Here is a 576,716-nt window from a genome sequence, read left to right on the forward strand (position 1 = left end):
ATAACTTTTATTTGATCCAATTTATTCTATGAATATCTGTGATACATATCTTATGTCCCATACATGCCCAGTACTGTGTCCTGGTGATATAATAAGAGAAAAAAAAGAAAATAAATGCTCACTCTAGGATTATTTTTCAAAAAGACTAGAAACAGATCTTCTTTCCAGTCTCAATTTTATCATTACCAGATATTTAGTTTTCAATAAAATACTTAATCTGGGCCTCAGCATCTGTAAGGGCTTCCCAGGTGGCGCTAGTGGTAAAGAATCCACCTGCTAATGCAGGAGACATAAGAGAGGTAGTTTCCATCCCTGGGTTGGGAAGATCCCTTGGAGGATGTTATGGCAATCCACTCTAATATTCTTGCCTGAAGAGTCTCATGGTCAGAAGAACCTGGCGGGCTACAGTCTATAGGGTTGCAAAGCATTGGAAATGACTGAACTGACTTAGCACACATGCAAATTCTGTAAATGAACAAAAAATAAAAGTTATTGACTGGATTTCTTCTTTCAGCTTTAAAATTCTGTTGTATACCTCTTTCATCTTTTCCATGCATCAGGGATAAACAAAAATAAAGAAAATCAGAACATCTGTTGCCTTACTTAGGAATACCCATAAAAAGAATTCTCTGCTTCCAAAATGTAATTGAGAAGCCTGAAAAGAAGCTTGATTTAGTCCAAAGAAAAAGTCAGACAGAGAAACAAATAATTCAATCCATATTTAAAAATGAATAGCTATAAACTGTTCTAAAGCTGATAAAGAAAGAATAGGCCCATGAGTTAATCTGCTAAGCACCTATGTGCTGAAAAAGTCATAAGTATAGAGCTTCTAAGACCTTTCTCAAAGCTGCACCACAGATGTGATTCCCATGAAGAAATGGTATAACACTGGTTTATGAAGAGTACAGAGATTTTCTAGGTAGCTCAGTGGTAAAGAACCTGCCCGCCAATGCAGGAGACATAAGAGACATGGGTTTGATCCCTGCATGGGGAAGATCCCCTTGAGGAGGGCATGACAACCCACCTCAGTATTCTTGCCTGGAAAATCCTGTGAACAGAGGAGCCTGGAGGGCTACAGTTCACGGGTTCACAAGAGTCCGACATGACTTAGCAGCTGAGCACATGAAGAGTACACAAACATGAACATAAATGTACTGTGAAAAAAATGTTTTCAGAATTAGAAATTAGGGTAAGAAGATGAAGCGTGTGCTTCTCCACTTCACCACAGTGGCGAGCCTTCTGTGCTATTTTGTGTGCTAAATCGCTTCAGTCGTGCCTGGCTCTGTGCGACACTATGGACTGTAGCCCGCCAGGCTTCTCTGTCCATGGAATTCTCCAGGCAAGAATACTGGAGTGCGTTGCCACGCTCTCCTCCAGAGGATCTTCCCCATGCAGAGATCCAACCCGAGTCACTTAAGTTTCCTGTATTGGCAGGCAAGTTCTTTACCACTAGCGCCACCAGGGAAGCCTAGGAAAGCCTTTTGCATACAGCAAAAGGCTGCAGTCCCACTCACTTTCCAGATAAGCTTTTTAAATTTTATATTGTTTTCTCTTACACATGCCAATGCCTTCCCTCAGATCATATGGTCCCTTAACCACAATTACCACTTATTCCAAGACAAATTCCTTGTGAATTTGAAGGGTAAAGTTTAATCTCCTGGTGTTTCAAATGTTCACTATGTTTTCCTTATCCTTCTTGTCAGAAATGTAAAAAGATTATGGCAAATGAATTCTTACATGTATTTCTCTGCTTATACTGGGAGATACTTCTTATCTTCTCAAAATGTAAGAACTGAGGCCAAGTACAAATAGTGACATTTCCTACAATGCCATCTAAGAGCCACATGTATCTATCCCAAGAGGAGTAAAATAAACCCCCTGTCATGTATCCACATCAAATATCTGAAGGGAGAATTCTGTGATACCAAATATGACACAAGTGTATTTTTTAGCAAAAGCTATCTCATATTCTTGGGGATAGATAATATTTTTATTTTTTTTCCTACATTTCCTCTTTCTTTTCCTGTCACTTTAGCAGATAGCTAACTCAAGGGTTGGCCCTGTGACAGAGTACGAGACAGAACCACTTTCTGGCCTGTATTCCAAAAGTCTAAGAACAATTGGAAAAAAAAACAAAACAAAACTCACTGGGCTTGCAGAGGAAGCAGCATGGAAGAGCGAGAGGGTTGCAGGGGAGGGTGTAGTGGTTAGGGGCATGTTAGGAGGTAAGGACCTAGCATGGGGTTATCAAGCCTTAGCAAAGGATCCTTGCCTCAAGAATAACTCTGGAGTAGAGCTCAGCCATCTCCATGAGAACATGGCATAGAAAAATGCACCTATATATAGCTGAGATATTCTGCTTACCTATGATCAGAGGTGGATGAAAAGATTATTTATTTATTATTTTTAAATTCAAAGGAGGGAAAAAACTGGTATGCATAAAGACACAGAGGCAAGAGCAAGGGAATCTTCTTGGGGAAGGCAAAATATCTTAAAACTCATTGGATAGGAATAAACAATGCTGAGTGAGGAGCTACCCCATGTCCGAGGTCAGGGGCAGCAGCCGAGAGGAGCTACCCCTCGTCTGAGGCCAGGGGCGGTGGCCCAGAGGCCCTACCCCACGTCAAAGGCCAGGGGCTGCGGTCGGGAGGAGCAACCCCACGTCCAAGGAGCAGTGGCTGCGTGGGCCCAGGAGGGCCTAGAGGAGCTATTCCACCTTCAAGGTCAGAAGGGGTGGCAGTGAGGAGATACCCCTCATCCAAGGTAAGGAGCAGCGGCTGAGCTTTGCTGGAGCAACCGTGAAGAGATACCCCACGTCCAAGGTAAGAGAAACCCAAGTAAGATGGTAGCTGTTGCAAGAAGGCATCAGAGGGCAGACACACTGAAATCATACTCACAGAAAACTAGTCAATCTAATCACACTAGGACCCCAGCCTTGTCTAACTCAATGAAACTAAGCCATGCCTGTGGGGCCACCCAAGACAGGCGGGTCATGGTGGAGAGGTCTGACAGAATGTGGTCCACTGGAGAAGGGAATGGCAAACCACTTCAGTATTTGCCTTGAGAACCCCATGAACAGTATGAAAAGGCAAAATGATAGGGTACTGAAAGAGGAACTCCCCAGGTCAGTAGGTAACCAATATGCTACTGGAGATCAGTGGAGAAATAACTCCAGAAATAATGAAGGGATGGAGCCAAAGCAAAAACAATACCCAGGTGTGGATGTGACTGGTGATAGAAGCAAGGTCTGATGCTGTAAAGAGCAATATTGCACAGGAACCTGGAATGTCAGGTCCATGAATCAGGGTAAAATGGAAGTGGTCAAACAAGAGATGGCAAGAGTGAATGTCGACATTCTAGGAATCAGTGAACTAAGATGGACTGGAATGGGTGAATTTAACTCAGATGACAATTATATCTACTACTGCGGGCAGGAATCCCTCAGAAAAATGGAGTAGCATCATGGTCAACAAAAGAGTCCGAAAGGCAGTACTTGGATGCAATCTCAAAAATGACAGAATGATCTCTGTTCGTTTCCAAGGCAAACCATTCAATATCACAGTAATCCAAGTCTATGCCCCAACCAGTAACTGAAGAAGCTGAAGTTGAATGGTTCTATGAAGACCTACAAGACCTTTGAGAACTAACACCCAAAAAAGATGTCCTTTTCATTATAGGGGACTGGAATGCAAAAGTAGGAAGTCAAGAAACACTTGGAGTAACAGGCAAATTTGGCCTTGGAATACGGAATGAAGCAGAGCAAATACTAGTAGAGTTTTGCCAAGAAAATGCACTGGTCATACCAAACACTCTCTTCCAACAACACAAGAGAAGACTCTACACATGGACATCACCAGATGGTCAACACCGAAATCAGATTGATTATATTCTTTGCAGCCAAAGATGGAGAAGCTCTATACAGTCAACAAAAACAAGACCGGGAGCTGACTGTGGCTCAGATCATGAACTCCTTATTGCCAAATTCAGACTTAAATTGAAGAAAGTAGGGAAAACCACTAGACCACTCAGATATGACCTAAATCAAATCCTTTATGATTATATAGTGGAAGTGAGAAATAGATTTAAGGGACTAGATCTGATAGACAGAGTGCCTGATGAACTATGGACTCAGGTTCGTGACATTGTACAGCAGGCAGGGTTCAAGACCATCCCCATGGAAAAGAAATGCAAAAAAGCAAAATGGCTGTCTGAGGAGGCCTTACAAATAGCTGTGAAAAGAAGAGAAGTGAAAAGCAAAGGAGAAAAGAAAAGATATAAGCATCTGAATGCAGAGTTCCAAAGAATAGCAAGAAGAGATAAGAAAGCCTTCCTCAGTGATCAATGCAAAGAAATTGAGGAAAACAACAGAATGGGAAAGACTAGAGATCTCTTCAAGAAAATTAGAGATACCAAGGCAACATTTCATGCAAAGATGGGCTCGATAAAGGACAGAAATGGTATGGACCTAACAGAAGCAGAAGATATTAAGAAGAGTTGGCAAGAATACACATAAGAACTGTACAAAAAAAGTTTTCATGACCCAGATAATCACAATGGTGTGATCACTGACCTAGAGCCAAACATCCTGGAATATGAAGTCAAGTGGGCCTTGGAAAGCATCACTACGAACAAAGCTAGTATAGGTGATGGAATTCCAGTTGAGCTATTACAAATCCTGAAAGATGACACTGTGAAAGTGCTGCACTCAATATGCCAGCAAATTTGGAAAACTCAGCAGTGGCCACAGGACTGGAAAAGGTCAGTTTCATCCAATCCCAAAGAAAGGCATTGCCAAAGAATGCTCAAACTACTGCACAATTGCACTCATCTCACAGGCTAGTAAAGTAATGCTCAAAATTCTCCAAGCCAGGCTTCAGTAATATGTGAACCATGAACTTCCAGATATTCAAGCTGGTTTTAGAAAAGGCAGAGGAACCAAAGACCAAATTGCCAACATCCGCTGGATCATTGAAAAAGCAAGAGAGTTCCAGAAAAACATCTATTTCTGCTTTATTGACTCTGCCAAAGCCTTTGACTCTGTGGATCACAAGAAACTGTGGAAAATTCTGAAAGAGATGGGAATACCAGACCACCTGACCTGCCTCTTGAGAAATTTGTATGCAGGTCAGGAAGCAACAGTTAGAACTGGACATGGAGCAACAGACTAGTTCCAAATAGGAAAAAGAGTCTATCAAGGCTGTATATTGTCACCCTGCTTATTTAACTTACGTGCAGAGTACATCATGAGAAACACTGGGCTGGAAGAAGCACAAGCTGGAATCAAGATTGCCAGGAGAAATATCAATAACCTCAGATATGCAGATGACACCACCCTTATGGCAGAAAGTGAAGAGGAACTCAAAAGCCACTTGATGAACGTGAAAGAGGAGAGTGAAAAAGTTGGCTTAAAACTCAACATTCAGAAAACGAAGATCATGGCATCTGGTCCCACCACTTCATGGGAAATAGATGGGGAAACAGTGGAAACAGTGTCAGACTTTATTTTTTGGGGCTCCAAAATCACTACAGATGGTTACTGCAGCCATGAGATTAAAAGATACTTACACAATGGAGTATTACTCAGCCATTAAAAAGAATACATTTGAATCAGTTCTAATGAGGTGGATGAAACTGGAGCCTATTATACAAAGTAAGCCAGAAAGAAAAACACCAATACAGTATACTAATGCATATATATGGAATTTAGAAAGATTGTAACAATAACCCTGTGTACGAGAAAGCAAAAGAGACACTGATGTATAGATCAGTCTTATGGACTTTGTGGGAGAGGGAGAGGGTGGGGAGATTTGGGAGAATGGCATTGAAACATGTATAATATCATGTATGAAACGAGTCGCCAGTCCAGGTTCGATGCATGATACTGGATGCTTGGGGCTGGTGCACTGGGACAACCCAGAGGGAGGGTATGGGGAGGGAGGAGGGAGGAGGGTTCAGGATGGGGAACACAGGTATACCTGTGGCGGATTCATTTCGATATTTGGCAAAACTAATACAATATTGTAAAGTTTAAAAATAAAATAAAATTAAAAAAAGAAAATACTAAAAAAAAAAAAATTAATTAATTAAAATATTAAAAAAAAATACACTTACTCCTTGGAAGGAAAGTTATGACCAACCTAGATAGCATATTGAAAAGCAGAGACATTACTTTGCCAACAAAGGTCCGTCTAGTCAAGGCTATGGTTCTTCCAGTGGTCATGTATGGATGTGAGAGTTGGACTGTGAAGAAAGCTGAGCACCGAAAAATTGATGCTTTTGAACTGTGGTGTTGGAGAAGATTCTTGAGAGTCCCTTGGACTGCAAGGAGATCCAACCAGTCCATTCTGAAGGAGATCAGCCCTGGGATCTCTTTGGAAGAAATGATGCTAAAGCTGAAACTCCAGTACTTTGGCCACCTCATGCGAAGAGTTGACTCATTGGAAAAGACTCTGATGCTGGGAGGGATTGGGGGCAGAGGAGAAGGGGATGACAGAGGATGAGATGGCCGGATGTGAGTCTGAGTGAACTCTGGGAGATGGTGATGGACAGGGAGGCCTGGCGTGCTGCAATTCATGGGGTCTCAAAGTCGGACACGACTGAGTGACTGAACTGAGTGAAAAACTTAGCATGAAAGGGAGGAGCTAGTCAATAACAGGGGTGAAAATCTGAGTGGTTGAGCGAAGACTGAGGTAATGAAAACTTCCTCTTTAGGGACCACAAATATCTGTTGTATTTGGATGACTTCAAGAGAGGCTGAAGATGGTTCCAAGAAGGAGATAAACATGGTGGTTTGGGTGTACATTGAGGGGGTCTTAGAGCATGGCATGGCAAAGTGGGGTTTTACAGACAGGATTATCAGCCTTCACTGATGATGAATCAAGGAGGTTGGAAAAAGAGGAAAAAGTGTTTTTAAATGGCTTCACACCCAGGAGTCTGGTACCTGTGGTAATTTCGGTGCCATGGAAGATAACAGAACATTTGGAAAAGATGGGGCGGGAGAGAGGGTGAGGTGAAGTGAAAGGGGGGAACGACTGTAATAGAAAATAAAGATGCATACAAAGTTCTACTAATTATCCTACAAACAAAAAAAGTCCACAGCAGTATTTTTATAACCACAATATTCAGTGTCAACAATCATTTAAACCTTATCTTACTGTTAGCAAAATTGAGACCCAGAAAGAGTATGGCTCCTTTGCCCAGAAGTGTTCTGCTGACCATTGGAGGGTGGGCTCAAGAATCCGATGTCCTGACTCCGCATCAGGACCCTCGCATCCTGAAGCTCTATAGCTCTTTACTCTACCCCAGTGCCTCCTCATGCCTTTTCTCACTCTCTCTTATATGTAGGGGTCATTCATTCATCAGAACCCTATCCAAAAGGTTTCTTTCTTCAACAATGCCAAATGTGGCATTGCATTATATTTCTCTAGTGCATCAAAGAAAGGTTAGCTCCAAGAACCTTTTCTAAACTATGTCACTATTTCAAAAGAAGTTTTTGAGCATCTACTTTGTGCCAGATAATGCACAAAGATATGCTATCAATGAGCAAGATAGCCCTCAACTTGAACCGAGATTGCATTCTAGTGGGAGGAGGCAAACAGGAAATAATAAAATGTGTTGGGTGGCAGTAAGTGTAGTGACAAATAGAAGTGGGTCAATGGAAAAAGGGTAACTGGAAGGGTGGTCGGGGCAGCCATTCTAATAAAGTGACTTATGGAAGAAGCTTACATGGAGGGAGAGAGAGCCTTGTGCAGAAATCTGGAAGATGAATGTAAGAGCAGAGAGAACAGCAAGTGCAAAGGTACTGGAGAGAGACTGGGCACAGTGTGTCTGAGGAGCAGAAGGAGGCCAGAGGGACTGCTGGGGGTTGAGCAAGGGGAGAGAGGACATGAGGTCAGAAAGCTGGCATGGACAAAGACCACGGAAGGCTTAGAGGCCAAGGCCTTCAGCTTCTGCTGTGAGTGAAAAAAAAAAGCCATGAGAAGGTTTAAAGGAGAGGAGTCACATAGTCTGGTTTGCATTTGAAACAAATTGCTCTGATTGCTGTACAAGGAAGAATTTTAAGAGTGGCTGGGTGAACACAGGGATACCAACAAGGAGGACTTTTCAGTAGTCTGAGAGATGATTGGGGTCCCAACTAGGATAATAGGCATGACAAATGGTCAGGGTTGGGCCATAGTTTGAGGACAGAGTACTAGAACTTGCTGATGAATTACATGGGGAAGCAGGGGACTTTACAGCCCTGATAACTTTCTTTTAGTAACAAGGAAGACTTGAGAGACATGGGTTTAGTGAGTAGTGGGGAGAACATATGAATCATGAGTTGTGGTTTGGGTATTTTGAGTCTGAGATGCCCACTGAGAAAGAGAAGAGCAGCCCATGACATCTGGGAGTTGGCCGTGTCCTATCCAGCAGGGTCTGGAGGTGCATCCCTTGTTGTTTTTCTTTGAACCCCTGTAGACCTCTAAGCGGAAAATTGAGAAGACAGTAAACTGGGGAGAAGGTCAAGGCTAGAGATGTAAACTTGGTATTCATTCCTATAGAGTATTCAAAGCAGTGAGTGGTGCTATATGAAACCCCCCAGCAGTGGATGGAGAAAATAAGAAGTCAAAGGACTAATTCTGGAGAATTCCATGTTTTGAGGGTAAGGGGGAGATGAGATCCAGCAGAGAAGACTAAGAAAGACTGGTTGCTGAAGTAGGATAAAAACTGACAGCGGGAAGAGAAGAGAATCCAAGAGAAATCAAGTTTTAAAAAAGTATCTCCAGATAGAGAATGGTGTCAAAGGTGAGAGTTCAAGTAATCTGAGGATGGGAAACAGACCCTTCCATCTAGAATGTGGAGGTCCTTGGTAACCCAAGAAGCTGGTGTTTGTAGAGTGGCTGGGATGAAAGCTGGCTTAGGGTGGCTTCCAAAGAGAATATGAAGAGAGGAAAGCTAGATAGTGAGTATAAATAATTCCTCTGAGGAACTGTGTCATAAAGGGAAGTGGGAAGACATGGAGCAATATCTGAAGAAGATATGGGAATATGAGGTAAAAGAAGAAAGACTTTTCTTTTTGGAGGATGAATATAGCATGTATGTGTGCTGAGGGGAGTGACTCAACAGAGCGTGATTGATTAACAATGCTGAAGGAAGGATACCCTTGGGTGAGTCAGAGGGGTGAGATTCAGGCTCAAGTTCATCTATCACAGGGGAAAACAGGGTGTGAGATACAAGCAAGGTGGCTGATAAATGAGCTGGTCCAAGCATGTGGGTGTTTATGTCTAACCCTCTGACAGCTCCTGTGAGTTTTTCTGAGGGAAATAAAGGTCATCAGCTACATGAGAACGGGAGAATACTGGAAGTTTGAGAAACAAGAATGGGAGATACACTCTAGAAGAGTGGAAGAGTATTACCACTAATCCTCCTCCTCTTAAAGTCTCCGCTTTAAAAAAAGGAATCTGATAGACATAGATGACCATATCATAGGGAGTCTTAAAATAAAATTCCACATACATATATATATATGTAAAATTTTGAATACTTTTAGTTATGTGGTATATATATATATGTTCATATGTATGTATATATATATATATATATATATATATACACACCTAGGTTTTATTGAATAGGACATTCATTAATTTGAAAAAAAATTGAACTCAGAAATAAAATACCTCTCAGTTTTTTGACTCATAGAAAAAAAACCTGATGCTGGGAAAGATTGAGGGGAAGAGGAAAAGGGGATGACAGAGGATGAGATGGTTGGATAGCATCATCGACTTAATGGACATGAGTTTCAGTAAACTTGGGGAGATGGTAAATGGCAGGGAAACCTGGTGTGCTGCTGTCCATGGGATCACAAAGAGTTGGACATGACTGAGCAACTGAACAATAAAAGCATATTTTTGGTTACACATCAATTTTTATGCATCAATTTTATAAATAATTTTTTAAATTAAATTTTTATTTTATATTGATGTATAGCTTATGCTAAAGCTAAAACACCAGTACTTTGGCCACCTCATGTGAAGAGTTGACTCATTGGAAAAGACTCTGATGCTGGGAGGGATTGGGGGCAAGAGGAGAAGGGGATGACAGAGGATGAGATGGCTGGATGGCATCACCGACTCGATGGACGTGAGTCTGGGTGAACTCCGGGAGTTGGTGATGGACAGGGAGGCCTGGCGTGCTGCGATTCATGGGGTCGCAAAGAGTCGGACACGACTGAGTGACTGATCTGATCTGATCTGATAGCTTATTTACAATGGCATGTTAGTTTTAATGTACAGCAAAGTGATTCAGTTATACACATACATATATCCTTTTTCAGATTCGTTTTCCATATAAGTTATTACAAAATATTCAGTACAATTTCTCTGCTATACTGTAGGTCTTTGTTGATTATCTATTTTATATATAGTAGTGTATATATGTTAAACCCAAACCCCTAATTTATCTCTCCTCCCACTTTGAACAGACTTCAATCTGCCTTTTTTTGTTTTATTCTCCAGCCGCTGTGCTTTCTATCATTCCTGGAAGAAACCTCTAATTAGAGCAGACCCTAGGGCCAAGAAAAGTTTTCGTTGTGCTGGAAAACACTAAACTCTCTTTGATAAGAGCCTTTTCTCTCTCTCTTTCCAAGGTAATTTCTAGCATTTATGAATGTACAGACTGAAATAGAAAATGCTGTACTGATAGAGAAAGGAGCCATCATTCCAGCAGCTTCCATCAGCTGCCCTCTTGTATCTGACCCCGATTACAGTTTTCTGACAGGGATGCAGGCTGTGGCCTTAAATTCCCTCACCACCTACTCGTCTCTCCTTGCTTCTGCTTGCCAGCTGAGGCCTAAGAGGCCTCTCAGGGCTGTCCGAGCCCATTTGTCAGGAGGCCATGCAGTAAATATGCCATTGGTCCCAGTCCATTAGAAGCGTTTCTGCCAAAGGGCCATCAGCACCACTGCTCTCAGGCCTCTTACTTACTTTCAGCTCCCTCGGCATCTTTATATTTTGTTTAAAGTCAAGTATACAATTCTCACATAATAAATGTTGACTAATAACTTGACCAATGCCTGCAGTAACACAAATGCGGATGTTGTGAAATTTCAACAAAGTAAAAACTGAACAAGAGAGGCTATTTTTATAGACAATATCAAGTGTCTGTAGTGTAAATCATCGGGAGGCTTATTTTATAAATTTCTTACATGATAAAAATTCTAAAAGATAATATACATTAATTGTTTTTGTTTTATCAAAGAAAAAGACAAAAATTAGTAGGCTTCTAACACCATCATCCATAAATAGACTCAACTGTGGTTCTCAGACTGGCCTTCCAATAGAGGAACACACAAATGCATTCACATACATGCTCACACATGCCCAAAAACACATATGTGTGATAAAACCAGACGTGCTTTTTTTGTGACTTGTTTTTTGTTTTGTACTTCAGTTCAGTTCAGTTCAGTCGCTCAGTCGTGTCCGACTCTTTGCGACCCCATGAATTGCAGCTCGCCAGGTCTCCCTGTCCATCACCAACTCCCGGAGTTCACTCAAACTCACGTCCATCGAGTCAGTGATGCCATCCAACCATCTCATCCTCTGTCATCCCCTTCTCCTCTTGCCCCCAATCCCTCCCAGCATCAGAGTCTTTTCCAATGAGTCAGCTCTTCACATGAGGTGGCCAAAGTACTGGAGTTTCAGCTTTAGCATCAGTCCTTCCAAAGAACACCAAGGACTGATCTCCTTTAGAATGGACTGGTTGAATCTCCTTGCAGTCCAAGGGACTCTCTTAACTTACTGTAAATAGCTTTTCACAGTTTAAACAAAAGAGGCTTATTTAAAATTGCTGTTTAATTATTCTTTCATCTGAAATCACCAGAATTTATGTATCATTGAACTGGTCCTTCTCTTTCTGGACATTTCCCCCTGATTTCTTACTTTTATGATAATGCCACACTTACTGCTGCTACTGCTGCTAAGTCATTTCAGTCGTGTCCGACTCTGTGCGACCCCATACATGGCAGCCCACCAGGCTCCCCCGTCCCTGGGATTCTCCAGGCAAGAACACTGGAGTGGGTTGCCATTTCCTTCTCCAATGCAGGAAAGTGAAAAGTGAAAGTGAAGTCGCTCAGTCATGTCTGACTCTTTGCGACCCCATGGACTGCAGCCTACCAGGCTCCTCCGTCCATGGAGTTTTCCAGGCAAGAGTACTGGAGTGGGGTGCCATTGCCCCATGTCAATAGCTAAATTGTTAAGTCCATCTTTATTAATTGTTTTAAGATAAATTCTTAGAACTGACATTGTAACCTGTCACTAAATGGCCATCCAGGAAATCTTTTCAAATTTTGTTTTCTACAGCAATGAGACTGCCCATTTCTCTCATACTTTTGTAAACTGTAAGCATCATCAGTTTTCCAAACACTTTCGCTTTAATTACCAGTTCCTTCTTAGCTAAGTGACGCAAGCTTTTTTTTTTTCCACCAAATATTTATCAGTTACTCACATTTTTATTTTATAATATCTTACCATTTTTCTTTGTTTAGTTTTTGGGTTTTTTTTTTCTTATTTTGAAAACATACTTTTTATATATTAACAGTATTTGTTTGTTTTATACGTTGCTATGTTTTTCTGATTTGCCCTTTTCATTTCAATTCCATTTGTGAATTGTTTTTAACATTTAGATGTCTTAGATGTTTAGATCTGTACCTCCTAAGATCTTACCAATGTTTCCCTTTGTTGTTTATATTTGTGGCAGTGTGAAAAATCAGTATTTTATAACATAGGGCTTTCCCAAAGTAAAATTTTAAAAATGTTTTCCCTTTTTCTAAACAAACTTCTGCTATGCTCTGCCCTTTACTGATTAGATGTTGCCTAACTTATATGCAGAGTACATCATGAGAAATGCTGGGCTGGATGAAACACAAGCTGGAATCAAGATTTCCGGGAGAAATATCATTAACCTTAGATATGCTGGGCTGCCGTCTATGGGGTCGCACAGAGTCAGACACGACTGAAGTGACTTAGCAGCAGCAGCAGCAGATATGCAGATGACACCACCCTTATGGAAGAAAGTGAAGAACTAAAGAGCCTTTTGATAAAAGTGAACGAAGAAAGTGAAAAAGTTGGCTTAAAGCTCAACATTCAGAAAACCAAGATCATGGCATCTGGTCCCATCATTTCATGGGAAATAGATGGGGAAACAGTGAAAAGAGTGGCAGACTTTATTTTTGGGGGCTCCAAAATCACTGCAGATGTTGATTGCAACCATAAAATTAAAAGATGCTTCCTCCTTGGAAGGAAAGTTATAATCAACCTAGACAGCATATTAAAAAGCAGAGATGTTACTTTGCCAACAAAGGTCCATCTAGTCAAGGTTATGGTTTTTCCAGTAGTCATGTATAGATGTGAGAGTTGGACTATAAAGAAGTCTGAGAACCAAAGAATTGATGCTTTTGAACTGTGGTGTTGGAGAAGACTCTTGAGAGTCCCTTGGACTGCAAGGAGATACAACCTATCAATCTTAAAGGAAATCAGTCCTGAATATTCACTGGAAGGACTGATGTTGAAGCTGAAACTCCAATACTTTGGCCACCTGATGTGAAGAACTGAGTCACTTGAAAAGACCCTGATGCTGGGAAGGATTGAAGGCAGGAGGAGAAGGGGACGACAGAGGATGAGATAGTTGGATGGCATTACCAACTCAATGGACATGAGTTTGACTCAACTCCAGGAGTTGGTGATGGACAGGGACGCTTGGCATGCTGCTGTCCATGAGGTCGCAGAGTTGGACACGACTGAGTGACTGAACTGAACTGAACTGAATCCCAGGGTTTAACTTCCCTCATAGCTCACTTGGTAAAAAATCTGCCTGCAGTGCAGGAGACCAGGGTTCGATCCCTGGACTGGGAAGATCCCCTGGAGAAGGAAATAGCAACCCACTTCAGTATTCTCGCCTGGAGAATCCCATGGAGAGAGGAGCCTGGGGGGCTATGGTCCATGGGGTCGCAAGGGTCAGACATGACTTAGCAACTAAAATCACCACCACCCTAGGGTTTACAATAAAGTTCCTCCCCAACTATGGATTTCTCTGATGTCATCCCAGTCTTTCCAATGAAGAGATGTTGAAGGCTGAAGATACATATGTCAGCTCTAATCATGAGGGGACCTTAAATCAGTCTTCTTTATCAGAGATGGAATAAAATAGAAGTTAACAGCTCCAGTTTTGAGGCCATACAAATCAGGTTCAAAAACCGATTCTGTTACAGGCTGACACTGGGTGAAATAACAGGGAGAAGACCATAATATTTATCTCACAAGATTATTGTAGGTATTAATATAACTCCTGTAAAGCATATTGCAAGGTTAGTAGATAGTAAAGAGAAAGTAAAATATTTTAGAAGTTATAAACAAGATACTTATTCAAGTATCTTAAATGTAGATAGGTCAATTAATTTTTGCCATGGCATTACACACAATGCTGAACAAAATGATAGTCATTCCTAGCCCTTGAGTTTGAACCATTTGAAAGTTAGTAGACACTATAGGTCATTATTATCTGTATTCCCAGCACTGTTTATAAGGATTGACACATATGAATAGTTGTCAAATGAATTAACAAATTTAATCTACAAGTTCAGATACCTAAAATGTTAATGTATGTTTTTCTTCATGAATCATGAAGGGAATATTTTAGCTAAACAGACACCATCTTATTATTAGGAAAGGTATAACTATTTGAATGGAATAATTTATTCTATTGTTTTGGTGAGGGGTTGGGGATCATGGAGTCTTGGATAAAAAGAGATTGAGCTAAGAGCACTCTACTGTTGAGGATTTCAAACAGAGTGAATTTGAGCATATTTTAAGGTATGGCATATGGTGAGTAGTATATATTGCAGATAAATTGATTGTGGGATGTAGTGGGTTTTTTGGTTACAAAATGTACAGCATTGAGGATACCATGGTTTTATTCTTATAAACACCAGTCTCTCTTGTAAAGATTTCATCCATGTTGAGGCTATATCAATTCTCTATCTGTATTTTAAAACCCTTCTCTCAATTTGAAATTGCTTTTATTAGTTCATTCATTTAACAAACAATTTTGAGTGCCTTATATGTGCAAAAATTACATAGAGACATAAGTTAATAGATTTTCCACCCCTTCCACTGAGTCTCCAAGTTAACAGATATATGGTTAATACTGCTCAAAAAAATAAGGAGATCAAAGCAAATGAACTTACATGAGAGCAGTTGGTAACTATGGAGCAGATACAAAGTGATATAAGAATAGGAGTCTACAAATGTCTACCGTGCTGGACAACACAATAGAAAGTGATGATAGGGTCAAAGATTATTTAATTCATTACTTAACATTCACCAAGACTGGACTATGGTTAAGGCACTTGGTTGGGTCCTGCTGGAGTATAAAGAGGACCAAGAATAGGTACCTGAAACCAAAGAAACTCTTGTTTGTTTAATCTATACGCTGAGCACATCATGAGAAATGTGGGGCTGGATGAGTTACAAACTGGAATCAAAATAGGTGGGAAAAATATCAACAACCTCAGATATGTGGATGATACCATTCTAGTGGCAGAAACTGAAGAGAAACTAAAGAGCCTCTTGATGAGAGTGAAGGAGGAGAGTGAAAGAGCCAGCTTAAGATTAAATGTTAAAAAAACTAAGATCATGGCATCCAACCCCATTATTGTATGGCAAGCAGAAGGGGAAAAGGTAGAAGTAGGGACAGATTTCCTCTTCTTGAGCTCCAAAATCACTGCAGATGGTAACCACAGTCACGAAATTAGAAGACGATTATTTCTTGGCAGGAAAGCGATGACAAAACTAGACAGTGTATTGAAAGCAGAGACTTAACTCTGCCAACAAAGGTCCATATAGTCAAGGCTATGTCTTCCCAGTCATCATGTATGATTGAGAGAGCTGGACCGTGAAGAAGGCAGAATGCCAAAGAATTGATGCCTTTGAACTATGGTGCCGGAGAAGACTCCTGAAAGTCCCTTGGACAGCAAGATCAAACCAGTCAATATTAAGGGAGAGATCAACTCCGAATACTCACTGGATGGACTGATGCTAAAGATGAAGCTCCAGTATTTGGGTCATCTTATGTGAACAGATGATTCATTGGAAAAGTCCCTGATGCTGGGAAAGATTGAGGGTAGAAGGAGAAGGGGGCGTCAGAGGATGAGATGGCTGGACAGCATTATCAGTGCAATGAACATGAACTTGGGCAAACTAGGATATGGTGAGGGACAGGGAGACCTGCAGTGCTGCAGTCCATGGGGTCGCAAAGAGTTGGACATTACTGGGAGACTGAACAACAACAAGCAAAGAAAACAAACATTTTATAAAATGAAAAAATATTTTATCATAAAATTTGTTGATGGATCTTTACAGTATCCTTGCAATTGAAGTAGGGCAGATGTTTTAGGCACAGGTACAGAAAAGTAAAAAAAGTGAATTGAGGCTCAGAGAGAATTTTCTTAAGTCATGTAACTTGGTATCAAGTTCCCAAACTTGGCTCTAATCTTTTAGTCCAATGCTTATCCAACTACACTTTGTTGATCTCTTAGGGTTGTAGGTATTTGGGTTAAAACAAATTAGCACAGATGACATGTGAATTAAAAAATTTCCCATCACAGATTTTTTAAAATAAATAATGGTGACATGCAGGCAAAGTGGGACAAATTTTCTGTATCTTTTAACACATCTGTTCATGTTTCAGGATGAAAACTGTATTAACACTTTTAAGTCACTGTGACTGGATGGTTTACTCCTATTGTATTTCTCAACAGCTCCTGTAATTGCCGAGAAATCTTAAGAAGTTGAATAAACTCTGTGAGACAATCAACATTAGCAGAAGAGAGTGCTTAGTTTGTCTTACATGTGCTGCTCTCTGAAAATCAGTAAGGAGCCAAGACAATAGGGCCTGTGAGTACAAGTATTTAAGAATCCACGAGAAGCAGAATTGCCTGCTGAATGCAGATGTTTGTTGCAGAATGGAGTTGGCATCCTGAGTAAAAAGAGATAGAAAAAGAGAGAGAAAATCCAATAGGGAGAAGAATCCTGGTGCTCAAAAAAATTTCTTATGAATTAAAAAGGACCATGGGGAAGAGGGAAGGGATGTTTGTGAAATTCTGTCATCTCCAAGGATATTTGTAAGGAGCTGAAACTAAGACAATGTTCTCAATGGGATGGATTAATGAATGGACCCTGCCCAGCTTTTCATTTGTACCAGCATAATGTCAGGATTAGTTTACGAAAATTTATTTAAATATGTTTATTTGCACATTGGAGTTTTAGGTAATTTAAAAGATTTTTCCATTTAAAAACATTAATAAAATGAATTAGAAACTATCAGATCAGATCAGATCAGTCGCTCAGTCGGGTCCGACTCTTTGTGACCCCATGAATCGCAGCACGCCAGGCCTCCCTGTCCATCACCAACTCCCGGAGTTCACTCAGACTCACGTCCATCGAGTCAGTGATGCCATCCAGCCATCTCATCCTCTGTCGTCCCCTTCTCCTCCTGCCCCCAATCCCTCCCAGCATCAGAGACTTTTCCAATGAGTCAACTCTTCGCATGAGGTGGCCAAAGTACTGGAGTTTCAACTTTAGCATCATTCCTTCCAAAGAAATTCCAGGGCTGATCTCCTTAAGAATGGACTGCTTGGATCTCCTTGCAGTCCAAGGGACTTGCAAGAGTCTTCTCCAACACTACAGTTCAAAAGCATCAATTCTTCGGCGCTCAGCCTTCTTCACAGTCCAACTCTCACATCCATACATGACCACAGGAAAAACCTTAGCCTTGATTAGATGAACCTTTGTTGGCAAAGTAATGTCTCTGCTTTTGAATATGCTATCTAGGTTGGTCATAACTTTCCTGCCAAGGAGTAAGAAACTATAGAAGGCATCATTTGAGGTCTTTGCCTAATTCATGTTGATCGCTTTTTCAAAGAAAGCCTCTCTGCAGCCATGGCACAGGCTCCCCATAACCCCATGGTTTTGGATGTGTTCCTGCTTTTTTGGCTACCATGAATTAAACACAAGTATACCAGTTTCCCAGTGTGGGCTGGGGAATCCTTACAATCTGTGTTTGCAGGGAATTTGAAATTGTAATACAGTGATGATTGCTTTTTCTCAAGATATTAATTAAATGAGGGTTTTGAAACTGGGAGTTATTGAGCACTTCTCTTCTACACATTGGATCGCAGATAAAGGCAGATGTTCAGAGAGCAGCAAAAATGGCAGGTAGGAAGTCTACTGCCATTCTGATTTTCAGAGTCATATTGCTATGTCAAAAGCATCTTTTTATTTTTTATTAATAAGTTGATTTACAGTATTACATTAGTTTCAGGTATACAGTATATTGATTCAACAGATTTTACACCATTTAAGTTATTACACAATAATGGCTATACTTCCTTGTGCTTTACAATATATCCTTAATGTTTATTTATTTTGTCCATAGTAGTTTGTATCTCTTAATCCTCTATCTCTATCTTGCCTCTCCCTCACTGGTAAGCACTAGCTTGTTCTCTATATCTGTGAATCTGTTTCTGTTTTGTTATATTCATTTGTTTGTTGTATTTTTTAGATTGAAGATATAAGCACTAACATACTGTATGTGTCTTTCTCTGTCTGACTTATTTCACTAAGGATAATATCCTCAGGGTCCATCCACATTGTTGCAAATGGCAAGAGTTCATTCATCTTTATGGCTGAGAACTATTCCATTGTATATGTATATTTGTAGATATATGACATATCTTCTTCAACCATTCAACTGTTGATAGACACTTAGGTTGCTTTCACATCTTGGTGATTGAAAATAATGATCCCATGAACATTGGGGTGCATGTATCTTTTCCCTGAATAGACATTTTTTGAAAAAAGACATATAGATACCATGAAAAGATGCTGAACATCATTAATCATCAGAGAAATACAATTCAAAATCACAGTGGAATATCACCTCACACATGTTAAAATGACTACTATCAAAAAGACAACAAATAACAAATGTTGGGGAGAATATGGAGAAAAGGGGACCCTTATACATTGTTGATAGAAATGGAAAACAGTATGAAGGTTTCTTAAAAAACTAAAAATAGAACTACCATATGACCCAGCAACTCCACTCCTGGTTATATATCTGAAAGAATCAAAGCCACCAATTTGAAAAGATACATGTATTCCAGTGTTCATATCAGCATTATTTACAATTGCCAAGATATGAAATCAGCCTACATGCCCATCAACAGATTAATAATTATGATATCACTTATATGTCCAATCTAAAATATACAACTAGTGAATATAACAAAAAAGAAGCAGACATTCACAGATACACAGAACAAACTAGTGGTTACCAGTGGGGAGTGTGAATGAGAGGGAGGCAAGGTAAGGGTAGGGGATTAAGAGATACCAACTATTAGGTATAAAATAATATACAAAGATGTATTATGTAACACAGGTAATAACAGCAAATATTTTATAATAACTATAAGTGGAGCATAACATTTAAAAATTGTGGATCATTGTATTATACACCTGTAATTTACATGATGAGAAGGCAATGGCACCCCACTCCAGTACTCTTGCTTGGAAAATCTCATGGACGGAGGAGCCTGGTAGGCTGCAGTCCATGGGGTCGCTAAAAGTTGGACACGACTGAGTGACTTCACTTTCACCTTTCACTTTCATGCATTGGATAAGGAAATGGCAACCCACTCTGGTGTTCTTGCCTGGAGAATCCCAGGGATGGCGGAGCTTAGTGGGCTGCCGTCTATGGGGTCGCACAGAGTTGGACATGACTGAAGCAACTTAGCAGCAGCAGCAGCAATTTACATGATATTATACAGCAACTATACTTCAGTAAAAATAAAATAACTTTATCCTTTATAAATACATGCTAAAATTTTTATGGATTTAATAGGAGCAGTAAGTAAACAACCAAAACTAGCATCAAGCTTAATTGTGAAAATCTCTGCTAAATGAGGAAAAAGATGCCCACTATTGGAATCATCATTAAATATTGTTTTGGAAGTGCTAGATAATCCCCCTAGGAAAGAGAATTATATAAGGATGTAATAATTATAGTGCTTGCCTGGTGGCTAAGTGGTAAAGAATCTGCCAGCTGAGGAGACCCAGGTTCGACCCCTGGGTCAAGAAGATCCCCTGGAGAAGGAAATGGCAACCCACTCGAGTATTCTTACTTGGGAAATCCCATGGACAGAGGAGCCTGGTAGGCTACAATCCATGGGGTCACAAAATAATTGGACATGACTTAGCAACTAAACAACAATAACAATAATACTTACAACAAAGAAACCAACATTATCATAAGTTAGAAAAAATATTTATAGAGCATGAACTGAAAACCTATTAGAAATAACTTTAAAAGTTATTAGGAATGCAGGTTATAACACTAATGTAAAAAGCATTAACTCTCTAATAAAAGCAACAGAAGCTATAACGTATAACAAACAGACAAGATCTCATTCAAAATGGCAAAAAAAAAAAGAAAATATTGCAGAACACCTTAGCATATATGTAACAAGAAATACACAAACCTATTTGAAGAAAAATTTGAAGATTTTATATAGCATGTGAAAATTACAGAGAAGAAATGGATAGTACAAAGACATCCATTCCCTAAGTCAATCTATAGATTTTGTGCACTCTCAAAAGTCAATATGATTTGGGGTGGAGAAGAAGTTTCAAAAATATTCTAATTTTTTTTTTTTTTTTTTACTAATCAACAGGTAAGTATAACTAGAGAAAATGTTGGTTTGTAAATTCTAGGTTGCCACTCTCCCAGTTTTTGAGGATGAGGAAAGGCAGAAGATGTCTCTGGGTGTCCATCCATAGAGGCTTCACTAAAGGCAGCTTTGGCTCGGGCGTCCCCACTGGGCCCAGCTGAGCAGGAGAGGACGACGACAGCAGCTGTGAGCCCTCACACAACATCTCACTTAAAATGTCATGTGTGCTACTTGGTTTAAATTGTCACCCCTCCAGCAACCACAAACAATGCAGACACAGCAGATGTGTTTTCTATTTAGAATTAAACAGTTTATCTCAACCACTGTCATTGTTATAGAGAAAAAATAAATAAATATCCATCTTAATGTAAACTTCAAAAGGTACTTTCTGGCAATGGGAGATATTTTCAAATCCAAAGTCCTCTGAGAAAACTAGGATTTGACCACAGATTTTTTTTCAAATCGGGATGCTGGCAGCTCCAAGAGTAGTAAAACACAGCCTGGTCAAAAGATTTCTGGCCAGATATTACATACAATAACTCATGTCATTGATGCTTAATGGTCCAAAACATTAAGTAAACATCATAAATGTCTTTTGTTATTAAATGTTCCATTCAAACATTTTGTTTAACTCTTGTATAATGGATTGAAAATAAGAAAGCTGCGGTAGAGATTGGCCTTCATGACAATCTTTGATTCACCTTCAAAGATATTATTTTAATGTATGCCATCCTCATAATTACAGAAAGAAAATAGCACCTCTAGCCTTCAGTGTATGCATTCTATCTCTGGAAGTTAGACTACTTGTAAGCTTGACTTTTTTAGGTCAAGTTCAAATGACCACCCATGTATTCCGAAGACTATAACTTTGTTCTCTCTAAAGTTGGGAAGTCAGTCTTCCTCTGTGTTAACTAGAGTAGAAATATGGGTGTTTTCTTAATGTGAGGTCACAAAGACAGAGAAAATGCTACTTTTTAAAGATCATTTTGCAAGAATAACAATTGCTATAGTAAAAGGAAAACCACAATTGTTTTGTTAAAAAAAAAGCTATCAAGAACAGTGATTATCTAATGTAGTTTACCCCATTTCACAAATTTTGACATAAATGCATTTGTGTTTCCATAATCTGAAGGCTGCATTTAGTCATTAGAACATGACTCATTTTATCCTGGATCTAACCTCAGCTTTTCTCTTGTTGTGTGTGTGTGTTTTAATCTGTAGCTGAAACATCAGTAAAAAGCCCTAGTCATGATACTTTACTTGTATTTTTCCATAGAGCTTCTTTTCTTCTGATTTAAGTAAAGCCAGTTGCTCAGCTCCCCTTCTTGAATTATCTATTCTCACAAGCCCCAAATGCTGAGAGTTATCTGGATGTTTTCTGGTTCTCTTAGTGAGGAGAATGTCCAAACAACACAAACCAAATGGCCATCTATTTCTATTCTATAATTTTTATGTAAAGAAAATCTGAAATCACATCTGGTATGTTGCATCTTAGTTGATTCTAAATGTGTTTTGCATCATATGGGGAGAAGGGTAGCATCATTGCTCTAAGTAATAGAATTCTCTAAATGAAACTCCTGAAAGTTTGTCTTTTCACAGTATGTCTATGATTCATTTGTTTATTCATTCATTCAAACAATGTTTCATCTAACAATTAGTTATTAAGCACCTAGTAGGCTCTTGCCTGGAGAATCCCGTGGACAGGGGAGCCTGGTGGGCTGCTGTCCATGGGATCGCAGAGTCGGACATGACTGATGCGACTTAGCAGCAGCAGCAGCAGGCTATAAATGAGGCAATTTCGTCTTTTCCTTGATGAAACTGAAACTGAACAGGATCCTGTGGGATTCCTGGGCACAAGAGCCTGTGTGTGTCCTCGGTTTCTTGATTACAGGAAATAGGCTTCATTCAGCCTTTGACTTAAGTTCAAGGGCAAGTTGAAACACTTGCTAATTAAGGAAGGAAGGGAAAGCAAAAACAAGGGAGAAACGGTCTAGAAACAATAGTGCAACCTTGGGGCAGGGTCCTGGGGGCCCCCTCAAGGGATATACATAGGAGTCAGTTCAATTCAGCCACTCAGTCAGGTCCAGCTCTTTGCGACCCCATGGACAGCAGCATGCCAGGCCTCCCTGTCCATCACCAACTCCTGGAGTTTACTCAAACTCATGTCCATTGAGTCAGTGATGCCATCCAACCATCTCATCCTCTGTTGTCCCCTTCTCCTCCTGCCTTCAATCTTTCCCAGCATCAGGCTCTTTTCAAATGTGTCAGTTCTTCACATCAGGTAGCCAAAGTATTGGAGTTTCAGCTTCAGCATCAGTCCTTCCAATGAATATTCAGGACTGATTTCCTTTAGGATGGACTGGTTGGATCTCCTTGCAGTCCAAGGGACTCTCAGAGTCTCCTCCAACACCATAGTTCAAAACCATCAAGTCTTCGGCACTCAGCCTTTTTTATAGTCCAACTCTCACATCCATACATGACTACTGGAAAAACCATAACTTTGACTAGATGGACCTTTGTTGGCAAGGTAATGTCTCTGCTTTTTAATATGCTGTCTAGGTTGGTCATAACTTTCCTTCCAAGGAGCAGGCGTCTTTTAATTTCATGGCTGCAGTCACCATCTGCAGTGATTTTGGAGCCCCCCAAAATAAAGTCTGTCACGGCTTCCATTTCCATACATAACAATATCTTTGAGCTATTTTGCAGATGCTGGAACCCCCCCACCAGGTGGGAGAAAGTAGGCAGCAACCAGAAGGTTGATGATGCTGACTCCCACTTAACTCACCAACAACCCATCAGAAGAATGTTCATAAGCTGATCACACTCTCAATGAACCACTATTATAAAACTCCTTGCTATCCCCTGCAGGTGGAACACAAAGTTTTGAGGACATTATACCGCTGTGGCACCCTTTGCCTGGCAAAGCAATAAAGCTACCTTTTTTTACTTCACCAAAACTCTTATCTCTGAGATCTAATTTGATACTGGAGTACAGAGGTCAGATTCAGTTTCAGAATTGCTAGTTAGTCTCTAGCCTGTCTGCCATATTTTTCTTCCAGGCAGAACAAATACCATTTCTCTGTGTGTAAAATTCATTCAGAATCCTTTAGGGAAATCACTCCCTGAATCTGCTGTGGGATGACAAAGAGCAATTTTGTTATGCTTTGAGTTGTATTTATATACATAGCATCTAGAGCCACAGATTATGCAAATAAATGATATAAAAAATAGCAGGATTGCACAATTTTATAACAAAAGCAATAACAGGAAAGGAAGAACAACAACAAAGATGCTATTATTTCTCTTCTGAGCTTGGGAAAAAGCTATACTCTTAACAGTTATTCTAAAGTACTTGAATTTTTATTGGCACCAAGATCCAATACCACAACAAGTATTTATAGGGATATTTTTGAGAAACACTCCATAAGGAAACATGTAATGAGGAAATCTATAACATGTTTTCTCTCTATCAAAAAGCCTTAAACTTTCTTACTGTCAAACTACTATTTTTAAAAAGTGATATTTTATGTCTCAACTATCTACATCTTGATATATTGCTATACCATAAACAAAATATGGCTACTCTGACATTTGAAATTAGAAGACCAAAAAAAAAAAAAATTCACATACCACTCACTGTGAGGAGAATGAAAACAATATTGATGGTAAATAAATGAAATGGGCTTCTTGGTTCTTTTTATTTGCCTTTATCACAGTGGAAGCTTTATTGGATTTTTGGAAAATATTTTAGTTATCAAACTGAATCAGTCAATAACTAGAAGAATTTCTTTTTGATTAAAGAATAAAAAAGGTGATGGGGAAAAAACTATGAGCCTATCTTAAAGAGATTAGTATATACTATATGAAACATTCTGAAAGCATTCTGGAATTTTCTGAATTTTCTGGAATTCTGGAACATTAAATTCTTACATATTTTCCTATTCTTCCTTGTTCACTGCATTAAATGAGACCACAAATTGAGAGAAATTTATGCATTTGCTTTATTAAAATACCAAAGAACAATTTTTATATTTTCTTCAGATGGGAAAAATTTTAAGATATTATTATCCTGAAAAATCCCTCTAAAGTTAACTGCTATAGAACCATTAAAGCATAAAAGATTCTCCTACTGACTTTCTGTCAGCAACATAGGACCTATTAGCTTGATATTAGAAATCCTCTAATCTACATCTACTGAAACAAAGCACCAAGATTACCTCTCATACTGATACTTAGGCTTGGTTCCCTCATCCACTTAGCTGAGGAGTTATGCTTTGAAACAAACTTTGTATATACACATGAAAATATTATTTAAAAAGAGGAAGGCAATATAAAAGGAATAAGGACTGTGAGTCTGGGAATCAGGATGCCTAACTTGATACCACAGCTCAAGCCAGAGAGGTCATCAGGGTCCAGAGATGACTTGCTCTCTGTACTTCTGTTTCCGTCTTTCTTCACTTATTAAGAATGTTTGGCACTTAGAATATGTCAAATACATGAAAACTCTTTCACTGCATTCTAAAAAGGAAAACAGTAATTGCAGAAATCCTAAGTAATAAAAACAAGTTATGTTTTTTTAATAGTACAGAGGGAACAAACATAGTGCAATAATGAGACTTGAATTTAAACTAATGGTATACATATTATTATTATTATTATTAAGCTAATTATCAAGCTAATAGTGAAACATATCATTTTAGACATAGTAGAACATGATGAACCAAGGCAGTGACTTCATTTCAAATAGAAAGAGTAGTTAGCTATCCTAAGAGTAATTGGTTCATAAATTGACTACAAGGTGTTTCTTTTAGCTTTTAGTTAACATTCATTTTTTAAGGTATTCAGGAATAAGATATTCTTCCTGGCTCAAAGGGGCCTTGTGATTACAAGAGAATTTTAGGGTTTACATATCCCAAAGAATGGGAAAACAGGAGAGAGAGAATGTTGGAACCATTCTTATGATCAATTTCTCATAAATAATCTCTTTCAAAACTTTTAATGGCTAAACCTCTATAGATAGTAGATCAATCAGAGCTTTTTCAGTTGCATGTGAAATAAATTTGAGTGAATTTAAGTTCATATAATCAAAACAGGAAGGGTACAGGTGGGGCTGAACACTCTTGACAATTCATCTTAGGTACTGAATTGTCCGTTAATTTGTCTTTCTTTCTCTGTCTCATGTTCCAGTCACTACCCTACACACTGGGGACAGAGCAGTGAATACACAAAACACATAGATTTTCCCTCCCTACTGAGCTTGCGTTGTTTTATAAAACTTTAAGCTTTTGAGTTTGATATAATCACAACAAAGATGGGGAAAGGGCATTCTGGGGAGAGAAGAAAGCATAAACAAACACACAGAGGGAGGGAAGTGCGTGTGATGGACTTGCTAGTAATAACCAAGGATGGCTGAGGCACAGATTACAAGCACAGGCATGAAGAGGAAGCTGAAAGCTAAGATGGAGTCGTATGCCAAAGGGTAATGATAGCCACAGTATGGAATAAACAGCTAAGACATCATTTTGAAGATGAGTCAACAGAATTTGGAAACAGATAATAGGTACGGAAGAGAGAATTGTCGGATGGGAGTGTCAGGTTTTTAATTCTAGAAACTGTGAAACAGCATTCCCATCCCTTCTGCTCACCTTCACACACAGCTACATCAAACTACAATGTGTCTGTGGATTCATTAGGGTTCTCTCTAGAAACAGAACCAACAAGAAGATATTTATACAGGAAGAGAATCATGATGAAAAGTTGGCTCATAGGATTATGGAGGCTGAGAAATCCCCAAATCTATGTAATCAGTCAGCTGGAGATCCAGAAAAGCTAACGGTATAGTTTTAGTTTGAAGGTATGAAAATCAGGAGAGCTGGTGGTATAAATTCCAGTCCATAAACTTGCAGGTTCAACACCCCAGGAGAACCAATGTTTCAGTTTGAGTCTGAAAATAGGAGAGGACTAATGTTCTAACTCAATAGTCAGGCAGGAGTTTCCACTTACTTGCAGGAAGGTCATCCATTTTGTTCTATATAGCCCTTCAACTGATTAGATGAAGACCACCCCATTAGGGAGAGGAATATGCTTTACACAGTCTACAGATTCAGGTGTTAATCCCATTCAAAATCTCCCTCACAGACACATACAGAATCATATTTAACCAAATATCTGGGCATCTTACGACCCTATCAAGTTGACACAGGAAATTAGCTGCATTTGGGCTTATGTACATTTTGAATCTTGTTCATGAGAATTCCTCTGTTTGAAATATTTTCTCCAGCCCCCCTGACCTTCCTCACTCCTATTGCTATCAGCCATCATCCTTGAGAATATCTCCCTGTCCTTTAAGAGTTTTTCCAAATGTTATTTTTGAAGTCTTCCCTAAAGCCCTACACCCATACTAAGCCATCCCAGGCATGTTCTAGTTCACACAATATGTTGCACAAGCTACCAATAAAGCATGTATCATATTACTTTAATTACGAGCTGAAATTTCTTTCATTTTTTATTAATCTGCGAGTCCTCAGACACAGAAAATGCTTTTTTTAAACTATTATTTTATTTTGTTAAAAATGAATGTAAATATAAAAATTTGCCACTTTAACTACATGATGCAGTAATTCTACTCCTAGAATACATTTACCTCAAAGAATAAAATACAGAATTCAAACAGATATATACCAATGTTCTTGGCAGTGTCATTCACAATAACCTAAATGTGAAAACAACCAAGTACCTATCAAAAGGTGAACAGATGAACAAAATGTGGCATGTTGATACAATGGAATATTATTCAGCCATAAAAAAGACAAGTTCCAATACATGGTCCAAAAATGGATGAACCATGAAAATATGCTAACTGAAATAAGATGGACATGTTTTACTCCTTGTACATCTGTCACTTAACATGGTTCTCTCATATGCCTTGCAAGTGATTTCTGTTATAGATTTGGAGCCAGAGTTCCTGAAACTTCATTTCTTAATTGTTCGATCCGAGCCAAGTCATTTAACTTCTTATGTCTCATTTTCCTCGTTTGAAAAGCAAGGGTATGTTGTAGAGTTATTTATTATTTTGATTAGTTAATCTGTAAGGAGCTTAGAATAACATCTGAAACACAGGACCCAAACAAGTGTCAATTATTATCATTATTAATCATGTTATCATTTAGCAAATTTGTAGATGAGATGCAGGTTGGGGAAGTTCTTGATATTTGAGAGATAGAGCTTTCAGGAAAGAACTGTTAAGGCAAAGAACACTGGTACTATTTTAAAAAGTGTTTTGTGTGCCACATCACAGATAGCATAAGAGAAAGAGCCTTGAAGTCATATTTCCCAAATATGGATCATGGCTTCACCATGCACTAGCTATGTGGCTCTGGGTAAACTCAATGAGCCTCGATTTTCTTTTCTAAAATGAGATTAGCAAGGGTTGTTATGAGAACTAAATGAAATAATGCCTATAAAGTACTTAGCATAAGGCATGACATAAATTAAGCACTCAGTAAGTGTTAACTACTATTAATAGTGTTAAATTAGATAGTCTTCTGGAGAAGGCAATGGCACCCCACTCCAGTACTCTTGCCTGGAAAATCCCATGGACAGAGGAGCCTGGTAGGCTGCAGTCCATGGGGTCGCTAAGAGTCGGATACAACTGAGCGACTTCACTTTCACTTTTCACTTTCCTGCATTGGAGAAGGAAATGGCAACCCACTCCAGTGTTCTTGCCTGGAGAATCCCAGGGATGGAGGAGCCTGGTGGGCTGCCGTCTATGGGGTCACACAGAGTCAGACACGACTGCAGCAACTTAGCAGCAGATAGTCTTCATTGAGTTCTTGACCACTCCTTGATCAAAAACATTAGTCTGTGATCTCAAATATTCTATCCACTTGACTCTACCCACAACTTCAAATCAAAGATAATCTACTTTATATTGGAATTAGATTTCAACCATTTTTCCAGAATGCCTACATATTCAATAATCAACATGACATTTCTCTGAAATTGAGCTTAATCATCCATTACTGCCTAGACATTGAGGAAAAAATTCTTCAGCTTTGTGCAATGTCAAGCTCAGTGCATGTCCTAGTTTTAAAAATAAGATAATTATGCAGATGGAGGGAACAGATGGGTTGGATCGGTGAGTGTTTATCATTTTTTAATATTTTGAAACCAGATGTGCTACGTACACATTGCTGGTTGCCTTCTAAGGAAGCTTCATTGGTGGGTTACTAATCTTTAATAAGAAATTACAACATTTTCATGCAGCTTAAATCAACTATTTTTAATATACAATTGGACAACCACTGCTGCAATCCTTTAGAAAATAGAAAACAGATGCTTAATAGAAGGAATACTATCAGCCAAGAAATTCCTGATGATCTTTTTATAGAATGTAAACTTACATATTTTATGGATCTTTTAATGAACTGCTATAGAACAACTTCAGCAGTCAAAACATTTCATGAAAATAAACGTGAACAATTTGTCACTTGTTACCGTGTTCACAGAAAATCCTTCAGTTGCACTCCTGGGAAAATGGGCATATTTGTGGCTCTCATTAACAACATCTGCTATTTACCATAGATTTGATTGGATACATTGGAGAAAGGAGGAGTTAGGATAAACAAACGAAGATGCCTCTATTTCTGTAGGTGTTTCTGCTAGACCTGGCAAGGATCCTTTGCTAGATATGAATGTGCTGTGCTATGCTATGCTTAGTTGCTCAGTCATGTCCGACTCTTTGTGAACCCATGGACTGTATCCCAGCAGGCTCCTCTGTCCATGGGGATTCTCCAGGCAAGAATACTAGATTGGGTTGCCACGCCCTCCTCCACAGGATCTTCCCAAGCCAGGGATCAAACCCAGGTCTCCTGCATCGCAGGCAGATTCTTTACCATCTGAGATTGAATACTTCTGTGCTAACAACTGTGTTCATGAGGGAATGCCACAGTGGAGTAAGACCAGAGACTGTGTTCTGTTTCATCGATGACTTTAGTAGAGAAAAAATTAATAGGAATGTGGATCCTAATGTATAAGACTGGGGATTAAAAGAGTCTAAAAAGAACCTACCCTTCATCCATTGGGGCAACATGTTAACCAGCCTTCCACTGGCTCAGTCCAGCTATGAAACTGATGAAAGGAGGTAGCAAGCGATCGGAGAAGGCAATGGCACCCCACTCCAGTACTCTTGCCTGGAAAATCCCATGGACGGAGGAGCCTGGTAGGCTGCAGTCCATGGGGTCGCTAAAAGTCAGACACGACTGAGTGACTTCACTTTCACTTTTCACTTTTCACTTTTCTGCATTGGAGAAGGAAATGGCAACCCACTCCAGTGTTCTTGCCTGGAGAATCCCAGGGACAGGGGAGCCTGGTGGGCTGCCGTCTATGGAGTCGCACAGAGTCGGACACGACTGAAGTGACTTAGCAGCAGCAGCAAGCAATAGTCACATACTTTTGTTTCTGAATTCACTTCTTCTGGATGTCCCCTGAACCTTCATAAGGTGGACATAGAAGAAAGGGCTGAGAGAGTGGGAATTTACCCCTCCCATATCTCTACTCCATCACTTATGTTTATCTCATATATCCTTTGCAATTTCTAATGCTGGTTTAGAGTAAGAGGGATTAGGATGTAGAAAAGGAAAAGGGAAAAGTAAAAGAGATGATAGAAAATGTAAGTGACAGTGTAAGTATTCTGTCCTCAGTATAATCCCAAAAGAAGAGGGTAGGTTTTTAAATAAAGCAAAATAAGACAGAATAATGTAGTATCTTACCCACTCCATCTCACCACGGTCCATGGGAAAACGTGAAGGCTAATTGTCTGATAGTGCTCAAGTCATCAAGTTTAGGCTAGAAATGTGTGCAGACACTATTTCCTCTCCTAGAAGTATATGAAAACTACTTCCCTTGGTTTTTTTTTTTTTAATTGCTCTTACAATCTTTTGGGAGCTTAAAAAATCTGTCAGAATGGTCATCACCAAAAAGACTCCCAAATATTACAGATGCTGGTGAGGATGTTAAGAAAATGGAACCCTCGTACACTACCAGTAGGGATGTAAATTGGTGTAGCCACTGTGGAAAACAGCATGATGATTTCTCAAAAAACTAAAAATAGAACTACCATATGATGCAGCAATTCCACTCCTGGGTATACAAAAATAACCCCCCAAAACAGAAATTTAAAAAATAGATGCACCCCAATGTTTATAGAAGCATTATTTACAATTGCCAAAATATATAACCAACCGAAGTGTTCATCAATACATGACTGGATAAAGAAAATAATATTTTATATACAATGGAATTTTGGTCAGCCATAAAAAGGAATGAAATTTTGCTATTGGCAGCAACATGGATGGACTTGGAGGTTAATACTGAATGATAGCACTCAGATGTGGAATCTAAAAAATACAACAAACTAGTGAATATCACACACACAAAAAGCAGACTCACAGATATAGAGGACAGTGGGGAAGGAAGGAAAGGCGGAGTAAGAAAGGAGAAGAGGATTAAGGGGTACAAACTATTATCTATAAAATAAATATGCTACAATATATAACACAGGACAGAGAGGTGGTGCTGGTGGGAAAGAACCTACCTGCCAGTGCAAGAGACATAAGACACCATTTTGACCCTTGGGTGGGGAAGGTCCCTGGAGGAGGGCATGGCAACCTACCCCCAGTATTCTTGCCTGGATAATCCCATGAACAGAGAAATCTGGTGGGCCGCAGTTCATAAAACCACAAAGATTTGGATAGATTTTGGTTAATGGAATGTATGCCAAGTGCTGTTAGGGATTTATGAAAGCCTTCATAAGGGGGCTTGGCTCTGCCAAGAGGTGAGTTCTTTGCCCCTTTCCTTCTCCTGCCCTCCTTCCTGTGTCCTGGAACACATATGGCTTGAGCTTTTGCAACTATCTTGAGCAATCATGTGACATTCAGAATGGAAATAGCAGAGAGAACAAATTAAAGGAAAAGACAAGACTGAATCTTTTGAGCAATGGGTCTGCAAACCAGACTTAAAATGCCCTCATCCCACTGCTTTTACATTAGGGAACAATTAAATGTTTCTATTAACTTATACACTGCTGCTGCTGCTGCTAAGTCGTGTCAGTCGTGTCCGACTCTGTGCAACCCCAGAGATGGCAGCCCAGCAGGCTTCCCCGTCCCTGGGATTCTCCAGGCAAGAACACTGGAGTGGGTTGCCATTGTCTTCTCCAATGCATGAAAGTGAAAAGTGAAAGTGAAGTCGCTCAGTCGTGTCTGACTCTTAGAGACCCCATGGACTGCAGCCTACCAGGCTCCTCTGTCCATGGGATTTTCCAGGCAAGAGTACTGGAGTGGGGTGCCATTGCCTTCTCCCACTTATACACTAAATTACTGTAATTAATGCCAGAAATTGATAAATAATATAGTACAGATACAAATAAAATGCCATAAGAATAGAGGAGGGAAAATGGTGATGATCAGAGAGAATTTGTAGAAGAGGTAGTGTATTAGTCAATTTGAGCTGCCATAACAAAATAGCACAGACTTGCTGGTTTAAACAACAGAAAGTTATTTTCTCACAGTTCTGGAGACCAGAAGTCCAAGAGCAAGGTGCTATCAGAGTTGATTTGTGGTGAGGACTCTTTCCTGGCTTGCAGAGGATTGTCTTGTTGCTGTGTCCTCACATGGACTTTCCTCTGTGTGTGCTGAGAGAGAGAGAGAGAGATCTTTGCTGTCTCTCCTCTTCTTATAAGGCCACAGACACCATAGGATTAAAAACCTAGCCTTATGACCTCACATAAACTGCATTGTCTGCCTACATGTCTCATTGCTAAAAACAGTCATAGTGTGGGTGAAGACTTTATGCATTTTGAAGGGGCATATGATTCAGTCTATAGCATGTAGTATGTGAACTAGGCATGCAAATTTGGATAGAACTTAAATATACAACTGCCGTGCTAGAAACAAGGGAACTAAATAGTTAGATAGGAATATGCAGGGTGGACACATAAAATAAGAGTGGTTCCAGATGATAAGGCTCTGAGGGCCATAAAAGGAATGGAACTACAAAGACCATAAAGTAGAAGACAGAATTGGAAAGCAAATTTGGAAATTGAATGGCTGGTTCAAGTCCGGACTTCATTGTTCAGAGTACAAGGAGTCATTGAAGGTTTATGAGCTGAGGAATGACATGATCAGAGTTGAACTTCAGAAAGATAATTTGTGTGTAGAGTGTAGGAGAGATTCGAGTGAGTGGAAGCTGGAAGCAGAGAGAATAGTGAAAAAAGACTATTACAGTCATTCAGGGAAAATATAATCCTTTGAAAGTTATATCCAATTAAATGCAGTCATTGTTTTGTTTTAAAAGTGGACTTCTTAATATTTTTCTTATCTCTATTTTTCCATTTGGTTTTTGGCATTTTCATCCTGTGGTTTTTGTCTTGGCATTTTGTGTTCTGAAGACTTAATCTCACTATTGAGGAAGTCTTACAGGCGAGTTCATGGAATTCACACCCAGCAATTAAGGAATTTTGGGAAATTTCAAAGGCAGAATAAATTACCTGTCAGAGATTCATAATCTTCACTATGTAATGAATTCACCTACCCATAGGAAACCTTACAGTTTCGGTTTTCATAAAACATAAATACTTACCAACAAAAATGTAACTGTTTCTAAAAAAAATGCTAAACTGTGCATTTGAAGTTTATAGAGACATCTTTTATTCAGCTACACAAATTGACTATGAAGCGGACACTCATGTTATCCATACCATTCAAAATAAACATCAGTGTTTATTATGTGAATGGGGATTTAAAACAAAACAAAAATTCTTAGCAAAAATGGCATATTTTGCTTGTGTTTTACAACCACGTTGTTTAGTTTTTCATTTTTTTTTTTTTCAGAACAACTTTATTTCTTCTCATGGTGGAATCCAGCACATGATAACCAGAACTTCAGTCCATTTGGCATTGACTCTACTAAATCTTAGCTGAAATAATTTAATAATTTCTAAATAGTCCCTCTAATTGAGTTGCTATTTTCTTTCCCAGACTAGAGGTGTGTTTATAACACACCCTTGCAGCTTCTCCCCAATGCCAGACTCACAATCCATTTCCCTAGTTTGCAGAGCAATAAAATATATAATTAATTAATTAATAGATCAGACTTACAGTCATGAGCAAGGCAGTGGGCTAGACACTGTTGGGAATACAAATGGAATCCCTGATAACTGACTCATGAGCCTTGGCTCCAGATTTTATTAAACATTTTTTTTTCAGACTCTCTCCAAGCAGAGAATTCCAGGAACTCTGGCCCATTTGAAAAGTCTCTGCAATAGCCTGGTCCTCCCTAGCTTGAGACTCATGCATGCCTCTGACTAGTGCTTCTCTTCTGCCATGTTTCGCTGCATGCCCCTGTTCTACAGCTCCAGCTGCTGAATGATGCCTGTCACCCATGCAATAATCTAACGCCTTCTCTTCCTCTGCCCCTAGGTGTTGGTTGACCTTCACCCATTCCCAGGACTGTGTATACATTTGTGCTTCATCAGATTCCAATAAGCCCTCTTCACTAGATGTGCACTTCATAGACTACGAAATAGCAACCTCTGGTCTAGCAGATGCCCAATCCCAGTTTCTAACACCCCACTGAAGCAATAGAAAATCAGGCTTCAAATATAGAGGTGTCTGGGTTTCAGTAATTAAAGGATAGATATTATAACCATCTCATATCTCTAGGATAAACTCCGCTTTGTTGTGCATTATCCTTTCAGATATTACTGGGTTCAATTTGCTAAATTCTGAAAGAGATGGGAATACCAGACCACCTGACGTGCCTCTTGAAAACCTGTACGCAGGTCAGGAAGCAACAGTCAGAACTGGACAAGAAACAACAGACTGGCTCCAAATAGGAAAAGGAGTACGTCAAGGCTGTATATTGTCACCCTGATTATTTAACTTATATGCAGAGTACATCATGAGGAAAGCTGGACTGGAAGAAACACAAGCTGGAATCAAGATTGCTGGGAGAAATATCAATAACCTCAGATATGCAGATGACACCACCCTTATGGCAGAAAGTGAAGAAGAACTAAAGAGCCTCTTGATGAAACTGAAAGAGGAGAGTGAAAACATTGGCTTAAAGCTCAACATTCAGAAAACGAAGATCATGGCATCTGGTCCCATCACTTCATGGGAAATAGAAGGGGAAACAGTGGAAACAGTGGCTGACTTTATTTTTTGGGCTCCAAAATCACTGCAGATGGTGACTGCAGCCATGAAATTAAAAGATGCTTACTCCTTGGAAGGAAAGTTATGACCAACCTAGACAGCATATTGAAAAGCAGAGACATTACTTTGCCAACAAAGGTCTGTCTAGTCAAGGCTATGGTTTTTCCTGTGGTCATGTATGGATGTGAGAGTTGGACTATAAAGAAAGCTGAGTGCCAAAGAATTGATGCTTTTGAACTGTGGTGTTGGAGAAGACTCTTGAGAGTCCCTTGGACTGCAAGGAGATCCAACCAGTCCATTCTGAAGGAGATCAGTCCTGGGTGTTCATTGGAAGGACTGATGTTGAAGCTGAAACTCCAAAATTTTGGCCACCTGTTGTGAAGAGCTGACTCATTGGAAAAGACCCTGATGCTGGGAAAGACTGAGGGCAGGAGGAGAAGAGGATGATAGAGGATGAGATGGTTGGATGGCATCACCTACTCGATGGACATGGGTTTGGGTAGACTCCGGGAGTTGGTGATGGACAGGGAGGCCTGGAGTGCTGCTATTCATGGGGTCGCAAAGAGTTGGAAACGACTGAGCGACTGAACTGAACTGTTTCTTATAATATTTTTTCTTATATAATTTTTAAAAGTTAGCTTGAATGTCTTGTTTTTAATTAATTTGTTTATTTTTAGAACAACTATAACTTCATAAGTCATTGTAGGAAATTATTTAGAGAGTCCCTGTACACTTTATCTGGGACTTGCAAGTGGCTCAGTTGGTAAAGAACCCATCTGCCAATGCAGGAGACACAAGAGACCTGGGTTCAACCCCTGGGTAGAGAGATCCCCTGGAGGAGGAAATGGCAAGCCACTCCAGTATTCTTGCCTGGAAAATTCCATGGATAGAAAAACCTGGTGGGCTACAGTCTATGGGGTCTCAAAGAGTCAGACACAACTGAGTGATACACACAAGACAATACGGATACACTTTATCCAGTTTCCCCCAGTAGTCAGAGCTTGCAAAATTGTAATGAACTACAACCATGATACTGATATTGATAGAGTCAATATGCAGAACATTATCCTCACGACAAGGAGCCCTCATGTTGACCTTTTAAACGCACACTCGCCTACTTCACACCTCTTAAACTCTGTCAGCCGTTAAACTGGTTCTTCATTTTTATAAATTTATTATTTCAAGAATGTTATATAAATGGAATTGTAGCTATGCAACATTCTGGGATTGATTTTTTTCCACTGTACTTTTTATTCCTAAAGTTTCTATTGAGTTTGTCTTTATATTTTCTACTTCTCTGTTGAGATTTCTATTTATTTATTTTGGCTGATATTTCTATTTTTTTATCCCAATTGTTTCAAACACATTTATAAATGCTCCTGAGAGGTGGGATGGGCACCCTGTTACTGCTTTTTAGGGATAAAAGATCTTGCTTCTCCTGTGGTCTCTAGGAACAAGGCTGTAAGGGGAGGCTTTGTTACTACTCATCAGGCATCAGAGTCTCAGCTCTCCATTTAGCCTCTAATGCCATCCCAGTGAGGGAGAGCAGAGGTTAGGGGACACCTTCTTACAGCCTGGGAAGGGTGGAAAGTGTAGGTTCACCATTCAGCCTTGGCTGCCATGGGGAGGCAATGTTCTGTATCTTGACTCTATCAATGTCAATATCATGGTTGTGGTGGTGCTTTACAGTTTGTGTGTGTATGTGTGTGTGGTGTTTAGAGACAGTGGAGTGGTTATTTTCTAAAAGTTTCTTTATCTTGCTAGGCTACAATTTCTCTAAGCCTTTGTCTAGGGCAAGCAGACTATGTTGGAGCTATTAAATTCTTTGTCCCTGGGCATTTCTGGTTTCTCCAGCACCCAGTCTAAAGACTCGATTGCAAAAAGAAAATCTGCACACTCCCCAGCATGTCATTCTTTAGCTCTTGAGATCTATAACTGATCTGCCTTCTTTTGGAATCTTATGTTTGTTTTTTTATATAATTTTCACCATTTTAGTTCTACTTCAGTTCAGTTCAGTCGCTCAGTCGTGTCTGACTCTTTGAGACCCCATGAACCGAACCGCAGCACGCCAGGCCTCCCTGTCCATCACCAACTCCTGGAGTTTACTCAAACTCTGTCCATATTCTACTTAAAGGGAGAAATGGGGGCATCCCCAGTGGTTCAGTGGTAAAATATTTGCCTGCAATGCAGGAGACCTGGATTCTATCTTTGGGTGGGGAAGATCCTCTGGAGGAGAGCAATCCACTCCAGTATTCTTGCCTGGAGAATCCCATGGACAGGGAAGCCTGGGGGGCTATGGTTGACTGGATTGCAAGGAGTCGGACACGACCGTAGCAACTGAGCACAGTGGAGAAACAGGAAAAAATACATCCGCTTCATCTTCTTGGAAGTGGAAGTTTTATTATCTTTTTAATTTTTATAGGATTCATAGACATGCTATTCTCATAGGGAAAAAGTAGCAAAACAAAGTACAGAGAACCAAATTTTATCATCTCTTGAACTAAAATTCCTATGTCCTACTCTCAAAAACGATTGGGACTACACAGCCTTAGCATGCCTCCTGCCTTCTATACTTTTTCTTTCTAATTTCAGGTGCTCTGTCTTTGCAGAGAATTATATCATGATCGCTGTTCCTGTGTGTCTAGGTTCAGGCAATGTTGCCCTATGTGATGTGTGTGGATCATCTCGGGGTACGATTTCCCATCACTCATTGTTTTCATGACGTAAGGACTTGCATTATCAGATATTCCTTAAATTTGTTTTAAATACAATAGACAAACTGTGTCTTTACACTCCTTTGGGGAAGTCATTCTCTCTTACTCATAAGGAGAAGGAACAGAAGAAAGATTTTTCTGGTTTAAAATCTTATTAAATCAATCCTTTAGTATTAACAAAGGGGGAACAAAGATGATTCAAGGAACTATTCACAGCAGTAATAAAATCTTACAGTTACAAAGCATTTTACAGGTTTCAAAGAATTTTTACATCTATTAGTTTGAAAATTTAAAACTCATTTGACCCCAGAATATTAATAATATGAATTAGAGTTATTTCAGTTCAGTTCAGTTCAGTCTCTCAGTCGTGTCCGACTCTCTGAGACCCCATGAATTGCAGCACGCCAGGCCTCCCTGTCCATCACCAACTCCCGGACTTCACTCAAACTCATGTCCATTGAGTCGGTGATGCCATCCAGCCATCTCATCCTCTGTCATCTCCTTCTCCTCCTGCCCCCAATCCTTCCCAGCATCAGAGTCAACTCTTCGCATGAGGTGGTCAAAGTACTGGAGTTTCAGCTTTAGCATAGGGTTATTTAGGTTCATGTAAATAGTGAAAAATCATCTCATAGGCTAATTTCCAAAAACAGTTTTTAAAAAACTGTATAGAATCCTCATAAAATGTTATTTGGGAAACATGAGATCTTTTTAAAGGAGTGATGGGTACAGCAAGCTCTATGATGTCAAGTATGAGAAAATTCTTTTTCTCAACTGTTGATTATTTCCAATGACTGTAAAACTTTTGTGACAAAAATAATGGGGAATACAACATAAAATATTGAATTCCTCTACCATTCTGACGTTCCCTTTACACTTTATATTTGTTTTTATTTTATATGCATGGCATATTATCAATGCTTTTTTTAAAATTCAACAAATATTATATAAGAAACATTTTCCTAAGTCCTTTAGTCATCATTCTCATTTTAATAGTTATATAGCTTTGCAAAATAATGTTAAGCTAAAATTTAATGAATGCCTTTCCAATTATTGGACATTTAGATTATGTTCAGAGAATATCAGAGAATATGTATGTATAGACAGTTGTTTCCTTTCAATTCAAAGTCATACTAGACAACAAGCAACATGAAGACAGAGCCAATGTGCCACTGTAGGTTAGCCACTGTGCTTCCTGCCAGCCTCTGAATCAGTGTACTGGAGGTACTTGGTAATTATTTTTTTTGGTTCTCTGAATGAATAAAATCTTGCCTTTGGACTGTATCACAAATTGCTTTTCAAAATGACTGCTTTAACTCTTATTAAAACTGGCAATGTGTGAAGATATAATTTCATCACATCCTCATTAAAACTGGATATTTAATCAATTTTAAAATGTTTCATTATTTTACTGAAGCTGAATACATTTTCATGCTTGTTGTTTAATAACATTTGTTTTTTCTAATTGCTGGTTTAGATTTGGAAAATGAGGTTCAGGAAAATTGTACATAAGCAAGAAATATGCATTTGAATAAAAATTAGGCAAGTTTTAGACCTCTCACATTCTGATACATTAAAAATAGTCTACCACGACACCCCAAATGCAGCCAAATTTTGAAGCCACAATTTTGATTAATTTAGCTTGCAGGGTGTTATATATTGACATGAGACTCACTAGGTAAAATATTAGTGCCTTGTTATCTCTAAAAATTATGAATATACTATTCCCAGAGTCCAGATTTTAATAGTTAATTTAGTTGAAATTCCAGTGATTTTGCTAATATTAGTAATAACCTGGAATCAGTATTTGAATTTAATAAGTTATTTTCTAAATTTTTAAAATGTTTCAAAATCACTTAAAATGTCTGGGGGCTTGGCAGATTTCATTTACAGGCTAAAATCCCTTCCAGTATTTGTATATTTTGAGTCAACTGAATTTTGCATATCCACTGACTGCTGTTATATGGCAAGTCATAGAATGATTTCTGAATATTAAATGCAGTGTCACAGAAAATAAAACTCTAGGGTCTGGGAGAAAAGATAGCAGTCTTAACTTCTGTTTCAGAGAGGTTTTCAGGACTTCAGAGCCATACATTTTTGTGGACAGATTACAAGAAGCCTAGAATTGGGCCAGGGATCGGGGTTGAGGGGCTGGGAGAGAAAATTACTAATCCAGTCAGTTTACTCTATCATTGTTGCGATATCAGGGGAATCAATATATTTTCATTAATGGATTGGGTGTTTGCCCAATACCAGAGATTTGATTTCTGGTATTTTTTAGCTGCTGCTGCTAAGTTGCTTCAGTCGTGTCCGACTCTGTGCGACCCCATAGATGGCAGCCCACCAGGCTCCACAGTCCCTGGGATTCTCCAGGCAAGAACACTGGAGTGGGTTGCCATTTCCTTCTCCAATGCATGAAAGTAAAAAGTGAAAGTGAAGTCGCTCAGTCGTGTCCGACTCTCTGCGACCCCATGGACTGCAGCCCACCAGGCTCCCCCATCCATGGGATTTTTTAGCTAAGTTGCATTTATATGAAGCATATGTAAATCAGGTGTGCTCGAGTTAGAGCAACGTAGAGGGCAATGGCACCGCACTCCAGTACTTTGCCTAGAAAATCCCATGGATGGAGGAGCCTGGTGGGCTGCAGTCCATGGGGTCGCTAAGAGTAGGACACGACTGAGCGACTTCACTTTCACTTTTCACTTTCATGCATTGGAGAAGGAAATGGCAACCCACTCCAGTGTTCTTGCCTGGAGAATACCAGGGACGGGGGAGCCTGGTGGCTGCCGTCTATGGGGTCACACAGAGTCGGACACGACTGAAGTGACTTAGCAGCAGTAGCAGCAGCAGCCCAGTTTCAACTGGAGGGAGAGCTGAGATCACCACTCAGAGGGACCTGGTTTGAAACCCATTTCTCAGGATGACTAAGCCCCACCACCCATCTGTGACATGCGCTTTTAGTCACCAAAGCCCTCCTCTCCATTCCCAATAAAAATGCTGTAGATCAATAGTCAGAGAATGCTGAAATGATATCTGTAACGTTAATACTTGAGAAATACATAGATTTTTTAAAGGACTCAAACTTTGTACATATATACACAGGCATACTTCTTTTTATATGACACCATATTTGCTTCCTGTAATTCCTTTTGCTTTATCTAGATCTTTGTAATAATATCACACTAATCAAGGAGGTAGTTGCAGAAAAGAAGCTTATTCCTGGCAGGGAAGCTAACAGAGGGTTAGCTTCAAATACTCTCTCCTCTGTACTGGCCCATTTTTAGACTTGGAATGAACTTCATATTGGTGCAGTTAGCACAAATTCTGTGTTAAATGAAATATTTTTATTTAAGGATAATATAATAACTAACATTGCAGTTTCTCTGCAAGAATGCTCCTTTTAGAGGGATTCTGAACCGTTAAAATGTATCGCCCTCTGGTGTTCCATTGAAGTATTGCCAGTCAGGAAACAAAAAGCATGAGTGCATATTATTGAAGAGGAATAAAGAAAAGTTTTGGGGCTTCCCAAACTTTCCAACTGGCCCTAGTGGTAAGGAAACCGTCTGCCAACGCAGGAGACAAAAGAGACACGGGTTCGATCCCTGGGTCGGGAAGATCCCCTGGAGGAGGGCATGGCAACCCACTCCAGGATTCTTGCCTAGAAAATCCCATGGACAGAGGAGCCTGGCAGGCTACAGTCCATAGGGGTCACAAAGAGTCGGACACGACTGAAGTGACTTAGTACGGCACAAAGTAAAGATTAATGGAGTTTTTCCTCCTTTAAATGAAAAAAAAAATTGTAGCAATTCTAAAGAAGCATCTGTGAGTTATTCTTGGGACCCACTGAAGGAATCTCTTTAATCTTCTCTCATTCTTTAGGCTCTGTTGACTTTATATTCCTGTTGTCTTCTCTCAACTTTAGCCAGTTCGTTTCCCCTCAAAGCTTTTGACCTATGTCTTTTGGCCTCTGAGAGTAGTAATTCTAATAATTGGTTAGTCTATGAACAAATATTCATTGAGCTTTCTACTCTTTGCCAGATACTGTGCTAAGTGGCTAAAAGAAAGATGGAGGGAGTACTTTAAATTTTCTCCTTTACCCTCAAATCTTTTCTGGCTTACCAGGTTTTCCTGATTATTTAGAGAAACTCACTAACTTGCAGGTCAACATCAGATCAGCTTCCTCTTGCTCTTTGGGAATTCCAGCCACCCTCGAATTCTTCCCTCACATTTCTGTGAATCCTCAAAGTTGTCTCAAATGTGCTTGAGAGTTATTCTCTTATACTCAAAAGTTAGCCAACCTTTCCCAGCAGAAATTGAATTCTGAGAGGATAAGGCGTTCATTCATATAGGAATCAAAGACTGCAAAAAGAAGGTTGAAAAGGTGGAACATTAAGGGCTGTTCAGAAAATGTTGGTTGTGAGGAAAGATTAGGTGGGTAAAGCAGGGAGCAAGGAAGCATCCTGAAGATGCTGGCATGCGCAGTATGAATGAGAACATGCAAAATGTAAGGAGATGCACTGGAAAATGTATTATTAAGCTCTGTGTGCATTATGGTTCAATCTAGAGGTTGGCCTAGAGAGAGGAGGTGGTGATGCTGCCATAATTTAGTGTCTCCCCTGTTCCTCCCCAGGAGATGAAGGACCAGAAGATTTGGGCTAGCAGTTTCCCCAGGCCTGCACTTGGCATTAGAGTATAATTGGAGTGGGTGATCCTAGAGGAAACGACCAGAGGCAATGACCCAGGGGTTTTAGCTAGCATTAAAAAAATAAAAAGTTTAAAAAAAGTTCAGGACTGGATTATAAAATCCAAATCAAGAAAATCAAAAGGGGGCTGGAGATGTGAAGTAGAGTGGGTCAGGTACTGAAAGAGAAGCTTCCTGAGAAATGCAAATAGTGGAAGGAATTTGTGGGGTCAGGGTAACATATCCCTCATGCTATACGTTGGTTTTCAGTTTTGTCTGCTTTGGACTCCTCATGGCCTATTTCACAATCTGCTGCTACTGCTAAGTCGCTTCAGTCGTGTCTGACTCTGTGCAACCCCATAGACAGCAGCCCACCAGGCTTCCCCGTCCCTGGGATTCTCCAGGCAAGAACACTGGAGTGGGTTGCCATTTCCTTCTCCAATGCATGAAAGTGGAAAGTGAAAGTGAAGTCGCTCAGTCGTGTCCAACTCTTAGCGACCCCATGGACTGCAGCCTACCAGGCTCCTCCGTCCATGGGATTTTCCAGGCAAGAGTACTGGAGTGGGGTGCCATTGCCTTCTCTGATTCCACAATCTAGGGAACTGATAAGCTACAAAGACGATGTCTCCAATTCATGTTGGTTCAAAGTCTGAAGAGCCCCAGAATTTTGTGTTGAATGACGGATCAAAGTCTTTTGAAAATTTATTTGCTCTTTTCACCTACATATATATTTCCTCTTTGAATCTTGGAGGTTGATTAGCAGTACTTGTACAATTCCAGGATCCAGAAATTATTCATTTACGTGAGATGAAGTAGAGTCATAATCCATTGTCATCACTGAAACCATGTCTTTTCACCTGTACTACAGCACTTTGCTGTTGGAGTTTTGTGAGTCATTTTCAGATCTACACATTCCATTTGTATTAGAGCCTCTTAAAAGCCGAGACTATGTCTTATTCATTTTTGTATTCTTAGCACCTAGTATGGAATGTGCTTGTTTCAAAAAATAAGATTTATAAATATTTTGCAGAGGAAATAAAGTAATGGATGATAAAATTACATTCTAATAAATGGAGTTAGTATAGATAAATTGTCTATATTTGGATAACCATGTGTAAGGCCTTTATATTTCTGTATGGTATTGGGTCATCAGGATCTTGAACAAATGAAAAATAAAAACCAAATAAGCATAATAAAATATTTCATATCATTTAGTATACAATATACAATTCAAAAGAGGCCTCTCTGACATCTTATAGAATTTAAATCATACAATCTGTTTATTTTCCCCATAAATATCAAATGTGACACATTTCATAAGTAGAACCAAGTTTTAATGGTCAGCCCTGGGAATGATGACCGGTTTCTGATAATTGTTTACCTAAGCTGAGAACAAGGTGAATGAAATAGAAAATCATAGATGTCACTACATGTCTTTCTGGAGACCCATCTTTCTGATCTTTATTAAAAAATGATAATTTCTCTGGAATTTGTAAACCCCAGAATATCTTTTTAATTGAGCACAAGTAATTACAAAAGATTACAATTGTAATCTAGTCAAATTAAAAAAATTTTTTTTTAAGTTTTTTTCCCTCTTCTTTTTTCCACTCTAGTGGATAATTTAAGTATTTTTTAATGGCTTTTCTGAGTCATGGGCTCTGGTCTTGGTTTACCTGTGTTCCATTTCCAAAAATTACAGACTTTTGCTTATTGGTGACATATTAGAATTTTAAATTGGTTTATTTCTTGACAGAATTGTAACCCTGGGTTTCTGAAACCAATATTTTAGCTGAGGAATAAAACAGATTCCCACTCAGGTCTCCTGCAGTGCTTCTGTCATCCATAATCTTCCTTGGGGAGTATATGAGGAAGCACCCAAGACTGCTCCATTTGACGCTATTTTTATATGTTTGACTCTGTGCCTGGAAATCTACTGTGCACAAGCTGTAGGAATGCAATAGATATTCTTGGTAAGACGACTACTTGGCTGGGGGGCCTGCACCTTGATATTATTATAGGGGTTCCCAATAGGTAAACAAGACACCCTAAAAATTGAGACAACCCTTTTTAAGAAATAGGAAACTAAGTGTTGTTTTTCTGCATACTTTTTCCTTAAAACATTTTACTTTCTTTTTAAAAGATGGTAATTCCATATTTACCAATATCTGATATGATTCACTTAAAATGTTTAAATATCAATGGAAAATTACAAATATTCACAAAAGTAGAGTGGACAGTACAATGGAAACCTCAGATTCAACAGTTATCAACAGAATGCTACCTTTGCTTGACTATTCCTTTTCCTTCCTTTGTTTACTTTGATGAAATATTTTAATTTTGTAAATCTCGCATCTTATTATTTTACCTCTAGGTATGTGCAAATCTCAAAAAGGACCTCTTTTTAAACATGCATGCTGTTACCACATCTAACAAAATTAGCAGTGGTTCTTGGTGTCGTATGATATTTACTTCAGAATCAATTCCCAGATTGGTTTGGATACGACACCAAAAGCACAGAATAAGAGCAAAAATAGACAAATGGGACTACATCAAACTTAAAACCTTTGTGCATCAAATGATACTATCAATAAAATGAAGAGGCAACCTGTAGAAGAAAATATTTGAGAATTATAAATTTGATAAGTGTTACTATCCAGAAAATAGGAAGAACTACAACTCAATGACAAAAAAAATCAAATAACCAAACTGAAAAATGGGCAAAGGACTTGAATAAACATTTCTCCAAGGATGACATTCATGTGGTTGATAAGCACATGAGAGGATGACTCATCATTACTTATTATTGGAGGAATGCAAATCAAAACCACACTTCGATCTCACCTCACACTCACTGTCATAGCTACTATTAAATAAAATGAACATAATAAAAATTATTGGCAAAAAAATGTGTTGACAAGGATGTGGAGAAATTGGAATCTTTGTGCAATGTTAGTGGGAATGCAAAATCATGCAGCCATTGTGGAAAACAGTATGGAGGTTACTCAAAAATTAAAAATAGAATTACCCTGTGATCCTACTTCTGGGTGTATATCCAAAAGAATTCAAAACCAAGTCTTGGGAAGGGATTTGTACATCCATGTTTAGCCAATAGATGAAAGCAAACTACCCATCATCATATGAATAAAGTGTGGTAAATACATACAATGGAGCATTATACAGCCTTTAAAAAGAAAGAAATCATAGGATACAATATATGATGCATGGTTACATGGGTAGATATACGGCTGAACCTTAAGGATGTTGTGCTAAGTGAAATAAGCCAGTCACAAAAGGATAAATACTCCACTCATATGGAGTATCTAAAGGAGTAAAAAATTATAGAAAAAAATTTCAAGGGTGATTGCCAAAGATAGGGGGGATGTTATTGAGTTTCAGTTTTACAGGATGAAAAAGGTTGAGAGATCAGTTGCACAACAATGTGAATATCCTTAACACCACTGAACCGTATTTTTAAAAATGATTAGGATGGTAAATTTAATGCTCTGTGTGTGTTTCAACCACATTTTTTAAAAAAGTGGTTAAAGCACATTCCTTCTCATCAGTTTCCAAAGTTCAAAAGCACAGCTTTGCTCAGCGAGTTATTTAATCAATGAACTCTCTGGGTTTACTGAAAACATTGGTGATGACAAAAATGATAGCACTTAATACCACCAAAATTTCACACTTCTGGCCATCTGCTTTTCAGAGTAAGTGAATCTTGAAGACAAATTAACATGTGGCATATGAAAGAAAGGCAGAAAAATTGGGACTCTGCCCAGACCTTCAAAGACCAGCACTATCCATTTGGTTTCTTACATATGGGCAAGTCCTTCGCATTCCAGGCCAAGTTATTTCTTTATATAAACAATCTCCTGTAGTTCAATTCACCCCATGTTCTTCTGTTATAATCATTCAGCCTCAAGCACAGCAACCTGCATGCCTGATTGATTGCATCTCTGATCACACTCCTTTCAGATTTGGCTTTCAAACCCAGCTTATTCTTCTTATGGGAGGTAGAGGATAGGTTAGAATAAGCAATACAATGTAAATCTTCCTAGGGCCATAGAAGTTGAGTTCTTTTGTCAGGAAACTTTTAGGTAGGCAACCCAGGGCATCCTGGGCATTTTAAAATAGATCAGTGACTGGATCTGAAAGTAGCTGTTTTGTTCCTTTCCAGTTTACCCATTTCTTTCCCCCTCTAACCTTAAAAGTTTATTTATAGGAATGAGATCCCTAAGCAATTGAACCTAACTCTTGACTTCTGTTGTCCTGAATACACACCATGCCTTAGCTAACCTGTTGATTCTTTTAGTTCAGTTACTCAGTCGTGTCCGACTCTTTGTGACCCCATAGACTGCAGCACGCCAGGCTTCCCTGTACATCATCAACCCCCGAAGCCTGCTCAAATTCATGCCCATTGAGTTAGTGATGCCATTCAACCATCTCTTCCTCCATTGTCCCCTTCTCCTCCTGTCTTCAATCTTTCCCAGCATCAGTGTCTTTTCAAATGAGTCAGTTCTTTGCATCAGGGGGCCAAAGTGTTGGAGTTTCAAATTCAGCTCAGTCCTTCCAGTGAATAGTCAGGATTGATTTCCTTTAGGATTGACTGGTTTGATCTCCTTGCTGTCCAAGGGACTCTCAAGAGTCTTCTCCAACACCACAGTTCAAAAGCATCAATTCTTCAGTGCTCAGCTTTCTTTATGGTCCAACTCTCACATCCATACATGACTACTGGAAAAACCATAGCTTTGACTAGACAGATCTTTGATTCTATACCTAGATACAATGAAGTAAAATGAACACTTAAGTAGTTAAAGAATGATTTATCTCCAACAGTCCCCCAAGGAACCCTGCAGGCAGTTCATGTGGGCAAGATAATATCTGAAGAGAGAGGCAGTCAGCCTATACACGAAGCAGAATGATGTAGATCCCAAGCTCCTGACTCGATGGTTTATTGAGATTCTTCCCCCATTTTTTTTTTTTTTTTTTCCTTTAAAAACTGACATGGCTGAGCAGAATCTTCAGAGTTTGTCTCTGGACACTGGTCCATATTCTCCTCAGATTGTTGGATTTTCCTGATTAAAGTGACTTTCCTTTCTATTGACACTGCCTCTCAAATTATTGGCTTGTGAGCAAGAAACGGCTGAACCTGTGTACAATAAACAGACTGGCAGCAGCAGTACCTAGAAACCTAGTTAGAAACACAGATTCTCCAGCCCCATTCAGACCTATTGAATCACTGGGGCAGGGTCCAGTGATATATGTTGTTTTTAAATTTTTATTCTATTTTTAATTGGAGGATTGTTACTCTAGTGTGTTGGTTTCTGCCATACATCAACACAAATCAGCCTACATATACATATATCCCCTCCCTCTTAAATCTCCCACCCACCTCCAACCCCATCCCATCCCTCTGTGTTTTGTAACCTTCCAGGTGATTCTGACACCAGTTGAAATTTGGGAACTGCTGCTCTCTATGTATTCTACCTCTATGAGACAGAGGTTGAATAAAACCTGTGTTTTAACAGTAAATGTGGAAAGAGTAACAGCAGGTGGCAGTGTTTGACTATTTCTGCTTTTTTTCTAGATAGCCTTACTCGTCATTCATGTGTGCTAAGTTGCTTAAGTAGTGTCCAATGCTGTGGGACCCCATGGACTGTAGCCTGCCAGGCTCCTCTCTCCATGGGATTCTCCAGGCAAGAATACTGGAGTGGGTTGCCATTTCCTTCTCCAGGGGTACTCACCATAGAGCAAATCAAATTGCACTGAAAATGTATCACAGATTACTGGCCATTTAGTGAAAACAAACAAACAAACAAAACAAACAAGAAATACAAATTTCATAGCTATTTTTCTTTCCAAAAAAGAAGACCAAGCTTTATTTCTCTGAAAATACAGAACCAAAATTAAAAAATAAAATATAGTTTTTTTTTTCTTTTGGGAACTTTTGTGAAAATTAACTTGGAGGTATTTTTTGAGTTGTGTTACACCAAGACATCAAGATAGTAAAGTGCATAGACTAGAACTTCTTGAGTGTATTCAACTAGAGTCAATAGAATTTGTTTTCCATCTCCCCCCAAACCCAGCCACCTTGTACTTTTTAAAATTCTATTCTATGCAACCATGACTTTGACCTGTCCAATTTACATATGTGTCCCTGGTGTGAACACTGAGCTTAAGGATAATTTATATTTTGAAAGGGGATGATTACTGTGCAAACCAGGGCTTTAATCATAGGAAATGGGATGGAGTTGGAAAAGAACTATCGCTGCTTTAAGAGATCATATGACATATATGTGATTTCAAGAGATTCAGGCTTTCCAAAGTGAATGATTCTTTTTCCCATCACTGGATCCAACACCAGCCACTTTCTGATCATCAGTGGCTACAGGGAATCAGTCCTGATCTTCCTTGAGCCTTCTAGAAGCCTGCCCTCCCAGTGACCCTACCTAGATCACCGAGACTCTGGCCCACTGCACCGAGCTTGCCCAAAGACGATGTCCTGCACTCTAGCCGCGGCCTGGTCCTACTCACCACACTATTTGAGCACAAAAGGTTTTTTCTTTTAACATGATTGTACCCTGAAGGGCTTTTCTTGATAAATGGCCCCTTGAATGACATGTATAATAGCATGTAATGCCTTCTCAAAGACGAATGACTACTGCCAGTGACAGCAAATACAGTCAGGAGTACTGCAGCCTATTACTAGAGCTCTGTTTTCTTTGCTCTTTTATCTTCAACATCAATTTGTTCCTGTCAGCCGTCATAAACTATCGAGTCAAGATTCTATGTACAAAGGCAATGTTTGAACTTCTCCAGCAGCAGCATGTTAAATATATTTTCCTGATGCCATGTTCCATTAACATTGTGCTGCTGGGGGAGGCAAATCCATCAGTACCTCTTCAGATCATAATCCTATCTTGTCTTGAGATCACGTTTCATTATTCCCCAAGCCAAGAATACATGAGGTCTGAGCCCCAGCCAAATAATGTGATTCTGGGACATAGATTGGGATTACTGAAGATAAAGTAGTCTGGCCATGAGGCATACTGTAAGAACACATGTGCTTATTAGATTGCATCCCATGTCTGCAGCAGCCGCCCTCCTGCCAAGACCAAACACTGCTAAGCGCATACCTCCCCTCGGCTCCCACGTGAGTCACAAGTTTGCTTTCACTCCAAAAGCAAAACATAACAGTGAGAGAGGCCTGGTTCTGCTCAAGATCCACAAGCCGTCAGTTCGTCTGGGGACAGCGGCTGCCTCCCAGCTGATGCAGCACCCCAATAATGCCAAGTGGCGCCTTCGGCATCCTCACAGGTGCAAGCTATTTCTTCCAGAATGAATCACCCACTCTTCTCTGAATTCCATGTGCTACTCACCGTTGCTTACGTCATACACACACTGAGGCTGCAGAGCCTCACCCTTTGCTCCAAACATGTAAAAGGAGAGTTTACCCTTAGTATCTCCTTCTTTATATGGTAATAACAGCTCTGAACCTCTGACAAAACAGGACCCTATCTTTGAAGGAGCAAGGAATTCAGAGGCAGTATCAAAAGCCAAAGACATAGAGTAGCTTGTTTCTGTACCTGACAAAAAATGTATTTAAGGCAATTATTCATGTATAGCCAACTACCTTTTAAATGGAATTTTGTGTACAGGATGACAAAGAACAAGTCATGAGCCTTGGAAATCCTTCAGTGTTCATGACTGAAATCCATTTGGAAATGATTGTCCTCTAATTTTATCCTTCTGTTTATAGCTTCCCTTATATAAAGGGTGGGGAACACTCTCATAGCTTCTTCAAGTGTAGGATTCAGATCCTCTCCATCAAAATCATCTGCAGTGCTTGCTAAATTTTGATTCCTAGCCCTCACCATCAATACTGAATCAGAATCACTGAGTTGAGGGCCTTGGGAATCTGGATTCTAATGAGATTCATGGATAATCTTTTTGGACACTGACTTTTGAGAACACTTTATCCAAGATATTAAGAGACTTTCAGGTTACTATTAACAGCTACATTTCCTGAAGAGTGATGGGGTGCAATGGGCTTCAACAATGTCTTCAATAAAACTTTCATGCAGAATTGCCAAATGTAGGTAATTGTTGTTACGATGTATGTATTATCCCAATATACAAATCTCTAGTGGCAAGAATAGGGTCTTTTACTTCCTTAGTATTTTTAACAGTGGCAATACAACTATATGGAAACAAGACATACAGTCTTGTGAAGCTAAACATAAAACAAGGCATCAAGAAACTCAAACAAAACCAAAAAAATTATTTGAAATTGCTGTACAATAATTGAAAAAAGTCTCACTGGTATTCAGTTGGGTGCAGAATAAGTCTTTGTTGATTACCTAATTTCACTGAAGCCCACAAGGACATGGCAAGGTAGATGAGAAGGCTTAACTAGCTATTGGCAAAGTCCCATTAAGAAGACAGTGCTTACAAATTAAGTTGAAACTTTGGGTGATCCAGAGAAGGCTGAGTATTAGAAAAGATTCTGGTACATACTAAGTGTTCAATAAACATTTATGCATGAAAATGAGAGTCATGATTTCATTACTTCTCCCTTTTTACTGACTTATAGCTCTATCTAGTTATTTTATTCCTACTGCCCCACATATTAGTCTTAATAATCAGAGCCTAACAAATAATAATAGTACTTTATTTGAAAACCTCCAGTGGTATAAATGAAGAGAAATGGTCACAGTGATTTTTATCAGACATTACTTGTTACATTTAGGCCACTTCAAGTATTAGATCTAAGCAGAAACTCTAAAGTGATTAAATTTTAGAGAAAATCAAAATGCTCAAACTTCTAAAAAGACCGTCCTGAGAACATTTACTATTCCTTCTTTCTACTCATAAAAACTGTCTCAAATTTGTTCGTTGAAAAAGAATATTTTACATGTATTGTTACATGACGTTCTAATGCCTCCCTCTGTTTAGAATGCTAGCTCGGTGAAGACAGGAACTAAAAATATACTTAATACTTTTTATAGGCACAAATAGGTTACACGGTTTAGGGTTTAGGCAGCTTGCAGGCAGTTAATAAATATATAAATACTGGAATGAATGACAGCCAGGATCCTGGCAATAATAATAATAATAATATTAATAACCAGGAAACAGTACTCATCGCAAGGAGGAGCTGCTGGATGGTAAGGAGGATGATTTAGGGAGAGACTGGTGGTAAGTTCTCGCTCAAACCAAAAAAATATTCAGAGCCAAATTATTATTAATTCCCAAGGACTAGCCTGACTCTGGACATGTTGTTCTTGGAAAAAAGAAGGAAAGAAAAAAAACTCTCAATAGAAGCAGGCAGATTTGAGACAAAGGTATTTTGCACGTTCATCTAGTTTCTCAGCCTTTCTCCCGTGCTTGCCACAAGCGAATGACCCTTTCCCATCCTTCCACTGGGAAACAGGTGTCTCCTGCCAATTAGGATTTAAGAATCAACAGGGGCTTCTTAAGAGAATGATGACAAGTCTAATTGCAAGAAGCAGCTGTAGAGCCCTTGGCTATACTGGGGCAGGGTTTATTAATCCCTATTTCACTGGGTCCCTGGCACCAAGTTGGGGTCAGCTCTCCTGTCACAGGGCCAAAGCTGTAAAAATGTAGGGTGAGGATTTAATGACCTGAGCTCAGCAGGAGGGGTGAGAGCGCCCTGCACTGATCCTGGGAGTTGGGTACATACAAGTCAAGCGGACACAGAGGCACTGTCAACGGCAGCCTCAGTTCAAAGGGTCGTCACCACTCTAGAACGTGAGCTGCATGTTTACACGATGCTCTGTGAGTTATTCAATCTCACCGTTTTCCCTGGCCTGTTGTCAGGACCCCACCTCTCATCCAGGCTAAGAATCTGGAACTTCTCAGACTTCTATATTACATAACTCTTAGTTTGAAGATACCCATGAAGTATGGTCATAGGGTACACTATAGTTCCAGGCTTGGCAAAGCGAAACAAACAATAAGCAAACAGAATCTAACAGAAATTTAAAATATCAACTACAAGTATTAACTTGAAAGAGCTTGCTAAGATTTCCTAGTGGCCGAGCCTTCTTAGATTTTCCAGGACCCTTAAACTCATGTTTTCCAGGCAACCTATATGAAGATATAGGGAATATATGCTCATATGCATATGGGTATATGCTCATTTGCATATGCATACATGCTTGGACACATATGTGAATATGCTTATATGCATATGCATATACAGACACATCTCAGGAAGCCCTCTCTCCTAGTCTTTCTGCCTGCTTCCAGAGCTGATTCTTCAGGGATCAATGCCACATTTTCTTTGAGTGTTTTTATTATTTGCATGTAGACCTGGCTCATTTATAACAATCACGCAAATTTCTAAGGGCAGATATCTGCTTTAACAGCTTTTGTAGTCTCACCATCTAATTTAGAACCTGCCATATAGTAAGAACTCATTAAATGTTTCTTTAAGCTCCCACCTCCCAAACCAGGAGGTGTGGAATCTATCTGCCAAAGTATCACTAACAACTGCCAAGGCAAACATAATACAGTCATGTGGTTCTGGTGCCATCTAAGAAGTCATGCCTTTAAAATGACAGTGAAGACAGGAAAGTCCAAGAAACATTCCTCCGGAAACACATGCAAACATTAATTCTGGAATGCCTTGGCATTCTCTCATAAGAATAGCTCAGTGAGAGCCCTGCAGAGACGAAAACGAAACCAGACACTAACATTTGCTCATAGAAACTTAGAGACCTTAAATATAGGCAGTGCTGAGAGGTCAGGGTCAAGTGGATTAACACGATGAAGAGTTTTCAGCAGGAAAATTCTACGAGTCTTATGAACACATTAAACTCTGCTGCAGAAACTAGTCCATAAACGAATGAATGTCTTTTAACTAACATTTACTGGAACATTATTCAGTATTACCTTTTTTTCTCACCCATAAAATCCAAAGAGAAAAGATTTTCCTTTTGTCTTAAGCTGCTTCCAGTAAGGGAGTAAAGCACTGTACGATGAGCGTTAATGGACCGCAGAATGAATTGGAAAGCACAGGGAGATGATTTTAGTATGAGTGGTGAAAAATGACATTTTTTCTGCTGTATCAGTAACAAAAGGATAACACAGTCATCAGCAGTTGCTGGCCTGCAGCCCTCCAATGTGAGCAGGTGAACCTTGTGGAAACTCAGGAAGAAACGAATACCTGCCATCTAGCAACCATCACACTGCACCACACTCACCACTCCCTATGGTGAGCCCTGAGGAAGCTCAGGATGTGAAAACATGGGATTCTGGCCCAGATAGGTGAGGCGCATATCAAAGAAATGGTTTCAATGAGCCCAGACTCTTGCATCTTCCCCTACATAATTTTGATGTTCAGACTACCTACCTTTTGTTTCAAAGCAATATATCCTAGCTTCCCCCTCACCTTCTAGGAGCAATTTTCTCAAGGTTCCTTGAGATGCTGCCTCCCAGACTTGGAAATCTTAAAACTTCTAGCCAAATAAAACATAAGTCTCAACTTGTAGGTTGTGAATACTTTTAAGTCCACAGTGGGATTTTTTTACCTCGTTCAGAAGATAAAAAGGGGTTTCAGGAAGAGGAGAGTTTTAGAAAGAGTTTTAGCAAGAGCAGCAAAAGTACAGGGTGTTTAAGGAAGAGCAAATGAGGTCCATGGGAAACTGAGTCCATAGGAGCAGAGAGGAGGGTGAATTTGGTAATGTTGTTGACACAGTGTCTTCAGTTCAGTTGCTCAGTCGTGTCTGACTCTTTGTGACCCCATGAATTGCAGCACGTCAGGCCTCCCTGTCCATCACCAACTCCCGGAGTCTACCCAAACTCATGTCCATCGAGTCAGTGATGCCATCCAGCCATCTCATCCCCTGTCATCCCCTTCTCCTCCTGCTCCCAATCCCTCCCAGCATCAGGGTCTTTTCCAATGAGTCAACGCTTCGCATGAGGTGACCAAAGTATTGGAGTTTCAGCTTTAGCATCAGTCCTTCCAAGGAACACCCAGGACTGATCTCCTTCAGAATGGACTGGTTGGATCTCCTTGCAGTCCAAGGGACTCTCAAGAGTCTTCTTCAACACCACAGTTCAAAAGCATCAATTCTTCGGTGCTCAGCTTTCTTCACAGTCCAACTCTCACATCCATACATGACCACTGGAAAAACCATAGCCTTGACTAGACGGACCTTTGTTGGCAAAGTAATATCTCTGCTTTTGAATATGCTATCTAGGTTGGTCATAACTTTCCTTCCAGGAGTAAGCATCTTTTAATTTCATGGCTGCAATCACCATCTGCCATGATTTTGGAGCCCTGAAAAATAAAGTCTGACACTGTTTCCACTGTTTCCCCATCTATTTCCCATGAAGTGATGGTGCCAGATGCCATGATCTTAGTTTTCTGAATGTTGAGCTTTAAGCCAACTTTTTTACTCTCCTCTTTCACTTTCATCAAGAGGCTTTTTAGTTCCTCTTTACTTTCTGCCAGAAGGGTGGTGTCATCTGCATATCTGAGGTTATTAATATTTCTCCTGGCAATCTTGATTCCAGCTTGTGCTTCTTCCAGCCCAGCGTTTCTCATGATGTACTCTGCATAGAAGTTAAATAAGCAGACTGACAATATGCAGTGTCTTGCTGCTGCTGCTGCTAAGTCGATTCAGTCACGTCCGACTCTTTGCGACCCCATGGACTGCAGCCTACCAGGCTCCTCTGTCCATGGGATTTTCCAGGCAAGAGTACTGGAGTGGGGTGCCATTGCCTTCTCTGATGCAGTGTCTTAGGAGTCTCCATTTAGTCCCTTAAGAGATAGGGTCTTTCCAGAAGACTTTCAAAGAGCAGAGACAAACTTAGTTTTGTTCTTTACTACCACAGTGAGCTGGCTTACAGGGGATGTATTAGAAGCTGAAGTGTTAGTTGTTTAGTCTTGTCCCACTCTTTGTGACCCCAAGGACTGTAGCAGGCCAGGCTCTTCTGCCCATGAAATTCTCCAGGCAATAATACTAGAGTGGGTTGCTATTCCCCTCTTCAGGTATCAAACCCAGGTCTCCTGCATTGCAGGCAAATTCTTTACCATCTGAGCCACCAGAGAAGCCTGATTAGAAGTTGGGGGTGGGGGGACAGTTTTGGGTAGTAATTTATTGCTAATCATCCAGGCAGAAAGGAACTGAAATCTTTAATTAGGGCTTGGGCCAGAGGACTGAGGTGAGAAGGGATTTAAAGAACATTTCAGACATAGTATTGCTAAACCTGGAGAGGGAAAAGAAAAGGAAGGGTCATTACTAAGTCCAAGGCTTGGAGTTTGGAGAATTCAGTGGACAATTATGACATAAACAAAGATAAGGAATCTAAGCTGCATGTTGGACAGATTAAATGAGGTTTTTGTAAGTAAAGATAAACTTGTAAAAGACGGATTTTACATAAAAGGGTGAATCTATACTTAATGAAGAATGTTTCCTAAATAAATTATTTTAACATCAAGCGTCATTATGTAGAAAAGGGAGGCTGCACAAAGTGATAAATAAGATTAGAGCCATTATATGACTTAAAATAATGTGTATATAGTGTAGAAAAAAGAAGGATCAACACATTGGATCCCCGAAAATACAAAGTTGAATTTACTGCTTAAGTAAGGGAGAACTCAGCTAGTTATACTGAGCAAAGGAAGGGCTTACAAAGGATTTGGGGAAGAACTTGTTTTGAGTGGTGTTAGTTACCAGTCTTGAAAGCAGGGTTTTGTGTTGGTGACTGGGTAAGAGTGGATTGATTTCAGCCCTAGGATCCTGTTCACTAGAGTATGTGTGCTGTCCAATGGCTAACTTTGAAAATGTAAGGCTGTCATTGATTGGTTGGTTTTCAGAATTGCTTCTTTGAAGCAAGTCCTCAATGACTGGTTGCTGCTGCTGCTGCTGCTAAGTCACTTCAGTTGTCTCCGACTCTGTGCAACCCCAGAGAAGGCAGCCCACCAGGCTCCCCCTCCCTGGGATTCTCCAGGCAAGAACACTGGAGTGGGTTGCCATTTCCTTCTCCAATGCATGAAAGTGAAAAGTAATGACTGGTTAAGTAAGTTTAAAATCAGCTCTGGTGTTGGTTTGTCTCATCATGTGTGCATGTGTGCTAAGTCACTTCAGTCGTGTCTAACTCTATGCGACCCTATGGACTGTAACCTGCCATGCTCCTTTGTCTTTGGGATTCCCCAGGCAAGAATACTGGAGTGAGTTGCCATGCCCTCCTCATGGCCCTTTAACTGAAATTTACTGGTTAAAAAGGTTTAAAAGGACTTCTCTGGCAGTCCAAAGGTTAAGACTGTTGGCTTCCAGGGCAAAGGATGCAGGTTCAATCCCTGGTCAAGGCACTAAGATCCCATGTGATGCACAATATGGCCAAAATGATAATAATTTAAAAGAAATTGAACAGGTTTAAAACAGTTTCTAGTCTTTAGTGATTAGCAAAGTTTCAGAATTTTTTGGGAGCAGGGGGGAAATTTTGTTTTTCTTTAATTATTGGTCTCAATAGATATGAGACCAATGCAGTGACAACCTAATAGTCTGTTCTGCTGCATTACTACCCTGAAAATCTAAAATAAATATAAAGCATCTTCAGTTTTGAAACTTTGCATAAAAATAGCAGACTATCAGGCAATCAGAGATTTCCAATATTATCAAGTGTTTTAGATTTGTGGAATCTCTCAATTAGTTAATCTACCATTATTTGGCTGGTATCTAATCTATCTTTTCTTTTGGGTTATATTCATGGTGTTATGTTGTTCCACTCAGTGGAGAATATTCCCAACTCAGGACTAGAGTGAGACAGTTGAAATTCAGAATGTTCCTTACTGAACTCAGGGGCTACATATGTCTCTGTGTTGTGGGTTTTTCTTTGTAAATCATTGGTTGTGCCTGTCAGGCTGTTTGGATACTTTGAATTCTAAGGTAATTTTTGGGAAGGCACCATTTGGTTCCCTTACAGCTGATGTCTGGGGCTATATGTGCTTCAGCTGTGGTCCTGGTCCCGCCAGGCTGACAGAATGCTTGCTAAGTGGACATCTAAACAGATGTCTGAGCACATATGCTGTCTTTGCAGCAGATCAACAGAAGGCCTGCATTTTTGGGAATCCATTATACTGTTTATATTGTGATGTAAGATTTGGAAGCCATTTTAGTTTTAACACGGATGAAAAGTGGTTCCACTTCAGAAATTTTTAAATTGGAAATAGTATTCAATTCCAAATACCATCCCATACAGCTCTCATTAAAGCACTTAGCTCAGGCATTGTAGTTGTCTATGGTTCTAACTTTAGCCCTCTCCAAACTCCAAACAGATCTTGGGGACCAAGCCTCCTTCCTTTGCTGTTTTGGTCCAGTGCCTAATAGAGGGCTTGACACATAATAACTGCTTAATAAGTTTTTGTTGAATAAATGAATCAGTAAGTTTTTAATGCCAGGTGCCAAAATTTTCCTAAATGTAAACAGAAGTCACATACTCCTTTTATTATGTTCACTTCCAAGCTTCAGTTGACTATAAATGCTTCAGTTCAGTTCAGTTCAGTTGCTCACTCATATCCTACTCTTTGCGACCCCATGAATCACAGCACGCCAGGCCTCCCTGTCCATCACCAACTCCCGGAGTTCACTCAAACTCATGTCCATTGAGTCGGTGATGCCATCCAGCCATCTCATCCTCTGTCGTCCCCTTCTATTCCTGCCCCCAATCCCTCCCAGCATCAGGGTCTTTTCCAATGAGTCAACTCTTTGCATGAGGTGGCCAAAGTATTGGAGTTTCAGCTTTAGCATCATTCCTTCCAAGGAACACCCAGAACTGATCTCCTTTAGAATGGACTGTTTGGATCTCCTTGCAGTCCAAGGGACTCTCAAGAGTCTTCTCCAACACCACAGTTCAAAAGCATCAATTCTTCGGTGCTCAGCTTTCTTCACAGTTCAACTCTCACATCCATACATGACCACTGGAAAAACCGTAGCCTTGACTAGACGGACCTTTGTTGACAAAGTAATGTCTCTGCTTTTGAATATGCTATCTAGGTTGGTCATAACTTTCCTTCCAAGGAGTAAGCATCTTTTAATTTCATGGCTGCAATCACCATCTGCCATGATTTTGGAGCCCTGAAAAATAAAGTCAGCCACTGTTTCCCCATCTATTTCCCATGAAGTGATGGTGCCAGATGCCATGATCTTAGTTTTCTGAATGTTGAGCTTTAAGCCAACTTTTTCACTCTCCTCTTTCACTTTCATCAAGAGGCTTTTTAGTTCCTCTTCACTTTCGGCCATAAGGGTGGTGTCATCTGCATATCTGAGGTTATTGATATTTCTCCCAGCAATCTTGATTTCAGCTTGTGTTTCTTCCAGTCCAGCGTTTCTCATGATGTACTCTGCATATAAGTTAAATAAGCAGGGTGACAATATACAGCCTTGACGTACTCCTTTTCCTATTTGGAACCAGTCTGTTGTTCCATGTCCAGTTCTAACTGTTGCTTCCTGACCTGCATATAGGTTTTTCAAGAGGCAGGTCAGGTGGTCTGGTATTCCCATCTCTTGGAGAATTGTCCACAGTTTATTGTGATCCACACAGTCAAAGGCTTTGGCATAGTCAATAAAGCAGAAATAGATGTTTTTCTGGAACTCTCTTGCTTTTTCGATGATCCAGCGGATGTTGGCAATTTGATCTCTGGTTCCTCTACCTTTTCTAAAACCAGCTTGAACATCAGGAAGTTCATGGTTCATGTATTGCTGAAGCCTGGCTTGGAGAATTTTGAGCATTACTTTACTAGCATGTGAGAAGAGTGCAAGTGTGTGGTAGTTTGAGCATTCTTTGGCATTGCCTTTCTTTGGGATATAAATGCTTCTATAAATGCTTAGAATCCCCCAATAGGAAAAAATATTGTAAACAGTAATTTCCAATCCCCTTATTTTACTTTGTAAGTGTTCCTGAAAAACAGTGGGCAAAGAAAAGAATTTTTGTGCTGTGTAAAATAAGTCTAACAGAGAAAGACAAATACTGTATGATCTCATTTATACATGGAATCTAAAAACAAAGATAACAAGTCCCTCCACCAAAGTTACCAATCTAGAGAACAGATGAGTGGTTGTTAGAGGTGGATGGGGTGATGAGCAAGAGGAATGAAGGTGGTCAAAGGTACAAACTTCCAGTTATAAAATAAGTAAGTCTTGGGGATGTAATATACAACATGGTGACTGTAGTTAATACTGTATTGTATATTTGAAGGTTTCTAAAAGAGTAGATCTTAGAAGTTCTCATCACAAAAAAAGTTTGTCACTGTGAGGTGATGGATGTTAACTAGAGTTACTATGACTATCTTAAAATATATACAAATAGCAATTTATTATGTTGTACACCTGAAATGAATATATTATATGTCAATTGTATGTCAATTAAGTGTAAAAAAAAAAAAAAAAAAACCCTAAAAGTACGATCAGGAAATAAGTTTCTTGATTCTTAATCTTGTGCTTTTTCCATCATTGCAATTTGGTCTTTCTAGGCATATTTAAAATTTTTTCCTATCAGTCCCAAACAACTTCTAAATATCATCTTTATATCAATTTTATTGGACTATTTAAATTTAGAGTTCATATTTTCATTAAAATCAAATTCCAGAAAGCAGAGTTCTTTGCCAATTCTAAACCACTAAAACATCTCTTTGGGCTTCCCTGGTGGCTCAGATGGTAAAAGAATTGCCTGCAATGCAGGAAACCTGGGTTTGATCCCTGGGTTGAGAAGATCTCGTAGAAGAGAGGATGGCAACCCACTCCAGTATTCTTGCCTGGAGAATCCCCATGGACTGGCAGGCAACAGTCCATGGGGTCACAAAGAGTCATACATGACTGAATGACTAAGCACAAAACATCTCAATGATTGTCACTGGATGCTTCAAGCTACTACTCTCAGCTTCTTTCTTTGTAGTCACCATATTACCAAAAGGGGGATCTGGTTGCTCACACTTCTAAAGCCAATAAAGAGGCAAAGTTGGTGGAAAGGAAAGTTTGCTTTATTTCACAGGATGGCAACCTCTGAATAGGAAGGTCAGATAGGAAGGTCAGACTCACGTCTGGAAGGGCAGACTCTCATTCAAAGGCCAATCCCTGAAACTGACAGTCAGTGGACAAGAGTTGTTTTCTTTTCTTTTTTTTTAATAAGAAGAGGAAGAGGGTTACATGCAGAAACAGCACAATCAACTCTGATAGTCATCTTGAAATTGGTCATGCGGTGGTCTGATCAGCCTCATCTTGATTCTTTCAAGGACAGTTAGTCTTCAGTTCCAGACGCAGTTTGTTCCTATTTCTTTGAGGCCAATTCTTAGAATTGTGGCAGCTTATGTCATGCCAGGAGAAGGCAATGGCACCCCACTCCAGTACTCTTGCCTGGAAAATCCCATGGATGGAGGAGCCTGGTGGGCTGCAGTCCATGGGGTCGCTAAGAGTCGGACACGACTGAGCGACATCACTTTCAATTTTCACTTTCATGCATGGAGAAAGAAATGGCAACCCACTCCAGTGTTCTTGCCTGGAGAATCCCAGGGACAGGGGAGCCTGGTGGGCTGCCGTCTGTGGGGTTGCACAGAGTCAGACACAACTGAAGCGACTTAGCAGCAACAGCAGCATGTCATGCCAACAGTCTGGTCATCAGGTAGTTAACTTCTTCCACCTGGTGGGAGTGGTTTCGGAATCCACAAAATAGCTCATAGGATATGGCTCAGAATATCATCTACAGCCCTAGAAGGGGAATTAAAGGTCCGTGAGTTTGTCTAATGACTAAACTATTGTTAATTCGTCCTGTCTGACTGCTTTTCTTTGTTTCTGTGTTTTCTCACTTCTCTAATTAGATTTATTCTTTGGTTAAAGGTGTTCTATTTCTTTTTTTTCTTGAGGATGGTCTTGATTTCTGTCTCCTGTACAATGTCACAAACCTCTGTCCATAGTTCATCAGGCACTCTATCAGATCTAGTCCCTTAAATCTATTTCTCACTTCCACTGTATAGTCATAAGGGATTTGATTTAGGTCATACCTGAATGGTCTAGTGGTTTTCCATACTTTCTTCAATTTAAGTCTGAATTTGGCAATAAGGAGTGCATGATCTGAGCCACAGTCAGTTCCCCGTCTTGTTTTTGCTGACTGTATAGAGCTTCTCCATCTTTGGCTGCAAAGAATATAATCAATCTGATTTCGGTGTTGACCATCTGGTGATGTCTATGTGTAGAGTCTTCTCTTGTGCTGTTGGAAGAAGGTGTTTGCTATGACCAGTGCGTTCTCTTGGCAGAACTCTATTAGCCTTTGCCCTGCTTCATTCTGTACTCCAAGGCCAAATTTGCCTGTTACTCCAGGTGTTTCTTGACTTCCTACTTTTGCATTCCAGTCTCCTATAATGAAAAGGACATCTTTTTGGGGTGTTAGTTCTAAAAGGTCTTGAAGGTCTTCATAGAACTGTTAAACTTCAGCTTCTTCAGTGTTACTGGTCAGGCCATAGACTTGGATTACTGTGATATTGAATGGTTTGCTTTAGAAACGAACAGAGATCATTCTGTCATTTTTGGGATTGCATCCAAGTGCTGCATTTTGGACTCTTTTGTTGACTATGATGGTTACTCCATTTCTTCTAAGGGATTCCTGCCCTCAGATATGCAGATGACATGACCCTTATGGCAGAAAGTCAAGAACTGAGGAGCCTCTTGATGAAAGTGAAAGAAGAGAGTGAAAAAGTTGGCTTAAAGCTCAACATTCAGAAAACTAAGATCATGGCATCCAATCCCATCACTTCATGGCAAATAGATGGGCAAACAGTGGAAACAGTGGCTGACTTTATTTTTGGGGGCTCCAAAATCAGATGGTGATTGCAGCCATGAAATTAAAAGATGCTTACTCCTTGGAAGGAAAGTTATGACCAACCTAGATAGCATATTCAAAAGCAGAGACATTACTTTGCCAACAAAGGTCCGTCTAGTCAAGGCTATGGTTTTTCCTGTGGTCATGTATGGATGTGAGATTTGGACTATAAAGAAAGCTGAGTGCCAAAGAATTGATGCTTTTGAACTGTGGTGTTGGAGAAGACTCTTGAGAGTCCCTTGGACTGCAAGGAGATCCAACCAGTCCATTCTGAAGGAGATCAGTCCTGGGTGTTCATTGGAAGGACTGATTTTGAAGCTGAAACTCCAATACTTTGGCCACCTGATGTGAAGAGCTGACTCATTTGAAAAGACCCTGATGCTGGGAAAGATTGAGGGCAGGAGGAGAAGGGGATGACAGAGGATGAGATGGTTGGATGGCATCACTGATTCAATGGACATGGGTTTGGGTGGACCCAGGGGGTTGGTGATGGACAGGGAAGCCTGGTGTGCTGCGGTTCATGGGGTCGCAAAGAGTCAGTCACAACTGAGCAACTGAACTGAACTGAAAGGTGTTCTATAGACAAAAGGCAGGTGAAGGACATGTGGGGAAGGACCATAGGATCCGACTCTGTTTCAATCACACAATATATATCTATGAAGAAAGGAATTCTAATAACAAAGGGAAGACGGGGACAAATGATAAATCATATAATTTCAAGCAGATTCCAAGCTTGAGTCAACATCAAAACATCTGTAAACAGGTGGTCTGGTACACTGAAGAGGTGATCTCCTGATTTTCCTTGACTAGTTACAATGTAGCCTGTTCAAATTATTCATTTCACAAAAAGAAATTTCTTTAGATATTATCTCATTTAATTTTAAAAATAACCAAGTGAGATGAGTTGTTTAAGGGTTAGAGATGGGACACTGAAGATTCAAGGAGGCAAGTAATTGCCAGCAGGTAGCACAGCGCTCTAGAATTTGGATCCAGGTATGTATTACTCTCAGTTGTGCTCTTTCAAATTGACTATCCTGATTTGTTTCACTTTTTAAATCTGTGCTTTGGATCAATGCCAGCTTCATCTAAGACTGAGGAAGCCAGGCTCCAAGGTGGCCCCCAATAACCCTCACTTCTTGATACTGACACCCTGTGTAGTTCTTGCCCCCCCTTGTCTCATGGTTGAGCTGCATGACTAATAGCACATGGCAAAAGTATGCAGCTTATGAGATGCAGAATAAAATACTGCAGCTTCTATTTAGGGCACTCTCTTGCTAGCTCACTTTTCCCTGGGCAATCTCTCATCATGAAGCAAACAAGCTGCCGTTCTGTGACTAATGTTACGGTGAAGTCTACGTGGCAAGGAACTGAAGCCTGCAGCCAAGAGCCATGCAAGAACTGACCATTGACAACCATGATTTAAATGAGCTTAAAAGAAGATTCCCTGGCCAGTTGAGCTAGGAGATGACTGTAGTCCTGGCTGAAAGCCAGATTACCTGACTGTAATCTGGTGAGAAACCCTGAGGCAGAAGCTACTCATTGATTACTGGCCATCAGATACAGTGTGAGATGATGAATGTTTGATGTTTTGAGCAACTAAATTTTGGGGTAATTTGTTACAGAGCAAAGGTTAACTAATACATGGGGTAGACAGGTAAGTCTTTCTCCATCAGCTTTGCTGGTATAGATGGGTAGAGGAAACTTAGTCTCCAAAATCACACCATTTAACCTAGTGCCTGCCTCAGCTCACGTGATGAATAAAGACCTCATTTCAGGCTAGAACACTAGTGTCCCAATTTGCTTCTACTATGTCAAATATGAAGAGAAAATAGACCAATAACTCTCTTTTTCACCATTTAGCAATTCTTCAACCATTCCCTCTTAGGCTCTTGACTCTTCCCAAGGCTCTGAGTGGTGGTTATTTATAGCTGATTGAGTTATTACTGCATAACATCCCCACATGCAGTTTGCACAGTATTTATCGAGCAGCTTTTAATGATGAATAGAGTGAGAAACACCAGGCAAAGAATATGGTAATAACAGTACATAAATTTTATTTTCATTTAGCATGAAAACACCTGATTTCCTTAAACATTGTAAACATGTCATATTATTAGGCAGTGAAAGTCTGATGAATTTAAACATTAGTTTAGACATTGTTTTAAATGGAAAGGTACTTTAATTCCACTTGCTTCCACTACTCCATACTGCTTTATTTTTATTTGTTTTATTTCACCTTGGTTAAATTAAAAAATATCCCAAGGAGAGAAAACAACTGCAAAGTTTTCTTGGGATGGGATTGGTTATTTTAAATATATTTCTCTTCTTATTCTCTTGAGAACACAGAGAGACTCAAGAAAGAACACTTTATGATCAGAATTGGCAAATGTCTCATATTTTGTAGATAATAAATATAATTCAAACTAAGTGTTTAGAAGGAAACTCTGCTGGACCATTAAAAAAAACATTAAAAATGCACTAATTAATTACGTACAATTTGGTCATTAGTTAAAGGGAATTTCAGGCTTGAAAGGTGACTTACTCCTAGATATAATGTTAAGAAATAAGTACCTACAGGGTTAGATTACTGCCCTGTAAAAAGATGAACAGACAACAACCTCACAGCTGTTCAGGGTCACGAGTTGTTTCATTACCATGATGTGTTCCCTAGCACTAAGGTTCTGTCAGTTGCTGGAATAGAAATTTTAGGGTTTCTCATTCAGTTGTTAAAAACAAAAGTCTGGTTGATCTGAAAACAAAGTAAATAAGCTCTCAGTGTGGTTGCCAGTATGGGTGCTTTGGATTACACGGGGAAGAGGAAAGAAGAGAAATCCTGTATAGTCCTAACGACCACAGTAGCTCAGATGACACAGAATGTTGGGGACTGGGCTGAACTTGGCAGTGCCCTTTTTACTGAATACACTGCATGCCTCCTGGTGGGACAGTCATGAGTCAGGGTGACAGTCCAAACAGTTTCCCAAAGAAATAAAAAGTATAAATAAAACGTGGTCACAGGATTTGGCATTTTGTTGACCAAGTTTGTTCCAAACTGCATTTCACAGATATAAGGTGATGTGGCCATGGGGGTTAGGGTAGAGAGGATGAGAGAGGCAGATGGAACTCTGACCTTCTAAGCCTACATATCTGTGTTCTCAGTGTGTATGGCCCATTTACAGGGTAACATATAGTGAGGTTACAGGATTGATCCAGGGCACTTTAGAGGGGGGAAATATTTGAAGTGACAATTTAAAACTATTCTAAGATAGTTTAGGTTCCTTTCTTTTAAACAAACAATTTCTTCCCTTTTACATTCCTGCTGATCCCGTGTCTCTTGGCCGCTGTGTAACTAGAAAGAGCAAGCCCAGAAAATCAGGAGTCCCAAACCACTTAATACACTTTGACCAATTCTAACCTCCTTTATTCTCTCAGACATTGATTGGAGGGCATGCTTTGGAATGTTTGCTCCAGGAATCACCATTTCCAGTTGTGTATTTGTGCACACTCTCTTGATAAGCTTAAGGAACAAAAAGTAAATGAAAGTGAGATACAGTGCAAGGAACGCAATTCTGCACTATAGATGGTTCACCTGATAGATCTAGTTCCAGTTCTACTTGTGCCACCCACCAGTCATGTGACCTCTGGAAGTCACTTAAACTACACAATAGGACTAATAATACCAACTCTCAGGGATATGATCATTAAATGGGGGTCACATAGGATAAGCTCCTGACACATTATGTGTCTCCAAATGTTTGTTTCCTTCCTCTTCCTTCTCTGGCACACTCCCTTCTTTTAGAGAGGACTCCAAAGCTACCAATTAAAGCAAAGCAAGATGGCCTCCTGCACGTTCCCATCACTCACTTAGCTTCAGTGTTCCCACTGTCTCCAGTCAGCTGTCATTGCTGAGGTTGGAATAAGCAAAACTGTAACAACAATAAAGGCTTCACAGAGAGAGGAGGAAGAGCATGAATGAATATCCATGCTCTGTCTGCACAGACGGAAGGAAAATGTTCCCTTTTCTATTCTTAAAAAATAATTCTTGAGCCAAGCTTGGTAATAATGCCTATTGCCAAAAGGAGCAGTAAAAGTATTTGGTAGTAGATTTCCTCTAGAAAAGCAGTGGGTCCTCAAAATTTGGAGAATGCACTTGTCATTTGTAAAATACTAAATCCAATTTTAAAAAATGATGTGTTAGACCATTCATTTTTCAGAGCCCTTTTTAGTGTCTCCCCTACCTCCACCCCCTGCTGTTCCCATAACTGATGTAAAAGTAATTTCATGAGCCAAATAGGATAGTTTTACAGGTGTGTGTTTGGCATTAATTTTAATTTCTGTTCACATACATGCTATTACTGCCTATGCTCATGAAATAGCTTATTCAACCAAAATCTCTCTTAATGAAAGCCATGTTTTTGGGGAAAACATGAATCTATCTAAGAATAATTGATTGAGTCATCTGTCATTTTGCTACAGAGCTCCTTCTCTAATAGTTTTTCTTCGTTTGGCAAATAAATTTGAAATGTTATGCTCTTTCCAATCCAACAAAAGCTGGAGATGACTTGTACAAAAGTCACTGATGAAAAGCTCAGAGAGGCACTTGGATTTCTCCAGGGTTGTAAATCCTGGGTTTATGTTTACTGGAAATTAGGGTAAGGCAGGACATGGAACAACAGACTTGATCCAAACAGGGAAAGGAATACGTCAAGGCTATATATTGTCACCCTGCTTGTTTTACTTATATACAAAGTACATCATGAGAAATGCTGGGCTGGATGAAGCACAAGCTGGAATCAAGATTGCCGGGAGAAATATCAATAACCTCAGATATGCAGATGACACCACCCTTATGGCAGAAAGTGAAGAGAAACTAAAAAGCCTCTTGATGAAAGTAAAAGAGGAGACTGAAAAAGTTGGTTCCAGCATCTGCAAAATAGCTCAAAGATATTGTTATGTATGGAAATGGAAGCCTTGACAGACTTTATTTTGGGGGGCTCCAAAATCACTGCAGATGGTGACTGCAGCCATGAAATTAAAAGACACCTGCTCCTTGGAAGGAAAGTTATGACCAACCTAGATAGCATATTAAAAAGCAGAGATGTTACTTTGCCAACAAAGGTCTGTCTAGTCAAAGCTATGGTTTTTCCATTAGTCATGTATGGATGTGAATGAAGTGAAGTGAAGTCACTTAGTCGTGTCTGACTCTTTGCGACCCCATGGACTATAACCTACCAGGCTCCTCCATCCATGGAATTTTCCAGGCAAGAATACTGGAGTGGGTTGCCATTTCCTTCTCCAGGAGATTTGCCTGACCCAGGGATTGAACCTGGGTCTCTCTCATTGTAGGCAGACCCTTTACTGTCTGAGCCATGTGAGAGTTGGACTATAAAGAAAGCTGAGCACCGAGGAATTGATGCTTTTGAACTGTGGTGTTGGAGAAGACTCTTGAGAGTCCCTTGGATAGCAAGGAGATCCAACCAGTCCATCCTAAAAGATGTCAGTCCTGAATATTCATTGGAAGGACTGATGCTGAAGCTGAAACTCCAATACTTTGGTCACCTGATGTGAAGAACTGGCTCATTGGAAAAGACCCTGATGTTAGGAAAGATTGAAGGTGGGAGGAGAAGGGGAACAACAGAGGATGAGATGGTTGGACAGCATCACCGAGTCAATGGACATGAGTTTGAGTAAACTCCAGGAGTTGGTGATGGATAGGGACGCCTGGCGTGCTGCAGTCCATGGGGTCACAAAGAGTCAGACATGGCCGAGCGACTGAACTGAACTGAACTGATGATATTTGGAGCAGATTGTTCAATTGACTAGTCACCCCCAATAATTTTTTCCAGTGTGCATGCTGCCTAGGAGAAGGCAATACTGGAAGTATTGGAAGTACTGGAAGCCCACTCCAGTACTCTTGCCTGGAAAATCCCATGGACAGAGGAGCCTGGTGGGCTGCAGTCCATGGGGTCGCTAAGAGTCGGACACGACTGAGTGACTTCACTTTCACTTTTCACTTTCATGCATTGGAGAAGGCAATGGCAACCCACTCCAGTGTTCTTGCCCGGAGAATCTCAGGGACAGGGGAGCCTGGTGGGCTGCCGTCTATGGGGTCGCACAGAGTCAGACACAAATGAAGAGACTTAGCAGCAGCAGCAGCAGCACGCTACCTACACTTTTTTACCTTACAGCCATCTTCCCCAGCTTTCACTCATATTGTCTCAAGGTTTCACAAAGGCTAAATGCTTCTTAAATGACTAACTGGTATGATCCGATGAAATTATTTAGATTTTTGAACTGTTTTCATAGTAACTCAGTTAGGATGCAAAAAGGTGTTTAATGAACACCCAGGGAGTTGCTACAAATTTAGCTCCCCACTGAACAATTCTTCCAAATAAACACCTTCAAACACTAGACTCAGTACCCTCCTTCAATAACAAGTGCCACCAACAGCAATAAAAACAGCTGCTGCTGCGGCTGCTAAGTCGCTTCAGTCGTGTCCGACTCTGTGCGACCCCATAGACGGCAGCCCACCAGGCTCCCCCATCCCTGGGATTCTCCAGGCAAGAACACTGGAGTGGGTTGCCATTTCCTTCTCCAATGCATGAAAGTGAAAAGTGAAAGTGAAGTCGTGTCCGACTCTTAGTGACCCCATGGACTGCAGCCTACCAGGCTCCTCTGTCCATGGGATTTTCCAGGCAAGAGTACTGGAGTGGGGTGCCATTGCCTTCTCCAATAAAAACAGCTACCAGAAGCTTTTCCTTCTTTTGTGTTTCTGATCTGTGAACTGCTCTCCCTCTACCAAACTTCCCAAATTGGAAATGGCAGGCTGGATTTACCTGAGAAGCAGCAACAATGACTAAATCTTTATTCTTCTTAGCATGTTAATCTCTTAACCTAATTCACCAATCCATCAATAACTCTCCAGGATCCTTTTAGATCCCTTATCTCTAAGGAGTGGCCACAGAAACTGTTATCAGGAGCAAATCCTGACACATAAATCCTCTGTATATAAAACTTTCACTGAATACCTACTGATCTTAGGATAAAATAAAAACTGATCAAAACCTCATCATCTGACCCTTGTTTATTTTCCAGTTTCATTTCTTAACCATTTCCTATCTTTACTTCATGCTCCAGAAATAAGAATTACTTGAAGTCCTCTGACTTCATCATCCTGCTTTTCTCTCTCTTACCTACCCTCTCATATATATTTTCCACTTTGTCTGGATGCTTCCTTTCCCCCTTTCCCTGGCCTTCTCCATTTTGCCTACAGAGTTCCAGCTTGAGAATCATTTTGTCCAGGAATCCTCCCTTTGTGGGATGGTCAGATGAGTGTGCAAGTTATTGATCACATACCATGTGCTTACCCATCCTCGTGCCTTTTGCACACTGTTTCACAGTCTCTTCCACTGAACTGAAGGTCAGAGTGTGATGAGTTCATGGTGAGCCCTACCAGCTGCGGTTCTCATTCAATTCAGTGTATTTCCCAGAAGGCTCCAGAGAGAACTAGATTGACATCATCACTGTAGGCACTGGGCACAAAAACCTAAGACTTTATGATGACAAAGTAGAATACAGTGCCCTTTAGCTGCAGAGACAGTGTCCATACAAGCCCCAGTCAAAAAGTATTTCATGTGGAGGGAACATGATTTTCTGGCTTGTATATATCTGGTTCATCACAGGTTCATTAGCATATTCTGTCTTCGAATTTTTCAAACTGCTAACACAATCCTGGAAGGTCCTCTGGATGAGGGTCAGGCATTTAAAGTCAGAGCTTGGAACCATTCTTGCTCTGTGCAAGCATCTTTCTTGGTCACAGTTCATCCTCAGGATTGACCTTGGCTGAGTCAGATTTGAGAGGGATTTGAGAAGTGACCATTGAATGAGAATATATGGGATCACTACCTCCAATAATTGATTAAAAACAAAAAAAAAAAACAACCATGCAGATGTTAAACAATGACTATCTTTTGCTACCTGAGGGAAATCATGCACTTTCCTTTTTGTTTCTAGGATTCAGAATCATGAACTATAGAGTTTGCAAATAGATCTGATTTTTATGTAATATTTTGTGGCTTTAAGTAATTTAAATCAACTAAACCTATTGATGTTCCATTTTTTTTAAATAAAAGAGTAAAAGGAAGAAGAAACAATTATTGATTCACTATGGACTTACTTTTTCCTCATGTATAACTTTTTTTCCAAATATACCTTTGTTTATGGCCATCCTTGTTCTTTTTTTTCGTGAATTATCAATATTAGGTCAGTAAACAATCCAGCTAAGTTGTAAAAATTCACATTGGTCCCATCCAAACTTTGTTGTTGTTCAGTTGCTAAGTCATGTCTGACTCTTTGTAACCCCATGGACTACAGCATGCCAGGCTTCCCTGTTCTTCACTATCTCCTGGAGTTTGGTCAGACTCATGTCCATTGAGTTCACGATGTCATCCAATCATTTCATCCCCTGTCGTCCCCTTCTCCTTCTGTCCTCAGTGTTGCCCAGCATCAGGCTCTTAACTGTGTTTTCTTTTTCTTCTTTAAATCTAGCTCTACCATTGTAAATTTCTTTTAATTTCTGACAATGGTTATATTTACCTATGGTTTATGCATGCATTCAATAAAGGCTTTTTGAATAACTACTATATGAAAGACACATTCTTAGATACTGGACATATAGCAATGAACAGGACAAAACAAATTCCTACCTTCATAGAATATACATTCTGATGGGTGAATCATCCAATACAAATTTAAATAAAATATATATAAAATATATGTCATGTTGGATAATTGTAAATGTAAGGACTAAGTATTATTTAACAGTAAAGCAGGGACATGACAGAAGTGTTGGATGAGCAGATGCAATTTTAGAGATGAGGATTTACTCAGCAATTTGGAGGTTGATGTTTTTAAAAGTTGTGAATGAAATTGGTCTCAAATTTCCCTTTGGTTTGCATTTGAATAACAGATTTGCAAATAAGTCAATACTATACACAAGATAATAAGAGAGCTGTTATATCTGTTTCAGGGGAAAAACACTCCTTTACCACTCTTTGAAGATACTTATAATTCATATGCCATATTCATCTAAAGGGAACTTGCTTTAAATATTCTAAATGGTATTATTTTAATCACCAATCAAGTGTGATTACATTATGCACTTTAATGTAACTACCTATACAGGGCTTGGGGCTTCCCAGGTGGCAGCTAGTGGTAAGGAACCCGCCTGCCAATGCAGGTTAGATATAGGAGATGCTGGTTCTACCCCAGAGTTAGGAAGATCCCCTGGAGGAGGGAATGGCAACCCGCTCCAGGATTCTTGCCTGGAGAATCCCATGGCCAGAGGAGCCTAGCAGGCTGCAGCCATAGGGTCGCAGAGTCAGACACGACTGAAGCATGCATATGGGGCTTCCCAGATGGCTCAGTGGTAAAAATCTGCCTGCCAATGCAGGAGATGTGTGTTTGATCCCTGGATTGGGAAGAGTCCCTGGGGAAGGAAATGGCAACCCACTCCTGTATGCTTGCCTGGAAAATCTCATGGACAGAGGAGACAGCGGGTTACTGTCCACGGCGTCACAAAGAGTCAGACATGATTTAGTGACTGAGCACACATGCACAACGATGTGTATGTAAAACCTGTGCTCACATCTTTTAGAACGCCAGTCTTAATTAGTGGCGTTTTACTGTGTTGCATCTCAGCTTGCTTTAACTGCAAACTGAAATTTAGGCACAAACAAGGGAGGGTAAGAACAAACAAGGTAAGGAGCAAGGAACCTAAATACAAATTTCAGATTATTTAGAGTTCACTTTCATGCACTGGAGAAGGCAATGGCAACGCACTCCAGTGTTCTTGCCTGGAGAATCCCAGGGATGTGGGAGCCTGGTGGGCTGCCGTCTATGGTGTTGCACAGAGTCGGACACGACTGAAGTGACAGCAGCAGCAGAGTTGAGCTAAATACACATAACAGAAACTCAACGACATGGAGGGTGAAGAAAATGAAAACATTTCCAAAGGTATTTATTGAGAAAAAGTAAAGATGTACATATTTTTACAAGCTTTTAATATTAATTTACATTTCTTTAAATTATGTAGGCCCCAATAATCTATATTTTACTAATACATAACAGAAACCCTCTTCTTTGTTAGATTTCCATATGCTATCATAGTTGGGAGTCAAAATGCAACTTTGGCTCAAGACGCTTGTTTGTTTTTAAAAGAAATACTAAATGCCATATTCACTGAGAATGTAGGCTTGTCATAAACAAATGTGCATTAAAAAAAAAAAACCCAAAACCTTCATAATGCAGCATGCTGTTGACACTATTTTGAATCAGTTCACCAGAGACTAAAGAAAAAACATTTTTAGAGTGTTATATCTATTGTTTGTGTGCAAACTGCATGATACTAAAATATTCTTTTTGCCTCTGAATTTGATTTACAAATCTTTGCAGGGCATAGTACCTTAATCTCGTCTATGACATTACTGTATCAGGCCACCTGTTTTACTACTTTTCAGGAGCAACATGAGGTGGTTACCTATCTTGGTGATAGCCCAAGTTTGTCCATGTAGGAACCAAAAACCCATGTCTGAGACAGAACATTTTTTAAATTGGTTTATAATAAGGCACAATCTTCTAAATGTCAACAGAATGTGGAAACTGCCATAGGGGGTGTTTTTTGTTTGTTGGTTGGTTTATTTTATGTTTTTCAGGTAAGAAAGGAAGAGGCTCTTGAGTTCCTAAGTGGGGGAGAGAAACATTCTAGTTTGAGCATGCTCAAAGTCACAGAACAAACTGTGATGTAAGCTCGCTGGCCTGCACCATGGCAGGGTCAGCCGCGTAGTTGTCCGACAGCCCAGCATTTAGGTTTTAGGCTGGCAGTCTCTTCTGGACATATCATTATCAGAGAAGAGGTTTGTAAGAAACAGCACTGCTGATGCAGCCCGCGACCCTTCTCTTTGCCCTGTAGAGCGATGTTCCCTTCTGTACCTGCAGGGTTAGCAGTGTAAGAAGTCTTGCTTGTTCAATACGAAAAAGCGTGAAAACTTTTGATATAATGCCAAAATTCTATTAAAGAACCTGGCTATATAGTAAAGATAATTTTGATTTGTTCACAGTAATAAACATTTAAGGTTTTAGTGCACAAAATAGAATTATGTATTGATAATCAATGCAGCTCTTAATTTTTTAAACTACCATTTTCAAGCTAAAGGTCAATAGAAATGTAACATTTATTATTATTATGTATTTGTCCTTAGTGTGTCTGTAACAGTACTTGGTTGTAGAGGTAGCCATAAGCTACAGAATTTAAAGATTAAGGTGTATATGTGATGAAACCAAAATGTTAATATCTGCAGAACTTGATTTCAGTCTCTTTTTGCCTGATACAAACATGGCCTTAGCGTACAATAAAGAAATACAGGTTTATAGCTTGAAAAACAAAATCACACTTCCGCAGTGAATGTTGTGATCAATATACAAAGCACAAATCTTTTGGGAGCCACGGAAGCCTCAGATGATGAATAATCAAGGACCAGCTTCTGGTTAGGAGCACAGGTTAGTAGCTGGATGGCAGGTTCCACATTGTGACATTTTAAACACAGAGCTGCAGGTGCAGACACCATTAAAACACTCCTAGATGTTGAAGTCTTAAATTTCCACAAGGGAAATCAGGTCATACAAAATGACAGGAGAACCTGTATCGTGTTCCTAACATGGGTTACACACCAAGAAGAAAAAAAAACAAAACATGCAAACACAACGATGACAGGCTCTCCTTGCAATGAATGAAATCCATTGTGCAGTAACGGTACAGGCAGAAACTAAGATATACAGGTCTGTAATGGACAGAAACTGGATGGATGTGTTAAGACAGAGAACCAGATACCATTTCACTGTTTAATTTTAGTAATGCTGCCAAGATCCGGCTCATTTGTAAATTTATTTTATGAGGATAGGCTAGAAAATTTTTCATTGATTCTCTTCTCTCCTTAGAAGCTGTCTGGGGAATTTGCCTTCCACTACTGATGACATTTCATTTCGCAATGGCATTGGGAATAGATGCACTTATCTTTATTTTAAGCCCTGTTCACCCAATGTGAATTTTAAGCCATGTTCATGCATAGTCTAAGAAAGTTTGGGTGATATTTGCCTATGATTTTCATCTGAATATCTTCTTCTACACAACTTATACGTATGAAAAGGTCAAACTCCAAATTGTACAGGTCATCATGAATATGGCTTTTAGTTTTCTTCAGTAAAACTGTAGAAAGGGTACTCGAGGCTTCAACATACATTTCACTTTCTAAATAAAGGTCCCACAGTCTTTCCCAAACCTTCTGCTTCTGGTTGGATGCATAAATAGTTGCCTCATACAATTATTGGAATTATTAAGAACCCAAATAAAACACAAGCTTTCCTTTATTATTATTATAATTTTCTTATTGCAACAAATGCTCAGTTTCTTGCTGAGGCATTATTCAGCTCTGATAGCTTGAATTTTAAATTTGGTCATCTGAAAAACGATCACAGAGGTTTTTGTTTTTCATTATCTACAGAGATTTTAACCAAAGTTACATTGTAACACACAAACGCTGTCTTGTCTTTAAGGCACAACACATCAGTATGAACATTCTGTTTGCCAAACTTAAAAAAACAGACATGATTAGATTCCCCTTTCCCCTCCCAAAGCCCTCCCCAACAAATGAAGGAAAAATTGCATCCACTTTCAAAGTCAGCTGCTAATAAAGTCACAGTAAATTATTTTCATCAATAATTTACACAAATTACAGGTCTAGATAGGATTGTCCTTACACAGTCTGAGTGCATTCCAATTCAGATTTTCTGGGCTAGGTAGGTTACAGTCAGATTCAAACCTCAGGGCTAAGAAGATCTCCCATTTTGAGGAATGTTGTTGAACCTTGTCAGATGGAGGCTGTGTTGGTGCTTTGCCAGGGTGAGTTCTTTGCTAAAGTTGTTAATTCCAGTTAGGACTCCTTTGGTGGGTACCAGCAACCTCCACAGAATTTTTTTTTTTTAACCATTAAAGTGTTGTAAATATAAGACCATAGAGCTTCCTTTCTGTAGCACTAAAGTTTAATTCCATTCAGCAATCTGAATTCTTCATTCTGGAATTCTCATTCCAAATATGATTTCATCCTTTAAGACAATTTATATGTGTAAAGCCAGAGGCATTGAATCACACATAAAAATTCAGTGTACTTGAAATATAAAAAAAAAAAAAAAAAAAAACAACAACGGATCTCCAGCTAGAGAACACAGTTACAAATACTCTAATTCCAGTGCTTGATGTAGAGCCAAGAGGTCTGAGTGACTTGATATCCTCCAAAAGGGCATATTGTGCTGTGTGGTTAAGAGAAGGAGGGATGGGAGAGAGAAGGGGGAGGGATGGAGAGAGAGCATAACTATTATCTCAGTGAAGCAGCGGTCCACACAAGGATGGGCAGTTCACCCAAGCTCAAGGGAGGGTGTTGAAAGGAGGAATGATCATATTTGAAGGCTTGGTAGCATCGATGTGGTACTGTCAAAATACTAGAGAAATAGATCTGAACTGAATTTTAATGATAATAAAAGAAAGTAATGAGGCTTCTTAATCAAATTAATATTCATTTTGGAAAGTACCATTACTAATATCAGCATCCAGAAATGCAAGCTGAGCTCCTGTGTGGCTGGAGGAGAACAAATTTTACCTACATCATTCCTTAAGGTCTGTTTCTCAGAAACAAAATGAAAAAATGATAAGCTTCCTAAATCCAAGGCTTATTGTCTATTTGAGAGAAAGAGGGTGAATTCCTTTCTATATAAGAAATAACTTGAAACTGGACTGTATACGATAGGAAAAAAATGTGCAGATGATCAAATTTCTTACTTGTCTGGAGCAAATAATAATTGAAGTCAGCAGAGTTGGCCTGATTCATTTCCTTGGTATAGGACCGAGGGAAAGCACACTCTCAAGGTGGGAGATATCACTCCCCGAAGGGGACAAAAATGAGTTCTTGTGGGGAAAACATTCTTAAATAATACAATGGTTTGTGGCTCTCCAAAGGTATACCAGTATACGGTATGTGTGTGGCATTAAAATTACATGAAGGGTTGCAATTAAGAAAAAATGTCTAAAAGTACTTCATCATGGATGATCTAATGAAAAAAAGAAATACTGCACTATAGCAATGAAAAAAACCAAAACTTAATTTATAACTTCAGGCTGATGACATCTTGTAGAATATATATTCATGTGTATAATAGAAATATATATATTATAAATATAACATGGTAAAGACACTTTATTATAAAAAGTAGCAATTAAAACAATAATCACTATTGTTATACAGTTTTTACTGTCCAATATGGTACCATTAGTCCAATGTGGCTATTGAGTGAGTACTTGAAATGTGGCAAGTCCAGTTCAAAATACATACTGAACTTCAAAGCCTTAGAACTTTTTAAAAATGTAAATATCACATGAATAGCTTTTATACTTATTAGGTATTTAGACAATAATATTTTGAGTATATGGGTATATTAAAGTATATTACCAGAATTAATTCTAGCGGGCTTCCCAGGGGGCACTAGTGGTAAAGAACCCGCCTACCAATGCAGGAGACATAAGAGACATGGGTTCGATTCCTGGATTGGGAAGATCCACTGGAGGAGGGCATGAGAACTCACTCCAGTGTTCTCGCCTAGACAGAGGAGCCTGGTGGGGTACAATCCATAGGGTCACACAGACTCAGACACAACTGAAGTGATTTAGCAGCAGCAGCAGCAGAATTAATTCTACCTGTCTTTTTTTAACTTTTTTTTGAATGCAGCTCCCACAAAATTTAAAATGACAAATATGGGTCATACCACGTTTCTATTGGGGAGTTCAATTGTAAACTTTGAAATTCTTCTTAAATTTACAAAACAAACAAACAAACAAAAAAAAAAAACACCCTATACTTTTGGGTCAAATTAAAGCATGAAGTTCACCTAGAAGTAATTTTTTAAAAAAAAATTCAGCTCAGATTTATTTGTAGTAACAAAATAGTACTTCATATTTTTGCACATGCGATTACAGCTACATCCCAAGAAAAGCATGCATTCTGGATACTAGAGAAACCAGCCACCTGTGTTTTAAAACAGAATTATAAGCCTTCACCATCACCAAAACTGTACCGACATACACAACCATTTGGAAATAGCATTCTAAAGGTTCTTATCCATTGGAGTCATGCCTTTTCCCCCTGAAGTTGTAGGTTTAAAGCTGAAGGTGTAACAACTGGTATACCAAGTCTAATTTTCATGCTATGTATAAGTGGGGTACACTTTATAAGTTTTAATTTTCAAAGGCATAAGGTATTTTGGAAAAGTGAATTTTATCAGCCCTGACCTAGGTATGTGTGAATTTCACATAGGTTAAAAGATATGTAAAATGCTTGCCATGGTGGCTGCATTGGCTGTTCTTTGTTAGGTGTAATTACGGTGTTAATATGAAAAATTAAACCAACAGGGACTCAGGGCACTGACAAAGTCCAGAAGATATTTCAACTGTGTGTGACCCAAAGGATTTCAAGTGGTCATCAGCTGGGAAATTGTATTTCTTGAGACTGCATCCCTGACCTCATACAGAACGTCCTTGGGGCCAGTGTGCTGTCTTGGGTCATTGACACCGCTAATTAGGACCGAGGAGGGGAGGGACTCTGTGAGAGGCTGAGACTAAAGCAACTCTCTTAATGTTATGGGAAATCATGGAGTATTTCAAGTATGGTTTCCAGAGTGTCACCAAACCTTCTAAAGTGGAAGTTCTTTCTTTTTTCTCCATTTTGCTTGATTTGAATTGATTACAATCATAAATCATTTAACTTTCTAATATCACTATAAACTTTTCTAGGACACTTTATATTAGGTTTTCGGGGGAGGAGTGGGGGTGAGGGTGGGGGGGGGAGAGAAATCAGATAAACACTTAAGTACATGCAAGTGTTTAGTTAAGGTTTTTTAAGATGATGCTATGAAATCTCTTCAGGAGAATAAGGACAATATTTTTTCCTATGGAAAATAATATATACTGATATGTCATTGTTTAACAATACTTATTCATCATTTTGCTCTGTTTTATAAATTACATCACTTTAATCCTCTCTAGATGACATTTTGCCATCAAGAAGTGAAGAAAGCAGTAGATCTCAATGTTGTGTTAACTTACAGTCTGGTATCTGGGGCCAAGCCAATGATATCATTCCCCTCTTGATGCTGGACCAACCATTTAAGGTTTTTTAACTTCCTTGATTTCACTAGAAATGTGGGCCAGATGAAAAAGCTGATTTACATACCTAGGGTCTATGAGATCTTCTGAATATATTCAAAGCCAGCTGCTTGGCTTCACGAAAGTACCAAGGATTTACCAGAGGGTAACACTCTTCTAGAAGATGTCTATGAAAGGTACATTGCCTTTAAGTCTCTACAATAAATTGGCACCAAAGGATTTGAATACTATATCTCATTCCAATAGCATTTATTAGATTCTCTGGCAACAGTTTTTTTTCAGCTATTAAAGCTATCATCAACATTTATCATCATGAGGCACAACTGATACTCAGCACTCACAGCACCATATGGCACAGAGGCTGGATGGGAAAAGGGTAAGAACTGAGCCACTCACATGGTTTTCTATGGAACTCATTAAGCATCTTTAAACTTGTTGAATTTCATGTGTTCAAAATGGTTATTTTTGCCCCATCTTTCTTATATCTGTGTGTATTACACACACACACACACACACACACACACACACACACAAGCATACACACAGATAAATATAACTAAATGTTTCTATATTTCCTATGAAGTTTCAGGCAAAAAAAATGCTAGACTCCAAATGGTTTATTTGAATGTAAGTATTGATCTTCTCATGCTCTTACTGCTTTGCATCTATAAATTTAAATCATTTGTCAAGCTGCCATTGGGCCAAACTACAGGAATGCAAACAAAAAAGCTTGCATTTAGAAGTATCACACCAACATTGTTTGAAACAGGTTACCTTTTTTGCTGCCTGTTCTTCTTCTACACCATCCCCAATTACAACATATACTACTTTTCTGCCAAACCTTTGCATTATTCGTTCAAAGCAACTTTCTTTTCCTGGAAGATAAACAAGATAAAGTTCAGAGTGAAGTTACCTGGTTAGCGGCATGCTCCTCATCTCGGCCATCTCCAATCACAACATAAGTTATGTTAGTGCCAAATCTGGACACTATACGCTCAAAACAGCTTTCCTTGCCTGAAAAACAATGCACTGCTTATTCTTCCAGCCATTGGAACCATTAACTTAAAGATTCATAAAGTGTTAAGTTACTTTCTCTTGAACATATATCACTTAAACTAGCTTGCAAACTCTGGGTTATGAAATCAACAAATATGGTTGAATATTCTGTTTTTACTTGGGACTGATTATTAAACAAATGTATCCCACACTCCAAAAAATGTCAGAAAGGTTAAGCATCTGACCCAAAGAAACATGTTTGTATCTTTCGTTCTACCTGAAGAATACAGGAACAACTTTACCAGCAGCTATTCATTTTTACATTTATTTGTATAACTATATGTCAATTTTATCTAGTTTGTCTTCAGTAGTATAGACAAATCAGCTAAAAACATTACTGTGAAATATTGAAGGTTCACCTGGAATGAAAGAGGAAATACTAAGATATGGGTTTACCGTGATAAAATGACTCCTTTCTTCAAGTGGCTGGAAACTAGTTTGCTCAGATTAATTGCACTAAGGGTGCGCCTGGGCCACAGGGCTGGCGACACCAGCATCCTCTGATGCACACTATGGGGATTACATCACGACTTTCTACATGTTCTTTGTTTTTAAAACACTAGCTTTATGCTCTGAATTTCTTTCTCAGTATGTTCATGCAGTCATGGCTACCTCTGCATTTTTTTTTTTCTTACTCTGATAGTTCAGAACTCCAAAAAATATTGACTTAAAGGGAAAAATAAAAATTTTTTTTTCAGATTAAATATAAGGAACAACTTAGTCTGATTTAATAAGAAAGACTGTTGACCTTACTAGAGGAGATGTTTACATCTGTGTAAAACTAATTTATGAAAAAGCAAAATCAGGTTCCATGTAGTAATCCTGCTAGCATAAATATGCACATTTATATAAAAATGAATGGTGTATGATTTCAATACCCTTAGACCATGAAATTTTTGCAAGTTGTTTTATGTCCTTGGATATGTTCCAGTGTCTCTGAGTTTATAGTCTATGGGAACTTGAATAGAATTTGTATCCTACTGTTGTATGAAAAATTGTATAAATCTTAATTATGTTGAATTGGCTCATGGTACTTTTCAGGTCTACTATATCCTTCTACTTGTCTGTATATTCATGCTATCAATTTTTGAGAGTTCTATATTAAAACTCCAACTACAAAATCTTAATTCATCTATTTAAAAAAGCTATAATATATAGTGGAACTATTAATATTTGTAACTTTGTTTTGTATTTTCCAAGTCTCTTGTAAATGTTTTCATAATTTAAAAAATAAAAAAGAGAAAAAATGATTGGGTTAAAATAAATGTTAAAAAACAAACAAACAACAAAAAAATGAATGGGATTGGTATCAGGGCTCTGAATTGCAATGCTCAGGAGAACCAGGAATTTATGAAAGCTTGGCCCTCTTTAACTATACTCCCCAAACAGCTGCAGCTGGGGGCTCTTTCTGCCTGTGCCAATATCAGAACTGTGCAAGGCCCAGGGAGGTTATTTTTGGTTGGGGATTTTAGGATTCTGAACTCTTGTCAAGCTGCCAAAGCCCAAGTTTGTTGACCTTCAAGGCACATTATACAACCCATCTATTTCCCCAGGCATTTCCTTGACAGACAACAGAATACATGAGTTGTTTTCTTTTAACTCTTTCAAGATGGCAGAAGTTGATGAGGTTTTGTTTCCGAAAGTCTATTAGAAGTCTCAGCGCCTGTGAAAGGCACTTAAAGATGGCTCCATAGATAGCTGTGATCTAAATAAACCAGGTGGTAGTTCTTTGATTGCTACTGAACGTTTTGACAAATGTGTATTTTCAGCCATTCACATGCTACAAATGTTCCAAATGTGTTTTCTGATTCATGAAACTTTTTCTCTCTTGAATTAAGGATACTAGTTTAATTCATCTGATACTCCCATATAATGCTAAAATGGTATTTTTATCTTAGATCTAGATTACTGCATATGCAAGGATATAATACCACATATCATATTTATTAAAATATTAAACTCTATGGCTAAAGATACTATATATTATTTAAATAACGTGTGCCATAATGAATACAAATAAATAAGTGTATATATAAAGAGTCAGACACAGAGTTCAAAATTCATAGGCAACAGCTTTCAGAAAATTTACACATGCTTAAACAGTTGCAGAGAATTTTGTTATTTGAGCCCTACCAAATTTGTTTGATATTCTAATAGCAAAATGAATGAAAGAGGGAATCATGCGAAGACACACATTAAGAAAATCCCCCAAACACAGATCTGAACATACTTCACACAGTTAGAAATAATTCTCTTACCTATTTTAGTAGCACTGTAAATATTCTCAATGGGAAAAGCACCTCCTAAACTATAGAGTAGAACCTTCGCAAGCGCTGGGATCAGCTGGGTTGTTGTTACCAAGACATTTACGCAGTTACTCCTAAGATGGGGAGGAAATTGGCATATTTGTTTTTTAAAGTAACGTCTACTAGTGCAGATTTTAAATTATCACTGCAATCTTTCAATTCCCTGATAACACCCCCTGATAACCCAACCTTTCAATGTTCAATGGTTGTTCATGGTGCCTATCACCTACTAGGCACAATGCCAGATGCTGGGAATAGACCCCAAAATGCAGTGAAGGAGCATTTGCTCTGATACATAATTCAGCAACGACTGGTATAAACATCTGCTTTCCTGATATTTTGTGAAATTTACCAATAAGGTGAGGATGTGGATAATGTGACAAATTTCATGACAAATTTCAAAACCCTCATTGTATAATGACTTCTTTTCCCCCTTCCTTTCCTTGTTATTCATGTATTTATTTACTTACATACATTTATGTTTCATATGCATACATTTATTTATATCATATACCCATGTGTTTAAAAATAATTTATATATACTTTGGGTAACACAGAGATAATCTAAACAATAGTGTAATAATGTTTGTTTTTAATTATCTAAGAGACTTCTTTAAAAATAATGAAAGCACCTTCTATTGCATTTTACTCAGAATTTCAGGCTGCAGTCCTCACATCCCAGCCTCCTTGACCTTTGGGTCTCCAGGTCACCGTCACAGAGATCACAAGTCAGCAAATCCCATTTTAAAACAGCTTTAATTATTAGACAATTCTTCCTCCATGGAGCCAGAAGCTCCCTTCCTAGGATTTCTACTCATTGGGCCCAACTCTCTCCTTCATAGATGGCGAGAGAAATGTAACTTGTTTCCAGCTCAACATTTCAAGCAGTTGACATCTGTAACCTTGTCCCACTCATGACTCTTCCTCAGACTAAACTCCTTGGTTTCTCCCTCTGACTGTTCTTTTATGTAGTTTCCACAGCCTAAACACTTCTGGCCACTTTGTTGGACACAAGGTGCTTCAAATATGTCACAGTCCCTGTTGGAATGAGGTGCCCAGAACTGAGCAATGTTCTCTGTTCTGCTTCCTTAACCTGACCCAGGAAATCTACTGCCCCCTCCCTTACCACGTAGCCTCTCTGCTCTCAGTGCAGTGGCTTGTCATAACACACGGCTCAAAGTCTCGAACAGGGTTGGGGGCACATCTGTCTACTTCTGCATTCTGAATGCTAGACTCTCCTTTTACTTTGTTAAGGTTTCTCTGAATCTTGATTCAACCAGTCCAAATATTAGCTCTTCTCTGAATTTTGTTTTGCTAAGCACACTTGCTAAGCATAATTCTATTTATTCCTCCACACATTTGCTAAGCATAATTTTATTTATTCATCCAACTCAGAAATAAAACTAAGGAACAGGATAGAACAAAGATTCTTCCCCACTCTATTTAGCTATCATGCTCCAGATTTATATTATTTTATGCATTAGTATTTATGGCACATGGTATGCAACTCATTATGTCTACTCAATTCTATTATCCACACTAACAAAAGTCAGCATTTCACTGTTCTGTTCAAACAACACAAAGGTTACAAATTATTTAGGAGCTTTCTGTTGTTTTTTGGATGTGTTTGAATTATGTACATTATCTATAATGGCCTAAAAGACTTAAAAACATGCACAGATTATAAAAACAATGTATATTTTTGCCACCATCTTCTGTATTTTGCCACCAACAGAGTGCTTTTTAAAAAAAATTTGGAAGTCAAATGACATTCCCATGGGATTTATCAAGGGTTATGAGGAGACATGGATAAATAGCAGCAACCTCCATTCTCTATACCCCATCCCACCACACACACACACACACACACACACACACACACACACAGAAGTGTTAGGTCCCTTCAACCTCTAAAACAAGGCTGGGAATTAAAATATCTTGATACATGCTAGACTACTAGAAGGACATCTTCAATACAATTAATATAGAAACTGCAACAATGCGGCTTACCTTGTACTAATAATTGATAAAGATTTAAGTGCATTTGTTAGCCAGGAGTCTGTCAGACCTTCAATCTCAGCCCTCAGCTGCAGCCATGCATCTCTCTTGGCGGGGCCAAGAAGTCCTGCAACATGGAAAAGCAGGGCAGAGTCAAGAGATCAACGTTTTTCAGGGATGCCTCGCTTGGTCTCCCTTCTGTCTACTATGGATAATTTTTATTCCCACCTATATAAAAAATAGAGACTTAAATCAACCCTGATCTTTCATGTCAGAATTGATTATCCATTCATTCATTCCACAAACATTTACTGAACAACTTCTACATGTAACAGTCTGGGTTAAAAACTAGGGATATAACAGTGAAGGGCGGGTCACAGTCTCTGCCTTCACTGATCCTAGAATCTGGCACGGATGACATCCGTCACCAGAGGGCCTCTGACAACTCCCCTGCTTGGGTCCCACTCCAGTAGACTGACAGAATTGGTCTAGCGGGGGAAGTAAGGGTCTACCAGCCTTGGGATATGAATCCCAAATATTGTGAGTGTCAGAAAATGTTTACTTTCTTAAAAATAACAGCTATTACCACTTTGAAATAATAATGACATTACCACATGTAGCTTTAGAATTTTTTAGAATTTGTTTCTAATATTAATGTTGAAGCTATTAGAAATACTTTGCTTTGTAAAAAGGAGTTCAGAATTTGAAAATCCTAAAGCCTGTGACAGAGCTACAGATGATGGCTGAACGTTACAATGGTATTAGGACAAGAAAAGTAGTAGTTAAACTAATTTTATAGAGAAAGCTTTTGCTTTCATGATAAAAAAATAACATGTAAATTGACTAAAAAATAGAGTTTCTTATTTAAATCCTATTTCAGAATACTGAGTACATATATATAGGTGGATATTTTTAAAATCAAAATTTCTAGTTTCTATCAAATCTCATTTGTCTTTATTTCAATAAAGAGATGCTAACATATCACAGAATGGACTCATATCTCATTGTTTAAACTTCTTCAGCTATAAGATTATTTACTAGCAAGCTTGTTAATTTTTATATAATTTTAATAATAATAAAGATTGAGGGCAGGAGGAGAAGGGGAAGACAGAGGATGAGATGGTTGGATGGCATCATCGACTCAATGGATTTGGATAAACTCAATGAGTTTGGGTAAACTCCGGGAGTTGGTGATGGACAGGGAGGCCTGGTGTGCTGCGGCTCATGGGGTCGCAAAGAGTCGGACACGAATGAGTGACTGAACTGAATCATACCCTTTAAGAGGGAAATAATAGCATGCTTTAATGAGAAAAGTTAATTCAGATTTCCCAAAGGGATATTTATTTTAAAGTTGAACTTATTACCCTCAATTGCTTTTAAACAGAATATCTATTTATTTGGTTTTGCAAAAAATGTCTTATATAGAATGTTAGAGTGAATTAGGAAACATGCATTTCTGAGTTGTCTGCCTAAACCGCAGGGCAAGTCAGTAGACTGCAGGAGCTTGGTTCTCACTTGGAAATGAAGAACATCCATACCTAAGCTTCACTTTGGTTTTAACATTATTATTATCCATGGTTTTCCATGTTTTTGTTCTCCTGTAGTTACAGAATATCTACTGAACGTCTTATGTGCTTCAAGCTAGCTAGGCACCGGATGCAAGGCCAACAGACACACAGCCCACCCTCATGATGTGTGTGGTGTGATACACACTAGAGATGAAAGTTTTATTTATTCTATTGTATTCTATGACTTATATGTGAACATACACATGTAGAGCATTCACAAATATATTTAACTGTCTTCTTCAATTTTAGATTCTGGTTTATACTCCTCAATCATCTCTCTTTTTGTTTAAAAAGTGAAACAAAAAGCCCTAAGAGAAGAACCTTAAATGACCTCATAACTAATCCCTAGGATTTGCCCACCCTAGGATTTTGGTGACCTAAAACTGATCCTAATAATAGAGATCATTAAGGTTTATTATACCAAGAAGCACATCCAGGATCTTAGTTTTGATATCACAGGGTTTGATATTACCTGTAATTTATGAATGAGTATAAAATGGTTTAGTTACTACCCATAGAACATTTGAACTCTTAAAAACCATGATATACATGGCAAAGATATATTGACAGATAATATGCAATTTTTGAAAGGATAAATTTAGCTGACGTCTTTGGAACAACATAAAGCGCTGCTTGTGTTTATTTCTGATAGGATTCCAGAAAGGTAATGCCTGCTAACAACTCTGCTTCAATGACTGGGGCTCTTGTCTTTAGATAGGTCTTCTTTCCATGGCCTCCATCAGGTCCTCTGTCTGGTTTTCACTGGGAGTGTCCCAGCTGAAGAAGGGTCAAACAAATGTCCTGCTATATGTCTTGACCAAACATCTGGGCACAAAGAATTCCCAAGTCATCCGACAGTGCTGTACACTTCAGTGTGCCGTCAGACTTTTCCCCACCAACTCCAGGAAACTAAAAATTCTGGCTTATTCTCATCCATCATGAGTCCTTGGTAATTTATTTTACAGAAGAATCATCCTTAATACGAAACTTGAAACTGTAGTTCAAATTGTACCTCTATCTGCAGTACCTTTACTACATGTTAAAAGCCACACATACCTCCCACGTTGTTCTTGTAGGTGTTGTATAATTCTTTTACTCTTCTGTAACGAAAAGCCAACTTCCTCATCCAGTCAACCCCTCCTCTTACACCTGTTGGCAAACAAAGGTTTGCACTACTTGCAGCTGCATGGAAGCCATCAGTTGCAAAACTGTAGGTACTGCAACACCCAAAATACATTAAAAAGAAATAAAAGAAATAATTACATGTGCAAAACTTCACAGCTGAATTTCTGTAGGAAAGAGCATACAGAAAGGCGTGGCTTACCTTAAGTCCTGCCCATTGTCATCAGAGGAAACATCATCTATGTGAACTTGATCACACTCCTGTTAAAAACATTGGAAGAGCTGTTTTTCAAAGGATGCTAGTCACCATGTTTGAAGCTTTTTCCACCTTTCCACTTGATCAGGCTATGGCCAGAAGAGGGCAGCATTTGCCCACCCTTCCTGCCCTCTCATGCTGGGAAATGGCACTATTTCCAACCTATAAGATCTAAACCCAGAGGAGGGCCTTAAAGCCTGAAGTCACAGGGCACATGGGTTTCTTTAGAACAAATAAAAAATGAATTTTAACCTTAAAATGACTGATAAGGAATTTTCTTTTGAATCTTTACAATCACCATTATGTTACGTTAGTCGCTCAGTCATGTCCGACTCTTTGCTACCCCAAAAATAATATTGGTGATCACTTCCAGTCATTTCTGTTATGCACACATAAATATGCAGGCAAAGCTAATCTGAAGGTACTCAAAACTTATTTGGGCTGGACACCCCAATGGTGTTCCCTGGTAGCTCAGTCAGTAAAGAATCTGCTTGCAGTGCAGGAGACCTGGGTTTGATCCCTGGATCTGGAAGATCCACTGGAGAAGGAAATAGCAAACCACTCCAGTATCCTTGCCTGGAAAATCCCATGAACAGAGGAGCCTGGTGGGCTGCTGTCCATGGGATTGAAAAGAGTCAGATACAACTGAGTGACTAATACTAACCCCAGTGGTTACTATTATGTATTATTTGTTGAGCAGCAACAGAGGGGCTTGATGATTATGGTGCTCTGTGAGATTTCTATGACATGACCTCCTGCTTTTTTGCAGGGTGAGTGATACCATGAAAAAACCATGGTGATGTTATTTTAAAAGTCCTGGTCTTTCAATACAGCAAAAAGCTAACAACCATAGAAGCTGGTGGTTTTTTTTTTTTCTTTTTATAGCTGTTTTTAAATCTTTAAGCTGAAAAGAATACTGCAAGTAAAAGGGAAATAATGAAGATTTACCATCTTCAATGTGCTACAAATTCAGAGGAAAACAGACTTTAGGTATGTACATCCACATAATTGACCTGTTATAGCATACTCAAATGGCAACTTTTTGGAAAAAGAATTCAATTCTTCTTTGCTGTTCTAAGACTCTTTATCTATCTTCAAATAATCTGCAAAGCTCCAGTGAAGTAGTACATGATATGAAGGTGAAATCTGGCTAAGGCATTTCAACACTGAGAATTTATTAATACTTCGGGGTGGCTCAGACGGTAAAGAGTCTGCCTGCAGTGCCAGAGACCTGGGTTTGATCCTGGTTTGGGAAGATCCTCTGGAGAAGGAAACAGCAACCCACTCCACTATTCTTGCCTGGAAAATCCCACGGACAGAGGAGGCTGGAAGGCTACAGTCCATGGGGTCGTAAAGAGTCAGACATGACTGAGTGACTTCACTTTCACTTTTCACTTTCAGAATAAGTATGGTTTAGTCTTCCGGACCTCATTTTTTTCTCATCAAATTATTCCAGTCAAACTCACAGAAACTGACTATATATATTAAGTGCTTATCTTTCAAAATTGACTCTAAAAAATCATTACATTTGAAGATAAGATGCCATACTGAAGACTTTTCAGCTACTATTTATAATTATTATAGGACTTGGAAGTATCCGACAGTGAAACATTTAATATCTCATCTCCAGCTTTCTACACTTGAGTATATTAGATCCTGCTGTGGTGGATCTATTAGCTGGATCCTATTGAAATAGGATAAATTAGCTGGCTCAGGCTTCTTTTAAAATATGAAACTTAGTGAGTACCTCAATCAATACAATTTTAGTAGATAATTTGAAAATCCAGGTAAATTAATCTTAAAGATTCACATGAGGAACATAAATTATGAGTTTAACTTTTGAATAAATACATTCACAGATAAGGGAGGGCCTTAAAAGTTAATCTGACTGGAAGCTCCCTGAGGGGGCTGTTTGGGTCACCTGGAGAAAACCACATTTAAAGCATAATCTGGCACAAAGCAATCACTCAACAATTCTTTGTTGACTAAATAGCAGAAGTCTAGACAAATGTAATTAAAGACAGAATTACCACAATCATTTAAATGTTCTGACATAAGTTTATGGTGATATAAAATATTCTAGATGGTAAGGGCTGTAAGAAGACGTATTAAGAGTGAAGGAAAGGGCAAAAGAACAGAGTGTGGGCTGAGGCTGCAGGACAGGCATTTTAAAAAGGTTCTTTCCCATTCTGACTGAGTAGTTGTCGAAAAGGGCACAGCTCAAACTTTAACCCAAGAAAGCATTAGGTTTCCAGAAAATTCTCAGGGAAAAGTGTTACACCAACCATAATAGCTATTAGACTGAGCTCTAAAGGAAAGGGTGAGATGTAACCAGAAAGCATGAAAGTTGGAAATACAAGTTCTTCCAGAATACTGAGGTAGCAAAGCAGTTCTAGATGACAAGAATTATTTCTTGAGTTGGTGACATTCCTGTTAAGTATGAAGACCAAGTTAAACCACCACTGAAATGGAATCATGCAAAGTTGCTCATTCCACCGAGGTTCTGAAATCTTTCATCATGTAAACAATGTCCACAATTTTACCATAAGCTAATTATATTAAAAATCAGGGTTCTTATGAATTACATTGGCAATTGTAAGTCATTTCTTTATCTAATACTCTCTCATCTAATTTTTAGAGAAATTCCTCTGCCATTTCAAGTATTAACTCACATGATTAATTTGTACATTTTGCCCTCAAATTTATTTTTTACTCTTGAGGACATCAGTATATCAAACTTATTGGACCGTGCGTTCCATATTTGAAGTTATGTTTGAGGTTTTTCCAAATGGAACTTTTCTTTAAATTTATGCCTAGTTAACTATGCTTGTTGACTCTGGACCTGTGCCTGAGGATTACAGTCCAGTGAAAGAAACTTGAACTTCAATCACTTACATTTTTAGAAAAATCTAAATAATTGTTCTTCAATTAGCATTCACTTAGAGGAACTTTACAAGAATTATTTTGACTAAAACCTAAAATACTAAAAAGAGTTTCATGCTTTGGCTTTAACAAACTTTAGTGTAAGAACGCAAGCATCTGGAATAATTCTGGCACTGATCTTAAATTCTTTAATTTTAGAAGGTCTTAGAAGGTGACCGCAAAGTTGTCACTGATCTTTATCAGTTATAATCCATAGCAGTCTTCTCTCACTTTTGTGAGCCAAACTCCTTGGTGCCTTCTCTTCTGGAAGTTATTTTAACTGAAATAACATATTATTTAAATGGAGAGCATCCACTTCTTAGGGGCAGCAGAGTGAGCATCTGCCTTCTCTACAGTTGGAAAGGATGTAGTGAAGTTTCTATTAAGAGGATTTAAATGTGCATCTTTCAAGGAATTCTGTGAGAGCAGCTGTTACTACACATGTTGCTTTTTCTATTGAAGGGTTTGTCTCACATAGATTTTTAGGTTAAAAAAAGGAATCCCCAGAGATTAAATGCACAAGGGGGAAAAAACATAATAAGCAAAACATGGAGTTATTCTCTTAAGGAATTCTCTTTAAGTCTCTTTAACATACTCTATGTCAGTAGAAGCATATATAGAGTAATACCAGTCATGAAGCGCATGCCAAGGTTTGCTTGTAAGAGGTTTACTGAAATAAAAACCTGGGAAAAAGTAAAGTTTCAAAATCAGATGCAGAAGGATAGTGGGTATGTATGTAACTGGACTGAATGATTTTGAAAGCTATAGATTTGTTAGTTTTAGTATTTGTTTATCTCACTTAAGTTAGTATAAGCCTTTGAGTTTGCTTGGGCCACTTGGATGTGTGTGCATGTGTGTGTGTTTCTTGTCTGAGAACTCAATCAATTTATATGCAGATACAAAATCATTTCTTTGATTCAGTAAGTTATTGTTGGATATTAAGTTTTAGTGGTTGAGTTGAACAGAATTTTTATCACATTCTAAGGCACAACTAAAAAGCTATAATCAGAGAAGAGAAAGTCAATACCAATATTTTCTCATTTACTATTTCTACCAGAGATCCTGCTGGGTATTTTAAAGATATAGTTTATACAGTATCTAATCCAAAATAAAAATTCTTAAAGCACAAGAGCCAGCCATATGTTTCTGATATGCCAATATTCATGTCAAAATTGCTAAAGGTATATTTAAATTCATCGTACACTACTTTTAAATTCTCACTTTAGTGTTCTGTTAGAAGTTGGGTGGTAAATTTATTCCATCTGGCTTCAAAAGTATCACTAAGAAACCTAAAAGGTCATTTATTCCATTTATGTCTAGTAAAAAATAATAATTGAAATGAAATAAAGCTATAAACTTGGGTAAAATCACATTAAACTTCTTTTGTGTGTGTGTGTTTCACAGATTTGAGAGGAATAATAATTTTAAGAATTCTTTTTCAGAATGAGACTCCTCCATTTTACCCAACAGAAAAACCAGTAAGTTATATGTTATCACCATACATGTATAAAAAATTCAAGTTTCTAAAAGGTTAAAGTGTGTTTTCTATTATCTTGTATATAAATAATCATTCTTTACACTAGACAGAAATAAGTAGCAAGGTTAATTTATATCAGGTTTTAGAGAGGTGATTATTATTTCTTATTATCTAAAACTGGAAGACTTGCCCAAGAATGCTGATCTTTCATACTGTCTATTAAAGAAAACAATAAAACCTCTCTAAACAGAATTTAAAATTTTATTATCCAGTAAAAACAGTGACTCAATGAAGAAAGAATAAGAAAGAAAATGCTATTACACATATTTCCAGCCCATATATTTATGGGATATGCTGAACAACATATCTTTTATTTGAGATGCCTTAAAACTGGGTTTCAGACCTTGTCAATTAAAAAAAAAAAACCTTATTTAATACACTGACTAACTTGGCCTCTCAGCTGTCTGTTAATTTCAGTGTGGTATGGGAGTCGAATATGTGTTTTGGAGCCTGGTAGATTCCAAAGTTTCAAATCCCAATTCTACCACTTAGCAGGTAAACTTAGATGTGATTTTTATGCTGATGGACCTTACAGTATCTTCTCTACAAAAATTATATAATAATGTATTTATTACAAAAGGTTGGTAACTAATTAGTGGAAATGTCAAACACAAGGTGCAGATTCAGTAATAACAATCCCCATCTTCATTCATACTGTGATCATAGGTAAACACTTTAATTTCATTGTGAAACCAGGAGACAAAAAAATCGAATGGATTTGAATGGATCATTTTAAAAAGAGAAAGAAAAGTCTATTTCAGTCTAGTTGTGCCAATCTCTTCCCAGTGCCCATGCTACTCAGTTATTTCAAATTTCATCATCTAAATACCTAATGACTCAGACCATTAGCACTCAGATTATATACCCTATTACAGTACTTATTCAGCTATCCTGAGGCTATTTTTCTTGGGTTCTTTCAGTTTGTTGTTACTGCTTTTACTTTCTCTTCATTTAAGGTTGGAAATGAAAGGATAAATTAGGAAAAGACAGAAAATAAATGCAATCAAACTGGTTAGAAGTACTACATAAATAGTTCTCGCAAGGTTTTACCCAGAAGAGGAATACATAGGGAATGATAATGGCTAGAATTAGGTTTCAAATTATCTATACAATTTAATGATCCATGATAGCACCAGGAGCAGTATCTGTGACTATTGTGCAGTCATTAACCTAAACTGCATCCTGGTTAATGATCTGGAAAAGCTAATGTTGATTCCAAAGATAAAATGAATTGTGGCTGAGACACTACAAGGACCAGGAGCAGTGGACAGGGGTGTATTGTATGGGACAGCAAGGAAAGACCTCCTTTTTGAAGACATTTCTATTCTCAGTGTATGCCAGTAAATATATATCTTTCATGAACACAATTTAGCTTTTGTTTATTTTGCATACACAATGTCTCCCTTGACAGAAACTTTACTTTTCTCTTGAGCTAAATTTCTATCTTTCCAGGTTTTTTTTGAGGTTATCTGCATATATCTAGAAAAGATATGAGTTTTAATAGCTGGATACAATGATTCTTACTTTTTAAAATTCTTACCTCTAAATCATTAAAAAATAAATGTGTATCAGCAAGATTAAAAATCATTTCCTCCATTCGAAGTCCAAGGGTTACAGCCATGGGGGGATCCTGAAAAGGAAATGCACACAGTATGAAGTAATTTTTAATAATAACTGTGGTTAGTGAAAATTATCTTAAGTGTATATGGTTGTGGGGATGGGAGACTGTAGGGATTTTTAACCTAAGAATGCAAAAGATTTTCCTGATTAACAGAAAAGGTGCTTTTCTAAAGTGTTATCTAAAATATGCTAGATATACTGATACATCTGTGAATTTACAGGAATTGACATGCACAGAAAGATGACTTCGATATGCTTTCACATAAAGCTATATATTGATGAGAAGAGGAGGAAGGAAGCAAGCTGGTTCATAGGAGTTTACATATACTCCACAAAGTCCTTTGGAGAAAGGTAATTCTCCACTGAAGAATGGAGCGGATCTGTTAAAAAGAGTAAAGGACACCCTTTTAAGAATGACAACAACTAAGAAGTGGAAAAGAGAGAAAAGGTAGATTTATTGGATGTTTGTGGGACCTGAGCAGGCAGTGCTGTCTGGAGTGGGATAGGAAGAGCTGGTAGAGATTGATGGGACCACACCTTCATTATTAATTGCATTCTAATCAACAGACAATATTTATCTGAATCTTTATAAAGTATGACCTCACCTGCATTTGACTAGGGATGAAGAGGGAAGGGTGGAGGATGACTAAGAAACATTAATTCAGTAAATGTAATACATAATGTATAAAAATAAAATATATACATCTAGAAGTTTAATGAAAGTAAGGGGATTAGCAAAAAGTCAAAGTGACTTAATTTTTGTTTATAGAAACCAAGAGATTATACAGCAGCAAGGAGTTGAGAATGAAAATCAGAGTTGGTACTTTACCACAATTAATTACAGTTGAAAGCCTGGCACAGAGGTGTAAAACTTTATTTTTAAAAGTAAGGAGAGTTTAGGGCTGGAGCTAGGGCAATAATTCATGCACAAACCTTGTGTTTAAAATTTCAAAGTTGGAAAGATCTCTAAAAGAGAACTGCTCTGGATGTGATTCTGGAGATGAGAAAATAGAAAGCCTGGAAAGGACGAATCTTCAGAATCTGAGACCAGAATGGGTGTTAGCAGGGAGGAAAAAATGGTTTCAGATGCAGCTGACAAGTCTAGAGGATACTATTGGTTTTGGCTGAGAAGTTATTTTGGAAGACCTTGGAGGCTGATTTGGGTTGAGTGGCTGGGCTAGGAGCCAGATTGTAGGGATCTGAGGACAGAGAACCACACTTGTGTTTTCAGTGATCTAATAAATGACATTTCAAGAAATGTATTTAAACTTGGGGAAATGTAATGCTAACTTCAGTTCATTTTATGATAAGCATACACAACCCAGGTCAGGACTAGCATTGTTTATATAGACTCCCAAACTTACTCTACTTAGCAAGCAGAAGACTCTCTTCATTTCACACCTATATACCAAGAATCATTCTTTTCCCTTTTACTTCTAATATTCTTTGAGGGGGGGAAACCTTAGAGTGTACGCATATTTGAAGTATCATTCTCCTATTCCGTAGTGATGAAAATGTACAGAATAGGAACTGAGTGCTTAGAAGGAAAGAGGTCACTGAGATGTTGGGCAAAGCTGACTTGATGTGGGAGAAGACGAAGAGAAGACAATCATATGTTGGGTGTCAATCTTATAACTGCTTATGTCTCTTTCTCCTCTCTCCATGAAATTCTCCAGGCCAGAATACTGGAGTGGGTAGCCTTTCCCTTCTCCAGGGGATCTTCCCAACCCAGGGATCGAACCCAGGTCTCCCAAACTGCAGGCAGATTCTTTACCAGCTGAGCTACCAGGCAAGCAAGATCAAATAAATTCCATTTCATCCAACAAGTATTCATTCAAGATCAAGAACAAAAAGCTTAAGTGCCCATTTTCTGCCTCAAAGAGTTTCAAAACTCAGAGTGCTCTCTTGCTCTATTTCCTTCAAGTATAAAATTCTTCTTATTTCTTTTTGTTGTTGTTTGTTTTGTTGCTGATGTTGACGGGTAATCTCTGAAGGTAAAAATTAAAAAAAAAAGGTATTTTTTCTGTTAAAAAGTCCTATTTCTAGTCTCTTTTACTATGAGGGGGATGGGTGTGGGGATTGAATAGGCTAATGACACACAAAAAAATTGTAAATATTCTGTCTAGTCAAGGGACCATGAACAAAAAGCCTACAGAAATATCAGGAAAAATCAAATGTAATTATAGCATGAAAACATATAATTCCATTAGTGACACTCTATGCTTTTGAGGAATGTTCACTGATGCAAGACAATAAAACCGAGCTCCACAGGACTCCGTTATGTTTCTGATGATTACTGCTCCAGAGATGTATATTTCAGACGGGGGTTCAGAAATGTCTTTACAGGAAAGGTTTTCTTTCTCAAGAATAGATTGCTTAAAGTCTTATCCTATTATTTGCCAATTTTCCTTTTTTAAGTTTTAGATACAATTTTTAAATTTCTTATGTTCATGCCTCCCATTCTTTGCATTTACAGATCAGATTTATGGGAAGGGGGGAAAACATACTGTTCCTCTTTGATTGTTACTTTCATCGATGCCACGCTTCTGTAGTATGTAACTCTCCATGCAACCCAAGCGGTGATAGGAAAATTTATAAAGAATGCATTTTGGGCAGCCAGTGGACATGCAAACAAGTATAATTTTTAAAAAACCAACAGGAATTCTCCAACAAGGAACTCTAGCATAGGATATGATGAAAGCTGTTCTTGAGAATCGCACTGGAATGCAATCCCATGGCAATGACAGGGCCCTTGGTTTATTTCTTGAGCTACGGCAATCCCACATCACACAGTCTCCTAAAGCCAGGACTCAGTTAAGCATTTTGGCAAAACATCATTTGTTAACTGGGAGAGTTTCGGTTTGAGGTCTGCCTGAGTGTGAACTAGCTGTATTTTGCTAAGGTTTCGAGACAGCCAGGCCTGTTGAAAGCTATGTTGAAAGCCTGGCACAGAAGGGCTACGAACAGCCATCCCACAAGCCAAGGAAAACCATGCTTGTAAGAGGTGCTGGTCTTGTCTCTAAGAGAAGGTCGAGTGAGGGCTTACTTTCATATATCTAATATTACTCCTCTTCCTTCCAGTTTACTAAGTCCCTGGAATAGCTAACTCTAAGTAAGCAGACTCCAGTGCCCTGTTTTCCAACTGAAGGGCCCACAGATGTAAGAATCCAAAAAGATGAGCAGGAATTTGGTAGAGGTCACTCTCATGTTGGGCACCCTCTCCCTCGCCAGACCACCAGCCAGGAGTTGTCAGAGCCTACAATCCCATGGTTTTATCAGGCATTTGAGAGTTTAACATATTTCTGAACTGAACCCAAGTTTTATACAGAGATGTTTGCTCGTTTTCATTAGATGTTTGTAGAATTATGGGCACCTTATGAATCAAGGGTTACTGCCTTTTCTCAGTTTAACTGTAGTGAGTGTTGAGTTTAGGGTCTGGAATGAAGTGACAGTGAAAATTTGGATAGAGGGGGAAAGCGGGATAATAAAGGCAGTAACAGGGTTTTGTGGCAGCTCTGATGTGTATTATACATGTAGAACAGTTCCAATCAGCTCGAAGTTTCATGTGGGGCAAACTGAACCTCTGCCATTTGAAATTTACTCTGTGTACTGCTCTATGAAATACTGAACCTATTCCCAAGACATCTGTTGGAAAGAGAGAGAGAAAGAGACAAGAGCCCCAGAAACAGAGACAGAGAGGAGATGAAGAAAACAAGCAGCTCTTGGCCCTCAGCTGTGCCTCTCAGCCGGATGTGACCACTGTAGAACAAAGTCAGGATCAAGGACGGCGCTTCTCTACATCAAAATTCTAACGCCTATTAGCCGTGTTAGCACAGAGCATGAGTTGGAGCCAGACAGTCTGTCTAGGGGCCTCTGCCCTGCACTGGCCCATCAGCTGGAATTCCTCCTCCAGGGACACACTGTAAAAATATCTCAGGAGAGGCAGCAATTATGTATTTTTAAAGAAATGGGTTCTTTTTTTTTCCCCTAAAGAATTCAAGCTCTTGGAATAGTTACTCCCTGGAGACCTGAGGCAAGTCTGTAGACACGTGCACACAGAGGCCAAAGATGTGCCAGTTCATTACAGGAAAAGGAAGACAAACCAGCTCCACGAATCAAGGTGGAGACAGCTAGTGAGTTAGTTAGAATACATAAACTCTTTTCATCAGTGACAAGAAATGCCATTGACATTCAGTTATGAATCAGAAGGGAAATTTTGCAATTGAGTTGTTTGTCTCTAATGGACAGCCAGTGGGCTTACGCATTCTCAGGGGGAATTGGAGAAAGGTTTCAGCAACATTCATGTATTTAGCATGTATTTATTGAGTGTCTACTACGTGTCAGACATGATCAAATTCTGGGCAGAAAGCAGAAAATTAAATAAGCGAAGTCCCAGCTCTTTTGGGGTTTATTTTATTACTGGATGAGCCCTCTGATAAATTCATGGACAAAAGCCCAGGAAAATATTCCAGGTGGTGAAAAATCAGTCAGCAGACACAGAGGGTGTGGGGCTGGGTGGTGAAGACTCATGTAAAGAAAGTGCAGGGGAGGCCTTTCTCAGGAAATGAGGGATAGGAGCCCTGAGAAAAGGGAGGGTTCAGCCATGCACAGGTGAGGCAGTTGGGGATATCTGGTGAGGCAGTTGGGGATATCTGGAGAGGCAACACTAGGGCCAGTGTATGTGAGATAGTGTGAGGCAGAATGACCCAGGTGAGGGACATGATGTCGACGAAGAATTTTAATAAAGAGGGAGTGCTCCCTGGATCAAATGCAGGTGAGAGAGACCCCAGGAAGATAAACCCTGCATCTGGCATGCAGGTCACTTCTCAGACTTGAAGAGAGTTGTTGGACTGGCAAGTGAGAGAAGAGCAGAGAAAGTGGGCAGTGACTGGAAAATGGCTCAAAAGGCTTTGCTGGTGATGGGACTGGAAGGGTAGGGAGGCTGGGAGGGAGGTCCGAGAGGGAGGGGATACATGTATACACATACTTACGGTTGATTTACGTTGTACGGCAGAAACCAACACAACTTTGTTAAGCAGTAATCCTCCAATTAAAAATAAATTGTTAAAAAAGAGCGATGGAAATAATCCAGAAAAGTGGGACACTTAGGACTCAGGAATGAAAGGGGTCTTTTCAGGAGGCGATTCACTGGATAAGTGAGAGGGCCTGGAGCCAGGGCATGGTGGGGGTGCAGAAAGCAGGAAAAGAATATGGTTATGATGCAAAGATAAAGTGATTCTTCCAGTTTGCTTTCTTATCTTAAAGTGATAGATGAGTTTTGTGTAGAATGGAGAGGGGGCGCTTACAGGGGGTGAGAGAAGAGAAGGTTTGAAATAATAAGCTGGAAGAGTTAGACCAGCAGTACTGGGACCCACTGGAGACTTGTGGCCACATTCAGCTGCTTGAGTTACAGGTAGGGTGTTGGGCAAGGTTTTTTTGTTTCTTTTGGTGATGTTGTGTGTGTAGTTTTTTTGTTTGCTTGTTTGTTTTTGCAAGGTGAGTCTGATGGAGAAAAAGAGGGATAAAGATGATGAGACTTAATGTAAAAGAGGGGTGAGAATCACATCCAAGGCTGGGATGATCACGTCTAAGGCTCAGGCTCTCCAGCTTGACCACACATGAGAAACAACTGAGGAACTTTGAAAAATCCTGCTTCCCGGGCCACTGCCTTGTACCAGTTCAATCAGATATTCTCTAAGATAGGACTCACGCACCAGCAATTTCAACGCTCTCCACTGATTCCAGTGGACACAAGACTGAGAATCAGCAGAGTAAGACCTTGTACTCAAAGCGTGGCTCACAGACCGGCAGCACTGGCATCAGCTGTGTACTTCTTAGAAAGGCAGACTCAGAACTACCCCAGAGATCTACTGAAGCAGAATCTATAGTTTAACAAGATCACCTGGTGATTCACGCACATGTTAATATTTCAAAAGCGCTGATCTAAGAGCTCTCCATAAGGTCTGGGACTGTTAGGGAAGACCCGAGCTAGCATGGCCTTCTGGCTTCCCAGGAGTTAAACCTCTGAGATACTCCCAAATGACTCTTAGGATGTGAGCCAGTTTGATGACTGAGTAGAATGATGATTCTGTATAATTTCTTGGGAATTAAGATTCCCTAGAAATAGCTTAAAGTTATGAATAAGAATGCACTGTCCCAGTTTCATCTCCATAAAGATCTTCTGTGGACTTAGGGACCAAGAGACTTGTGTTGCCCCTTTTCTTAGTCATATATCCAACTACTTGCTAGAGAGCAGGTAAACATGAAAAGCTAGCAAATTTTTCCTCTGTATTAAAACTATTTGTTCAAAATCCAAGTGTTTGATGTAAGCATCATATTTGTAATTAGACAGTAGTCAATATTAAGTAATCAGAAACTATGAAGGCGATATTACACAGCTTATCTACTACCACTAGCTTCTGCTGTTTAGATCAGAAGAGAATCCAATAAATAAAGCTCACCCACATTTATTAAACTAATAACAGATTAAATACACTTCGAGGGGAGTTACAGCAGTACTAATATGCTACAACTAGAACGGCTATACTATATACTATTGCTATTACAGAGACTTTGGATTGATGGAACTTGCTTCCAGCCTCTAATATGTCACAAATACTTTAAAATGCAAAAATAGCACAGTATTATGTTTATACAATATATAATTTATAGCATAGCACTTGGATAGAAAGGGACAAGTTAAGACAATGGCAAGAAAGACCATGGGAAGATGCCCTAGAAAGCACAGGACTGAGACAAAAATGATGGAGATGGCAAATGACAGCAAGCCTCAGGACTTGGAGAAAGGTGGATGAATATCTTAGTGAAAGACTGTAGTAAAGATAAGTAAGACATGAATTTAGAGAAAGGAGAGTTGATGATGAGTTATGTAAATTTAATAATCTAATCTGCCCCTCCAACTTCCCAAGATATGAGGCTGAATGTTCATTAGCCAAGATGAATAAACTGAGACTGAAACTTTAGGGATGATTATAAAAGGTGCCTCCAGAAGTTGTGTTTTTTAAGAAACGAATTACCGCTTATCTTTCTCGTGTATTAGTTTCAAGTTTTGCCATCTCTCAAACTCCCTCTAAGGATCTGAGAAATGTCACTATCTTTGATTTAGCTTTACTTTTACATACGTATGTACAGTCGACCCTTGTGCAACAAAGCTTTGAACCATGTAGGTCCATTTATATGTGGAGTTTTTTTCAATGAATATCTGGAACTTTTTTTGAGATTTGCGATAATTTGAAAAAACTTGCAGGCCAACCACATAGCCTAGAAATATGGAAAAAAATATTCTTTAGTTAGGTATATCATGAATGCATAAAGTATAAATAGATACTAGTCTATTTTACCATTTAATACCGTAAGATACACACAAATCTATTAAGACAAGTTAAAATTTATCAGAACTTGTGCACAGACCATTCATGACACCATTCACACTCAAGAGTAATGTATACAAATATAAAGATGCAGTATTAAACTGGAACTGAAATAAATTAACTATAGTCCACATTGTACTACTGTAATAATTTTGTAGCTATCTCCTGTTACTATTCTGGTGAGCTCAAGTGTTGGGAGGATCTGCCAGAAATGCTGAGTGATGCTAATCATCTCCTTGTGAGCAGTTCATTTCTCCAGTAAATCACATACTACAGTAAAAAGTGATCTCTTGCGGTTCTCGTCTATTTTGTGTTGTGTTTACTGCAATGCCATAAACCTTAAATAACTCCAGGGGACCCAGACGAAGTGCCCCTAGTGATGCTAGAAGCGCACTCAAGAAGCAGAGTCATCACGCGAACAACAAAAGCCCTGAATACTTGGTATGTACCATAGCTTGAAGTCTGCAGCTGTGCCTGCCCTCCATCTCAAGATAAATAAAAAAAAAAAAAGGGAAATTTGTGAAGCCATGGTTGCAGCTACACCAGCAAGCTCAAAACCCTTGTTCTTTTTCAGAAATACCTGTTTATCTCACAAGGAAAATCCAGCTTTGACATGGGTGCAGGATTGCTTTAAGAAAGGCATACCTACAGACACCAGTATGATTGGAGAAAAGGTGAAGCCATTATTCGGCAACTTAAGAATCTGCCTGCAAGGCAGGAGACCTGGGTTCGATCTCTGAGTTGGGAAGATTCCCTGGAGAAGGGAATGGCAACCCACTCCAGTATTCTTGCAATTAATTCTTTCATTTTCAAACCCAAAGGAAGGTGAAGGAGCTAAAGCTGGAGAAACTAACGCCAGCAACGATGGTGTGATAGTTTTAGAAAGAGGCTTGGCTTTAAAAATGTCATGATAGCAGGAGAGAAGATTCATCCACCACGAAGCAGCAGATGAATTCCCAGGCACCATTAAGAAAATCACAAACAAAGAGAATATCTGCTGAACAGATTTCTAATATAGATGGAAGTGCCCGATTCTGGAAAAAAAAGATGCCAACAAGGACACTTGGTAATAAGAAGGAGAAGCAAGGACCAGGACTTAAGGCAGGAAAGGACAGTCTAATACCACTGTTTTGTGCAAATGCAGCCAAGTTTATGATCAGGATCACCCTTACATATAAAGCTGCTAACCCCAAGTCTTGAAGCAAAGGATAAACACCAGCTGCCAGTCTTCTGACTGTACAACAAGAAGGCCTGACAATGAAAACACTTTTGCTGGATTGGTTCTACTGATGCTCTGTCCCTGAAGTCAGAAAGTAACTTCTTAGTAAGGGACTGCCTTTTAAAGTTCTTTGGATATCTGACAATGCTCCTAGCTACCCAGACCCCATGAGTTCAACACCGAAGGCACTGTAAAGTATTCTACTTTCTCCTAAACACAACATCTCTAATTCAGTGTCTAGAACAGGGGGTCAGGGGGCCCTTGAAGGCTCATTATACAGGATACTCTATGGAAAGGATTGTCAGTGCTGTGGAAGAGAACCTCAACAGAGAACATCATGAACATCTTGAAGGATTATGTCATCAAAAATGCCATCACTGGTACAGAAAAAGCCCTAAAAGCCATCAATCCAGTAACAATAAACTCCTACTGGGGAAACTTGTGTCCAGATTTTGTGCATGATGTCACAGGATTTACAAAAGAGCCAATCAAGAAAATTATGAAAGAGATGGTGGATACAGCAAAGAAAGGTGGGGATAAAGGGTTTCAAGATATAGATCACAGAGAAATTCATGTCCTAATAAACACCACACCAGAGCAATTAACAGAACACAACTTGATGGAGATGAGTGCTTCTGAACCAATGCTAGATGGTGAGTAAGAAGCAGCAGTATCAGAAAACAAGCTGTACACTCTTTGATATACATCACAGGAAGATGCTCTGTGATCCACCTATAGTAATGGAAACAAAAACAAAAATAAACAAATGGGACTGATTAAACTTAAAAGATTTTGCACAGCAAAGGAAACAATAAACAAGATTAAAAGACAACCTACAGAATAGGAGGAAATAATTGCAAATTAAACAACTGACAAAGGATTCAGTTCAGTTCAGTTGCTCAGTCCTGTCCGACTCTGCAACCCCATGAATTGCAGCATGCCAGGCTTCCCTACCCATCACCAACTCCCGGAGTTCACTCAAACTCATGTCCATCGAGTCAGTGATGCCATCCAGCCATCTCATCTTCTGTCGTCCCCTTCTCCTCCTGCCCACAATCCCTCCCAGCATCAGAGTCTTTTCCAATGAGTCAACGCTTTGCATGAGGTGACCAAAGTATTGGAGTTTCAGCTTTAGCATCATTCCTTCCAAAGAAATCCCAGAACTGATCTCCTTCAGAATGGACTGGTTGGATCTCCTTGCTGTCCAAGGGACTCTCAAGAGTCTTCTCCAACACCACAGTTCAAAAGCATCAATTCTTCAGCTCTCAGGTTTCTTCACAGTCCAACTCTCACATCCATACATGACTACTGGAAAAACATAGTCTTGACTAGATGGACCTTTGTTGGCAAAGTAATGTCTCTGCTTTTGAATATGCTATCTAGGTTGGTCATAACTTTCCTTCCAAAGAGTAAGCGTCTTTTAATTTCATGACTGCAGTCACCATCTGCAGTGATTTTGGAGCCCCAAAAAATAAAGTCTGACACTGTTTCCACTGTTTCCCCATCTATTTCCCATGAAGTGATGGGACTGGATGCCATGATCTTTGTTTTCTGAATGTTGAGCTTAAAGCCAACTTTTTCACTCTCCTCTTTTACTTTCATCAAGAGGCTTTTGAGTTCCTCTTCACTTTCTGCCAGAAGGGTGGTGTCATCTGCATATCTGAGGTTATTGATATTTCTCCTGGCAATCTTGATTCCAGCTTGTGCTTCTTCCATCCCAGCGTTTCTCATGATGTACTCTGCATAGAAGTTAAATAAGCAGGGTGACAATATGCAGCCTTGACATACTCCTTTTCCTATTTGGAACCAGTCTGTTGTTCCATGTTCAGTTCTGACTGTTGCTTCCTGACCTGCATGCAAATTTCTCAAGAGGCAGATCAGGTGGTCTGGTATTCCCATCTCTTTCAGAATTTTCCACAGTTTATTGTGATCCACACAGTCAAAGGCTTTGGCATAGTCAAGAAAGCAGAAATAGATGTTTTTCTGAAACTCTCTTGCTTTTTCAATGATCCAGCGGATGTTGGCAATTTGATCTCTGGTTCCTCTGCCTTTTCTAAAACCAGCTTGAACATCTGGAAGTTCATGGTTCATGTATTGCTGAAGCCTGGCTTGGAGAATTTTGAGCATTACTTTACTAGTGTGTGAGATGAGTGCAAGTGTGCGGTAGTTTGAGCATTCTTTGGCATTGCCTTTCTTTGGGATTGGAATGAAAACTGACCTTTTCCAGTCCTGTGGCCATTGCTGAGTTTTCCAAATTTGCTGGCATATTGAGTGCAGCACTTTCACAGCATCATCTTTCAGGATTTGAAATAGCTCAACTGGAATTCCATCACCTCCACTAGCTTTGTTCGTAGAGATGCTTTCTAAGGCCCACTTGACTTCACATTCCAGGATGTCTGGCTCTAGGTCAGTGATCACACCATCATGCTTATCTGGGTTGTGAAGATCTTTTTTGTACAGTTCTGTGTATTCTTGCCACCTCTTCTTAATGTCTTCTGCTTTTGTTAGGTCCATACCATTTCTGTTCTTTTATCGAGCCCATCTTTGCCTGCAATGTTGCCTTGGTATCTCTAATTTTCTTGAAGAGATCTCTAGTCTTTCCCATTCTGTTGTTTTCCTCGATTTCTTTGCATTGATCGCTGAGGAAGGCTTTCTTATCTCTCCTTGCTATTCTTCAGAACTCTGAATTCAGATGCTTTTATCTTTCCTTTTCTCCTCTGCTTTTTGCTTCTCTTCTTTTCACAGCTATTTGTAAGGCCTCCCCAGACAGCCATTTTGCTTTTTTGCATTTCTTTTCCATGGGGATGGTCTTGATCCCTGTGTCCTGTTCAGTGTCATGAATCTCCATCCATAGTTCATCAGGTACTCTATCAGGTCTAGTCCCTTAAATCTGTTTCTCACCTCCACTGTATAATTATAAGGGATTTGATTTAGGTCATAACTGAAGGTCTAGTGGATGAGAGGAGATACCACTCGCCCAAGGTAAGGAGCAGCGGCTGCACTTTGATGGAGCAGCCATGATGAGATATCCCACGTCCAAGGTAAGAGAAACCCAAGGAAGACGGTAGGTGTTGTAAGAGGGTATCAGAGGGCAGACACACTGAAACCATAATCACAGAAAACTAGTCAATCTAATCACATGGACCACAGCCTTGTCTAACTCAATGAAACTAAGCCATGCTGTGTGGGGCCACCTAAGATGGGCGGGTCATGGTGGAAAGGTCTGACAGAATGTGGTCCACTGGAGAAGGGAATGGCAAACCACTTCAGTACTCTTGCCTTGAGAACCCCATGAACAGTATGAAAAGGCAAAATGATAGGATACTGAAAGAGGAACTCCCCAGGTCAGTAGGTGCCCAATATGCTTCTGGAGATCAGTGGAGAAATAACTCCAGAAATAATGAAGGGATGGAGCCAAAGCAAAAACAATACCAAATTGTGGATGTGACTGGTGTTAGAAGCAAGGTCTGATGCTGTAAAGAGCAATATTGCATAGGAACCTGGAATGTTAGGTCCATGCTGCTGCTGCTGAGTCACTTTAGTCATGTCCGACTTTTTGCAACCCCATAGACGGCGGCCCACCAGGATGCCCTGTCCCTGGGATTCTCCAGGCAAGAACACTGGAGTGGGATGCCATTTCCTTCTCTAATACATGAAAGTGAAAAGTGAAAGTGAAGTCACTCAGTCATGTCTGACCCTCAGCGACCCATGGACTGCAGCCTTCCAGGCTCCTCCATCCATGGGATTTTCCAGGCAAGAGTACTGGAGTGGGGTGCCATTACCTTCTCTGTTAGGTCCATGGATCAAGACAAATTGGAAGTGGTCAAACAGGAGATGGCAAGAGTGAAATTCAACATTCTAGGGGTCAGCAAACTAAAATGGACTGGAATGGGTGAATTTAATTCAGATAACCATTATATCTACTACTGTGGGCAGGAATCCCTTAGAAGAAATGGAATAGCCATCATGGTCAACAAAAGAGTCTGAGATGTAGTACTTGGATGCAGTCTGAAGAATGACAGAATGATCTCTGTTTGTTTCCAAGGCAAACCATTCAATATCACAGTAATCCTAGCCTATGCCCCAACCAGTAATGCTGGAGAAGCTGAAGTTGAATGGTTCTCTGAAGACCTACAAGACCTTTTAGAACTAACACCCAAAAAAGATGTCCTTTTCATTACAGGGGACTGGAATGCAAAGTAGGAAGTCAAGAAACACCTGGGGTAACAGGCAAATTTGGCCTTGGAGTACGGAATGAAGCAGGGAAAAGGCTAATAGAGTTTTGCCAAGAGAACACACTGGTCATAGCAAACACCCTCTTCCAACAACACAAGAGAAGACTCTACACATGGACATCACCAGAAGGTCAACACCGAAGTCAGATTGATTATATTCTTTGCAGCCAAAGATGGAGAAGCTCTATACAGTCAGCAAAAAGAAGACCAGGAGCTGACTGTGGTTCAGATCATGAACTCCTTATTGCCAAATTCAGACAAAGGATTAATCTCCAGAATATATAAATGGGTCATACAACTCAATATTAGGAAAAAAACAATCCAATCAAAAAAAAAAAAAAGAAGGCAGACTACCTAAACAGACATTTCTCCAAAGAAGAGATACAGATGGCCAATAAACACAAGAAAATATGCTCAATATCACTAAGTATTAGAGACAGGCAAGCCACAACTACTATGAGGTATCGCCTCACACCAGTCAGAATAGCCATCATTAAAAATCTACAAACAATAAATGCCAGAGGGGATGTGGAGAAAAGTGAACCCTCCTACACTGTTAGCAGGAATGTAAACTGATACAGTCGTTATGGAGAACAGTATGGAGATTCCTGAAAAAACTAGGAATATATCTACCATGTGATCCAGCAACCCCACTACTGGGAATATACCCTGAAGTGAAGTGAAGTGAAGTGAAGTCGCTCATTTGTGTCCGACTCTTTGCGACCCCATGGACTATAGCCTACAAGGCTCCTCTGTCCATGGAATTTTCCAGGCAAGAGTACTGGAGTGGGTTGCCAAAAGACACACATACCCCAATGTTCATAGCAGCACTGTTTACAGTAGCTTGGACATGGAAGCAACCTAGATGTCCATCAAAAGATGAATGGATAAAGAAGATGTGGTACATATATACCACGGAATATCACTCAGTCCTAAGAAGGAATGAATTTGAGTCAGTTTCAGTGAGGTAGATGAACCTAGAGTTTGTTATACTGAGTGAAGTAAGTAAGAAAGAGAAAAATACAAAGAAGGCTGGGTGCAGAAGAACTGATGCTTTTGAACTGTGGGTTGGAGAAGACTCTTTAGAGTCCCTTGGACAGCAAGGGGATCAAACCAGTCCATCCTAAAGGAAATCAACCCTGACTATTCATTGGAAGGACTGATGCTGAAGCTGAAGCTCCAATACTTTGGCCACCTGATGCAAAGAGCCGACTCTGAAAAACATCCTATGCTGGGAAGGACTGAAAGCAAAAGGCGAAGAGGGCAGCAGAGGATGATGGCTAGATAGCACCACTGACTCAATGGACATGAATCTGAGCAAACTCCGGGAGATAGTGAAGGACAGGGAATCCTGGTCCATGGGGTCACAGAGAGTTGGACACAACTTAACGACTGAACAACAACAGCAACAGAGAATCTAGAAAAATGATATTGATGAGCCTATTTGGAAGGAAGGGAGACACAGCTGTAGAGAATGGACTTGCGGACATAATGGAGGAGGGAGAGACTGGGATGAATGGAGAAAGTGGCATCAACACATATACACTCTCAGGTGTAAGACGGGTAGCTGGTGAGAAGTTGCTGTGTAGCACAGGGAGTCCAGCCTGCTGCTCTGTGATGACCCAGAGGGATGGGATGAGGGGAGAGGAGGGAGACTAGGGAGGGAGGGGATGTATGTATAATTATGAATGATTTGAGTTGTTGTATAGCAGAAACCAACACAACATTGTAAAAATTTTAAAAATATTTAAATTTAAAAATTAATAAAACAAACTGATGTTAGACAATCTGGCAGAAGCATTATGTTGTTCAAAGTAGTTTTTTATTTCTTTTATGACACGGACCCTTCTATGATATGGGAACTGAAACTAAAGCAAAGAGTGGAAGGATTGGGCCATATAGAAACATTTATAGAGAAATGAAAAAGCCAGAGGCAGACAGAAATTGTGATGTATTTCTGTAAAGTTACACTGAGTATGCCTGCTGTTCCACCTCCCCTTCTACCTCCTCCTATTCTTCCAGCTCTACCACCTGGTGCGACCTCAAGACCAACCCCTCCTCTTCCTCCTCCTCTCTAGCCTATCCACTGTGACGAGGGTGAAGGAAAAGACCTTATGAATAGTAATCATCATGACAGTTAATAAGCTTATCTGTTGTGTATGTGTGTTGAGTGTCTTCATATATAAACCTAATCAATGTAAGTCAAGGCCCATATGACACGTTTTTGTCCCATGATCATCACTACTTAAGTTATCTGTCGTGTAGAACATGGTGTGCAAAGACTTGTATTGAAGTGTACAGCTTATCCTTTCATGTGCATAAGGTGAGAGATATATAAAATTAAGAATGTGTTAGTTTCCCTACTGTTTTATAACTTTTCTTTGAAAGAATTACATGACTGTACAGTACAGCCCTCTCTCTAGTAACTGGAAAAACTTCATATCAGCTTATCATCACAAGCAAGTGTTATTTTCTTTTTGAATGTGACAATGCCTCCAATACTGTATTATGAATATGACTGTAATACTATGTGCCATAAAAATTTTATAACGGTTCTTTCATTGGTGTATAGGCTAAAGTAATCACATTCAGTTCAGTTCAGTCACTCAGTCGTGTCCGACTCTTTGCGACCCCATGAATCGCAGCACGCCAGGCCTCCCTGCTGCTCTGTTATTAATGCATGAATCATTGTGCCTGTAAATAAATGTGTTTTTCTTTTTCACATTATCTTTTTATTTTTGATGTCTACTGTTAGTAATATCTATCACATCTCCAGTGTTTTGTACCATGTCTTACATACTGACATAGGTACTGACAGGCAATTCATCTTATAAACAGATTACAAATTTCTGGTATTGATAAATACAGTGCTTGTGTGTTTGCTAAGTTGCTTCAGTTGTGTCTGACTCTTTGCAACCCCATGGACTATAAGCCCTCCAGGTGCCTCTGTTCATAGGATTCTCCAGGCAGGAATACTGGAGTGGATTTCCAATTTCTCCTCCAAGGGATCTTCCCAACCCAGGGATCGAACCCATGTCTCCTGCATTAGCATGCGGATTCTTTACCACTGAGCCACCAGGGAAGCCCCACTTACCTTCATGACAATCTTATCATTTAAAATCTAGTTCGTGCTATTTTGGGAGCCTTTCGAGGTAAGTGTGTGGGGACTGTTTCACATAAAAGTATCCAGTGGATTTATCCTGATGAGCATATCATTTCTCCAGGGCTGCTCTTATGTAAGAGGTTGTCTTAAGTGGGGAGGTAGTATTGGGAGCTTGAATTTCAGTTTCACAATACAACTGTTCACTTTTCTTTCAGTCTTTCCCCTGACTTGGGCTATGGGCTTTACATCCTTCCTGTGGAATAACTTTACAGAGAATCACAGCCTCATAGCACATGATGTATTAGTGCTCCAAAACAGATTAAATCCCTGAAGCACGATTTATTTAGCTTCCTTCATGCCTCCCTCTAACCAAGAGGAATTACTGCAACTTCTCGGGTAAAATACTATATGTAATTAATAGGGGAACAGGAATAATCTTCATAAACTATAACAGATGAGGGATGATTCCTGGTCTGTGTCCTGCCAATTTACAAACTCTTATTTGAGAGCTGTGTGGTGCTGAAAGGTATACATGCCAACTGGGGCTCAGTCAGTTCCACGGGCAGCAGACCTCAAATACCAACATCCTTCATTTGCCATCACGGTAAATACCCAGGAACAGTTCTGTTGACAACTGAACAGAGTCCAAAATGATCGCATCTTAGGGAGATCCTTGGAAAATTCATAGTATTATTTATTTACACATTGAAGCAGGATTCTTCTACAGTTTTTTTTTTTTTAATTAAAACATAAAAGTTAGCTATACAGAGCAATTTATGAATAAAAATGCCATTCCTAAATGATTATGTTCCATGGGTTTTATTTTTATAGGTGGTGGGGAAAGACAATAGACCAAAAGAGTGTAGAGATTAAGAGCAGGTGGAAGAGTTTTGGGTGCTGGTTGGCCAAACCACTTGTGAGCTGGGTGACACGGTATCCATCACGGGGGAGGGGAGGGGTGGCGGTGAAAGCCAAGGAGATAGTAAAGCATTTAATAAGACCTTCAGCAACCTTATTGAAATTCATTTCAAAGGCAAAAAGTCTCAGGCTCCTAGCCCTCAGACCTACAGGATCTGGTGGTGGGACCAGCCATTTCTGTTTTACAAACTCTGAGGCTCACTATGGCTCACATTTGTTTGAGAAGCCCTGTTTCAGTCAGCAGCCTTCAAAATGGTCTCCTGGGGTTCACCTGGGTTCCTCTGAACTCTTTTCTCCACACAGCAGTCGATCTTAAACCACCAGGTCCCAACTCAATCTAAAACCCTACAACAGCTTCCACTGCACCTAAATAAATCCCACACGCTTTACGGGGGTGCTGCTGCGGCCCCCTGCCTGCCTCTCTGCTCTTATCTTGTGTTTCTCCCCCTTGTTTACACCCTTCCAGTCACACTGCTCCTTTATATTCCTGGAACAGTGGAAGATTGTTCCCGCCTCAGGGCCCTTCTGAGTCCTCTGCCTGGAACTTGCCCCTCCACGCTTCTCCCCCGCCTAATCTGTAGGCAGCGCCTTCTTGTAATTCAGGTCTCAGTATCAATGTCACCTCCCCAGTCACCTCCCTTCCCCCGTTAATTTCTATCTGACCTAGTTTTTATTGTCTTCAAAGCAGCTACCACAATCTGAAATAATTTCACTTGCTTGTAAGCTCCCTGAGAGCAGGAAGCATGTCTGCCTCTGTTGAGTAAATATTTGTTGATAAGTAAATATTTGTTAGATGAACACAGTTGTTCTTGGAGCTCTAGTATGTGGTAGAGCTGAGATGACCCAATGTCCTCTCTGTCCCCTTCAAATGTGTCCTGAGTGCATGTGGTCCCCAGCTTCAGAAGTTGGGTCTGATAAAACAACATTCCTTATTAAGCCACTTCTTAATATGCCAAGATATTCATGTCTTACTAGCTACACTACAACACCAATTTCCTTACTGATATTAAGAAAAATATCAATGATTATGATATGACATCAATTCTGTATGGAATCTAAAAAGAAATGGTACAAATGAACTTATTTACAAAGCAGAAATAGATTCATAGACTTAGAGAACCAACTTATGGTCCCCACCTGCCCAGGGGGGTAAGGGTGTGGGGGATAGATTGGGAATTTGGGATTGACATGTACACATTGCTATATTTAAAATAGATAACCACCAAGAACCTACTGCAAAAACAAGAAAAATTTTAAAAAAAAGTCAATGACCAAATTACTTTTAAAAATAAATAAGCAATAATTCAATAAACAAAGTCATCTAAGTTGTTTTTCATGGACCTCAATAAAGGTACTTTCATTTTGATTTGAAAATATTAAGCCTAAAAATATTTTCACTCTAATTTTTTCAAATTTCCCTGAGTAAACCATTATTCAACATGGTCAGCTACAGCAGGTCCCCTTCCTGTAGCAGAGAACAGTATTAAGGACAAAGCTGTGTTATGAGAATGACCTAGTTTCCAATATTTGTACCAGCATTTAACATTCTGTGACCTTGGTTGATTTTCTCAAACCCTAAAGACCCAGTTTCCTCATCCACAGAACTTGGCTCACAATAAATTACAGCAGAGTGGGTTATGAGCATTAAGTTGGGTAACATTTGTGAAAATGACTAATCACAGTTACAATTTTTAGAGTAACAATTCACATCAAATGTTCTGCTAGGCTGTTAACATGTTATCACTTTCTTATTCACTATAAGACAATATTATTCCCATTTTACAGAAATTGAGAATGAAGAATTAATTTTCCCAAGATCAGAAAGCTGTAAACATCAGCACTGGCCTTTCAAATTTAGGTCTGTCCAACTCAAAGGCTCTTGTCATTAGCCCCAGTCCCTACTGCTTGGAAAATACCAAACACAGGTGCTACCTTGCGGCAGGCAGAAATGTAGGCTTATCTTCCCACACCTTTCCAACATGCCCCTGATCCTTCTGCTGTTCTGTACCACTGTACGGATATCTGTCTGGACGTTCTGTTTCACTGAATATTTCTTAAGTTTTTCCTTTTGATGGAAAACGATCCCAGTGATCTGAGAGAAGATATTTAGAATTATTCCAACTTAAAGGAGAACTCACACAACCGCCTATAATACTTAATTGCCCATCCTTGTTTCAGGAAATGTCACTTATATATTGTGTTCATGGTAGCTTACTTGTCTATGCCATGTGATATTCTATTAGCAGAAACAACATGGGGTTTGGGGTCAAATGTCCAGGGCCCCAGGATTCATCTCTGCCGTTGTCTAGCTCTGTGACTTTGCACACAGCTTATTCCCTCTCTGAGTGTTTTTCCTCATGTACAGACTGGGGAGAACAACCCACCCCTTAAAATGTTTGCGACGCTTAACTCCTGGCACATCATGGGTATTAAATAAACAGTAGAGCCCTTCTTTCCGTCACTTTGCCCTGCCCACTCGGCAAGCTCTGCTGTTTTAAGCCTCTGTAGGCATACAGAATGTCTCTGTTTTCTATGTGAACAAAGCATTTTGATAATACTTTAAAATAATGGAATTTGTTTGTGAAATGAGTGCTGCATGACCAGGGGGCTACCCCGGGAGGTGATGGTTATTTCAGTGACAGGCCACTGATGAAGGAAGCAGGAGAGGCTGCTTTTGAACTGGTCTTAGAGCCATTTTCTGAGTCATGCAAAAGCCGCCTCATTATTTGATGTTCTTTTTTTTCAAATGATGCTCTTTTTTTTTGCTACTTTATTGGAGCTCCTTCTTATCCCAAATGGAAGTCTGTGCTCAGTTCTGGCATGGTAAAAACTTTAAAATATCTTTGACAAAAAGAATATATATATATATATATAGAGAGAGAGAGAGAGAGAGATTTTAACAGTGTTCTTTATTTATTGCCTTGGGTTCAAAATTATTCTTCTATTTCTAAAGATCATGATTACCACAAAAGGATAAAGGTTTGAATTCAGGAAATATTTTAAAAATCTAAAGATAATTCCCAAAGACGAGTTCCACCACTGATTTGGCACAATGGAAGCAACACAAGATATTTAGGTACAGCCTCTAATAGTGACTATTTTGAAGGGAACTTTATTTGAATTTGTGTGTTCAAGTTAGACTGTTAATTGTAAAAATTTATCTAATATGAAACTTAGCATATAAATAGTGCAATCAATTCAACAGGATTTACTGCATATGCCACACAAGCTAAAATTATTGCAGAAGAAAATGCTTTCAATTGCTGTCTGGAAACTTTTTACACTATATGTTCTATCAGTAATAGAATTTGAGTGTGTACCCCAAATTCATATACAGTTAATTTATTTATAAATCACATACATATTTTTAAAGTTGTAATCATTTACATGTATTTATCATGTACCTGCATTGTGAAACAGACAACAGCAGAAATTGTGGGGCATAAATGTGTGTGTATACATACACACATGTCAATATATTTTCTCTTTATCTCAATGAAACACCTTGTGTGTATGTAACATGTAAGCATCCATCCTGGAGACCACTGAATTAAGATAATAATGATTGTGATAAAGGGGCTAAGACTCCTTTTGCTTTTTTGTTTTGCATATAGAGTCTGTTTTTTTTTTTTAACATTTTATTGTATTGGGGTATAGCCAATTAACAAATAATGCTGTGATAGTTTCAATTAAACAGCAAAGGGGACTAAGCCATACATACACATGTATCCATTTCCCCGCAAACTCCCCTCCCATCCTGGCTGCCACATAAACAGAGTTCCCTGTGCTATACAGTAGGTCCTTCTAGGTTATCCATTAAATACAGCAGTGTGTACTGGCCATCTTCAACTCCCTAACTATCCTTTCCCCTTATTCTCCCCCCCCAGCAACCACAAGTTCATTCATTCTCGACTATAACTCTGTGCAAGACTCCCTTTTCGAAATGCTCATTATACAAAATTGTTATCTTTCATCTGTTTAGCAACTTTCATTCAGTTTAATTTAGTCGCTGAGTCATGTCCAACTGTTTGTGACACCACGGACAGCAGCACGCCAGGCTTCCCTGTCCATCACCAACTTCCGGAGCTTGCTCAAACTCATGTCCACTGAGTTGGATATGCCATCCAACCATCTCATCCTCTGTCGTCCCCTTCTCCTCCCGCCTTCAATCTTTCCCAGCATCAGGGTCTTTTCAAATGAGTCAGTTCTTCGCATCAGGTGGCCAAAGGATTGGAGTTTCAGCTTTAGCATCAGTCCTTCCAATGAATATTCAGGACTGATTTCCTTTAGAATGGACTGGTTGGATCTCCTTGCAGTCCAAGGGACTCTCAAGAGTCTTCTCCAATACCACAGTTCAAAAGCATCAATTTTTCGGCTCTCAGCTTTCTTTATGGTTCAACTCTCACATCCGTACATGACTACTGGAAAAACCATAGCTTTGACTAGATGGACCTTTGTTGGCAAAGTAATGTCTTTGCTTTTTAATATGCTGTTTAGGTTGGTCATAGCTTTTCTTCCAAAGAGTAAGTGTCTTTTATAGCTGCAGTCACCATCTGCAGTGATTTTGGAGCCCCCCAAAAATAAATTCTCTCACTGTTTCCATTGTTTTCCCATCTATCTGCCATGAACTGATGGGACCAGATGCCATGGTTTTCATTTTCTGAATGTAGAGTTTTAAGTCAGCTTTTCCACTCTCCTCTTTCATTTTCAAGATGTTCTTTAGTTCTTCTTCACTTTCTGCCATAAGGATGGTGTCATTCTCGTATCTGAGGTCATTGATATTTCTCCCAGCAATTGTGATTCCAGTTTGCACTTCATCCAACCTGGCATTTCGCATGATGTACTCTGCATTATCAGTTAAATAAGCAGGGTGACAATATAGAGCCTTGACGTACTCCTTTCCGGATTTGGAACCAGTCTGTTGTTCCATGTCCAGTTCTAACTGTTGATTCTTGACCTGCATACAGACTTCTCAGAAGGCAGGTCAGGTGGTCTGGTATTCCGATCTCTTGAAGAATTTTCCAGTTTGTTGTGATCTACACAGTCAAAGGCTTTGGTGTAATCAATAAAGCAGAAGATGTTTTTCTGGAATTTTCTTGCTTTTTCTATGAACCAATAGATGCTGGCAATTTGATCTCTGGTTCCTCTGTTTTTTCTAAATCCAGCTTGAACATCTGGAAGTTCACAGTAAACGTACTGTTGAAGCCTGGCTTGGAGAATTTTGAGCATCTTTGCTAGCTTGTGAGATGAGTGCAATTGTGCAGCAGTTTGAACATTCTTTGGCATTGCCCTTCTTTGGGATTGGAATGAAAACTGACCTTTCCCAGTCCTATGGCCACTGCTGAGTTTTCCAAATTTGCTGGCATACTGAGTGTAGCACTTTAACAGCATCATCTTTTAGAATTTGAAATAGCTCAACTGGAACTCCATCCCCTCCATTAGCTTTGTGCGTAGTGATGCTTCCTAAGGCCCACTTGATTTTGCATTCCAGGATGCCTGGCTCTAGGTGAGTGATCACACCATCATGGTTATCTGGGTCGTGAAGCTCTTTTTTGTACAGTTCTTCTGTGTATTCTTGCCACCTCTTCTTAATATCTTCTGTTTCTGTGAGGTCCATACCATTTCAGTCCTTTTTTGTGCCCATCTTTGCATGAAATGCTCTGTTGGTATCCTTAATTTTCTTGAAGAGATCCCATTCTATTGTTTTCCTCTATTTCTTTGCATTGATCACTGAGGAAGGCTTTCTTATTTCTCCTTGCTATTCTTTGGAACTCTGCATTCAATGGGGTATATCTTTCCTTTTCTCCTTTGTTTGCTTCTCTTCTTTTCTCAGCTCTTTGTAAGGCCTCCTCAGACCACCATTTTGTCTTTTACATTTCTTTTTCTTGGGGACAGTCTTGATCAATGCCTCCTGTACAATGTCACAAACCTCCATCCATAGTTCTTCAGGAACTTTTTAAGATCTAATCCCTTGAATCTATTTGTCACTTCAACTGTATAATCATAAGGGATTTGCTTTAAGTCATACCTGAATGGTCTAGTGGTTTTCCCTCCTTTCTTCACTTTAAGATCTGAATTTTGCAATAAGGAGTTCATGATCTGAGCCAGAGTCAGCTCCTGGTCTTGTTTTCTGCTGATTGTATAGAGCTTCTCTAGCTTTGGCTGCAAAGAATATAATCAGTCTGGTTTCAGTACTGACCATCTGCCGATGTCCATGTGTAGAGTCTTCTCTTGTGTTGTTGGAAGAGGGTGTTTGCTATGACAATGCATTCTCTTGGCAAAACTCTGTTAGCCTTTGTGCTGCTTTATTTTGTACTCCAAGGCCAAATTTGCCTGCTACTCTAGGTATGTCTTGACTTCCTACTTTTGAACTCCAGTCCCTATGATGAAAAGGACATCTTTTGAGGCTGTTAATTCTAGAAGGTCTTGTAGGTCTTCATAGAACCATTCAACTTCAGCTTTCAGCCTTACTGCTTGGGGCATAGGCTTGGATTACTGTGATATTGAATGGTTTGCCTTGGAAATGAACACAGATCATTCTGTCATTTTTGAGACTGCATCCAATAACTGCATTTCAGACTCTTTTGTTGACTATGAGGGCTACTCCATTTCTTCTAAGAGACTCTTCCCTTATAGTAGATATAATATAGTACATTATGTCTACTGTAGTAGATATAATGGTCATCTGAATTAAATTTACCCATTCCAGTCCATTTTAGTTCACTGATTCCTAAAATGTTGATGTTCACTCTTGCCATCTCCTGTTTGAGCACTTCTAACTTACCTTGATTCATGGACCTAACATTCCCGATTCCTATGCAGTGTTGCTCTTTACAGCATAGGACCTGCTTCTATCAACAGTCACATCCACAGAGCATGTTGTTTTTGCTTTGGCTCCATCCTTTCATTCTTTCTGGAGGTAGTTCTCCACTGATCTCCAGTAGCATATTGGGCACCTACCAACCTGGGGAATTCATCTTTTGGTGTCATATCTTTTTGCCTTTTCATACTGTTCATGGGGTTCTCAAGGCAAGAATACTGAAGTGGTTTGCCATTCCCTTCTCCAGTGGACCATGTTTTGTCAGAACTCTCCACCAGGACCTATCTGTCTTGGGTGGCCCTACACAGCATGGCTCATAGTTTCATTGAGTTAGACAAGGCTGTGGTCCATGTGATCAGTTTGATTAGTTTTCTGAGATTGTGGTTTTCATTCTTTCTACCCTCTGATGGAGAAGGATAAGAGGCTTATGGAAGCTTCCTGATCGGAGAGACTGACTGTGGGGGCAACTTTCATTACCTATACTATAATTCACAGCAGATTCACTAAGAGTGCAATTTAGGAGGTAATGCTATAGTGAAATTAATTTATCACTAGAAGCTGGCATCACAGATTCAATGGACATGAGTTTGAGCAAGCTCCAGGAGATGGTGATGGACAGGGAAGCCTGGCATAAAGCAGTCCATGGGGTCACAAAGAGTTGAACATGAATGAGTGACTGAACAACAACAACAACAACAAGACAAAGCTTAACAAAGTTGTTAAACACTGCATGTTGAGCTGACATGAGACTCTATAAAACAGTGTGACACTGTAAAGATTTAAGGGGACACTTCTGCATCATATGAAAAGAGACCGGTCAGATACAAGTTTGACTACAGTGATCAAAGGCAGGCCATGCTGTGAACTGACTCTTGTTAGACTATGAGTCCTACAGAAACAAAGACTCAAATGGTGTTTCCAGCCGAAAAGTCTGTTGTAGGTGCATCAGTCTTTGAAACAACCTCACATGCCTATAAAACAACACTGGTACAAGAAGCAAGTGAACTATACAAATAATGGCAAGAGACAAAGGAAAGTAATGTGACCACCTGTCTCAATATTTGTGTGTGAAGGCATATTACCCTCAGTCACTAAAATATGCTTCCTCAAAGTTACCAAAAGTTAATTATATTCATAAATCCAAAGGATCTGAAAGACAAAAGATTACTTCTTACTTCAAATGCCATTTCATAGCAATATTTGGTGCAATAAGCTAATTCAAACAATTTCTTAAAGTTCCCGTATTAGAAGATAATATACATTTCATAATGTTTAAAGTCCATTTCAATTTATGAAAACATTTTCTAAAATAACTATGTCAGAGTAAGAAGCTTGGTTTCTCATATAAAAAACTAAAAGTTATATAATGAAGAAGGAAAAAAGAATACAATTTTAAATTACGTTGTATAAAATTTTTCAGTTCATGCTGAATAACAATGAGCTACTAGAAATAAATACTTAAGAGCAGATTTGATAGGCTGCAATAAAAACACTTCAATGCATTTTTAAATGGCTTTTAAATTTATTCAAAATAAAATTTTAATTAATAAATTCTAATTTATTAGAATTAATAAAATTCTAAATTTTAAAATTCTAAACTTTGTTAGAATTTTATTCTAACAAATAAAATTCAAATTTCTTGAATCCTTACCTTGCCATACTTCTGGGCATAAGATCCTGTGAGCAGTGAGTGGAAAACAATGATGGTTTCATCCAAGTCCCAGACAAACACACGCTGGAGAAAAAGATAAATACCAGAGAACCATCAAGTTCTAAGGAAAGAGAAATCTCTTTACAGGTAGAAAGCACGTTGCTTTGCTGTTGGCTATAATCTTGACACTACCGTATAGAAAACTCAGTCCCCTGGACAGCAAGGGGATCAAATCAGTCCATCCTATAGGAAACCAACCTTGAATATTCATCGGAAGGACTGATGTTGAAGCTGAAGCTCCAATACTTCGGCCACATGATGTAAAGAGCTGACTCAATGGAAAAGACCCTGATAATGGGAAAGACTGAGGGCAGGAGAAGGGGCCAACAGAGGATGAGATGGTTGGTTGGTATCACTGTTTCAATGCACATGAGTTTGAGCAAACTCTGGGAGATAATGAAGGACAGGGAAGCCTGGAGTGCTGCAGTTCACGGGGTCACAAAAACTTGGACACAACTTAGTGGCTGAACAACAAATGCTACGCTATTATTTTTTTTTCCCCAAATTTGCCAGATTTATTTCCTGTAAAACCTAGAAGGGAGACAAATAAATATAATAAGCTTAATTCAGATGTCCTAATTTGAAAGAATTCATCCAAATGTTTACTTGCACTTAATTTCTAAAAAGACAAATTTGGATTTTATGATAAAAGTGTGCTTTTACAAAATTTTAGATGATGAAGTTTAGCAATTCATGCAAAGAATTAATTTTTTTCTGATTAAAAAAGTAATAATCACGTTTTAAAAGAAGAATCAGGCACTCAGAAGGAAAAGCAAAATGGAAATCATCTTTAGCTTACTATATTTAGGTAGGAACTACCATCACTGCATTTAGGTAGCTCTTTTTTCAGTATTGCAAATATACATTTGTGAAACAGCATCAAACAATACATGCTATTTTACTTTAAGAATTAAACTTTTAAAAATATTTAAAAGAATCAATGAGTAATCCTTAAATACAAATTGTAAAGTGTGGACCTTTGGGTCACATTAGGTGATAAGATTTGTTGTTTGGCCTGCACACTGTTTTGAAAGATTTCAAATAATTGATCAACATTTTGAGATTAGACTTCTCACAAAGTTCAGGGTTCTGACTGCAGTGGTCAAACTTCCGACCTGTAGCAATGCTGGCTGACCTTCCATGGGGCAGTGATGCAGGGGCCCCTTGAGACTGGCCAGTGCTTCCTCTTCTTCAAAATCTGCAGGCTCCCTAGCCCAGCCCACTCCAATCACCTCTGCCTTCCAGAAGGCATTTTAATCTGCTACTGTTGTTGTTCACATTGTCAACTACAAACTGGCACTTACCAAGAGCACTGCCAATAACTGAACAACAAAAGCATTTGCCATCTGCCTCTACAGAGACTGAACCCCAGGCTGCTATAAGCTGTTAGCCTTCAACAACCTCTGAGGGAGTTAAGGTGGAATGAGGCACCCTGTGCTCCAGGGAATCTGGTGGGACAGGTCTTTAGATAGTTGGATGTTTTTAAGAACAGATTTTATGGCCTCAATCTTTGCATCTCCTCATGTTCAGTTCAGTTCAGTTGCTCAGTCAAGTCTGACTCTCTGCAACCCGATGGACTGCAGCATGCCAGGCCTCCCTGTCCATCACCAACTCCTGAAATTTACCCAAACTCATGTCCATCGAGTCAGTGATGCCATCCAACCATCTTGTCCTCTGTCGTCCCCTCCTCCTCGCGCCCTCAATCTTTCCCAGCATCAGGGTCTTTTCCAAAGAGTCAGTTCTTCGCATCAGGTTGCCAAAGTATTGGAGTTTCAGCTTTAGCATCAGTCCTTCCAAAGAACACCCAGGACTGATCTCCTTTAGAATGAACTGGTTGGAACTCCTTTCAGTCCAAGGGAGTCTCAAGAGTCTTCTCCAGCACCACAGTTCAAAAGCATCAATTCTTCAGCACTCAACTTTCTTTATAGTCCAATTCTCACATCCATAAATGACTACTGGAAAAACCATAGCTTTGACTAGACGGACCTCTGTTGGCAAAGTAATATCTCTGCTTTTCAGTATACTATCTAGGTTGGTCATAACTTTCCTTCCAAGGAGTAAGTGTCTTTTAATTTCAATGATATTGGAGCCCCCAAAAATTAAGTCGACACTGTTTCCACTGTTTCCCCATCTATTTCCCATGAAGTGATGGGACTGGATGCCATGATCTTTGTTTTCTGAATGTTGAGCTTTAAGCCAACTTTTTCACTCTCCACTTTCACTTTCATCAAGAGGCTTTTGAGTTCCTCTTCACTTTCTGCCATAAGGGTGGTGTCATTGGCATATCTGAGGTTATTGATATTTCTCCTGGCAATCTTGATTCCAGCATGTGCTTCATCCAGTCCAGCATTTCTCCTGATGTAGTCTGCATATAAGTTAAATAAGCAGGGTGACAATATACAGCCTTGAAGTACTCCTTTCCCAGTTTGGAACCAGTTGTTCCTTGTCCAGTTCTAACTATTGCTTCTTGACCTGTATATAGATTTCTCAGGAGGCAGGTCCCGTGGTCTGATATTTCCATCTTTTGTTGTGATCCATACAGTCAAAGGCTTTGGCATAGTCAATAAAGCAGAAGTAGATGTTTTTCTGGAACTCTCTTGCTTTTTCGATGATCCAACAGATGTTGGCAATTTGATCTCTGGTTCCTCTGCCTTTTCTAAATCCAGCTTCAACATCTGGAAGTTCATGGTTCATATACTGTTGAAGCTTGGCTTAGAGAATTTTGAGCATGTCTAGAGAAGCACTAAATCCCTTCATGGTGACATCAGATTCTTATGACCAACAAAAAACCTTTTGTAAAATGAGTGCTTAATGGTATTGAACTCCCCCTTCACCAAAACCTTATATATTGACCTTCCCCCACTGTCGCTCAGGAGCAGTCTCTCAGAGCTCTCCAAGATGCTGCCTCCGGGGCAGCAGTCCTCATTTTGCCCCAAATAAAACTTAACTCGCAACTTTCAAGTTGTGCATCTTTTTCAGTTGAAAACATCAAGGAAGTGATGTCTTAGGAAGTGGTACAATGACTATTCCTTGACCTTACTAAATCTGAAGATTAAACTTTTTTACATAATTAAAATACTCAGTTATATAAGAAGTAGCACATTATGGTTAAGAACAGTTTCTTCTGATTTTTGTAATAAAAATCAGCCTGCTTAGTATGAATATATTTCAAGAAATCCATCCCAACTTGAGAAAATGTCACAGATATAAACATTTTACCATATGTATCAAATGATTAGAATTTTTCTCATTATCCAATGACCACCTTTCCTTTCCATACAGATTAATTTTATCTTTTAAAATTTACTGACCTATATGAACACTTTTCATTACCCTATTACTCCCAAATAGAGCGTTTCTTATCGCACAATGGCTTTATTTTTAAATAATAATTTTCTATTTGTGCCTTCTGTATCAAAAGATCCAACTATCTCCAGCCTGAAATTTGTAAAGCATCATTTTTAAGTTACTGTCTTCAATTTTGCATTATAATGGATGAAATCTCCAATTTTAGAGCTGTGCAATACCAGCTTCCATGTAGGTCCACCCATTTCATGATATGTCCTTTTCTTTTAAGTTTGAAACTTCATGAAACTATAAAGTATAGAACATATCCAACAGAATAAAACATCTTCTACGTCTCTTAAAGATAAGTCAGCATACCTCCAGGTCACTGTCAGGAGGTGGGGAGGGATTATTTTTCCGGCCTCTTCCTCGGGACTTTGACCCAGAACTCCTGCACGTTCTCTCATCAAGATCTTTGATGGGTGTGGAGGGGCTTTGCACAGTATCAAACTCTCCTGTAAATAACACAAATTGTGTCAAGAATAGCACTTTATTTTTAGATCAGGTATAAGTCTTCATCATGAATTATCTTAACAAAAAGCTCCTTATGACCAAAAAAGAAAGAAAGAAAAGATATAATCCCAAATACACAAAAATCCTAATTTAGTAAAAAAAATTTTGCAGGTCACATCATTTTCTCCTAGATTCGATCTATGTGAGCTATTAAACCTGAACACCTTTTGTACTCCAAATGCTCTCAACTTGCCTGTCTCTATCCCCACCTACATATTTATCTAAATTTAGATCTGTTCTCAACTCCTTATGTCAGAAGAGAAGATCCCATTCCTCCACATGCAAGCATGACTTCTGAGCCTCACCTACTGGGAAACCATGTTCCACTGCTCAAACTCTCTTATCTTCCCTTCAACCTCTCCCTTTCCTGGGGTGAGGGGGCGGTTCAGGCACAGACAAATTAAAAAGTCCTTCCCTTTAACTTTGCATCTATACAAACTATTTACTTGCTATCTTTTCTTTTTAAAGGATCTTCTCTTAAAAGAACAGGGCATTCTAGTTCTGTCCAATAGAAATATAATATGAGCCATGAATGTAACCATACATATAATTTTAAATGTTCTAGAAGCTGCATTTAAAAAAATGTAAAAAGCAACATGTAAAATTATTTTTATTCTTACATGTTAATTGCTCTAATATATTCAAAACATTATCATTTCAACATATAATAAATATGAACATGGTACGTTTTACATAATTTGTTTTTCACACTAAGTCTTTGAAATCCTGTGTGTATATGACACTTAGAGCTGACTTGGATCTGTAGTAGCTACATGTGCCTACTAGGCCCCTGCAATGGAGCTAGTACAGACTGAAGTCGCTGGCTACGGAACTGAATGTCACATTTGTCTCTACTTTCTGATATCTCATTTGTCATAATCCAGCTTTAGTTTACCAAAACTCTAACAAAACTATTCTTAGCCAGAGTCTCCAAAAGCCACTTAAATGATACACACAATAATAGATAGACCCAGTCTTTACCTTCCTGGATCTCTGTGCTACACATGATCGATCCTCTTAGACACCACCTCTTCAGAACCACTTAGTAGCTGATACCCTGCTAGAATCTTCTAGAATTTTTTCCATGAGTCCTTCTCTGTCTAGGAGACACGGACTCCTTTTCTTCCTCCCATTCCTCACATGCTGGGATTTAGTAGTTCTATCTTTTGATCATTTTTCCCATTCTACACCATGTGGGCAATCTAACCCTCTAATAGGTCAGTCACTTTCTACTCAAAGATGCATACATCATACTGGGTCAAATCCTATGTTTCGACTTTATGTTTGGGTTCTGCATGTCCCACAGATACCTGAAAGTCTGACATGTCTAAAGCTAAGTGATGGAGCACTTTATGAGTTGGCGAGCATGGAGCAGTGGCAGATCTGTGAGAAAGGTTTTAAGATAAACTGAGGCAACAGCGAGGTACAGTAAAACCTCACAAGTAACAAGCGTCCAACTTACCGTACGACTTCAAGTGTTTTATTCAAATCTCTCTGAATCTTAGTTTCTTTGTATATTAAAACATCAGTAATAGCAGCTAACTTTTATTACCGAGGTAAATCTAATTTACACTTAATTTAAATCATATGCATAAAGTTAAAATGTCTAGGAGAATCCAAGGGCAAACAGTATCAAAGTTACACAGTTTTTAAATATAAAGATGTTATGACTCTCCTGTTGTTGTTTTTGTAGCTGTTTAGTTGCTGAGTCATGTCTGACTCTTTCTAATCCTATGGACTGTAGCCACCAGGCCCCTCTGTCCATGGGATTTCCCAGGCAAGAATACTGGAGTGGGTGGCCATTTTCTTCTCCATGATTCTCATGCCTTATCATAAAAATTAAAGTAAAATAATTACAAGAAGAGCCAAGCAGTTACTAATCTAAATAAACACATCTGAACAAATGAGATAAAACTTAAGTAATATTTTTTCCGAGAAATTCTAAGTAAATAATTTTTACAAAGCTAACCTCTAATAATTTCTAATGGTCAAATGTTTTCTCTGGGAAACACTGTACATGTCAGGGCAGCATCAAAGAAATGTCTGTGCTCCAAATACTATTTGCTCTTAAAACACTGCTAGCACAGTTTCTTGCATGGGGTTTTGTTATCGAATGTATGAGAGTAAATAACAAAACAAAAGATTCTTTAGCTATGAATGCTGACTACAGCCGGATGTCATAGTAAATGATGTTTCGGCTTCCTTGTGCAGACATTAAAGGAGGTTTGGGGTATTTAAACACACAACTAATTTTTTAAAAAATCACACAAAATGTTTTCTATTTTCAGTTATTTTTATAAAATAAAAAGGTTACGATGTCCTAAAAATCAAATGTTCTTTTTCAAGTAAAATACTGATTCAAATTAACTCACATATGTTAAGCTTATAATGTAAACCAATTTTTGGTTGACATTCTATAAAACCTGTCTTTCTATCCATTACAGATCAATTTTTAGAAGTTAACTCTCATCAGGTAGTTTTGTTCCTGCAACAGTGCAAGAGGTGAAAGGACAAAATCTTGCAAAAGCCTAAAATTACTGTCATCAGTTATGGGTGGCTGATTGTTGACTGGATCCATAACAACGGAATTTGGCAGGAACAACTCAGCTACTCAAAAGAACTGGAAGCCAGCAGCTATAACGACAAGGGAGTCAGAGAGTAGAAGAAGAAAGGAAAAAAACTGGTCATAGGAAGTGTCTCACTCTCAGCAGAAGGAGGACTTGATATCAATGATTCTAAGTTACTGAAAGATCTTAAAAGGACTCTAAGAATTTGGACAAAATATGGACAAAAGTGTTTCTGATGAAAGTAAAGGCACAGCCTTTGAAGAAAACTATGAAGAATGGCTCCACATTTATTAAACTCTTAGGATGTGTCATGCACTTTTTTTTCCTATTTATTTATTTTTTGGCTGTGCTGGGTCTTTGTTGCTGTGTGGGCTTTTCTCTGGTTATGGTGAGCAGGAGCTACTTTCTAGTTGCTGTGTGAGGGCTTCTCATTGTGGTGGCTTCTCTTATTGTAGAGCACAGGTTCTAGGGCATGCAGGCTTCAACAGTTGTGGCCCGTGGGCTCAGTAGTTTCCACTCCTAGGCTCCTGAGCACAGCCTCTATAGCTGTGGTGCATGGGCTTAGGTGCTCTGGGGCACATGGGATCTTCCCAGACCAGGGATGTAACCAGTGTCTTCTGCACTGGCAGGCAGATTCTTTACCACTGAGCCACCAGGGAAGCCCCAGGCACTTTCGTTTTTAAAAAGTTTACTAGAATAAGTGTTTGGCTAAAGCACTGCTCATTGTGTCTGAGATTCACCCACATGGTAGCCTGGAGCAGTTTGTTTTTTCCTCAATATGGCTAGAACTTCATGATATACTATGCTTTATCCATTATGTTGACAAATATTTGGGTTATTTGTAATTTTAGGCAACTATGAATAAAGCTGTTATTAACATTCTTGTTTGTATCTCTGGACATAAGCTCCCATTCCCAGCATATCCCTATATGTATGCCTAGCATATCCCTATATGTATATATTTGGCAACAGGACTGATGAGTCAGAGGGAAGGCATAGACACTGAGAACCTTTTTCCAAAGTGGTTGTATTAATTCACTCTCCTACCAGCAACGAGAGTTCTAGTTTCTCTACATCCCTGTCAATTCTTGGTTAGTCTTTTACATTTCAGCAACTCTTGGGGTATAGTAGTATCTCACTGCCGTTTTAATTAGCATTTTCTTGATGAGTAATGATGTAGAATACTTTTATTTGTTTCTTGCTCAGTTAGTATCTTCTTTTTTACAAAGTAACTGTTTAAATCTTTGAATAATTAAAAAAATTGGGTTATCTTTCTTGCTGATTTTTCCAGAGCTCTTTATTGTGAAATATTCTTTACACACACACATGACTAAATCTCACTTCAACCTAGTGAATTTGGTCTTTCATTATCCTCTTTTAATAGTGGGAAAACTGGAGACATGTGGAACTCAGTTAACTAACCAAGATGAAATGGCTTATATGTGAAATGCTGGTATGATTCCAGAATCCTTGGTTTAACCACTAGGTAATACCTCCTCCCCTAAATAGCAACAGACTGTTCAGACTACAAAGAGGTCAAACATGTATGTGTTTCTACTGATCAAAAGAATATATAGACTTTATACAATTTCTGTGAGACAGAGGGCAAGGAATTCATCGAAAGAGCATCAAAGTAAAAGGACAGATCCTAAAGGGGCGTGTGCTATATTTGGCTCCTTCAGATGGAACTGAACTGACCTCCATATCTTCTCAAGGTTCTAGCCTTTCTTCCGATGAAGGTTAAAACCAGAAATTTGAACTCAATTGATCATTAAACATTTGTTGATTTTTTTTTTAAAGGAGAAAGCTGTTAATTCCAGTGCCTCTGTCAATTTCACTCAGGTAATTGCATTAGGGTACAGTAACACTGTAGGTAGGAAAAATGCAAATTGGCAGAGAAGTTAAATGTGGTTAGTCCTTTCCATCTAAATCTTCTTGTTGGCTTCAATGAAATGAATTAGCACTTTGCTTTCCTTCCTGTCCTTATGTAAAATGCCATAAAACCTGGAAAGACTACTGGGTTCTGCTGAAGAAATTGGCTTTTCAAAGTGTGAAGGGATTTTACTATATCCTTTACTTTTCTGCAGCATTTGTAAAGTTTAACTAGCAAATGTACTATGTTTTCAAGGTCTCAGAGTACAGAATACTGTTACAAATTGCTAGTTATATTTAATTTAAAAAATGTTTAAAATTTTAAAAAGGAGCTATAAAACTATCAGTAAGCTTAATGTGCCAGTCATCAAACATTCTGAATGCAAATACATAAGATAAACTTTATGGTAAAGGCAAAGAAATATCTTTTCAAAGATAATAAACTAAAATATCTGTTCTTAATCAGCATGGTAATGTTTCTTTAAATACATTGTCAAATTACCTCGTAAGGTAAAGTATTGATAAATAACTGAATGTTATTTGTAATTTTCAAATAACTCAGTCATTACCCATTGCCCTAGGCTTTTTCCTGAGCCAATACTGCACATGATTGAATAACTATCTTTTAATCAGTGCCATAATGAAGAACTGCACCTTCTAAGTTTTGGATATTCATATCCAACTTTGTTTCATTAGGTTTATCGCTAAATCAGAGCAACCAGCTGTCTCTTATAGAACATAACGTATGTTTCCATTTTAAACACGGGAGAAGTCAACAGGGAAAGATTTATGAAAAACTGTTTTCATAAATTTTAATTGTTAGGTCTCTGCTTTGAGTCCAAATGCAGAGCCAGTCAATGGAAAATACTCTTTATGCCCTTAAACAAAATATCTCAGATTTCATCAATAATAGAGAAAAATCCCATAGTTGTGAACTTGTTTACTTTTCAGATGCATGCCAGTCTGCAAAGGCAAAATCAAACATAAAACTGTCTTGACGAAAGCTCTGAGGTCACAGAATTTCTTAAAGATCCAGACACGTGCATTGTTATGATTTTGGTTGAGAGAATGATAGGGTTACATATAGAAATACTTTCCTATTTAAATTCAACAGAAAGTCTCATAAGATCTGAAAATTATGTCAAACTATATTCATTGGCATTAGCAACCAATGGGAAGCTGAAGAAATTGCAGAGTTCTGATAGTGAATATGAGAATGTCACATACATATGTATTACATTCAAAGTCATACACTCAGAATACCTACATGTCTACATTTAGTATTTTTAATATAAATAAAAGAGTGATTCTGAAAGTTGATTATTCTTTAGATAATAGAAAGTACTCATCTGTGTCTTTCCTGCAGAGAAACTCTTGTAGTCATATTGACATTAGATCATAGTTAATCTTCTATCCAAAGTTCTACTCAGCATAAAAAGTTTTTAGTGTATAAATAGTGTTCATTCCTGGTTGCTCAATTCTAGTAAATTCCAAAACACTTTGCTGGTCTTATCATTCAGTCTCTGATGTCTTGATCAAAGACTTCTTCTGTGGTTTTGCTTCTGAATAGTTATCCTACCTTGTTTTCCCCACATATTCACCAGAGAGAAACACCTTTTACAGTGTGATGAGAGCATCAAACATCTCCTTACCTGAAGTGTTTCCACCATTTGTTAAGCAAGGATTCTGAAATCATTCATTCTTTAAATTAACGTAAGACTCTTAATGAAATGTTAAGTCACATTTACTCAAAGAGGATCAGGACAGAATTGGAACACAGGATTTAGGCTGGGTGGTGGTTAAGGCAAGTGTTAAACGTGTCAGCAAATACAGTTCTGATAAGAATACAGATAAGCTTCTGGCAATGAAGAATATAATGGATTTTAAATATGTGTTCATCAGACAAAGGTATTAAATTACCTACCAAGGATCCTATGAATATCCTAAGATATATATAAAATCCTAAGAATATGGGAAATCTTCACTGGCTTGAGCTACTGATGACTCATAAGGTGAATAAGTCATACAGTTTCTCAAGCATAAAGGAAATATTATCAGTTTCACCCAAAGAAGATATTACTACTTTTCCATGTTGTTAAGATCACCACAAAATAATTAGTCTGGAAAAAGATTCACTTATCTTTTTATCTTCAAATTTATACATATTCTGTCATTTGAGATTAGAATTGCCTATCCCACATCTACTAATAAAAGAAGGGTTTTCTGAAATGCCAGAAAAGCCTCACCTAATACAGCAGTACTAGCACAGATTAAACATCAGCATAATTATCTGGGAGCTTTCAGTCTTTTTTAAAAAAGATTTTTTTAAATGTCCATTTTCTCCATATTATTAGATAAGCAAAACTTATAAAAAATATTTCACCTGGATGAAGATCTGTACCTGGTTGGCTAGTCAGTCCTGGGAGAGATTCCTGCAACTGGTAGGTTGAGGTCGTGGAGGATGAGCCATCAGCTGTGTTATTTGATGTCATGTATGCGCCATACGTCGATGCAGAGTAATACTGTGCATACTGGTTTTGGCCAAAGGCTGTGTAGGATGGATAATCCTGAAATAACAATTGAGATGTGTGTGTGTGAAAGACAGACTATCCTCTGGCATGCTCCAAAGAAGAGCAATCACAAGGTAACAGAAAGAAGACTATCTGGCTCCACTGGTTTTGGAGTCCACAGCTTTAAGGTGATCCTAAAAAGCAGAGACCATTCTGTGGGCATCTTCTACATGCACACAGTAATGAAATAACCTATGGGGTTTTGCAAACCAGGTCCAGTACACACATTTTAATCTACCTAAAGATCATATATGCTTCACTCCCCTACTCAGAATTATGCATCCAAGGGTGTACATTGTCAGATCTTATGCACTTGAAGAGGAGAGAAGGAGATGCTTGTTTTCACAGCATTCAATCTCATCTTCTGAAATCACCGGCAAGAAGGAGGTGTGCCCTTCCTTCACTTCCATACAGACCCTGGGCTGCATTATTCTGGTATTTGTCCCCTTTATAGGCTGCCCTTGATAATTTTGTTTTCTTGGCAGGAGATAATTTTAATAAAATGATTAAAAGATTTTCTTACCCAGTTTCTCACAGGCTACATTCCACCTCAGACCTTGACTTAAATAAATCTTTAGTGAGGTTTTCAAATACTTAGTTTGCATCATTTGTTAAGGAAAAAGGAAAGCCATTGGATTAATTCCTCTTACTTGCTTTTTATTAAAAGTTTTTAATAACCCTAAAATGATCTAAATAGTCCTTCAAAATCCTTTTACATATTACATTTTTTGATCCTCCCAAGTAGAACAAAGCCGTCTTTTCCTTATGCTTCCACTCTGTCTAGTGTATATTTCTATTATTATATTAAAATATTCTACCCCTCATCCATATTATTTTCATATTTATGTCTTCAGGAGGATTGGATCCTTTCAGAGAGCAGGGAACACTGACTTATGATTCTCAAATCTTCAATGCATAGTCAAAAAATCTAATGGCTAACAGGTACTCAATAAATGTCCAGTGTATTAATAAATGACTGACTCAAATTAAGCCACCTGGATTATCAAAAATTCTTAATGTTTTATAATAAAATACACATACTGGTCTTGATGTTTAGTGTTTTAAGAAACCATTTTTCAAACTAATGCCAAATTATGCAGTTTAATCTTGTCAAAAATATTAACATTATTTCATTGTTTAATCATTAAATTTTCCTCTTAGTCTCTTGTTGTCTTAATAAAAATTGACAGGAGAAGGCAATTAATATAATTCCTTCAGTAAATCCAAAGAGCAAACGCTTGTGCAGTAACTTTTATTTTAAAATATACAGAAGTCCAGCAAGTCTGTTAAGAGTAAAATAGTGTATTGCTTACCCATGAAATCAGCTATCCTTCCATCTCAACTACTCTGAATATGACTGAGAGGTAGAAAATAAGAAAGTATCTGAACATATCACAAATTCATCTCCCTCCATGCTGATTCACCCTTTCAGAGACATTGCTTCTTGCTCCACATATAATTCTAACATGATTCTAGAAACCATCGTAGGTTTCAAAACTCACAAAATGATTAAGCAAATATCACTAAGAGAGCTAAGGAATTCTAGGAGCAGGTATAGTGACAAAAGCAAAAAATTACAGTTCTCAGGAGAATAGGAACTAAAGTTATCAAAAAATTCATAGAACCAAAAAATAAAAGCAGTATGGAGTCTGAGATGCATTTTGTTTTGGCAAATATGATTTGGGTTTGGACCAAGCATGCTCTATACTCTAATCATAATCTGATTATTGATTATAGTTCAACCTATCAATTTTCATAACTTTTTTATTAAGAAAAAATAAAATTAATTTAGTATGGTTTAAGATAATCAGAAAGGATGCAGTAGATTTTCTCATTTCCTCCCATGACTAAAACAATCATGGCTTACATGTTTAAAAGGTAAACCTTTAGCAATCAGGAAACCTAAAATACCCATAATTATACATATCCCCAAAATCTACATAGCTAATCTTTACTACTCTGAAATGCTGTCTTAACTTTAAATAAATAACATTTATTAACCTGATACTATTCTTCAAAAATCTGATATATATAAAAAGCATAAATATAAAAAGCTACCATACCTGTTGTGAACCACTGAAATTCGTGGAATTTGAAACTGAATTATTTGCATAAATAGTAGAAGATGGTGCAAAACTAGAACCTAGAGATAAAAGAACAAATTGCATTTAAAAAGTATTTCTTGAAAAATATTAAAATATTTCACTTTGCAGAATTCAATGCAATATATTTTAAAATTTGTTGTTGATGCAGTGAGATTTGAAATAGAGAGATTTTCAAGGGAAATATGCTTGGCTTTTTCTTGTGACAACTGGTAAATTCCTTCCTTTAGAATTCTGTAGAGTTAAACAGAAGTTTGTGGGAACAGTCTTACCAAGGACTCAGCTAACTTTCAAGGGCCAATGTCTACGTGTACAGAAGTACTCAAGGAATAAAATAGCGATAGTGAGACTACTTCCAGGAAACAACTGCAACTTTCCAATGGTCATATCAACTGCATATGCATACAAAAACTACTCAAGTTTAAACAATTGGCTGAGGCTAGTTTAGGAAATAAACACACAGAATCCATTTAGAAATGAGGCTTCCAGCATCCCATCTTTTTGTTCCTTTATGTCCTTTCCTTAGAACAAAAAAGCTGTAGGCTAGGGCTCAGACCCAAGGGAGAACTGTTGAGTTCATACCACAGTCATCTAAGGTTTGATAACCTAAAATTTTATGACAAAGTGAGCAAGTTATTTAGTTATTTGAAATTAGGGCAAAAACAAGCAAACTATCAATCTATAGATTCAAAAAAATATGTTCTCATGGAATGCACTTGTTAAGGAATAAAAGGCAGCTGATTATTTTTTTTATCAACATGTTTTGAAAAGCAATAGTATTAGGTAATAATGCAAATTAATGTAGCCTGGAATATCCAATATAAAAGTGTTTTGGGGAATAAATGGAAATGTCTCTATGGCCTTTTCTACACTGCCAACTGAAGCTGAGCAGCTCACTGTGGCTGAGGCATGTATGCAAATATTTATCTACCAACATTATAAGGAAAAAAGACACCTGTCATTTCAGCCAAAAAAGGCCTAAGTAATTATTTCATTTTAGACAATCAACCAAAATGTCAATATTTGTTCATTTGAATAATGTTCATATAGCCCCCAAACTATGACTAATCATTAGAAAAAAATGAAAGATAAAAAATAAGCTTTTAATGCTTTTACCATGTCACTAAATTATTTTCTGCAATTATTGTACAATGTTCAAAAATAATTTTTAATCAGAGATAAAAACAAAAAGAAAAATTAAATAATGATCATATATGGAGAAAAAAGTTTTAAGAGGGGAGGTACAAATTATTTAAATATTCCTATTTAAGAAATACAGTACTAACAGGGGGGGAGGTATTTTAGAAATGAACAAAAAAAGAAATCCTCAATCATTCAACAGTAAATATAGGACTTAGAAAAGTGCTAACTCAGTTTTAAATTAAATCAAAACAGCATTACATACATATGGAATCCTGACAAGAAAATGCTGGATTTTGTCATGAATCTTTGAAATCCCTTAAGTAGATGCCAAACATGTGACTGGTGTGGTGACTGGCTTGGAGGTTGCTTTGCTTGGACTTAGTTTCCTGCCAATTTTATGCAACTTAAGCTTAAGTATTTAAATTTAATATGGGTCGTGTTTCTTGATGTATTTTGAGCTCTTTTCATCATGTTCCCTCTTAGTTATCTTTTCCAATGGTATCGTCTGAGCAGTGGTAGCATTTAATACTGTCTTCATGACTATATATTCTTAGTCTGAAGCCAAGGAATCTCATTCAAAGAATTCTTTCTCATTGAACATGTTTCCTGGGTGGCTGCTTACCTGGCATCTGGTAAGAATAAGGTGTCTGGCCTGGCTGTGGGGTAGAGAAGCCTGGGCTGTAACTGAGGCACCCACTCTGTAATGGGGACTGAGTTTGTGAGAGTCCACTCTCCGTCTTGATGCCCGGTAACATCACACCCAGATCTGTTTGGAAAGTGCATGTGCAAACCATTTTATTAGTAAAATGATCGTGTTGTAACATGAGTTGCAACTTATATTAGAATATAAGAGTCTAAATAAGAATATTAGAATATACAGCTACTAGCCAACAGGATTATCTGCTTGTAACCAAAGAAGGAGAAGAGAGAAGAAGTGAAATACCGTAAGTGGGCAGGCTGTAGGGCTGTCCTGTCTGTGAGTAGGCAGTGTAGACGGCTGGCTGCTGCATCCCCGAATACTGAGTCTGGCCTGCATAGGCGGACATTGTTTGAGCTGCTGGTGTAGAAAGAATGTGTGGATAGGGCCTAAATATCAGAAAAATAGCATTACTGTGGCAACAAAGACTGCATATTATTTCAGACAGCTTAGATTCACTGAAACCTGATAATAGCCAGGAAGTAATCCTCTTCTTTATCCACAATATCATTTTAACAATATAGAAAAGGACAAAAGTCTGAATGTCAGGAGAGCGGGCTCTGCTATAACCCAGTCTCAATACCTTGGACAAATAAACTTCCTGAGTCTATACCTCACCTGTGAAAAGAAAACTTTGGTTTAGAAATCATCCTGAAAGTCTCTTCCAGGTCTATATTGCTTACGTCCGAAATAGTATCCCAACTGACATGTAGATGAGGAAAGTGGAGTCCAGGTCAGTTAATTAATGAGCCCAGGTCAGTTAATTAATTAACTCATGAGCCTTATTTCCTGTTACCATGCATGACCCAATGCCATGTAATGACTACAAAAGTCATTAAAAGCACTAGGAAGAATTCCTTACAAGAACTAAAAATCTTATCAAAAAACTTTTTTAAAAAAAGTATGTAGCTTCTTGAAATGGAAAGCCATTCCCTTCATCTTGCCACATCTTACAGAATGTCCTCAAAATAGATATACAATCTCTAGCCTATGCTTAAGGATAAACACTGTAGCTGCTGTAGAAAATAACTTTTAAATGTGCATGATCAGGAATCCCAAATCTTGACATATCTTTCTGATGGCAACCAAATTCAGATATACACCCAATATAGTTAAGCTTGAAATGTTTACCACTTGTCCTCAAAACGACTACATTAGTTATACAAGCAATAGGGCATATTTTTCCAAAATGTTTATTAGAAGTTGAAATCCAATAAAAATATTATAAAGCTGGGACAAATTATGAAGTGTTGAGGTTTGAGTAAAATGTAATCTTTTCAGATTTTCTTTAAACTAGTAAGAGTTTTCAAAATTTTTATTTAAAAAATCAGTATATTCTGATCTGTGCTTGATGCTTTCTTCAAAATATATAAATGTTCAAGATTAAAGAAACTGTCTGGACAAAAGTGAATATATTCCTAGATTTGTGAAAGATATTTATTTATAGGTCTAATATATCCAATGAATCTATCTAAAAATCTATCTATTTAACTATCTATAACATTTATATCGGAGAAGGCAATGGCACCCCACTCCAGAATGCTTCCCTGGAAAATCCCATGGACGGAGGAGCCTGGTAGGCTGCAGTCCATGGGGTCGCTAGGAGTTGGACACGACTGAGCAACTTCACTTTCACTTTTCACTTTCATGCATTGGAGAAGGAAATGGCAACCCACTCCAGTGTTCTTGCCTGGAGAATCCCAGGGACGGGGGAGCCTGGTGGGCTGCCGTCTATGGGGTTGCACAGAGTCAGACACGACTAAAGCAACTTAGCAGCAGCAGCATTTATATATATAAATATATCCTGATTTAAAGTTATTATATTGTGTAAATATGATTAATCAGAATAATCCCAGAAAATTATTCTAACAAATCTGAAAGACTACTGACCACTTACTTGGAAGGATACAGCTGTGGGGAATATTGATGTGCGGATCTGGGGCTGTAGCCACTACTTGTTATTACTGTGAGACACAAAAAATAGAAAGAAGGTTGCTTCATAAATATGTTTCATTGGTTTCATTGGAGTAATCAAAACTAATTTAAAGAAATGACCATGTTAGAGAGGTATTTCAAAAAATTCACTCATTTTCTAAACAGAAAATTCATTCGTTTTCTAAACAGAAACAGATGCCTAAACATTTTCTTCTAATTAAACTGTTCCATATTTGTTCTAGGAAAATGACATGATATCTTCTCACAAATCAATCCCCTTCATCATTCTTCCATTTTCTCAAATCAGTGGCATGCTTTTATGCATTAATATGCTATGAATAAATATCCTTGATTATAAGTAATTAAGCTTTCATGATATAAAAGTAAACCTTTTCATTTGCAAACTTCATGTTTTAAATTCCGAACATGATGACAAGATAGTGCTCTTCCTCTGCATTTACTCTAATAGAAATACAATATAAATTAAGAAGAATGCGATGTTTCAACCTTCATTTTCAAGTTATAAAATGATAATGCTTTCTATTTCCTTTCATTTTGTCAATCTGATGAGTAATTAAAATGCAGAATCCAAATAATTCTCGTAATAACTGGAATATACACAGAAAGCCTGGATGCAACATGAAAAAAAGCAGAACTATGACATCCAGCAGCAATCCTAATTACAAATGTATTTCGAACTCTCACAGACTAGACTTTTTTTGAGAAGATTTTAAAGGTGAAAATCAGGTCTTATCAACATTTCAGCCAAACATGCAGTCCCAAATTGGACTATTTCCAAAAGTTTGGAAGTTTCTTTTTCCTTTAACCATCTGCCTTGACTAAGACAGATGTATTGCAAATATATGGACCTAAAGTGTTAAGGCCGTCCCTTCAGAGCCAATCCACACTGGGCAAGCACACAGAGTGTCTTTATTAGGCCATCTGCTGTTCATTCACTTTTCAAAAAGATTAAAGTAGTATACAATGCAGCACTGGAATTAGTTTAGCCTAATCAATCATAGTTGTACTTCAAAGTACTGTGTCCTTTCTAAGTTGTTCATAATTCTGGAGCTAAACTTTTGGAATTGTAAAAGTGACAAATAGGTTTAGGTTGCTAACTATTTTATGAAACATGATATATTTCTATATCCAAATGCTATTAAGTATCCTTGTGATCTATTGCTTCATAAACGCATAGAATTTAATGTATTTAAAATGCTATTTGGACTGTATGCTCTGAGTATGGAGAGTGTATTATAGTTTTCATAGCAATAGTGCAGAAAGTACATTTTCAAGAATATTATGAATCAGTTTTGACAATCACTGAATATGATTTGAGGTGTAACATCTTAAATGTTTTCAACAACCAAAATTTAAGTGAATTTGCTCGGTATATTTAAAAATACGTGGAGCAATGAGCCATTAATTTTCTACTTGTTTATTAAAAACATAAAAAATGTTAAAACTTTCAAATCAATGCAATAAGAACAAGCCTTTTCTATCACACTATGGGGACTAAACATACATTGCATAATAGCAACAGTATATCACACAGGAAATTCAGTCCGATTCATTAATTAACAATGATTAGCAGAAATATGATTAAGTAAGGCTTAATTCCACATTTTCATCTCATTTATAAAACTTCACTGTGGTACATGCAAGACTTAGACTATACTAATCAGTTATTCTCAAGATTGTGAAACACAAGGCTTTTCTAAAGTAATATCAAATAATGAAAAGAAATACTTAGCTTTTATTGAATTAGCCAAACAATAGTATTTTTTAAAAAGCCTCACATATATGAACACAATTCTGAATATACAGGATGCTTCTTCCCTCTAATGAATGAATCTAGACATCATTAGAAAAATGTACCCATAACAGTACAAAGGTTCAACTTTAAAAATTTTATATTAATGTCTATATGTTCATTTTTTAAGTAGAAAAAAAACTTGTGACTCAGAAAACTGTTTATATAAAACTTAGAAAATTTATTGACTATAGAAAGCTAGACTATAGAAGACTAGAAAACTTCTTGACTATACAGTATACATTTTATTCTAACTAATAAATCTGCAGATAACTAAAAATAATGACAATACTGGATTAAAGTAAACTGAGATTACACTGATCAAAGGAAAGACTTCCTACACAAAACAGCCTAATCTCTCCAGTATGATTTCTTGAACACCATGTACAAATTTAGGAGACCTTCCTTTTGTTGCATATCAGCATTTAATTAATCAAGAAATGTACACAAAGCACTCAATGTATTATATTCCATCATTTCCTCATATAAAAGTAAGCAAAAGTGTCTGTCTTCAGAATGTCTGAAAATTAGGGCAAACATATTTTTAATGAATATTATCAGATTCTCACAAGGTGGTATCAAGCAATCTTAAAGTTTTACCCTTATTACTGTAATACCTTAGATCACTGCCTCTCTAGGGGACGAGAGATGGGAGATGAGTAGTAGGGTGAGTGGAAATTTTGCCTGCCAGGGAGCATTAAAAATGCCAGGAGATGCAGTAAGCTGTCACAACAGAGGCATGCTATAATAAACTTGCGATAGGTGCCAGGGATACTGATAAACACCTTCTATTGCAGAAGACAGATCTTCCACAAGAAAAAAAAGGCCACGTTTTTAATAGCAGTGCTGTTGAGAATCCCTGACCTAAATCACTCTGTCCAGCTGAACTTGACTTCCCAGGTGGAGCAGTGGTAAAGAACCCATCAGCCAATGCAGGAGGTGAAAGATATGTGGATTGGATCCCTGGGTCAGGAAGATCTCTTGGAAGAGGAAATGGCAACCTTTCCAGGATTCTTGCCTGGAAAATCCCATGGACAGAGAAGCCTGGCGGGCTACAATCCATGGAGTTGAAGAGTCAACCATGGCTGAGTGACTAAGTGCGCGTGCATGCACACGCACACACACACGCACACACAACTGGACTTGGTCCATGGAGCTGGAAATATTCTATATCTGAGTTGTCCAATATGGTAGCCATTAAAAACTATTAAACATACAACTATTAATCAAGCCACTATTAAAAAAAATCCCATATATAACTATTAAGCACTTAGAATATAATTAATGTGACTAGATTAAAAAAATTTTGTTTTTTAACCAAATAGTATTTCATTTAGACTTAAATAGTCACATATGGCCAGTGGCTACTTTTCTGGACAGCCCAACCCTAGATAATTCTTAAAAGAAAACTGGGAAACTATTTGTAAATATAAGTAAATTCCAGACAGTAAAGTCCAGGCAGCTTGACAGTTCATACATATTTCTTTTTACATCTCTATATTTTCCAATAAACTTTTAAAGAAAGGACTCTGGGACTGACCAGGACATTGTTCTAGATTCATTTATACCAGTGATCACCCGGGAGGCCCTGTTTGGCCTTAACCATCTTTAACATCTCTGTGCCTTGATACTCTTCCTTCTTAAAATGGATCATCAGAAAGAAAGAAAGTGAAGTGGCTCAGTCGTGTCTGACCCTTTGAGACCCCGTGGACTGTAGCCCATCGGCTCCTCCGTCCATGGGATTCTCCAGGCAAGAATACTGGAGTGGGTTACCATTTCCTTCTCCAGGGGATCTTCCCAACCCAGGGATTGAACCCAGGTCTCCCGCATTGCAGGCAGACGCTTTAACCTCTGAGCCACCACAGTGCAGTACTGCAATTTCTTCTGGAGCTAACATCTTGTAATTTTTTCAGTCAGTTTTCATTAACTTTGTGGTATGCTATTTAAGTATGTCAGCAATTATTTAATTTCATTTTTAACCTTAAAAACTATGTTCATATATATATTTGTTTTGCAGAAAGTTTACAATAGTTATAGTAAGTTAGTAATACAAATGCTAGGGTAAGTTAGTACTTTATCTCCTGAGCAGCAAGAGAATTGCTAGAAAGAATGTGAATTAGGATACAAGCTTCTCTATGCTTCTGCTGCTAAGTCGCTTCAGTTGTGTCCGACTCTGTGTGACCCCATAGACAGCAGCCCACCAGGCTCCTCTGTCCCTGGGATTCTCCAGGCAAGAACACTGGAGTGGGTTGCCATTTCCTTTTCCAATGCACTCATGCATGCTGAGTCGCTTCAGTCGTGTCCGACTCTGTGCGACCCCATGGACAGCAGCCCACCATGGACAGAATGTCCACGGAATTCTCCAGGCAAGAGTACTGGAGTGGGTTGCCAGTTCCTTCTCCAAAGCTTCTCTATACAAAGTGTATAAATTATTATATCTTTCTGTTTGTAGTTCCAATATTTATGTGACTACATGGCAGCTGTTTCCAATCAGTGTGAACCAATGAAATGGGATCATCTGCATCTATAAAAATCAAATATATGCTATAATGACATTAGAGTTCAAGGCTTTACCTCCACTCTTTTTACATGAGAAGCATACCCACATCAAATTCTTGTATGTGAGAATATGAATAAGTATAAAATACGTTAGAGTAGAATAACAGAACCAAGATTTAATAGCATGAATACTTTTCTAGGTTTAATGTTCATCTTTCTGCTATACAAATTCCTGCTCAGGTTAAAAAAAGTCCTCTCATCAGATAATCAACCAAACGAAATATTGTATTGGGGCAGGAGAGGGGGGGATCTTTAAGTCAACTCAATGCGTGTCCTTTGTGCCCACCTGGGAGTTATCAGGTATTTATATTTAAAGAGGATTGATGTTTAAAGACACACTATTGTTCTCTTTGAAGCATTAGAGGGAAAGTCAGTGCTCTCAGAGGCTGGGTTCTAATGCGACCAGCATGTGCTCTCCTGCAGCCCATTAACCTTTAATACTTGTCACTCAGCTGCTTACACAGGAGGGTTTTTTTTAAACCCAGAGAGGAAACAAGGTTATTTAGAAGGAATCAAATGGATAGTTTTACATCTCGAATGTTGGAGAGAAGGCAATTTTTAGTCATTTAAACGGGCAAGTTGAAGGAACAAACTTGACTATTACAACCTAAAAATTGAATCAAGCACTGTATAAAATAATTATGAAAGAAGTGACTTTGCTTATTCCTAATAAGAAAGTTGGGGCATTGCTTGGTTGTCAACTGCAGATGCAGTCAAACGATTCCAAAAGTTATTTCTAAAAAACATCATTTTATGATAATACGTTTTCCCAAAAGTGAATTTATTGCTGAACTTATAAAAATCCAAATCCTCGATTATTCACTAGGAGGACGACATGGACCGCAATCTGTACAGAACAAGACACAAGCTTAAGGCTTTACCTGACCCAGTAAAAGTGTCAAGCGCTCCATCTCCAGTCGTGGCTGTGGTTTCACTGCTGTTCAAAGGCTCTGTTTTGACTGCAAGGAGAGACACTACGTAGAAGAATAAGTACATGTGAGTTACATTTCTAACTTTATATCAAAGATGCTGACTGTTCAGCTAGTGGCTTTTCTAGCTACCATGGGCATGCAAGAGAAAATCTGAGAAGTCGATGGGGAGAGTTTTGTTAATTTAGCTTCTAAATGGACATGCATTTATAGAGGATTTAATCTAAAACTCCTCTGCCTAAGCTGCTTCTCTAGAATCTGGCTTTTAAAGGCAGTTAACCTGACACAGTGAAACAGCAGTATACGTGTATTTGCATTTTTAACTCCCCTAAGCATACTCTGATATTATAGTCAAACGGTAGAAGAAAGGAATCTTCAGTCAGCCTTTAGCACACTGAATCCAAATCATAACAGAGATTTACTGCTTATGTTTTATTCTTCCCAAGGAGACATTAAAAGAAAAGACTGCTTAAGAACAATGGTGGCATATGCATATACAGAAACCTGGGTGTGTATTCAGATAGTGGGTGGAATATTAGGCACTCAATAAATTTCTGCTCTACAAAAGACAAAAGAGCCATAAGGTATTGTTTTTTTTTTATTCTAATAGTATAATGATCTTTAATACATTATGGAGACAAGCATAGGAGATGGTTTTTACAGCAGGAAGTACAGCTTTTGAAAACTCTTTAATATATTATTTCTCCTTTGAGGTGGTATATCTTGGCAAAATCCTCTTTGGCAATGATGTCGCCACTGAGGTACACAATTCTGTCATTATTAGATGCAACGAGTGTGGCGGGGGCTACGCAAAAGCCTCCACCCATTTTGTCACACCATATTTTCCCTTTGTGGGCAAAGCTCCATATATCACAGCAGCCAGGGAATACACTAAATTATTTTCTACTTGACACCTCTTATGTTTCCTAGTCATAAAAGGAATGATACAGTTAAAAACCTCAGAGGCAAGCAGAGAACTATAAAGAAAGCTGAAGACTAGCCAACTATGGACAAATATAGCTGAAAGAACAGTGGGCTCAGAGCACACCCACCAACCAAGCAAGTCAGCAACGTTACTCTGTTAGAAAAGCAATTAATGATGGAGAAACATGCAGTAATGACTACGTTCCCTTTCCACATGAACGGAATTGGCTGCACCCTCCCTCAGTGAGCTCTGGTGTTAATTTAGCATCCGTGATTTAACTATGTCATGAAGATTTCTGGAAGATTCAAACTGCAAAGGTTGGAAAGAATCCAAACTCGAAACCATACTGCCTCACAGGCAGCACTAACTAACCAAGAATTCCTTTCATCTGTATAGAGATGATCCAGAGCAGGGTTTAGAAAGGTGTAACAGCTACTCTCAATGATGCAATGTCCTCATCTGACTTTTGACATATGACAGAAAGGAACCATTTAAAGCCTCCAGCAAAACTAAGGCAAGAGACAGTTTCTCAGAACCTCCAAATTCTAATTGTGGCTAAATTCCCATTTAAACATGTCTAAATCTATAAATGACATTTGTAAAATAGGTTTATTAATACTAAAGGTAATCTATATTGCACTTGTGAACCACGGAGAGTGGAGCAAAATGTCTAAAAAATTCCCCAAGCTAGACATGAGGTTTTAGTTCTGTTACTTTGAATCCCAACTTTGAGGTCTGATTTCAAAAACTTAGTATTGGTGTTGATTATAATCTCCTCAATTTGAAAATTTCAGGTGGTCAAAAAGAGAAGGAAGAAAAGCTAGAGAATGAATGCAACCAGGTTGCACTCATTATCCTGGAAACATTTCTCATTAAAATTTTAAAGGTCTGCTGTTAGTCAAAGACAAAGGAGGTTCATTTAACTGAAAAGAGGCATCTCTAGAAAGAATATAAAGAGAAGCATACACACCAAGGTGTGTTCAGTGTACCAGAATGTAGGGATTTTAAATAATAAAGTGGATGCTAACATTTGGGGGAAAACAGTACACATTAATATAAACTTATTTTTCATATGTGGTAAGAGTTGAATAATAGGGAAAAGGGGGGGAATTAATCATGCTGCTTACAGAAAATAACTTATGCTCACAGGAGGCCAGCATCAACAAACATCTCTTGAGTAAGGTGCAAAATTATTTTGATTTTTATATAGAAAGTAAATAATATTAAGTAATAATATTTTTTTCTCAGGGAAAGAAAACTTAGAAGTGAAATATACATTATATGATTCGCTGCTTTATTAAAGATGGTAAAATACAAAGAAGTGTCTAAAAATGATAATCACTAAGTTTGACAAATGAAAGATATTTTCAGTAAAATCTGAATATATTTGAAATGTATTTCATTTTCTTTTGTCTTGCTTTTATCTCTATACTTTAAATGAGATATACCATATACTTTTCTAGAGGCAGGAAACTTTGTTAATTTAGTATATGCAAGGCACTATTAGAAAGATGTTCATCAATGATACAAGTCTAGTTCTATGCATCTATTTTCTAAAACTTATAAAAATCCTCATTCCAAAAGTTTATGGTGTGTATTCACTGTCATATTCAAATTTTTTTTTTTTTTTTACTGTATTCTATTTTTCTTAACACAGAAACTAAACAGGGCTTTTAACTTTTTTTCAGGACAATGTCCAATATGATTACAGTACAAGCTATAAAACAGAAATAATAATGTTCTATTGAAGAAAAGCATCTTCTTCATCACCAAAACTCAAACTTACAAAATAAACATTTTGATTTAAAAAGCAGAAGTCATATTTTAGTACTTAGGTTAGAGAGTTTTGTGGTTTTATTCTTCTACATGCTCCATATATGTAATTCAAGGGTTCATTTCCCAAAAGGTGAGATGAAAAAGCTACATACATATAGCATTTTATACAGAACCATTATTTCAAAAAATAATTGTATTGCCAGGCCCCCTCCACACTAGTTATCCACTTGCAACTTAGATGTTTTTCATAAAGCCAAATACTGAAAAAAGGTCAAAGTAATTTTATTATACTGATAAAATTTAATTTTATTTTTAACTTTTAAAAATAATTGATTTCTATGGACTAAATCAAAATTGCATGTGATTATTGTCAGGTGTCAGCTATGGCTACTGAATCATTGATTTTCTCTCTTTTCATCCCAACCTCTTCCATAACCTCATGCAAGTACTTTCAAAGCAAACTTAATCTTGTCACCTCAGATTATCTTCAGAATTCAAGTACAAAATTAATATATATTAATTATTTTTAGGGGAAGTCTATTATCATAACTCAAGGCTCATGTTCATTTGTTACAATATAAGGCTTAATTAATCCTTGAAACAGAGGTGACCCAAGTAATTTACATTTCACATGTTATCCTCAGAAATCTGTGTTTAAACTGGACCACAAAATATTGCATAGCCACCTCTGATAGTTTAGATTCGGGAAAGAATTTCAGGAAAAGTTAGTTTAGGAAGGATAAAATTTACAACTCAACAGCGGGGAAAGAAGTGTTGCCTACCAGTTTTATGATTTATATTTTTCTAAATCAATTTTTTCATTTCAAAACCTACGAGCATCAAGTGTCTTTCATTTTAAATATCCATAATTTAGCTTTATAAAATGATTTGATGATGCTTACAATTTATAGCTTTCATTGCAAAAAGAAAATCTAAAAGAGCAGAGCCACAACAGTAGGTGGTTCTACTGCACAGACATATAATATTCAGAAACAAATTCACCCCATGTGAGTCAATCATCTATATACTAAAAATTCTAGGAGATCCTTTTCTATGCTATATAGATTTCAAATATAGAAAATACCATAAACCTGATCAGAATGTCTGATCCTGGTTCCCTCAAATCTTCTCTTTGAAGTATTTTCTTAATCTCCATGTAGAATCAAATATTCCCTCCCTCTGCTGTGCACCCACCTTGAACACATTATGCACTCATTATTTTCAGTTCTGTTTCCCTCTGCTAGACTTTTGGTCCCTTGATGGCCAGTATCATGTTCTATAGGTCACTGGGTTCCCATTTCCTAGCACAGAGCCTGGCATATAACAGGAACTTGATATATTTTAAGTGAGAAAGTGAAAATTCACATTTAGACCGTATCCTAAGAACTTCCAATGAATCTAAGTACTTTGCATATAAAGTAAGCTAATCATGTATCTTAATGCTATTAGGGAAATTAGAATCTTATATATGGAAGTAACTTTTCACATGATTGGCATGCATTTACATACATCTTCATGCAAACACATGAAGCATGACACATGAAATAACATACATGAATCTATATCAGGATCAGCAAACTACACCTTACATGCCAAATCTACCCCATGGCTTGCTTTGTATAGCCTGTAAGCTAAGAATGATCCTTATATTTTTAAATAGTTAAAAAATATCAAAGAGGAATAATATTTTGTGATATATGAAAATTCTATGAATTTCAAATTTCAGGGTTCACAGATCAAGTTTTATTTGAATAGAGTCAAGCTCAGTTGTTTACATATTGTCTATGGCTGTTTTTGTGCAATGAAAGCAGAGTTGTTTCAACAGAGACCGTATGGCCTGCAAAGCTGAAAATATTTACTATTTGACTATTAACAGAAAAAAGTTTGTTGACCACTGATCTATATGCCAAGGTATGATTGTATTTGCTCTATTTTTATTGACAGTTCTTCATTTTAAAAATTTAACAAGTGACAAAGATTTGAAAGGAAAATCTAGGTTCCAATATAAATCTGCAGATATTATTATATAATTAGGATTAAAGTGATGAACCCTTATAAATTAAGGAATAATATAATATATTTATATAGCAAGGTAGTATGGTGGGATATTAAGGTGATACTATTGGTAGTCATATTAGTAAAAACGATTAAAATTATCTTTTTGAAAATCTAGAGTTAATGGAAAGATTTTGAAAAGCCACTAAATTAGCTTTTGCTTTTTGTTTTATTATAATAATTTTATAAAGTAATCTAATTCCATCAGTAAAATCCAGAATTATAAATAAAATAGTTTACTCTCAATGGGAAATGTGCACCACATGCTTAGCTATGTTACAAATACATGGCATAAAGAGTCATTAAAATTCTAACTATTTCATATCATTATGCCACCAAGATATAATAAACTACATTATGTAATTAAAATTTATAAATAAATTATATTGTCATTAATGATATATATGAATAAATTAAATTTATAAAGTATACATGTATAAATAAATAAATAAAATTATATTATCATTAATAAAGTATACTTAACATTTAATTACTAAAAGTTTGCCTCTGTGGCCAGGTTACATGTTTTAAATGAAGAAAATGTATTATTTGACCAAGCATTGGACAGTCTTTTAACACACTGCATATTTCCATTTTCCTTAAAAACTGTTGCCTAATTATCAATGAATTATTAAAGAAAAGGGATTATACTGATTTGTGTGTGTGCATGCTCAGTCGTGTCTGACTCTTTGCACCCCCATGGACTGTAGCCTACCAGGCTCCTCTGTCCATAGAATTTTCCAGACAAGAATACTGGAGTGGGTTGCTATTTCCTCCTCCAGGAGATTTTCACAACCCAGGGATCGAACTCATGTGTCCTGTGTCTCCTGCATTGGCAGGCAGATTCTTTACCACTGAGCCACCTGGGAAGCTGGTTTATATTAACAAAAATTTACATACATTATATAATTTAAAACAAAAGCCTTGCCAGTGAAGTATTACTAGTTTCCTTTTATAGAAAAGAATTAAAACTCAGACAGGTTAAGTAACTTGTCTAAGAAGACACAGCTGGTAAATACATTACCACGTTTCACATCCATAGTCCTCCTGACACAGAAGTCTTTGTTTTTCCCATATGGTCACACAACTCTTAAACATTAATACAAAGAACCAGGAAAACTTGATGTTTTACACCTAGAAAAATGTTTCTGTTGGAAATTAGATGTAAATTACTAAATATTGATTATATATATTCACTATTGTAAAGTTGTGTGTGTTATGTTAATAGTTTAGAATAGAATAACAGCTAAGTACGATTTTAAAATCTTAAATGTTTATAAAAACATCAAAATTAGAATATTTTGTTACATGATAATTTAATGAAATTTAAATTTCAGAGTTGATAAATTAAGTTTTATTGGAACCTGACCACTCTTGTTCATTTTTGTAGTGCCTATGGCTACTTCTGAGGTACAATGATGGAGTTGCACAGATGAGACAGAGACAGCATAGTCTACAAAGCCTAAAACATTTCCTGTCTGGCTGTTTACAGGAAAAAATCCTTGAGTTATTATTAAGAGGAACTAAATTCTGGCAACATATTTTTACATATGAAAAGTATGTTTTAAGTGTGGACTTGAAAAAAAAGAAACTAAAATTATAAAAATTTAAATAATGGGTATAACGGAGTTCTTGTCATTCACTGATCATGCATCAAATTTAATCTACATACAGCAAGGTCCAGGCAAACTGTGGCTATTCCAGCTGCTTGCTTGTAATGCACATTTCTAATACATCCTGAGCTCTTCTTTTTAATCCAAGAATTGGGTGATTCCACAGAAACTTTATATGGTTTTAATTTTTAAATTTTGATAGTTTAACCTTTGGTTTTGGAGAAAGTGTATTATATTGGTGGTTGTTAAGTCACTAAGTGATGTCTGACTCTTTGTGACCCTATGGACTGCAGCCCATCAAGCTTCCCCTGTCCATGGGATTCCCCAGGCAAGAATATTAGAGTAGAACGCCATTTCCTTCTCCAGGGGATCTTCCTGATCCAGGGATCAAACACGTCTCTTGCATTGCAGGCAGATTCTTTACCAACTGAGCCACCAGAGAAACGCATATTTATATCATATATATGTAAATAAAGGACTGTAGCTAACATTTATAGTTCAAAACATCTTAAGAGACAACTTACAATTTTAAAAATATAGCTTTCATTACTGGTAATTTTTTAAATGGCAAGTTTTAAATGTTAATATTACTTTAAGCATTTTAATCGTAATGTTTATTAAAGTCTACAAAATATAAAATATCTTTCTGCCATGCTATGAATTTAATTTATAAAAGTCTATAGGCTTCCCAGGTAGCTCTGTGGGTAAAGAATCCTCCTGCCGTGGAGGAGACACAGGAGACATGGGTTTGATCCCTGGGTCAGGAAGATCCCTTAGTGGAGGAAATGGCAACCCATTCCAGTATCCTTGCCTGGAGGATCCCATGGACAGAGGAGCCTGGAGGGCTACAGTCCATGAAGTCACAAAGAGTCAGATACGACTGGGGCAACTGAGCATACACACTCACAGGCTATGGAGGCTGAATTTATACATAGGCACAATCTGCTTCAACTGCTCTTATTAATGTGACAGTTGTGCTGAATTCTTACCATTTAATAAACAGATAAGTAGTTAGAAAAGTAATAGATGCAGCCATTTGTGCAAAATTATGAAAAACCTAAGAAAAGAACACCACTGACCCAAGATTAGAACACTAGTTGATATGAAAAATGTAGCCAACTATCAATAAACAACTAAAAGGTGTGTTCATGTCTCCTTTTCTTTTTATAAGAAACTGAATACAGAAAAGGGAGTGCAAACAGAAACAGCAACAGGAAGCAAACCAGAAGGGCAAATCCACACATCCAAACACATGCAGTGTACCATCATCTCTCATACTTGTTGCGGAGGAGGGGGTGTTGCAACTCAGCAACCAGTCTGCAGTGTTTAAAACAGTCATGTTGTCCCCTGAGAACAGGAACAGCATAGGGGTTCATTGTCGGAATGCCTGCTCAGTGTATGAGGACAGTCATCAGTTGCACTGATGCTTGTACTGCTTTCTGGCCCTCTTGCCAAAATTACAACTGCATGGCATAATTTTTACATTTTAGTTTATCAGGTCTGTTTAGTTCAGTTAAATATATATATAACAATGATTAGTGACCTTCCAGGTCTGATTTCAGAGTGCATGGGATTTTTAAAAAATCTCTTATTTACATCCAAGTTAAGGTTTAAATATAAATGTTCTTACTCCACAAGTTATCACTAAAAAATCCTATAAATTTGCAATCCTACAATTAATTAGCTGAAATTATAGATGCATGTTTAGAGACAGATAAACACTATAAACAGGGAAAATGTTAATTTACAAAGGGTTTTGGGTAAAAAAAAGATTAAATACAGGCAAGTTGCAATCCACACAACTCTATAAAGAAAATTTTAGAGTTCACGGTTATTATAAAATAAGTGTAAAGAGGTGTATAAATTTCATAAATTTAAAAGAAAATATGATGTGGCAAATGCTTTGCTAATATCTAATAACATGAATAGCTTATAAATTAAAATAATTTTCAAATAATTTTTCACTCATTAATGAAAACAACTAAATCTACAAAACTTCAAAAGAACTGTGAATAATTTAAAATGCAGCTTATATATGTGTATGAAGTGAAGTGGCTCAGTCGTGTCCGACTCTTTGCGACCCTGTGGACTGTAGCCCACCAGGGTCCTCCGTCCATGGGATTCTCCAGGCAAGAATACTGGAGTGAGTTGCCATTTCCTTCTCCAGGGGATCTTCCCGACCCATGGATCAAACTCAGCTCTCCCACATTGCAGGCAGACGCTTTAACCTCTGAGCCACCAGGGAAGCCCATATATGTGTATATATGTGCGTATATATGTATAGTGTTAGTCACTCAGTTGTGTCCATTTCTTTGCAACCCTGTGGACTGTAGCTGCCAGGCTCCTCTGTCCATTGTGATTCTCCAGGCAAGAAGACTAGAGTGGATTGCCATTCCCTTCTCCAGGGGATCTTCCCCATCCAGGGATCAAACCCAGGTCTCCTGCATTGCAGGCAGATTCTTTACCATCTGAGCCACCAAGGAAGCCCATATATATGTACAAGTGAAGTCGCTCAGTTGTGTCTGACTCTTTGCAACCCCATGGACTGTAGCCTACCACGCTCCTCCATCCATGGGATTTTCCAGGCACGAGTACTGGAGTGGGTTGCCATTTCCTTCTCCAGAGGATCTTCCCAACCCAGGGATTGAACCTGGGTCTCCTGCATTGTAGGCAGACGCTTTACCATCTGAGCCATCAGGGAAGTCCATATATATGTATAGGCTTTGAAATATATATATATATACATATATATATATATTCTGATGCAAATATCAGATCATATTTTCTTACAAGTTGAATGTATTTTATAATAGCAATAGTGTGGAATATTTTAAACAGTTGCTATTGTTGCCATATGCTGTGACATAATTATAAGCTAATCAAATGAGATGTCTGAAAAAAATTTCAATTTCTATTCTAAATACATGTTAGGTATTTCTCTCTTTGAAAAGAAAATGCAGCAGATATGGACATTTTTCTATTTCCAAAACCATTTTTAAGAACAATTTTGGAGCAGGCTTTCTCTTAAAATTCAAAATAAACCCCAAAACTAGCATAATTTCTTTTTTTTGGGGGGGGTGTGTTAAGATCAGAATGTAAATCCTTTGGACACATTTTGTACATTTTAAAAAATATTTACAAGGGCAAATACAAAAAGAAAGCCTTGCTAAAAGCCTTTAAAATGTTGCTCAGGGCTATCTATTCTTTCTGAATATTTCCAGTTATAGAGGAGGAGCAAAAATATCAAGAAAATGAACAGAACAACAAATAATCCACTAAGTATATAATACTCTGATGTTATTGCTAATGAGATATTTACTTACTAGCATACCTCTACCATGTAAAATTACAACAAACATTGCAATGTGATTCAGGGTGTCTTCAGGGTTGTACACTTACCTCCTGTCCCATTTGTGGTGACCGAAGTGCTGCTGAGATTAGTTTTCTCCAATTTGGAGCTTCCAGGAGTATCACCACCTCCAACAAGAGGATGAGGACTTGCTAGGTCCTGCATTTCCATAGACCTATTAGAGATAAATTTGAAAATTTCAGCCATGATTTCTTAATAAACTACATAAATCACTCTACTGAACATGCATGTGATCTCACAACAACAGGAATTGAAACCCATAGCTAAGAATTTTTTGTTAACTAGGTGAACATAGCAGTCCATCAAAAATGAATAAATAAGTAAAGCATCCATGATAGATTCATTGGTTATTTGTAATAACCGGAAAAAAAAAAACAAAACCTCACATCTACAGGAAGAAATGAAGAGTGACAGAAAGGTAAATTTAAGTAAATACAAAAAAATTATCTTATATTTCTTTTAATCCACGAAGAGTGAACTGTCCAACCGATAATAGAAGATAAAAGTAAAATATATGACAACTACAGTATAAAAAACAGCTGCCAGGAGTGGGACGGGGCAGAGATGAACAGCAGAGCACAGAGAATTTTCCCGACAGTGAAAATAACTCTGTATGATATTGTAATGAAAGATGTGTGTCATTATACAATATTCAAACCCACTGAATGTACACAACTAAGAGTTAACCCCAAGGTAAACTATGTACAGTGTCGGTTCATCCTTGGTAACAAATGCACCATCCTGGAGAGTGAGGCTGGAATGGTTAACAGGAGAGGTTACATATGTGTAGGGTAAGAAGTAGATGGGACATCTTTGTACCTACTTCTCAATTTTGCTGTAAATGTTAAACTGCTCTAAAAAATAAAGTCTTAGGAAAAATCAGATCACATGTTTTTGTATGCAAATAAAGCTGTGATTAGTGAGAAATGGTTGGTGGTGGTTTAGTAGCTAAGTCGCGTCTGACTTTTGTGACCCATGGACAGAGGAGCCAGACGGAGGAGTCCATGGGATTCTCCAGGTAAGAGTACTGGAGTGGGGTGCCACTTCCTTCTCCGTTAGTGAGAAGTATATACCTTTTAATGGTTACATAAGAAAAGGAGAAGGATTTAAAATCTGATTCTAAGAACGATCTTCCCACCTTAAGAAAACTAAAAGAAAAGCAGTTGAACCCAAAGTAAGTAGAAGAAGGGAAACAATAAAAAGCAAAAATCGCTGAAACAAAATCTATGAACAATATAGACAACTTACAAATCCAGAGTTTGATCATTAGAGATACTAAAGATATTAAAAATGGTAAGAGAATATTATAAACAACATTATGCCAAATAATTCAATAATTTAGATAAAATCAGACTTTCTTAAAAGAACATAAACTATAAAAACTGCTAACAACTTTTACAAGCTGTCCTACAATTAAATTGAATACATAATTAAACACTTGAAAAAATTTCCAGGTCCAAATGATTTCATTAGTGAATACTAGCAGACATTTAAGGAAAAATAACAACAATATTTTTTAAATTCTTTTGGAAAAAGTAGGAGTAACACTTTTTACTCTATTGTATGTGACCAGAATTACTCTGATCCAAAATCTGCCAAAGGCAATGCCAAGAAAAAAAAATTATGGATCTATATTTCTCATGATCATAGATGAAAATATAGTTTTGACATATTTGACATATTATCAAATAAAATCCAGTACTAAAAAGAATAATATATGATGACCAGGTGTGTTTAATCCTAAGAATTCAAACTGAGTTAACACCTGAAAATAAAAAAATGCAATCCAATATATTAACAGAATATGTTTTCAATGGGTATAAAAACCATTTCACAATATTCATCATCCATTCATATAACTCTCAGCAAACTAGGAAAAGAAGCATTTTCCTCCCATATGATAAAGATCATTCTTGAAAAATCTACATCTTTTATTATATTTAATGATGAAATACTGAGTTACTTCTCACAGGTTCACTAATGATGAACCTGTGTTTCATGCACCTTCTGCATCACAGGCGGATTCTTTACTGCTGAGCCACCTGGGAAGCCAATATATTTTGTATATGCATATAATTATGAATTATATCAATAATATTATATTTATTATAGCTATGTATTGCTTATAGAAAAGATATGAAAAGGCAAAGAGATCTTTTTTCCACTTCAACACAACTTTATCAGCACTCTTTGTCAGTGGGAGAAAACAAGAATGAATAAATAAAAGGAGTAAAGCTTAGAAAAGTAAAAAAGGTTAATTCACAGAGCACATAATTGTTCATGTAAAAAATTCTGAGAAATCCATTAAAGAAAAACAAAACCCTATTAGAACTAATGAGTGAATTTATCAAAATTACAGGTACAAGGGTGATACTAATACTAAGTAAAAATATAGACCAAAAATGTCTGAAACTTCAATGTCTCTCTAGTTCATATACTAAACTATCAAAAGAGGAGGTTGGAAGCTGGGCTATTCACAGTCTCTCTTCAGCTCAACTCAACTCCAAGAGGCATCTATATGCTCAGACCCTCAATTTCCCTGCGAGCCAGAGCAAAGATTTAGACTTATTGAGAAATACAACAAAACAAATATCATGCTTCAGTCTCTACTGGCTTTTTGAACATAATCTTCAGAAGACTACAAATACATAATATTCAGAATACTATAAATATTTTGTACATAATGTTCAGATGACTTCTTGAGTCATAACAAGAAGCAGGACTATGGTACACATAACAGAGATAAAACACAGTAAAAAGAAGTAGACTTGCAAGTGACTTAGGTTTTGGAATGCACAAACAAGGATTGAAAAACTATTTTGTATGTATAAAAAAATATAGGAAAAGATATGCACACAAGGTATATACATATATATATATGCCATGTATATAGATAAATACACATATGCATGAATACATATGTGTCATATATATTTTATGTGCATGCGTGAATGCTAAGTCACTTCAGTTGTGTCTGACTCTTTGTGACCCTATGGACTGTAGCCAGCCAGGCTCCTCTCTCCATGGGATTCTCCAAGCAAGAATACTGGAGTGGATTGCCATGCCCTCCTCCAGGGGATCTTCCTGATCCAGGGATAGAACCTGTGTTTCATGCAGCTTCTGCATCACAGGGGGATTCTTTACTGCTGAGCCACCTGGGAAGCCCATATATTTTCTATATGCATATAATTATGAATTATATCTATAATATCATATTATTATATCTACATATTGCTTATAGAAAATATATGAAAACATCATGAAATACCCAAATGAAAGTTCTAGAATGAAAATTATAAAATATAAAATAAATAAATATTAAATTAAAACATAGTCTTTGAATGGACTTATAAGGATACTGCAAAAGAAATCAGTAAATCTGAAACTGAGCCAGTAGAAATTATCCAAACTGAAGCAGAGGGGAAAAAAAGAAAGTGAAGAAAAACTAAAAAGCCTCTTGATGAGGTGAAAGAGGAGAATGAAAAAGCTGGCTTAAAACTCAATATTCAAAAAACTAAGATCATGGCATCTGGTCCTATCACTTCATGGCAAATAGATGGGGGAAAAGTGGAAACAGTGGCAGACTTTATTTTCTTGGGTTCTGAAATCACTACAGATGATGACTGAAGCCATGAAATTAAGACACTTGCTCCTTAAAAGAAAGGCTATAACAAACCTAGATAGTGTATTAAAAAACAGAGACATCACTTTGCCAACAAAAGTCCATCTAGCCAAAGCTATGGTTTTTCCAGTAGTCACATATGGATGTGAGAATTTAACTATAAAGAAAGCTGAGCACCAAAGAATTGATGCTTTCGATTTGTGGTGTTGGAGAAGACTCTTGAGGGTCCCTTGAACAGCAAGGAGATCAAACCAGTCAATCCTAAAGGAAATCAGTCCTGAATATTCATTGGAAGGACTGATGCTAAAGCTGAAGCTCAGATACCTTGGCCACCTGATACAAAGAGCCAACTCACTGGAAACGACCCAGATGCAGGGAAAGTTTGAGGGCAGGAGGAGTAGGGGCAACAGAGGATGAGATAGTTGGATGGCATCACTGACTCAACGGACATGAGTTTAAGCAAATTCTGTCAGACAGTGAAGGAAAGACAGGAAGCCTGGCATGCTGCAGTCCATGGGGTCGCAAACAGCCCGAGACAACTTAGCAACTGAATAACAAAAAAATACGTAACTTGTGGGATATTATCAGAAAGCAAGGAAGGGAATGAAACAGAATAATTTCAGAATAAATAATGGCCAAATTTGATAATAAACAGCCATCCCTAAAGCCTTGAAAAACAACAAATGAGAAAAAGAAAACCAAACCTTCAGTACATTATAGTCAAATTCTTAAGATAAAGGGAAAGCTTTATAGCAACCAGATAAAAAAGACACAGAGGACAAGAGAATAGTGGGAACCCCCAAAAGTATCCGAGGTCTCATACTCCTGATAATGGGTTTAATTATAGTAAACAACTAATGCTTGTGATTTTATTTTCTCTGAATGAAACCAACATAAAGATTTTTTTTATTAATTAATTTATTTTAATTGGAGGATAATTACGTTTCAATATTGTGATGGTTTTGCCATTTTTCAGCATTAATCTGTCATAGATATATATATGTGACCCCCATCCTGAAGCCCCCTCCCAGCAAACAAATGAATGATTGCTTATAATGTGCAAAGTACTGTCTCAGGTGTTAGGATTGCTGAGTGGAGAAACCATGGTCCTACCCTCAAAAAATTTATGATATAAATTTAAACCTATTTCTAAATGAGAAAGCAGTTCCTGTGTATAGAACACAACAGTACATTAAGAGCCCACCGAGTGGAACAGACAGAAATCAGTGTGAAGTTCGAGAGTCTGGAAAATTTTTGCAGAACTTGTTAGCTGGGTTTTGATGAATTCAAAGTGGGGGTTCTAGGGAAAGCATCTGGTCAGTGGTATTACTGAAGCTGCAAGGTAGTGTGGTAGCTCACAGCCAATGTGAACGACATGAAAGAGGAAGCGAGGAAAATCAGTCAGGAATGAAAGGATGAAGCCCACATCACAGAGAGGAGCAGGAAGAGGTCCCTCCTGCAAAGCAAAGCAAAAATTGCCTTTGTATCTTACATTCCAGTTTCCAGGAATCCAAAATGCAATTATCTGAATCTTTACAGTAAGTCCCCTTTGCTTGAATTCATTTTCATGGGTTTGAGATATCTTACAATTAATAGAGCTTTTAGAGAACAGGCATGCATTATTGCCATCAATTATACTGTAAGAATATTCCTGTGCTTTCTTTTGTATGTTAAACTTCAGATTCTTTTTAAGTCTAATTTGTTTACAAGGTAATATATAAAATATAAAGTTTACCTTAGAGTGCAACAGCAGAAAATTGATTACATGCTATTTTTACTGAGTCCATACTGTAAGACACAGCCTATGCTTGGTACTTCAAAAATACCCTCTCTATCAATCTTTACATTAACACACTGATGTGCATATTATTTTCCATATTTTATAGATAAAGACATTGAGGCTCAAGAAGGATATACAGCATGCCTAAGACCTTTTAGATAGAAAGTAGTGGCAGTAAAATTGGAACTCAAATCTATTTGATACCAGAGCACAGGTTCTTCCTGTCACATTGTATGTTTCCTATTTTTCTTTTAAGTGACTTTAATTCTTTCACATTGTGAAAACACTATCAGGAATGCATATTTCTGCAATGAAACATTTTAAGTGGTTTTCAAGAGTTATTAAACTCAATATAAGCATCCACTTTGCCAAATCTACATTACCATATTTAAAGGTAATTTCTTTTTTAAAAGTACAGAGAACTATATTCAATATCCTGTTGTAAACCACAATGGAAAAGAATTTTTAAAGGAATGTATGTATGTATGTATAAAGGTGCCCCCTTTTTCCTTCCAGGATACAATTTTCTACCCATGTCATAACACTACATGAATACTAGCATCTTTCTGGACAATAGGAAAACAACAACAACAATAAAACAAAAACTTTTTAAAAAAAAAAGAAAAGAAAGAAGACTTGTCTATTACATAAAGCTGTCTTCTTGGTTCTTGTCTGCATTATCTGTAGCATAGGTGGAATTTGTTTCTAGCAGACTTAAACATTCTCTCTCTTCAAAACCCAAGAAGAGTATGCTTTATATTTGTGCATTTAGAGTTTACTGTAACTCAGAAACCATGATTCCTTCTGCACAGACCCCAGTAATGAGTCATAGCCTGTTTGTTTCCAGGCTGAGATTCCATCAATTCTTCATGACCCAAGAAATGCAAAAGCATCCTAGACTTTCAAAGGCATTCCCTCTCATGACAGCTTTTCTCTTGCACAAAGTGGACAGTATATATGCAGGGCTCTGTGTCCTATGCTCTCAAGGTCTACTTAACTAGCCAATTTTCATTTTGACCATCAGAATGCATTTATGGACAAGCGTTCAGGCATTTGCTTTTCTCATAACTTCCTTTTAAAATGTTAAACAAACCTTTTCATTCTCCTTAGCTGAAAAAGGGCTTCCCTGATAGCTCAGATGGTAAAGAATATGCCTGCAATGCGGGAGACCTGGGTTTAATCCCTGGGTTGGGAAGAGCCCCTGGAGAAGAAAACAGTTAGCCACTCCAGTATTCTGGCCAGGAAAATTCCATGGACTATATAGTCCATGGGGTCACAAAGAGTCAGACATGACTGAATGACTTACACTACACTAGCTGAAAAAATTGTTCAGTTGTCCAGTCATGTCCGATTCTTTGTGACCCCATGAACTGTAGCCCACCAGGCTCCTCTGTCCATGGGAATTCTCCATATGGAGAATACTGGAGTGGGTTGCCATGCCCTTTTCCAGGGAATCTTCCCAACCCAGGGATCGAATCCAGGTCTCTCGATTGCAGGCGGACTTTTTACCAGCTGAGCCAGAAGGAAAGCCCTCACCATCTCCCAGAGTTTGCCCAAGTTCATGTTCATTGCATTGGTGATGCCGTCCAGCCATCTCATTCTCTGATATCCTTTTCTCTTTCTGCCTTCTATCTTTCCCAGCATCAGGGACTTTGCCAATGAGTCGTCTGTTCACATCATATAACCAAAATACTGGAGTTTCAGCTTCAGCATCAGTCCTTCCAGTGATATTCAGAGTTGACCCTCCCTTAGCATTGGCTGGTTTGACCCCCTTGCTGTCCAACGGACTTTCAGGAGTCTTCTCCGGCATCACAGTTCAAAGGCATCAACTCTTTGGCATTCTGCCTTCTTTACAGTCCAGCTCTCACAACCATATGTGACCAATGGGAAGACCATAGCCTTGACTATGCAGATCTTTGCTGGCAGAGTAACGTCTCTGCTTTTCAACACACTGTCTAGGTTTGTCATTGCTTTCCTGCCAAGAAGCAATTGTCTTCTCATCTCATGGCTGCAGTCACCATCGGCAGTGGTTTTGGAGCCCAAGAAGAGGAATTCTGTCACTACGTCCACTTTTTCCCCTTTTATTTGCCATGAAGTAATGGGGCCGGATGCCATGATCTTAGTTTTGTTTTTTTTTAATATTTAGTCTTAAGCTGGCTCTTTCCCTCTCCTTCTTCACCCTCATCAACAGGCTCTTTAGTTCCTCTTCACTTTCTGTCATTAGAGTTGTCTCATCTGCATATCTGAGGTGGCTGATATTTCTTCCACTTATATTGATTCTGGCTTGTAACTCATCCAGCCTGGCATTTCTCATGATGTGCTCAGCCTATAGTTAAAACAAACAGGGTGACAGAAGACAACCCTGTTGTACTCCTTTCTCAATCCTGAACCAATCAGTTGTTCCATACAGGATGCTAACTGTTGCTTCTTGACCTGCATACAGGTTTCTCAGGAGACAGATAAGATGGTCTGGTGTTCCCATCTCTCTAAGAGCTTTCCACAGTTTGTCATGATCCACACATTCAAAGGCTCTAGCATAGTCAATGAAACAGAGATAGATGTTGTTTTTCTGAAATTCCTTTGCTTTCTCTATAATCCAGCAAATGTTGGCCATTTGATTTCTAGTTCTTCTTCCTTTTCTAAACCTAGCTTGGACATCTGGAAGCTCTTGGTTCGCACAATGCTGAAGCCTAGCATGCAAGATTTTAAGTATGACCTTACTAGCATGGGAGATAAGTGTTATTGGCCAATAGCTAGCACATTCTTTGGCACTATCCTTCTTGGGAATTGGGATGAGCACTGACCTTTTCCAGTCCTGTGGCCACTGCTGGGTCTTCCAGATTTGTTGACATAATGAATGCAAAACCTTAATGGCATCATCCTTTAGGGTCTGAATAGTTTTGCTAGAATTTCATTGCTTCCTCTAGCTTTATTAAGAGCAGTGCTTCTTAAGGCCCACTTGACTTCGCATTCCAGAATATCTGGCTCTGGGTGACTAACCAGACGATTGTAGTAATCTGGTTTATTAAGATCTTTTTTTATAGTTCCTCCATGTATTCTTTCCATCTCATCTTGATCTCTTCAGTATCTACTAGGTCTCTACCATTTTATCCTTTATTGTGCCCATCTTTGGGCAGAATGCTCCCTTGATGTTTCCAATTTTCCTGAAAAGATCCCTAGTCTTTCCCCTTTTGTTGTTTTCTTCTATTATTAAGCACTGCTCATTAAAGAAGGCCTTCTTGTCTTTCCTAGCTATTCTATGGAACTCTGCATTTCATTGGATATATCTTTCCCTCTCCCTTGCTTTTCAATTCTATTTGTTCTTCCGCTATTTGTAAAGCCTCCTCAGACAACCATTTTGCCTTTTGCTTTTCATTTGCTTTGGGATGGTTTTGTTCACCGCCTCCTGTACAGTATTATGGACCTCTGTCCATAGTTCTTCAGGCACATTGTTAACTAGATCTAGTCCCTTGAATCTATTTGTTACCTCTACTACAAAGTCATACAAGATTTTATTTAAGTCATACCTGACCGGCCTAGTGTTTTTCCCAGTTTTCTTTAGTCTGAGGCTGAATTTTGCTATGAGAAGCTGATGACTGAGTCACAGTCAGCTCCAGATCTTGTTTATGCTGACTGTATACAGCTTCTCCATCTTCGGCTACAAAGAATGTAATCGACTTGATTTTGGTATTGAAAAAATAACAAAATCAGCTTCTATTTTAATGAGATTGTAGGTTAGCGCAGGGGGTATTTTCTATTCATTGCTTTTCCTTCTACACTTAGAATTGTGCTGGATACATAGTGAGTGCTAAGGATGAAAAAGGAAATAAGATGAAATGATTTGAATTACTTGGAGTCAAGTGTGCTCTAGTTTAGCAAACACTGCTTGAGCACCCAGCAAGTTCTAGGGGCATATCTAGGAATCCAAAAGTATCTTTTAAGAGCTTGGAGGCCACTGGGAGAGAAAGCAGATAGGTGAAGGGAGATGGGAATTAGCACAGTTATGTCAATGTGTATGGAAGTTTTCATATCTGCATGTGCAATGTCAGAGCTCTCAAATGAGTGAAGGGTGTGTGTGCATGTATATACACATGTGTACATGCATGTGCAAGAGGGTGGGAAGGAAGGTGCTCTGCATGGGTACAGAAAACCACTGCAAGAAAACAATATGATAAGGCCATTTGGTCAACCTAGATCAGATGGAAGTCATAGGCATGTGACTACTGGGTACCAATTCCCACTGTCTGGAAAAAAGCACTTCTGGCCATCTTAAACCAACACATTTCAGATAAGCCAAGAAACACTTGTCCCAGCTGCAGCCCAGAGCCAGTTTCTCTCCTGGCAGTTAGGATGGAAATGTGAACGCTCTCTGCCACACACTGTCTATGTCACTGATGGAATGGCCAGACCGTCCCAGAAGGAGGCCTTCACTAGCCCACTTGAGCAGACATCATTAAAAATGGGCTCTGCTGCAGAGAAAAAGATATATAGGAGGGAGAAGACCCCTATCAACGAGGATCAGGGAAGTGGGCCATGAATAATGGGAGCTGTTCTTGCAACTTGCCGGTGATCTCATGCCTGTCCCCGAGGCCTGAATGCTTGCAGTGCAAGTGACCTGTCTGCCAGAGTGGCCTCAGGCTGTGGAATAACAGCAAAGAAAGCCATGGACACACTGTTCTCTGGACACTTTTACAGTCCTTCCTTTCCAGGGCTTCCTTACAGCTCTTCCTTACATGAGTCCTGCAGCTCCGGCTCTTTCTTCACTATGACGCTAACAGATTATTCAGATAAAACATGGTCTCCCCCAATCCATGAAATGTGAGCAAATATTTATAAAATGTACCCCTAAAGTATTTCTCTAAATTTAGGTTTTCAGAACCCTCCTTCTTTACTCTGAAAACAAAGGAAAAACAAGCCCAATGAATTCTTCAACCATTATTTGAATAGTACAGGACTCAAGTTTCTGCTAGATCGGTTACAAACCATGGTTAGTGAAGCAGGAAATTATTTCCCTCTAGCAAGCAAAAGAATAAAGCCATAAGGCCACAATCAAAACATCTAATATCATTAATTACACCAAGAAATATACAGACTCTTTTTCTAAGGAAAAAAAAAAAAAACTCTACCAATAAGAATCAAACATTTTACTAGATGAATAAATGAGGGCTTTCCATGCTAGAATATTGACTTTAAAAGAGTAACTGATTAGAATAATATACAAAATAAAGACAACTCTCTATAAAAATGATGGAATTTCAGAGTCTCCAGGGACAGCCAATGTCCTTGAATGCAAACATACCATCATTTTATGCCCAAGGCTGTGAGTGTGGCGTTAAGGGCCTGGGCTACCAACTCAATGTGCATGTGCTCAGTTGTGTCTGATTCTTTGCATCCCATGGACTGTACCCTGCCAGTCTCCTCTGTCCATGGGATTTCCCAGGCAAGAATATTGGAGTGGGTTGCCATCCAGGGGATCTCCCCAATCCACACCTTCTGTGTCTCCTGCATTGCAGGTGGATTCTTTATCTGCTGAGCCTTTGGGGAAGCCCCCATAGGCTGAAACCTGAGTTTTAAACTCCATGTCTATCACTTACCAGTCAGTGGACTTTATGCTCAAAAATGGAGGTAATGATACCCCAGAGGATGACTGAGTGACTTAAATAAGACATACATGCAAAGTACGTAGAATTTGGCACACAGTGTATCTTCATGAAGGTTCAGTTCAGTTCAGTTCTGTTCAGTTCAGTTGCTCAGTCATGTCCGACTCTTTGTGACCCTATGGACTGCAGCATGCCAGGCCTCCGTGTCCATCACCAACTCCTGCAGTTTACTCAAACTCATGTCCATTGAGTCAGTGATGCCATCCAACCACCTCATCCTCTGTCATCCCCTTCTCCTCCTGCCCTCAATCTTTCCCAGCATCACGGTGTTTTCAAATGAGTCAGTTCTTCGCATTAGGTGGCCAAAGGATTGGAGTTTCAGCTTCAGCATCAGTTCAGTTCAGTCACTCAGTCATGTCCGACTCTTTGCGACCCCATGAATCGCAGCACGCCAGGCCTCCCTGTCCATCACCATCTTCCGGAGTTCACCCAAACTCTTGTCCATCGAGTCGGTGATGCCATCCAGCCATCTCATCCTCTGTCATCCCCTTCTCCTCCTGCCCACAATCCCTCCCAGCATCAGAGTCTTTTCCAATGAGTCAACTCTTTGCATAAGGTGGCCAAAGTATTGGAGTTTCAGCTGTAGCATCAGTCCTTCCAATGAATATTCAGGACTGATTTCCTTCAGGATGGACTGGTTGGATCTCCTTGCAGTCCAAGGGACCCTTAAGAGTATTCTCCAATACCACAGTTCAAAAGCATCAATTCTTCAGGGCTCAGCTTTCTTTATAGTCCCACTCTCACATCCATACATGACCCCTGGAAAAACTGACTATGAAGGCTATGAAGTCATGAAGGTTAGCTATCACTACAGTTACTTCTACAACACCTTCAATAAATGCTGGATTTGAAAACCTATTTGAAAACCTGTAGTATCAAAAAAAAATCATTTTCTTAAGAGGCAACCCATTTCATTTTCAGCTCATTCTTATTATCAGAAAGTTTTCCATACATGGTTTTTCAGGCAACTTTGGTCCTGGAAGAAATTTAACCCATTAACATGGGGCAAGTCTAAACTTCCTTTCCCATTAGAAGAAAGAAAAGAAAGTGAAGTCGCTCAGTTGTGTCTGACTCTTTGCAACCCCATGGACTGCAGCCTTCCACGCTCCTCCGTCCATGGGATTTTCCAGGCAAGAGTACTGGAGTGGGTTGCCGTTTCCTTCTCCAGGGGATCTTCCAGATCCAGGCATTGAACCCAGGTCTCCCACATTGCAGGCAAACGCTTTACCGTCTGAGCCACCAGGGAAGTCTTTCCCATTTGGTTCAGTTCAGTTCAGTCGCTCAGTTGTGTCTGACTCTTTGCAACCCCATGAATCGCAGCACGCCAGGCCTCCCTGTCTATCACCAACTCCCTGAGCTTACTCAAACTTATGTCCATTGAGTTGGTGATGCCATCCTGCCATCTCATCCTCTGTTGTCCCCTTCTCCTCCTGCCCACAATCCCTCCCTGCATCAGAGTCTTTTCCAATGAGTCAAATCTTCGCATGAGGTGGCCAAAGTACTGGAATTTCAGCTTCAGCATCAGCCCTTTCAATGAACACCCAGGATTGATCTCCTTTAGGATGGGCTGGCTGGATCTCCTTGCAGTCCAAGGGACTCTCAAAAGTCTTCTCCAACACCACAGTTCAAAAACATTAATTCTTCGGTGCTCAGCTTTCTTCACAGTCCAACTCTCGCATCCATACATGACCACTGGAAAAACCATAGCCTTGACTAGATGGACCTTTGTTGGGAAAGTAATGTCTCTGCTTTTCAATATTCTATCTAGGTTGGTCATAACTTTTCTTCCAAGGAGTAAGTGTCTTTTAATTTCATGGCTGCAATCACCATCTGCAGTGATTTTGGAGCCCATTACTGCCCTTCAAATATCAGAGAGGAATGTCCCAACTCAGAACTTTTAAATGTGCAAAATACAACAGGAAGATTACAACAATAACTCTGGACATATCAATGTAGCCTGAAGAGTACACTAGCTTTGTTATCAGACGACACTTTATGGTATGAACATACACTGAAACCCAGCCAACCAAACCCCTAGGATTTATCCCACATGATGCTTTACAGCCTTCTTTTCTCTCAGCCACAACACCTGTAGCTGGCATTTGGAACTTAAGTGAATAGCTTTTCATGTGTTCTTCTTAAATGCTAGCTTGTAGGACTGAGTCCATTATTTCATCTTGTCCTGTTAGATTCCAATTTTGCTGTTCAAAGCACTCTTTCCTGTGCCATGACACCTATAAACTTTCTTAGCATGCATCTATTGCCAAATCACAATAAACATGTTGAACAGGCCAATGTTAAGGACAGTTCTTAAAGAGGGCTATGGTAAGTCACTTCAGTCATTTCTGACTCTGTGCAACCCCATAGATGGCAGCCCACCAGGTTCTGCTGTCCCTGGGATTCTCCAGGCAAGAACACTGGAGTGGGCTGCCATTTCCTTCTCCAATGCACTTAAAGAGGGCACTAGAGTTATATTTCTAGAGATACATCACTGGGAAATAGCTATTGCGCTACTAGCAGTACTATTTTTCAAGCTTCCCACGTGGCACTATGGGTAAAGAACCTGCCTGCTAATGCAGGACACATAATAGATGCGGGTTTGATCCCTGGGTCAGGAAGATTCCTCGGAGGAGAACATGACAACCCACTCCAGTATTCTCGCCTGGAGAATCCCATGGACAGAGGAGCTTGATGACCTGCAGTCCATAGGGTTGAACAGAATTGGACACAACGGAAGTGACTTAGCACGTATTTAGAGGCTTTAAGACACATATTGTTGAATAGCATGTATTAAGCATAAAACAGGCTTCTGTTCCTCTTTTCTGGTATTTCTGTCAGGCTATTCTGGTACAGCTTTTGCTTGGAGAACTTAAGCCAGATTCTCATGATCACAGCCTGATTTCTAATTATTTACATTTAATTCTCTAAAAATGTAATTTTATTTTTTGAGATTGATTTAGAATATTATTTTACTTTTTAATTTTCATTGAGTGAAAAAGTTGGCTTAAAGCTCAACATTCAGAAAACGAAGATCATGGCATCCGGTCCCACCACTTCATGGGAAATAGATGGGGAAACAGTGGAAGCACTGTCAGACTTTATTTTTCTGGGCTCCAAAATCACTACAGATGGTGACTGCAGCCATGAAATTAAAAGATGCTTACTTCTTGGAAGGAAAGTTATGACCAATCTAGATAGCATATTCAAAAGCAGAGACATTACTTTGCCAACAAAGGTTCGTCTAGTTAAGGCTATGGTTTTTCTTGTGGTCATGTATGGATGTGAGAGTTGGACTGTGAAGAAGGCTGAGCACCAAAGAATTGATGCTTTTGAACTGTGGTGTTGGAGAAGACTCTTGAGAGTCCCTTGGACTGCAAGGAGATCCAACCAGTCCATTCTGAAGGAGATCAGCCCTGGGATCTCTTTGGAAGGAATGATGCTAAAGCTGAAACTCCAATACTTTGGCCACCTCATGCGAAGAGTTGACTCATTGGAAAAGACTCTGATGCAGGGAGGGATTGGGGGCAAGAGGAGAAGGGGACGACAGAGGATGAGATGGCTGGATGGCATGACTGACTCGATGGACGTGAGTCTGAGTGAACTCCGGGAGTTGGTGATGGACAGGGAGGCCTGGCATGCTGCGATTCATGGGGTAGCAAAAAGTCGGACACAACTGAGAGACTGATCTGATCTGATCTGATCTGATCTGACGTATAGTTGATTTACAATGCTGTGTTAGGTTCAGGTGTACAGCAAAGGTGTATATATACAGACATATGTATGCTGCTAAGTCACTTCAGTCGTGTCCAACTCTGTGCAACCCCATAGACGGCAGCCCACCAGGCTCCCCCGTCCCTGGGATTCTCCAGGCAAGAGACATATGTATATTCTTTTTCAAATTATTACAAAATATTGAGTATAGTTTCCTGTGCTACACAGTAGGTCCTCATTTCTTCCATTTTATATATAGTACTGGGTATACGCTAATATCAAATTCCTTATTTGTCTCATTTATCTCTTCCCCTACCTTTCCCCTTTGGTAACCATAGTATGTTTTCTATGTTTCTGTTTTGTAAATAAGTTCATTTTTATCACAGGTTTAAAGTTTATTGCGTCATACAAGGAAACAAAGAAAAGTGACTTCTCTTAAGAAATCTGATGCTAAAATGCACATAAGGCATGTGCTTTATTAGATAACAATAAGGGAATCAGGAACAGGAATCTAAGTCTATGATCTACTACCTAGAAAAAGTTAATGGTTGTGTGTGTAGATGGTTTTCCAAATCTCTTCTCAGGTTTACAGGCCTCTTGAAATAACACTGCAAGTCTTCCACAGACAGGCATTCTGCACTCTCTCCCTTTCTATGCCAAGACATTCTGTATCTTTATGAGGTTACTCTACCCATTCACTTTGAACGCAAGGAAGTTAGCACCTGCCACAGGGGATCAGAATTTGAAATGTGAGGAGGGAGCCCTGTGATAAGTGCCTGACCTTAGCAAACAAAAATAAAACCTCTAAGAAAACGATAAAGAAAATGCAGTAATATGCCCATATCCCATCCGGGGGGTTGTGTGGTCTTGATACAATCAACTCAACTTCTGCTCTACAGAAAGCAGTGGTTGAGGCTATGCGTGATTCATAGCATGTGAACAGCCAGAAGATGCCAGGGAACTCCCCCACTGCCCCAGTCCTCTGACCCCATAACATGATAGTCTCCATTAAAAAAAAAAGTCAACCAGCCATCTTAGTGATAGGAACCTGGGACCCATTGCTCATCTGACGTAATACTTCACGGAGCAGGTCCAAACACAATGCAGGGCCCTTGAAATCAGCAGGAGCTCAGCGCTCTGATCCATGCCAAAGAGCAAGATGAGAAATGGGGTTGGTATAAATATTCATTGGGAAGTTACAGCCAACCTCCTTGTGCTGGGTGTCTAGTGCAACTCAAAACTGCTCCACCTGGTCCCTTCTGGCTCCCTCTTGTCTACCGGGGGCTGGCAGCTGGAAGGCAGGCTGAGCCTTTGAGATCTTTTAATTTGCTGTAGCACCAGAGGGGCAGGCAGGAGGGATGACAATGCATATGCTGGGATTCAATTACAGGGCTGTCTTTTTCCCAGGTGGGAGGTAACACTGACTGCAGAGAATTCAATGCTTCATCTGTTAAGGTCCCTGGGGAAATGATGGGTGGTTTGCAAAAGCTGGGGGTGTGGAATAATGCTCTACAGTCAGCAAAAGACATCCGGCACATTGAATGGGATTTTGTTAGGCTTACGTGCAACCCTTCCTTTTTCTTGTTTTCCAAACCAAAATCACTCTATAACTTCTGCCTGGAAAACAGAGATGACTGCCCCTAAATTCTGAAGTCAGTTGTTGGGTAGCCTATAAAATATAGGTGAGAGGAGCTTTGAGATCACTGTGCTATAAGTCTCATTGCCAAAAAGGTTTTTCAATATTGCATAAAGTTAAATGTGTTCCAACCATGAACATTTAAGGGGAACACACAATGTTCTGAATTTAAAACATCAAACAGTTCCTAAAAGCTTGCCAAAAATACCTACTATGCCATTTTCTTTACAATAAAATGGCACAATGTCATGACCTTTTAGGACACTAAATTCAATAATCTGTTGTAGTTTGTTGGTGTTAAAGGAGGAGAGTGTTCTTATTCTACCAGCTACAAAGCAAGGTTTCCCAAATATGTACGACTGCACATAGAATGGTTTACTAGTGTCTGTTGGAATAGTTTTGTATGAAGAGTTACTATCCTAATAACCACAAACCAAATACTATCTATTTTTTATAGTAGATTTTTTTTTGTCCTTTCCATTACTTAGACAAACTTCCTAGATAAGTAGCTTAATTTTTATTCTGAATTTAAAAGGAAAAAAGAAAGCTGTGTTTGTTTTTATCTCTCAGTTTCACACTTGGCCGAGGACATCCTCTTCTCCCCATGGTAATTAGGGTAGAGGTTTGCAATAACCAACTCAAACCAAGTTCAACTTCTGCTCAGAACCCTCTAAAGCCTTCCCATGCCTCCTAGAGAAATTCTCTAATTCCTCACCTGGCCTTTCAGTCACTTCCTTACCTGATACACTGATGCCCCATTTCTCTTACCTTGGTTCCCAAGTGATTCCCTCACTCATAGAGCCCCTCCAGTCCACGGCACCCCCTTCTCCCCAGCCCTGACCTGCCCATCTTCAAACATACCCACCAAGCTCCCAATAGGGTCTCTGCCTCTGATGTTCCCTTTCCCTGGAGCTCAGTTCCCCAGCCATCCTCCTTGTCTTGTTCCTCTGTTCAGGTATCTCTTATTTCAGAGACCCATTCTGTGTCCTCCTCAGCAACAACCCCACCCAGTGATTACCAATTTATACTATAGATATAATTTATCCAATGTATACTATAATTATGCCATGTTCAATACCGCTTTACTCTACTTCAAGGCAACTATCTCCCCTGACACAGTATATATTAATGTATTGTTTAATTGTCTCTCCCTCCAGAATGTATGCTCATGAGAGAAGAGGGCTGTAGCCTTAGGACCTAGAACTGTGCCTGGCACATAAGTGTTCAATTAATAGTTGTTGAATGTACAATAGGTTTTCTAGTAATTTCAACAGACAGACCTAGTTACTCTTAGTTACCTAGGCTTGGTCACACACCTCAATATCACTAATTTTCTGTGGCACAGTTCTATTGTCTTTTAGAATCAACTCTCTGATAATTAAAAAATATAGTTGAAATACAAAGAATTTTACAATCTGATTGACAGAATCGCTAGTATTTTTCAACTTTAAATTTGGAAGACTAGAGTAAATGAATATTTATGTAATGAGGGCTTCCCTGATAGCTCAGGTAAAGAATCCTCCTTCAATGTAGGAGAACTGGGTTTGATCCCTGGGTCAGGAAGATCCCCTGGAGTAGGAAATGACAACCTGTTCCAGCACTCTTGCCTGGAAAATCCTATGGATATTGGAGCCTGGCAGGCTACAGTCCATGGGTTTGCAAAGAGTTGGACATGACTGAGCGACTAACACTTTCCACACTTAGCATGTGTCAAGTACTGTGCTTTCTATATTTTAAGTAACAGTTTTACCTGAAATTAAACATTTTCTTATATTCTTTACAAAATTCAAATTTTAGCTTAAGATCAAGTATCTTAGTATGTTCAGGCTGCTGTAACAAAATACTACAAAATGGCTAGTCTACATACTACAGAAATGTATTGCTCTTAGGCTGGATGCTAGGAAGTCCACGATCAAGGAGCCAGTGGGGTTGATTCCCCTGGTTTGGCCACTTCCTGGTCCACGTTTTGTGCTTTCCCACTGTATCCTCATGTGGTGAAAGGGGCAAAGGAACTCTCTGGAGTCTCTTACAAGGGAACTAATTCCATCCATGAGGGTGCCACCCTTATGATCTAAGCTTCTCTTAAAGGCCCATCTCTTTGAGGGCTACAATTTTAACATATGAATTTTGAGGAGACACAAATATTCAGACCACAGCAGCAAATAATGAGGTTGAAAGAAAAACTGTTCTATTTTCTGTCCCCAAACAAGTATTTTTTGAAGCCTCAATGAACTACAGCATTTAAAATCTCTCCTAAATACACATATACACAGTCACCTAAAATAAAAATTACATATTTTTTTCTTAATATTTTTGAAATTTAACAACTCTGTGAGGTTAAAAACAAAGTACCACAGGTGCCTTTTTGTCCCTTTAAAGTGATGAGAACTCAAGAGAGCTCGACAAGTTGACTAAGTTCATACAACTGGTCACTGGACTAGCCTTCAACAGAATCTAATCAGAATCTGGACTTGACTTGAAACATTAATTGATGGCTGCAAAACGCCACTCCTCTTACTATTTTCCCATCTGGCTGCTATATAATCACTATTCTTCCTTTCAAAACCCAGAATCTTCAAACTAGAGTCAGTGTTTCATATTTTCTTTCTCATCTCACAGTCATCTTCCCTCCAGTCAGTTTCCAGAGTCTATTCAGATTCACTTCCTTGTAATTCCTAACCTAATGGGCTTTTTTCTTTAATTCTTGGTTTGGCCTCTTTGGCATTTCACACTGGTAATGACTTCTCCTCAAAAATTCTTCCTCTTAGGCTGATCTAATACTTCTGTAGTGGTTCTGTTGCCTGGTTATGGGTTCACCATTTTCTATTCATTACCTTTCACCCAAAAGAATCTTAATTTTTGTTCAGGTATTCATTTTCTATGAACAAAGGTCAGCATATCAGGGAAAGCTAAGACTACTCTTGGTTCCAGGAGACGGCAGTCTAATCTTCCCAGTTAATGACTGTATCAGGAATTGTAAAGTAATTGTCTATGGTGTCGCACACAGTTGGACACGACTGAAGAGACTTAGCAGCAGCAGCAGCATACTGTGCCAATACTTTGCTGGAGACTTGTGTGACATTCCTCTTCACACTTATAGGAGAGCTTCCAGATTCAAACTGTGTCTTCAGCTGGATGTGAATGAGGGAGAGTAGACTGTTGATTTCTACCCTACTGCAACCCTGGCCTCCCGTCATCTATCCCCAGGGGAGAAAAAGTCTTAGGACAAATTCGAAACTGTGGAAGGCAGAGCAAAAGGAGACAAAGTAAAGTGATTTCTTAAGTTATTGAGCACCTGGATCAACCAGTCTAATGCCAGTCAACCTCTGGAATTCCAGTTATGTGAACCAATAAATTACCTTATTGTTTAAAGCTTGGTGAGTCAGATTCTTTGTTACTTGCACTTGAAACCATCTTAACTGATACAACTACTCTCTCCTGGTTTATTCACGTCACATCTGGCCATTAATGTTCAGACTGCTTTGTGGGTCATTCTTGTTCTCTTAACCTTTTGATGTCTGTGATCTTGCAGTCTCAGCCCTCATTTCATGTCACTCAGGTAAACACTCTTCCAGGGAATTTCCATACAGATTTATGTCTTCAACCACTATTTTTCATTAATTAATTCAAAATCACTCCCTCTAAAATCACAGCCTTCTAATCTCTTCTAAATACCAAATCTTATCTACAATACTATACTGGTCATCTCCACCAGGATCTCTTTCAGACTCTTCTAATGTTCTGTGTTCACAGCTAAACTCATCATCTTCCCTTTCACACTTATTCATGTTCTTATCTCTTACTGTACTATTACATTGGTCACTCAAATCACAATATCCTTGAGGCAATATCCTCAAGCTCTCAGTCTTTACCAAGTTCACCAAATATTTTCAGTGCTTCTGCCTAAATAGATCCAAAATATTCACTCTTTTTCATCCTTGTCAGTACTTAGCAGTTCATTCACTCTTAAGTGCATTCCAAGTAGTAGGAGCTCTGACCATACCTTGATGAATGAATAGACAGCTTCCTGATATTTCTATCTTTCCTTTAAATCCCCCTCCATACAATAATCAATTATTTTCTCAAATACAACTATAACCATGTCACTTCCCTTGGAAAGGGAAGAAAACACACACACACACACACACACACACACACACACAAAAGGTTCTCCAGTGGTTTAAGTTCAAACATTTAACAAATATGTACTACACATCAGATTCTGGGTTAAGAGCTTTGAAAGAGTGAGCTATTGATTTTCTTCCTTTTAACAATTGCATACAATTAGGGAAGAGCTGGCAGATGACTTTAGCCATGGTGAAATAAAAGTATCATCATTCTATTTTGAATCTAAGAACCTGCATCTATTTTCTCTGAGGTGGAATATTCTCACATCATGTTTTATGTTCTATCTATCTAGACCTGTACTAGAATGATCTTGATCATTCATCTTGGTCTTTCATCTTATATTAATATACAAGAATTCCAGCAAACATGATTGACTGTTAACACTGCCAGGTACAGAAATCATTACTTTCTAGAAGCTGCTCTACAATTTATAATTTATGTGCTACATTTTTGAAAAATAAATATGGTGATTTTCTAAGAAATTACCTCCAATGTATCACATTCTCTAAAATTTGAGATCACTCAAACTTTATTTCCTTTCAAGTTCTTCTTCTAAAGAAATGATTATTTGAATCCCCACCAGGTGGTAGACAATTTCATACCTTTGCTATTTGACAGGTATTTGGATGCCCAGGTGCCCTTGGGCAAACCAAATTCTCTGCTTTTGTGGAGCTTAAATTCTAGAGTGGGGTAGGGGAGAAGAATATACATCCTCTTATACTGTAACCATTGTTCACTTTCAAAGGTTGCAATGGGTTACTTCATCTATTATCAGACTGACTATGATACAATTAAGATTCTGGGTGCTATAGATCAGAAACACCGAAAGTGTCCATAGGAGATGTGGCTCAGCCACACAGCTACAACTCTAACAAGACAAATGATTTGTAGAATTCAGACACAAGGTGGTGAGAAGACAGGGTACTCTGGTGAGAGGACAGACTAGAACCCTGGAAAACTGCTAGAATGAACACAGTGTGGCATGGAGAAGTGAGAAGAATGGACAACTAAAATGGAGAATATGTGTTGGAGAAGAGAAAAAAGTTGGATTACCAGTACAGCCGCTGCTGCTGCTGCTGCTGCTAAGTCGCTTCAGTCGTGTCCGACTCTGCGCGACCCCATAGACAGCAGCCCACCAGACTCCCCCGTCCCTGGGATTCTCCAGGCAAGAACACTGGAGTGGGTTGCCATTTCCTTCTCCAATGCATGAAAGTGAAAAGTGAAAGTGAAGTCGCTCAGTTGTGTCCGACTCTTCGCAACCCCATGGACTGCAGCCTACCAGGCTCCTCCATCCATGGGATTTTCCAGGCAAGAGTACTGGAGTGGGGTGCCATCGCCTTCTCCAGCTAGAGCTTTTGAAAGCCAGGCAGTGGAATCTGGTGGGGGAGGGGTACTGTAAATAAAGCAGTCATTGTATGAGTTCAGTCTAGCTAATCTGCATTGGTATGGTTTAGAAAAGAGGGAGAAGTTATTGACACAGGCTTGTTTGGAAGCTGATGCCACAGTTCAGAAAGTTAAATGGTTTTTGGATGCTGATTCAATAGTTCAGGAAGCTAAATGGTTTTTGACTTAAGGTGGTGATGACAGGATTGAAAACAAGTGAAACACATTAAACATTATGGGCTGGAAAATTAAAGCTTGATGATCAGACATTTAAGTCAGATATTCATTTATTCACATGTACTGAGTACCACAATCTGAGTTATTTATATTTCTTGAGCAATCAACATATTTACTGAGCACATGTGAGGTCCCTGCCTTTCTACCTGTTGCTAGAAAAATTAACGGACTTCACACTGTGACTGTGGTTAAAGTCCCGTAAGAAAGATGGAACGACAGCACAGCGTTTAAAGGCAGTGTTATGGATATTGGCAGCAGAGGAGGGGAGGGTTAACTTTGCTGGGTTTTGTGTAAATGAACGTGCGTGTGTGTGCAGAGATAAAGGAAGGCTTCAAGACCGAGTTCTGAGTGATTTCCCCTGGTCAGAGTTGCTGAGGGAATTCAGAAGCTCGGAAGACAGGTTTATTCAAAGACATGGGCATAGGAAATGATTTGGTGTGCTGAGATACCTGCAAGTAGTAAAATAGCTCTGCATCCTAGAGATTAGGCAGCAGGTCACATAGAGCACAGAGTCCTTCATGTCTATGAGGACTGAGTTGTATCCTGCTAGCAGGGAGGAGCGGAGAAGGCAATGGCACCCCACTCCAGTACTCTTGCCTGGAAAATCCCATGGACGGAGGATCCTGGTGGACTGCAGTCCATGGGGTCGCTAAGAGTTGGACACAACTGAGCGACTTCACTTTCACTTTCCACTTTTTAATTTCATGCATTGGAGAAGGAAATGGCAACCCACTCCAGTGTTCTTGCCTGGAGAATCCCAGGGACGGGGGAGCCTGGTGGGCTGCAGTCCATGGGGTCACACAGAGTCGGACACGACTGAAGCGACTTAGCAGCAGCAGCAGCAGGGAGGAGCAGTGCAGTAATTCTAAAATTACATTTTAGAAAATATTAAAAAAAAATGTGATGAACACAAAGAGTCTGAATTAGACAGGGGAAAACTGGAGTAGTGGAGTGAAGGGGGGCAAGATTAGACCCTGTTGACCTGCTAAGGCAGAGGCGTGGGAAGAGACTGAACTCAAGCAAGACAGGGGCAATGCAATGACGGTCACGCCAGACGCTGGGTTATCAGTACTTGGAAACTAAGTAGACGTGAAGAGAGGGAAATTTCAGAGCTCATTCAGGCTTTGAACTCACTGTTTGAGAGAAGGATGGAACAAAAGAGGAACAAAGTGGAGAGACTGTTTTCAGTGAAAGTGAGTTGATACGTTGCTTTGAAGGAAATATTTGCAAGTAAGCAGTGCAGGACCTCCTGACCTCGGGGTAAAGGAAAAAATATCTGAGTTTAGTTCAGTTCAACTGCCCCATACTCTTTTACTTAGGTTTGCTTGCTTTGTTTTCCTCATTAGCTTTCAGATTTGCCAACAGACATCTAACTCTTTCATCACATAATTGCTGAACACCTATACATGCCAGGTACTGCCCCAGGCTCTGATTAATAACAGGTATGATTTCATGTTTAATGTTTTGCTTATGAGAAAATTTATATATATATATATATTCTCTAAAAAAGGTCAATCGATTCAATAACTGGAAACAACACCAATGTCCATCAAGAAGTGAATGGACAAATGGTGGTACTGCTGACCAACAGAATACAGCAATACAAAGGAAGGACACCCTGACAGATGCTCACAGCATGGAAGGAAGTGAAAATAAATAGAAAGGAGATGTGTGGCTGTCAGAAAATGAGGGTGGGGGAAGTGGAAGGGAGTTAAGAAAGATTATTAAGAGGCAGGCGCAAACTTTTGGGTGATGGATAAATTGATGGATAATTGTGGTGATGGCTTCACTGGCATATACATGTCAAATCATCAAATTGAACATGTAAAATATACATGTTAAACATACCTCAATAAAGTTGTTTTTCAATAATAATAATAAGTATCTTTATATGTGGATTATGGGTTAATTTTTTCCCAATTCTCTTTTTATTATGTTTTATTTACTTTCTCCTTTTATTAACTTTTTAACAGTATGTCTGTAGCCATGGAGCTATATTAACATATTCAGTAGCTATATGGAGGAATCTTTCATTTGTATATCTCTTTTAAGACTTTCTTTACTAAATATATATATATATTCAATTTTATGCTAAGTACATAGTTTTATTTTATACATTTAGCTTAAATAATTCTGAGGAGTATGGAGGTTCCTTAAAAAAACTAAAAGTAGAGTTACCATATGATCCGACAATCCCACTCCTGGGCATATATCCAGAGAGAACCATAATTTGAAAAGATACATGTACCTCAAAGTTCATAGGAGCATTATTTGCAATATTTACAATAGCTAAGACATGGAAGCAACCTAAATGTTCATTGACAGATGAATGGATAAAGTAGAGGTATACACACACACACACACACAAAACACAGAATATTAGTCATAAAAAAGAATAAAATAATGCCACTTGCAGCAACTGGATGGACCTAGAGATTATCATACAAAGTGAAGTCAGACAGAGAATAACAAATATCATTTGATATTATTTATATGCAGAATCTAAAAACTGATACAAATGACATTTACAAAATAGAGATAGACTCACAAACATAGAAAACCAACTTATGGTTACCAAAGGAAAACTATAGGGAAGGGATAAATTGGTGCTTTGAGGTTAAAATATACACACTACTATATACAAAATAGATGACAAACAAGGAACTACTGTATAGAAAAAGGAACTATATATATATATATACACACACACACATATACTCACACACACATATATTATATATAGCTGAATCACTCTGCTGTACACTTAAAACTAGGACAACTTATAAATCAGCTATATTTAAATAAAAATAAATAAATACATCTGAGGAAGGTTTTCTGTATACCTTAAAAGTGGACAGTCACTCTCACAAAAGAAGTTAATTTTAATTTTCTTATGTTGCTTTCTTAAATTTTAAATATGATGCTGTAAAAGTATATTAACCTGTAATAAATAAAATTCATTTCAAAAATTTTAAAAATTATAAAAAACACATTGGCCAGGCACTGAATTACTCTTCTACTAATCAGAGAACCGCAACTTTAAACAACAAGGGAATACTGTATTAGGTTCATCAGACTGGAAAATATGACAAAATCTGATAAGGTCTAATGTTGGGTAGAGTATGGTAAAGGAGGTAAGTCTGATACTTCTGGTGGATATGTAAATTGGCACAGCACATTTGGAGAGAACTATGGCAAGATCTAATAAACCTGAAATCGTGTTTATAGCATTGATGGCTGCAGAACCAGTTTTCAGGTTTCCATTATTTTAGCTACTGGTGCATTTAAAAATACTGGAATACTTTTTTTGGTGTATTTTGTGTACATATTCCACATGGTCCACAGCTTAGTTCATCTTCCTAGATTTCTCTCAAATCCCTTTCTCCTGCCCATGTCCCTCCTCCTTTTCCTCTCTGACACCCTCAATGTAAACCCTCCAGTACATGACCACTCCTGGAGACACCTTGTCACATAACTGTACCTTTTCTCTTCCCCATCCCAACCTTCCCACTACAAGTCCTCCCTTACCACTCAAAAAAAGGCTGAGCAGGGCTCAGCTGGTAAAGAATCCATCTGCAGTGCAGGAGACCTGGGTTCGATCCCTGGGTTGGGAAGATCCCCTGGAAAAGGGAAAGGCTACCCACTCCAGTATTCTTGCCTAGGGAATTCCATGGACTGTGTATAGTCCATGGGGTTGCAAAGATTTGGACACGACTGAGTGACTTTCACTTTCAGGGATCAGAAATGCCACCTGAGGAAGACACATCTCTCCACTGGCATGGGGACAGTTTATGAGTGGGCAAGGTGGGTGTAGGGAGGCCATGGTAACAAGAGAACCATGCAGGCAGGTCCTGAAGCCCTTATGACGTGTCAGGAAAGACCACTCCAGGGGTATCTGGCTAAGGTAACAATACCCAGCATTACCCTCATGGTAATGATAATTTCCTAATTCAGGTAGTGTTTTCTCAAGGAAAGAGGGGATGGGTAGGTAGCTCAGTACATAAGGATCTTAAGCAATGTCTGTAGTGTTTATTTTTTTGTTCCAAAGTGACCACGAATTGATGCTAAGGTCTCACATAGAGTGTGGTACAAATGTTTATAAGTGAGTGAAAATTAAAAAAATAGTCTTATTCTCTTTCAAACCAGAAAGACTGGTATTAAAACTATTTCATATTTTCTATTATGGTGTAAAAACAAAGACACAATCTTGTAGACTCTGTCATATCTACAAGAGTTTTAATGATGCTTTTAAAACCCCTTTATAATAGAAAATAGTGAACTATTAGGTTGTAACAGAGGTGATGAAGGCTGATTAGGTTTCACTGCCGAATTCACACTCATCTATGAATGTATGAACACAAGGAAAATGTCCTGGTTAAGCTGATCCTGTAAACAGCTTGGCTTTTGATGTTGGGGATGTTCTTCTAGGAAAACATCTTCCAAAGCTGAGCTACTCTTGGGCAAATTTAGCTTTAAGCAAAATAATAGATAAACATGGTTTCAATCCTCATTTCATGATGCCCAATTTCAGAAAACTCTGGATGTTCCAATTCAGTGACTCTCAGGGTCACCTCAGAGTGAGGTAGAACTTCAGGGATACCCACGGAAATATCTCCTAAAGACAAAAACATTAAGATGAATACTATCTGGGCTACTCCTGAGAACCCCTGCTAAATGAAACCTATTATAACCAAATTTCAGGCATGTGGAACACATTCCAAACATTGTGGCTTGCCACAAGCTCAGCGTATTAAGCCTTATCCCAAATGAGATGCTACTCGATTAATTTAGACTCCTTGGCATGTCTGGATTCATGGCTAGCAGTTTGAGCAGCTCTTCCTGGATTCTTAAAAGAATTCTTAGGTAGAAGAGCCAAGGCAATCTGAATGACATGTATATTGGAACCTGACTCCAGGAGCAATTACAGTCAGCATGTGGAGGAGGAGCTGCTGAGCACATCTTTGGCGGGTAGGGGCGGGGGGAGGAAGCAGATGGCTCACTCTGACCTGCCTCTTGTATGGCTGCATGTAGCCTCATCTTCCCTGGAGAGGACAGACTGCCTGAGAATGAGGCAAATGGGAGAAAGAAGGGAAGGGTTTGCACGCACGTGTGTGTGTGTGTGTGTGTGTGTGTGTGTGTGTGTGCAAGCATGCATGCGCATGTTTCCATCTCCTTTCTTCAGAGAAATTTAACTTAGAGGGCAGGCTGCAGTAACAGCAGTGAGAAGAAAAAGATAAAAGGCTGTGCAACAGCAACTTCCTCTGTACGAAAGGTACAGCAACTTCTTGAATGACTGTGGGGCCTGCTCAGTTTGCACTAAATTGAGGGTCAGAGTTGAGAGAGCTGCTTGTTGGATTCCTCTGGCACATGCCATCACCAACGTTAGCTCTAGTAGTCTGCTACACTGCAGGGTGGGCCCTTCTACTTCCAGTCACCGATGGGTACATGCAGACAGGCTCTGAATCCAGCAGAGTGGATATGGCTTGTGCTCACACAAGTGTTAAAACCCTCAGTGTCATCAAAGTCACTCCTCCTTCAAACACTGTATTCAGCAAAAGGTAAACTCATGAAGCTGGTTTCAGAGTTCTATTTCAAAAGTTCAACTGGCCTGGCAGGAAGAATGGCATGTCTGGAAGGCCTGGACTTCAGTCTCCACTCTTTTCCAGGGGGAGTGACATTACTTAGACGCCACTGCACCTCTATTTTCTCATAGAGAGAACCAGGAAAATAACACTTGTCCTGCCCAACAAGGTAGATGGTATAAAGACCATTAAATATGTTTGGGAAGATGCTCTTAAAATTGGAAATCATATGCAAATACAAGATTTTTTTTTTTAATAATGGCAAAAATACTCATCAGTAGAGAGAGAGGCCTTATATTTACAAAGTTTTCCTTCTTTCTATAGTCTTACAGTGTTACATAATAAGCACTGGATGTTTATCAGCAGGCTATCAGCTCTGCCTACAATGGATGCTGAACAAATGTTGAAAGTGAAAGTGTTAGTCACTCAGTCATGTCCAACTCTTTGTGACACAATAGACTCTAGCCCACCAGGCTCCTCTGTCCATGGAATTCTCCAGGTAAGAATACTGGAGTGGGTAGTGATTTCCTTCTCCAGGGGATCTTCTCAACCCAGGGCATTGAATCCAGGTTTCCTGCATCGTAGGCAGATTCTTTACTGTCTGCACCACAAGGGAATGTTAACAGACTTCGTAGTGAATATGAAAGCAAGTATGAAGATACGATTTTTCTGCTAAAAGAATGCCTCTCAAGAAATTCCTACATTCTAAGTTATGAATGATTTTTGATGATCTTCTAGACCAGAAATTATCTGCATGTGAACAAAATACTTCCGTTTTGATCTAGAACGAATAATATTTGGGCACACATTGTCCATCCAAAAGTGTAAAGCTGACAGATACACTCGTTCATGAATTCGTATAAATGGAAATAATGCTACTGGATATTTTTCCCCAAACTATCCTGTCTCCTTCATTTATAAAGCTACGCAAAGTCTGTACTTATTGAAATCACATCAGATATTAAAGAACTCAAGGAATTTCTGGAATGAATATTGACATACTATTGCATAATCCATCCTCTATAAGAAAAGGCCATCCTGTGGTCTATGCGTGGATATGATTAGACAGCCCAGCCCTAATAGTGGCCCAGAAACAAGAGAGACAAACTCACAGAGAGAGAGTACAGGCTTGTGGTTGCCGTGGTTGCCAACAGGGAGAGAGTGGGGGAGGGGTGAACTGGGGGTTTGGGATTAGCAGATCCAAACTGTTTTATGTAGAATGGATAAACAACAAGGTCCTACTATATAGCACAGGGAACTATATTTAACATCCTGTGAAATCATAATGAGAAAGAATATGAAAAAGTATATATATAGCTGAATCACTTTGCTGTGCAATAGAAATTAATACAACATTGTAAATCAACTCTACTTCAATAAAATAATTTTTTAAAAAGAAACAAGAGAGAGAAAACAAGAAATTACATCACTCTATGTTTATTAATCACAGAACAGAATGCCACAGTAGTAAGTCTTCATCAATTTAGAAATGATTGCTGCCGGCTTAGCTATTCCTCTATTTACAAGTATCTATCAAAGAAAGAAGTATACAGTATCCTAACCTGGAAATGCCAAAATTGTAAACTTTATAAAACCATAATTTTTCTTTAGATCCCAGACTATTTGGTTAATCTGTTTATAGAGTTCTGCTGAGTTACTCAACTAACATTTCCCCAGCTAACCTGTCTAAAATATAAAGTACTCAGGCTGAGTAAAACCTTAAGCTCTTGTATCGGACTTCATGCAATTTATCTGTGTACTTTCTTAGCAATTACTATATTTGAAATAGTTTGAGAATAAACATGGATTGTATATATTTATGTGCATGTGTATATATACACGTATAATGCATGTGTGTGTATATGTATAACAGTTTACATTTCAATGTTAAATGTCACAGTCAGGAAAAAAGTCCACAGTGTAATGACAGCAATAACTTTAATTAATTATGCATTTAACAAAGATTCTTGAGCAATTATTGTATGCAAGGTGCTGTGCTGGGATGTGTGGGAAGAAGAGATTTACAAGACGTCTCACGGTCTAGTATATGCATAACAAAGCCCAGAGCTCAGCCCCAGCTGTCATATCGTCTTTGTGAAAAATGTGAGCTGTTAGCCACCGCGCAGAGAGGTAGGCTCTTGTGAACACTCCTTGCGTACAGTCAACCAAGACACAGACTCTACACATTATTACTAGTTAGCACACAGGTTAACAATGTCTGTTGCTTTCCTCCCAAATGCTGAAGGATGAAAACCTAAAGTGGGAAAACTGAAGATCACAAGCAAAACTAATGCCACAGTGCAGCACATCAGGTGAGCCGTCAAACACAAGGAAAAGCAGTAAAGGCAAAACGAATATGGAACATCAGAAAAGAGGATGTGGAGTATACATTCAAGCAGGAATACTATGCAGTACATACAACAAAAAAATAAAATGACATATTTGGTTTAAAGACCAGCCATGGCAGAAAAAGAAAAAATAATAACCGAATACTGCCTATATATTTTGGGCAATTAAAAAGGCTCCTGTAGAAAGATCCAGATTATAATTCAAGAAATGTGTCATGAAGTCTCAACTCAGCTCTTCACAGTACTTTGTGATTTGGGGCTAACATTTAACCTTTCAGAGCCTTGAAGTGAAAGTAAAAGTATTGGTCGCTTAGCTGTATCCAGCTCTTTGTGACCCCATGAACTGTAGCCCAGCAGGCTCCTCTGTCCATGAAATTCTCCAGGCAAGAATACTGGAGTGAATTGTCATTCCCTTCCCCAGGGGATCTTCCCAGCCCAGGGACTGAACCCATGTCTCCTGCATTGCAGGCAGATTCTTCACCATTTGAACCATGAGGGATGCCACCAAGCATCTTGCAGCCTTATTTCTATCTATATAGTGGGGACAATATCTATTAGTATTATTGAAAAGATTAAAGGAACAAATTATTTTTTGGTTGTTGTTTTGTTTTTACTAATATGAATTAATATGGAGAAGGAAATGGCAACCCACTCCAGTATTCTTGCCTAGAGAATCCTGTGGACAGAGGAACCTGGTGGGCTGCTGTCCATAGGGTCACATAGAGTCAGACACGACTGAAGTGACTTAGCATGCGTGCATGCGTTGGAGAAGGAAATGGCAACCCACTCCAGTATTCTTGCCTGGAGAATCCCAGGGACAGAGGGGCCTGGTGCGCTGCTGTTTATGGGGTCGCACAGAGTCGGACACGACTGAAGCAACTTAGCAGCAGCAGCAGTATGAATTAATATACATTTTAGAGTGTATTTGTGATATGTACGCACAAATGCATACAGAGATAAATTCTTATTTACTCAACATTGCACAACATATATATTCTGTATACCATGTGCAAATGACTGTGCGTTAACAAACTCATTACAAGTCCCATGAGCTTGAAAAGAGGTCCACATTTGCCTTTTATTTCTTGTTCCCAATTACCTCACCCTAATCCTGACCCTCTCTGTTTTCAGGTCTGCCAGACCTTACTGCTTCAACCACAATTACTGACCCATCAAAAGATCCACCTTCCTAAAAGATGGCATTTCTTCTCCTGTTTAGGCACCACATGGCTTACAGAGTGAAGTGGGAAGAGAACTGAAGGGTAATGTCTAGTCTTGGTTCTTCCTCCCAAATACTGAGCAAATCACTTGACCTCTCTGACCTTCAGTTTACTCCTCTATAAACTGAGTAACTAAGTTTGAGTTAACTGATTTCTGAGTCCCTTCCAACCCTAATGAATATTAGACTATGCTATAGACTATTAAGACTAGTTATCCTAACTTTAAATTTGATAGCCAAGTGACACATCAAAAGCCTCACTGTAAAAACCTATAGTCAAGACAACTGTCCCACTGTACACCTGTCAGAATGGCTATTGATAAAGACAAGAAATAAGTATTGGTGAGGATGTGGAGAAAAGGGAACTAACTCTCCTGCACTGTTGGCAGAAATGTAAACTGGTATAGCCACTATGGGAGACAGTATGGAGGGTCCTCAAAAAATTAAAAAACAGAACTGCCATATGACTTTGCAACTTCACTTCTGGGTATTTATCCAAAGAAAATGAAAACACTAATTTGAAAAGATATATGCACCTTTATGCTCACTGCAGCATCATACACAATAGCCAAGATATGGAAGCAACCTAAGTATCTAAGGAATGAATGGATAAAGAAGATGTGGTATACACACACACACACACACACACACACACACACAGATGCATGCACGCACAATGGAATACTACTCAGCCAAGAAAAAGAACGAAATCTTGCCATTTGCGGTTACATGGATGTCTCTTGAGGGTATTAATCTAAGTGAAATAAATCAAACCAAAAAAATACTGTATGATTTCACTTTTATGTGGGGTCTAAAAAGCAAAACAAATGAAGAAACAAATAAAACATAACCAGACTCATAGATAGAGAGATCAGATTGGTGTTTACCGGAGGAAAAGGGGGTCAGAGGGTGGATGTAATGGGTGTAGGCAGCAGGTGTTAAACATAGTCCCACAACCACCCTGGTACCCACGGTGCTATAACCACAGCCAGCTGGCCGCACCATCTCTACTCATTTTTGTGAAACTAGGTTGGATGCTGTGAGAGAGGTGGTGCTTTGCCCTACTCTGCCATTCATGTGTGAGCCCTGGTATTTAAGTAGAGGGACATAGAACACAATTTATGGTTACCAAAGAGGAAAGGAAGAGGAGGGATAAATTAGTGGTTTGGGATTAAAATATATACACTACTACATATAAAGCAGATAACCAACAAGGACCTATTATATAGCATAGGGAACTATACTCAATATCTTGTAATAACGTATAATGAAAAAGAATGTAAAAAAATATATATGTATGTAAAAAATGGACTTTCAGCTGGTAAAGAATCTGCCTGCAATGCTGGAGACCCCGGTTCAATTCCTGGGTAGGGAAGATCCCCTGAAGAAGGGATAGGCTACCCACTCCAGTATTCTTGGGCTTTCTTGTGGCTCAGATGGTAAAGAATCCACCTGCAATGTGGGAGACCTGGGTTCAATCCCTTGGATGAGAAGATCCCCTGGAAGAGGGCATGGCAACTCACTCCAATATTCTTGCTTGGAGAATCCCCATGGACAGAGGAGCCTGGTGGGCTACAGTTCATGGGGTCGCAAAGAATTGGACATGACTGAACGACTAAGCACACAGCATAGGTAAAAAAGAACATATATATATATAGATAGATATATAAAGTTATATAGATATATAAAGTTATATATATATATAGATATATAATGTTATATATATATATAGATATATGAAACTGAATCACTTGGCTGTACATCTGAAACTAACACATTGTAAATCAACTATATTTTAATAAATTTTTTTTTTTAAAACAAAGGGACTAGAAAAAAAGAAGCTCAAAGGCTAGTGGGGATGCAGACACATACAACAGGGGAAAACACACAATCTTTTGGGAATATATATAAGAGGCATTCATGGCAACCCACTCCAGTACTCTTGCCTGGAAAATCCCATGGACAGAGGAGCCTGGTAGGCTGCAGTCCATGGGGTCGCTAGGAGTCAGACATGACTGAGCGAATTCACTTTCACTTTTCAGTTTCATGCATTGCAGAAGGAAATGGCAACCCACTCCAGTATTCTTGCCTGGGGAATCCCAGGGACGGGGGAGCCTGATGGGCTGCCGTCTATGGGGTTGCACAGAGTTGGACACGACCGAAGCGACTTAGCAGCAGCAGCAGCAGCAAGAGGCATTCTTCAACAGTCCTTGGAAGGGGCATATCAGAGAAAGGTTCCTAGCAGAGGAAATCAAATGCTATGTTCTAAAACCCAAACAGGAGCTGAGCTAAGGGAAGGTAGGGCAATTGAGGCAGAGTGGGGAACCTACTTAAAAGGTCAGACATGGAAAGAGCATTGAGGCAAGGAAATTACAAGGTGTGAAGAAAGAGAGAAAATATTGGAACGATCAGTAGGCACTAGATCATAAAGAGCCTTCCACGTCTGGCTAAGAAAAGTGAATTAATATATACTGAAGGTATCGGAGAGAATCTATGGTTTAAGAAGAGAAATTAAATATATGCTTTGTATAAATCATTCTGCTTAATGTGTAAAGTAGATTGAAAGACAAAACTAGATGCAGGGAAATTATTAGGAGACTGCTATTTAGGTGATCGATTATGGGTATGAACTAGAGCAGGAATAGTAGAGATCAGTAAAAGTAAATAGATTCTAGAAATTCTAAGGAGACAGAATTACTGATCACCTATGGGAGGAGAGCATGAGAAAAGACTCAACGAAGGATTTTCAGATTTCTGTGATAGAGAAGGCATGAGTCATTGAGATAGGAAGTAAAGAAACAGGAGAAATTTTAAAGACATTTGAGTTTAATTTTGGACATGTTGAGATGAAAGTGCCCAAGGGAGGTGCAAGTAGAGACAACCAGCAGTCAACAGGGAACTTGGAGGAGAGATCTGTGCTGGAAACAGATTGGAGATTCATCAGCCTAAATATTCATCAGCTCGGCTTAAGGAAAAAATCACCCAATGAAACAGTGGTAAATTAGAAGGTAACAGTGGTAGTATCCTGGGAAGCACCACTGCTTAAGGGATGGGTCACAACAGAGAAACACAGAATAGACATCAGAAAAGAAGAAAGAATGAAGAAATGGAAGGAATATCAGGAGGGAATGGTCTCAGGATAGTTAAAAATATTCATTGGATTAATACCAGAAGTTTTTAGTAACCTCTGGAATCATAGGGGACCCAGAACATATATCGGAGAAGGCGATGGCACCCCACTCCAGTACTCTTGCCTGGAAAACCCCATGGATGGAGGAGCCTGTTGGGCTGCAGTCCATGCGGTCGCGAAGAGTCGGACACGACTGAGCGACTTCACTTTCACTTTTCACTTTCATGCATTGGAGAAGGAAATGGCAACCCACTCCAGTGTTCTTGCCTGGAGAATCCCAGGGATGGGGCAGCCTGGCGGGCTGCCGTCTATGGGGTCGCAGAGTCGGACACGACTGAAGCGACTTAGCAGCAGCAGCAGAACATATATGGGAGACTTGGCCTTTGAGAGCATAGGAAACAAGCAAAGGAAGCAAAGGAAATTCCTTGCTTGCAGTTTTTGGTTTATCTGGGAAATAGGAAGCAATATATTCAAACATGGGAATGGGAAGATAAAATGGAATAAGGCTAAGGAGAGTGGATAAAGTTTTGAATAAATACTACCATAAATGAGAAAGGGAGTTGATGTGAAACAGAATAACTGTCAGGCAGGACTGAAGTCCCAGTTGGAGAATGAAGGATGAATTGGTAGAGTTTTTTTTTTGGCATACTTGTAGTTATTCCTCAATATCTTGTGATTCCCTTCTTTCTTTGTAATAAATATGATTTTAGTTGTGCTCATGTTCACCCAACCAGACTTTCGCATGTCACAACCTCTCTTTACATATAGACTTGCACACTTAGTTGCATTCTAATTGGATCAAGTGTCATTTCCATTTGGGCTATGGTCTTCCCTCTTTTTATTCTTTTCAGCTGCTGTGAAATGGTAATAACTACAACCACCACTTTGGATCCACCAAGGAAAATCAAGTGAAGATGAAACCAACCTCCAGCTCTTGATCATCTACCAACCTTTGGAATGTTATGTAAGAAGAAACAGCTATCTTCTTTAATTGTGGGTGCTCCTAGATTTCTCTGTTAGTCTAAATATTATTTAGGGTAAGTCTTCAAACACTCAAAAGCAATGAGAATATGAGCTGAGAGGGCAGACAGTTTTGATTTTGCTAAAGGGCATGATAAAAAGGAAAAAGGGATAGAAAATTAAGAGTCCATGCAGATGAGTGGTTGAAAAGGTGAACCACGAGATCTCAGCCAGACAGGTAGTGAAGATAAGATCATTCAGAGGTGACAGACTGGGTCAAGAGACTGGGTGTCTTAATGAGGTCTCACATATTAGGGTCACATAACAGAAATCAATGAAGACTAAAGCAAATATAGAACCACACACAGCAATATGGATGAATTTTTAAAAGTACAAAGTTAAGCAAAAGAAGCCAGACACAAAAAAGTATAAAAAGTACATATATCATTCCACTGATACAAAGCAAAAAACAGCATCAAACTATAATGTTAAAGGTAAGAAGAGAGGATTATGGCTGAAAAGGGAGATGAAAGAGGCTGCAGGGAGCTGGTTGTGCTCCTTGTCTTCTCTGGTGCTGAATAAATACACTGGTGTGTCGGTTCTACAAAAATTCACAAAATTGCACATTTAATATATGTGTGCATTTCTGTATGTATACTATACTTAAAAACTACATTTTAAAGCTACTAAACTGAAAAAAATATACATGCCTTTTTAATTTATCAAAATAGTGAAAGTTATACTTAAAAAATACAGTAATTCTCATGGCTGGCAGGCATGAGACAAAAACTCCTATGCCCTGCTGGTTTGACTTTCAAATGGCTCAAGCTTGTGGAAAGCTATCTGGCAAAATGTTTCAAGAACTTTAAAATATGCATGGCCCTTGACCTAGAATTCCATTTCTAGAAGTTCATTTTAAGAAAATTAGAAATATGAGGAGACTTACACATAAATATATTCAATGAATTATTTATAAGAGGGGAAACTTTGAAAGGAACACAAATGTCCTCAAATGGGAAAATGATTACATAAACTTTTATACCCTGTGATGTGATAATTATGTAAATAATTTTCAATTAATGGTGTAATAATCATAATGTAGAGTTTAAAAATGCAAGATAGAAAAAAATGAATATACAATAATACAATTCCAAATACACATAAAAAAATATGTACCAAAGTGCTGTCATGTCTGAGTAGAGTGATTTTTATTTTCTTTTTATAAATTTTTTATTTCCTAGATATTCTAAGAAAAGTTTACAATATTTTGTAGATGACAGATTTAAAAATAATCATGTTGGTATTGCATTTTTTATTTGCTTTTCTCATGGAGTTTCTCATTTTTATAACAACACAAGAAACAAATGGATTCTGTTCCATAATAACTGTATTATCTGTTTGACTCTGAGCTGCCTGAAGGCAGGATGTATTTTATTCACCTTAAGATTCCTTCATGAAAGTGAAAGTGAAAGTCGCTCAGTCCTGTCTGACTCTTTGTGATCCCATGGACTATACTGTCCATGGAATTCTCCAGGCAAGAATACTGGAGTGGGTAGCCTTTCCCTTCTCCAGGGGATCTTCCCAACCCCGGAATTGAACCCAGGTCTCTCACACTGCAGGCAGATTCTTTACCAGCTGAGCCACAAGGGACAATTCCTCCACAGTACTGTGGAAAACATTCTATATGATCAAATAAAAAAAAAAAAAAAACTGACTCAAACATATATTAAGACTGCATCTGCTACTTTCTATTTATACAGTTATACTCTACAATTATATAATCATCATACAGCATAAACCTTTGCTGCCTACATTCAAAGTAAAAATAAAACACATCCAATTGCCAGATTTATGGTTTAGCCACACGCCCCACTCTGTTTTCTGATTAGGCTCAGGAAGACAGAAAGTCCAGAGGTGGTGTGGGTAAGGTACAGAGGAGCAGAAGACAGGACTGAGCGTTCAACACCACCTCAAATGCTCCCATTAGAGCACCAGCACTTTGATCTTCTAAATCCCCTCCCCTTTCCCCAGGACTCATGGCAGGGCAGCAATGCCAAGGGTGAACTAGCACCTGGGGGTAATCATTTAACTGGCCCAATGGGGAACCAGAGACTTGTTTGAAGTGGACTGCAGGGAGTCTTTGGAGGGGGAGACAGCCTGGTCAACAGGAGAGTAGGGAGCCTTCAAGGAGAAAGGGAAGACTCATGATTGATAGAAGAAATTAAGATCTTTGGCCCGTGAAAAAAAAAAAAAATGGAGAATATTATTCTTGAAGGATCTCCTTCATAGTCAAATTGTAATCTTTACTTTTGGAAGAAGTTGGTCATTTTTATATTAGGTGATAATTTTTGAAAATTTATGTCCTCCATACTAATTACCCAGTTAATTAAGCTGTTAATTAAGCTGGATTCACACCAACTTACTATTTTTTCAAAATATGTTTTCTCTCTTTTCTAAGCCTTCAGACACAGCTGTTCAGTCTAAAGTTTAGATCAAATTTGGAGGAAAAGCAGCATGTAATTTATATTTAAGAAGCACCAATAACACTATTTTTAAAAATATATTCACATGAACATTTTACTCATATCACATTCCATAAGAAGCTTTCTAGGAAGCTGTTTTCCATTTACTTAGGCAAGTTGGAGTCAATATACACTGCTGAGCCAACATATCTCATTAAATCAATGAAAAATATTTAATCAACAGATGTTAGCACATAGAATACCAAGGTCATGACTTGGCTTTGCAAATATTAATAAATTTGAACTGTAAACTTTTAATAGACAGGCTTTGGTTGAAGTTGTATTTGAATTGTTTCAAAAGCTTAATAGCCCTTTATTTGTTTTAAAGTCCACTCAAATGACTCTGAAAAAAAATGAATATAAATTTTAAAGCTTTAATTTTGGTTGAGAGAGTAGATGCTTCCAAATTATCTTGCCAATCCAGACTCAAATGTCATCTTTGACAGTCAAAACCCAAGCCTTTTCCATGTAAATGGCAACTAAAAACCCAGGACCTTAGAACCACTGACTCACCAACTACATGTTCACTTATAATAAAATCCAGATTCAAACAGGGCTTTGTAAGATCAAAGTCTAGTTAGTGGAAGGTGAACTCTTTTTTCACTACTTAAAAAAAAACTTAAGTTGCTCTGCATTAAATATGACCAAACATTGCCATGAGTCCCATCAAAAAAAAAAAAAAAAGCCTGAAACCACTTCACAGTTAAGTCAAATTTAATCCTAAATCACATAAAACCAAGAACATGCTCTAGTCTCATGAATACCATAGACAGACCTCACATCACTACCAATATTCACAGAGTATTCAGTATACATCAGGCACTGTCCTAAAAGCTTTGAAGGGTAATCTGGTTTACCTGTCACAGAAACATCAGAGGTGGGCATTGTTACAGTCCCTCATGTTTGGATAGGGAAACTGAGGCAGATAAGGAACTTACCCAAAGCCTAACAGCTAACAAGTGATAAATCGAGGTTTCAAATCAAGTCAATCTCCAGAATCTATACTTTCTACCAATTTACTAGATTATTGTAAGAACAACTTTTTAATTTATTTTCCTGCTGAGATTTATATAGTCTTGTATGTAGATTCTAGAAATCAAAGACTGTTTTTTTTAAAACCTCCACACAAATCAATCAGGAGGACAAAACGATGCAGACAGTCCACCTGCAAGGTAACCACAAGAAAGATTTCCAGGCAAAGTCGAGCCCATTAACTAAAGTGCATGTCAGGTTCTGCCAAGGAGCCAGGTGCTACCCTCGGAAGATGATTCTCTCTTCAAGATCATCACCCAGAACCTTAGCTGGGCAGTCACCAAGAAGAGATGAAGGAGGGAGGGATGGTCTTTTCATCATTTGAAGGATCCAAATGTAAAATGAATGATGTCTTAGTAAGAACCATTGTGTGTGTGTGTGTGTGTGTGTGCGTGTGTGCACATGTGTGTGCTCGGTCATGTCTGACTTTTAGTGACCCCATGGACAGTAGCCCACCAGGCTTCTTTGTCCATGGGATTTTCCAGGAAAGGATAATGTAGTAGGTTGCCATTTCCTACTCCAGGGCATCTTCCTGACCTGAAGGAGGAAACAGACAAAACAGGCTCCATCTTGAAAACAGGACTCCATTTTGGGCCGGACTGTGGACTTTGAGCTATATGCCCAGGATCTATGGAAACAACATACCAAGGGAAAAACCAGATCCACCCTCCCACCACCGATGGAAGAGCCCCAGGGCTCGTACCTAGACTTTCCATTGCCTAAAGGAATACCCTAATTATCTCGGTAACCGAATAGAATCATAAATTATATTATGCTTATTGGGGTATGACCACAGACCTATTGATAATTGTCCACTGTTAACTACCTAGGCTTAAAGCATGCAAATCATGGGTTTAAGGCATATGAATCACGGATTAACTTTGTATCTTTCTTTTCCTTTGTTTAGACTAGTTTCAGAGAATTTGGGGAGGTGGGTTTAAGCATGTACACTTACGGTATATAAGGTTTTAAAAAAAACTGGTTGGGGGCCTTGGCTAAGAGGAGACTCTGCCTTGGGCCCGTTGGTGTAATAAACTGCACTCCACTATCTGCACTGTACTTCTGAGTGAGTTTGTTTCCCAGAACGCGTGGCTACAACATTTGGTACATTGGCCAGGAAACTCCTCACTTGGAGACAAGTCCCACTGGGGACCACTCCAAGGCATTGTGGTTCGAATGTTCTAGAAGGGGGAAGGGGCTTTGCCATTCTGGAAGGATTCTGCTTCTCAACACCCAGATCTTTCACGTTAGCAGGTAGTGGACGGCAGCAGGGGAACTGAGCGCTCAGGTGAGGAGGAGCCCACCCAGCAGGGTGGAAGAGGGGGCCTGATCACCCCCCTGGAAGGGACTAGAAAGAGCACGGACTCACAAGAGCCTGGAATAGGCATGTGGCAGCGATTGCTTGGTACACAAGCTGACGAGTGTGTTAGGGCTTAGGAAGGTAATTTGTGAAGGTCATTTAGGAGGTGGTGTCCACGCCGTCTTGGGGAAAATTATTACCAAGCAATCACCAGAGGATTTTTAGGAGAAGAAACTTGGTCTTTGTGTGCTCATATTCTGCCCTTCCCAAGGAGGTGTCCCATCTGCTGTGAAATTCTTGACCCTCTCGGAATTGTCAGGCTAGAAGGAGAAGGATACATAACCGAGTACGAATTGACTTTTCCTGAGACGGCTTGGGATGTGGGATATTAGCCCATCTGTATTTTCATCTGCACTTGATCAAGCCCACCAAGGCAGAAAAGACTTTAAAAGTTAAGGGAGAAACACTCTTGGACCATGTGGTGGTCTGGTTCAGGCATGCTGACTGGCAGGTGAAGACACTCTACTCTGATCCCCCTTCTCCCTCTGGGATCTGGCAGGTAAGGCTTTTCTCACCTTAATTAGGAAGGAGGCAGAATGGCAATTTAAGTGTTTCATTGAGTGGAAATATCAGAAGTACATAGGGTACCAAGAACTTTGTACACAGAATGAAAAGGAAAAGTAGAAGAAGGTCTGAGAAGGTAAGCTAGATGGGTGGAAGTGAATCTAAGGCAACTGTATTGGAGTGCATGATTAAAAATTTAAAGAAGGGATTTGGAGGAGACTATGGGGTGAAGATGAAGTCTAACCGCCTCTGCATACTCTGTGAGGTCATATGGTCCCCTATGGGAGTAGGATGGCGACCAGAGGACACCAAGAACTTAAAAATAGTGAAAGCAGTCTATATAGTAGTTGCAGGAGAGCCAGGACACCCGGATCAATATCCATACATTGACTCATGGCTAAGGTTAGCTCAAGACGCTCCTACTTGGACAAGGTTGTGTATCCAGAAGGGAAAGGGAAAAATATTAATGGCACCAAAATTGACTGATGATAAAAAAGGAAATTCTACAGGAGTTGGACAGGGATGACCTGACCGCCCCCCCATAACTGGATAATGACACACCCGCCTCCCAGTGCTCCACCAGGACTGGAGGCCACCTTAATGCCCGATCCAGGGCCAGGTGAAGTTCCTGCAGCAGCCGCTGCTCTTCTGCCAGCTCTCCCAGAGATCATAGAGCCACTGTCTCAGGAGGCTCCTATCCCACTAATGGAGACCTCTGGTCAACGCCCCCAGAATTCCACCTCAGCCGGACCTCCTAGATTGAATCCACCTCTCCTGGTGAGTACTGATGGAAAGGGGGAAGAAAACACAGGAAGTAGACAGAGGCTGTGCTCTGCCAAGGAACAGGGGGAAAGAACCCCACTACAGATGCCCCTCAGAGAGCTACAACAGCCTCCAGTTCAGGACGCATGTGGGCACTACCATCAGCCCCCTGTAGCCTATTATTACCAGCCATTTTCCTCTACAGATATATTAAACTGGCAGAGACACACTCCACCATACTCAGGGGAGCCACAAGCCATGATTAGGCTAATGGAGACTATTTTTCAAATCCACTGTCCTACATGGGATGACATAATCCAATTACTAGTCTCCCTTTTCAGCACTGAGGAAAAACACAGGATCCTAACTGAGGTCAGAGAATGGTTAAGAGAAATGGCACCTGAGGGTACTGCAAACCTGCAGCGGTGGGCAGAACTAGCCACCCTCAATGAGAGCCGCATTTGGGACTGTAACACAGAGGAAGGTAGGGGCCACCTGGAGAGATACTGGGTGGCTATTTTACAAGGTCTCAAGAGGGGGACCCGAAAACCTATGAGTATCACAAAACCCTCCCAAGTGATTCAAAGGGAAAGCGAATCACACTCTGAGTTCTGCGAAAGACTGTGTGAGGCCTATAGACTTTATACGCCAATAGACCCACCCCAGGGCTGCTGGGTCTCAGATGGTGATAAATGCAGCCTTTGTGTCTCAAGCCTACCCCGAAAATGTCAGATGGGAGACACCAAATGACTCATGAATTTTTATACAGCTCTTAATGCCAGTACCTTTGCTGGGAAGAGACTTGCTGTCTAAATTGGGGGCACAAGTTACCTTCCCCCCGACGAAAGACCCACTTTTCTAGTGGGCTCAACCACCTATTTACTCTTCCTCTCAGTAACCCCTCATGATAAATGGAGGTTGCACAATCTCCTAGAAGGGAAACTGGACAGGCTAAACAGTTCAGAGAGAGAGTTAACTCAACAATTCCCCGAGGTTTGGGCGGAAGACAACCAGCCCCCCAGGCTTGCAAAACGAGTCCCACAGGTAATAGAACTCAAACCCAGTACAATTACATCAGCACCCACCTGGGGCCTGCCAGACCTTGCTAAGCCATTTACTCTTTATGTGACCAAAAAGGACTAGGTAGCTATGGGAATGTTGTCCCAGACTATGGGGACATGGGACAGACCTGTGGCTTATATCCCAAAATAGCTGGACAATGTTGCCACTGGATGGCTGGGATGGTTATGGGCAGATGCCTTACTGGTCCGAGAGGCAACTAAGCTGACTTTGGGGCAAGATTTGATCGTAAAAGTCCCACATGAGGTCAACACTCTCCTGCGAGGGGACCCCCATAAATGGCTGTCAATATCCCAGATTACTCAATACCAGGGACTGTTAGGTGAGAACCCACATGTTACTATTGAGCCTTGTTAGGCTTTGAATCCGGCCACTCTCCTTCCTGTGGGAGAAGGTGGGCCCTCACATGATTGCAAGGAAATGTGCCAGCAGACCTGACTTAGAGACCAGCCAATCCCAGACCCAGATTTGGTCCTGTACACCAATGGCACCAGCCTGGTGAAACAAGGACGACTATCAGGATATGCAGTAGTCATGGAAGAAACCATCACTGAGGCTAGACCTCTGCCATCACACTGGTCTGCTCAAGGGGCCAAACTATATGCTCTAATCTGGGCCCTCCATCTCTCAAGAGTTAAGAAGACAAACATTTACCCAGACTCCAAGTATACTTTTGCCACACTACATGTACACAGGGCTCTGTACAGGAGAGAGGCCTTTTGAAAGCTAGTGAAAAGATATCAAAAAAGAAATTAAGACCCTATTAGATGCTGCCTGGGAACCAGAAAGGGTGGCAGTCATACACTGCTGAGGACATCAAAAAGAGGATATCCCCCGGGCTCAGGGAACAGACAGGCAGTTAAGACCACTAAACAAGCAGCTGAGGGCTTGGGGTTGACAAGTGAAGCCCTTATTAAAGCTCTCATATTGGCAGAGCTGCTTGATCTATTGTTGGACTACCACAATACAATGAAGCCCAAAACCAACTAGCCAAAGCAGAAGGGGCCATCAAGACTGTAAAGGGAATGGTGGGAATTGTCAGGTGGCAAATTATTGGTACCAGAGGAACTGGCACCCACTCTGGTAAGCCAAACACACCAAGCGAATCACCTAGGCCATGATAAACTGGAAGAGCTAATTTGAAAATATTTCTTGGTTCCCCGCCTCTCTTCCCTATGCAGGACAGAATCTCAGAACCGCACTGCCTGCTCACAGGTCAATGACGCTCTCGACACAGACAAAAACCTCCAGGGATTCAGCTAAAAGGCACGCTGTTCTCTGAACACCTGGAAGTGGACTTCACTGAAATGAAACCTCACTGACACTACCATTACCTGCTGGTCATGGTATGTACATTCTCAGGATGGGTAGATGCTTTTTCTACCAGACTGAAAGAGCATCAGAAGTAGCCTGGTGCCTGCTTAGGGAGATAGTTCCCGGATTTGGATTTCCTACCAGCATTGGATTGGACAATGGCCTGGCTTTTGTAGCTGATTTAGTATAACAAGAAAGCAAAACTTCAAGCATCAAGTGGAAATTACATACAGCATATAGGCCCCAGAGTTCTGGGATGGTGGAAGGAACCGACCGGACACTTAAAGAGACACTCTTCAAGTGGATCATAGAGACTGACTGCTCCTGGATGGACTTGTTTCCAATGGCTCTGCTCAGACTCATGATGACCCCATGGTCCCATAGCTATTCTCTGTATGAAATTGTGTCTGGGAGGCCCACTCCTATAATAAAACAGGTGTCAACAAATTTGCCTCAGGTATGGGGAGATGAGATTTCACAGCAGATGGAACAACTGGGTAAAGTAATAAATCAGGTAACTAAGTTTGTACAAGAGAGGGTGCCATTCTCTCCTGGGGAACAGATTCACGTTTTGTGCCTGGGGATCAGGTGTGGGTCAAGGACTGGAAACACGACTCCTTGGCCCCACAGTGGAAGGCTTCATATACTGTTGTTCTAAACACCCCTGCAGCAGTTAAAGTTGAAGGTGTCACTCCCTGGATCCGCCACATGAGGATGAAGAGAACATACTATGCGGACCCAGAAAACACTGTTTGGATTGTGTAGAGGGACCCGACTGACCCTCAAGAGACTAAGATCATCCTTAAGAAGAAGAAGGAAAAGAAGATCCTGGATGAGCCCCTCAGGATGAAGCCGCATAATCAACTCCTGCTGCTTGGCTGCATCAACGTGATTTTGAATTTAACTTCCGTTTCAATTCAGGACAATGTTTTCATCTCATGGACACATTTCTATGCAGACTTCCACAGCATCTCCAACTGCTGTGTTGTGGGGCTATGCCTCTCTCTGTGATGGATGGACTTCCTTGGTGGGTGTCAACACTCCAACCAAGGAGATTTTAAACCACTCTGCACTTTTCTGGGACAAGAAAAAAAGACTTTCCTTTCTCTTGTCAATCATAATCTCTCCCTGCTCTCTTGGTGTAAGCCAGACTTACAGTCAATAGACTCGGGTCATGGGGTTACATTTGATGTAAACACCAGTTTCATAGGAGTAACAAAAGCCTATACCTAATATTTAAAGAACAAAAAGGAAAAAAGCTCTCTGACTGGCAAGGGAGGACAGGCCTTAGGTATGTTGAACAATTCTATCAAGTCTGGGATGAATATTTCTGGATGACCCCAGAAAAGGGTCAATTAATTAATTACTCCTGCTGCTATATGCTGGGAACAAAAAGAACAAAGGGTAGGCTTTGGTGACCATTCGTTAGACCGAAAAGAACTAAAATATATGGGGTATCTATCCTCCCAAAAATGTAAACGAACATTTGAGGTCACATACCACCCCAACCAGTCCATCCATTGGCCAGGCTCTGATTGGAAATATAACCCTGGAATCTGCTGGGTGGCGCCCGATGGAACCGAACGGCTTTGTGGGCCTAACCTTTGGCCTTGGTTACCAATCGGCTGGGTAGGCCGCTGCACACTGGGATTCACTTTTGCCCATGGCAGCATAGAGCTTAATCTACAACAAGGCCTGGTAAATCTACCTTATTTACATGCTAGGTGGACAAGGTCTGTGTTTCAGTGGTATGAGTATATTGCTGCCTTATTCATACCTTCTATAGGGACAACAGATACTATGATTAAAGTAGAGGCCTGGACTAATTTCACAAAACAGGCCCTCCTAGATGGTGCTAAAGCTATCCAAGCCTTAAATGAAGAACAAATTCAAATGAGAAAAGCAGTAATTCAAAATAGAATGGCTTTGGAAATGCTCACAGCTGCTCAAGAAGGGACCTGTGCTATAATTAAAGTTGAATGTTGTGTATATATTCCTGATTTATCTGGCAATGTATCAGCTGCTTTAGATGACATGAAAAACCAGGTAAAAGTAATGTCAAATGAAAACGAATCTTTCTGGACTTCGGTCCTATCTTGGGTGAAGAGTGATTGGCAGAAATCTATATTTACCATTGTTACCAGTTGCCCTGATAGTTCTACTTTGTAGATCCTGCATTTTACAATGTATTATGAACTTTGTAACCCAAAGGTTGGTGTCGTTCTCCTAAATTCGTGGTCAGATTGCCAGGGTGAAATATATCCCAATGAGTGATGCTCCTATTATGAGTTAAAGCATCAAGAAGGGGGAATAAAGGAGGAAACAGACAGGACAGGCTCCATCTTGAAAGCAGGACTCCATATTGTGCCGGACTGTGGACTTTGAGCTCTATGCCCAGTATCTATGGAAACGACATACCAACTGGAAAACCAGACCAGCCCCCGCCCCCCCTCCCCTATGGAAGAGCCTTAGGGTTCGTACCAAGACTCTCCATTGCCAAAGTGAAAGTGGAAGTGAAGTCGCTCAGTCATGTCCAACTCTTTGTGACTCTGTGGACTGTAGCCTACCAGGCTCCTCCGTCCATGGGATTGCCTAGGCAAGAGTACTGGCCAAAAGAATACCTTAATTATCTGTGTAACCGAATAGAATCACAAATTGTATTTTGCTTATTGGGTTATGACCACAGGCGTATTGATAATTGTCCACTCTTAACTACCTAGGCTTAAGGCATACGAATCACGAGTTTAAGGCATATAAATCACGGGTTAACTTTGTATCTTTCTTTTCCTTTGTGCAGTCTAGTTTCAGAGAATTTGGGGAGGTGGGTTTGAGCATGTACACTAGGATATATAAGGATTTCACAAAAATTGGTCAAGGTTGAGGCTAAGAGGAGACTCTGCCTTGGGCCCGCCAGTGTAATAAACTGCACTCCACTATCTGTATTGTTCTTCTGGGTGAGTTTGTTTCCAGGAACGTGTGTGGCTACAACAGCCTGAGGGATTGAACCCACATCTGCACTGGCAGGTGGATGCTTTACCACTGCACCAGTAAGAACCATTAAATCCTTACCAATAAATGTTCTTTAGGGCTTCCCAGGTGGCACAGTAGCAAAATATCCACCTGCCAGTGCAGGAAATGTGGGTTCGATCCCTCGGTTGGGAAAATTCCCCTGGAGTAGGAAATTGCAACCCATCCCAGTATTCTTGCCTGGGAAACCCCATGGATAGAGGAGCCTGGCGGATTAGCCCTTGGGGTAGCATAAAGCTGGACAGGACTGATGGACTGAGCATCCACACAATAAATGCTTTTTAGCAAAAACCAAACACAGCACCCCCAGTAAAAGGTATGCATTATAATTCTGGGAATGTTTGCATCATTAAATAAGTTAAAGCTCACCCTAAACCCCTTTTCATGTCTAGCTCTTAATATAGGTCAGTTTTTTCTTTTCTTTTTTTTTTTTACCCCCTGCTTTAAATCCTCCAAAGAATGCTAGAAAAAATCAGGCAACCAAACAAACAGCTTTTGATTTTCTATCATTTGGAAAATAGCCTTGAATTGCATGAGAGGTAGTGGTCTAGGAATTTAAGAACCATGAATTTGGTTTCAATAAAAAATACATTTACAAGGAAGCTGAAAAATAGAAAACAGCAGCAGTGTTTTTTTGTTTTTTGTTTTTTCTTTTTTTCCTGAAAAAGGAAATCGGTAGCAAGCAGAGGAGCCCTAAGTTGGATTTCAATCTACAGAGAGTTCGCTATTTGAACAAATTCCTACATGGCTCAACTTGATTAAATTGAGGAGACTGAAATCACTGGAGCTGAGAAGATTTATTACTGTATTTATCTGTGGTACATGGGGTTTTCGGGTTATTCAAGAGTCAGGGGAACTAGCACTCTATGAACCGTCTCTGTTAAGTTGGCTTTAATGTGGCAGCACTGGGGGGCAGCGGGAGAAAGTAACCTTCTAGAGCAAAGAAAGGAGTGAGCAAGAACAAAAGTTCTGGGGACTCGGGAGAATTTGGTACTGTGGGGTCTGTCTCCTTTCATCCTCATCACCCTCCTTTAACCTCTGTACAAACGTCTTCCAACTTAAAAAATACTAACAAATTCCCAACAAGATGAAATAGAATGATCTAAATAAACCTCTTATGATGAATACCTTTCAATTAAAAAAAATGCCTGAACTAGGTCATTTAATGATGTAACTTGATAAAAACACAAGATATAACAATTGATAAAACTGAACAAGCAATTAAACAATTAATTTAAAGAGTTCAATGATAAAGTTTTAATTAATCCTTTCCCCAATATAAAAGTGATAAATTTTTTTTCTTTCTAAATTCAAAGACATAATGTATCATGTATTGTTTTGAGATTTTACACCAATTCTTACATGCAAAATCTACCAAAGAGAACACAGACAATACTCATGAAAATTAAAAGTCAGATAAGTGAAGATAAATAAGTGATTTTGTTATCTTTATCATCTAACTCTTGGAAAAACCAGTGTTCTAGATATGATGTTTCTCTTGTGGGCTTTTCTTTATAAGTATAAGTAAGTTTAATTTAAGTTTTTATGTATTTCTTCCTAATTTACTCAGAAAATTTTAAGAGAAGTGAAATAATAAATAAGTTTCATATATTTCATGGGGTCATAAAGAGTTGCACTCTACTGAGCAACTAATACTATTCATAGATTTATCTTAGCTGATAATTAAATGCATAGAAAATTATTAGTCTCAAGTATTTTATCTTAGGAAAAAACCTTTAATAGTTAAATCAACAAGTAGAACTTTTCTTATCACTGGAAGACTGAGAGAGCTAGAAATATAGATGATTTTCATTTTATTTAAACATCACTGAATGTATTTCCTATCTAAAGGATCTATAATGTATTAACATTTGTAGTATGAAAAAAATCAGCTCTGAGTGTTTTAGGAAAAATATTGAGCTAGGAACTACTACTTATCAAACCTGTTAAAAGTCTATACTGTCTTTTCAGAAGGAGCACGGTGACTGGGATGAACATAAGTGAAAGCCGCTCAGTCATGTCCGGCTCTTTGTGACTTCATGGAATGTAGCCCACCAGATTCCTCTGTCCATGGAATTCTCCAGGCAAGAATACTGGAGTGGGTCGCCATGCCCTTCTCCAGGGGATTTTCCCAACCCAGGGATTAAACCCAGGTCTCCCACACTGAAGGCAGATTCTTTACCATCTGAACCACCAAGAATACTGGAGTGGGTAGCTTATTCCTTTTCCAGGGGACCTTCCCAACCCAGGAATCGAACCAGGGTCTCCTGCATTGCAGGCACATTCTTTACCAGCTGAGCTATAGGGAAACCCAGGGATGAACATAGGTCCTCAATAAATACTGGCTAAATGTATATAAATAAGTTAATGGAATAGTTATCACTGCTTCAGTAACTAGGAATTTTATCTGCTCTGCCCTCATTATTAAATAACAACAAAATTAGAAAATAGGCCATGTGCTTTTTTTTTTTTTTTAATCCAATCTATCTCTTTTTGGCAACATTTGGGATTTTAAAAAGTAAACAAAGGAAGCAGCCCAAAGAAATCAAGTTTTTAAATTCCCAAGATATTTTTATTATTAATATATGAAGGGGAAAGATATCTCCCAGTTCTAAAATACTGGTTGTAGAATAGCTTCTTTTCTAAGACAGTATAAATTATGAACATGCAAATACAAGGTTATCACTCAGATTTGGATAGACTGTTTTAAGGAGATGAGCTCAATCATACAAAATAAATAGTTCTTGATATAAAGGAAAATCATTGAAGTTAAATATAATCTTACTAAATACCTTCATCAAACTGTCATTTTAATATGGAACTAACATTATACACTATACTACTTTTGACTTAAACATACCAGAACAAAGTAGTATTTATTTTTTCACTTCAGCCATAAAAAGGCATTTTGGGGGAAATCAAAAGATTATATATTTTATATAGCTATGTGCTCTATGAAACACTGTTCATTTAGGCTGGGTCTTTAGGACTTACAAGCTATGGAAAATGTCAATAAAGCAAGGCAGTTAGCTGTTTCCTAGTTTTCATTCTCTACCATACCAATTTCTGTTTTTCTGTATAAACAAATTAAGATGGTCTGAAAAGACTTTTTTTTTTTTTAAACTTTTCTGCTTCTAGAATCCCAGAATCTCACCTACCTCCAGGTATACTAAAACCACAGGAATCCTAACTTGGCAAAATACTCCCGCCCTCTGCCCACCCCCTCTTTGGCCTGCACAATGCTAATGCTTCCTTTCACATAAACACTTGCACACAATGGTTGTAACAGAAATAATAAAAATTTTAAAAAGCCACCTGATGCTGTTCTAAGTGCTACCTTCATTACCTAACTTCATCCTCCCAGGACCTCAGGAAGGAAGACATAGTTCTTATTCCCATGATAAAAGTGATGACTAAAAGGCACAGAGGTTAGAAGAGCTCCCCAGGTGGGCTTGCAAATGCCAAGGTGCTGGGCTCCACCTGGACTGTCTCCAGGGCCTATGCCCTTCACTGCTACACAATACAATTTCTCAAATACTCCAAAAAAGCTATTTATTAGTAGTATTATCTTCACAATTAAAGGGAGCATCAAAGCTCCCCCCTCATTCTTACTGATCCTTGTTTCTTATTACCCTCTTTCTTATTTCTCTACAAACATGAGATTTTATCATATTTTCAAATGGATTCACTCTATTATTCTTTGGGGTTTAAAGTCTAATCTTTCTGGCTTAATATGTATCTAACATAATCCTAATTATTACTAATTGGGCTAATACATAAAAGCCATACTTAGTGATGGCTCAGGATTTTTACGCAAGGGGTTAATAGGGAGCAACAGCGCCTACAAGTCAGGCCTCAACAGCATCTTCATACTGCAGTGCTCCCTGAATCACCAGACTAAACAAAGAGGCCACGTACTGTTCTCAACTACAGTCTTAGATTCTCGCAGTGCTTCATCAAAATGAATTTGCTCAGGAAAATCAAACTGTTCTAGTTCACATTTCAACATCTGTGTTACTAACTAGTCTGAGTTTAAGCTTCCAGACACTTGACTAGATTCTCACTTTGGAATGCTTTTTTATATTATGTTTTACTGTATGAATGTGATTCTTTCAGAAATCTGACAGGGGATTAAAATGATGGGTGTTGTTGTTAGCTGTTTACTAAATAATGAGCAACTAATTAAACTATCGCTTCTCTGATAGCTCAGTAGTAAAGAATCCGCCTGCAATGCAGGAGACCTGGGTTCGATCCGTGGGTCAGGAAGATCCCCTGGAGGAAGAAATGGCAACCCACTCCAGTATTCTTGCCTGGGGAATCTCATGGCCAGAGGGGCCTGGCGAGCTACAATCCATGGTATTGCAAAAGAGTTGGACATGACTGAGCGACTAAACAACAACAATAACAATTAATAAAGATAAGGTAAGAGCCTGTCACTCTACAACCTAAGAGATGCACCAAGGTACTTCGCCCTAATAAGAAGTTTTAAGAGTTATCACTAGACATACTTCTGTGTCATTATGCCATCTGCAGTAGGTGTGCCTTCTGGGTTCACAAAACTACAATTACATAAACAAGATATATCTGTGTGTGTTTCCATATACATATGTAAATCCCTCCTCCCAAGAATCATATAAATACTTTTGGGGGAAAAAAGTATGCTTTGCTTGAAATTATCTAGACATCACTTGAGCAGAAAGATCAAGGAAAGTCCTCCCCTAGGCAGTGAAGATAGCTGATCACAATAAGGTTGTAGGCAACTCCCCAGCTCTCTGTCTTTTTCCCCCTTAGTTCACTGTGGTTACTTCTCAAAGGGCAGAAAAAGGGTATAATCTCCTGTAACATTGCTACTGTTGGTCATCTTTTTGCTGGGTCTGCTAAAATACTGTGATTCGGGTATTAGAGAAAACTATGTAGAAAAAGACCCTCAATCCAAGGCTCCTTATTTCTAGGAAAAGCTGAGCCCTGGATTCTGCCACATTTGAAACAGGTCAAGTTATAAGTCCCAGGTTCAGCTGTGTACACTTGGGAAGATAATAACTACCTTTCATTGAGGGTTTACTATGTGTCAAACATTAAACATAACATCATCTAATTTAGTCTTCATGAAAACAAGAGGAAGGTACCAGATTTCTAGGGTAAAAGAGGAAAGGAAATTTAAACATTAGTAAGTAGAATGATTATATTTGAACTCAGATATTTTTGTGTCTTGTCTATGTTTATTTGATATTATTTTTTAATTGAAGTATAACTGCTTTACAGTGTTAAGCTTCTGCTGTATAATGAAGTGAATCAGCTATATGTATACATGTACCCCCTCCCTTGTACTTCTCCCTCCCCCCGCCCCCACCCTTCCCACCCATCCAGGTCACCATAGAACACCAAGCTGAGCTCCCTGTGTTATACTGCAGGTTCCCACTAGCTATCTATTTTACACATGGTAATGTATTTATGTCAAACTTCATCTCCCAATTCATACCACCCTCCTCTTCCCCCAGCCCCTGGGTCCACACATCTGTTCTCTACATCTGCATCACTATTGCTGCCCTGGAACTAGGTTCATCCGTACCACTTTTCTAGATTCCACATGCATGCATGGATATATGATATTTGTTTTTCTCTTTCTGACTCACTTCACTGTGCATGACAGATTCTAGGTCCATCCACATCTCTATAAATGACCCAATTTTGTTCCCTTTTAAGGCTGAGTAATATTTGATATTTTTTAAGAAGAGAATGATAGAACAAAGTAAAAAAAAAAAAAAAAAAAAAAAAGAGCTATTTTTAATTCCAAAAGCAAAGCTGACCAGTATGAGTCATTTCAAACTCTTTTTCTCCATTCTTACAGAGAGGTTAGAATTGATTAGAATGCATGCCAAGTGAGTAAGAAAAAGTGTACAATTTAACATAAAAGGAGCAGATGCTAACTAATTGAAATTGGTTGGAAACCAGATCATAATTTAGAACACCTCAAAGGTATTTTGAAAAATAACACTGTTAAAAGAGAATGTAACCAATAATACTTTGTATACTATATTACTATCCTTAAGTGTGGTAGCTTTGAATATGATGTCCAAGGGCACAAAGTCAAAATCAATTTTCATAAATTTTGCTAAATAAAGTCCTTATATTGGTGCAGACTGTTTATACAAGAAGGCTTGCATGTAATTTTCTTGCTTTTATCTAGATCAATTTTGGTAATGATGTTGTTTTGCACATATGCTTCATTTTTATATGAAACTTTTAACTAGAGAATAAATAAGTGCAAATAACCTAGAGATAAGTAGATAAACACACTGTTATTCTTATATGTAAATCCAGAAACATAAAAAAATCAAGTAATGTCAGAGAATGCACAAAATCCTTATGGATATTATGAAATTTGGAAACTTGAGTTGTCATTTTTTTAGATCTAACTGTTTAACTGGTCATTCCATCTATATTTTTACAGTAATTATACAAAACTCTCTCTTTGTATTTTCTCTTATCCAATTTTGTTTTTACTGTGGCAAAATTTTATACACTGTCATTAAACAATTATCTTCCCATCAAAATTATTTTAAGAAATCTACTCTGGAATAAAATGGGCTTGTTGTCAGTTTATCTATGTAATGTGGAGGAACAAAAAAGGCTGTGAACATTTTTAAAACTCAGGAGACTATTTTTAAGGCCATAAAAATACAAAATATTGTCATTTAATGAGAACTTTGTTTCTTGCCACAGTATAAATTCCTGCTAGAATTCAGTGCTATATAACTAGTTATATTTTGATTTTCAGCAGATGTGGTCAAAGTTGACAACATTGTTCTGTGAATCAGAAAATATTTTCACTGAAAACATAGTCTTGATTTAAAACATAAGTACTCTCATTTGATTTTTGTCCTCAGCAGCCTGTATCAACCTGTTTTTAGCTCCTTAATTTTTCCCACTTTTCTATACCACACACAGGAATCTTGATCTAGTGAACTAACCAGATAATGAGTAATACTGAATGTCAGTTTTGCATAGAAATCCTCTAGTTGAAAGAGGGAGAAAATATACCAAAGTACTTGTTTAACAAAAGTAATTTCCTTCTGTCCTTAATGCTTCATTAGCAATAATTTATATTTGCTCCAAATTAAGTGGTTTACAATCATAAAAAATAAATTATGACATAAATACACTTGGTCTGACACTAAAAAAAAAATTGAGCATATATAAATCATGCCCAGAAAATCCACGAGTAAAGCAAGCTGATTCCCTTCAGATACTGACCTGGATTTGGCATGACCTGAGCTGGCACTGCTCTAAACAGCGGAGTGAAAGACTGCAGACCTTGGAAGGCACACACAAGCCAGAAGATGAATAACCATGTAGTGATGCTGTACCTTATACTTATTTAATTAACTTTCATCCACGTGCTTTATGATTAATCTTTAAACAATTCCAATCCTTGCGCATCATGGAGCAAAGATTGCATCAGCTATAGCAACCCTGTGCAGGTTTCTTGTTTATATACACATTTTACTAGTTAACAGTTAGGGGCAAGATTTTACTAAATACAATTTTAATTTGCAAATTGGTCTCTATTTAAAGAAGTCATTCCAGGACTTTCTTTAGGAAACTGCCTATCCCCCGTCTACAGTATGGACAATTTACCAAAAAAAAAAAGTCCAAAGTTTCATCGAAATTTTGGACTCTGCTATCTTAAACCAAAGATTTCAAAGGTTTCAAACAAATCTATAACATACATGTAAAAGGAGCAATTTTAGGAGAGAACATTGAAATAAGAAACACATGTCAGACTTGGACGTTTAACTCTTACTACTGACACTATCGACAGAAAAGCCCACTGGATAAAAGTAACATGAAAAATATGATTTAAAAAAATAGCAGCTGGATGAATCTGACTCCCTAAATAAGAAGAAAAGGAAACCTGTCCTGACAGTCGTTCGGTTAGTGAGAGTTCAACCAACTGATGCAATTTCGCTTCAGAGGTAAAAATTCAACTTAATGAAAGTCTATTGCATAAATTTTTTTCTTGTGGAAAAAAGAGAGATTATTCAAAAAGTTAAAAGAAAAAACAAAGTCTTTCAAATAAACTAGTTTAAACAACCTCTCACCCTTCCCAAGACACACAGAATCAATTCACATGGTTTGTAAAACCAGTTTGGTTACTCTCTGGAGTCCCATGGTAGAAAACAAGCATGCATTCCTTTGCTAATCATCTGATTCTTGACTTGAACACAAACCTACATTTTGCATGTCTTATCTTTTTTCCAATTTGATTTAGCAGCCCCTCGACTTTAATTAAAAGGACCCTCAGTGCATGACCATGGGAGAAAGGATGCACAAAAACATGCAACGTAAGGAATTTAAGAGTATATCATACATGCAAGTAAAATAAATCAATTCAAAAACTTTTCAACCCTGTTTAGAGCACTCCTAAATGAGAAATCAAAGACAGATTTGACCAAAGCCAATTATTCCTAATATTCCTCAAAGATCACTACTTCCCCCTGCATAAAGAAAAAAATTTCCACAAAGTAAAATTCAATTAATATCAAGAATCTGTTAGATGAAATTGAATAGATTGGAAATGGAATGGAAAGAGTAAAAGAAGCATTGGCCATATTGAAATTTTGAAAATAATTGTGAAACCTTACATTGTTCCTTCCCATTGTCAGGAAAAGGCCTTGAGTTCTGACTTTGAAGCTTAGCACCTACAGTCAAATGATGTTATTGGGACACCAACCTTGCTTTGTTTCACTAAGTTATTGATAGTTGGAGCTTTGCTGTCTATACTCTCACATGGATGCCCTTGTCCCAATGTCAAATGTCCATGAGAGTCCTGGCTGAGGTTAACTACCAGAGTCTATAGAAGAGAGCGCTTTTCCCCAGCAAAGCTGAGTGACTCCTTCTGGGATTCTGGAAGGCTGGCTTCATTAGCATCATTTTCTAAGCTTTGTACTTCTCATGTTCTTAAAAACATCCATAAGACACATATGGATTCTTTAAGATACACAGTAGCCTCTCTGACTACAATCCATTGGGTACCTAGGAGGCAACTATTGGGAAAACACACTAGGGAATTTGGGGTTCTTCTCATAGAGACAAGGCCACTACTGAGAGCTGGAAGAAGTCAGTCCTGACAGTCCAGCAACATTCTGGGCAGTTTGCTAACAAAGAGTTGACTCCTAAAATCTCATCTTGGAGAAACACTGGTGGGTCATCCACACAATGGGTCTAGTCATGTACACACACCTCATTTTTTATCTACATCATGGTAACCAGCATTGCTTCTCTTTTTTTAGTAAACAACAATACATAATGAGAAACGAAGAATAATAACTACACCAAGAGCACCTTTGAGACATGATTAAAACAAGTGCAAAAGTCAGTGTCTGAGCTACAGCAGCTGGTTCTGTCTCCTACTGGATCCCAGGCATGATGCTCCCACAGCAGCTGCTGCATGGAGGCATGGCTGCTCCCATGGCCTTCTGCCAAACCACATTAATCATCTTTTCCCCAAGCTTGATAGCTAACATCCACATTAGTTGGGACTCTGGATCTTCCATCAGAAGAATACTAGAAAATGAAAAAAATGGGTAACCTGTAGGAGATAAATAATACAGGATTATATTGAAAGAGGAAACAGACAGAACAGGCTTCATCTTGAAAGCAGGACTCCATCTTGGGCTGGACTGTGGATGTTGAGCTATAAGCCCAGGATCTATGGAAACGACATACTAACTGAAAAACCAGACAACCACCGCCCCCCTCCGCTGCCCCCGACCATGGAACAGCCCCAGGGCTCATACCTAGACTCTCCGTCGCCTAAAAGAATACCCTAATTATCTGTGTAACTGAATAAAATCATAAATTGTATTATGCTTGTGGGGTATGACCACAGGCCTATTGATAATTGTCCACTGTTAACTACCTAGGCTTAAAGCATACAGATCATGGGTTTAAGGCATATGAATTATGGTTAACTTGGACTGTATCTTTCTTTTCCTTTGTTCAGACTAGTTTCAGAGAATTTGGGGAGCTGAGTTTGAGCATGTACACTTAGGGTATACAAGGTTTTCACAAAAACTAGTCGGGGTCCTTGGCTAAGAGGAGACTCTGCCTTGGACCCGCTGGAGTAATAAACTGCACTCCACTATCTGCATTGTCCTTCTGAGTGATTTTGTTTCCCAGAATGCGTGGGTACAACATTTGATGCATTGGCCGGGAAACTCCTCACTTCGAGGAGATAAGTCCCATATGGGACTACTCCGAGGCCTTGGGGATCAAATCTTCTAGAAGGCAGAAGGCACCTCGCCCTTCTGGAAGGATTCTGCTTCTCAATGTCTGGACCTTTCATGTTAGCAGGTAGTGGATGGCAGCAGGGCAACTGAGCGCTCGGGTGAGGAGGAACCCACCCAGTAGGGTGGAAGAAGGGCCCTGATCACCCCCCTGGGAGGGACCAGCAGGGGCATGGACCCACAGGAGCCTGGAATAGGCAGGTGGCAGCAATTGCTTGGTACACAGGTTGACGAGCATGTGTACCTAGGGCTTAGGCAAAAATTTGTGAAGGTCATTTAGGAGGTGGTGTCCATGCCGTCTTGGGGAAAATTATAACCAAGCAATCACCAGGAGATTGTTAGGAGAAGAAACTTGGTCTTTGTGTGCTCGTATTCTGCCCTCCCCAAGGAGGTGTCCCATCTCCTGTGAAATTCTTGACTCTCTGAATTATCAGGCTAGAAGGAGGATGATATATAAGTAAGATTGGCTATTCCAGAGATGACCTGGGACGTGGGGTATTTAACCCATCTGTGTTTTCATCTGCACCTGATCAAGCCCACCAAGGCAGAATGGACTTTAAAAGTTAAGGGAGAAACAGTCTTGGACCACGAGGTGTTTTGATTTGGTCGTGCTGACCGGCAGGTGAAGACACGCTGATCCCCCTTCTCCCTCTGGGATCTGGCAGGTAAGGCTCTTCTCACCCCAATTAGGGAGGAGGCAGAATGGCAATTTAAGTGTTTCATTTAAAGGAAATATTAGAAATACATAGGGTACCAAGAACTTCGTAGACAGAATGAAAAGGAAAAGTAGAAGGTCCGAGAAGGTAAGCAAGATGGGGGGAAGTGAATCTAAGACAACTATATTGGAGTGCATGATTAAAATTTAAAGAAGGGATTTGGAGGAGACTATGGGGTAAGACAGAGAAGGCAATGGCAAGCCACTCCAGTACTCTTGCCTAGAAAATCCCATGGATGGAGGAGCCTGCTGGGCTGCAGTCCATGGGGTGGCTACGAGTCAGACGCCACTGAGCAACTTCACTTTCACTTTTCACTTTCATGCAATGGAGAAGGAAATGGCAACCCACTCCAGTGTTCTTGCCTGGAGAATCCCAGGGATGGCAGAACCTGGTGGGCTGCCGTCTATGGGGTAGCACAGAGTCGGACACGACTGAAGCGACTTAGCAGCAGCAGCAGCATGGGGTAAGAAAAGTTATGACCAACCTAGATAGCATATTCAAAAGCAGAGACATTACTTTGCCAAAAAGGTCCGTCTAGTCAAGGCTATGGTTTTTCCAGTGGTCATGTATGGATGTGAGAGTTGGACTGTGAAGAAAGCTGAGCACCTAAGAATTGATGCTTTTGAACTGTGGTGTTGGAAAAGACTTTTGAGAGTCTCTTGGACTGCAAGGAGATCCAACCAGTCCATTCTGAAAGAGATCAGCCCTGGGTGTTCTTCGGAAGGAATGATGCTAAAGCTGAAACTCCAGTACTTTGGCCACTTAATGCGAAGAGTTGACTCATTGGAAAAGACTCTGATGCTGGGAGGGATTGGGGGCAGGAGGAGAAGGGGACGACAGAGGATGAGATGACTGGATGGCATCACTGACGCGATAGACATGAGTCTGAGTGAACTCCGGGAGTTGGTGATGAACAGGGAGGCCTGGCGTGCTGCGATTCATGGGGTCGCAAAGAGTTGGACACAACTGAGCAACTGAACTGAACTGATGGGGTAAAGTTGATGCTAGACCAACTTCACATACTCTGTGAGGTCCAATGGCCCCCTGTGCGAGTAGGATGGCCACCAGAGAACACCACGAACTTAAAAATCATGGAAGCAGTCTATACAGTAGTCACAGGAGAGCCAGGACACCCAGATCAATATCCATATATTGACTCATGGCTAGGGTTAGCTCAAGACGCTCCTATTTGGACAAGGTTCTGTATCCAGAAGGGAAAGGGAAAAATATTAATGGCACCAAAATTGACTGATGATAAAAAAGGAAATTCTATAGGATTTGGTTGGGGATGACCTAGCTCTTCCCCCATACTGGATAATGACGCGCCCGCCTCCCAGAGCTCCACCAGGACTAGAGGCTGCCTTAATGCCTGATCCAGGGCCAGGTGAAGTTCCTGCAGCAGCCGCTGCTCTTCCACCAGCTCTCCCAGAGATCATAGAGCCACTGTCTCAGGAGGCTCCTATCCCACTAATGGAGACCTCTGGTCAACGCCCCCAGAATTCCACCTCAGCCGGATCTCCTAGATTGAATCCACCTCTCCCGGTGAGTACTGATGGGAAGGGGGAAGAAAACACAGGAATTAGACAGAGGCTGTGTTCTGCCAAGGAACAGGGGGAAAGAACCCCACTACAGATGCCCCTCAGAGAGCTACAACAGCCTCCGGTTCAGGACTCATGTGGGCACTACCATCAGCCCCCTGTAGCCTATTATTACCAGCCATTTTCCTCTACAGATATATTAAACTGGCAGAGACACACTCCACCATACTCAGGGGAGCCACAAGCCATGATTAGGCTACTGGAGACTATTTTTCGAACCTACCACCCTACATGGGATGACTAATGCGACTACTAGTCTCCCTTTTCAGCACTGAGGAAAGACAGAGGATCCTAACGGAGGCCAGAGAATGGTTAAGAGAAATGGCACCTGAGGGTACTGCAAACCTGCAGCGGTGGGCAGAACTAGCCACCCTCAATGAGAGCCGCATTTGGGACTGTAACACAGAGGAAGGTAGGGGCCACCTGGAGAGATATTGGGCCGCTATTTTACAAGGTCACAAGAGGGGGCCCCGAAAACCTATGAGTATGGCAAAAACCTCCAAAGTAATTCAAAGGGAAAGTGAATCACCCTCTGAGTTCTATGAAAGACTGTGCGAGGGCTTTAGACTTTAGACGCCAATAGATCCAGAGGCTGCTGGGTCTCAGATGGTGATAAATGCAGCCTTTGTGTCTCAAGCCTACCCTGAAAATGTCAGATGGAGGGACACCAAGTGACTCATGAACTTTTATACATCCCTGAATGCCCAGTACCTTTGTTGGGAAGAGACTTGCTGTTTAAACTGGGGGCACAAGTGACCTTTCTCCACTGCAATAGACCCACTCTTCGAGTGGGCTCAACCACCTATTTACTCTTCCTCTCAGTAGCTCCTCAGATGAATAGAGGTTGCACGGTCTGCTGGAAGGGAAACCAGACGGGCTAAACAGTCGAGAGAGAGAGTTAACTCAACAATTCCCTGAGGTCTGGGTGGAAGACAACCCACCCAGGCTTGTAAAACAAGTCCCATTGGTAATAGAACCCAAACCCATTACATCAGCACCCACCTTGGGCCTGCCAGACCTTCCTAAGCCGTTTACTCTTTATATGACTGAAAAGGACTAGGTAGCTATGAGAGTGTTGTCGCAGACTATGGGGACATGGGACAGACCCGTGGCTTATATCCCAAAATCACTGTACAATGTTGCCACTGGGTGGCTAGGATGCTTATGGGCAGTTGCCTTACTGGTATGGGAGGCAACCAAGCTGTCTTTGGGCCAAGATTTGATCATAAAAGTCCCGCATGAGGTCAACAGTCTCCTGCGAGGGGACCCCCATAAATGGCTGTCAATATCCCGGATTACTCAATACCAGGGACTGTTATGTGAGAACCCACATGTTACTATTGAGCCTTGTCAGGCCTTGAATCTGGCCACTCTTCTTCCTGTGGGAGAAGGTGGGCCCTCACATGATTGCAAAGAATGTGCCAGCAGACCTGACTTGAGAGACCAGCCAATCCTGGACCCAGATTTTGTCCTGTACACCAATGGCACCAGCCTGGTGAAACAAGTACAACAACTGTCAGGATATGCAGTAGTCACGGAAGAAACTATCACTGATGCTAGCTCTCTGCCATCACACTGGTCCACTCAAGGGGCAGAACTATATGCTCTAATCTGGGCCCTCCAGCTGTCAAGAGTTAAAATCAAACATTTACATAGACTCCAGGTATGCTTTTGCCACACTACATGTACACAGGGATCTGTATAGGAGAGAAGCCTTTTGAGAGTTAGTGAAAAAGATATTAAAAATAAGGAAGAAATTAAGACCCTATTAAATGCTGCCTGGGAACCAGAAAGGGTTACAATCTTACACTGCCGAAAACATCAAAAAGAGGATAACCCCCTGGGCTCGGGGAACAGACTGGCAGTTAAGACTGCTAAACAAGCAGCCAAGGTATTGGGGGTGACAAGAGAAGCCCCTATTAAAGCTCTTGTATTGGCAGAGCTGCTTGAGCTAAGGCTGGACTCTCCAAAATACACTGAAGCTCAAAACCAACTAGCCAAAGCAGAAGAGGCCATCAAGACTGAAAAGGGATGGTGGGAATTGCCAGGTGCCAAATTATTGGTACCAGAGGAACTGGCACCCACTCTGGTAAGCCAAACACACCAAGCGACCCACCTAGGCCATGATAAACTGGAAGAGCTAATTTGAAAATATTTCTTGGTTCCCCGCCTCTCTTCCCTATGCAGGACAGAATCTCAGACTGCACTGCCTGCTCACAGGTCAGTGCTGCCTCTCGGCACAGACAGAAACGTCTGGGGATTCAGCTAAAAGGCATGGTGCCCTCTGTACAACTGGAAGTGGACTTCCACAAACATGACCATTACCTGCTGGTCACGGTATGTACATTCTCGGGATGGGTAGAAGCTTTTCCTACCCTGACTGAAAGAGCATCAGAAGTAGCCCAGTGCCTGCTTAGGGAGATAGTTTCCACATTTGGATTTCCTACCAGCATTGGATCGGACAATGGCCCAGCTTTCGTAGCTGATTTAGTATAACAAGAAAGCAAAACTTCAAGCATCAAGTGGAAATTACATACAGCATATAGGCCCCAGAGTTCTGGGATGGTGGAAGGAACCAACCGGACACTTAAAGAGACACTCTCCAAGTGGATCATAGAGACTGACTGCTCCTGGGTGGATTTGTTTCCAATGGCTCTGCTCAGACTCAGGATGACCCCACGGTCCCATGGCTATTCTCCCTATGAAACTGTGTATGGGAGGCCCCCTCCCATAACAAAACAGGTGTCAACAAAGGCAATGCCAAAGAATGCTCAAACTACCGCACAATTGCACTCATCTCACACGCTAGTAAAGTAATGCTTAAAATCCTCAAGTCAGGCTTCAGCAATATGTGAACCATGAACTTCCACATGTTCAAGCTGGTTTTAGAAAAAGCAGAGGAACCAGAGATCAAATGGCCAACATCCGCTGGATCATGGAAAAAGCAAGAGAGTTCCAGAAAAACATTTCTTTCTGCTTTATTGACTATGACAAGCCTTTGATTGTGTGGATCAGAACAAACTGTGGAAAATTCTGAAAGAGATGGGAATACCAGACCACCTGACCTGCCTCTTGAGAAACCTATATGCAGGTCAGGAAGCAACAGTTAGAACTGGACATGGAACAACAGACTGGTTCCAAATAGGAAAAGGAGTACGTCAAGGCTGTATATTGTCACCCTGCTTATTTAACTTCTATGTAGAGAACATCATCAGAGAAGGCAATGGCAACCTATTCCAGTACTTCTGCCTGGAAAATCCCATGGACGGAGGGGCCTGGTTGGCTGCAGTCCATGGGGTCGCTAGGAGTCGGACACGACTGAGCGGCTTCACTTTTACTTTTCACTTTCATGCACTGGAGAAGGAAATGGCAACCCACTCCAGTGTTCTTGCCTGGAGAATCCCAGGGATGGGGGAGCCTGGTGGGCTGCCGTCTATGGGGTCGCACAGAGTCGGACACGACTGAAGCGACTTAGCAGCAGCAACAGCAGCAGAGTACATCACGAGAAACGCTGGGCTGGAAAGCACAAGCTGGAATCAAGATTGCTGGGAGAAATATCAGTAACCTCAGATATGCAGATGACACCACCCTTATGGCAGAAAGTGAAGAAGAACTAAAGAGCCTCTTGATGAAAGTGAAAGAGAGAGTGAAAAAGTTGGCTTAAAGCTCAACATTCAGAAAACTAAGATCATGGCCTCTGGTCAAATCACTTCATGACAAATAGATGGGGAAACAGTGGAAACAGTGGCTGAGTTTATATTTCTGGGCTCCACAATCACTGCAGATGGTAATTGCAGCCATAATATTAAAAGACTCTTACTCCTTGGAAGGAAGGTTATGGCCAACCTAGATAGCATATTACAAAGCAGAGACATTACTTTGCCAACAAAGGTCCATCTAGTCAAGGCTATGGTTTCTCCAGTGGTCATGTATGGATGTGAGAGTTGGACTGTGAAGAAAGCTGAGCACTGAGGAATTGATGCTTTTGAACTGTGGTGTTGGAGAAGACTCTTGAGAGTCCCTTGGACTGCAAGCAGATCCAATCAGTTCATCCTAAAGGAGATCAGTCCTGGGTGTTCATTGGATGGACTGATGTTGAAGCTAAAACTCCAGTATTTTGGCCACCTGATGTGAAGAGCTGACTCATTTGAAAAGACACTGATGCTGGCAAAGATTGAGGTCAGAAGCAGAAGGGGACGACAGAGGATGATATGGTTGGATGGCATCACCGACTCTATGGACATGGGTTTGGGTGAACTCCGGGAGTTGGTGATGGACAGGGAGGCCTGGAGTGCTGCGGTTAATAGGGTCGCAAAGAGTCGGATATGACTGAGCGACTGAACTGAACTGAACTGAAGAGGAGATGAGATTTCACAGCAGATGAAACAACTGGGTAAGGTAATAAATCAGGTAACTAAGTTTGTACAAGAAAGGGTGCCATTCTCTCTTGGGGAACAGATTCACAAATTTGTGCCTGGGGATCAGGTGTGGGTCAGTGACTGGAAACGACCTCTTGGCCCCACAGTGGAAAGCTCCATATACTGTTGTTTTAACCACCCCTAGAGCAGTTAAGGAGAAGGCAATGGCAACCCACTCTAGTACTCTTGCCTGGCAAATCCCATGGATGGAGGAGCCTGGTTGGCTGCAGTCCATGGGGTTGCTAGGAGTCGGACACGACTGAGCAACTTCACTTTCACTTTTCACTTTCATGCATTGGAGAAGGAGATGGCAACCCACTCCAGTGTTCTTGCCTGGACAGTCCCAGGGATGGGGGAGCCTGGTGGGCTGCCGTCTCTGGAGTCGCACAGAGTTGGATACGACTGAAGCGACTTAGCAGCACCAGCAGCAGAGCAGTTAAAGTTGAAGGTGTCACTCCCTGGATCTGCCACATGAGGATGAAGAGAACATACCATGCAGACCCAGAAAACGCTGAGTGGACTGCACAGAGGCACCCCACTGACCCTCAAGAGACTAAGATCATCCTTAAGAAGAAGAAGGAAAAGAAGATCCTGGATGAGCCCCTCAGGATGAAGCCGCATAATCAACTCCTGCTGCTTGGCTGCATCAACGTGATTTTGAATTTAACTTCCGTTTCAACTCAGAACAATGTTTTCATCTCATGGACACATTCCTATGTGGACTTCCACAACACCTCCAACTGCTGTGTTGTGGGGCTATGCCTCTGTCTGTGATGGATGGATTTCCTTGGTGGGTGTCACCGCCCCACCAGGAGATTTTAAACCACTCTGGTCTTTTCTGGGACAACAAAAAAAGACTTTCCTTTCTCTTGTCAGTCATAATCTCTCCCTGCTCTCTTGGTGAAAGCCAGACCTACAGTCAATAGACTTGGGTCATGGGGTTACATTTGATGTAATCACCAGTTTCATAGGAGTAACAAAAGCCTATACCTAATATTTAAAGAACAAAAGGAAAAAAAACTCCCTGACTGGCAAGGAAGGACAGGCCTCTAAGTATGTTGAACAATTCTACCAAGTCTGGGATGAATATTTCTAGATGACCCCAGAAAAGGGTCAATTAATTACTCCTGCAGCTATATGCTGGGAACAAAAAGAACAAAGGGTAGGGTTTGGTAACTTCCATTAGACCTAAAAGAACTAAAATATATGGGTTACCTATCCCCCCAAAAATGTAAACGAACATTCGAGGTCACATACCACCCCAACCAGTCCATCCATTGGCCAGGCTTTGATTGGAAATACAGCCCTGTATTCCGCTGGATGGCACCAAATGGAATCCAATGGCTTTGTGGGCCTAACCTTTGGCCTTGGTTACCAACTGGCTGGATAGGCCGCTGCACACTGGGATTCACTTTTGCCTATGGCAGCATAAAGCTTAACCTACAACAAGGCCTGGTAAATCTACCTTATTTATATGCTAGGTGGACAAGGTCTGTGTTTCAGTGGTATGAGTATATTGCTGCCTTATTTGTACCTTCTATAGGGACAACAGATATTATGATTAAAGTAGAGGCCTGGACTAATTTCACAAAACAGGCCCTCCTAGATGGTGCTAAAGCCATCCAAGCCTTAAATGAAGAACAAATCCAAATGAGAAAAGTGGTATTTCAAAATAGAATGGCCTTGGACATGCTCACAGCTGCTCAAGAAGGGACCTGTGCTATAATTAAGGTTGAATGTTGTGTATATATTCCTGATTTATCTGGCAATGTATCAGCTGCTTTAGATGACATGAAAAACCAGGTAAAAGTAATGTCAAATGAAAACGAATCTTTCTGGACTTCAGTCCTATCTTGGGTGAAGGGTGATTGGCAGAAAACTATATTTACCATTGTTATCAGTCGCCTTGATAGTTCTGCTTTGTGGATCCTGCATTTTACAATGTACTATGAACTTTATAACCCAAAGGTTAGTGTCGTTCTCCCAAACTGGTGGTTAGACAGCCAGGGTGCAATATGTCCCTATGAGTGATGCTCATAGTATGAGTTAAGAGCATGAAAAGCGGGCAGTGAAGAAGGAAACAGAACAAGGTCCATCTTTAAAGCAGGGCTCCATCTTGGGCCGGACTGTGGACTTTGAGGTACATGCTCAGTATCTATGGAAACGACATACCAACTGGAAAAACAGACCCTCCCCCCAACACCCCCCCACCCCGCCCCCCCGTGCCCCCACTCTCCCGCCAATGGAAGAGCCCCAGGGCTCGTATCTAGACTCTCCGTCACCTAAAAGAATACCCTAATTATCTGTGTAATCGAATAGAATCATAAACTGTTATTATGCTTATTGGGGTATGACCACAGGCTTATTGATAATTGTCCACTGTTAACTACCTAGGTTTAAGGCATATGCATCACAGTTTTATCACGGGTTATCTTTGACTGTTCTTTCTTTTCCTTTGTTCAGACTAGTTTCAGAGAATTTGGGGAGGCGGGTTTGAGCATGTACACTTAGGGTATATAAGGTTTTCACAAAAACTGGTCGGGGTTCTTGGCTAAGAGGAGACTCTGCCTTGGGCCCGCGGGTGTAATAGACTGCACTCCACCGTCTGCACTGTCCTTCTGAGTGAGTTTGTTTCCCTGCATGCATGGCTACAACAATATCACTTCATGTAATAAGGTTGTATGTGTTCTTGAAAAGATGGTATTATTTTTGAGAAGTATGGAATTTCTACAAACTAATCACATGACAGAATGCAACAGACAAGCTCTTATTTAAGTCAAGCCTATAGAACAGAATATTTAAATCAACAGCACAATTAGAAGGAAGTCCCTTTGTATAGAAGTAATTCTAAAATGTGTTATGATGATAAACACAATTTAACTTTTACCTAAAGAATCAAGGTGAGCAACTAATGAGAGTCATTAGACTGTACTAAGGGTTGCCCTCAGACATTTCTAATGCATACCGGGCTTCTAGCACTATGCCACAACATCCCACATGATTAAGCTTTTTGCATTCTTACATTTATGCTTCATTATTTTTCTGTTCTTTTTATGTCATACTGTCACTTGTCAATACTATCACTATGACTATTTGTAATAGGACCAGTTGTTTAAATTCACCTAATATGTAGTAGGTACTTCTTTAAGTGTCTTCCCTACATTGCTTCATTTAGGCCTTAAAAGAACCCCATGGGAGAATGGTATATTCCCATTTTACACATAAGGATATCTGAGGCACAGAGAAGTAAAGTAGTTTGCAACAAGGCCAAACAGCTGGAATCTGAACTCAGACAGTCTACCATATTTGCTTAGTATGTCAAGTGAGCAGGGCCACATCCACCTTATTATGGTATAAGTCTGAAAAAACCTGGGCTTCCCAAGTGGCACAGTGGTTAAAAATCCCCCTGCAACGCAGGAGACACAAGAGATGTGGGTTCGATCCCTAAATCAGGAAGATCCCCTGGAGTAGCAAATGGCAACCCATTCTGGTATTCTTTCCTGGAAAATCCCATGGACAGAGGAGCCTGGTGGGCTACAGTCCATAGGGCTGCAAAGAGTTGGACATGACTGAGCAGAGCACACACTTGAAAACTAGAGAGATATATAGTATAAGAGAACATACACTCCAAGACAGCATCAGAGAGAAGCAAGCATGTAAGTTTGGGGGAATCAACTCTTGGACACCTAGCTCTATCAACAGGCTTTTTTCTTTCTCTGTAGTTCACAAGTATGCCTGTGTAGGTCAAATCTGTTGGATAACTGAGTGTGGCAAGTTTCCTGAGCTTTGAAAATTAATTATAATTACAACAAAAACATTTTATAATATAAACATTTATGTTTATCTGAGGTTGGATATTTTTCCATTAGAAATTTACTTTTTTAGGAAGAGCAGAGTTTAATTTTGGTTACATGAACATTAAGAATATAAAGACAGTTATTTGGCACAGTAAGCATGCCAGAAAGACATCAAGTATCAGGTGATAGAAATTCATAAACACATGAACAAAGAATTCATTCATCCTTTGGCTTACTGAAAAGCAAATGAGAACATTGTGTAGGTTGCTAAGACAACTGAGATGTGATGATTAAATGTGAGATAATGAGCAGAATCTCTGTACCTTTACGACTCAAATTTTTAGAATCTTTACTAAGCTCTAATCTATATTTATGGCTGAAACTTTAACAGCATTTCTTAAACAAAAAAGAAAGAAAGAAACCAAACAGGCTTCAGGCTTTTGAAGACGCTTGAAGTCTTCAGATCAGAAGAGAGCGCTGGTATTAGAGAATGTGTGTGGTGTGGCAAAGAGAGGCATTCCTGGCTGGGGATCAGCCCCACCTTGTAGCAATGATGGATGAGGTGCTTGCCAGAAACTATTACCGATGAGTCAAGAAAAAATATTTGCAACTGATTTATGTAAATTCCAAGTAAATATTTTCAAAAATACGGGAAAGACTAGAAATAGTTGCTTTTTTTAGAATGTGGCTATTTCAAATTTGAAACCCTGAGCTCTCTGTTTTGGCTACACTGTTCTAGCTGTTGCTTGAATGTGCCAGACAGGCGTCCATGGAAGGGCCTATGTGTTGCTCAACCCGAAGGGAGTGCACTTTCCCCCGCTTTCTTCTTGACTTAACTTCAAATCTTTACTTTTAAGTATCATCCAACTGAAAATCACAATCTACTCCCCCAGTACTCCCCATCTCCCCTTTTATCACTAGAACTAATCGCTTTCTAAGATACTCCCCTGTTACGTATGCTTCTATTTTGTCACTGAAGTATCTCAAACCTTCAAACCAGTGCCTGACACACAGTTGATACCCAATAAACGATAACTTGAAGGGCAAGAATAAATGTTCCTATAATTGAACTGCTGAAAAGAAAACTAAGGTCCTCTAGTTTGTTCTCATTTTAAGTTGAACCAATATAACAGGACCCTCAATGCTTCTACTCACGTTGAATAACAATTTTAATTATTACTGTGATGCAAAGTAATGCCTTATCTTAGCTCCTCTGATCTTCTGGATAAAAGTCACTAAACAAATGCTACTTTATGTGATGTGTTACTCTGACTAAATTAATTCAAAGCAGCTCACAGTCTCCAGAAAGACTGCTTTAGATTATTAACCATAAAGACTTCAGAGGAACTCAGTTTACTGTAGAAGTGACTGGCCAGGAAGATAGCCATTCTCTGGAAGTCATCACTAATACATGCCGGGAAGTCAGGAGTTTTCTCATTTTGGGCGAATAATGCAGTTTGTTAGAAAGTAGAAGCCAGATTCCTTCCACTGCTACCATGTCTATTTCATGTCAAATCTATTATTTTTTTTCCAAATCTATTATTTTATATTCTTAACACACACAAAAATACATGATGTAGACAATTTAGAAAATGTGTTTAAACCATGAAAAAAATTGTGTATAATGTCTTCTCCAAAATAACCACAATTTGCTAAGTGTCTCTCAGGTCTTTTAAGTAAGTTTCACTGTTGGTTCCCTTGCCTCCACGCACCTGTGCCATGACTGATCTGTCATCGCAAGAACATTTTAATAACATTATTACCTGATCAGAAATCCACTGGTGACCTCCTAATGCCTGAAAGGCAGGTGGCCAAAATTTCAAGTTTGGACTCCAACTGATTAATGGCTAGTGTATTTCTTTAGGTATGCTTGAGAGTTGGCTTCAAAAGAAAGGCAGTCCAAACCTAGACAGTCATTTTGGCAAAACTGCCCTCTGAAAAATAATTTAATTTGCAGGATGAAGTGCATTCATCTATTATCTAACAACTGGGTTAACCACACGAAATGGAGAAAGTGATTTATATTTGGATTGGTATTTGAGAGCAGAAAAGGAGATTGGGTTTAACTGGTCAACTTGAGGATAGGAGCAAGAAGTTTAAAAATTGGGAGCAGGGTTTATAAAAAGAGGTGAAAGGAACTCATCTTACTTTGAAGTCTGGTTGCCATTCCACATAATGCTCTCTTAAGAGATCTCTGCTTTGCAGATCATAGTTTGTAGATATCTGATATAAAATTGAGCTCCAAATCTCCATACTAGTGAAATAGATAACCAGTGAGTTATATGTAATCAGAGAAATGATACGTGCTGGATTAAAATGAAGGACTTGGGACAAGGGTGCTGGATGAAGTAGGTGGGTAGGAAAGAGATAGAAGGTTGAGGGCACTTGATCAAGTTGTCTGCTCAGCATCCTTTCCTTGGAAGTTGTTCTTACCACTGAGTCATATGCTCCCAGACGTGGCTCTGGAAAGCCACTCAGGTATCACTCTCTTTCCTGGAAATTCAGAAGAGAAATAAAGAAAAAGAGAGAGATTCTATTATATGGATACCTAAAGAGGTAAAAATTTAAAAATCAGAAAGAAGCAGTGTCACATGAATATTTTCCTCCTATTATAAGTCCAGGAGCAAAAATAAGACAGAGCAGCCAATGGGCATAAACAGAGAGAAAGACACTGAAGCAGCCAAGTAGTAAGGACACAGTGGATTAGAGATAAACAAAAAGTCAGTCCCTGGTTCCCAGACCTTATGAGATCCAGCAAGCCCTATCTTCTCAATTTATCTAAGATATTATACTCCTGTTTAAAATCAGAGCAAAACAACAAAAACCTCCCCTTTTCTACCTAAACTGGTTCACACTAATAGCTGCAACTAACAAAGGTCCTAACTAAAATAACTAGGAATCCCAGCCAATCACAATCTATGCAAATTTACCTATTTTCCAATCTCATCAACTATTTCTCCACATAAATAAAATCAAGACTAGTCACCAACCATCCATAAAAGGTACCTTTCATTTCAGTTTCTAGTTCTTTCCCTCACTCTTAACCTTACTGTGGTTTCTCTTTCCCCCATTTCTTCGAATCTTATCTGTCCTCTGATACCCAGCTGTTGCCCTAAATATTCCATTCAACTCTTCCTAACCACTTTAGTCCACAGTGTTCAGCACTCAGGCTATACTCTGGTGTACCATTCTCAACCATTCCTCAATGAAATGAGCTCATCTGTAGGATGAGCAGGGAAGTACTGTCCTACACAGATGCTCTTGGGTAACTGCCCAGTACACAAATAGCATATTTTACTCTTATGTCTATGCAGGAAATGGTGACAGGAGAAGGGACTGAAAATCAAGGTACCTAAGCAACTGGCATATATATTTTTTTTTTTTCTGGAATTTCATGTACTCGTCTGTCAATCTGGAACTAAAGGATGAAAATTAAGTGGAATCAATGAATATCTAGCACACCAGAATAAGGGCACAAGGAAAGTGAGTAACAGGTAGCCCAGGTAATCCTTGACATCTTATGGACAGCAAATTGGCATGAATAGTATATGTCCTTATTTTTAATGTCTTGCCCACAATTTCACTTTGAAGGTTATTGGTTCATGCTTCTATGTATACTCTGAATATCTACTAAATACTGTCTGTCAGATTAATGACTAATGCCATATGGAAAGTGTATTATTTAAGAAGGGCTTGTCCAAAAATTCCACAGACTAGAAAGGCAAGGTTGATATCCAATGAAGCCACAGAGGATTTGTTGTGTTAGTTCAGAGGTGAGATGACAGAAGCTTGAACTTTCTTAGTGGCAGTGATCAGGGGCAGGGCCAGGGAAAAGTGAATTTCAATACACAGTTTGATGACCAACAGGATTTGGGAAAGGAAAGAAAGAAATAAGGCTTATTCTGAAGTTCTGAGGCAGGACAACTGAGAGCATTATCACTAGACAGAAAAGATGCTGGGGGAGGAAAAGTAAATATTACAATTCTGTTCAAAGGGAGTTTGAGATGCTGGGAGAAATCCCTAATAAAATTGCATTAGGAGTTTGTATCTCTCCCAGGAGAGACTGCATGCTGATTGTGTATATTTGGAAGTTATCCAGGGAGTGCTAGTGGTAAAGAAATTCGACTGCCAGTGCAGGAGACACAAGAGATGAGGGTTCAATCCCTGGGTCAGGAAGATCCCCTGGAGTAGGGAATAGCAACCCCCTCCAATATTCTTGCCTGGGAAATCCCATGGACAGAGGAGCCTGGTGGGTTACAGTCCATGAGGCTGCAGAGTCAGATAAGACTAAGCACTGAGCACATTCACTTAGCAGGTATGTATTGAAGATCTGCTATATGTCAGGCCCTGCACTGTACCCTAATGTTACGATGGGGAGCAAAAGAAAGCAGAGATGATCGCTCATTTTGTAGAGTTTATAGTGTAGTGCATGAGGCAGGCATTAATCAAAGTAGGCTACTTCGAAGGAGAAGCGGATGAGGCCATGAGGCCCTATGGCAGTAGGACCAGAGGCAGCTGGCTGGCCAACAAAGGCTTCCCTAAGAAAGCAGCAGTGCACAGAGAGAAACACCAGAAGGATGAGTTGAAATTCAGTAGGTGAGCAAAGCTGGGGGCAGGGGGTTCTAGTTAAAGAAGGGAAGAAATGACCCAGCCTCTGGAAGGAGAAGCTTAGCATCTGTAAATGTAGATCTTCTGACAGAGGAAGCCTGAATGACACTGAGACTAGAGTCATAGGAAGTGGCCAGAGCATTCTAGACATTGTGGGCTATGTCAAGAGTTGTCAACAGAGACTGTATGTGAAAAAAAATGAAATGGAAGGAAAGCAAAAAATGATCAAGAATAGACTCTCAAGATCTGAAGATAGTCAATAATGTAACTAAGTCCAAGAAACGGTTAAATAATTTCATGAACTATACAGCTAGTTGTGTTACTGCAAGAATCTAAGTTTACTGGAACTACATTATGAAAATTTGAGGAAATGCAACCTGGTATTAACAATTTTTGATGCTTCTTAGAGACAGAATATGAGGCTAGATGCCCCTCTGATTTGACACAGTGAAATACAATGTGCATATTCAGCAAAGAGCCCTCAGCTTTCCCTGCTATGAAAAAATATAACATTTAATTTTTTTGACAGGCAATTATATACAGATAAACATTTCAGACTTCTGGAATTATTGCAATAATTATTTTACTAGAAAATAATCATGTATAACTTAATACCTTTAAATATAACATTGTCAAATCATAACTATTTACATAAGATGAATTAGTTGCAGTTTTTAAGCTTTTAAAACATAGGCATCAAATAGCTAAACTTCCTGAGGTTCACTTAAATATTATGATATTAAACTGAGACTAATTCTGAAGCTTTGTTGAAAGCTGGAGAGTTGTTCTGCCTTTCTCTTGATAATTGTAGTTAGTATTGACTAGGGAACCCTCCCCATTACACAGAGTCTTTTGTCATTCACCATGTGCAAAAACTATCTTAGCTATCCATACCATAAGTACTTCCTATGTATATACTTTAATATTCTCCTTTAGATCTCTTCACTATAATCTACTGGCAATACTGTAGCCACAATGAAAACAAAAATAGGAAAAGAACTGGTATAATTCCTAGAAGTCACTTCAGAGCTCAATTTCACCAAAATTTTTATTTCCATGTATTCCTTAATTAACAAAACAAGTACAAAACAAAACTGCCTGATTTGAGTTTTATTTCCTTTCTAAGCTCTTGATCTCTTCTTGGTGAAAATGCTCTACTAGTTAGAGCCCAAAAAGGAAAAAGTGAAGAGAAACAGAAGTTCAACAGAGATATTGTTTGGGTATTATGGGAACTATTTTAACATAAAGGCAGTCTAAGATATTTGCCAAGAATGAAATAAATTACTTCACCTCATAAGACAAATGAAAGGTAGATGAGCTAAAAAACAGGTGAAGCTCATAGAACATTCTAACTTCACTCATCTAGGTGATATCTATTACATTAAAATTAAACAAAAACCATGTATGTTTAGGGATGGCTCATGTAAGACACAAATCTTCAAAAAGTCACCATGAACATAGAAAAAAATCAACATAAAAATGACACATCAGATTTTGTTTTAAATGGTCTGTCTGCTGCCGCCAAGTCGCTTCAGTCGTGTCCGACTCTGTGCAACCCCACGGACTGCAGCCTACCAGGCTTCTCTGTCCATGGGATTCTCCAGGCAAGAACACTGGAGTGGGTTGCCATTTCCTTCTCCAATGCATGAAAGTGGAAAGTGAAAGTGAAGTCACTGAGTCGTGTCTGACTCTTAGGGACCCCATGGACTGCAGCCTACCAGGCTCCTCCATCCATGGGATTTTCTGGGCAAGAGTACTGGAGTGGGGTGCCATTGCCTTCTCCATGGTCTGTCTAGTAAGACTTAATTTTAGGGTAAGATAAAGCATGAGAAATAAAACTTTTAGTTTTCTCAGAACCCATTTTAAGGTTAACATGAGTTTTAGGAACAAAGGCCAACACTACATTCTCAACATTGTTATGACACAGAGGAAAGTGAAAAAAAAAAAAAAGTACATTTAAGGAATGTTAGTTCTTCTATGAAGCACATTCTGTCGCTTTCCACGTACCACCGAGTTCAACACAGTATTATGAAACTGAACAAATACTGACCTCTGACTTCCAGTATACATACATAATGTTCTTTCTAAGAAGACATTTTACCTTCCTGATACTGCATGGGTTTGTAAACTCTCTTTTTACTAATCTACTAGTCACATTGGCAGCTCAAGACTCTATTTCCAAAAGAGGAATTAAGGCCAAGCAAGACAAAGAATTTGCTGATACACATATGTCACTCCAAGAATTTCCCTGACAAAGTCTCCACGCCCAATTTAATTACCTCCCTACTGTAAAAACACTTTCCATCTGCATTTATTCTAATCTTTTCAAATCCAAAACCAACACACTATAAAGCTAGCTAAATAAATGAATGATATTAGCTTTAGGTTCCAAGACAGGGAGCATTTTATAAGGCAGTGGGTCTCCAGCTCCCATGCATTTTATGCTGATACAGTATTTCATTTTGAGCTCAGTTCTTTGTTTTAGATTTGTTTAGAATAGAATTACTTAGCCCCAGTCCTTAAATCTCTCTCTCTTTCTCTCTCTCACACACACACAGAGGGAAGGGAAGGAGTTGGGGGGAGAGAGAACATGAATGTCTGTGGTTCTTAATAAGCAAAAAGAATGTACCCGTACATGTATACACTAAAGTAATGCTGTCCAGTGTCTATAATAAAAGCATTTTCATGTAGTTTTTTTTTTTTTCAGTTGTTCATAAAAACTGAACCTCAGTACATGCATATACTGAATACTATTTTTGGCCTCCCTTGACTTGTTGACTGTTCGCAAGTTATTGTATCCTTTCTGTGCACGATGTTCTTTAGCTCTTCTTTATTCTCTGGCCTTTCCATCTTGGGTTTTTATAAATAAGATTTGTTTTACTTGTTTATTTTTTATATCACTAAGCTTTAGTGCCCTTAGAAATTGATTTGCCTTAGGTGGTGTGGTGGTGAAGAATCCACCTGCCAATGCAGGACACACAGGTTTGATCCCTCTAGAGTAGGACATGGCAACCCACTCCAATATTCTTGCCTAGAAAAACCCTATGGACAGAGGAGTCTGGTGGGCTACAGCCCATGGGGGTCACAAAGAGTCAGGCACAAATGAACATGCATACATGGAAAGGATTCATATATTGCAGATTAGAAAACTTTTATGAGCAGCTAATCCATGGCAACTAAATAGTAGTTTATAAGAAGTCATTTTTCAATTAATATATATTGTATAATAATATATAATAAAATGTATTTAAAATAATCTATTAAACATAACTTATTTACCATAAATGTAAAATTGTATTTTTAAGGCTATATGGGCTGGGATTTCCTAGATAAGAGAATGATCTAGTTCCAGGTTTAAATACATTGAAATCTGAACTCTGTCTTCTTGAACTTATTGATATAAACTGTAAACACTGAATCAGTTTAGTGACTTTCTGCTTGTTTAAAATTTATTAATGTACCGCACTATTTGTTCAAAACTCTTGAGTGGCCTTAAAAATTAAAAAAAATTGATATACAATATTAATAAAAATAATAATTATGTTGTTCTGTTTTCCCTACTACCCATCAAGACCAGCAGCTTGCAAAGACTATCTAATTAGCTAAATAACAAGTCTTAGATGGATTTCTCATAGACGTCAGCAAAATGGTCAGGAAGGAAACATCCACAAGCAATAGAGCTTGAGTTTCCTCTCTCCATATGTCCTGGAATTGCTCTACTTTGTAAGAAAAAATTTAATAGTTCACCCATTTCCTAATGTTCCAATAAACGAAAACTATTTGGTTCTATATTGATACCTAATCATAAAAGACAAAGATCAAATGTCAAAAATCCTATACCATATCATATATTAATACTTTTGATGATTCAAAAGAAAAAAACACATACAATCATTTCACTATCTATCTGTAATATATATAGGAATTAATTACAGGAATATCATATTACATAAGAACAAAGATTTACTCAAACTGTAAATGGACTGTATATAGTATATATTTGCCTTCTAAAAGGAAAATATGATGGTCATTAACATTATACCTAGATCTGTATTGTTTTACTGTACCAAGAAAATCATTATATACATCATAGGCTGGAATGAGTAGGACAAAATAAACTAGACTCATTTCATCATTAAACACAAATTTGTTAACGCAATAAGTTGAGTTATACCATTAATATTAGGTTGGCAAAATATTTCGCTCAGGTTTTTCTGTGATGGTATGAAAGACCTGAACAGACTTTTTGGACAACCCAATATTACTATATGAAGGGTGTGTGTGTGTACGTGTTCAGTCATGTTCAACTCTTTGTGACCCCATGGACTACAGCCTGCCAAGCTCCTCTGTCCATGGAATTTTCCAAGCAAGACTACTGGAGTGGGTTGCCACGCCCTCTTTCAGGGGATCTTCCTGACCCAGGAATCAAACCTGAATCTCTTGTGTCTCCAACACTGGCAGATGAATTCTTTACCGCTAGTGCCACATGATTACTATTGTAATAGTATTTAAAATACTTTTACTGACTTTTAAAATTGAGGCCTAGATTTTTAGACAAAAACAGTGAAAATGTATAGGCCTAAAAATGTCTGTTGTGCACCTGGTCTAGGCACAAACAACTAAATGGTGCCCAAGTCCTGTATGTAGTGGTCTGATCACTTTAATTCATCATTTCTTCAGGCTTTATATAAACATAAAAAGAATATCAGGGCTTCCCTGATAGCTCAGCTGGTAAAGAATCTGCCTCCAATGCAGGAGACCCCACTTCAATTCCTGGGTCAGGAAGATCCCCTAGAGAAGAGATAGACTACCCACTCCAGTATTCTTGGGCTTCCCTGGTGGCTCAGGTGGTAAAGAATTCGCCTGCACTGTGGGAGACCTGAGTTTGATCCCTGGGTTGGGAAGATACCCTGGAGGAGGGCATGGCAACCCACTCCAGTATTCTTGCTTGGAGAATTCCAGTGGACAGAGGGATCTGGTGGGCTACAGTACACAGGGTCGCAAGGAGTCAGACATGAATGAAGTAACTAAGCGCAAAGAGAATGCCAAGTTAATTTTGGTTGTTCCAACTTGATGAAATTCTCAAAATCTAGCAACATTTGATTGAAAAAAAAGGTAGATCTTCAATAAACAGATTTAAAAGGTATTAAGTTTCTGGAAAAATTTCAGATGTGAATACATTATAAGAAGAGAATAGAAAGAAAATTGAGGATGAACTTAAATAGAATGTGAATATATTTTCAAGTATTCCTAGAGATGTTTCCACTATTGTTCTTTAAAGTTAAATCCCATCAGTGCCCTTTTATTAAATATCACGAGTAATGACATCCCAGCCAGTCTAATGTATGATTTCCATACAGATAGGTTCTTAAACCCCATGTTTTACATCACAGCTGTATCTGGAGTATAACGTCATATTAGTTCTCCAAAGCTGCAATTTTTCTTAGTGAAGTCTTGGCCTCTGTTTTACTGTACCTGGAATTCTGGGCTTCGGGAACATCTGATTCTGTGCACGTTTTCTTTACCTGTAAGAAAAGAGCACTAGTTAGTCTCATATGAAAAAAGAACTTCCTCATTCAGTTTCATACACTTGCTAAACTTAAAGTGGATACAGCTCTACTCACCAGGATCTCTATAAAATACTCCCCACATTTTACAGCAGCAGCATGCAGTATTAAATAGTGTATTTCATTATTATCCCATGAACAGCTGCCAAAGTCACTTCCCTAGACTCCATTAGTATGTAAAATGTTCAGCTGAAATAGCTTGGGACTTGCTTAAGTCGGAACAAAGAAACCAAAGAACCAGGTTTCCCACTTAGGAATTGGAAAGCCATACAGTTCTCAATTCACTAAGAAATGTTTTTCCAATTGATACTGCTTCTGTCTCCTACTAAAGTGCACAATAATAAACACCAGGTTCTGGGGGCAAAGCATAGTGTTCGCTAAACCATTCACATATTAATTTTCATTTTCCCAATCCAGTGGCTGTATGTTTTATATATTTCTCAGCATATCAATTAAGTTTCAGCATTGCTCACACACTTCTCATATATATTTGAAGTATACTTTGCAGACTATATTTCAACTTTGTGGCTTTTAACCCACACAAGGTAAAGGATGAGAAAAAAAAAAAAAAAACTTTTGCTTTTAGTATATGCTATCCAATTCTGGTCAAGTCTGTGGTATATCCTCTAAAATAAGGTAAAGCACACATCCATTGCCTTTCACACTTTAACTTCAAGCACAGATACTATGTCTGACTTATCATGGTTTTAATGGGTACATTATTTGCAAAGTAAAGGCCATTTCAAAACTTTCTTAGTTAATATGGAATGCAAACAAGATACATTAATTACCAAATACATAGTCACACAGTCTGGGTGTTTACATTCCCATGGTCTATTTATGCAGCCTATAGAATCCAAGGCACTTTAACTTCTAATATGCAGCTTGGAAGTGAAAAAAAGTCTACTGGATATATGCCATGAGCATACAACATGAATGTGAGCTGTGATACAAGTGGTATTTCTTAAGAGTAGGTTTTGAATTTTAAAAATACAGCATTTTCTTTCCAGCTCACAAATGTTTTCAAGTATTCCTAGAGATGTTTCCACTATTGTTCTTTAAAACTAACTTCTATCAGTGTCCTTTTGTTAAATATTATGAATAATGACATCCCAGCCAGTCTAATGTGTGATTTCCATACAGATAAGTTCTTGAACTCCATGTTTTACAACACAGTTGTATCTGGCATGTAATGTCTTATTAGTTCTCCAAAGTTACAATTTTTTTCTTAGTGAAGTCTTGGCTCTTAGTGAAGTGAAATCTTATTTCCTCCCTCATCTCAGAAGAATGCATTTAAAAAAAAAAAAAAAAACCCTACACTTTCAAAAATTGGTGTCTTTGCTTTCAATTCTGGGTCTAGATATTTTATAATCAGGGGAATCAATTATTTGCTTGATTAACTTTACTCTCTTCTGCATCTGGAGTATACATTCACACAGTATGAAAATAAAACTGATCAGCAAAGAGATTATCATTCTTACCCTATTATGTAACATCTATGCTCTCAATACAGAGCTCAACACCATGAGATGGAAGAGCGAAGAAATATTTTTGAGTAATTAGTTTTAAAAAAAAAAGAAAGAAAAAGGAACACCTTTCTTAAAAATGTAAATGTAACATCCACTATGAAACCCACGAAAGTCTTATGTCCATGAACAATTCCAAGAAAAATAAGAACCAAAAGGGAAGGATATGATATTAAAACCCTTCTTTCCTATGATTCATCACCTGAAATTATATGAACTGCCCAATGAATATGTAGAAATCACACTGAAGTGAATGTTAGTTTTTGAAAGACTATGATAACTTGAGTTTGGGACTAATTAAAGAAGCTCCAGATCACACAAGCAAACTAGACAGACATTCTCAAACAAGAGTTAGAATGAGACAACCTTCCTGTGGTTTAAAACAACAAAGCTTTTAAAGAAATATTTAAACCAATGGCTTTACAAAGCATCTTTATTTAAATAATTAACCAGAAAGTTAGCATTATTTTAATTTATTCTCAATGTATTAATTGCAATGCCAGAGAACACATCTACTGATTACTATCTATGTATGCACAGTTCTAGTTGTTGTCATTGTTGTTTAGTCACTAAGTCATATCTGCCTCTTTTGTGACTCTATGGACTGCAACCCTACAGGCTCCTCTTTCCATGGGATTTTACAGACAAGAATACTAAAGTGGGTAGCCATGCCCTTCTTCGGGGGATCTTCCTGACCCAGGGGTCAAAGTCCCATCTCTCATCTCCTATATTGCAAGTGGGTTCTTTACCACTGATCCACCAAGGAAACACAATGATTAATAAGTATGTGATGAAAGACTGAAGTCGATATATTCTTTTAGATACTGTTAGAGTTTTGCACTCTTCAAAGTAATTCTTTTTATAGGCTTTATTCATTTGTTAATGGTGAAATGAGGCAAGAATAATATTTAGGATACCATGACTACTACAGGAGAGTTTATACAGTGTTATCCATGTTCAGAGGTCAATCTACCCCAGCCAAAGGAAGAGAGGATGGCAACAAAGGATGTGATTTCTGAACTAAGTTTTAACATGTTATTGACTGTTTTGCAGAAACTCATGCCTATGGGCCACAATATGTAAGAAAGTAAAAGTGAAATTTGCTCAGTCGTGTCCAACTCTTTGCGACCCCATGGACTATATAGTCCATGGAATTCTCCAGGCCAGAATACTGGAGTGGGTAGCCTTTCCCTTCTCCAGGGGATCTTCCCAACCCAGGGATCGAACCCAGGTCTCCCACACTGCAGGCGGATTCTTTACCAGCTGAGCCACAAGGGAAGCCCATATGTCTCCAGTCAATAATGTGTTAAAGGACATAGGTTTCAAAGACTAAATCTGGAAAAAGGTAGGTACTTCAACATCATGGGGTTTGTCAGAGAAATCATATTATGAAAGCCTTATAAATGATGAAGACTTTGGAATTTAATATTTGGACAATGAAGACCATTGAAGGATTTTAAAAAACAGACTGGGTAGAGATGGTTCATAAGACAGTGTAGAAGGGGTCAGGCTGAGGACTGAAAGACAGATATGAGTTTAATGCAACAAGAGAAAAAGTACACATTCCACAAAAGCAGATGCAGTATTGATGGTGTATATCACTAATCCCCAGCTTTGAACAGATGCTCCTTGCTTTGGTCTGAATGTTTGTGCCCGTTAAGAATTCATTTGCAAAATCCTAACCCCTTCAAATCAGGAAGTGAGCCATTTGGGAGGTGCTTAGACCCTGAAAATGAAGGCTTTCCAAATGCTATTAACTCTCTTAAGAAAGAGACTCCACAGAGCTTCCTATCCCTTCTACCATGTGAGGAAACAATGAGAAGTCACTGGCTTTGAATCAGGAGGTGGGCTGTCATCACATAAAACCATGCTGGAGCCACCATCCTGGACTTCCCAGCCTCCAGAACTAAGAGAAACAAATATCTGTTTTTATAAACTGAAATATCTCATTATAGCAGCCCAAATGGATTAAGACAGTCCCCAAATACTAGCTCAGTAAGTGAATCATAGGCTTGGATTACTGTGATATTGAATGGTTTGCCTTGGAAACGAACACAGATCATTCTGTCATTTTTGAGACTGTATCCAATCACTGCATTTCAGACTCTTGTTGACTAGGATGGCTACTCCATTTCTTCTAAGAGATTCCTGCCCACAGTCGTAGATATAATGGTCATCTGAGTTAAATTCACCCATTCCAGTCCATTTTAGTTTGCTGATTCCTAGAATGTCAAAGTTCACTCTTGCCATCTCCTGTTTGATCACTTCCAATTTGTCTTGATTCATGGACCTAACATTCCAGGTTCCTATGCAATATTGCTCTTTACAGCATTGAACCTTGCTTCTGTCACCAGTCACATCCACAACTGGGTATTGTTTTTGCTTTGGCTCCATCCCTTTATTCTTTCTGGAGTTATTTCTCCACTGATCTCCAGTAGCATATTGGGCACTTACCAACCTGAGGAGTTCCTCTTTCAGTATCCTATCATTTTGCCTTTTCATGCTGTTCATTGGGTTCTCAAGGCAAGAATACTGAAGTGGTTTGCCATTCCTTTCTCCAGTGGACTACATTCTGTCAGACCTCTCCACCATGACCTGTCCGTCTTGGGTGACGCCACACGGCATAGCTTAGTTTCATTGAGTTAGACAAGGCTGTGGTCCGTGTGATCAGATTGGCTAGTTTTCTGTGATTATGGTTTCAGTGGGTCTGCCCTCTAATGCCCTCTCACAACACAGGACTGGAAAAGGTCGATTTTCATTCTAATCCCAAAGAAAAGCAATGCCAAAGAATGCTCAAACTACCACACAATAGCACTCATCTCACATGCTAGTAAAGTAATGCTCAAAATTCTCCAAGCCAGGCTTCAGCAATATGTGAACCATGAACTTCCAGATGTTCAGGCTCGTTTTAGAAAAGGCAGAGGAACCAGAGATCAAATGGCCAACATCTGCTGGATCATTGAAAAAGCAAGAGAGTTCCAGAAAAACATCTATTTCTGCTTTATTGACTATGCCAAAGCCTTTCACTGTGTGGATCACAACAAACTGTGGAAAATTCTGCAAGAGATGGGAATACCAGACCACCTGACCTGCCTCTTGAGAAATTTGTATGCAGGTCAGGAAGCAACAGTTAGAACTGGACATGGAACAACAGGTTGGTTCCAAATAGGAAAAGGAGTACGTCAAGGCTGTATATTATCACTCTGCTTATTTAACTTACATGCAGAGTACATCATGAGAAACGCTGGACTGGAAGAAGCACAAGCTGGAATCAAGATTGCCGGGAGAAATATCAATAACCTCAGATATGCAGATGACACCACCCTTATGGCAGAAAGCAAAGAAGAACTAAAGAGCCTTTTGATGAAAGTGAAAGAGGAGAGGGAAAAAGTTGGCTTAAAGCTCAACATTCAGAAAATGAAGATCATGGCATCTGGTCCCATCACTTCATGGGAAATAGAGGGGGAAACAGTGGAAACAGTGTCAGACTTTATTTTTGGGGGCTCCAAAATCACTGCAGATGGTGACTGCTGCCATGAAATTAAAAGACGCTTACTCCTTGGAAGGAAAGTTATGACCAACCTAGATAGCATATTAAAAAGCAGAGATATTACTTTGCCAACAAAGGTCTGTCTAGTCAAGGCTATGGTTTTCCCAGTGGTCATGTATGGATGCGAGAGTTGGACTGTGAAGAAAGCTGAGAGCCAAAGAATTGATGCTTTTGAACTGTGGTGTTGGAGAAGACTCTGGAGTGTCCCTTGGACTGCAAGGAGATCCAACCAGTCCATCCTAAAGGAGATCAGACCTGGGTGTTCATTGGAAGGACTGATGCTGAAGCTGAAACTCCAACACTTTGGCCATCTCATTCGAAGAGTTGACTCATTGGAAAAGACCCTGCTGGCAGGAGGAGAAGGGGATGACAGACGATGAGATGGCTGGATGGCATCACTGACTCGATGGACATGAGTTTGGGTAAACTCTGGGAGTTGGTGATGGACAGGGAGGCCTGGCGTGCTGCGATTCAAGGGGTCGCAAAGAGTTGGATACGACTGAGTGACTGAACTGAACTGAATTGAATTAGTCTATCAATGAGAGATAATGAAGACATAAATTAAGACAGGAGCTATGGGGAGAGTTGAGAAAATATTTTCGACAGATATTTCAAAGACAAAAAAATGGCAGCATATTGTTACTGACTAAAACAAAGTATAAAAGAGAATATGATCTGAATAAACACCACTGCTGACTCAATGGACACTAATCTGAGCAAACTCTGGGAAATAGTAAAGGACAGGGAAGCCACATGCTGCAGTCTATGGAGTCAAAAAGAGTCAGACACAACTCAGCGACTGAACAGCAACATGATGTGATCTTTTAATCTGTCCTTGAAAAAACATTGGTAATAACAAAGACCAAAAATGTTAACTTACGACTTCATTAAAATACTTCAAAACCCTATCTTTTTTCTGAATTGATGAAGAAAAGTTAGATAAATTATTAAGAAACTTATTTTGCAAATCCCAATTATGCAGAGCCACTACTCATGACCCATAGGAGCTTCAATCATGAAGAAAATTAAAAATAGAACTACCATATGATCCAGCAATCCCACTGTGAGAAATATGCCCAGAAAAAAATTTAATTCAAAAGATGCATGCACCTTTATGTTCACAGCAGCACTGTTCACAATAGCCAAAACATGAAAACAACCTAAATGTCCATCAACAGATGAATGGATAAGAAGACATGTACGTATATACAACAGAATACTACTCAGCCATAAAAAAGAATGAAATAATTCCATTTGCCCTTTCATGGTCACAGTCTTGTCATAGTGAAGGGGCTTGCATAACTCAATGAAGCTATGAGCCATGCCAATTAGGGCCACTCAACATGGACGGGTCATAGCAAAGTCTGGGAAACAGTTGTTTGAGCAAACTCCAAGAGACAGTAGAGGGGAGAGCAGCCTAGTGTGCTGCAGTCCATGAGGCTGGCAAAGAGTCAGATGTGACTTAGTGACTAAACAACCACAATAATGCCATTTGCAGCAACATGGATATAACTAGAGATTATCATACTAAGTGAAGTAACTCAGAAGAGAAAGACAAGTGTCCCCCTTGGGGTACAAAAAAAGAGAGAGAGAATACCATATGATATTACTTATATGTGGAACTAAAATATGGCCCAAATGAACCTATCTACAAAGAAAAATAAATTCATAAACATGGAGAACAGACTTCTTGCCAAGGGGTAGGAAGGTAGGGAGCAGGATGGACTGGGAGTTTGGGATTGGTAGATGCAAACTATTACATTTAGAATGGATAAACAACAAGGTCCTCCTGTATAGCATGGAACTATATTCAATATCCTGTGATAAACCATAATGGAAAAGAATACAAAAAAAGAACATATATATGTGTATAACTGAGTCACTTTGCTGTACAGCAGAGATTGACACAACACACTATATCAACTATACTACAATAAAAAATAAATTAATAAAAATAAAATTTAAAAAACTTATCTCAGTATCTTCATCACGGAATTAGAAGCCAAATAGACAGTTTTACCTAAATTTAAACACACTGTCCTATTTGAGAGATCAATACTTCATTAAATGGTGACTGCTGAGATATACACACTATTAAAGATAGACTACTCTTACAAAATACATAGAATTTTGTCTTTAATGACTAATTTAGTTTCAAATTTATTTTGAATAAAGTTGAAAACAAGCAGGCCAAGAAACGAGACAGAATTTCATGCCCATAATTTAAATCCAAATCTCAGATTTTATAAGACACAGTAGGAAGTGAACAAAAGAATATGCCAAGAGAAATAAGACAAATAATGTTAAAAGCACTTAATTGATGGCAAAAATGTGAATTTTAACCCTACTTAATGTTATAAAAGTACATGCAAAAATCAAAGTAAGATGAAAAATACTTAAAAGTTTAACTATTTCAAGAATACAACTATTAGTATGTAATGAAGATACAAATATCAAATGCTGAAATTTTTGAATGAATGAACAACAGCTGAAATATTTGAGTGTTTATTATATGCTGGGCAATGCTTAGGTTGTTACTAATTTTTACCCCAAGTCACAGATGATAATACTGAGAAATAGAAAGATTAATCTGCAAGCAAGTTACATAGTAAATTTCAAATCCAGATCTCTGAGGGCATTTTAACCACTAAATGTTAAAAACCTAAAATTCATAAACACATAAACTATATTATTTAAAATGAAGATCAAAACATTTTGATATTTAAAAGTTCAGTTTTTATTATATCATGCTGCTAAGTCGTTTCAGTTGTGTCTGACTCTGTGCGACCTCATAGACGGCAGCCCACCAGGCTCCTCTGTCCCTGGGATTCTCCAGGCAAGAACACTGGAGTGGGTGCCATTTCCTTCTCCAATGCATGAAAGTGAAAAGTGAAACTGAAGTCACTCAGTCGTGTCCGACTCTTCGCGACCCCATGGACTGCAGCCTACCAGGCTCCTCCGTCCATGGGATTTTCCAGGCAAGAGTGCTGGAGTGGCTTGCCATACTAATGATAATTGCTGCCATCTATTATGCAAGTATTCTTTCAACTGGTATTGGACTATCGTTGCTGTTGTTTAGTCTGCCCATGGGATTTCCCAGGCAAGAATACTAGAGTAAGTTGCCATTTCCTTCTCCAGGGCTCTTTCCAACTTAGGGATCAAACCCACATGTGTCATTTAATCTATGAAGACAGGCATGATGCCTGAAATTCTCCTATTAAAAATGAGAAAACTAAGGCTCAAACAGGTTAAAAACCTAGCAATGTCTCACAGCTAACAGGGAGAGAATTAGAACCGAATGCTATATAGCAAGCCTTTCTCTCTTATGTTCCATTTGCCAGTTGCTTTTATTAGGTTGTTTTAAAATTAAGAGTTGAAACTAACATTTTGTGGAAAATTTTTGAAGGAGATCCTACTAGCTACTTCTTGTGATATATCAACTATTAAGTGAATCTTTTAAATTGGATGATGGAAGTAACCAGTTTTTAACCAAGCAATCAGATCAGATCAGATCAGTCGCTCAGTCGTGTCCGACTCTTTGCGACCCCATGAATTGCAGTACGCCAGCCCTCCCTGTCCATCACCAACTCCCGGAGTTCACTCAGACTCATGTTCATCGAGTCAGTGATGCCATCCAGCCATCTCATCCTCTGTCGTCCCCTTCTCCTCTTGCCCCCAATCCCTCCCAGCAATAGTAACACGTAAAGTCCATAAGCAAAGTAAGATGGAATTTTGAGCAAATTATCCAAGTACCTTTCATGCCCACCACCACTGTTCATACCCTAACAAGTGCAAAGATAGTGTAATGTAAAAAACAATCTCTGTTTTGTTGTTGTTGTTGCTGTTGTACGTCTGAAGCATCAGGATTCATTCATTCAAAAGGCTTTACCAAATTTCTTGGGGTATACGAGGTACCATTCTAGGCATGGAGATGAACTAAACCTGAACAGTCCACCAAAGTTGCCCCTAGCCACTTGAAATATGGTTAGTCTAAATTGATATCTGCTGTAAGTATAAAAGGCACAGGGGATTTAAAAGACTCAGTATGTAAAAAAAGGGAAAATATTTCAATACTTTTATATAATATTGATTTTTAACATAGCAATATTATACAATAAGTGAAATGAAATTTAGGTATATTCTGTTATAAACATTTCCTTTTATTTTTCTAACAAAGCTAAAATCACTGTGGCTCAGATTATACGTTTGTTGAACAGCACTGACTTAGACCAACAAAATCTGCCTGCATGGATCATGCATTCTAGTTGAGAAGATACACAATTAAAAAGTAAGCAGATAAGCAAAGAATGTAATGTCAAAAGCAGTGATTGCCAGGAGGAAATAAAGCAGAACAAGGAGGTAGAAAAGACTGGTCAACAACATTACATTAGCTAGTCAATTATAAAAAAAAAAATGATGCTTCTTTTTCATGAAACCATTCTTCAAATCTTTAGGCTGACATGAACAATATAAACTGTACTTTTTAAACAATTATAAAGAATGCGAGATCTGGTATTGAGAATAATGAATACTTTCAATATCTGGAAAATACATATAGAAAATATAATTTCTAGGATATATTACACTATGTAAATTGTGTTCAATTATAAAGATCGCCTTGAAGTTTTTCACATTTTCTAGCCACTAGATACTTTGAGAGGCTTATAATCTTTTGAGGAAAACAGAATTAGCTCATAAAAAAATTGCAAAGAAAAACGTTTCTTTTATCCTATCCACCATCTTCTAAAAAAGCTGGAACCAATTATCCCAATTATTTTGTACTTAATCTTGCTGTTTATAAAGCCTGAAACAGTAATGATAAAAAAAATGTAAAGGATGGAATAATGGAAAAAGACATTTTGAAAGAGCTCTTTTGTAACTTTATTTTATTTTGAAATGAACTTTAACAATAAGGCCTTAGAACATACTATACAGTGATAATAAAAGATCAATTCGAAACTCAATTCAAAATAAAAACTTTAGAAATAAAAGATTTCTGTTATAAAGAGTAACATACAAATTCCTATAGGTGGTATGTAAGAAAGTCTTTATTTCCTCACTAAACCATGTAGAAATCTAATATAGATTTGAATGCATTACTGTTTAAGGAAAAGAATGGATCAAAATAGATATAAAAATAAAATTTGTTCCTTCAGTGCAAATTGATTGTAGGTTATCACATGAAATACTCTTTGTAAATACAGAAAGTGATACAGAATTACTGTCAACAATAATTGTCAGCTTTGATTCTATTTCAAATGTGAATACTACAAAATGTGAATCTGACTCATAAATAATATGTATACAAATACTGTAATTTATCAATGCCTAGAGTTTTGTATTAATACACACTATAAAATGCATTTTATGATTAGGTTAGATAAATTATTATAAATTATTGCTGATAAAGCAGAAGGGGAAACTAACTTTAGTTACCATTAAGTTTTGATTTAGTAAAATAAAGAGAGGGAGACATACTGAGATATAAATTTTTATGTGCCATTTTTTTCATATTTTCCAATAGAATTTGGCCATATTTGAATTTTAAATTACATATCAGAATTTAAAGGTTTTTCTTTTAATTATTGCAGCTTTACTTTAGAAATGTAAATTACCCTCTCATTTAATACATCTCCATTAGCTGATTCTTTTTAACACATTTAATTTTTTTTCAATTAGTTGAACCAAACTTAGAATTTAATGTGCTTCCACCCAGATCATCCTGTTTTCCAATTAACAGCATTAAATAAATATGAATTAAACTATGTCTTTTTCTATTTTACTTCAGAATGCACAAAATAACATAGTTAAAAAATATAAAAGTACAAATTAACAAATTATACAAATTAACTTTAAAATCGAGTTAAAAAATATAAAAGTACAAATTAACAAATTATACAAATTAACTTTAAAATCGAGTCAAAGTAATAATAGTTGGCATATTCAAGTAAATATATATTTTTTGCACTAGAAGCTTTTGTCAAAAATTATTGCTTATTTACTTAGAGTAATGAAAGAAAATATATGTTCATTTTTTAAATATAATATTTACAAGTTAATACTCCTTTAGAATTTAGCACAGGATATACCCTTTAATGTGATAACCTATGATTACTTGGGCATCCAAGTAGTACAATTTATATTGAGATGAGCACAGAATTGCTACTTTACTAGCTCCACACAGATAAAATTCATACCTTCTAAACTATCTTCAATGAAAATGTCTCCACATTTCTCAGGGAGATCTATTTTACATTTTAAAGGTATGTTACAATGGAGTACTTGACTTCTAAAAAAAAATCTTTGGAACACAAAGTTTGTCACACAGAACTTTAAAAAAGATAGATCTGTTTCAATATGCCCACACAAATTTGAGAGGTTTTTCAAAAAAAAAGTAAATACCATGTCGCCAAATGGTGTTCAAAAAATTAAAGTTTTGTAACAGACTTTGTAAAAATCTAATCACTAATCTAATAAAAACCATTTTTATAAAGTGTCATTCTTCCTTAGAAACAAAAATCTTGTGCTCTATAATGCACACATTTCTGAAATTCTTTTCATGGGGTTAGGGAAGTTTCTTTACTCCTCCCTTTTCTTAGTGTATTCCTCCTCAGTATCTTTATCATTGCTTACCTGAGCTTCTCCCTGTAACACCAAGTATGGATTTCCAAAAGCCCAAGCTCCACTTATTTATAGTAAAAGTGAGAGAACTCTGCTGCATAACCGGAAGTCTGCATCTACTGCAGTCTATAGAAAAATTCTTTAATGGATATTCATAGACAAAATATAAAGATACAAATGAATATTCTGTCATTAGCTGCAACAGTAAACAAAATAAACACACACACCTATAATAGTAGTGTTAGACAGTTAATAAAAACAAATCCACCCCAAAAACCTGAAATGAAATTGTTTCACCCCTCTAGTATTGGACTGTCATGGCAATCTTACTTGATTTCTGGCCTTTAATGCAGGAACCTTCCAGGACTCAGGTTTGGGGGAGGGAGGTTATATAAAATTACACACTGGGGAGGAATTATGTTTTAAAGGTAAAGAATCCTATAGGCTATAACTCTTCATCAACTACAACTGTCACAATAGGCTTCAAATTATTTGAGAGTTCATTGCAAGGTTGGATATATTTAAAAAGCAACTTAGTAACAATGACTCAGAGAAACAAAGCATAATTATTCATGTACAGTGTATATGTATTAAATCAAATGTCAAACTACATGAGCTTTTAAAATTCTGGAGTACATTTTCTCCTTAGTTATGCCATAGTCTCTTGTCACCTGCCATAAACTTCACATATACTGTATAAAATATTCAGGAAAATTTCAACCTCTTTCTAACAGTATGATTTTTCATTATTACCCACCAGGGACTATATCAAAAGTAACACAGTACTTAAAATGCCACAAAAGGAACCATAAGATGCCTTAACATATCATGTTACAGCTCATATGAAAGTTGGTCCCCTCCTAAGTCTGGAAATGAGACTAGATTGCTATAATGCTTAGCATAAATATAAACAGACAAGTGTTAAAATGATTTCCTCAAAAATATGTGCTATAAATTCCTAAGAGATATTTACCTATATACATTGGTCTTTTTATACTTTTGAACATGTATCTTTGCAGTCCTGGGTGTCTCAAAACAGATACTAATAAAACAACAAGAAAGAAAATAGAATATGCAATTCTAAACTAAGAACTAAATACTCAATGAGCATAATGTTAATTTGGTAGAACCCACTCCAGTTAAATTCGAATTGCTGACTCTACACGTTCTCACTGAACCAGTAAAGAATAAATCCACCCGTTTTAAATATGAAAATCTTTAGATTTCCCTCCATTTGAGTGAAGATTTATGAATTCACACCAACAACACTTCAAAAATACTCTTACAAACTGATCTTATTCCCCTAAACAGAGAAATCTTGCGAATATTTTCAACAATAATTTTTATATCTTTGTTTTCTTTTCCTTTTTTAGATATTGGAATGTTTTGGCCACAAGGTTAAGAAACACTTCCCCATTTATCATACCTGCCAAGCACAACTGGCCCCTAGAAAACACAGTCCTCTACCACTTAACAAATTCAGCTCATCTTAGTCATGAAACTTCAAAAGCATTTGGCCACAGGCATAGGTTAACTATCATTTGTTTTAAAGCATAAATATCAATCACTGTGTAACATACTCTAGTGCACCTAGCATCATTTGTCTACTAGGTACAAGTACTAACCTTTTCAATTTGAACAATAATCAACATAGACATAGTCTGGTTTATTAATATATAATTGTTGAATTTTAGTAAAAATTTCTGTTAAAATCTCTTAAGTTTGAATACATATATATATAAATTTTTAAAAAATATTTTCAACAAATATAAAGCCTAATGTGCTCAAAGGTATCACAATAACTGGTAAGGAAAACTGATAAAGTCTTTAAAAACAAATTGATAGGCAGAATGTAAACAATAAAACGTTAAAGGCAATTTTAAATTGAACAACATATACCTGTAGATTAATCTGAAGATGAATTTACATATGATATTAATATTTCTGGTACAACATATTGATTAAAAAGTATAAACAGACAGCTACATTTTCAAGTTTTGTAAATTTTAAATTGTTTATCTTCCATTAAAATCACAATTTTTAAAGATAAAATCCTGTGGTGTTGGCATCAAGTTCTTTATTTTTAAAATTAAACTATACACAATAAGCAAAAATGTATCTGTAGCACACTGCATTTTAGTTTGGTTTTTAAATGATATTTAGATTTTGAAACTCAAAAGCAGCATTTTGAGTTTCAAAATCTAAAGTACTTTTATATTAAATCTATTTTGCATAATCATTGTTATAAATAATATTTCCTCAGGTTTTAATCCAAAAATGAAACTCTTCATCAGTCGAGTTAATAAAACACAGATTGTGGCATAATTTACACTCTAAAAAACCCCCAAGTTATGTGATTTCCATTTTAATAGATTTTCTATCTAATTAAAGTAACATTCTGAATTACCTGCAAGATAAGGGCAAAAGACAAAACAGTTCCATGTGAAACATATTTCACATGTACAAATATGTGGTCAGAAAAAGTAGTCCCATTAACTATATAACTCCAGGTAAAAACTAAGCAATTTATTATAAATATTTTCAAATGTACAAGTTGATTCTTTACATGGAAGTGAAATTTAGTCAGGTAATTTCAAAATTTCTGTGGTCCTAAATACTTGGTTATCATAAAGAATGAAGTACCCTCTGTAGTCTCAATGTAAAATAGATCCCCAGAGTGGTTAAACTCAAGGGTTAAAGAGTAAAGGAATTACAGATTAGGTTTATCTGTCGTGAAAGTCTCATTCTAGGTAAACAGAATAAATAATTGAGATATACTTACAACTTTTTCCTCTTTGACCTCAATTAAAATGGCTTTCTGAGAGCAGGTTCTAAAGACAATTTATCCTGGTTTCCTCAATACACACTTATGAAGTCATCTGGCTTTTGTATTTCTCCAACAGCTGTGTTACCTTCAAAATTGGTTTATAGTATTTCCCCAAAGCAAAATGTGAGACAGCCCTTGACACACACAACCACCTTCCTTCTGCGGGTGGCTGAGTTCAAAAAGTCAGATCATACAATTTCGAAAATTCTGACAATAATAATTTATAAAGAACTTCGAGGAGGAAAGAGAGAAATCAAAGGGATTTAAAAAATTGGCCTCTCTATCTCTCTTCCTCTCTTCTTCCCTCTCCTCCCCATCTCCCTAAGAAGTTATAACACAACACATCATATGATTATTCATATTTGCTTTTGTTGTCAGTTTGATAATATTTTAGTAGTTTAGGAAAGGTTAGGTGAAAGAACAAACAAGCAAAAAGTGAAATAAGGTAGTGCAACATCATTATTCAATTACACAGGATTCCAGAAAACAGTAACCACAAGTCAGGAAAGGGAGCAGGAAACTGGATAGTGCTGACTGATGCTCAGTAGACCCTGGAAACCAACCTGGCAAACTTATTGGCTGTGATAATTCATCCTCCTTTTCTTCAAACAGGTTCCCTAAACAATCTAACTCTGGCAGTAAATCAGTTTTCACAGACACTTAGAATTAGAAGACATTTTCTCCTCCTGAATTATGCTTTTCTCAGAAGAAAATAAAACAGTACCAATAGAAAGCAAACCTTTCCTCAGTAATCTTGAATGAAAGAAATCTTTAAGATACTACAATTACTGGGACAATTCACCCACAGTTTGGTTCCTTGATGCAGCAAAAACACCAATTCACAATCTTTCTTCATGAGATTCAAAGATTTATACATATACATATATATATATATGCATATAAGTAATTTAACCCAAAGCATTCCAAAGGCTTCCACATCAAGGTTTTAAATCAAAGCAAGTGTTCAAGTGCATATTCAAATGAAGGTAAAGACCAACTGGAAACTTAAGATATTATTATGAAGCTAAAATTAAACTTAAGATCATAATTTTGGGGGGAAAAGTTCCATAAATGGAGGAAAATGTTTGTTTTCATAGAAAATATAACATGCTTATTGAGATGACTACATCTGAAATCTAATGAAAATATCCAATTCAGCACAAGATTTCAAAACAAAAATTATCTAGAAAAAAAAGCCTATCATTTAAATAGCTGGTATTAATTTTTAAAATCCTACATCATGCATCTTATTAAAAGGGAAAAATCCCTCAAAGTCTACTACAGTTTTCTAAGGAGCACTAATCTGTTAATTATCAATTATTTTTATCACCTGCATTTCTTCTTAGCATTAATATAAATTATAGTAGTAATTTAATTTTGAATTAAAATTCAAAATTATTTAATTTTATTAAGTAAAGACAAAAGGTATTTAACAGCATCAGCATGGACCGACTAGGGATTTTCTCTATAATGACCTACTCACTCAAATTTTATGTACATATTTCTTCTATCATCCTTGTGCTAAAACTGAGAAAAATCCAAACTTATTTTACTTAATACTATTTGCTGACATAGAACTGCCTACACTTCAAGAATTTACCACATAACACAATAATTATAATGCCTCAATCAAACACTAAATTCAACTTACCTTATTCAAAGTCCAAAAACCTGAAGCTAATTCCAGTTTTATTTGGAAGTTTTGTGTGTGCGTGCATGTGTGTGAAGTTCAACAGCCAATAAATTCCATTTTCCAGTGAGAGCAGAATGAAACCCGGTTCAAGAATTACAGAACAGTCTGCAGAGTTTATAGTTCCGAACCAACATCCAGGTAGCTTTAAAAACACCTTGCTCTGTCATGAACCTCTGTGCTCCAGAAGCAGTGCATTTATTTAGGTTAACCAGGAGACCTGGAGAGTAAACACTCTTGGTTCTGACCAATGGCTTTCTGCGCCTTTCTGTTTATAGTAAGATGACTTGCCATTAGAGGTCACCCCCATCAACAGCTCCCGTCTTTCACTGGGATCTAAAGTATTTATCCTGACTCCTAGGCTGTCAACCTGTTGTCATGGGGACATATTCATAACCCATTGGGGTATCTACTTGAAGAGTTTAAATCCCTGCATTACATTTTCTAAAAGCAAATTTTACTTGAGTTTCTTTTAAAGTGAAACATTTCTGCAGAAGAAATACTTCATGGCAAGTTAAGAATTGGTACACATTTAAATAAGGATTAAATAAGGATTGGTATTCTTTTAAAGTCCAAACTAGCACTTTATGGTTTTTGTTCTTTTTTTTTTTTTTTTTGATGAGGCAGAGGCTTTTAAGATTTCACTTTCACTATTACATCTCTCCAACAAGCACAAAATTGTCTTCTTCCCCTAAGCACACATATGTGCATGCTAACAAAGTGGAAAGATAATTACAGGCATTTTAATTTCATTCATCTTTAATGTAGTTTTATTTGAGGTAGAGGAAGGGGTGAACACAAAAGTGCTCACACAGCAGTTATCATTTTACGTAAAATATTTTCTAAAAGAAAACCCTTTGTGTTTTCAAAACAGAGATATGCTAAACCTGTGGCGGATTCATTTTGATATTTGGCAAAACTAATACAGTTATGTAAAGTTTAAAAATAAAATTAAAAAAAAACAGATATGCTAAACTGTAAAGAAATGAAAAGGAAACAGAAGAGTTAAATTCAAGAGATAAGGCTAGTGCAAATAAGTCTATTCTCTGGCACCGAGGTTCCCTTTCTTTCTAATGGTTTATAGCAAAAAAAGAATTGTTTTCTTTCAAGTAAATAATGTTATGAACTTTCCACATCTATCCCTTTAAAAATATGTCTCACAGATCTCAAAAAGAAAAACAAAAGGCTAAGCTCATGTCATAAATTCCTCCTACAATATTTCAATTTAGCATTTACAGGCATTATGGGGATTACTGCCTCCAATTTGTCTACATAATTCTGGGATGGTTTCTTCTCCTTTCACTTTTCTTGGTCTCTAGTGTAGCTCTATGATACAGTAAGGGAAAGGTCTCCAAATAAAGACCAACAGCCAAGGATCCAATATCTCATTCTGAGTAATTTGCAGCACAAGTGTTTCTTGAAGTCATTTTCATTTTTGAAGGCGGAAATGAGTGAAAAGCCACTACCTACTTGAGGTCTGCACTGCACTACAGAAACCTCAGCGTCCTTAGGAACTGAAGACGGCGCTATTTCCCCAGAGTACTGGGCATGGATGCTGCTGCTGAGAAACTGCTTAAGGGTCTACATCTACATCCCACCGGCGGTGGATGTTTAGGCAGGGTTTTGATGCCACTACAATACTTCTTTGACAGAGGACTGCCTCGTTCTATTAGAGTTAATAAAATGTGTTGATTAATTATTTTAGAGATCCTATTTTTGACAGATTCAGTTCTTTGATCTTCATATGGTCAGAATCACTAAAACGCAGTGTCTTCTTTGCAGCCAAGCTGTCTTAAGTAGTTAGAGCTGCTTCTTTTTTTTTATATTTTATTGAAGTAGTTGATTTACAGTGTTGTGTTAATTTCTTCTGTAAAGCAAGGTGACTAGGCTATACATATATGTGTATATATATATATGTAATTTTTCATATTCTTTCCCATTATGGTTTGTCACAAAATATTGAATATAGTTCTCCATGCTCTACAATAGGATCTTACTGTTTATGTATCCTATAGTTTTGCCTCTACCTAGGGCTTCTTGAGTATTGTAGTATACATCAGAGTTTTTAAGTTCAACAGAATATGCTTTTGAATTGGCTACTTTTTTAAGGGATTATAAGTTATTCAATATTTCCTAAACTCTGAAGACTTCTAGAAACATTCACTGAAGCAAAATTCTATGTCTCTTTCTATCCCAACTGAATCCCAACAAACCATATCTAAAACTCTGAGGAGGGGAAAATAATTTCTTCATAAATTAAAGAAGGCTGCCTGGGTGATAAGTTTCTCTCCCAATCTCAGGGGACAGGGCGGGGTTGGGGCGGGGGGAGTGGAGAGAGGGCAATGAGCCACATGTGATGAAAACCCTGTAGATAAGGAAAATATAAACATGAAAATAAATGGCATTTGTAGTTTCAACTCTTAAAGAGCACAGATAACTACAATTTTTTCTGAGAAATATAATCATTATCTCAGCTTACATCAGGGCAACAAAGTGTTCCCAGAATCATAAAAGTAAATGTAAACTTTTACTTTATATTGTTATACTTAAGGACGAAAATTACACTAATGGTTTTTTAAATAACATTTTATGGACAAAGATCATTAGGATGTCCTTCTGCCCCTGTGTACCACAATCAATTAATTAATTATGCGACCTAACAGATAAACTATTCTTTCTGAGTATTTATTTCCCCATCTGTAAAATAAAGGTCTCTACCTCAGAGTATCAATGATATAGCACTTGTTTTTCAACACAAACCACAAAATTAAATACTCCATTCACAAAACAGATTTAAATTACCCATAATTGCTTTCATTAGCCATGCTTAAAATCAGGCATTATATCTGTCAATCACTGCTGCTAATTTTTATGACATAAGACTCTAAGAGCAAATAAGCTAATAAAATAGTCCAAATCAAAGGTACTAGATGTTTTTAGAAGTCAGTAGAGCCTTATTACGGAGAAGGCGATAGCACCCCACTCCAGTATTCTTGCCTGGAAAATCCCATGGACGGAGGAGCCTGGTAGGCTGCAGCATGGGGTTGGGAAGAGTCAGACACAACTGAGTGACTTCACTTTCACTTTTCACTTTCCTGCATTGGAGAAGGAAATGGCAACCCACTCCAGTGTTCTTGCCTGGAGAATCCCAGGGACGGGGGAGCCTGGTGGGCTGCCGTCTATGGGGCCGCACAGAGTCGGACACAACTGAAGTGACTTAGCAGCAGCAGCAGCAGCAGAGCCTTATTATGAAGCCAAGTAAATGCTTGGTTTTCCTTATATATTAAAATACATACTAATAAAATACATAAAATACTCACAGACACAGAAAACAAAATGGTTACCAAAAGGGGAAGGGGGTGGGCTGCTGCTGCTGCTAAGTCGCTTCAGTCATGCCGACTTTGTGCAACTCCATAGACGGTAGCCCACCAGGGTCCCCCGTCCCTGGGATTCTCCACGCAAGAACACTGGAGTGGGTTGCCATTTAGGGATAAATTAGGAGCCTGGGATTTACAAATAATATAGATAACCAACAAGAACCTACTGTAGAGCACAGGGAACTACACTTAATATTTTGTAATAACCTATAAGGAGAAAGAATCTGAAAAAGAATCTCTCTGTATATATAATACACATATACCATATATATACCATATATATGGTATATATATATATATATATATATATATCTGAATCTATGTGCTGTACACCTGAAACTTACATGATATTATAAATCAACTTTAATTAAAAAATTTTTTTAAATACTGAAAATGGCACTTTGACTTCCAAACTCTCTATTTAGTCCCTTCAGTTCTACCTTTCAGTGATGTAAATGCCTTCATGGGGGCCTAACCCACATTCTGATAAAAAGCAAAGCTATTACGAACGACTGGCTATTAGTACATTCCAGTAGTGACTTGCCTGGTGTCCATACTCCAGGGGTATTTGTTAAATGCAAAAGTATCCTTTCAAGCAACATACAAAACAAGATTAAGTTTAGTCAATCATGACAACTCTAAGGTTTAGTAGAAATCACATATTTTTTTTTAAATCAAGATAATAAATCAGTTACTGCAGTGTCATGGGATACATCTTTCATATTCACCTTGACTACTCACCCTCCATAAACTTTGCACGGGGTAGGTGCATCTGTAACCACCGCTCTTTCTTTGTTCCTTCTCTGCTCAGTGGCATCATCTCCTTTTGTACACTGTCTAGTTATCTCTCAAGAACCCTCCATCTCCAGAGTTATAAAATACCTCCAGGCTCTTTTATAGAATTTCCTTCCATTTTTCATTATTGGCTTCTTAGTTATAAGACAGTTTTGGGAAAATCTTAAAGATTGATATTAAAAATTAAGAAATAAGCAGAGCCAACATGAGAGGACAAAAGATCACCAAAAGTTCAATCAAGTAATTCTAACAACTGAAAAATCATGGAGTAGGGAGAGAAAAACAATTTTAAATTTCTGTGTGTACAATAAGTACCCAAATTGCTGGTTTGAAAAAGGTCATATGGAATCAAAACTAAACAGCCTTATATAACTATAGCAGTCTTCTTAGCCAGGTTGTTGATGTGGTATCTATATTAGAATATAAGAAATATAAAATTTGAACCTAAGAGCCTATTTTAAACAAACATTGAGCAAATTAAGTCCATGACCTTGTGTAACAAATACCACATAGTAATCAATGCAGTAATTAACCGTCACCATTTTTTTTTTAACCTTTTTCCTTCTTTCTCTGATAAGACCGACAAACTCAAATATATTGAGAGGCCAAGTGTGTAATGTGAAGGAGAGAAGTGAACCAAGAAGAGGTGAGGCTACTGGCAAAACGCATGATCTGTCCCAAACCACTCAAATTTTATATTTGGTTGGCCAAAAAGTTCATTTGGATTTTTCCGTAACAATTTACAAAAAACCCAAACGGACTTTTTGACCTACCCAATGTTTCCTCGCATCTAGTCCCACGTCTTAATACTATCTGTAGGTTGCAAATTCCCCAAGTTTTATCACTATTAAGATCCATCCTCTTGAGTTCTAAACTCTCACTTTCTCCTAACTAATTTATATCTCTATGTGAATATCTCACAGCCATATCAAACTTTAATATGTCCAGTGTTATCCTTTATTACTTTTCCACCAAGCTTATCTTTACTGTCCCAAATTTTCCACAGAAATAAATCCAGAAGTCAGAATCATGGGCTCCTCCTTTTCTTCAAACTCTGTATCTAAACTCACCTAATTAGCAGGATTAGACCAACCTGAAGAACAGACCTCAACCATGCCCCTCAGAGCACTAGACCAAATCAGCTAGGCAAATCTCAGAAACCATCAAAGTCAATCAGGTGGCGTTATCCTTAAGTTTCTGTATCAACCTTTCTACCTCATCTACAGACACCAACGTGCCCCACAAGAGGAACTCTAGGAAAATTCTGTCATCTACAACAACCTGGCCAGTGAGTTGAGTCTGGTCTGAATACATTCCAGGTTCATGTCATTGATCACATCAGTTAAAATCACAAACAAACTTCATATCACTTCTAACTGGTGTGTGTATGTCAGTCGCTCAGTTGTGTCTAACTCTTTGCAACCCCATAGACTGTAGCCTGTCAGGCTCCTCCACCCATTGAATTCTCCAGGCAAGAATACTGGAGTGGGTTCCCATTCCCTTCTTCAGGGGATCTTCCCAATCCAGGGATCGAACCCAGGTCTCCCACACTGCTGGTAGATTCGTTACCATCTGAGATGCTGAGGAAGCCCTTCTAACTGGAGACAGAGATAATGTCCCACAGGGCACACATAAATAATTAGTTTGTTTCTCCTCCATGAAACTCCCCTGAGTGACCAAGGGTGGGTTCATTTTAGATAGAGTTGCACTTTTGATGATATATGATCTATAATCCTTAAACATTTGAACATCTCTTATGACAACTGTAACATAAAATTCTTCTAAATGGCAAGAACATGTGATGGGACACGACAGTGGAATGGGCATCAGCCGGAAAGGCACAGGTGGATGGTACCTCCTATGTGGCTTCTAGGTCAACTGGTAAAGCTTAAGGTTCCCAGTGCAGCTCCAATGGCTGAGTTTAGTCTTGTTTGGGGGACCAGTGAGTTCGATCTCCATTTGTTCATACCACTAACCAGTGGCATTTATTTGCCCTATGAAATGAATGAATAAGTTATGGGAATGACAAGGAAGACACTGAAAGGTGTCCAGAGGCTTCCCGAAAGAGAGGTGAAGGGGTTGGGCCACATTCTGCTGTTGCTGATGGACTATTTGGTAAGGTTAAGGGACAAGGTGTGCCACTTCTATTATCCGAGTCACAGATGTGATGAGTTCAGAACCCCACCTGGCACCTATGGGTGAAGAAGGCTGCTTCTTTTTGCTGGAAGTTTCACGCAGAAAAGTCATAGAAACTTGAAGCTCTAAAGAAGTCACTAAGGTTGCAGGGTTCCAAAGGTACTGGCACATCTCTCTATGCAGCTCTTTCAGATTAGGAGAATCCTCAGATTTATTAGCATTCACAGAATAAGCATCTAAATTCAGTAGTGGAAGCTCCAACAATGATACACAGAATTGACCAATAGGTCCCACTCACAAGGTCTGCTAGCTTCCTTCCCCCACTGCAAACCCAGCTCAAGACATGTTCACTAAATTGAGATACTCCCTCCCCACAATGGATGGATAAGATGGAGAACTGGGTATGTGTATCTCACATGGCCAGGAAAGCTTAAGTCCCTCTCCTATCCAGAGTGTCCCAGCATATTACATATTTCTTACCCACCATCTGGATGGGTGCATTTTGGTCCTCCTTCAAGGCAGCCTCATTCCCAATTATCTTTCTCCTTAAAGAAGCTGAAGTTGGGGATCAGGGGGTGAAGGATCTAGGGGCAGTGAGGGAGAGAACAGTCCCTTGCTAGTAAACAAAGTACATTCATTTTCAGTTTTGATTGGTAACTGGCTCAGAGCTTGGTCAAATGAACTTCTAATACCTTCAGTCCATGCAATGCTCTGTATTGGGCAGCAAGATCTCCATCACTGACATCATCTATTTCCACTTGGGGAACCTTCAGACTTAGTAGTCATAACAATTCTGATGTGGCAATGGTATTTGCTCCCTTTGGTTGACAAGGCTTTGATTTGCACAGCTGGGATTGTTTCAAGAAGTCCTTTTTAACCTAAGGCATTTATTGCTCTAGTATTATAACATATCTAACATTCTATCCCCATTTCAACTTAAGAATTACAGGAATTTTCCAAGGCAAAAAGGACAAATGCAAGAAGTTGTCTAGATTTCTTTGGGTCCGTTTCTCATTTTCCAATAGATCATCTTTGGTAGAATTCCAGGGCAATAAGAAGAGCCCAAACAGTAGTCAATACCTCATCTATGGTTTTCCATGAAAGTTTTTTTGTTTGTTTCAGGGACAAGCCCTTCCAACAGTCTAGCCACTGCAGGAACTCTAAGACCTTTCACTGCTGTCTCCTAGTGAATCTAAGATTGGTAGGACAGACAGCAGGAGTGGCTAAGCCATGAAAGAGACCAACTATTGCTCTTCTTCCTTAACAAGTATTATATATACACCAAGCACCTTCATCTTCCAAATGAACCAAAGTTCTAGACATTTGTTTAGTTTCCACCCATTATGATTTCAAACTTTCCTCCTTTCCTGCTTAGGGTGTGAAATTATAGCTGTTGTTTAGAGAGGGTCAGAACCTTCCTCCAGACCAAGATGAATCATTGTATGACTTGTCAAAATGGGGTGTCTTTGACATTGATTGGCAAGGAATTCCATGCCTGGAATACAGTTAGCAACAACCATGGTACCTTTCAGACAGCTGACTTTGAACCTGCTTCTGGGTACTTACACTACAACTACATCCCTAACTTGTCTTCATTAACAGACAATAAATGAAGAATGATTATTCCCTAACTGATCAGAAGAGTTGGTCAACACATTCACTGACGAAACCCATGAATTGCCCTCAAATCCTATGAATTGGGCCATGAGATTCTCCTCATTCTTTCTCTTCCAGAAAGCCATTTCTTTTTCAGCATCCTGTGGTGGTGGTTTAGTCACTAAGTTGTGTCCAACTCTTACAACCCCAAGGACTGTGGCCTGCCAGGCTCCTCTGTTCATGGGATTTCCCAGGCAAGAATGCTGGAATGGGTTGCCATTTCCTTCTCCAGGGGATCTTTCCAACCCAGGGATTGAACCTGCTTCTCCGGCATTGCAAGCAGATTTTTTACAGCTGAGTCACCAGGGAAGCCCTTTCAGCATGCTATCCTCATGATAAAATTGGCAAAGATTTTTATTCACATTCTAACAGGTTAACATGTCACAATTTCCTATATGCTGGAAGAATACAGGAGACTTCGGGGTCATAGATAAAGGACTTTATTACTTACAGCAATAGCAGAAGCCAGAATATTAGTATTTCCTTGTGACCATTTCTGAGTTCCAATTCCCACAGAGTGACGTGATATCTGCACACACTATGGGCTGCATTACGGTAAAAATACTCTGAGCTTAGGGAACTCATTTATTATTATTATTATTATCATCATCATCATTATGGGTAGTAAGCATGCTGCCTTTTGCTACAGATGATATGGGCAAATATTTCCAAAGTAAAACCCATTTTACAATTAAGAAGAATTATACACCCATGATGGACTACTGAGACAAAAAAATATTAGGAGATACACAGTTTCATTCCCAAACACCAGGAATGCCTCACTTATGATGAACCCTCACAACCTCATCAAGAAAAGACCCAAATAAAGGCCAAACAAACTAGACTTATGAACAGTCAGAAATAATATCAAAGTACACACACCTGAATTCATGGACTATATTAACAGGACAGTCCAGTGGGCTCTTACTCAGAGGCTACTTGTTTACTATTACTTTACACATGCCTAAGAGACTGTACACATACCTAAGAAACCAACTAATTTTCATGTCTGTGGCTCCTCAAAAAAAGAAAATGGAAAGCATAACTGACAACAACTGAGGAGTAACTCAAGAGCAGAGAAAACAAAAAATCATCATCCAAATACAAGAATCCAACAGATTTTTACATAAGGGAAACTGACCTTCCATACTCCAACTGCCCTTCCGGGTTTCAGTTCATTAACTGTTTACAAAATGATGACCTTGGCCACTGGGAAAGTATGAAAATGTTCAGCCAGAGGATTTTCACAGGAGAAAGAGCCCAGGACTAAGTGTCAGAGACTGGAGCTCTCATCTAACCTAATGATAAGGTAACTTTAGGCAAGTCATCTCTTAACCTTCAGTGTATTTTTTTGTTAAAACAAAAATAACCAATGCCTTACATATCTCAACTGGTTGTGTGCTACATGCTTCAGTCAACTCGTGTGTGCTACATGCTTTAGTCACGTCTGACTCTTTGTGACCCTATAGACTATAGCCTGCCAGGCTCCTCTGTCCATGGGATTCTCCAGGCAAGAAAACTGGAGTTGGTTGCCATGCCCTCCTCCAGGGGATCTTTCCAACCCAGGTATCGAACCTATGTCTCTTATGTCTCCTACATTAGTAGGCAGGTTCTTTCCCACTAATGCCACCTGAGAAGCCCACAACAACTGATTTCTATAAGCTATTTTTTAGACTGTGCTTTATAAATGTACAGAACTCTACATCTATGTCAGACAATTGTCCATGTCTCTGTGTTCCAGCCACCATGGTTTTCTGTCAGTTTCCTGAAAATAAAACAGGCCCTTTTTCTACCAAGGCTACTTATCACCCTGTCCAGTGCCTGCAATGCTCTCCCCCATATTCTGTAAAACTGGCTGTCTCTCATTCTTAAGATCTCAGCTAAAGTTTCACTTTCTTGGAGACACCTTTCTTGATCACTCAATCTAAAGTAGTTCTCCTGCTCTTTCTTGCAGAGCCCTCTTGTTTTCCTTCTTAGCACTTCTCACAATTTTTATGCATTTATATGTTTGCTCTTACCTAATGCCTGTCTCCCTACTCATTCAAACACTCTGAAAAATGGACCTATCTTTGTTTTTCTATCAGTTTATACTATTTTCTTGGGATCCAAAATCACTGCAGATGGTGACTGCAGCCATGAAAATAAAAGACACTTGCTCCTTGGAAGAAAAGCTATAACCAACCTAAAGTGAAAGTCACTCAGTCGTGTCCGACTCTTTGCAACCCCATGGTCTATACATTCCATGGAATTCTCCAGGCCAGAATACTGGAGTGGGTAGCCTTTCCCTTCTCCAGGGGCTCTTCCCAACTCAGGGATCGAACCCAGGTCTCCCACATTGCAGGCAGATTCTTTACCAGCTAAGCCACATGGGAACAACCTAAACAGCATATTAAAAAGCAGAGACATTACTTTGCCAACAAAGGTCCATCTAGTCAAAGCTATGGTTTTTCCAGTAGTCATGGATAGATGTGAGATTTGGACCATAAACAAGGCTGAGCACCGAAGAATTGATGCTTTTGAACTGTGGTGTCAGAGAAGACTCCTGAGAGCCCCTTGGACAGAAAAGAAATCAAACCAATCAATCCTAAAAAGAATCAGTCCTGAATATTCATTAGAAGGACTGATGCTGAAGCTGAAGCTCCAATACTTTGGCTACCTGATGTGAAGAACTGACTCACTGGAAAAGATCCTGATGCTGGGGAAGACTGAAGGCAGGAGGAGAAGGGGACAACAGAGGATGAGATGGTTGGATGGCATCACCAACTCAGTGGACATGTGCTTGAGCAAACTCTGGGAGTTGGTGATAGACAGGGAAGCCTGGCGTGTGGCAGTCCATGGGGTCGCAAAGAGTCGGACACAACTGAAAGACTGAACTGAACTGATACTCAAGGCCTAGAAGGGAACCTGCCACAGAATAACACATCAAATTTTTGCTAATGATTTTGATGAATATGTAAATATAAGGTTATACTAACCAGGCATTTTAAGGAAAAAATACATACAAAATAATTCTTAGAAAAATGCTCAATCAAGAGTTCAACTAGAAAAAAAGATTTGGTACTTTAAATGAGTAAAGCCTAGGCTATCTGAAAAACCTAGCAAAAAATGGATGATTCCTTTTCATTATGAGTTTCTTATGGGAAAAGTATGCTATGATGAAGTTTTAGTAGGAAAAAAAACAAGAATTTTTTAGACTCCCCTATTCATTTTCTCATTTGATTCGGCAAGATAGCTTTTATCTCAATTTTACAGGGGAAAATAATTGAAAATTCATATATTTAGCACTTCCTCATGATCACAAAAATAATACTTGATAGTTGAGATTCAAATTCAGATCCCTTGCTGAAAATGTAGTACATTATGATACTTCTGCTTTAAAGAGAAGGCTCTAATCAGAGGTTTGAGTAAGAATATTTCAGTTTCTTATATCAAATAAGTTTCAGGTCAGTGAGTTTTGCTATGTTGAAGTAAGAACTTAAAAGTCAACAGAAGCTGTGACGTTATCGGTGGGGTTCATGTAAGGGTTTGTTTTATCTTAACAATTGCTTTAATTCAAACCATATTGAAAGGAAAATATTATGTTATAGCATGACTTCAAGTAAACTGGGCCTAATGAAACATATAAAATAAATAACATTTATATAATTATTGTTCCCAAATAAAATATAGAATTATGTATAATTACTATTCCCCAAATGACAACAAGTATTCCCATAATGTGAAGTCTATGCCCCCAAGAAAAACTGTCAAAAGACCACCAAATGTGCCCCTTAAATACAGAACAAACAACCCCAGTGATGGGGCATTCCTTTTTGTGTGAATATATTCTAAGAAAAATTAAGTATTAATAAGGAAACAATTGCTTCTGGATTATGGACTACTGGAGTCTTTGAAAGCTACTGCAAAACAAACAGTTTTGACTTTTTGACATGACCTGGAAATTCGAGTGTTTGGATTTATGTCAAATTCTGAAATGTATGGTGTGAGAGTGAAAAAATATTTTAGGAATTTTTCCAAATGATTTCTTCAGTTTAAAAATTATCTTAAAAATAGATCAAGTACAATTATTTAACTAGACTTTAAAAAATTTAAAAAACTTACCTTTATAAAATTCATTCTACTACTTTAGCAACACTTAGATATTTCTGCAAAATAGATTTTATAAGGAATATACAAACTACTATTTCTGCTCTTACATAATAAGAAGTAAACTTAAAATAGGGTTGCTTCAGTTCAGAAAGGCTCAGGTTAACCAAAAGGAAAAAAGTGAAGACTAAAAGACCATTTAAGGCCATTTTATATACTGCAATTATGATTGTAAATATATTGGAAAAATAACCAATTTAATTTTAAATATATAAAGCTATTCTTAAACAAGTTTATGATGAATCATGAATGAAAATAGCAACTGGAGCCCAAATTCATGGTTTAAACAAATAATTGTGCTCAAATGACAGAAGAATTCCCCCTAAATTAATTTTTCCTAAACTACTCTGTTACACATTAGTTATGATTATAGATATTTAAGATGATAACTATATAGATATGTACCATTTCTGTATTATATATTTTCCCATTAGTTATTATGATGCTGTAATACGATAGAAGTTCTTGCATTTAAAAAGTTCACAGACTTTACCCATTGTCTTCACTCTCTCCTTATACTGAATATTGCCTTGATACTTTGAATACTAATAGGTAGTAGACTAATCATTAGTAAGCTCATTCTCAAAACTCTTTCACATTCATGATCTCATTTGGCCCTCGTAATACCAAAATAGCTGGCTTCATAATAATAGCCGTCATTTCTAAATCTGTAACTGAGCAGACATCACCGTCACCTCATGAGCAGTCAACTTCTCCTATACTCTGCTTAACTTTCATAACAGCCAAGAACAACAAATAATAAACTCAGAAATAAAAAAGTTTTAGGGAAAGTACCATAGAGAGTTCTGGTCAAGCACTTTTTTATTTCCTTAACATCATCATAACAGCCATCAGAATGCATTATCAGTACAAGTTGGATAAAATATGCCAATTTTATTAATTCACATATGTTATTCCCTTCGAGTGAAAAACTGTAAACAAGGGACTCTTGACTCTATAGCTGATCATATGTGCTATGAACTAAATGTTTGTATCCCCCAAAATGCATATGCTGAAGTGCAACCTCCAATGTGAAGGTATTCAGACAGGAGGTTTTTGTGAAGTGATCAGGGTTAAATGAGGTCGTGAAGGCAGTGCCCTTATGATGAGGTTAGCGCTCTTACAAGAGACACCAGAGAGCTGGCTCCCTCACTCTCCGTCTGTATCTCTCCACCCAGTGAGGATACAGTGAGAAGGTGGCCTTCTACCCGTCAAGAAGAGACCCGTCACCAGCTGCAACCACGCTGGTACCTTGATCCTGGACCTCCCAGCCTTGAGAACTATAAGAAGCACAGTTCTGCTATTTAGGCCACCAGTCTATGATATTTTGTTTTGGCAGTCTGAGCTAAAACAATATGCAACCATATAATGTAATCCTATTGAGAATTATTTTTCAAAAAAGCCTGCTCTTAATTAATTGCTTAATTAGGTTTTCACATTTAAGATCCTGAATTCTTGAAGTACATAAATGTAAAACAGATTTTTCAATATAACAGACTGAACCTTTGAGCATAAATAATGACACAAAACTTTTAAGAGACCTTATTAAAATCCTTAATATAGCAACCATTGAGAAAAAGCCATTGTAAGTAAGCTTAGGACAGGGGTTCATTCCCAGGAAACTGTAAACATTTAAGAACTATTTTACATACCATTTATCTGAAACTTTGTTAAGATGTCTATGGACCAAAAATGTCTATTTGTTATTCTGTTCTCTAAAAGCTACTTCAGTAGTTTCAATGAAAAGCTGACCATGCTCTGGGGAAAATATAGGTTCCACAGACAGGCTCTGTTTATATGATCTCCCAGAAACTTTCATGTTAAAAAAAATGCATCTCAACCTATTTTCAACGGATCTGAGTCATATCTTTATACGGAAGCGGAATGTCTTTATAAACAGAAATAAAGTTTTCCACATTTTTTTTCCTGGCACAACTTTTAATAAACTGAAAAACTCTAGATCTTTTCTTCCCCTATAAACTATTCTTATTCCAGAAATGTGTCTAAAAATTTTTATAAGAATCCTTATAAAAGCTCTGACAAAAAATAAGCAGTCTAAGGCTGTGGAAATGAGTATATATTTTAGAATCTGAGTAAAGAATTTGTGTTCCATATCTGCTGCTTAAAAATTATGTAAGATTCTTAATCAGAATGTTTAAGATAAAATAACAGTAGCCAAGTCACTGTGTGACTGACTAAGGAGCTACAGCATAGAATAAATACTCAAGAAACATTAGCTAGTCTTTATGTTCTTCCTGTATCATGATTATTAGTGTCGCTATGACTTTTAATCCAGCATGACTCCTATTACTTATAATAACAATAACTATCATTATGATTGGTGGTAGCTTCACTGCTGATAATGAAAGATTACCACTTCACCTCTCTGGAGGTTACTGTTATACAGGGTTCATGCAAGAATTCAGAGGACATTTTGCCATAGAAGCTGCAACCAAGGATTTCCAACGCATTATCCAACCTTGCCCTTAATAGTACAAACACCCATGTAGTAATGATGTCTACAATTTTTCTTAAAATACTGTAGCATATTCAATGCCTTATTATGTGTGGGTTACTAAAATTAAGCTATAATTAGGTGCTTTAATCATTCCATTAAAAAATGTAAGAATAGAGGAGTGACATTTCATCAGGAACCCCACATTCCCTGGGGTGGGGGCTGCAAGTCTTCTGGTATCCTTATTCTCATCAATAATGAACATTTGGAAAATGAAAATGTTTACTATCAGAAATCGGTTTTCAGTGGTGAAAACAGTGGCCTTTTGACTAGCACTAGGAATATCAGGAATGAGCTCACAATGATGAAGTTAAAAATATTCAAGATAAGTGGACTTCCAACATATTTTAGCAATACTTCCCAGCTTTGCATAAAATGAGTATAAAAATCAGAGCAGCCTACAGCCTTTATTTTTGAGATGATTTTAGCTAACCTTTTAGGCTGAGTCATCAACTATAGAAGATTCTGATTGTACAGCCATAAAGTGAGAGAATCCTGCTTTTGGAATTTTGACATTTGCCTTAATAGAAGTTTTCATAAAAGATGATGATCACAAAACCTAAGGAGTATTAAGCTTATAATACACAATCACAATACCTAAAAGGTATTCTGTTCACATTAAGCTAGAACTTCCATAAGCCTACAGAATAAACTCTAGGGCATCTTTTTGTGCTTGCTTTCTAATAAATGTTTAATACCTTCTAAATATAGAAGGCATAATTGGGTCTGAGCCTTTTTTCATTTTTTTAAACCTAGGAGCAATATTTGGAAGGGAAAATAGACAACCTTCTTTCATCTCAATATTAACTATCTAACAGAAACACGCACACAGAAGCACAGGCACACTCAAACATTAGTGCTGCTCACTGGCTATGATGTTAGAAGTGGACTACCGATTAAGAGATAATTGAAAAACTTTATGTAAATTTAAATACAGGAATAACTCAATAATAATGATACATTATTCAGGAAAAATCTCTCCACTGTTAGAGATATAAACATTATCAGCACAACTTAAAAGTCATGACTTAAAAATGCATCTGCAGTTTATTCCCAAATACAGAAAATATTATCCACAGTGGGGATTTTTATTGCAATACATGTTTGTTTTCATTGATAATAAGCTATGAACTTATTATCACTTGAATTTGTACATACTTGTTCAAAATACCTTCCGTTTTGGAACAACAGGATTATCAACTTTTCACAATTGCCAATCATGATATTTCAAGCTGTGACAAATGGAACTTCACTAATGGTATTAAACTTGTAGATTTAGCTATGAATGATTGATTTCCCAACTTTTGTTATCTTGCAAGACTTCTTTTATTGAACTTGCCTATGTATTTATTTTTTCCTTCTAGAGCAGTTGCAATTTTAGGCTCATTATTATTGTTTTGTAAATTAAGTCAGTTGGTTAAATTCATTAATCATAGGTCTTCAGTGAGTTTCTTTTCCATTTATTTTAATTTGTATTTATTGATAAAACAATATCAAATAAAATTTTAAAAGACAATTTCCACTAACTCATCAAAAAAAAAACCTATTCACATTATTTATTGCTTATAGATTCCTTTAAGATATCCATTACATTATATGTGTTATATCACTTTTATATGTACCTATATGTTTTAATTATTTATGTAAAAGATGTAGAATAAATACTATAAATTATAATGAAAATACATGAAAATATTTCATTAGTTTCTTTCACTTATATTAAGTGTTATATTACTTTAAAACATTTCCATGTTGTTTCATTGCTTATCTTTTTAAACTCTGAGTTATTTATCATCATAAAAAAAACCTCAAAACAAAGTTCCTCTCAAATAAGAGTTATGGGTTATTCCCATGGCAGTCATTGAATTGCAAGATTCTTGTATTTTTATCAATTTTACCCAAATTACATCATATTTTGTAAGGAAGACAATGCTAAAAGTATGTAAAGTATTGAAACTCTTGGCCTAATTAACATCACAAAAATAGGCACAAATCAAATGCTTATTTTAAAAGTATATTTAAATATACTTTAAAAGTATATTTAAAAACATATATCTTAAAATATTTTAAAAGCTTTGGTGGTCATGCCATGTCACTGCAGGTTCATCAATTTTTATCAACTTTACCACTGTGATGTGGATAATGCAGAAGGTTATGCATGTTTGAGACAGGGACAATATGGGAATTCTCTGCATACACCATTCAATTCTGCTGTGAACTTGCTCTAAAAAATAAACTACTCGAAAAAGTGAAAGGGGTTAATTTAAAAAATTAACAGTCAAAAGAATTAAATTAAGATGTAAAGTTTCTGAGATTGCAAAAAATTAGATATATAGTTCAAGAACAAGTACTAAATAAATGAGGTAGGGATTCAAAAAATATTGTTTTCTCTTCTGTTGCTTTTTGTCTTTAGCATAATAGTAAGTTCTGCCATTTCTTGCTCTAAATTCTTCCTCATAATTTGTTTAAAAATAACATAAGATGGATAAGGGGACCAGGAAGAGGGTATAGGTATACAAGTTTGGTTCTATTGCTAACTATTAAAAATGGATGGTGTGTATGAGCATTTATTAGGGTCCTTTCTCTACTTTGGTAAATGTTTGAAATTTTATATAATAATAAAAAAAAAAACAATCTTTCTCATAGACATCTGTTCTTGACCATATTAAAGAAGGTATATCACAGACAAAAACCAAGGTCCTACTGTATAGCACAGGGAACTGTATTTAACATCCTGTGATGAATCACTATGGAAAATAATATGAAAAAGAATGTGTGTGTATATATATATATTTTTTTGTTGTTGTTGTTGTTCAGTCACTCAGTTATGTCCAATTCTGTGACCCCATGAACAACAGCATGCCAGGCTTTCCTGGCCCTCACCGTCTCCCAGAATTTGCTCAAACTCATGTCCACTGAATCGGTGATGCCATCCAACCATCTCATCCTCTGTCATCCCCTTCTCCTCCTGCCTTCAATCTTTCCCAGCATCAGGGTCTTTTCGAGTGAGTCAGCTCTTTGCATCAGGTAGCCAAAGTATTGGAGCTTCAGCTTCAGCAGCAGTCCTTCCAATGAATATTCAGGATTGATTTCCCTTAGGTTTCATTTTGGTTTGATCTCCTTCCTGTCCAAGGGACTCTCAAGAGTTTTCTTCAGCACCACAGTTTGAAGGCATCAATTCAGTGCTTAGCCTTTTTTACTGTCCAGCTCTCACATCCATACATGACTACTAGAAAAACCATAGCTTTGACTATACGGACCTTTATAGGCAAAGTAATGTCTTTGCTTCTTAATATGCTGTCTAGGTTTGTCACTGCTTTTCTTTCAAGGAGCAAGTGTCTTTATATATACATATACATGAGATATATATATACAGATATATATATATATGTATACACACACATACATCATATATATATGAATCACTTTGCTGTATAGCAGAAATTAACACAACATTGTAAATCAACTATACTTCAATAAGACATACTAAAAAAATAAAAAACTTGCATCAGACTCTCCCCATGCATGTTTAATAAAACAACTAGAAATCCAGACAAAATATATGAGATGGTTAATTTTAGACACTTGACAAAGTCAGCAGAGTAATCAGGAAAGCAGGGAAATAAAAAAGACAAGCTTAACAATTGTAACAGCTTTCTGTCTAGAGTCATTTTCTGGATCGTGATGCAGGGAGGGTATACACTTAGATGAGAAGTCAGACATTAGTATTCTATAGGGTTAAAAAGCCTGGAATACACGTGACAGAGCTAGCCAGATAAGTTGCTCGAGAAAACTACATGATACAGTTGCTAAAACCAAACTGTACACACATAGACTGAACTCCATATGACAGGCGCACAAAAATGACCAACTAATGAACTCCAATCTCAACTAAGTCTTCCCGCGTGGCTCAGCAAGCAAAGAATCCACTTACAATGCAGGAGACACAGGAGACATGGGCTCACCCTCTAGGTCAGGAAGATCCCCTGGAGGAGGGCATGGCAACCCACTCCGGCCTGGAGAATCCCATGGACAGAGGAGCCTGGCAGGCTACAGCATATAGGGTCCCAAAGAATTGGAAACAACTATGACCAGAACTCTTGCCTGGAAAATCCCATGGATGGAGGAGCCTGGTAGGCTGCAGTCCATGGGGTCGCTAGGAGTCAGACACGACTGAGCGACTTCACTTTCACTTTTCACTTTCACGCATTGGAGAAGGAAATGGCAACCCACCCCAGTGTTCGTGCCTGGAAAATCCCAGGGACAGAGGAGCCTGGTGGGCTGCCATCTATGGGGTCGCACAGAGTTGGACACGACTGAAGCGACTTAGTAGCAGCAGCAGCATGACCAACCTAGATAGCATACTGAAAAGCAGAGACATTACTTTGCCAACAAAGGTCCGTCTAGTCAAGGCTATGGTTTTTCCAGTGGTCATGTATGGATGTGAGAGTTGGACTGTGAAGAAAGCTGAGGGCCGAAGAATTGATGCTTATGAACTGTGGTGTTGGAGAAGACTCTTGAGAGTCCCTTGGACTGCAAGGAGATCCAACCAGTCCATCCTAAAGGAGATCAACCCTGGGATTTCTTTGGAAGGAATGACGCTAAAGCTGAAACTCCAGTACTTTGACCACCTCATGCGAAGAGTTGACTCATTGGAAAAGGCTCTGATGATGGGAGGGATTGGGGGCAGGAGGAAAAGGTGACGACAGATGATGAAATGGCTGGATGGCATCACCAATTCAACAGACATGAGTTTGAGTGAACTCCGGGAGTTGGTGATGGACAGGGAGGCCTGGCGTGCTGCTATTCATGGGGTCGCAAAGAGTTGGACATGACTGAGCAACTGAACTGAACTGAACTGAACTGAAGCAACTAACCATGCAATCTTAACTAATGTAATCAATCCATGGTTCAGCGTTTACAGAGGAGATATTTGTGTTCCATTCAACTGGATGGAAAGACCTCATTGAATACCTGGGACATCCTGCTGAGACCCTCAAAGTTTACACCTTAATGGAATGCAAAACTCTCACACTAGATTAAAAGCTACAGTGGATTCACCCTAACAACACTTAAAAGGAAACCTTTAAAATGCAAGTTCCTTAATGGGTTTCTAAAACACAGTTTAATACTCCATAAGGGAACACAATAAAATCTAGACACTCAACATCATAACATTCATTTCATTCAGAATCTCCTAAAATGTTACTAGCTATGCAAAGAAAATATAACTAGGAGAAAAAGCACTCATTAGAAATATATATAGAAGTATTAAAGATAATATTGAACATAAGTTGGAGAAGTGAATATTAAAGTCATCATAATGTGCTTGAGAATTTAAATGAAAACGTGAATAGAATAAAGAGAAATCAAATGTATAAAAAAGAATGAAATGGAACTTTCTGAGCTAAAGCATTGGATATTTGAAATAAAAATAAATTCAGTGGGTTGGATGAACAGCAGATTTGACACTGAAATAGAAAGAACTTGGGGACACAGCAAACGAAAGCACAGAAGGAAAAAAGAGAGAAGGAAAAGTAATAGGGCCATAGGGAATTGTGGGACAACATTAGACAATCAAACATACAATGGAATCTAGATGGAGGCAGAAGAGCATTGCATAAAAATGTTTAAAACTTGGGTGAAAATAAAAACCTAGAAAATAAAATTTTAGAATTTTAGAAAACTTTTAAAAGTAAATTTTAAACGTACCTTGAGTCACAATCTGGGAGAAAATATTATCAGTACAAGCCTTTTGATCCTGTTTGCTGTTTCATTAACACGGCAAGCTCCTTTCTGCTTTATGCATTTAATATTTCCATTATCTAGAAGCTCTGCCCCAGATCACTGAATGCTGCTTTTCTTGTCAGTTTGGTCTATGCCCCAAATGTCACCATCTCAAAGACACCTTCATTAATACCCTGTAAATTAGCCTCCACCCCAGCCCCAGCAATCTCTATGGGAACATTTTGTTTTATGTCTTTTCAGCACTTAGGTCTATGTAAAATTAGGTTTTTCATTAGCTAATCTGATGACTGTCACCCTCTCACCTATTAAATGGACTGGAAGTCTCACTCAAAGATGTACTTTTTTGTCTTCACTCCTGTATCCCTAGCACCTAGAACAATGTGTGGCACATAATGGACCACAGTCCTTTTTGTTTGCTTGTTTCTTTACTCAGTTACACTGTCAACATCATAGACCAGGTCCTTGTCACTTTGAATAATAATCAACAGAAATGGTAAAAGGAATCAGAACACTTCAAAAGACTCTAGGCACTATTTTCTTTTAATCAAACATTATTGATTTGATGAGTATTTACTGTCTTACATATTTTCCATTCAAGTTATTTTATAGATTTTTCTGATGGTATTTTATATAGATAAAGTTTGCTAAAATAGGTAGGTTGCTGATATTTTTGCTTCTCTTACCAGAGCACCTAAATTGGCAGTCCCATATTTAATCCAACTAGAAGATATATTTTGTTTGACCCACATAAAATTTTGATCTTGAAGTCAAAAAAGAATTCTCTAATCTGGAATAAGGACTAGTTGCTGACTACTTATTGAACAAATACAAAGTTATGACTAGCTCATAAATTTTCAATTTCTCACAGAACTGAGAAGTGCCAATAAAGAAGGGAATACATACTTGAGAATCAGACGTCCTCAGTCTGTGTTTTTACTCTACTATGAGCTAAGCATGTGACGCTGGACAAGTTATTTTAACCACTGTCTGTTTCAGTTTCATCATCTCTAAAATGGGCATAATAATAGTTCACAACAAACTGGAAAATTCTTCAAGAGCTGCGAATACCAGACCACCTAACCTGCCTCTTGAGAAATGTGTCTGAAGGTCAAGAAGCAACAGTTAGAACTGGACATGGAACAATAGACTAGTTCCGAATCGAGAAAGGAGTATGTCAAGGCTGTATGTTGTCATCCTGTTTATTTAACTTATATGAAGAGTAAATCATGAGAAATTCTGGGCTGGATGAAGCAAAAACTGGAATCAAGATTCTGAGAGAAATATCAATAACCTCAGATATGCAGATGACACCATTCTTGTGGCAGAAAGCAAATAAGAACTAGAGTCTCTTGATGAAAGTGAAAAATGAGAGTGAAAAAGTTGGCTTAAAGCTCAACATTCAGAAAACTAAGATGATGGCATCTGGTCCCATCACTTCATGGAAAACAGATGGGGAAAGAGTGGAAATGGTGACAGACTTTATTTTTGGGGCTCCAAAATCACTGCAGATGGTGACTGCAGCCATGAAATTAAAAGACACTTATTCCTTGGAAGAAAATCTATGACCAACCTAGACAGCATATTAAAAAGCAGAGACATTATTTTGCCAACAGAAGTCTGCCTAGTCAAAGCTATGGTTTTTCCAGTAGTCATGTATGGATGTGAGAGCTGGACTATAAAGAAAGCTGAGCACTGAAGAATTGATGCTTTTGAACTGTGGTGTTGGAGAAGACTCTTGAGAGTCCCTTGGACAGCAAAGAGATCCAACCAGTCCATCCTAAAGGAAATCAGTCCTGAATATTCATTGGAAGGACAGATGCTAAAGCTGAAACTCCAGTCCTTTGGCCACCTGATGCGAAGAACTGACTCATTCAAAAAGACCCTGATGCTGGGAAAGATCGAAGGTGGGAGGAAAAGGGGATGACAGAGGATGAGATGGTTGGATGGCATTACCAACTCAATGGACATGAGTTTGAATAAACTCTGGGAGACGGTGATGGACAGGGCAGCCTGGTATGCTGCATTCCATGGGGTCGCAAAGAGTCAGACACAACTGAGACTGAGCTGAACTGAATGGAGGACAAGATTGATAATCAACAAAGTTGATAGCATATCTCTGGAAGTTAAAAGTTGAGTATGCAGATTTTAGATTTACATTTTTAATTGAAAATACTTTAGTAAATCTTCAATGACATGTGTATATATATATATGCAAATATATATCATATAAATCGTACTTAGCATTCATATTGAAAGGTTTAGTCTGTTAAGAGACATTGACCAAATAACTCATGCCACAAAATAGAACTCTTCATAAGACATGTGTCAAAGTCCACATCTCATCACCTCTGCCACTTCACTTCCATGTAACAGCTGCCGTATCTAACAAACTGTATGTCAAGAGTGTGCTCGATGATTTTCTTTCTTCTACAGAATGACTTTACACATTGTTTTCTTTTCAACTGTTTCATTCTATTATTCATTTTTAAAAGCTTGATAAAATCACAACTCCATATATACACATCACTATGAAAACAGCACATCAAGAGCTAGCAATCTTATCTAATTAAAGAACCTGGAAGGAATAGCTCTTTCCCTAAATAAGATTCTTTCTTTCTAAGCCACCAATTTAACCAGATTAAGCAGGGAGGAGAAAAAACCCAAGGCATTAATGGCATTTTTAGGAGATAAGCAAGTTTCTCAGTTCTAATGATATTGATATACACATGCATGCATGCTAAGTCGCTTCAGTCATGTCTGACTGTTTGCAACCCCATGCACTGCAGCCTGCCAGGCTCCTCTGTCCATGAGATTCTCCCTGATCTAGGGTCCTAGATCTACTCCACATGTGGTAATCAAAGAGCTGAGATAAGTTAGGTGTGTCACATAATTAATGGCTTGGGTCTCCTGACTTTTAGTCCATATGACCCCACCTAACATGTAAGCATGTTACAACATGGAGCAACAGACTGGTTCCAAATAGGAAAAGGAGTACGTCAAGGCTGTATATTGTCACTCTGCTTATTTAACTTCTATGCAGAGTACTTCATGAGAAACGTTGGGCTGGAGGAAGCACAAACTGGAATCAAGATTGCCGGGAGAAATATCAATAACCTCAGATATGCAGATGACACCACCCTTATGGCAGAAAGTGAAGAGGAACTAAAGAACCTCTTGATGAAAGTGAAAAAGGAGAGTGAAAAAGTTGGCTTAAAGCTCAAAATTCAGAAAACTAAGATCATGGCATCTGGTCCCATCACTTCATGGCAAATAGAAGGAGAAACAGTGGAAACAGTGGCAGACTTTATTTTCTTGGGCTCCAAAATCACTGCAGATGGTGACTGCAGCCATGAAATTAAAAGACGCTTATTCCTTAGGAAAAAAAAAAGTTATGAACAACCTAGATAGCATGTTAAAAAGCAGAGACATTGCTTTGCCAACAAAGGTCTGTCTAGTCAAAGCTATGGTTTTTCCAGTAGTCATGTATGGATGTGAGAGTTGGACTATAAAGAAAGCTGAGTGCCGAAGAATTGATGCTTTTGAACTGTGGTGCTGGAGAAGACTCTTGAGAGTCCCTTGGACTGCAAGGAGATCCAACCAGTCCATCCTAAAGGAAATCAGTCCTGAATATTCATTGGAAGGACTGATGTTGAAGCTGAAACTCCAATACTTTGGCCACCTGATGCGAAGAACTGACTTACTGGAAAAGACCCTGATGCTGGGAAAGATTGAAGGCAGGAGGAGAAGGGGACAAAAGAGGATGAGCTGGTTGGATGGCATCACCAACTCAATGGACATGGGTTTGGGTGGACTCCAGGAGCTGGTGATGGACAGGGAGGCCTGGCTTGCTGCAGTCCATGGGGTCGCAAAGAGTCAGACACGACTGAGCAACTGAACTGAACTGAACTGAACATGTAAGCATGTGTTAAACACTAGCTAATCTCTTTTCCTATTCACCCTGCTTTGCTACCATCATCTGTTCCCACCTCCTCCCAGTTGGCTCAGACAGTAAGGAGTAGCTCTGCAATGCAGAAGACCCGGGTTCGATTCCTGGGTTGAGAAGATCCCCTGGAGAAGTGAATGGCTAACCACTCCAGTGTTCTTGCCTAGAGAATTCCTTGAACAGAGGAAACTGGTGGGCAGGCTACAGTCCATGTGGTCACAAAGAGCCAAACGGAACTAAGCAACTAACACTTTCACTTTTCTGTTCCTACACCAAATAAAGAATCTACTCTCCTTTCTTCTTATTTTAAGAACAAGATGTCACTTTCATATTAGAGTCTGACAAACAAGGCCAAAGTATTGGCCAATTGTATCTGACAAACAATTTCTTAATAATGAGTAAAATTTGTAAAACTTTGGGGGCAATATTTTTCTGATGAGCAAATAAAATTTTGCACATAAAGAAAAGTCCATAATACTTGATTTCCCACTCTAATACAAGAACATATTTATAGATAACCTAAGTGGACCCTTTCTTATGTATATGTGAAAGTGTATAAGTAGTTATGAAAAATGTGGCTCACTTTTAACTCACAACTTTCTACCTTTTCTATTTTAGAATCACAATCATGATCTCAAATAAGAAAATGAATGTGTGGACACTTTGTAAATGGCAAAGTGGTATGTTATTTGTTATCAATAGTCTTTGTTAAATCTATTAAACTTGGGTTATCAGAATATAGTTTATGTGTATATACAGGGGCCAGGCAGAGGGAAGAGATGGTTGCTGGTGATGGTGGTAGAGGTGGAGAGATTGTTGGGCTAGGATCAGGCTAGCTGATAAAGAACAAAATCAACACTGACAAAACCAAGCAGCTAAAACTGAGTTGAAATGTAGGATCAAGGCCTGTGTCAAACAACCCAAAACAAGAAGCTAGGACTCAAGGATGGCACATTAGGGATAGAGTAAAACAGTGTACAAGTGAGTAGGAAATGTAAACCAGTAACACAGCCATCCCAATAAATTCAGCCGAGGAGCCACAAGCAGGAATTGTATTTTCTAACACATACAAATTTATTTTGATATCTCTTCACAATTAAGCTGTTGTTAGGCTAGTCCAAGGTCAAGCTGTGCTCAAAGAAGTCCACTCCTTCATTTCTCAGCATGTTTGCACATATTCTGGAATAGTCCATAAAGCATTTCAGAGAAAGTTAATTTACTGTTCACCTCTTTTGCAGACACCTTTACTGCTAAGAAACGAAATATCTCAAAATAGCCACTAATTGTAAACTTTCATGTTTATGGCAACTATTTACTTCTCTTTAACTCAAAAATAAATTAAACACAATCTATTCTCTCAAATAAAGAGCAATAAGCCCATTATAGACAACTGTTCAGAAGATAGAACTATTAGTAAAGTACATCATTAGGAATCAGGCCTGTACAATTTATTAAAGAAATATTAGCATCAAAATATGAGGAAAATTTCACAATTAAAATAAATCAGTGCTATTTATTTCAAGCCCACTTAATGACTCAAATATATTAAACAAAGATTTCAAAAATCCCCAAATCTCGTCACTACCGCTTTACCCTAGCCAAACCCAGATATAAGAATGCTAAAGAATTACAGTATGCAAGAGAAGTTCAATGTGTGCCTTAAGCCAAATTCAGCTAGAAAAGTATTAGAAACCACATGTATTATAATATGTGCCTTAAACTGGACAGCAGCAAATATACCTTGTTATCAGGAAATCCTGGGCAATGAAGGACCTAAATTTAGATGCTTAATATAAAATAGCCCTCCCTTACTCCTGGATTTTCCTGCTGACCTGTATCTGCCTCCCTTTCCTCAGATGGGCCCATATCATTGTCTTGAAATTAATTCCATTTGGCCAGACCCTGAAAATGTGTTCAGGCTTCTGTGAAACCCTTCTGGGGATTGGATCTGCTTGTATACACTACTTACCCGCTGGCTACAATTCATCCTTAGACTTATATCAGCCCAGATCCAAAATGACTTCATGGTACTACCCACCTGGCTCCACCCTGTCACAGAAGAAACCACAGGTGTTGGTTCCAATCTAGACCGGTCTCAATTTCAACTCACTTTCTGAGATTTTATGATCTGGATTTGGGGCTCAGTCCTACAGTCAGTAAATAGTCACTAAGCCCTGACTATTGTGGGTTAATATCCTTAGGTCAGTCAGCCCATTTAGGGTCCCAGCATGTTTCAAATAGCCCCATAAGAGATCTTTGACAAGAATTCAATAGCATTAGACCACATACTGTCATATAATTAATCCTGAACTTGACTATGAGAAGGCATGCTACAAAATTAAACAGGTTGAAAAAATTTATTCAGTCACTTGGGAGACTGCTGAAAATCAAATTTCAATAGACGCTATCCATTCCACACTAACTATTTCACTTGTTGAATGGTAAGCCTTTTTTTCCCTTAAGTGGTAGCTGGCTTGAAGCCACCATCCCCATTAGCTACATAGTTGGTGAGAAACAGTGGAAATTTTTTGTGCTGCTTATCTAGAAATCTTGCTCTCCCTTAGCTAGTCATTTGTGAGTCATTTTTTTTTAACTCAACTAATGCAAAAGTCCTTTGTTTCAATGATAGAAAATAATTTTCTAAATTCTGTTGAATCTACACCTCTAAACTAGAATTTATTAGACTATTTTTTATTTGAAAGTCCATAAAGCTAAATCCAGGTGGAATTTACATTTTAATGTTCTGGTGGACCTACAAAAGGCTCCTCTGTTAATGCTTCATCCACATCTCTCAGGAAAGGACCCAGATTAGTTCACATGGTAAAGTAGAAAGAATAGTGGCTTTGACCAAAATGTGGCCTGAGTGTCAATCCTGGCTTTACTACTTACCTTTACAATTTAAATTACTGTATACGTTAAATTCATCCACATGTCCATCCAATCTTTTATTCATTCAACTAACATTTAATGGAAGCCTACCATGTTCCAGGCACTCTGAAGATAGGGCTAAAGCATGAATGAAACAGACAAAAATCTCTGCTTTTCTGGTGCTTGTGCTCTAGTGGAGTGAAACAGACATGTCAATGTGGCTTCCCTGGTGGCTCAGACAGTAAAGAATCAATGAGGGAAACCTGGGTTCCATCCCTAGGTTGGGAAGATCCCCTGGAGAAAGGAATGGCTACCCACTCCAGTATTCTTGCCTGGAGAATTCCATGGACAGAGGAGCCTGGAGGGCTACAGTCCATGGAGTTGTGAAAGAGTCGGACACGACTGAGCGACTAACACTAACAGGTGGTGATAAGGGCTATGAGAAATTGTAGATTAGAGAGGATAGGGGTGGAGGAAGCAAGTTCCACAGATAAGGTGATACTTGTAAAGCAACCTCACAAACATGAGAGAAAAAGTCTAGTAGAAATAGGAAACGAACATTCAGGGGCTGCATGTGTACAAGTCCTAAAACAGAACAGTGCTTTGAATGTCTGAAAACAGCAAAGAAGCCAAGTAGCTGTAGAGGAGAGAGACAGAGGGAAGGGATTTGAAGTTGAAGTCAGAGGGAGCGGTGAAACTGGTGCTATTGAACCCTGTGGGCCAATAAAGCTGTGGGCTTTTACTGTAAATCATACTGAGAAGTCACTGGACAGTGAGAGCAGAAGAACTGCATAGCTGATGTCAGTTTTCACAAGAATCTCCCTGGCTGCTGTGTGAAGAAAGAAATATAGAGGGTCAGCAAACACACAGGAAGATCCCTTCACACCTGTGTCACTAGTTAGCGTGAAACAGAATGGGGAGGGTGAGAAGTGACTTAAAAGTATGGATGGGTTTTGAAGTTCTGGTCAATACAACCTACTGATGGACTGGATTTTCCAACAGAAGTTACTTTCCTGGAACCAAAAACTTAGAAAATGATAAAGTTTCATGCCTACATTTGTATGTGCTCTGATACAGGCCATGGATAAAAACCCTGGATCTGTGAAACACACATTTTAAGAGAAGACCTTCCTCCTCTAAAAAAGACTTGCAAAACAAAGCAATAGATGAACACAGGGAAAAGATACCTAGGCTACCTGAAGGACCCACATTGGGAAATGTGAAGAAAGAACAAGGGTGACCTTGATAACACTCTAGGTCAAACACGGTCATGCCCCTTGGAGTGACAAAAGTCAGGAGTGAAGATGTGTGTGTTCAAAGGGACAAAGGCAGAAGAACTATTCTTTATCCAGAGGATTATACAACTGCTGTTTGGCTTTTAAACTCTGTTTGTCTGAATCTATAACCACAGTCCCTCCAGTAACAGAAAGAGTGTGGAATAAACTTTTGCCCATGCTTGAACACATTAGGCTTTTGTACACTCTACACATTGGTGACAATTTTTTAATCCCACTTCAATGGCTATAACAAATCCTGATATTGTGATTAAAAATCCGCTTCTCTTCAAGTCTTTCCCACCACTTCATACTAGCCTCTACCCGCAATGGTTGCTAAATTTTACCAATCCCAGGATAAATGTTCCAAGTGTCCTTGTTGGTTTCAGGAACTATTTTACACACCTCTGTAATTCATCCTTGGTCTTCACCCCTGATGAGTCAATGTCAGGTTCCTAACCTTTTCTGTCCTCTGGAAGCGTGCCCTTCACTGCCTCAAAGGCAGTGACCTCCCATTTCTTCTCCACGTTAAGTACTTTTAAGCACTTACCTGGACTTTCATCATAACTTGTTATTAACCAACCTATCAAAGCTTAAACTCTCTGTAGACCCTCTCTTAACTCTCAAACTTTTCTCTATTATCACTTAAAAAATCACATGTCTACTGAACATTCTGACCTAACTACAGGCTATAGGTTCCCGCTGGCTTTTGTGTTTATTAGACAGCCAAGAATGCATGATCAACTTTTCAGAGGATAATTTTCCCAATAAAGCAGGAATTATTTTCCCCCCTCATTTCTCTTGCATATTCTCATTTCCCAAATAATATTTCCTCACTTCTAAAAACAGATAAATTTGATATATTCTTCCATTGATGATTCCATACCACCTCTGGCCATATAATCCCATCTTATATAACTGCAACTATCATATACCTGCTGATCGCTAAGGCAGGAGGCAGGCAGCAAACACACTGTGTTCACAACAACTGCTTCAATACTCTGAAGCTTCAGCTCCACTCATTCCACTGGCTCTTTTGACCAAACTTGTCTCCTTCCGGGAACTAACAAAATGGAAGTAAAGTTATCCTGATGGGCCTCACTACCTCATGCTGCTTCAGCAGGAATCTCGAAAAGGTCCTTTCTCCTGGTCACTTAGCCACATTGCTTACACCATCCAAATTCTCACCAAATGCTTTTGTCAACAATGACTTGTGCAAAGACATGTGAAAAGAGTGTGACACAATCTGCACAGAACCTGAGTCAATACTGGGCACAATGCTTTCCTTACCACATCTGGCATTTTCAGCACGGATTTCAGCACCTTGTAACATCTTCTGATAGTGATAAAAATGACTAAGACCATCAATTTTTAAAAGAGACCAAAAATGATATCATCTTTTTCACATAATTCTTAAGGATTTGCATTTTCAGTACCTAATACATCTGCCTATTTCTGAGATGATAAAAAAAGTAATTGATTATCATTTTCTAAATTTTCTCACGTGTGTATGAGTTCATGAGCACATGCATATAGGCATACACAGAAGAGCTAGTCGTTACCTCTTCTATAATCATCATGTGATAGTTAAGCTAAACACTTTCAAATGTGGCTGCTATACGGTTTCCTAAGAAATTCTTTTACAGCAAAGCTAGTGGAGGAGATGGAATTCCAGATGAGCTATTTCAAATCCTGAAAGATGATGCTGTGAAAGTGCTGCACTCAATATGCCAGCAAATTTGCAAAACTCAGCAGTGGTCACAGGACTGGAAAAGGTCAGTTTTCATTCCAATCCCAAAGAAAGGCAATGCCAAAGAATGCTCAAATTACACACAATTGCACTCATCTCACACGCTAGTAAAGTAATGCTCAAAATTCTCCAAGCCAGGCTTCAGCAATAAGTGAACCGTGAACTTCCAGATGTTCAAGCTGGTTTTAGAAAAGGCAGAGGAACCGGAGATCAAAATGCCAGCATCTGCTGGATCATCAAAAAAGCAAGAGAGTTCCAGAAAAACATCTATTTCTGCTTTATTGACTATGCCAAAGCCTTTGACTGGGTGGATCGTAGTAAACTGTGGAAAATTCTGAAAGAGATGGGCATACCAGACCACCTGACCTGCCTCTTCAGAAACGTGTATGCAGGTCAGGAAGCAACAGTTAGAACTGGACATAGAACAACAGACTGGTTCCAAATTGGGAAAGGAGCACATCAAGGCTGTATATTGTCACCCTGCCTATTTAACTTACATGCAGAGTACATCCTGAGAAATGCTGGGCTGGAAGAAGCACAAGCTGGAATCAAGATTGCCAGAAGAAATATCAGTAACCTCAGATATGCAGATGATACCACCCTTATGGCAGAAAGTGAAGAGGAACTAAAAAGCCTCTTGATGAAAGTGAAAGAGCAGAGTGTAAAAGTTGGCTTAAAGCTCAACATTCAGAAAACTAAGATGGCATCTGGTCCCATCACTTCATGGGAATTAGATGGGGAAACAGTGGAAACAGTGTCAGACTTTATTTTTTTGGGCTCCAAAATCACTGCAGATGGTGATTGCAGCCATGAAATTAAAAGACGCTTACTCCTTGGAAGGGAAGTTATGACCAACCTAGATAGCATATTCAAAAGCAGAGGCATTACTTTGCCAACAAAGTTCTGTCTAGTCAAGGCTATGGTTTTTCCAGTGGTCATGTAGGGATGTGAGAGTTGGACTGTGAAGAAAGCTGAGTGCCAAAGAATTGATGCTTTGGAACTGTTGGAGAAGACACTTGAGAGTCCCTTGGACTGCAAGGAGATCCAACCAGTCCATTCTAAAGGAGATCAGTCCTGGGTGTTCATCAGAAGGACTGATGCTGAAGCTGAAAGTCCAATACTTTGGCCACCTCATGCGAAGAGTTGACTCATTGGAAAAGACCCTGATGCTGGGAGGGATTGGGAGCAGGAGGAGAAGGGGTGACAGAGGATGAGATGGCTGGATGGCATCACTGACTCGATGCACATGAGTTTGAGTGAACTCCGGGAGTTGGTGATGGACAGAGAGGCCTGGCATGCTGCAATTCATGGGGTCGCAAAGAGTCAGACATGACTGAGCGACTGAACTGAACTGAACTGAAGAAATTCTTTTAAGGCACAATTCTGGCAGTGAGCAAAAGTATAACACAACCAAAGTGTTATATCAGGAGCCATGTTCTTTATGTTGAACTATTTGTCGTTTGTTTACAGATAGACTTTATTTTTTTCCATTAATTTATTTATTTTATTTGGAGGCTAATTACCTTACGATATTGTGGTGGTTTTTGCCATACATCAACATGAATCAGCCACGGGTGTATATGTGTCCCACCATCCTGACCCGCCCCCGACCTCCCTCCCCACCCCATCCCTCCGGGTTGTCCCAGAGCACCAGCTTTAGGTGCCCTGCTTCATGCATCGAATTTGCAGTGGTCATCTATTTTACATATGGTAGTATACATGTTTCAATGCTATTCTCTCATATTGTTCCACCCTCGCCTTTTCCCAGACTGTCCAAAAGTCTGTTCTTTACATCTGTGTCTTTTTTGCTGTCTTGCATATGGGGTCATCATTACTGTCTTTCTGAATTCCATAATATGCGTTAATATAGTGTATTGGTGTCTCTTTCTGGCTTACTTCACTCTGTATAATAGGTTCCAGTTTCATCCATCTCATTGGAATTGAATCAAATGTGTTCTTTTTTATAGCACTGTAATTTAACTTATATGCAGAGTACATCATGAGAAATGCTGGACTGGAAGAAACACAAGCTGGAATCAAGATTGCCAGGAGAAATATCAATAACCTCAGATATGCAGATGACACCACCCTTATGGCAGAAAGTGAAGAGGAACTCAAAAGCCTCTTGATGAGAGTGAAAATGGAGAGTGAAAAAGTTGGCTTAAAGCTCAACATTCAGAAAACGAAGATCATGGCATCCGGTCCCATCACTTCATGGCAAATAGATGGGGAAACAGTGGAAACAGTGTCAGACTTTATTTTTTGGGGCTCCAAAATCACTGCAGATGGTACTGCAGCCATGAAATTAAAAGACGCTTACTCCTTGGAAGGAAAGTTATGTCCAACCTAGATAGCATATTCAAAAGCAGAGACATTACTTTGCCAACAAAGTTCCGTCTAGTCAAGGCTATGGTTTTTCCAGTGGTCATGTATGGATGTGAGAGTTGGACTGTGAAGAAGGCTGAATGCCAAAGAATTGATGCTTTTGAACTGTGGTGTTGGAGAAGACTCTTGAGAGTCCCTTGGACTGCAAGGAGATCCATCCAGTCCATCCTAAAGGAAATCAGTCCTGAATATTCATGGAAGGACTGATGCTGAAGCTGAAACTCCAAATCTTGGGCCACCTGTTACAAAGAACCAACTCATTGGAAAAGACCCTGTTGCTGGGAAGGAGTGAAGGTGGGAGGAGAAGGGGAAAACTGAGGATAAGATGGTTGGATGGCATCACCAACATGATGGACATTAGGTTAGTAGGTTCCGGGAATTGGTGATGAACAGGGAAGCCTGATGTGCTGCAGTCCATGGGGTCACAAAGAGTCAGACACAACTGAGTGACTGAACTGGAACTGGAAAATATAAGCATTATTTGTTGCAGTAATAATTTGGCAATTTTTTAGGGCTAATGATTAGACAGATCAGCCCACAAAGTTAGCCCTAAAGTATTTGACTTTTTGTAATCTATGAAGAATTAATGTTAACTTTTATATTTGAAGAAATTATGAAATAATAGCTTATATAGTATTTTTATATGGTGTAGCTGCATAGAGAGTAAACAGTGAAGAAAAGTGATGTTTAAAATTTTACCACTAAAAAAGAATTCATCATTTAGTTGTCTGAAAACCAGGTTAAGCAAGAACAATAGAGAAATATACCAAATGAGTGCTATTTTTTGCAAAAGAAATGCACTATAGTAATTTCTAAAACTCTGCTTTTCTAGCCAAACTTTTTAAGTGCCCTATATAATCAAATGATACATTTCCATTTATATTTCTTAAAATATCAAAAATCCATTATGTCTAAAGTCAAACCAAGTGACCAAGTGGTGACCCTCCATTGGAAAATTATAATTTTTCTTCAGTAATTAGTATTCAAGTCTTTAAACTGATACTTTGTACCATATGAATATACTAATCTCCAACAGGCATTCATCTAGTGATTTTAGCCTCTGTTAATGATATACCTATCAGATATTATATTAGAAATTGCAAAAATGGTGACTTTCTATCATTCCTATACTTACAATAGCTGGCATCCTGTGAAGAAGAGTTTTTCTCCACTTCAACCCTACCCCAGAGAATCACTTCGGATTCAGAGAATCCAGAGAATCACTATGGATTTTCATGTCTTTGCTACTTTGAATCCTCTATTAATGCCTACAACCTATATTTTATAGTATAGTTGAAATCATCTTTTCTAAAAGCAAATCTTTTTCTCTCCTTCTCTCTCACACACACACATACACACATGTTCAGCACTACAAGGGCTTGGGATAAAGACAAAAATGGCCCCTACTCACCTGGTCAGCTTTTTGTCTGCACTTGAAGCTTACTTTGCTCTCTGGGTTCCATCTACAATGCACCATGCATCTCCTCCTACACTGTGCAGGCTGTTCCTCCACTAGAATGTTCTACAACCACTTCTTCCTACTTAATTCCTATTCATCAGTTTTAGTCTTCAATCAATCTTTTCCTCTGAGAAACCTCTTAACTATTTAATCTAACTTTGCAGTACTTAAGATTTGGATTTGGATCTTTAAATCTTAAGACTTTAAGATTTGGTTGGATTTTACATTTATTTCATGGTTATTTGCTTTAACTCTCTTTTACTAACTTGACTGCAAGCAATATGAGGGCAAGAATAGAATCCATTTTTTTACCAGACACAGTGGCTGCAACATAGTAAATGTTCAATAAACAACTGTTGAATAAGTGAATTGTTGTTCAGTCAGTAAGTCATGTCCAACTCTGCAACCCTATGTACTGCAGCATGCCAGGCTCCCCTATCCTCCACTATCTCCTGTAGTTTGCTCAAATCCTTGTACATTGAGTCAGTGATACTATCTAACCATCTCATCCTCTGCTGACCCCTTCTCCTTTTGCCTTCAATCTTTCCCAGCTATCAAGGTCTTTTCCAATGAGTTGGTTCTTCACATCAGGTAGTCAAAGTATTGGAGTTTTAGCTTTAGCATCAGTCCTTCTCATGAATATTCAGGGTTGATTTTTTTTAGGATCAACTAATTTGATTTCCATGCAGTCCAAGGGACTTTCAAGAGTCTTCTCCAACACCACAATTCAAAAACATCAATTCTTCGGCGCTCAGCTTTCTTTATGGTCCAACTCTGACATCCATACGTGACTATTGGACTAAGTAAATCTACTGCATAGTGTCACTTTTTATTTTTATTTATCTCTTGAACTATCTAGAGACAGAATGGAAGTGTTTGTAAAAATGTATAAACTATCAATCAAAGTCCCCAGGACTTATCATTGAGTCCATCTACAATTAGTTAAAAAGGAAAAGCAAAGCCTTAAGTATAACAAAAGCAAAGCTGCTGAACCACTGCTATCGTTTTCCTTTTTAAATAAAAGTATTTTTAGTGATCTGGATCAATGAACTATCCTGAAAAAAACAGAACTGCAGAAAGGCCTTTAACATGTCATCTGTCATATCTAAAAATAACTTTCCTTTCTTCTGTAGAATAAAGAATTCTCTCTTATAACAAACACATTGTATCATACCAATAGTGACATAAGATGATCCATCAGAACTCTACAACTTTCTTACTCTAAAATCAGTTAAAAACTATTATTTATTGGCTTTGTCTATAAGTAGCTGTTACCAACTGGACTTTGAAATTTCAGTAGTGAAAGAAAATTCTCAACAAAAGATAAATGGATGCTAAATTATCACTTACAAAGGTACTATTTCTAATATTTATGCTAATACTTATCAACCTCCAGACTAATAATAGAGCTTTAATAAAATGAACCTTAATAAAACAGACTATTTTATAAAGAATTTGGTGGAGGTCACTGGGTGTTTTTTTTTTTCCTGGCTGAGAGTGATCAAATAGATAGATTGGCAAAGGCTCAGTCATGTAGGAAAACTACTGAAACACAATACTACCTCTAGTTTGTGCTAAAATGTTCAGCTCTGGTGACACATGCCAACTAGACACATGGTAGCAGAGCCTGCTAATCGCAATTACTAATATAATTTCCAGATACCACTTAAGAACAAAAAAAATCCTGCTCTGAAAGTCTTACTATTCCTACCAACCTGCAAGCACACAGATCATGTTGAAAGAAATGTTCCAGTCCAGGCTGGACTATTTTAAATCTCTGATTGCAAAACACTGCAGGCTTGAATCTCTTCTCTTAGACAAAAGGAGCATGAGGAAATAGTTATGTGAAGTCTGTCCCTATATGCCTTGAGACCTGTCATGGACAATTTATGCTTGTAAACCAGAATAAAAAAAGATGCTTTGCTTTTAGCATGTGTATCTGCTAATTCAAATTTCAGTCATATTATAAGCCGAAAGCTATAAGGTGGAGTATAAGATATCCTTCCCAAAGACTGATCCATTATCACTGAGCAAAACAGTAAAATGGGTTAGAGAACTGTACACACAGAGGCTCAATGTTTCTTCTGTTCTATCTCTGTAATTATACTAAGTGGTCAAGATTGAGAGATAGCTGAGAGCAGTGGAATTTTACCAATTAAAAGAGTTACTTTGTGTGTGTGTGCACATGTGTGTGTGTGTGTGTGTGTGTGTGTGTGTATGCCCTACCAGTAAAGTTCCTAATCATAAAGAAGTTTTTTCAGTAGACAAGATAATTTTATTATCTGCAAAATTTTTTCACTATGTAGTAATAACATTCAAAATGGACCTGTATGAAACAACTTAATCAGATTACATAATTGATAATACTCTATAGTTTTCATATGACTTATTTTCCTTTTTTCTATACATTCATTATGTTTTAATATATTAAGACAGTTATTCTTACTAATACAATTGGTTGGAAATAAAGAGAAAAAAGAATCAGAGGGGATTATTTGATGTTGGATGCTGCTGCTGTGGCTAAAATATTGAGCCAGTGGTTTCTGTTTTTACACAGTATTTTCAACAACTATGTAAAGAATGAATTAGAAAAAATATTCAATTTCTTTTATAAAGGGAATATTGAGAGATTCTCACCAAGAAGTAATAACATCTTAATCAATTAGTAAGTAATTACTTATTGAGTGTTTTCTATATACGAGAACCACCACTACACAGAAATAGAATAAAATTTTATGGTTATCTGTGTCAGTTTTTTTTTTTTCTGTTGCTTAAATCCTCTTACCCTTTTGACTCTAACACAGAGTTATCCAGCTTCTTTTAAAATATTTCCAAGGATGGAAAGTGTATTGCCTCTTAAGTGAGCCCATTTTAGTGTCTATATTAAATCGTTAAGAAGTTCTCATCTCTGTTGTTCTTATTCATCAAGTATTCACTAAGGGAACACTATGTACCAGGCACTGAGCCAGGGCTTTAGCATGTTTCCTGCCTTTATGGGGCTTACAGTCTAGTGGGAAAGAGAAATAATCACAGAAAGTGACTATACAATGCACCCAGTGATAAGCTATAGGAATGAAAGCAAAAGCTGCTTAGCACATGGTAAGTCCAAATTAACACAATACTAAATCAATCATTGGAGAAGTGACGAGAGTCTACAAAATGGAAGAGAAATGATTCAGGCTGGGGAATCTGGGACGGCTTCCTGGAAGAAGTGAGATTTAAGCTAAGATCTGAAGGATAACTGGAAGTTAATCTGGAAAAGATCCAGATAAAGGTCTTGAAGTAGGAAAAATCATGGCCCCTTCCATTCCTAAAATAATATGATTGGGAGTATACTGGAATGAGTATGCGTATATGGGGTGGGGCAAGGCATGGGGTGGACTGAAAAAAGTTGAAGAAGTTAAAGAAGCTTTGTAGGCCCAGTAAGAATATTAGATTTTAGTCTAAATAAAATTAGGAATCTGTTGAAAGGGCTTTAGTCAAGTAGGATGAGATGGCCAGTTTGTGCATGTATTTCAGTCCCTTCCGTCTGCTTTCCTGTTAGTTTGACCCTCACCCTGATATCTATCCCTTCCCTGGTGACTCAGAAGGTGAAGAGTCTGCCTACAAGGCAGGAGACGTGGGTTGATCTCTGAGCTGGGAAGATCCCCTGGAGAAGGAAATGGCAACCCATGCCAGTATTCTTGACAGGAAAATCTCATGGACAGAGGAGAATCCCCATGGACAAAGGAGCCTGGCAGGCTACAGTCCATGGGGTCGCAAAGAGTCAGACAGGACTGAGCGATTAACACTTTCACTTTCTATAATCTGTTGCTGCAAAGAGTAGGTCTCATTTCTCTTTTTACAGTCATCCTCCATTCAGGAAACCAAGGTAAAGGGAAGTCATAAGACCTCAGCAAATGTGGCCAGAATCTCAGGGAAGGCTCTGTATGGTGATCATGCAAATGCCAAGTACTCCCAGGGCACTGCTGAGTTCCCAGTGAATTCTGATCCAGTCTACAGATCAACCTGTAAGTCTGATCAGTCCTATAAGCCTGACCGGAGGCCACTATCCAACTACCCAACTTGGACAGATCTGTCAGGAATTGATGTATCGTTCTTAAGAGACCACAGTTTTATACCTAGAGCTGACAGCAAAGTGTGACTGCAATTAACTACTTTAAACCATTAAAGGTGACATTTTCCAAAGGTATGTACTTTCTGTTACAAGATAATTAACTTCTAGGGATCTAGTATACAGCATGGTGACTACAGTTAACAATAGGTTTATTATACATTTGAAAGTTTCAAGAAAGTAACTCTTAAAAGTTCTCACCACAAACACATAAAAACCTAATTATGTGAGGTTATCAATCTGTTAACTAACCTTACTCCAGTAACCACTTCACTATAGACATATATATATAAAATATATATATATGTGTGTATGTGCTATGTGTCCATATATATATGTATCAAATTAGCACACTATACACTTTAAACTTACACAACTTTATACGTTAATTATATCTCAATAAAGCTGGGGGACAAGCTTTATGACATTTTTATACCTGAATTATGAATTTAACTCATATTATTTTGTAAAGGTATTTTCTATCTTTGACATATTCAACATGCTCTAAAGACTAAAAATTGCTTAAACTAAAAAACATCAATGTGTACACTGAAAATGCATAAATTTGGAATTCAAATCTGAAAATACTGACCAGTTACCCTCTCTCTAGTTTCTGAAATAAAAATCAAGCCTGCTTCTTGGATGATTACACTGCAAGGACTCAGCAGGGCTGTATAACAAACACTGTAAAGTAGGTCCTTTCTTAGAAATGGAACAGACAAAGTCTTTCATTTATTATTCATGATGCCTTGTGCCCATGTCAACTCCTGATTAATAATTAAAATTAATCTCATTACAGAAGATTTCATTACAGGATAATTTAATTAAATGATGCATTGGCTCCCAGATGTTACCTTCTATGCCATCTTTTAAATAATGCTGCTGATGACACAGGGATTCACGAAGTATCGGTCAAGCCTTAAGAAGATAAATTATTTATAGGGTTCTGCCATTCTGCCGACAATAAATGATGCTGATCACACCTATGCATTATCCTTCTTCAAAGTCACATTTTCCCAAGATTTCTGTTATTTTCACAGAGTGTTTAATATCCACTGGGAATTTAGGGCCACTATTTTCTCAGTCATAAAAATGTGTTTGGTGAAAATTTTAAGTCACAGAATCTATTTGTTTTAAAGGAGAAGTATACAAAGGAATCTCAGAATTTAAAATCTGAAAATTTGCCTTGAAAATAAACAATGAGGGGGAATGTATTAATTTTTGCACTTCAGCAGCAAAAAAAACTCAATTATGAAAAAAAATTAAATAGCATTAGGAATAAAACTTCAGAATTTTTTTTATTTCATTATATAAACTACCTAGTAAGAAAAGAGTCTCCCAAAGTCATTGTATTTTTTTCAACTTGCCATGAACCAACATAAAGTACAATTTTAAGGGCTTCCAGTTACCATATACTTCACTGTCATACTGCTTTCATTTCACTTTGCAGAAGATAATATGCTGATAGATCAGCATAAGAAGAAATGAAACTCATCAAACTAGACTTTTAGAGGATGAAAACACTTAAGAGACATTTCTTTATTAACTTGGGGTATATCTGAGCTTTTTGAAAGGCACAGGGTATGACAAAATCTAAGCCTTTAAAAAATTATCAGCCAAACATATAAGCTTTAATTGTTCTGTTTTGTTTAAAAATTTTGATCCAAATAAAGGTATCTATATGTTAAAATCTCAGTCTAAGACAGTTTTAGATTTTTTTGTTGTTGTTATTTACACTGGTAGAAGGCAGATTTTTCTTAAATGCAATTTAGAAAATTACAGAATATGACATAATCTTCCAATGAAAGAATGCATTGCTCAAAAAGATAATGTACTCCAAAATTCATAGCAACACTATTTTAATAGCCAAAACATGGAAGCACCCTAAATGTCCATCAACAGGTAAGTGGATAAAGATGTGGTATATACATATGATGGAATATTACTCAGCCATAAAAAGAATGAAATATTGCCATCTGAAGCAACATGGATGGGCCTAGAGATATCATATTAAGTCAGAGAAAAACAAATATTATATGATATAACTTATATGTGGAACCTAAAAAATAGGACAAATGAACTTACTTACAAAATAGACACAGAATCACAGACACATAAAACAAACTTATGGTTACCAAAGGGAAGGGAGTGAAGGGAGAAGTTAGCTGCTTAGGATCAACAGAGACACACTGCTATATATCAAATAGGTGAACAACAGGGCCCTACTGTAGTACACAGGGAACTATATTCAATATCTTATAACAGCCTATGATAGAAAAGATTATATGTACGTATAACTGATTTACTTTGCTGTGCCCCTGAAACTAACACAACATTGCGAATCAACTATACTTCAATTTCAAACAATGGGATTTGCAATGTTTTAGAAGTATAACATATACATATAATAAAAAACATAAATCTTAAAAAATGTATTGCTTCAGTAGTGTGTTTTAAAAAAAAAAAACTCATTGTAGTTAATGGAGGGGTTCATTTATAACTACAGGGCAATCGATTGTACTGTCATGTCTTTGAGATACTCTATTTGCTGGCTAATCAGCAATATAACTGCTATAATCACCACATCACAGAGGATCATATCTCTAAAGGCTCCCTCTAGAAGTCTAACTTCTAACTGGTATATGAATTCCCTCAACATCCAATGAGGAGACAGTCTCACAACCTGTCTCACACTCACAATTTTTCAAGGCAGCCTGCTTCATTTTCAGTCAGATGATAGAATTCAAAGTTCTCATACAGGCCCTTTTAGAATGACTTGAGATTTTCCACTCTCCTTTTCTCCCTCTTTCTCTCCTTCCTATTGTACTTTTTTCATTCAACAGGCATGTTCCCATCTCTGATCAACCAGATCCACCTTCCTGGGAGAGCTCTTGTTTATTCCTTTGCAACCCGAGCTCTTTCTCTGTCAAATCAGGTATTTTCTCCTTTAGGGTTAGGAGTGTTTGTTAGAGTTAGAAGTTGATCTCAAACAGCCCTTCAGAATTCTTTGATATCATGCCATCATTCATTTCCACAAATACTCCTTATTAACCTTCATGCAGTTGGTATCATGCAGATTTACATGCATGTACATATTCTACAACAATGTCAGGTCTCAAACAAATAAGACAGAAGACTGGTGGGGAAAATGTTGTCTTTTGAAAAGATTAAGTATTTAATTCTACCAATATGCAATGGGAATAGTGTTACAAGACATATGACTACATATGCAATGTAAAATCAGCCATGAGCATACACAGGTCTCACAAAATTAAGTTAATAATTCAAGCAAGACTGGATGTTTTCAGGACTGTTTTATTAATTGATTTTTGTGACTTTTCCTTCCATATTAAAAAGGCTAAATTTTTCTAAAACTAAAAAAATCGGGGAAAATGATCATTTGTCCAATTAATTTCTCAGCTAGAATTTCACCTCTCTCGTGAGGAGCTACATTGCAATTTTTAGATTCCTCTTTAGTATCTGTAAATGTTTTATAGTATTTACTCAATAGGTATGGGCTTTAGACTGGGAATGGACTTGCTAATACAGAATAAGACTCTTAGGGTAGATATTATTCATACTGGGAAACAGAAATGGAGAAAACAAACTCAAGTTTTAAAATTCTGAAAAGTTTGGATGGTATAAAAGTAAACCCCATCACTGAATTACAGTATATTAGAATTAATTGTCACCATTGCAAGAACTAGGAGAGGTTGTTGCTTAAAATACTTTTTAAAGATTTGGATAAATAAATGAAAGATACTTTGAGAGGTAAGATAATATCAGTGACTCAATGGACATGAGTTTGAACAAACTCTGGGAGATAGTGGCCTGGCCTACTGCAGTCCATGGGGTCACAAAGAGTCAGACATGACTTAGTAATTGAACAACAACAACAGTTTGGAAATTATTGAGTAGAAAAATTTCTTACACTCAAGTGGTCCTCTATGTGTTGAACAGAATTAAATCTCCAAGTTTTTGTTTGAAGTTGATAACACATGAGACTCTTGCATAAACATCCAGTATCATTTTTATAAGCCAAAATTATTCACCTGTAATGTTCTAGTGTTTTCTGCAAGTCTGTGGATTTATCAAGACAATCCATCCTCAAGATTTTAAAATTCATCAATATTAGGTCTTCTACATATACAATTATCTGATGTTTCTCACCTATTTCTCCATACAAACAACTGAACTGGATTTAATTAGTGGCTATATTTTAAAGTTTTAAAAACTAGAAGCTAATTTTAAATAAATGATATATAGGAGATAGATTTTATGTCTCTATGTATTTCATTTTCTCCCTAAAAGCAGATTATTTAAACCAGGTACTTCATCTCTTTGGAGAATGCTAATGAATGATGCTAAAGCTGAAACTCCAGTACTTGGGCCACCTTATGTGAAGAGCTGACTCATTGGAAAAGACTCTGATGCTGGGAGGGATTGGGGGCAGAAGGAGAAGGGGATGACAGAAGATGAGATGGCTGGATGGCATCACCAACTTGATGGACGTGAGTTTGAGTGAACTTCGGGAGTGTGTGAAGGACAAGGAGGCCTGGCGTGCTGCAATTCATGGGGTCGTGAAGAGTCGGACACGACTGAGTGACTGAACTGAACTGAACTGAATGGATGCTATCATTTATTGAGCATTTAATATGTGTTAAAAGATTACTACCTATATTTATCTAAATAAAGCCCTAAAACCAGTCTACGAAATATGTAACTTTCTCCCATAATAAATATAAAGATTGTTAAACAAAGGTAATTTAGCTAATTTGCCAACAGTCATACAGGAGCAAGGATTAAAACCTGTTCTTATGTGACTCCATATAATAATAACAACTTTAAAAAGTTTTCATTTTTTAAAAATCAGATCAGATCAGATCAGTTGCTCAGTCGTGTCCGACTCTTTGCAACCCCATGAATCGCAGCACGCCAGGCCTCCCTGTCCATCACCAACTCCCGGAGTTCACTCAGACTCACGTCCATCAAGTCAGTGATGCTATCCAGCCATCTCATCCTCTGTCGTCCTCTTCTCCTCTTTCCCCCAATCCCTTCCGACATCAGAGTCTTTTCCAATGAGTCAACTCTTCGCATGAGGTGGCCAAAGTACTGGAGTTTCAGCTTTAGCATCAGTCCTTTCAAAGAAATCCCAGGGCTGATCTCCTTCAGAATGGACTGGCTGGATCTCCTTGCAGTCCAAGGGACTCTCAAGAGTCTTCTCCAATACCACATTCAAAAGCATCAATTCTTCAGCGCTCAGCCTTCTTCACAGTCCAACTCTCACATCCATACGTGACCACAGGAAAAACCGTAGCCTTGACTAGACGAACTTTTGTTGGCAAAGTAATGTCTCTGCTTTTGAATATGCTATCTAGGTTGGTCATAACTTTCCTTCCAAGGAGTAAGCATCTTTTAATTTCATGGCTGCAGTCACCATCTGTAGTGATTTTGGAGCCCAGAAAAATAAAAATTTTTTTAAAATAGTATCTTGTAAATGTTGTCATTTACATATATTATCTCACTAAATCTTTAAACCCTAGGAAACTGGCTATTCTTAACAGTACTAGTTTAGTGATGAGAAAACTAGGCATAAAAAGATAAAATAATTTCCATTATTAACATAGAACTGGGCTGTAATATCACGGAGTCTGATTCCTAGGTATTGCTCTTAACTTCTCCTCTAATATCACCTTCTCAAAACCCTCTATCTAACCTACACTTTATCCCAAAGGTTACATTGATTACCTATATGATCCTGATCTTTATTAAAAGTCTACAACCCATATGGAAGTGACATTAACTAGTTTGTAGTCTCTAGGAACTTTTTCCATTTCAGATCTCCCGAACCACTCAACCTGTCATCTGGATGATTGCAGTGGCCTTGAATCTGGTCTTCAAACATCTAGTTTTTCCTCTCTCTAGGTCATGTACATATGAAAGAGACTCTATAGACTGATCTGTAAGAAAAGAATTACTATTACTCAATAACATTTCCAGAAATTTTCTGAAATAAAAGAGCAGCATTGAAACATATAAATTACCATATGTAAAACAGATAGTCAGTGGGAATTTACTGTATGACACAGGGAACTCAAACCCAGTGCTCTGTGACAACCTAGAGAGGTAAGATGGGGTGGGAGGTTCAAAAGGGAGTGTATATATGTATACCTACGACTGATTCATGTTGATTTATGGCAGAGACCAGCACAATATTGTAAAACAATTACCCTCCAAGTAGAAACAATAATAAATAATCACTAGTCTCTTGTACATGTTCACTTATTGAACTGTATCAAGAATTTTGACTCTAAAATTGTAAAAGACAATTTAGAAGCCAAAAAACCTTATAGCATTTTTTTTTTATCACTGAGGTAAACCAATACTTTTAGCCTTTTCTTCCTTTTTTTTATCTCTAGTGAAACTCAAATTCCTCCATATGTTGCTGCCAATGTATCATGACTAATATGGGATGCCACTGATCCTTTCACTGGTTTTAATTTATCTGTAATGTCTTGCAGCACAAAATTGAAGGTTCTCTGAATAATAGATCTTAAAATCAATATTACTATTTTATTTGTATTTAACTAATAAAAACTATGAAATGTAGGGATTTAAACAAAAGATCAAATTACATATCACTACATTACTCCATTCTGAAGGAGATCAGCCCTGGGATTTCTTTGAAAGGACTGATGCTAAAGCTGAAACTCCAGTACTTTGGCCACCTCATGCGAAGAGTTGACTCATTGGAAATGACTCTGATGCTGGGAGGGATTGGGGGCAGGAGGAGAAGGGGACGACAGAGGATGAGATGGCTGGATGGCATCACTGACTCAATGGACGTGAGTCTGAGTGAACTCCGGGAGTTGGTGATGGACAGGGAGGCCTGGCATGCTGCAGTTCATGGGGTCGCAAAGAGTAGGACACGACTGAGCGATTGATCTGATCTGACATTACTCCTTGGAAGGAAAGTTATGACCAACCTGCTGCTACTGCTAAGTCGCCTCAGTCATGTCTGACTCTATGCAACCCCATAGACGGCAGTTCACCAGGCTCCCCGGTCCCTGGGATTCTCCAGGCAAGAATGGGTTTCCATTTCCTTCTCCAATGCATGAAAGTGAAAAGTGAAAGTGAAGTCGCTCAGTTGTGTCCGACTCTTAGCGACCCCATGGACTGCAGCCCACCAGGCTCCTCCATCCATGGGATTTTCCAGACAAGAGTACTGGAGTGGGGTGCCATGACCAACCTAGATAGCATATTAAAAAGCAGAGACATTACTTTGCCAACAAGTTCCGTCTAGTCAAGGCTATGGTTTTTCCAGTGGTCATGTATGGATGTGAGAGTTGGACTGTGAAGAAAGCTGAGTGCTGAAGAATTGATGCTTTTGAACTGTGGTGTTGGAGAAGACTCTTGAGAGTCCCTTGGACTGCAAAGAGATCCAACCAATCCATCCTAAAGGAGACCAATCCTAGGTGTTCATTGGAAGGACTGATGCTGAGGCTGAAACTCCAATACTTTGGCCAAGTCTTGTGAAGAGTTGACTCATTGGGAAAGACCTTGATGCTGGGAGGGATTGGGGGCAGGAGGAGAAGGGGACAACAGAGGATGAGATGGCTGGATGACATCACTGACTCGATGCACATGAGTTTGAGTGAACTCTGGGAGTTGGTGATGGACAGGGAGGCCTGGTGTGCTGCAATTCATACAGTTACAAAGAGTCAGACACAACTGAGTGACTGAACTGAACTGAACTGACACTGAAAATTAGGAATATAATATCTACTTTAACATAACTCATGCTGGGCCAACAGTGAGGCATGAATCTTCAGCAGCAGGTGCCCTTGAAGGTCAAGAAACAAAGAGTATGGGAACCAACGAGAGAGCTCAAGGAGGCTGGGTTCAGGCAGGTACTAAGAGCCCTGAAAGGTCAAGTGACAGAACAGGCAGAGCCACAGGAGACCATGATGCCACCAGAGTTTAAAGAACAAAAGCAGTCATCTCGCTGCCCATTAAGCAGCACTTTGGCCACAATGAAGGAATAAAGAAAATAACTCAGATTCCTTGAGAAGAGTGGATCACCAGGTCCAGCCAAGCAGGCAAGATTCCAATCTAAATAAAGCAACACAAGAAGGGAGGAAGGGTCTAGTTCTGTGGGCGCAAAGTCCTGCCCAGTGTTGACCTGCCCTACCAGATACCACTGACAGCCACAGAACTCATCCCACACATGGAAGCTTAAGGGGCTAATGTCTTCCAGCACATGTGCAGCTCTTGGATAGACTGGTTCTGGATGGGGGCTGCTCTGCACATCACTGCCTCTACCTGTGAGGGGACAGAAAGGAAGGAAGAGACTTCACTCATCTTCCCAAGTCTGAATCCTCAAAGAGACATGGAAGTACCCCCAGGGTCTTCCTAGGAAAGGATCTATAAAGAATAAGAGGCAAAGAGGCAGACCTTCAAACAAGAACTTGCAGATACAGCATTACAACAGAACAGTAAGGCAGGTGGGTGAGGCTAGAGAAGCTTCAGTTTACTGCTTGTGAAAGGCTCATGGCTGCTGGGAGGTATGAGAGGGGGAGGGTTTGAGGTCAGCAAATTTGCTTCCTGTTTTCCTACAGCTGAACTAGCAGACAGCCACTCCATTCTCTTACCTACTGCCTACATCTGCTTTCTCCTACAATGGCAGACTGAGTCATTGCAACAGGAAAATATGGCCAAAAAGCCTAAAACATTTACTACCTGGCCCTTTACACAAAAAAGTCTGCTGATCCATGCCTTAGAGAAATACTAGTCTGTCTAGGTGCAAATGTATAAATGCAGATAATTGCACACAGTGAAAATTTAGAATTAAGATTTGAAAGGACAGACCATTTATGGTCAATCATAGTCAATCTCCACATAATCCACACTAATAAAGATGGATCACACAGAGATGGATTTAAACAATAGTAATTCTGATCATGACACCAATAAGATATGTTATTTCATTTCTCTGTCTTTATGTATGTTTTTTCCCTGCTTCATCAACATTTACCTTCCATAATATGCTCTATATGTTTCCAAGAAAAAACTAACAAAACTTGAAAGACTTACTAATTTAATTTTTGACAATTGGTTTATTTTCTAATAAAAAGCTTTTATTATTTTCATCATTATTATCATCAAGACCTATATTCAAGAAAGTCCATGCAATTTTTCATTTGGCAAGTACTTGTTGTTCAGTCACTAAGTCGTGTCCGACTCTTTGCGACCCCATGAACTGCAGCACGCCAGGCTTCCCAGTCCTTCACTATCTCCCAGAGTTTGCTCAAACTCATGGCCACTGAGTCAGTGATGCTACCCAACTATCTCATCTTCTGTCATTCCCTCTTCCTCCTTCTCTCAATCTTTTGCAGCATCAAGGTCTTTTCCAGTGAGTCGGAAACTAGTATTTACTGAAAACTTACTCTCTGTCATTAGCTATGCTAGGATCCAGGTTAGACCAGAAAAATAACCTAGTGTTGGTTTTCTATCTTCTCCCTTTCACAAGAAACCTCTTTCCCTAATAAAATAGAAGGATTGTATACATTTATTTTACATAAAATAATTCATAAAACAGTAAGTACAATTATATGAAAGAAGCATTTCTAAATTGAGTGCTTGAAAACAGTTGGTGGTTAAGTATTATTTGACACTTTTCTCACCACAAGAATATCAGAAACAAAAACCAAAAAGCCTTAGAATTTTAAATCTTCAAAAATTTCAGATTTCTCAATTTTCTTCAAAATTACAGAAACTGAAATGTTATTGTAAATAAAACTGACTATAGACACTGCTTAAAATTATTTTTTAGGGGGTAGAATACAGTATAAATTTTCTGTCATATGAAGAGACACACTGCACAACAAATATTGCACTTTTTCAAATTTAAGGATTTAAACTATGTTTCTACTATGAAGTTACAGCAAGATCTGACAGCAGTCGAGAGGTTATATGAATTATATATGAACTGGTATCCAATTTTCGACTCATCTTTGAAAACCTGAGGAGCTGATTTTCAGAATTAGAAAAATAAATCAATAATATTTGAACTTGTTCAGATGAAGGTGGAAATTTCTTTAAAAATTAATGGATGAGTTTTAACCTCAAAGATGTCCTTTTATTATCTGAGAAATAAGAGCAGCTACCCAGACAGATCTAGATACCCCACCAAACAGCTTCTTGTAGATGCGTTTGAGGCACTTCTTCCTGATATGTGACTTATCACCTGAGGAGAGACTGCAAAACATCTCTAAGATCACAGAAACAATGGTGATGATTTTATTATTTAACACATTAAGCCTAGCTATTGAAAAATAAGTTTTCACAAGTATTGATCCCTGATACATTTACTCCTATTCCTCTTGCTCTTTCTGTCACACACACACACGTGCACTAATAATCTTTGTTTATACACTAGAACCACGTTATCAACCATTAACTTACTACATGTTAAAAATGCACATTTATACTGAGACATTTGGGGATACTAATAATTCCAATTTTCATAAGAAATGCAAATACTTTCTTTGGATTTTATAACTCTTTCTAGTTAACCAAAGTTTATATAATTTTTCAGCCTCTATCTAATTCAGATGGATTACATTGCATCTTTATTTTTTAAAAATGGAAAGACCCAGTAGCAGGACCTTTTCACTATTGCTGAAATTCAAACTCAGAAACCTAGGCAACACTCCACAGAACTCTCCTTGGAGTCACTTTAATTCTTAATGTCTTAATTACTTGCACTTATTAAATAATTGAAAATCTCTAGCAAACAAAAGATGAGATGGCCATCCTTCTCCCTGACCAATATGATGATAGGAGTTTATTCGAAAAAAAAGAAAACAAGAATTACGGTGGCTTGGGGAGATGTTGTAATGAGTAGAAAAATGTGAAATGTGAATTAATCATGGTTTTCTTTTTTTGAAACTTAACACATCATACACACACATACTCATTCACACAGCTTTTGTACTGGCATATATTAGATATAAATATACAGAATGAAAATGTTCTGACTGATAACACACATACAAACAGGCTCACCTCTCAAATTCAGCAGGTTAATTAGAGATCAGTTTGTTGTATTTTATCAGTAACAGGCATGTGTAATATATATATAAATTCTATAAGGCATAGCAAGTCTAAAACGTATTTGTAAAATATAATCATTTTTAAGTTCTGTATATTGGTCCATTCGTTGTTCATTTAGCATTTCCAAGGCATACTCCTTCCGAATTTCTTTTCTATATGTCTATTCACAAGATTCACTGGCAATTATAGTCATGTTATAATACTCAAGATGTAGTCACATCACATAATATGTATCATATAAAAGTCAGTGCAACTGTACCTCAGAATCAGCTCCTACTACTTACATTGTGATATGGGTGCCTTTGAAAAACAGCCTCAACTATCATATGAGTTTGAGTTTTATAAATATTTTAAAGAGGGAATTGTAAGAATTAGCAAACTAAATTAATGAATAAAATTAGCTTCAGTTTTACTCAATCCAAGTGTTCAAAATCTTCTGGCTTTTATAATTATAGTCTAACCATGTCTTTCTTTTAGAAAAAGCCATCTTATAATTCTGAATACAAACAACAATGGAAGATGATCTATGATACTAAGTCACAAATATTTATATAGAAAAATTAAAGGTGAACAGTCTTTTATAGAACAATGATTATACAATTCGATTTATCTGTAGAGACTCTGGTTTAGTTATTCTCCTATATTACTACTTGTAGTGCCTTTTTCTACTCTCAAAAGACTTCATTTAAAGAATAAATGAAAAAACAGACATTCAATATAAATAATCAATGTTGCTGGTGTTCAAACACTCAGTCGTGTCCAATGTTATGTGGCCCCATGTGCCACTGCAGCACTCCAGGCTTCGTTGTCCTTCAGTATCTCCCCGAGTTTGCTCAAACTCACGTCCATTGAGTCAATGATGTCATCCAACCATCTAGTCCTCTGTGGCCCCTTTCTCTTCCTGCCCTCAATCTTTCCCAGCCTCTGGGTCTTTCCAATGAGTCAGCTCCTTTCATTAGGCTGCCAAAGGACTAGAGCTTCAGCTTCAGCCTCAGTTCTTCCAATGAATATTCAGGGTTGATTTCTTTTAAGAGACTGGTTTGAGCTCCCTGTTGTCCAAGGGACTCTCAAGAGTTTTCTCCAGCACTACAGTTTGAAAGCATCAATTCTTCAGCACTCAGCCTTCTTTATGATCCAGCTCTCACATCCATACATGACTATTGGAAAAGCCACAGCTCTGAAAATATGGACCTTTGTCACCAAAGTGATGTTTCTACTCTTTTAATACATTGTCTAGGCTTGTCAGCTTTTCCTCCAAGGAACAAGCATCTTTTAATTTCATGTCTGTAGCCACTGTCTGCAGTGATTTTGGAGCCTAAGAAAATAATCTGTCATTGTTTCCATTTTTCCCTATCTATTTGCCAAGAAGTGATGGGACCAATGACATGATCTTAGCTTTTTGAATGTTGAGTTTTAAGCCAGCCTTTTCTCTCTCCTCTTTCATCCTCATCAAGAGACTCTTTAGTTCCTCTTCGCTTTCTGCCATTAGGGTAGTGTCATCTGCATACCTGAGGTTACTGATATTTCTCCCAGCAATCTTGATTCTAGCTTGTGCTTCATCCAGCCCGGTATTCTGAATGATGTACTCTGTATATAAGCTGAATAAGTGAAGTGACAATATACAGCCTTGAAGTACTCCATTATCAATTTTGAACCAGTTTGCTGTTCCATGTCCAGGTTAACTGTTGCTTCCTGATCTGCATACAGGTTTCTCAGGAGGCAGGTCAGGTGGTCTGGTATTCTCATCTCTTTCAAAATTTTCCAGTTTGTTGTGATCCATACAGTCAAAGGCTTTAACGTAGTCAATAAAGCAGAAGTAGATTTTTTCTGAAATTCCCTTGCTTTTTTGATGATCCAGTGGATGTTGGCAATTTGATCTCTGGTTCCTCTGCCTTTTCTAAATCCAGCTTAAACATCTGGAAGTCTCGGTTCACATATTGTTGAAGCCTAACTTGAAGGATTTTGAGCACTGTTTACCTTTTACTTTTCCTCAATAATTATTCCCCAAGTATAGTCTCAAATTCAAATCAAGATATTTCCATATATTGAAAAACTGACATAACTTTGCTGGCTCAAAGATAGTAACTATGATCAACACAAAAAATATAAAGTCATAAAGCCATAATAGCGATTTTTAAAATGTTGTAAGCATGTTTAAGCAAGAAATGGAAAAATATTAGGAAAGAAGGTAGACATCATAGACCTACTGGCCTCTACGTCTGGAAACAAGTGGGAAAACCTATGGCCTCTAAGTCTAGAAGCAGATGGGACTTAAGCCCTTAAGCAGCACAGAATCAGGGTTCATACCCACAATTACTAATTGAAACTATAAGCTAAATGAGGCTCAACTGCCTCCCTCAAACCCAATTTTGCTTGTAAAAGAATGCTTAAAATAAAAAAAAAAACCTTTTGCAAACAATCTATAGAAATCAAAAAAGAACATAAGATACAAATATTACAAATTGAAAATACTGAAAGAAAATTTTAAATTTTTGTTGAAATAAATAGACATTACAAAACAATGAGAGGACTCACCATAAATCTGATATGAGTTCCAGAAAAGATTATAAATATATTTTATAGATAAAGATATACAGATCATTAATAAGATAGCATAAAAGTGTTTGGAGATATAAAAGTAAGAATTTTGAAAAAATGATATAATTTTTCAGATCTGTAATTTAGCCCAAATATCATATTGGATGGGCTTCCCAGGTGTTCAGTGATGAAGTATCTGCCTGCCAATGCAGGAGACACAGGTTTGATCCCTTTGTCAGGAAGATTCCCTGGAGAAGGGAATGGCAATGCACTCCAATATTCTTGCCTGGAAAATTCCATGGACAGAGGAGCCTGGCAGGCTACAGTCCATAGGGTTGCAAAGAGTCAGACATGATTGAGCGACTAAGCATGCACATCCACAACATACATGATAAAGCTAAATCTATTTCTAGATATAGCACGGTAAAATGGCAAACAACAGATTAGTAAGTATCAAAAGTCACTAGAAAGAAAAAGAAATGGCAGATTATTGACAAAACAACAGTCATTTGAATGACAGGAATTTCTATTCAACTATAGCCATCATTAATTTATTCAAAAATATTTTATTTTTTTTCTGTGCTCCAGGCAGAAGACAATAGGATAACAACTTTAAAGTCCTAAGGAGAAAATGAATGTTAATTTAGAATTTTATACCCAGCTAAATTATTATTCAAACAATGAAACTTTTTAAAAGTCCCCCTTAGACCATCATTGAGGCAATTATCTAAGGATATACTTTTGCATGTAGAAAAATGCCACAAAGATGCAATGAAATCAAGGAGAAAAATATACTGTAAATTTAATCAACAATTTACTGTAAAATAATAACTAAATATATTCCATCACAAAAAAGTAAAACTGAAACTTTAGTCAATATTAACAATGAGAATCACCCATTGAGCATTTGTAACATGACTAGGTATACTCAGGACAAGTATATAAATACAGATAAACTGCAAATTTAAAAATGTATAATAATTTATGTATATTTAAGAAGTAAAGTGATCCCTAAAGAAGCACTACAATGTATAGCTTTCAAATAAACATAGAAAAAGTAAAACAAAATATACCCTCAGCAATACAGGAGAGCACAGGAAGGGGGAAAAAAAGGAGCAAAACAAAAGAATGGTAATTGAAAACTCAAAAAAGAAAATATATACCTGCAAACACAATACTTTATAAAATTGACAATAAAGTTCCTAATTCAAAGACAGGAATTATTGAAGCTATCTAAAAATTAAGAAATCAAGACTATTCTTCTTCAAGAGATATCCTTAAAATAAAACCATGAAAAACAGCTGTTTTAAAAATGAGAGCCAGGGAATGAAAAGAGGAACACTGAACAAATACCTACCAAAAACAAAGCTAGTATGATAATGTTATGAAAAAAAATGTTTTAAAAAATATTAACAGGGGTAAAAAGATATATTGTCCACTAACAAAAGGAAAATCCACCAAGAACATATAATAATGATGAACTTGTATGCACATGCAACATAATCTCAGAACACACAAAGTAAAACCTGAGTCACAAAGTAAAAAACAATAATAATAAATTGCAGATGCACAATCTTGAAGGGAGATTTTTACTCCTGCAGTTTCATGGCAATTCATTATATCTAAATTCTAAGTGCTAAATCTAAGCACAGAGGCACAATCCTCTACTTGTTTCTAGACCTGAAATTCTCTACCATTTGAAAAATATCACCAATACAGATATCCTCAAGAATTAAGTAAATCCCTAAGACTAAAAAAAAAAAAGAAGCTCACCCAAGAGCTGTGAAAAGAGGCTTCCTAGTGTCTAAAATTCAGTAGGCGATTTGGAAGAGGGGAAGTGTGGATAGGATTTTATCATGCACAGTCCTCCCAGAAGGAAGACTGACTAGATGGCATTGCCTTTGAGCTGCCTGCTCCTCGTGCAGCTAGTGAAAATGCTTTATATGTGGCCTCCTGTAAGGAGATTCACTGCTTGGACACAACTCCACAGATTCACATAAACTTTTAGGGAAAAAAATGGTATTTTATGCTCATATGATCACATTCATACAGTGCTGACTGCATTTAAACAAAAACTGAATGACCCCAAAGGCAGTGAGAGAAGAAAGTAGGAACCGAACTCCAGGATTAAGAGGAAAATTCAAAATTAGAGTCACTTAGATAAAAGAAGAGAATAATAATAGGTAAAAATAAGCCCAAATGACATCCATAAATTGTATCGATAGTGGTACCCAATATGTTCACATATGCCCTGTGTTTAAAAAGGCAGTTAAAGCTGCCGAAGTCCAGGATACTCTGGTTGATGAGAAAAAAATTATTTCCTTTTTGATCTGGAACATATGGACAGAAGAATAAAAAAAGCATCCAAAAACAGAATAAACCAAGTGCAAGCTTTATCAGATAAGGACAGAGAAGGCACGAAGGTAGACATAAAGGTGTCACAGGAACTAGGATCTGAAAATAACTTGGACAAGCAAAGAGATTCCATTAGTTTTTGCCTACTTCCACAGACAAATCACAATTTTCTCTAACAGTTGATTCACTGCTAGGAAAATCTTTACATTGAATTCTAAACAATCAGTTCAGTTCAGTCGCTCGGTCGTGTCTGACTCTTTGTGACTCCATGGACTGCAGCACTCCAGGCCTCCCTGTCCATCGCCAACTCCCTGAGTTTATTCAAACTCATGTCCAATGAGTCAGTGATGCCATCCAATCATCTCATCCTCTGTCATCCCCTTCTCCTCCTGCCTTCAATCTTTCCCAGCATCAGGGTCTTTTCAAATGAGTCAGCTCTTTGCATCAGGTGGCCAAAGTATTCGAGTTTCAGCTTCAACACCAGTCCTTTCAATGAATATTCATGGTTGATTTCCTTTAGGATATACTTGTTGGATCTCCTTGCAGTCCAGGGGATTCTCAAGAGTCCTCTCCAACACCATAGTTCAAAAGCATCAATTCTTCGGTGCTCAGCTTTCTTTATAGTCCAACTCTCACATCCATACACGACTATTGGAAAAACCATAGCCTTGACTAGACGTACCTTTGTTGACAAAGTAATGTCACTGCTCTTTAATATGCTGTCTAGGTTGGTCATAAGTTTCCTTTCAAGCAGTAAGTGTCTTTTGATTTCATGGCTGCAGTCACCATCTGCAGTGATTTGAGAGCCCAAAAAAATAAAATCTTTCACTGTTTCCCCTGTTTCCCCATCTATTTGCCATGAAGTGATGGGACCAGATGCCATGATCTTAGTTTTCAGAATGTTGAGTTTTAAGCCAACTTTTTCACTCTCTCTTTCACTTTCACCAAGAGGCTCTTTAGTTCTTCGCTTTCTGCCATAAGGGTGGTGTCATCTACATATTGAGGCTATTGATATTTCTCCCGGCAATCTTGATTCCAGCTTGTGCTTCTTCCAGCCCAGCATTTCTCATGATGTACTCTGCATATAAGTTAAACAAGCAGTGACAATACACAGCCTTGATGTACTCCTTTCCCTATTTGGAACCAGTCTGTTATTCCAGGTCCAGTTCTAACTGTTGGTTCCTGAGCTGCATACAGATTTCTCAAGAGGCAGGTCAGGTGGTCTGGTATTCCCATCTCTTTAAGAATTTTCCACAGTTTGTGGTGATCCACACAGTGAAAGGCTTTGGCATAGTCAATAAAGCAGAAGTGTAGGTGTTTTTCTGGAACTCTCTTGCTTTTTCAATAATCCAGCAGATGTTGGCAATTTGATCTCTGGTTCCTCTGCCTTTTCTAAAACCAGCTTGAACATCTGGAAGCTCATAGTTCACCTACTATTGAATTTAAACAATCACCACAGCGTATTCAGCTCTAAACTTCTGTTTCTAAATTTGTGATAATTCTGTTCACATCTTCACCATTATTTAATGGTCAGTGGAATCCGCAAACAATAACCAGTCACACCCACAGAAAATTTCAACAATTACCACAAATCAGATCTAAGTTGTTCACAAAGTGTCATGCTTCAGAAAAAAAGAAATTCCAATTGAACAACCACACATGAAGAAGCAAAGCACTAGAACATCCTCACCCTGAACTGTAGATCAACAAACAAACACAAGTTAACTTCTACAAAAGCATATAATTTAAAAGCTCCAAGAAAAAAACAAGTCTCCTTACAAGATAGTGAGATCACAGTCTTTTAAGAGATAAATGATACATGGATGAACAGACTGATGGATAGATAGATGATTAAGGGTGAGATTGAGAATGGTCATATAAAAATTTACACGAATATACACGAATAAACTATTATGTGGATATCATGGAGGGACCAGGAGTGACATGACGAGAAGATCATTCTCCTTTATTCCATATACTTAAAAACAGTTTGACTCTAGAACACTGAATGTATATTATTTATAATCATTTTTATACATATTAATCTAAGCATATTTATGCCATATAGTAGTGCAACAATAATAAACACAAACAGAATTCTGCTGAATTAGGATAATTCTAATATTAAACCAAAGATGACAACCAGAAATACACTCATTATTACGGCTTGTACAAATTGTTAATAATAAAATCATAAGTACTTTGGTCCCAATGCTTGCCCAGAACTGATGACTAGACTTGTTATATGAAGTTGAGATTCTCTGGAGTGTTATTAAGATCTGCAGACACTTGTTATTTGGTAGCTACAGGTGTGAACTGTTAGCTATTGAATTGAGCTGAGTATTTCTATTTCTCAAGGTCCCAGAGCCTTCTGACCTTTTGAAACACCAAAAGAATGAATGGAACTGTACAGTTTTGAGCAGCGACTTGATGGTGATAACATCACCTAGGGTAGACTCTGTCCCTCTAGCCCCATTTATGTCTTTGTCATTTTCTTTCTTGTTTCGAAATGAACAAGGAACTTAGATGAAGCCCCAACGGTTCAAAATGAATAAAGCAAGCTTAGGCTTCTATGCAGGTCAAAAGAAGAAAATGCTGTAAGCCACTCGGAAACAGGAATGGTACAAGAGGACCTGACTGTTCTATGGAGAGCAAGGTCATCAACAGGTAGTTAGAAAGCAGTCAGAGCCCTTGCTCCTACTGACAGGTACCTTGAACTGACAGGTACAAGGCAAAGGAAGGCTACACCAGCAAGATGAAAATAGTGACCTGAGGAAAATATTGAGATGAACACTCTATTTGTCTTTTGGTATGGGGTAAAAAGTAAAACACAGTATTAATGAGTAGCCATATACAAGCAAGGAAGGGCCAAAAAAGGGTAGGGAAAAACTCAATGGAAGGTAATCAAGAACATGACGGTGGTGCAACTCTCAGCCTAAAGTAATAATGCAATTAGCACTTCAGGATTAACTTTATGGATTATCAAATTGCCTAAAAAAAAAATAGAGCATCAACCAACAAGTAACTTCACTACTCAGAAAAATCTGCTCCAGCATACATCACCTTAACTAATACCCATGGTAAAACCTATTTATGTTGCTGACTATAGAACTATATTGGTTGTTACGGTTGTACACTTAAGGCTATACGTTTTACCTTGGGACCCCTAACCATGAGTGGTGGAAGGATTACACCCAAGAATTTAATGAAGCAAATAAATGCCGCTTATTTGTTTATGTTCATCTACACACCTTTTAATATTAAAGAAATCTCTATATAAGTCTTCTCTACTATTAACTACTTGCTGAGGAAAAAAGGTAAAGCTTTCAGGCTTTTAAGAGAGTTAGGGAGTTTTCAGTTCACTGAAGTGAGAATTAGAGTCTCTAACAGGAATAAGAATCAGGTACCCACGTCCACAATGACATCAGCTGAAAGGCGTCCCTGAGCCCTGCCAGGCTTTCCCGGACGCCCTATGGGAAAGCAGAAGCGCCTTCTGGAGTGTGCATTGCATAGTCCCACAGCTTGGTCCTGTTAGCCAGACCTTTCCGCTGACACTTCGAAAAACACCCTGCTCCTGTTGATTTTACATCTCCCCCCTTTTAGATATTACCACACTGTGGCTGCCACTTTATTTTAACATGAATTTCTCCTAGAAGATGCAAACCAGCTTTTCAAACATAAATCTTAGCAGTGGAAAAAAGAAAAATAGTTTTAAAGGGAACTAAAGTAAGAATCAATGTGTCTTCCGATCTACATTTTTTAGCACAATTTCATGCCATAAGCTTCCTGCTTGTGTCATGACACATTAAAATTTTTTTACGTCCATTTAAAGACTATGGATTTGCTCCAGCTGCCATAATCACTTATATGTCTAACATTTATTTAGCATCTGTCTACTTGTCTATCAGTGGCACTTGTCTTTCATTAATCTTTTACCATTTTGGAGAAGGATTTTCAGCAAGTTTTCTAAATTTAAGAGTAAATTAGGAGTGTGAGATAAACATATACACACTAATATATATAAAATAGGTAAACAATAAGGACACACTCCATAGCACAGGGAACTATACTCAGTATCATGCAATGCTGTGAAACTAACACATCACTGAAAATTAACTATACTTCAACCAAAAAAAAGGTTTAAAGAACAGTTGATAACCAAATATCAATGCAAAATATATATTTTTCTTTTTTTTCAATAAATTCTCACAAATTATTTTTTATTGAAGTATAGTTGATTTTCCCATAAATTATTTTTAACATAATTTTATCAATTAACAATACAATTTACACATGATTAAAGAAATATTTCACCCTGAGTTTGAAAAAGGAGGAAAAAAATATCTCGAACTTTCCCAAAAAACACAGCTTTAACACTCAGTGGGGTTCCAAAAACACTGAGAAAATATTCTATAAGAAAAACAGATTGTGTGGTTGCTATCCTAAATAATATCTGCAGCCTCCCTTGACTACACAGCTGTACAGGCCAAGTGTGATGTAGCAGCCTAAAAACTGAGATTCTGTGCTGCTTCAGTAATCACAGATCCTTACTGTCCAGGGGCTCCATTAGCCATGTTCCAAGATATTGGCTCCCGTCCATGCAGGTGGACTTCCCTTCAACTTAGATATGTCCTTCCACCAAGGAGAATTGAGGGAAGCAAAAGATTATACAGAATGTTCTTTTAAAGCTGTATTAGAAAATCAGCCACTAACCAAAATTACACACCTATGTTACAAACGCAGGGAGAAAAAGGTAACTCTTGACATTGGACCATAATGGATTCCAATTTTAGCTCAAAATTTCAATGGGTTTGGAATTCCCATCACCATCCACTAAAAGGAGAGAGCTATAGATTATAGCACCATATAAAGTACTTTATTGGCACTTGAGGTAATAACAGTTAAGGATGATGAAGAAAATAAAATCAAAGTAAATTCATCATGTATAATACTTGCTTTTGATTAATACGATTGGAATATTGCTACATTAACTAAATGTTAGTTCCTGAAATGTATGGTTTGAGAAGCTGAAATATGTTCATGTAGAAGGCAAGTTATATCAATGGGTTGGGAAGAAAAACAGTGCTTTACTAGCATCTGGGAGAATTAATTCATTCAATAAAGTAGAATAATAAAATAAATATGTATGTATATTTTCACATAATTTAAACCAAGAATAGCTAACTTTTCATCATTCACATTAAAGGAAAGGAACTGTGCATGGCTAATCTAAAATCAAAAATACTTGATTGTGAAATGTTTCAGATTATTTTTCTGCAAACTAAAACTTCTCAGAAGGTTTCACTTAAGTACATATTTTAAATGGGCTTTCTAAATTGAGTAAATGAAGGTTAATGGGTAAAACTTAAAATCGTGAGATAAGTTTTGCAATATAAACATGCAATCACACTTAACCTCATACTGTGCTACTAACAGTGTTCTCAGCTATATTTTTATTCTAGCATAAGATTTAATCAATGGCAATGCATTTTTCAATTTTTTAAAAGTACAACTCAGAAGTCATAAGTAATTTGTATCAAATGAATGATGTGGCCATATGTACATTTTATGGCTCTCAAAACCATATACAACTCCGGTTTTATTCATATACTAATGTAGAATCTATAAACTTTCTATAAGTTTTCTGAAGTACAGAATCAGTTTTTTTTTTTTAATGAAGCTTCATACTAGGAATTAGCCATTTTCAATTTTATAAAAAATATTTTGAAAAGATAAAAGGTTAGCATTCCAACTTTTCAACACAGAGACTGTCTCAGAAAAATAAGATGTCAGAAAGGGCCTCATGGAGAGAAATAATTCATATACATTCTCCAACAGGATTCCTTTGTAACAGCTTAAATACTGTAATACAGTCAATGAAGGTGACAGAAAAGTCTCAATCTAACAATTATATAAGGAAAAGAAGCCAGATAATTATTGCAGATATCTGTGTAACAAAGAATGGAAAAGAAAGTCTACCAACATAAAATAAGAATAAATTATATAAGTTATAGATTCAAATTTATTCTGAATTGTTGGATCTTGTTTAACACATTTTGTCAATAAGTAAATCTAGTTTGACTTTTTTACTGAAATAGCAACAATTAACCTCACACAGATTTCATGTTTCATTAAACTATCCTAAGGGGATCAGCCCTGGGATTTCTTTGGAAGGACTGATGCTAAAGCTGAAACTCCAGTACTTTGGCCACCTCATGCAAAGAGTTGACTCATTGGAAAAGACTCTGATGCTGGGAGGGATTGGGGGCAGGAGGAGAAGGGGACGACAGAGGATGAGATGGCTGGATGGTATCACTGACTCGATGGACGTGAGTCTGAGTGAACTCCAGGAGCTGGTGATGGACAGGGAGGCCTGGCGTGCTGCGATTCATGGGGTCGCAAAGAGTCAGACACGACTGAGCAACTGAACTGAACTGAATACATCCACGGACTATAAAGAAAGGTGAGCGCTGAAGAATTGATGCTTTTGAACTGTGGTGTTGGAGAAGACTCTTGAGAGTCCCTTGGACTGGAAGGAGATCCAACCAGTTCATTCTAAAGGAAATCAGTCCTGACTATTCATTGGACTTTTGTTGAAGCTGAAACTCCAATACTTTGGCCATCTGATGGGAAGAGCTGACTCATTTGAAAAGAACCTGATGCTGGGCAAGATTGAAGTCAGGAGAAGAAGGGGACAACAGAGGATGAGATGGCTGGATGGCATCACTGACTCAATGGACATGAATTTGAGTAAACTCAGTGAATTGGTGATGGACAGGGAGGCCTGGCATGCTGCAATCCATGGGATCTCAAAGAGTTGGACACAACTGAGCTACTGAACTGAACTGACAAGTAAGATGAGGAATCTGTGATTCAAAATATTAAGTGATTTGCCATTCTCTTTCTCTATCTCACACTGAGCTAGTTAAATGTACCACCAGGACTTGAACTTAGATCTCCAAACATTTTAATTGTGTTTGCCAACATCTACCCAAACACTTAACCAAAAACATATTAATTCCTCCCTTTTCCTTTATTATATTTAATCCATTAGAAAATTCTTAAATGAGGGACTTCCCTGGCAGTCTAGGGGTTAAGACTCTGTGCCACGTGGCACAGACAAATATAAAGAAAAAAATCATTAAACACTAAGTGAGACCTACATATAACTATATTATGCCATGGTCTGCTTTTGCCACTGCCACAGTAGGCTTTGGAAACACTACTTCTTACTCCTGGAAAACTCTCTCCTTACACCTCCTCACCCTCCTCCTTCACGCAAACACCCATCCTTACACTCAAAATCATTAATTCCTACTCATGACCTCAATCATCACTCTTGCAGTACAATTTCAGTGTTATTTGCTTTCATAAAACCATGGACCTATTCTCCATAGCACTGATCAATTGTACATTTATACAGTAGATTTTTGTGCGTGATTATTTGATTAATATTTGCCCTATGACTAGACTAAGTTTCATGCATACAAGGTCCACATATGTCCCCTTTTCTTCTCATTCTTATTTATTGATTCATTAATTGACTGCTGTGTCCCCAGTACCCAGCACAGCATAGTGCCTTGCTGTAGACAACTTTTATAAACATTCCTGAATGAGAATGAATGGAATTTACCTTCTAGGGGCAGCAGATCATACAGGGCTTGTACGTAAGCAATCTGGCTTTTTAGCTGAGTGCAATGGGAAGCTACTAAAGGACTTTGGGAGTGAAGAGCATGTGATATAATTTTAAATTGTTAAAAACTTACTCTTTCCATTGTATAAAGAAAAGACAGGACATAGGAAAGAGGATAAGGAAGGTATACCTGCTCAAAGAAAAAGCAATGGTACAGAAGAGGAATTGCTAAAGCCTGGCAAAGGCAAATCAGTAGAAACGAAAGATGCAAATAGATTGGGCACCTACTGGCCAATAGATGGACAGGCCTTGATGTTGGTAATGGATTATATACAGGGAATGAGCAAGAAGAAAACAATAAAACCTAGTTTTAAGTTTGAGACAATCGCAAGACAACTGAATAGGGTAACTTCAAATACAGGTAGAGGAAAGAGCTCTGATGCCAGTCATCAAAAGAAATATTCTAAGAAACAGAAATTTTAAAATAATAATATATACTGTTGATGTTGTTCTGTGCTCAGTCATGTCTGACTCTTTGCGACCCCACAGACTGTAGCCCACCAGGCTCCTCTGTCCATGAAATTTCCCAGGCAAGAATATTGGAGTGAGTTGCCATTTCCTACTCCAAGGAATCTTCTCAACCCAGGAATCAAACCTGCATCTCTTGCATCTCCTGCACTGGCAGGTGGATTCTTTACCACTGCACCACCTGGGAAGCAATAATATATATAACCTTCTAGAAATCTAATGTGGGAAAGCATAAAAGATAAAAATCATAGTCATTTTCTACAAAATTAAGGCTAGATATATAGTTTTAAATTATGTTAACACTTTAATATTAAGAAATCTGTATTTGGATTTTGAATCTGGCTAAACATGAGACACTATAATCTGTGATGCTTCACATTTCTTTTCAGGGTTTTACACACTTTCTCCTCAGGACTCCTTTGAATATAGTTCAGAGTTCCTGAAGCCTTGAAACCAATGGAAATATGATTAATGAACTCTTAAAGCCATTTCCAAGTTCATAAGTCCTCAGAAAACTATTGCCAAGTGCTTTTGTCAATTATATGGTACAGCTTTGCTGTACAATTTATGGTTCACTCAAAGTTGGATTGAAATGCTAAAATTCGAACTAATCAAAGTCATACCCTAGCATACCATACTAAAATTATATGTTAAACAACTAATGAAGGACAAGGAAGGAACAGGAGATAAATGTTGTAATAACATATTAATAGGCAATAAATAAAGAATGATTTAGAATCAGAAAGATTTATATATAAAGTGAAGTGAACAAGACTTGCATATGTAACTGAGGAATAACAAGGCACTAAGATTCCTGTTCATCAATGAGTATTCCACTAAGAGAAAAGCTTTTCTCCTTCTACTAGAGACATTATTGAAGGTCTGATAAAGCAGGAATTATGAAATTGCCAAATACTCTTTGCAACACCATGCACTGCAGTCCGCCGGGCTCCTCTGTCCATGGGGAATCTCCAGGCAAGAATACTGGAGTGGGTTGCCATGCCCTCCTCCAGGGATCTTCCCAACCCAGGGATCAAACCCAGGTCTACCACATTGCAGGTGGATTCTTTACCATCTGAGCCAGCAGGGAAGCCCTAATTAGTAGCAAATTACAGAGGCTTTCCCAGGGATCTTCTTTCCTAGTCTCCTACCAATTCTCAAAATTTCTCCCTGCTTCTTGCTTCATCAGTAGAAGATACTGTCTCATACCCCAAAGAATAAGACAAAGCTCTCACTCCCAAAGCCCATATATGATGCCAGGGTGTGATCTGCTGTCTTCTTTCCACAGACTAACCTCACTTGACTCCCTTGTGCCAGAGAACTTAAAGACTGACTAGTTTCAAACCAGAAAGATATCCAGTTTCAAAGCAAATAGGCAAGTTAGAACATTATCTTATAATGGTAAATGATTTTTATTAGACTTCTGTTGAGGAAAGAATGACAGAATGGTAAGATTAATAGTAAATTAATGAAAAACACTCCCCAGCACTGTGGAGTACTATGAGCTTAATCAAAACAGGGAACAAAGATGTGTCTGAAAATGTCTACAGGGCTTTAAAACAGAATATTTTTATGAAAAAAAATCCATGTTTTTCTAACACATCTGCATATAGTCATAAAGATTTAACCAATAAGTTAAAATTTGAATATTTTGATAGCATTTCTGTCTAGTTTATTGAAAAATATTTTTATTACATTGCAAGTTTTTGGTCTGTTTAAAATTACTGCATTTCTGGATCATCATGTGACCATTATCAGAATCTCCTTAAACTCTAACATATTGAAATTTGCTCCCTGAAAAGAAGTGCAGTATCTCCATTAAATCTCAACTAAAGTATCTTTCTAAGATTTTTTTTAATGTGGACCATTCTAAAGATATTTGTTAGGTTTTTTACAATACTGCTTCTGTTTTATATCTTGTTTTCTTTGTCCCTGAGGCATGTGGGATCTTAGTTCCCTGACTAGGAATCAAACTCACACCCCTGCATTGGAAGGAGAAGTCTTAACCACTGGACTGCCAGGGAAGTCCTAATTCAAATATTTTTGATTTCCAAAGTTACGTGCTTTTTTTCTCATTGCCTACAAAAGAATATTATCTTGTTTTAATAAAAAATAAGAAATATATACTCAGCATAACTACTAAAGAACTTGAGCTATATCGGATATCATAACCAAGCTGTCCTTACATCATCAAACATAATACTAAAAGGACTTTCCTTGTATGTGATTTTTTAGCTATATTTTGTTTAAAAAGGGTGATCATAGTATTTTAGTACACCTGGGAACTTTAGTAGCTACAGGAAATCTTATCCACAATTATCATCTTGCATCTTCTCTGGCTCAATTTAGATAAAAAATTCTAAAATCCTCTCTGAACAAAAAAAATATTTTTAAGTTACACATTAGACTTATTTTAAAAAGGTGTACTAAAATTATATGTACAAAAATATAAAATGACTGAAAATGAGACAACCTGTTGGAGTCTAAAAGTATTGAATAAGAAGTCCTAGACTCAGCTTCCACTTTCTCCATTTATTAGACATATGATTTGGGAGAGCTGCTTAATTTCTCTGATCCTAGTTATAACACCCTTAAATATGGAGTTGATGCCTGTACTGATGAGAAAACTGAATTAGAAGGCCAGCACTTTCTAGCCATGTCACCTTGGGCAAGCTGCACAGGTTTACATTTTACAGGTCCTCAGTGTCATCACAAGTCAAATAATGGTGAAGCAATGGCACCCCACTCCAGTACCCTTGCCTGGAAAATCCCATGGATGGAGGAGCCTGGTGGGCTGCAGTCCATGGGGTCGCTAAGAGTCGGACACGACTGAGCGACTTCACTTTCACTTTTCACTTTCATGCATTGGAGAAGGAAATGGCAACCCACTCCAGTCTTCTTGTCTGGAGAATCCCAGGGACGGGGGAGCCTGGTGGGCTACCGTCTATGGGGTCGCACAGAGTCGGACACAACTGAAGCAACTTAGCAGCAGCAGCAGCAGCAGCATAAGTGTATCCGCCTCTAAGACTGCTGTTATGAATAAGTGACATAATCTGTGTAAGGGACTTAGAAACATGCTTGGTACACCGTAACAAGATCACAGTTCTCATTGTTATTATACAGGGAAAATGCAACAGTGTCCCAAAAAGAAATGCTCAGGAGACTTTCCTGGTGGCCTAATAGTTAGGAATCTGCCTTCCAATTCAGGGGACACAGGTTTGATCCCTGGTCTGGGAACTAAGATCCCACATGCCATAGGGCAACTAAGCCAGCATGGGGCAACAAAGATCCCACATGCCACAACTAAGATTTGATGCAGCTATAAATAAATAAGTAAACAAAAAATTTTTAAACAACAACAACACTCAGATAGACTCCAGAGTCAGTCAGAGCTGCAAATTAATGTTAAGGTCTGCAATGCCTCCAGCCCACAGCCCTAAATAAGTGACCTGTTCTTATGACAACAGATTCTCAATTCAGGTGAGTCTACTCTAAAAAGAAGACTGTTCCTCTTAAACTACCAAATCCCAGGGATTACTTTTCTCATCAGATGGGACGTTCTGCTGAAGGTTTCAAAAGACACAAGCCTGAACTTCACGTCTCTGGACTGAAAGGAAACTTAAACGCAGGAACATTTAACTTCATTGATTTAGTTCTTTATGAGGCCAGAAAAAAAAAATGTCATGATCTATTAAAAACACTCAAAACCTCTGGGAGCTAGGACGGATGTTGGAATTCTTTCAAACCATGGAAGAAATGATTCAGGATGAAGGGACGTGCTAGGAGGCTTCTAATGAAACTCGGCTCACATTCATCATGTGCTGGATCTTGGAACAGATTTTGCTTTGTCCCAGATGGTGGTTTAAATACGTTTCAAACCATTGTTGGTTTATATAGTACATGACAGAAAATAATTTAAACACAATGTCCCAACTGTATATTTGTTTTGGTTATAACACTTACTGTGTGTGCAATAAATGCCCCACTACAAAAATAATAAAAAATGTTTTTCTTGTATATAAATCATTCCCTGCTTGTTGCAGTGATTGGAAAGTGTGGATTAAATATGTGTGATACTTTTTTTAAAGTTCCTACTGAGGATCTCTATCCAGTTGATTTCATTTATGATTTAAATTTATGTGGGTTATAAATAAGGCATATTTTATTCCTTATATTTGATTGTTAGAAATAACTACTTAAACACAGCTATAGTATTAATATCAGGGGTTTTTTTACGTTAAGCATTATAAATTAACAGGCGACAGACAAAAGAGAGTCTGATTATGCTGATTTTTTTCAATATCATTAAACACAGAACATAACTGAAAGATTCAAACCTGGTTTTCAAATTAAAGATTCTGTTTTTAATAAATCTCCACAATAAGACTAAGTGGCTCAGAAACACTGAGAGAATAAAACATGTATTTGATTTTCCCCTTGGAGAATATACTTTTCACCTGGAAAAACAGCTGATCAAATTAAAGCTATGCAGGGTAACAGAACTCAGCACAGATTACTGTACAGTCCTGGCTCTACCATTACTGGCTGCAGTACATCATTCCACTGTCACGACCCCACTTCTTTATGTGCACGGTGAGGAGTTAATTTCATAAAGTCCCTCTAGCGCTCTATGCCTGGGACTCTGCATTTTGGTGCGTGTATTCCATAAGAATATGGGCTCTGGAGCCAATCTGTTCAGTTCTAATCTACATTCTGCCACTTACCTAGACATGTATCAGGTTTTTTTTTTTAATTTTATTTAAAAAACAAATTGTTTTACAATATTGCTTTATAATATTGTTTTATTTACAAAAATAAGTTGTTTTACAATATTGTTTTAATTTCCTCTGTATAGCAAAGTGATTCAGTTATACACAAATATACATTCTTATCTTTTCCATCATGGTTTATCCCCGGATACTCAATATAGTTTCCGGTGCTACATTATTAATACAATACCATGTTCTCGACAAAACTATAATTTGAAAAAATATCTGCACCCTTGTGTTCATAGCAGCATGATTTATGACTGTCAATACACAGAAACAACCTAAGTATCCATTGACAGATGAATGGATAAAGAAGATATTTTTTTATCCAGGGCATCTTCCCAAACCAGAGATCCAACCCAGGTCTCCTGCATGGCAGGCAGCTTCTTTGTACATATATATGTATATACACATACATACATGTACATATACATGCATACATATATGTATTTGTTGTTATTTAATTGCTGAGTCATGTCCCACTCTTTTGCAACTCCAGGGACTGTACCCCACTAGGTTCCTCTGTCCATGAGATTTCCCAGGCAAGGATACTGGAGTGGGTTGCCATTTCCTTCTCCAGGGGATCTTCCCAACCAAGGGACTGAATCCACATATCCTGCAAGTCTCCTGCACTATGACCATCCATGTTGGCTACCAATGCCATTATTTCATCCTTCTTGTGACTGAGTAACATTCCATTGTGTATACCATAAAACAGAATGAAATAACGGCATTTGCAGCAACATTGATGAACCTAAGGATTGTCTTAGTAAGTGAAGTAAGTCAGAAAGAGAAAGACATACACCATATGATATCAGTTATATGTGGAATCTAAAATATGACACACATGATCATGTTCATGAAACAGAAACAGACTCACAGATACAGAGAACAGACTTGTGGTTGCCAAGGAGAGGGGTGGAGGAGGGAAGGATTGGGAGTTGAGTGTTAGTGTTTTAGTCACTCAGGCACGTCTGACTCTTTGCAACCCCATGGACTGCAGCCTGCCTTGCTCCTCTGTCCATGGGATTTTCCAGGCAAGAATACTGGAGTGGGTCGCCATTTCTTTCTCCAGGGGATCTTCCTGATCAAGGGATCGAAGCCAGATCTCTTGCATTGAAGGTAGACTCTTTACCGTCTGAGCCACCAGAGCCTCAGTGGGGTTAGTGGACGCAAACTATTACATATAGGATAGGAGGACAAGTATCTTTATCAAGGTATTTAGCCTCTTTGATCAGTTGGTAAAGAATCCACCTGCAATTCAGGAGACCTTGGTTCAATTCTTTGGTCAGAAAGATCCCCTGGAGAAAGGATAGGCTACCCATTCTAGTATTCTTGGGCTTCCCTGTGGCTCAACTAGTAAAGAATCTGCCTGCAGTGTGGAAGACCTGGGTTTGACCCCTGGGTTGGGAAGATCCTGTGGAGAAGGGAAAGGCTACCCACTCCACTATTCTGGCCTGGAGAATTCCAAGGACTGTACAGTTTATGGGTGGCAAAAGTTGGACATGACTGAGTGACTTTCACTTTCACTTAAAATTGTGAATACATATGAAGCAGTCTAAAGTATGACCTAAATCAAATCCCTTACGACTATACAGTTGAAGTGACAAATAGATTCAAGGGATTAGATCTGATAGACAGAGTGTCTGAAGAACTATGGACAGAGGTTCGTGACATTGTACAGGAGGCAGTAATCAAGATCATCCCCAAGAAAAAGAAACACGAAAAGGCAAAATGGTTGTCTGAGGAGGGCTTACAAACAGCTATGAAAAAAAGAGAAGTGAAAGGCAAAGGAGAAAACCAAAGATATACCCATTTGAGTGCAGAGTTCCAAAGAATAGCAAGGAGAGATAAGAAAGCCTTCCTCAGTGATCAATGCAAAGAAACAGAGGAAAACAATAGAATGGGAAAGACTACAGATTTCTTCAAGAAAATTAGCGATACCAAGAGATTTTTTTCATGCAAAGATGGGCTCAATAAAGGACAGAAATGGTATGGACCGAACAGAAGCAGAAGATATTAAGAAGAGATGGTAAGAATACACAGAACTATACAAAAAAATCTTAAGGACCCAGATAATCATGTTGGTGTGATCACTCACCTAGAGCCAGATATCCTGAAATGCAAAGTCAAGTGGGCCTTAGGAAGCATCACTATGAACAAAGCTAGTGGAGGTGATGGAATTCCAGTTGAGCTATTTCAAATTCTAAGATGATGCTGTAAAAGTGCTGCACTCAATATGCCAGTAAATTTGGAAAACTCAGTGGCCACAGGACTGGAAAAGGTCAATTTTCATTCCAATTCCAAAGAAGGGGAATGCCAAAGAATGCTCAAACTTTGCACAATTGCACTCATCTCACATGCTAGCAAAGTAATGCTCAAAATTCTCCAAGCCTGGCTTCGACAGTATGTAAACCATGAACTTCCAGATGTTCAAGCTGGATTTAGAAAAGACAGAGGAACCAGAGAACAAATTGCCAACATCCTCTGGATCATGAAAAAAGCAAGAGAGTTCCAGAAAAACACCTACTTCTGCTTTATTGACTATGCTAAAGCCTTTGACTGTGTGGATCACAATAAACTGTGGAAAATTCTTCAAGAGATGGGAATACCAGACCACCTGACCTGCCTCTTGAGAAATTTGTATGCAGGTCAAAAAGCAACAGTTAGAACCGGACATGGAACAGACTGGTTTTTAATCAGGAAAGGAGTATGTCAAGGCTGTATATTGTCACTCTGCTTATTTAACTTCTATGCAGAGTACATCATGAAAAATGTTGGACTGGATGAAGCACAAGCTGGAATCAAGATTGCCAGGAGAAATACCAATAACCTCAGATATGCAGATGACACCACCCTTATGGCAGAAAGTGAAGAAGAACTAAAGAGCCTCTTGACTATAGTGAAAGAGGAGAGTGAAAAAGTTGGCTTAAAACTCAACATTCAGAAAACTAAGATCATGGCATCTGGTCCCATCACTTCATGGCAAAAGATGGGGAAATAGTGGAAACAGTGACAGACTTTATTTTTAGAGGGCTCCAAAATCACTGCAGATGGTGACTGCAGCCATGAAATCAACAGACGCTTACTCCTTGGAAGAAAAGCTATGACCAACCTAGACAGCATATTAAAAAGCAGAAACATTACTCTGCCAACAAAGATCCATCTAGTCAAAGCTATGGTTTTTCCAGTATTCATGTATGGAAGTAACAGTTGGACTATAAAGAAAGCTGAGTGCCAAAGAATTGATGTTTTTTAACTGTGGTATTGGAGAAGACTCTGGAGAGTTCCTTGGACTGCAAGGAGATCCAACCAGTCCATCCTAAAGGAAATCAGTCCTGGGTGTTCATTGGAAGGACTGATGTTGAAGCTGAAACTCCAATACTTTGGCCACCTGATGTGAAGAACTGACTCATTTGAAAAGACTCTGATGCTGGGAAAGATTGAAGGCAGGAGGAGAAGGGGACGACAGAGGATGAGATGGTTGGATGGCATCACCAACTCAATGGACATGAGTTTGAGTAAACTCTGGGAGTTGGTGATGGACGGGGAGGCCTGACATGCTGCATCCATGGGATCTCAAAGAGTTGGACACGACTGAGTGACTGGACTGAACTCAACTGAATGCTTACAAAGACCACTTCTCATCAGTCCTCTCTTATCTCATCACTCCTCTCCACTCATCTCCTTTCTCATCACTCTACTCCTCTCCAGTGCCCTCTGAACATGTCTTCCTGCTTTGTCCCTGCCCTATCTGATCTAGTCTCAAAAGAGAAGCCAAGTCATTCTTTTTTTTTTTTTTTTTAGAGAATACTTTATTAGTTTCTGTAATCAAACCCATGTAGATAAGACCTTACATATTTAATACAGTGTGTTACCCCTGTACAAATGGAAAAAATTATGTTTAACGTTTCTAGACCAATATGGCTGTTAATTTCTGTACAATGCCAACCCAACATGGTACAACTGGGATACTTTTTCCAAAGTTGACAGCACAGCTAAAGTTTCCAAAAATTCAAATTATATATATATATATGTATATATATATAGATTTATTTATTTATATAAAAAGACCAATAGCAGTATGTTATGCATCAATAGCAGCAACAGCTTTTCCAAGTTCTGCAGTCATCTTAACAAAATTATAGAGACATCCAGCACACTCCATTAAAAAAAAAAAAAAGTAAAAATCAAAACCTCAGAAAACAGCAAAGTTCTGTTACTGTTGTGGTACCTGGCACCATTTTTTTTTTAATTACGTTTCTCAATCATCATCTGGAAAGAAAACATTCTAGAATAACGTCATTAAAAAACAGATCTGATAAAGCACAGTCACTACTACATACCAAGTCATTCTTAATATAACATTCAGATCATGGTACACCTTGCTCCAAATCTTCCAATGCTTCATCTCATTCCAAGCCATAACAATGACCAACAAAGACCTACAAACTTTGGGCCCTTTACCGCTCTGACCATTCTCCTGCTCAATTACCCTGCTCCAGCCTGATGACTCCTTATTTTCCTCAAACACTTGTCAGGCACATTCCATCTTGGGATCTTGCATTTGCTGTTCTCTCTGCCAAGAATGCTCTTTCCTAAGATACCTTCACTGATTAGTGTAGCAGATACAATATTTCCCAACTATGGAAAAATTTTAATTCTTAAAACTTTCCATTTAATAAATACAAACTTATTAACATCATATGGGGATAATGCTCTCATCTGCTCATAAAGGTGTAAGATCTTAGTTTTCAGAATCTATAGTGACTTGGGTTTTACTATAAATAGTAAGTTGATGTGTAAGCATGTGCATTTGTGTGTAGTATGTATGTATTTTCATAAAAATTCCAAATGCATTACAGAGCATACCCACTGAGCTAAAAAGTTAAAACAAGCATAACTGACCATTTGTTATAAAGAATTTGTCTATAAAATATTAGAATTTCTGCTTGATAAATTCCAAATTCATTCAGCTGTGAAAAAATTATTTAATGAATAAGCTGTAGAAAAAAATGCTATTGACTTTTGTGCATGAGAATACATACTCTAGACTCAAAACTAACTCAATATACTATAACTCTAATATAAATTGAAATCTCAGGCACTCTTATATTCTAATCTCTATCCTATTTCCAAAATGACTAGGGGGCACAGAGTCCTTTAGGGAGACAAAGCCTTCAGCCTGGTCTCCCTAACTGCATACTCCTTGACAGTAACCACTCTTCGACTTGGCTGCTAGAAAAATCTTTGTAAGAAAAAAAAGCCAATCTAAATCTATTACTGCTTAAACTCTTTTAATGGTTTCCCACAGTTCACACAACCAAAGTTCAAACTCCGTCACCAGGCATCCAAGGCCTTTCAAAATCTGGCCTCTGAGTCATCTGCAAAACCACCATCTTGGACATGTTGTTCTCCCTTCCTGGAATACCCTCCTCCCCTTCTACGCCAGCAGAGCCTAAATATTCCCCCTCCAAGAAGTTAACCCAATGCTTCCTCGGTCTTCATCCCAGGCAGATTTAGCTATGCTCTTTTGTATTTCCTCAGTCCCTGGTACTCAGAATTTTTCAGGTGGCGCTAGTGGTAAAGAACTCTCCTGCCACTGCAGGTTAGACGTTAAAAGACACTGGTTTGATCTTTGCGTTGGGAAGATCCCCTGGAGGAAGACATGGGAACCCACTTCAGTATTCTTGCCTGAGACTCCTATGGACATAGAGGGCTACAGTATATGGGGTCGCACAGAGTTGGACATAACTGAAATGACTTAGCACACACACACTGGTACTCAGAGCTCAATGACTGTGTCACCCAGCAGACTGTGCTCTGTGAACTTCTATATGGATAGGTCACTATCATCTTTCTGCTTCTAAAGTCCACCACATTCTCTCATCCAAAGGGCACACTGACCAAAAATCTGGTGCATGAATGAATGTATCAGTGATAACCAATACAGAAAGTATAACATGGTGGATAAGAACATGAATTCTGAAGACCAATCCAAATATCAGCTACACCACCTACTGGCTTTTACATTATTATTTTTTTTTAACTGAAGTATGGTTGATTTACAATATAGTTTCAGGTGTACAACAAAATGATTCAGTTACATACACATGTATGCACATACTGAACTGGCCAAAAGTTTGTTCAGTTTTTCTGGAAGCTGTTATGTGAAAATCTGCATGAACTTTCTGGCCAACCCAATGCACACAGACACACGTGCACACACACACATACACAGACATAATCTTTTTCAGATTCTTTTCATTATGGGTTATTACAAGATACTGAGTATAGCTCCCTGTGATATACAGTAGGTCCTTGTTATATTATTAAATATCCCTGAGTTCCAATTTTCCTCATATATAAAATCGAGATAAAAAACGGCCTCTACTTTATATGGTTGTATGAAGATTATGAAGATTAAATAATACACATTAACACATTAACATTTTTTAATTGAACCATACTTGATTTACAGTATTGTGTGCGTTTCAGGAGAATATACAGAATACTTAGCACAGTGACTCACATGAGTAAGATGGCTATTATTATCCTATGTATGGCTATTTTCATTTACTTTGTATTAGGATACTACCTTTTTCTGAAATTTTTTAGAAATAACATCAAAAGGTATTCAGAAATCCACTAAAATCCTGATAATCATAAAAGGCATATGGTGAACCAAGGGAAAACCTGGAAATTCAGAAAATACACAAAGGAAAAAACTTATCAGCCAAAGACAATGGTGGTTAGAATTCTCATCATGTGTTATTAATAGAATAGTATAATATTTAGAAGATAAACACACCCATTAGTCATGTTTTCCTTATGGAATTTCTCTTTAAAGGGTTTTCTAATGAATAGTTTACATATTTTATATTTAAAGTTTCTTATCAAGATGGTTTAATAGACTTACGATTTTAATAAGCACATGTTCCAGAACCCTCTTACACAGCATGAACACAAACATACACGCCTTATTCATGAGCATGATTCACCAGATATTCCAGTCTCATTATAGTCAAAAGTATGCAAAATATGAAACATATGGTATTAAAAGTCAAGACTCAACTACAGTTGGCCTTCAGCAAGATGAAGTTTCTTCAGATTTTACAAAAACGTTGCTTTTAATTTCTTAACCACTAGAAAAGTAACTGTGCATACAGAACACAGAAGGCAAGCAGAACAGAGTGTGATGATTCAGCTACTGAGATCATTAGAAGGTTTAAAAAGAGATTTTGTGAGAATCTACTTGTAATACTCTTCCAGTCTAACACTTTCATCAATTAAAACTCATGTGAAAATAACAGCAATCAATATGAGGATGCTGCTGCTGTGCTAAGTCACTTCAGTCGTGTCCGACTCTGTGCGACCCCATAGATGGCAGCCCACCAGGCTCCCCCATCCCTGGGATTCTCCAGGCAAGAACACTGGAGTGGGTTGCCATTTCCTTCTCCAATGCACGAAAGTGAAAAGTGAAAGTGAAGTCACTCAGTCGTGTGCGACCCTCAGCGACCCCATGGACTGCAGCCCACCAGGCTCCTCCATCCATGGGATTTTCCAGGCAGGAGTACTGGAGTGGGGTGCCACTGCCTTCTCCGAATGAGGATGCATTACTCCTGAAAGACACTGAGTTATAATACATTTCATCCTAATGTGTGATGAGGGGCTTCCCAGGTGGAGCTAGTGGTAAAGAACCCACCTGCCAGGTGGAAGGAGACATAAGAGATGCATGTTCCACCCCAGGGTCAGGAAGATCCCCGGAGTAGGAAATGGCAACCCACTCCAGTATTCTTGCCTAGAGAATTCCATGGACAGAGGAGCCTGGCAGGCTATAGTCCACGGGGTTGCAAAGAGTCAGATACAACTGAGCAACTAACACTTTAATTAAGTATCAGCCAATGAAAGACTCATTATTGAAGAAAGACTGGCTATTTTCAGCCAGGTATTTGTTCTAACTCTGTGTTATTCTCATTACCTTGACATTTTTAACTGAAGTATACTTGATTTACAATATTGTGTCAGTTTCAGGTGTATTATAGCAAAGTGACTGAGTTCTATACTTTTTTAGATTATTTTCTATTATAGGTTATTACAAGATATTGAGTAGAATTCCCAGTGCTATAAATCCCTGTTGCTTATCTATTTTATGTACTCCTAATCTATCCCCTTGCATCTTCCCTTTGACAATCATAAGTTTGCTTTCGAGGTCTGGATGTTTCTGTTTTGTATGTAAATCCTTTTATAGTCTTCTTTATATTATTTTTGTGATATCATATATAAATGATATTATATAATTGTTTTTTTCTGTTTGACTTACTTCACTAAGTAAAATATTCTCTATGTCCAACCATGTTGATGTAAATGGCAATATTTTATTCTTTTTAATCACTGAGTTCATTACATTAACATTATATAAGAGATGATGAGAGAACAAACTATTAATATTCATCATATAAACATCTATTTGTAGCACTGTTCTGAAGGCTAACCACTTGTTAGCTTGATGCTAAGTGTTTAATGGCACCCTTTCAATGGTAAAAATATCACTATGGCCTTGGGTTTGCATTATATGTGAAAGATGAAAAGAAAAAAATTTTTTAAAGAGTCAATGAAGAAATAATGTAGGATTCTAATGAATATGTTAATGCTTGTCATATTACGGAAACAGGCTCATGATTCTGAGAATTTTTTGTTGGTAAATTGAACATATTACTGCCCCCATGTGGTTTGTTTTTCTAACTCACTTTCTGGGACTTCCCCTAGGAGTTTCCACCTTTAATTCTGGGTCTCCAATCTAAAATCCCATCCTTCTCGTTTTGTAGATTTTCAGACTTTGTCTCCTGTCCCCAGCTGAGTCATAATAACCTAAGAAGAGTCCAGCCTCACTCTCCCACTATATAAAAAGCATTCTTGAGAAGTGTAATATACAGCTCCATCACTTTCCTCTCGTCTCCTTCAGGGCAGGCACTCTTGTACTTACCTTTAACTGCCTACAGTAGAACCTGATGCCCAGTCCCTAACAGGCATTCAGTGAATGATGGTATTCATACATTTACTGTGTTGAACCGTACATGAAATTATCATTTTTGTAGGTCAAAAATGGTCAGTTCTGTAAGGTCCAACCTAATATTTTTAGCAAATGACTATAAAGTGCATATTCTGAGGAAGGGACTATTCTAACACACACCAACACACTTCTCATAACATCTCCTAATGTAGGGGCTTTTATTATTCTGATCTTACAGATGTGGAAACTAAGAAAGAAACAATGTGGTTAAGCAAACTGCCCAAGGTCAAATAGCCAGTACATTTTAGAATGGCAATTATTGACCACTCCGTTACTATTTCTGACATTGATTTTTATATAGCAAATAAACTCTTATAGTTGAGGATATCAGTATAAACTTCTGATTTTATTTTTAAACTTTTTATTTTATATTGGAGTATAGTTGATTAAAAATGTTGTGATAGTTTCAGGTGTACAGCAAAGTGATTCAATTATACATATACATGTGTCTATTCTTTTTCAAAATCTTTTCACATTTAGGTTGATACATAATATTAATCAGAGTTCCCTGTGCTATACAGTAGATGCTTGTTGGTTATCCATTTTAAATATAGCAGTGTGTACACATCAATTCCAAAAATCTGATTTTAAAAAATCAATTTTTTGGTTGTTTCCACTGAAAGGGTCTAAACTCAGTGACACATCAGTAGCAATGAGCACATCTAGAATTTTGATCATGGTTTATGAATGCCATTCCCCACCGTATGAAAGAGGGTCCCTTGGGAAAACTGGCAGATCCAAGATCTAGCTGCTGAAAGGACAATACAAAGCAAGCCTAGGACATCTTCTTGCTCCAAAGAGTAAAGATGGACTCAAAGTTTTAAGTGAGACATCAAAAGGACAAAGGAGTTGGTGTGAGGGGCTTCCACTTAAATTCAGGACAGTTTGAGGGTGAAAAATAATAACAGTAAAAGATTAAAAAGCAAAATAATCCGTGAGGCCACAATAAGAGAAAAAATGTAGATAGGTCAGGGAAGAAAGCCATTTTTTACAGAAAAATATCATATAATACATGTAGAAGAAATAACAGATCTTGAAAATTACCATTTTGTAAGCCCTCAGCATAATAGTTAATTCAGGCAATAATCATTAGTGGATGCTAAAACCACTGAATGAAAGGTTGAAGAGAAGGATCTTCACGCAGCCTGAAGGTATTTACCCACAAAGCTGGGAACAAATACCACAGTGCTAGGCTTGGCTTCAAACCCTGTGTGTTTAGAATCTTCTGTGCCAGCAAGAACTACAGTGGACTAGAGAAACCTTCCTTAGTAAGGCAAATATAAAAATGCTGCATAAAAATTAAATATCTTTAAGCATGGCAGGAAATTAATGAAATTCCTCAGAGGACAAAGATTGAAAGACTGGAAAATTCTGCAGGGTTAGTGAGCACACGCTGGGTTTTGCCCTATAGTCAATCACCACTGGACTCAAACTTGGGTTTTAATGAGGCAAAGCCAGGAGTTGAAACAGGTGTGATACTAAGATCTACACATTTATATCAAGGTGGGATCTTCGAACGGTGGCATCCTCAGAGATGAAACAGATAAAGCCCTGTCCTGCTTAGTGCAAGGATGGGGCCACACGCCTGTCTTGACCTTGGCTTGGATGGGAAAATAAGAAAACACATTCCTGAGAATTCCTAACCACAAGCCCACAATCACTCAATTTGGTAATCAAAACCCATGCTACATGGGTTGCCAAAAAGTTTAAATCAAAATTTAGTTTAAATTAACCCCAGATGACAGGACTTCCAGGCATCTAGCAGAAGCAGGTTTGAATGCTCTGTGGAGGGACATATTTTAAATCCAGGCCCCATAGGGTTCCCACAGATAAAGTTCAAAACCACATGAGCTCAAAAATAAGAACACAAAAGAATGATGGTTATAGCTAGATTAATAAAAATTCAAACAGACTTTAGAGCAAAGAGCATTTGATAAAGACATTAACACACACTGATGAAAGCTAATTTACCAGGAAGAAAGAACAATTCTAAACATGCATGGACTCAGTAACACAATTAAATATGTGTTTTGTGTTAAGTCATTTCAGCTGTGTCCGACTCTTTGCCACACCATGGACTGTAGCCCACCTGGCTCCACTGTCCATATATGAACCCAAAATCTCCTTGCTGGAGGGACTCTCAAAAGCCTTCTCCAGCATCACAGTTCAAAAGCATCAATTCTTTGGCATTCAGCCACATTTATGGTTCAACTCTCACAACTGTTCATGACTACTGGAAAAACCATAGCTTGATGATGGCAAAGTGATGTCTCTGCTTTTTATTACACGGTCTAGGTTCATCAGAGCTTGTCTTTCCTTGGACAGAAAGGAGATAAAACCAGTCAATCCTAAAGGAAATCAACCCTGATTATTCACTGGAAGGACTGATGCTGAAGCTGAAGTGCCAATACTTCTGCCACCTGATGCAAATAGCCGACTCAATGGAAAAGATCCTGATGCTGGGAAAGATTGAGGAGAAAGGAGAAGCGGATGACAGAAAATGAGATGGTTGGATGGCGTCACCAACTCAATGGACATCAGTTTGAGCAAACTCCAGGAGATGGTAAAGGACAGGGAAGCCTGGTGTGCTGCAGTACATGGGGTCATAAAGAGTTAGATATGGCTTAGCGACTGAACAAAAACAACAATTAAAATACAATTGGGAGATAAGCCAATAAACCCACCATTACTGTGAGAGATTTTAACATATTTCAGTAATTAATAGATTCAGTGATGCCCTCCCCCCACCACACACACACACACAAATGGCAGTTTAAGGGATAAAAATCTGTAATATTGAAGCTTGAATACTGTAATTATGCCTGCTTTAATGGGTATTAGTGGATATCTGATAGGTGATAAATGAAAAAGCTCAAAGTCCAATGGCACTGCAGTCCACAGAGTTGCAAACAGTTGAACAGGACTTAGCGACTGAACAACAATACCCATCATAAGTCAAACAATGTATAGTTATCATTGATCCCCTTTCTTCCTCTTAAACACATCCAATTCATTAGGCTTCCGCTTCTCATCACTTCCACCGCCGTCTCATGCCTAAATCACTCCGATAGCTTTCTAACTGGTCCCAAACCCTTTCCTGTGTTCTTTGGTCTATCTTCCATCTAGAATACAAATCAGGCCACATCAGAAACACACACTCAAGCCTTTCCAGTGACTTCCCATTTCCCCCTGCATAATTCCAAAGTCTTGGCCAACTTTCGGTTCCACACCATATCACAGGTACACTGGCCTCATTTTTGTTTCAAATTCACACCAAGCAAGTCCCCATCTTTCAGAGCACTGCATGCACTCTTTCCTCTGCATGAAGGCTGTTCCTGCATGTACACCCATGGCTCATTCTTTCACTTTCTCTACACCTTTGCCCAAACATCTGCTGTAGCAAAGGAGCCATCTCTGACTATCAACCTGTAGAAAAAGAGTATACACACCTCTTCTTCCATCACCTTCTATCCCCCTACACATCTCTGCTCCTTTTCCATGGCACTTACCACCACATACAGAATGTATATATTTTGTTTCTTTATTTCACTAGCATATAAAATATTTGAAAGCAAGAACTTGGTGTGTTTTTTTCCACTGAAGTAATTTCAGCATTATAGCAGTACCTGGCACAGAGTAAATACTCAATTAATCTTCATTCAATAAATTCATCAATAAAAATATTCATGATACAGCAGAGTAAACAAAGACCCTGGAATCAGACAACCTAAATTTGGATCCAGTCTTTGCCACTTGTTATCTAAATTAGGGCAAAAATCATAACCTCACTAAGATTCCATGGTGTCATCTTTAAAAAGGGATTGCAAATACCTAAATTGTAACTGTAATTTTTGCAAACATAGAAATTACATATATATATATATATAGATTAAATATGTGAAAATTATATTGTATATAAATCACTGTGATTTATAATTAGTAGATGCTTAATAAGTAATACATGTCATTATTATTTTTTTTTTTTGGAGACACCTTTCTACTACATCTCTCTCCATAATGATTATGCTGGATTGCAACACAAGATCCCAGAATATTGCATCAGAGAACCAGTTGCTCTGGTGAGGCTAAACAAAATTCTTTGAGTACAGCTTCAAATCTATTTTTTTTCCCTAGGTATGTTCACAGTTCTAGCATTAATCAATGATTCCATTTGCAACCACTGTAGGGAAATACTTGAGTATATAAACAGATGAACTTATTTACAGAATGATCAAAGAATCCTGTGAAACTCAGATATTACTTGAAGCATTAATTTTGTGTAAGTTGGAAAAACTGTGTTGACCACAAACAAGTTTTCCATGCATAGCATATTACAAGTCAAATAGTAACTCTGACTTCAGTTCAGTTCAGTTTAGTCACTCAGTTGTGTTTGACTCTTTGCGACCCCATGGATTGCAGAATGCCAGGCCTCCCTGTCCATCACCAACTCCCAGAGCCTACTCAAACTCATGTTCATCGCATTAGTGATACCATCCAACCAACTCATCCTCTGTTGTCCCCTTCTCCTCCTGCCTTCAATCTTTCTTAGCATCAGGGTCTTTTCCAATGAGTCAGTTCTTCCCATCAGGTGGCCAAAGTATTGGAGTTTCAGCTTCAGCATCAGTCCTCCCAATAAATATTCAGGACTGATTTCCTTTAGGATTAACTCTGATTTAGTAGTAAGAAAACAGACAGCTATATTTGAAAATGGGCCAAAGACCTATATAGAGAACTCATCAAAGAAGATGTACAAATGGCAAACAAGCATATGTCATCAGAGAAATGGAAATGCAGACAACAATGAGATACCACCACACATCCATTAGAATGGCCAAAATCTGTAACACCGACAATACTAAATGCTGGCTAGGATGCGGAACAACAGAAACTCTCCGAGTTATCTTTGGGGACAATGTAAAATGGTGCAGCCACTTTAAGAGATACTTTGGCAGTTTCTTACAGAACTAAGCAATTATATCTCTTGGCATTTACCCCAAGGAAGTGAAAACTTAGATCCACACAAAAACCTGCACATGGGTATTGATGTCACCTTTATTCATAACTGCTCAAGTCTAGAAGCAACCAAGATACCATTCAGTAGCTGAAAGAATAAATATACTGTGGCACATCCAGACAATGAACTATTTATTATTCAGCACTAAAAATAAGTGGGCTGTCAATCCATGAAAAGACATTAAGGAACCTGAAATGCATATTATTAAGTGAAAAAATGCCAACCTGAAAAGACTACATGCTGTATGCTTCTTATTATATGACATTCTGGAAAATACAGAACTATGGCAACAGTAAAAAGATCAATAGTTGCCAGAGATATGAGTGAGGGGAAAAAATGGATAGATAGGCAGAGCACAGAGGACTTCTAGGTCAGTGAAAATACTCAAATCTTACAGGGATGGATACATGTCATTATACATTTGTCCATACTCAAAATCATAGGACTGAATACAATCTATCTTCTTGGAGCATCATTTTTAACATTGTGGTTGGGAGAGAGAAACAGTGTTTGAGTGAGGTAATTTGATGAAGCTTTTAAAATGTACTTCATATTTTAAAAACATAAAGACACATTACAGAGGAGAATGCATATATCAATAACTCTTTTTTCAAAATTATTTTTTTGTAAACCTCCAGAAAAGTTTCATTTGACACTTTTCTATTGACAATTACAGGTTCCACCCTCAACTTGATATAAAGAGATAAAAGGAAACAGTTAACTCTTCTCTCAACTGCTATTTAACATGGTACTAGAGGTTCTGCTGCTGCTGCTGCTGCTGCAAGTCACTTTAGTCGTGTCTGACTCTGTGTGACCCCATAGACGGCAGCCCACCAGGCTCCCCTGTCCCTGGGATTCTCCAGGCAAGAACACTGGAGTGGGTTGCCATTTCCTTCTCCAACTAGAGGTTCTAGCTACCACAATAAGGCAATTTAAAACAAAAAGCATTTAGACTGAGGAATGGTAAGGTAAAACTGCCTTTATTCACAGACAATATTATTGTCTATTTATAAAACATAGTACAGTAGAACTAATAATTATTTGGCAAGGTTACACAATAAAAGATCAATGTGCAAAAATCAATTCATTTCCATATACAAGGAAAGAACAGTCAAATATCAAAATTTACAACTGCAAGAGCATCAAAAATATGAGACTAAGGCATGCTTCTGACAAGCTATAAGACCTATACACTCCAAACTACAAACACTGCTGAGAACAATGAAAGATAACATAAATATATGGGCAAGAAGCCTCACATTGATTGTTAAGATGTCAACTGTCCCCAGCTGACCTTGGGGTCGCAAAGAGTTGGACACGACTTAGCAACTGAGCAGCAAGACCATGAAAAGGCATGACAGCCTGGGAGAAAATATCTGAAAGTATATCTCTGATAAAAGATCTGTATCCAGAATACATGCACACACATACAAACATACACATAAATAAACATGCACTGTGCTGCATTTAAATTGTACCTCAATAAAAGTTTAAAAATCAAATCAAATTAGACAATCTCTAGTATCTGAAGGATGATCTCATAAAAATCTGTTTTAAGAAGCCCAGGATTATGCGATCCTTCAGGTCAGGGACTATGAATTTCTGTTTTTCTTTCCTTTCCACCAGGATCTGAACCACACACACAAGTCTTAACAGAACATCTCAATTTAAAAATATAATTATCTCACAAGCAAGAAGTCTGGAAGGAGAGTGTGCCAGGCTTGAAAGCTCAGTAATTTCACCAAGGATGCAAGTTCTCTCTGTCCTGGTTGGCCATCTTTAGCATTCTGGCTTTTCATTCTTATGCTTATCACCTCATTGTCAGAGAATGGCTAATGCCATAAATGGCTAATATTCTCTGGCAACAGCCTCCAAAGCAGTAAGGAATGAAGGGATGAGAGAAAGCAGTCCTCCTTCCTGTAACACTCTATTTAGATGAAATGAGACCTTTCCCAGAAGCCCCTTGGGTCACTCTCCTAGCACTGGACCAATCACTGTCAGGACAGACTGAGATTACCATAAATCTGCCCTCAACCAATTCCACACTAGGACAGTGGTTGGCCCTCAACAAAAACCAGGATTCTGTTAACAAAGAAGAAAAGAGGTAAACAACTAGTAGGCAACGGAAAGTCTTCTACCATTGTTGACTTAACAATTTAAATAGAAACCTTGTAGAGCTTTTACTATTACTGATACACTCAACTCCCTATACTCTATATTCCGGAAAAAAGCATGAATATAATAAATGTGTATTAACCCATAGATAAATGGTTTCATAAACACATTTCTGGTAGTTTATAATAAACCACCAGAAATAAACCATTCCTTCTTTGGAAGGAATGATGCTAAAGCTGAAACTCCAGTACTTTGGCCACCTCATGTGAAGAGTTGACTCATTGGAAAAGACTCTGATGCTGGGAGGGATTGGGGGCAGGAGGAGAAGGGGACGACGGAGGATGAGATGGCTGGATGGCATCACTGACTCAATGGACGTGAGTCTCAGTGAACTCCGGGAGTTGGTGATGGACAGGGAGGCCTGGCGTGCTGCGATTCATGGGGTCGCAGAGTCGGACACGACTGAGCGACTGAACTGAACTGAACTGAAAAATAAAATATGCTTTAAAATAAGGGTTAAATAACCTACAACCAGTTGAAAGAAAAAGAGAAAGGGGGTATGACATAGGTATCGGTAATTGTGGTATGTACCAGAACACAGGGTTTGAAAACCCATTTCTGAATCTTGAAGAAATAAAAACAGAAAGGAAAACTAAACTTAATGAAATCATTCTGATGTGGACAATACAGAATATGAAATAGTAACTTTCTTTGTAATGCTTTTACCATTGCTCATGATGATTTCAATTTCACCAGTGTCCCTTTTCTTTTCAGAAACAAAATTAGTTCACATTCTCTGTGCAGTAGAGCACTACAGTTGGGTTTAGTGTGAGAAGCCTCAGATTTATTTTATTGAGTAAGGATTTTCAACATGTTATAGAACAGTGGGAACGTGAATATAGTAGGGATTCATGTGGATTCAAATTCGTCAGAAATTACCAGTAAAGCTTTATCCTGTGTGACTTCAAATCCATCAGTGGAAGTTCTCTAGACTCGAAACTTCAACAAATGTCCTAAGTCACAGCTCTGGGACATGGGCGGGGAAAAAAAAAAACAAGCATGCCTGGATTGTAAAGAATAGGGCCTGGGACTGAAAAACCCATGAATAAATTTTGCTTCTATCAACCACTGCCTGTGGGTGATAAAACTGTTTAGTCTCTCTGGTCCTTAGTTTAATTGTATCTGTGTAATGACAGAATTGGACTATTTGGTCTCTGCTGTCTCTTTATGCTCTAAAATAAAAAGAGTTGATCTCTGTTTGGTCTCTGCTGTCTCTTCTTGCTTTAGAATGTTGCCCACAGGGCCAATATCTAGAAAAAGGAAAAAGCTATTTAAATAGATATACTTAAATTTTAGAAGCTTTTTCATATGCATCCAGACAGTAAAGGATATCATTTAATAATATAAAGTCTAAAAAAAGTTTTAATAATACAAAAATTTTCCTTTTCTATCAATTCCTAAATGATGGCTCAGATAGTAAAGAATCTGCCTGCAATGCGGGAGACCCAGCTTCAGTCTCTAGGTTGGGAAGATTCCCTAGAGAAGGGAATAGCAACCCACTCAGTATTCTTGCCTGTAAAATCACATGGACAGAGGAGCCTGGAGGGCTACAGTTCATGGGGTCACAAAGAGTCAAACATGACTGAACAACTAATACTTTCACTTTCAAAGACAAAAAATCAGGCACTGGGTTTTTCTTTCCAATTTCTAGGATAAAAGTTGATACACTCAATCTAATAGAATCTAATAGCAAAGGAACTTTCAGCTCAAGAGCCCAATATCAACATTCAATCTATCTTCATGTCACAAACAAAAATATCCTATAGACCTTCAGTTAATTCCCTTACATGCCATGCTTAAAATTATGGGCTCAAGAATGTACATAATGTACTTACACTTCCTATGATAGTGAAAGAAACAATAAAATAAACTAAGGAGAAAAAAAAATTAGTCTAGCATTAAAACACCAAACACGTTAAACCAGAAATGTTTACTGTAAAATTTATTCCCTTGAAGATTAACAAATTCACACACTATTCTAAAATAATTATGTGCAACCTGAAATTATCATGAATGATTCTTGATTTACTTCTGCAGAATAATTTAAGCATAATGGAACACATCAGAATTATCCAAAAAGTAAGCAAATACCATACAAATGATCAGCATTGATCCAGAAAGACCCCCTATCCAACCATCTATTGAAGGTTGCCATTGTTTAACAAATGTTTAAACATTTCTTACGATTTTTCACAAAGAGTTTCAATCACAAATTATTTTCCTAAGATAATATGTAAGCTCTTTAATTTTGGATGACTTTCAATATTCAAGATATTAAACAAACAAACAAAATGAGGGAAAAAAGCATCAGTCTAGCTGGGATTCCAGCCAATAAAAACTCTACTTCATGGAAAAAAGCAGGAAGTCCACAATCTCATAGTGAGGATGGAAACAATCACCCCAAACAGGAATGGTTGTGGATTACTGTGCAAATCACAGAGGACTGAAAAAAGAGGGAGCCTTCAGTCCAGGGTGAGTGAGCAGAGGTGACACCCTTTACAAGAGTTTTTTTGAAGGATACCTGCACTGCTAAACAGCCACAGTTGACACTTTCTCTTTCATCTTATGAAAATGCTCTCAAAAGATGAGGTCATAAAGGCTTTTAACTTTGATCTTACAGACTTCCAGGCTTACTTCCCTTAATATTAATATCTGAAGCATTGCTATGACCTGTGACATCTACTCTTTCCTTTGGAATATAATTGCTTTACAATATTGTTAGTTTCTGCTATACAATGAAGTGAATCATCTGTATGCATACTTATATTCCATCCCTCTTGGACCTCTGTCCCAACCCACGTGCATCCACCCCTCTAGGTTATCACAGAACACTAAGCTGAGCTCCCTGTGCCATACAACAGCTTCCTGCTACTGCTGCTAAGTCGCTTCAGTCTTGTCCGACCCTGTGCGACCCCATAGACGGCAGCCCACCAGGCTCCCCCGTCCCTGGGATTCTCCAGTCAAGAACACTGGAGTGGGTTGCCATTTCCTTCTCCAATGCATGAAAGTGAAAAGTGAAAGGAAAGTTGCTCAGTCGTGTCTGACTCTTAGCGACCCCATGGTCTGCAGCCCACCAGGCTCCCATGTCCCTGGGATTTTCCAGGCAAGAGTACTGGAGTGGGGTGCCATTGCCTTCTCCGAACAGCTTCCTACTAGCTATCTATTTTACACATGGTACACACAGTAGTGTATATACGTCAATCCTAATCTCCAATTCATCCCACCCTCCTCTTCCCACCCCTGTCTCCACATGTCCATTCCTCATGTCTGTATCTCTATTTCTGCCTTGGAAATAGATTCATCTGTACCATTTTTTTCTAAACTCCACACATATGCATTAATAAACAATATTTGTTTCTCTCTTTCTGACTTTCTTTACCATGTATGACAGACATGTCTCCTTATTTCTGAGTACCACAACTAAATTATGGCCGTGTGTAATTAAACAATACAAAAAAGCATCCAAGGCATATCAGTTTGTTCAAGTTATATATTTAAAAACCACTGGTTATATATAGTAGTTATCAAATACTCATTGTTGTTAAGTCCCTCAGTCATGTCCAACTCTTTGCGACCCCATGGACTGCAGCACACCAGGCTTCCCTGTCCTTTACCATCTCCTGGAGCTTGCTCAAACTCATGTCCATTGAGTTAGTGATGCCATCCAACCACCTTATATTATAAGACTTATAAAATAAACAGAAATTTGAAGCAAGGGCATACAGACAAAATTTAGCTAAAATAAGAGCATAAAGCTATAAGGTTTAAAGACATTCTAAGTAATCTGAAAAACAACCATAACATACTTTTAATTCTTCATTGAATAAATATTTTAACTTCCTGTGTACGACTTTAATCTATTGTTTAATTCGGGTCAAAATGAAGTAACTCAGTTATGCACTCTGTTATATAAAAGACCCAGAGGATGAAATTACATCTCTCTTTAATAAGATCCTCTGAAATCCTATACTACAATAACTTAGCAGCCAAATTATTTTTCTTCTGTTAATGCTGATTGAGCAGTAAATAATAACTAGCAGAAAAACAAGCATGTAAAATAAAGTGTTTCACACCTTTGCTGCAGCTTTCTTAAATGACTCTGACCTACCAACAACTTTAGTACAAGCTCAAATGCAATTATCTCATCAACCTCTAAATAAAGCAATAATTCAGTGTCGTTTTCAGAGGGCTAATTTTAATGTCTAGATGTTAAAAAACTATATAGGAAAGTGTTCAAATATTAGTGTTGATTCTGAAACAAATAAAAACATCTTTCAAAGCACAGTGCTCTTGTAATGACCTAGTTCAATGAGGAGCCTTAGCCCTCCCAGACTCCACTTTTGCATCTACAAAACAAAGGGTCTGCACAGTACAAACCTAAAGGTCCCTACCACCTCTAAAACAAGTCCACTAGGCCTTCAGTATAAAGCATGGCAATATGAAAAGGAGAAAATTAGGCAAGGTATTTGATGTAAAGGTACTGCGAATACGCTTTTGAATCTCCCTAAAGGTTCTGGTGGAGCTCAGTTGGTAAAGAATCTGTCTGCAATGCAGGAGACCTGGGTTCAATTCCTGAGTTAGGAAGATTCCCTGGAGAAGGAAATGGCAACCCACTCCAGTACTCTTGCTGGGGAACCCAATGGACAGAGGAGCCTGGCAGGTTGCTGTCCATGGGGTCGCAAGAGTTGGACACGACTTAGTGACTAAACCACCACCACCACCAAAGATACTGGTATAGAAAAAACAGCAGAGACTCCAAATTCCACGTCTGCTCATTTTTTAATCAGTAGACTGAAAAAATAAATAATTATACAATTTATAGTCCTCTGTATTTATACTCCTCTGCCCCTTTCACATCTCTGGTATGATCTGTGAATTAAGAGAAAACATTAATATAAAAAATGGACACATCAATTTTTTTCTTCTTACATATGAAAATTCAATGAAGGAGGAAACAGAACAGGCTCCATCTTGAAAGCAGGACTCCATCTTGGGCTGGACTGTGGACTTTGAGCTATATGCTCAGTATCTATGGAAACAACATATCAACTGGAAAACCAGACAACCCCCCAACCCCCAAGGATGGAAGAGCCCCAGGGCTCATACCTAGACTCTCCTTCACCTAAAAGAATACCCTAACTATCTATGTAACCAAATAAAATCATAAATTCTATTATGCTTATTGGGGTATGACCACAGGCCTATTGGTAATTGTGCACTGTTAACTACCTAGGCTTAAGGTATACGGATCACAGGTTAACTTTGTATCTTTCGTTTCCTTTGTTCAGACTAGCTTCAGAGAATTTGGGGACCTGGGTTTGAGCATGTATACTTAGGGTATATAAGGTTTTCACAAAATCTGGTCGGGGGCCTTGGCTAAGAGGAGACTCTGCCTTGGCCCGCCAGTGTAATAAACTGCACTCCACTATCTGCTTTGTACTTCTGAGTGAGTTTGTTTCCTGGAACGTGTGGCTACATTTGGTGCATTGGCCGGGAAACTCCTCACTTCGAGGAGACAAGTCCCATTTGGGACTACTCCGAGGCCTTGTGGCTCGAATCTTCTAGAAGGGGGAAGGCGCCTCGTCCTTCTGGAAGGATTCTGCTTCTCAATATCTGGACCTTTCATGTTAGCAGGTAGTGGATGGCAGCAGGGGAACTGAGCACTCAGGTGAGGAGGAACCCATCCAGCACGGTGGAAGAGGGGGCCTGATCACCCCCCTGGGAGGGACTAGAAGGGGCATGGACCCACAGGAGCATGAGAGCAGGCAACAGCGATTGCTTGGTACCCAGGTTGACGAGTGTGTTAGAGCTTAGGAAGGAAATTTGTGAATGTCATTTAGAAGGTGGTGTCCACACTGTCTTTGGGAAAATTATTACCAAGCAATTCCCAGGAGATTGTTTGGAGAAGAGACTTGGTGTTTGTGTGCTTGTATTCTGCCCTCCCCAAGGAGGTGTCCCATCTGCTGTAAAATTCTTGACCCCCTCAGAACTTTCAGGAAAGAAGGGCGGGGATACATAAATGAGTTTGAATTGGCTTTTCCAGAGATGGCCTGGGACGTGGTATATTTAACCCGTCTGTGTTTTCATCCAGACTTGATCATATCCACCAAGGCAGAACAGACTTTAAAAGTTAAGGGAGAAACAGTCTTGGACCATGTGGTGTTCTGATTCGGCCGCGCTGACCAGCAGGTGAAGACATGATGATCCCCCTTCTCCCTCTGGGATCTGAGAGGCTCTTCTCACCCCAATTAGGAAGGAGGCAGAATGGCAATTTAAGCGTTTCACTGAGTGGAAATATCAGAAGTACATAGGGTACCGAGAACTTCGTGGACAGAATGAAAAGGAAAAGTAGAAGAAGGCCGAGAAGGTAAGCAAGATGGGGGGAAGTGAATCTAAGGCAACTGTATTGGAGTCCATGATTAAAAATTTAAAGAAGGGATTTGGAGGAGACTATGGGGTGAAGATGACACCTAACCAACTTCACATACTCTGTGAGGTCGGATGGTCCCCTGTGCGAGTAGGGTGGCCACCAGAAAACACCATGAACTTAAAAATAGTGGAAGCAGTCTATACAGTAGTCACAGGAGAGCCAGGACACCCAGCTCAATATCCATATATTGACTCACGGCTAAGGTTAGCTCAAGCCCCTCCTACTTGGACAAGGTTCTATATCCAAAAGGGAAAGGGAAAAATATTAATGGCACAAAAATTGACTGATGATAAAAAGGAAATTCTACAGGATTTGGATGGGGATGACCTGACCCCTCCCCCATACTGGATAATGATGCATCCGCCTCCCAGAGCTCCACCAGGACTAGAGGCTGCCTTAATGCCTGATCCAGGGCCAGGTGAACTTCCTGCAGCAGCTGCTGCTCTTCCGCCAGCTCTCCTGGATATCGTAGAGCCGCCGTTTTGGCAGGCTCTGATCACAGTGATGGAGGCCTCTTGTCAATGCCCCCAGGATTCCACCTCAGCCAGACCTCCTAGATTGAATCCACCTCTCCTGGTGAGTACTTATGGAAAGGGGGAAGAAAACACAGGAATTAGACAGAGGCTGCACTCCCCAAGGAATGGGGGGAAAGAACCCCACTACAGATGCCCCTCAGAGAGTTACAACAGCCTCCAGTTCCGGACACCTATGGGCACTACCATCAGCCCCCTGTAGCCTATTATTACCAGCCGTTTTCCTCTATGGATATATTAAACTGGCAGAGACATGCTCCACCGTACTCAGGGGAGCCAAAAGCCATGATTAGGCTAATGGAGACTATTTATCAAACCCACCACCCTACATGGGATGACATAATCCAACTACTAGTCTCCCTTTTCAACACTGAGAAAAGACACAGGATCCTAACTGAGGCCAGAAAATGGTTAAGAGAAATGGCACCTGAGGGTACTGCAAACCTGCAGTGGTGGGCAGAACTAGCCACCCCGGATGAGAGGCCCAATTGGGACTGTAACACAGAGGAAGGGAGGAGCCACCTGAGAGATATTGAGTGGCTATTTCACAAGGTCTCAAGAGGTGGCCCGAAAACCTATGAGTATGGCAAAACCTTCCGAAGTGATTCAAAGGGAAAGCGAATTACCCTCTGAGTTGTACAAAAGACTGTGCGAGGCCTGTAGACTTTATATGCCAATAGATCCAGAGGCTGCTGGATCTCAGATGGTGATAAATGCAGCCTTTGTGTCTCAAGCCTACCCTGAATATGTCATCAATTCATGACTCATGATTTTTATACATACCTGAAAACCCAATACCTTTGTTGGGAAGGGATTTGCTGTCTAAATTGGAGGCACAAATGACTTTCCCCACATGAAAGACCCACTCTTCGAGTGGGGTCAATCGCCTATTTAGTCTTCCTCTCAGTAACCCCTCAAGGTGAATGGAGGTTGCACAATCTCCCAGAAGGGAAATTGGATGGGCTAAACAGTCGAGACAGAGAGTTAACTCAACAATTCCCTGAGGTCTGGGTGGAAAACAACCCCTCCAGGGTTGCAAAACAAGTCCCACTGGTAATAGAACTCAAACCCAGTACAATTACATCAGCACCCACCTTGGGCCTGCCAGACCTTCCTAAGCCGTTTACACTTTACGTGACTGAAAAGGACAAGGTGGTTATGGGAAGGTTGTCCCAGACTATGGGGACATGGGACAGACCTGTGGCTTATCTCCCGAAACCGCTGGACAACGGTGCCCCTGGGTGGCTGGAATGCTTAAGGGCAGTTGCTGTAGTTACCTTACTGGTCCAAGAGGCAACTAAGCTGACTTTGGGCCAAGATTTGATCATAAAAGTCCCACATGAGGTCAACACTCTCCTGCGAGGGGATCCTCATAAATGGCTGTCAATATCCCAGATTACTCAATACCAGGGACTGTTAGGTGAGAACCCACATGTTACTATTGAGCCTTGTCAGGCCTTGAATCCAGCCACTCTCCTTCCTGTGGGAGAAGGTGGGCCCTCACATGATTGCAAGGAAATGTGCCAGCAGACCTGACTTAGAGACCAGCCAATCCCAGACCCAGATTTGGTCCTGTACACCAATGGCACCAGCCTGGTGAAACAAGGACGACTGTCAGGATATGCAGTAGTCATGGAAGAAACCATCATTGAGGCTAGCTCTCTGCCATCACACTGGTCTGCTCAAGGGGCCGAACTATATGCTCTAATCCGTGCCCTCCAGCTGACAAAAGGTAAGAAGACAAATATTTACACAGACTCGAGGTATGCTTTTGCCACACTACATGTACACAGGGCTCTGTACAGGAGAGACGCCTTTTGACAGCTAGTGAAAAAGATATTAAAAATAAGGAAGAAATTAAGACCCTATTAGATGCTGCCTGGGAACCAGAAAGGATTGCAGACATACACTGCTGAGGACATCAAAAAGAGAATACCCCCTGGGCTCGGGGAAATAGACTGGCAGATAAGACCACTAAACAAGCAGCTGAGAGATTGGGGGTTACAAGTGAAGCCCCTATTAAAGCTCTCGTATTGGTGGAGCTGCCTGAGCTAAGGCTGGACTCTCCAAAATACACTGAAGCCCAAAACCAACTAGCCAAAGCGGAAGGGGCCATTAAAACTGAAAAGGGATGGTGGGAATTGCCAGGTGGCAAATTATTGGTACCGGAGGAGCTGGCACCCACTCTGGTAAGCCAAACACACCAAGTGACCCACCTAGGCCATGATAAACTGGAAGAGCTAATTTGAAAATATTTCTTGGTTCCCCGCCTCTCTTCCCTATGCAGGACAGAATCTCAGACTGCACTGCCTGCTCACAGATCAGTGCTGCCTCTCGGCACAGACAGAAACGTCTGGGGATTCAGCTAAAAGGCACGCTGCCCTCTAAACACCTGTAAGTGGACTTCATTGAAATGAAACCTCACAGACACAACCATTACCTGCTGGTCATGGTATGTACATTCTCAGGATGGGTAGAAGCTTTTCCTACCTGGACTGAAAGAGCATCAGAAGTAGCCCGGTGCCTGCTTAGGGAGATAGTTCCCAGATTTGGATTTCCTACCAGCATTGGATCGGACACTGGTCCGGCTTTCATAGATGATTTAGTACAAGTAAGCAAAACGTTTTAAACATCAAGTGGAAATTACATACAGCATATAGGCCCCAGAGTTCTGGGATGGTGGAAGGAACAAACCCGACACTTGAAGAGACACTCTCCAAGTGGATCATAGGGACTGACTGCTCCTGGGTGGACTTGTTTCCGATGGCTCTGCTCAGACCCCATGGTCCCATAGCTATTCTCCATACGAAATTGTGTATGGGAGGCCCCCTCCCATAATAAAACAGGTGTCAACAAATTTGTCTCAGGGATGGGGAGATGAGATTTCACAGCAGATGGAACAACTGGGTAAAGTAATAAATCAGGTAACTAAGTTTGTACAAGAGAGGGTGTGCCACTCCCCCTTGGGGACCTAGATACACGAATTTGTGCCCGGGGATCAGGTGTGGGTCAAGGATTGTAAACACGGCTCCATGGCCCCACATTGGAAGGGTCCATATACTGTTGTCCTAACCACCCCTCTGGTGGTTAAAGTTGCAGGTGTCACTCCCTGGATCAACCACATGAGCATGAAGAGACAGACCCAGAAAACGCTGAGTGGACTGTGCAGAGGGACCCCACTGACCCTTGGGAGACTAAGATCATCCTTAAGAAGAAAAAGGAAAAGAAGATCCCGGACGAGCCCCTTCAGGATGAAGCCGCATAATCAACTCCTGCTGTTTGGCCTCATCAACGTGATTTTGAATTTAACTTCCATTTCAACTCAGGACAATGTTTTCATCTCTAGGACACATTCCTGCACGGACTTCCACAAGACCTCCAATTGCTGGGTACGTGCAGCTATGCCTCTGTCTGTGATGGATGGACTTCCTTGGTGGTTTTTACCACTCCACCAAGGAGATTTTAAACCACTCTGCTCTTTTCTGGGATGCCACAACAGACTTTCCTTTCTCTTGTCAATCATAATCTCTCCCTGCTCTCTTGGTGTAAGCCAGACCTACAGTCAGTAGACTCGGGTCATGGGGTTACATTTGATGTAAACACCAGTTTCATAGGAGTAACAAAAGCCTATACCTCATATTTAAAGAAAAAAAAGGAAAAAAGCTCTCTGACTGGCAAGGGAGGACAGGCCTTAGGTATGTTGAACAGTTCTACCAAGTCTGGGATGAATACTTCTCGATGACCCCAGAAAAGGGGCAATTAATTAATTACTCCCGCTGCTATATGCTAGGAACAAAAAGAACAAAGGGTAGGGTTTGTTGACCATTCATTACACCCAAAAGAACTAAAAGATATGGGGTATCTATCCCCCGAACAATGTAAATGAACATTCGAGGTCACATACCACCCCAACCAGTCCATCCATTGGCCAGGCTCTAATTGGACATGTAACCCTGGAATCCACTGGGCGGCACCCAAGGGAATCCAATGGCTTTGTGGGCCTACCTTTTGGCCTTGGTTACCAATCGGCTGGGTAGACTGCTGCACATTGGGGTTTGCTTTTTGCCCGTGGTAGCCTAAAGCCTAACCTACAACAAGCCCTGGTAAATCTACCTTATTTACATGCTAGGTGGACAAGGTCTGTGTTTCAAGGGTATGAGTATACTGCTGCTGCTGCTAAGTCGCTTCAGTCCGACTCTATGCGACCCCATAGACGGCAGCCCACCAGGCTTCCCTGTCCCTGGGATTCTCCAGACAAGAACACTGGAGTGGGTTGCCATTTCCTTCTCCAGTGCATGAAAGTGAAAAGTGAAAGTGAAGTCGCTCAGTCGTGCCTGACTCTTCGCGATCCCATGGACTGCAGCCTACCAGGCTCCTCCATCCATGGGGATTCCCCAGGCAAGAGTACTGGAGTGGGGTGCCACTGCCTTCTCCGTATGAGTATATTGCTGCCTTATTTGTACCTTCTACAGGGACAACAAATATTATGATTAAAGTAGAAGCCTTGACTAATTTCACAAAACAGGCCCTCCTAGGTAGTGCTAAAGCCATCCAAGCCTTAAATGAAGAACAAATCCAAATGAGAAAAGTGGTAATTCAAAATAGAATGGCTTTGGACATGCTCACAGCTGCTCAAGGAGGGACCTGTGCTATAATTAAGGTTGAATGTTGTGTATATATTGCTGATTTATCTGGCAATGTATCAGCTGCTTTAGATGACATGAAAAACCAGGTAAAAGCAATGTCAAATGAAAACATTCCTTTCTGGACTTCAGTCCTATCTTGGATGAAGGGTGAATGGTGGAAAACTATATTTACCATTGTTATAGTTGCCTTGATAGTTCTGCTTTGTGGACCCTGCATTTTACAATGTACTATGAACTTTGTAACCCAAAGGTTGGTGTCGTTCTCCCAAATTGGCGGTCAGAGAGCTAGGGTGCAATATATCCCTATGAGTGATGCTCACAGTATGAGTTAAGAGCATCAAGAGTGGGGAATGAAGGAGGAAACAGACAGAACAGGCTCCATCTTGAAAGCAGAACTCCATCTTGGGCCGGACTCTGGACTTTGAACTATATGCTCAGTATCTATGGAAACAACATACCAACTGGAAAACCAGACCCCCCCCAACCCCCGACCCCCAGCTCCACCATGGAAGAGCCCCAGGGCTCGTACCTAGACTCTATGTCACCTAAAAGAATACCCTAATTATCTGTGTAACAGAACAGAATCATAAATTCTGCTATGCTTACTGGGGTATGACCACAGGCCTATTGATAATTGTCTACTGTTAATTACCTAGGCTTAAGGCATACAAATCATGGGTTTAAGGCATACGAATCATGGGTTAACTTTGATTGTATCTTTCTTTTCGTTTGCTTAGACTAGCTTTAGAGAATTTGGGGAGCTGGGTTTGAGCATGTACACTTAGGGTATATAAGGTTTTCACAAAAACTGGTCAGGGGTCTTGGCTAAGAGGAGACGCTGCCTTGGGCCCGCCGCTGTAATAAACTGCACTCCACTATCTGCATTGTGCTTCTGAGTGAGTTTGTTTCCCGGAATGCGTGGCTACAACAAAAACACTTCCATTTTGTTGTTGTTGTTGTTACTATTGAAGGCTCAAACCAGGGTGGCGGGCTGAAAGATAATTAGTGCATTTTCTCAGAAGATTCACCAGCAGTTAATATTGTCAGCTCAGGAGCCAGGCTGCTGCTGCTGCTGCCTGGGTTCAAATCCTGGCCCCCACTCACTAGCTGAGAGACTCCCTCATCTGTAAACTGGGAGATAATGATGGTGCCCAACTCATCAAGCTATTGTGAGAATTAAATGAGTTGATATTAATAAAGCACTCAGAAAGCCCAAGTGAGGACTTCACACATGTCAGCTGTGAGCACATGGAACTCACAGTCTAGTTACAACCCACTGGCCACACGTGTTGTCCACAACAGTTTAGCGAAAACAACAAAGCTAAAGAAGCAGGCAGTATTTGTTTTTCCTTTTTAAATTCTTGTTTACTTTTTTCTGCAGATCTTTTCCCACCACACTAAGAGTTTTAACATCAACTTTAACATGAACTTTAACATGAACTTCTCTCCTGCCAAGAGTTTTAACATAGTAACCCTTACATGGGTGTCCGCATCCTAAAGATGTCTAAGCAGAGAAATCAACCCTCCATCCAAGAAGACACGAAACAACAGGATTCTGTGTACTTTGAGACAAGTACTTTCTCCATCCAACTCTATAGTCAAATTTGACCCAATCCCATCTAAATACATAGGCTCTTCTTTTTGTTGGTTGTGTTGATAGCCAAAGAAAACAGAGCAAGCAGTTCCTTCCTAAGATGAGGGGCATTTTCATTAACCAAAAAATGTTTATTTTTCTCTTGTCTCTTCTTTAATGGTTTTGATGCAAAAATAAATAAATAAATAAACTTTCCATGCTCAGTTGTAAGTCCTAGCCAGTACGACCGACTTTGCTAAAGGAAACCTGAAAACGTCACAATAATCTATGTATTGAGTTCTAGGAGATCTCTACCATTACAATATTGTAAAGTAATTAGCCTCCAATTAACATAAATAAATTTATATTTAAGAAAATAATGCCTTTTGGTGATCTTCTTTATACTACTAAAGCGTTTAATCCTATCACGCTTCCATTTCACTTCTTGATCTTCCTTTCTACGGAACTGCAAAAAAGAAAGTCATCTAGGGAGAACACCTTAGGGTATCCAAGGGCACAGGCATAGTCTAGCATTTTCAGTCAGAGGATGAATCCCTCCCTCATCCCCACGTTATCGTCTTCATTCTGACCTCTGCTGACCCCCTCCCTCTGTGACAACTTGAGTCTATTCTCCATTGAGTCCTTCTCCCCACTCACCAACCACACACAATTCTCTTCTAATTTGAAAAAGGCGCTCCCTTCAATACTGTTCTGTGCTGCTTCTTTCAAAACACATGCTTCCTCTTACTTTCCCAACATCTTAGAGGTGTTGAACCTCTAAGATGTCTCTACCTGCCACAAATCAAACAGCACTGTATCCTGAAGGGCCACCAATGGCCTTCTAATCAGCAAATGAAAGAGCTTTGTTCTCAGTCCCCATTCTACTTGTCTTCTTGAAATGTCAGAAAGTGATAACCAATACCTTCTAAAAATTATGCTTGGTCAGTGGCTCTGCAGGCAGGGTTACCCTGACCTCCTTCTGTTTCCCTATCTCAGTCTCTCCAGATCCATCTTCCTCCTTCCACTCCACAAACATGGTGTTCGCCCATGTGTATCCTCACCTGGGAGGTGTTCTCCCAGGTGTATCCAGGATGTATCCTTCCGTCCTTTTTGGTGGTTGTCATTTAGTCACTAAGTTGTGTCCGAATCTTTTGCAGCCCCATGAACTATAGCCCACCAGGCTCCTCTGTCCATGGGATTTCCCAGCAAAAATACTAGAGTGGGTAGCTCTTTACTTTTCCAGGAGATCTTCTTGACGGAAGGGTTGAACCCACTTCTGCACTGGCAGGCGAATTCTTTACCACTGAGCCACCAGGGAAGCCCTTCTGTCCTTTAGCCAGCTATAATTTCCCCTTAGGTACAACATCTTTAAAAATACTCTTTTGCTCTCTCCGACCAGCCTAGACATCCCCTCATGGCACAACAGAGCCAGTTGCTATTTTGACAAGTTCTCAAAAGTTATAAATTCAAACACATCTTTCTGGTTACTGAAATCACTGACACTTGCTCTTGAACTCTCTTACTGGTACCCGCTAAGCCTGAAACTCTAGGATAAACCTTGCTTTTTCCCTCTGCACATCTACCACTCACCTTCCTCCTATTAACCCTGTTGGTTAATTATCCAAGTTCAGTAAAGTTTTTTTCAAGTTCTTTTTATTGAACTCTCTCCTAGCTTTCTTTCAACTATTAGACCAGGAGCTGGCTAAGTATGGTCCACAACCTGCCATTTGTTTATGTACATAAAGTTTTATTAGACCACAGCAATGCCCATTCATGTATGTGTTACATATGGCTGCTCTTACACTCCACCAGCACAGGTGAGGAGCTGCACAGAGACTGTATGGCCAGAAAACTCAAAATTATTTACTGTCTTGACTTTTACCAAAAAAAAGTTTGCTGCCCCTGGTTGAGCCTTTTTCAGCTCACACATAAACTGCTTCAAGGGCCCCTACACCATCTTCCATGCCAAGTTTCACACTTTCACTAATCTTCCTACCATCTGGTTAATTTTCCTAAAACATCATTTTAAAAATATTATTCTCTTGCTCAAAAATTATGGGACTTTCCATTATGTCCAAGATAAAAGTCCGAAGGCAGAGCAGCATCTCATGTAACTCTGTACTTTATGTTGTGACGGGCACCTTGCTGGACACCAAGCACCTTGTAAATACAGAAGTTTGGCTTCAAAGACTCTTTTGAGTATGGTCTCAGGACTTCCTAGCCTGAGTTCCCACTGCTCTGCATCTTTATCCCCAAAAAGTTTCTGATTCAGTCATTCTAATCCATCTACAGTTCCAAGGCAGGCTTTACTGCCTTATATTTTGCACTTCTGAGTCTTCATTCTTACTATTCACCAGACCAGGACAGGTCCTTTTGTGTCCATACAATTCCATCCTTTCTTTCAAGATCAAATTAAGGTATGACCTAACCTATCTAGAATTCCTTTCTTGGTCTTTCTGAAACAGACTTTCCCTGTTGATAGCAGAGTACTTCATATTTTATACAGCTAACCTGGCAATGTTGTTTTGATTTCTTGCTTAAATTCTGTATTATCATGTGCTTGCCTTTTCATCCCATCTCCCTCAATAAGTTAACATAGCACATTATATTAAATGTTCAGATAAACCTCCTCAAATATTTTTCAGGGAATAAATTTGTAAACAAATGGCTCACTGAAGGCAGATCTGTGATTCTTGGCTCCCCCCAGAAAACATCTGTCCATATCTAGGGACATTTTTGACTGATTGTCACTAAAGAGAAGGAAGTAGGGGAGGGAAGAAAGTGCTACTGACATCTAGTGGGTGGATACCAGAAATGCTTCTAAACATCACCCAATGTACAGGACAACCCCCCTACTACAAAGAATTATCCTGTCTAAATAGGTTAGACATTCAACAATGCTGAAGGTGAGTATCCCTGATGTAGTTCAATCCTTTACTAAACTGGGATCCTAGAAACATCGTATCTACAAACATAGCAATAAGAAAATACTACTTGTTGAGTACTTTCTTCTAACTTTGTAACTTTGTCAGAAAAGGTCAGTTTTCATTTCAATTCCAAAAAAAGGTAATGCCAAAGAACGTTCAAACTACTGTACAATTGCATTCATTTCACATGTGAGCAAGGTAATGCTCAAAATCCTTCAAGCTAGGCTTCAGCAGGACGTGAACTGAGAACTTTCAGATGTACCAGTTGGATTTATAAAACACAGAAGAGCCAGAGATTAAATTGCCAACATCCGTTGGATAACAGAAAAAGCAAAGGAATTTAAAAAAAAATCTACTTCTGCTTCACTGACTGCGCTAAAGCCTTTGACTGTATGGATCACAACAAACTGTGGAAAATTCTTCAAGAGATGGGGATACCAGACGGCCTTACCTACTTCCTGAGAAACCTGTATGCAGATCAAGAAGCAACAGTTAGAACAGGACGTGGAACATGGGCTGGTTCCAATTTGGGAAAGGAGTACATCAAGGCTGTATATTGTTACCCTGCTTATTTAACTTATATGCAGAGTACATCATGTGAAATGCCCAGCTGGATGAAGCACAAGCTGGAATCAAGATTGCAGGAGAAATATCAACAATCTCAGATATGCAGATGATACCACTCTAATGGCAGAAAGCAAAGAGGAACTAAAGAGCCTCTTGATGAGGATGAAAGTAGAGAGTGAAAAAGCTGGCTTAAAACTCAACATTCAAAAATTGAATCATGGCATCCAGTCCCATCACTTCATGGCAAATAGATGGGGAAAAAGTGGAAACAGTGATAGAATTTATTTTCTTGGCTCCAGAATCACTGCAGACAGTGACTGTACCCATGAAATTAAATGACACTTGCTCCTTGGAAGAAAAGCTATGACAACTTCAGTTTAGTTTAGTTGCTCAGTCATGTCTGACTCTTTGCGACCCCATGAATCACAGCACGCCAGGCCTCCCTGTCCATCACCAACTCCCGGAGTTCACTCAAACTTACATCCATTGAGTCGGTGATGCCATCCAGCCATCTCATCATCCTCTGTCGTCCCCTTCTCCTCCTGCCCCCAATCCCTCCCAGCATCAGAGTCTTTTCCAATGAGTCAACTCTTCGCATGAGGTGGCCAAAGTACTGCAGTTTCAGCTTTAGCATCATTCCTTCCAAAGAACACCCAGGACCGATCTCCTTTAGAATGGACTGGTTATGACAACTTAGAGTGTATTAAAAGGCAAAAGTCTGTACGGTCAAAGCTATGGTTTTCCCAGTGGTCTTGTATGGAGCATAAAGAGGGCTGATGCTTTCGAAATGTAGTGCTGAAGATTATTGAGAGTCCCTTGGAGAGCAAGGAGATCAAACCAATCTTTGGGAAATCAACCCAGAATATTCATTGGCAGGATTGGTGCTGAAGCTGAAGCTCCAACACTTTGGCCACCTGATGCAAAGGGCTGACTCATTGGAAAAGACCCTGATGCTGGGAAAGATTGATGGCAGGAGGAGAAGAGGGCAACAGAGGACTAGATGGTTGGATGGCAATTCCAACTCCATGGACCTGAGTTTGAGCAAATTCCAGGAGATAATGAAGGACAGGGAAGCCTGGCATGCTGCAGTCCATGGGAGCACAATGAGTCAGATGTAACTCATGAGTTGTTCAGCTTGTTGTTCAGAACAACAATTTTGATAGAAAATAAAGACATGAAAGATGTTTGAATACCTATTTGGCTGTAAGCTGGCTTTTTCTTCTAAAAGGGGTTAACCCAGTTTCCAATAACCCAGATATAATATTTGCTCATTGGGAAACTTGAAATAAGAGAATTCACTGGCTTTGGTAACATATACTAACTGTGGCATAACTCAGTGCTTACGGGTGTTATGGTTACGGTTGTGTTAGGATCAAGCTGCTATCTTATGTAAACTGTCATCTGTAAATGTGAATGCCCTAGAGTTCAGTCCTTTCAATTTATCTCTATCTAGATTTAATCTCTTGGTGATATCAACCAATAACAGTTGTTTAAACATCATCAATACCCTGAAGACTCCCAAATTTATATTTCAGGTTCAACCTTCTCTTCCAGGTTCCAAATGGTTACAACTGACTCCCCAACTCATTTTTCAAATAATAGGTAAAATGTATTATGTCCCTTTTAATCCAGTTGCTTTAATACTTTCCTGGGAAGCTGTCCTTCATGCAGGGACTCCACAATTCAATCTTCCTCCATCTTGGAGCCCAGCCATCTTTACCTGTCACCTCCTCCTCATTTTCCAAACACTAGGCAAACGTAGAGACTACAGAATCAGGCACAGGTTTCTCACTGCCTCAGTCTGGAAATAACACGCACATCACTTCCCTTAAACTAGCTATACCACCCTGTCTAAGGGTAAGGAGTCCATGAAGGATAGTCCCAGATGCACCAGAAAAAAGTATGAAACAGAATTGGTGAAAGCATAGCAATGACTCTGTTGCAGGGTCTAAAACTGAACTCCTGATCTCCGGCCTCAACCTGTTCTTTCTAACTCATTCCATCTCAGTAAATGCCGAACCCCATCCTTCCCACTGCTCAGGACAAAGACCTGGAAGTCGAGGTCTTTCTTTCACAATCCACATCTAACCTGTCAGCAAGTCCTCTCAGCTCTAGGTTCAAACCATATCCCGAATTCAACCATTTCTCACTACTTCTACTGTTATCTTGTCCATTTCACATCTGAATGTTTAGAACAGCCCAGTTTCTACTCTTGACCTCAAAGAGACCATTTTCAACACAGCAGACATTTTGATCTTTTAAAAACTTAAGTCCCATCATGACATCCCTAAGCTCACCCTCAAATTGTTTCCCATGTAACTCAGAGAAAAGCTCAAGCTCTTATAATGGCCTAAACACCTCTACACAATCTGTCTCCTTACCTGCACGCTCCCATCATGATCACTTCCTTATCTCCCCCCTTGACTACCCCACTACTGGCACCAACACTGGCCTCCTTTCTATTCCTTAACTATATCAGGTATGGTGCCATCTCACTTTTTTCATAGTTACTATTCCTTCTAACAAAAACTCACTTTCCCCAGATACCCAGGTGGCTCCTTCAAGTCTTTGCACAATGCCATCTTCTCAGTGACAGCCTCAGTTCAGTTCAGTTGCTCAATCATGTCCAACTCTTTGCGACCCCATGGACTGCAGCACTCCAAGCTTCCCTGTCCTTTACCAACTCCTGGAGCTTGCCCAAACTCATGTCCATCAAGTCAGTGATACCAATCAACCATATCATCCTCTGTCATCCCTTTATCCTCCTGCCTTCCATCTTTCCCAGTATCATGGGCTTTTCCAACAAGTTAGTTATTCACATCAGGTGGCCAAACTATTGGAGCTTCAGCATCAGTCCTTCCAGTGAATATTCAGGACTGATTTCCTTTAGGAAGCCCCCTGACTACTCTTCAAAGCCCACACTTTGCCCCATCCACACACCTTAGCTCCAGAATGTCCTGTCCCTCTCCCTGCTTTATTTGGTTTTGCTGGATGCACTATTACTTTCTAGTATCTAATATTGTTTTCCTGTTCATCTCTCCCTGCTAAAGTATAATAAACTCCACGAGAATCATATTTGTCTATTTTGTCCACCGAGTATCTCCAACATTTAAAACCATGCTTCAAATATAGCAGCTCCTCACAAATATCCATTGAGTAAATTAGTAGCCATTGCCAAAATCTCATTTTAAACTATTGGTAACTTTAGAACTTAACAACTTACAACCATATATTAAGCTAAAACTTGGGCAGGACAGAAATTGTAATATACTCATAGTTTAAACTTTAGCAAAATTCCTGACAGAGAGTAAACAGTAATTATTGGTTTAATTGAATCTGTTGAATTATTACCAATTTTAATACATTCTGCTTATCCCTGTTCTAAAATTTAGCCATGACAATTGTGTGGCTGACTTGTAATCATAGTGGAATAACTTACATTTCCCTCCATATTTTAAAAATCTTTTCCTTTTGGTTAAGTAATTTGAGTCAACTCTTTGCATGAGGTGGCCAAATTATTGGAGGGCCACTCATTGGAAAAGACCCTGATGCTGGGAGGGATTGGGGGCAGGAGGAGAAGGGGATGACAGAGGATGGGATGGCTGGATGGCATCACCGACTCGATGGACATGAGTTTGCGTAAACTCTGGGAGTTGGTGATGGACAGGGAGGCCTGGCATGCTGTGATTCATGGGTTCGCAAAGAGTCGGACACAACTGAGCGACTGAGCTGAACTGAACTGAGGTAATTTGAGATCAAGTTGCATTGTGACAAGGTTGTGACAGCCAGAAAGCTGTGATGATGGAGTGTGAGCTTGCCAGCTTATTCCAGAATCCATGCTGCTGCACACATTGTCTTACCTGTTTTCATCAACGTAAATGGTTTTCAGATGCTTTAGGTACTCTATTATCTAATTGCAAAGTAAAGCTATAATTGATAACTGGGATCTACATCAATTCTGAAAAGGACTCAACTTTAAGCAGAATTCTGTTGAATTCTGAAGTACATTGTCCAGTTCGATGCTATAAAAATTACATGTTGTAAATATGGTTCTTTTGACTAATTAAAATGCCAAGTTTTTCCAAACAGATTTATAGCCTCAAAACCAATAAGCTGATTTTGGCTATATCTGAATAAAATACACTGTGTGCATGATGCTTAAATTGATTAGACTATCCAAGATAAAAAAACAACAGAGGACTAATAGGATTTCTAGATATTGATAATGCTACACTAATAAAAATGAAAAAGTGATTTTAAACTGAAACTAATAAAAATAATTCTTTTCTTGCATAGAGTTGAAACACTGATAGAAGTTGTTGATTCTGAAGCTCTACATCTAGATGGAGAGTGTGTTGGTATATTCAATTCCATACAACAGTTAAAAACCTGTCCAAATACCTCAGAAAGCAGTTCAGGTTTTAAAGATGATCTAGTGGCTACAGGCAAAAATGATATTGTAGAATCTCTAAAAACAAAGAGCTAAGGAATAATTCTAAAGTCATTTGGTAGTCCAGGCGTTAAAAACAGACAGAAAAGAGGTTAGTTTATTAAGCTAACTCTGGAATTTTAATATGCATTATTAAATTAGCAGGTTTGATGCAAGAAAATAAACACTAGTAATGTCTACATAATATATGAACTTCTAAAAATACTGCTGAAACACATGATGTAAAATATGGATCCAAGGGATGTGACTTAATTTAGACTTCACTAATTGAAATATGTCATCAGTAATGTAAGTTAATTGATTCAGTAATAATGCAGGAAAATTCAGGCCCTTAATGTTTAATATTAGGGAATGCAATTGCATCATAAACTGTAATTCATTTTACCTCATTTTATTTAGTAAACACTAACATTTTACTATGTAACATGTAATACTTGAACTTATAAACAATATTTTTTAAAACCTTCTAGTTTGATGGTAAATTTAGGCCAAATGCCCTCTCACTTTGATATGAATAAGTCAGACTAGAAAAAATCTGTGGAAATCTTTAAAAAAGACTAAAATTTTTCAATGTGTAAGGATACTCTAGGAGCTATAAAAACATAAATACTGATTAGTCATTATTTGAATACAAAGAATATAATATATTTTAGAGTATCAAAGGTATTTCTGATTGTTAGTATAAATACTGCTCTGCATAATCTATATTCATGTTTATTTCTATTAATAAGAGCAACATGTCATTAAAAACTGTAGTGAGCTATAACTGGATATAACAAACTGCTTCTAAGTAATTATAAAGTTCTAATAAAGAACTTCAAATATGAAAGTTAAATTTTACTTTAATTGTTTACCTCTTAAAATTTCCTAGATCCTCTAAACCAGACTGCAAAAAGTAATCCAGATAAATGCAAAAAAAAAAAAAAAATACTAAGGACCAAAATTTGTTTTGATCACATGCTGTTAAAAACTAGTGTTACATGTTATACGCAACTGTTTTAAATAAGTGATAGATGAATTCATGAGTCAGTAATCCATTCTGAGAATAACATCTTGGCTTTCTAACATTTGTCAGGCTATTCACTAACATACCTTACTAACAGTATATAAGCGCTTTGAAGAAAACATTTATTGAATGTCAGTAAGAATTGTGCTAAGAAGGAAGGATACAAGATGATCAAGACCCATTATTACTCTTAAGTAGTTTATAATCTAGTAGAGAGGCAAATAAACAGATAAGATTTCAGCTGTGTGGGGTAAGTCCTGGGGTAGAGAGGCAAATGCCGCAGGGTACAGCAGCACAGCACAGGGGCCCGACCCAGGGCAGCCGACTGCCTGGGGAAGGAGGAGGAAACCTGAGAGCCTTACTCAAGGGAGTGAAACCCAGAGCGAGTATTCAAGACTTACATGTTCTCCAGTGAGGAAGAGGCTCATCTGGGAAGAAGTTAGAGTACTAGCAAAGACATAGAAACCAGAGACAGCCTGCGAGATTCAGGGAACCGAGAGAAGCCAAAACTAAAACTATAGATACAGGCAAGCAATGAAGTCTGAGTGCTTTACTACACACTTTGGATTTTTCTCTTGAAGGCAAGAAAGAGCCTGTGAAGGTTATTAAGTAGAATAAGGATGGGATTAGATATGTAAAGGGCTTCCCTGATAGATCAGTTGGTAAAGAATCTACCCGCAATGTAGGAGACACCTGTTCAATCCCTGGGTCCAGAAGATCCGCTGGAGAAGGGATAGGCACCCACTCCAGTATTCTTGGGCTTCCCTTGTGGCTCAGCTGGTAAAGAATCTGCCTGCAATGCAGGAGACCTGGGTTCAATCCCTGGGTTGGGAAAATCCCCTGGAGAAGGGAAAGGCTACCCACTCTAGTATTCTGGCCTGGAGAATTCTATGGACTGTATAGTCCATGGGGTCACAAAGAGTTGGACTGAGGACGACTGGACTGAGCGAATTTCACTTTAGATATGTAAATTAGGAAGACCACTATAGAAAAAACTTAGAGCAGAAAAATACAGGAGATAAAAATAAAGATCAAAAATAAGGATTTGGAACCAAAAGAACAACTTTGAGAGATACTAAAAATTAAGAATGGATACGATTTTGAAATGGGGATGAAGGAGAAAAGGATGACTTCCAGTTTTCTGAATGAACTTACTTAGTAGCTGATGATGCCATCCACTGAGATGGAAGAGAGGAGAAAGAGGGAAAAACTGGGAGAGGAAAGCTGATGGGTTCAGTTCAGTTTTTATCTGCTGAGTGTACAGACCCTTGTGCTCCAAGGCAGCTATGTCTCCTGGAAGGCAGCTGAATGTGCAAGAGTGAACATACATACTTATTAAAAACCAACTGATTTTAGGGCCAGATAAAAATAGCTGAAATTCCAGTACTTTGGCCACTTGATGCGAAGAAATGACTCATTGGAAAAGACCCTGATGCTAGGGAAGATTGAAGGCGGGAGGACAAGGGAATGACAGAGGATGAGACAGTTGGATGGCATCACCAACTCGATGGACATGCATGAGTTTGAGTAAGCTCCGGGAGTTGGTGATGGACAGGGAAGCCTGGTGTTCTGAAGTCCATGGGGTCACAAAGAGTCGGACACAACTGAGAGACTGAACTGAAAAATAGGTTCGATTCTAATCTCTGCTACTTAAAAGCTGGTTGACCTTAATATTCTCTAAGCCACAGTTTTCTTATCTGTAAAATGATGACCATAACAAACACGAAGCAAGGATATGGTAAGGACTGAAGTTAGTATACAGAAAATGCTAGATGAGCATAAGGTGTGCAATAAATGACACCTCTTGCTACATCTACACCTAGAGAAAAAACTTTTTTTGAAGTAAAATAGGTATGATATAAGTAAATTCTCTTTCATTTTATTATGAACTTTCTCTTTCATTTTATTATGAACTTTTAAAAACTTTCAGCCTATTTGTCCTTATCTTAATAAATGCCAAACATTTTTTCAAAAAGTTTTGAGACATTAATCAATATACTCTGCAAGATTTAAAGTCATTTAAAGATTTCATTCAAATAGGAATCATTTCATCCTAATGGGAATTTATTCTATGGTGATGAAAGTTCAAACAAGAAAATTCAAATGTATTTAAGACATGTGGATGTAATGGGGAAAGCTTTGGACTTGGAGTCAGAAGACTATTGTGAAGTCCCAACTCTGACTTGGGACTTAATAGTCCCAAGCATCCCTTTACACATGCACAAGATGAACAGATTGACCTGTATGTTCTGCTAAGTCTAAGGATGCTGAAGGAGAAGGATTTATGATGTTTGCAAAATTAAAGCCATCAAGCCATGAACCCTTGACAAAAACTTCACATTTCCTGTGGGTTAAAAGAGACGAACCCACTCCTGATGACCAGAGAGCAGAGACTTCCATTCTGACTCTGATCTGATCATCATCCGCAGGGGGAGAGTTTAGTACTGGGGAAGGAGAAAAAGAAAGGAGAATGAGAGTAATCTTTCCTTCTCTCGAAATCTCTCCCATTCCTACCACCAATTCAGCAGCTGGGTTTGAGCTGAAAGACCAGAAGGTCAGTCACTCAAGATTTCTGATTCTCAAACCTGGCTGAACACAAACAACACTGAGAACTTAATTAAAAAAAAAAAAAAAAAACAAATTCCACAGCATTAAAATATCACGAGGAGTAAACCCTATTAGATTTACAGGGGTTGGGTTTCATTTTGTAAAAGGTGATATGAAGCATCTTGTGTAATAACCTCACTCTAATGTTAAACCTCAGACTATATTGTCTTTAGCTTCATCTAACCGTGCTGAATCAAAAATTTGTTAAGTATACACACACACACCCTAAGGTAATTAACTGGATCTCCCTGGTTTGCACGGACTCTACCAGCTTTAGCTTTGAAAGTTCCAAGTCACAGGAAACTCCTGGGTCCCTGGAAAACAGGGACAGTAGGTCAATCTAGCTCACACATGCACGCACGCATGCACACACACACATTCTTATACAGATGGACACAAACTTTTAAGGAATGCCCAGTGTGTCAGAACAAAGTACAGATAGATAGTAGCCTTCTCACAAAGCATCGCCACTAAGATGACGTCATCATGCACTCAGGTACATGGTCGGTCACACTTTCAGACCTCAGATGCCACTGCGATCAAAAGACAGGCAGTGGATGGCATAGGTGACATATCATCACACTGACTATCATCCATTTCACTAGAGCCCATGCTACTAATATTTAAGTTCAATAACCAGCATTTAAAAAAACTACTCTGAAGCCCCTGCTTCCCAATTGCCTTTTGTCTACTTTTGTAAAAACTCGGGCATTTTCGAGGAATAACCTCTACTATTTGACGAATTTTTTAATGGTCTTTGTAATTTTTTGTTACATTTTTTCTTGCAATGATACCAGTGAAATTAAATAATAATATATAAAGACATTAGACAATGGTCATATCTATCTATAAATTAAAACCTCAATTATCATGTCATTTAAATGAAACACTAATAGAAAGCAAACTAACTTGGAACAATATCTATACATCAGAAAGCACATTACTCTGAATTTTAAAATTGAACTCATTTCAGAAATCATTTCCAGAAGCATATTATTATAACAAATATACTGTCCTTTGTTGCCTGATGGGAACATAAGATTCTAAGATCTAGTCATGATCATACAAGCAAATAATACACACATGGTAAGCATACATGTCCTCATTTGTGACATCACTAATTGTCTGTGGGCAGAACATCTGGGATGCAACTGACGGTACTGTGGGAGTGGGGAGTGAAAGGAGAACCTCCCACTGACTCCCACTGCACACACTGAAGGACTAGTATCACAAAGACACTACCAATAAATTAGGAGGAAAGGCTATATAAGTCCTTTCCCATTGAGAAATCTGAATTTTAGAATGGTTGCCACCAATCTCGTGCATTCCTCCCTGGGCAAAGTGAAGCTCGCTCAGTTGTGTCCGACTCTTTGCGACTCCATGGACTATACAGTCCATGGAATTCTCCAGGTCAGAATACTGGAGTGGGCAGCCTTTCCCTTCTCCAGGGGATCTTCCCAACCCAGGGATCGAACCCAGGTCTCCCGCATTGCAGGTGGATTCTTTATTGGCTGAGCCACAAGGAAGCCCTATAAAGACCTTAGCAAAATAAGGAAATCCCTTCAGGACTGTGGTTGCCATCCTTAAAGTGAACAATAGGCATGCAAGTGATATGCTTCACCTTTCATACTCCTGACATTCAACCCCACATGCACCATCCAAGTACCTCTGGAATAAAACCTAATAAAGGAGGTGTGTAAAACTATTTAGACAGTAAAAAACACTTTGCACAATTTCAATGCCCTAATCTTTCTATCATTGTCTTTACAAGCAGACAATCAAGGAAGACCTCAATATATGATATCATTAAGCAGAAACAGTATACATTTCCAAAGGTATGTTTTATGATCTTGAAAGAGGATTCAAAATTTGACTAAAAATATGTTTAAAAAACTTGCTATGTAAAAAAAACTTGCTTTTTACAATATATCCCTTCCAGTATGATTTTGAGTCTTCTTACCACAACATTTTTCAGTAAAACTGAGATTGAATTACGACTTACGGATTGCTCATTTAAATCCTGGGAGTCTTCCATGTGGTTTTCTTACTTCTCCTGCCACCCCCAAGTAGAAGCAGCTTCCTCCAATTAAAAATGGACTATCTGAAACAAAACAATGAAAACAAAGTGGAAAAATGAAAAAAGTTATCTTTTAAAATTATTTGTAAAGTTACCAAAACTTTGATTTACATGATAATAATCTGTAGAGACATTATTTTTCAAGAACAAAATTTCTTAGTATTGTTCCCATATCTGATAGAAATGATGACCTTGAAAATCACATCATAGTAATACTGAGATAAGTAAACAGCTACTTAGGCATCCTGCAGATAAACAAAAGCATCTGAGGACAACTTCAGAGACCCAGGGTGCAGTAAACACCCAATGTGTTATTTTGCTGAGAGAGGTCTGTCATTAAGCAATTGACAGATTAAAAGTTAAAAGTCTGTGTTTTGTGTTAGTTGCTCAGTCGTATCCAACTCTTTGAGACCCCATGAACTGTAGCCCGCCAGGCTCCTCTGTCCATGGGATTCTCCAAGCAATAATACGGGAGTGGGTTGCCATTTCCTTCTCCAAAAGTCTGCATTAACCATTCATTTTCTAAAGAATATAAAATTGAAGAAATATAATGTGTATTTTAATATGACAGCTCTATACTACAGGAAAATTTGTCTCAATTGCCAGATGATCAAATTCTGTTCTAAAAAATATAATGTGATAAAATGCATGCACAATTTTTTAACAAGAATGAAAATAAGACTATCATGATAAAAAAGTATTACAGAAATATGTAAGAAGGAAAACTGGTCAGTAAACTACTCAAAAAATATTCATCTTTACTTGATATAATACATTAAAAATTTTCCAGGTAAACTGAAGTCTAAATATACTCTAAGAAAAACAGGCATATATATTTTAAATTCCCATATAGAGAAGACTTATATAATAGAAGCAATGGAATATAACACAAAAAAAGCCAAACACCCCCTTGAGTTCCCCCGCACACCCACAATTAATCACAATTAAAAGATACATGAAAATATAGAAGTATCTCTGCAAATATCAAACTAATAATAAGCTAATGTCCTTGACATAATAAAGAGCTCTTACAGTCTAAACAGAAAAGCATATGCTCTCCTACAGAAAAATGGGCAATCACCACAAAACAATGTTCAAGCTCACTAATCTATGAAATGCACTTTAAATTATTAATGATACATTTCCAGCCCTTCATATTCTAATTCTAAAGTAAAATTAAAAGAATATGAGTTTACAAAAAGATCTCTATAAAAAAGTGTTCATTATAAGCATAAACACAGATATAAATTATTAAACTTACATTTCAAGGAATATTTAGAGACATCAAAAGTTTTCAAAGATATCATTTAAGTGGAAAATAAATATTCCAGTCTGCAGAAACAATATGTTCCCAACTCACTTTATAGAACATTCAACATATTGGAGGGGTTTTACTTGGTTTTAAGTATTCCCTACTACAACTAGAAAGACGTGGTTTTAGTTTCTTTTCTGCTCTGCAGTACAGTCTTTAATAAACCAGTTACTTTCTTTATTAGGACATAAGACGTTTTAAAATGTACATTGCTTTACATATACATGAACACAGAGACACAAATCAAAGATTCTTTTCTAAAATTTTCTCTAATTTAAATTTTTAAAAGTCATAAAATGGGAATGACAACTTCTATGTATGTATTGTGACAGTCTCAGTAAGACACTGATTACAATTACTCCAAAACCAGAAAGGTGTCATTTTTAAAGAAAAGCACTATTTTAAAGGGCATTTAAGGTGGGGATGAGGAAGGGTACATATTAACACACTGAAAGGTGTTACAGTATACATCTGAATTTAGGAAGATAGGTAGGCAGGGAGTTCTAGATTTAAAGATGTCATTCTTTGTGTTGGAGGTGGCCCTGAGAAATGGTGATGGGAAAAAGCCCAGCTCTTTCCTTTTCACCTCGCACCTTCGTCTTTCTTCTCCCACTCTCCCCCATCTCCTTAGAGACCCTCGCATCACATCTGGTTCTCCCTCCCTGTCCTGCTTCTTGCTGATCTCTGGCTTGCTCTTCCCATCCAAGCGGACCTCCTGATCCTTGGCCCGACCACTCTGGCCCACTCTTGCCTTGGATAAGGTGCACAACTTAGGAAATGTGGCCACTAGTCCAACTGATGCTAAACTGCTAAGATTCTACACCTGCCAGCACCATGAGCCCTTCCTCTCTCCTGCAGGAAGAAACTGTGAGGGATTATTTCCTTTACAGTCATTTTCTCCCTACTACCTGGATAATAAATTAGCCAAGTACTCTCTTAAAGGGGGAATCTGATGTTCCTTTTCATCTAATAGATGGGTAAGATGAATGGCAAAAATACTGTACCAGAGTATCAAGGGAAGAAACACTAAATTCAGCCATGTAAAAACAAAACCAAAACTTTTTATTTCTGAATAGAGAAAAATAGCCCACAAAATAAAAAGATACAACAGATTATAAAAATATCTTCAATAAATACTATAAAGATGACTTTAAAAACAAAAATATTGCTAAGACAAAGTTTAAGGAACTATTAAATGACTAAGCAAAGATATGAAAAATCATTGTTTAAAATGTAAGTAATAAACAAATATTTGAAAAAGTATTCACTTTCACAGGTGCCAAAATATGCAAACTTAAGCAACAAGTATACAGTTTGGATTCCTATACATATCTTCAATAACTAACCATTTTAAATATTATTAATACCCAGTGTCAGAAAGGATACTGTGAAAATGATGTCCTCATTCAACTGCCACTGATAATGCCAAGTTTTCTAATATTTTTAGAAAGCAGTCTGTCACTGCATTTTAAAATATGTTTAAACATTTTTACCCAATGTATCAACTTTCTTAGGGAGTAAACCATTTCCTTCCAAAAGTGACAAGGTATTCACTACAGTGGCATTCACAGTAATAAAAATTAGATGTAGCTTCATCTTTGCGGAGCATCGATTAAACAAATTATGGTCAAAAAATTTAATATAAATGCAAAGCTCAGAAGTACAATTATAAAAATGACATGAAAAGCAAAAAGTACTGATTATATAGTAAGTAAAAAAAAATCAGAACACAAAATTTTAGCTATGCTAATACTAATGTAAATTTAGCGTGTATTTGGGTATTGGTTAAAAAGAAACATAAAAATATACATAATTTGATAAAGAATTATGTCTTTGGCTTCACATACTTTGATTATTGTCGATTCTATTGCCTGTTTGCAATAAATTATATTTTATTTTTTTCCACCATAATACAGGAAGACAGAGTAAGTAAAACCAAATGATGCTAAAATGATTTCACAAGATCAGTTAAAAGCACAGCAAACAATGAAAGGGAATTTTCCAAGTAGTAGACTCTATCTTCAAGTGAACTCTGTGTCTTTCTCTGGGAAATAAATTTCAAAACCAGAGTAATTTCTTTAAGGCAAGTATCCTTTATCCTATTTATCAGTGTCATCTACAGCACCCATCTTAGTGTCTGACGAGCATTACGTGGTTAACAAATATTAACTGAATGAATGACAAAATTAATGGTGGATGAAATCATACATAATGTATTTGACAATGCAAACAAAAAGTGTAAACAGCCATATAACTTAATTTGGAAAATTCTGTCTCAACTATGTGGCTATGTTAAGCAAAATGCTATGCTTTTCAGGTAGAATATTGTAACTTTTCAAAAAATTTAATATTGAGAATAGTCCATTTTAAATACCATTTTAAATACCATTAGGCAAGTAGGTATTTTCCTATTTGCCTCACACAGTACCTGGTGGACTAATCTCAATATTAAATTTTCGGCTTCCCTGGTGGATCAGATGGTAAAGAATCTGCCACCAATGCAGGAGACCTGGGTTCGATCCCTGTGTTCAGAAGATCCCCTGAAGGAAACGGCAATCCACTCCAGTATTCTTGCCTGGAAAATTCCATGGAGAGAGGAGCCTGGCAGGCTACAGTCCATAGGGTTGCAAAGAGTCAGCCACAACTGAGCACCTGAGCACACATACGCAACAATAAAATACTTATAATAATATGACTATTATAATCAAATGTAGCCTGTTATTTATTTATAACATAGTATGTTATTTTAGTTTCCTAAAGTTGCTGTTATAAAGTACTAAGATTAGGTGGCTTAAACAACAGAAATCTATTCTCTCATAGTTCTGACAGTACAAAGTCCTAAATTAACACACTGGAAGATTCATGCCCTCTCTGGAGGCTCTAGAAAGGAATCATTCTTTGTCTCTTCCTAATTTCTGGTGTTTGCCAGCAATCCTTAGCATCCCCTGGCTTGTAGATGCATCTTAGTGTGGCCATCACACAATATTCTCCCTGCATCTCTCTCCAAAGAACTTCCTCTGTATTTGCGTCTCTCTGTCCAAATTTCCCTATTCTTACAAGTACACCAGCTATTGGACTAGAACCCACTCTAATCTGGTCAAATCTCATTTTAACTCGATTACATCTGCAAAGACCCTATTTCCAAGTAAGGTAGCATTCACAAGTAAGGTGGTTAGAACTTAAACCTATCTTTTGGGAAAAACAACTCAACCCAAAACACATGTACAATGATCACGTTAAAATAATATTAAGATGTGATCGAGGTTTAAATGTAGAAGATTGAAGGCAGGAGGAGAAGGGGATGACAGAGGATAATATGGTTAGATGGCATCACAGACTCGATGGACATGAGTTTGAGCAAGCTCCGGGAATTGGTGATGGACAGGGAAGCCTGGTGTTCTGCAGTTCATGGGGTCTCAAAGAGTCGAACACAATTGAGTGATTTAACTGAACTGAAGGTTTAAACGTAGTATTTCCAGAAAAGATACACAAGAATTAAATTAAGAATATCTATCACTAGGAAACAACTGATAATATTCTAGAAGGACTACCATCTCTGGGCACTCACTGGTGCTAACTCAAGTGAAATTAAACATTAAGACAGCCAGAAAACTGTTGAAGCATAAGAGAATAAAGCAAAGACTAGCCTTTTCTGTTAACCACTGCTTCAGAATCTACTTAATGTTCCAGTTGGGGAGTTATTTGCATCAATGTTCCATGTTACAACATAATACTTTGCTTTATATTTCCTTAAAATTGAGATTGTTACTTAGTTTAACTGTTTTACGGTAACATGAATTTATTTCTTTGCCAAACACTCTAAAGTACTAAAATATTATGAGCCCAGTGATTTTATATTACTGGACCAAGTAAAACTACCTGGGCTAATTGCAGACACAGTATTATTTTACATCATAATTTAGCAATGGTTGTTATGCTAAATCCTTTAACATTTAATATTCACAAATACATGAGAAAAAGACAAGACCATTCTTCAAATCAAATAAGAGAAGTATTACCTCATAATAAAGATATAAAATTAAGGAATAACAGTAACCTCATGCTGTTTTATGAGGCAATAATTTAGTTCCAAGCTCTATTTCAAGGCCATTCTCCCCAAAATGGTGAATTTCGAACAGGAATCACAGCGACCTCACTCATTCTGTGTTAGATTATTTCTTCTGAAGTTAGGTTTTCAACATACAGAAAATTGATCATATCCTTTTCTTGAACTCTGCCCTAGACCTAAGGTGGAAACTCCTGTCCCATGGAAAATCAGAATTTAAAAAATCAGCAAATCTTCTAATTTAAACATATAATGAGATTATATATCAAATGTTAAAAACATTTCTCAGAAACGGAATGAGATATTTAGACTTAGAAATGGCACAGAAAGGACACTGTGCTTTCAAGAAAGAGAAGATGCTGAAAGAAGTAGGAAGAGCTTGTGGAGTCTGTGTGATGTAACCCTAATCCTCTGTCTTTCTAAGCAAACCATCAATACTAGACTAACCAGGCATGCTTTCCCTTGGTTGTGTGTGTGTGTGTGTGTGTGTGTGTGTGTGTGTGTGTGTGTGAATGCGTGTGCGTGCTCAGTCATGTCCGACTCTTTGAGACCCCATGGACTGTAGCCCACCAGGCTCCTCTGTTCATGGAATTCTTCAGGCAGGAATACTGGAGTGGGTTGCCATTTATTCCTCCAGGGGATCTTCCTGACCCAGGGATCAAACCTGAGTCTCATCAATCACCTTCATTGCAGGCAGATTCTTTACCACTTGCACCACCTGGGAAGCCCTTACTCTAGCTAAAGGCAAATGTGAAGAGTGAAGGGGGGCTCCCTGTTTCAGAGCTGGCATGGAACTAAGACAGAAGCTGCAGGGGGTGGGTGGGGGGGTGGATATTCTGCTGGACTATATACACAGATGGCAAGGCCTCCCACTGATCATTAAAGCTTAACACCTGTCATCGACTCCTTGTCACTCCTCTCCACATTCAATAAAGGATCTAGCAATACCTCATGGAGTTCACTCAAATCCCTCCATGTTTCTCTCCTCACAGATACTATAGTAGTTCAAGCCATCACCTTCCCTACATTGAAGCAGCAGCCTCCTAAGGGCCCTCCATCCTGCTCCCTGGGCCTCATTTTTCACGGCATAGTCAGAGTGATAGCTTTAAAATAAAGATCTGATTATGTTCTCTTCAATCCAGAGCTTTGCCCTTTCCTTGGGATAAACCGTTCTTTCACTGGTGCTTCTGCAGCTCTGGCAGTACACCACTCTGCCAAAATGACCCAAGACAGGTGACCAGAAGTCAGATGCTTTTGTTCCCTGGGGCCATGGACCAAAGTAGAAGTTTAGGGAGAGCTCCATCTTCCTTCTGCCTGAGGTCCAGGCCTTATTCCACAGTCCTTGCCATCCCTTCACCCTATCACTACCATCACACTGCTCTGCGGGCAAAGGTTGGGAATTCCACCAGGAGTCTCCTGTGAGGGTGCATGCACAGTAGAGGCTATGTTTGCGTCTTGCTGCAGTGCAAAGAAAAAAGAAGAAGGAAAGAGACTACATTCCTCCACCCATCTTCCAAATGCCGAGTATGCGTGCCTATCTGCTAAATTGCTCAGTCGTGTCCAACTGTTTTTGTGACCCTATCAACTATAGCCCACCAGGCTCCTCTGTCCATGGGATTCTCCAAGAATACTGGAGTGGGTTGCCAAGCCCTTCTCTAGGGGATCTTACCCACCCAGGAATCGAACCCACTTCTCTTGCATTAGCAAGCAGGTTCTTTACCCCTAGGGCCACATGGGAAGCCCAAATGTCTAGTACATTCTTAGGGTAAGATATAAATATTGCACCCAACCCAAACTCTTGTTCTAGCTCCTGTGAAGATTCTGCAGTGGAGATGGAAGTGTGTGGATAGTTCTGTCCATAACCTCTGGCACAGCCCCCATTCTACTCTAGGTGGGGGCTTCAGAGAATTTATTATACATGAAAAGTCTTCTGGACCAAGGCAAGGTGTCTGGCATTCCATTATATTCTATCATTTAGAACAGCTAATCTATTGTTTGACTTGTAGATTATCAAATTGTAAATGAATTTTCAAAAACATTTGTGTATAAAATTAAGGTTTGCTTGCATGTGAAGTGAAGTTGCTCAGTTGGGTCCGACTCTTTGCAACCCCATAGACTGCAGCCTACCAGGCTCCTCTGTCCATGGGATTTTCCAGGCAATAGTACTGGAGTGGGTTGCCATTTCCTGCTCCAGGGGATCTTTCCAACCCAGGGCTCGAACCCGGGTCTCCCACATTGTAGACAGACGCTTTACCATCTGAGCCACCAGGGAAGTCCCATGAGGGTACTTATATACCTATTGTTGTTTAGTCTCTAAGTGGTGTCCAGTGCTTTTGCAACCCCATGGATTGTTGCCTGTCAGGTTTCTCTGTTCATGGGATTTCCCAGGCAAGAATACTGGAGTGGGTTGCCATTTTCCTTCTCCAGGGGCTCTTCCAGGGATTGAACCTACAAGTCCTGCATTGCAGGCAGATTCTTTACTGCTGAGCCACCAGGGAAACCCATATACATCTATGAATATCACACTGACCAGTATTCATCTGATAACACATTAAGTCCCCCAGGACTTTTCCAGTGACATCAAATTACTTCAGTCTAATGACTCGTCACTATCCCTTCCAATGGCTTAGGATGTAGGCCCAAGAAAGTACCAGGCTACTCCTCCATCAGTGGCAAAATCTCTAGCATATAAAACTTGGGAGCTTTTTATTGCCATGAGTAAAAAGCTGATCTTCTAGGGAGAGACAGAAAGGAGCTGACCCAGAAAGAGAAGCAAAAACGGGAGATGGCAAGAAAGTCCTGGCAGAATTCAAGTCCCTGGATCCTGTTACTCATGAAGCCTCACTGTCTCTCTGCTCTTCCTGCTGCATCGTTGCTCAGTGCTTCGTTGGATTCCATGAGCAGTCCTCATAATCTCCAATTAAATTCTCTCCTTTACTAAGAGATTGCCTCACATAAAACTGCAATTGTATAAGAGGTCTAACAAGTTTTATTCCCACTGCATTCTTGAGTTATTATAGCTGAGATCAACTGTCAAGAATGACACTGCCTTTAGATCCTCCACACCAAGTTCCCCTCATTGCCCTCCAAATTTCATTAATGGGTCTCTGAAGCTGGGTCAGGCATTGGCTCGTTCCAGCTGCTCAGGAAGCATGCCAGAGAGGGAAGCCAACAGCACAAAGAACACCCAGCTCCAATTCTATGGCCAACTGTTCAGAAAGGTAAGATGGGCATTCTGTGACCATGCACATGACTCTTGTCCCTGCTTGTACAAAAGGAAAACAGAAAAGGTGTCTAATAAACAGATCGAGGTGAACAGTAATGTCTGGCTTCAATCTCCTTAAATGAAGTCAAGCTAAAAAGTAGATGCTGAGCTATTTTTGAACTGTTTACAAGACAGGGCATGGATTTTGCAAAATGGTCCATTTAACACAAAATGTTTAAAATTAATGAGGTTAATTTCTCATGCTAAAAAATGATAACAAGCCAAATTTCATGATAATTATGGTTTCCCAGCTGGCACTAGTGGTAAAGAACTCAACTGCCAATGTAGGAGATGCAAGAGACATGGGTTCAATCCCTGGGTCGGGAAGATACCCTGGAGGAGGGCATAGTAACCCACTTCAATATTCTTGCCTGGAGAATCCCGTGGACAGAGGAGCCTAGCAGGCTACAGTTCTTAGGGATACACAGAGTCAGACACGACTGAAGCGACTGAGCACGCACACATGCGTTTGGGTCCTTAGTGATATACAGATTCATTTGATAGCAGCCATCTTCCTGGAATTATAAACTACCATCACTTGATTTTTGACAGTAAGGGCCAGCCAAGGTTATGTTTTGTTTGTGTTTGCTAATTGTTGATGGTTGGCTAGTCAACTTAGAAAACACGCATATAATTGAAACCAGCTAGTCTCACAGAAACATCTCAAAGAATTTTGAGCTTGGCAACTTTTATTACACCTACATATTCTGTAACCTACTTTCCTTCTCATGCATCCCTTGTTGTTCTTCCCATACTACACTTTCACTGACCGTAGAGCTTTCTGCATTTACTGTAATAGTTCATTGAACTATGAAGCCTGACAGAAAAGAACTATTTGAGCCTTTCTGAATAAAATATCTGCTCTTCTCTCCTCTTGAGACCCCAGAAGTCTAAAAAATGTCTTTCTGGAGGCAACAGAAATGCAGGGACTCCTAGTAAAGACTTAGGGGCTTCCCCGGTAGCTCAGTGGGTAAACAATCCACTTGCAAAACAGGAGAGGCAGGTTTGATCCCTGGGTTGGAAAGATCCCCTGGAGGAGGGCATGGCAACCCACTCCAGTATTCTTGCCTGGAGAATCCCATGGACAAAGGACCCTGTACAGTTCATGACGTTGTAAAAGACTAAACAACAACATCAACAAAGTAAAGACTTTAGGAATAAGACAAGTCTATATGTGAGTCCTTGCTTTCCTACTGGATAACTATGGCCTTGGGATGTTCATAAATACCTTTGAATATCATCCTCTTTATCCATCATATAGGAATAATAATAATAATACCTATATTATACTTTGTTAGGATTAAATAAAATCATGTATTTCAAAAATGTAAGCCATTTACTAATGACAGACTGGAAGAAAATTTCTGCTTTTTTATTCATTCTTCATATAATTAATTAAAATATTTTAAGTTTTTTCTATATAGTAGAATTGTACTTGTGTGATTTCTATGAAAATAATTTTTAACTCTGTCCAACTAAGAATGTTATACTAATCAGTTATTTTCAGGAACTGCATTAACTATCTATATATAAGCAGTTAGTAGCCCAAGTCACCAGTCTTGGACCAATTTTCTGAACTCACACTAGTTTGTAAAAATGAAGAGTTTTTGATATTTTGATCAGGTGAGATTATCCTTTACCTATTTTGAGTTTGCCATTCTACATAGCAAAGAAGTTGTGGTTGGTTTCTTTAGCACTGAGACTGATGTTTACAGTAACAGAATTATAGATGAGTACATAAAAGAGAACACATTTTCAGAAAAGAGCGTGAACAAGGAATGGCATTCAGTGTTAACAGAATGCTGAGAAGTTCTGAATTGGCAAAAGCGGAGTAAAGTGCTAAATACTAGTGAATACATACACTTTGTTATTACTGCTTTGATACCTTTGAAACACAAAAAATGAATGGTAAATATGATATAACTGCAACAATACATCTACCTCCAATTTATGAAAAATAGGGACCAGTGACTGGAGTTAAGGGGCAGGCGACTAACTTGAAGGCTGTTGTGATAATCTGAATAAGAAATCAGGAGAACCTGGACTGATACGGTGACTGAAAGAAGCCTAGAGAAAAGATGGATATGTGGGATTACAAGAAAGACAAATCTTTATAAGGCAAATGCAACTGATATGTAACCAGTAAGACAAACATAATTATCAGGTGTCACACCTGGATTCTGGAGAAACTGGCGATATGAAAAAGTTGAGCAGAAAATTTTTTCTGCTTTATTTGCATATAACTGTTTTGCTGACCTTATGTTCATTTATAAAGATAGGCAGAAAACAACAGCAAGAGGTGACACAGGAAGGAAGAAGTCTGAGAAGTTCGTCTCTTTTACTGAAGGAAAGCTAGGACAACTCATCCTGCCATCTAACTCAACGAGGGAGTTTGTCAGGTGAAAGAGCCTTTGGGAAGACAGTAAAAGAAAATAATTGAAATAAATCAAACCTCAGCCTCACACAAACATAATTCTAAATAGTTACTGCATCGCTAGCATGGAAACCGCAAGCCAAAATATTAAAATCAGGATTGAGCCAGAGATTTGAATTCCCTAGACTCCAGGGAAGCAAATGAAAAACTGGCCCACAGGGCATAAAGGATTCTGAAATAAAAATTCATCAAAAGTGATAAGCTACACCAGGAAACAAAACACCACGGAGACAACAGATGCAACAACAGGAGATTTGGAACCCCAAAATTTGAGATTAATGATAATCGGAAAGATCTCACACATATAATAAGTGTGCTTAAAATAATTAAAGAAGAAATAGAAACAAAATTGAAGGACCCACAAATCGCAAAAAATAAATACACAAATTTGGAAAAGAACCTTAAAAGTGTTTTTAAAAATATATCCATTGAAATTTCAAATGAGAAATGAATGAAATAAACAGCTGATTAAATTCAGCTAAGGAAACAATTTGTAAAGTAAAAGATAAAACTCGGGAAGTACCCCATCCCCATAAAAGAAAGAAATAAAAACAAAAACAATAGCAGCACACAAACCTATCTTTTCCTCTAAAGTTTTCTGCCTTACCAATTTCAAAGGAATAAAGGTGTGACACCTGAAAATCATGGTTTTTATTTTGCGAGTAGGGGATCCAATATATAACAAAGTAAATATGAGATATATAAAATATAGCAGTAAATTTGACTTCCCTAAATACAAGTTTCATGCTTGAACTGTGTCTATAGAGAATAACAGTTAAGAATTTAATTAAATGTAATGCTCTTTACCTTCCTAAAATTTGGGACACCTAAAGAGAATTTTATTTACCCAGATTTTTTAGTTGAGGCATCCAAGAAAGGTTTTTTTCCCCAAGAAAGTTTGAATATCTTCTTTTCTCCCAAATTTTCCCATAGCATCAGAGTATAAAAGCATCCACTGACTTTGTAACTGCATTAACAATAGAATCACATTTACAAAATCTGCCATTTAGCATCTAGTAATCCAAAGAATTTCTTAAAGGTCAAAGCTGAAAGAATTCAGAAAATAATCTCAAATAAATCTTATGTTCAATTCAATTCCATGCTTTGCTTCCCTAAAGTATGACTTTAAAGGCAAACTTAGAGAGACAGAGACTATGAATGAAATTCATAGCATCTTACTTCTTTGTCTTGGGATCATAAGGGGTATAGAAGTAAGTGGGGTTTATTAAAAGAGTGATCATATGAGTTTGTAGACAGTGAATAGAACCATCTACTTCTCCTCTTTCTTTCTTTCAGTTCTTCCTTACCTATTAGTCTTAAAAATCTACTTTTCAGAACTTCCACTCTGGTCTGCTCACAGAGCAGAAATTGAATCCTGCTTTTATATGTGTGGCAGATACATAGATATTAGATATTAAGAAATATTGTAATATTCTTAAGATACTAGAATAAGTATCTCATATACTAGATATTAAAAAGTGCAATCATTTATGTCACCCCTAAATATTTTTTCCTCAAGTTAAGTACCCCTAGTTAATATGACCACATCTTTAAATAAGAAAGTCCTTGTTTCCCAATAGGAATTAAGAGGGAATTCAGTCAGCCACAAAAGCATATCTGCCTATGAAATGCATTAAATGGAATGCGGATTAGAAATAGGTCAGTGTACATCATTATTTTCAAACCATTCAATTACAAGTTGACACTAAATTAATATCAATCAGTATGGTGTGTGTGTGCTCGGTCGCTCAATTGTGTGCAACTCTTTATGACCTCATGGACTGTAGACCACCAGGCGCCTCTGTCCATGGAATTTTCCAGGCAAGAATACTGGAGCAGTTTTCACTTCCTCCTCCAGAGATCTCCCCGACCCAGGGACAAACCCATGTCTCTTACATCTCCTGCATTGGCAGGCAGATTCTTTACCACTAGTGCTACCTGGGAAGCCCCCAGGTCATCATGAATGTATATCAAATATCACATTCATACCCAGACCAAAAAAAAAAAAAATAGGAAAAGAAATCCAATTAGATGAAATGGAAATTAGTAACAATAAATTTTCAAAGCTATAAGAATGCTCCTTTGAGAAAGACCCGAGGGGTTTTGTTTGTTTGCTGGTTCATTTAACACTGAATAATTTCTTTCGAAAAATTAAAAAAGAAAAAAAAAAGACTAATTTTTAAACTGCAGGAAAGTTTCCTTTGCCTAGGTCTTGGCCATGCCTGGGTCTATTCAGTCCCCAGGGCTCCAAGGGCACTTGGGCCTCAGGACTACCTTGGTAAAGAACATGGGAAGAGCTGGTGAGCCATAAAGCTGGAGCCAAGTCTGAGTCCTAAGTTTCAGGACTGCAAGAAAAGGACAAGAAAACAAACCAACCAAAAATGTGTTGAGCAAACTCTGGAGAAGAGGTGGAGGGTAGATGGCAGCCCTATATTCCTTGGATTCTCTGTTACAGTGTGCTACGCTGGGGGAAAATGCAATACTCTGCTGATGTGAAGCTACTTGGGGTGTTAGCTGTTCCATCAAGAAGTGAGGTCTGACTCAGAGAAATACTATTTGCTTTTTAAATATGACTCTTAAAGCATGGAGAAAAAAAATGAAGCAGGTGAAGCAAGTTTGGGAAAACACTGGTTAAACTAGTTAAGAAAAAGATCACAATGAAAAAGAATTTAAAATATGAGACTTGAAACTTCAGGAAGATGAGAGAGGAGCAGAATAACCAGCCCCCTCTTGATTAAAGTAAATATAAAGATACTGTTGTTAGAGATGTGGACGTTGGTCCTTTCTGTACTTTTGAGGGCTGGTGTGGTTTCTCCTGGTTGTTACTCTGTTCCATATCTACCTGGGGCTTCAGCCAAGTTCTTGTTCAAACACTCAAACTCTATTAGTTTCTGAAGAAGCTAATGGAGTTGCTCTGCAGTATCTACGCTTCAGGCACTTAACAGACTCTGCTGTGGCCTGAATAAAGACAATCCAACTTAGTTTTTAATGTCTTAATCTTTCCTTTTTTTTTTTCATGTTCACGAAAAAGAAAAATACAGTGAGTTTTTTTAAGAAACTATCTACGATATATAAATTCAAATTATTTATAGTCCCTACATTAAGACTATATTTTGCAAAACAGTTTCCTGTATAATGTATGAATGAATGAACAAATAAGTAAATAATGAAACACTCCTAAGGCACATGTTAAGAAATAAATAAGTTTAATTTCATGAAGTTTCAGACTGAATCAGGCAAACAGAATCATAGATTTCCATGTCTGCCATGACTCAGTGGATAGCTTTGGGAAAACCTTGTAATTTCTCCATACTTCAGTTTCTCACCCTATAAAAGGAGTATATGGCTTGAAATTTAATTCCCTCACAGCACTGTGAGTTTTGATTCAACATTTATAAAAGACTTTTTAACTTCCCTGATTAATAGGCAAAATACTGTGGTAGCTGTATAATCCACTTTCCAAAATGTATAAAGGTAACTGGTCACATCTGATGTAAAATAATACTTGAGTGGAGAAATAAATATCAGTCATATTTATAACTATGCCATTCCATTTTCTAAGTAATAAAAATTACTTCTAACAGAAAAAGTATCAAATTAATATTCAAGCCAGTTGAAGTGTTATCATCACAGGCTTACCTACATTTGGGAGAAGGGGAGTTGTTTTGTTTTTCCAGACTGTCCCGCGTGTTTATATGGTAAAGTCAGGAATGTTGGGCATGGTTTTGAAGGCCTCTAGCGTATTCGTTGGTTTCTGGCATTCTAATGCACTCTACTCTTATAACCATAAAAGTACTCTTGAGTGCTTCTGGAAATATATAACAAATCCTTAATCAATTTAAGAGTGTTTTAACTGCATACATGAAATTTCTTGGGAGGAAAATGTTAGCTATTCTACACACATATAGTACTTAAGTTAGCAAGAGAGTTCTTTCTCAAAGGCACAGAGCAGTTTCCCCATAGTAATATAATTTTCAGTTTTATGTGCCTAAGTCCTATTGAATCCCTTAAAATAACAGGAAATTCTGCAGGAAAAAAAAACTCACAAAAATTGATAGCAATATTTATCCAACACTGGGAGGAATCAGTTAGCTATTATTCTGAGTTGGATTACTCTCTTAAGGTACTAGATACCATTAAAGGTTAGCCAGACTCTTAATAAACCAGAAATTATAAGACTGAATATTCTGGAGATAGAACTTTCTACATATAAGACTTTCACAGGAAAAGCAACTGACTAACAAACTTCACTTTAAACTTCACGTGTCATAATACTTTAGCTAGGCCTTGAATGGCAATTTTCTGAATTTTGATGCTTTCACTTTAATTTTCATATTAGATTGTAACATTTCACAGATTTACAAATCAAAACATGGATAAGATACAGTTGATAGCTTGACATATGGTAATATTTAATAACACATTCAATGTGGAGTGATCTTATTTATCATAATACAATGTCTAAGCCTTTCATCTACATGTTTAAATGCTCTAGTAATAGATGTAAGGTGCTTACAACTGTGCCTGGCACATAGTTGGCTCTTAACAGAATAAAAATATACCATGCCTCATAAGTTCTCAACAATAACAGAGCTTCTCTTAACAATTCTTATAAATATTTTATGGTGCTAAGTAAAAGCATGTCATGAATGTTATACACACTGAGTTTTTTTCCTACCAAGTGGTTTAAAAACTATGAATACATATATTAATAATCATTCATGTAAGGAGTGGAGAAGGAAATGGCAACCCATACTGGTATTCCTGTCTGGAGAATCCCATGGACAGAGGAGCCTGGCAGGCTACAGTCTACGGGGTCGCAAGACTGGACACAACTGAGCGACTAAGCATGCGTGTGCATGTAAGGAGCAGTGACCACCCTTAAGCGAGATACTAACTGCATATAACATAGATTTGTTACATATGTGGTTAACATAATTTGCTCTTATCAGTGAATTCTTCCATTTAGTGTGTGAGTCTCAAGGAATTTACTGCTATAAGCCATCTTATTAACCAAAGCACAAATACAATATTCAACTTAGCATATAATATTGCCTTTGGCTTTATGAGAAAGATGTCCTCCCAAGGATACATGGTGTTATGACCCTTTTTGTATTTTGGCACCATTTATGCAAAAGGCACATGCTCTTTCATCTATTAATCCTACATCTAAAGTTTTATCTATGGAAATTTGGGGCTGATATACAAAATGATACATAAGCTCCATGACTGCAACACTTTATAATAGTAAAAATCTTCAAGCAACCTAAAAATATATCAAGAAGAGATCAATTAAAGTATAAAACATATTAATACATTAAACAGAAGTACCCCAAACTACATGCATCAATTTCAAAAACTATTAAAATACAGCAAATCAAAAGCAAGTTTTAAGACAACCAATAATCTGTTTTGGCTTAAAAATGTAAAATAAAAATAAATTACAGCCCCATATACTTCTTATATTTACATGTGAATAGAAAGAAATGTCCTAAAGGAAGTACACCAATGTACAACCATTTGTCCTCATTTGTGGGATGTGGAAGAGATACATAAAGTGAGGGACACGCAATTTTTGTGTTAAATATATCTGTTATTTTCCTAGGTTATTGAAGTACAGTTGATTTGCAATACTGTGTTAGCTTCAGGTGCAGAGCAAGGTGATTTGGAGATATATAAATTTATGCATATATAGATATACTTTTCAGATGCTTTTCTTTCATATCTTATTATAAGATATTAATATAGTTCCCTGTGCTACACTGTAAATCCTTTTTGTTCATCTAGCTTATATAAACATATCTGTATTTTAAAACTTTTTAGTAAAGTATAACATACACACAGTAAAATATGCAAATCAAAAGTAGACAACCAATTAAGTATTTATTACCTCAACACCCACACCTCACCATCAATGAGATCAAGATAAAGGGCTTTATCAGCATTTCAGAAGTCTCTCTCCTTGCCTATTCCAGTAAGACCCCTCACAGGACCTCCTACTGTATCTGTTTTAATATCAATATGTTACAAAACACACGATAACTTTTATTTTTTTTAAAAATAGATTGATTAAAATATCTTGCTTCAGTAGGGTTAACAGCCCTTTTTTGAATATTAAATATACTCAACAATTTATTCAGAGAAATTAATTCAATATATATGTGTGTGTTAGATGCATTTATATGTATGTATATATACACAAGCATTTTCAGTGTCTTTCTGGTATAAACTCAGTTATTCCTTACAACATTCCATGAGGCAAGTGCTATTATTACTCCCTGTTGACACACGCTACAACTATGGCTAAAGCAGGACAGTAAATAACTTCTCCACGGGTACACTGCTGATGAATGGCAGGAAGGCCCGGAAGGATACATACAAAGGCAGTCTGATTCCAGTATTTGCAACTCCTTGTTGAACTCAAACAAAGAAAGGAAAAGGCAGCAAGTTGTAGAGTTGGGAGCACTAGGGTTTCTCCAGCACAGGGTTCTCTTTTTAGCTTCCTTTTGAATAAATCACTTAACATTTCTAATTCAGGATTCATCTGCAAAATGGAGAGTAAGGCTAAATTCCTCTCCTGATCCGATTCTCTGATAAAGTATGTGACCTACAAAAATACCAAGCAAATAGGCTTCATCACAGTGTAGCACAATCACATACTCCGTTCAGAAATGACTCATACGAGGAAATAAAACCACAATTTCTGAAACTATTGGAAACAATCATTTTAATTTAATGTTATTTTTGGACCCCGAAAGCTTTTTTTCTTCCCCTAAACAAGCAAGCTGGTGGTTTTGAAGGGTCTTGCTCATCTTTTTGTGGAAAATGCCTGAAAACAAACCACTAGAAACTAAACAGAAATTTTTCTTCCTAAATTATGCCTGAAAACAGACCGAATTTCTCTCACCAAATGGCCACATATACTTTTAACAGATACCTCTAGGATTTTTGGTCCCATATTTTGAAACATTGACATAAACACAAAACGTACTTCCTCTCGGATAAAATCCATAATTCTGAGGGCTAAAAACTCTTCAAAATAACATGAAATGTATCTCCACAGAAATCAACCCAGGAGGCCAAAGTTTGTTTCTAAAGAAAACTGGAAGTAAGAAAACTATAAACCTCCACTAGAATTTGCCGTTTTAATTTCAGTTTGTTCAAAATACCAGTTCATGTGGCCATATCTTTTCCTCTGCTAGGAAGCCCTGGATATCAGTAACACTTTGGTACAAATAAAGCTTTATGTAAGTTAGAATAAAATATAACCAATGAACTAGCTTCCATGATCACATACAAAAAAGAATTCGCTTCCAAACTATGAACAGGATCCATTCTTTGTAGTCTGTTTGGCTTTGGATGTACATCCTTTGAAGACACGTAGGCAACAGGGTAACTAGTGACTTTCCATCAATATCCCAGGCACTGGGGCTACAGAACAAGAAAGATAAAGTTTTGCCCCTGGGTGCATTCAGAATCTCTCTAAAAGACAGACTCACGTAAAAGTAGTCCCAGCAGTGTGCTCTTATACTAACAGCCCACATAAGGTGCTACGGTATTACAGAGAGAAAAGAATTCATTCTGCCTGAGCTTTGGGAAGGCTTCCCAGAGGAGGTGCCATTTGAGCTAAGCCTTGAAAGATGAGTAGATTTTTTTTGTCCAGGTAGGCAGCAAAACATAAGAGGCAAGTAGGTTAAGGGAGCTGGGGCAGTGGAGGACAATGGTGGCCAGAATATACCTGAGAGAGAAAAGGAAATGCCTAATTGTATTTTATGCCATAGAGCATTCATAAAATAGGTAAGTCTCACATTTGTATCCACTGTACAAAGAAATCAACCTGAGAAAGCAAATATGTGACTTGAATTCTCTGAGGGGTTCCCTGATTTATGAACCCAAAGAGTGTTCATTTGGAAAAACAGAACTTCTGGTTTACTGGCTATTCTCCAATGACTCAAGGGCTACCAGGCTTCCTGTTCAATGTCAAGAATAAAGTGCCTGGATGGACTTGAGGTGTGCTATGCCTTCTTTGGACTTCCTGTCAATGCGTGGAGCAGAACTCTCCTCTGCTGTCTGAGAACTTATGATTTAAGCCCTTGGTTTACAACTCCCACCTAACTCCCCTGGAAGGGCCCCCATCTGTCATTGGGTTGCCCAGCACCCACTTCATCTCTGTGCTAACAAGTAGCTGTGAGGAGTCCTTCTCTTTTTAGAAAACAGAAATACATTTTGATCACATACAGTATGTTATATTTGCAGCCACTTTTCCTTTTTAAGAGTACATTTCTAAAATTAAAGCATAAATCAAAGCATAGGTAACAAAGAAAGACAGACAGACAGAGAGACAAAGGGAGTTTGTTTTCAAGCACCTCTGCCCTGTCTGCTTGAGCATCAATTAGTAAATGATGTGAAATCCCTAGGTCTGTCTGACCGCTTCCAGGTAACATGATTACCTGCCTAATACAATTAAAGTAAAACCACTAGATAATACATACACGTGGAATTTCAAGTATCTTGCAATTACTAGTGAGGTTTAAATTTTCTCTCCTGTTTAGACCTCACATAAACATTAGTTTAATCATATATTTATAGTATTAATTGTTTCATACTCCAAAATAATTTTTACACGCAACACAAAACTTATGCAAGCAAAGTTATCCTCCTTCACTTCATGTTAATAGATATATGTTCCCAGTTTGTTCTTCTCAGTAATTTTTGAAGAGCCTTTCATAGACACCTGAACTAGGCAAGTGTCAGATGGAGTACTCTGACTATAGTCACATTTACTTGTAGTCAACTGCATATCAATGCAGAGACAAAATGTGCATGCCACGATTAAACCTATAGAATTAGAACATAAGGTCTGGATTTGGTAAATCAGCAAAGGAGTTTTTACGTGCAATATGCTCATTTTTACTTTCTGCAGACTGTACCAATATTATTAAACTCAAGACCCTGAAACTGTGGTACAAATTGAAAGCTAAGACGTATTTCGTTTGAAACTTTCTCATTACAAACGAACAAATGACTTAACTGATAAAGTATTTTAATCTTAGGCAGTTGTGATTACAGATAATACTTTACTTTTTCTGACACTACAAACTAAAAATAAAAGATTATTACTGAATATTTATTTATGGGAAAAGATAAGCAATTGTCATTATCAAAAATGAATCAAAAGTATCTACTAATGATTGACAGCAAAAGTAATATTTTAAAAATAGTCATATAGGTAATTCAAATAAATATCTACTTCTGACATAATTTACTAAGTATTCTTGTCCTCCAACTCATACACAGTTTTCAGAGAAGAAAAATATGCTGACAATAGCCAATCTGTGTAAAAGGCATGCATGCTCTGGTGTGTCCGACTCTCTGCAACCCCATGGACTGTAGCCCATTAGGCTCCTCTGTCCATGGAACTTTCCGCGCAATACTGGAGTGGGTTGCTATTCCATACTGCAGGGGATCTTTCCAACCCAGGATGGAACCCAAGTCTCTTAGTGTCTCCTGCATTGGCAGGGGGATTCTTTACCACTGCACCACCTGGAAATCTCCCATTTATATAAAGCCATCTGTAAATCCTCTCTATGTAAGGCTTATCTATCAACACAGGCCAATAAGAATTGATTGATTTTGTGTTTAAACTTAGGAGGAATGTATGAAGATTCTCCATACTTAACTAAAAATAGTAACAGTCCTCTCATGCAGATGCCTGGAAATTTTTTGACTTTAACAAGTGATCTTAAAACCGACTTTGACTATGATTTCTCAGCTGAGGGCAATTTCGCTTCTGGAGGACATGTGACAATAGTCTGGAGTCACTGTTAATAATCAGGGAAAGCTGCTACTGGCATCTCGTGGGTAGAGACCAAGGATGTCACACAACACCCTACACTGTGCGCCCTAGAATGCACACACAGGTCAGTCACACACACACCTCCAACAATGAATTATCCAATTCAAAATGTCAATAATCAGACTGAGAGATTCAGACACAACATCAATAGTAACATCATATTTTTAAACAGGTGTGCCTGGCAGCAATTCCAGGTGAGCAGTTAAAACAAATAGAACCCTGACAATTAACGTTTAACCTTCCCTCCTCCTTCAGCCCCTCTTCACCATATATTCATTACATCTGAATCCAAGGACCAAATGATTAAGTCGAAAAATGGAGATGCTAATAACTTCTCTGGTGGCTCAGATGGTAAAGAATCTGCCTGCATGCAGGAAACCTGGGTTCAATCCCTGGACTGGGAGGCTCCCCCGGAAAAGGAAATGGCAATCCACTCCAATATTCTTGCCTGGAGAATTCCATGGATAAAGGAGCCTAACAGGTCACAGTCCATGGAATCACAGAGTCAACATGACTGAGTGACTAACATTTTCACACTTTCACTTTCAATGACCTCCTGCTGACTGCAAAGATAGAGTCATAGCAAGCTGTGGTGTTATCGTTTAAAAAAGTTTACACTGAGTTCTTCAAGTGTGTGCATCCATGCTCAGTCATGTCTGACTCTTTGCGACTCCATGAACTGTAGCCCACCAGGCTCCTCTGTTCATGGACTTCTCCAGGCAAGAATACTGGAGTGGGTGCCATTTCCTTCTCCAAGGGATCTTCCCCACCCAGGGATGGAACCTGCAACTCTTGTGTCTCCTGCATTGGCAGGTGGATTCTGTACCACTGCATCACCTGGGAAAATTATACAAATTCTTATAATTGGTGCCTTCAGGCTGGAAAAAAAAAAGCAACTGGTGAAATAAATATTGGCTGATTTCTTTGGAAGGAATGATGCTAAAGCTGAAACTCCAGTACTTTGGCCACCTCATGCGAAGAGTTGACTCACTGGAAAAGACTCTGATACTGGGAGGGATAACAGAAGGGGACGACAGAGGATGAGATGGCTGGATGGCATCACTGACACGATGGATGTGAGTCTGAGTGAACTCCGGGAGTTGGTGATGGATAGGGAGGCCTGGCGTGCTGCAATTCATGGGGTCGAAAAGAGTCGAACGCGACTGAGCGACTGAACTGAACTGATAAACAAAAAGATCATTATAGAATGTTCTTAAAATGGCTTAGAGTAGCTGAGAAACCACAAAGATGAAAGCCTTTAAAAATTTAAATATATATGTATACATATAGCTGATTCACTTTGCTGTACAATAGAAACTAACACAACATTATAAAGCAACTAGACTCCAATAAAAATTATTTTTAAGTAAATAAATAAAATCTAGATGACTATATGGGAAAGTATTTGTTAAAACAAACACCATGCAATGTTAATGGCCAAAACTGAGTTTTCTAATGTCTTCTCTTGTAACTCCAAACCCAGCCTCAGATTTGCCAAGTAGGGACTCAATTTTTAATCCCCAGTCTATGACCCCAAAAATGACTTTCAGCTCTAAATATCTCTGGAATATTTAGCATACTTCAATGGAGGGAAGACAACCACATTCATAATAGCTAGTATTCATATCATCAGCTCAGTTCAGTTCAGTGGCTCAGTCATGTCCAACTCTTTGCAACCCTATGGACTGCAGCACACCAGGCCTCCCTGTCCATCACCAACTCCTGGAGTATACTCAAACTCATGTCCATTGAGTTGGTGATGCCATCCAAGCATCTCATCCTCTGTCATCCCCTTCTCCTCCTGCCTTCAGTCTTTCCCAGCATCAGTCATACACTATTCTAAATGCTTCACAGATATTTATTTGTTGAATTCTCACATGATCTCCAAGAAGTACATTCCACTACACATGAGAAAACTGAAGCAAAACCTGTTTTAAGTAACATGCTCATCATTACAGTCATTAGTGTCAAAGCTGGGTTTCAAATCCAAGGAGCCCAGGTCCATATTCTTTGTACTTAACCACTATGCCATAACAGTAGGTTCCTCAGATGTCAAGTGCTAAGAAACACTCACATCCCCAGAGATTTTCAGGACCCTCCTTTTATCCACTAGATCACTGACTTACCAATGGTCATGTGTGATATAAATACATCTCTACATCATACATACAAGCTGAGCCTGAATTTAGAGATGCAGTTCTACTAGATCAATATCCCGTGTCCCTGAGCTCATGGCTAAGGCTGTCCTGCCTTGTAATGCTAACTGTCCCCAGTGCTACCACCACTGCCTTCACCCCCATTTCTTTTAACTCATTGATTCAATAGGAATTTAGTGTCCCCTGCTGCACCTGCTGCAGTCGTGTCCGACTCTTTGTGACCCCATAGACGGCAGCCCACCAGGCCCCCTCATCCGTGGGATTCTCCAGGCAACAACACTGGAGTGGGTTGCCATTTCCTTCTCCAATGCATGAAAGTGAAAAGTGAAAGTGAAGTCGCTCAGTCGTGTCCAACTCTTAGCGACCCCATGGACTGCAGCCTACCAGGCTCCTCCGTCCATGGGATTTTCCAGGCAAGAGGACTGGAGTGGGGTGCCAGTACTGGAAATATAGAATGGCAAATATCGGTAAGAGCATCAGCAAATTCTCAGTCAAGAGCAGAATTTAAACTCATGCAACCTATTACATTTCAATGTGGCAACTGCTATGCTAAAAGGTGGAAACTAGGCTCTTTGGGAATAAGGAGACTAAAAATATCCAGATCAGTCTTTGGTGGTCAGAGGGGGTAACATTTTGCATCTTGAGTCTTGCAAAAGCAGTAGAAAAGAAAGTTTCAGGGGGAAGGGAAAGATGTCTTCCAGATAGAAAGAATCACATGCACAAAGAAATGCAGCAGAAATGACCAGAGTGTATTTGAGGGTTGCACTTTTCCACCCAGCTGGAGAAGAGATTTCTTGTGAGTGGCTGGTGAGAGGTAAAAAGGGAAACTTGAGCAAAGTTCTCAGCTTGAAGGGTCCTGTAGATCCTTCTAAGGATTTCAGAATATGCCCTCTAGGCAACAGGTAATTTATTTTGTTTAGAATTTTAAGTCAAGAAGGGTTCTGATAAAAACTGTGAACAGATGTGGTTGATCATCCTTGGGACAGCAGGAAAGTCTTAGAGACAGATCCAGCATAGACCAGAGTGGTCCCCGAAGAGAGAAGGTCAGGATATCACAACTATACTTATGACAACAAAGACAATATGACCAAGTGTGTGTAGCACAAGTGTCCCCCTATAGCTAGTATGTTCATCTGAGGATTAAACCTATAACCTTGTTACCATGATTAACTCACTTACCAAGCTAACCATTCCTATGAATGGTATATGCCAAGAAAAAGTAGAACTTATTATTAGTATAATCATAGACTAAAAGTCCCAAAGCCTTCAAAATCATCCAGAGTAGGAAAAAAGTCTATTCGTTGTATTGTAATTTTGGCATATCATCAGCAACACTGATAATGAAAAAAGCATTTAATAAGTATTTACCATGTGCCCAGAACTTTGCTAGTATTTTCATCAATGGAGCCTTTAAAAACTAAAGTCAACAACTGACATGACAAAACAGACCTAAATGAAAAGTCTACTTGGGTCGACTATGAAAAGCAAAAAGAGTAGCATCATCTAAATACCTAAAGTTCACAGACAAAGTTTCAGTAATATTGAGGTTGTTGACCAACTGGCTGAGGTCTGGATTCTAAAGTTACCTACTAGAAGCACAATTTGAGATTACTGAAAACCTGCAAAAGGAAATTAGAACGTGACTTGCCCACCTTGTGATTCAATTTGGCTAGAATTATTTGAGTCAAAATCATATGTGAATACACATTTGCATTAAAATATAAAATTTGAAGTGAAGAGAATTAGCTAATTCAGAGACCTGTGGACTTTCCAAGTCATCATCACTTTCAATATACTGCATGCATTAAGTTAGAAATATTCCATCTCTTAGTCGGAACATTCAGGTCCTTTCAAATCCTCTAACTTGAGGGAGTTCAGAGTCAGAAGTGAAATGTAATGAATAGATCCCTCCACTGGGTATATGCAGAGGCCTGTGAATTGTGTATATTACCGTGCAGAGAATAAGCCCTCTTGCTATGTGGTGGACCTACTTGATTAAGGATCGAATTTCAAATTTAATGCTATTGCTTTTGTGAGCAGAATTAAACTTAATGGTATATGAACGTAAATTTTTATGATTTAATCATAGCCTTTCACAAGAAATGTCCCTTTCATTTTAAAAAGGAAGCAGGAAAGAATAACAGAAACGGTAGCAATAATTTATCTGAAAATCTAAGGTCAAGTCAATTTATGCCACTGTTGATGAGTCTCTGTCAAGTCTTTAAAGGAAGAAAGAAAAAAAAAGATGCTCTAATCAAACAAACCTTTCCAAGACAAATTCTATGTCCCTCATTCAGACCCGTAATTCCATGTGGGAAACATTCTGACTACTTTTTATTTTCTCAGTACTAAACTGAAAGTTGCAGATAGGTTAACTAAGAATATCCATATGACACTAGGGTAAACCAACACACCTTTTGATGCTGCGTTACACTGGGAGATATTTTGCCGTATTTGAGAGTTGCTTGTTGTTCTGTTCTGGTTTTTTAGTGGATGACATACTCACAGACTGCAGGAGGTACTCTGAACTGACTTTTCATCAGAAGGTTCGTTTTTTTTTTGCAAACTGCACGATCCTTACAGAGACCTGAGGAGGCACTAATGGTCAGAAACAGGATTGGTGAGTGATTCATAGGCCACGCACGTCCTGCTTCACGAAGGCAGTGGACTTTTCTCCAGTGGGCTTAGTGTTAGCTTTCACTTGAAAGAAGGGTTCTGTGGCTAAATACGTAAATTAAAAGAAAAACCGCTGCTTCCTTGAAAAGTACATTAAAGTTATAAAACAGATTATTAACAGCAGAACGAGGATGTTCACCTAAGGAAAACCTTAAAAATGCCAAGCCTGATATCTATGTAAGTTGAAAGTATTTCTGAAATATAAGTGAGCCCCGTTATCATTTCAGCTTGCCTTTAGAAATTCATTACGCAGTCCTCATTAGTTGGTTCAACAGAAACATCTAGATCTGAGATTTATAATAAGCATTCAAGCTTAAGGCAAAAAGAGAAAAACTGTAAAACTGATAACATCTATCTAAAGGATAAGGCTTGAGAAGCAAAAGACAAGACTGCAAAGAAGTCAAATATTGAAGAGATCTAGACAGAAGTTTTCAGCATTTAGGGAGTCTTCTAGAATACCAGTTTCTCCCAATTGTAGTCCTTTGCCATCAACCTTCATGATTTTGGGTATTTTAACTTAGCACTTGTTCACTGTCACTTAATATGTTTCTTTAAATAGGTGCTTTACATTTTTTTTTTCCTTCAATCCTTTTCTGGTTTTGCCTTAAACAACATTATCTAGGAAAATGTAGGTTTAATATGAAATCTAACATATCTTCTTAGTAATGTTAGAAATAAATATATAACTAATAATATAAAAATAAAATGTGTGGGCACCCCCTAAAATGAACTCAGGTGTGACTGGTGGGACCAAATGGTCTAGGGCAACATTTAAGGATAGGGAATCAGGGTTCAGGCTGCAGAGCTAAAATCCTGGCTGCACTCTACTGCATAACTGAGTGTCAGTTTTCTCATCTGTAAAATGGGAATAATAAAAATGGCACAGCTGAGACACATAAATACCTTAAATTTTTTTGCAAAAAAAGTAAATAAATACTCAGTAAATGTCAGCTATGATGTGATGGCTATGATAATTACTGATGGTGAAAATCATAATTACTCACACTGGCAGAACAGTTACAACTATACAAAAACTAAAGTGACATTTTTTTTTAATACCTTAAGATCTTCATTTACTTAAGAACATATACTTCATACATGAAATTTCAAGATGGGTATTCTGTATTGCTTTAATGCAAGGTCACTTTGAACCTATTCAAATGTGATCCCAGCAATCAGATTTTGCCTAAAAATTTCAACCTAAAAATAAAATTTACCTATGAAAAAAAATTTAAAAACCTTAACATGACAATATATAATATAGGTCCTTCTTTCCCAGAAGTACATTAAAATAAATTTACTTACTGCACATACATAAAAGCTTTAAAAATATCAGTTGCTGTATTAAAATGTACATGGAGAAAAAAATTAGAATTCCTGACATTTTAACATGGTGTTACTCTTCATCGGCCATACACTGAAATCTCAGGGTGAGAAAAGGGCCAGACCAATGCCGAAAGGTTTCAAATATCAAACTATACTATTATGTCAGTGCCCTAAGATCAATTAGCACCTTTCAATGACAGCAAAGGTTACAATGTGACTTAGAGGTACACACTCTGCAACTGTTTTAAACCACCATATAAATGTGGTTTTGATAACTTAAAATGGTTTCTATTTTTAAATTCATCTGTTTCATCTCTCTTCTGGAAGAGGGGAGTTAGGGGAGTAAGGGTAGTGATATTTATTTTCAGTACCACTCTCCTAGTAGAAACCTGGATGGGACATGGTAAGAATCACAAACTTCAAGAGAAAAACAGTATATTACCAAAGCATATCCTAATGTGCAGAGCCACAAGCAATATTAGGTGACAGTAATGTTTACAAAGTCTGCAAACCTCTTAAAAGCAATCAGAGTTGCTTATACTACTTGGGAATATGTGATTCTTGTTTATTTTCTTCGATTCAAGTTCAAACTAAGTGAAGCCAAGTTCACTCTGCGTACAACTTAATCTTCGGTGTCCCCCACGACAAAACTCATCTGACTGCAAAATGCAGTCTCACACATACTGCAATTAAATACACCACTGCATCTCTCACCCATCTCTAGAGTGAGTGCCTGAAAGAACATGTCATTTCTTAGTTCACCGGGAAAAATTCATGAGAGGAGCAGGTACACTGAAAGTCATCCTATTCCTCCTGGTGTGGATTGCATTCACCCAGTAACTGCTGTAATAAAAACCCCCAGTGGTATTTCTGAATACAATTATTTAAGATACTCTACAGAGAGGCACTTTATAAGAGTTTAGAATATGTAAGACTAATATCCACTTGAAAAAGAAACTGTCATGATTATATTATATACTGAAAAAATAACAAAGTGTTTGATACACGTTTTGTCCCGCTCTTCAGTGAGAGGATTCAGAACATCTACTTCTGATAATACACTCTTCTATTTGTTTCTTAGATGAGTGATCTAAAATATTTACAACCAGACAGTACCTAATTTTAGGTTTTAAGTGCTTTAACAGCTCCATGAAATATGACCAGCAGCTGCAATACAGAACTATGGTGAATAAACTTCTGATAAAGGGGGGCCTGCTTATACTGAATGTTCAGTGTTCCTGCATTTACCTAAAAGAGGGGAAAAGATAATGAAAAATAAAATAAATACTTGCGCTATTAAATTACTTAACACTTCACTAAGCCTTGAAAAGGATTATTTCCCCTCTTCTTGAATTCTGGATAAAAAGTGTGAGCTTCCACCAGGTGAAGTAAGTGAATTTGCGAGTCAGAATGTGAATTTTCCAACATCTTAACTTTTCATAACAGTCATGGGTTCTCTACCATTCTACTTTTCTAAAACTTCAGGCTAATTTCATTTCAGTGCATAAAATTTTTTAAAATGAAATATCAAGCCACATAAATGTATTTTTAGACATGGCATCAGTCATTTAGAGCTTGCAACAGAGATTGAAAACATGAAATTAGACACCTTATTTCCCGTGGCTATGTAAAATTTATTTACACCCCAAATCATAATATAAATAAAAAGGAAACTTTCAGAAATGGAGGTCTTATTCTTTTTGTTTAACTCAAAGAGGTTTTTGAAAGAAAAAACAAATTATAGCAAAATGATGAACTACTGATCCTCCAGTCTTCCCTCAAAAAAGAAACTTTGACAAAAGATAATATTTTTCAACTGACTTCTACAAATCCTCCAGAATGCAGTATCTGTATTTCTTAATAGGAATAATGATTGCTTTTATACAAAATTCTTTTTATACGAATCGCAGGGTTTTTTTTTTTAATTTTTAAGCTTGAACATAATACTTAGATATTCTCTAAATATGTGCATATATAAAGTTTTTATTGTGTAAAAGAGAAATTACGCCTCTAATATCCTGTATAATACTTATTCATAAAAAAGAATAATCAAGTAAATCTTTTAATTTCAGTTGTAATTGTGAAACAATTGCTAATTATGGTGATCTTAGGTTGACATGTACTATTTTCAGATAACTGGCAAAGGAAAACTATCTCTTGAAAACCTATTATTTTAGACCTTTACCTATTATTAAAGGCAAGGATATATCCCTAATAATCAGGGGGGAAAAGGAACAGTTTTCAGATAATCTAATTATATTACTTTCAAAGCTGTAACTATCAAAGGTTTTAACCCTCACCTACAGCCATTTCTGGGGGGAAAAAAAAGTTATTTGACTCTGAATGGCTTACAACTTTTAATGAGGCGGAACAAACTATTTTTATGGTTTATAATAACAATAAAAAATGAATGTAGTTATATCTGCGTTTGGTATTGTTACCATAAAAATCAGATTCCAGCAGCCTAGCTCCACACAAAGTAGTTTCCCTGTTCTTACTATTGCTATCTATTTCTTGGGATAAGGTTATACCACACCCTGCTATGTATCAAACATTTTGTTTTAGGATTCTCTCGCTGCCCAACCCCCTTCCTAGTTTTTCGTTCCTCAGCTATAAAATGGCTAGAAATAATTTTTTAAAAATAAAGAGGTTGGGGGAGACAAACCTAATTCTACCCGGGTGAAGTTATCAAGTATAATCCTTGTGCTGAGGCGGTTTTGAAATAAAACCAACAACGCAACAGACAAAATACCATCCTCAACTTTCAAGTCTAACAGTCACCGACGTATAAATCAAACTTCAGGAGCTGTGGAAGAGGAACCCACGGTCCTGCTCCTAAGACTCCAATCTAAGTCCCGAAGGAGCGCGCAGTGAAGCTGATAGACGCCCGAGAGTGCAAAAAGTAGCCGCACAGAAGAGGAACAAAATTGCCATATTCAAGAAGACGTGTTTCTGCTCCATCAATTACGTTGATCCCAGGGTGCCAAGCCAAAAGGGGTAAGGGAGAAAGAAAACTGTTAAGTATGAGCTCTTAATGTGAAACCTAACCTGTTGGTTCTCTTAGGTATCAGATTTTGGAAGTGTCTGTAATGACAGCCAGGAAAGCAAATTAATGGCCAACGGCCCACTGGGTTTGAACACGAGCCTCCTGTTACCTCCTCACAGATCAAGTACACAACACACACGCACACGGAGGTGCTCCACGTGGAACTGCTCTGAAACCAAAACACACACCCCGTCGCTATTCTCCACCTTGGCAGAAAGGGCCGAGGGACCTGCACCTTCCTCTACTGCCCTCGGATGAGGATTCATGAATGACTGCCCGCTGGACAGTGCAGAGGACAGACGCCGGCGGCGAGGAGAGAGAAACGCGCTCCAAACGACATCCTCCCACACACTCACTCACGTCTAACACAAACCCCGTTAGCTTTCAAGAGCAGGAGAAACAGAGGTGGTGGAGAGGGGAGACGCTGCCACCCCAACTAGAAAAGGGATCTCAAAAATTAAACCGTGCTCTCTGGTTTCGCCACCGCTCAGCCGTGGCACTAGGTCGGCAAATTCCCTAATTGCTCCAAGCTGTTCCGAATACTGTTTACGAAAGAAAGAGACATCTTTCAAGTGCTACTAACGAAAGTTCTGGCTGCTGTGCGGCGCAAAATAAAACAAGCACACACACGATCTATTTCCAAATCTCGCTTAACGACGCTAAAGCATCGAGCCCTTTCAAGCCCCACAGCCACTCCAGACACTGCAGGTTTTTTAAGGAGAAAACCCGCTACCCCCGACCCGGGTCAGGTCCTTCCGTTTGGAGAAGTTAGGATTCCTTACAGCATCCGCGGCCCGGGCCAATGAACGCGTGTCCTCTGAAAAGGCGCCTCTCGTTTCACGGACCCTGGGAAACGGCAAGAGACATTCGGCCCACGCCACATAAAAACTATGAAAGGGGGACGGCCGCAGCCCAACAGCCCGGTTGGTGCCTTGAGTTTAGAACACAAGCATTAAACGTACACACGCACCCAGCACCGCGAAAACCCCAGGCGCCTGGGGCCCTCTATGGGACCTGGGTCAGCATCCTTGCATCTGGTACATCTAGGGGCTACTAGGCAAAGTAACAAATATCACAAGAAGGAAGCAGGGGAAACCCAGGAGCGCGCACCTCTGAGAGGCGGGAATAGAGTGCAGGTATGGAGCTGCGCGCCCTGTTCCGCGAGGGCTCCGCGAGGCACAAAAAGGCTCTGCAGGGACCCTCGGGGCTCCAGGGCGTCCTCCAAGGCAGAACACACCAAGGCACTCCGAGCAGTCCGGGCCCCAGCCCGGGCTGGGCGTACTTAGCAATGGAGCGACCGCGGGGACCCGGGCGCCCACACACCTTCCCGCAGAGCGCGCATCGCTTCTCGCTCCCGGCGCAGCCGCGCGCACTCTCCCTGGAGAGTTTGCGGGATCCCTGAAATATGGACCCCGGGACAGAGGGTCGGAAGAAGAGGCACTCACCTCCTGCTGCCCGGACCGTCTCAGGATCCCAAAGTCCAAGTGTCTCCCCCAGCAACAGATCTGTGCGTCCGTATTTACGTATTTATTCTCTTTCCTTCCAGTGTTGAAGTTTCGCCTTCACGCTGTGCCTCTGGTGAAAAGAGGACATCCCCTTCGGCCACCGCCCCCCCCACCTCCAACAAATAGCGTATACCAGTGGGGGAGAGACGGGGCGGGGGGAGAAGCGGCTACGAGGGGGAGGAGGAAAGGAGAGGAGCCAAAACTCCCGATGGCGACAGGAAAAAAAAAGGGAGAAGAAAAGAAAAACAGAGCGCGCGCCCAGCCACCGAGGTCCTCACGGCCAGGCTTTTCTGCAGGCTCTCTCCCGCTCCGAAGCGGGAGCGACAGCTTCACGCGGCCAGGCTCGAAGTTTTGCGCGGAAGCCGGGAGCGGCGGAGGGTGCGCCGCACGGCGGGCAGCCTCGTACTTGCGCGCTGGGTGGGGGCGGGGGACGCCGGCGCCCGCGGCCACTGGAGGCCGCCGGGGGCACCCCCCCACCCCGGGGTCAGGCTGTGGCGGGGCGGCGGCACACGGGAAAGCGACTCCTTTTTATTCGACCTCGGCCGATGGCCTGTTGTCATCGCTCACGATCCCGCGTGGGCACCACTCGGGGGCCCTGGGCGTCCCCGGTGGCGCCGCGGTAATCTCCGCGCCCTCCGCGCCGCCCCCACCCCGCCCCCACTGGCCGGGCGCCGGCCGCAGCCACCTCCGGGCGGAGGGGAGGGACCCGCGGTCGCAGTCCCCTCCCCGGACCGGGGAACCGCAGTCTGTGCCCACCTGCTTCTGCCCGGCAGCAACCACCCCCCCCCCCCAACCCCCGCCAGTTGTCTCTAACTCGGTCTCTACCCGATTCCCGGTGTGGACGACTTCGGGCGCCCAGCGGGATTCCTTTCCACTTACCCCCGGGGAGAAGAGAGGAGGAACTTCGCCTACTTCGAACTACGTAAAGTACAAAACACCCCACGTCGGACTGGGGAACTTTCTCTGAACGGAGGAAATACTCCTTTCCGTGAAGATGTATGCGAGGCACGAAGAGTGAGCAGCGTGGGGATAGGCTGTGCTGGAAAGGGCCTGGGCCCCCGTCCAGCGCTGGGCGCAGGTAGGCATCCCTCCCAGATGCCCAAAGGTCAGGCTGCGACGACCGACTTCCAAGACAGCGTCAGAGCCTCCCCAGGCACATTGCTGAAGCGACATTTCCTGCGTAAGCCTTCTGCGCATGCAAGATACACCCACGTAGGATCTAATATTCTATATGCACTCAAGTGGAGATCACAACCCGAGATCTGAGCGAAGTTGACAAGCAACAGTACATAAATTTTGCATCCATTTCATCACCTCTTCGTTAAAACCTATTGTCAAGGTTAGGAACATCTTTAGTTGTCACATTGATTAAAAGTGTTTTGATTTGTTGAGAATTTACTGAGTGGCAGTCATTGCACTGGTCACGTATGGTACATGTGAGTTCATATACTTTTCACATCTCTATGGTGGTTATTTAATCCTGTATAAGAGATAAGGAAACTGAGGCCAAAAGAAACCCAAGGAATGTTCCCAAAGATAAATCCAGTAGTCTCTATAAACACAAAGTCTAATATTCAACAAGCAGCCCTTCAAACTGCCTGAGCCATGACCCCAGAGCTTACAAGTAAATGAGTAGGAATGACACCCAAAGAAAATTTAGTTTCGGTATATTATCAACCGAATTATATTTTGCACAAAGTTCAGGAAAAAATTTCACCCTCTGCTTCACCTGAGTCTTAAGCAATGGACATGGACACCGTCGAGTTCAAAAGCAATCAACTTATTTTTTGATCAGTGGGGAATTATGTACAATAATTAATAGGCAATGGGAAAGGTGAAGTTGTAAATTTAAACTGATAAATGCACTCATTGCTGCACTCATCACTCACTGGGTGTTCTTTCCTGCAGATTTATTTTGGAGGACTTAGGCACTGCCAGGCTTGTTTCCTTTTCTGGTTCTCAAGGTAGAAGGGCTTTTGGCAGTGGGTTTGGCTCAAAGGGGATTTGAACCATGATCCAGATAAGAGCACATTTTGGCCTGAAGAGGATGCCACCTCCTATACACTTAAGAGGGAAATATCCATGGGTAGATTCAATTAACTTTGCAAGTCTTAATTTCCTCATTTCACAGGTGAAGAAATAAGGGCTCAGAATTTTTAGCAACTTCCTAATAAACGGCAGACCTAAGATTCAAACCAGCCTCTGTGTAACCGCAAAGGCCACTCCTAGCCACTGTCATGCTATTATTAGTAGTGGTAGTAGTGAGGAAAAATAGTAATTATTTTAGTACAGCTTATATGCTACAGGCAAAATATGCAATTTAAATGTTTTGTCAACCATTCACTGTCTAGGAATGCTCAGCAACTATAGTAATTATCATGTAAAAATTAAGGACAAGGCTGAATGTACTACTCTCCTCCGAAGGCCACAGATTTTTACATTTCATTTTTGTATGAAACATTATGTGTTAGTTTGACCTAAATAAAAGTGAGAAGATGCATAATTTGGATAAAATAAAAATTCATACTTTAGTACAGCATGTTCACACAGAGACAGGTTTTCAGCATGTTGCTTTACTCACTCCTAAAATCATATTTTCAGCAATACTGATCTTGCTTTCAAGTTACTTTGCTCCCACATAATTTTTTATAATCTACATAAGAATACGTTTTACAGAAGTTACCCTCCCTCAAAAAAACTAGAATTCTATCACACTGTTACTTAACTTCTTATTAGTACTTTCAAATTCATTTATGTATATTACATAGATGTCATCAGGAGTAATATAAAATCTCATGTTTCAGTCCACCTTTGAAATAAGTTGAGCACAAGAGATTTAAGAATTTTAAAGTTGTATAGGCAAAAGTATATTGCATATTTAGACAAGGCATTATTTCTAGCATTTCTACTAAATATAACTTTTATAATTATTGCCATATCATCTTTAATACTGTTGACTCAATATTATTCTTTAAGCTGTTTTTATTATATAATTATATATGATAAAGGAAACTTTTTGTCATTATCATAAATGGAAAATCAATATAATTTTCCATGAATAGAGGATGACCTTGCAAATGAGTCATTTTTACAGAAATAAAAATTATCTTGTACCACCTAAAATTATCTGACGCCAGTTTGAGAAACACTGGTTTAAAGATTTACACTCCTTGGGTTCCTTGGGCTTTCCAAAACCTATTTTCTAGCCTTCCTTTTCCATCACTGTAGAGAAATGTTGAGTCCCAATTTTTTTTCGCTATTGCATTTAAAATTATTGTATTAGTAAATTATTTCCATGCCTAATATATACTTGAAGTATCTGAAATTGAAGTGTCTTTTGAAAATTAATTTAATTTTTATTATTTTTCTTAATATCTTACTTGTAAAATGCAAACAATTTATAAACCCACAATTAAAAACCAAATTACTTTCAAGGAAGATAATAGCAGTTACCTTCCGAATCGCCCCTCAACAATCTTAAAGCTTAGCCACTGAAAAAGAAACTTTCTAACTGAAGTGGCAGCATCTATTGGTGCAGTCTGGTACTGCACCCAACAGAGTTCTACAGGGCAATGAGGAGAGGAAGATAGATCATTGGGGAGAAGCTCAAACAGCCTGAAATGACATGCAGGGAGGAAAATTTTGAAGTCTGAAATCTGCTGGAAAAGTCCAGAAGTGATTCAGAAACACTAGAAGGTTTGATATGACATGAATCAGGAATTTAGAATATCCTTGAATGTATAACTTCATCTGAAAAAGGATATTTGTTGTGGGGGGAGAAAAATAAAGATGACTTTATAGTGAAAACTGGTGGAAATAAAAGATTCACTTATTAGAAAGTCCTTTAACCAACCCTTCCTGCAGTTATCATCTATTATTTATTAAAGTGTGTATGGCACTGTTCTGGCATTTGTTTGCGAGCAAGTCAAATTAAAAAAACAAAGCCCTCTATGAGCTCATAGTCCAAAACTTTATTTTAATTCTATTTTAAAGTAACCTTAAGGGGAAACCATTCCATCACTTTAGTAAGGACAAACGTTATGCTAGAAAATGGAATAAGACACTTACTGAACACAAGTTCATGTGCCAGACACCAAACTAACTGAAACATCAGAGTTTGGAGTAGAGAAAGGTTTATTCCAGGGCCAAACAAGGAGAAGGGTCATGGTTTGAAATCCAGGAAAGGTCTTAGGAGACTGAATGAAGCCTAATTCCCACAAACAAGAAACAGGGGACATAGAAAGGATTTGTACCTCGGAGGGCCCAACAGGGTCCTGCCTGCATTCAGTACTACATTCACCAAAACAGAAGACAGAAGACTGGATGCTTGTAGAAATAATTCCAGAATAGATCTCTTAAATTACTCATTTTTGGTACATTTAAAGTCCAGCTGGAGGTATACCCAATTCTTAAAAAACAAAGTCATTTGGTAATTGTCTCGTACATTCTAAGCCAAATCCTTTGAGCTTGGGGAGAGTGAACTTCCCCCTGGTGGTTCAGTGGTAAAGAATCTGCCTGCCAATGCAGGAGACACAGGAGACACAGGTTCTATCCCTAGGTCAGGAAGATCCCCTGGAGAAGGAAATGGCAACCCACTCCAGTATTCTTGCCTGGAAAATCCCATGGACAGAGGAGGCTGGTGGGCTACATACAGTCCATGGGTCTCAAAAGAGTCCAGTAAGACTTAGCGACTAAACAACAACAATCATGAACTAGATTTAACACTGTTTTCTCTACTACTTTGCTAATAACAGAACAAATAAAGATCAAACATGATTGCCCAGAAGTCTAAAGTTCTGTGCTCCTGGTTTTCTAAAATCTATAAATAAACACATTTTCTGAGTAATTTTGTGCAAACAGATCAAGCTTAAAAAGGTTTTCTACTGGTTTGTGAAAGTGAGGAAATCGGATCTGCAGGGGACCTGTCGGGTCGTTCTCTTGTGCTGGGCTCTCTGCTAAACTTCCTCATTCTTGGCTGAGTCTCTAAAGAAAAGGAAATGCACACTCTCTGGGAGACAGCTTCATTATATTTACTTTTCAATTCTCTCTTGAAATTTTTTCTCAAGTCAATCCTTTTAGTACCATATTATGCAATCTTACTCTATCTTTCATGTTTACACCCAACCTTCAGCTGTTTATAAACAGATATCATGCCCACTTTTAGTCATCTGTTAGCCACGTTAAACAAATGTAAGGCCTTTTAATCTGGTTTCAGTTCAGTCTCTCCAAGCCCTTAATCATCCTTATTGCTTGTCTCTGAACTATTTCCAGTTTCCTGGATGTTCATTTTCATTAGACGAATCCCACACTGAATGAGTTATTACAGGTGTGGTCTCATTAACATAGCACAATGAATCCTACATTTATTTTTTCTCTTGTGGCATTATGTTCTGACTTCCGGGCAAATTCCCAGGAGCTCTGCGACTTCCATATTCTGACGAACTTAGTGTAATGTTTTTTTCCTCAATTTCACCTCACACAGTGTTTCTTTCAGCAAACTATAACAAGCCTGATTTCTTCTCCAGTACTTCAAACACCCAGTTTTAAATGATAGTAGAAGGCAAAATATGAGTAAGATTACTTCATTGTGCTTTTGATTTCATTGGCTTATCAATACCTACATCTCAAAATAGGAAATGTCCAGTCAATCTCTTTTTGCATACAACTCTTCATCATATCGGAGAAGGCAATGGCACCCCACTCCAGTCCTCTTGCCTGGAAAATCCCGTGGACAGAGGAGCCTGGTAGGCTGCAGTCCATGGGGTCGCGAAGAGTCGGACATGGCTGAGCGACTTCACTTTCACTTTTCATGCATTAGAGAAGGAAATGGCAACCCACTCCAGTGTTCTTGCCCAGAGAGTCCCAGGGAAGGGGGAGCCTGGTGGGCTACCGTCTATGGGGTCGCACAGAATTGGAAACGACTGAAGTGACTTAGCAGTAGCACCAGCTTCATCATAGTCTTATGATACACATCTGTCTGTGAAAAATGTCCACTGATTATAATCTGAAAGTCTCCAAATGCACAATTCAATGATTGGAGGAAGGAGGAAGATTACAGATGGCAAATAAACTGATTTGTCAATTTTAAAGTAATGTATTTGGCATAGTCAATTCCAGTACCATTCATTTTATAAAATCACAAAGTTAGGAAGATTGCTAAATTGCAGAAATCCATTTAAACTGAATATTTTTGAGTGAAACTATTATAACATCACTGAAAACTATACCAAAAGCTTTATAATGTCCATTCCTTCCACTATATTTTATAGCACATTTAGAAACTATTTCTACAATGTTTTTCAATTTTTGGTATATATTCTCAGCACCAACTCCAACATCGATTAAAATGTCTGTTCTGTTCATCCTATTTATTCTTCCACCAACCCTCTCAAAAATATTAGGACTAAGTGCACCTACTTGCTGTTGTTCAATCGCTAAGTTGTGTTCAACTCTCTATGATCCCATGAACAGCAGCATGCCAGGCTTCCCTGTCCTTCACTATCTCCTGGAGTTTGCTCAAACTCATGGTAAAACCTATAAATTTGATTTTTACCCACATCTTTTTGCTAATCTCCTTTTCAGAAGTCTGGGAAGTCTCACTCCCAGGTGGCACTATGGAGAACCCGCCTGCCAATGCAGAAGTCATAAGAGATACGGGTTCTATCCCTGGGTTGGGAAGATCCCCTGGAGAAGGAAATGGCAACCCACTGCAGTATTCTTGCCTGGGGAATTCCATGGACAGAGGAGCCTGGTGAGCTACAGTCCATAGGTTTCAGGGTCAGACAGGACTGAAGCAACGTAGCATGCACGGGAAGCCTCACTGTAGGTCATGCTGACATCTCAAGCTGGACACACTCCAAGGTGAATGCATCAGCTCAGCGACTCCCCCCACATTCTCCCACCAGCTCCTCTTCTTGAATGAACTTTGTCACCACCTTCCTTAATGCTTCTTCACCTCGCTTTCTTTCGTTTCATAAACACTAAGTCAAGAGGACAAGGTTATTTTGCATCGACAATGTCTCCCCATCTATTCTTTCATTTCTTTATCATAGCTGCCTCCCCAAGCTGGGTTCCACAACTGCCTCTTCTGTCATCATCAGCATTCCCCCTTCTCTAGGTTCTTTCCTGCTCATCAGGAGAAGAATCTTGCATCTTCCTTTGTTTTCCATGAACAGCACCTTGTATCTAGAACTTTTATATAAACAGTTGCTAAAAATATAAAATTAGATGCTTAAATGAAGAATGAACACATTCTCCAGTTGATAACCTGACTTCATTATAACAGAGGACATTCAGTGTGATGAAGACTTTCCTCCTGTAAGTTTAATTTGTGTATTTTAATTTAACTCTTGTAGGATCCCCTTTGGGAAATTTGATATACTCCCTAAGCCCAAACCAAGTCCCTCTTTTGTATTCTGCATTTTACTATTCCAAATTAGCAGGGATAAAGTGTTCTTTGTGTATCCTATGGTTCAGGACCTGTGATGAACCATCCCAGCTTCATGATAGAATTTCCAAAGCAGCCTATGGGTTTAAAAAAAAAAACAGAGATTGGGGCATATGGCTCAAGAGGTGAGCCTGAGGACAACCCACTGAGACAGGAAGCTTTATGTCTACAGATGAGGGAGGGCTGGGTTAGAAAAAGGCAGGAGGGGAAGGATTCAGAATAATCGCCTTTCTCAGTGCCTGTGTAGTGCTGGGGAAATAATAAGGGTTCATTACTATTGCACTGAACTAAATGAACTGATTTAGCCACAGTGCCCCTGTTAGCTTGTTTTTAACTTCAAGGGAGCCAGAGCTACCCCATCTGAAATGAAAGGATGAGCCCACAAACCTTTATTTTAAGATGAAATGAGTAGTGCACCTTAGGGAGGCCTTTATTCTGGTGCTTCTCTATTCTGCCTCATCTGAATTTTTGAGTTCTGAAAGCCCTGTAGCCTTCTTCTTGTGTGTGCTTGTTTAGTTGCTTCAGTCATGTCTGACTCTTTGTGCGTCTATGGACTGTAGACAGACAGGCTCCTCTGTCCAAGGGATTCTCCAGGCAAGAATACTGGAATGGGTTGCCATGCCCTCCTCCAGGGGATCTTCCTGACCCAGGGATCGAGCCCAGATCACTTTACATCTCCTGCATTGATAGGTGGATTCTTTACAACTAGCACCAACTGGGAAGTCCTTTCCCTTCAAATAAAAGGCAGTCCAATTTACCAGAATTGACCTTTTGTCTGCATAGGAGCCACTGAAGAAGCTATTTTCATTTTGAATGAAAAAATAGCCCATAAACACTTAATTTTTTTCCCAAATTGGCCTTATTGTTAAAAGAAATGTTCGTAACTGCCAGAACTAAGGCCACTCAGGAAATTCAAGGGACCAGTGGCATTGCTTAGCATTCATCTTGGGTTTCAGGATATCAAATTCTAAAATGTTCTTCTTTCACTGTCAAATCCTTTCCTCAGTTTTCCTATTTGAGAACCTGTTATTTCGTGATTGGTCCCACTGACAAGCTTTTCATTGGAACTTTCTTCTCCCTTGGCTTTTGTTGGCTGCTCTGGATTCAGTCACCTCCACCTCTCTGATCACTCTTTGTTAATCTTTTCCTTGAATCCCCTCGGCCACTTAAATGTGGATGTTCTCAGCATCTGTTCTTAGCCTTCACAAACACTCAGTCAATCTAAGGAGAGACAGAGATGGACCAGGCAGAGTCCCTGTCCTCCAGGAAGTTTCAGTCTAGAGGAGAAAATAGGGCATCCTAGGAAAGATTGCGGAGAAGGCAATGGCACCCCACTCCAGTACTTTTGCCTGGAAAATCCCTTGGATGGAGGAGCCTGGTAGCCTGTAGTCCATGGGGTTGCTAAGAGTCGGACACGACTTAGTGACTGAACAACAACTGTCACCCACCAGGCTCCTCTGTCCATGGGATTCTCCAGGCAAGAATACTGGAGTGGGTTGCCATTTCCTTCTGCAGGGGATCTTCCCGATCCAGGGATCAAACCTGGGTCTCCCTATCGCAGGCAGACTCTTTATCATCTGAGTCACGGGGAGAGCCCCCAGCTTACACCCTTGACAACAGGTAAAGCCCAAATGTGGTTCTAAAATTTTTAGCAGTGAGTCAAAAAGAGAAACTTGATTAGCTATCCAATTCTCAGTGCCATGAAAATATAGATATAGATATAGAAAATATAATTCTGATGACACTAAGGCTTGTCTTCACAGTAAAGACAGTGTGTTACGTCACATACTAATTCTCAACAACAGCCTACTAAGTAGATGTAATGACCCCTTCCACTGGCCTATTCTCAAGGTTAAGGTTACTGTGTCTTAAAAATATATATATTGTAGCTGGGAAAGACAGTGCAGATGCTCTGAAAGAGTCCTATGAGACTGAGCAACTAACCCTTTTCTCTTGTAATGGGATCAGCTACTGTAGTTTGCCTTTTTGTACTAGCCTCAGCTCTACACCATTTAAGCCCTATCCTATTTTTCTTCTATTTCATATGCTTTTAATTATTTTCTAATCATATTTTAGTCACATAAACTGCCTGTAAATAAGGAGCTTTTAAAAATGCTCTTACTATTTTGAATGACTACATAACAAAAAGTAGGGCCAAGGTCACTTTGATGATTAAAATTAAAAGCAATTGAGAAAATCAATTATATGGTGATATAAATAGTCTGCATAGAGTAAACGGAGAAGGCAATGGCACCCCACTCCAGTACTCTTGCCTGGAGAATCCCATGGATGGAGGAGCCTGGTAGGCTGCAGTCCATGGGGTTGCTAAGATTTGGACACGACTGTGTTGAGAGAGTGAAGGACAGGGAAGCCTGGCGTGCTGCAGTTCATGGGGCTGCAAAGAGTTGAACATGACTGACTGACTGAATGACAACAAAATCAAAGTGTATCCAGGGTTAGAGTTTTAGGAATCTTGCATTTTTAAAATATTCATTCCTGAGTAATTCCTTCCACTGTTTCTCTAACTTGCTTACTCAACCATTGTCAGCAACCCACCAAAGAACTTCAGATAAAAATTTATTTTCTTTTTTCAATAACAGTAAGATAATCAAGACGATCATTGTCAAAGAATAACTGATTTTATAAGGCGTAAATAAGTTTGATTGTAATCTGCCTCAAACTTCTCATTAGTAGCTGCAGAACACTAATTGCAGAAAATTTCAGTGATTTGCTCATTAATTGTTGGGGAAAAGGAAGTAGAATACAGGTTTCTCAACTCTTCTCATGCTGGTTGAAGTTTCTGAGCACATCACATTGTGCATATTATAACTGAAGATGACAAACTTTAATAGGAACTCTAAATATAATTTTCTATAAAAATATGCAACCAATTAAGAAGTAACAGAAATGTCAAGACTCATCCTTATTATGCCCTCCTTTTTTTCTTACTTTTTTTTTTTTAATGTATTCTATGCAGCACTTTATTGTTGCTGATACTGTTTAGTTGCTAAGTCAAGTCCAACACTTTTGCAACCCCATGCCAGTAGACAGCCAGGTTCCTCTGTCCATGAAACTTCTCAGGCAAGAATATTGGAGTGACTTGCCATTTTCTTCTCCAGGGGTGCTTCCTGACCCAGAGATAGAATCTGTGCCTCCTGCATTGCACATGGATTCTTTACCATTGAGCCACCAGAGAAGCCCACAGCACTTTATATTTGCTGGCTAAAATTGGAAACTGATAAAACAATTATTTAGTATAGGTTTCCTGTTGTATAGAATTCAGAATATTATTACAAAGGGAGAATGAATGAGATCCATTTACCATGGTTATCAGATTTCAGGAATCAAGCACACATGAATTTACTAATTTTACTAACACTCCCTGTAGAAACTGGATGTCAATTCAAAGGCAAGTTATAAATGGCAATAAGAATAAACCATGAATGTCATGTGTATGTATGCTGCTGCTAAGTCGCCTCAGTTGTGTCCGACTCTGTGCGACCCCATAGACGGCAGCCCACAAGGCTCCCCCATCCCTGGGATTCTCCAGGCAAGAACACTGGAGTGGGTTGCCATTTCCTTCTCCAATGCATGAAAGTGAAAAGTGAAAGTGAAGTCGCTGAGTCTTGTCCGACTCTTAGTGACCCCATGGACTGCTGCCCACCAGGCTCCCCCATCCATAAGATTTTCCAGGCAAGAGTGCTGGAGTGGGGTGCCATTGCCTTCTCCAATGTGTATGTATATAACCTTGCTTTTTAAGTTTTATATTAATTACTTTTAAAGAAAGCGAGTCTTGCATTTACAGCTTTATTCTTAGTATCAAAATTCAAAGATGTTTGTTTGATAAGGTGAATATTCTATCAATACTAATATTATGTTACTTTCCTCAAAACAATGCTAATACAGTTTGAACACAACGCTGTGATGTTTAACTTAAAAAGACTGTCAAAGTAAAAATGAAGTATAATATTTAAAATGGATAACCAACAAGGACTTACTGTATAGAACATAGGATTCTGCTCAATGTTATGTGGCAGCCTTGATGGGAGGGGAGTTTGGGGGAGAATGTATATGTATATGTATATGTATATGTATATGTATATGTATGGCTGAGTCCTCTCACTGTTACCGGAAACTATTACGTTGTTAATCGGCTATACCCCAATATAAAATAAAAAGTTAAAAAAAATAAAAATGAACAATAATGCAGGTACAATACACCAGGACTGCCATGTAGGCTGAGGACACAACCAAGCATGGATTTAGGTACCTATTGTCAACTGAAAGTATTTCATTCATGTTTTTAAAATCAGAGCATTTAAAAATATGTTTATTGGATATTTTGTCATAAAACTTCATAAAACAATTACTCTTATGCTATCATTTAAATTCTTGTTGAGAAAAACCTCAAACTTTAAGTTAATTTGGGGAGTCTACATATTTTGTGTCAATCCTCAGATAAATATGGAAAATTAAAACTTTTCTATTTCTAAATAGCAAACATCACAGCTCATCAAGGCTCACACTTATTTCACAAATTAAACCCACAACAGTATTGTTTATGCATTTAGTTCAATGTGCAAACAATGCCTCATTGAGGGTTGTATTTCAAAACAAACAACAACTTGCTTTAGTTCCCTTTTCATTTCTTTTTAACTTTGAAGTGTGTGCTTATATGAAACAGCGTCTCATGGCCATCAGTGGTCTGTATACCATGAGTAACTAGCTAGATTAACTCCTAGCTTCATGTTACTGCTTGTTATAGAGTCTACAAATTGTGTCTTTGGTGCCAGTCTTGATCATACATAAATTACAATGTTTTGTCTCTTCATTTTTTCAATATGTACTTCCTTTAGATCCCTCAAATCATTAAACAACAACTCTGTTATTTTAATGCCATTAGCATTTCTGTTAAAGTAGTGATGAATAATTTTTTCACATTAAAACTAATAAAGGGTTATTCATCTCAATACTTATGAAATTTTGTACTTTCAAACGCTGTATACCAGTTAGAAAGTGAATGTCTATAATTTTCTTTTTGCTTTAAAAATTTATATGTAACCTGATATTTGAGATTGTCTAGCAAACAAAAATTCATCCCAACATTCCAACTTTTATTAATAACCCAGTATTACATATGAGTTAATCTATACTTTAAAAAAAAAACTTTTCTTACAAGACTCTTTCCTTATTTTAAAATTTCTAAATGATTCTTCATAACTTCATGACTTGATGGACCTCTACTAAAAGACTTCTAGAATTTTCTTGTGAGGAAACTGAAGCATTCCGATTTTCTTATAAAATGAAGAAATGAATACATACAAAACTCAACTGCATTTTGCCTTTTGTTTGGACTTTGCCAAATCCAATGGTAGCACCTTTTTTATGGAAGAAATGACCAAAACCATAATCTCATTCCATATGCAGATGAATTATAATTCTAAGCAAAGGTAGAATCACCATTTGTCTTATATTTTGAGTTAATTTCTAGAGAATGTAAAAAATGTAACAAAGTACTTTGTGATAGTCTCACCAGAACTTGGAACAGTTTCTTCAGAAAAAAAACCTAATTACAATAGCTTTCCCTCAGGCACTGCAACCTATAATTTAGCAGTCAACATCTCAAGGTATTGTTTGTGGTACTTTTTGCTAAAGTCAATTGCATTGCAATCCACATCCTGAAATTTGCCTTTCAAAGTTCCTCATGCAACCATCTTTAAAACAAAAATGTTTACTTGACATTTTACAAACTGGAATGGCCAAGTATCATCTAAAAGATTAGCTAGTTAACTGAACATTTCTCCTTCTAGACCATCTTCAAAAACACTGTGTATTCTCTATTTAATGTCTTGTGCTGTGCTTAGTCACCCAGTCGTGTCCAGCTCTTTTTGCAACCCCATGGACTGTATGTAGCCTGCCAGGCTCCTCTGTCAATGAGGATTCTCCAGCGAGAATACTGGAGTGGGTTGCCATGCTCCCTGCCAGGGGATCTTTCCAACCCAGGGATTGAACCCAGGTCCCCCGCATTGCAGGCGGATTCTTCACTGTCTGAGCCACCAGTGAAGCATTTAGTGTTTTGGTTGATACTACGTCTCATAAGTTCCTTTTTGTATTGTATTTTGTTTTAAAGCTGAAAGTCAGCTATTGCTATATCAAAACAATACCTATCATTTAAAATATATTTTTGCCACCATCTTACACCATACACACAAATTAACTCAAAATGGTATAAAACTTGAATGTAAGATCTGAAACCATAAAATTCCTAGAAGAAAACATAGATCTTAGCTTCACTGACACTGGTCTTAACAGTGTTTTTGTGGCTCTGATGCCAAAGGCAAGGAAAATAAAAGCAAAAATAAGCAAATCTGACTACATCAAACTGAAAAGCTTCGTACAGTGAAGGAAACTATCATCATTTAAACTTTGCCTTTCAAAATGAAAAGGCAACCTACTGAGTGGGAGAAGATATTTGCAAATCACAGTTCCCTGATCACAGATAGAACCAGTGCCCACTTCAGTGGAAGCTCTGAGTCTTAACCATTGCACTGCCAGAGAAGCCCTGGTAATTCATTCTTATGGGTTAACATCAAGGGAAAGAGGGGGAAAGAAGTTGAAGAAAAGGCTGCCTATCTACTAGGAAATATAAAGGGAAGGATATAGGGTTAGTAAAAGGAGTTACATGTTGATTCTAGCTGCAGTCATAAAGATGTCACTTCCCACACTCAGCAAGAATCCTTTGAGTCATCCACAATCCATAATCTTAAGCACTGTCTCATGATCTGGCACATAGTAGATATCCAACAAATATTTGTTACATAAATAAGCTGATTCAATTTAAAATATATAGCTTGATCCTTAAGACATTTCCTTATATTTCCCTAAAACCACCTTTCCTGAGTTTGGAAGCTGTCATAGCAGCAAGAATTTTGAGACTTCTATATCACAAAAATAAAAAAATGGTTGATTTACCTCATTTTGAATTACAGAATCCATACAAACTAGTCAAAGTTTTAAGGTTACTTTCAGTTTTTCATTAAAACATCCTATGTTGAATGTGCTGATTTGGCAAAGAATGACCTTTTGGCTCTGAAAATCATTTTTCCTGTAATGTTAAATGAGTGTCAAGAAATTAATCCTCCCAGCACACTTATAGAAGCAATAATAGTATGAGTTGGTTAAGAGCTGCTTTGATAGGGTACTGTAAAGCCCTTTAGTCTTTAAAGAGCCCTGGCATTAGGTAACTTTAATTGTTGGTTTCAGATGTCAGTCTCCATCAGGAACACAGCTGGAGACTGATAGGTGTCGCTTGGGAATAAGCATTTTGTGTTACTTTGAAGTCAATTGGACTGAACATGAAAATTTTATAGTTAGTGGCAGATTTCTTTTTAAGATATTTAAGTAAAGTATCCCTTAAACCAATTACATTAAAAACTATCCAGAATAAGAAACCTCAAAGGGAAATTCTCCTCAGTGGCAAAGTGTTAATCAAATAAACCAAAAAAACAGTTTTTCCAAACCCATAATTTCCAAGCTTGGGGGTGTCCTCATTTGGTTGCAGCCCCTTTTAACTCTTTCCATTTCATTTCTAAGCATCTTTTGTATTAAGTAGTTATTTTTAAAATGTTCAGAAAAGGTAGCATGCAGTTGACAAGGGCAAATGGTGTGATGGTCAGGTATGGCAGAGACCACACCTGGGACTGATCCTTCTTGTTTTCTTTGGAAAACATGGGCTTCCCTGTCCTGGGAATTGTGTCCTTCATACAGAGAGGGGCTTCAAACTGACTCATTTCCTCTCTGACGAGTACAAGAGGCTAACACGCGTATTTTTTCTCAATTATTCAAATGCTTCAATTTTGTTTCCTACTGGAAGAATTGTACATACATCAGTTTTTAATTGATCCATGATTTATATACTTTTCATGAATTAAAATGAAATTAACCTGATATTAAAGTTCATGGATTCCAAATCAGCAGATGGGAGTCGACAAGTACTAAACCAAGTGTTGTTCTGACATGAGGCAATCAACTGTTATTTTACAATTAAAAAAAAAAGTAGAGAAAAGAAAGCAAAATAATAAATAATATGTAATATATAAATTGGTTGACTTTAGTATTTTATCCAAAGTTATTTCTAACACATTCTTAAATTTTCCAGCTCTTGTTTGACTCTGACTTTAGCATCAATCAGTGTCTGAGTATTGACACCAAACTTCATTCATGCTTTATCCCTTCGGTTTTCTCACTCTTGACATTCCCTGTCATACCATTAGACAGCTACTTCTATTCTTTGCTTGAATCACCAGAGAAACTTTTGTTCTAGATACTTTATGTACTGTATTTATTGGTTTACATAAAGAACAGAGTGACTCTGGGGGTGATGACTCTGTTATAGGAATATCTGCCACCAAAGACAGAGAAGGCAATGGCACCCCTCTCCAGTAGTCTTGCCTGGAAAATCCTATGGATGGAGGAGCCTGGAAGGCTGCAGTCCATGGGGTCGCTAGGAGTCGGACATGACTGAGCGACTTCACTTTCACTTTTCACTTTCATGCATTGGAGAAGGAAATGGCAACCCACTCCAGTGTTCTTGCCTGGAGAATCCCAGGGACGGGGGAGCCTGGTGGGCTGCCGTCTATGGGGTCGCACAGAGTCGGACACAACTGAAGCGACTTAGCAGCAGCCACCAAAGAACATTTGCATTTTTCTCATCGTCCGTTTGTTGAACAGCTGCAAACAAATACATTTGAATTTTTTTTTTAGAATTAGAGACCCAATGATTAAGTACATAAATGAAAATTCTGTAAGAGTAGAAGCTATCATAAACATTATATAGTCATGGAGTCAGAGGAGTAAAATGCATTTTAAGGAATATAAGTATCAGTGAGACAGGTAGGTCTTTCTAACAGTTGGTGATAACACCTTACAGGGTCAGCTTTACACTGTGTTTTATGGCCCTACGTTCTCTCCTTTGACACGCAGACCAGAGACCATAGAGTGGGAAGCACTATACTAGGAACCCAGAGCCTGGGTACCATGTGCATTTGTGCCAACATTTGTTGTCATCTAACCTCTATGTTCAGTTTTCTAATCGGCAGCAAAAACAGATCCAGAACCCAGTGATTTATTTTTACTTGACTCTATCACCTCCCTTTTCTTATAGTTGATTGCTTGCCAGTCAGTGAATAAGCGTTTAATTGTTGCCTAATATGTACCTAGGTTGGCTGAATCTTTTAGTGACCAAATAAATCTGTTTTCCAACTGAGGGCAAGTCTATAAATGGTAAGTAAACTAAACCAATAGCATACAGACTGCTCTACTCAGATATCTGCAAATTTTCTGTGAAGAGTAACTGAGGGTCAGGGAGCAACTGCATGCATGGATCTGGCTGCTACTTTAGCATGAGAGGACTTGTGCTAATCCGGGATAATTACTTTTCAGGTCCAGTTTATCATGGGTGTGTGAATATGGCTGTTATTCAGATGGTGTCCCGTAACAACTTTCAAGTGATGGGAGAAGGGGAAGATGTGAAACATATAAGGAGACATGCTTCTCTAATAGCTCAGATGGTAAAGAATTGCCTGCAATGCAGGAGACTTGAGATTGATCCCTGGGTCAGGAAGATCTCCTGGAGAAGCGAATGGCTACCCACTCCAGTATTCTTGCCTGGATAATTCCACGGACAGAGGGGCCTGGTGGGCTATAGTTCAGGGGGTTGCAAAGTGTTGGACACGACTGAGCAACTAACACACTTTCTTTTTACATGTAGTGGAAAAAAAGTATTATAAAAGATCAATCAAACCCATACAAATATAAATACACAAGTAGACTGTTTAATCAAGGCTAAGATTGCCCATAAGGCTGTATAGTCACTGAAACTTTGACTGATTTATCTGTTAAGAAAATTTGTTTTCTTCCAAAAGTCTCATCCACAGCTCTGTAAAAGATTTTCTGCATTCCACCAATAAGAATTAATTATTTTGAGTTAAACCAAAATTTTCCTGTTCTCATGAACATTTCTTTCGCTTTGCATGTGTGCTAAGTCGCTTCAGTCACGTCTGACTCTGTGCAACCCAATGGACTGTGGCCTACCAGGCTCTTCTGTCCATGGGATTCTCCCAGCAAGAATACTGGAGTGGGTTGCCATGCCCTCCTTCTGGGGATCTTTCGCACCCAAGGATCAAATCCGTGATCTTAAGTCTCCTGCATTGGGAGGTGGGTTCTTTACCACTAGTGCCAACTGGGAAATCCCTTTCTTTGGCTTGGTGGTACCATAATGTTTTTAAGCTATCTTGGTGGGACTTTCCTTTTTCCAATGTGATGGCAAACTGGACCACACTTCAAAAATGTATCATGTAATGAAGATGTTTTGATATGGGCTAGGGAGACACGGTGTCTGAGTAGCCTGGGAAACATAGGTCTGGGAGAAGTATTACAGTGGAGATAAAGGGGAACCAGAAAGGTTTTAGGAGGGGAATCTCTGACTTTAGGGAAAGAAAGTGAACAAAAAGGGAAAATAGGAGAAAAACAAAATAAATGCTTAGTTAACTTCCTGCTCTATTGAGAGCCTGTTGTGGCTTATGTTTACATCTTGAGTATTTTTTGTATTGAAGTGTAGTTAACTTACAATATTATATCAGTTTCAGGTGTACACCAGAGTGTTTTGATGCTTTTATAGATTACACATCATACAAAATGATTATAGAATATTGACTATAATCCTTGAGTTGTACATTATATACCTGTGACTTGCTTATTTTATAACTGGTAGTTCTGATAGTTTGGGTGTTTTTCATAAAATGTTGATTCTTATTTTTTTGTCTGAGTACTTAAAGAATTTTATTTACTTTTATACCACTTGAGAACTTATGTAAGGCAAAGTTTTCCTATTAATTCTGTTCACTTAAATATTAGGATAACCATGGCTAAATGGATTGATTTCTCTAGATATAACACAGAGATAAATAGTCAGTTTTCATAATTTCAGATTTTAGAAAGCTCACTGGATAAAGGGCAGGTAGGAAAAGAAGAATCATTACCAAAATAGCAGCAAAGTTGAAAACACTGCACATAAATAATATGTTATAGGGTCGCAAAGAGTTGGACACGACTGAGCAACTGAGCTGAACTGAACTGAAAGATGTATGTCATATTCTTTATGGAGTAAGGTATATGGTAATATCAGCCAACTTTATTACTTACTTAATGTATTACACAGATTATCTCCTTTAATTCTGACAACTCTAAAAGGTAGATACCATTTTTAGCTCACTTTACAGATAAGAAAATGAAGACTTAGAGGTCAAGTTACTTAGTCAAGCTCACTTTGCTAAGCCAGAAGTACAGCAGAGATTCAAATTCAGGTTAATGAGATTCTGGAAATGAAATTGTCCACCAATTCTGGAAGCTAGTTCTCTATGGTCATCGGGTATTGGTTGGCTCATAGGGAACCATTAAGGAAAAGAAAACAGACAAAAACCAAAACAAAAGGTAATTATTTTGCTGTGGCACTTATGGAATGATATAAGAATACATAGGTTTATCGACTTAGAATCTGAGGTTAAATTAAGGCAAGCTGAGCTGAAATTGTCACTAACCAGCATTCCTGCAGCACCCTTCCAAGCAGTCTGGTGGGTTATCCCTTATATAAGTTGAATTAAGAAGTCATTGCCAAATTTAGGAACTTATAGTAGAGTTGTGGCTAAGTAAGACGTTTCAGAAAAAAAAAATGGAAAAGCACAACCGACAGAATTAGTAACTTGGCATTACTGTTATTTTCTGAGTTGCTGCTTGAATTCTTTTACAAGGAGCACTGATGGGAACATTCCTCAGGCTGGTTCAAATGCTGTGGACTAATTAATTCCCAGTGTCTTTCAGTGAAACTTTGCTTTTGCTTTTTGGTTATGGTGACCACACACGTAGGATCATATTACCACCATGGCATTGTGGCTGAGAGACACAACAGCTAAGGCTTGAGTGTTCATTCCATCCTACCTCACTTGTTCTAGTTCTGTTTTACCCATTGGGGTTTTGATATTTGTTATCAATTCAGCAGAATCTTGACCTTGAACTGGATTTTTCTCAGCCCCAATTTTTAAGATGAGAAAATGAATATGCAACTTGGATGGTAAATGTCACCCATTTTCCAAGATAGAGTATTGGTTCAAATAGTCTATATGACTAAAGATAGGAGTTGTGTTCCCATGTTACCTAGAAGAGCATTCAGGGGACAAGACAAATGGAAATGAGGCTCTGTCTAGACATCTTTCCCAGGCTTTCTAGACCTTGCTTACCTCCATGCTCCTATGATCAGAGTACAGGTAGCATAATTCAAGTAAAGTACAAAATGGACAAAGCATATGCCTTTGGAAGTTATAATACAGCAGACTCCTGGGGATATAGCACTTCATAAAGGGCTTCTGGGCTGTTGGCAATGTTCTATCTCTTGACTGGGCTCTAGTTACACATTTGATCACCTTCACTGAGTTACTCACTTATGACTAATGCATTTTTCTGAATTTATGTCATTCTTTCAATAAAATCATTTTTAAAAGGCATGAGGGAAGGCTTTTTTCTTTCTTTTTTTTTTTTCCTTCTCTAGGGGAATATTTTATTTTTTATTTTTTTTTAATTTTATTTTATTTTTAAACTTTACATAATTGTATTAGTTTTGCCAAATATCAAAATGAATCCGTGAGTATCACAACCATGTGGTTGCATTTATTAAATCAGTTAGCAATCGTTTCAAAAAGATGGCAGTAGAGTCTCAATGATGGAAGTCAGGCCAAGGGAGTTTTGATATGGATGAGAAGAAGAACATCTGAAAGAGTTCTGAGCACAGGGCAACTCACATTAGGCCCAAATGGAAGCCTACTGGGTGCTGTTGGATCTAGGAGGCTGCTTATGGATACCTTAAAGGGTTTGGATCAGGACGGGTGCAAGTGGGCAATGGAAGAGAGAAAAAGACACTGGGGTATAAAATAGAAAACTGAAGAGTAGAATCTAAAAACAAGCTTTTCTTACTTACCTCACAATTTTCCCAGGACCAAATCTACTTGAAAATAATATTGATATCATTCCAAGTGGCATAGAGTTTAATTAAACTTTCTCTAATAATTCAGAACAGTATGTCTTTCTCCTTGTAAATCTTTGTGGTCTTATACAGTATTTCCTCCTTAGTTCTTTATTAGCAATTCACTAGGAGAGGTACTGAGAGTGGGGAGAAAGAAGTGGGATTAAGTCCACACAGGGTAGTCATTCTGCAGAGATTCCCGATAGTGAAGGTTTACCAACAAGACTATGTGATTTTATACATGATTTTGCAACTCAAAGTAATCCTAATATTAAATGCAAGGGCATCAGTTAATAGTGCTATTCAGAAGATAGTTTTATTTAAGGAAAATAATTTTTTACATGCATTCATTCACTTATTTTACAAATATTTGATGAATTCCTGTTATCTGCCCCTATTCGGTACTTCTTTTTAAACTTATAAGAATATGAACTATAGAAACAGACTGAAGAATGAATGCCTAAAAGAATTTGAAATTACGACTAAAATATAAATTATACATTTTGAAAAAAAGAGATGGCAGGCACCCAACATAGAATATGTTCTTCAGAAATCCTTCTGATGAGGTTAAAAAATATGGCAGAGATTTGAGAAACAAAGTAATATAAAATGTCCTGCACTTTAAATTCTATTGAATATGTTTCTAATACCAGTTAATAATGTTTACTTTTCCCTGTATGTTTAACAGTGTTACCATGCAAGCACCTCGAGCTCTTGAAAGGGAACTCTTACTGTGTTTATTTTTGTCTATGTGTTGAAGCAGCTCTCTTTCTATGGAGAGAACCTGCAGTAGTCACTTGTTTTCACTCAGTGTTCTATCCAGGGGATTCCTTTCTTTCTTTCAATCAAGGAGAGCAAAGATCGCCTCAAACCAAGATCTACATAGTCAGGTTAAAGGGATTTTCAACTTCTTTCCTCTCTGATTGATCCATTTCCCTTAGCACTGATAACTTTGCTTTTGTCTTTCAACAAAAAGGCTACTTAATCTCCACAGAGTTTCAACCCTATGACTTTTTCTCCTTCCTATAGCCAACTGTTTTTAAAAAGAAGATACCTGGCTCCTCATATTTGAAATAGAAACATATATTCTTAAATCAATAGGCTGTTCTGAACTTGGGGAATGATCAGTTGAAATGTGTTTGAGAATATCATATTTTTTGGAAAAGGACTGGCCCACCTTTCTTAGGCCCTGATTTCTTAAAGCACTTTTCTGGGCTGGCCTCCCACCATAAGAAACTTTATAAATATCTGCAGCTACAATTAACAGAGCCCTGTGACAGAATTCTAAATGAGATATAAAATTATGTTTTGAAAGTTGTGCGCCTTTTTTTTTTTGGTTCTGTTTTTCATTGGCCATCAATAGGCATTTTCCTTTTGAGCTTGTCATTATCTTCCTCCTTAGGTAAACCTCATTTTCTCCATCACAAATCACAGAAGGCTTACTGATAATGAGTAACTTCAGTGTTAATTGAATACTATAATTCTCTCTAGTGACACCTTGTTTGATGTCAAATAGATAATATTGGAGAATAATGCTGTTTAAATTTAGACTCAAAAAATACTTAATTTCATTCATGTCTATAGCCAGTGGTTTGAGAAGCACTTAACCTTCATGTTTTCTCTATCAAATAAAATAAAAATAATTCTTCATTATGTCATGTGGGCTGTGTTTCAAATTTTTAGAATAAATCATAAAAATACTGAAAATTAGCATTTTAAATGAATTTTCAGTTTTCCTTAAATTTAATAGTGATAAAGTTGTGTGTGTGTGTGTGTGTGTTTTTAATTTTAGAGTATTGTTAAGGACCTTACAATTCTCCCAATTTACAGATAGAGAAAACATATTTTAAGGAACTTTGCCACTTTCAATGTCTCCAGGAACTCGGATAGAAAATAATCTTTGTTCTCTTAAAGGAATTTTTTTTTCATACCTTCTAAAATGAGGAACAAATTCAAGACTTCTAAAATGTCACAGATAGAACACAAGACTACACTGGGTCAAAGATAGTTAATTATAACTTCTTATAAAAGGACAAAATAAAAACCAAGAAATATATTAAAGCTATACTTACAAATTCAAATAGAATAGACTACAACAAAGTAATTTATCATTCAAGAATATTTTTAATAACCCAGCCTAGAATTCAGTCTACCAGGGGAAAAAAATCCAAGCCTTATGGGGAGAACCTGTTAATATCCTTAAAGCCTCAGTTAACTCATCTGAAAAGTGGGGTCAGGACAGTACCTATCTCATGAATTAAAGAAAATAATGGGTTTTGTTCTCTCTTTTTGCTGCACTGCATGGCTGCTGAGATCTTGGTTGCCTGTCCAGAGATGGAATCCAGTCCCACAGCAGCAGTGACAAGTCCAAGTCCCAACCACTGAACCACCAGGGAATTCCTAAATAATGGGAATTAACAAGTTAAAGTCTGTAAATTATTTAACACAGGGATTAGAACATAGTTGACACTCAGTACATTTTAGCTATTTCTATATTTTCATTATTACCATTTTACATACAGAGGATTCTTACTTTTCACAGTAGTAATGTTCCCCAAAACTAGATCATCAAATACTGAATCATTGCTCCCAGGAGAAATTGAGTGTTGGCTCTTGAAAGTCTTAGTCACAATAATTTTCATCTAGTGAACAATACACAATCTTGTTTCAGTGTGTTTCTGTTTAAAGATACTTTATCTAATATACATTGTTGATTCATTAACATTGAACTTGGCCAACAGCACTATAATTCATGCCTAAAGTTTATCTAACATACATATCTTCTCCACAGAGCACATCACAGCCTTCTTGAACATAAGAACACTAGACAATACTTGAAGGTCATTCTAAAAAGCAGTCACCAAGAAAAAGCACAAAAATGTGAAAAATGTCACATAAAAAGGGCAAGCCCTGTGGGTATTGGCTTTAGGGTTACAAATGAATGGTAGCCAGTCAGTGGATTTGCAAATATAGAATCTGCAAATCAGGAGGCTCAACTGTACTGAGATTTTGAAAAACTAAAATCAATTGAGTTTGCCTAGAGAAGTGTATTCAAGACAGAAGCAGCAGGAAAAGAAGCTGGAGGTTTACATCATTCTAGGAAAGGCAGGGTCTGGTAAGCCCTGTAAAGAAGTTAGTCCTTTTCCAATAATAATGAGGCACCATTGCTACAGAGTTTTAAATAGAAGATTGTCATAGTTAGATTTGTCTTTTGTAAAGACAACTGTTCACCTTGAATAGAAGTGACCCCTAAAACAATGCCTTATACATTGTGTATGTTCAATGTTTACTGAATAAATTCCATATTCAATGAATGATTGAGTGCAGTGTAGAGATTAGTTTTGTTGGGGCCAGAGGCAGAGCTGGAGGCAGGGAGATTTTAATATGCTACTGCTAATCAGTGTTGCCCTGGAGGTTCTAGCCAGGGTAATTAGGCAAGAAATGAAACAAAAGGCATTCAGATTGGAAAAAGAGAAGTAAAACCATCTCTCCTTGAAAATGACATGAAATTCCTAAAGATTATACTAAAAATGATTAGAACCAATAATTAATTTCACCAAGGTTTCAGGATACAAGATCAATACACAAAAAATTCAATTACATTTCTATACAGTAGGAATTAGCAAACCAAAAATGAAATTAAAACAATAATTCTATTAACAATAGATAAAACATGTAGGTATAAATTTAACAAAAAACAAACTTCTAATTCTGAAAACTAGAAAATGTTGTTGAAAGAAATTAACTTAAATAAATAGACATTCATATTCATAAATTGAAAGGTTTTAGGTGTTAAGATTACAATAATCCTCAAATTGATCTACAGATTCAGTATAATCTCTATGAAAATTATAGCTGTTTTAGTTGTTGTTGTTACAGACATTGACAAGCTAATATTAAATTCTATATGGAAAGCAACTGACCTAAGACAATCTTAAAACAGAACAAAGTTGCAGGACTCACAGTTCCGTGTCTGAAAACTTACTGTGACACTACAGTAATTATGACAGGGTGGCATTACCATAATTATAGATATTAAGACTAACAAAACAGAACTGAGAATCCAGAAATAGATCCTCTTTATGATAAGTTGATTTTCAACTTAGGTACCAAGACATTTCAATAGAGGAAGAATAGTCTTCAGGCTGGAGAAGGCAATGGCACCCCACTCCAGTACTCTTGCCTGGAAAATCCCATGGATGGAGGAGCCTGGTAGGCTGAAGTCCATGGGGTTGCTAAGAGTCAGACACGACTGAGCAACTTTGCTTTGACTTTTCACTTTCATGCACTGGAGAAGGAAATGGCAACCCACTCCAGCATGGTGGGTCTAAGGGGTCACACAGAGTCGAACACAACTGAAGCGACTTAGAAGCAGCAGCAGCAGCAGTCTTCAGGTGGTCCTAACATGGCGGAGGAATAGGACGGGGAAACCACTTTCTCCCCAACAAATTCATCAAAAGAACATTTAAACGCTGAGTAAATTTCACAAAACAACTTCTGAATGCCAGCAGAGGACATCAGGCATCCAGAAAAGCAGCCCATTGTCTTCAAAAGGAGATGTTTTATCAACGGTGCTGTATAGATGGAGAAGTCTTGAGGCTAATGTAAAAATAAGACTGAAAACCAGAAGCAGGAGGCTTAAGTCCAAATCCTGAGGACACCAGAGAACTCCTGACTCCAGAGAACATTAATAGACAGGAACTCATCAAATGCCTCCAAACCTACACTGAAACCAAGCACCACCCAAGGGCCAACAAGTTCCAGAGCAAGACATACCAGGCAAATTCTCCAGCAATACAGGAACACAGCCCTGAGCTTCAATATACAGGCTGCCCAAAGTCACTCCAAACCTACTGACATCTCATAACTCATTACTGGACACTTCATTGTACTCCAGAGAGAAGAAATCCAGCTCCATCCACCAGAACACTGACACAAGCTTCCCTAACCAGGAAACCTTGACAAGCCACCTGTACAACCCCACCCACAGCAAGGAAACTCCACAATAAAGAGAACTCCACAAACTGCCAGAATACACAAAGGGCACCCCAAACACAGCAATATAAACAGGATGAAGAGACAGAGGAATACCCAGCAGGTAAAGGAACAGGATAAATGCCCACCAAACCAAACAAAAGAGGAAGAGATAGGGAATCTATCTAATAAAGAATTCCAAATAATGATAGTGAAAATGATCCGAAATCTTGAAATCAAAATGGAATCACAGATAAAGAGCCTGGAGACAAAGATTGAGAAGATGCGAGAAAGGTTTAACAAGGACTTAGAAGAAATAAAAAAGAGTCAGTATATAATAAATAATGCAATAAATGAGGTCAAAAACACTCTGAAGGGAACAAATAGTAGAATAAAGGAGGCAGAAGATAGGATTAGTGAACTATAAGATAGAATAGTAGAAATAAATGAATCAGAGGGGAAAAAAGAAACATGAATTAAAAGAAATTAGGACAATCTCAGAGACCTCCAGGACAGTGTTAAACTCCCCAACATTCGAATCATAGGAGTCCCAGAAGAAGAAGAAGACAAAAAGAAAGACCATGAGAAAATACTTGAGGAGATAATAGTTGAAAACTTCCCTAAAATGGGGAAGGAAATAATCACCCAAGTCCAAGAAACCCAGAGAGTCCCAAACAGGATAAACCCAAGGCACACATTAATCAAATTAACAAAGATCAAACACAAAGAACAAATATTAAAAGCAGCAAGGGAAAAACAACAAATAACGCACAAGGGGATTCCCATAAAGATAACAGCTGATCTTTCAATAGAAACTCTTCAGGCCAGGAGGGAATGGCAGGACATACTTAAAGTGATGAAAGAAAATAACCTACAGCCCAGATTACTGTACCCAGCAAGGATCTCATTCAAATATGAAGGAGAAGTCAAAAGCTTTACAGACAAGCAAAAGCTGAGAGAATTCAGCACCACCAAACCAGCTCTTCAACAAATGCTAAAGGATCTCTTCTAGACAGGAAATACAAAAAGTGTGCATAAACTCGAACCCAAAACAATAAAGTAAATGGCAACAGGATCATACTTATCAATAATTACCTTAAATGTAAATGGGTTGAATGCCCCAACCTAAAGAAAAAGACTGGCTGAATGGATACAAAAACAAGACCCCTATATATGTTGTCTACAAGAGACCCACCTCAAAACAGGGGACACATATGGACTGAAAGTGAAGGGCTGGAAAAAGATATTCCATGCAAATAGAGACCAAAAGAAAGCAGGAGTAGCAATACTCATATCAGATAAAATAGACTTTAAAACAAAGGCTGTGAAAAGAGACAAAGAAGGACGCTACATAATGATCAAAGGATCAATCCAAGAAGAAGATATAACAATTATAAATATATATACACCCAACATAGGAGCACCACAATATGTAAGACAAATGCTAACAAGTATGAAAGGGGAAATTAACAATAACACAATAATAGTGGGAGACTTTAATACCCCACTCACACCTATGGATAGATTAACTAAACAGAAAATTAACAAGGAAACACAAACTTTAAATGATACAATAGACCAGTTAGACCTAATTGATATCTATAAGACATTTCACCCCAAAACAATGAATTTCACCTTTTTCTCAAGCACACACGGAACCTTCTCCAGGATAGGTCACATCCTGGGCCATAAATCTAGCTTTGGTAAATTCAAAAAAATTGAAATCATTCCAAGCATCTTTTCTGACCACAATCCAGGAAGATTAGATCTCAATTACAGGAGAAAAACTATTAAAAATGACAACATATGGAGGCTGAACAACATGCTGCTGAATAACCAACAAATCACAGAAGAAATCAAAATATGTAAGAAACGAATGAGAATGAAAACACAACAACCCAAAACCTGTGGGACACTGTAAAAGCAGTCCTAAGGGCAAGGTTCATAGCAATACAGGCATACCTCAAGAAACAAGAAAAAGTCAAATAAATAACCTAAGTCTACACCTAAAGTAACTAGAAAAGGAAGAAATGAAGAACCCCAAGGTTAGTAGAAGTAAAGAAATCTTAAAAATTAGGGCAGAAATAAATGCAAAAGAAACAAAAGAGATCATAGCAAAAATCAACAAAGCCAAAATCTGGTTCTTTGAAAGGATAAATAAAATTGACAAACCATTAGCCAGACTCATCAAGAAACAAAGGGAGAAAAATCAAATCAATAAAATTAGAAACAAAAATGGAGAGATCACAACAGACAACACAGAAATACAAAGGATCATAAAATACTACTATCAGCAATTATATGCCAATAAAATGGACAACTTGGAAGAAATGGACAAATTCTTAGAAAAGTACAACTTTCCAAAACGGAACCAGGAAGAAATAGAAAATCTTAACAGACCCATCACAAGCACAGAAATGGAAACTGTAATCAGAAATCTTCCAGCAAACAAAAGCCCAGGACCAGATGGCTTCACAGCTGAATTCTACCAAAAATATAGAGAAGAGCTAACACCTATCCTACTCAAACTCTTCCAGAAAATTGCAGAGGAAGGTAAACTTCCAAACTGATCCTATGAGGCCACCATCACCCTAATACCAAAACCTGATGCCACCAATATCAAACCAGATGCCACAAAAAAAGAAAAGATGAACATAGATGCAAAAATCCTTAACAAAATTCTAGCAATCTAGCAACCAACAACACATTAAAAAGATCATACACCATGACCAAGTGGGCTTTATCCCAGGGATGCAAGGATTCTTCAATATCAGCAAATCAATCAATGTAATACACCACATTAACAAATTGAAAAATAAAAGCCATATGATTATCTCAATAGATGCAGAGAAAGCTTTTGACAAAATTCAACATCTATTTATGATAAAAACTCTCCAGAAAGCAGGAATAGAAGGAACATACGTCAACATAATAAAAGCTATATATGACAAAGCCACAGCACACATTATCCTCAATGGTGAAAAATTGAAAGCATTTCCTCTAAAGTCAGGAACAAGACAAGGGTGCCCACTTTCACCACTACTAATCAACATAATTTTGGAAGTTTTGGCCACAGCAATCAGAGCAGAAAAAGAAATAAAAGGAATCCAAATTGGAAAAGAAAAAGTAAAACTCTCACTGTTTGCAGATGACATGATCCTCTACATAGAAAACCCTAAAGACTCCACCAGAAAATTACTAGAACTAATCAATGAATATAGCAAAGTTGCAGGATATAAAACCAACACACAGAAATCCCTTGCATTCCTATACACTAATAATGAAAAAATAGAAAGAGAAATTAAGGAAAGAATTCCATTCACCATTGCAATGGAAAGAATAAAATACTTAGGAATATATCTACCTAAAGAAACAAAAGACCTATATATAGAAAACTATAAAACAATGGTGAAAGAAATCAAAGAGGACACTAATAGATGGAGAAATATACCATGTTCATGGATTGGAAGAATCAATATAGTGAAAATAAGTATACTATCCAAAGCAATCTATAGATTCAATGCAATCCCTATCAAGTTACCAATGGTATTTTTCACAGAGCTAGAACAAATAATTTCACAATTTGTATGGAAATACAAAAAACCTTGAATAGCCAAAGCAATCTTGAGAAAGAAGAATGGAACTGGAGGAATCAACCTGCCTGACTTCAGGCTCTGCTATACAAAGCCAGAGTTATCAAGACAGTATGGTACTGGCACAAAGACAGAAATATAGATCAATGGAACAAAATAGAAAGCCCAGAGATAAATCCACACACCTATGGACACCTTATCTTTGACAAAGGAGGCAAGAATATACAATGGAGAAAAGACAATCTTTTTAACAAGTAGTGCTGGGAAAACTGGTCAACCACTTGTAAAAGAATGAAACTAGAACACTTTCTAACACCATACATAAAAGTAAACTCAAAATGGATCTAAACATAAGACCAGAAACTATAAAACTCCTAGAGGAGAACATAGGCAAAACACTCTCCGACATAAATCACAGCAGGGTCCTCTATGACCCACCTCCCAGAATATTGGAAATAAAATCAAAAATAAACAAATGGAGCCTGATTAAACTTAAAAGCTTCTGCACAACAAAGGAAACTATAAGCAAGGTGAAAAGACAGCCTTCAGAATGGGAGAAAATAACAGCAAATGAAGCAACTGACAAAGAACTTATCTCAAAAATATCCAAGCAACTCCTACAGCTCAATTCCAGAAAAATAAACGACCCAATCAAAAAATGGGCCAAAGAACTAAATAGACATTTCTCCAAAGAAGACATACAGATGGCTAACAAACACATGAAAAGATGCTCAACATCACTCATTATCAGAGAAATGCAAATCAAAACCACTATGAGGTACCATTTCACACCAGTCAGAATGGCTGCGATCCAAAAGTCTACAAGCAATAAATGCTGGAGAGGATGTGGAAAAAAGGCAACCCTCTTACACTGTTGGTGGGAATGCAAACTAGTACAGCCACTATGGAGAACAGTGTTGAGATTCCTTAAAAAACTGGAAATAGAACTGCCTTATGACCCAGCAATCCCACTACTGGGAATACACCCTGAGGGAACAAAAATTGAAAGAGACACGTGTACCCCGATGTTCATTGCAGCACTGTTTATAATAGCCAGGATATGGAAGCAACCTAGATGTCCATCAGCAGACGAATGGATAAGAAAGCCGTGGTACATATACACAATGGAGTATTATTCAGCCATTAAAAAGAATACATTTGAATCAGTTCTAATGAGGTGGATGAAACTGGAGCCTATTATACAGAGTGAAGTAAGCCAGAAAGAAAAACACCAATACAGTATACTAACACATATATATGGAATTTAGAAAGATGGTAACGATAACCCTGTATGTGAGACAGCAAAAGAGACACAGATGTATAGAACAGTCTCTTGGACTCTTTGGGAGAGGGAGAGGGTGGGATGATTTGGGAGAACGGCATTGAAACATGTATAATATCAAATATGAAACAAATCGCCAGTCCAGGTTCGATGCATGATACAGGATGCTTGGGGCTGGTGCACTGGGATGACCCAGAGGGATGGTCCAGGAAGGGAGGTGGGAGGGGGGTTCAGGATGGGAAACACGTGTATACCCGTGGCGGATTCATTTTGATGTATGGTAAAACCAATACAATATTGTAAAGTAATTAGCCTCCAATTAAAATAAATAAATTTATAATAAATAAATAAACATGGTTTGACCAAAAAAGAAAAAAAAAAAAAAAGAATAGTCTTCAACAAGTGGTGCTGGGATAACTAGAAACCTCATACAAAAAAATGAAGTTGTACCTCTAACATATACAAAAATTAGCTCAAAATTGATGAAAGATCCAAACAAAAGAGCTAAAACTATAAAACACTTAGAAGAAAACAAAGATGCAAATCTTCATGACGGCAAATTTGTCAACTGTTTCTTACATATGATACCAAAATCCTGAGCAACAGCAGTAGGACAACAAAAGATAAATTAGATATCATCAAAATTAAAAACTTTAGAGTTTCAAAAGACACCATCAAAAAAGTGAAAAAGCTACACACAGAATGGAAGATTGTAAATCATATATCTAATAAGGAACTGATATTGAGAATATGTAAATAGCTATTACAACTCAGTCATTTTTTAAAAAGCCGATTAAAAATGAAAATATGAATAGACCGTTATCCAAAGTAGATCCATAAAGAGCCAATAAGCACAGGAAAAGATGTGCTCAACATTATTAGCTATCTGAAAAACTCAATAAAAGCAACAGTGAGATACCACTTCAAACCTACTAAAATGGCTGTGATCAAAAAGGCAGAAAATAACAAGCATTGGCCAGGAGGTGGAGAAACTGGAACCCTCATACTGTGCTGGGCATGTGAAATGGTTTAGCTTCTTTGGAAAACAGCCTGATAGTTTCTTTAAAAGTTGAACATAGCATTACTATTTGACCAAGCAATGCAACTCCTGGAATGATATATGCAAGAGAAATGAAAACATATGTCTACACAAAATTTTTACATGAATGTTGATAGCAGCATTATTCACAATAGTAAAAAAGTGGAAACATCCCAAATGACCATCAACTGATGAATAGATAAATAATGTGATCTATCCACACAATGGAATATTAGCAATATAAAGTAATGAAGTATCCATAAATGCTGTGACACAGATGAACCTTGACAACATTATGCTAAATAGAAGCAGCCAGTCTCAAGAACTGCATATTGTATGGTTCCATTTATATAAAATGTCTTGAACAGGTAAATCTGTGGAGACAAAAATATATTATTGATTTCCAGGGGCAGTGACTGCTAATGTGTATGAGGTTTCTTGTTTGGTGCTGAACCAAAAGCTGGATGCTTTGGAATAGTAGTAATGGTTCCATAACTTCATGAATATGTAACTAAAAACCACTGAATTTTACATATTAAAAGGATGGATTTTATGATGTGTTACATATCTAAAAAACTTTTTAAAAGAATTCTGTAAGTTTTCCCATTTTGTTCAAAATACAGTAATTGCTAAGAGGATTATTTTCAAACTGCTAATCACTACAAACATAGGTAAAATTTGTGACAAGGACTTTTGAAGCATTGGTCAACATGTGGTGAAAAACTGTCATTTTTGAGAGGATGGGAAGACTCATCTCTCAGGCATAAGAAGATGGAACCCTAATGGACCATAGTAACTTTGTGTACCTGAGGAGGCAGTTAACTGATTACAGACATGTAAAAGGTGGTGAAATTTGAGAGATCTTAATACTGAGGGAGCTATTCAGATGGGTGGGCATAATTGTACATGGGTCTTCTATGTCTTCCTTGGCCATGGTCTAGACTCCGTATGCAGAGGGTAAGACTTTATGAGGGCCAACAGAGAAGAGCTCCTGTGAGGCAGAGCAGTGAAGTCAGTTTCAGAGTTTGCTCTGTGCTAGGAGGGTGGAAAGGAGGGAAGATGAGGAGGAAAAATGAGATGAAGAACAGAAGATACAATTGAATATATTGCACAGCAGCAATGACCATAACCATGGCAAGCTCTGATTTTTCAAATCATCAAACAAAACCAAAAATGTATTAAATAATCATTAAGAGTTACTGACCACATCGTTGTACAGCAGAAACTAACACAATTACAAGCAATTGTGGTCCATTTTTAAAATAAGTTATTGACAGAATCAATCCATAGAAAATTAAGATTAAAATGGTGGCTGTTAAATACCTATTAAGTTCCTTATCAAAAGACTCATTAGCTGTGAAGAGCATCGCTGTAGAATGAGATTAACAAGGAAGGTAAAATCTAAGCATTTAATGGAATTTATTTAGTTTCACCGATTTTTTGTGGGATGATATGTTGAGCGAGGAAGAGTTATAGGGAGAAGGAAGAGAAATTCTAAGATAACTAATACCTAATAAATTATTCTTTAGAACAGATTTCTTCTAGAAATGTGTTTTTCAACAAGATTAATTTCATTACTCCACTCACGTAGATGGAATCCTTGGTTTAGAGTCAGGCTAGGGTAAGTTATACTCAAAACACTGCTCAATTTTAAAATAAGGGTTTATGTGCATGAAGGTGTGAATCACTCTTTACCAGTTAACATCTCACTCTCCTGTCCTTTCTATCTGAGTCAAGAATACATCTGTCAGTTGCAAACATTTATTCACCTATTGGATGAACAAAAAAGCCAGTTGAAAATGAGCTTAGGAAAAACACAAGCCTGGTCTTATCACATTAACAAGTGAATTTTAAAATTGTTTTAACCTTGCAGTACGTGGTTAGTCATCACTATGCGCACCATTAACTCAAACTAGATACTTGTTCTTTTGCCAAATAATGTCACTTTAAATGTGTGCAAATATCAATATCACAGTGAAATTTAGGACCTAAATTCTGACAAGGTGTGACCACATGCGTGGTAATGAAATTTCATCTGTTCCCTTAAAATTTCTCCTCTAAAGATGCTTTATTTTAGGAGAAATGGAACCCATTTAAGTTTAAAATATCCATTCAAGACAGCTATGAAAAAATAAACTCTAGTAAAAAAAATCCTAGCTCTAAGTATATATGGATTTGTTATTCACTGTAATTCACTGGCAATGTTTTCTAAGGGACTAAAACTTTTAATACATTATGTATGAGAAACCAAAGTTTCACTGTGTTGTGTATTAGGTTAAATCCTTTAAATAAATACTAGACAGTGAAATTCATCACAATATGCCTCCATTTAACATTTTCTTTTCGCTAATGTTCATTTTTTAAAGAACTGGCTTAGGGCCCAAAGAGGATCATGTAACACTGAAAAAACTCCAGACCCCTGGAAAACATTATATAGAAACATTCCAGTGTATTTAATTAAAAAAAAATTATATTTGTCAAATGGTTAGCCATCTATTAGACTATGCACTCTGTGAATATACCACCATTTTAAAGTGTTGATAATATATCTTATTGGCCTTCCCATTAGCTAAGAGTTCCTGGTAAAATATTTTCCTACCACATAAGCCACTAGTCATCAACCATGTCAAACAACATATTGAGTATGGATATTGAAATTCTAAGTTGACTATATTCAATAAATAACCCAAAGATATACAATGTTAACCATATACTATTTAAGCATATTTAAATCAAGCTATATAATATACAAGAATTTAAGGCAAAGCATTTATATTGATCTCACATATGTAAATCTATTACCTACTATGTTTTACAAATGTATAATTTTTAACCCAGCCTTATTCAGAATGGATTTTAATTGCATTTATGTATTTAAAGACTAGGACTAGAAATCAACCTTAAATTTATCAAATAAATTAACTTGTGCTTTATTCTCTTTGATTGATAAAATATACATAATGTAACTTTATCCATTTGATAATTTGAAGCACAGTTCAATGACATTAAGTACATTCACACTGTTGTATAACCATCACCACTATCTTCAAAATAATTTTTATCTTCCTAAACCAAAATTATGTACCTATTAAACAATGGCTCCTCACTATTCACTCCTGCCTGTACCAGAAAGTACATTCTACTTTCTGTCTCAATGAATTTGACTAACCCTGATACCTCGTATAAATGCAGTCATACAAAATTTGTCGTTTTGTGGCTGGTTTATTTCACTGATCATGCTATCTTCAGGGTTCATCACTACTATAGCATGTGTTAGAAATTTCTTCCTTTTTAAGGTGGAATGATTTCCCACTGTATGCATATATTAACAGCATATTTGCATATTCATTCATCCATCAATGAACACTTGGGTTGCCTTTACCTTTTGGCTATTATAAAAATGTTGCTATGAATATGGGTTTAAAAAGATCCATTTTGAGCTTCTGCTTTCAATTCTTTTGGGTATATACTTGGAAATGAGATTTCTGGGTTCTTTGCAATATATATATTTATATTTTAGTTGCTCTGTCATGTCCAGCTCTATAAATATACATATTTTAAAAGTTTTTTGATGTGGACCATTTTAAAAGTCTTTATTGAATTTGTTACAATATTGCTTCTGTTTTATGTTTTGTTTTTTTGGCCCCGAGGCATGTGGGATGTTAGCTCCCTGACCAAGGATCAAACCCACATCCACTGCATTGGAAAATGAAGTCTCAACCACTGGACCTCCAGGAACGTCCCCACAATGTATTTTTAATACATTCTTAAATCTACCCATAGGCTTATTTTATGTTTTAAAGATGGTTGTTGCCATTTTGAGGGATGCAGTGGCTTCACATCCTCCACTTAGAGTCTTCAGGGTCAACATATTTCCTATCCATGTCTCCTTGCCCTGGAGGAGTTGAGAAATTTCTTAAGATAGTCAACTATTCTTGACCTATTTATACATTCTGAATATGCATGTGGCTTAAGGAGACTTAAATCTCAGGTTTTGAAGAGTCAAAGCTGGGAGAAATTGGAAAAAATTCTAAAATACATTGCTCACTCCCCAGCTTTGGTGTAGAGCTTCATCCTGATTTAGTGTAAGTCCCTTCTACTGCAGATCCCAGAAGACAAAATTTCAGTCTTCCTCATCAGTCTCTTCCTAAATGACATCTAACTTTGTTACTCTTCCTATTCTGCTCCTTCCCTAGTCCCTGTATTCCCTCCATTCCATCTTGAACTTCACATCCCTTCCAAAATGTACACATTGATCTTTGGAAATTGAACATCATATCATCTCTTTTTGGAAATCCTTCCTGATGTGCCAGGATGATTCCAGTTTCCTTCTCTGAAACATTAAAGGAAATATTTTCTTCTTGCATTGGCTCATTATGAGAACTCAGTGTAAAAATATATGCTTACACACAATTGAAGACACATGGTGAGTTCTTAATAAACATTGGTTGCTGTTACCAATGAAAACAAATTAATAGGAGATGAAAAACAGTTGCTTTATATCTTTATGTTAAAGTTTTACACACATAAAAATTATTATTTTACCATTTAGCCAAACCTTATTTTTGTTTTCTAATAAAATTTACTTTCTTACTTTTTAACTCACTCTAAACTTCCTTGCCTAAATCTTCATAGAATTATCACCTACTTCAGCTGTACAGCCCTAAGGTTGCATATGATTTCCAGGTTTGAAAATGAAAAATGGCAATTGGAGATGGGAAGAGGAGAGATGCTAATTTATATTAATTAACTCTTTTCCATCTTTATGATGTTTATTCTCTAAGAATCTATTAATATAGTCCTTCTTAGCTTTTCTTGAGGGTTTATAGACCCCCTTTGAAAATATGACGAAAATTATGGGTTGTTTCTCACCTCCCAAAGAATGTGCATTCACAGTTTTATATTAAAGTTTGGGAAATGTATGGATTCCCTTGAATGCCCCAGAAGAGTCCAGAGATCCAAGATTAACACTAGGTGATGTATCAATATAATGTAAACATAGAAAATCTCAAATTGTTGATATTCTCTCCTGAAACACACTTCAGGTTTTTGCCCCTATATTTTATTCTCTTCTCCTATTTCTTGTAGTCACTTCTTAACTGTTTTCCTGGTTAGACCAAGGCTGATTTAACCAAATGCTCTAGACACTATAAGGCAACAGAGAGAACAGGCAGGGAATTATGGCAGTGCACAGGACAAGGCATTACCTTTCCTCACACTTGTACAAGCAGTATTAGGAAACTCCTCTTTAGGCTCAATGATAGCATTAAGAAAATGCTAACTTCCCCAGTGTATCTGAAAATTCCTAAAACAGAGGAAAAATAAAGTTTCTGAATTTATGTAATATCTTAAAAAATTAACTTAATCAGGTTTCTTTCTCAAAAGAAAAAGTTTAAACTGCAGAAAACCTTGAACTAAACTGGTAGATTTAAAAACTTTTATGAGATATTAAAGAAGACTGGGTAACAAACTAATTAAAATAGACTAAATTTGGTTTATCCAAGGACTTTACACCAGTGAATGAGATTCCTTTCTAGCCTGTAATATTCATATACATATGTTTATAGATATCTGTTTCATTTGAAAGCAAAAACTAATAGCATCGAAAAGAGAGAAAACATACTTTCCCCCATGATGAACAGGCAATTTAATTTGAAAACAAACACATTGGCTACCAAACAGTCCTAACAATTTTATCCTAAGGTGCTTTAATTTTAACCTTGGTCTGTATTGAGTGACTTTAACTTCAATTTGATACTAGATCATTCAAGTATGACATAAATCAAATCCCTTATGACTATACAGTGGAAGTGAGAAATAGATTTAAGGGACTAGATCTGATAGACAGAGTGCCTGATGAACTATGGATGGAGGTTCGTGACATTGTACAGGAGACAGGAATCAAGACCATCGCCAAGAAAAAGAAATGCAAGGAGGCCTTACAAATAGCTGTGAAAAGAAGTGAAGCGAAAAGCAAAGGAGAAAAGAAAAGAATGCAGAATTTGAATGCAGAATTCCAAAGAATAGCAAGGAGAGATAAGAAAGCCTTTCTCAGTGATCAGTGCAAAGAAATAGAGGAAAACAACAGAATGTGAAAGACTAGAAATCTCTTCAAGAAAATTAGAGATAACAAGGGAACATTTCATGCAAAGATGGGCTCGATAAAGGACAGAAATGGTAGGGACCTAACAGAAGCAGAAGATATTAAGAAGAGATGGCAAGAATACACAGAACTGTACAAAAAAGATCTTCACAACTCATATCATCATGGTGCTGTGATCACTCACCTAGAGCCAAACATCCTGGAATGTGAAGTCAAGTTGGCCTTAGGAAGCATCACTATGAACAAAGTTAGTGGAGGTGATGGAATTCCAGTTGACCTATTTCAAATCCTGAAAGATGATGCTGTGAAAGTGCTGCACTCAATATGTCAGCAAATTTGGAAAACTCAGCAGTGGCCACAAGACTGGAAAAGTTCAGTTTTCATTCCAATCCCAAAGAAAGGCAATGCCAAAGAATGCTCAAACTACTGCACAATTGCACTCATCTCACACGCTAGTAAAGTAATGCTCAAAATTCTCCAAGCCAGGCTTCAGCAATATGTGAACCGTGAACTTCCAGATGTTCAAGCTGGTTTTAGAAAGGGCAGAGGAACCAGAGATCAAATTGCCAACATCTGCTGGATCATTGAAAAAGCAAGAGACTTCCAGAAAAACATCTATTTCTGCTTTATTGACTATGCCAAAGCCTTATGACTATGTGGATCACAATAAACTGTGGAAAATTCTGCAAGAGATGGGAATACCAGACCACCTGACCTGCCTCTTGAGAAATTTGTATGCAGGTCAGGAAGCAACAGTTAGAACTGGACATGGAACAACAGACTGGTTCCAAATAGGAAAAGGAGTACATCAATGCTGTATATTGTCACCCTGCTTATTTAACTTACATGCAGAGTACATCATGAGAAACGCTGGGCTGGAAGAAACACAAACTGGAATCAAGATTGCCAGGAGAAATATCAATAACCTCAGATATGCAGATGACACCACCCTTATGGCAGAAAGTGAAAAGGAATGAAAGAGCCTCTTGATGAAAGTGAAAAAGGAGAGTGAAAAAGTTGGCTTAAAGCTCAACATTCAGAAAACTAAGATCATGGCATCCAGTCCCATCACTTCATGGCAAATAGATGGGGAAACAGTGTCAGACTTTATTTTGGGGGGGCTCCAAAATCACTGCAGATGGTGACTGCAGCCATGAAATTAAAAGACGCTTACTCCTTGGAAGGAAAGTTATGAGCAACCTAGACAACATATTAAAAAACAGAGACATTACTTTGCCAACAAAGGTTCATCTAGTCAAGGCTATGGTTTTTCCAGTGGTCATGTATGGATGTGAGAGTTGGACTATAAAGAAAGCTGAGCACTGAAGTATTTATGCTTTTGAACTGTGGTGTTGGAGAAGACTCTTGAGAGTCCCTTGGACTGCAAGGAGATCCAACCAGTCCATCCTAAAGGAGATCAGTCCTGGGTGTTCATTGGAAGGACTGATGCTGAAGCTAAAACTCCAATACTTTGGCCACCTCATGCAAAGAGCTGACTCACTTGAAAAGACTCTGATGCTGGGAAAGATTGAGGGCAGGAGGAGAAGGGGACAACAGAGGATGAGATGGTTGGATGGCATCACCGACTCGATGGACACGGGTTTGAGTGGACTTCGGGAGTTGGTGATGGACAGGGAGGGCTGCCATGTGGTGGTTCATGGGGTCGAAAAGAGTTGGACATGCCTGAGCAACTGAACTGAACTGAACTGACTGTATTATATTATATTTGATTGGCTATGGCTTATTCTTTGATGCTCAGGAAGTCCTTCAAAGAAGTGCTTGTAAATGGTCAGAGCATCCTTATTGTTCTACTTGTGTAGATTCAGTAGTTGTAAATTCTGCTGTGCTGTGTATCAGCAGCAGCCAGTCAAATGCACCAATAGCCCTCAGTGAAAGTGAAAGTGAAGTCACTCAGTCGTGTCCAACTCTTTGCCACCCCATGGATGGTAGCCCCACAGACTCCTTGGTCCATGGGATTTTACAGGCATGAATACTGGAGTGGGTTGCTATTTCCTTCTCCAGGGTATCTTCCCAACCCAGGGATCGAACCTGGGTCTCCCTCATTGTAAGGAATAGACATTTAGAGCTGTTAAGGGGCTCAAGGTATCACTGGGTAGGAGCTTGACAATATGAATGAGAATGTAAGGAGACTGATTCCAGTCAAGTTGTGGAATAATTGATGAACATAGGGGAAGGAAAAAAGAGAGTAATAGAACTGCAAATGCTGAGAGATCATCTAATTTCACCTGCTTATTCTAAAAATGAAAACACGAAGTAACTGATTACTCTTAGATTAGGACTTGGGACATGGTTTACAGGGAAAATTAGTCATTTGAGACTCAAGAAACCTGAATTCCAGACTTAAATTTACCATTAATATTGGGCAAGATAGTTTTTCTTTGTCTCAGTTGCCACAAATGTTAAATGTGGGGATTGGGTTAGATTTCCATGATGCTAATCTTTATTGAGGCTGTTTTAATTCCCAAGCTAATCCTATTTCTTCTGAACATTGAATTCTAAATATCAGCATAGTAAATGGTGGTCTTTACCACAAGTAAGTCTCAGGAAGTCCTGGTTATAATTATTACTCAATTCATGCTAACTATTATGGGACAGATAATATGATGTGCCCTTTAAAATGTATTAGACAAGTCATACTTTTTAAAATTATTAAGCAAATTCATTTAAAAAAATTTTTAACAATGGACACAACTATTTATTTTTAAAAATATATTGAACACTTACTATCACTCACATTTCTTGGTCCTAGAGATACAGCAGTAAGCAGTATAAAAGTGGACCCTCTCTTCAAGGATAGACAATTGAGAATATTTAAATAAAAAAAAGATAATCTCAGAGGGTGATAATTTCTTGCAAAGAAATAAAATTAATTTTTACAAAGAATTTGGTTGATGTTACTGTGGGGTGAGATGATGTTGCTGTATATTGAAACGTCGTTTATAAAAGGAGAAATTTTTTCTAAAGCACACATCATGAGAATAAATCAGTTATGATAAGAAGCACAGAGATAGGAAGGTACAAAAGTCATACAGAAGGAATGAAACTGACTAGATACATTTGCTTTCTGTGGGGTGTGAGTGTAGGGTGAGTGGCATGCATTTGTGTTTTAAGTGTGTGTGTGTGTGTGTTTGGCCATGAATATCCCTTAAGGGTAAAGTAAAACTTTTCTATACTCCTCACTGCCCCTTGTGTATATTGGTGAAGGACAGAAAAAGGGTAATAACTGAAGTAGATGTTCAGAAGACTTAGTGAATCTTTACATATGCCCTGGAAACTCAGAGCTGAGTTGGGGGTTGGTTGGAGAAAAGAGGTATTATCCTATAAAGGAGAAGAGGGTTTTTAGTCCATATGATGTATGACTTGGGGTCAACATACATTTAAGTAGAGAAATCACCAATATGCATACCAACATGTTTACATACCAATATGTTTACGTATGATTGTTACATAAACTGTCTTAGTCTCAACAAGCTCTCAGTAAATCAGCTACACTGAAAGATAACATTTTATGAGCAGATTTGTGTGTGTGTGTGTTTGAAGGAATGAAGGAAGAGGGCTCAGTTCCATGTTTAATGCAGAGCAGAAAGGGTGGAACTAATAATATAAGAGAGAGAGACTCAAAATCTGTGAATTCTGGAACTTGAGGCCAGGAAAGACCATGAAAATATATGGCCCCAGCAATGCACAGAAATATTTGGAAGACAATTGGGGTGGGTGGCTGCCATATAGGTTATAATTATTTACTTATGCATTCATGTTCACTATCTCATCACTATGAAAAAAAATTGAAAAAGGGAGAAAAAGAGAGAGAGAGATTGACTATATTCTTAGAAACTATAAGCATTCATGATGCCAAAACACCCAATTAACGACAAAAAAAGGTCAAGCTAGTGTTTAGAATAAGGCTGTCAAAATAATTGGCTGATTGGATAAGTTTTTCACTTCCCAATCACTAGCTATGGTAAAACAGAGACACAGTTGAAAAATAAACATTTAAGAGTAGAACTATATTTACTTTATTCCAAATTGTGAGAAATGCAAACGCATGGTTTTAGTTTTATCAGCAAGAATCCATATGAATGACTTCTCCCATTTGCTCTGGGATTCTGGAGTTTTAAGTGGGCCAAAGTTTTGAAGTGTTGAAAGATATTATAAAGCACTTACAAGTATTCAGCTGGTCAGGCTGCTCAATTAACTGAACATTTATAAACCTCAAAATTTTGACAGAGCATGATTCATGTAGGAATGACCGTTAGACAACAGATGGCTTTATTGTAGGTATGCTTGAGAGAAAGCATACAAGGCAATGTGATTTGAAGGAAATACAAATGGAACACAGAGAGAAAGCAAACTGAATTTAGAAGCATGGATTATACTCTTAGGAAATTATTGAAGTATCTACCTGGTATATTTTTAATGATAGAGTGTTTTTTAAATGTTTAAATGTTAATGTTTACTTAAGAATATTTGAGACATTCATTATGAAACATATGAAAAATACAACATAACTAATATCTAGGCAACTCATACTAACTCATATAACATTTCTAAATTAGATGTTTATAAAACAATGTAACAGGGCTTGGGGAGTAAGAACTAAAATGTCAACTAAAATCCTAAATCCACAGCATTTTAGCTTCTCTTTTTTTTCCCCTACAACTATGGGCTGCTTATATTCTGAAGAGTATTTTGAAGAAGTATTACTTCAAAAGTACATTTTAGAATAACATTTTACCACTAAAATATATCAAATTGTAGCTAAGAGGGTTTTATTAGTTTTCTAAAGGAGAGACAAAAGATGACATTCATCTAAATAAAAATATTACTTTCAGGTATGTGTAGTTTTTTAACAAATTCAAGTTAATATTACATAGAAATTCATTTCAGGGAAAGAAACATCAGATTCTAAAGTATGCTTGATATAAGTCCATAGAACAAATGCAAAATTTTCTTATTTTGAGCCTATTATGTACATATTATATTGGTCCAACTCTTATTTTTTTCCTTTTGTTTCTTTCTCTCCCTCTTTCTCTCCTTGCCTTCCTACACTTCCTTCTCTCCATCCCTTTCTCTCTCTCTCTCTCTTCCTAGGAGCACAAATCCACTAACATTACCGAGAAAAAAAATTCATGGAACAAGAAGCAAGTAAACAATTTCTCCCAGAGGAAAAAGGAAAAAAACAAAAACCACGCAACTTCAAATAAAACAAAACCCCTATATCATATTATACCTACTTCTCTCCAAGGAGGAGCAGCAAACACAAGACCCCATGGATCATGTCCTGTAATCTCAGTATGAAGAATAGGTTCTGGTATCTTTACACCTTAAAATGCTTCTAGCAGAGTTGCTATTCCATGCCAGAAGGGAGGGCTACCAGTAATTTTCTTCTTCTCCCAATCCCACGGCTCTGAGAAAGTGAACCGGGGCCACCAGGCTCCCAGGATCAACTCTTAGGGTGTCCAGCACCAGTATGAGAAGGGACGGAGGGGGCGCTCCCCACAGACCTGTGTCCTTCCAGTCACTTAGACAAGCTACCCATCTGTGGTTGAGGAGGGCCAGGAGCAGCAAAGGTGGGTGGTTAGATTTTCCATCCTTACTGCTCCCATTTTCTAGAAGGACAACCAGAGTTATGAAGAGCACAAGGACCTCTGACTCCACTGAGTTAGCAACAGGTGAAAATAGAACACAGACCTCTAAATTCAGAACACATGACTTCCTCACGACTGCTGCTTACTTGTTAAAGGCATAATAAAGCAGTGTCACTGCTTATCAACTTTTCTAAAATAGATACGAGAAATTAATGAAAAACCAGTAAGAAAACAAAAAGGAATTAGTTTTTACTTTTCTCCCTCTGTCATTTCCCCCAAACACTATTAAACAAGAATTTTTATAGACTAGCATACTAATTCTTGACAAATTGCTTATACAAACTGTAAATATAAACTTTAGTATTGGTCCTCATTAAAACTCTGTAAAAGCAGATTATTATTATTAATTATCCTCATTTTAGAGATAGCAAGCAGTTCGAAGAAAATAACTGATCTAAATTCAAACTGCTGAGTTCCCTATGTTATAGAGTAGACTCTTGTTGGTTATCCACTTTAAGTATATAGCAGTGTGTACATGTTGATCCTAAACTCCCTAACTATTCTTTCTCCCCATTTCTCCCCCTAGCAACCATAAAAGTTCATTCTCTAAGCCTGTGAGTATGTTTCTGTTTTGTAGATAAGTTCACTTGTATCATTTCTTTTTACAGTCCCCATACAAGAGATGTCATATAATATTTCTCCTCAGTGTCGTGTCACAGTCTGGATGGGAGGAGAGTTTGGAGAAGGAATACATGCATACGTATGACTGAGTCTCTTTGCTGTCCACCTGAAACTATCATATGGTTAATTGGCTATACTCCTATATAAAATAAAAACCAAAAAAAGTCAAGCTGCTGAACAGACTATAATTAATATTTAAATACAGAACTTCTGACTCTAAATTACATTTAATTTCCTTTAATCATGCACCTATAACTTTAACCAACATAAGTGCTTTTCTAAAACATAATGCATTGTTATTGAGCCTGTTATCAACTCAATAGGGACACAGACTAAAAATACAGTTGTTGAGTAGTTTTCAGTTGTTGAGTAATTTTCAGAGATCTTACAAAAATATATCAGTGCACTGAAGATCATAGTTTACCTATGCAACATACTATTTTTCAATATTCATAATTTGAATGATCCCCAAAATAAAAAAAGATCATACTTCGACATCTTAGACATTAATTATAAATTTCTTAATCCTTTTCTTTATACTTTTTTTTTCTTTTTATGATTTGAAGAATGAGAAGAACTGTTAAGAAATTTAGCTGTTACAAGACAAACTGAATTAAAAGAAGAAAAGAAATCAGGCCCAAAGGAGAGAGAAAGAAATCTAACAATGGTATTAGGCTTTCTAAAAAAAATCATGTTGATTTACTAGAGAGAAATAATGAAATACTATACTATATGGGTGCAAATATCATTTTTATATGTCTTCTATAAATATTATTTATATGAAAATGAGCTAAAATTAGCATTGGCTAAAAATGTTGTCCATGAAAGAACCTTTAGATTAAAACCAAAAACAAATGCAACACATATTATTACTGATAGAGATATAATTAAAGTGCAGAACACAGTTAATTAGCAAGCACATAATATTCCACAAATTACTTACAAGGACAAGTTAAGCTCTGTGGAGGCTTCAGCTGTCTGCTTCTATGTGAGATATTTGCTGGCACTGTATAGATTTTTTTTGCCCTTCTGCTAAATGTTCCATGACTTTCTTAGTAAGACTGAATATAAGTTATTCTTATCAAATACCAAAATTTTCATAATTATGATTTTTAGGATCATGCAAATTAATTACCACTCCAAGCAGTGACACAGACTAAAATAGCCAGAGCTGTGATGATCTAAAACTACTCACAACATGTCCCAGCCAGTACTTGGCCAGGAGCACATGTCACTTAAAAAAAGCACATAACCCTTTAGACCCAACAGTCAGTTAAAGCCTTGGTAGCAATGTTAACCATAAAAATGAAAACCAAAAAATGAAAACTTTCCTGTTATTTACATACAGTTTTCCTCTAATTAGTGGGGCCTGATTTTAATTATTTTCCCCTTCTTTCCTTGAATAAGAACAGATGGGATCAAGTTTACAGGGCAGTTACTTTGTTACAGAAAAAGAAAAAGTCAGAGTCAGAGTGAGAGAGAGAGAGAGACAGGTAGTTTCTCTTGTCAGTTATACTCTAGGATTTTTATAGAAATGGGGCGAGTAAGTGCCTATCAGTTCAGCAGTCTTTAAAGAAGAACTGTGTTAGTGGTTGTGCTGACGATGTAAAACAATGGGACACTTTCAGAAGGGGCTGGCAAACAAACGATAAATAGAATCTGGCGTTGCCCGCTACGGATGCCTGGGTGGCACAAGTGAGGTCCTCTGCTCTACCTCTGATTGTTGTGTTGCTTTCCAACTATAATAGGACTTTAGAAATACATTGGTTTAAGTATATTATGGTCAAAAGAACATCTTGGTTTGTAAAGCAGTTTTGTAAGAATTTTGAAATATTTGAATATAACTGATTCTGGAAAAAGATAAGTACTATCTAATCTCTGGGGTTCCCTGTTGGTTCAGATGATAAAGAATCTGCCTGCAATGCGGGAGACCAGGGTTTGATCCCTTGGTCGGAAAGATTCCCTTGGAGAAGAGAATGACTACCCACTCCAGTACAGTATTCTTGCCTGGAGAATTCCATGGACGGAGGAGCTGGGGGCAGGGGTGGGGGAGGGGGGGCGGGAAGCGGCGAGGGTCAAGTCCATCGGTTTGCAAAGAGACATGACTGACCAATGAACACTGTAACACATACTGTCTAATCTCTATTATCAATTTGTAGTTGGAGTATCTGCATCTTTGGGACATGGTTTGGGAAAATTTTCATAAGAATGAATGCATTTCATTTTTTATTCCTGTAAAATTGACAATAATGATAAAATTTTATTTTGCTGAAATTCTGGCTTTACTTTTACATTTGAGAATATCAAACCTCTGGAGGAAAGCACGTTGCCTTTCAAACTGCTTTAACTCCCTAATATAACTTTTAAAAGTGTCTCAGGTCATCAAACTGTCAGAAGAGGCTTGGACTCATTTCTACATTTAAGAGTCGAATTAGAAAACATACTAACTTTTAGAACTTGATTTATCTGTATTTATTAGTTAAAAATGTTAACTTGGAATTTGTGCCTGGGGATTTCCAAATCGGTAGTAGGCATATGATAATTCTCCAGCAGTTTTTATACCATGCTAACAATAAGTTAAAAAAAAAAAAAAAAGAGTTGTTATTCTAAAAGAAAACACTAAGTATTCACAGTTTTCTTTCCATTTATTCTGACATTGTTATATAAAACAAACTATCTAAACTTTCTTAAAATCCAAATGTGTGATAAAAGAGCCTGACTGTGCTTTTAGTCTTCCTCATGTGACTCTAATTGAAGTAAGAAGCAATTTTATGAGCCAAATACAGGTAACTATCTCAAAAAATCCCCCTGAATTTCCTGTATCATGATATGAAGGTAGACCCAGACCAAATCGGAAAACCCCAAACCAAAATACCCAGGTAAAGTCAGAACTCACATGGGACAGTTTCTGTTAAAAATTTTTTTTCATCGGATAGAACAAAGAATTCGTTTAATTTGGTTGCCTGGGCAGGAAAGCAGGCTTTCAAGAACAAAGCATATTTTCATTTGTAGGGAATGGTAATGACTTTCTCTTCCTACTTTCTCACATCCTTAGGTTGAGCCATTAAGAAGAAGTGTGAAAACACTGTAGAAGAAAGAACTCAATCTGAAAGTGGGCAGAGAGGGGCTTTAACTTGAAAAACTTATATCCCAGGGGATTTTCAGTGTTTTTCAATACAATAGGCTCCAAGGCACCCTCAAGCTTGTATAACCTCACAAGGGGCTGCAGCTTCCAAAAGAAATTGTGAAGAGTTATTCTACTGGTTCAGACAGCCTCTTCTCTCACGCTTCAGGGAGCGCTACCTGCCTTCCTTCACATGCCTCTGTCTCCTTTTTGCCATCTGTTACTTCTGGTTAAGAGAGATATTTCTCCAGTCCTGAAGCTGTGAACTAAATAATTCTTGGCTCTTCTATTCCTATAGCATAAGGGAAATCAAGGAAGCACAGTATCATTCAATTCTAGAATCTTGGACAACTGTCATTTTACTAAAACTGTAGAACGGCTTCCTTTTAATTAGCCTCCATGATTTATTTTGTATTCCTCCAATTTAAGCCCATGCTATATATCAGAAAGACTTTCTTAAATTGAAATATTTCATATTTTTTCAATTTCCTTTTCTATTTTAAATCTTCATAGCTCTTCATTACTTACATCAATGAGTGATTTCAAAGATAGCATACACTCCAAAAAAATTATAAAATACGCTTTCCCTTCGACATACTAGACTTGCTTTTTCTAAAGTACCTCCTGAAGAAGGTCAACCAGAGTGGAGATCTTTTTCTTAAACCACTTCAACCCATTTTTGCAGGGAAAAATGGAGCTAAATATTGCCAACGAGTATGAGAAGAGCCTGATTTAGGGGAGAAGGACAAAAAAGATAAAAGAATGGAAAAGCTATGAAAATGGGGAAGAAGAGAGAAGACAAGATTCCTCATCTAATTCCAAGAAGATGGCCTTGTAGGTGCCCAAGGATAACTGGGGGTAGGAGTGAGAGGGATAAGGCAGAACGGTCACTTACTGAACTTTCCTTTTGGGCTTGTAATCTGTGCATTTGCACCGGGTCCCACACTCAGAAGAGCCTCGTTCTCAGTTTAATGTTTTGCTGTCACCATCTAAAATTCTTGATAATTTTATTTTTGAACTTGTGTTTTACAAGTTAAATCTAATGAGACATTTGAGCAACTTGAGAGCAGAGGGATGCTTAGAATGTGGGTCCACTGTTTCTTTCCACCTCATAAGCCCAGAATTCAGGTGGACTCACATTGTGTGAGAGTTCACTGAGACTCCAAGTGAGTCCAAGCTAAACGTGTTATGTCTAGATCTGAGTGGGCAGGAGTACTGACAGCTGCAAAGAGGCCATGCTTCCCTTTAGAGCAAGAGCATGCTTCAGATTCAGAGAGAAGTGATGTTCTAAGAAACACAATAACCAGAGGACTCTTTGTATCTTTTCTTACTAATGTTACTTTCCTGGATTAATCAATGACTTTTGCTAGAAACAATGACATAGAAGCAAAGGAAAATGTGGGGCAATTCACAGGTCATTTTCCTTTCAGTTTTTCCTTAAGCCAAAGTCAAGAATATTGATAAGCCTAAATGTTCATCAGTGGACAACTGGATAAAGAAGATGTGGTATATATATGTATATATTATATATCTATATATATAATGGGATATTACTCAGCCATAAAAATGAATGAAATAATCCGATTTGTTGCAACATGGGTGAACGTAGAGATTATCATACTAAGTGAAGTAAGACAGAGAGAAACAAATATGATATAACTTACATATAGAATCTAAAAAAATTGATGCAAATGAACTTATATAAAAACAGAAATAAACTCACAGACATAGAAAACAAACTTATGGGTACCAAAGGGGAAAGCAGAAGAGGGATAAATTTAGAATTTCAAATTAACCAATACAGACTACTATGTATAAAATAAATAAATAATAAAGAACTACTGTATAGCACAGGGAGCCATATTAATATCTTACAATAACATATAGTAGAAAAGGATAATATATATGTATGTACATGTATAACTGAGTCACTTTGCTATACACCTCAAACATTGTAAATCAACTCTGCTAAGTTGCTTCAGTCGTGTCCAACTCTGTGCGACCCCATAGACGACAGCCCACCAGGCTCCGCCATCCCTGGGATTCTCCAGGCAAGAACACTGGAGTGGGTTGCCATTTCCTTCTCCAATGCATGAAAGTGAAAAGTGAAAGTGAAGTCGCTCAGTTGTGTCGGACTCTTAACGACCCCATGGACTGCAGCCTACCAGGCTCCTCCGTCCATGGGATTTTCCAAGCAAGAGTACTGGAGTGGGGTGCCATTGCCTTCTCCAAAAATGAACTCTACTAAAATAAAAAATAAAAGTTAAAAAAAAGAATGTGCCCTTCTTTGGACAAACAAAAACAGTTGTGTTTTGAGCAATGCTTTCGCATACATTCTCCCAAGAATGCATATATGAGCTATGAAATATGAGTTGTGTAATTTTGGTGGTTCCACATCAGTCAAATGCTTCTGTATTTGCATCTAAAAATAGCACTGAACTGTATAAATGAATGACAAATATATTAATAATTATATTTTTATTTTTTTACTTATATAATTAAAAGCCATTTAAAAAAACATGGAAAGTTGAGAGAAGAGAGAAGAAACAAACAAACAAAAAAAATGTAATTGTTAATGCACACACATTTAGCACATTTTCTTGCTTTTTGAACAAGCCCTGTCCCCATTTTCACCTTGTTCCAGGCCCCACAAATTCTGTATCCGGCCCTGCCACTTCATTACTTCCAATTCCCATTTTGGATTCCATAATTGAGATGAGTTTATTACTCAAACTTTAAGGAAAAAACCACTTGATAGATTCCTCTCTACCTTGTGGCTTGAAGAATCAGTTCTAGGACCAGCTGAGGTATGAACTGCTTACTCCCTTTCTCCCACAATTGGGATGTAGTCAGAATCATGGCTGGTGGGAAGCCAAAAGAGTGGTTCAGCCCCTGAGGAAAATTCTCTTAATTTATCATCTTTTCAACAATTTTTAAAGGTAATATATTCATGTAACGGCTGTTTGGACTATGGTGAAATTTGCCTGAGGACCGCCTGTGGGACACTGAACTGAAATATCAAAGTTCAGAATATGAGATAGATAAACACCAGGCTGGGCTTCATTCTTTGAGTTCAGAGATGCCAGCACTCAGTGGCCATCACAGAGTAAATTCATTGAGGACCACCTGAGAAATAAATGCTGGGCTTCCCTTAGTCCCACAACATGCAGCAGAGATACCTATGAAAATCCTGTTCTCCTCATTTAGCTGTCTTCTACTTTTTTTCTCCCCCTTAGAGCAAAAATAAAGGAAAAGTAGGTAAAACAATAGAATTAATCAGAAATGATAATAAGAGAGGGAGAACTATTCTCTTCTTTTAAATTTGAGGCCTGTTGCCTTGCTAAGAACCAGGAGTGATTGGTAGGCTGGCGGCTTGAACAGAATTGCTCTACTTGCTTGCAGAAGGAGAGGAGATGGGGGGAAAGGGGAGGGGAAGGGAGGAGAGTGGAAAGTAGGGGACAGGAGGAACTTGCAGCTCTACAGAAGGGGAAAAGTCTTCCCAGGCAGTTCAATAAATAGAGACATTGCAGAAATGTCTAAAGGAGATGTTTCAAATGGCGCTTGTTGGTTTTATGATGAAATTCTCTCTTAGCTTCATCTTAACATGAAATCTAGTTTCTTGCTAATCCATGGAAGTGGATTTGCATATGTGAGGAAACCTGGGGCTAGGATAATGATTAAAATGGGGTGGAGGCTGGGGGGCATTGAATGGAAGCTCCAAGAAGAAGATTAGGGAACAGCAGATACCAGTTTGAGTTATACCGATTTTAAAAGATTGTCTTTAGCATTTAAGAGACTAGGAAAATTAGCTAATTATCCATTTAGTATTCTCTGTCTTCCTGATAACTTTTGGCTCTTCAACTTGACTTCTTTCTGGGCACAGAATCAGTTTCCCTCATTCCTTGGTCCCTCTCCAAAGGAAAGAACTAACTCCAGTGTCTCCAGTTTTACCATCTAGCATTTTGTCCAGCAAGTGGACTCACTGGAAAGATGTTAAAAGAGAAATGTCAGTGGAGATACGTGGCAAAGGCAGAGAATATTTTTGTTATGGGGGAAAGCCTGTTTCCCTGGCCACCCGCAATGACCTATTTCCTCTGCTCTAAGTATAGAACACCAGGGCTTTCCTCACACCTGACCCTGATGTTGCCAGCTCTGGGAGACCGAATCTGCACTCTAATTTAAACTACGTGTAAGCAATACGCCTCAGCCATTCTTTCAGTATATTAGCTTTTTTTTTTTCTTAAAACATGAGGCTAATGATACATTGTTAATGTAAAATATTTGTTGCTCCCTATAAGTTGCTAGGTTTAAACTTCAATTTCCATTATTATTCATAAGTAGAAAAAAAAAAGGTTTTCTTGGGCTGACTCTTGTGTTTTAGATTTTGCCACAGAGTGTCTCAGCTTTGAGAAACATTTTTCTGGACTGAGTAGCCACTAGTGGTCACTGGCCTCATGGAGATGAATCACTTTTGGCTCCAAATGGAAATCATAGCTAACCACTCACAACCTTGTCTTATGTTGATTCATGGTACAGTGGCCTTTGCACCACGGAGGCCTCACCTGTCCCTGTGGCCCGAAGAAACCATTTGTGGTTTTGATCACGTGTGGTTCTCCTTTGCGTCCAGTTTCCCCTTTCTGGTCAATCCATCACATTTGGATAAAGTTGGCTTTCTACCACACAAATTATATAGTGTTATTGCCTGCGCAGAAACCTTCCAAGACTTCCTACTGATTTCAGGAGAGTACAAAATTAGCATAGCATTCAAGGCCCTTCACAGTCAGAACTCAATCTTTCTATCTGGTACTTTCTAGCCCTGCCCCTGCCCTTACATGTCCATCCTTGCTCCTCCTTTATATATATTTTTATATACCCAGTAATTCTCTTTAGCAGTTCCTCATGGGATCAGGGATATTCATTCACTCAGGAGCATTTAGTATTGGCTATGAAACCTTACTTCTGTATTCTTGTATTGATGTAAAGAGAAGAAATTTGTTGAATGCTAGCCATTTAGCCAAATGTTGTTTATCCAATTCTTATTGGAGTCTTTTGGAACATTTCTTTAAAATGCTGACTTTTTTATACCACCCTAGATCTGAATCAGAATCTTTGGAAATGGAATAAGAGAATCTGATGCTTAAGTAACTTACTCATGTCTATTTGGTGGCTCAGTGGGTAAAGAATCTGCCTGCAATGCAGGAGACACAGGAGACACGTGAATTCACTCCCTGGGTCAGGAAGATCCCCTGGAAGAGGGCATGGCAACCCAATCTAGTATTCCTGCCTAAAAAATCCCGTGGATAGTGGAGCCAGGTGGGCTATAGTCCATGGGGTCTCAAAAGAGTTGGATATGACTGAGCATGCACACACATATAGAGTTTGAGTACTCCATGTATTTTACATTAAAAGCAATAGTGTTTGCTTTATTAATTATACAATCTGTTTAATCTCAGTGATTTCTATGCTGCTCAAACATTACTGTCTTGCCAATGCCTAGCATACACAGTATCCTCACAGGACATACATTGCCTAGAACAAAGAATTCTCCAGGGCTTCCCTGATAGCTCAGTTGGTAAAGAATCCGCCTGCAATGCAGGAGACCCTGGTTCTATTCCTGGGTTGGGAACATCCCCCAGAGAGGGGATAGGATACCTACTTTAATATTCTTGGGCTTCCCCTGTGGCTCAGCTAGTAAAGAATTTGCCCACAATGCGGGAGACCTGGCTTCAATCCCTGGGTTGGGAAGATCCCCTGGAGAAGGGAAAGGCTACCCACTCCAGTATTCTGGCCTGGAGAATTCCATGGGTCAGACTGGATCACAAAAGGTTGGACACGACTGAGTGACTTGCTTTTCACTTTTCAGGGCTTATTACTGATTGAACAGGAAAGAAAGACTGAAACATATCTATAACTATTCCAAAAATTAAAGAAAATGTGCCAGAATGCTGAGATTGCTTGGATTCTTTGACTAGAACTGGCAATGTTTGATCTTGAAAGTCTTCAGGGACAAAGACTGTTTTGAGGAGAAGATTATCATTCCAACTTTGGAAAATGAAAGGAAACAAAATGTGAAAGATTCACAATCAAATTAAGAGTCCATCTTAGTACGTGATAGGAAAAGAGAGAAGATATGCTAGACATGGAGAAGAAAGTGAGCCCTAGTAGATAGAAAGATCAGAAGCACATAATTAGAGGATTTTGGTAGGGAATTTATTCAACAACTATTTATTAGATTTGATATGAGCAGCAATATAGTTCCGAGAAATATGAAGTTGTTCATTGAAAATAACTGATATTCACTCAACAAACATTTATATTCACTCAACTGACTCTCAATATTCCTCCAACTCTTCTTCCTCTGTGTAGCAGCAACACAGCATGAGGAATTTTCCTCATTCTAGGAATGGGCCAGTCTGGCTAAAGGTAATCTATTCTCTCTTGTCAATGGCTGATTATGATCCAGTTGTGGACAGTGAGAATAGAGGAAATGTTTGCCGAAGGCTAATAAAGCTGCAGGAAACCAGTATCTCTTTCTTATTGGAAGAAGAAAGACAATACATATAACCTTAATTTCTGAAATAATGAGAGTTATCTTTGGATGAAACCAACATTATTTTTGAGGTAAAGAGATATGTAAAGAACCCTGCTGAATTAACCACCCCAAAAGCCTGCGCTACCTTTGGTATTTTTCTTAGATGAATGAATTCATTTATTTACTGTTTAAGTTTCAATATCTTTTCACAGTTTTATTGAGAAATGATTGCTACACATTATTATACAAGTTTAAGACATACAGTATGATGGTTTAATTTACATATGTTGTGTTAAATAGTTTTACTGACAACCAAATACATCTTAGAGGGCTTCCCAGATGGTGCGGTGGTAAAGAATCCACCTGTCAATGCAGGAGACACAAGAGATGCAGGTTCTGGGCTGGGAAGATTCCCTGGAGTAGGAAATGACATCCCACTCCAGTGGTATTCTTGCCTAGAAAATTCTATGGATGAAGAGCTTGGCAGGCTACAGTCTATGGGGTCGCAAAGAGTCGGACACAACTGAGCACATGTGCGTGCACACACATTTACACACACAAATACATCAATATACATGCATAGCAATTTTTATATCTCTCATTTGATACTCCACAACCTTATTCAGGATGACTATTCCCTGCTAATAAAAATGAAAAATAAAATTAAAAGTGAAGAAAATACCAGAAGTGTTTTGTCAAAATCCAGGCATCAAGAGTGAGATTTAGAAATATACAGTTTGGAAGCAAGTGAACAGTCATTGAGTACTTCACAGTACTTCATAGGTTATTCAATTTTAACTTTTATAATTCTTTCAGTTTCATATTATTAGAAAAGATATTGAAGCTGAAGCTTAGAGAGTTTAATGAATTCACCAGAAGTCACGCTGTGCCGCAAACATGGATTCACACTTGGATTTTTGGTCATTGCACTCCATGTTCTTTCCACTTCACCACTAACTGTGTGAGAGCTTTTCCTGTGAGTGAGATCTTATAAGGAAAGCATCATCAGGGCTTGCAAATATGAAAACCTAAGTAACAGAACATCAGAAGATGCTGAGTCTTTGTAACTGCAGTGATAGTGTGGTAATGGTGAAAGCCATAAAATACTGAAGAATAAAGCTCTGAGAAGGGGTAACTAATGTATTAGCAAGAGTTTCAAAGGCAGAGTTAAAGCAAATATTGCTGCCGTCCACGGGGTTGCGAAGAGTCAGACAGGACTGAGCGACTTCACTTTCACTTTTCACTTTCATGCATTGGAGAAGGAAATGGCAACCCACTCCAGTCTTCTTGCCTGGAGAATCCCAGGGATGGGGGAGCCTGGCGGGCTGCTGTCTATGGGGTTGCACAGAGTCGGACACGACTGGCGCAACTTAGCAGTAGCAGCAGCTGCAGCATATGGCACAGGCTTCCCTAGTAGCTTAGCTGATAAAGAATCTGCCTGCAATGCAGGAGACCCAGGTTCAATCCTTGGGACGGGAGGATCCCCTGAGAAGGGAGTGGCTACACGCTCCAGTGTTCTTGCCTGGAAAATTCCATGGACAGAGGAGCCTGGTGGACTACAGTCCATGTAGTCACAAAGAGTCAGACACGACTGAGCAAATAAGCCCAGCATAGCACAGCATACGGCAGAGGGATCACAAATAAATAATCGGAGAAGCTCAGTGAGGGATGTGAGAAAAAGAGGAAACAGCAAAATATGGACTAAAAAGTCGGTGAAATAGGTGCTCAACTATAAGCAAAATTATATGCTAGATACCTGGAAGAAGAGTTTAGGAAGCAGAGTTTGGAAATCATATGAAGAAAGCCTGTCAAAATGAAAAATGGGCTAATTCATCGTTATACTTTTGGAGTCTCATATCCAGGGTCAGAGTTATAAAGTAATTGAACAAAGTTTATCTGCCTGTTCATTGTAGCAAAAAAAAAATACTTGGGAATTCCCAAATTTGAGAAGGTTTCAGAAATTAGACCTTCAGTTCTCTTGCATTCCCAATGCAATAACTTTCCTGCTGCTTGGGGGGAAGGGAAAGTAGAAAGGAACTTATCTATGTATTAGTCACTCAGTCATGTTCAACTCTTTGCAACCCCATGGACTGTAGCCTGCCAGGTTCCTCTGTCCTTGGGATTTCCCAAGCAAAAATACTGGAGTGGGTTGCCATTTTCTTCTCCAGAGGATCTTCCCAACCCAGGGCTTGAATCCGGGTCTCTTGCATTTCAGGCAGATTCCTTACCATCTGAGCCACCAGGGAAGTTCTCCCTGTTTTGTGGATGATTTCACTAAGAACTTTACATGTAATCCTTGATCCATCATGTTGCATGGATCTCAGAATAAAGTTTCATCATAAAAGCTACAGAGAAGTGATGGATATTTAATCCTTATAATAAGCATGTGGGATTAATGTATAAGCTTCTGTTTTACATTTGCAGAAGGATTAAGTCCATGGCCCTATGTTATGCCACTTACAGGGGTATAATCATGGTCAGAAAATAGGTTTGGGTGAATATGAAGCTCCACATTTATCCATTTCATGTAGATCTTTAACCCAACATTACTTCAATAGTCCTTTCATGAGAAAATAAAAGTAAAAGATTTGAAGGCAATACATAATACGATCTACTTATTCAAAGAAGCAACTTCGTTTAGCTCAGTCACTATACTCTTTACAGTGCTTTCTAGTCAATGTTCACATATACAACACGCAGATACTCTGCTGACTTTTGTAGAGTAGCCCAGTTTGAATTTATTCTTCTACTTTAAACAACTAACAACTCAACAGAATCTCTGAAACAATGGTTTCCAGGCACCTAATATAAGCAGCACAGGTCAGAGATTCTTGAGAGAAGGGAGACAAATGTCATGAGCTCTAGTGATCGGCTAGCAGTGTAGTGCGAGGGCACACTGTAGGAAGGGTGAACCCAAACAGAGCTCAGTGGGCTTGCTGAGTCGAGGAGACAGAGGTAGGAGCTTCAGGAAGCCACAGTGGCTAGAATTTCAGTGGCACCAAAAGAGCAAAGATCTGGAAAGAAAGAGAACTCTAGAGACCTACAGAGCAGCTCTTAAACATTTGGCTGAACAGCATGGATGCGTGCGTGCGTGCTAAGTAGCTTCAGTTGTGTCTGACTCTTTGTGACCCAATGGACTGTAGCCCACCGGACTCCTCTGTCCGTGGGATTCTCTAGGCAAGAATACTGGAGTGGGTTGCCATGCCCTCCTCCAGGGGATCTTCCCACCCCAGGGATTGAACCCACGTCACTTACATCTCCTGAGAAGAAAACACCTGAATCCAGAGAAAGAACCACTGGAAAGAAATACATTGGGAAATTTCCCCAAGGCTCATATGGGACTAGAAACAGGTCACGTTCTCAACCAGAATTTAAATGCCTGGTACCATGGTGTATTGAATCCTTAGAAGATATTGCATCAGTAGTGAAGATAAATTAGCCCTAGACTAAAGGCTGAACTGGATCTACCCTAAAAGAGCATAAAAGCAGATCTTAAAACTGATCTATTAAAAAATAGTATTTGTATTCTAGAGCAACTAAAATTTTTTAAAGAATCCCTAAAAATTGTACCCTTCAAAATATAAAATGAACAATGTCTAGCATCCAATCAAAATGTAACAGGCAGGCAAAGAAGCAAGATAATACAACCTATAATGAGGAGAAAAATTATCCAATAGACGCAGAGCCTGCAATGACAAAAATGATATTATTATTGCATAAGAACATTAAAACAGTTCTAAAATTAGAAGAACAGAGTATCAGTGAAGGAGGGACAATGTCAAGTGGAATAACATACATGTAAATTGGAATCTGACTACTATAATGCAGGACTAAATCCATTTTATAAATTACTAATTATGTTCAGAATAGCCTTGATTTAAAGTGCAGTGAATATACAAATACTGGTCACTAACCATGTTTCAAATATCATAATAGTTTATGTAATAAATGAAGAATAAGTTTCCTACTGTCCCTGCTTTCAAGGACCTCACAGTCTTTTCAGGTGCAGAGGGCTTCCCTGGTGACTCAGACGGTGAAGAGTCTGCCTGCAATGCAGGAGACGCAGGTTTGATCCCTGGGTCAGGACGATCTCCTGGAGAAGGAAATGGCAACCTGCTCCAGTATTCTTGCCTGGAGAATCCCATGGACAGAAGAGCCCAGCAAGCCCCAGTCCATGGGGTTGCAAAGAGTCAGACATGACTGAGCAACTAACACTTTAAGTGCAGAAGGCAAGTAGAAGCTCTGCTATTTGTCTGGTACAAGGCAGAATATATGAGGTACTGTGAAGAAAAATAAAATTTAGAGCTAGGCACAGAGAAATGTTTTGTGGAGGGAGAAACACCTGCTGGGTGTTTGAGAGTAAGTAGAAATCTGAGGCAAAGTTATGAGGCACAGAAAATCGTAGATGCGTGTGCCTGCTTTGTCACTCAGTCATATCTGACTCTTTGAGATCCTGTAGATTGTAGCCCACCAGGCTCCTCGGTCCATGGAGTTTTCCAGGCAAGAATACTGGCGTGGACTGCCACTTCCTCCTCCAGGGGATCTTCCCGACCCAGGGACTGAACCGGAGTCTCTTGTATGTCCTGCACTGCAGGTGAATTCTTTACCTCTTGAGCCAAATTGTAGGAAAGGATTAAGAAAAAATACAAGGGTGGGAGGGAGGAAGGTTCAGGATGGGGAACACATGTATACCTGTGGCGGATTCATCTTGATATATGGCAAAACCAATAAAATATTGTAAAGTTAAAAAATAAAATAAAATATATTAATAAAAAAAAGAAAAAATACAAGGGTCCAGAGAATAAAGAGTATGTTTTAACAGTAAAAAGTGCTGTGGTGCTTCACATCAAATAGGAAAGAAGGGAAAATTTCAGAAATGGAGCTAGTGTAGGTGAAAGCCTGCTGTTTAGTTGCTAGGTTTTGTCCAACTCTTTGTGACCTCATGAACTGCATGCCAGGCTTCCTGTTATTTCCCTATTAATTTCTACTACCTTTACCAATTATTTTAAGAAATTCAGGGAATAAATTAGAAATGCACTCTTTATGTTATACTGCTGCTGCTGCTGCTAAGTCGCTTCAGTCGTGTCCGACTCTGTGCGACCCCACAAACGGCAGCCCACCAGGCTCCCCCGTCCCTGGGATTCTCCAGGCAAGAACACTGGAGTGGGTTGCCATTTCCTTCTCCAATGCATGAAAGTGAAAAGTGAAAGTGAAGTCGCTCAGTCGTGTCCCGTGTCCAACTCTTCGCAACCCCGTGGACTGCAGCCCACCAGGCTCCTCTGTCCATGGGAGTTTCCAGGCAAGAGTACTGGAGTGGGGTGCCATTGCCTTCTCCATTATGTTATACTAGCAGATGTATTAATTTGGTAGGGCTGTCTTTACAAAGTACCACACACCAGGTGGCTTAAGTAACACAAACATATTGCCTCACAGTTCTGGAGGCTAGAAGTCCAAGATCTAGAAGTTTACAGGGTTGGTTTCTTCCAAAGGTCATAAGGCAGAACTTGTTCTACACCTCTCTCCCTAGCTTCTGATGGTTTCCTGGCAATCTTCGGCTTTCCTCCCTTGTAGATACAGCATCCCAACCTCTGCCTTCACCTTCACATGGCACACTACCCGACTGTCTATGTGTCCAAATTTTCCCTTTTTTAAAAGGACACAGTCATGTTGGATTAAGATTCCAACCTACTCCATTATGACATCATCCTAACTTTGCTAATTATATTTAAAATTACCCTGTTTCCAAATAAAGAGTTAAGTACCACATTCTAAAGTCCTATGGGTTACATGTCCAACATGTGAGGTCTGGAGGAATGCAATTCAACCCTTCTTCAACAGTAGGATGATGTTGGGAGCTGTGTAACAAGAGAAGGTCTTGATCAGAATTGTCCTTTAGCAAGAGTTACCTGGCAGCAGTGTGTGACTCAATCTTGGAAAAGCTCTGGACACATCCTTTCTCCTTTCCCTTGTATCCAAACACACACACACACACACACACACACACACACACAGAGTAACGAAGATGTTCCCTAGATCCACCATACCTTTCCCCCAATTTCTCTGCCCTTGCTTATGCTCTTCCCACTCCCAGGGTTTCTCTACCCCACTTATGACTCATTCCTACTCTTCCTTCAATTCTCTTCTCCTCAAATGTTTTAATCATGTTGATAATACATAGGATCATATTATTACAATAATATCCAGTGTATTTCAGGAAGTCTTTCCTAAATATGGTACACTCCTTCTAAATGGTGGAGTTCACAATCCTGCTATCATGACCCCATCTTTTTTAAAAAAGTTAACATTTGTGTGTTATCACATGTATTATACTTTCTTCTAATTTGTGTACAGTTTTTTCTCCATGAAATCATGACACACTTCAGGTTGGATCCAGTGTCTCATTTACCCCCCTCTCTTTTGCAACTAGCCCTGTGTATGCTATAAAATAAAGGCGAAAGATAAGTCTATAGGTAATTTCCCCCTATTACTTAAAGTTCATTCTTAAATTAGTGTGGATTACAGAAAGTAACAGCTACATTGTGCTTGCTATATGCCTGGCACTGTTCTAAGTACTTAATATATATTAACTCATTTAATCTTCACAAAAACTCAGTGAGTTGGATATGACTATTATCCTATTTTATAGATGGTTAATCAAGCACAGAGAGGCTCAGTGACTTGTCTGAGATTACACAGTAACAGTGTCAGATGCTACAATCCAACCCTGACCGACTTTGCCAAACTGTTTCTCAAAAACATTTGCTCTCTCAACCAGAGTCCTATATTTCAGAACCATTTCCAGCCCTGCCATTAACCAGCTACATGGTTTGGAACAAAGTTATTCAATTTCTCTGTGCTTTAATTTTTTCAGTTCTGAAGTGGGAATAATGATAGTACCAGCCTTATAGAATCAATACATGTAAAGCATTTAAAATGGTTTCCAACAGTGAGTAAGAACACCACACACACACACACACACACGCATGCGCACGCGCGTGCACACACACACGTTGAATAACTGAGAATGTATTGTATACTATGTAGTTAATTGAAGCCATACTGCCTCCTGCTGATGATTAATGGTGTCTGGCTTCTGAAGAAGGATGGTATTGGCAGATTTTTTTTTTTTTCTTTTGCCTTTTTATGAAGGATGGGACTGGGCTGTCACTTTCTCTGAAAATGAGAAAGAGGAGGTCAGAGGTGTTTGTGATAGCAACACAAAGGACCTTTATATGGCTTTAAAAAGGATTGCAGTGTTAGGAGTCTGTGAACTTGGGCTTCCATTGGCTTACAACACTCATCTTAACCTCCTCTCCCTCCTTGTAAAGGGCAATGGAAAGGCACCAGGTAAGAAGGAAGAACATTTTAGAAAATCTTTCAGAAAACACAATCTTGAAAGGAAATTAAAAAGTCAGAATTCTGCACAATAAGAAAATCCTGTTCATTGAGCCTGTTGAACAGTTATCAACAATTCTTTAGAAGACTCCAGCAGTTTACATGTGGAGCCAGTTGCTTTCTAATTGCTACAGCAGGCTACCACTGGGAAGAACAAAGGAAATATTTAGCACATCGTAAATTCTTCTGCAGCCCTGTGGAGTGGCTGGAGTTCAGATTACACGATTATAACTAGCATTTGAGAGCAATTTCTACTTCACTTTGGGAAAGTTTTGGGGGGAAGCTGTTCAGCACTGTGCCTTCTGGAGAAGGACAGACCAAGTGTTTAAATTCAAGAATCCAGTTCATCCAATGAAGCGTGGAAAGACATAACAATGGAAAACTCTTTCCCTTTAACATTTGCTTTTTAATGGGAAGTAGATTACTCAGTGGGTGGAAAAGTATACTTCAGATACACTTAGCTTGGGGGGTGGGGTACTCTGACAGCTCTGTACCCTGGACAGTGGTTTTCACATGGGCCAAGGCTGAGATGGTGAAGAATAGACTGGACCTAAAAATAGATTCAATGCACACAGCCAAGGACAGTAAGCAAGAGAAAGGCAGTAAACATGTTTCATGTCACCAAAAATGGATTGAAGAAGCTGCACCTCACAGCTAGGAAAGAAACCATCCCATAAGAAACCAATAGTCCAGTAAGAACAACAAAAAAACCAGTGGGGTATGAACAGCCAGAGGTCAGCTAAGATGGCTCTCAAAGCTATTGTACTCCTGGTACAACAGATGAAAGTGTAGGTCTGAAGAGTCTTTGCCATTAAGAAGATGGTTCAATTCTCTGTACATTTTAATGGGTACATATTCTTAGCAAATACAATATATTCTGGAATGATTGGCTGATAGTTTATTATGAGTTGCCTCTTGCGTTAGGTCCTTGTAGCCAGTATAGCCATAAGGTCTACCTTGTTATTCTTCACCCAGATGATTGATAAAATATAGAAGGCTATTTTCCCCTGTGAAAATAAATGAAAGTCTACCCCAGCACGTGGCAGATTAGACCGAGCTTCAGGTCTTTCCAGTGATTGAAAAATGAGTGCTTTTCTCGGTTGGTGATGGCTACATTTCCCATTTCCCTGCAAAAGAACTGGTAATCTTACTAACTTGCCCAAATTTCAATTGCACGTTGACTAATATTGGGGAAAATTCCCAAATAAAGTAAAAATAAGAAAATAATCTAGATAAGTTTCCCACTTATTGAGACTAGTTTCAAGATAAAACCTCTGTAGATTTAAACCACAGAACAAACCTTTATTTAGCTCTTTCAAGAGGAACATAAACTGTAAACTCAGTATCTTCCCTCTGGTCAAATTTAGGATTGTAGCATTTTTTGTTTATTTGTTTGAAACATTAGTGAGAAGGGAATATTGGTGAGAACATTAGTAAGAAGGGGTGCTAGTCCCTCCTTTAGGTTTTGGTTTTGCTATATAAATAGATAAGCTGATTAAATTGAATAAAATAGCCATTTACTTGTTACCTTTGTTAATTTAATATTTATAGTTTCTCTTCCAACATCTTTCATCATTTTATGTAATTATTAGCTATTTGGCATGAAAATTTTTCTATTATTTCATATATATAACCTGTACCTCAGTAAAAAAGAATTAACCTTTTTTTGGGTTACTCAGCATGTATTCTGAACATAATCTGGTTAAATAGTAAAGTTTTTTTTTTTAACCTGCATGATTAAAAAAAAGTGCTAAAAGCAAATGAAAAGTGATTTTAAACCATTGAACTGGTCTGAATTGCCTTCAGCATCAATCTGGTACCCACAAGAACTACAAGAATGCATAGCATGTGCACTCTGTTGCTTACAAACAAAAACAAGATTAGCCATACCTATGTAAAAAAGTGTATACATATTTTCAGTATTTGAAAAAATGCCTAGAAAAAGAGTGAAACGTATAAAGTGATGAATAGTAGATAAATTCTTGTTCACTAATATAGTATTTGTGAATGTACACTGTCAATTGATTTTCACTACAAATTAAAATCTCCACACAATTAAGAGACATTTAAGCTCCACCCATTGACTTGCTTATTTCAAGCAACATGATACAAGCAAAATCCATTGCAACCACCCTCTTTGGATTTCAGTTTGATGGGATTTATTCTGCACTCATAGGTATAAATACTGGCCTAGCATAACTGATGTCATTGGAAATTTTATTGAATAATTAATTGCTATGTTTAACCACAGATTCTAACCAACATTTTATTAACTGCACAAACTGAGGTATTTAAAAAGCTAGTATAAGAAAAAACCAACTCTAATAAATGTAATTCTAAGAGGGAATCTTTTATTGTTGTGAGGCTTATTAAAATTGAAGGTCTCATGTTTTAAGAAGAGAAAAAAAGGAATTCTTTCTCTGCTGTGAAATAAATGGACTATCTCACCCATGAATAATGATTAACGTCCTTTCACTCAGAAAAAAAGACTTGTAGGTGTTCACACCTGCAGCATTCATGAATTACAGGCCCCATTCCCTTGAAAGAAACTTAATAATCACTATTCACAGGTGAAGTGTGCTTCAGTTGGATATAAAAAGTTGAGATAAAACCAGTCAGCTTTGTTTCCAGTGCTGTGATTTTCCCAGCATTCCATCCCCTCCAGTCACTGCAAAAATACTTGAGCAGCTTTAGAGTTATCCAAAGGTGGTGTTGTAAATACCTTTTCTTCTCAGCTTAGTTCTGTGTTTATCAGTGATTCAGAGGTGGTTTTAAAGGTCAGAAAAACAAGCTGCCTGAACACTTGGATTCAAACCCAAGTAATAAGGTCGGCATTTTTACAATTGTTCTCTTCCTATTGCCATCCAGGTCTACACTGACCTTAAGTTTCCTCATTCTGAGCCCCAACTTGTCAAATTTGACTATATAAATATGAATGTAAACATACATACCATTTAACTAAAAGTATAAATACAAAGTATAAATGAGTATAAGTGTATATATAAGCTTGAGGAGAAATCAAACATAAATATAAATGAATGTAAAAATATACATAAATATGTTTTCCCAATTTGGGAGAAAGATTTTTGATTATTTTAATTGCTGTTTTAATTCAGGGAAGATGTTTATGATCTCTTTTTTCTGCTTACATTACACATCAATGGCCCTTATGTCATTCACGGCTTGTTCATGTATTTTCTTTGCTCACAGGGGCTTTAAAAAATATCAAGCCGTAATTTTGTAACTAAGATATTTTGTGTTTAAAAAAATCGGAATTTCTCATTTACTTGAGCTCTTCAGCTCTGACAACACTGTACCTACATTCCCTCAGTAAGAACTGCCAGGGCCTGAGCTTGCGATCACTTGCAGAATGGCCGTGTACAGCCTTCTATGTGACTCAGTTACTGCTTCTTGCCTGAACCTCCAGTGTGCAATCCTAGAATAACCACGTTGTCATTCCTTCATAGCCCTCATATCTCTTCACATGGTTGGTTACCTGCTTAGTTGTCAAACAAACCATAATTATTTCTCAGTCTACCCCTGTGGGGGCTTAGACCTTCAGATGGAAAGTGAAATTTAGTTGTGTATTCTCTGTCCTTGACTTTAACACAAGCATTTTATGAAATACTGGAGGTGGAAAGATAATAAAGCAATTCTACCTTCAAGATTACAATTTAGTTGAAAACAGAGAGATACAGGTTAAACATGGAAATAAAACGCACAAGTCCAATGATACAGATAGGGAAATGAGAGTTTGCAGAAGAGGGTTACCTGACACAGGCAGGATGTGGATCGTGGAAGAGAGGGGATGAGGGGAGAGAGGAATATGTTCAAATATGGGCTGAGACATCTTCTTTCCTGGGCCTTCAAGATTACAAAGGATTTAGGAGCAGCCAAGGGTAGGGGTGACAGGGAGGGATGAGCCAGGGATGGAATCTTATTCTTGTTCTGTTTAGGCTTTATTTATGAAAACCTACTTTTTGACTTCCATATGGATGATGATCTTATTAAACAAAAGATAACTCAATATATAGGTATGTTTATATATAAATTATATATCAGCTATTTCACTGTAAGTTCTTTCTCCAGCTTTGAATTCAGTGTTATGTACACCTAACATTGAAATGCTTTTATAAATGTGGCTAACAACAAATTTGACCACTGCGAACCATGTATTTTCCAAACACATATTCATCTCTGTGCATGCTAAGTCACTTTGGCATGTTGGCTGAACAACATGGATGCATGCGTGCGTGCTAAGTAGCTTCAGTTGTGTCTGACTCTTTGTGACTCCATGGACTGTAGCCCTCCAGGTTCCTCTGTCCATGGGGATTCTCCAGGTAAGAATACTGAAGTGGGTTACCATGCCCTCCTCCAGAGGATCTTCCTGACCCATATTCATCTTTACTTCAGAATAATTCTCAGATTTGCCTCTATGAACAAATCTGTGGATATCTGATAACATGTAAGAGAATAAAAATACTCCAAGACTGTTTAGTAAAATGGGAACTCATCTCTCTCTCTCTCTCTCTCTCTCATACACACACACACACACACACACACACACACACAAAGAAACCTTATGTGTTAGGAGCTAATGCTATTAGCCACTACTGAGATTCAGCAAAACGGACCGTAGACACTAAAAAGAAGGTGACATTTTTTTCAAGTGTTTAGAAGTTGTTTTAGCATTGTTCATCATTTGGGTTTGAAGAGCCAAATTGCTCATTGCATTTCAAATCTTAAAATGCCAATTAATTACATATATGATTACAAAAAAAGAAGTATGTGTATAAAAACAAGTCATAAATCATTCTAATTTAACTATAGGGCTCAGGATTTTTTCACAAATAATCCATTTATAAAGTGCAATTTTGGTTTCTGATTTAAAACAAAAAAATAGAATAAAAGAAGTGAAGTCTTTGTGGGGTTGGCACTGACATGTTTAAAAGGATAGCTCTACTTTTCTCCCATAATAGAAATGTAGTTTGCAAAGAATGAAACATGTTAATATTGGAGTATCAGGATTTCTTTTTAGGTAACACTATCTTTTATTTGAAAAGTTTCAACATCCAGTTATGAAGCAAAATAAAGTATTTAAGTCTCTTCCTACAAATGTTCTTTTTCAGTGAAATAATGTCAGTCATCAGAAGCCATTTCAAGTGCAATCCATACCATAATAGTTAACCAGATAAGTTCAAGTTGGCAGTTCTTGCAGAGTGTTGGGCTTCCAACTGTATTACCAGTTCTAGTTTCTTTGTTAGTTGAAGTAGTAAGCCTGCCAGGTTTTTTCTTTCAAAAGCTTATAAAATTCATAGTTAAGAAGCAGGTCCATGAAAACTTAAAAACAAAGGAGAAGATGAATTCAAAAGCAGCTGCTTATGCAGTTTGATTGTAGTATTTCACTGCAAGTCATGATGTCTTCACAGCAGCTTCATACTTAAAAGATTGTGAAAGTTGATTGATTGTTCCCAAACTGCTACATAGTTTTATTTGATTAACTACGTATATTTTTGCCAATATGTCTGGCTACCTATTTAAAGTTAGTGCATTGCTGGCAGTATTACAAAAACAGATTTTAAGGATTGGAATCAGATTTGGCAGTAAAGGATTTAGTTCCAAACTCATAGGTGATCTTAAAATTTCATTTGACATAAAAAGAAAAAACCTCTGCAGTCAAAAACAAAAGGCTGTACTTTTGTTGAAAAAAAGCTTTTGGCTGCCAAACATGTTTATTTTTTCTATATATTTTTTCTATTACTGATTCCTTTGAAGACAAATCTTCAAGTGATATGGTTTTAAAAAATTATACACACACATTTAATCAAGATCTTTTTTAGATGTGAAGTAAAATCTTACTTCTTTAAAATAAAAAAAAGAAGAACATATTTTCAAAAGTTCATTGCAATAAAAGAATCTTTTGTCCTTCCTCTTGGCATTTTAAGGTTTTAACGAGTTGTTTATATATCTCAATGGCTTGAAAAGACAGATGTATTTTATGTAATCTTCCATGTAAGCTTTTTTCATTTCCCTTATAAATTACTTTTCCATATTTTAAAATGTAGTTATGTTTTCAGGGAAAAATGGCCAAAAAATATGAGCCGTTATTTGCTGGCCACCATGAACCTTTAGATAAAGTAGATATAAATCACAGTAAGCAATAAAATTCCATCCTAAAAATAAACCACAACTTTATTGAAGAAATATCTATTAAAAGCGTGTTGTCTCGTTTTCATTTTACCTGAACATTAATGTTTGCGTTTCATTTGAAAGCTAACTGTTCACAATCCATGTTTCATATTCTAATTAACATAAAAGAGATCTGTTTCAATTAAAGAAAGGACACTTCCTAAAGATTCAGCTACTAACAGATTTTATATTCCGTGATTAGGGTAGTAAATTACATGTAACACACCAGAGGAAAAAAAGAACAAAGATGCCAACCCCTGAAATACATAATTGAATGATAACAATTTAAGTACACATGTCAGTTTGTGTGTGTAGCAAGTTCAACCCACAGAAGCACAGACCTAACGAAATGGTTTCTTGCTTTTTAATCTCCGTAAGCCTTTCCTGCTGCTTTTAACTCTTGTAAGTTTGAGTACAAATCAAATGGAGACCTTAACTTCATCTGGCACTGGAGTCCAGAAGACAAACAGAAAACAAAACAACTTTTGAAATGGTTTAAACAGACTAACAAATGTGTGCTTTGATGGATGATTAAAAACCTCTCAAAATGAAAGAGGCACCACTGAGTAGATGGCCCACCTTAATGTTGCTGTAATGGGTAATGTGAGTCCTCTGGTTTATAAATACCTGATTGTAATTAAATAATCCATCCCAATTTTGCAGTTAAGATCCAGTAATTTCTGTTATTTGTGGGAGATGTTAAAAAAAAAAAAAAACTGTATGAGAGCTCCCCCTATTGGCTCACAAGAATGCACAATGTCCCCTGAAATACACTTCTAAATATCCATCATCAATAGACCATTTCAGAAGGTTAAGGAGTATTAAAAATAATCTAATTTCAACTTATAATTGTATACTTGTAGAAGCTGAAGCCTAATGACATTCACTGTCATGGAACAGATTTAGAGGTAGCGTTAGGATTGGAATCGTGGACCTTTGTCTCTGAGTCTTGCTTTCTCTGTAATATAGCATGATGTCCAGCAGGTCATATAATTCAGAAGGGAGAAAGAGCCAGTGAGATCCTGCTGATTCTAACTCCAACCTCCTCTGGCCAAGGAGACCCAGAGAGGCTAAGGGACTTGCGTAGATCACATAGCTTCTTACTACTAGTCCTGTCTCACTACTGTCTCTACTTAGACCCTGTGTTCTTGTCTGGGGCCTCAGATTTAACATTCTTTTGCCCTTTAAAAATATGTTTTTTCAAAAATAAAAGAACTTGAAATTCTGGAAGATGTGAAGACACTTGTAGTCACTAGATTAAGTATTCCTCACTGTTTGGTGATATATATATTCTCTAAATTAAATATATTCATAAGAATTTCTTATTTTTTGACAGGCCTCCCACTCTTTGAATACTTATAGAGCTATAAATGCAATTGTGAAAAATGATAAACTGCTCTTAAATCACAAAAGCATAAAATGTATTTAATTTGAATTCTGATGAAAACTGATATTGATAAAAAATTGATATAACTGCTATCTTTTCCGTAATTCATCATGAAATGTTGAGTCCATTTATGAAATGAGTGAAGTTTCTCCTTCCACCCATACCTGAAGATACAGAGACAGATTTATAAATTAAACTAGTCTGTTCACTCCTAGAGGACAAAGGTGACTTTATACATTTATTTTCATACATTTATTGCTTTTCCAACATAATTGCTAGAACACAAGTCTTTGAATGAAAGCTCTTAATTTGTCCTTATTTGTTATTCAGCTTTGATTGATGTCTGCTCAAAGGTGCCACTGCTGATATCTTCACTCAAAGTGGGTGAAATCCCACAACCCTCAAGCCTTGTTCCAGACATGACACTCTTTCAAACTGCCAAGGTCCTTGGCTTGTTACTAAATTATCTTCCTTTATCCTACGTGCTTAGCCTCTGCTGTAGCTAATTGTAGGAGTACAGGTGAAGAGAAATCAAACATCTGTTGAATAAGAGCCTATGCTCTGTGATAAGAAGAATAAGATGCATGTTTTCAAATAATCTGGGACTAGAATACCTGTCTCCTTGAAAAGTTGAACCTAATCCATATATTCTTTATACATGTATGACTAAAAATGTAAAGGCAACAGGAAGTGTGGCTGCTGCTGCTGCTGCTAAGTCGCTTCAGTCGTGTCCGACTCTGTGTGACCCCAGAGATGGCAGCCCACCAGGCTCCCGCCATCCCTGGGATTCTCCAGGCAAGAAGACTGGAGTGGGTTGCCATTTCCTTCTCCAATGCATTAAAGTGAAAAGTGAAAGTGAAGTCACTCAGTCGTGTCCGACTCTTTGTGACCTCATGGACTGCAGCCTACCAGGCTCCTCCATCCATGGGATTTTCCAGGCAAGAGTACTGGAGTGGGGTGCCATTGCCTTCTCCTATATGTTACTAAAATGAAGTACGTACTTGGCTTTTTTCCCTGGAATTGTACATGTATTTTAATTGTTTAGTGATCTGTTACCGTCTGGATCTTCCCCCATCACTTCATCCCAACATTGGCCACACCCCTCACTGCCCTTCCCCGTCCCCTGCAAGATAGAAAAAAAATCTCTTAAAATCTCAATGCACAAAAGAATACTTATACAGTGTATTTTATCAAGTTTGGGAATCAGATTACTGTATTCCAAGATGACACATGCAAAGTACAAATCAGATATCATTTTCTATGTTTGATTTTGCCTTTCAAAGAGAGTTAAATAATAATGGTTAAAAGTGTTTTTATTCACTTTCCTGTAGATACACAAGTGTTTTTTTTAAAGGTGCATGGACTGGCTTTCAAACTTGATGAGCATAATGGATGTAATAATGCATACCTTTGACTTTTACAGATATAACCTCTCCTTTAAAATTAAAAAAATAAACTTTGTTATGTAGTTAACTATGCTCTATATTTTATTTACTTGAAAAAGTATTAGAGAATTACAAAATTTAATCACTGGCTTCACCCTCTGGTTTCACTTAACTCATCTTAGAATTCAGAATTGGAATTTGATAGTATGTCATATTGGCTTCCCTTTTAGTTCAGTTGGTAAAGAATCTGCTTGCAAAGTAGGAGACCCAGGTTTGATTCCTGGGTCTGGAAGATCCCCTGGAGTAGGAAATGGCAACCACTCCGATCAACATTCTTGCTTGGGAAATCCCATGGACAGAGGAGCCTGGCAGGCTACAGTCTATGGAGTCACAAGAGTCAGATATGACTTAGTATGTCATATTAAGGTAACTTTGATGATAGAACTTTAAGAATTGGGGAAAAAAGGAGAGAACTAATGGATATCAGTATTTTCCGGCAATAGTACTTCCAACAATGTAAGAATGAACAATCTATTATGTGATCTGGAGAGCTGAGTCAGATGACAAAGATGAAGCAGAAGCTAGAAAAAGAAGGCAAGTGACATGAGTAAAGGAACTTAAAAAAAAAAGGAACAGTGAAAGTGGTCTTCAGTCAGGTACTCAAATAGTTATCTAGTCTCAACAGCAAGTTATCTGGCCTCCATAGGGAAGATCAGTCCGCTTCGTCTGTATTTCCTCCCCGTCACTGTGGATATTCTCCTGTGAGGGTGTGAAGGCTTTGGTGAGGGACACTCAGTGCAGCCAGAATGCTAAGAAGTTTGGCCACTGACAAGTAAAACAGTGGAGCTCATGGGGGCGTCCCCGATGGCTCAGCGGGTAAAGAATCCGCCTGCGATGCACGAAACACAGAAGACGCAGATTCCATCTCTGGGCTGGGAAGATCTCCTGGAGGAAGAAATGACAACCCATCCCAGTATTCTTGCCTGGAAAACCCCATGGACAGAGGATTCTGGTGGGCTACAGTCCAAAGGATCACAGAGTCGGACACGACTAAGGGACTAAGCACACCCAACCACATGGTTACATTATTTGCCAAAAAGTTTTTAAATATTAACATCCACTGATGTCATTCCAGGCAGGGCCATCAGAGTCATAGGGTGAGCCCATATTCTGGCTGCAAACATTTCCGGTTATCAGCTGTTACAAATGAAGCCACTTCTTTACTTTCATTGAATCTCATTTCCTGATTCTAAAACTTTAGGATGATTGTGTTTAACTTGCAGGGTGGTTGTGAGAATTAAATTAAATAAAGGAATGCCATGGAGGCAGTAATTATCCTGGTCCTTTTTAGATAAAATCAAACAAGAGAAGCTGAAGAGACTGATTAAGGTTGTGCTCCCAAAGATGTGTATGCCAAGAACACAATGATGGTTTACATTTAGGTATCTTTTTCTAAAATACTTCAGAACACTAAGAGTCAAAAGGGGAAAGCTACATGACTGTTTTGATAAACTCTGACAAAATCATTTGATATGTTTAATTTTATTTTGGATTAAAAAGATACTTTAATGAAATAAAAAGTATATACTTATTGAGGAAACAAAATGTTACCATTAATCCAGGAATAAGGCAAGATAAGAAACACTAAATAAAGCTTCCCCTTTTCTGATATTATTTACATTATCCTATGTAGCCCTTTAAAAAAACAAATTTCAAAAACCATATTTTATTTGTTTTCACACGTGATTATAAACTTACAAAGATAGTATATTACTAACTTTGCATTTAAAAACTTAATTCATTATGGAATGATCCAGATTGTGAGAAATATTTACCTAGACCATTGAACCAAATTCATAAAAACCAGAGTCACAATATATTTATTTCCATCTTTGGAAGGTTGGGGAGTATTTATAATTAGCCTTTAAGTAACATTTTGATGTGATGAAAGATTTAGTTAAAATAACCCTGAGTTAGTAGGTAAGAGTAACTGCAAAGGGTATTTGATTACATTAGATCAAATCAACTGGCAAGTAGTTTTCTTATTGTAAATGGAAACCTAAAACTCAGATAAAAAAAAAAAGTTGTCTGTACTATCCTGCCTATTCAGTTATTATTGCTCCGTTCTTGGTCTTTGGGAAGTCTTTAATTTTCATTTCAGTAATCTTCAATACTTTTGGCTGACTTTTTTTATTTCTTAAGAAAGAGTTGGGGTATACAATTGTAATACACATGTAAATGGAAATTCTAATACATGATGTTGGAAATTCTTCTAAATGAGAACTATCAGGTAGAGTTGCAGTGGAAATTATAACTTAAAGCAAAAAATGGGAAATCTTTTCTTCCTACTCAAAAGATTGAGAATAATGTCCTTAGAGTGATTTGATGCCTCTAGCTTTGAGTGACTGTGAAGTTACTAACTGCTGAGATCCGTCACAGCACCACCATGCCTCCACCGAACTGTGCACTACCCGCGTGCATAAGTGTAGGCTGAAAGGTGAAAATTCTCATTTTGGATGGAAAACTGAGTTGGTTTTCATTATAAGATGATATGGTCTGATATCATAATCAAAGTTTGTGGGAATCAGAACACTTAATAGGTTCATTCTGCGTTCTGGAGACACTTCTGAAAAAGCAAATTCATGGTGAAATATGGCAAAAATACTTACAGTAAACTTCAGACATGAAAAGACTGAAACTTCACATTTATTATTTAAGCAACATAGCACAAGTGAAAACCTGATTTAGCAACATTTTAGTCTCTTGAAATTACAATATAGAAGTGACTTCAGATGTTTTTAAGAATAGAGCCTTATTAAATTATTTGCATGGATAGTTTCTGACAATATGTACATTAGATATTCTTTTTGAAAAAAAAATCCTTGTTAAAAATCCTAAAAATGTTGGATAAACATTTTTAAAAAATCCATCTTTTAAAATGCTTAACTATTCTGGAAAGAAATGAAGAAGGCAGATTCACAGAGGCCAAAAAGAACAAGCAAGCATAAATCTGGAGATCTATTACAGCACTAAATTGGAGAGCTGCCCAGGACATCTGCCAGGTCCTGGTGGCCCAAAGCTTTCTTTCAGTGGACTACGTGGACTATAGGTGATCAGGCCTATGGACTAATCAAGTTGGGAAGTTTAATTGTAGAACCCTTGTCATGCCAAAACCTTCAGAACACAACATCTTTAGTAAAGAATGAAGTAGAAAAGGTACCACACCAAAAGGAAAAACTAAAAAAATTGGCTGCCAATAGAAAAAGAAAAAAACCCTTTCCTGAGAATTTGTAACCACAAGCAAGGCATTACTCAGGTTCTGGGCCAGAATTCATTCTATTTGTGTGGTCTAAAAACCCCAAGATGAAAATTTAAATTGATGTTGGGTTGCTAGTGCCTCTAGCCACCTGGCAGAAGCAAACATTTATCTTTTGTAGGGAAATACATACTAAATCAGGGCCACAAAAAATACCCTTATAAAGTGTTACAAATATGAGATCTCAGTTCAAAAATTATAAAATACACACAGACCACAGATTCACTTGTAATAAAATATGAATGTTTAATTCATTTTGGGGGAAAAAAGTAGGAAGAGTAAGACAAAGGAATAACAGATTATCCCAGGTGTGAAGGGATTTCTTTTTTGTGGGGGAGGGAACTCAACCAGTAGCATCTCTATAAATGAAATAATTATTGTGGGAACTCAGTGAATAGACTAAATAAGAGATCTGACACAGCTGAAGAGTGATGTGGTAGATTGAAAGATGTACAAGAAATTATACAGTTTTCAGGACAGAGAGATAAGAGATGAGAAATAGTAAAAATAGTTTTAAAAGTATGTAAGATAGAGTAAGAAAAGGAAAACTGTTTTGAATTCTAGAATGAGACAGTAGAGAAAATATGGAAAAGGCAATATGTGAAGAAGTAATGTCTAAGAACTTTCCATAATTGATGAAAATAGTTAAGACTGAGACAATTCAGTGCGTCCCAAGCAACATTTATAAAAAGGGAATCCACATTTGGACAAATTGTATATGTAGAACTTCAAGACAAAAAAGAACTGAGGATAAAAATTATTTATAAATAAATGAAAACTAGACTGATATCTCAATAGAAAAAAAAGGATTTATAAGACAACATGATAGAGCTTTAAAGTCCTGAGAGAATTACCTGCAAACCTAGAATTTTATGAAAGCATCTATTAAAATATTTTACACCCAAACCAAGGACATTCTCTGGAGGAATACCTGAAGAACAAACTTCAAGAATGAATATGCTTCCAAAAGAAAAGTCAGAGGTTAAATAGGAATGGTGAGCAAAGAAAATGATAAATGTTAGAACGGTCTATACAGAATCTGATTATATAAAATGATAATTGACCAGTTTTTGAGGTTAGAAAACCACAGAACCAAAAAAATGAATAAGAATAACATATAAAGGGGAGAGAGTGTTTAGAGCTCATTCATAGTGTCCAGACTTGCTTGAGAGAAGTAAATAAATTGATTAAATCTAGACTTTAATAAGGTAACTATTGATTTTAAAATTTCTGGACTAAGAACAGAAACAGAACGTAAAACTTCTGAACTACTAGACAGCAGATGCATACATACAAGCATGCGTAAATATATCAATAAATATATTGGAAAAGATGAAAATTATTGAAAGTAGAAACTAAGTTATTATGACTTTTAAAAAATTTACTTTATTAAAGTATAGTTGATTTGCAATGTTGTGCTAATTTCTGCTATATAGCAAAGTAATTCAGTTTATATATATATATATATGTATATATATATAATGGTTTATCATAGAATATTGATATAGTCCCCTGTGTTATAAAGTAAGACCTTATTGTTTATCCGTTTTGTATATAATAGCTAAGCCCAAACTCAAAATCCATTCCTCCCCCATCTCTCTTCCCCTTGACAACCACAAATCTGTTCCCTGTGTCTGTGAGTCTATTTCTGCTTTGTAGATAAGTTCATCTGTGTCAGGGCTTCCCTGGTGGCTCAGAGGTTAAAGCGTCTTCATCCAATGCGGGAGACCTGGTTTTGATCCCTGGATCAGGAAGATCCCCTGGAGAAGGAAATGGTAACCCACTCCAGTATTCTTGCCTGAAGAACCCCGTGGATGGAGAGGCCTGGTAGGCTACAGTCCATGGGGTTGCAAAGAGTCAGACATGACTGAGCGACATCACTTTCTTTCTTTCTTTCTTTCTTTATCTGTCTCATATTTTAGATTCCACATATAAGTGATATCATACAGTATTTGTCTTTCTGACTTACTTCACTTAGTATGATAATCTCTAGGTCTATCTGTGTTAAAAATGGAATTACTTCCTTTTTGTGGCTGAGTAAAATTCCACTGTACCATGTTTTCTTTATCCATTCATCTGTCAATGGACATTGAGGTTGTTTCCATGTCTTGGCTATTGTGAATAGTGCTGAACATAGGGGTGCACAGATATCATGACTTATAATAAAGCAACTACAATTTAGTAAGTGTGATAAGGTGCAAGAATAAACAAACTACCAAATGGCACTGAACAGAGACCTCAGTGGGCTTGTGAATACATTGGAACTTCATACAGGACTTAGATTGGATAACAAATCACATGGGGAAAGATTCATCTAATGGAAAAAATCCAGTTGGCTTTCTATAACAAAAAATAAAATTCCTAATTTACATCATAAATAAAACCAAATTCCAAATGATCAGTGAACATATGTGAAAGACAAAGTTTTTCAGACTTTTAGAAGATGTGAGTAAATATATTTGCAACTTTGACACATGAAAGAATTCTTTAAATAAGATATATGTTTATGTAAGGCACAAACTAAAAAGGAAAAGACATAAATTCAGCAATATTAAAACTGAAATTCTATTATCAAAAGACACCATACATAAAGAAGAAAGATAAACCACAAATTGGTAGAAAATAATTGCATAAATTGGTAGACAGTGTCTTCATTTGCCAAAAATTAGTATGTAAATATAAAGAATTCCTACAAGTTGATATTTAAAGAAGTAAATAACCAAGTAAAGGGGAAAGACTTGAATAGATATTTTACAGGAAACGAAACTCAGAGGATAAACCTAGTAAAAAATGCTCATTTCATTAGTACTCTGGAAATCAGGTTGAGATATCATTTTATACCACTAGAATGGCAAAGTATTAAAATGTCTGACAATATCAGGGGTTAGTGGAGCAATGACAACTCTTATAAACTGCTAGTGGAAAACAAATGAAACAGCTTTGAAAACAGTCTGGTATTTTCTAACAGAATTTAAAAGGTACATACTCTGGGAGCATTTCCACTCCCAGATAAATACTCTCACATATACACAGAAATCACATACGTAAAATTCTTATCAACATTGTTTATCAGTGGTAGAAAACTGAAAAAAAAAAAAAAAAGCCTGAAAACCAACCCAGGTTTATTTAAAGGAAGATGAGATAAATATACAAAACATCAGGGACATTTTGGGGAGAGGATGCATACATATGTGGAAGAGTAACACAAGAATGATCATTTTAAAATTTAAGAGAATAGCAATGAAATCCTTTAGGGGTGTGCATAGGACTTCAAAGTGTTGGCAATATTTCACTTGATAAGAAGGGTGGCAGACTTTAACATATACATATGCTTCATATATAATTTTTCCTGTGTAAAAATTTTGTAACATATTTTTGAAAAAGTTTCTGAGCATTTGTTGGGTTTCACAAAGAAACACATTCTTTCCAAAAGCAATGGTGATTTTAGTGTTAATGTAGATGGCTAAGTGAGTGCTCTCAAAAGTAGCCTATTTGGCACTGTAAAATTGAGTCAGTGTTATTTATGGATGTTTATAATTTTAAAAGTAATATAGTCTTCATTTTTGTTACAGTATTAGTGAATAGACTATATTGCTCTACTGCTTAAAAAAATCACAAATGTCGTCTTGTATACATGATGGAAATTTGGAAGAGATCAGTGCAGCATTTAACGAAACACACGGTGGATATTGTCGGATCATTAACATAAAGTCTCTAATCAGGCATTGTATCTCATCTCTGAAGACAGGTGTTTGGATTGTCCCATTCATGTGCTATTCTAAGTTTTGATTTCATATTTCTATAGATATTTCTTTTACTGAAATTTTGTACATAGGATACGGAAACTGCATTGTCATAAGAAAATGTTTCTACTGCTATTACACTGAAATTCTGATGGAGAGGGCTTCTTTTTCTGAATTATAAGAGTAATGTCATGAAGTAATTGGTTTTCACTTACACACAATGAAATGTAAGTATACTTTTATTGCTTAGTCAAGTAGGTGGAAAGCTGATAGTTCTTATTCAAGCTTAAACAAGGAGTGTCAGTCAGTACTGTAAGCTGATTTTGCAGTCACCATAGACAGAATATGCCTGGTGCACAAGATTACCAATAAACTAAAACACATCTACCAAAAAAAATTTCTCAGTTTAGGAATTTAAAAACAGTCCATGTTGAAGTAGGACTGGACTCCTTACACTGGCATTCTGTTTGTGTCTTGGAACACAAAATGCCTTGTGATAAGTAATCAGATACATCATTATACACCTGTTGGAACAAAAAGTACTGTAGGCTGACTGTCATAAAGAATAGGAAGTAGGGGCTGGATGCTTCAAGAGATTGAGTAATAATAAGGAAAAAGGCATCCTTTCAACTCAGAGGACAGTAGCTGATTTTATTCCAAACAGTACTGGGAGATGTTGGAACTGGGACCCATTCAAACCTGATGACTAACAAGGGCCTTATACAGAACATCAGATGGTATCAGTATCAGTTTAGAATCTGATGGAAAGCTTTCCACACGGTCCAGGTTGGTTTGAAGTATCATGATACATTGTGAGCCGCCTCCGCTCAGATTTTTTAATTCATCTCCAAAACCACAAAGTAAGCCAGATCTTAATTCTGTTCCAGTTGAAAGAAAAACACATGATGGATTTTACCCAGCAAATGAAAATACAGGAAGTACAGTTAAATTTGTATTTCAGATGAACAATGAATATGTTTTTAGTGTATTTCCCTGAAATATTGGGGACATACTCAGACTAAAAAATTGTTTACTTTTTTTCTAGCATCCTAGATTTTAACTGGCAAGGCTTGCTCCACATTCTTTCCAAAGTTCTGAGCTTTTTGTGATAGTTTGTCTAATGATGAATTTTTAAAAGCAATATGAAATGATGAATCTTTCTTTGTTTTGAACCTGAGAGAGAAATTTTAAACATCCAGAAGAGTTAGATCATGTAGGTTTATTTGCTACAGGTCTGGTCTATTCATATCAAGAGTAAATGAAGTCTCTAAGCCAACATGGAAGAATCTTTGGCTCTTTGCCTGGTGGTGCTTCGTTGACTCTTCTTGGCTTGATTTGTAGGAGAATAAAGGATTAAGTAAGAATAGTGAAAGGCAATAGCCTTAGATTCTCTTTTACATAGTATGACTAAAAGCAGCTGGTCTGCCTGAAAAAGACACTTTTTTTTCAGAAAAAGCTAACATCAAGAGGTAAATGCCAAGTGTTTAAGCTATAGATTGAAAAACTATGTCCCTTGAGAATTTTGTGCCATTTCAAATCACCCTCAACACATAGTATAATTTAAATAAATGTTACTTAAATTGTCCTTATATTTCAAAAAGGCAATAAATAATACTTGCCACAATCATTCTACCTATAAGTATTGACATGTGTTAAAAATCTTAAAGGAAAGGAAGCAAATGTATAACACATTGTGCTGGCCCCTTCCATGTCCACTGTATTAGGGTTATAAAACGTTTGTAATAATTTGATGGAAGAAGCGTGGTGGGGATAGTCAGTAAGATTGTAAACTTCATAATTAGACCTGTGCACCACACTGACTTTGAATTCCCTCAGGAGGCGGTCTTGCTCTTTCATACAGATGTATGCTCCTCCTAATCTTTTAAGTATGCAACAAGAAGCCTTGGAATATTTCTCTCTACTTCTATCACCCCATGTGTGGGATAGGATCCAAACACCCATGGTGCTTCTTCTGTGGTATAAGCTCTCTGCCCACTTTGAGTACTCCCAGAAAGTTTCTCAGACTTTACTCCAGATCACATCAACTCTACAAAAGTCTTCTTTAGTCACATGTCCTCCCAACAGGCCCTTTGGCCAACAGAACTCATAGAAGCCACGCTAGGTAAGTAGAGGTTTATAGGCAGGCATTAAGGTGAGCTTTTGCAAGCATCTCTGCTACAGAAAAGAATAAGCAAACTGGGAACAAGGAAACCCAGTGAGCACATACCTTTTATTTCATCTCCTATCAAGACCAATACATAAAATTAGGAACCATTTGGAGATTATAGCTATAGAATAAGGAGTCATACCAGAACCAGGGCAAAGAGATGGGATCTGTTCACCTATGAGTGCTCAGGAGCACAGTAAAGTGACTCAGGGATACATATACATGTAACCATTCTCCCCCAAACTCCCTTCCCATCTAGGCTGCCACAGAGCATTGAGCAAAGTTGCCTGTGCTATACAGTAGGTCCTTGTTGGTTATCCACTTTAAATATAGCAGTGTGTATCTGTCATTTACAAAACAGAAACAGACTCACACACAGACTTAGAGAACAAACTTATGGTTACCAGAGGGGAAGAATGGGAAGAAGGGATAGTTAGAGAGTTTGGGATGGACATGTACAAGCCAGATTGTTTTTAGGGACTATAAAGACACTATAAAGCATGAGAAATGATATGAACAGGAATACCGATGCTGTTGATTCATTGAGTGTCACCTTGTGTAATACCATTACAAAATTTACTTAAGCCCAAATCTTCTTTATAAAGTCTTTGACCTAATTGAAAGATCACTCTCTTGTAGTACCTGCCATCCTCCAGAGAAGCTCCACGTTTCTCTATTCCACTCAAGTCAGTTGAGGGATACTCTAGGCATGGGCACTGCCATTTCCTTCCGTCTCATCATAGGCTTGCCATTGACCTATGCCACTCTTTTAAGTCTGACTGATGCCTTCACTCCCTTATGCCCACTGTGGTGAACGTGCTACTACAGTGGCCCTACAGTAGTTTGGCTGTGTAATCAAATCGCTGATGGATCTATATTATTGAAAAACACCCACCCCAGGGGATTCTGATGCAGCTACTTCATTGACCAGTATTTGTGGACTTTATAAGATTAGCCTGGGCTAGCCCCCTTTTAAAATCCCTCCTCAACTTAATTGTCAAATATCCTAATACTACCAAAATGCCCGTCTTGACTTTTCATGATTCAAAATACCTAATCTGTTACTTTCTGCTTTTGCAAATCCAGTTCCAGGCCTCAGGATATTGAAGAAATATGAACAAAGAGAAGATATGGTCTTCTACTGTTTAATGTCCCGCTTCAAACTGGGATTTGCTAAACATTTATTTTATTCACTACTGTTTGATTTTCCTGTTGAACTAATGGTAGCCCATCTAGACCTTCTCTCTCCCCACATCTCAGTAATCTCTCACCTTTATTACTGTGCTCAGCAGAGGCTCTTGGGCATTATTCAATGGGAAGTTTAGATATGGAAAATTTTAGCATCTCAGTGGGCTGTTACCCAATGCCTTAAGCCATTGCTCCTACTTTGTAAGGACACATATGCTCTGAAAACTCTTCCTTTCTGATTCCCAAGCTTCTCTAATGGACCTTTCCTTCTAAAATTGTCTATGTCTCCATTATCTATGACTCACTTTCTGTTGAAATGCAGCACTCCAGCCACAGGGGTCAAGGTCTTATCAAGGTAAGCCCCCTGCTATTTACAGAGAAGTCTTTCCCCTCTACTTGCCACGGTGCATCCTAAGAGCTTGCAGTCTTCCTGAAGGCAGGGACAGGGTTTCATGCACTTTTGAATCCAGTACCTCGCACAGTTCCTAGTACATGTGTTAAAGGGCTAATCGAATGAATGAATTCACCTTGTTTTCCTTGTTTGGAATTCCCCTTCCTCCCATGCTTGCTGGTATACTGAATTCATCTTTTAAGGCACAGCAAATGCCTCATTCTTGATCACTCCCATAGTAGCTGATTATTATCATCTTTTAACTCTTTCAAGTCTAAATTACATTAAACAGCTTAATGTTGAATCTTTTACTATCAAGTTTTACCTCTTATTTTTATGTCTTATTTCTACGTCTAGATTTTAAGTCATTTATGGAAATAAGTGCATTTAATATTTTGTGGAATTGCATCACAAATGAAGAGTTTAACACTATTTTGAAGATTAATTATTGGAGATAATGAAAAGAAAGTCTGCATGGTGGAATTTTAGGAGAACTAGGCTCAGGCCGTGAAACCTAAGTTCTAGTCCTCTCTGTATTCTAAACTAGATATGGAATGCTGAAGAAATCACTGACCTTATTGCAGTTGGTTTCTTTATCTGTGAAAAAGAGATTTTAAAAAATAAGATTCCTAATGGCAGTATCAACCCTAAAGACTACCCTCTGGGGACATTCCAACTGCCCTAGGAAACTGTTGAAGTAAAATATTTAGTTCACTGTTTTCTCTACCTGGACCATTACTCTTCCAGATGTCTTCTTTGTCCACTTATCCTCCAAGTCTCTGCCCACTTCTCGCCTTCTCAACGAGGCTTACCCTGATCACCCTACAGAAGACTCCAATCCATCCTTCTTTGCTCTCTCTCCTACCAAAGCATAGCCCACACCCTTTATGTTGTTGAACATTTCAATTTTTTTTTTCATAGCCCTTATCACATTCTAAAATACATGTAATTTTAAACTTATTATGTTCTGTGTCTTTCACTCCCCAGTGTAAACCTCAGAGGCCAAAGGCCTTCACGTGCTGTGTTCACTGATGTATTACGAGCACATAGAAGAGTACCTGGCACTTGCTGCCCAAAAAATATTTGCTGAATGAATTAATCCATTTATAATGTGAACAGTGTTTTCTAAATAAGGATTTTGGAATTAAATTCCCCATAACCTGAAACCATAAACATCATCATTTTGACTTTCTATTAAAATTGACTTAAAAGCTCTAAGGCAGGAACAGGGATCAAATTCTAATAATAATATGTACCACATTATAAGTATTTCTTTAAAATGGGGAATAGATTTTTTTGAATGTGTCCCTGACAAGATCCACATATAATAAAACTGAAACTCTTTGGGTCATTGGGAAAGAAAGCATCATAGTTACAGACTTCAGTTTTTGTTTTTGAAATATACATAAGATGTGATACCGTATATTCATTAAACACTACAATTCTGAATATTAATGATTTTTCTTTGATGAATACATATTTATAATAACTCAGTGTTCTGGATAGCATAAAATTCTTTTGCTATGACTATAAAAAAAGATGGGGGAAATATAGAAATTTAGGATAAATGCATATTGGCCAGGTATAAAATCCTTTGTAGTCTGGTTTATAGCTTGCTTGGGTTTTAAAATCATACCTGAAAAATCAAGAATCTCTCCACCATTGTTAAGCATAATGTAGCATTAAAATGTATATAAAAGTAATATAAGATACTTAAAAAAATAGAGATTAGAAAATAGTTTTTGTAGAATAATTCTTAGTTGTATTCACGATCTAAATTCCTTATAACTCAAGCTGAAACTAAGTAAATGCAGATATAATATGCACTTAGAGGTTTATTTTATATAAAATATAAAGTGTCATATGAAACTATTATATAACATACAGCATATAATATATATCTCTTATAAATCTATTAAATATTATATTAACCTGTTTTTAAAATATAGCTGAATGCTAAATTATGTTTGGGATAATCACTAAAATCTTAAAGGACTTTATATAGATGCTAAATATATTTACCAGAACAATTTTCAAGTGAGGCAGTTTGCTACAATTGAAGACAATGGCCATTGTAAAGAAAGATAAATTGGCAGATTATATATTGTAGTTCTAAGGCTTCTCTGGTGGCTCAGACTATAAAGAATCTTCCCGCAATGCAGGAGACTTGGGTTTTATCTCTGGGTTGGGAAGATCTCCTGGAGAAGGGAATGGCAACCCCCTCCAGTAATTCTAGTTCGTCTTCAATTTCTCAGCCTAATAGTTGAAAAAAAGCTTCTACCTTAATGATAATTGAGCCAATGAAACTGTATTTGACTATATTTCTTAGATTTGCTGGTATTTTTTGCAAGTCTACATTTTACTTATTCTCATAAATCACATGCTTAATTTCTTAAAGTCAATATTATATCCTTTCCTTTTCATAGAAACATATAATTTTTTTTTCTAAAGCATGGAATCTGCAATATCAAAGTTTCTTATTTATTATATTCTTGCAAACTGAAGACTTTGGGTCATTAATGTACTAAAAGCATATTTCCAGCTACTGGATATCAGATATTTCCAAAATGACTCAGTGAGTTTCTATATTTTAATAATTTTTCTTTAATGGATTTTTTGATCAATATCAATAGAAAAACCTTACCTTTGCGTTTCATAATTTTAGTATAACATCTGTTCTAAATCTAAGGAAAAAGTTGGCATGGATTATAAATTTGTCCTTTAAAATTTTATTCTTATAACACATAACTTATGAGGTAAAATCTAATTACCCCCACTAACATTCTAGAGGATGGGATGGTTGGATGGCATCACTGACTCAATGGACATGAGTTTGAGTAAACTCCGGGAGTTGGTGATGGACAGGGAGGCCTGGCGTGCTGCAGTCCATGAGGTTGCAAAGAGTCAGACACGACTTAGCAACTGAACTGAACTGAACATTCCAGAACCACCCCCAAATCCTTGTGTGTGTGTGTGTGTGTGTGTGTTCTTCAAATTATTCTTGTGAAGAATGTTTCCAATCAACCTATCCAAAATACGAATTGAACTTCAAAATCATTTGGATTGATGTATATGGACAGAGGAATATGTAGCTTTTTTTGGTCATGGCAGCAAACTGTCAATGATAGATGAGGTGAAAAGTCCATGACTGATAGCTTCAGATGCTTACACGGAGTGTGTGGTCTGTTCACTTCCTCCATTGTGTAGACACAGAACATTCTGCACAGAGATTTATCAAGATAGAATACTTCTTATGTTTTCCTTTAGGAGGCTGACTGATGGTCTCCTGAAACACTGGTGAACTCTTTCTTATACAAGCTGCTTTATTCTTCAGATTAGTGAGTCTCTGGCTGTGGCCACAGTATCCAGTAGGTGAGAAAGGTATTGCGTGGAGAGTCTATAAGTGTATTTTCCAATAAAGTCAAGCACTGGTGTTTGAATGAATGAACAATATATTTTGCACATTCCTGCAATGTCAGTTTCATGTATAAGGACCAAAGCGAAGGTGAAAGTGTTCGTTGCTCAGTTGTGTCTGCTCTTTGCGATCCCATGGACTGTAGCCCACCAGGTTTCTCTGTCCAGGAGATTCTCCAGGCAAGAACACTGGAGTGGGTTGCCATTTCTTTCTCCAGGGGATCTTTCTGATGCAGGGATTGAACCCAGGTCTCCTGCATTGGAGGCAGATTCTTCACCCAAGGACCCAAGAAGGTAGACAAATAGTTGGAGTATAGAGAAATTTTAAGATAGAGAAAATACTCTATAGGCTACTAGAGTAATAGATATATATCATTACACATTTGTCCAAATCCATAGATTGTACAGCACCAAGAGTGAACCCTTCTGTAAACTATGGACTTTGGATAATAATTATGTGTCAATGTTAGGCTCATTGACTCTAACAAATGTTGATAATGGGGAAGATGTTGACAACAGGAAAGTTTATTCATGTTTGGGCCTAGGAGGATTAGGCCTTTCTCTGTACCTTTCTCTCAACTTTGCTATGAACATAAAACTATCCTAAAAAATAAAATATTTTAAAACTAAAAGACTCAAGAACCAGAGGAAGGACATGGATGAACTCTGATCATTTTCATGGCATTAAAGTATACTTCACTATTTATGTGTTCATAGAAATATAGAGAATCAGTATTGCGGAGCTGGATCCCAAGCACTTCCCCCATAGTTGAGGGAAAATGACAAGTACAAACAGGCTATTTGTTCTCCTAGTTTACATTTGAAAATAAGAACTGAGTTGGAAAGCTCTGGGATAGCCTCTTACTATTCTGAAGTGCTGTTTTGCATAGATTCATCAGCTATGGGAACAGCCAAGGTTCTCCAGAGAGAAAGGGGAAATCAGACTCATTGAATCCAGTTCAGTAAAAAAGAAAAATTCAAGTTTGAGTCAGCCTCAAGGTTAATAGAGAAAAGAATTACATAAATGCATTCCTTTTCCCCAAGGCTGGGCTACTGTCAGCAGAAGATGATTGAGTTAGCAAAGGCATTTCCCCTTTTCTTCTAAAAATTTCAGCATCCAGAATTCCACCCCAGCACACTCCCCTCTCTCCTTACTCACCTCCACCCCCCACACCCTTTAAAGAGAGCATCTAAGTCTGCCAACTATGTAAACCTCCCCAGTGAACTATGACGGATTTCTCATCACAAACACACAGCATGATAGAGGAAATTGTTGAAATTGGTTTAAATGGTTTAAAATAGCTATTTCATCGTACTGGTGAGGAAAGAAAATGGAAAATGCAAACAGACCAGTAATCATGCTCTGCTTGCATCTATAAAAATAGGGTGCTGACAACTTCTGCAGACTTTAGGTTTTATTGTTCCACTTTAATATTTTTGAAACAATTGCTCTGTATCTCTTACAATTGGTGATCAGTGCAAGGGGACGACAGCAGAAGGTATTCTTCTGAAGGAAGGAATGATCACACTATTACATATGTCAATTATTTGACTTGTTTAATGGCCCAAGAATTTTTATATAATATAGACACTCTAGGTTTATTTTATTACTTTTTAATACTTAGTGAGCATGCCATCATATAGTTTAAAACTTTTAGATTTATTTCTGTAAGAGGGTTTAGACATTTTCTGGATGACTTTCTAATAAAGTTCCCATTGTCCTATAACTCATTTTTTCCTCTACAATTTCATTTAAAAACAACCTGCTAATTTTCTACCTTCTATCATTGACTGGAACTGTGTTAGAACTTCTATTACATCCTTAATGTTCTATCTCATTATTACTTTTTGCTCCATTACTAGTACTCACAAATAGGAGTTTAACACGTGCAAAAACCATCTGGTATGCTCTCGACCGTGAGGTCCAGGAAACCTGTGCTACCTGAAAAGGACTTGATTCATTTAGCATCGCTCATTTAAAATATTTTCTTTGGTTTGTCTACTGCTAGTTTTAAATACACGAGTGCCCCAGCTTAAGATTTATTATGCCCATTAGTATTGCTTTGTTGAAACTGTAGTATGCATTCTACCAAGTATCTACAATTTATGATGATAAGTTCAAAGTTTTATAATTATTGTAGTAATTTCCAACTCATTCACTTGTCATTTTTTATTTTCAGACCTTCCCACAAAAATTTTCAAAATTAAAAAGGCTCTTGTCCAACTTGGTCTTTGTTCAAAAGTTAATTTTAGCTTTGGTTATGCAAAAGTCAGCCTTCAAATATATCAGCCATTTTTTCTATTTAGCATATTAAAGATGGGTCAACAAACCTCAAGAAAAACTGGATAAACTGACTGAAACCTTGGAATGGCTTTTTCCTAGAGGCTGTTTTTCCAGAAAATACCCTTTTGAACTAATATATTTTAAATTGAATGGATGAAAGCGTTAGAAACGTCCTTCTAAGATGTGTTTTCGGAGAAGGCAATGGCAACCCACTCCAGTACTCTTGCCTGGAAAATCCCATGGACAGAGGAGCCCGGTAGGCTGCAGTCCATGGGGTCGCTAGGAGTTGGACATGACTGAGTGACTTCACTTTCACTTTTCACTTTCATGCATTGGAGAAGGAAATGGCAACCCACTCCAGTGTTCTTTCCTGGAGAATCCCAGGGACGGGGGAGCCTGGTGGGCTGCTGTCTATGGGGTTATACAGAGTTGGACACTACTGAAGTGACTTAGCAGCAGCAGCAGCCATACATATCATTTGCATAGGTATCCTGGTCCTGTATCATTGCCAATGATGTTGCACCACTCGACCATTTTTACAGCCAGTGCTGTGATTTCATGGGCTTTCCAGGTGGCCCTGTGGAGAATAATCTGCCTGTCAATACAGGAGATTCAGGAAACCAGTGTTCAATCTCCGAGTTGGGAAGATCCCCTGGAGGAGAAAATGGCAACCCACTCCAGTAATCTTGCCTGGGAAATCTCATGACCAGAGGAGCATGGAGGGCTACAATGCATAGGATAACAAAGAATCAGATATGACTGAGTGACTGAGCATGCACATTGGGGACATCTTGCAAGGACAGTGAAATCACTTATCACTGCTCTTGCAGTCTCCACAATATTTTGTAAATTGTTTTGCACCTTAGAGGAATCTCAGCTATGCAGCTAGAGTCATTAAAAAACCAGTAACAATGCCATTTTAGCTGAATTAGTGTTATTATTTGCTTTGCTTAAGACATTGAAGAGACTAGTATAGTGAGAGGTGAACAGAGAAGTACCCTGATACAAAGTCTTAAACTCCAGTTCACAAAATCACTCAAGACACTTCCCTTAAGCAACTTGTGGTATGATTTTAAGTGATTAAGTTTCTATTTAGTGCTCTTGAGCACTAAATAAAAATAAAAACCAGTGTCCATCTGGTTTTATTATCACACCTGACACATACTCAGTGTTAAGACACATACTCAGTGTTGACTATTGCTTCTTAATCTACTTTGTCAGCCTGATAGATTCTTTTAGAAATATTAGTAATATTTATTTCAGCTTATAACATGCAAAGGATGTCTGATTTGGTTTTAAAATGAGAGTAAAATATTATTTGGCCTTATCTTAGTTGAATGCTGGACAAAACTACAGTCTTTAGCAGTAAATAATTAAGGAAAAACTTGACTGTCAAATTCAGGGGGTTTTTAGAAAGGTACTTCTAAAGATACTTTTCTTCAGGTTCTTGCCTTGGCCACTCAGCTGACTTGTTCAGTTATATTGTTTTTGTTTTTCTAGCTAGTCCTTGTTTTCTTAGATGAGGTGAGAACTTTCTTCTGAGACCCTCAGAGATTCCTCACCAGACTCTGAATCATCTAGATAATCAAGATTTTTTTTTTTTGGACGACTACAATGTTCCAGCTCCTTCCATCCATTTTCTCTGATTCAGTTTTTCTTTTCCTGAAGTCATACTTCTGATTTTAGGTGCTGCAGCTCAGTTGTTATTCTAAGCCAGGGTCTGGATCCAGCCTGGGCATGGTCTTCCCAAAGCCTGTAGCCCTTTGTCACTCTGTTTCTCTCTCTGACCACACCTCACTGCTACCTATTTTTGCTACTCTTGCTGGACGTTCCAATATGTTCTTATTTCTAGTCTGAAAGCCATCTAGGTCACACATCTATATCACATCACGGGACACATCCAAATTCAATAAATATTCACCCTTCAAGTTCTCAGCTTCATTACATTCCGCTGATTCTTCCTGGTAATCAATGCAAGTACCATTCAGAAGGGTGGTCTTCTAAAAACTGCAATAGTTTTAATGCATCAAGATATCACTAGCAGACAATGAAGAAAAATCACTACAATTTCCCACAAGGGAAAAGGAGAGTTTTTCCATTAAATCCTTATCATAGGCTATCATTTCTGAAAATGTTCAATTTGAATAAAAATTTTTATGTCAATCTTATGGAAAGCAGTAAAATCATGACAAGATTTATTATACTTTCTGTTTAGTTTGGTAGCCTTGGACATGCATGCCACACCTTCATGAGTTTTGCCTGTGATATATATTCCAATATAAAAATGCTGCTTATAGATCCAAAGTTTGTTTTTATATAAGCTACCAACATGTGTAAAACACAATGCAGGCATCAAATATTTTTATTACTAAAGCAAATATGATCAGACACTTCTTTCATGGAACATAGCAGTAAAAGAAAAATTTGCTAAAGTCAGATACAGCTTGTCACTAGTAGAATTATCTAGGTTAATTAGTGATTTTATATCTCTGAGCCTGATTAACTTGAAGAATACACAGGCTTAAGTATTAGATTTATATTTATTTAGTGATTTTATGCCTCCAAGCTTGAGTGGCTTGGAGAATACAGAGGTACATAGGCTTAGTATTAGACTTATTCAGAGATAAATCCTAATTACAAAGAATTTTCTTGAGCGGATTTTGCATTTGCATTTTCATATCTGTTATCAGCTATGGTGACTGGCAAGAAAAACAAACCAAAGGAATAATTAAACCAACTTGTCCATTCTACTAGGCTGTCTTTCATGCTTGGGGGAGGGAGAGGTGAGAAATAAAATATGGAAGAGAAAAAGCATAATTAGTTTCCTCAAGGGAGAATTAAATTCAAACACAGTGAGACAAGTTGATTGCTTAGTTACTTGTCACACTTTTGAACTCTTCTATAATATGTGTCTATCATCAAACATTCTAACTTGAATCTTATGTGCACTATTAGGAGTTAGGGCACACTCCTATTATTAGTTTATTATTCATCTTTTGAAAATGTTTCCTCTATGTGAGACTATGTCTTTCCTCCTCATAGCACTGACTGTAGACCCTTAAGGGTATGTGCTTCTTAAAAATGAAAAAGAATTATATGTTGAATATAAATATAGGGTCTAAAGTATATTAATATAATAGAAATATATTAGAATTGTTTTTTCCCCCTAGGATATCTGAAAGTTCCAGCTTTTAATCTGATTCCACAAATATCAAAGAAAAATAAAAGTTGGATCCTGAAGAAAAGTATGGTGTGCTTAGGAAAATCTCTGTGGTCAATGATATGCAATAAGACGATTTACTATCAGCTCTGTCTTTCCTAACAGGAAAGGTTTTGGTGATTGTTGTTGGATTACTTAAATCATACTTTTCATATCTTAAAATATTAAACAGGTAGCTTTTCAAACACATATTGCTCATGTCATGCAGAAATGTATGTTCGATGGGTCCAGCAGAACATTGAAATACATGCTCCAGAAAGTATTTAAACATCACTAACCTTTGGTTCTGGTGGCAGAAAACCTAACCAGTGCACTGATAGTTGAGTCAAGTTTCAGCAGCATAGATTTTAGAGAAGTAAGAACTAGCTGTGCAGAATAGTGTTTGTAATTTCCCAGGCTGAAACCCAAGTGCTCTTCAGCAACTTCTAATACCTGGCAACAGGTAGTTATGATTATTCACCTGGCCATAATGTTCAGGAATTGTATGATGATTTGAGGATTCATTGGATTGCACAATATTTATATAACAAATTTAAATCAGAAGTTGCCAAATAATTATCAGGCCCTTCCCATTTATAAAACACTGGGTGTGCCATATAGAAGTTTATTTCCAAAAGATATTATGTTTTAACTAGGAATCAATGGAAACCTTTAAAGTCTCTTATTGCTTCCATAAAACAAAAATTAGAATTAAAATATTGAGAAAATGGGGACTTCAGTGTCTTCTTTGTATTAGTGCTTGGGACATTTCTCTTTAAAGCAGACCTCCCTTACCCAAGCCAAATTTAGAAGTCATCTCTCTTGAGTCTGTCTTGTTTGTGGCCTGACCCTCAAATCTTGCTTTAACCCAATCTTGATTAAGTTTTGATTCTTTGCCTATTATGCCCATCACGCTTTATAAAGTGGTGCTTTGGACATCCCTGTGGTTTTGAATGCTCTATAGCCAGTCACCATTCTAGCCCAATGGTGGGGCATGGGGAATCTACAGCTAGCACTAGATTTTCTCTCTTATTTTTTTACATTTCATTTTATTTACTTTTATTTTATCATTTTTTGTTTTATTTTACTTTTATTTATTAAAAAAATTTATTAGTGTATCATTGCTTTACAATGTTGTATTAATTTCTACTGTACAGCAAAGTGAATCAGCTATATGTATACATATATTCCCTCTTTTTCAGATTTCTTTTCCACTTAGGTCACCACAGAGCACTGAGTAAAGTTCCCTGTGCTATACAGAAGGTTCTAATTAGTTATCTATTTTATACATAGTAGTGTATATGTGTTAGGCTTCCCAAGTGGCACTAGTGGTAAAGAACCCACTTGTCAATGCAAGAGACATAAGAGACGTGGGTTTGATCCCTGGGTCAGAAAGATCCCCTGGAAGAGGGCATGGCAATCCACTCCAGAATTCTTGCCTGGAGAATCCCATGGACAGAGGAGCCTGGCGGGCTAAGTCCGTAAGGTCACAGAGTCAGACATTGCTGAGGGGCTTAGCATGCACACACCTATATGTGTGAATCCCAACCTCCCAATTCATCCCACCACCCCTCTTTCCCCCTTGGTAATCACATGTTTATTCTCTATGTCTGTGTCTCTATTTCTGCTTTATAAATAAGATCATCTATACCAATTTTTTCTTATTCCACATATTTATATTAAGACACAATATTTGTATTTCTCTTTCTGAATTACTTCACTTCTATATGACAGTCTCTAATTCCTAATGTAGACAAGAATTCTCAGTCTCTCTGCTCACATTTGGAAAACTGGTTTCATCTTACACACAAATGATGTTCAATAATTGGTTATTGAATAAAGCTATGAATGTGATAATATCTAAATTTTATGGTATTTCTCTCCAGATTTAATTGACTGTGTATCTTTCTGAGTTTCCTGAATTTCTACAGAGAGTTATTTCATATTTGGCTTTTTGTTTTTTAAAAACTTCAGTTGTGTCTGACTCTCTGTGAGCCCATGGACTCAGGCTCACCAGGCTCCTCTATCCATGGGATTTTCCAGGCAAGAATACAGGAGTGGGTTGCCATGCCCTCCTCCATGACCTTCTCCACCCAGGTATAATGGAACCTTTGTCTTGACTTCTTATCTCATCATAAAAGAGGATTAATCACACAAGGATGGATGCTAAGAAGTTTTTAAACTATGAAACCTGTATTTAAGTCTAGAGCACCTGATGGCCCTGAAGTTCTGTTGTTTGCTAATGAGACCATTTCCTTCAGCCTTTGAATTGAAATACTGTTCTTTTGACCCTCTGGCTATATCCTAGCTAGCAATTCCTAGTGTTGTACATGTTGATGTTCTGTGGGTGTCTAATCTCAAGCTAGCACTATTATGTGATTTACCACATTGAATCTCAGCTTGGTTCATATTTTGAATGCGGTGTGGAGGGCAGAAATGGTAGTGTGTTATGCTTATAACTAGGCATTGTCTGCTGTATGAATGAAACTGTACAGAGAAAACTTAACTGATTTTTGTTTACTTGTTATGTAACTTCATCCCCTTTTTCATGTCTTGTATGTTTTAAATTTATCTAAAGCTTATAGTACATGACAATAGCTCACAGTGGTTTTCCTGGCAGTCTCACTTAGGATAATCATTTAAACTCTTCAGTATATCATTCAGATCAGAAAATTGCCTCTTTCTTTCCAGAAACGCAACAGTAACAAATCATTCCCTATACATAAAACACTGAATTTTACTCACTTTCCTTATTACTCCACAGATGTGGAGGACTTTTCATTTTCATGTTAAGTCAAAGTACTTTGGGTAAGGTCACCCATTCTGAAATTCATGAGGTTGAAATTCAATCAATATCTATAGTTAGTTTTAAAAAAATTTACTTGAATCTACCTTTATAATTCCCTCCCCCTGCAAACTTCCAGTCTATCTAATAAGGTATATTTCAGGGACTTGTTGCTTTGACAGAATTTTATTGGCCACATACTGTTGAAACGATTATTTTCCCCATTGGTACATTATGTAGTAAGCTACAACCTCAGAGTGAACAACTGTACTATGGAAACACCATGTATAAAATTTTGAGGTCAGGTAATGTTAAATCTATGTTCTCCAAAGACATAGTCTCTTTCATAATAAATGATGTACAAATGTTAACTTTATTTTGTACCTAACAGTTACACACATATTATTATTTTTGACCCTACAATAAAATTTCCTTACGATAATGCCATTAGTTTAAGTGTATAATATAACCAGTATGCCTAGGGTCAAAGAGCAGACTGCCTCTTTTGTACTATCTTTCTCAGCATTTTGTGAAAAATTATTTCCTTCCTTCTGCTAGTTTTAGGTTTGATTTACTTTTCTTTTTCTAGGTTTTTAGGATGTAAAGTTAGATTATTGATTTGAGATCTTTTCTATTTTTTATATAGGCGTTTATAGCTATCAATTTCCCTCTGATCATTGATTTTGCTGCATCATACGAGTTTTGGTATGTTATGTCTTCATTCATCTCAAAGCATTTTCTAAGTTTCCTTGTGATTTTTTTCTTTGACCCATTGGTTGTTTGAGCAGGCTATTCAGTTTCCATATATTTGTGAGTTTTCCAGACTTCCTCCCATTATTGTTTCCAAGTTTCATTCCACTGTGGTCAAGGAAGATATTTTGCATGGTTTTAGTCACTCAGTTGTGTTTGACTCTTTGCGACCCATCTACTGCAGTCTGCCAGGCTCCTTTGTCCGTGGAATTCTCCAGGCAAGAAAGCTGGAGTGGATAGTTATTCCCTTCTCCAGAAGATCTTCCTGACCCAGAGATCAAACCCAAGTCTCTTGCAATACAGGCAGATTCTTTATCATTTGAGCCACCAGAGATCTTAATTACTTTATTGAGACTTGTTTTGTGGCCTAACATTTGCTCTATCATGAAGAGCGTATCATGTGCACTTGAGAAGAATGCATATTATACTGTCATTGGGAATGTTCTATTGATGTTTACTAGGTTGAATATGAATTTTGACAAAGGTAAAAAAGCAATTCAGTGGAAAACAATTTCAACAAATAATGCAGGCAATTAGATATCCATGTTTAAAAAACACACAAAACACTTCTATTCATATCTGGCATGATATACAAATATTAACTCAAAATGAATCACACTCAGAAATATAAAACCTAAAACTATAAACTTTTTTATAGAAAAAAAGTGTGAGAAAATCTTTGTGACCTTGGGTTAGGCAAACATTTCTTAGAACTGATACAAAACGCACAGTTCATAAAAGAACACATTAATCAACTGGACTTCATAAAACTTAAAAATATCTACTCTTTATAAAATAAGTAATATTTGAAAATTATATATATGATATAGAATTTGTATCCACAATATTTAAGAAACTCTAAAAGTGTAATGAAGCAAAAATACCAACCAAAAATAGGCGAAAAATTTGAATAGACACTTCATCAAAGAAATCATATAAGTATCAAATAAACACACAAAAAGATGCCTAGTATCAGTAGTCATTAGGGAAATGCATAATTAAACCACAATTATTAACACTATACACATTGAAACTCGTAAAATTTAGATGTCTGACCATGCCAAGTACTGGTGAGAATATGGAGGAATTGGAATTCTCATACACTGTTGATGAAAACAAAAAAAATGGAGCAATTATGTTGGAAAACTATTTGACAATCTTTTAAAGACTTAAACATGACTATCATACAATCTAGTCATTTCACTTTTAGTTATTTACACAAGGCAATAAAAGACCTATGCATGTATATCTGTAGCGCTTTTATTTGTAGTAGCCTAATTTGTAATAGCCAAAATAGGAAACAAGTATTGTTCATCGATAGTCAAATAGATAAACAAACTGTGGTATGTCCAAATACTGAAATAACACACAGCAAAAAAATAAAGTAAAATAAAAGGGAATGAACCACTGATATATATAATATTGACGAATCTCAAGATAATTATGCTGAATGAAAGAAGCCAGACAAAATGAGTGCATGTTACTTGATTCCATTCATGTAAAATTCTAGTAAATGTTAATCTATACCAACTAAGAGGATCAAATGTTTATTGATCTCCTGGATTTGGTTTTGTTGTGGGAGAGAGGAGGGAGGGCTGACAAAAAGGTCACAGGAACTTTGGTTATGGAAACACACACACGTATATAATTCTGTGCAAAAGCTTGTTTATTGTGTGTCAATAAAGCCTCAACAGGATGTTTAAAAAATAATGAAACAAACAGCATGATGTCACTTTTCTGGTTAAAATTCCTCAGAGCCTCCATAGCCTAAGATAGAAGCCAGCCCCCTCCATAGACTAAGATAGAAGCCAGCCCCTGACCTGACATATAATCTTTGTTATGATATGGTTTCCTATAATTCCTTCACATAAATCTTGTGTTCCTAACATAGAACAACTTGGAGTTCCCCCAAGAAACTAATTTCTTTGAACCTTCTCGTTGGGAAAACTCTGCTGTTTCCTTGGTTTAAAGCTTCTACTTCTTTCACATGTCAATCAGACACCTGCTTATCCCATTAAGATTCAGTTGAATCACTTTTGTTGTGCCTTCTCTCCAATTCACCAAGGAGTTAGGGTCTACCTCTCCTGCAATCCCACTGCACCCTGTTGAAGCCACAACGATTACATTCTTAATGGGTTGAAATTATTTGTTTATTTTTTAATCTCTCTTCCATTAGATCTTGAATTCTTGTGGAACTCTGTTTTATTTGACTTTCTCCTCAAAAGGTAGCAGAGTTCAAAGTCTTTTTTGTTGAATAAATATATGATCTCAAGACCAGTAAGGTAAAAACATAAGTTATTTAAAACAATGATACACAGAAGTCAACTATTACTGTTCTGCCTATGTCCTGAGGATAAAAATCATCCCAGGAACCATCAAAACATCTCTCATGGAAAGGAGAAACAGGCTTACATCATCGGACTTTCCATCAATAAATTATTCCATAATCTCTGTCATCTAGATTTGTATCTCTCTCTGAGCCCAGTGAGATCTTGATGTTTCATACATCTCAAGCATCCTTGTTTTCACATTACTGAAGTTAAAACAAAGTTATTTGATTGTAATATCACCAGTGTTTTAAAATAGGACATAAATCTATAAAACTGTTAATAGGGGAATAAAATTGACTTTAAAAACTTTTTACTCTAGCAGTAATATTATAATTAAATTTTAACTCATTTTGTCATATTTTCTTTAGGTGATCTTAAAACACAATGCTTTAAAAATATTTCCTGCTTCCTGTTTTTTCCACTTTGATTTCATATAATGGTTGCTCTTCCTTAATTGAAAAGGCTGCTGGAGGATAAAGGGGTGGTAATACAATCAGGCAAAACTTTTTCAAATTTCCTTCTTTATTGCTTTCTACCTTAATGAAAACATTCTCGCACTAAGCCTTGGTGATATAAAGAACAACACAGCACTGCATTTAGCATTATAGTCTAAAGCAAAGAAAACAATTTTGTTGCTCTCTAAGGAATCTGAAGGCAAGTCTATATAATTTCTAACATTTGGATTTGGAACAGAAATATCAGTCTTACAACTGCATTTGCTATTAATTACAGTATAATTATTTTCACCTATTGAATCATCTGAGCAAGTCACCTTTGCTTCAATTAAAAGGCCAAATGATTGGTGACTGGGAAAATTCAGAAGGGACAAAGTTACAAAACCAGCTTCAGAAGAGAGACTCCTAATCCAATTGATTATGCCTCAGAGAGTCTGTGAGCTTCTTTTCCATAGCTGAGCAATTCTTGTCTGCTCAGCTTTAAATAACTATGAAATCCAGACTGGTGGAACTATTCCAATCTGTGGACAGTGTGATTAATTCAGAGAACTTTGGCATGGTAACAAATTCAAGTGTTTCTCACTGTGAGAAATTCTCAACTTATTTCATGGATAAGATAGAACAGATTTGGAAGTATACTGCTTCTATGGGAATAGCATTAGTGACACATGGTAAGGGAGAGTCTGGAAAAGCACTATCATTGCTGGTGGTTTGTCATAGAGTTTCACAAAAAGCTTTGAGACCTTGAGAAACTGTAGCCATGGTGCAGAGTGGTAGTGGTGGTGGATAAAGCCTTGAAGTTCATTATACCAGGAAAAGGTGACTCATTAATCGAGCACCAATGTTGACCTACTTATTCAGTATATAATAAGCATTTGCCACATACAGGGTGTTGCTAGGCATTCAGAGTAGAGTGGGAAAGACACACATATTTCTGGTCTGAGAGAATGTTTCTTAAGGTGTGATTCTAGAATGGTATACAGCACAGGTGTGTTATATGTACATCAATAACCTGGGCACCATCCAAGCTATTGAATGAGAATTTTGAATGGTTTGGCCTGGAAGTATGGAGTTTAATCATCTTCCCAGGAATTTTTGTATATTCTAAAAGTGTAAGAACCATTGCTCTTGAGCTTCCATTCAATGAAAGAATAAACTAACAAGCTACTATTTTACAAAGTGGGGGACTATGCCTGGCAATAAGAATCTGCAAATATCTAAGAAATAAGGAATTCTTGAGATAGACTACCTAAGAGACTATGTGGCATTTCTATAGTTGACTTTTGGAGGAATCAGGCAACAGGAAGGGGATACTTATGTAAAAGAATGTCTTCATATAATACTGAATTTTAATTAGTAATGTTTCTCAAACTTCACAATTATAACACCTGGAGAGCTTTTAAAGATGCTGATGCTCAGGCTCAGTCCTTAAAATTCTTATTTTGTCTCTTGCAAGGATTTGATATCAGTTTGTCTAAACTATTAAATTTTATTATAATTATTTAAAGTATTTTTTAAAAAGCTAAAATCAAGAAGATTAGGCATTTGACAAGGGGGAAAAGTGGGTCTGGTGAGGAAAAAATATGAGGTTTTAATTTGAGAGATTATTAGACAATTCAGGTGGTTAGTTCTAGTTGTTTGTAGGAAATGCAAGTTGCTATTCTGGAAAGAAGCTAGAGTAGGTGATGATCACTTGATGGATGAGCAGAGAGATGCAGTTAGGATTTAGAGAGGCAGGAAAAGCAAGAGTCATGGAAGGGTTTAGAAGCATAGCAGAACAATCTAGGCATAATTACCAAAGAAAAGGGAGGAAAGAGTTTTGGGAGAATTTAGGGATTATTATGACCCATTACAATAGCAGTTTTCAATCTTAGCTTCACATTAGAATCTTCTGGTATGTGGTTGTTTGAGAAATGCTGACTTTAAAGAAGCTGAAAAAGATGGAGACAAAGGAAAACTTCAAAATTTAGTGATAAGGAGATCACTGGTGATTTTTGAAGAAACAGCTTCGATTTAATATTTGAAGTTGAAAACCAAACAGTAAAAAGAGTTAAAGAATGAGAGGCAGTGAAAAAGAAACCCTTGTTAGATCACACTGCTTTAGAAGAGTATTTTGAGACAAAACTAAACCAAATTTTTATACTTTCTCAAAACTAACTTAAATAGCTGTATTCAGAAGTTATCACTGAAAAATATCAAACTAGTTCATGATCCACTAGGTTTCTGTGACTAATTATCACAGAAGCCAGGACATGGATAAAGCAAGACACTTGGGATTATAAGCCAAATTTAAGGAACACCTTTGTTTTTATTATTACTTTTATAATGGAGTATAGTTGATTTACAATGTTGTCTTAGTTTTATGTGTACTGCAAAGTGACTTAGTTATATGTATACATATACCTATTCTTTTTCAGATTCTTTTCCCATAAAGCTTATTACAGAGTATTGAGTAGAATTCCCTGTGCCACAGAGTTGGTCTTTGTAGATTATCTATCTATCTATATATATATAATAGTGTGTATATGCTCAGTTCAGTTCAGTTGCTCAGTTGTGTCCAACTCTTTGTGACTCCATGGACTGCAGCACGCCAGGCCTCCCTGTCCATCACCAGCACCTGGAGCTTTCTCAAACTCATGTCCATTGAGTCAGTGATGCCATCCAACCATCTCATCCTCTGTCGTCCTCTTTTTCTCCTGCCTTCAATCTTTCCCAGCATCAGGGTCTTTTCCAGTGAGTCAGTTCTTCACATCAGGTAGCCAAAATATTGGAGCTTCAGCTTCAGCATCAATCCTTCCAATGAATATTCAGGACTGACTTCATTTCAGATTGACTGGTTGGATCTCCTTGCAGTCCAAGGGACTCTAAAGAGTCTTCTCCAACACCACAATTTAAAAGCATCAATTCTTTGATGCTCAGCTTTCTTTATGGTCCAACTTTCACATACACACATGACTACTGGAAACACCATCACTTTGACTAGATAGACCTTTGTCAGCAAAGTAACATTTCTGCTTTTTAATAAGCTGTCTAGGTTGGTCATAGCTTTTCTTCCAAGGAGCAAGCGTCTTTTAATTTCGTGGCTGCAGTCACCATCTGCCGTGATTTTGGAGCCCATGAAAATAAAGTCTGCCACTGTTTGCATTTGTTCCCCATCTATTTGCCATGAAGGAATGGGACCCGGATGCCATGATCTTAACTTTCTAAATGTTGAGTTTTAAGCCAGCATTTTCACTCTCCTCTTTCACTTTCATCAAGAGGCTCCTCAGTTCCTCTTCACTTTCTGCCATAAGGGTGGTATCATCTGCATATCTGAGGTTATTGATATTTCTCCCGGCAATCTTGATTCCCAGCTTGTGTTTCATCCAGGCTGGCATTTTGCATGATATACTTTATATAGAAATTAAATAAGCAGGGTGACAATATACAGCATTGATGTACTCCTTTTCCTATTTGTAAGCAGTCTGTTCTAGGTCCAGTTCTAACTGTTGCTTCTTCATCTTCATACAGATTTCTCAGGAGGCAGGTAAGGTGTTCTGGGATCCCCATCTCTTTATGAATTTTCCACAGTTTGTTGTGATCCACTGTCTTTTGGATGAAAATGGTAGATGGAAATGGTTCCACAGTGTCCTGCATAGTGATCCCCCACTTTTTCCCTTCTGTGTAAAACCTTTTCTCTTTTCCATCTTCTTTTTTCATTGCCCTGCTGCTCAAGTTATAAAACAAAGTAGTCAAGTAAGCTGGAGAATCCAAGACTGAGAAGTAATTTAGCTTGAAATAGCTTCTACCACTAATTTTCTCCTTGACTGAAATGTGTCTTTATTTCAAAGAAATTTTCATTTGATGCCAAAAAAAGAGAGAGAAACATTAAAATTTACCTTTCAGTTCAGTTCAGTCACTCAGTCGTGTCTGACTCTTTGCAACCCCATGAACTGCAGCATGCCAGGCCTCCCTGTCCATCACCAACTCCTGGAGTTCACTCAAACTCATGTCCATCGAGTGGGTGATACCATCCAGCCATCTCATCCTCTGTTGTCCCCTTCTCCTCCTGCCCACAATTCCTCCCAGCATCAGAGTCTTTTCCAATGAGTCAACTCTTTGCATGAGGTGGCCAAAGTATTGGAGTTTCAGCTTTAGCATCAATCCTTCCAAAGAACACCCAGGACTGATCTCCTTTAGAATGGACTGGTTGGATCTCCTTGCAGTCCAAGGGACTCTCAAGAGTCTTCTCCAACACCACAGTTCAAAACCATCAATTCTTCGGTGCTCAGCTTTCTTCACAGTCCTACTCTCACATCCATACATGACCACTGGAAAAATGATAGCCTTGACTAGATGGACCTTTGTTGGCAAAGTAATGTCTCTGCTTTTGAATATGCTATCTAGGTTGGTCATAGCTTTCCTTCCAAGGAGTAAGCGTCTTTTAATTGCATGACTGCAATCACCATCTGCAGTGATTTTGGAGCCCCCCCCCCTCCCGCCACAAAAAAAAAAGGTAGGAGAAACCCAAGTAAGATGGTAGGTGTTGTGAGAGGGCATCAGAGGGCAGACACACTGAAACCATAATCACAGAAAACTGGTCAATCTAATCATATGGACCACAGCATTGTCTAACTCAATGAAACTAAACCATGCCGTGTGGGACCACCCAAGATGGGCAGGTCATGGTGGAGATGTCTGACAGAATGTGGTCCACTGGAGAAGGGAATGGCAAACCATTTCAGTATTCTTGCCTTGAGAACCCCATGAACAGTATGAAAAGGCAAAATGATAGGATACTGAAAGAGGAACTCCCCAGGTCGGTAAGTGCCCAATATGCTACTGGAGATAAGTGGAGAAATAACTCCAGAAAGAATGAAGGGATGGAGCCAAAGCAAAAACAATATCCAGTTGTGGATGTGACTGGAGATAAAGCAAGGTCCGATGCTGTAAAGAGCAATATTGCATAGGAACCTGGAATATTAGGTCCATGAATCAAGGCAAATTGGAAGTGGTCAAACAGGAGATGGCAAGAGTGAACGTCAACATTCTAGGAATCAGCAAACTAAAATGGACTGGAATGGGTGAATTTAACTCAGATGACCATTATATCTACTACTGTGGGCAGGAATCCTTTAGAAGAAATGGAGTAGCCATCATGGTCAACAAAAGAGTCCGAAATGCAGTATTTGGATGCAATCTCAAAAACGACAGAATGATCTCTGTTCGTTTCCAAGGCAAACCATTCAATATCACGGTAATCCAAGTCTATGCCCCAACCAGTAACGCTGAAGAAGCTGAAGTTGAATGGTTCTATGAAGACCTACAAGACCTTTTATAACTAACACCCAAAAAAGATGTACTTTTCATTATAGGGGACTGGAATGCAAAAGTAGGACGTCAAGAAACACCTGGAGTAACAGGCAAATTTGGCCTTGGAATATGGAATGGGCAAAGGCTAATCGAGTTTTGCCCAGAGAACACACTGGTCATAGCAAACACCCTCTTCCAACAACACAAGACAAGACCTTACACATGGACATCACCAGATGGTCAACACCGAAACCAGATTGATTATATTCTTTTCAGCCAAAGATGAAGAAGCTCTACACAGTCAGCAAAAACAAAACCGGGAGCTGACTGTGGCTCAGATCATGAACTCCTTATTGCCAAATTCAGACTTAAATTGAAGAAAGTAGGGAAAACCACTAGACCAGTCAGGTATGACCTAAATCAAATCCCTTATGATTATACAGTGGAAGTGAGAAATAGATTTAAGGGCCTAGATCTGATAGATAGAGTGACTGATGAACTATGGACGGAGGTTCGTGACATTGTACAGGAGACAGGGATCAAGACCATCACCATGGAAAAGAAATGCAAAAAAAAAAAAAAAAAAAATTTTACCTTTACTTCCTGGCAAAGATCTGCATAAAATTTAAATCTGACATTTGGCACCCTTGCGTATTTTGGTGGATAGGGTCATATCTACATTTTTCCTTCTTTTGTGCTTATCTTTAGAATCTGAATAAGTCAGAAAACAATGATTCTTTAAGTGAAAGAATCATAGAGGTTATTGATGGAAGTACTCATGACTGTTGATGCTACTATTATTTAATGACCTTCAATCCTGAATTTATTTCAAACTGCTTCCTTCTCCTGGTTTACCTAGAAAGCTTTTTATATCTTTTCTCCTCCTCCTTCATCTTTTTCATTTTGTAAAAAATTTTGTGCCTTATCCCACCCAAATATCACATATATTTCTCTCAATCTCAAATTTTCTTCTGTTTTGGCATTCAATGATGAGTATTTGAGGTAGAGGGATTAAGGTGACAAAAAATACAATGCAACAGTCCCCTATTTTTTTGAGGAACCTCAGTACCATTTTTCACAGTGCCTGGTCCACAGTACCTTTCAACCAACAGTGTACAAGAGTTCCAATTTCTCCACGTGCTCCATAACACTTATTACAAATATTACTTTTAAAAATCATAGTCATTATAATAGATGTGATGTCATATCTCATTGTGGTTTGATTTATATTTTGCTGATAATTAGTGATGTTGAGCATCTTTTCATATACTTGTTGACCATTTGTGTGTCTTCTTTGGAGAAATGTCTATTCAATATTTTTTCCATTTAAAAAATCAGGTTATTTATCAAAAAATTGAAAAGAGAACTATCATATGATCCAGCAATTGCACTTCTGAGTATGTATCAACAAGAATTGAAATCAGGATCAGGAAGAGATATCTGCATTCCCATGTTCAGCAAAGGGTTATTCACAATAGCCAAGATATAGAAATAGCCTGAGTGTCCATCAACAAACGAATGAACAAAGAAAATGTAATACATACTTACAATGGGATATTATTCAGCCTTACAGAAGAAGCAAATTCTGTCTTGTGTGACAACATGGATGAACCTGGAAGACATTATGCTAAGTCAAGCAAGCCAATGATAGGACAAACACTGCACTATTCCATTGAATTAGGTATCTAAAGTAGTCAAACTCATAGAAAAAGAGAGTAAAGTGATTGTCAGGGGCTGAGGGAACGGAGAAATCGGGAACCACTCAGCAGGCATAAAGTTTCAGTTATACAAGATGAAAAAATTCTAGAGATGTGCTGGAAAACATTGTATCTATATTTAACAACCATACTGTATTGTGTATGTAAGAATATGCTGCTGCTGCTGCTAAGTCGCTTCAGTCGTGTCCGACTCTGTGCGACCCCATAGACGGCAGCCTGTCAGGCTCCCCCGTCCCTGGGATTCTCCAGGCAAGAACACTGGAGTGGGTTGCCATTTCCTTCTCCAATGCAGGGAAGTGAAAAGTGAAAGGGAAGTCACTCAGTCGTGTCCGACTCTTCGCGACCCCATGGACTGCAGCCCACCAGGCTCCTCCGTCCACGGAATTTTCCAGGCAAGAGTGCTGGAGTGGGGTGCCATTGCCTTCTCTGAAGAATATGCTAGGAGGGTAGAATTCATGGTAAGTGTTCTTACCATCACACCCACAAAAATAACATCAACAGAAAGTAGAGAGGAAACACCAACATAATCTTATTTAAAACTTTATTTTTAATCTGTAGTTTTATTCAAAACTCATTAAAAATTTGTTGTAGAAATAGCATCTCTTTCCAGAACAATCTTTTTAGCTTAATGGCTACCTAGGTGAGCCAGGGATGGGCATATAATCCAGATATTCTCTTTCTCATTCACTCTTCTCTCTCTGTTGTAGGTGAGAAAACACGTATCTTTAGGATTATGTGGAGCAAGCCGAAGTATGAAGTGGGAATATGAGAGAGAAAGCACATAGATAAGATAACCACACTTCCTCCAGAATTGCTTCAGTCACATGAGCAAACAATCATACTTTTTTCTTTTAGGCCCATTGGAGTTGAAATTTATATTATTTGCAGCCAAAACAGAAGAGAAATCAATGGATTAGGGGTCCAGAGTGTGTATCACCCAGTGAAGACTCAGAAAATGTTAGTTGAATGAATTGACTTTCAAAATTTTCATTATCTCTCTGTGTGAACTTGAGCAAATTACATCATTTTACTGTCTTTGATTATAAAATTAAAAGTTAATGTACATTTTTCTAAGATCAATTCCCACTAAAAGCAATTATATATTTTCTACAAAAGTAACTGTAAGCATTAGCTACTATTATCAACATCAGTTTCATATTTAAAAATCTATGTCTTTGTGTATTCTGTTTTTTAGTTCTCTTTTTCTCCTTGTGTCATCAGGCATCAGCATTTTATAGCAAATTAACTATGATAAAAGTAATAATCATTATATTCATCAGGAAATATATTCCCTATAAAATATTTTAACACATCAATTTTGTATCTTTAAAAATACTAGATTTTATTATGAAATGGCTAAATTAGAAGACACGTGATATTAAATCACAATAGAGATATATTACTAGTCAATGTGTACTGAAAACTCCAGATCATTGTTTTCTGCAAGTGTATGAAATATACTACAGCATGTGACTACTGTGTGGGTTGTAGTGACTTCTACTGCTTATCAGTAGCGATTGAATTCTACACTTGTTACAACAGTTAAATTATCTTTTATTATTTTATATTTTATTTCTTTTCTTTTGCTTATATGACAGAAAATTGATGACACTAAAATAATAAAATAAGATATAATTGTTGTGCTATTACCTAACAAAGGTTAAAGCTGAAAATTCTACTTCAAAGCTTTTTAAAAGGTTAATAATTGCATTTTATTCCCTGACTTAGGGAAACCAGTTAATAGGACATGTAGAGAAAATAAAATGATAACTTGAATGAGAAGAGCTGAGGAACAGTTCCTTAAAACTGCAACCCACTCAGATTTCTACAAATGGCAGAAACAAATTTGTGTTGGATAATGTTGAGAATGTGTGATGGTTTGACACTTTGTAGTAGTTGCTATCATGTTCAATTTGGAAATTGGTCAAACTTCTTAATGTGGTGGAAAAGGCCATTACTTAAAATGAGGTTATAAATTGCTTCCTAAACTCATATTACTTTAAAGATTTCAGGATCCTCCCTAATCTCTAAGAAAAACAATGAAAACACTAATTTGAAAAGATAAATGCACCCTTATTTCAGCCATAAACAAAAGAATGAAATTTTGCCATTTGCAACAACATGGATGGACTTGGAAGGTATTATGCTAAGTACAAAAAGTCAGACAGAGAAAGATACCATATGATTTCACTTACATGTGAAATCTAAGAAGACAAAACAAATGAACCAGCAAAACAAAACAGAAACAGACTCACAGATACAGAGAATAAACTAGCGTTTGTCAGAAGCCAGGGGAGAGGGGTGATATAGGCGAAGAGGACTACGAGGTACAAACGAGTCATGAAGCTATAATGTACAGCATAGGGAACATGGTCAATGATGTTGTGGTAGCTTTGTATGGTGACGAGTGGCTACTGGACTTAACACGGTGATCATTTCATAATGTATATAAATGTTGAACCACTATGTTTACACCTGAAACTAATATAATAGTGTATGCCAACTAAATTTTTCAATTAAGTTAAAAAAATGATTTCAGGATCCTCTCTATAAAATGTGTGACATCAAACCCTAATATCTACTCCAATTTTATTTGAACTCTTGCTTTTTTCCTTCAAAATGATGACTCTGGTCCAGTTCTTAAATATTGTAATTTGTGGCATTCAAAGACTATAAATCAACTTGAGACAACTCTGAGCTTTGTTCCCTTTGGCTTAAAAGCAGCCTTCTACCATAAGATTATATTCTGGGCTTCCCTTGTGGTCTAGTGGTTAAGAATCTGCCTGCCAGTTCAGGGGACTCAGGTTCGATCTCTGATCCAAGAAGATCCCACATGCCACGGAGCAACTAAGCGCACACTCCACCACTACTGAGCCCGTGTTCTAGAGCCTGTGCTCTAGCACGTGCACCACAACGACTGAAGCTGGCATGCCTTAGAGCCTATGCTGCACAGCAAGAGAAGCCACCGTAATGAGAAGCGTTGTGCATCCCAGTGAAGCGCAGTCCCCACTTGCTGCAACTGGAAAAAACCTGCAGACAGCAACGAAGACCCAGCACAGCCAAAAATAAATAAATAAATAAATCTTAAAACAAAAAGTTATATTCAGAGTCAAAACACTAATGTTTATCAAGGACCTAAAGAATCATCATAAAGAGGTAACTACCATCCCTCTCTGGTCAAATTGAGCCAAATGGAAGGTGATTACACACGTAGTACACATGAAAAGTGCATTAGTCACTCACCCATGGCCAGTTCTTTGTGACCCCGTGGTTTGCAGCCTGCCAGACTCCTCCGTCCGTGGGGCTTCTCCAGGCAAGAATACTGGGGTGGGTAGCCATTCCCTTCTCCAAGGGATGTTCCAAACCCAGGGATTGAATCCATGCCTCTTATCTTTCTTGCACTGGCAGGCAGATTCTTTATCATCTGAGCCACCAGGGAAGTCCAGGTGGATGTCTAAAAACTATCAGTTATCTCCTAATACTTAAAATTTCAGTGTGAAATGTCCTTCCCCAAATATTACAAGCAGAGAGGCTCAACATCTATAATAAATATAGGATATAGCTTTTAAGGCACAGATAATTATTTACTTCTTGGCAAAAATAAATCATCAGAGAAGCCATGGCTTTAAACAAATGAAGTCCATGGCCATATGAAGTGTTCTTTTCACTGCTTATTCGCAGAGAACCTGTTTTCAATTGCTGTGTCCAAGTAACAATTTCTTGGTTATAACATAATGATGTATTCCACTTAGTGATCTTTTTGCTTTATGGTTTAATTCCCTAAAGGTAAGTAGAGAGCATTTAGAAGGCATATTAAGGTAAAGCTACTTAGAATTATCTTCTTATTAAAAAAAAAAAACTGCTATACTGGCTAAGGATTCCAGTGCAACTACCACAATATCTTCCTATGGTATTATTTAACTGAGAAACAAGATTAAAACTTTAACAATATTACAAGTTCTTAAAACACTTATAAAGAGCCCTATGACAGAATTTCAGCTTATTGGAGGGAAAAACTAAATATTTTTTAAATTTTACTGAAAAATGCAAATACAGAGGCATTTGCATAATCTTGTTTAAAGACAGATTTATACCAAGGCTCTGAAATAGATGAGAGATCAGTTTTGATGCAGTATGTGCTTAAAAGATTTCTCATCAAGACTCTAGCCAAGGTAGATTCCCTGTGCTCTGTGTGACAGTAACTGAACAAGTTTTGAAGAACGAAGGGTAGGAATTAATCTATGGTGATAGAAGTTAGAAGAGTGGTTGCTTTTTACAGAGGACAATGCCTGGAAAGGAGCTTGAATGAGGTTAATGGTTTCAAACAATGTTGAGTAACTTGATCTGGGTACAAATTACATAAGTGTGTTTATTTTGTAAAAATTAATGGAACGATTCACTTAAAACTTGTGTCCTTCACTGTATGTTTTATTTCAGTAACCGAATTTACCAGAAATAGGAAGGTACAATGTATAAGCAAACTGACCTGAATTCTTTAAAAGACATCGTAAAAAACAAAACAAAAACAATCAGATGCAATGTATGAATATTGACTGGCTCTGGGATTAAAAACAAATCCATAAAAGTCTTCTGGGGATAATTGGGGGTATATGAATGCGGAATGGATAGTAGATTCTATCATGAAATTATTGTTAATTTTCTTAAATGTGATAAGGTATTGTTGCTATATTGTTCTTAGGAAATGCTCAAAGATGTAATTGGTGTCGAGTGTCTACAGCTCACATTCAGATGCTTCAGAAAAAGATGCATGACTTTGTATATTGTATGTATGTGTGTGAGTGTGATTTTGCAAGTGAGTGTGATTTTGCATGTGAGTGTGTTTGTGCATGAAGGTATGTGTGATAGCATGTGAATGTATGTGTGAGAATAACAGTATGAGAGAGAGAAAATGAGATAAAATTTTAACAACTGCTGAATCCCAGTGTTGAGTATAATTTTCTTTCAACATTTCTGTATTGCATTAAAAATTTTCCAAATTAAAAAATGGGACTTTTTTATTTAAAAAATGGTAAGGAAGAAAAGGGAAAAAATGATCACCTGACCCAAATCTTCAGTCTCAAGATTCCCACTGAGCTGTTCCAAGGACCCAGATGAAGCTGCAAGTATGGCAGAAGAATGTGGAAATAATGGGCTGAGACGCTGGATGAGTTATATTCCTACACACGGAGCTCCTGAACACTCACCATCCTAAATTTTATTTTTATATGGCACACATTTAGAAAATTTAGGAGTGTCCTGGAAAGTTGTAACAGCTGGTCTGCGAGTGTTGGGCCCCGGGGCTGGGGGTGGGTGTATGTCTGTGGAATTCCAAGGCCTCTGAGAGACGTCTGTTTCAGAGAAAGGCCCCAAACTGCCCGGGGACCCACAGTGTGAGAAACAAGCCAGTGGACGGGCCCTGACAGATGTTATGAAAGGGTGGTGTTAAGTGCCTTTTTCAGGATATTAAACCAGCATCCTAACTGGCAAAAAAATGAATTGTCACTGACATTATGTCGGCCCATTGGAGACCTTCTCTGCTACTTTCCGTGATCTGGGAACCATTATACATGGAGATCGATAGGGTCCCAGGCAGGAATTTAAATAATGATTTCTAATAAAACCTATTTTAGACTGTGGAAGCCAGAGAATAGAGACAAGTCACAAAACATAATGTGTTTAAAGCCCCTGTCCCTCTCTTTTCTCTCTTTTTTAAAGAGCTGAATAATGGAAGAGAGATCTGGTGATAAGGCACAAAAAAGGCCTTTTGGTCCTGGCCAATCTGCTTAGCTAATGGCTGTAAACTGACACCCCTAATGAAATAAAAATGTCTCAGTTCAAGTGCATAGCTGCACAATTGTTAACAACCCTGAGCTCTGGCTGTGATCCTGGTGATGGGCACTAAGTAATGCCCTGACAATTTCCCATGACTCTTCCTTCCTCCAGCCCCTGTCCACTGACAAGCAAATAAAAGAATCCTGCACCAAATTAAAGGCCGGTAGCATCAGAGATGGGGGCCAGGAAAACAGTGAGGTGTATCATTTTTATCTCTTCTCTCTGCTCCTGACAGTAGACTGCTTGCTTTTCCTGTCAACTCCTGAGGCCTGGAAAGGGTGATTACGGGCAGCGTTCTGATGGGCTGTGGGCTTTTTAAGAAGGTGCAGGTGGGGTAGAGACACAGAGGTTTGTGGAGCCTGGAGGCGGTCCCAGCCCCTCATTCTGCCCTTGGCCTCATGTTGCAGAGCTTCTCTGAGCTCTGGGGTGCAGACGGCAGGCTGAGGAAAAACCCTGTTCCAATGTGCTAAGACTGGATGGCTGTGGTTAGCATGGTTTCCCCTGACTCCCCCTCACAGCTTGCAGTTGTCTGATTTCAATCAGTGGCAGTTCCCTCCACATGTCCAGCCATCAATCTTCCGCCGCCCCTGGATGAGTGTGGCACAGCACGGGGCATGTTCCAGTTAAAAAATAGCCTTTGCCGCAGCCTTCCTTCTTCAGCCACTGATAAGTCTGCCTTTGATATTTTTATTAAAAAAGAAAGAAAACACATTGGGAAATATGTTTCATTTCTTATAGCCCGGACCAGAGCCCCCGAGGTGGAGGCGGATTGAGGTCTGTTGAGGGGGAACACACAGAAGGGGGGCTGAGGTCTACCTTTGAAATCCCAGCGTTGTGCCAGGTGGGAAGGGAAAGGCTCCCTCCTCAACCACGGAATCCCTAGGCTCTGTGAGGGCACACCCGTCACAGGGATGTCCATCGGCATTTTTTTTCACAAGTAACAAACCAACAACACGGTCTTTCTCCACGCAAGGAAGAAACCTGGCTTTGAGAGACAGAATTCGAAAATAAACTGTGATCTCGCCCTTGACCTTTTTGTCACGCCCCCTGAAGGCTGTGATGGCACCTCTGGTAGACCAGCTCAATCTCCTCCTTCACTGCAGGCTCCGCGGTGGCAGGAAGGCAGGCAGGGCGTGGGAGGCGGTGAGTGTCACTCCCAGGCAGGCGCTGCTGGCGCGCCTCTGGGAGATGCCTGCCCACTTAGTCACCTCCAGGAGACGACACAGTAAACATTCGGTAGCCGGGTTTCCAGTGCCTATTTTTAAATAGGTTGTTTCAATCTTCTTATGGTCAAGGGGCCACCTACCTTCCTGGTAGAGTCATTAGAAAACCTTCTGCTGGTATGGTGCCCGCGCCACCTGCTCCCTGCATCTTCACCCCTCCAGCTTTCTATTATCTGTAAGACTCAAGAGAGGCTGGTCTGGGTGAGGTTTCTTTCAATTCGTTTTTGAACTGAGGTCAGTCATCCATTGCTAGGAGGGACCTTCAAGATACCAAGCCTTGGACTTCTCTGGTGGTCCAGTTGTTGGGATTCTACTCTTCCAATGCAGGGGACCCAGGTTCCATCCCTGGTCAGGGAACTAAATCTCACATGGCAGCAACTAGCCAAATAAATGGGCCTGCCTCGGGGCTCAGATGGTAAAGAATCTGCCAGCAATGCAGAAGACCCAGGTTCAATCCCTGGGTTGGGAAGATCCTCTGGAGAAGGGAATGGCAGCTCACTCCAGTATTCTTGCCTGGAGAATTCCATGAACAGAGGAGCTGCTGTCCACAGGGTTGCAAAGAGTCGGACAGAACTGAATGAGTAACACACAAACACAGCCAAGTAAATAAAAATATTAAAAATCGAAAAGATACAATGTCTTGAATCTGGCAATGTAAGAAAGGAATTTAGAGCCAAAGACGACCTCTTGGCATCCAGCCTCTCATGCCTAATATTCTTTGGTGGGGGAGGTTGATTATAAAATCATCTGTCATCCTTATAGTGTCCAGGGCTTCCAGTAGTGACTCAGGAGCCTAAGAACATTGGAGGAACATTAGGGAGAAGGAGGGGAGGGTTTCTAAATGGGGCAGTAATTTGCGTTAAATAAATCTGTATGTCAGGGAGCAATTCTATTTCAGAAAATCTTAGAAATAGCAACAAAACATCCAGGACTAGAGGAGATACTTTTTCTTAGATACTTTTCTTAGATACTTAGATACTTTTTCTATGCATTTAGTACTGGGTATGCTCCAAAAAAGGATTCAAGGCCAGAGTGAGCCGACTGCCCTCTGTAGGACTGCTGCTGCTGCTGCTAAGTCACTTCAGTTGTGTCCGACTCTGTGCGACCCCATAGACAGCAGCCCACCAGGCTCCTCCGTCCCCGGGATTCTCCAGGCAAGAACACTGGAGTGGGTTGCCATTTCCTTCTCCAATGCATGAAAGTGAAAAGTGAAAAGTGAAATTGAAGACGCTCAGTCATGTCCGACTCTTCGTGACCCCATGGACTGCAGCCTACCAGGCTCCTCCGTCCATGGGATTTTCCAGGCAAGAGTACTGGAGTGGGGTGCCATTGCCTTCTCCACTGCAGGACTACAGAGAGTATTTATGGAAGGTATCCCCATTTCAAAGAGTTAATTCATGTTAGAGAAGGGAAGAAGCATCCCAACAGCTCCAAAAGGACATAAAGGAAGCAGTCCCTTCATTAAGTACCAGTTAAATGGTTTGTCCACCTGGTTAAGTCTTTTGTCAGAGACTAACCGAAGGCACCTGACTTCCCCCACTTGCTGACTTACCATAGACCATAAAATTTTACTAGTTCTGAAATTTTAAATTGCTGAATAAATGAATCAAATTGCTCTTTGTGTTAGTAATGATGACTAGGGTGTCTATGGATTAGGACATAAAGTCTAGAATAGAATAAAACATTTATTCACTCAGCAAATATTTGGGAGGAGTCTGCTGTGTGTTAGTCTCTGTTCTCTGAGTTGGGATACAGTAAAGAAGATAAAATATTTTATGGAGTTTATATGCTAGCTGCTGCTGCTGCTAAGTCACTTCAGTCGTGTCCGACTCTGTGTGACCCCATTATAAGCTAGAGGAGGATATAATTATTTATATGATAAGAAGGAAGGAGCTAGAGAAACAATCTGAGAGAGGAATGTTTCACGCTGAGAAATCAGTCTAGTGTGTGAGGAAAAGCAAGCAAGTCCATGGAGGGTGACTATCCATCCCGGTTTGCCCATCACTGAGGGTGTTCTCAGGACTCAGGATCTTCAGTGCTAAATAAGGAAAGTTCTGGACAAGCTAGGAAGAATTAGCCACTCTCTGTGTTCCTGGAAATGCCAAATAAGAAGCTATTGTGTTGCATAAAAGTGTTGAAATGACCAATGACTTGATGATTAAAACCCAAATATCTCTACCACAGAACAGAGGAAAAGGTTTAAAAAACATTTTTTTTTTTTAATTGTGTAAGTTTACATTAAGTAGACTAGGATACATTTAGCATATGTTTACTTTCTATGTTAAAACTTTTTCCCTAAATTATATTGAAAAGTGAAAGTTTTAGTTGCTCAGTTGTGTCTGACTCTTTGATCCCATGGACTATAGTCCACCCGGCTCCTCTGTCCATGGAATTCTCCAGGCAAGAATACCGGAGTGGGTAGCCATTTTTCTCCAAGGGATCTTCCTGACCCATGGATCGAACCCAGGTGTCCTGTATTGCAGGCAGATTCTTTTTCACCTGAGCCACCAGGGAAGTTCAAATTATATTAGTGTGGTTAGATATATGGTAGCTAAGTTTAATAAGAAACACTACATATTGGTTTAATATATTTTTTAGTTTTTGTGTTTATTTACCATGGAAGCTGCTTTCATGCTGATTTCAAACCAAAGTGTTGAATGGATATAAATTTGACCTATCTGGAAGTTATTGCATGGTGGTTCCTGAAAATCTATTTCTCAGTTTGATTTAATGGATTTCTAATCATTTATATTTGAAATTCATCCTCAACGGTATAAAAGATGACGTTTTAATCTTTTGCACCATCTCTGTTTACTTCAGGTTTCCCAGGTGGTGCTAGTGGTAAAGAATCCGTCTGGTAATGTAGGAGACTCAGGGGACACGGGTTTGATCCCTGGATCGGGAAGATCTCCTGGAGGAGGAAAGGACAACCCACTCCAGTATTGCCTGGAAAATCCCATGGACAGTGGAGCCTGGAGAGGGCTACAGTCCATGGGGTCGCGAAGAGTTGGATATGACTGAAGTGACCAAGCAGCATAGTGTTTACTTCTGCTCCCTCTATATTCTGCCTCTATATTAATACCTTCAGGATCATTCAAAGGAGAGAAATTGAGAGAGAGAAGCATTTTTTTTTTTAGTTGTTCTCCTTTCAGCTGCTTCTTAATAATTCCTTCCCCTGATAGCTTTGCTTTATTTTTAGGAGTTGACTTTCCTTTTCCTCCCTCATATATTGCATTTAGTTTTCTGCTCAAAGTCCTTTAGCGTGTAAAAGCATCAAATACCACTTTGGAGAAAGCAGAACGTAATAGTTAAAAACCTGTACTCTGGACGTCAAACTACTCATATTTGACTTCCCAGTCAACTACTTACTAGCTGTGTTTAGTTGGGGAATTTGTTTTACTTTCAGTTTTTCCTTCTGGAAAATGCAAAGAGTATCAGTGCTCATCTTATAAGCACTGTTGCTTAGTAATAGTACTTTAATGCATCTGTAAATGCTAATAACAGTGCCTGGCAGTTAGTAAGTCCTCAGGAAACATTTGCTCTTATCATAATTTAGTTTCCAAATCCTGAATCATGCATATCACTCTCCAAAAAATGTTATACAATACAAACCCTGGGCCACCCTAGCGCTGCTGTTAGAGTCTATCTCCTCTGCTCCAATGTGTTTATCAATTTAAATCAGGTTAATTTCAACACTGTAAATAGCTTATAAGGAGAAAACTAATTACAGCAGGAATCTCTACAGTGTGTCTGAAGGAAGGGGAAGGGCATGGACAACCACTGTTCTTGAGGATGGGAAAGGAAGAGAGGATTCAGAACCAACTGGTGGCTGGGAGCCTTGGACTCCCTTGTGCTATCTTTATGGGTCCACCCTTCTCCCTCTGTGAATTTCTCTTGAGACATAGCTCAGGCCCAGTAGCCCAGATCCATTAGGCTGTAGGGCTCAGGACAATCATTCCAATATGATGAACTTTTGGGAGAATATAACTTTCCAGGATTCAGCATCACATCGGGTCTCAATATTTTGCTTTGGACAAAGTTGTAAATTTGTAATTATTAGCTTTTACTTATATTTGTGAAAAATAGGATTTCTTTATTAATAGCAGATATTTTATCTTTTTGTATAATCATTTATTTCAGCACATAAATTCCTACAGGATAAGTAAGTTCCTTGTATTACATACCTGTACTATATTATTAAATGATTTTAAATAATTTTAATCTAAAAATTATTGTTTAATGAAGCAGGAGACTTTGGCATATATTCAGTACCAAATAATTTTTATATATGTTATTGACTAAATTATATTATATTTGAAATATAATTTTTTATAAAATTAAAGTATGTAGACATCATGCAAAAACCAGTGTGCTTATCAGGAGTCACTTTTCAATGAAAAGAGTACCTTATGATAATAAAAGTAAGGTTACTCTAAGACTTATATTATTTTGAGTTACAAGTATGCTTGCATTGGTCATAGGAAAGTCTTTGCTTAATGACCAAAAGCCAGATGTATAAAAGCTGTAAATCTTGTTTTTCAATAAGGAACACTGCCTCTACAAAAATCACCTTTCATTTTCAGACTCTGAAATCCCACATTTCTCATCAAGTAGTCATTGGAGGTGGAATGACCTCCAACATCCATAACTGCTCAAACCTTTTGTGGCACAGAGAATTGCAAATATTTCCATCTGGCTCTGGCATCACAGGAAAATAACCACTGGTCTGGCATTACATGTCTACCAAAGGTATGTTTACCTTCTAGAAATTCAAGACTGTACAATGTTCTTCTCTCTAAAAGTAATGATGTCATCTACCTATATTTTAATTAGTAGCAGACTATTGGATGCACATCTGAAAATCAGAGCTTTACCTGAAGGAGCACATTAAAGGAATTCAAAACAGTGAGCAGATTATCTGACACTCTTAAAAATCTCATAAATGTTTGCAGTCTTAATATAGTAAACTTCCTCTAAATAAACTATGACTTTTAATACATAAGAATTTAAGAATGATTCTTAATTATGCAATAAGAGGAAAAAATTATAAAATAAAGTAGTGCACATATGAAAGTATAATTTAATTAAACATATTAAAATATCTTAGCTATAATGTGCATGGGTCACAAAATAATGGCAAAAGATTTTGAATTTTAGAAAAAACTCTAAGTTCGTGGTAAGTCTGGAAAACAAAGATCCTAAAATCACTCATGACTAATTGTAAGATACAAAATTCCAATTCAATTATTCAATTATTAATTCAATTCAAATTAACTCAAACAAAAGAGATAATTTATTGGGTGACATAACAATACTGGAAATTGATTTCAGGCATGGTTGGATCCAGGCATTCATATGATGTCAACAGGAATTCACCTTTCTCCCTCCATTTCTTCATTCTCAGGCAAAACTTTTCATGTGCAGGAAAAGATAACCCCACAAGCAGCACCAGGCTTAAAGGATTTGTATAGCTTGAAATCTGGAAAGAAAAAAATATCATTTCCCCTTACTCTCTATAATAATCTCCCTAAAGAGCTCTGATTGATGCTGCTTGGGGCATGAGCCTATGTTGGGCTAAGTACTTTACCTAAAGGGATAAAATCATGTGCCTACCCTTATATTCAGGAAGTATGGTAATGAAATTGATGCCTCCATCATAATCACAGCATGAGGGAGAGGAAGCAGGACAGAAAAAATAAAAAATAAAACCAGATGTTTGCCATGATACAGTAAATATACAGTTACTCTGTAGAGGTGATGTAACTTTCCTAGAGGTAGCTTATCAGATGTCACTCAAGGAGTACTTAATGACTTTTGATATGGATGTGGCAATTTAAGGTCAGGATTCTGTTTTGTTTTTGTTTTTGCTACTACCAAAAAGAAAACAAGCAAAATTAAAAATAAAAGCATAAATTTCATTTTTGACAACACTTGGAGTCACAAAATTTCTCAAGTTCGTCAAAAGTGATAGTGTTTATACAAAAGCTATGCAGAAAGGAGTGGAGAACAGTGCCGAATCAAAACATGATGGGCAGGTTTCTGAATGCATATCCAAAATATTCTTCACCAAATAACTTCATGAAGAGGACAGTTACACATGAGGGATAAGATGTTTGTCTTTATTTTCTTTTGAAGGGGTGCAGAAGGGGGTGCAGAAGCAGGAATAAACTAGGTAATAATAGAAACCACCATTTTTCCATGCTTCACCAAATAAAATGATTAAATCATAAAAGAGAAAGATTTACCAAAAAAAAAAAAGATAATTATATGGAAAGCCATATTTGTATGAAGCACCCTAGGTCTGTAGAACTGGTGATAAGGCAGGATCTGTCTTACAAAGAAAAAAAAAATTAAAAACAAAAACAAAAAACAGTTACGTTAGAGTGCTACCTTGTCCTACTGCACATCGCAAATCTCTTATTATAAGAAGTCCACAAACACTGAATTATATAATAATTAAAAAACCATAAAAGTAATTAACACATATCTATGAAAAGAGGGTTTAAAAATAAAGGAGGAAAAGTGCAGCAAAATTTACTAACAAACCACTTACCAGGTTGAAAAAAAAAAGTTTCCATAGAACGGACTAAATTTTAAACATATTTTTCTATACAAATTTTTTAAGTGAATGAAGACCACAAAACAGAAGAGTAAGAGTTTAGGAAATAGATGGCATGATAACAGTGGTGGTTAAACTAGCATAATTCAATATGAAAATAGGAAAAATAAAAGCATCAATAAATGGATAAGGAGTTAGAAGGAGTGAGTAAATACTGGAGAAAAAAGTTAATGGACATAGATGACAGAAATGACAAAAATAAGCAAAACACAACTGAAATAGTTAAAAAGAATTAGAGAGAAAATGTAAGTAATAGAAAATAGGAAAAGGAAATATACCATATGCATAATTGGAATCTGCAAAAGAGGTAAAATAGAATAGATCAATATTTAAAGATACAATTCAAGAAAACATTTCTAAAATAAAAAGCACTTGAATATAAATACAAAGCACAGGTCATATGTTATGGAAATTAAATAACTGAGTATGTTTAGTAAAGTTTCTAAACTTAAAAAATCTTTTGTGCAGTTGTGAAAATATATCACTCATATGGGAGAAAAACAAATTATTCCCCTCTCATAGATCTTAACAGCAATAATTAATGACAGGAGTCAAGTGATATACCATGAAAATAGAGAATCCATCTTATTTTCTAGTGTCCATAAATGTTTCACAGACATCAATCATACCAGGCAAGAAAGAAAATCTCAGTATACTCAAAAAAGTAAAATTAATGCAGGAAACATTCTCTGTTCAATATAGTTAAACTTGAAATTGACAAAAACAACAAAAAATTCACTACCACCTCCCGCCTGGAAATTACAAAGTTCTTTGCAACAATTTACTCAAAGCTAAAATTTAGAGATAAACATACCTTTATTTTGTGTAGCATAATAAATTGTCACAAATCTAGCAGCCTGAAACGACATACATTTATGATATGAGATCATGTCATATCATATCATGGCTTAATGGGATTCTCTGCCATAAACATATCATCTACACTGCATTCTCATCTGGATGCCTAATTAGGGAAAAATCTGTTTCCAAGCTTACTTAGGTTTTTGGCAGAATTCACTTCTTTATGGCTGTAGAATTCATGGCACTTTGCTTTTACAAAACACCAATGGAGAAAAAGTCTCCAAAGAAAGTTTGCTAACAAAATGGGGATTCATTTAAAGTAACAAAAGTTATAACCTGTCACCTTTGCCATATTCTCTTGGATAGCAGCAAGTCATATATCCAACCCATAATCAAGGGAAGTTGATTATAAAAGGGCATCAACACTATGAATTCACTTAAAATCTGTCTGTTATATCCCTGACAGAAAACTATATGGGTCTCTCACTTATAAATAGCATTATAAAACTTTTAAATAAAATATTGACAAAAAGAATACAACAACATCCTAAAAGAGCACTATTAATATAACCTAGTATGGGGTCGCACAGAGTCGGACATGACTGAAGCGACTTAGCAGCAGCAGCAGTGAGTATAACTCCAGAAATGCAAGGATGGTTCAGTGATGTAAATCTATTATTATAATTCATTGTATATAGGTCTAAAGGAAAAAATTTACTATTTCCATAGATACTGAAAAGATATTTACCGTAATACAATATTTATTCTTATCTGAAAAAAAAAAAACTCCTTAAGTACTAGTCAACACAACTAAATTGCTCCTTAGCATGAGAAAATATCTCAATAGCCAGCTAGATGATGCCCTCTAAATTCAGAAGAAGAAAGTACTACTATGATTATTTAAAACTGTGCTGGAGGTGCCAGTCAATGCAATTAAAATAGAGAAAGAAGCTAGAGACAAAAAAATTGGAAAGGAAGGAGTAAAATTATAACCTTTTGTAAATAATATAAATATGTAACTGAAACACTTAAGAGACATGATTGAAAGTTATTACCAACAATAATACAATCCAGTTAGATAGTAGGGTAGAATATAAATATAAATCAAGACCAAGGTCAACTCTTAGATAAATAAGATGAATATGGCCCCTTTCTCTTGTTCTTGTGATGTAAGACTCAAGCTACCAGTGTTCCACCCACTTCAAGTATCAGCCTCTCAGTCTCACGCAATGACTTTATGTTCTTCCATTTGATTCCCCACACTTTATGGTAGTTGCCATAACTCTGCGTGTTCAAAGCCACACTGTTTATGACACCATATCTCTGTCCTCTCAAACCAAGGCCTGCAATTCAATTCCCTCAGGAAGACATCTCTGATCATGCTCAGCACATTCTCAGCACGCCACCGTTCTTCATGCCTATAGGACTTATGGCAGCAGTTTTTTGTGTCCTAACTTGTGTTTCCTCATATGTTGCTTGTTAAGTGTTAAGTGGTACATATTTTTTAGCCCAAATCAAGATTTTGAGAATCTTGTCTCTTCTATCATCCACCATCCATAGCACCTAGCTGTAGTAGTCTATACCCAAGTATTAAACAAATAACTCTTTTAAGTTTTTAATCAATTTAAAATATAAGGTACATATTTCCATGGTTCAGACATTTTAAAGGATACAAAGGCATAGAGTGAAGAGTCTTTCTTCCATCCTACCCTTTATCTTCAGTTCCTATAACCTCACAAACAACCTTTATTGCTATTTTCTTTTTTCTTTTTCCAGAAAAATTATATTCCTGTGTAAGCAAATAGTCATAACCCCTCTCACTTCTTATCCTTTTTATATAAATGGTAACATACTATATTCATTTCTCTCAACTATGTTTTATACCTAAATGGGATATTCCAAACAACTTTCCCTTAATATAGAGAGGGATTCTTTAATTTTTAAATTATGCATGCTATTAGTATGTACTATCATTTACCTACCCGGCACACTATTAGTAGACATTCATATTGATTCCAATCTTTTTCTATTACAAGCTGGCATATTAGATACACATAGATTCGTGTTAAAATTAGATAGGTTCGTGGTGAAATTATATATCGATGGCTGAAAATTACCGTGACTCTCTAAGGTAAATTTTCACAGTAATGTTCTAATTCCCAATGCATTCTTGGAGAAAATCTCACTAAAGACTGTCTCCCATATCCACCACCCTTGCTTGCACGGCAATTGTAATAGGAAACCAACCTTTTTCAACAAGGAGGAGAATCACTCAAGGGAAGAGCTAGTTTTACTCCCTTAACTCAGATTGTGAAGATAAGGTAGCTGATTTCATCTCTTCCTATAAAAACTTCTTCAGTAAGGATGATTATTTCTGGACACTTAGGCAGTTGATTCATGTGCACTGAGGTAATCAAAATAACTACAGTTGTGGGCCATATATCATCACATGTGGCTAATAGCTTGGACTTTGAAACCAGACTAATTCCACCTGTGACTTTGGGCAATTTTTAAATTTACTTGCATTGCAAATGAGTGCATCTGAAAATGTGGATAATATTTATTCCTGTTCAGTGTTTAAGATCCCATTATATGTGTTAGTTATAGCTATTATACTTTTTAGTTCAGTTCAGTTCAGTCGCTCAGTCATGTCTGACTCTTTGCAACCCCATGAATTGCAGCACACCAGGCCTCCCTGTCCATCACCAACTCCCGGAGTTCACGTCCATCGAGTCAGTAATGCCATCCAGCCATCTCATCCTCTGTCGTCCCCTTCTCCTCCTGCCCCCAATCCCTCCCAGCATCAGAGTCTTTTCCAATGAGTCAACTCTTCGCATGAGGCGGCCAAAGTACTGGAGTTTCAGCTTAAGCATCATTCCCTCCAAAGAAATCCCAGGGCTGATCTCCTTCAGAATGGACTGGTTGGATCTCCTTGCAGTCCAAGGGACTCTCAAGGGTCTTCTCCAACACCACAGTTCAAAAGCATCAATTCTTTGGAGCTCAGCCTTCTTCACAGTCCAACTCTCACATCTGTACATGACCACAGGAAAAACCATAGCCTTGACTAGACGAACCTTTACTGGCAAAGTAATGTCTCTGCTTTTGAATATGCTATCTAGCTTGGTCATAACTTTCCTTCCAAGGAGTAAGCGTCTTAATTTCATGGCTGCAGTCACCATCTGCAGTGAATCGTTCATAATACAAACAAAATGCTTGCATCCTGCCTTCAGCCCTATAGAAGACATAATTGAGGCACACATGCTCAGAATTTGCTCACACTGAGGCAAATGTTTAATCTCTCTGTGGAATCTTCTCAGATCAGGGATCAAACCTGTTTCCTGTGTTGGCAAGCAGATTCTTTACCACTGAGATACCAGGGAAGCTCTCTAATATACTTGCAAAACTGACTTTGAAACATAAAAGGGAGTTTAACAACTCTGAATGAAAGACTGAATAAATGTAGTTCTAATATGTAGGATTTGAACACACAGAGTTTTCCATTTTTCATTTCCAAAATAAAACTTATATAAAGAAAACAAAAATGCTTCCTGGTGTGGATTGTTTATTGGTATCTTGGAACCATTTCCGTACCCTGCTTTATTCTTTCTATGGTGCAAGAGCTGAAGGCCTGAAAGTCACATTTCTGGGTGTCCTTGGCACCAGGTTTCTGGCTAGGGGTCTGGGAATTGAGGTCCCTGTGTGAGATTTGCCTGGGAAAGAGAGCAAGAACCACCCCTGCTTGGTCATGGCCAGAAGGCACGTAGACTTCAGCAGAGGGCCAGAAGATAGATGTGAGGATTTTGCCAGCATTTCCTGGAAACCACCTACTTGAGGGCTGCAGGCAGTGAGATCATCAACAGGTCATCTCCCTGAGATACCCACCCTTCCTGATTTCCTGAATATTAACAGCAGTTTCTTCGGCCTTTGTGCAATCCACTCTTCCACTGGTTTTGCAAATCTCTTATCCCTTATATTAAATTCCTTCCCAGTTGAACACCCTAGAGCAGTTTCTACTTTCCTTTCTAAATTCTCACTGATGCAGCATGGTTGGTACCAGAAGTAAAATCCAGCAGAGTCTTTTCCTGACTTCTTCTTCGACTGCAGTGATATTGCTTGGCTCTCCTTAAGCTTGTCCTCCTGTCCCACATGGTTTTACTCCTGAAAGATGCCTGATGGAATGGGAGTTCTCCCCAGGTGCACCCCTCTTCCCTGAAAAAAAATGAATCATGTCTGGCTCTTTGTGATCCCATGGACTGTAGCCCACCAGGTTCCTCTGCCCATGGTATTTTCCAGGCAAGAATACTGGAGTGGATAGCTATTCGCTTCTCCAGGGGATCTTCCCGACCCAGGGATCAAACCCAGGTCTTCCACATTGTGGGCAGATTCTTTACCATCTGAGCCACCAGGGAACCCCAAGTGCCTCTTGCCTGACCCTTACCAAACTCCCAAAGGAGTTTCTTTTCTCATCAAGAAGCTGAAACTTGGCAAAGACCAGGAGGAAGAAAGTGCTGGTCTAGTCAGCTCTGGAGCCAAGTCCTGAATTCTGCCCCCCTCCATCACACAAGCCTCAACAGATTGGGGAAAGGAACATTTTCTTGTGAGAAGCCACTGAAATGTAGAGATTGTTTCAGCAATTCACCTTCTTCAGTTAATGCTGCTGGTGCTGCTGCTGCTGCTAAGTCACTTCAGTCGTGTCTGACTCTGTGTGACCCCATAGACGGCAGCCCACCAGGCTCCCCCGTCCCTGGGAGTCTCCAGGCAAGAACACTGGAGTGGGTTGCCATTTCCTTCTCCAATGCATGAAAGTGAAAAGTGAAAGTGAAGTCACTCAGTTGTGTCCGACTCTTCACGACCCCATGGACTGCAGCCCACCAGGCTCCTCCGTCCAGGCAAGAGTACTGGAGTGGGGTGCCATCGCCTTCTCCTCAGTTAACGCACAGTCATTGAAAGAAGAAACTGAAGGGAATGGCACCCCACTCCAGTATTTTTTCCTGGGAAATCCTGGACAGAGGAGCCTGGAGGGCCACAAACCATGTGATTGCAAAGAGAGGGGCAAGTCAGAGTAACTAACACTTTGACCTTTGACTTTGAGGAAGAAACTATATTCTACAATGTCTGTGTTTCCCAAGAAGCCAAACATACATCTGTGGAGAAAACAGTCAATAAATGCTTGCTTTATGAATGAAGAGAAAAAGAGAGGAGAATAAATATATTTAAACAAAGGTAATTTAATGATTGGGTGATCACTGGAGGAGGTTAGCTCTAAAATATAGCAATGATCATTATGTCCATGTGTTTGGAGGAGAAAAATGTGCTAGCCTTCCAGACCATGCTGAGGGAAAAAGTTGGTAAACATAGCATAGAGGTTAAAAGCATGAAAACTGAGTTTAAATTTGCTCTCTCATTTACTAGCTGATTATCTTCAGTTCAGTTCAGTTTAGTCTTTCAAGTGTGTCCAGCTCTTTGCGACCCCATGGACTGCCGCATGCCAGGCTTCCCTGTCCATCAACAACTCTCTAATGATCTCGGGGGAAAAAAATACTTAAACTTTGAGATTTTAGTTTCTTCATCCACCCATTTCATCTGGGGATGATAATCATGGTGTGACTCTTTTATAGGGTTGTTATGTGGATTCCATGACTTCACACTGGTAGGGAACTATGAAGGGTGCCTGGTACATCATGCTGAATTTATCAGTATTGAATACAGAAATTGGAGAGGTACTCTAGCTTATATTTCCTTTGCAAATTAAGTCACCTTTGATTCTGCTTCTTTTCTTCAATTCTACTTCCTCCTACATTGATTGTCTTTGACTGCCAACTACTGTAATTAGAACTCACAGAAAAATTCCTCTTGTTTACAGTTTCCAGATTTCTCCTGGTTTGTGAGAATTCTCAATTTGCTTCCAAGTTGGATTATCATCTCATGCTTATCATTCTTGCATTCCGATTATATTAATAGCCCAGTTGTTATTAACAGTTATTGGCCCTTTTCTTTCTCAACTGCTTTAAAACTTAAGTTTTACTTTTCTAGTATGATTTTAAGAACTTTATGAAACCATTTAAGAAATGTTGAGCTTTTTAGCCTCAATAAACTGAGTCCTGTGCCACAAATCCTTCTTTCCATTTGTATTTCATTACGTGATGCCCTGTTTATCTTCTTGCTTATTATTCTTCCTTTTAATGTTGTGGCATTCAATATCTATGGCCTGTTTGCCCACCATCACATCAGTAATCACACCCCAGGTTTTCATCCCATTTGTTATTCTGAATGCTTAATTCACTAACTTTTTTTCACTTTTTAAAAAGACTTTTCATTTTATATTGGAATATAGCGGATTAACAATATTGTGATAATTCCATGTGCACAGCAAAGTGACTCAGCCATACATAAACATGTATCCACTCTCTCCTAAACTCCTTAGTTCACTGACTTTCAATGTCATTCCGTTTCCCTGTCCTCCTCCTGCCATCCCTCCAGTTGCCACACACACACATCTGTGATTCTTTTTCTCCTACCACAGTTTCCTTCCCACTGAAGTAGCCATGAGTCCTCAGGAAAGCTTTCCTATTTCCACCAAGAGAACTGTCAACGTGGTGTTTAGTCTTTGTTCACTACAGCAGACAGCACTCACGAATGCTAGTTTTGATTTGTGCTGCAGAGCTCAAATGCTTATGTTGCTCTCTGAATTAGAGATAATAAACAGGTCTACTATTCAATATCATGACAATATTCAACTAAATACCACTTCTCCCCCCATTCCATCCACCTGATACAATCATATAAAGTTCTTCATGTCAGATGAGTGGAGGGAAACCCTGCAGGAAGATGGCATGCCTCTCCATCCTTGTGTTTTCAAATAAAGTGACAGACACATAAATTAGACCCTTAAACTAAATGTTATGGCCTTCCTTTTTGATTAGGAAGGATCTTTGGTTGAATTTTGTCATTGTTTATTCCTGAATTCAAAAGAGGAAGAAAGAATAGCTCATGAAGAAACTGATATTCAGTATCCTATATGCAAACTACTTGGCAGAGTTACAGATTAGACCCTTTACAGGCTATCAATGCTTTCTTAAATATTCTATCTTAGGACTTACTTGGTGGTCCAGTGGTTAATGATCTACCTGCCAATGCAGGGGACATTGGTTCAATCCCTAGTCTGGGAAGATTCCACATGCTGTGGGACAACTAAGCTCGTGAACCACAACTACTGAAGCCTAAGAGCTCTAGAGCCCATTTGCTGCAACTAGAGAAAGTTGCAGCAATGAAGACTCAGATAAGCCCAAAATAAATAAATTAAAATAAAAAGAAAGGCTTAAAAATTATATCTTAAATGAACATTTGTTAAATGTATCTGAGCCTTTTCTGTGGCTTGGTGCTACCTTCAAGGGCCCTAATGTCTGGTAGTAGCTGGGGGATGAGAGGGTAACAGGCAGGAAGGCCAGAGGTCTCCAAATGGAGGAAATAGCCTGCAAGTGTCAGACATTTTTATCTCTCTTAAGCGGCAGGAAGAAACAAACTAGCAATATTTTTTTCCTTCTCTATACAAATTTAAAGAGAGGTTTCTCTTAAAATACTGTGTTGCCATAATGACACCTGGTTTCACCTGAAGTTAGCTATTCTTGAGCCTAGAGATAACCAATGCCTTTTTCTTATGGAAATATTTGTCTTAAGCTATGCTAACGTACTACGCCTTTACCCCAAACTCGGTCTCCAAGTCGGTTCCGCCTCTTGGCCCAAAACCTACTTGACAAACCAGTATGTTATACTCAGATATTGTTCCCCTAATCTATGTAAATGAAACTATTTGTATGGTGGTCTGCCCTTCTTTAAGATTCAAGTTAATTATTTTATGGCCCAAGATAAACCATTTGGTGCCAAGATTATCCCAAAATGCATCTTATGGGCGAGGGGCCTGGTGCTATTCTGAATTATAAGACATTCCTTTCTTTCATTGACAGACTGCTAGTGACTATATAACATCCAGCTGAAGACTAGCAGGGGGGTACTCTTTTTGCCCCCTTCTGATGCTATGTCAGAAGCTTTCTCTATCTCCTTTATACCTTAATAAAACTTTATTACACAAAAGCTCTGAGCGATCAAGCCTCGTCTCTGGCCCCGGATTGAATTCTTCTCCTCCGGGGGCCAAGAATCCCGGTGTATTCGCGTGATTCAACAACAACCTTTCAGGGAGTTGAGTCACACAGAAGGGTAGGGGGTGAGACAGAGATAAGTCCATGTATAAACAGTAGCATTTTTGTGGCATCTGTGTTCATTAAGTCTGTCTTAAATGGAACAAACTAGATTCCAAACAAGCAGTCACTGAGTGGATTACTTTGACCTCTGACCTCTGTAACATTTGACATCATTACAGTTTGTTTTCAAATCTCTCCCTGTCATCCCTTTAGCAACACCCTTTTGCCCTCTCTCATCTTTCCCTGATGCTCCCTTACTTCCACTGGCCTCCCAGCATCCCTCTTGACTGCACCTGTCCTTGGTGGTCTGCAAGGCCACATGCTCTAAATTTCTCTCCCTTCCCTTCCCCTCATTCCAAATATCAAGTTTTTCTTATCCTCCCAGCTTCTTACTTGATTATAGGTCTTTAAAAGACTGAACTAGACCTATTCTATATTTTCATGTTGGCATGCACAACAGAGATCTCATACAGGGATATAACATAGTATAATACAACATATACAGTATAATATAACATATGCATATAGGGACTATAATGTATATAGTATAATACAACATAATGTATGTAGGGAGAAGGGATATTGACTCTATCCCCAAGAATCATGCTGGTTTACAGGCTGACTGATAAAGTGTTAATGGGTAAACATGCAGTAATGCTTTAACTTTCTTACTAAATATTTGAGTATTTTTATTATGAAAATAAACATGCTCATTTTGAAAACTTTAGCAAAAAATTATATGAAGTCAAGACCCTCTTTTCTTCTCACTCTCCAGCGTACTGCCCAGAGAAATGCATTATTGGGGTGTATTCTTCTAAATATGTTCTATGCATATATACTCACACAAGCACATTTATAGATATGAGATGCTTTCTAATAAATATATCTATGTTCATAGATACATAATTGAATATTGATATAGATATATATCTCCTGGAGTAGGAAATGGAAGTCCACTCTAGTATTCCTGCTGGAGAAATCCATGGATAGAGGAGCCTGGTGGGCTATATAGTCCATGCCATCACAAAGTCAGACATGACTGGGTGACTGAGCACACACACACAAAGATATACATATCTATGAATATAGACAGATATCTTTATTTTAACAACCTTGGAAAAATGCCTGATAGGCTTGCCTACATTCTTCAAAAGTGAATACTGGACTTGACTTGAACCTTATGGCTCAGGTTTATCTACATGAACACCTATCACCCTACACCAGTACTTTAGAGCCTCAGTTCAGTTCAGTTCAGTCGCTCAGTCATGTCCAACTCTTTGCGATCCCATGAATTGCAGCACGCCAGGCCTCCCTGTCCATCACCAACTCCCGGAGTTCACTCAGACTCACGTCCATTGAGTCAGTGATGCCATCCAGCCATCTCATCCTCTGTCGTCCCCTTCTCCTCCTGCCCCCAATCCCTCCCAGCATCAGAGTCTTTTCCAATGAATCAACTCTTCGCATGAGGTGGCCAAAGTACTGGAGTTTCAGCTTTAGCATCAGTCCTTCCAAAGAAATCCCAGGGCTGATCTCTTTCAGAATGGACTGGTTGGATCTCCTTGCAGTCCAAGGGACCCTCAAGAGTCTTCTCCAACACCACAGTTCAAAAGCATCAATTCTTCCGCGCTAAGCTTTCTTCACAGTTCAACTCTCACTGCTTCCTGAAATCCTGTGATGCCCTCCCAAACTGCCGAGTTGGTAAATATTTCTTCTTCCAGTAGTGACAGAGAGCACTGTATTTTCCCTGTGTCTGGTTTTAGCATGTCTCTGACTGCTGCTTAGCTGTCAGTTATTGCTTTTTGCTGCTATCAGCCTGCTTATTTCTTTCCCCCTAATTTGCCACCTATTTACTACCTCTTATTTACTGTATATTTGCAAATTAGATTACTAGCCTTGCTGTGCTGTGCTTAGTTGCTCTCTCATGTCCAACTCTTTGCAACCCTATGGACCGTAGCCTGCCAGGCTCCTCTGTCCATGGGGATTCTCCAGGCAAGAAAACCTGACTGGATTTCCAGGCCCTCCTCCAGGTGATCTTCACAACCGAGGGATTGAACCCAGGTATCCCACATTGCAGGAGGATTCTTTACCGTCTGAGCCACCAGGGAAACCCAAAAATACTGAAGTGGGTAGCCTATCCCTTCTCTAGGGGATCTTCCCAACCCAGGCATCAAACCAGGATACCCTGCATTGTAGGTGGATTCTTAACCAGCAGAGCTACCAGGGAAGCCCCAGTAGCCCTGCTAGCAATGTGCCCAAATGAGGGCAGAGAAATTCTGAGAGAGGACTTCAGAGGATCTTCTTGAGATGTGTGTATCTTTGGCCATGGACTCTGTTATTTGAAAGTTACCTGAAGTGTCCCATGACAAGCTGCTGACAGATGAGACCAACCAATACAACCAAGATCGTTTTAATAAGTGTCCCTAGCATGGAGTTTGATTCAGAATTGGGAAATGTCTCCAGTTGTCAGAGACACAAAGAATTCATCTCTGACATAAAAGAAAATGTACAGCAACAATAGTAAGCTTTTTGCCTAATAGCTCTGGGGCTGCTTAAATTTGAAGTCATATGAATCGTGAAAGTAAAAATCATCATTGACTTCAACATTCGGACATATTAAAGGCAAAAGAAAATACCGGGGTGGGGGTGGGGAGGGAAAACTCTGTCAGTAGCTTTGAGCTGCCTCATTTTTTTTTTCATGGAAAAATTGTTACAAATGGGTTCTTCAGCATATGTTATTAATTTCATTATCCTGGCTTCTTGCCAACTAAGCATCAAGCCCTGGTTTTTGTGATTTCAGTTGCAACTAGTAAAACTCATGTGGGCATTAACAGAAACAGACAAGAGATTTTTTTTCCCAAATCAACTCCAAGTGACTATTTTAAAGGCTTTTATTTTATGAAACTAGTTGGAACATTTGTTTTTGTCGATGAGAAAATTATGCTTTCCTAAAATATTGTATTCCTAGCTTATACCAACTTTATTTCAAGAAACTTGGATGAATTATTTATACAAACAGATAAAAATCGTAAGTAATGTTTTAAAATGTATCACATTTGATAAATGCTGGTAATTTTTCTTTTCTTACTGTATTACATAGATATTTGAAAATAATGGAGACTATGAAAACAAAAATGCTTTTATTCTAGATGAAATTGTGATAAGCCTTTACAAACAGAATGGCAAATTTAGTATCAAAATTTTACCTTGAAGGGTTATTTATTACACCTTTTGAGTATGTAGTATATATGTATATTATAATTTTATTGTGAAAAATCATCATTCAAGTTACAAAAATGCATGGGAATTAGCATCTTCCCTCGTTTTTAAGCTGATATTTATTGAAAGGCAATTATAAGTCAAGTGTCTTAATAATACCATTTACTGTTTATCCAGAACTCATTGTATACCAAACAACGTGGCAAGTGTCTTATATATAGTTCTTTTTAAGAAATCCTTACATATCTTTGATCTAGATATTTCCATCCCCAACAACAATAAGGAGCTAAAAATCAGAGGCAGTAAACAGGTCTTGCCCAAGGTCATATTGCTAATAAATATAAATGGGGAATTCAAATCCATGTGGCATCTGACTCTAAATCTGACTCTGGCCAACTGTTTCAAGTTTTCCTGAGAATGAGGAGTTGCATAGGATGAGAAATTTTGATCCTAAAACTGGAGAATTCCTAGTGGCCTGATATGGGGTGATTACCCAGTTAGAACCTGTCATTTTACCTGCCATGGTAGCCTGTATCTTGGTCTGCCCAGCCCCTCATGCTATCTTATTTCAAAGCCCATCCATTGCCTAAATTTTGCATTCTTTATTTCTGTCTTTTAATCCTGAAGAATAGTCCTCATACTGTATAGCTTTAAATTTTTTTAATCTTCCTAAGAACACAGTTGGCTTAAAACTCAACATTCAAAAAACTAAGATCATGGCATCCAGTCCCATCACTTCATGGCAAATAGATGGGGAAACAGTGGCTGACTTTGTTTTTTTGGGCTCCAAAATCACTGTAGATGGTGACTGCAGCCATGAAATTAAAAGACGCTTACGCCTTGGAAGGAAAGTTATGACCAACCTAGATAGCATATTCAAAGCAGAGACATTACTTTGCCAACAAAGGTCTGTATAGTCAAGGCTATGGTTTTTCTGGTAGTCATGTATGGATGTCAGAGTTGGATTATAATGAAAGCTGAGTGCCAAAGAATTGATGCTTTTGAACTGTGGTGTTGGAGACGACTCTTGAGAGTCCCTTGGACTGCAAGGAGATCCAATCAGTCCATCCTAAAGGAAATCAGTCCTGACTATGCATTGGAAGGACTGATGTTGAAGATGAAACCCCAGTACTTTGGCCACCTGATGTAAAGACCTGACTCATTTGAAAAGACCCTGATGCTGGGAAAGACTGAAGGCAGGAGGAGAAGGGGACGACAGAGGATGAGATGGTTGGATGGCATCATCGACTCAATGGACATGAGTTTGAGTAAGTTCCGGGAGTTGGTGATGGACAGGGAGGCCTGGCGTGCTGTGGTCCATGGGGTTGCAAAGAGTCGGACATGACTGAGCAACTGAACTGAACTGAAGAACATAGGACTCTTGAAATTTATACACCATTCTACACATGCATTCATTTATTTATTCAACAACTATTTATTGTGTACCTTCCATGTTGCAGACACAGTGGTTACAATGGCAAACATGACAAAGTCTTGTTGTGGAGCTTACATTGACATGAAAGGGGAAAGATAAGAAACAAATAAGTCTACTTTACATTTGCTGGTGATTGAATGTGTGAAGTGAGGTAAGGAAAATAGAGACTGGTCATGGTTTGTTATTTTATATGTTGTCACCAGGGAAGGTGTGAGCATTGATGAGACAGCAGGGAGCTTGATATGAAGGCCCTGGGCTGGAGCTGAGAAAGTAATGGAAGTTTACATCAGATAAGAACTTCTTCATGCTATGCTAAGAAAATTATGGGAAATCCACTGTGTGGGAACGTGAAGTCCCTCTTTTTATTCTTCTTTCCTTTCTCCATCCAGAAAGCATAAATGCTGATGGCACAATCTAGAAAATGCTTCCCTGAAAGTTTTGCAATTTGGCCCTGGTGGCCAGGATCAAGTTAGATTTTAGTACTGGGTGTATACAAAGAATAGCAAAGCGAGGAAGAAAAATTATAGCTACTAAATTCTCATGTTTCTGAATTTTATCATAATTCATAATGTATGGCTTGAGAAACTCAATCACACAATTTGAAGATTTCTTGGGCCCCAAATCAAATTAGATATCTATTGTCAGTAAGGAGTTTTCTCCATTTTTTGGGGTCCCATAGTCTTAGCTGGAGAAGGAAATGACAACCCACTCCAGTGTTCTTGACTGGAGAATCCCAGGGACAGGGGAGCCTGGTGGGCTGCCGTCTATGGGGTCGCACAGAGTCGGACATGACTGAAGCAACTTAGCAGTAGTCTTAGCTATATGAACAAAGCAATAATAATGATGATAACCACATGAATGCCTTGCATCTGGTTAGTGATTTACAGTTCTCAATGCCCTTTTCTTAGCATTATTATTTATTTCTTACAAAACCCAGCAGGCAGGGAACATACCAACAATACCATTTTATACATGATAAAATTGAGGTTCCTAAAAGTATACGTTGTTCAATGACTAGTCAAAGTCATATTTGTAGAAAGTGGTGGAGCCAGAATTAAAACACAGACCTTGTTCTTGGTTCAATGGTTCCATGTATGGTGCGCATGGCATTTTGAAGACATGACACTACTGGAAAGTGTACACTCAGGGGAAAACGTCAAGTCAATAAGCAGCTTTCTCCTCTGGTGATACCAAGCACCATTTCAAAGTCAAGTACCTCAACTCTCCTGCATAAAGTTGAGTTCCATACTTATCTTCGAAATTCTCTTCATGGCCTGAAAGGTGAGAGGGTAAGTCAGAGTTCATAATCTCATTGTGTCACTCACCTTTCTTCTGATCATCTTCAGATTCCCATTACCTTTTCTTCCAGAATAACTATTTCATGTCTATGAAAGTAGAACTACCAGCCTTTTCTCTCCCACTCCCACACAGGAAAAGGAAAACATTAAATTTAACAATGGTCTCAATGAAGAAAAGTATATTACTCTCTGTTTCGCCCCAAGATTTTCCCCTTTATCTACATACTCAAATCTCACAGATCTTCAGAAAAAAAAAAATCTACTTGATTTTCACCCTTCTTCAAATTACTTTCCACTCTCTCTGATTCTCACAGCTAAATTTCTTTCAAAATTTTTTATTCTCTGTCTCTTTTATTTTTCCTCACTCTATTCTCGCTTTAATCTATCATTAAATATCGTAAGTTTTGCAGTTCAGATCGTCTTACTTCTCTCCATCTGTTGGGACTACCCTAGCTTCCGCTCTTTTATCTCTTTCACTGAACACAGCCTCTCTCTGGTGCTCCTGTCACCAGCTTCTTCCTCATTGCATCTGTCCTCACTTTGCCATAGAATGATCTTCCCAGTCCAAATGGATCATGACAGTCTCCATCGCAAAGAATCCTCTGTTGACTCTTCGTAACCCGCAATATGTAATCCGAGTTCCTCAGCTTGGCACTCAAGACTCTTCACAAGCTGATCCAGACCTCCTTTTCAAGCTTTATTTCCTGTCTCCATCTTTCTTCTTCCTTTCATGGCTCCACGCAGGTGCAAATGCTCTTCCCTTTGCCTGGGAAATACTCATTCATCCTCTAACACCCAGCTCAAGGGTCACCATCTCTCATCCCCCTGTGGGATTTCAAAGTATTTTGATTATACCCTCTTTCAGCAGTTCTTGCCATATGGCATGACCAGTTTACCCTTTATGTATCCTTCTCCCTGACTATGCTGTGGTGAGTTCACTGCCTGGCATACCAAAAATTTAGGTCCGTCATAAATTTTTCAGTCTATATTGATAGGACTATAGAAATGCTTGAATGGAGTCGGGGAATTAGGAAACTTTATTGCATAAATATCAACATATACGTCCTTTTTTCACCACAAGGGAAGAAAAGGTTCAACTGTACAATCAATAACTTACATAAAAGTGTGTGCCCTGTGTGTATATGCCTTTGCCCTAGTAACTATTCCCTAGGTGTATTTCAACTACTGTAGCTTTAACAGCTGTCATACATGTAAATATTGCAATAAATTTAAGCTTGCAGTTTTATGGCATGAAAGTGAAAATGAAAAATTCCAGTGAAACACGAGACTGCAGCAGTAACAAGGGCTAAACATTACAGATCGTATCACAAGATGTAAAACCATATAAAGTAGTGAACCTTTTTTGACCTCTGACAAAAATACACCATTAAGGGACTAATAACTCATAGTTTTTATCATTAAAAGATAGAAATATATCACCAACTGTGAATTTTAGCTAATTCTGTATTAAAATAAGGGCAATAAAATGAAATATCCAGTAATATTTGCATTGTTATTTCACCCTATTTTCTTGTATTTTCTAATTTGTCTGTAATGGGCATATATTATTTTAACAATGGGACAACAAAATAAAACCTAGCATATTTACATAACTGTAGACCAAAGAAAAGTTAAATTAAGAAACGGTTAGATGTAGTTTTTAGCTGCTTATATTAGAGATTTCTTTGGATTTAGTAGACTTTAAGTTTTCATTTTTATTAAATGACAATTTGGTTTGTTGTAATTTTGTTTATTTTAAAATTATTTTTATTGGTGATGGTAACTTTGCCACATAGAAAACACAATTATTAAGACTTGTTTCCAGATTCTTTTTCTAGATTTCTTTCATCTGCTTTTTGCCTTTAACCTAGGCCACGCTGGGCTTTCCTAGTGGCTCAGATGGTAAAGAATCTACTTGCAATGTAGGACACCTGGGTTCAATCCCCAGGTTGGGAAGATCCCATGGAGAAGGGACTGGCTCTCCACTCCAGTATTCTGGCCTGGAGAATTCAATGGACAGAGAAACCTGGCAGACTATATAGTCCACGGGGTTGCAAAGAGTTAGACATGACTGAGTGACTTTCACTGCTACTGCTCCTCTGTTTTTATGCTTCTATATTATGTTTTTAATAACCAGAATTTCTTGTCTTTTTATTTTTCTGGACACTTATGAATTTGAAAAATTCTCACTGAGATTCCCACTATATTTATACTATATCTAGAACACAATTTGAGGAAAGTTGCCATTTTCACATTAAGGATCTTATCTATCACTGTAGAAAGATTTCCTTTTTAAGACTAAAAATATGGTAAAGAGGTTGAAGACAAGTTCAATTAAGCCAAGATTTCAGAGGAAGTTTTAGATAAATGCCTGATTTCTGGATCCAAGGCCAAAATGTCAATCTCTCCATTGCCTATTCCTATACAATTGAACATTTTCTTACTGCACATATATTCTTCATGATAAAAATGATTTTGTCTGCTTTCAGCTCTTAATTGTGTACGCCATAGATTCAGATGACTTGCATAATTTTTTGACTTTGCATATGTAATATACTGTGCCTGGAAAATTCAATTTAGCTTTCATTTAAAAGGTGAAGAAAACATTATGTATCTTATGATACAGGAGGGAGATTACCAGAGGGAAAAGGAAAATGATCAGATTAAGCTAATCTCATAACTCTCTTCTTTAAACGGGGGTAAACTAAACCTAAAGGCATTCAGATTCACATGTCAATTTTCTTCTTGATCCTAGACAGTTAAAAGTCATGAGCTCCTCATATAAGGTTGGCTTCATGAAGGAAACCACTGTGAATCTATTATGTGAGAGCTCTTATTTCAGGATGTTGCTGCTAGAATCCCTTAGAGTTTTTCCTGTAACCTTGAGCCCTCCCTCTAGACTTCATTCACCAGTCACACACAACTATGTATATCATATATTACAAAGTGAAACTTTTAAAAATTTTCAATTAGATTATGAAACAGTATTTTAAAAAATATTTTTAGAGATTCTTCCCACCAAACTTTGTAGTTACTGGCTTTATTTATGGCTGTATGAAACAACTGCGATTCTTAAGATAATTTTCAATGAACTTCAGCTTTGGCCATTCTGTCACCATGCTAGCACAAATATTTGGCTGTTCGTTTGATTATTTATAAAGGCTAGATTGCAGTCTGTGAATTTGCCAATGCATTTTTTTCTTTTTTATTGGATGTTTTGGAAGTATTATAAGAAAAACAGAGCATAGAAATAATGAAAAATGTGGTATCCGATGAAAATATGGTAGTTTAAATCTTACTATTTCCCAAACATGAATTTACCTATAATTAATTTCCTTTTCATTTGGGCAAAATTGCTTCCTGTTGCTGCTGCTGCTGCTAAGTCGCTTCAATCATGTCCGACTCTGTGCAACCCCATGGACTGCAGCCCACCAGGCTCCCCTGTCCCTGAGATTCTCCAGGTGAGAACACTGGAGTGGATTGCCATTTCCTTCTCCAATGCATGAAAGTGAAAAGTGAAAGTGAAGTCGCTCAATCGTGTCCGACTCTTAGGGACCCCATGGACTGCAGCCCACCAGGCTCCTCCGTCCATGGGATTTTCCAGGCAAGAGTACTGGAGTGGGGTGCCATTGCTTCCTGCTGCTGCTAAGTCACTTCAGTCATGTCTGACTCTGTGTGACCCCATAGACTGCAGTCCACCAGGTGTCCCCGTCTCTGGGATTCTCCAGGCAAGAACACTGGAGTGGGTTGCCATTTCCTTCTCCAATGCATGAAAGTGAAAAGTGAAAGTGAAGTCACTCAGTCGTGTCTGACCCTCAGCGACCCCATGGACTGCAGCCTACAGGCTCCTCCATCCATGCTTCCTAGTCCCTAACAAAAGAGTTGACATTAGGATACTGGTGGTTCAAATGGTAAAGAATCCTCCTGCAATGGGAGAGACCCAGGTTCAATCCCTGGATTGGAAAGATCCCCTGGAGAAGGGAATGACAACCCACTCCAGGATTCTTGCCTGAAGAATTCCATGGACAGAGGAGCCTGGGGGGCTACAGTCAATGGGATTGCAAAGAGTTGGACATGACTGAGCAACTAACATTTTCACAGGAGCATAAATACTGGAATTTTTCAGGAAAGAAAAATTCTTTCTCAAGTGGGATTGTGTGTGTGCTCAGTAGCTTGGTCATGTCTGACTCTTTACAACTGTCGCCTGCAAGGATCCTCTGTCCATGAAATTCTCCAGGCAAGAATACTGGAGTGGGTAGCCATTCCCTGCTCCAGGGTATCTTCACAACCCAAGGACTGAATCCGTGTCTCCTGCATTGCAGGCAGATTCTTTATCATCTGAGCCACCAGGGAAGCCCCAACTATATTAAATCACCTCATAACAACGATCTTTTTTATTCCTCCACTCTTGCAGGAGTGCAATAATTGCAACTCTTTTGAGAAAAGTTGCCTTCACTTATTTGATTGTGTTTTGTGATTATATCCTATAACCTTTGTGCCCGCCTGTCAAGTACCGATTATTTACGGTGGGTCAGTCCATGGGGAGATCTTGGACTTTAATTTAAGAACAAGGAAGCATTTTAAGGCAATATATGCAGCTTAAAAAGATCATTTTTTCTGGGGGCAAAATGGATTGAAGGACAAATTAGAGACAAGGAAGAAAGACAGTTAGAAGCTTATTGCAATAATCCAGATGGGAGATTATGGTGGCTTGAGTCAGATGTCCAGCCCACAGTGGGACACACAGAATTGCTCTTTGTAGTAACTCTCTAGAAAGTGGAAATATTCAGAGTCATCTGCATAAAAGTAGTGATTGAAGTTGTGGAAGTAGAAGGGTTTTCCAAGAAAAAAAAAAAAAAAAAAAAAGAGAGCTAAGTACAGAACCAAAAGGAACACTAAATTTGAAGGAAAGGATCAGAAAGAGACGTGAGATCAAGAGCAAAGTACTGAAGAGAACCAAGTAGAGACTCATGGACAAAGCACGATATTAACTCAGACAGACTTTGTAGAATTCCCTTTGACAATCTTCACTGCTGGTAGTATAGGCATCTTTTCTTGCATTTTATTGCTTATCTGTGAAATCTTCATGAATGTAGAGATTAACTTTGCAAATCTCATCTAAAACAGGCAGAAACTGAATTTAGTATAACTATACTACGCAGCTGAAGTACAAAAAGGAGAAACTAAAGACTGGGAATTTAAAAAGTAATAATTAAGAAGAAAGGATGCAGAAGGAGATAATGGCAGGAAAAAAGTATAGTCTTAAGTTGGTTGAGAGGAGGGATACTAAACATACTCTCTAGAGTTTTTTCCAAGATGGCAGCTGTGAAGGAAGAGCTTTCTCTGACTTCCCAGCTGTGATGAATTACATACTCTCAGGTTCTGCATGATTCCCTATTATAGCATTCCTCAAAATTGGGATAAAATGTAATTATGTAATTGATTCATCAAAGATATAGATATCTAGAAGTCAAGGGCTAAATCTGTATGTGATACATGAAACATTGGCTAAATGAAGGAGGACAAAGATCCATATGAAAAGTGCTGAAAGAAATAGTCTGAGATGAGGAGAGGTGAGATGAGGAGAGGTGGCAAGTGGAGCTCAGAATGCAGGAGTCAACAACTGTCAAAACTAAAACAAATAAACAAACAAACAAAAAAACCTACAAAAACCACTAATCAGAGGGTGGCCATATGTCGAGGTTTGCCTACCACATTCCTAGTTGACACCTGTTATCTTAGTATAATTGGTAAAATCCCCATTTCATTCTCAAAAGTGTTTCAGTCTTTGTGATAAATAACACCATCACCTTGACTAGATATTTGAGTGAAATATCACATAAAGAAAAAAGTATACCCATATACATATAAACTAAATGACTATGTATTTCATTCAAGGTGAAAGTATATGGTAAGTAAACTATGATAAATAGAAACTAGCATAACAAACCAATTGTTTATAAAATTTAAGATGACTTGGATTTCATTGATCATCTCTATTTGGCTGTCACCAATATTTTAGTTCAAGAATATAAAATTGCTCAGAAAGTCCTGATTTCATTTTCTGAAAATACTATTTTCCCCATGATGCAATGGGATTTTTAGAAGCCTAACTGTGCTTTTAATGGAAGGCACCACCACACTCATCTGCCCCTTCAAACAGCTGTGTGTAAACTCCATTCTTGAACACCAACCCCCTAAATTTGCAAAGCCTTTGGAATCCTTTGGATCAAAGCATCTTTTAACTGTGCATTTCTATTATTAATTTGGATGTGAGTTTGAAAGTTTGCCTGGTGGGTGGAATTGAATTGCACTGCTGATTTTATTAAGCTGATCAAACCTCAGTATCTTGTAGTAATTCTTTTCTATCTACTGTTCAGGATAAACAGATGCTCAAACTAATCCCAGTAAATACCAAGTAATAACTTTTCATTTCAGTGCAGGCCATGACAGGCACAGGTGAGGAGAGCTAACCATTCACAGGCTGTCCTGCTGTTCAAAGCAGCCAGCGATCTCTCTAGAATCTTGCCGTTATTACTGCAACAGATGCCCCAGTGTGGGGGATACTTGGAATTTTTCCTTGTCTGGAGAAGCTAAGCTATAAAATCTTATTCATTTTATATCCTGGTACGTAGTAGTTGCTCATTATAAAATATTGAAGAGTGACCAATGAATATATTCCTTGGCATTGTTTTCAATTTTGTTTAGCAATTTTTTTTACACAATTCAGCTAAATGTATATAGTGTGGCACTAGAGAGCCTTTAAAAAATACTGAAAAAAATGTAAAACAAAAATAAAATATTTATTAAAATGATAAGATTTTTATTCACTTGTTTCCCCTAAAAAGGATTTGAAAGGGCTTATAATGAAAGTCATTTATCAACTGCTTTAAGAATTAAATGAAGTCATATTTTTGGAAATTGTTCTTGGTTTGACAAATTTTAATAATTACTATAACAATAATAATCATTGTTTTCATTATTATTTTTATCATGGTAATCTGTTGCCAAGACTATTCATCATTTATTTATCTGGCTTATTACTCAACACATAACTGTTACTTTTTTGTGTATTACACATAAGAAACAATCTACTTTTTTTTGGTTCAAACTCTGTCTTTATGATTTTCATCTCCACTTTAAGTGGACAAGCATCTTTAAAAAAAAATCTTGCTAATAATATAATAATAAACGTTCTCTACCTACCTTGTGTTTACGAATGTGTGAAATGAGCTGAAACATTTTGTAAATAGCAATGTACTAAATAGACTAGAGTTTTCATGGTGTCCAGAAGAAAGCGGGTGCTCAAGAAATACTTGTGGATTATAGGTGGAAGGGAATATTTTATATTACTATAATATATTTGCATTTTCTGTCATCCAAACTTTCTAGTGCTTGTTCAAGTACACACTGGACATATCTACTTGAAGTCCCCAGACTCAATATCCATCATGATATTCTTGTAAGTGTGTGGGGCCCTATTTAAACTTCTTTGCCACAGTATTTTACATTTAATAGGAGCTTCTACATATATGAATGATAGCTACCTCTTAGGATATATCTCAGTTTTACAAATGAAAGGTTAAAATATCCCTTTTTGTGTAGGCTCAAATAAATATCCCCGTAGTGCCTTCCAATATAACTCCAAATCTAATAAAGTGTACCATCACCTTCCTGTTGTAGGCTTAGTGATAGCAAAGCTAAAGTGAACAAGGATACCAGGTAGGTCTCTGATCAATGCAAATCATGACTATGAGGTACTAAAAAATTCCTTCTAAGTGCTTGCTTAAAATTCATAGAATTTCACCATTTCTTTTAATTTTATTATTAATGTGATTTCCAACAATTTATGCACATCAATAAAACTGTTTTGAAATATGTATAATCACTAAACAACAACACTCTAGGTCCTAATGCAAAAACTGACGTTTTCTGGTTCCCTCTACTGTTAATTTTACAAAATACATCTATCTGTTTTTATCATTGAATTTGGTTGCTTTTCTAAGGTTCGGGAAATATGCAATTCCCGCCACCCACCCACCCACCCAAAATATTTCCCCATGAGTTTTGGCCATCTCTTGGCCACTTTCCTTCAGCTCAATAAAGACTGAGGAACAGTATCTGCCTAATCCCCTATCACTACATAAATAGGCAATAAAGAATTTACAGCAAGGGTAAATCTTATGGGGAAAATATTTAAAAGATCATTAAAGTAATTATTCCCTGGAAACCAAGGTAATTGTTTTAAAATCAGATTTCTAGAATCAGATGGCTATTGAATGAATATAAAGTTGAGAGAGTTAAGCACAAAGTATGTCTTTGACATGGCATTTAGCAGTCTTTCAAAAAGGTGGCTTAGACTCCATTGTGAAGTCATATAGATGAAACAACGTACATTGTGTTACTAGGTTTACCATTGGGCAGAAGACAGTGGTATACAACTCTCCTCTGATCTGCTTGACTTGCTCTCAGCTGTTGGTCAAGTCAAACTTCTTTATAGCCAAGTTTTTAGGTTTTTTGGTTTTTATTGTGCTTGTTATCCATTCAGGAAAGCTCTAGCTGAGGAAGAGGAAACCTAACCTCGTTCACTAACTCAGTAACTACATAATTCCCACCCCAGCTCTAGAGATTGCAGACCCTTCAAGACAAATGCATTTGTGTCCTTAACAACCAGGAATCTGTGACACCATGGAAGGCCCCAGAGTAACTCTCACCATTGTAAATAACCTTTTGTGTTAAGATTGTAAGAGCATGGGACACTAAGCAGCCACATCTTTCTCACTGGTGTAAAGACTTAATGAATCAGGAATGTTAAATAAGGAAGGCACTTGGGAAATATGTACTGGCCAAATTATCAGTTCAGTTCAGTTCAGTCGCTCAGTCGTGTCCGACTCTTTACTACCCCATGAATCCCAGCACACCAGGCCTCCCTGTCCATCACCAACTCCCGGAGTTCACTTAGACTCACGTCCATCGAGTCAGTGATGCCATCCAGCCATCTCATTCTCTGTCGTCCCCTTCTCCTCCTGCCCCCAATCCCTCCCAGCATCAGAGTCTTTTCCAATGAGTCAACTCTTCGCATGAGGTGGCCAGGTTACTGGAGTTTCACCTTTAGCATCAGTCCTTCCAAAGAAATCCCAGGGCTGATCTCCTTCAGAATGGACTGGTTGGATCTCCTTGCAGTCCAAGGGACTCTCAAGAGTCTTCTCCAACACCACAGTTTAAAAGCATCAATTCTTCAGTGCTCAGCTTTCTTCACAGTCCAACTCTCACATCCATACATGACCACTGGAAAACCATAGCCTTGACTAGGAGGAACTTTGTTGGCAAAGTAATGTCTCTGCTTTTGAATATGCTATCTAGGTTGGTCATAACTTTTCTTCCAAGGAGTAAGCGTCTTTTAATTTCATGGCTGCAATCACCATCTGCAGTGATTTTGGAGCCCAAAAAAATAAAGTCTGACACTGTTTCCACTGTTTTGCTATCTATTTCCCATAAAGTGATGGGACCAGATGCCATGATCTTCGTTTTCTGAATGTTGAGCCTTAAGCTAACTTTTTCACTCTCCACTTTCACCTTCATCAAGAGGCTTTTGAGTTCCTCTTCACTTTCTGCCATGAGGGTGGTATCATCTGCATATCTGAGGTTATTGAGATTTCTCCCGGCAATCTTGATTCCAGCTTGTGTTTCTTCCAGTCCAGCGTTTCTCATGATGTACTCTGCGTATAAATTAAACAAGCAGGGTGATAATATACAGCCTTGAGGTACTCCTTTCCCGATTTGGAACCAGTCTGTTGTTCCATGTCCAGTTCTAACTGTTGCTTCCTGACCTGCATATAGGTTTCTCAAGAGGCAGGTCAGGTGGCCTGGTATTCCCATCTCTTTCAGAATTTTCCACAATTTATTGTGATCCACACAGTCAAAGGCTTTGGCATACTCAATAAAGCAGAAATAGATGTTTCTCTGGAACTCTCTTGCTTTTTCAATGATCCAGCGAATGTTGGCAATTTTATCTCTGGTTCCTCTTCTTTTTCTAAAATCAGCTTGAACATCAGGAAGTTCATGGTTCACGTATTGCTGAAGCCTGGCTTGGAGAATTTTGAGCATTACTTTACTAGCATGTGAGATGAGTGCAATTGTGTGGTAGTTTGAGCATTCTTTGGCATTGCCTTTCTTTGGGATTGGAACGAAAACTGACCTTTTCCAGTCCTGTGGCCACTGCTGAGTTTTCCAAATTTGCTAGCATATTGAGTGCAGCACTTTCAAAGCATCATCTGTCAGGATTTGAAATAGCTCAACTAGAATTCCATCACCTCCACTAGCTTTGTTCATAGTGATGCTTTCTAAGGCCCACTTGACTTCACATTCCAGGATGTCTGGCTCTAGGTGAGTGATCACACCATTGTGATTATCTTGGTCTTGAAGATCTTTTTTGTACAGTTCTTCTATGTATTCCTGCCACCTCTTCTTAATATCTTCTGCTTTTGTTGGGTCCATAACATTTCTGTCCTTTATCCAGCCCATCTTTGCATGAAATGTTCCCTTGGTATCTCTAATTTTCTTGAAGAGGTCTCTGGTCTTTCCCATTCTGTTGTTTTCCTCTATTTCTTTGCATTGATTGCTGAAGAAGGCTTTCTTATCTCTTCTTGCTATTCTTTGGAACTCTGCATTCAGATGCTTATATCTTTCCTTTTCTCCTTTGCTTTTCACTTCTTTTCATAGCTATTTGTAAGGCCTCCCCAGACAGCCATTTTGCTTTTTTGCATTTCTTTTCCATGGGGATGGTCTTGATCCCTGTCTCCTGTACAATGTCATGAACCTCCATCCATAGTTCATCAGGCACTCTATCTATCAGATCTAGGCCCTTAAATCTATTTCTCACTTCCACTGTATAATCATAAGGGATTTGATTTAGGTCATACCTGAATGGTCTAGTGGTTTTCCCTACTTTCTTCAATTTAAGTCTGAATTTGACAATAAGGAGTTCATGATCTGAGCCACAGTCAGCTCCTGGTCTTGTTTTTGCTGACTGTATAGAGCTTCTCCACCTTTGGCTGCAAAGAATATAATCAATCTGATTTCGGTGTTGACCATCTGGTGATGTCCATGTGTAGAGTCTTCTCTTGTGTTGTTGGAAGAGGATGTTTGCTATGACCAGTGCATTTTCTTGGCAAAACTCTATTAGTCTTTGCCCTGCTTCAATAATAATTGCCCTGCTAATTATTAGAGAAATACAAATCAGAACTACTATGAGATATCATCTCACACAAGTAAAAATGACTATGATAAAAAAAAAAATACACAAACAATAAGTTCTGGAGAGGGTGTAGAGAGAAGGGAACCCTCCTACATTGTTGGTAGGAAGGTAAATTGGTATAGCCAGTATGGAGAACAGTATGGAGGTTCCTTAAAAAAAACAAAAATAGAGCTACCATATTATTCTATGATCCCACTCCTGGGCCTATATCTGGAGAAAATCATGGTCCAAAAGGATCCAGGAACTGCACTGTTCACAGCAGCACTTTCCACAATAACCGCAACAAGGAAGCAACCTAAGTGTCCATCAACAGAGAAATGGATCCATGGCGGATTCATGTTAATGTATGGCAGAACCAATACAATATTGTAAAGTAATTAGCCTCCAATTAAAATAAATAAATTTATATTTTTTAAAAAAACAGAGGAATGGATAAAGAAGGTGTGGTATATGTACACAATGGAATACTATTCGGCCATAAAAAGAATGAAATAATGCCATATGCAGCAACATGGATGGACCTAGCGCTTGTCGTACTGAGTGAAGTCAGACAGAGAAAGAAATATTTATGACATTGCTTATATAGGGAATCTAAAAGGAAATGATACAAATGAACTTACTTACAAAACAGAAACAGACATAAAGGCGTAGAGAAGGAATTTATGGTTACCAGAGGGGAGAGGTGGGTAGGGGGAAGGGATACTGACAGCCAAGGGGCATCTGCTTGGGATTGACATGTACACACTGCTATATTTAAAATGGATAACCAATGAGGACCCACTGTATAGCACAGAATACTCTGTTCAATGTTATGTAACAACCTACATGGGGAAAAAATTTGAGAAAGAATAGATACATGTACATGTATAACTGAATCACTTTGCTGCACAGCTGAAACTATCATTAATTGTTAATCAGCTATACTTCAATATAAAATAAAAAGCTTAATAGATATATAAAAGTGGATATGTCATAAAATACAAAAAAATGCATATAAAGAACTATCTTTAACTGAAGTCTTTGCATAATTGTCTTAATCAAAGCTTACTATAGATAAGTTATTACAATATGGAAATCTCTGTGACTATATTGGGAGAAGGCAATGGCAGCCCACTCCAGTACTCTTGCCTGGCAAATCCCATGGACCGAGGAGCCTGGTAGGCTGCAGTCCATTGGGTTGCTAAGAGTCAGACACGACTGAGCGACTTCACTTTCACTTTTCACTTTCATGCATTGAAGAAGGAAATGGCAACCCACTCCAGTCTTCTTGCCTGGAGAATCCCAGGGACAGCGGAGCCTGGTGGGCTGCCGTCTATGGGGTTGCACAGAGTCGGACACGACTGAAGCGACTTAGCAGTGACTATATTGTAAACTGAATTGGCTAAATGCAAGAATGAAAAAGTGTCAAACTCTGAATTATATGTGCTAATAGGATGAATCTACGCTTAAACATTATGCCAACACTTCACTCTGTTATTTCAAATCTCTTTGTTTATAAAACTACTTCCTGTTAAATGTAGCAAAATTTCTGTTTTAAAAAATGATTGGAAAAGATAAATGGAGAGCAATACATTAAACTACTAATTGTATAAGGCCATGGATAATTATTTTGTTTCTAATTATAAATAAATATTATGAGCATACGAGCACATTTTACTTTTGCAGCCAGAACACAATATCCTCCACCAAAAAGCAAAGACTTGGCACCTCCTCTGACCCCACTGGCACTGCTCCCTAATGGTCATTAAGGTGGTAAAAGAGGCAAATGGACAATTTCACAGACATCCCAGAACTGAGATGCGAACTCTAAAAAGAAATTAACCAAGATTTGATATACTAATAAAATTTTGAATACCTTTCATATCTTTTCACATTATTTTGTAGTTAATACTTTATATATTCAACAGAGTTGTAAACTGAATGAAAATAACTACAAGAGAGAAGGAATTAATAATTTTAAGGACCTGCATGTCATAAGTTTTATGAGTTTGACAGATTCCTACAAACTGGCCAGGAAAACATCCACAAGGCAGGCGACTGGGCAAGTTTCCACTCATTCTGCTTTTCTCACTCGCATCTGGTATGTGGAAAAAACTACCTTACATTCTTCTGGGGGAATCCTTGCTTTTCTTTTTGGGCATTCCACTATGGAAGTCAGCATAAATAGAAATGAATATCAGAAAAATCAAAGGTTTTAAAGTTAAAAAAGTTTCTCATTGGTACAAATCAAAGTTTGCATCCTTAAAGAGTAAACGGAGTGTGAGAATTTGGACTGTGAAGCACTTACATCCAGTAAGGTAGGGTCTGTGATTGGTTTCTGTGCAGAATAAACTAGCTAGAGTTGAAGGGGAAGGCGCGAGAGGGTCACCTCTTTCCAGACATTCATCAGCAACACAGAGCTATTGTGTCAACAGGAAAAAGAGTCAGATTCTGAGAGTGAAAGGGTGTGATCCACATTTCCTTATGTGCAATTGCTTGGAGCCTTTAAAATAATGAAGCAGGCAGTTCATAGGTTATGGTTCATTCTGCCTTTTGAAGAACGGTTCTAAAAACTAACAAAGCCACACAGGAAAAAAAATAAAAAAACCACTTATGAAACCAAAATATGACCTGTACACACTTAAATTGTCTATTTACTTTTCTCATAATCTTTAAAAGATTTAAAAGAATGTTTACATCCTAGCTTCTGGGCATACATATTTTTTCAGGAGTCTTCAAGCAGAAGGAAATATTTTGAAAAACTGTGCATATAATTTGATATGGGATGCATTTAACAGCTGGAAGGATTTCACACTTAGAACCCAATTTATAAAAGTTTGTAGTTGGCATTATTTCAGCTCTAGTCCTGGAAGTCATAATTTCCCAAAGATATTTTTTTTCGATTTGAAAATTATTTACATAAGGAACATATATCATTTCAAAAATGAAGTTATCATAGCTGACTTTGGCCAGGCATAAATGAATAACTTCAAGAAGAGACATCTGAGAATATTATTCACTTCCACTGAAATCCTACAGTCAATTTCAGTTCTTAATGTTCAAGATTCTTTCTTTGCAAGTAAACAATCTATTCTTTCACATCCCCTAGCAGAATGAAGCCAACTACTTTGTTAAAAAATCAAATACAGAATTTCAATATGATAAATAGCAGTAATAAAGAATAGAAATGAGCTCAATTTTGTTCCAAGTGTGTGTGTGTGTTCTGGGGGTGGTGTGGGGGATGGTTAGAATAATAATGAGATTAAGATGAAGAGATTCGGAGGACCTGGAGTGGGTTTGTTTTCACTTGTAAGAATAAGGAAGGAAAAGAATGGTAGGGAAACTATAGTCAATATCTTGTAATAACCTGTAATGGAAAAGAATTTTTAAAAGAATATACTCATTCTGAATCACTTTCCTTTCAAAGGAAATGTGCTAATGTGAAATTAACACATTGTAAATGAACTATGCTTCAATTAAAAATGGTAAAAATAATTAAATTAAAAAAATGAAAACAAATGTAGCCCGGGACACTGACAGCTGGGAAGTAAACACACCCCACACAGCTACTGGTATCATCAGCTGAAGCTGATTTCCTCTGTCCCAAGTCCTGTGCTCCCTGAACCCTGGAAGATTAACGGACAGTGAGAAAGGGGGACACTGTGTTCTTCCCCTCATAGGCTCTTCTTTGTGAAGCCTCCAAGTTAGAGCTTCCTTTACTGCATCCAGATTTCTCTAGTTTCAAGAAAAGGGACCAAAGCTTGAAGTTCATTTGCAAATTGTATTTGATGCAGCTCCAAAGAAATTACAAAACTGCAGTAATACAACCATCATCACAAGGCATCAAGTTATCTCATCTTTGCCTGTACTCACTGAACCTTCTCACTTTGGCTCCATAAACTATTTTCTTAAACACTGTTCAGGATTCCATTCTGAACTTCACATTATGACATAAATTCGGCTTGCTGTCATTTGTTTTAGCAACTATTCAAGTGCTTCCTTTGAAGAAATTTTGAGGTTTTAAAATCTTATGAGAAATACCGCAGCGTGGTGGAAATGGCAGGTATTTGGCAATCAGGCAAAATGTGTCTTGGTGCTGCAATTTACTAGCTGTGTGGTTGAGCAAATTATTATAGCTCTCTGAGATTCAAGTTACTCCTTTGCAAGGTATTGTACTGCTGCTGCTGCTACTAAGTCACGTCAGTTGTGTCCGACTCTGCGACCCCATAGACGGCAGCCCACCAGGCTCCCCGGTCCCTGGGATTCTCTAGGTAAGAACACTGGAGTGGGTTGCCATTTCCTTCTCCAATGCATGAAAGTGAAAAGTGAAAGTGAAGTCGCTCAGTCGTGTCCGACTCTTCGCGACCCCATGGACTGCAGCCCACCAGGCTCCTCTGTCCATGGGATTCTTCAGGCAAGGGTACTGGAGTGGGGTACCATTGCCTTCTCCGAGTACTGGACTAGATTAAGGTAAAGATATAGCTGAGTCCCTGTTCACTTGAAACTATCATTGCATTGTTAATTGGCTATACCTCAATTCAAAATAAAGTTGGTTTTTTTTTTAGAAAAATGCAGGTACTATGTTTATCAGAAACAATCCATGTATAAGTAAACCGCAGTTCAAGCCCATGTTGTTCAAGGGTCAGCTGTATATTATCTGGTAAAGATATAGTAATATACAGCTGACCCTTGAACAACATGGGCTTGAACTGCAGGTTTACTTATACATGGATTGTTTCTGATAAACATAGTACCTGAATTTTTCTACAAAAAAAAAAAACTTTATTTTGTATTGAGGTATAGCCAATTAACAATGCAATGATAGTTTCAAGTGAACAGGGACTCAGCTGTGATACTTGCAGGGAAGGGATTCAGCCATATATATACATGTATCCATTCTCTCCCAAACACCCCTCCCATCCAGGCTGCCACATAACATTGAGCAGAGTTCCATGTGCTACATAGTAGGTCCTTGCTAGTTATCCATTTTAAATATTGCAGTGTGTACACGTCCATCCCAAATTGCCTACATATCCCTTCCCCTGGAAATTGTTAATTCATTCTCTAAGTCTGTGAATCTGTTTCTGTTTGGTAAGTTCATTTGTATCATTTGCTTTTAGATTCCACATATAAGGGATGCCGTAAGATATTTCTTCTTCTCTGTCTCACTTCACTTGATATGACACCTTCTAGGTACATCCATGTTGCTGCAAATGGCATTATTGTTCCTGTTGTTTGGTTGCTAAGTAGTGTCCAACTCTTGTGCAACCCATGGACTGAAGCCTGCCAGGCTCCTCTGTCCATGGGATTTCTGAGGCAAGAATGCAGGAGTGTGTTGCCATTTACTTCTCTAGGCGATCTTCCTGATGCAAGGATCAAACCATTGTCTCCTGCATTGGCCGGCAGATTCGTTACCTTTGAGCCACCAGAGAAGCCCCCCTGCCCCCAAATGGCATTATGTCATTCTTTTTAATGGCTGAGTAATATTCCATTGTAGTACCTATGTTTTTATTTTACAGATCTTTAAATTAACTAAATATTGGGGAAAGTTTGTGTTCAATTAGAGATCACAGTATGTGAAATCAAAAGAACCAGTGTTTGGAGAAATAGACTCACAGACATAGAAACAAACTTATGGTGACCAAAGGGGATAGAGAGAAAAAGGGTGGTGGGGGAAGAGATAAATTAGAAGTTTGAGATTAACATAAACATACTGCTGCTGCTGCTGCTAGGTCGCTTCAGTCGTTTCCGACTCTGCGACCCCATAGACGGCAGCCCACCAGGCTCCCCCATCCCTGGGATTCTCCAGGCAAGGACACTGGAGTGGGTTGCCATTTCCTTCTCCAATGCATGAAAGTGAAAAGTGAAAATGAAGTCGCTCAGTCGTGTCCGACTCTTCACGACCCCATGGACGGCAGCCCACCAGGCTCCTCCATCCATGGGATTTTCCAGGCAAGCGCACTGGAGTGGAGTGCCATTGCCTTCTTCGCATAAACATACTACTATATATAAAATAGGTAAGCAATAAGACCTACTGTATAGCACAGGAAACTATACTCAAAGCCTTTGACTGTGTGGATCACAATAAATTGTGGAAAATTCTGAAAGAGATTGGAATACCAGACCACCTGATCTGCCTCTTGAGAAATTTTTATGCAGGTCAGGAAGCAACAGTTAGAACTGAACATGGAACAACAGAGTACATGATGAGAAACGCGGGACTGGAAGAAACACAAGCTGGAATCAAGATTGCCGGGAGAAATATCAATAACCTCAGATATGCAGATGACACCACCCTTATGGCAAAAAGTGAAGAGGAACTCAAAAGCCTATTGATGAAAGTGAAAGTGGAGAGTGAAAAAATTGGCTTAAAGCTCAACATTCAGAAAACGAAGATCATGGCATCCGGTCCCATCACTTCATGGGAAATAGATGGGGAAACAGTGGAAACAGTGTCAGACTTTATTTTTCTGGGCTCCAAAATCACTACAGATGGTGATTGCAGCCATGAAATTAAAAGATGCTTACTCCTTAGAAGGAAAGTTATGACCAACCTAGATAGCATATTCAAAAGCAGAGACATTACTTTGCCAACAAAGGTCCGTCTAGTCAAGGCTATGGTTTTTTCCTGTGGTCATGTATGGATGTGAGAGTTGGACTGTGAAGAAGGCTGAGCGCTGAAGAATTGGTGCTTTTGAACTGTGGTGTTGGAGAAGACTCTTGAGAGTCCATTGGACTGCAAGGAGATCCAACCAGTCCATTGTGAAGGAGATCAGCCCTGGGATTTCTTTGGAAGGACTGATGCTAAAGCTGAAACTCCAGTACTTTGACCACCTCATGTGAAGAGTTGACTCATTGGAAAAGACTCTGATGCTGGAAGGGATTGGGGGCAAGAGGAGAAGGGGATGACAGAGAATGAGATGGCTGGATGGCATCACTGACTCAATGGACATGAGTCTCAGTAATCTCTGGGAGTTGGTGATGGACAGGGAGGCCTGGCATGCTGCGATTCATGGGGTCGCAAAGAGTCGGACAGGACTGAGTGACTGATCTGATCTGATCTGATAGTGGAAAAGAATCTGAAAAAATATGTGACTTCCTATGGCTCAGATGGTAAAGAATCTGCCTGCAATACGGGAGACCTGGGTTCAATCTCTGGGTCAGAAAGATCCCCTGAAGAAGAGAATGGCAACTGACTCATTATTCTTGCCTGGAGAAATCCATGGACAGAGGAGCCTGGCAGGCTACAGTCCATGGGGTCACAAAGAATCAGACATGACTGAGTGACTAACACTTTCACATACCCTTGATACTAGCACAACATTGTAAATTTTTATTGACACTTCAATAAAAAAATTTTTTAAAATAGTTGATAACCAAATCTCAAATAAAAATAGATTTTTTCATATACAGATATATGTAGAACTGAATCACTTTGCTGTTCACTTGGAACTAATACAACACTGTAAATTAATTATACTTCAGTTAAACAACAACAGAAAAAGAAGAACTAATGTTTTAGCCTGATTCTATCCAAACAGTTTCAGCTTCTGCCTTAGGAGATACTTATCAGTTTCTTTGCTTTTGAGGCAGAGATAACAACATTTGAATTTTCAACTGTGTGGGGGTCAGTACCCCTAACCCCTACATTGTTCAAGGGTCAACAATATATATTTCATATATGTGACATACATATCCATACGATAGAACCTGGAATAACACAAAAGAATAATGAATTTTCTATAAATCAATGTTTCTAATCCTTTGTCTCATTAATGCTGCATCAGGCATTCAAGTTTTATAATTGCCTACAGAACTATAAAAATTATCTACAATTTTATTTTAGCATTTAAAAAGCTAGCTGTATGTGCTACTGTAGCTCTTATTTTGAAAGAAATGAGGCAATAGAACTAAAGCAAACAGATCTATGTGAATTTTATTCCAATTGTTGAAAGCACTATATAAATTATATAAAAGAAGTGTTCTAAAAGAAATATTAATAATAGTCCTGTAGTATTACTACCTAAAAGAAGTAGTATAAAAATAGTCTAAAAGATACATTTCCTAAGGAAAACCGAATATGGGACCACTGAAACCCTGTTTGATTGCAGAGTAGGGTTTTTATTATTTTCTTGTTGGTTTTATGCCTGAAGACTGGTTCCATTTATGAATTATGTTGAATATCATGAAAAGTATAATTATTCTATATCCAGAACCTGCCCTTTTGCCACTGGTGCAAAACTGAAGGCCTAGCAGATTTCAAAATATTCTCTTATCTGCCACTCACTTTAAACAAGATCTCTGGCCACAGGCCTATTTAGATACATGGAAATCTGCTGTGCCCCTAGTGGTTTCTAGCTAACTCCTGGCCTGCTACCACAGGCTGTACCGTGAAAACAAGTTTACACAAGATTACCAAATCTGCTTATCCCTGTTTTGTTTTAACACCTGTGAAAAAACAACAACAACAAGACTGTCATGTGGCACACAAAAGGCTCAGGTGTCTCCCTGTTTAGAAGCTGGCAGTCCTGAACAGCAAGAGGAAGTCAGGTTGTAATATTAACAAACACCTGCCAGAACTATTATACTCATTGGCTCCAGCCCAGCAAACTAGTTAATCAGCTAAACCTAACAAAACAATTGTCTAAGCCCAAAGGCAGTGTGTTACCAACATGGCTCCGAGTCCACCCTGTGATAAATATGAGAAGCCAGTGTACGGTACTGTTCGGTAACATAGGAGAGTAGAGTGTCTCTCCGAGAAGACAGTTAAAAATAACGATAGTAATAATTGCACAGTTTCTATGCACCAAGCACCATTGTGGATGGATCCCAGGGACACTGAACTGATGGGAAAATAAACCCTTCTTCTTCATGGAGTGCACATTCTGGTGGGAGAGACAGCTGAGAAATAATAAGCTCAGTGATCCCCCTTCTTGTTACTCTCATCATTGTCTCTGCTCATTCCCTCATAGTATTTATCAGTGAGGTGGAGAATCATGGGGGTGGGTAGGGAACACACGGGGCAGAGCAAGGACTACTTTAAAATAGATGGAAGACAGAGCCTGCTGAAGAAGAGAAATTTGAACAGACATCTAAAAGAGGAGAAGGAACCAGGACTGATAGAACAGGAGAAGATGGACTTCTCCGAGATAAATGCAGGTGCTCAGAGAGGGGACATGAGAAAGCAAAGGCAGTCGTAGTCAAACCTATGTATTTCTGACGAATTACAAATATGTTCTCTCCATGACACCAGGTTGAACACCTTCTTTGGAGTAATTTGGACAATTTGGACGACACCACAGACATTTGTCATAATACATTTCTTTCTTTCTGAGGTGTGCTAGCATTTTTATTAGGCCTTGAACATGTGTGAACATCTCAGATCACATTCCTCAGGAAGGTGTTGAAGCTCCATGTGATACTGCATTCTTTCCCAATTGTTTTTTCCACTTTACATTTACAGGCCATATTGCCAAAGCCTTGTTCAATGGAACATTCAAGTGTTTAGTATTTAAAGTAACGTGTTCTGTATAAATCCCATTCCCACACACACATCAAATAATTGAGACAAACACATCCAAATGTGGAGGAGAAAAAGAATAGAAAACTGCAACTTTAGAAAAATAGGGTGCTAGCAAATAGATTTTACTAATTAGATACAATGAGAAGATAAAATAGAAGTTATGTATACTATTATGTATAAGTTGCTTGAAGACAGGCTCTGTGACCATTTTATCTGTTTCCCAGACTGTTTAGCACAAAGACTTCAACAAACATTTGTTTGAAAAGAATGAAAAACAAGTGACAATCAAGCAACTGATGAGCAGATGCATTCTAAGGAAAGATAATAATAAATTATCCTACTATGTGGACCAAAAGTACACAAAGAAATTCATTAAGATAAAATGAAGGGACCAAAGAACAATTAAACAGTGGCATTGCTCTCTCTTCTAAGAACAGATAGCAACTACTAAGTGAAAAAGCCAGATAATAATATATCTTGTGTGTCAAATAATTGGTATATACATTCATGTTTTGGTATTATGTTAAATGTGTAAGCTTCTACCTCTGCTGAAGGAATGCTATTACTTTTGCCTATGTGAAGACAGAAGGATAAAAAAACAAGTTTTTAAACTATCGCTACTTGCCTACTGAAGGCCTTTAGCTATGGGCAACTGAAAGAGTTAGAAGCTATGGAAATAGAAAGGAGAGGTTGGAGACCCAAACCTGGTTTCTTTTATAATTCCCAGATGGACTATGAGAACTGAATTAAAGAACTTTGCTGAATTATTCTGCTGGCCTAAGTGAGTCTGGCCAGAGGTTCAGAAACAGAAACACATGGCACAGGGCACAGGGGAGCTCAGACAGGGCTGTGGCTTCACTCACAAGCACCCACGTACTCTCACACAGAAACACACACACACACACACACACACACACACACAGAGGAGGCTTTCTTACCGGTGGGTCAAGAAATTCTTCAAACTCTTCAAATAAGAAAAGACATGCATGGGCACTCTGAATCAGAAATATTTCAAGAACATTCTAAGCATAAATAAGCCATTTTTCCAATGCCATGATTACTTAATGATGCCATCATTTACCATTGTATAAATACATTTGGAAATGAAAGACATTGGTAGTCTGTTATAGCAGCATTACATGCCACCTCTCTAGACTGAATCAAGCAGGTTCAGACATGAACTGGTTATCATAGTGATTATTTTAATCTACTATTACAATGCTGCTGCTGCTGCTGCTAAATCGCTTCAGTCGTGTCCGACTCTGTGTGACCCCATAGACGGCAGCCCACCAGACTCCCCTGTCCCTGGGATTCTCCAGGCAAGGACACTGGAGTGGGTTGCCATTTCCTTCTCCAATGGATGAAAGTGAAAAGTGAAAGTGAAGTCGCTCAGTCGCATCCAACTCTTTGCGACCCCATGGATGGCAGCCTACCAGGCTCCTCCGTCCATGGGGTTTTCCAGGCAAGAGTATGGGAGTTGGGTGCCATCGCCTTCTCCAATTACAATGCTAGTACTGCACAATTCTATTATTTTAACTCATAACATGATAGTATTAAAGGAGGGTTATCACTTACTCAAATAACTACTTGAAACATCAGATCTTAGAAAATGAAATCAGTGTTCAAGGGATCAGCAAACCCATTGTTAATGAAATGTACAATTACGCATATGTTAGAAAATGACTAAAAATTAAAGGCATAAATAGTGACAATAGTAAAACGGGATGATTATGTGATCAAACAAGTACAGTCAAATGTGAGTGGTAGAATCTAGGTGGTAGGTACCTAGGTGTTTACTGTAAAGGTGTGTCAGCTTTGCTGTATGTTTGAAAATTTTCTTAATAGCATAGGAAAAGAAAATTTAGGAACATTCAAAGTGATAACTACGAGAAATGAATTAAGAACACAAAGACTCAGAAGTGTGACTCACTGCTGTGCAGTACCATGGCCCACAAGAGAGGCAGTGTAGTCCACTAGCTAAGAGCACAGTCTTTTGAACTTAAATATTTACTTCAAGAATCCAATATCAGCTCTATTATTTACCAATGGTGTAAACAGGTTGTAGTTGGTTGCTCTGAAAGCCTCTCCTTTGGCATCAGGAAAATGGAGATATTGCCTACTTTACAAAATATAAACACAGAAAAGTCTCAAAGGAATATCAAACATTATTTATCCTTGCCATTATTAACAATTACGAAAACACATCAAAATGCCACCAACAGGGGTAGAAATTAATAAATTAGCTGCAAAAAAATATTAGTCCCTTAAATGATTCATATCAAATGTTAGCGATATGGTTCATCAGTTAAGATGTTTTCGGGTACAAACAATGAAATACTCACATAGAGGTCCAATAGAGATTTTTGCATATGTCACATAACAAGAAGTCAAAATGAAGATGGTTTTATGGCTAGTTAAATGAGCAGCTTAACAAGATTAAGGGGCTGGGGCCAAACTCACTTAGGCCAACAGAATAATTCATCCAAGTTCTTGAATTCAGTTCTAATAGTCCATCAACATCCCTGAGTGGAGCCCTGTCATATATCTTGCGGGAAAAGTCCAAAAACAGAACAAAAACTCCAGGTTTATGTTGGTAAGAAAGATGATGGAAATGGCAATTAACATTTGTATGCTATATATGGAAAAATGTTAATGATAAAAAAATAAAAAATACACACTGATCACAATAACTATGTGACATAAAATAACAAGCACCTCTGTGACATAAAAATTTTAAAGCTACTAGGACTTTTTTCTGCAGCAAAGTTTCTACCAAAGTATTCCACACTGAAGTTCATTGCTTGGTGTGACTATGCTACAGGCACCTTCAACTGAAAAGGATGGAAGATTCCTAGGAAGCAGGAGATTAACTTCTGAATTACAGATTACTCCTCTGTCAAAACGTCTCTGATAAATCAGAATGTACATTAATAATGCTTTTGTTCTACATTTGTTTCTTTGGGGTAAATGTTAAATTAATATACTCGTTCCTGCTGCTGCTGCTAAGTCGCTTCAGTCGTGTCTGACTCTGTGCGACCCCATAAATGGCAGCCCACTAGGCTTCCCCATCCCTGGGATTCTCCAGGCAAGAACATTGGAGTGCATTGCCATTTCCTTCTCCAATGCATGAAAGTGAAAAGTGAAAGTGAAGCATTAAAGCTTACAAATGCCTGTTGTGATAAAAAATATTTTGACTGCAGTCTGTGCCTTTATTAGTTATATCAAGAAACTGGGCATAATGGCTCAGTTTGGTTCAAGATTTAACCGTAAAGATTTTCTATATGTAAAATGTGATGTTCTGGACTGTTTGATTAATACAAAATTTAGTTTATCATATTGAAAGGGGCTATTTAAAGTGTTCTTGAATTATGTTAACGAGACTAAAATTTAGATGGATTATTTTGTTGTTAGATGCTAGAAAGGTGGATGAAATAGGACAAAGTACATATGAAGCATTTTGGATGAAGTTTTACATGAATAGGGAACCAGGCAGCCTTTTGGAAAACATACCCTAGGTCTCCAGCTGATAGTATTTTGTGAGACTTGTATTCAGGCCAAAAATCTTTGAAAGTCCTTAGGGAGCTACAGTACCTAAGTTTCAGCTAATTTAGCCTCATTTAAATGGGGCCATGCTATACATCTTAGGGTCTGGATTTCTTTATTTCCAATTATTTAATGGACTTATTGAAAAACAGTTCCATTTTTAAAATCTTATCTTAAAAAATCCCAAGTGATTTTATTTTTATACTGAAAATATATGCTACTGCTCTGAATTAAGTTCATTTCACACCTACAAATATCTACTGAGTTTTTACCATTTGTAAACCCTGTATTAAGTGAGATAGAAGACCAAAGAAGCTTAAAACATACTTCTAAAATGCTAAGTAACCTAGAACTGAGTTAGAAGTATCCTCAAAAAAACTTTTCTCTGAGATGTTTTTTCGGTTGAGGATTTTGGTGAAGGGGGAGGGAGTGATGGGGTGGAAATCCAACATCTCTGGATAGAAAATAAAATAGATGTGAGCAGGTAGAAAAAAGGACAAGCATCGTAAGGAGACTTCCACTGTTTCTACATATCTGCATTAGTCAAAAACTTGCCTTAACAATGAACATGTGTTCCTTTATAATAAAGTAATAAACCTTTGTTTTCACCTCAATATTGGTTAAAACTGATGATAATTAATCTACACTCATAAACATCATAGAGTTTTCCAGGTGTCATAGTGGTAAAGAATTCACCTGCCAATGCAGCAGACACCAGAGACATAGGCTTGATGCCTGGGTTTGTAAGATCCCCTGGAGAAGGAAATGGCAGTCCACTCCAGTGTTCCTGCCTGGAGATTTCCATGGACAGAGGAGCCTGGTGGGGTACAGCCCACAGGATCGGAAAGAGTGGGACACAATTGAGCACACAAGCCATAAAGATCATAGAAGTTATATGTACATTGTTGGCAGCCTTCCAGGTGGCCGCAATGATCCCTGCCTCCTTATCAGTGAAAAAAGGGAAGGTGTAGTCGTTCAGTCGTGTCCAACTCTGTGATCCCATGGACTGGATGGAGCCTGGGACTGTAACCTGCCAGACTCCTCTGTCCGTGGAACTCTTTAAGCAAGAATACTGGAGTGGCTTGCCATTTCCTTCCTCGGGGGAGCTTCCTGACCCAGGGATCGAACCCAGGCTTCCTGCACTGTAGGCAGGATCTTTACCGTTTGAGTCACTTTAATGGATCCCTGCCTCCTGTCCTATTCTTGTGTATTCCCCTCCCATATTGTGCTAGGTTGGATCCATACAGCCAACCAAGTATGGCAAAAGGGAAGTACATCACTTCTCAGATTAGATTATGGAAGACTAAGTCTTCCCTCTTGAGATTATCTCTCTTTCTTTCTCTCAGTACTTGGTGTGAGGGAAGACAGCTGTCTGCATCATGAGGACACATGAGCCCTAAACAGAAGTAAAGTTTCAGTGAAGAGGAACTAAGGTCTGCCAGCCACTACAGAGCTTGAAAGCAAATCCTCCAGCTCCACTTTAACATTGAGATGACTGGCAGCCAGTCTCTTGAGTGTAACCTCATGTAAGAGCCATCTGAGTCAGAACAACCAGTAAAGCTCAGAAGCCATATGAGATAATAAATGTTTGTTGCTTTAAGCTGTTTGCTGCTGCTGCTAAGTCGCTTCAGTTGTGTCCGATTCCGTGCGACCCCATAGACGGCAGCCCACCAGGCTCCCCCGTCCCTGGGATTCTCCAGGCAAGAACACTGGAGTGGGTTGCCATTTCCTTCTCCTTAAGCTGTTTAGTTTTGGGCAATTTTTATGCTGTAATAGATAAATAATACAATGTTCAATGTCATCCTCTATCAGCTATACCAGGATTAATCTCAGTTAGTGGAGAGTTTATTGAACAAATAATCATTGAATATCTGCTACTTTTTAGCTTACCTTGCTCAGATTGTTGACTTTAAAATTTTATTCTGTGTGCTAGGTTGCTTTAGTCATTTCTGACTCTTTGCGGCACTTTGGACTATAGCCCAGCAGGTTCCACTGTCCACGGCATTCTCCAGGCAAGAATACTGGAGTAGGTTGCCATGCCCTCCTCCAGGGGATCCTCCTGACCCAGGGATCGAACCTGCTTCTCTTAGGTCTCTTGCATTGGCAGGTAGGTTTTTTACCAGTAGCACTATCTGGAAAGCAAAAAACAAAGAAAATCATTCTAAGAAGCCCCATTCCTCAAAGGCAAGGATTTTTAATGTATATTTTCCATCTTAGCTATTAACAAGAGCTTGTGGCTCAGCTGGTAAAGAATCCACCTACAATGTAGGTGACCTGGATTCAATCCCTGGGTTGGGAAGATCCCCTAGAGAAGGGAAAGGCTACTCACTCCAGTACTCTAGCCTGGAGAATTCCATGGACTGTATAGTTCAAGGGATCGCAAAGAGTCGGACATGACTGAGTCACTTTCACTTTTCAAGAAATTATTAAAGTGAATCATTTTATGTAATTTTCTCTTTCAAATAACTTTCTCAAATAAGAGGTTGCCAGATAGATAGGTTTGGGATACTTATTAAGATCTATTTTTCTTTGTTATATTATTCTAGATAACATAAAAAACTCCCAAATCTTGGTGGCTTAAATCCATCAAACTATTTCTTACTCAAGTAGGCCCAAAGTGGATATCCTGGTAAGTGGGGAGATTTCTGTGTGGTTCTTCAAGTATCCTGGATTCTTTTATTTCATGGATCCTTTGCTGGTCATTTACATCGGGCCAGTAGATTGAAAGCTCAGAAAATTTACTCTTTCCTAATCTTTAGGGCCGGACTGTTGAGACTTAAAATACAGATTCTCTTATTCAGTTGCCTGTTTTAAACATCAAGAGCATGCTATTAATTTTGTACCTTGTTTTCTTGCTATACCAAGTTGAAATTCTTTTTGTTTTGTTGTTGCTGCTGTTTATCCGTAATCCAAATAGCTCCCCCCAAATCTTAGCAAAACCAATTGGAATACTAAATTTTTGACACTACTTTTAAAAACTAGGTAAGACCAACAGAGTAGTAATAAATTTTTTGAAATTTAATTGTCATAGTTGCTTTTTTTGTATTTAAAGTATAGGTAAACTTGGAATATTAGGTTTAATAGTATATACAAAAATGAATGATTTTCCTCTATATAGCTATTTACATATAAAATCAATCACTTCATATAGAAATCTAAATTATATGAATATATTTTATAAACTGTTCTGTGATTTACTTTGATAGTTTAAAGCATAATTGTATTATTAGTAATTACTCATAGATGTACATTCACATATATATATATATATATATACCTAATACATGTATTTATATACCCTCCATGTTCTTACACTGATTCATAGACCATATGTTTCATGTGATTCCAACACCAGTCTGTTATTCAGTGAAGGGCCACCAGAGCAAAGACTGTAGATTATAAAATTTTCATAATTTCTTGGCATGAATATTAAAGCTACCCAGGAGTATATTAAATTAGTTACTCTACTACAGAAAACCTTCTTAACTTTTTCCCCTTGAAATAAAACATATTTTTTTTTGGTGTAAAGGAGGCAGGAAATAATCAAATCTCTCCTTTCTGGGCCAACTTTGTAGTTGCATAGTTTCATTTCAAATATACTACAGAGGAAGGGAAAATAGATAAATTATGAAATAGAAAATTACAGAAAACTATGAATCCTACATTTTTTTATAAAGAAATAAGTCAAGTAATTTACAATGATTATGATTTACATGAGAAAGGAAGCAAAACAGCCAAAGAATCTGGATGTGTTCAGTAATAATATGAAAGGTGACCTAATTCAGAATTGTAATGTAACACCCAATGGGATATTTATATTAATACAATAAATAAAAACATAGCATTGAATATATTACATTATAGAACTTTTCAAATCACCTTAAAAATAACCAAATCAGTTTATGTCTTTCTCTGTGAGGACTAGGCTTCATTAAATTCTGAAAAAAATCTTACTTTGGGAATAATATATTAATGTTTTTGTCATGGAAATTTAGTAATGTCTGTAATAACCTCCATAATCCATTAGTCTGAGAACTAGATAGAAAAATATAAAAAAACCTGAGATTCAGTTCTTCCTATTTTTATATATTTTAAAGATCATTGAAAAAGCAAGAGAGTTCCAGAAAAACATCTATTTCTGCTTTATTGACTATGCCAAAGCCTTTGACTGCGTGGATCACAATAAACCGTGGAAAATTCTGCAAGAGATGGGAATACCAGACCACCTGACCTGACTCTTGAGAAAACTGTATGCAGGTCAGGAAGCCTCAGTTAGAACTGGACATGGAACAACAGACTGGTTCCAAATAGGAAAATGAGTATGTCAAGGCTGTATATTGTCACCCTGCTTATTTAATTTATATGTAGAGTACATCATGAGAAACGTTGGACTGGAAGAAACACAAGCTGGAATCAAGATTGCCAGGAGAAATATCAATAACCTCAGATATGCAGATGACACCACCCTTATGGCAGAAATTGAAGAAGAACTAAATAGCCTCTTGATAAAAGTGAAAGAGGAGAGTGAAAAAGTTGGCTTAAAACTCAACATTCATAAAACTAAGATCATGGCATCTGGTTCCATCACTTCATGGGAAATGGATGGGGAAACAGTGGAAACAGTGGCTGACTTTATATTTTTAGGCTCCAAAATCACTGCAGATGGTGATTGCAAGCCATGAAATTAAAAGACGCTTACTCCTTGGAAGGAAAGTTATGACCCAAGTAGACAGCATATTAAAAAGCAGAGACATTACTTTGTCAACAAAGGTTCGTCTAGTCAAGGCAATGGTTGTTCCAGTAGTCATGTATGGATGTAAGAGTTGGACTATAAAGAAAGCTGAATGCCAAAGAATTGATGCTTTTGAACTGTGGTGTTGGAGAAGACTCTTGAGAGTCCCTTGGACTGCAAGGAGATCCAACCAGTCTATCCTAAAAGAGATCAGTCCTGAATATTCATTGGAAGGACCGATGTTGAAGCTGAAACTCCAATACTTTAGCCACCTGATGTGAAGAGCTGACTCATTTGAAAGGACCCTCATGCTGGGAAAGATTGAAGGCAGGAGGAGAAGGGGACAACAGAGGATGGGATGGTGGGATGGCATCACTGACTCAATGGGCATGAGTTTGGGTAAACTCTGGGAGTTGGTGATAGACAGGGAGGCCTGGCGTGTTGCGGTTCATGGGGTCACAAAGAGTCAGACACAACTAAGCGACTGAACTGAACTGATCATATAAGATGCAAATCTATAGGCATTTTATCCACATAAAATAAAGTATAAAAACAGGCTTCCACATCTGATACTTAGAATTTTAAGATAAAATGAAACCTTTCTCTTAAATACACAGCTAAAGCATGCCCCCCCAAAAAAGGGAGGGGAGGATTTCCTGCATGCTGGAAATAAAATGAAAATTGAACATCTGAATGGTCATCTCATGAACTGATGTCATAACTGCTAGTCTAGAATGGATAATGCAAAATGATAAAACAGTAAGATATATAATCCCCATTAGATTCAGAAGTCATAGTAAACAGCATATTTACAGCAGACCCCAATAACATAAATAATATTAATGAAAAAAATATGATAGGGTATGGAGATACCCCACATCCCCATGAACAGTATGAAAAGGTAAAAAGATAGGACACTGAAAGATGAACTCCCCAGGTCGTTAGGTGCCCAAAATGCTACTGGAGATCAGTGGAGAAATAAATCTGGAAAGAGTGAAGAGACGGAGCCAAAGCAAAAACAACACCCAGTTGAGGATATGACTGGTGATGGAACCAAGGTCCGATGCTGTAAAAAGCAATATTTCATAGGAACCTGGAAATTTAGATCATGAATCAAGGCAAATTGGAAGTGGTCAAACAGGAGATGGTAAGAGTGAATATTGACATTCTAGGAATCAGAGAACTAAAATGGACTGGAATGGGTGAATTTAACTCAGATGACCATTATATCTACTATTGTGGGCAGGAATCCCTTAGAAGAAATGGAGTAGCCATCATAGTCAACAGAAGAGTCTGAAATGCAGTACTTGGATGCAATCTCAAAAATGACAGAATGATCTGTTTGTTTCCAAGGCAAACCATTCAATATCACGGTAATCCAAGTCTATGTCCTGACCAGTAATGCTGAAGAAGTTGAAGTTCACTGGTTCTACGAAGACTTACAAGACCTTTTAGAACTAACACCCCAAAAAGATGTCCTTTTCATTATAGGGGACTGGAATGCAAAAGCAGGAAGTCAAGAAATACCTGGAGTAACAGGCAGATTTGGCCTTGGAGTACCGAATGAAGCAGGGCAAAGGCTAACAGAGTTATGCCAAGAGAATGCACTGGTCATAGCAAACACCCTCTTCCAACAACACAAGAGAAGACTCTACACATGGACATCACCAGATGGCCAACACTGATTGGTTGTTGAATATATATATATAATATATATATATAATCAGATTGATTATATTCTTTGCAGCCAAAGATGGAAAAGCTCTATACAGTCAGCAAAAACAAGATTGGGAGCCAACTGTGGCTCAGATCATGAACCCCTTATTGCCAAATTCAGACTTAAATTGAAGAATGTAGGGAAAACCACAAGACCATTCAGGTATGACCTAAATCAAATCCCTTACGGCTATACAGTGGAAGTGAGAAATAGATTAAAGGGACTAGATCTGATAGAGTGCCTGATCAACTATGGATGGAGGTTGGTGACATTGTACAGGAGACAAGGATCAAGACCATCCCCAAGGAAAAGAAATGAAAAAAAGCAAAATGGCTGTCTCAGGAGGCCTTAAAAATAGCTGTGAAAAGAAGAGAAGCAAAAAGCAAAGGAGAAAAGGAGAGATAAACTCATTTCAGTGCAGAGTTCCAAAGAATAGCAAGGAGATATAAGAAAGTCTTCCTCAGTGATCAGTGCAAAGAAATAGAGGAAAACAATAGAATGGGAAAGACGAGATCTCTTCAAGAAAATTAAGAGATACAAAAGGAATATTTCATGCAAAGATGGGATCAATAAAGGACAGAAATGGTATGGACCTAACAAGCAGAAGATACTAAGAAGAGGTGGCAAGAATACACAGAAGAACTATACAAAAAGATCTTCATGACCCAGATAATCATGATGATGTAAGCACTCAACTAGAGCCAAAAATCCTAGAATGTGAAGTCAAGTGGGCCTTAGGAAGCATCACTATGAACAAAGCTAGTGGAGGTGATGGAATTTCAGTTGAGCTATTTCAAATCCTAAAAGATGATGCTGTGAAAGTTCTGCACTCAATATGCTAGCAAATTTGGAAAACTCAGCAGTGGCCACAGGACTGGAAAAGGTGTTTTCATTCCACTCCCTAAGAAAGGCAATGCCAAAGAATACTCAGACTACAGCACAATTGCACTCATCTCACATGCTAGCAAAGTTATGCTCAAAATTCTCCAAGCCAAGTTTCAACAATACATGAACCATGAACTTTCAAATGTTCAAGCTGGTTTTAGAAAAGGTAGAGGAACCAGAGATCAAATTGCCAATGTCTGCTGGATCATCGAAAAAGCAAGAGATTCCAGAAAAACATCTATTTCTGCTTTATTGACTATGCCAAAGCCTTTGACTGTGTGGATCACAATAAACTGTGGATAATTCTCAAAAAGATGGGAATATGACCAACCTAGACAGCATATTAAAAAGCAGAGACATTACTTTGCCAACAAAGGTCCATCTAGTCAAGGATATGGTTTTTCCAGTAGTCATGTATGGATGTGAGAGTTGGACTCTAAAGAAAGCTGAGCACCAAAAAATTGATGCTTTTGGACTGTGGTGTTGGAGAAGACTCTTGAGAGTCCCTTGCTTGAACTGCAAGGAAGTCCAACCAGTCCATCCTAAAGGAAATCAGTCCTGAGTGTTCATTGGAAGGACTGATGTTGAAGCTGATACTCCAATACTTTGGCCACCTGATGTGAAGAGCTGACTCATTTGAAAAAACCCTAATGCTAGGAAAGATTGAGGGCAGGAGGAGAAGGGGACAATGAGGATGAGATGGTTGGATGGCATCACCGAGTCAACGGACATGAGTTTGAGTAAACTCCAGGAGTTGTTGATGGACAGGGAGGCCTGGCGTGCTGCGATCAATGGGATCGCAAAGAGTCGGACACGACTGAATGACTGAACTGAACTGAACTGAACTGATAGGGTATACAAAATAACTATTTTTAAAAATGATTAAAAACAGGAAAGGAATAATTGAAAATTATACAAGGACAAAAAAGTATCACAAAGAAAACCTGGCAACCTGAAAAAGTGTCAAATAATATACACTGATGAAATAAAATTGAATAAACTGGAAGTCAGATATACTTATTTTTAAAAAGAGAGAAATTAGAACTTAACCCAAGGATAACAAGGGTGGAGACTGAGTTGGAAAATGTAAATGAGATTAAGAGACATGGGATATAGATTTAGAAGGATACAACTTATTCATAAATTCCAGATAAAGAGAACAAAAGCAAACAAGAGGAAGACAGTGTTTAAAGATTTAATTCTGGAAATTTTTTCCTAAATTGATGAAGACTTGAATCTTCAAAATTAAATAAGTATTATGAGTTCCAAGCATTAAAAATAAAGATAACTCCACATCTAAAGAAACAGCAAGAAAATTATAGCATATTATAGATAAATAAACCACTTTTTTAAAAAAGGAAATAATCCATCATCTACAAAGGAATTGTGATTACATTAATAGTGTACTCCTGGAAAAGCAATGAAGTAAGAAGAAAATGAAATAGCAAATTTATTGTACTGAGTGAAAATAACTACAGATAAACATAAATAACCTTTTTTTAAGAAAAAGTTTATTTTTAAATTTTTTATTTATTTTTTATTTTATTTTTTATTGGAGTATAGTTGATTAACAATAGTGAATTATGATTTGAGAGAATGCCATTGAAACATGTACATACATTATCATATATAAAACAGATGACTAGTGCAAGTTCGAGGCATGAAGCAGGGCATCAAAGCTGGTATTCTGGGACAACCCAAAGGGATGGGGTGGGGAGAGAGGTGGGAAGGGGGTTCAGGATGGGGGTTACACATGTATACTGGTGCCTGATTAGTGTTGATGTATGGCAAAAGCCATCACAGTATTGTACAATATTATCCTCCAGTCAAAATAAATAAATAAGTTGGGAAAAAATAGTGAATTCGTTATAGGTATACAGCAAAGTGACTCAGTTATATCCATACAAGTAGGATGAGATGGCTGGATGGCGTCACTGACTCGATGGACGTGAGTCTGGGTGAACTCCGGGAGTTGGTGGTGGACAGGGAGGCCTGGCATTCTGCGATTCATGGGGTCGCAAAGAGTGGGACACGACTGAGCGACTGATCTGATCTGATTCATTGCTTTGCAAATTCTTTTCCCATTTAGATTATTACAGAATATTGAGCAGAATTCTCTGTGCTATACAGTAGGTTCTTGTTGTTTATCCATTTGAAATACAGTAGTTTGTACACCTCAATCCCAAACTCCCAATCGGTACCCCCCTGCCCTTCCCCCAGGTCACCACGGTTTTGTTCTCTAAGTCTGTGTTTCTGTTTTGTAAATAAGTTCATTTCTATCTTTTTTTATATCACTTATATGAAGAAGACCAGAGAAGGCAATGGCACCCCACTCCAGTACTCTTGCCTGGAAAATCCCATGGATGGAGAAGTCTGGTGGGCTGCAGTCCATGGGATCGCTAAGAGTCAGACACGACTGAGCGACTTCCCTTTCACTTTTCCCTTTCATGCATTGGAGAAGGAAATGGCAACCCACTCCAGTGTTCTTGCCTGGAGAATCCCAGGGACGGCGGAGCCTGGTGGGCTGCCATCTCTGGGGTCGCACAGAGTCGGACATGACTGAAGTGACTTAGCAGCAGCAGCATGAAGAAGACAACAGATTTAAAGGCATATTGAGACAAAGACTATGAGGGAGTGTATCATTTACACTGAATAAAACTCGGCGCGCTAAGCGCAGGCGGCTGCGACCTGCGCGCTAAGCTCGGCAGAGAGGAGCCACCCCACGTCGGAGGTCAGGGGCAGAAGCCGGGAGGACCCGATGCCCGAAGGGCGGCGGCCAAGAGGAGCTACCCCGCGTCAGAGGTCAGGGGTGGCGGCCGGGAGGAGCTAGCCCAGGCCCCCAGGCCAGAGGCCAGGGGCGCGGCCGGGAGGACCAAACCCACGTCCAAGGAGCTGTGGCTGCAGGGGCGCAGGAGGGCCTAGAAGAGCTATCCCACGTTGAAGGTCAGGAAGGGCGGCGGTGAGGAGATAGCTCTCGTCCAAGGTAAGGAGCAGCGGCTGCTCTTTGCTGGAGCATCCGTGAAGAGATACCCCACGCCCAAGGTAAGAGAAATCCAATAAGACGGTAGGTGTTGCAAGAAGGCATCAGAGGGAAAACACACTGAAACCATACTCACAGAAAACTAGTCAATCTAATCACATTAGGACCACAGCCTTGTCTAACTCAATGAAACTAAGCCATGCCCGAGGGGCAACCCAAGATGGGTGGATCGTGGAGAGATCTGACAGAATGTGGTCCACTGGAGAAGGGAATGGTAAACCACTTCTGTATTCTTGCCTTGAGAACCCCATGAACAGTATGGAAAGGCAAAATGATAGGATACTGAAAGAGAAACTCCCCAGGTCAGTAAGTGCCCAATATGCTACTGGAGATCAGTGGAGAAATAACTCCAGAAAGAATGAAGGGATGGAGCCAAAGCAAAAACAATACCCAGCTGTGGATGTGACTGGTGATAGAAGTAAGGTCCGATGCTGTAAAGAGCAATATTGCATAGGAACCTGGAATGTCAGGTCCATGATACAAGGCAAATTGGAATTGGTCAAACAAGAGATGGCAAGAGTGAATGTCGACATTCTAGGAATCAGTGAACTGAAATGGACTGGAATGGGTGAATTTAACTCAGATGACCATTATATCTACTACTGCGGGCAGGAATCCCTCAAAAGAAATGAAGTAGCCATCATGGTCAACAAAAGAGTCCGAAATGTAGTACTTGGATGCAATCTCAAAAACGACAGAATGATCTCTGTTCGTTTCCAAGGCAAACCATTCAATATCATGGTAATCCAAGCCTATGTCCCAACCAATAACGCTGAAGAAGCTGAAGTTGAACGGTTCTATGAAGACCTACAAGACCTTTTAGAACTAATACCCAAAAAAGATGTCCTTTTCATTACAGGGGACTGGAATGCAAAAGTAGGAAGTCAAGAAACACCTGGAGTAACAGGCAAATTTGGCCTTGGAATACGGAATGAAGCAGGGCAAAGACTAATAGAGTTTTGCCAAGAAAATTCACTGGTCATAGCAAACACCCTCTTCCAACAACACAAGAGAAGACTCTATACATGGACATCACCAGATGGTCAACACCAAAATCAGATTGATTATATTCTTTGCAGCCAAAGATGGAGAAGCTCTATACAGTCAGCAAAAACAAGACCAGGAGCTGATTGTGGCTCAGACCATGGACTCCTTATTGTCAAATTCAGATTTAAATTCAAGAAAGTAGGGAAAACCACTAGACCATTCAGGTATGACCTAAATCAAATCCCTTATGATTATACAGTGAAAGTGAGAAATAGATTTAAGGGCCTAGATCTGATAGAGTGCCTGATGAACTATGGAATGAGGTTCGTGACATTGTACAGGAGACAGGGATCAAGGCCATCCCCATGGAAAAGAAATGCAAAAAAGCAAAATGGCTGTCTGAGGAGGTCTTACAAATAGCTGTGGAAAGAAGAGAAGTGAAAAGCAAAGGAGAAAAGGACAGATATAAACATCTGAATGCAGAGTTCCAAAGAATAGCAAGAAGAGATAAGAAAGCCTTCTTCAGTGATCAATGCAAAGAAATAGAGGAAAACAACAGAATGGGAAAGACTAGGGATCTCTTCAAGAAAATCAGAGATACCAAAGGAACATTTCATGCAGAGATGGGCTCGATAAAGGACAGAAATGGTATGGACCTAACAGAAGCAGAAGATATTAAGAAGAGATGGCAAGAATACACAGAAGAACTGTACAAAAAAGCTCTTCACGAACCAGATAATCACCATGGTGTGATCACTCACCTAGAGCCAGACATCCTGGAATGTGAAGTCAAGTGGGCCTTAGAAAGCATCACTACAAGCAAAGCTAGTGGAGGTGATAGAATTCCAGTTGAGCTATTCCAAATCCTGAAAGATGATGCTGTGAAAGTGCTGCACTCAATATGCCAGCAAATGTGGAAAACAGCAGTGGCCACAGGACTGGAAAAGGTCAGTTTTCATTCCAATCCCAAAGAAAGGCAATGCCAAAGAATGCTCACTACTGCACAATTGCACTCATCTCACATGCTAGTAAAGTAATGCTCAAAATTCTCCAAGTCAGGCTTCAGCAATATGTGAACCGTGAACTTCCTGATGTTCAAGCTGGTTTTAGAAAAGGCAGAGGAACCAGAGATAAAATTGCCAACATCCGCTGGATCATGGAAAAATCAAGAGAGTTCCAGAAAAACACCTACTTCTGCTTTATTGACTATGCCAAAGCCTTTGACTGTGTGGATCACAATAAACTGTGGAAAATTCTGAAAGAGATGGGAATACCAGACCACCTGATCTGCCTCCTGAGAAATTTGTATGCAGGTCAGGAAGCAACAGTTAGAACTGAACATGGAACAACAGACTGGTTCCAAATAGGAAAAGGAGTATGTCAAGGCTGTATATTGTCACCCTGCTTATTTAACTTATATGCAGAGTACATCATGAGAAACGCTGGACTGGAAGAAGCACAAGCTGGAATCAAGATTGCCAGGAGAAATATCAATAACCTCAGATATGCAGATGACACCACCCTTATGGCAGAAAGTGAAGAGGAACTCAAAAGCCTCTTGATGAAAGTGAAAGTGGAGAGTTAATAAGTTGGCTTTAAAGCTCAACATTCAGAAAACGAAGATCATGGCATCCGGTCCCACCACTACATGGGAAATAGATGGGGAAACAGTGGAAACAGTGTCAGACTTTATTTTTCTGGGCTCCAAAATCACTGCAAATGGTGACTGCAGCCATATAATTAAAAGACACTTACTCCTTGGAAGGAAAGTTATGACCAACTTAGATAGCATATTCAAAAGCAGAGACATTACTTTGCCAAAAAAGGTTCGTCTAGTGAAGGCTATGGTTTTTCCTGTGGTCATGTATGGATGTGAGAGTTGGACATGAAGAAGGCTGAGCACCGAAGAATTGATGCTTTTGAACTGTGGTGTTGGAGAAGACTCTTGAGAGTCCCATGGACTGCAAGGAGATCCAACCAGTCCATTCTGAAGGAGATCAGCCCTGGGATTTCTTTGGAAGGAATGATGCTAAAGCTGAAACTCCAGTACTTTGGCCACCTCATGCAAAGAGTTGATTCATTGAAAAAGACTCTGATGCTGGGAGGGATTGGGGGCAGGAGGAGAAGGGGACGACAGAGGATGAGATGGCTAGATGGCATCACTGACTCGATGTACGTGAGTCTCAGTGAACTCCGGGAGTTGGTGATGGACAGGGAGGCCTGGCGTGCTGCGATTCATGGGGTTGCAAAGAGTCGGACACAACTGAGGGACTGATCTGATATGATCTGATCTGATGAACATTGAACCCAGAAGGACTATATAGAATGGAAGAAACATAACAGGAGAGTAGGGGCTTCCTTGGTGACAGGTGGTAAAGAATTCACTTGTCAATGCAGGAGACTAGGGTCTGATCCCTGGGTCAGGAGGATCCCCTGGAGAAGGAAATGGCAACCCACTCTATTAATAGTATTCTTGCCTGGGAAATGCCATGGATAGAGGAGCCTGGCAGATTGAAGTCCCTGAGGCTGCAACAGAGTTGGACACAACTTAGTGACTAAATAACAACAATAATGAAGGTGCTCCAAGAGTCCTTTCCTGGTTAGAGTTTCTAAGAACTTCAGATTGTGTTGAGGATAATGCACATGTAACATTTTAAGATTAATCTTTAATAAAGTAGGAAGAGATTATAAAGCTACTAACTGATGGGGATAAAAAGGAATAAAGAAAAATTGATTAGTGTAATAGAAGGCAAGAAAGAAAAGATAATTGAATAAAATAAGACCTTTTATGGTTCTTTGTTTCTAAAAGTTAAATTCAAAATTCTTATCATGGAATGTATATGTATGAGACTATTTAACATTACTTTCTCAAAGTATTATCAAATGAAGATGAAGCAACCAAAATTATTATATTTAAAATAATTTAGCTAAGATTAAACTATAAACTTGAAGGAGTATTAAATAAATAAAGTTGTCACCAATCTAAAAATTAAAATGGATTAAGCTCTCAGATAATTAGATTTTGCTTTGTATAGTGGTCTACTGACCTCTTCCCTAACAGAGAATATCTGGCATGATTAAACAAGCAAAAAAGGTTTTGGAATGCCCAGTTGTACTTGAACAGATGTGGTGGCTGAAAGCAGTGGCTCCTTCTGATGTGGTTTGTGCTTTCATTTTCTACCCATTTGCTAATATGAGAAGTCATTGTTTTATACGTGTAATAATATGAGAAAATAAAAAACAAAAGAAAGATGTGTTAGTGTTATTTCCCACAGTTGCTCCAGTTTATTTGAACAACCACAAAGGATTGGTTCCAATTAAATGGTGATGCTTGTGTTTTGGTCCCTGTCATCTTGACATCACATACCGAGTCACCTATGTACTCATTCTGCCCCTCCCTTCAGCTGTCAGGAGCATGACCTAACTCTGCCTTTCCAAGCTTATGCTTTAAATGACACAATTTCCCAATGGTTCTCTTATAATAAATGTGTATCTCCTGTGTTCTGTTCCACATGGTCTCTCTCTTTTTGGCCTCCCAATGTAATAGCAATAAGAATTGTCAGAAGTGTGAGTGAAATTGGATGTTTTTGACTTCCTCTAGTTAGGTAACATATGAATTTTCACTGTAGCCTTATTGGGAATCTAAGACATGTTCAAGGTAGATTTCTAACCACCTGTGAAACTTACAGGGAAACATTAACCTTGTTGAGCCATAGTTTTTTCACTTATAAAATGGAAAAATGGTACCTAATCTACCCACCTCAGAGGCTTATTGTGAGCAGTCAGTCAGTCAGTTCAGTTGCTCAGTCATGTCTGACTCTTTGCAACCCCATGGCCTGCAGCACACCAGGTTTCTTTGTCCATCACCAACTCCCAGAGCTTGCTCAAACTCACGTCCATAGCGTCGGTGATGCCATCCAACCATCTCATCCTCTGTTTCCCCTTCTCCTCCAGTCTTCAATCTTTCCCAGCATCAGGGTCTTTTCCAATGAGTCAGTTTTTTGCATCAGGTGGCCAAAGTGTTAGAGCTTCAGCATCAGCATCAGTCCTTCCAATGAATATTCCAGACTGATTTGCCTTAGGATTGACTGGTTTGATCTCCTTGTAGTCCAAGGGACTCTCAAGAGTCTTTTCCAACACTACAGTTCAAAACCATAAATTCTTTGGCGCTCAGCTTTCTTTGTGGTCCAATTCTCACATCCATACATGACTACTGGAAAAACTATAGCTTTGGCTACATGAACTTTTGTCAGTAATGTTTCTGTTTTTTGATATGCTATCTAGGTTAGTCATAGCTTTTCTTCCAAGGAGCAAGCGTCTTTTAATTTTATGGCTGCAGCCACCATCTGCAGTGATTTTGGAGGCCAAGAATATAAAGTCTGTCACTATTTCCATTGTTTCTCCATCTATTTGCCATGAAGTGATGGGACTGGATGCTGTGATCTTAGTTTTTTGAATGTTGAGTTTCAAGCCAACTTTTCCACTCTCCTCTTTCACTTTCATCATGAGGCTCTTTAGTTTCTGTTCACTTTCTGCTATAGGGTGGTGTCATCTGTGTATCTGAGATTATTGATGTTTCTCCCTGAAATCTTGATTCCACCTTGTGCTTCATTCAGTCTGGCATTTTGCGTGATGTACTCTGCATAAAAGTTAAATAAGCTAGGCGACAATATACAGCCTTGACAAACTCTTTTCCCAAATTGGAATCAGTCTGCTGTTCCATGTCTGGTTCTAACTGTTGCTCCTTGACCTGCCTACGGGTTTCTCAGGAGGCAGTAAATGAGATAAAATATGTCAGAGTAATTTAAAATGTATAAACCTCTATAAGTGAAAGTATTAGTTGCTCAGTTGGGTCCAGCTCTTTGCGACCTCATAGACTGTAGCCCTCCAAGCTCTCTGTCCCTGGAATTCTCCAGGCAAGAATAGTGGAGTGGGTTTCCATTCCCTTCCCCAAGGAGTCTTCCTGACCCAGGGACTAAACCTGGATCTCGTGCACTGGAGGCAAATTCTTTACCATCTGAGCCACCAAGGAAACCCAAACCTCCATACATTACTTAAAAAAATTATTCAAAGGATTGACTTTCCTAGAGTCAATTTTAAATATGATGACTACTTGGATTCAATATTTTTAGGTGGGCAATCTTTTTAAAACACATAAATAGACAGTAATAAAATCTACATTTTCTTTAAATGTTTTGAAAGTCATCTTGAAAGTAATTATAGTTCTTACTGAGAAACCCAATTACAGTCGTCCCTCAGTATTCTGCAGGGAGGAATTAGTTATAGGACCTTCAGCACAAACATGCCACAGTCATCCCGGCTACCTCCCCACTGATAGCAAAACCTAGATGCTCAGGTCCCTTATGTAAAATGGAGCAGTACAGGACCAAACTAAGGGATGGCTGAATCCCCAGGTGCAGCACCCAGGATACAGAGGACCGAGTGTACTTTCAAGTAATATGTATCGATACACTCCCTGATATTTAATCACCCATGTTAAACATGAAAAAGAAAAAGTCCTCTGGAGAATATGGGACGTTTAGTCACAACCATTTATTCTATTCAAGAAATAGTCATGTCATTTTTTTACAACAACATTCAGGATATTAAATCAGCCTTCAGAAATATTTATGAACTGACTAAATGATATGACAATTGAAAACTTAAAAGCCTTTTTATTCATGATGTGAAAGTCCAGCAAAGAAACCAACTGGAGAGGTAAATACAAAGAATTTGGATCTAATGTAGGAAATGTTTTTTGTTTAAAAAAGGAATGATTCCCACTTGCTCCTTGTAGTACACTATAAAATCAGTGACAGATTCCCGTAGTAAAACTGATATTACTCAACCACAAAATATTCTCAGAATAACTCAAAATGTACCTAAAAAGTAGATTCAACACATTTAGTAACTTGTAGGGAAAAAAAGAGACGATGTTAGTTTCAGAATAAAGGTACACACACACACACACACTCACACACTCAAATACACATGCACAGTTATTCCCTATCAACTGTTTGCTTTTTTCAAATAATAGTCGATAAAATCTAAGTGGTTTCTTTTTTTTTTTAACTTTATAATATTGTAATGGTTTTGCCATACATCAACATGCATCCACCACAGGTGTACACACTTTAAAAAAATATTATTTAATAGGTAATAAAAAGGAAACATGTCAATGTCACTAAGATTGATCAACATCCAGAAGAAGGGGAACTAGTGTGATATTTGTTGGTATCTCACAAGTAAGTAACAATATCTCTCCGTGTGTGCCCTCTATTACTATGAAATCAGTGTGCATTCTGCTGACCAGTTGACAACACTTATTCTGCAAACCTAACCATGGACACCATAAAGGTGCAAAATTGATAGAGCTTCAAGGAGCCACAGAAGGCAGTTCTATTTACTCTAAACGAAATGCAGCCCTTGCCTTCTTACTACCTCAGTGTGGTCATTTGACAGGTCTCAGGTCAGAGAGGATCTTGAATCCATGTGCCAACATTTAGTTTTAAAAAATCCAGACATAGTATTTCTGCTGTAAGGTTTTACAGTGCACTTAGCTAGTCCACTGGTGCTTCTTTCCATAAAATAGTTCTGAAAATAAATATTTCAAACTGTCAGAGGAAAGGCAAAATATCCTCTTAACAGATGAGAAGTCTCAACCTGAAATGCATCTTTATTACATGGGAGACAAATCTTTCAAGGTATGCTGGGTAATAAAACACTGTATCAATCTCGTAGGTAACTACCAATATCGTGGTAACTTATTTGAGGAACACCGGGGGTTTAATGGAAAAGCAGTGGTCTCAGGCACTTACAATATTAAAGGCAAAAAATTAATTGCCATTGATCCTTCAGTTGAGATTTATGAAAATCACACATAGTGAGAGTGAAGTCGGTTCTGTTGGTTTAACCTGAGTCTGTGATATTTTCAGTCAAGACTTTGCATTGGCCCTCATTTTGCATATTTCACCTACCCATTTTAAAATGCAGCAAACATTTCTAAGTCAGATTTTGCTAGTTGTTCTCTAAAAAGGTTTATGATCACAGCTGCAGTAGTTATGGGTTGGTTTATAGCACATTGCCCATAGATGGGCCCATATGTCCAACAGAGTTTGTTTGATACCATACCTTCTACAGACATGGGGCGGTTCTTGAGGTGTGCCTATAAACCTGCCGTTAAATGGACCAGCTGTACTCATAAACTTACATTAGCAGCCTCAATCCACCCACCTTACCAAAGTCACTGGCAATAAATCTATGTTCAGTCTATATATGCTCTTTTAAGTATTTTTTTATGCTTCTGAAAAGAAAATATAAAATATATCCAACTCTTCTGTGATCTTGACTGAAATAAGAGCTGATTTCTTTGTGGGTGTATCGACAATGATTTTAAGTGCCTCATTTTTTGTTTCTTTGCAAGATGTTCATCCTTTTCATGACAGGTTTCACCCCCACTTTAGCTTAAAAAAAAAAGACAGTGATAAACTTTGTTCTCTTTTTTCACATGAAATTCTTTGATAAGAACTTTGAGGGCTTGGGCATGGTATGATCTTTGATCACTATCTCATTCATTCAGCGTGGAAGCTTGCTCAGGAACCATGATGGAGCAAGTGTGAACGCAGTGACCTGCACTGATTCATCTGAGTGAGTGTGCTTCTTCACTGTGATCATGGAGACCACAGCACGAACACAGGATGGGACCTTTCTGATGATCATTTGCCATCAAAGGCTAGATCCCTGCAGGAAGGGCACCACTAGAGGAAGCTACTTTTCCATCCAAAATAGAGTCCTGCCTCATTTTGTTTCTTAATCAAATGGGTTTTATGGCATTCTGTGCATGCTAAATTGCTTGAGTCATGTCCGACTCTTTGCGACCCTATGAACTGGAGCCCAACAACCTCCTCTGTCCATGGGTTACCTTCATGAAATTTTTATTAAATGTTTTAACTCTTTTGTTGGCATTTGTTATGGTTTCATATTAGAAAAGGTTTTGCATTTGAAGTCAGAAATTTTAAGTAGAAGTTCCCGATCTACAAGTTACAATGTTTGGGGTCAGATTATTGCATTCCTCTAGGTTTTTGCTTCCACAAAATGGGAAACACCATGTGGAGGAAACTGTGAAATTAACATTTGCTGAATCTCAAAGTGAAAGTCAGTTAATCATATCTGACTCTTTGCAACCCCATGGACTATACAGTCCATGGAGTTCTCCAGGTCAGAATACTGAAATGGACAGCCTTTCCCTTCTCCGGGGGATCTTCCCAACCCAGAGATCGAACCCAAGTCTCCCACATTACTGGTGGATTCTTTACTAGCTGAGCCCACAAGGGAAAGTGGCTGAATCTCAGATCTCAGCTTCTATTCCCATTCAGTCACAGCACTATTTCATTTTTCTGTTTTCAGAAACAGTCATTTTTTTTTCCTACCTTCATCTCCTAGAACTGTAAATATTTTTTAATCAGGACTATTGAAAGAGCATTGGGGTAACAATAATTCAAAAATGATCTAGATTCACTCTCTCCCTACTCATTAATTTTTGTAAGTCGTAAGGAAGCAGAAATTTATCTACCTCAATTCTTTGTGGCAAGGGTTTAGTTCAGTGCAGTTGCTCAGTCATGTCCAACTCTTTGTGACCCCATGACCTGCAGCACGCCAGGCCTCTCTGTCCATCACCAACTCCAGGAATTTACTCAAACTCATGCCCACTGAGTCAGTGATGCCATTCCAACCATCTCATCCTCTGTCATCCCCTTCTCCTCCCACCTTCAATCTTTCCCAGCATCAGGGTCTTTTCCAATGAGTCAGCTCTTCCATCAGGTGGCTAAAGTACTGGAGTTTCAGTTTCAACATCAGTCTTTCCAGTGAATATTCAGGACTGATTTCCTTTAGAATGGACTGGTTGGTTTTTCTTGCAATCCAAGGAACTCTCAAGAGTCTTCTCCAACACCACAGTTCAAAAGCATCAATTCTTCGGCACTCAGCTTTCTTTATAGTCCAACTCTCACATCCATACATGGCTACTGGAAAAACCATAGCCTTGACTAGATGGACCTTTGTTGGCAAAGTCCTTTAATATGCTGTCTAGTTTGGTCATAATTTTCCTTCCAAGGAGTAAGCGTCTTTTAATTTAATGGCTGCAGTCACCATCTGCAGTGATTTGGGAGCCCCAAAAAATAAAGTCTGCCCAAAAAATAAAGTCTGCTACCATTTCCATTGCTTACCCATCTATTTGCCATGAAGTGATGCAACCAGATGTCATCATCTTTGTTTTCTGAATGTTGAGCTTTAAGCCAACTTTTTCACTCTCCACTTTCACTTTCATCAAGAGGCTCTTTAGTTCTTCTTCACAGTCTGCCATAAGGGTGCTGTCATCTGCATATCTGAGGTTATTGATATTTCTCCTGGCAATCTTGATTCCAGCTTGTGCTTCTTCCAGTCCAGCGTTTCTCATGATGTACTCTGCATATAAGTTAAATAAGCAGGGTGACAATATACAGCCTTGACATACTCCTTTTTCTATTTGGAACCAGTCTGTTGTTCCATGTCCAGTTCTAACTGTTGCTTCCTGACCTGCATACAGATTTCTCAGGAGGCAGATCAGGTGGTCTTGGATTCCCATCTCTTTCAGAATTTTCCACAGTTTATTGTGATCCACACAGTCAAAGGCTTTGGCATACTCAATAAAGCAGAAGTAGGTGTTTTTCTGGAACTCTCTTGCTTTTTCGATGATCCAGTGGATGTTAGCAATCTGATCTTGGTTCCTCTGCTTCTTCTAAAACCAGCTTGAACATCTGGAAGTTCACGGTTCACGTACTGTTGAAGCCTGGCTTGGAGAATTTTGAGCATTACTTTACTAGCGTGTGAGATGAGTGCAGTTGTGCAATAGTTTGAGCATTCTTTGGCATTGACATTCTTTGGGATTGGAATGAAAACTGACCTTTTACAGTCCTGTGGCCACTGCTGAGTTTTCCAAATTTGCTGGCATATTGAGTGCAGCACTTTCACAGCATCATCTTTCAGGATTTGAAAGAGCTCAACTGGAATTCCATCGTCCCCACTAGCTTTGTTCATAGTGGTGCTTCCTAAGTCCCACTTGACTTCTCATTCCAGGGTGTCTGGCTCTAGGTGAGTGATCACACCATCGTGATTATCTGGTTCTTGAAGACCTTTTTTGTACAGTTCTTCTGTGCATTCTTGCCACTTCTTATTAGTATCTTCTGCTTCTGTTAGGTCCATACCATTTCTGTCCTTTATTGAGCCCATCTTTGCATGAAATGTTCCCTTGGTATCTCTAATTTTCTTGAAGAGATCTCTAGTCTTTCCCATTCTATTGTTTTCCTCTATTTCTTTGCACTGATCACTGAGGAAGGCTTTCTTCTATCTCCTTGCTATTCTTTGGAACTCTACATTCAGATGGGTATATCTTTCCTTTTCTCCTTTGCTTTTCACTTCTCTTCTTTCCACAGCTATTTGTAAGGCCTCCTCAGAGAGCCATTTTGGTTTTTTGCATTTCTTTTCCATGGGGATGGTCTTGATCCCTGTCTCCTGTACAATGTCACGAATCTCTGTCCATAGTTCATCAGGCAAAAGGATAGGCAATCAGAAATTATTTTCCCTTCTTTCTCTGGCTCAGAATAAACTATTTCACATGACCTTGCAAGGGCTCAATGTTATTGGACCACTCCGTTATTGTAATATTCTTTTCCTTAGTTTTTAGATGCTTTCAATACTACTACTCTCTACTTTCTATCACTTTCCTTTCTCTTTAAGAAAAACATTTTCTTCTACTTGACCACCAAATGTTGTTTCTGCTCAGGGCTGAGTCACTGGTCCTTTCCCCTTTTCATTCCAAATTCCTTTCTTGGTAGTCGCATTTAATACTCACCACTTCAATCACCTAAACTCAGATGACCCACAAGTTTATCTCTGCCAGGCTTTCTTTTGGCTACACGTGTATATACCCAACAGTTGATTTCACGTGTCTACCAACCAGTCTCTAATGCACTGCAAATTCAATATATTGATGACCAGAATCATGATCTTCCCCTGAAAACATTGACTGTTTCCTATCATAGTGAATGGAAGAAACAACTATTAAGATATGTAAGCCAAAACTTGAATTCATCCATGAAATCTACCTCTCCTTCAATAATCTTCTTGCCACATACAATCCATCATAAAATTACACTAATTTATCTCCTATATACGCTCTGAAATCTATTCCTCTTTCTGTATCTTTGTTAACAACTCTGAATACTAGCCTACCACCATCTCTTGGTTGGCCTACAAAATTCTTTCTATCTGGTTTACCTAAATTTACTTTAGCTTCCTCTCATCCAACTCCGCAGTCTATCCAGATGCTCTCACCCATTGTGGCCTCATCCTTATTACTCCCCAGTTAAAACACCTCATTGGATTTCCATTGCTCTCAGAATAAAGACAAAATAATCAAAATGATTTACAATACCCTAACTAGTTTTATACCTATCTGCTTTCTCAGCTCCATCCTACACTATTATCCCCTTTGCTCCCTTAGCTTAAGCCTAGTTGGTCATCATTTGTTCTTCTTAATCATCATTTTCCCCCAAGTCTTTTAGATCTTAAATATTCTTTACTTTCTAATCTGCAAAGTCTAAACCCACTTAACAGGTTTTAGGATCCTGACCTTCTTTTAACTGGATCAAGTCTGTCTACTGTAAGGTCTCTACTACAATACATATCTTCTTTCTGATATGATTAGAATTTCAATTTTACATTTATTTTGTGAGGGCTTTTTATTGTTATCTTTTGATTAGTGTTCAATAGTAATAGTTTCAAGAATGGCTTGTTGAATAAACATATTGACAATGGAGATCCACAGTTTCGAAGTGGCCACAATAAAAAAGTTACCTCTGCAAGAAGAAGTATAATGGGGTAGGGAAATATAGATCACAGAGTTAAACAGATGTGGATATGAAACCCTCTACTCTATCCTCTACCCGCCACTGAGCAGAGTATTAGAGGAGCTTCCCTGTTCATCAGTTTTCTCCTCTGAGAAGTGGTGTTAATCATGTCTTCTTTAAGGGTTGTTGTGTGATAAGGGACCTGGAGTAAGTACTTACTGTATAAACAGTTTAAAAATGTGTTCATTCAAACAATGACTTTTAAGCATCTAATATGTGTCAGGCATCATCATCAGCATTTTTGCTCCTCAATATAGATACTTACTTGTTTAAATCAATATCAGCAGCTCCACTTTTTTGACATCAAATGTTGCCTTATAGGTAATCTTTTATGCATGTGTTTGTATTGTTTCTTCAAGAAGATTGGGAGGTAGGTATAATAGACTACATTTATTTTTCTCTTAAATGACTTCTACTTCTTACTGAATATTGCACATAATAAATGGCAAGAAATATACATTGATTTATTTTAACAACTTTTAATACTAAGTGTACAGCTAACTACCTGGAAGAAATATATATTTTTTTAAGTCCAAAAAAAAAAAAAAAAAATGGAGTCCATAACTGTTGCTCTTAGAGAAGTCCAAAATCAAATTATATGGAGTAAATAAATAAATACCAGCTCACATGAAAAGTTCTTTAAAGTATAAGTATTACAGTGTATGTCAAGAATTTTGTCATCCTAATAGGGCTTCAATATATGAAATGTAAACTTAGGACAATTAGTAGTTGCCCATGAACACCTTTAAAATTTTTATGGTTCTAGCTCTTTGTCCTGTCCAAACCAACTTTTAGAAGACACTTTGAAAATTAGAAACATTTCCTTAAGTCTCCTTTACAGATTTTGTGGGAAGTATTATGGTAGTGAATATGGCATATATTCTATTTTGAAAGAAATCCTTAAAGGAATTTATCCAATTCCAGGGTCAAGCTGTGAGTTTACATTCTGCAGTCATGGCCATAGTTTAAATGTAAAAAGTTAGGGTGAGTTAACAAAACTAGAGGCACTTAAAAACAAGCTAAGGCCCTACTTTCAAATTTTTATTTACTTAATTAAAATATCTGTACATGTTACTTATGCTTTCTGGAATGAAATAAAATGTAGACTTGATCTTTGGCTCAAGGAAATGGTTTTACCTAAGGAAGGAATCAGCATCTTAAACTTTAAATTCATAAAATAAAACTTGTATTTTTCCATACATATCATGCTGCTAAGTTGCATCAGTCATGTCCAACTCTGTGCGACCCCATAGATGGCAGCCCACCAGGCTCCCCCATCCCTGGGATTCTCCAGGCAAGAACACTGGAGTGGGTTGCCATTTCCGTCTCCAATGCATGAAAGTGGAAAGTGAAAGTGAAGTCGCTCAGTCGTATCTGACTCTTAGCGACCCCATGGACTGCAGCCTACCAGGCTCCTCCATCCATGGGATTTTCCAGGCAAGATTACTGGAGTCGAGTGCCTTTGCATTTACTCAAAAAATACATTACAAAATTATAGAAGTAATGCTAGTTCAGAAGAGAAATTTTTTTAAATTCTGAAAACAGCGAAGAAAAAAATCAACTCAACTTCAGGTGCATAATACAAAAAAATGGGAGTTATCTAAACTCATCTCCAAAGGTAAATCAGACAGACTGGAGTCTTTGAGATTCACCTGAGATTACTTGCAAAAAACGTGAGAGAAAATTCCAGTAAGGGAGTTTGACCTCCAAGAAAGACAAAAGCATTTAAAGGGAGTTGCTATTCCAGATTCTGAGTGCCACAAGGACTCTGATGCCAGAACTTATTTCTCGGGCCAGTTCTTTTATTAAAATCATACCTTAGGCCAACAGAGAGCTGAGGATCCATGAAAAGGGGTTCAAATAAAATTTAGTAAGCCTCTGGGGAATAAAGAGGATGGTGCAAGTATTCCTCCAACAGGAGGTATCACAAGAAGAAAACACGCCATATCTCCTCTTTCACCCAAGAAACTCTGAGGAGGCATCTGGTGTCTGAGGTTCTCAATGTCTCACCTAGGGTGAGAAAAAATTGTGACCAGCAAATGCTGAATGAGAGACAGTGCTCCCAAGCCTGACCTAGGGCAGCTGTAGAAGGGGAAGTGAATTCTAGAACAAACTTTCTTGAAATGCAAGAAAGATATTCCCTAGCATTTAAATTTGGTTGGCAAGAAATGATGTTCTCTTTTAATTTGCATGTTTTTGATCCCTAGGGAATTTAAAAATTGATTTATAAATTTTTGTGACTTGCCTGCTCGTGGCTCTTTTATCTGCTGCAGTGTTCATTCTTTTTATTTAAAATGAAGTCTTTATAAATCTGAAGATAATAGCAATATTTCTGTGATGGCTATACCTTTTTTAAATAGTTTGTTATTAACTTGTTGACTTTATTTATACTGTCTTTCCACCCAAAATTTTCTATGTTTACTTTTATCTGTTCAGTCTTTTCACTCCATTCCAAAATCATCTAGATATTCATCTAGAAGTTATTATATTTAACTCTGAAAACCATATGGATACAATATGCTAATAGCTTTCTATCAAGCTGTCTAATTCATTTTTGCATTTTTAACCAATTAGCTTATTGCTGTTACTTGGATAATGCATTATTTACTCACTGATTTGAAGTTCCATCTTTATCATATTAATTTTATACATACATATCTATTTATGTATTTATCATCTATCCAATCTATGTATGTTTCCAATGATCTACTGTAGATTCTAATGGCAGTAACACACTGTTCTAAGTCATATGATTTACAGTTTAATAGCTGATGATGTACATGGGCCTCATAATTCTTATTTTAAAAATATTTTGCCTCCTTTCTGTGATTTATTTTTCTAGATTATTTTTTGAAGTGATGGTCAAATTTCTAAGTAAGTACTTGTGAATGTTGTATTAGAATTTCATTAAATGTATACATTAATATCTGGGAGAAGTGACAACTTTACAATGTTTAAAATTCCCCATCCTTAAACAAAATATATCTCTCCTTTTATTGTTTCATATTTTCCTTTTCAGTAAAGCTTTGTAGATTGTATAGACTAGTTTTTCTTACTAAGTTTATTACAAATTGGTATATATTTTTGTATCTCTTGAGTATATATTTTGCATCTCTTGAGCAGGATCTTTTGAATCCATTATATTTTGACAAGTGATCTTTTCTGGTACGTGGGAAAATAAATAATCTTCCTATATTTATTTTAACATAAAATTCTTAAAGAATATCTCCATTTTCATAGTATCTACTCCTAATGCTTTGGAGCTGATGACATTTTAAGATTTAGGTAAAGAGAAAAACCCACAAACTTTAACATCAAAGATACCTGTAGTTTCATCTTAGCTCAACAAATTCTTCACTATGTAAAACTGGTCAACTGATATTTTTCTCTGAAGCTCAGAATCCTCACCTACAAAAGGGCATTGATTTTTCCCTTGATGTGGTCAGTGTGAGCCAAAGTGAAAGAATTTCTGTAAAGCACAGAGCTCAAATAAAACTATTATACAGTAGGAAAGGAAGAAAAATGTTAATTCCTCCTCTTCATCCCGTTCCTTGTAGAAAATATGACTTGGAAATTTCATCCTTTAGATACATAAACTAGAAAAAAATAATTGTCTATAAACACAAACACATACAGCCTTTAAATGCATTTGTATTATATATTTAGCTAACTTTTCTCCTGGTCTGATTACTACTTGGTGGCAAAATGCCCATGTACGCATATATGTGAATATGTATTTTATAAGCAACAGTATTACTTTGTTAATGAAATACCAGTGATTGTAATTTCAAAATTAATGAATTAAGCCACAGAATTGGTCTATAGAACCATGGCAAAATTAATGAGCATTCTGCCACTAATGGCAGTCTGCAGTCACAAACTTCATTCACTAATTACCCAAATATTCACTGACTGAGCACCAGCTACCAGGCACATTGCTGGGCTCTGAGGATGTAAAGGTGACAGTCTCCACCCAGTGAAATGCACGGCATTCTCAACTACATCTTAAGTAATTGGCAGCTTGACTGTCCTTAAAGCAGTGGCTTTCTCTGGATCATCAGTCAAGCATCCAGTGGCCCATTTTTTATCCTGAGCAGCTGCTCTTATGTATTTGACTGTCCCGGCTTCATGAGCTTTAATAAATGGTTTTCAACCTGAGCAGCCTGAAGCAAACTCTTGGGCATTCCATTTTTATTTCTGAACTTACTGCCTAAATCTTGATTTCATTTTATGTTGATGCCTCAGGAGCTGACCTAGGATAAATGGAAGCTACCAGCTGCCAACTGTGCTGTCAGCTGCGTGGTCGGGTCAAAGGTGCCGGCTGAGCTTGCAAATTCTGACGGTTTGCCAGCAGTGAAGGCATTTGCCTTAGAGGGAAATGGTGCCTCGTACATACCTCATCCCACATTGCTGCTGAATGTGCCAATTTCAGGCGATGTCCAATTTGGAGAAAAGAAGTGCAAAGAAAGGCGTTTCCATGACCCTCCCCCAAATACAGAAAACCACCTGAACCTCCACAGCCACCCTAATCTTTGCCTCAGGCGCACCCTCGTGTAAAGAAGAAGCAAGTTTCTGTTTCCTCGGGAGCGCTGGAAAGTGGCGTGACAGCTGGTTTCCATGAGCACAGCACATAGTCCAATGCTGCAAAGAAAAAATAAAAAACCCACCACATTCTTTTATCTATTAAACTAAGGAGGGTTTTATTACACTGTGCCGTCAATACATTTATCTAAATTTTCCTCACGTCGAATTCTTGTGAACAAAAGGTTGTTCTTGCATTAAAAAATTTTTTTACCTTCAATCAAACATAATTTAAATGCTGAATTTCTGGTTTAAAAAAAAAGGTGCGGTTAACATCTAGAAAAAAAATCTATTGGTAAAATTGTTTGACAATTGAGGTCAAGCCTGAATTTAACTGAAGTAATAATCATCATATCAATATGGAAATAGAAATTGCACTAAAAGAATGTTCTTTTCTCTTGAAAGATGCACCAGACTCAGGTTATAGCATAGAGTGAAAATCTCGGTAACTATAAATGTTACTGATGACTCTCACCCCTGGTTTAACTCTGGGTTTTTCTAAATGCTTATGTAGCATACAAATTATCTGCTGAAGCGGAGCCAAGAGTGCCAAATGAACAGTGCAGGAGACGTCAGAAGGGAGTGAAATTTGGAAATGAAATGGCAACCTTTAAATAGCCTAACTGCGTACATCGTGATATGACTTAAGTGGGTCCCCAGTCATTACTATTAGGCTGCAAGATAAAAAACCTTCAGCAGTGTTTAATCCAGAAACACTTCAATTCAATTATCACTGTGTTGCCACTAGTATATTTACATACTGTTGCTGCTGCTGCTGCTAAGTCGCTTCAGTTGTGTCGGACTCTGTGCGACCCCATAGACGGCAGCCCACCAGGCTCCCCCGTCCCTGGATTCTCCAGGCAAGAACACTGGAGTGGGTTCCCATTTCCTTCTCCAATGCATGAAAGTGAAAAGTGAAAGTGAAGTCGCTCAGTCGTGTCCGACTTTTCACAACCCCATGGACTGTAGCCCACCAGGCTCCTCCCTCCATGGGATTTTCCAGGCAAGAGTAGGGGTGCCCTTAGTCAAGATTTATTCTTTCTCCCTTTCTTTTGTTCACTTCTGTCTTCCCTTTCTCTAGAAAATTATCCGAACTTCAGGCTTTGAATGATTTACCATTTGAACCAGTTTGATCACTGTGAAACTTTTAGTGGCAGAAAGAACATAATTATTTGTAGAGTCGGACACGACTGAGGGACTTCACTTTCACTTTTCACTTTCGTGCATTGGAGAAGGCAATGGCAACCCACTCCAGTCTTCTTGCCTGGAGAATCCCGGGGACGGGGGAGCCTGGTGGACTGCCGTCTATGGGGTCGCACGGAGTCAGACACGACTGAAGCGACTTAGCAGCAGCAGGGGTTTTAAGGGTTAATGATATCATAAAACAATTTTAGTAATATTTATGCTAATAAAATGTTGAGGCATTGGGTGAATGAAGATTCATTCATATGAAAGATCGTACATAAAACTATGGAAAAGGAATTGAACATTTATTAGCTTCTTAGTACATGTCAAGCAATATGCTAAGCATTTAACAAATATTTTTTTCATTTGTTGTTTTTAGTAGCTTAAAGAAATATGCACTACTGTCCCCAATCTGCAGGGCAGGAAACTGGAAACTCACAAAGATTAAACATACAAATTTAGAGAGAAACTGCTTTTAAGTGGCAGAACCTCAGTTTTCCTGGATTAAAGTCTAAGTCATCTGACTCTAGAACTCTTTCTATTGTATCTTACAGAATCTTCCATTTAATGAAAAATTGGAAAAGCAAAAATTACAATTTACATAAATTTTCAGCAACAAAAAACCTCTAAAAACTAAAAAGAATAATCAAAATTAGGACATATTGACATCACTTTATAAAGTTATTTGTTTCATACAATGATAGAAAATTTTCTCTTTTAATAGTAAATGATCTCATTGGGAAGTTTGCCTTTATTATTATTAAAACTGATTAAATGACATTAATAATCTAGGCAAAATTTAATTTATTAATAGGCTCCTGCTAATGCAGGAGATGTGGGTTCAGTCCCTGGGTTGGGGAGATCCCCTGTAGAAGGAGATGGCAACCCACTCCAGTATTCTTGTCCAGGAAATCCCATAGACAGAGGAACCTAGCAGGCTATAGTCAATGGGACTGCAAAAGAGTTGGACATGACTGAGCAACTAAAACAACAACAACAACAAATAAAAGAAATGCATGCAGATTTACCACCACATTTAATGTAGAGTCTATTTTCTCTTGATTTATTTTTAAATTCTTAGTGATCAAGAAAAAACAAAATTCCTTTCTTTATCCTCTCTCAACCTGATCACTCATATTGGATTTAACGTCGCCAACTTCCAAATACATTTTGTGTTCTCAGTTATGTCTATTTAAATTAATTAAAAAATTTAAAAAGGAAGCAGTATGAAGCATATTTATGTGAAACACAATTATACTGTTTTGATATACACAGTTGACCTTAGAACAATTTGGGTTTTAGGGGCATCAACCTCCCTGAGCAGTTGAAAATCCATATATAATTGTAGAACCAGCCCTCTGGATCCAAGATTCCACATCCACAGATTCAGCCAATTCCAACTGTGTAGTACTATGGTTGTTGTCCAGTTGCTCAGTCATTTCCGGCTCTCTGCGACCCCATGGACTGTAGCATTCCAGGGTTCCCTGTCCTTCACCATCTTGTGGAGTTTGCTCAAAGTGATAACCATTGAATGAGTGATGCTGTCCAAACATCTCATCCTCTGTTGTCCTCTTCTCCTGCCCTCATCATGGAACCTTTCCCAGCATCAGGGTCTTTTCAAATGAGTCAGTTCTTTGCATCAGGTGGTCAAAGTATTAGAGATTCAGCTTCAGCAGTCCTTCTAATGAATATTCAGGGTTTGATATTCAGGGTTGATTTCCTTTAGGATTGACTAGTTTGATCTCCTTGCTGTCCAAGGGACTCTCAAGAGTCTTTTCCAACACCACAGTTCAAAACCATTAGTATTTTGCTCTCATCCTTCTTTATAGTCCAACTCTCACATTCATACATGACTGCTGAAAAAAACCACAGCTTTGACTATACAGACCTTTGTTGGTTGACTGATGTCTCTGCTTTTTAATACATATGCTCTCTAGGTTTGTCATAGCTTTTCTTCCAAGAAGCAAGTGTCTTTTAATTTGATGGCTGCAGTCATTATCTACAGTGATTTTAGAGCCCAAGAAAATAAAGTCTGTCACTGTTTCCATTGTTTCACCATCTATTTGCCATGAGGTGATGGGGCCAGATGCCATGATCTTTGTTTTTTGAATGTTGAGTGTTAAGCCAGCTTTTTCACTCCCCTCTTTCACTTTCATCAAGAGGCTCTTTAGTTCTTCGCTTTCTGCCATAAGCATGGTGTCATCTGTGTATCTGAGGTTATTGGTATTTCTCCCAGCAATCTTGATTCCAACTTGTGCTTCATCCAGCCTGGCATTTCACATGATGTACTCTGCATATAAATTGGATAAGTAGGGTGAGAATATACAACCTTGACATACTCCTTTCCCAATTTTGAAGCTGTCCATTGTTCCATGTCCAGTTCTAACTATTGCCTCTTTACCTGAATACATGTTTCTCAGAAGGCAAGTAAGGTGCTTTGGTATTCCCATCTTTTTAAGAATTTTCCAGTTTGTTATGATTCACACAGTAAAAGGCTTTAGTGTAGTCAATGAAGCAGAAGTAGATGTTTTTTCTTGAATTTCCTTGCTTTATCTATGATTCAATGGATGTTGGCAATGTGATATCTAATATAGAGTACTGTCAGTCAGTTCAGTTCAGTTGCTCAGTCGTGTCCAACTCTTTGCGACCCCATGAGTTGCAGCACGCCAGGCCTCCCTGTCTATCACCAACTCCCGGAGTTCACCCAGACTCACGTGCATCGAGTCAGTGATGCCATCCAGCCATCTCATCCTCTGTCGTCCCCTTCTCCTCCTGCCCCCAATCCCTCCCAGCATCAGAGTCTTTTCCAATGAGTCAACTCCTTGCATGAGGTGGCCAAAGTACTGGAGTTTCAGCTTTAGCATCAGTCCTTCCAAAGAAATCCCAGGGCTGATCTCCTTCAGAATGGACTGGTTGGATCTCCTTGCAGTTCAAGGGACTCTCAAGAGCCTTCTCCAACACCACAGTTCAAAAGCATCAATTCTTTGGCGCTCAGCCTTCTTCACAGTCCAACTCTCACATCTGTACATGACCACAGGAAAAACCATAGCCTTGACTAGACAGACCTTTGTTGGCAAAGTAATGTCTCTGAGGTTATTGATATTTCTCCCGGCAATCTTGATTCCAGCTTGTGTTTCTTTCAGTCCAGCATTTCTCATGATGTACTCTGCATATAAGTTAAATAAGCAGAGTGACAATATACAGCCTTGACGTACTCCTTTTCCTATTTTGAACCAGTCTGTTGTTCCATGTCCAGTTCTAACTGTTGCTTCCTCACCTGCAGATTAGGTGGTCTGGTATTCCCATCTCTTGCAGAATTTTCCACAGTTTATTGTGATCCACACAGTCAAAGGCTTTGGCATAGTCAATAAAGCAGAAATAGATGTTTTTCTGGAACTCTCTTGCTATAGAGTACTGTAAGATGCATTTATTGAAAAAAATCTGCATATAGATGGATCCTCACAGTTCAAAATCATGTTGTTTAAGGTCAACTGTACTACATTTCACTTTAACTGTTGCATCATGTAAGGTATAATTTAAGTTAAATTCTATTTTTTACTTGTTTAGTATGGCTACTAGGGAATTTAAAACTACATATATGGCCCACGTTATTTTTCTATTGGACAGTGCTGTCCTAGGGGAAGTAGGGCAAGGATTTTCATGTCAGATTGCATGAGATCAAAGCCTACTCTGCCACCTACTACCTGCTCAGCCATGGACAGTTTGCTCAGTCTCTCCATGCCTTGGTTTTATCATCTATAAATTGGGCATGATAATACAAGTACCTACTTCATAGGGTTGTGAGGATGAATGTGTTAGGATTTGTCGGGTGCTTGAAACAGGGCTAGATATGATTTGTTGTTGTTGTTGTTTAGTCACTAAGTCATGACTCTTTTGCAACCCCATGGACTGTAACCTGCCAGGCTCCTTTGTCCATGGGATTGCTCATGTAAGAATGCTGGAGTGGTTTGTCATTTCTTTCTTCAGGGGATCTTCCTGACCCAAGGATCGAGTCTGTGTCTCTTGCATTGGCAGGTGGATTCTTTACCACGGAGCCACCAGGGAAGCCCTTGGCATGATATAGGCACTTGTAAATTAAAAATAAAAGCAAATTATTCCTCTTTAGAAAAGGTAGATCAACATTCTTCCAATGAATGCTCAGTGAGATTAATCTACTGCTCTAAACAGAATATCTGTAATAGATTATGAATTAGAACATCTAGACATTTTTTAGATGCTCACAACAGAACTGAACCAAAACATACATTATTTTAAAAGATTATTGTGTTTATACAGTTGATCCTTGAACAAAATAGGGATTAGGGATGCCAACCTTCTGCAGAGTTGAAAATCTGCCTTAGTCAGGCCTCTGGGTACACGGTTTTGCATCCATGGAATCAACCAACAGATTGTGCAGTACTGAGGGCAGTACTTTCACTAGTGAAAGACATGCATTTAAGTGGACTTGTGCAGTTCAAACCAGCCTTGTACAATGGTCAAGAATAGTTTTATTTTTTGGCTAAGCTTTTGCATATATTTTGATTGAGAGTCCCTTGAATGACAAGGAGATCAAACCCTGAATATTCATTGGAAGGACTATGCTGAAGCTAAAGCTCTAATATTTTGGCCACCTGATGTGAAGAGCTGACTCATTACAAAAGACCCTGATGCTGGGAAAGACTGAAGGCAGGAGGAGAAAGGGACGACAGAGGATGAGTTGATTGGATGGCATCACCGACTCAATGGACATCAGTTTGAGCAAACTCCAAGAGATAGTGAAGGATAGGGATGCCTGGAGTGATGCAGTCCACAGGGTCACAAACAGTCAGACATGACTGAGTGACTGAACAACAAATTATGTGTTTAACTGACAAAACTGATTATTATAGTAACATAGACACTAATATTTAAAGCTTGTAAATTGTTGTGGCTGATAGTCATCCCCAGCAAGTGATATCTAAGGATATTTTCTGTGCTCTGACAGTTCCAACAGCCCTGGAAGAGAGAGAAACACTCTACAGGAATAATAGTGTTTCTGAGTCTTTGTTTGCCTTTGGCAAAAAAGTTTAAAAATATTGATATATTTCAAGAGGGCACTAAACTTTTGTAAGAATTTTATCTAGACAGAAGGTATATAAAAATATTTTCACCTAAAAAATCACATTCTTCTTTAATAACCTTAATTCACTAGTCAGTCAGTTGCTGACTATCTGCTGTGTGCATGGCCCTACAAAATAAGGCAAAGTCTTTATGTTCACAAAAAATTATATAAAGTCAAAATTAAGGCAAAGGTGCAGAATCTGTGGCTGTAGATTTTTTTTATAGAACTGAAGGTCTATATTGAGTGGTCTCCTGTTTAAAATATATTCACAATATTCACAATTTTTAGTTTCTTTTCATGGGCAAAAGTTCAAAAATGTAATTTCTAATTTAAGAGGGTAATTACCTCCATGTTTTATCAAGTGCCTTTTATTTAATGTGACTACAGATAAATAATTATGGTCAATATTCTATAATAACATTTTGTTTTTCTGGGATGTCAAATTACTTATGTACATCCATATAGACACAGATACTCTTCAAAGTGAAAATAAACCTCCCAAATCAAGCTTAAGAAACCCAAAAAGTAATATGTTGAGCCAAATCAGGAATATATTGTGCTTGTCATGCTATTTTCTGAACATAGTCCTCTCCCTTACCTCCCCCTCATCTGTGAAACACATCTGTGATTTCTTTACTAACCATTTTCCAGCCTCTTTCATAAAATAACGGTTGTGTTCTGGTGTTTTTCATTTTGAATACTTCGAGCATGTCTC

The 576,716-nt window shown here is 38.4% G+C and overlaps 1 protein-coding gene and 1 non-coding gene across 24 annotated transcripts; both read right to left on the minus strand.

Annotated features, from left to right (window-relative positions):
- Positions 1-72,203: 72,203 nt before the first annotated feature.
- EYA4 (EYA transcriptional coactivator and phosphatase 4) lies at positions 72,204-431,027 on the minus strand. 23 transcript variants are annotated; one of them, XM_025294511.3, is made up of 20 exons: positions 386,001-386,766; positions 354,344-354,442; positions 227,931-227,980; positions 150,062-150,186; positions 147,941-148,009; positions 140,246-140,338; positions 134,955-135,021; positions 133,304-133,446; positions 132,983-133,126; positions 131,179-131,258; positions 128,929-129,112; positions 121,912-122,048; positions 118,189-118,272; positions 92,772-92,861; positions 86,719-86,777; positions 86,451-86,611; positions 83,839-83,953; positions 81,781-81,902; positions 79,380-79,480; positions 72,204-75,564 (listed from the first exon to the last, which is right to left on the minus strand). In XM_025294511.3, exons 2-20 carry the CDS (start codon positions 354,374-354,376, stop codon positions 75,484-75,486), a joined length of 1,938 nt encoding a protein of 645 aa, XP_025150296.2. In that variant the 5' UTR covers positions 354,377-354,442; positions 386,001-386,766; the 3' UTR covers positions 72,204-75,483. The 23 variants fall into 23 exon arrangements, with proteins under 23 accessions (XP_025150296.2, XP_044780142.1, XP_006059353.2 ...); XM_044924207.2 differs by having other exon boundaries at positions 72,204-75,626; positions 386,001-386,764; XM_006059291.4 differs by having other exon boundaries at positions 128,947-129,112; positions 386,001-386,762.
- Positions 149,292-149,363, minus strand: TRNAC-ACA. The gene has a single exon. It is a non-coding gene; the product is annotated as a tRNA-Cys (tRNA).
- Positions 431,028-576,716: the final 145,689 nt, after the last annotated feature.

This window comes from Bubalus bubalis, chromosome 10 (genome assembly GCF_019923935.1).
Source record: "Bubalus bubalis isolate 160015118507 breed Murrah chromosome 10, NDDB_SH_1, whole genome shotgun sequence".
Classification (NCBI taxonomy): Eukaryota; Metazoa; Chordata; class Mammalia; order Artiodactyla; family Bovidae; genus Bubalus; species Bubalus bubalis.

Excerpts from the sequence above, each read along its gene's own strand:
- EYA4 (XM_025294508.3), bottom strand. The coding sequence starts at position 354,376 with ATGGAAGACTCCCAGGATTTAAATGAGCAATCC. Across the intron at positions 135,022-140,245 it reads TGACACTTTTACTGGGTCAG|TAATAACAAGTAGTGGCTAC; the intron begins GTAAAGCCTTAA and ends TGTGTCTCACAG. Across the intron at positions 83,954-86,450 it reads CTACAAGAACAACGTGGGAG|GACTTCTTGGCCCCGCCAAG; the intron begins GTATGTGTGGCT and ends TCCATGTTGCAG.